The sequence below is a fragment of the Equus asinus genome, chromosome 2 (assembly GCF_041296235.1).
Source record: "Equus asinus isolate D_3611 breed Donkey chromosome 2, EquAss-T2T_v2, whole genome shotgun sequence".
Classification (NCBI taxonomy): Eukaryota; Metazoa; Chordata; class Mammalia; order Perissodactyla; family Equidae; genus Equus; species Equus asinus.
This window is the reverse complement of record NC_091791.1, coordinates 35,386,923-35,957,269: the sequence shown is the minus strand read 5'-3', so window position 1 is coordinate 35,957,269 and position 570,347 is coordinate 35,386,923. Positions and strand designations below refer to the sequence as shown.

At 41.3% G+C, this 570,347-nt stretch overlaps 4 protein-coding genes, 2 long non-coding RNA genes and 1 pseudogene across 16 annotated transcripts; 4 read left to right on the top strand and 3 right to left on the bottom strand.

The window, feature by feature from the left end:
- The first annotated feature begins 18,737 nt into the window (after positions 1 to 18,737).
- Positions 18,738 to 55,759, top strand: LGI1 (leucine rich glioma inactivated 1). Of its 3 annotated transcripts, none has more exons than XM_044753917.2 (8): positions 18,738 to 19,282; positions 19,689 to 19,760; positions 37,590 to 37,661; positions 37,756 to 37,827; positions 48,536 to 48,607; positions 51,389 to 51,558; positions 51,830 to 51,994; positions 55,350 to 55,759. In XM_044753917.2, the coding sequence occupies exons 1-8, from the start codon at positions 18,816 to 18,818 to the stop codon at positions 55,385 to 55,387; spliced, it is 1,128 nt and encodes a 375-aa protein (XP_044609852.1). In that variant the 5' UTR covers positions 18,738 to 18,815; the 3' UTR covers positions 55,388 to 55,759. The 3 variants fall into 3 exon arrangements, with proteins under 3 accessions (XP_044609852.1, XP_070343053.1, XP_014718452.2); XM_014862966.3 differs by having other exon boundaries at positions 18,746 to 19,282; positions 54,569 to 55,759; XM_070486952.1 differs by lacking the exon at positions 19,689 to 19,760 and having other exon boundaries at positions 18,743 to 19,282; positions 54,569 to 55,759.
- Positions 34,153 to 72,020, bottom strand: LOC139040396 (uncharacterized). Its single transcript, XR_011494882.1, has 3 exons — positions 71,963 to 72,020; positions 35,925 to 35,962; positions 34,153 to 34,246 (listed from the first exon to the last, which is right to left on the bottom strand). It is a non-coding gene; the product is annotated as an uncharacterized lncRNA (long non-coding RNA).
- Positions 72,021 to 127,334: 55,314 nt separating this feature from the next.
- On the top strand, positions 127,335 to 137,483 carry SLC35G1 (solute carrier family 35 member G1). 2 transcript variants are annotated; one of them, XM_044753898.2, is made up of 3 exons: positions 127,335 to 127,617; positions 131,942 to 132,119; positions 134,418 to 137,483. In XM_044753898.2, the coding sequence occupies exons 1-3, from the start codon at positions 127,440 to 127,442 to the stop codon at positions 135,154 to 135,156; spliced, it is 1,095 nt and encodes a 364-aa protein (XP_044609833.1). In that variant the 5' UTR covers positions 127,335 to 127,439; the 3' UTR covers positions 135,157 to 137,483. The 2 variants fall into 2 exon arrangements, with proteins under 2 accessions (XP_044609833.1, XP_014718453.1); XM_014862967.3 differs by having other exon boundaries at positions 127,336 to 127,617; positions 131,939 to 132,119.
- A 76,966-nt stretch (positions 137,484 to 214,449) lies between these two features.
- Positions 214,450 to 508,282, top strand: PLCE1 (phospholipase C epsilon 1). Of its 4 annotated transcripts, none has more exons than XM_044753870.2 (33): positions 214,450 to 214,620; positions 249,175 to 250,720; positions 344,277 to 344,565; positions 377,007 to 377,323; positions 423,315 to 423,460; positions 428,911 to 429,169; positions 430,770 to 430,975; positions 440,213 to 440,888; positions 448,203 to 448,385; positions 449,808 to 449,925; positions 450,524 to 450,632; positions 453,496 to 453,618; positions 453,703 to 453,839; positions 455,960 to 456,198; positions 457,767 to 457,828; positions 457,910 to 458,075; positions 460,984 to 461,091; positions 462,458 to 462,574; positions 464,855 to 465,013; positions 472,982 to 473,111; positions 477,017 to 477,138; positions 478,055 to 478,172; positions 482,630 to 482,761; positions 484,016 to 484,306; positions 489,233 to 489,396; positions 490,876 to 491,137; positions 493,163 to 493,281; positions 497,038 to 497,166; positions 498,263 to 498,472; positions 502,613 to 502,771; positions 504,224 to 504,442; positions 504,775 to 504,987; positions 507,023 to 508,282. In XM_044753870.2, exons 2-32 carry the CDS (start codon positions 249,527 to 249,529, stop codon positions 504,961 to 504,963), a joined length of 6,852 nt encoding a protein of 2,283 aa, XP_044609805.1. In that variant the 5' UTR covers positions 214,450 to 214,620; positions 249,175 to 249,526; the 3' UTR covers positions 504,964 to 504,987; positions 507,023 to 508,282. The 4 variants fall into 4 exon arrangements, with proteins under 4 accessions (XP_044609805.1, XP_044609797.1, XP_044609793.1 ...); XM_044753862.2 differs by having other exon boundaries at positions 450,524 to 450,680; positions 504,224 to 504,436; XM_044753858.2 differs by having other exon boundaries at positions 450,524 to 450,680.
- On the top strand, positions 274,953 to 281,879 carry LOC123279241 (uncharacterized). The gene is made up of 3 exons (XR_011494868.1): positions 274,953 to 275,090; positions 277,157 to 277,239; positions 281,745 to 281,879. It is a non-coding gene; the product is annotated as an uncharacterized lncRNA (long non-coding RNA).
- Positions 386,108 to 386,687, bottom strand: LOC106846081 (phospholipase A and acyltransferase 1 pseudogene; annotated as a pseudogene).
- Positions 473,460 to 549,585, bottom strand: NOC3L (NOC3 like DNA replication regulator). 5 transcript variants are annotated; one of them, XR_011494867.1, is made up of 22 exons: positions 549,264 to 549,585; positions 548,023 to 548,230; positions 543,939 to 544,071; positions 543,023 to 543,180; positions 542,394 to 542,447; positions 541,467 to 541,597; positions 539,620 to 539,781; positions 539,340 to 539,433; positions 536,441 to 536,616; positions 535,896 to 536,024; positions 531,112 to 531,243; positions 529,065 to 529,145; positions 528,657 to 528,757; positions 526,043 to 526,115; positions 525,899 to 525,962; positions 525,743 to 525,814; positions 525,204 to 525,385; positions 523,756 to 523,911; positions 522,712 to 522,809; positions 520,416 to 520,500; positions 475,187 to 475,281; positions 473,460 to 473,568 (listed from the first exon to the last, which is right to left on the bottom strand). XR_011494867.1 is itself a non-coding variant. In XM_070486929.1 (21 exons), exons 1-21 carry the CDS (start codon positions 549,270 to 549,272, stop codon positions 481,020 to 481,022), a joined length of 2,331 nt encoding a protein of 776 aa, XP_070343030.1. In that variant the 5' UTR covers positions 549,273 to 549,585; the 3' UTR covers positions 481,001 to 481,019. The 5 variants fall into 5 exon arrangements, 3 of the variants coding, with proteins under 3 accessions (XP_070343030.1, XP_044609792.2, XP_014720169.2); XR_011494865.1 differs by lacking the exons at positions 473,460 to 473,568; positions 475,187 to 475,281 and adding exons at positions 511,479 to 512,318; positions 513,030 to 513,423 and having other exon boundaries at positions 523,783 to 523,911; XM_070486929.1 differs by lacking the exons at positions 473,460 to 473,568; positions 475,187 to 475,281 and adding an exon at positions 481,001 to 481,052.
- Between the last annotated feature and the right edge of the window lie 20,762 nt (positions 549,586 to 570,347).

Genomic DNA, 570,347 nt, shown 5'->3' with positions numbered 1-570,347 from the left:
GAGAAGCCATGGAGACTGAGTCCCAGGCATAGCCAGTGCTGTAAGAATCAGGCTATTAGAGACCCAAGAGAGTGGGGGAAACCAACCACCAAGCTCTCCAAATTCCTGGGAGCTGCAAGATGCAAGAGAAGAGGGTGCAGGCAGCTGGCTTGTGCCTAGGGTTAGTGGGAGAAAAGCCTGGACAGGTCCTGATAAGTTAGGAGAGACAATTTGAGGCGCTTCAGTCATTCCCTCACTGCCTTCTTCACACCCTCCCTCCCTGCGTTACTCAATTCATATTTATCGAGCTCCTCCTGTGGCTGGCACTACCAGAGGCTGGAGGATTTACAACTCCTACCAAGAATCCGTTTCTTGATTCTCTCTAAAGTCCCCTTTTAAGGAAAGATAGTGTTTCTCCCCTCTATTTCTGCAAAAAAATTACCCTTACTAAGAAATCATCAATTAATTTTCTCATTTTCCTGGACTAAAATCCTAGTTCTGCCACTGGCTAGATTTATGACCTATTTATTTCACCTTTCTAGCCTCAGTTTCTTTATCTGAAAAATGGGCATATCAAGAATACCTAGCCCACAGAGTGGTTATGAGAAATAAGTGATATAATGCAGCATGCATGTAAAGGTTCTTAGCACAATGCTCAATATCCAAGCAAGGCCCGGCGAAGGGGATCAGAGTATGTCACCCCCAAGTATGTCACTTTGGTGTAACGACTGTTGTGAGCTGAAAACAATTAGCTCTCTGCCCTTTCTTTTCCTGCCTAAAAGCAAGGCATCAATTTCCCTTTGTAAAGGTAACATAAATTTCCTTTTGTAAATGAGTCTCCCTCTCTGGTACCAGGAAAAGAATTACTCAGGAGACAGCTTTTATTACCTGAAAGGACTCTTGTTACTAGACAACTCGTATTTACCATACATTTCCTAGTCACTTTTCCATAACTTACCCACCCTCCAGAAGCCCAAACCCCCTTTCCTTTGTCTAGCCTCTTCTCCATACTTTAGCACCGTTTGTTAAGATGATATATAAGCCCCCAATTCTACCACCTCCTTGAGTCACTTTTCTTTGTGAACTCTTATGCATAAGTATATAATTAAATCTTGTTTTTTTTCTCTTGTTAATCTGACTTTTGTCAGTTTAATTTGCAGGGCTCAGGTACAGAACCCAAGAGAGTAGAGGAGAAAGTTTTTCCCTCCCTACAGAGGCATAGAAAGTTTTTCTTCTTGTACTTTTTTTCTTGTTTGACATTAGTCTCTTTGTTCCCAAGTTTTCCCTAGAAACCATTCCTCAGAACCCTTGCCATCTTTGTGAGGATTAAAAGGCAAAGGAATAAGGAGGTTTCCCATATCTTTGGGAGCAGAGGGACCACAGTGGGACACTCTCTGCTGCTGCAGCCACCTAACACTCACAGGGAAGCTGGGGCCCTTGGGGAGGCTGCCAGGCTGGATCAAGGCAGATTTGGCGTCCTTGGGGTTTAGTTTCAACTTTCTTGACACCCTAGTCAGGAATCTGTGCCGCTGTTACTGCTTCACTAGCTTGATCATCTCTTAACACAGCCTTTGCCCACCCTTTGTTTCCTCTTGTTTAATTCTCATCTCCTCCCATGGACGGTGTGACGCTCGAGGGCAGGAGCTACATGGGTCTTGTCCTCTAATGAACGTCCATTGCCACACTGTGCCTCACATGGAGAACACACATTTGTGAATGAATGAACTGAGACAGCTATGCTAAGTAAAAAATAAAATTCATTTGTGCATATCAAACTAAAAAGCTTCCGCACAGCAAAAGAAACCATCAACAAAGCGAAAAGACAACTCCTGGAATCTGAAAAAATATTTGCAAACCATATATCTGATAGGGGCTTAATGTCCAAAATATATAAAAAACCCGTACAACTCAATAGCAAAAAGCCAAATAATCCAACTAAAAAATGGGCAAAGGACCTGAATAGACATTTATCCAAAGAAGACATGTGAAAGCCCATCAGGTACATGAAAAGATGCTCAATATCACTAGCCATTAGGGAGGTGCAAATTAAAACCACAGTGAGATATCACCTCCCGCCTGTTAGAATGGCCATCATCAAAAAGCCAAGAGATAACAAACGCTGGTGGGGATGTGGAGAAAAGGGAACACCTGTACACTGTTGGTGGGATTGTAAATTGGTACAGCCACTATGGAAAACAGTATGGAAGACCCAAAAAGTTACAATAGAACTACCATATGATTCAGCAATTCCACTTCTGGGAATATATCCAAAGGAAATGAAAACACTAACTTGGAAAGATATTTGCGCCCCCATGTCCATAGCAGCATTATTTACAGTGGTGAAGACATGGAAACAACCTAAGTGTCCACTGATTGCTGAATGAATAAAGCAGTTGTGATATATACATATATATATATATATATATATATATATATATATATATATATATATATATACAGGCTATTTAGCCATAAAAATTGAGGAAATCCTGCCATTTGCCACCACACGGATGGACTTTGAAGACATTGTGCTAAGTGAAATATGTTAGACAGAGAAAGACAAATAGTGTATGAGCTCATTTATATGTGGAATCTAAAAAACACCAAACTTATAGAAAAAGAGATCAGATTTGTAGTTACCAGAGATAGAGGGTGGGGGAGGGGAAGTGGAGGAATGTGGTCAAAAAGTACAAACTTCCAGTTATAAGAGAAATAAGTATTAGGGATGTGAAGTACAACATGATGACTGGAGTTAACACTGCTGTATGACATATAGGAAAGTTGGGATTTTCTTTTCTTTTTAAAGATTGGCACCTGGGCTAACATCTATTGCCCATCTTCTTTCTTTCTTCTTCTTCTCCTTCTTTTTCTCCCCCAAACCTCCCAGGACATAGTTATATATTCTAGCTGTAGGTCCTTCTGGTTGTACTATGTGGGACGCCACCTCAGGGTGGTCTGACAAGTGGTGCCATGTCCTCACCCAGCATCCGAACTGGTGAAACCCTGGGCCGCCGAAGTGGACTGTGCATACTGAACCACTCGGCCACGGGGCTGGCCCCAGGAAAGTTGTTAAGGGAGTAACTCCTGTGAGTTCTCATCAGAGGGAGAAATATTTTTTCCTTTTTTCCTTTTTTCTTTTCTTCTTTCTTCGTTTTTATTGTATCTATATGAGATGATGGATGTTAGCCAAGCCTATTGCGGTAATCATTTCACAATATATATAAATCAAACCATCATGGTGTATACCTTCAACTTATACAATGATGTATATTAATTATTTCTCAATAAAACTGGAAAGAAAATCCATTGTTTACTTAGTTTAATCTGAGCAACATAATTACAGTCAAATGTTGGGTGGTGGATACTCCTCTTAAACAAGGCCTGTGTCCGTCATGACATGCTTCACTGTTGGTCCAGAAGAGTAACAAAATGGCAAAGTGTTGTTTTCCTGGAAAAACTTTAACAATCAGCTCAGAAGGCTGATGCTGTTATTCGAGAGCCCCTTTGAAATTTGGCTCTACTGTAGGATGGAGACGGAGGAAATGCCATCTCTGGGCTGTGTTCCTTCAGGGTTCTGTGATTTACCCTCAGACTAGAATGAGGGGACCTATCTTACAGGTCCAGGGCTGAGGCGTATAGTCTGGGTCAGGAAGGCAGCCATTCCAGCTGTTCTCCCCCTCCTCAGGCCTGGGTGCTCCTCTCACCCTCCTCCCTCCGTCGTTCTGACAGCTTCAGAGGGGGGCTCTTACAAGAGTACCTGGGATATCCAGAGACAGATTGGAATAATAAGAGCTTACTATGTGCTAAACACTTCCTTACATTATCTCCTTTCCTCTTTATAACAACTGTGTGAGGTGAGTACTAGTATTATCTTCATTCTACAGATGAGGAAAACTAGAATGAGAAAGTGTAAAAATTTGCCCGAAGTCACTCAGCTGGTAAATGGCAAAGTCAGGACTTGAGCTGTAACTGCCACAATAGACTGCGTCCGACTGCATTGGGATGCCCCAGGTATCCCCAGAGTCTCTGGTTAGCCTCAGCTGTCTCCGTGCCTCAAACACCATACAAACAAGTGAAACAGTACAGACATTTTACACAATACTTGCCTCACATAGACAAGGCCTCAAGCACTGTCCATAATTTCATATACATCAAAAGCAAGGAATCATGTGATAAACATTTTAAAAATAGACAGAAGTCAGTTTGAAGCTAAACTGTGTGGTCTTGGGCAAGTCATTGAACCTCTGTGAGCTTCTATTCCCTTGTCTGTTGCGTGAGGATGATAATGCCTCACATGCTGGGCAGGTACGATGATCAGTTGAGCATCTGGCCTGTAGGAGGCCCAACAAGTATCGGTTCCTCCATCTTCCTTGCTCCACCACGTGGAGCAGTTGGGGCAGAGCCAAACGTGGAGCCAGGAGTGGGGCTCGTGGGGAGCCTGATGCTCCTCTGCTGTTGTTGCCCATTCCTGCCTGGACCAGCAGGGCACTAATCCTATGGTCATAACCAGTTCCATCATTCCCTTGCCATTTTCTGCAGTCAAATTCCAAGCTTCTTGGGTCATCATTTCTACTGAAACTCATGGGTGTACTACAGGCCACAAGTCACGGGCAGCAATGGAAAGCTCTTAGTTCTTCCAGAAGGAGAGCACAAGGCCAAACAAAACAAAACAGGCCCTTTCTACAGGGATAAGACAAAAGCAACAAGACTGAGATCCAACACCATGAGTTCAAGTTTCCAAGGCATGAGCAGTCTAGTTGCATATTTTTCCTTGTAATTTCAGAATCTTAGACCAAAACAAACAAAAAAGCAGTTAATGGTCTTGAAAGGATGAAGGAGTGTCTCTTTTAAGAAAAAATCACTGCTAAAAACTATCTCAGGAGTAATTCAGGCATAAAGTAGAAGCAGCAGCAAGGAGACTCATCATATTTTCAACTTTATATTCCAATAAACAAGTCCCACTCTATGGCAACACCTCTCAGAGCCACTGCTTTTCCTTAGGACCGGCTCAAATTATCTTTCTGGCTCAATTATGTTCACCTTGCCCATGACTTAGAATTATGCTTGTTTCGTTCCCTAACAATCTCCTATTTTTGTTATTCAGGTCTAGCCGGTAGGAAAAGTAGCCCACCATGGCCTTGCCTGCATTTTTTTGGTGTTTGACTCTGAAAAATTCAAATATACTTCCAGAGAAAATGCTAAATAGCTAAAACCATATTTTATCAAAAATATTATGGGATCACTTGCTTCTGTATACTTTTTTTTAAATTGAGGTATAATTGACATATAACATTATATTTGTTTCAATATTTGTATATACTGACATAATGATTCAATATTTGTATATACTGCAAAATGACCACACAAGTCGTCTAGTTAACATTTGTCACCATACCTAGTGGCAAAAAATTTTTTTTCTTGTGATGAGAACTTTTAAGATCTACTCTTTTAGCAACTTTTAAATACGCAATAGTTTTATGAACTCTAGTCAATATAGTCAATAAAGTATGCTTCTGTATACTTTTGATTTAAACTTTATTGTATGCCTTTTGGTTAGCTGCAGTACATGTATCTACCAAACACAAAATGAGAAAAGCAAAGTCTTTCCAGGCCTCTCTTTTTACAGGGTATTTTTCCTTTCTGAGGAGAGAAAGTAGGAAGTTACGGAATGCTAGTGCTATAAAGACAGAGAAACTGAGGTCTAAGGAGACGAAATGCCTTGTCCAAGGCCTCAGCCTCGCCACAGCTCTTGCCAGAGGATGTCTGTCAGTTTGTTTTGGATTCTGTATGAAGAGCATTCAGCTTCCCTGAGTTAATGGATTATTGATTAATGTTCAGAAAAATGCACAAAGACGTTTTTTATGTTCCCCGCTGTGAGAACTTCTTTTATTCCTTCTCAGTGGGAATGCTAAGAACATTTGGGGCAGGACAATTCTTCGTTGTGTGTGGAGGTCCCAAGAGTTTCAGGACGTTAGCATCTCTAGTCCAGCAACGGCAGCCAGGGTACAGCGGAAACGCCCTTATGTATTTCCAAACAGCTCCTAGGAAGGAGGTACTGCCCTTAGTTGATACTCATAGCACCTGATGGGATCCTGGGACCAAAACAATAAGAAGTCCTCACCCTCCTCCCTCCTCTCCTGCCCTCCCCAGGGTCTTCTGTAATACTCGTCTCACTAAATAATCATTCCTTTCTTCTTTTCAAGGTTTCTTGAGTATGCAGTTACAACCATGAGTGGTGTTTATCCATTCACCAGCTTTAGGCATATGGTGCAACATAAAGCAGAGGGTAACCAGGCCCAATGTTTTCAGAATTTCTCAGGACACACAAATAGCTATCAGCAACTTACTTTTGGACAGGCAAGACCCTGCTCATCATTCTCCTTGCCTTTCCAATAGTCTACTGTCTGATAGAATTTCTGGGAGGGGCAGTTTATATGTACAGGATGCTTAGAGATCACCCAGCCCAAGAGTTTCCTTTGAAAACCAGAGCCTAGGTGTTAAGAGCTGTGCCCAAGGGGTGGGCCCCGGGGTGCAGGGGTTAAGTGCGCACGTTCCGGTTTGCCGGCCCGGGGTTTGCCGGTCTGGATCCCGGGTGCGGACATGGCACCGCCTAGCACGCCATGCTGTGGTAGGTGTCCGACGTATAAAATAGAGGAAAATGGGCACGGATGTTGTTAGCTCAGGGCCAGCCTTCCTCAGCAAAAAGAGGAGGATTGGCAGCAGATGTTAGCTCTGGGCTAATCTTCCTCAAAAAAAAAAGAAAAAGAGCTGTACACAAGGTCATACAGCTCATCCATGACAGAACCAGATCTTGACCCATTCTGTTTCTTCCATGTTCCAAAGACAAAGTTCTCACATGCCACAGCTTTGCCAGGGACCAACCCTGGTTACACACCCAGACGAGCACAAGATGCCAATACTCATCACCTCATCGGGGTTCTGCACTCACACATTTCTTGCCTGCTCTTGTGTGAATAGGTGAGATCACCTTTGTTCCAGGAAACCACTCTGAAGCAAGGAGACAGTGCTGTGGAGTGATTAAGAGTGTGGAATGCCTCAATTTTTTTTTTTTTAAAGATTTTATTTTTTCCTTTTTCTCCCCAAAGCCCCCCGGTACATAGTTGTATATTCTTCGTTGTGGGTCCTTCTAGTTGTGGCATGTGGGACGCTGCCTCAGCGTGGTTTGATGAGCAGTGCCATGTCCACGCCCAGGACTCGAACCAAAGAAACACTGGGCCGCCTGCAGCGGAGCACGCAAACTTAACCACTCGGCCACAGGGCCAGCCCCTGGAATGCCTCAATTTTAAGCCAGATTAACCTCTCATCTTGGGCAAGCTGCCTAGCCTCTATGCCTCAGTTTCCTCATTTATAGATTGGGAGTCAATAATAGCCAAACTTTGCATGTTATGATTAAATGGTTCTAATGAACCATGAGTAATGGTTCTAAGGTACCTACAAGGTGCCTGGCATATTGTCAACATATGTTAAGTGTTGGTTGCTGTCGTCCAAGTCATCATCATCATCATCATCTTCATCATCAATTACATTGTTTTTCCTCCCCTGGAAATTTAAACAGAGAAAGAAAGCAGAGCTGGTCCAATTTCTCCCACTAGCATAAGGCAGAAGGATCCCTTCCTTTGGGACATAAGCAATGGCCTCCAATCCGTGGCTAATTCAGTTTCTACTCAACATTGAAGACGGTTATTAAAATGAATAAATTCAGCATGCTTAACTTTGGTAACAAAATTTATTATTTTAGGAGTAAAGAAAATTACCAGCCCACATCTCTAAACTATCTTTTCTCTTTTACAAGGCCATTCTAGCTGTTTCTCCTAGTTAATGATCATTCAATCACAGGAATAGAAAGATAAATAAATTGCGGGTCCTGCTTCCAAAGACGGTTTTTTAAGCAGTACATCTTGCTGCCTTTCATTCAGTTCACCCTGGTTTCACTCTGTGCTGGGCTTAGAATCTTGATAAACTAAACAGGGCCAGAGCTGAAATCCTACTGGATTCACTGACTCTCCAACTCCCCTCTTTGCAGACCGCACTCCTAATGGGGTGGTTCCCCAGGCTTCCATGCTGTTCCCAGTCCTCTTAGAGCCCAGTCATTTGCTTCCTATTGAGGAGTGGGTGAAAGGGTGTACTAGGCATGTCCTTTCAGTTTCTGTATTTTGATGGTTTGACACCTGGGGCCTTGCTGACCCTCCAGGGACTGCCCCTCCCAGGGTTAGCCAATTCCTAGAGAGAGTAAATGACTCACCTGTGAGTGTATCTTTCATATGCAAATCAACCAACCCAGTATCCATATCCCCAACCACCTCCTCTAATAGGCTCTCACACTCTGGGCCACTGTGCACCTGTCCTAATCATCCCAGGGCAGGTACCAGATAGCTGGGGACAGCTCTCATGCCCCAGATCCCACTGAGATTATTCAAACTAGCACAATAGCGGCTCTTTTCCACATTTTCCCCTCACTCCTTCTGCCTCCTGGCTGACCCAGGGGCTTCCCTCTGTGGCCATCCTACATGGCACTCCTTGCCTTCTGTTTTATACTCCAGGAAACTGTGAGTATAATAACTTCTTCCTTCCTGACAGTCATTTCCATGTCTGCACGTCTTACCATACCTGATTAAAACAAATCTTGGGTACCCTTACAACAAAGGGAAATAAAATGGGAGGAAGAATCAGAGACAAAAACCAGTTGGGGAGGGAGGGTAGAACTCAATTCAATAAACATAAAAGACTAGAGTTGATGAAACGCTCTCACAGACACAATTTCATCCAGCCCTTGGCAAAGGCCTGAGAGGTCAGCATTATTAATTTCATTTCACGTAAAGAAGTTGAGACCCAGAGAGGTTAAATGATTTGATCAAGATCCCACAGCCAGTAGGTGGTAATGCCAGGATTTGAACTCAGATCTATCAGTTGCTACAATTCTATGGCTGCCTCCCAAGTAAGCAAAGAGAAAATAAGAAAGGAGAATGGTAGGCCAGCCAGGCAGTACAGTGGTTAGTTCAAGTGCTCAGCTTCAGCAGCCCAGGGTTCACAGGTGCAGATCTTGGGTGCAGATTTAGCACCACTCATCAAGCCACACTGTCAAGGCATCCCACATAAAATAGAGGAAGTTTGGCACAGATGTTAGCTCAGGGCCAATCTTCCTCACACACACACACAAAAGAATAGAGAATGAAGCTATGATTTTGTAATCTGCATATTCATTCCGTTTGCTTCCAGTTCATGGGGCTTACAGAGCTCTCTGGAGACAGAGACTCTGTCTTGTGCACTTTGCATCCCCTAATGCCTAGTGTGTGACAGAGTATTCAGAAGTACACATTGAACCAATTAAGGAATGAAGAGCAGGCAGGAGTACATCGAAAGAGGGCAGGTAAGCAGTTCCAAGCCCCTGGGAAACCACTGACTCTCTCTCTCTTGTCCTTGGCTTTGACACACCATGTAGCATTGCTATATTGAATTGATGAAGGAGATTTTGAGATGCTTCCTACAGAAGAAACTGGAGCTTCTGTTAGACTAGTTTTAAAAGAAATGGTCAAAAAAATCTTTCTGTATGGTTTTGGAGAGAGAAAGGCCAAAAAAGCTGCTCTCGTATGGCTTGCATCTGGCCTTGTTTTTCTTAAGCAACTCTGATTGCTTAGGAAACTCTTCTTCCGGGGCTGAGAGGTTTGGTCTAAGTTTCTCAGAATGTCTAACTACTCCTCATCACAGATGGCTGGCCCTAAGATTAACTACTAGTTTCTTGTATTTTACCACATAGATGTAATCTACCAACTTTAGCTGTAACGTGAAATCTATTTTTCCATTGACTCCTATCCTGAAATTGGAGATGCATTCATGTGCTAAAGCGGCGCATTTTATTTACAACCAATGGCAGACAGTAAGTCTTCTTTGCTACCACCCTTCAAAACTGAGCTACCCACAGGACCACTATTCGGTTTTTCTGAATAGTTTGGCCCTACTGTGTGCTTCAAAGCTGGAATTTGGGAATCAGATGAATATGGGTTGAGTTCCAATTAATAGTAACTGTTTGACTTTGGGCAAATAATTTAACCTTTTTGATCTTTTACTTCCTTAGCTGTAAAATGGGGTAACATTAGCACCTATTATACAAATTTGTTGTGAGGAATTAATATGTAATTCAAATATATAGTACAATAATATAATATAATATGTAATATGACTATATGTATAATTTATTATGTATATTATAAGTATATAATAGCCAGCCCTGGTGGTCTAGTGGTTAAGATTTAGCAGCTCTCATCACTGCGGCCAGGTTCATTTCCTTGTCAGGGAACCGCACCACCCATCTGCTGGTTGTCATACTGTGGTGGCTGTGTGTTGCTGTGATGCTGAAAGCTATGCTACTGGTTTTTCAAATACCAGCAGGGTCACCCATGGTGGACAGGTTTCAGCAGAGCTTCCAGACTAGAGAGATTAGGAAGAAGGACCCTGCCATCCACTTCTGAAAAAATTGGCCCTGAAAGCCCTGTGATTAGCAGTGGAGCATTGTCTGATAGAGCACTGGAAGATGAAAGGATGGTGCAAAAACACTGGGCAGGGTTCCACTCTGCCATACACAGGTTCGCTAGAAGTCGGAATTGACTCAACAGCAAGTATATAATATTGGTTGTTGAGCATTAAAATAGGAAAAATGTTTTATCAATATGCCTGGCAAGTAATCAATATTAAATATATGATAGCAAGAGTTAGCACCTTTCATTCTTCTGTTCTTGGCTGGGCATTGTGGGCCTTTGCCGTCTGGGCTGTGGGTACAGAATTATCAGCTCCTAGTGAAAATTCTCTTCTCAGCCACTCTCTTCATCAACTGTCTAGTATGTCCCTGCTTTCTTTCTAACTGCTGTTTTTCCTCCTTTGACAAAAGGGCGAGGCCATGTTCCAACTTCTTGTCCCCATAGCACTTTCACCCATTAATTCAACAAGTATTTATTGTTTCATTTTTCTGTTGCTACATTAACAAACCACCCAAAACTTACTGGATTAAAACAACAATTATTTTATTTGCTCACAGCTCTTCAGTCTGGTCTGGGCTCAGCTAGGAGTTCCTTCCGCTGGTCTTGCCCGTGGTCACTCTTGTGGCTGCATTTACCTGGCAGGTCTGTTTCAGGCTGAATTCGGCCTGAATGCTGGGGTGGCTGGTGTGGCTGGCCACTCCTCACATGGTGGCTCAGGACTCCTAGAAGTCCAAAAGCAGAATCTGCCTGGTCTTCTTAAGACCCTGGCCTGGAACTGACACAGCATCACTTCTGCCACATTTTGTTGGTTAAAGAAGGCTGGTCCAGCTCTCAGGGGAGGGAGCAAAAGGACATGAATACTGAGAGGTGTGGTTCCTTGGGGGCCATTAATGTAACAGACTCTCAAAAGCACATTCTCCATGCCTAACACTTTGCTAGGCTCACGGGTGAACACGTCAGACCAGGGTCCTGCCTCCGTGGAGCCTACGTCCTAGGCAGTGGTTCTCAAAACTTGAGAGTGCACCAGAATCACCAGGAAGCCTGGTGATAACAGATTTCTGGGCACCACTCCAGAGTTTCTGTTTCCGTTTCTGTTTTGTTTCTGTTTGTCTGGGGTGGGGCCCAACCATTCGTATCTCTAACAAGTTCCCAGGTAGGGCGATGCTGCTGGTCTGGGAACACACTTTGAGAACCACTGTTCTGGGGTTGCTTCAGGACTGGAATACATGCCCAGAGGGTTTAAGTCAATTGGCCTGAGGTGAGACCCAGGTATCCACATTTTTTTAAACATTTCCCAGGAGATCCTAACATACAGCCCAGCCTGAGAACCACTGCTTTAAAGTCTATTCTGTCTCCCTCTCTTTTTTCTTAAAAGCTTCCTTGAGCCACTCACAATTTGATTCATCTTCATAAACCTGCCTAAATATAATTAATCTTTCCCTTCTTTAAAACAAGCATCCTCAAATTTTGCTGCACTTCAGAATTTCACGAAAATTATAAAAGTCTGGATGTCCAGGTCACACTACAGTCCAATTACATGTCCAGGTTACACACACTCCAGACCAATTAAATCAGAACCTCTAGGGCTGTGACCCAAGCATTAAATATTTTTAAAAATTCCCCAGATGATTCCAAAGTGCAGCCAAGTTTGAGAATAGGTGCATTAAAACACCCTTATTGAAGCTGTCACAGTACACGTTTCTAAGTTAAAAACAGTCTTTTCCGTGGTAATCTCCAGTGTCTTCCTTTGAACAATGAAAAATACAGAGGATGGTTTAGCCTAGACTCTTACTTTGTCCTCTATCTATTCCCATTTATATCTGCATCCATGCCTCAATTGCATAATTATCTTTTAGGCAGACCAGTTTTTGCCATATTTGCCCTTAAAAAAATTTTTTACCTGAAACAGTGAGGGAACTGTTGGTGAGGAAGGGGTTAAGGTGTTAACCCAGTTGCATGCTGGGAACTGTAGTACAATATCAGTGCCCAGCCAGGGAGGCACTATGGGCCTCCAAGGCAGCACCCAGGATCCCACATCCCACACAGCCCTTTGGAGAGGCAATGTCCGGTAGTGGCTAATACTGTGGGCATCAGAGTCAGAATGCCTTAGCTAATCCCGGTGCCACTCCTTACCAGGGGAGGACCCCAGGCAAGCTACTTATACTCCTGGGCTTCCATTTCCTTTTGTATAAAAATCAAGGAAATAATCGTAATAATAATATCATCTATCCCATGGGATTGTTATGAGGATTAAATGAATTAATATAGATAAATTGCTTAGAACAGCAGCTAGCACATAATACGTATTCTTTGTGTCATCTTTCATTATTATTGCCTTCTCAGCTTCTCTCTGGGCCAAAGTTCTGTTCTTTTGGACCTTAAGAGTTGGAAATCCCCTGATTCTGCAGTCATGACAAAAGTTTAGCTGTCCTATAAGAAATTATCCATATCTGTTTGTCTACATTATCCTCTGGTCATTTCTCTTAAAATCACGAGGCTGGGTTTGGGGGTGATAGGCTGAGGCAGAGGTAAGTGACACTAGCTAACAGATCCTGGCACTCATCCCACAGAGGGTGTCCCTTGGTTTTGCCTTGCCCAGTGTTCAGCCTCTCTGCTTCTGGTTTCCTTTGGGAAGACACCCCTCTCCCATCACGTCCACTCTTGGCAGGATTGCCAGTCAAGGTGCCCTACCTTCCCATGGCAAATGGGCGGGGACCTAACCCCAGCTCAGCCCTTCAGAATCTCTCCTTTGGGGAGGAACATGAAGATAAGAACTGGTTGAAGTGGATTCACCTGAGGACATTGCTCATTAGCTCCTGCCACCTAGACCCCAAGCTCCCACAAGTTTCTCCTTTTCTGAAGCCTCCTTACACAGACCTTCCTTGAATTCTGCGAGTCATTCTATCACCATGGCTATAAGGTCCTTTTATGTGTAGGTTGGCAGAGTCAATATCTGTCACTTTCTATCCAAGAGTCCTAAGTGACACTCTACTTGCAAGTAATTTGGTCCTTTGCCCACTGCCCTCTCTCCTCTTCCCATTCAGTTCTGGTAGAGTTATCAGAGGTTGAATGCCTTCTTAGTGACATGCCTTCCAGGTGCATTATCACTCATCTTAAGATCAACAATTCATGGGCCGGCCTGGTGGTGCAGTGGTTAAGTTCACACGTTCTGCTTCTCAGTGGCCTGGGGTTCGCCAGTTCGAATCCCAGGTGTGGACATGGCACCACTTGGCACGCCACGCTGTGGTAGGCGTCCCACATATAAAGTAGAGGAAGAAGGGCACGGTTGTTAGCTCAGGGCCAGGCTTCCTCAGCAAAAGAGAGGAGGACTGGCAGTAGTTAGCTCAGGGCTAATCTTCCTCAAAAAAAAAAAAAAAAACAGATCAACAGTTCAAAGATGGTATTACTTCTACTTCATCAATGTAGAAAAGGAGGCACAGAGAAGCTAAGAAACTTGTCCAAGGTCACACAGCTAGTAAATAACAGAAAGGATATTCCAACAGGTGTAATTGTTGCCCTCAATCGGTAAGTGAAATTTATTGGAATTGAGATCAACATTTCTCTGCTGTTTCACAGACTCCTCGGATGGGTGAAGATCTTTAGCATCCTCCAATGCAGTGTTTTCTTCCTTCTTTCTTTCTTTGTTTTTTTTATGGTAAACTGATTATAAGAAATACATTTTATATCACAACCCTACACCCACCACCACACACACATACCCAAAGAATGGAAAGAAAGAATGTGAAACAAAGGTTTCACAAGGCAATAGTTGCTTTTATAGGTGCAATATAGTCCAATCTTGGATTCAAGGCTATTTCATTCTTTAAAATTCTGCTTCTACCCACTAGACTGATTTTGCAACCCACTTTTGCACCTGACTTGCAGCTTCAACAACCCTGCTCTATTGAGAAAGCGGCTTAAACTGACACCAGTTTGCATGTCTGAGTGTTTGTAAAAGGAGGCAGGGCCAAGCTGGATCTTTTAAGGCTCATAATAATGATTTGTTTACTTGTACAATGTGTGTTTCCTAGGCCACACCAGCCTGAGGGGAAAACTGGGATCAGAACCCCAGCACAGACTGTTCCTCTCTCTCTCTCTCTGGTTTCAACAGCTCTCCCAGAATCGCCAGCCCCTCCACAAAGACCCTTCCAGTTTCGGAGGATGCCCAGGGAACGTCGCACATGTGCTCTCAAACACCACGCCGTATCCCTCTTTTCCCTTCTCTTCTGCTCCAGCTCCCTGCTGGGGTCACTTGCCAGTTCCTCTGATGTCTGTAAGCTGTCACGGCTGCTGGGTCACTAAGGTCAAGCTGCTTCTGGTGGAAAATCCAGTGACTTTGGTGATGTCTGAGCCATGGGCCTGGATGGGGACGCTGTTGGTCTCACATCTCTACAGCTGCTCCTGGTGCCACAACTCTGTGTGTAGTTCCTCATGGCACCCACTGGAATGCCATGGTGCCCACTGAACTAGGGACAACACCCTTTGTTAGAGGGATCTCAAAGTAGATTGCTCTTACCCCTTCTAACTTACACGCATTCAGTTCAAGGGCGGTGGGCTGCAAAATTGTCTGTCTTGTGTTCATAACCACCTTCTTTCCCCCAGCTCTGGATCTTGTCCTTGAACAGAGCTTGGGTGCTCCTGCTCTCACCGCAACTGGTGAGTTTTTCTTTCCCAGGAGGCTCCTTGGTTCCTTCATGTGAATAGACTCTTGGCAAGGCCACAGTCTGTCATCCTGCCCAGAAGAGCCAGCTTCCTAGAGTGAACACAGACTTAAGCTAAACCCATTTATATTTGAGAGCTTTGCTTCCCAGGTAACAGGAGTCACATGTTCAGAATTCAAGTCCTGTTGCAACAATGACGATGATGACGACGACGACAAATCCGTCCCATATATCAGACCTCACGCTAAGCACTTTAAATACATTATTGTATTTAATTCTCTTAACAGCTCAACATAATATGTACTATCATTATCCTCCTTTTACAGAGGAAAAATTGTGGCCTGGAAAGGTTGAATAACTAGCCCAAGGTCACACGACGGGCAAAGTACAGAGCCAGACCCAGGCTCACTCAGCTACTCTTCCACAGCTGGGTCTGGGCAGTGAGGCTGCCTTCCATCCCCTGGCCTCCTCCCAAGTCTGCTTTCATCCTTCCTAAGCCCCTCTCCCAAGGGCCCCCACCGTAATCCACAGATGGGTTGCCAAACCTTATCTAACAGCCTCCAGGTTGATGGAAACCCCTCAGCTTCCATCCTCCCACTTCCCACATCCTCTCTGTGCCCTACCAGAGCTTCCCAAAGGAGGAGACACGGGGAAGGGAAGCTTTGTCAGCGAAAGAGCCCTCTCCCTCTAGACCCCTCTAGACTTAAATATAACAACCAGCCCTTCTGTCCGTAGCCCCCTCCTCAGAGCCAATTCCAGAGCCCGGAAGCGGTTTCTCCTCCCTAAAAAACCGTCAGCATTCTGTATTACACGGTTAAAATTTTGCCCTATCTTAGTGGGTGTTTTAATTGAATAGGGAATTCAAGTCTCAGCTTTAAATGCCATAGAAAAAGAAAAAGTTACTGTCTTTTCAGAATGGCCATTGTAATTTGTCCTAGAGTGCCCCTCTCCATGGTCCTTTTGCCACTTGAACTGGCAAGTTGAACTGCCAGATAAATACAGCTGCAAAGTGAATAGTTATGGATATGATTTCTCTCCCTTATTCATTTGCCCTCCCAGCTTAACCAAGTCAGAAATGAAAGACGGCTCACCCTTCCTTTGTGTCTACAGAGCACAAAGCCAAGACGTTATCAAGGAATCTTGATAATCTGATACATTTAAAAGTGAATTATCCTGGGGGCTGGCCCCATGGCCAAGTGGTTAAGTCTGTGCGCTCCGCTGCAGGCGGCCCAGTGTTTCATTGGTTCGAGTCCTGGGCACGGACATGGCACTGCTCATCAAACCACGCTGAGGCAGCGTCCCACATGCCACAACTAGAAGGACCCACAACGAAGAATACACAACTATGTACTGGGGGGCTTTGGGGAGAAAAAGGAAAAAGTAAAATCTTTAAAAAGAAAAAAGTGAATTATCCTGTTTGACTCCACCATTCATTTTAGGCAAGTATCTGCCAGTGTCACCCCATGCAGAGTGCTGGCTCTGCTACCAGCCATCGGTATGACCTCTCAGCACCTCAGTTTTCCCTTCTGTAACATCCAGGGATTGGATCCGAGAACTCTGAGGTCCCTGCAAGTTCTCAGGGTCTTTATTTTATAGTTACAGAATGCATCATTTACAAGTCAGATAACAGGGGGTAGGTGATTATTTGAATGAAAACATTCCTCTATAAAATTTTCACCACATAATTATTTTATGGAGCAAGTTTCCACCATGCATTTGAAGCAGGATTCAATTTACAGAAACCTGACTTGCAGCCAACCTTTAAGTGACACTTTTACTGTTTCAAGTGGGGCTCGCCTGTAGGTCACGGTGGCTTCTATAAACGCTAGGATATAGTCCCTCCCCACACAGAGTCCTTGACAGTGAAGCGTTAGTAGAATCCATTCTAAAATCGTTACATCTCTTGGACTGAGTTTTTTTCTTTTCTATAAAAAACAACATATTTACATACCTTCCAAAACTGGCTTAATGATACTAATCTATTGGTCTTTTCGAAACAGAAACCAGATTATATCACTCCTCTGCCTAAAACTCTGCAGAGGTGTCCATTGTTCTCTGGGTCATGGCCAGGCCTTGGCAAATGCTATTCACTCCACCTGGAACATTCTCACCAACCCTCTCTCATTCCCCCTTACCTTGGAACTCAGCGCAATCATTACTTCTCCAGGGAATTGTCCTCTGACTGCCTTGACGAGGTCAAATCCCTTTATTGGAAGTCTGAGGTGTGATTTGAAGTTTCCTTGGATGAGCGTGTCCTGACCATGAATAGCCTCTATGCTCTGTTGCTCATGATGCATGCACCACACAGTGCAGGCACTAGATTCACAGCCGGGTCTTCACCCTCCTGGAGCTTACAGTCTTCTGGGTAAGCAGACAATAACCGAATACAACAAGGAACACGCCTGCCACTGCCCTCGCCGTATAGAGCTCACAGAGAATTAAACGAGTGATTGGAGTAAGCGTGGGGCACGTTGTGAAAGGAAAAGGTAGACTGTCAACGCATCAAGTTCCCATGTCGGATGAGTGTATGTCACAATCACAAATTTGCTCAAACAATCCTTTTACTGCTTTCAGTCTAAGAAGCTGAAAGTGAAAAGATCGTGGACTGGCGCCCCCTGGCCAACTGTGCCGGATTAAGGGATGGGCACCTTCAGCATGGTGAGAGGACCAAGGTCTATTTTCCGCCTCTTTCTCCATCGTAAGAGTCTTCCCACCCTCTTGGACTATACTGCCTTGCCTCATTGCCAGGGTCTCTTGTTTTTTTCTTCTTTAAAGGAATTTTCTTCCCTAATGGTGCATCCTCTTTCCCATCAAATACAACCGTAACATAGCCTACCATTTTGATTTAATGTTCCTAACGTTCACGGAACATGTATATTATCGTCCCCATTTTACAGACAGGGGAATAGATCCAGAGACAATATCAGCTCGTTCATGGCAGAACTGGGACCTCAAAGCTAGGTCTCTGGCTCTTAGTCCAGCATTTTCCCCACCCAATCTCAGCCTCCCAGGCTAAACCAGACTTTTTCCAGGGCACTGGAAGCCAAAGTTGGCTGCCTCCTGCTGGCAGGGAGATCCTTCCAGGCTTCTGGTGCTCCTGCTAAAGAAGGGAGAGTACAAGAAGTGAGGAGGGTAGATTATACACAGAGGCAGTCTATGCTTCTATTTCCCTCCCTCATCATGGGAGGAGGGAATGGCTCACACATGGGGGGTGGATTATGAAAATCAATAATTCATGAGTGTTGATAAGTGTCAGAAAAGTATTTATTCATATTCATTCCCTGAAAGTCACATTCTCCATGTGTTCTTGCTTGTCTTTCAACGATGGCATCGGTCAGGTAGACTCAGCAAGAAATAGCAAGGTTTTAGCCAAATGCTGTGGAGGGAGAGAGTTTCATTTAACTTCATTTTTCCAGCCAGGGCTGGCTCCAAAGCTAGTTTTTCTTGCTAGGTTATTTGCCACATGAAAAGCAAATTCCCAGAGGTTTCTGAGATTGCCGAGATCCATGCAAGATGACTGCTCCCACCCACCCGCCCACCCACCCACTAATAAGACATAATGCCGTCCTATTTTTGGTAACAATTAAAGGGCCTCCCGGTGCAAGCAGAAAGCTGTTTATTTTCTGTTACATCACTTCACTTTGCCTTCGAAGGCTGGTCTGTGCTCAGTGTTTTCGTGGTGATGCAAGACGGCTCTCTCCTCCAGCAGTTGGATCCCTCCCATCTCGCAGCACCTCACAGGTCTCTTCCCCGAGCAGTGCATTGCTGGAGCGAGGAGCAGCTCACGAATCAGCTGCAGGTCCCTGTTTTGAAAAGCAGAGATACAGAGGCAAAGGAAAAGGGTGGACTCCTATGTGACCTGGTCTTAGAGCAAGACAATCACCATCTGAATTCCAGAAGCCCTGTTCATGTTTGGGGATATTTTTTCGACTGCATGGAATCAGAGAGAAGCCAAAGGATGGGAAATGCCTGCATCCCCCTGAAAAGAATTGCTTATTTCCTATGTCTCTTATCTGCGCTTTTGCTGACTGAGGGGAAGAAACCAGCGAAGCCAAAATGCCCTGCCGTGTGTACTTGTACCAAAGATAATGCTTTATGTGAGAATGCCAGATCCATTCCACGCACCGTTCCTCCTGATGTTATCTCATTGTAAGGCCCGTAAGCATTTTGATATCTAATTTACGATTTAAAAATTCCAGCCGATGTATTTGGGGCTTTGTATGTATTGGTAGAAGGGCATGGAGAGAGAGATTCCTCTTGCATGCTTGGCCATTTGACAGTGCTAACATTTTGCTGCATTTAGAAATTTTGATTTTTTTCTTAGCTGCTACAGAACATGCTTAGAAACCCCCCACCCCTGAACATTATTATGAGAAACCTGTAGCAGATTCATCTCTCCTCCTTCTTCTGAGAAGGAACGGGATCGTACTTCATCAAATAGTGTCAAAATAGTGAACTGTTTTGCTAAACCGGATTAACATAAGGTTTGTTCTGTGTGTCTGTGTCTCTTTGTGTGTGTCTGTCCGTTTGTTTTTTTGGTTTTGCTTTCTTTCAGATCCTTTGTGAGATCTGGTTTTACTGAAATCTCAGAAGGCAGTTTTTTATTCACACCATCGCTGCAGCTCTTGTGAGAAATATTTATATCCTGACTATTTTTAATATAGCATGCATTTGGATAAGCCCTCTAGTAAAACCATCTCAATATTAATTTTGTCAAATGTGATTACATTTCTGCAGAGGAAAAGAATACCAGGAAAGTGAGAGGTAGATGGGTTTGTCTGCAACTTCACGACAACGGTGCAGGTTGATTCTTGCAATGGTACATTTGCTAACCTGTAATGCTATCTACTTTAATGGCTATTTATGAAGTTGTTGGAATGTTGCAACAATGAACTCAATTCCATTCCACTATTTTACTTTCATTTTTGACTTGGGAACTTTGGTTATTTTGCCCTGGAGTTTTTGAATGAGTCAATACAGAGGCCAGCATAACATATGCACTCAAGATGTTGTCTCCCGGGGATGTGGGGCAGGCTGCGCCCCTGTATGATTTACCATGTGGGAAAAAAAACCTGGGTTCTTTCTAGGTAATTCCTTAAAATACTTATTCTCAAGAGACTGTTTTCTAATCTCATCTAATTTATAGCTAGTCCCCTTACAAGGAGGGAAAGAAAATATTAATATAGGATAGTGCAAACGATTAATCTTTGCTGTGTGTTTTGAGTTAGCCATGAGGGAACCACATATTCAGTCTATGTCTCAAAATACTCAAAAAATAATATTTGACTAAGAAATCAGATCTCTCCACAGGCATAGTGTCACACACATAATTTGTTCTGATGTGTAATGTTTGGCAGTTGGTGGGCTGGTTCTTAGAGCAGGACCACGTGGGGGTCAAGAGGTCTCCCGGTACTCGGGTGTCAGGCAACAGATTGCTCTTGTAGTTACTCGGGTCCAGGAGGGAATTAGCCAATTGTCATTCAACTGAGTTTTGGTTATCTTAACTGCATGATTCAGGACCCAAGTTTTTTGCTTGTTTGTTTTTTGTTTTGTTTTCTTGCCTTAATTGGCCGTTATGGCTGTTGGAGATTATATACACACAGAGGCAAACAGCATGGATTCGAAATGGGAGAGACCCGTGTGTAAACCTCACCCCACCAGTCACTAGAAACTAGACATGTAACCTTGTGCAAATGACTAAATCTCTCTGAGCCTCAGTCTCCTCATCTGTAAAATGGAGGTGATAACACATTGAAGGGTTGTTATCAGAAATAAATAAGATTTTAGTAGACAAGATGCTTGGCATAAGGTATGACAAACGGTTACACATTTTGCAAATGGTAGAGTTTTAAATTTTTACAGAAAGCTCAAAAAGCATTTAATCGATTGTTCTGTCTATATGTAATCCCAAAACTGGTTTAACTATTTCATTGAATTCACAAACCTGATCAGGTGTTTTGACATTATGTAACAATGTTGGCTAATGTCCTTCTACTAGCTAATGTCTTTGAGTGATTAACAATTGAGTAGAATATTCCTAAGCGATTTATCTGTTTGATTGATGGCTAATGGTGTGATTTGGGGGAAGTGTTAGCACTTCAAACAAATCTGAAAAACATAGTCTTTAGCAGGTAAAGCAGTGAACTCTCCAGTGCTAAGATCCTTCCATAGGATAAGAATTGGTTGTATCTGAGAAAGTGATAAATTGTGCTTATGTTGTTCGTTTGTTAAGTAAATAAATGGCTCATTTAAAAAGCATCCTTTTGATGAGCTAAGCCGCCTCTCTCTCCCCAAGGATAGTTAACTAGATCAGTCCTTGAAATTCAAGAAGTGTCAGTCGACACATACTACTTATATTCCAACACTAGATGATTAGCTGTGACACAGAGAGTCTGGACTGATCAAGCTAACCCGTTAGCACATGTCCACTTTGTTATTGTTGGGTGGACCCAGCCTTGGCAAGCACAGATGCTGGACAACGCTATAGAAATAGTTACCGGCTGCTGCAGAGCAATGTGATTACACGTATTTAGAATCGCAGAGGGAAGCCAAGGAGCTGGTTTTTAAATAGCCACACTGAGTGTGTGCCATGCCCCTATGTCCCATGCTCTGAGTTCCTATGGAACATTCCAGGCCTTATTTCTAAAAGCAGTTCAGATTTCAGAAATAACAAAAGGACGAGTAATTCTTGCCCTGCATGTCCTTACTTAAGTCACATTGGTAACCTCAATATGGCAGACTTGTGCCAGAGCTGACGTTGCTCAAAATTTTCAGGAGTCAAAGTTTGTCTCTAATCTCCAGGGCCCTGTCTCCTAAAGATTTTGCTCCCCATTCTTTCTGCCCAATGTTCTCTGCTTCCTCCTGTCCTCAGGAAAGGATCTAATAAGCTCATTTTCACTGAGGAGGAAATAAATGATAAGGCTGCAAATATAAACTGTGCCATAGTCATAACAGTGGTGGGAATGGATGGTTCACAGACAAAAAGAGTTCTTCCGTGGGACGGCCATCCAGTGCCCTGAAAACCCAACATGGGCTGCCAACCCCTCATTGGAATATGACGACCAAGGGGCCTGAATTTGCCTTTATATGACTTTTGCCTCAGGCCAGGCCTGGATCACACCAGCCATTGCTTGGGGTTTGCAAGGTGTTCTAACGAGATTTGAGACCACGGATTACCAAACTGATCTGTCATATCCTGTGAAGAGAGAAACTTCAGAATCAATCCTGCTTGGTCTATGTACAAAGGCAGTTGGTTTCTTGCTCTGTTGTTGAAAAGAGAAAAGAAACGACCCATTCCGATCATCCACCCTAAAAATCTGATAATTTCATTATGGCCCCAAATGGTTTTTCAGACCTTCTGCAGAGGCATGATGAGAAGTACTTTTTGAAATGTCAGCCTAGGGTACTGAGGAAAACAGTTGCAATGCCTCCTTATGTTACACACAGTGTTTTGGGGGAAAAGATCCTGGTAGGCTGTGTCTGGCAGTGTGTGTTGGAGAGCAAGAAAAACAAAGCCCACACTCTGTAGAGGGAGGAGTAAAAGAATAAAATTGTCCAATAAAAATTCATCAGATTAGTGGTACAAAACATATTTTTAAAAAAATATCTCACTTATGGTTTTAGACAACAACAAAACCTTTTCCAAGAAAATGCAATTTCATTCATGTTTTCCATAGGACCTGTTATGAAACAACCAATGAGAGAGATTGATTCATTCGATTCATTCTGGTTTGCTTTTGGTGATGGGGCGTGGCGCTTGTGAATGTAATTTACAGAAATGTGTTTTCACACATTACAGCCCTATTCTTCCCACTGCAGACAGGAATTAACAATGACACAGGCTCATTGCAGAATTAAATTCAAATTTAAGAGTGTAAAATGTGGCCCCGTTGCCATTTGTTTATAAAATTTTTAATAAACTAAATCCCTCCAACTCTCTTAGGAGAGTTCTATTTGCAGCGAGTAAATTACAGTGTTGGTTTTAGTACCATGCTGAAAAAAGAGAAATCTATATATAAGAACTCAATGTGGCCAGAAAATAAATTCTATTTATTCCAATGAAATTCGGTCTTGTTTGAAGCGATGGAATAGATCCCTCTGGGGGGAATATGTCATTATGTCTTTTATTAATCCACAGTCAACATAAACATACATAGTTCACAAGAAATCAATAACTAAAAACAAGTTGCAAAGCAAATAGCATGAACAAGGTAAATATTAAATCCATCTTTACAGAGCTTTTACTGTTTAGTCTTTCAAAATGTTATCTGTCTAGGAAAAAATACTCCTGGCTTATCTTACCTTTACAATGATCGGCATCTTTTTTCTGTTCTTCCTTATATTACAAGTGTAAGAAAAATTTAGCAACCCTCAATGCCTTTTCCAGCCAGACCCATTAGCTAAGAGGGCTTTTAGAGGAATTATTAGCTGGTTAGAAGTAACCATGTTTTGGTTTGTGGCCAGCTGATGCCCCCACAATGGACTGAGAAGTAAAAACTTCAGTCATCTAGGCTGTTTTGTCTAAAATTGACCCAATGACCCATAGCTCTGATTTTAACTTTTTAATTTATTTTTGTAACTATGCAAACCAATCATGTACAACAACGTTTTCTCCGAAAGCATATTTCATCCTCTCAATTATCCAGGCAAGAAACTTAAGAATTACCTGCCCCTTCTCCCTCACTGTCCACTTCCAACTAGACAAGTACCCTGTCAAACGGCATGAGATTCTGCCACCTCCTCTTCACCCCGGGGCCAAGGCCCTCACTCAGGCTGCAATCACTGTTTCACAGGCTGCTGTGGGAGCTTCTGCACTGGTCTTCCTGCTTCCAGTTCCCATCCTGCCCACCTCCATTAGTGCCACCATCCCGAAACACAGATCTCATCATGGCAGCCTTGTGCTGGAAGCCTTTAATGGCTCCCTAGAAAGAAAGAAAATCTGAAAATCTGAGTTGGTATTAATAGAATTTGACTATTTGTTGGGGGCCATCTCTCACAGTATTGATACCACAAACACACACACACACACCCCTCCCAAGCTCCGTCCACACCAGATTGAAGTACCTCATTCCCTGACCTCTGTCTGCTTAGCCTCCATAGACTTTTCTGATGTCTCTAGTACTTTCTGCCATTTATTAGAGCTATCTGTGCTTGTGTCTGCCCCATGTGTCTCATAGAGGGTCATCAATAGCCAAGGTCCTAGAGAACAGCCTGGATGTTTAGGCCTGGACGTTGCTTACTATCTATTTTGTCAAATTCAACTCATATTTTCGTAGACTTTATACTAAAGACTCCTATTTTACTATCAGTAGATAGTCCTGGTCATATTCACACTCTTTCTTATGGTGGGTAGACCCTATCAGATTTCACATGAACTAATAGTGTGGAGGTCTAGAAAGTGAGCTGAACCCAAAAAAATATGAGGAGATATTTGTTCATGACATTATGACTTCAAACTTCTTCCACAGAGATTTCCAGTGTTCTGGAACTTAAATGGCAAAGCATCCAAACCCTTTCCTTAGACCCATTGCCTGAATCTCTTTTGTCCCACTCTAACTTCCTCTTGGTCTTTGATGTGTAAAAAATCATATTTAGGCTCTTAGGTTCTTCATTTGACTATGGAGGCTGACTAATCTCTCTCTCTCTTTTGTGAAGGATAGAATTTCTCTTTTATCTAGTCATATCCCTTTATCCGAAGGGAAATGTTGGTTAAGTATTATTAAGATGAAAAAAATTAGTTAACACAAAGATAATTTCCTTTTTGACTTATGTATATTTGCTTAGCTAACACGAGTGTTTATTCATTGTGCAGCTGCAAGCAGTAACAAAATGAAAGCAAAAGCCTCCCATTTCAGCAAACACGTTTTGGGGTTCTACTGTGCAGCAGGCACAGCGCTGGGCTTTGTGAGGGACACAGAGATGAGTGACATCTCTCCTTCCCTGCCCTGATATGGCAGTTCCAAGCTGGTGGTGATGCCTTAAAAGGTAAATTATATTTTGCCCACATTTGAATGTATCGTGAGGTAGTCTTGATACGCTTTCTCGTTTTGTTCAAAATGGTATTTGGTTGCTTGGTGATGGTGGTGATGCTTGCCAATTGTTGATCCCGCGGCTGATATAAGCCACAAAGTGATTGCAAGGGCTTTACAGTGACAGCTGTGATATTGAAATGGCTATCCCTGGTGAGCTGGCAATGAGGCAAGTAGCAAAGAGCACAGATTTTGTGGTCAGATAAACGCGGGTTCAAATCCCCACTCTGCGGCTGACTGTAATGTTGTGTGATTGGGGGTAAGTTTAATCAAGCCTCGTTATCTGCATCTGTAAAATGGGAAATAGCCATCGTACCTATTGCACAGGATCACAGTAAGGATTAAGGGAAACAACACATGTAAAGCACTTGGCACAGTTCCTGAACTCAATAAACAGTAGCTTTTATTATAGTATCTGAAAATCACTTTAACTTGAACGACCGCAACGTCAGCTTAGCATCCGATTGTATAAACTGGGTTTTCCTACAATCCCAGCTTTAAAATTCTATTGTTCTACACACAGGCCTCCATCGGAACCTGCCAAGAAATCTTTCCTTCAAACGTTTCTCACATGAAACGTGAACTATTTACCTTTCCAGGAGGTGAGGGGAAGAAAGGAAGCACAACCCTCTTACTTCTTCCTCATGAAAAAAACAACTGGCACCACACTTTGTAAAACGTGTCAGATTTTGTTTAAGACAACTAACGTTGACAAGTCTTCAGATGAGTGATGCTGTGGTAGGATGGAAAGAGGCCTGAAACTAGAAGTCAGAAGACATGGAACTGAAATCCAGTTCAGCCACTAAGAGGCTATGTGATCTTGGGTTGGTCACAAAATGTCCCTGGGTCTCAGATTTTAAAACACTAGAGGTGGATTAAATTGTGGTTCTCAAGCTCAAATGACAATGGGAGTTGGGGTGATAAGGTAAATGAAGGAAACAGTTGCGTATAAGACAATAGGGAGTGGTAGTGACTAGGGTAAACTAGATAAGACATGTCTCACCTAAAAATGACATCCTCAGCTCCAACTGATTATTGCTGATGAGAATGTGGTACATGAATATGGGGCAATATTTTCCTAATTTTCAGAAGAAGGCCGAAACCTGGAAGCAGATTTTTAAACAGGGTAAAGACCAAACAGGGGCCGGCCCCGTGGCTGAGTGGTTAAATTTGCACACTCTGCTTCAGCAGCCCAGGGTTTCACTGGTTCGACTCCTGGGCACCGCTCATCAGGCCATGCTGAGGAGGCATCCCATATGCCACAACTAGAAGGACCCACAACTGAAGGTGCACAACTATGTACCAGGGGGCTTTGGGAGAAAAAGGAAAAATAAAAAAATCTTAAAAAAAGATTGAACAAAACATAAATTGGCATTTTCAGACCTTCACATGCAATTAATTAAGGTCTTTTCCTAGCCTAAAAATTCTATTGTATTGTATTCTATAATTAGAGTTAGTTTACATTAATATAATAAAGAAAATGGTCTTGCTAAAAAAAATGGACAAAATTTATTGCATCGTCTAACAAATCAGTATATTAGATTGTTAATTGAAAAAGCCTCATAATATGGAATTGGTTATTGTAAAGCTATTATTAAAATAATAATGTAATTCCCAATTTCCCAGGCAGGTCCAATGGGACTTTATCGGGACTTTATCATGACCTCCCCATGGTGACTGATCGTAAAACGGTGTTTCAGTATACTTCCCATGGGACAAGGATTGGAAAGAAATTGTTGGGCTCATTTACATGGCAAGGTGGCAAGTATTTGCCTATGTAAAGTGTGATTAAAAAACAATGAACCTTTTTTAAAAAAAATAAACAGACTAGAATTCATATGTACAAGAAACCCTTAACTTGCAGAGAATTCCTCATAGGTGTTCATAGGTTTTTCCCAGCTGTGCTTCCATGGCTAAACATTTCTAGATCCTTCTTTGAGGATTGCCCTCACTGCCAGTTTGGAAGCCATGCAATAAAACCAGGCAAAGTTTTCTTAGGAGGCATTTGTCATTTTTGTATTGCCTGATGCTAAGCACTTTATATAGCTCATTTTTTATTTCATCAGCACAATAACCCTGTGAGGGTTTGATTAGCTCCATTTTGCAGACGACGCCCTGAGTCCTAGAAGGGTTAGGTAACTTCCTCAATGTCCTACCCCTCATAAGTGGCAGAGTCAAGGTTTAAACCCACGTCCTCACTTTAACCACTTCTGTCGACTTCCTCTTGAACAGGAATCACTGGGCTTGACTTTGCATGGTTTTGTTCCCAAAATCAAATGCCCTCTCAAAGGGTCAACCTTTGCCATTAATGAGGGTATTCAGGGGACTGTGTCCTGCTTCCTGGAGACAATGACTGAAAAGGAGTTTCAAAAGCCCTTTGAAAGAGCGGCAGCGTTGCTGGCAAGAACATCTAGTTTCCCTAGGATTTGGCTCTCATTTGTATGTATAAGCTCTGGTCGCCTTGCCTTAAAAGAGAGAGAGAGAGAAAAGAAAAGAGCAAAAGAAAAAGAGCTTATTTACTTTAAAGTTACACCTTACAGCAAAGTTTTCTAAACTTGCGTCCTGTGAAACCGTTGTCCTGAAAGAAAAGGGTTCTTTGCTCAAATAAATTTGGGAAACTGCACATTCTCTCCCCGCTTGGCTGTTCACAATGCACTTGGGCTTAGAAAAGCTTCCGGAATTATTTCATGTTGTTTCACCTTTCTTAACATTCCCATAGAACATTGGTCCTATGGACCATACTTTGAGAAGCTATGCCTTTGGTATCCGTTTGATTTACTAGCTTAATTATTTATGCCTCGCCTGTTCTAGAAAGGCCTGCTAGCAGAGCTTAGGCAGGTAAGAAGAATGCCGTCTTAAAGGACACAGTAAACCATCTATCTCCACATAAGGAGTAACTCAGACAACTTTGTTCGTGTGGACCCATTGAGTGTAAAATCTGGGACCAGGCCTATCCACCTGGTCAAGCAGTTGGCGCACACCATTTCTTTGGGGACCTCCCCGTGGATGCTCCATCTTTCAGGGACAGTAGATTGTTAATGGCAACCCATTCAACAGGAAGAAAGCCCCTGAGCTTAAGCTGACGCTCTCACTGTTTTTATCTGGAGCAGCTTCCCTCAAATCCATGTAGCTAAACCAGCATTTCTCTGGGTGTGCTCCTTGGAACATTCATTCTGTGTAAAGCTTAATGATAACAGGGTCCCGTTATCAATAAGATTAGGAGACCGCGTATTTAATTCCCTTTTGAAGAGACTCAGTTGACTTAAGAATAGAAAGATTTATGAAATTAAGAACCCCAATTAACTTCACGGATCCACTTTTCCCAAAGTTATTTGCCTTTTTGGTGCACGTAAAACCTCTCGACCCTATAAAGGCCTTGAATTCCAGGGAATACACTCTGGGAGCTCCTGGGCGAGGCTGTTCTCGATTTGCAGCAGATACTGGGCAGATCTGAGGGACTAAAAAGAGGAAGCATGGCCTTGCCCATGATCATTACCAGCCCCGAGGGGAAGACCATGTCTGAGCACAGAATCAATCGCAACTCGGCTGGTTACTGGCTTCAAATCACTTTACCTCTCACCTTGGTTTTCTTTATATTTTAAGTGGAGAATGTAAAACCTACATTATAGTGTTCATTTGAGGATTAAAATGAGTTAATAGATGGCAAGCTGCTAAAGATGAGGCTTGGCTCAGAATAGCTTTAGATAAAATTTGTCTCTTTTCCTTCGCGTTTTGCGAAGATGCAGACTGAATTTATAAATAACATCGGGGAGGTGGGCTGCTGACTAGTTACACTGACTCCTAGAAAGGAAAAGTTTTGACTATCCAGAGATAAGAAGTAATGGGCTACAAAACCAAAGGAGTGGGTCCAACTCAAATCTTTGCTAGCGTGCGTGCCAAGCATATTCCCAAGGGAGTCTCTGAAAATCTAAAACCTACATTCTACTCCTGGCCTTGCTGCTAACAAAAGATGTGACCTTGGGTAAGTCACTTAACTTCTGCAGCCCTCAGTTTCCTACATATCTCTCTGGGGTGCCCCCCATCTCAGATTTATGTGGAGCAAAGGTTAAGGTTATTCCCCATCCATCCAGATTAAGGAGGTAGTGGTCTGTTTAAGGATCAGCTGAATGACACTGAAAATGTTTTTCAAGGCTGAGAGTCAAAAAGAACTGTGAAATAACATGCTCATGTGTGAAGCTGCCCATTTTAATGCTTTCCTATCTTAAAAGCATTTAAAATAGTCAAATGTAAATTATTCATGGGGCAGGTGCACTTAGAATGTGTGCATTTAGCCAAAGTGAATCATCAGCCTATTATTAATTATCATTCAACCAGCCCTCTTCTTTTGGATGAAGGAGAATCTTAGTAACAACCAGAAGGTCTGAATCATTTAACCTAAGCTGCCTCTAAACAAGCTGGCCAGCCCCTCCAGCTCTGCCCCCAAACCTTCCAACAGCTATAATGTGTGCATCTTGCTCTCATTTACATACATATGCATATATAAACATACAGACACACATATGTATTTGTGTTTATACACACTGCCTATGGCTGCCTAATTCCCTGGACGATGTCTGTAACAGTTTTCTTGGGCAGGAGACAACCTTACTGGGCCTCAGTTTCCCTAGTAATAAAACTACAGTCCTTCCCTCGGTCTAACAGCTCTTCCAGCTCTGATATTTTATCTCTATGCTCTTTGCAGAAGCATTGGAGACATGCTCTTATACATTATCTCATGTAATTCTTAGAATCTTCCAAGGAGTCTTTTTGTTGTTATAATTCCTATTTTAACAGATGATGAAACAGATTCACCTACTTAATGCATCATGTACATAATAAGTGGCAGCTACAAGCTTAGAAACGAGATTCTCTATTCTATATCTAATCAGTGCCAACCAGGTGCTGGCTGCTCACTCTTCTTTATCCTCTATAGTCTTCACCGAGGGGGGATTGTATGGGAGAGCCCCCTAAATCATCTCCCCTTCCTAGCCAGGAGAATCCGCTCTGGGCTGGAAGACAGAATGCAGGCCACTCATGGGCCAAAGACGATTCTGATGGCAGTCAAGATGTCACAGGTGACTAGAGAGAGTCTGAAGTAGTGTGTCATTAGAGTCAGGGGACCATGGTGTGACCAGATGAGCAGTCTAGTTTGAGACAAGGGGAGATTTTCTCAGCAAGGTTACGCCTCCCATTCAGCTATCTGCAGATCTGCCTCCCCAGCACTTCCGTCTTGCCATGCAGAGCCCATGCCTACTGTCCCATGAATGAAGCTCACAGTGCTACAAGCACAGACTCATGCATCTTTCAAGCTGGAAGGGATCTAAAAAATTATCTAGTCTAGACCCTTCATTTGACAACATAGAGAGGAGAAGTGATGTGTTTGTTCAAGGCCATGCAAAGACCCAGGCTGCTGATTCCCTCTCCAGTGTGCTCTTTTTCTAGTCCCTAGAAAAGGTAAGGAGTCAGGGCAGGAAACCACTTCAGCAGCCCATGAGCCTTGGCGTCAACACATATGCCTACCCAGTCATTTCGCTCCTGTGGGCCCTCATCTCTGGCCTCTCAGCTGGACATTGAGCAGCCTTAGCCCTGACCTCCTTTTAATGTAGTTAGATCCTCATTATGTGATCCTCAGCTCCTTTCTTTACTTCTCTGTTTTGCTGACCCCAGAACTCTGAGCTCCACGCTAACCCTGTCGCCCACTTTTCTGCTCCTTTTGTATTAAATGCTACTGGTCCTAGCGTTTCAGTTCAGCTAGGAGCCCCCTAACAACTTTATGGCCTAGGTGTTAATTTATTGCTATAAAGAAATGTGACCCACCCCTACAGGCAGTTGGATGCAGGCCGTGGAAGGAGGAACTGGAGCTCAGGGCTAGCAGACATTTTACAGATCTCATCCTCTGATCCCAATGCAATATTAATCATAAAACTATGAAAGCTTTTTTAAAAAACCTATCATCAACACGCGTTTTTAAGAATACTATTCTAAATACTTGTTGAAATCAAATTTGCAATTTTAAGAGATTATTACCTATCAAAATTTACTGGATGCTTTACACAGAGGTAAAGTCATATTTCTAAATACTTTCATTTTAAATCAGAAAGAATAAAAACATACGAATTGAACATGAAAGTCAATAAATATCATAAGGAAATCAAGAGAAAACAAATAATAAATGCAAACAGATAAAATAATAAATTAGGTAGCAATGGAATAATAAATCCAAGATTTTTTACAAAAACCCAATAAAATAGCAGACATTTGGAGGGAGCAGCAATTATAAATGGGGAGAGCGTTAATTATTCAACAACAGGTTTCGGGTAAATCTGGGTAAATGTATAGGAAGGAATCAAGGCACTGTCTTGCCTCACGTATACATAAAAGTAAAAGTTGCATATAGATTGAAGAATCAAATATAAAAAAAAAATTTAAAGAGGGAAGGCATAGGTAATATTTCCTTGATCTCAAGAGAGGAAAGAACATTTTAAGAATTAAAGAAGAGCCAGACCTGATGGCCTAGTGGTTAAAGTTCAGCGTGCTTGGCTTTAGTGGCCAAAGTTCATTTCCTGGTTGTGGAACCACACCACTTGTCTGTCAGTAGCCATGCCGTGGTGGCAGCTCAAATAGAAGAACTAGAAGGACTTGCAACTAGGATACACAACCATGTACTGGAGCTTTGGGGAAAGGAAAAAAGAATTTTAAAGCAAAGAAAGAATACATAATGGAAGTTGATATATTTTGCTAAAAATATAAAATTTCTGTGTATTAAAAATCACAAATGGAAAGGCAAGTCACAATCAGCAGGGAAAAACTCTTTGCATCAAATAAGAGAGGAAAAGAATAGATAATGTCCTTAGTAAATAAAAAATACTTTGAAAGCAACAAAAATGGTCAAAGGACATGATTTCATAGAAAAAGAAATAAAAATGATAATACTAAATGTTGGTGTAGATATGGTAAAATACGCATTTCTATACTCAGAATTGAACATGTACTTGGATACAAGATAGCAGTAAAGAACTAGAGACTTAAAAACCATCTATAATCCAATAATGCTACTTTTAGAAATCTAGCCTAAGCCTGTCCTAAGGAAATAATTAGAGATATGAAAAAATACTTGCGTATGAAGATGCTTATGGTAGTGTGTATTATAGTGAAAATTGGAATCAACAGTAAAAGTTAAATCATGATATATCTATAACACAAAACTCACTCATCTGTTAAAATTATATATTAAAAATTTATTATCATGAGAAATTGTTCATGATAAAATAAGTACATGAAAAGGAGGACACCGAACAGTATAAAAATTATCCCAGTTTTGTAAATTTATATGTGTACATATCATACATGTGTTATGTATATGCATATAAATATCTTTGGGTAGTATGGTTATGGTGATCTTTATTTTCTTCTTTAAGCTTTTCTGTGTTTTCCAGGATTTCTACAAAGAGCATATAGTATTCATAAGCAGACTACACCAAACTGTATTCAAATTTTAAAAATTCTTTACTTGAAAAAAATACAGGTTGGCATGATCTTAATGTGACTTTGAGATTACTTATATTGATTAATTATTTCCTTAGAAAAGAGATTATTATTTAATTAGATTTCTTAAATCCATATGAGCTGAGCAGTGTTATTATGGTTGTCTGCCAGATTGTGGATATTGTGTCAATATGTGACCCAGGTCTTATACTGAGAGACTATCCAGTGTTTGAAAAAGAGTGGTAGACCAAGAGCCTTAGGCCTCATGACCTTGGGCAAAGCCTTTAACAGCCCTCTCGGCCTCAGTTTCCTTGCGTCAAAAAGATATTAACACCTGCTCTACCACTTTCACAGAGTTGTTCCAAAGACCAGATAAGCTCATTGAGCAGGAGTCTATGAAATGCAGGCTATTAGGAGGGAAGCAATCATCATTTTTAAAATGAGGTATTGCCTGCCTGGGATTGATAGTTGAGACGAACAGTCTTCATAAGTCTCCTTCTTGCTAGGGAAACATGCACTCTCTCAGTTGCAGAGGGAAAAAAATCCTCCCTAACCCTCCTACAGACCCTTTTTTTACTGAATTCGTGAGGCTGATGGCATAGCCCTTGTGGGGAGAGTACAGATAGGTCAAGGCACATCCCTGGGTCCACCTCCACCAAAATTCTAGGGAAAAATGCTTGGCTTTTTCCCTTCCTAAGAGTTGAGGAAGCGGCAGAGAACTTAAATGTTCCGGCAAGACCAGGGGCAGAGGGCAAATTCTATACTACCTCTGTACAAACCCATTTGCTGCTTGGCAAATCTACTGGGTCTGGATCTCTGATTTGTGGCTTAAGGCAACAAGTTCATTCTGATCGTACATTGATCCCCACCCACCCCTCCATGTGCTGCTATCCTGAAGACAGTTGCCAAATCCAAGTCATATTATTGCAGACTCTTGCTACCTGTAGTTACAGGGACAGGACAGTCCACAGCATCTCTATGTTCCAGAGCAACTGCTCCAGTCAGACCTGCTGCAGTGGAACAGAGGCCCCCCTCAGTCACCAAAGGTAAAGGGGGGCTATTGTAACTGACCGGAAAGCTTACCATATGCAGTCCTGCTGCATATAAGAGACACCTGGGGAGCTTTTAAATATCCTGATGTCCAGGCCACACTCCTGGTGCAAAATTTAACCAGAATCCCTGAGGGCGAGAACCAGGTATTAGTATTTTTACAGCTCCCCAGGTCATTCCAAGCACAACCAAGACTGAGAAGCACTGGCTTAGGATCCAGCACATATCCAAGCATCGTGGCGCTCCAGCCTGCACACCCAGGTCACTTTGTGAGGTCACTTTGTGAGAGAGTGCTGCTCTCTCTTAAGTGTGCCTCGCACACATTTTTGCCTGCCACAAATCTAACTCAACCCTAAGGCATCCTTCCTCCTTCAGCTCCTCTTGCTGACTGGCTCCGTCTCTGTTTGCCGATCCAAATACCCAGGAAGGCACTCATCTTTAGCCCAGCTCAACTCACCTTTTTGAACCAGGCTACTTGGGCCGTGGGATGCTGACTGACCTCAGGATCAGCCACTCTGGATGAGAACTGAGTCCTTTTTGCCTTCATAATCTGCAGAAAGGGGTGGAGGAAAGGGAGGTTGCATGTATAAAACATGGCCAGCCTGGTCTGCCCCCAGGTCAGTTGTATGTGAAGATGAGGCGGGGTGGCACAGTTTCCCTTAACAGGGACTGTGGGATTCTTTAAGACATCTAGCTCAATAACAAATCATAATGTTGAAATCAAACATATTTAGAGGAATCCGTAAAGAATTAGGATCAGAATTTCATCCTCTTTATAGAATATGACCTTTTAAAGTCTTTTTAAATATATACAAGATAATAAAATAGGTAGCCCACTCAACTATATTTAGAACGTGTGTATAATTTTACAAATCCTTGTGCATGGAATCCTTGTCCACAGAAAATTGCAATTGAATTTAGAATGGAAGGACTTAGACAGTCATTACCTTAACTGGAGGAATATGTTTTCCCTTTTATAAGAAACTTTTTTGTTAGAATAGAATACAAGTAAATAAAAGTGCATATATCCTAAGTGTACACCTGTACTTTTTAAGATTTTATTTTTTTTAGAGCAGTTTTCGGTTCACAGTAAAATTGAGGAGAAGGCACAGAGATTTCCATACACCCTCATCCTGACACATGCATAGCTTCCCTGTTACCCACTTCCCCCACTAGAGTGGTACATTTGTTACAATTGATGAAGCTACATTATCATCTAGAGTCCACAGTTTACATTAAGGTTCACTCTTGCTGCTATGCATTCTATGGGTTTGGACAAATGTATAAGGACATGTATCCATCATTATGGTATCATACAGAGTATTTTCATTGCCCTAAAAATCCTCTATGCTCTGTCTATCCATCCCTCCCTCCCCACCACCATGACTTTTTATGAAGTGAACACCCTTGTAACCATCACCCAGGTCAAGAAACCAAACATTACCGTTACCCCAAAGACTCCCCTTGTGCCTCCTTCCAATTACTACTCACCTCCACGGGTAAGCACTACCCTGACTTGCCCCAGCAGAGGTTAGTTTTGCTGGGTTTTGTACTTTATATAAGTGTAATCATATAGAATATACTTTATTATGTTCTGGCTTCTTTACCTTGACTTAGGTTTGTGAGATTCATCATATTTTTTAATGTAATTTTAGTTTTAGTCAGAGGTTTTAATCCTTGAAATCTAGTTCAACAACATTATTTAGCCAGGAACTGTGCCCAGGGCTGGGGACACAAAAGCAAATAGAGGTACGTCCCTGCTGTAAGGAATATTCAATCTAGTAATGCAGTAAGGACCAGAATTTCATGTAAAGTGAATTCTTCTTTGTTTAACAAATATTTGTTCAGTGTCCACTATGGGACAGACACTATTACAGGTGCTAGGGATAAGCAATGAACAAACAGATAAAAATTCTAGTGGAAATCCTCTGTTTTATTTCCCTGACATGTGTGGGCAAGTTCTGCCCACTAATAGCCATTTTCCGCTCTGTTTTGCATCTGATTCAACATAAGGAGAAATAGTGATGAAAGCTATTTCTTCTGGCAACTTGGAGTGTGTGATTATGAAGTGGCTGGTCCAACCATGGGGCAGTTTGTAAACCAGTGAGCATGGGAAATATTTCTCTCTATCTATTTCTGCCTTATTCCGTTCTGTCTATTCTTGACGCTGCCTATACAGAATGAAACGAAAATCCGGAACCTAAGGAAACCTTTGGATGTTAGCTTACCTTGAAGTAAGGCTGAGCAGTCTTGTTGTTTTCCAGAACTGTGAAGTGAGAAGAGACAATTGCCCAAATTTGACTGAAATCGTAAACCTTTGAAAATATTTTAATAACAATGGATATCTAATACATACCACTATTCATTAGTGTTGACTTTTCAGAACCTAGTCAATTACTTGACTATAAATCTGTGACATTGGAGGGAAGAGAGAGAGAAGAGAATTCAACATCACTCCAGGACTGACAGCTTGGGAATAAACGCAAGAGATTATCTAGTTTTGTTTGTTTGGTTCGTTTTTCCCCTCATTTTTATGGAAAATTTCAAGCATATATAAAAGTTAATAGTAAAATTCACTTCCATGTACCCATCTTTTAGCTTCAAAAATTATCAACTCATACTCATCCCTAACCCACTGCTGTCCCACTATTCTGATTATTTTGAAGCAATCCTAGATGTCAGATAAATTATTCATAATTGTCCAGAAAGTGGGATCTCCTAGTTTTAATCCCCTTAGTTAAGAGGCTCAGAGAGGTGAAGTCACTAAGTTAGTTAGCAGCAGCTATTTTTAATTGCTAGATTTCAAAAGTAAGTGTTAAAAAGGTTACTAACAAAGAGTACTGGATTTTATATAGTGCAATTAAACAGTATGTATGCGACATAAGTTGTCAAATTATGTCAAACATCTGGTTGGGTCCATGACCATGGCCACATTTTGGACAATAGTTACAAGTGGAATAGGAGCCTCCTCCACACAAGAACTTTAACGTGTAGACCTAATGTCACTTGACCCTGTATAAAAATTTGTCATCAGAACATTTAAAACCTTATTTTCAGCTTGTATCAACACCTTGTCTAATAGGTTCCATAAATTAATGCTCACTCTAAAAAAAATAACTTTGTGTTATTTGGCCTATAATCACCTCTTTTAAGTCTCCCATTCAGAAAACTGGCAAGTTCTCCGAAGAGTTGAACCGAGTTTGGGGACTGCTGGTTCATGTTCCTTTTCATCAATTTTGAAACCAAATCCCTCTGGATTTTGAATTGCAAATAAATTTGTCCAAGTGAATGAGTTCTTTTCAACTATTTAGTAATAAAATGGGCCTAAGACTCTTCCCAAGCTTCATTGTGTCCCATCTTCAGCCTGTGCTATTTTCAAAGAAGGAGGTGAGTTGCTGTTCATTGAGCCAGTGTCAATGGCTTATCTATTATGAGATATCACAGCACAACCAGGAATGGAGCTATTTTTCTACGTTTCCCAGGTTTAAAATCCTGAAGCACCATTGTCTGGCCTGGTCAGAATGTTCCAGAAGTTTCTAGAGCAAGAGGGAAAGATTCTGTTAGTGTCTTCTTCATGAAAATGTGCAAAAAGTTGATTTGGCGTCTCCGACTGTCATACTTGCCCGATTGCATCTCAAAATGTTACCCAGGGCATGTGACAGCCATCACTGTGAGGAGTGGGGCACGAAGCCCCCGTTTGATGAGCATTTGATGAGGAGATAATCGGGGGTGAAAAAAAGCTACAAAAATTACCTGAATAAATATCACTGTGGAAGCAGATATCCAGACATTTTTCCTTACACAACTCCCACTTGTTTCTTTGAGAGATAAAAGCAGCAAAGCTTGACAATCTGTCAGTTTAACCGTTTTCATTGTGTACTTTTTCTGGGCAGGTTATTCACATCGAACTCCTTTGATGTGATCAGTGATGATGCTTTTATTGGTCTTCCACATCTAGAGTATTTGTAAGTAAAAAACCTTTTTTGTGCATAGTGATTCAGGACAAGTGCTCTCGGGTTCCTACAGCTGTCTGACAAAAAATATTATAACCTGTTACAGATTCATAGAAAACAACAACATCAAGTCCATTTCAAGACACACTTTCCGGGGACTAAAGTCTTTAATTCACCTGTAAGTATGAATGTTGCTATTACTTTTTAAGTTTGCCAACGGACAATGCAGTTTGATAATCTGTGGTTAAAGTGCCCACCTTATGGGAATCCATGAAAATTTAAGGAACCCAGAAAATTCCTGTCCATGCAAAGTTGCCATCTCTCCCTGTCATCAGCCAATGTGTGCCCAGGACATTGATTACTATTAATATGATTAGCTTAAACCAACCATAATTAGGAAAACAATCTAATGCAGGGAAATTGTGGGACTGAAATAACTTTTTCCTTATCTATATCGTTACTCACTTCATGGGTAATTATGGGTTGACAATATAGCTCAATCTGATATTTGCTGTTCTTCTTTTCTCTTTATAAGCCCTGACTTCATATACATTTAAACATGTGCTATAACCACAGGCAATGTCTACACAGTACCTACACACTTTATTTATCAATGAAATATTTAATTATTCCTTGAGGAGTTAGAGCCACGTCAGTTGTTCTTAACGGGGCAATTTTGCCTCCTAAGGAACATTTAGTAATATCTACAGACATGTTTGATTGTCACACCTGGGGGATGTAACTGGCATCTTGTGGATAGAGGACAGCGATGCCCCTAAACATCCTATGATGCACAGGTCAGCCCTCACGACAAAGAATTATCCGGCCTAAAATGGTATAATGCTGAGGATGAGAAACCCTGAACAACATGAACCAAATAATTTGTTCCACCTCCTTCAGACACACACGCGCACACACACACACTCACACACACACACAGTGATATTTTTAAGGAAACTAGAAGAACATGAGAAGAAAAGGCACTACCATTTATTAAGTGCCTAATATTATGCTGGTCATTATGCTTTACGTGAATTTTCATTTAATCCTCTCAACAGTCCTGCCAGATAGGCACAATAATCCCCATTTTAGAAATGTTGAAACAGGCTTGGAGGGGATACACGACTAGTGAACAAGTAGTTATGTAATTATGCTAACATCAGCTCAGTCGTTGAACTGCAATGGCTATTCATCCATTGAAAAACCATTTCTCCAATACCTGATATATCTCATTATTCTTAGCTCAAGAAGCAGGAGATCTAAGCCTTGTAGTCATTCTGTCAGCTTTAACCTGTTCCCTCACAATACCTCATTCCCAGCTCTATTCTAGGCCCCAAGATGCAGCAGGGAACAAAGCAGACAAAAATGCCTGCCCTTTGAGGCTGCAGTCTAGTGTGTCCACGTGGTCATCACGATGCCCCTGCCACGCCCTGCCTCTACTGCTGTTTGGATTTGAAGCAAGGGGAAACTGATGGCCAGATGTAGTTTACAAAATCATTATACCTTTCAAGGCTTCTGTATGTAGTCATTATAATAAAAACAGCATTTGCAATGCTGCTCTGCACATCACTGATATAATGTGATGCAAAAAATGGCTGTGTGTTGTATGAATGTTATGTCATTTTATCACAGAACCAACACTGCCAAACCTAATTTTTCAGACAAAAACAAATAAAAGAAATGAATATATGGAAGGAGAAATGGAAGCTCACGACCTCAACTTGAGATCTACTTTATTGACGTAAATCCCATTTAACATAGCCTGTGTCCAATGCTGAGCATCAAGAGGGGCTGAAGGAGGATTGAAAAGATCCAAGTGCCCTCTCTGGGATCCCATGATACAAGTCTTGCTATGCCCCTTGGTTCATTCAAGTGTCTTCTCTCCAGCCTAAAGCCATCTGGAAGGAAGAAAGGAAAAAAGATGGAAGGATGGAAGGGAAGGAAGAAAGAAGGAAGGAAGGAAGAGAGAGAGAAAGGAAGGAAAGAGGGGAGAGGAGTGGAATGACAAGGAAAGGAGGAAGGTGGAAGGAGGAAAGGAGGAGAGAAAAATCTGTATACAACACCCTACTGAAGAGCACCTATTTTGTTTGAGTAGAGCCTATCATGTCCATCAAATGAAATGGGAATTTAAATTTGGGTCATAATGAGGCCCTTTCTTTAGAGATATAAAGACTATGAGAAGGGGACACCAGTACAGCATGTGCTTAATATCTAGAAATCTTCAAGCTCAAGGGAACACCAAAGGCAGCCTTCAAAGAGAAAAACATGAATCTGAAGGGTCAATCAGTGAAACGGAAGTCCCACCTCTCTGACCGGGTGCTGGAGGTGGCAAGGAGGTGTTATGAGGGAACAGGTTAAAGTTGACTGAGTGACTGTGACCCTTAGCTCTCTTGCATCTTTATCTAACACTTGGGTTGACTCATACAGCATTGCCAGTATTGGGTTGTTTTTGAGCTACAAAAATGCCAGTGCCATCTGGTTCATCTTAAATAGTCTCTAGGATGTGCCACACAAAGATGAGTAAGATGCAGTTCCAACCTGGAGGAGCTCAGTCTAGCAAGAGGAAGTAGACAAACAAATATTTTCTCGCTGAGTGCCTTTGTTCCCAAGTTCTGTTTTCCTTCTCATTATGCTCTTTTCTAATTTCCTTTCTCCTTCTTTTTTTTCTTTTCTTCTTTCCTTTCAAGGAGAGATGGGATGGGAGGATTTGAAACCCAAATGTCTCTCTCACTGCTCGGTACATCAAGTTCATTTGCCATTACTTACCACATAAATAAATCTGACATTTGTTTGATCCATTAATTTCCTTTTTAAGATTTTAGGTTTCAAAGTCACTTTTCTCTGACCAATTCTTCCTAAACAAGGACAAATGTTCAAGCAGTGAGGGGTGATCATCTCGCTCCCTGACGTGTACATACCGCAGGAAGAGTTTCCAAGACTTTTCATATTCTTGACTTTATTATAGGCACCTGATGACCATAAGAAAGAGACAGGGCAGTAGCACTACCCGCATTGACCAATGAGACCGAGGAGGCGCACCCTGAGTTTAAGCTGCTCCTCAGTTGGTAGCGGTAAAGCTGAAGCGTCCGGTAGGCTTTAATAAGATGTCTTGTGCCCTCTCCACCATAACAGTTGTAGTGGGACCAGAAAGCTTTTATTGAGCTGGCTGGATCGATTCATGAGGCAAGATCTGAGGAGCAAATATGGCCAGGGAAGAAAGAGAAGATCCTGAAGGCAGCAGCCCTACCCTCGCTCTTAGTCTCCGATTGCAAATAGCTGGGATTAGACATACACTTATAGATCCGACTGGTTCCCACTCTGGCCTAACATTAAAGCTACTCCAAGGGACCCACCTGAGCATTGATATAAATTCAGTTAGTTCCTAAAGGAGGAATGAATTTATCTCACCTTCTTATCCAACTATCTTAGTAGACTTAACTTCTAAAGAGACATTTACAGACAACTTAAAAGTTACTGTATATACCCCCACTCCCCCTTGAACTAGCCCTCGAAAAAGGGAGAGTTCCTTATATTGAAGTCCTTACAAAGCCAGTCAAATCCTGGGCCCTTCTGTCTGTTACTTCATTTTCAATTACTGTCCTAATGTTAAACATGTTTAATGTTTGAATAGTTCGAATATTTCAACAAGGTTTGAATTTTTCTGATGACCACGTATTACTTTTGAAATCAGAGAAAAATTGAAAAAAAAAAAGTTTTTGGCCAAAGATGGCAAAACCTCTAAACAGTATGTATTGGTTTCTGTTAATACCCAAGAGCATTTTTACTAACGGTTCCCTTGGTCGTCGCATAATGTCACTGTGGCTAAAGCCCAGGGGAGGCAGGATGGTTTGCATGCATGTTTAAAAATATTTGAGGAAAATTATCATCGATCTATATGTGGTTTGGAGCATCTATTGGCTGCTCAGCACTATGGGGATGGAAAAGATGTAGATAGCAGTCCCCAAACTCAGGGTTCCTGTGTGTCCCCAATCAGTCAGGCAAGATGTCAGCCTTCGCAATGACGTGCATGTAAAGAGGCAGTGTGATATAGTGGCTGAGGGTGATGTTTGCCCCTAGACTGTCTGAGTTCAAAGCCTCTTACCAGCTGTGGGACTTAGCTTCTTTATGCCTCAGATTTCTTATGTGTAAAATGAGGGTGATGATAGCAATCTGTAAAAATAGGGATGGGGTATAACAAGGTACTTCAGATTTCCTAGCTCCTAAAGCTGTCACGAGACTAAATGAATTAGTCTACACAAAGTGCTAGAACAGAGCCTGGTATACAGTAAGCTCCACTATATGGAAACAAACTAAAACTCACTGCCTAACCTCTGTTGGTCCTGGATCTGGATTCCAAATGCTGCAGTGTATTTATCCCCTTCAAACATTTTGTATGAAATTAAAATAACTGCACTTGAAGCACCACAAATTCAGTGAGACACCAGCTCAAGCTGAGAATCTGCACTGCAGGAGGCTAGGAGCTCCCCAGATGGCTGTGGGCGATGCTTTCTTAGCAGCAGAGCCCAGTGGCACTGAAACAAACGTGCTGTCTGAGCCAGTCTGGTCTGCCTTAGAGAGAAGACTTTCCAGTAGGTTCCATAGTCAGAATCAGGTTTTCTCAGGTAAACCAGGAAAACACCAAAGTGGGGGGAAAGGTCATCATTTCTGTTGGGAAGGAAAGACTTTCTGCCACTGAGAATGCTTGACCTTACTCAGCTGGTCTCAAGGCAGCTAGATGTTCAGTTGGGCAGTTTCCTGGGTGTTTTAAAGAATGTTTCTTGGGTAGACTCTGAATCAGGACCTAGAGGATGGTGCTTCACTGAAGGCGCACTTTAAAGAGTTTCCATGTTGCTTTGGAGTTATTCCCACAGTGAAGCTGAGAGGAAGGAGAGCACTTTGTGAGCAGTGGGCCCATGTGATGTGGGGGTGGGTAGCAATGGAATTCGCAGGGCTTTGCACCTTCTCCCTGATTCAGTGTCTTGGTACTGACAAGGGCCTGAGAGAAGCATCCTCTGTTCTTTTCTTTGTCTAGATTGATGCCCTTCCTCTCCTCCACTCCAGCCTGCCCCATTCATTCATTCATTTGAAAGTATCTATTGAGGGCTTACTTTGTGCCAGGCCTTGGGGATACAGTGGTAAGAAAAACATCCTTCCAGTACTCACTACAGAATCATCCTAGAAAAAAAATTAACATGAAATGTTTTCTCTAATCTCTCATTGCCTTGTCTTCACTCCTCTCTCAATCAGTTCAATCCACCATCAGATATTCCAAAGCACTCCTACCACCCAGAAAAACCTGTTGTCAAACTCATTGACTCTTAACTACTTGGCTTAAAGTACTGCCTCTCCTAGGATCACTGTATTATTATTAAAGATGAAACCGTAAGTCTCTCATAGTGAAAAGTACAAAGATGTGATTTAAGAGCTCGAACAGAACTTGGAGATCATTCTGACCAAGAGATCGCTCACTTTGTAGAAAAGGAAACAGAGCTCAAACTCATATATGCCATTCCTGGCCCATGTCATGTCCACCACACTCTGCTGCTGAGTCCAGGGAGCCCGGAACAAGCCTGACAGACAAGGGGTTGGCTTGGGCAGGAGCCTGGTTTTCCTTCAGTCATTTCATGTAGAAGGTCTTTTTCCTGACAACTCTGGCGGCTACCTCTGACTCCTTGACTTTCTCTCCCTTGTCCTTCAAATTTTTCTTCCTCATATGCCTAACAGTACACATATTTAGTTTTAAAATTCAGGACTGTTGTGACCCTCGCCCAAGGTCAAAAGAGGAAGGATGTGCGCCACACCAATTCAGGCCTACACTCTTTCATGCCACCACACTCTAGAGGAGAGAGAAGAGGACCAGAGACCTTGGGGACAGGTAGCACGGCTCTCCAGAATCACTTGCTTTCCACATTAGCGTCCCCATGAGAAGGGCTCTGTATTAATGATTGAAAGAAAATATGACAAAATCTGGTTGCCTCGGCTAGGATGATTATTGTTTTTTTCCTTTTTAAAAATAATGTTTGTACTTTCCAAATTTTCTTGAAGTGAAGAAATAATAATTATTACGTATGTGTATATGTATGTATGCGTATATATGCATATATGATATGTGTGTGTGTGTATAGATAAGTAAAATATATATGTATACCTCAGTAAAAGATGGGACATTTAAGAATGCCAAGGCAGAGACATCTCTCTCTGCAGAGAGACAAAGAGAATAGGTGATCTCAACCTTCTGAATTGAGCATTTAAAAGTGCTTAGGTATTCAGTATCACTGTTTTTGCCAACAACAACAAAGAAAAAGATGTATTTTGTGGTCTTGATTATCTAACATAAGGCTTAAAAGTTCACCTGCAGAAACAGAATTTTTCCTGGAATCCATTTCAAATGTGTATATAAAATATCAGCAGCTGCCTGTGTTAATTCTCACAAGAAATGAAATCAGTATTCTCTACTGAGTTTCGCAGATGTCAAGACAGAAAACTAGAAACGTTAAATTAAACTGACCAAAGTCACACCCTGAGAGTGATAAAGCGCAAATCGAATCCCCTCTCTACTGGAGACAAAGCCAGCACCCGAACTCCTACATGCACTAAATGAGGCAGGGAATAAGAGCTATGACCATTTTTACAAAAGATACACAACATATTCCAACCAGAGCTTCCATAGAGGAAAAGGGAATAATAACTTTAAGTTATTACTCTGTGAAACTCAATGCAGAGATGGAATCTGAAGAAACAAATAATCCTAACGTCAACCCTAAAATAACCCTAACCCAAGATATGCTGTTTCAATATCTCTAGCTGTTTGAACAACCTACTAGGCACCAGATCTCATTTCATTCACTCTTTTGCATGAGGACCAAAGGCTGAGCAGGCTTCTGGGAGCATCACGGAACTTGCCCCTTTTCCTCCATGGTAACCCTGGCCCGAAGCCCTCAGCAGCTCTCCCCTGCAGAGAATCTCCTGTAAGCTCCCAGAAGCCCATGGTGGTTTCTGGAGGCTCCAGGCCCTCCTCAAAGCTGAGTTTCAGCTGGTTCTAGGAAACCACATGGATGGCTCCATGGCTTGGCTGACTATAGTCCTAAACTTCCCCAGACAGTGAGGGCCTGAAGCCATATGAGAATCTTGTGGAAAAGAAGATAGCTCCATCCTGAAGCCATCTCATGAAAGAGGTTGACATCATCTGACTACTCAGGCACCCAAGTGTTAACCATGACAGTTATTTGCACTATATCCTGTAACTTTGGAACTTTATGAATGCAGCCAAGTGATCGATTTAGGATGATTGAATGCTCACTGGACAGAACCATTACATACACAGATCCTAAGCAATGGGGTCCTTTTAAAAATTCAACTTTAGGGGCCCGCCCCGTGGCCCAGTGGTTAAGTTCGCGTACTCCGCTGCGGTGGCCCAGGGTTTCGCTTGTTCGGATCCTGGGCGTGGACATGGCACGGCTCGTCAGGCCACGTTGAGGCGGCATCCCATATGCCACACCTAGAAGGACCTGCAGCTAAGATATACAACTATGTACCAGGGGGGATTTGGGGAGATAAAGCAGAAAAAAAAAAAAAAGATTGGCCACAGTTGTTAGCTCAGGTGCCAATCTTTAAAAAAAAAAAATTAAAGTTTATTCTTTGTTTCTTCTAAATTTAAAATAACAATACATGCTTGATGATAAAAATTCTCACAATCTCCAGACGTCTCCATCTCCATTGCAAAACCGAAAGGTTCCAGCTACCTCAAGATGTAACCTTGGTCAACAGTTTTTATATTCTCCTTCCAGACCTGTCTTTATGCATCTATAGACATATATCCTTCCTCCCCGAGTGGGATTACACTCTGCATGCTATTCTCCAACTGTCTCTTTTTCACTTAGGCATTATTTCATATCAAGTCATAAAGATTTACCTCATTTTTTAAAATCTCCTGGAAAATATTCCATGTTAGGTATGAACCATCATTTATTTACACAATCCCTTATTAATGGACATGTAGGTTGTTTCCAATTCTTTGCTAATCTAGGCAATGCTAGATTAAATATCTTTCCCCAATTGTGCAGTGGGCCTCTAGTATTCCCAGTTTCTCTTCACTTGGGAATTGGTAAAAACTCCAAACTGGCCATAGCTAAGACATGTGAAGAGTCATTTCACATTTCTTCTTAACTTTTCAGGCTCTGCTGATCCCCTTCTGTGTCTTCAGTGCATCCTTCATCCTGTACCCATCAGCCTGCACTGGAAGCTTGCTTTATATCAGGGCCCTGTTCCACTTTTTGCAGAATAATTCCCAGGCTCTGTCAGCACTGCTTTCCTAAGACATTCTCTGCCCAAATCCCTGGTGTCTGCTTTCTTTTTATCCACATGTAACCCATTGGCCTGGGCTTTGGGCAGCCAGAAGACTCCTTCTCATTTCTGAGCCTTCTTCCTCTTGTTTCTGCTTCTTTTAAGAGTCCAGGCAGCCTCCTCATGCCTGCCCCTCACCAAACCTAGACATGAAGCTCCATTCCATCTCCTTCAGAAACAGTACCCTGAGTCAGTATTCCCTCGAATTTGGAAGTATAACAGAGAAGGGGTCACACTGGGTGCAGTAAATCCATCCACCATTTCTCCTTCCGACATCCCTCATGTTCCTCTGCCTCCCCCACCCTCTGGTTCCTAGGATGAGAGCTTCCCTATCACAAGAAGTCCTCAGGAAACACAATGCCTCATTCCACAGCCCATCAGGCCAGCCTGCTTTCATCAGCCCCATCCTGCAATTCTGTTGAATTAGAAGTCCTCCATCTCGTTGTGCAAAAATGATGTCTCTCTATCCTAGAAGCCCCATCGCTCCAAGTCTGTATCCCCCCAGCCACTTCTGCAGTTGGCCTTCACCTTGGGTATGTGGGGCCTAGAGCTCTGTCCTTTGGGGAGGAAGTGGAAACCCTAGATTCACCCGTTGGCACCTTGGCAGCAACACAAACATGGTGCCTCTTCCTGTGCAACCCTAGGGGCAGCAGTAATCCAGGACTTGACTGTTTCATCATTTAATGCCCACTGTCCTGTGACCCAGCCTCCTCTAAGCTTGTGCCCTGAAGCCAGCTGCAGTTTGTGCTGGTTTCTGAGGAAGGGATGTCCACTTAGGAGAAGTTAGCATGAGAACTGTAAGACACATTGTGCCAGCAAATAAATTGAGACACATAACTTGGCAGTGACTCTGGACTGGTCCAAGACGCCAAGAAATCTCTTCATTCAACTACCAGGCAGGAAGATGAATTATGGAGGCATTCTCTTCAATAGTCTTCTTTAGCAGCATTTTATTAATACTACGTAGGTGGACAGTCATAACAGTTCATTCACATGGTCAGTTTTCTAAATGTTGTTTCTTGAGCAATGGACACACAGAAGCTCTTCTCCTTCTTTCCCTTGCTCCTCCTCCTCGTTGCGCTTTATTGAGGGTAGACCAGATGCCAGGTACCATACTGAGTTACCTCATTTACTTTGTCTAACAATCTTATGATATGAAGTATTATTACATCCACTTAAAAATGAAAAAACTGAGCCTCAGAGAAGATACATAACCAAGTCATACAGCCAGTAAATAGTGGAGTCAGGATGCAAATCGAGCTCACAATAACTCCAAAGCTGTGCCCTTCTTTATAAAATGGACCTTCATTGAGACTAGGACATTTGGATTCAGTTCCTACTCTCAGTTCCAAGGTTCATTGAAAAAGTTTTCCAGTCTAGTAGTGATTTCTAAAACTCAGAAAAACAACGTAATTAACTTAAAATTGATTTTAAAATTCTTGAACGTTTGCACTTGAGAAATCTCATATTAATTAGAGGAAGTGAAAGACATAGAAGACTTTTGAGAGTATTTTTAAGGGAATTTGAGAGAATTTTCAAGGACTTTAGAGGCTGACAGCATAGGCTCTTTTGTTTTACTTTAAAATTTTTATTCTGAAAATTAAAAACACTCCTAAGAAAAGTACGTAATATGTATATGTACACTGCTGGTTAAAAATAGAAAATTGCCAGTACCTAGTACCTTCCCCATCAGACAGCATCTGTTCTGTGTTATGTCCATGCTTCTGCAGTATGGACATATTTCCCTTATCTTGATACTATCAGGACTGTTTCCTCCTCATTAGCCTTAATTAGAATCATTCTAGTGGTATGTGGAAGAACAAATAGAAAGAGAAGGAGAAAACAATTCCTGTGAAAATACGGTAGGAACTGGAGGAAAGGGAAAGGAGGAAGTGATTAAAGAGGATGAATGGATGGATGAGTCTTTGTGAGAAAGGTATTTTCTGAGGTGGAATGAATGGAGTTAAAAGGAAACAAATATAGAAAAGACGGTGTGTGCTTTGGAAAGAAGAAAGGATATGCTGATGAAGGGATAGATTAGACAGGTCCCCAAACTCTAGAGGTGTTTGTACTACCACTTGGAGGTTTAGCTGCTCCCTGGAGCAAGTGAGGTGGAAGGAGGGAGGAGAAGGGCAGCCTGAGTGTGAAGGGAGAGGGCATCTGGAGATGGACACTGTCACCAGTTGGGAGACATCCCCCAGACTGAATGTGTGAGAGTGTGAATCTCAGATTCTGTTCTAAATAGAAAGATCAATGCCCAGGCATCATTTTCTTGCTGCTATTTGAGGGGTGTTGGGGTTTTTTCACCATGATACACGAAGTGCCATAAATACTGAGTGAGTGATGAAGAAAAGAGGCCAGGAATTGAAAATACAATAGCAGGAATCTGCGTAGTATCTTAGAAGAGAAAAAAAAAAAAAGCACTGCACGTAATTTGGTATATTTTGGACAGAACAAAAGGCTTCATAATTAAGCTTTATCATAAAATGCATTTACTTAGTTTATGACTACAGTTTACATCATTCTTTTTTTTTTTTTTCCAGGAGCCTTGCAAACAACAATCTCCAGACACTCCCAAAAGACATTTTCAAAGGCCTGGATTCTTTAACAAATGTGTAAGAGGACCTAAGAAATCACTGATTAATTCGTTAGTTTGCAATGATTAACAAAGAAACCTGGTATTGGTGATTAGAATTTTTAATTGGCTTTAAAATTAAATTAGAATTTTAAATTTTAAGTTGGCTTAAATTTTCAATTTACTTGGACTGAAGTTTGAATCTTCTATGGTATTTACCCCTGGAAATCCTGAAAATATAGTGCCCAGGCATGCCTTTGACAAAGTGTGTGTCTGTATGGGAGCGAGTGACGATGAGGGACTTTCAGTGGGTGGAAAGAAGAGGCCCAGACAGAAATTTCAAGATGCTTTTTTCTCATGAGGTCCAGGAAATGGGGCTACAAAGGGAAAACATAAAGGAGTCTGGGAAACTGACAGAGTCAAGATGAAAGGTTACACCCATGGGCTGGTCAGTCAACAGAGAAATGGAGCAGGAAGTGGGGGAAGGGAGGAGAGTTTGCCTTTTCTCTCATTAGACTGAACAACAACTCTAGGCTTAATCCCCAGGAATTTGGCTTAAGCCCCAGAAAGGGAATGAACTTAATTATTTTTGACCCTTTTTCAAACAAAAGAGCTTTCAAACTTTGACTTTTAAGCCTCAGAGTGAAAGATCTTTGTAAGGAATTTGTATATTTTGCTGTAAGCAAAGCGAGTAATATATGCCTAACCCTCTCAAAAGCAATTTCGCTTCATTAAGTGCCTTCCAGAACATTAGAAGGGTGTTTAAATGCCATAAGGTAGAATACAGGAACAAATGAAAGGATGTATGAAAAGAAAAGATTTCTTATTAATCAGGTACTTTGCTATAGAATATATATTCAAAACAACTTTTCTCCAATCACAAAAAATCTGTCAAGTATTTTCTCCTAAACTCAGTACTGAACTTCCAATCAGTAAGCTAATGAAAAACTTTCTTTGTTCCTTATAGTATTCCCCCAGCCCCTCCTCCATGCCTATTATCCCAATTCCTGAATGATGGTTTATTTCCAAGAAAGTGCCAGACTCAGGACGCTTCCAAGAGAGTCTCGGGCAGACCACAGTTATCCGCTCTGATTTAGGACAGCCCAGCAGCGTTGACACTCATTATTCTGGGTCAGAGTATTCTTGGGAGATGAGGTCAGTCCTGGGAATGTCTTGGAAGTTTATGATTCTCTATGGCAGACTTGGAGATATAGCTTATTTGGGGACCCTCTGGCCCATCTCTGTGTCAGCCTATGCCCCACACTAGCAAAAAAACCCCACTTGAAATTGGCTTAGTCTCTCCAGGGAATCCCGTAATGGATTTGCCTCTTGGTCCTACTCTGTTATGCCCAAATCAAGAATTATCTAAGAAGTACGGGGACCCATGCCAACTTGCCTTTTAGGAGATTTCTTGAATGTATCCCTTAAAAAACATTTTTAAATGCTTCAGCGTTTAAAAATTCTTCATGTGCTGTGTGAAGAGTAGGCAGTACCTATCTTAGGAGTTCTGTGTGACCAGAAAGGATTTTAGAAAAGAGATGGAACTTCTGAACAGAAGCAGTGCAAATAAACAGAGAACTTGGTGAGGTGGGATCATATGTGGAAATTTAAAATATCTATGCTGAATAGTTTATTATGGACATGAGCTATTGTATGTCTGTGTTAACTCTGCTGTGTCGAAGTCATTTCCTATTAAAATTGAATTTGTAGACCATGGAATAGGATCAGGATTAATTACATCTGTGAGGAAGAAGAAAAGCAAACAGCTTACTCAATTTGATTAAATATGAAACAGTTGAGGCCGGCCCTGTGGCCGAGTGGTTAAGTTCTCGTGTTCCGCTTCGGCGGCCCAGGGTTTCACCAGTTCGAATCCTGGGCACGGACATGGCACCGCTCGTCAGGCCATGCTGAGGTGGCGTCCCACATGCCACAACTAGAAGGACCCACAACTAAAATACACAACTATGTACTGGGGGGCCTTGGGAGAAAAAAGGAAAAAATAAAATCTTTAAAGAATAAATAAATAAATATGAAAGTGTCATCACTGCATTCTGTCCTCTAGACCTGTGCTATCCAATGTGGTAGCCACACGTGTGGTCACTAAGCACTTGAAAAGTGTTCCCAGTGTGACTGAGGAACCTAACTTTAAATTTCACAAAAATCAAGTAAAAAGCTAAATTTAATTTTAAAAACTGACTCTGGGTTCAATTACTGGGAAACTTTTAAGTATGTTTGGAACAACTTGGGGTGTGAATCTATTTTTTTCAACTGTAAATTTTATTAAATCTAAATATAGATCAGGTGTTCCTGATGAAAATTTTTCATTCAAATTGAGACATGCCGTAAGTATAAAATACACACTAGACTTCAAAGACTTAGTATTAAAAAAGAATGTAAATAATTTTTATACTGACTACACATCAAAATGATAACATGTTGTATATATTAGGTTAAGTAAAATGTATCATTAAAATTAATTTTACCTATTTCTTTTAACTTTTTTAACGTGTCTGTAGAAAATTTTAAATGACGTATGTGATTCACCTTCTATTTCTCTGGCGAGCACAGCTCTAGACGGAGCTAACTTTGACTCCAACAGGGAGTAAGTTACAAGTTCCCATTTCTGGGGTGGCCTTCCAGGGTTTGCTGCGGTAACTGTCTGAGCGCGAGGTGAATAGTTGGTCAGGTTCAAGGTAGATTGTGGGGCATCTCGCACACGATGATTATGGCTCATTCTGCACATGCGAATGGCTGAAGTAGAAGCCATATCTGTGTAAGCAGGGCCCACCTACAGCCAAAGCAGTTGGAGTCTGTCTTTCAGGGACCTGAGAGGGAATTTGTTTAACTGCGACTGTAAACTGAAGTGGCTGGTGGAATGGCTAGGCCACACCAACGCAACTGTCGAGGACATCTACTGTGAAGGACCCCCAGAATATAAGAAGCGCAAAATCAATAGTCTCTCCTCCAAGGATTTTGATTGCATCATCACAGGTAATGTATTCCAAATCATTTCATTTCATAAAATGAAAATAGGGGCTGCATTTTTTGCATGTGCACGGACTGACATGTTTTATATCTTAAAGACCAAGCAACTTAATTTTAAAAATACTACGAACGATTAAAACTTCATGTGTTTGAAAGCAAAGTAAAATTGCTATTTTACTATTTCCCTAAAAAAAAATTTATTTCTTATGGACATTTGAGATCTAGCCGAGGAACAAGGCATTAGCACACGGTTACTCATCATTTCCTATTTTTGCAGAATTTGCAAAGTCTCAGGACCTGCCTTATCAATCACTGTCCATAGACACTTTTTCTTATATGAATGATGAGTATGTAGTCATCGCTCAGCCTTTTACTGGAAAATGCATTTTCCTTGAATGGGACCATGTAGAAAAGACCTTCCGGAATTATGACAACATTACAGGTACGAAAAGCCTGATCATATTTGGAGTGGAAAGTTAAGCTGCTTGGGCCAAGGACAACAGGAAAAAATGGGTGGGTGTGGGGAAATGCTTTAGGCAGGCTTAGGGTCGTTGGAATGCCAGCTCTGCCATTTACTAAGTGACCTGGGATTGTTCCCTAAACCTTAATTTCCTCACTTGTAAAATGGGAATAATAATACTTAATTTACAAGGCTGTTATAAGATGATGCCATCATATATTCAAGAAACTTAACATAGAACCTGGCTTAGTAAATATGCAATAAAAGGTGGATTATTTTTCTTTAAAGGAAAAGTATTGGACTAGGAATCATGAGTTCTAATCCAGGTTCTGCCACAAACCAACTGGGAAAGTCACTCACTCTCACTGGGGCTGCTTTTTCTTAGCTATAAAATAAGGATGCTATTTTAGATCACTGAATCTCAAACTTTGTTTCACAAACATTACTTCCGCAAAATATTAATATATGCCTCGTGACAAAAAGGGTTTTGTGTTCCCCTAAATCTGTGAACTGTATCTCCCACTTGGAGATTCATACACTTTAGAGGCTCTGGGAAGTCCTGCAGTTAGGAAACAACCGTTTCTAGTATTTTTTGCATTTAATTTGACCACGAAAGCCAATTTTTTTCCATGAAAACTTTTACTTAGGTGATCTCTGAAGTTTCTTTCTCATCTCAACCATTTTTAAATTTTTAAGTGATAAACTAGAACACGGGGCTCCCTCTGAAATATTTACATCAAGTTTAGCTTCTAACATCTTTATATCTGCTCCTAAGAGCATTCAAATGTCCCCATAAAAGGTCACACATTAGACGAGGCTGGGAGGGTCATAATTAGACTTTGATGGTGGTCGTGAGCTCCGTTGCTCAAAGGATCGAGACAGGTCTGGGGCTTGCTTGAGAGTGAAGTGCCCACATGAAGGGATCTCCTCCAAACTGAGACCCTCCCAGAATCCTCTTTCCTTCTTGTGGAGAAAGGCTATGCTTCCCCATCTTCCTAAGCCCCCGTCAGTTTTCCAGTGGATTTCAGCAGGCCTTTGTGTAGTCTAAACCAGGTTCTTCTTACCTGTGTATAGTCCATCAAGTGCTTTGAATGAATCTTTATGTGAGCACTTGAAAGAGAAATGAGCTATATATTTTCAGACTTTCAGGGGGCATTATCTAGTCTAGGATGACAAATATATGTCACATATGTGGTCGCTATCCCCTTCTCACCCAAGACGAGCATCACTAATCTATCATGGTGCTCTTTCATGCAGAATGCAGACAGGGCCACAGAACCCTTCTCAACACAGTTCTCCAGGCAGTCACAATCAATCAGTCAATCAATACTGATACATGGTTGAAATCTAATGGCCACCTCTGGTCTAGTCCAAACCCTCATTGTACAGAAGAGCAAACTGAATCCCAGAGAAGTTAAGTGATTTTCCCAAAGTCACACATCGATTCAGTCCTGAAAAGGGTCATAAATAGAATAATTTGGCCTGTGGATGGAGCCAATTAGTAGAAGGAATTGATGCAGAACTCATTGCCTCAGCGCCCTAGAGCTGTAGGCAGATAAAGCCTGGGGTCCAGAATTGCCCTGCCTCTCTTTGGATTTCCCAGAGCCGAGCTCCCTCTAAAAAATTGGAATCTATTGATAAATGTTAAATTCTTAGCAAAAGGATACTGAGCTAGGCCACTGACAGATCCCATACTGTTTTCTGAGATTTTCCAAAGTAACTTTCAAGAGCATTGCCTGTAGCTGTACCCCTCTTTCACTTTTCTCAAGGATTCCTCTTCCTTCTTTTCTCTCCTGCCACCAGTGACCTAAAGCTTCAGAAAAATGACAAGTGCATCTCTTTTCCTTTCTCAGGGGAGAGTCAGATTATTTTAGAGCAAGAAGAAGTTCATACTTAGAGCAAATCAATTACAGGTAGAGCCTTGGGCTGCCCAGACAACCGCTCAAGACTTCGTGGGGTTATTCTAGAACCTTTTGAGATCTTAGCCCAAGTTGGAAGCCCTGGAACAGCTGACTGATGTCCCAAGTTGGGTTAAAAGCATAGCGATGCTATAGGCCTGGGTTTGAAGGCCAAGTCTGCCTTCTCCTACCAGCTCTGAACCTTTCTGAGCTTCACTTTGCTCATCTGCAAAAGGGAGAATAATAATATTTCTCTTTTAAGATTGTTGGGAAACTTTAATGAGATGACTTGGCAAAGCACATAGTAGATGCTCAATAAATGGCAGTTTTCACTACAATTACAATGACTAACTCATGATGTGTCAGGAAAAGCAATGCTTTCTTTCTGCAAGAAGGGAGAGGAGAAAACTCAGGCTGTAGCCACGTGTCCTGAACATCCAGTTCGGGTTGAATGTGACATGACAACTCAATTGTTGGTAACAAGACCCCATGAAGCACACAGAACTTCGGGATCCTGCTGCCATTGGCCTTGGAGATTGGCCTTGCCTAATCAACCAAGGAAATCTCTTATTTCAGGCAGATTTTGGTCTCAGCCTGCATGTTTACATGCTCCAAAGAAGGTAGCCATCCAACTAACCTCCCCTTTGTCTTTTCCCAGGCACGTCCACTGTAGTGTGCAAGCCTATAGTCATTGAAACTCAGCTCTATGTTATTGTGGCGCAGCTATTTGGCGGTTCTCACATCTATAAGCGCGACAGTTTTGCAAATAAATTCATAAAAATCCAGGATATTGAAATTCTCAAAATCCGAAAACCCAATGACATTGAAACATTCAAGATTGAAAACAACTGGTACTTTGTTGTTGCTGACAGTTCAAAAGCTGGTTTTACTACCATTTACAAATGGAATGGAAATGGATTCTACTCCCATCAATCCTTACATGCTTGGTACAGGGACACTGATGTGGAATATCTAGAAATAGCCAGAATGCCTCAGACACTCAGAACACCTCATTTAATCCTGTCCAGTAGTTCCCAGCGTCCTGTAATTTATCAGTGGAACAAAGCAACACAGTTATTCATTAACCAGACTGACATCCCTAACATGGAGGATGTATACGCCGTTAAGCACTTCTCAGTGAAAGGTGACGTGTACATATGCTTGACAAGATTCATTGGTGATTCCAAAGTAATGAAATGGGGAGGCTCCTCATTTCAGGATATTCAGAGGATGCCATCACGAGGATCCATGGTGTTCCAGCCTCTTCAGATAAATAACTATCAATATGCAATTCTTGGAAGTGATTACTCCTTCACTCAAGTATATAACTGGGATGCAGAGAAAGCCAAATTTGTGAAATTTCAGGAATTAAATGTTCAGGCACCAAGATCATTCACACATGTGTCCATTAATAAGCGTAATTTTCTTTTTGCTTCCAGTTTTAAGGGGAATACACAGATTTACAAACATGTCATAGTTGACTTAAGCGCATGACACACCAAACGCTGTGGCTGCCATCAGAAATTTTCTACAGTACATGGTCCGGATGAACTCAATGCATGATGACTCTTCTTATCACACTTGCAAATGAATGCCTTTCAAACCTTGAGACTGCTAGTACCAAGCACTACCAGTATCTCCATCCTTAACTGTCCAGTCCAGTGGTGTGGGAAGTACCTTTTATAAGACAAAATTAAGTTGTGTGACTGGTCTTTGAAGTGAAGACGTGTAAATAAGCATTTAATGGTGTCTGTTACTCCAAAAAGAAATATTAATATGTACTTTTCCATTTATTTATTCATGTGTTCAGAAACAACTGCCAAATAAAATGTTTACATTTTCTTTCATATCCCAAAGGTGATTATTTACAGGAGTTCTCTTCTTGGTGATGGTTTGTTGAGGAAGTAGTTTTATACAGTAGGGTTATATTTGGATAAAGAATTTATGGTGCAAATAATGAGTGAAGATGAAACATTGATATTGATTACTCATAATTTAGGAACAGGTTTATCAGCTGGTCTTGGACATTCAAAGGTGTTTCCAAAGGTCATCGCTTTTAGAAACACTTTGAGGTGAAATGGAGACAAATTAACAGAAGGGGAGAGAGATTTGCCTATTATAGAAGACAATTTGAAATAAAGAAGAGTAAGATCCGTCCTTTCCTGTCCAGCTAAAAACATCATTCAAACATCTTATAAAGAAGCTAAAGTCAAGATTTCAGATCTTTAAAACCCTACTCAGGGACTTTCTAAATGTCTGACTCTAGAATCATTTGACAGCCGATAGAGATTATAACCTTATAGCGCTTTCGTCAAATGTACCTGATATAAAGGCCTCTTAATCTGGGCAAGGATGCTTTGCTTCTAGTCACCAGTTTTGATACATTATTGACAAGCTACAAAGTCTAGGGGGCTCATATTTGATTTTCTAAATTCCTGCTCCTGGATCACATGGATCATTAGCACCTAGCACAATGCCTGTGATATAGCAGATTCAAAAAATGCTTTTGAAGGTGCACATGTGTCCTCCTGTTATAATACAATAATAAGCTTTATGAGGCCTTTTGATCTAATCAGACAGTATTTATTGAGTACTTAGTAAGAATGGGGTATCATTCCAGTGATGGAGGAGAGGAGAACTGAGGAAGAGTAGGGCTTTGCCCTCCGGGCCCTTGAACACCAATTAGGGGGTTAGGAAACAATAGAGCAAGCAGTGGGTGCCAAGTATTATCTGAACATTCCCATTATAAGTGTCATCGGAAAGTTAAAGATGACTTCCTGGAAAAAGTGATCCTTATTTGAACTTAAGAGAAGACATGATTTCAAAAGGGGATCACTGCTGAAAAGATATTCCTGGCATGAATTGGTTCTATGTGCTGCCTTCACAGAGGGGATCAGAGCTTCCTCCAGCTCATTGTTCCCCAGACTCTTTTGCCAAACTTTGGTGGGGGAGGCTGTGGGCAGCAGACAGCAACCTCTCTGCCAGCGCATATCTGGTGAACTTGAGGCATCAAGGGTACACACAGTAGTTACGTAGTCTCTGGGAAGCAACTCCTTGGGGAATTATGCACAGGAACCAGATTCCTGTACCACACGGGCAAGATGGTAACTCTGACATCAGGGTTGTGGAGAAGGAGTCTCACCCACTCCCAATCCTGCACAAAGGGAGAACTGGCCTTTGAATGTCTTACTTTTTTCAATTTCCTTTCCCTATAAGCAGCAAATATGCTATTGGAGAACATCTGCTTTACGCAGACTGAGTTTAAATCCACTCCTGTCATGTACTGGCTTTGTCCACAGGTGAGTTACCTAACCTCTCTGAGCCTCAGTTTCTTCATTTTAAGGGGAAAATAATGCCCACTCTAAGGACAGTGGAAGGGTCAAATGAGATAATGTGCACATAGTGGATTGTATTTCCCAAATATGGCCACACAATATCTCCCATCCCATGTGCTCTATGAGAACCATGCCCCCATCCAATCAATGAGTGGCTCTTAATTCCCCTATCCTTAAATCTGGACAGGCTTGTAACCAATAGAATGTGGTAGAAATGGTGCAGTTTGACATTTGAGTCTAGATCATGAAAACAATAAGGCTTCTGCCTTGTGAACTGGGACACTCACTTTTGGAACCCTGAGCTGCCACATAAGAAGTTCTACTAGCCTGAGGCCACCTTCCTGTGAGGAAGCCCAGGTTTTGGTCCCAGCCAGCAGCCACATCAGCCACCAGTCATGTGAGTGATGCCTCCAGGTGATTCCAGCTCTCACCTAAGTCGCCACCAGCCATGGATCTTCCCAGCTGAAACCCTGGACATTATGGAGCAGAGACAAGCCATCCTCATGGTACCCTGTCCAAATTCCTAACCCATAGACTCTATAAGCATAATAAAATGGTTGTTTTAAACCGCTAAGTTTTGGGGTGATCTGTTACACTGCAGCGGTAATGGGAATAGCACTCGAAGTGCTTAACACAGAACTGGCAAAAACTAGCACTCACCAAGTGCCAGCCATTGCTAATGGGTTCCACACCCACCATATTGCTCGCTTCTGAGTCACGCTCTACTTTACTGTCAATGTAACTCACTGTCATTCTGTTTTTAAAGGATATCGCCTGTTCTCATTATGTATCAGGAATTGACCAGCCTTTTCTGAGAGTTGCCCTCTCTCCCGCTCCCCCTCATCTATATTGTATCACTCCGCCCGCTCTCCAGCCATAGATGATTGGACCTGGAGTGAAGTCCCAATCCAGGGATTAAATCCAGAAACTGGGCTGTGCACTGCCTGAGCCAATCCAGTTCGCTCTCCTGGACGTTTGGAATTAGGACAGTAGAGGCTGGGTCATTAACCACAGGCACCAGATTTGTCAGGTGATGACTTTAAGACAGGTTCCCTCAAAGCAGAGGGATGTGCTGAGGGAGTGATCTCAAGCTACATCTGTAAGGCAGTGAACGGAACATAGGGCAGGGGAAGATGCTGTGCAAAGATGTCATTTCAGGAGATGTCTACCTTCAGCCTGACCTCACCGAGAACTCTACAGGGTGAATTGTACCACAGAGTGTGTCCTGCCTTGAGAGAAAGAAGGGTAGACATTCATACCTCTCATCTCACAGTCATTGACCAAAGTGGGTGGAGCACAACCTCTCAGGCATCTCCAGGAGAAAAGGTTCCAGGTGGCTAGGGGCAATCCTCCAGAGAAGGGTACAAATGTGAGCGGTTATTAACTGATACCCACAGCAGCTGCAGGATGGGTGCATCAGCTTCATAAAGGGCTTCTGGGTGGGATGCCAAAAGCATAAGCCACAGTGATGGTGACTGAGGTGCTGAAGACACCACTTTGGAGGAGTCATGAGGGTCCATGTACCAGAAGAGCAGAAGAAGCTGGTCTAAAAAAAGAGAAGAGAATGAAGCAGAAGCTCAGAGAGAAGCAGGGGTGAAAGACTTCATAGTCTGAGGGAGGTGGGGCAAAGGAAGAAGAGAGGAGGGGTAAGAAAAGTGAAAGGGACGGAGGGAGAAGGGACAGTAAAATGAAGGGAGGAGGGAGAGTGGAAGGAAGATTGGGGGGCGTAGTGTCCCAGGCTGGGTCACCTGAGAACCAGACTCAGAGAAGTTAACGTGCAAACGTTTCTTAGGTTGTACCCTTGAGATCAACACCTGGAGGGGAGGAGAAAGAAGTAGCATTTGGCAGAGAGCAGCCGATCTGTGATGCAGCTCCAATAAAAGCAACCTGTAGGGAGCTCTAGAGCAGAGATGTCCCTTCTCAGTTGTCCCAAGTTGCAGTGAGGGAACCAGGCCTTTACACCTCCCCATTGATTAATCATTGGGTATGGGCTCTCCCTGGAAGAAAGTGTGGCTTTAGGTGAGGCTGTTTCTTTAGCCAAGGCAACCCCCGAAGAGAGTAGACAGCAGAGGCCCATCTTCTGGCAGTACTCACAACAGCTGGGGGAATAAGTCCTTTATTCCTGAATGAGGATCTGGGCAGTGCAACACAGCATTCACTGCAGAGGGAAAGAGAGAGAGAGAGAAGGGTGGGAGAGGGAAGAGGGGGAGAAGCAGCTCCGATTCCTAGTGATTATCCATTTCCCACTCCATCCCTCATTAGATCCAACGGCACTCCTGCCCTTGAATTCCTTGAGATACTTCTGTAGCCTCAATAATAACCCCCTACCACACACACACACACACACACACACACACACACACACACACATTTTGTTTTGTTTTAGGTTAGTTTTAGTGGATAATTTTGCCACAAAATTATCTTCAACTAAGTCAGAATGTTTAGGCACAATGTACTATAATGTAGATACGATGATGAGTACTAGATATTTCAATCTCTTGTCTCTCTACTATTCAAACTGTATAATTTTTATTGATCTATCCTCAAGTTCACCGACTCTTTCCTCTGTTATCTCCAACCTCAGATTTCTTTAAGAAAGTCAAATTATTTCAACTAGATTGGAGCTTCTCAACTTTTAAAAAAATTCCCAATGTTTAAAAAAATTTGGACCATGGAAATTAAAAAATCTCCAATGTATTTTAGACCAATGTACTTCCATTTGTATTGTGGACCAATATTTTTGGAAATTAGAATAAAAATGAATTACTAGGAGAACAATCACATGCTTGGTTATTGTGGCAATGTCAAATTGCTATAAAATTTTCTCAGTGTTTTCTCTGAGTTCTGTACTTAATCTCATTCCAAACTGATTCCAAACTCTCCTGGACTGGCACTGGTCCTAGGACCACATCTAGAGGTACAATGAACTAGTCAATGGGAGCTCAACTCACTCCGCTCAGCTGTTATAGTTCTATGTCGATCTTAATGTGGAATGTGGATGCATTTTAATGTGATTGCTATCAAGGGCATTGGGACATCCACGGACACCACAGGCTCAGGAAGACCTACAATGGCCCTATAAAGTCCTGAAGGTGGAGTTCAAAGTCTGCCCTGACTTCTCCTCCCACTCGGCATCCTCCACTTCACCCACGCTCCAGGTACCCTCACAACTTGCCATTCCTTTTCATCTAAGCACTTCCACATCTCTGTGCCCAGTCTGCTCCCCAACCACCTACAATGCCTTTCCCCACTTTTCCACCTTTTGAAATTTTAGTCCTTCTCATCCAACTAGTTAGATGTGATTTCTCTTTTCTCCGGCTTTCTCGGCCCATGGCTTTTCCCATGAGCAAGGCTCACAATTCACTCTGTCTTGCATTATAGTTAGTTGTTGATATACCCATCTCTCCCACTAAGTCACACATCCCTGAGGGTCAGGACTGTGTCTCAGGAATCTGTAATTCTTCTATGCCACCCCACCCTCTGTCTCCTAGAACAGTCCTACTTTGTAGAAAATCCACAATGTTGGTGGAAATGAAATAGCTTCAAGCCCAGCTGCTTCAGCCTTCCTGTTTGCATATCTGAGAAGCAGCCACATCCCCTACAGCAAATTCCCAGCCCCACAAAGAATCCTGGCCGCGGATTACCCCAAAAGAATAAGCCAGCACAGACACTCCCTGCTTCCCAGGGATAACCAGAGTGGGCTGGAAGGTGAAAGAGACACACTTTAGTTCCTGAGTTATTAAAAACACACACTGTATATCTACCTAAAGTCTGATCCACAAAGCTGAAGGATGGGAATCGATTTAATTAATCCATGGAGACCCAAAGGGCAAGAAGCTTGACACTAACACTTTCAGAAAGTTTATGCCCTTTGAAATTTTTATCCCCAGAGAGGGATCCACAACCATGGTCAGCACTACTCAGAGATGCCCCAGGGAGAGCGTATTCCCTAGGTGAAGCTTTTAACAGTAATTCCCAGCAAAACTGCCTCCCAGACATCAGTCCTCTTCACAGTGCCAGATCCCTGGGCAACTGTCCTTTGTCCTTCATTTCCTTGACCCTGTCTACCCACACATATTTAACAATTCTGAAGAAAAAACAAAATATAAAGGAAATATTCTTTAATATTTTAATTTAATTATAATAGATGGCATTTATTGAATGCTTACTATGATCCAGGCACTATACTAAGCGCTTTATCTGTATTATCATTCTATCCTCTTTGGTTCTATAATGATAGTATTGTTCTACAAATAAGAGAGCTGAGTCTTAGAAAAGCTGAGTAACTTGCCCCACAGTCATATAGCCAGTTAAGAAGCAAAGTTAAGATTCATTTGGATAATATCCATTGGTAGCACCATGCTATGAATTGCTTGAAGATAAAATATATTAAAAATTTAGAGAACTCTGTAAACTGCCAGATAGATACCTCACTTGGGAACCTTAAGTGTCCCCAGTAGCCCAGGGATATTAGTTGGTATTTACACCCTTGGGCTCAAGCTCAATTTCATTGAAGATGTTTACTGAACACCTACTGTGTCCAAAATACTATGGTAGATGATATGAAGTAAACAAAAATGAGCAAGAAGTTGTCCCCACCCTTAAAGTCTTTATACTTGACTGGGGCTTATTTCTAAAAGGCAGCATGCAAAAAAATAAGAGCAAAAGTAAGTTCTATAGGCATTGTGGGGACCTGAAATTGGCCACCCCAAGATATGTCTCTTTGGCATCAGGATTATTTGAGGCTGATTGCTTTTGATAAACTGGGACAGGGAAGGAGGAACGGAACTTGCCCTTTGTTAGGACACGTTTACATTTGTAAGGTAAATCTCTATCTGTAAAAGGTGCCTCCCTCTCTGTACCAGGAAGAAGAAAGAAGATGACCTTCTCTCTCTAAAAACTCTTAATCAATACCAAAGGCAAGGACTTAAATCCACATTTTATTGTGCTTCTCTGGTAACCTCCTATAACTGACTTCGCTCCCCCTCCCAACGTTGGTATTTCTTTAAGGATTAAGCATCTTTCCTTAGGCTAGGAACTGATTGCTGCTGGGCTCACCTGTGACCGCCCAGCTCCAGACAATCGACTAGCCTCCAGCTACGCCCTCTGAGACAGCAGACCACTACCTGCTGTGTCCATCAAGGGCTGTGCCGACAGGGCAATCTTGTGACTATTGTGGGAGGGACATTTCAATCACATGTGAAACACCCCATTTGGGGGTATATAACCACTCTGTGCACCCCACTTCTTCAGTGCCCTTTCTTCCTTCGGGAAGAAAGGCCCCGGGCCATGGTTCCTCATAAAGCTTTGTTTAATTTTCTCTTGCTATTCTGTCTTATGTGAATTTAATTCATTCTCCAACCAGACGAACCACCATTTGGGAAGAGGAAATGTCTTCCTCCCCTACAGTTTCTAAAGGAGAAGTGAAACATGACCCATGTTTCCCTGCTTTTTGCCGTTAGGTCTATCCTACTGGTGCCCACAAAGCTTTCTCTCCTTGGGGCAGTGGACATAGTGGTTAACAATGTGTGTCTTAGACTCAGACAGAGCTGGGTTTGTGTCTCAATGTGGCTACTTACTAGCTCTATGAATCTCGTCTATAAAATGTGAATAATGATCATCATAGAGTGGGTTTGTAATATAAGCCTTTCAACTATCCCAGGAGGTAGTCACTATTAACACTTTCATTTTACTGATGAGATTAATAACTTGCCCTTGTACACACAGCCAGCAAGCCTGTCCTGGGAGTCTGCTTCTGACCACTCCATTCCACTAAGTTGTGGCATATTGCAAAAGTTGTGTGTTGTCATGTAGGAGCTGTAATCATCAGCCAGGTTAGACAGAAGATTCCTATGCATCATCACATCCTTCTCTGAGAGAGCCAAGGTTGTCTGTGGACTTCTAGAAGAAGAGGTGGACCAAAAACCCAGGTGATTCTGCCATCATAGGCAGCTAAGCCCACAAAGAGAAGGACAGGCAGATGGCCAGGGTGAAGTCAGCAGACCACCCCAGCAGCATTCCCCAGCTCCAGCATGGAAGGTGGTAGGAAGCATGCTCTGTGATATGCATGCAATCTTACTGAGGAACATGGAGGGACTTTGGCCTCTAGGAAACTACCTATGTTTTGATAAAACTTACTTTTATTAAAATGTGGTCAATGTTTGTATCAGTGGAGGGAACATTGTGTGAAAAATAGCTCTTCAAATTTCTGTCTGGCTTTTAAGTCACTAAAAGCCAGATATCCCTGAATGATAAGATGAAGCAATTCTACAAAATGTCTCTGTCAGCAAAGTTATATTAAGTGGCGTGTGCCTTTACTTTTTTAAAGTATATTATCTTTTTTTCTAAAAGAAGACAGAATCAAGCTCAGAAGGGGTTTATGTTTTGTAGCTATGTGATGTCGGCCAAGTTTCTCAACTGGCGTGAGTGATCCTCAACTAGAAGTGGTCTAGTGAGGAAAAGCATACTCATGTTTCCTGTCTCCAAACTCTGTCCACTCTCCATAGGGGTATCAGAATTATCTATGGGGATTTTTCCAAATACGCATGGCCATTTCTCCACCCCAGGTTCTGATGCCTGAGGAGACATAGTGGTGGGGATTCTTCTAGTTGTAAATTGCTAAAATCCAACTAAACTAGTTGAAACATAAAAATGCATCTAGCTTCAGAAATACCTGGACCAGATACTCAGATGACATTTTCATAAATCTATCTTTCTCTGACTCTTGGCTATATTTTCCTCTGTGTTGACTTGTTTCTAAGTCAACTCCTCCTTTCATGGTAGAGAGATACCCACCTGCAGCTCCAACATTACATCTTGCCAGTTGAGCCATGTGCAGTAGAAAGACTACACCTCTTTCCCAGTAAGTCTAGCAAAAATTCAGGGCTGATACTCATTGACCAGTGCCTGCCCCTAAAGCAATAGTTTTGGCTAAGGATAGAGTGCTCTGATTGGCCAAGCTTGGGTCATGTGCCCACCCCTGGACCCCGTGGATGAGAACCATGTGGAATGAGAGTGAGGTTAGAGTGATTCTCTAAAGTAAAACAGTAGTGCTATTAGAAAGAGAGAAAGGATGCTGGACAGGCAAAACAAAAAAAAATCATCAGCAGGAGGTGTGGTCTCTATTGAGAACAGCTCTACTTAGAAAGTCAGAGGTGCTGGGGAGAGGCCACACCCTCCAATGTGTCGAGAATCCCTTCACTAAAAGGTTTTAAAGATCCTTTCCAGCTCTTATTTTGGCGAAACTTGACAAAACATAATCTCCTATCTTTGTCTATTATTCATGATGATTTACTGTTAGAATTTCTATATACATTTTTAAACGGTGTTCTCTCAAATATTGTTTTGAAATATTTAAACTGAAATCCTTTGTTTCAAAATGATGTTTTGCCCGGTGAAGTCAAGCTGCCAATTCTGATTTAGTGGGCACCCATCCCTGGTGTTCCAAGACCAAGTGTTCCTAGATCACTTTCTGTTCTCCTGGATGTGCTTCCATTTCAGATCCATCTGCATCCAGCAAGGGCGAGCATCAGCTGTCCTCTCTCTTTGCTCTAATTGCCTTGAGGTGGCTTTGCAGATTAAAATCTTGGTGTCTCCTTTGTGGCCCAGGACTTTTCCTGATTTAGCTTTCCAGTCCTTAGCTGGAAATTACGATAGGCCAGTCTCAGCAGAGAAGAGCGAAGTGTGAAACACTAACTTCTGTTAATAGTGGTTCCTTAATCTAGGTGTCTCCCAGAATTACCTGGAAAGCAAACTAGCTATACAGATTCCTGGGACCCCATCTCAGACCCACTAAAACTGAATCTTTAAAGAATGGGGCTCTGGAATTTTTATTTTTAAACATCCCTTAGGTGATTCTGGTATTGATAGTCCACTACCTGGGATTTGGGGGCCCCTGCTCTAAATAACCACATTGGATGGACCAGCAGCATGTCAAGAGCACCGAGCCTATGGTTACAAAATTTGGCCAAAAGCTCTGGAATGTGCATTATTACCCTGGGCTAGACATTTGAGTTTCTTTTGGCCTCAATTTTCTCTGTGAGATATTGGAACTAGATCAGGCCATCCCAAAGGTCCTTCCAGCTCTGAAAATTCTGTAACTCTGTGTTATAATGGATAAAAAAATTAGCTTGGAAGTTTGGAGATTTTGGCCCAATACCATCATCTTTATAGCTTTGTGACCCTGAAAAATCACTTCCACTCCCTGGGCCACAATTTCCTTTCTTTAAAAATGAGTTGGTTGGAGTACTGGGAGTTTTTTTATTTTTATAATTTTAAGATAGCTCCAAGATAACGATTAAATCTTAGATACTCCTTCAGCATAATCTGTTGAGATGAATAGTATGAACAAGCTGAGGATGATCACAATTTCCTGTTGCTTGGGTTTGCTGGGTTGAAGATCTGCAAGCAGCATTTGGTATGTTGGTGTTTAATGGATATGACATTTCACTGCACCAACTGGGAATGGAAAATTTTTAGCACAGAATTCACCAAGGTTTAGTAAAGAGGGCTTGTTCTCTGAATGGAGTGTGAACAAGCAGAGATACTATTTTAAAAAACCAAATATAAAAACCCCTTCCCCTCCAGGATCACAAAATAGTCCTATGCGCACTTATTTTCACCACAAAGCTTGAAGAATTTACCCCTTTCTATATCTCCTAAAAGGCAGTGTTCCACCTACTTTAATAACCCTCACATACATTCCTCCTATCTTTACATGGCCTGCATACTTAAAGTTTAATAGGCTAAAAACATTGTCAATGATTGAAAGCAATAACAAGAGCCACCATTTATGGAGCACTCACTACGTGCAGGACATGTGTCAAAGATTTTACTTGTATTTAGTTACTCAACCCTTGCAACAATACTATTATTATCACTATTTGCTAGGGAAGGAGCTGAAGTTCAGAGAGATTCAGAAGTCTACCCACAGCCTGTAGCTAGTAGATAGCAGAGCCAGGATTCAAACCCAGTCTGTCTGAAATTACAGCCTTAGTGATCGACCACTACACTAACATGGATTGTGTCAGTCAGGATAGTCAGGGTTGTTTAGCAACCCTTCAGTAGCACTCAAATACTACTGGTTTAATAAAGACTCATTTCTTATCCATGCTACTGAGAGCACTGTTCCAAGTCATCACAACCGTCATGCATTGACGGAATAGCCACTATACGGGACACTACTCAGTTAACTATATCAGAGGGAAAACACTGCTGTGACAAAGCATGCACTGGCTGCTACTAATTTTTTTTGGAATTCCTTTATTTGATTTTTTAAAAATATTTTGATATAATACTTGGATAACTTTTTTGAAGAGATCTTTTCCCCAAAGTGGAGATTAAAGGGGACTAAGCTCCCTCCCCATCCCACTCCAGTCATCTCTTAGAGATGTCACTGTTGGTTTGATGAGGATTTCACTGTCTCGTCCTAATCTGAGGCCAATATGCCCTTTAGTCATCCATGATATGAGCCAGATGTTCACGTTTACAATATTTGCACTGGTGTGGGGGCAAAGTGCAGACCACTTTTAAACACACGCATCTTCTAAAAGGTTCTCCATGGCGAAGAAGAAAGGCTGTGGTGGGTGGATCCTCCCAGAAGTGCATCCCAGACACTGCACTGCGAGCCTGCATTGGTGTGCTGGGAAGGGCAGAGGAGCCAGTCCAAGACTCTGAGGAAGTCTGCATTATAAAATAAAATCTGGCATGAATTACTGGTCCCTAATTACCCAGCACATTGGAATATCTAAACCTAGTCTCCTTTATCTCCAGGATACCCAATTTCACCTCCGTCAGCATCTTTCCAAATCTTCTCCTCTTTACTTTCCGTTTAAAGGGTCAGCCTGATGCTGATATTTGAGATTTCTGCAAAGCTCAGCTACCACTTCAAGGATGCTATAGCAGATGAATCATAACAATAACAATTATTATTATGCTATAGCAAGTGGCTTTGTGCTTAGAGGCCACCAAATAGGAACTATCACAATATGTGGGAGCAAGGTCAAGAGATATTACCATATGACAACAAATTGAATGAGAGTCAGGGCATAGTTGATGAGCTCAGACATCTTCTGGCCATGTTTCAGGGTCCTTCCCGGAAATAATCCATTATCCATTATGATGGGTGCCAGAATCATTCACTCGCGCATGTTAGATAAACTCTACCTGGAAGATGCAACATGGCTTCATGCCACGCTTCTTAATAATAAGAGGGTTTGGTACCTGCTGAAGACTGTTGGGGAAGGAAAGTTGGAGGGTAAGAATTGCAGGCTTTTGGGAGAGGAGGACATGACCCAAGGGTTAACAGGTAGAACAAGCCCCTCGTGGCCAGGAGAGGGCAGCAGAACCAGACTGCCCCTGCAGGGGGCCCCAGTGACCATGTGGCAGCTGCTGTGGATATCTGTGTTCCAGGAGCCTGGGACCACAAAGGGTGGTCCCTTGAAAAGGTATGGCTAAAGTCAGAAAGGAGGTTCAGGGAAAGAGATTTCCTTCCAGAGAGAGTGGCCAGCGAGGCTGTTCTGGAAATTCCAAGAACAGAGTCCAGGGACTACCGAGGTTTAAGAACTGGAATAATAATTACAGTTTTGCTGAATAAGCTTTGCCAAAGTCCTGCTTCAGCCAGATGAGGACAGCAGCAGGGGCCAGAGGAAGAGTCTGAAACTAAGAAGAACATTTAACCAGCATCTTGCTTTGGTGTTCTCCACAGACTTTCTCAATGGGAAGGCAATGCTCCAAATCTGTCCCTCCTGAAGGTGAGGTTCTTCCCTGAGATCAGTCCACTGGCCTGCCACCTGAGAGATTGGATGAATTCTCCAAAGCCCGGTCATGCCAAGGGGAAGAGTCAAAATGGAAATTTGGATCATACAAAGCTGAAGACTAGAACATAAGCTCCTAATGACACAGCCAAGATATAAACAATTCATTAAGTTCACCCCGAAACAACCACGCATCTTCCCCTGCATGCCCCAACAGATTCACCATTGCATCTCCTGTGTCACCAGTGTCCATCACCTTCACAACAAAGAGGGATAATAGAAACACTTTGCTCTCATCTTCCCAATATATCTGCCCTCCATCTTCTTCTCCATAAGGTCAATGTTCTCACTCAGGTGATGGAGAGCGTGGCAAGAATTGTACACACAAAGAGAAGGCCTGCTTCATACCAACATAAATTGCCTCGAGTTCTTCTTTGGTTAAACTAGAGATGACTGAGTGTAGTTCAATTTTACTGCCCTTGAACACAGCAAGACTCATTGAGCCTCATGTGTAGGGTCAAGTACCTAGTACCATTCAGAGTTATTGCTAGTTCAGATGACTATCCCAATGGGTCTGGGCAGATGCTCAGATGCCTAAAGGAAGTTATGACTAACTTTATTATCAAAAATGTAAGTCTAACCAGACAAAACTGTTGCTATCAATGTGTTCTAAGCTCTTCTCCTGGCCCTACAAGCTAAAGAAGGTTCTGCCTTTTTCTACTCAGTTTTTTTGCTCTTCAGTCCTCCCAGCAGAGTTCTGTTTTGGGGACTCCCATGAAACAGAATTGGGAGGAGAGTAACACAAAGAAACTCACAGATTAGGCTGAAGAAGGGTGTCTGAATCTGCGTTTTGGAAGGGAGAGGCCTAGAAGCAGTTTTGTAAGAGGAGCGGGTGGGCAAGGACATGGGGATTCTAAGAAGTGTTTCTGTGGGTTGCAGACCTTTCGTGACATTAAAAAAAATGTTGCTTGACTGTGTTCATTTGATACAAGTCTTCTTTGAGAATGGATCTTATGAATCATAGCTTCAGTAGAATTACAGAAGAGACTAACATAATTCTGCCTCTTCCTTTGAATGAGTATCGGCATAATTTGGCTAGGTTATCTGGTAGCTCAAGAGGAGCATGGAAAATTGTCTCACTCACAGAATCTCAAGTTATCAAAAACTAAGCAAACCTGGGGCTGGCCCCGTGGCCGAGTGGTTAAGTTCCAGCACTCTGCTGCAGGTGGCCCAGTGTTTCGTTGGTTCAAATCCTCGGCGCCAACATGGCACTCTTCGTCGGGCCACGCTAAGGCAGTGTCCCACATGCCACAACTAGAAGAACCCACAAGGAAGAATATACAGCTACGTACCAGGGGACTTTGGGGAGAAAAAGGAAAAAAATAAAATCTTTAAAAAAAAAAACTAAGCAAACCAAAGGCCACATACTTCCCAAAACTCTACTGTTTCTGATCTTTGCTTCCATGTTATTACACCTAAAGCTTTCTAGAATAATCTTTGCCACTGAAAACTGTTGGAGGAGTTTCCACTCCATCTCTCTTGGAAAACTGCTTCTTCTAGGGGCTTTTGGCTTTACCATCTCATTACAGGGCTCCAGGCTTCCTCTAAAACCTCTCACTGTGGCCTAGACTGGCCAGGCTGATGTTTTCTACTTTGATGTCTCCACCACGTGACAGAGCCAGTGTTCTTGGTTCGGTTCCATTTCTGTCCTAGAGGGAGCCTTTTAACTTCCCAAACTGGAGTCATTTAAAGAAGAAAACAGTTGTTCATTGTTATTATAGCCACAAGGCCACAAAGTGCTTAGTTAATTAAGTGTTAAATGTGGATTTAGGTTTACACCAGGGTAAGAGGCATAGGGTCAGGAGTGGCCTTTCCTCCTCAAGAGGGAAAAGAAAAAGAAGAGGTCACATTAGCTGGAGAAAGTCTCCTGGTTACAGATAGAAATAATGTTAATATCTGAGCTGCTGGAGTGCTCTTTCTCTCTCTCTCTCTGATTTTTTTTCTTTGTTGAAGAGATAAGAGCAGAGATAACTGAAAAGAGTTGGAATTCACTGGGGAAATTACCTCAGAAGCAGGCTATGGCAAAGGGCACCACAGAAACAGTTCCCCATGTAACCATGGTGATGAGCTGAGGGAGGAAGCGGTGGAGAGAGAGGGAGCAAAGAGCCAGTGCAGACAGAGGGCAGGAGGGCACACAGCGAGGGGTGGGGACATCCAGATCAAGGGGTATGTGACAGGAGCTGAGTCTTCTAAGCTAAATTCAGATTTTTCAAGGAAGAAAATTTATTTATGATTGCAATTAATTAGGAAAGCAGTATGCATGTGATATTGTGAATTCTCTTTACATTTAGAAAGGGTTTTAACTATTTCTTTAGAGTTTAGCTATTTTAACAAAGCAAGATTAGGAGGGAGCAGTGGAAAGTTGTGGTTGGATTGGGGGTGTGTGTGGCAAGGGTTGGAAGAGGAAGGAAGACAGACTCAGAGCTACCTAGCAGCCTGGAGACCGGGTCATCGTGAGTGAACACAGCACCCAGCTGCCTCCTGGTGGCAGCTGTCTTATGGGAGATTCACTTGCTGAGGCTGAAGTGGCCAAATCAAAGCCATAGGTACAGGATAGCCAGATTTAGTAAATAAAAATACAGGACACCCAGTTAATCTTGAATATCAGATAAACAGCAAGTAATATTTTAATATGTTTGTGTTCCATGACAACCCTAATAAGGTGGTGCCTACTGATTAAATATCTTCTCCTTGTTCTCTCATCCCCTGTATATTTAAAAAAGAAAAGAGAAAGAAAGAAGGAAGGAAGGGAAGAAGGGAAGAAGGGAGGGAGGGAGGAAGGTAGGAAGAATGGATCTGAACCCCAAATGGTTAGTTTCTCTCTAAACACCTAACCACACTGCATTCCATCTTGCTCTTCTCTCTCTTCACCATCATAGGATACTCCTTAAGCATTCCCTATGATACGTCTTCAAAATCAAATCAGAACAAAGCAGCAATCAATCAAACCAAACCTCTCCTGTCCCTATCACCTCAGACTGTCTTTTCCTGGGTGCTAACTGTTGTTTATGACACCCCCTCCAGCCTCACCCGTGAGCCTCCACGTAGACCTCACTGCTCACCTTTCTTGCTGCTGCCAGATCTGTACCTGCCGGTTGACCCTACCTCTGAGCTCCCTGTGGGCACTTTTTTCAGGCCCTTGTCCATGATTAATGCACAATTCTTAAAGCATCCACTAATTGCTCTGAAACAGGTGTCAACAAATCCTGCCAGAGTAATATTTCAAAGAAGTATTTTACGAAATAAATCAATGTCTATGGTTCAGCACACGGTGGGTAGTAATGGTGTTCTTTGATGGATTTTTCTCACACATTCCACCTCAGCTCCAGCCGAGACTGGATGCTCCAGGCTCCAACTCCAGTCTCCGGTCCTAACCAAACACCACTATAGAAAAGACTAGTAACAAGACAAGAATTTGGTTCACAGATCATCTTAAAACTTCAATCAGATCATGTCAATCTGTTTAAAGCCCTCCATTGCTCTCTCGTTACATTTAGAATATAATGCAAAATGTTCACAACGGCCTATACGTTGTGTAGGATTTTCCTCTACCCACACATCTTACTCTATTCCTCACTCACTGCTATCCAGCCATGTGGAACCCTTTTCTGACCCTGGAAAATGCCAGGACTTTTCCTGCGTCAGGATCTTCCACTTGCTTCCCCTTCTGCCTGGATGTTTACCCAGCTCTTTGGTTGGACAAATCCCTCTGATCCTTCAGGACTCAGTTCAGGACGCTAAGAACATTCTGCATCTTGAGATTTATGCACTTTACAGTATGGATGTCACTCAGTAAGAGAAAAAGTGTAAAGTGGGCCACCCACAGTAATCCGCTACCACATCATCCTTTTTCTTTCCTTCCTGACAATGATCACAATCTAGCATTTGTGTCGATTTATTTACCTGTTTACTGTCTGCTTTCCTCCTAGATCTGGAGTTGGCAACCGATGGTCCCCTGGCCAAATGCAGCCACCATCTGTTTCTGTCAATTAAGTTTGATTGGAACTCAGCCACAGCCGTTCACTTACCATTGTCCACGCTTGCTTTGGTGCTACAATGGCAGAGCTGAGTAGTTGTGACAGAGATTCATGGCCCCACAAAAACTACAATACTTACTATCTGCCCCTTTCCACAAAAGGTTTGACAACCCCTGCCCTAGACTGTAAGTTTCATGAAGGTGAGAGCTGTGCCAGTGTTGTCTGCCTGTATTTTCAGGGTCCAGTGCCTGGCACAAACTCAGCAGCTCCTCAATGAATGTTAGCTCCCCATTATGCCTCCCGCCAACCGACTCCGGTGCCGTCTCCTGGTTTGCCCTTTCCATCATGGGAGGATGGCTCCTGGCCAGTTGCCTGCAGTCTGCAGGTTCTTGCCATCTGCCATCCTCTCCTAGTCCTGCTCCTTGCTTTCTGTCTCCAACTGGTGCTACTTAGATGGTGTGTTATCCCATAACACGCCAGCTTCTTCTAGCGCTTGTGGCCTATCACAACCATGTTTTGTAACCAGTCACTTTGTGGCATGACAATTGATTCTCTGTAATCATAGAAATCATGCCTATTTAAAATTTCATTCTTCTATCATTCAGCTTTTTGACAATATATTTATTTAAGTCTTTTTATAGTATAAAAATGATTCAGGGCCAGCCTGGTGGCATAGTGGTTAAGTTCATGTGTTCCGCTTTGGCAGCCCAGGGTTCACGGGGTTCAGATCCCTGGCGTGGACCTAAGGACTGCTTGCAAGCCACGCTGTAGCAGGCATCCCACATACAAAATAGAGGAAGGTGGGCACAGATATTAGCTCGGGGCCAATCTTCCTCAGCAAAAAGAAGAGGATTGGCAGCAGATGTTAGCTCAGGTTTAATCTCCCCCCAACCTCGCACCAAAAATATGATTCACACACATAACATGAAATTTGGGAAATACAGAAAATACAAGAAAAAATCACCAAGAGACAACTATTTTTATTTTTAGCATTTTGGTGTAGTTTCTTTTCATTCTCCTTTCTCTGCTTTTGTTTTTAAGAATATTTGTATAAAACACAAAAAAATGGCTAAGGACAATTTTTTCCCTCACATTATAAAGCAAGCATTTTTTTAAATTGCGTATTCTTTGTAAGTTATTATTTTTAACAGCTGTACAATATTACATTGAGTGGATATATTTATTAAATATTTCTCTATTGGTGGGAAATATTCATAACATTTTGATTTTTACAATCAAAAATAATCATAAACATCTTGTACATGAAGCTTTTTTTCCTACCTTTTGGATTATTTCCTCAAGTAAGAGTTCCAGAAGCAGAATTACTAGATCAAAGGGTACTTTTTTTAGTTCAGATACACCTTGTCACTCTCACTTTTAGATAAAGTTCTCAAAGTAAATACACTCAAAATGCTCTTTGCTGTGCTCCAAATTTCTAAGAATGAGAGACAAGATACTAAAATATATATTTATATGCTTCTCTCAAAACACAAGAAGAAAATCTCAGTGGCTCAAAAAAGAGAGTAGAACTTAAACATTAAGCAAACTGTAGAGCCACAGGGACAAAAGGCGGGACTGGAGCCAGGCAAGCAGGGCTGTTGTTAGGCACCTCCTAAGGGAGGCCTGAATGCACCTCCTGTAACAGGAACCCGAGCTGGGCTTCCCACCCAACAACAGTGGTTGATACCACTCATTCAGGCATCTAGAATTGTGGCAGAAATACACTACTTGCTCAGGGCCAGTGTCCACAGCAGAGTCCCCTTCTGGTCTGTACCACATGAAATGTGGAGAATTGTCACTCCAGAAATGGAGCTCTCTGAGCTGAGCTGCAAACATCTGAGCTGGGTTGAGTCTGGTGAACCCATGAAACAAGGCTAAGGCAGCTAAAAAACTGCCTCACAGACAAGGGAAGTGTGGGAGAAAATTGCCACACCATATGAGCTTCCCAGGAAAAGTTAAAAAATACACTTAGCACAATGAAAAGTAGTCACAAAGGAGATATTCATATCCTGAGGTGACAGAGATGAAAGAAGAATCTGAACAGAACTTTGAAATGAATCTGTCTAAAATCAAGGAAATAAAAGAACATAACATCAATAAAATCAGAATTGGAGATTATGAAACTGGAATAGGTAAATAATAAAAAGAACATCGGGGCTGGCCTGGTGGCACAGAGGTTAACTTCTCATGTTCTGCTTCTCAGCAGCCGGGGGTTTGCCACTTCGGATCCCAGGTGTGGACATGGCACTGCTTGGCAAAAGCTATGCTATGGTAGGCGTCACATATATAAAGTAGAGGAAGATGGGCATGGATGTTAGCTCAGGGCCAGTCTTCCTCAGCAAAAAGAGGAGGATTGGCAGTAGTTAGCTCAGGGCTAATCTTCCTCAAAAAAAAAAAAAAAAAGAACATAAAAAAATTATCCATCCTACAACTTAAAACAAAAACAAACCCATCCCTTAAAGGAACTGTACTTCGCTACACTGACAGAAGAGGGTGATCTTGAACTAGGAATGGCAAATTACTCTAAATCCATGAAATGAAACGAAGTATCATAAGTCTGCACAAAGTTACTCTAAGGGGAAAAAATATGAGAATCAAAGCATCTTAGCTGGAGAAAATTCTTACCAAAAAACAACTACAAAGCATCCACAAAACACAGAATTCCACAACAAATTACTATCTTCAAAGAAGCATTTGGAAATTTGAGAAACTGCCTTAAATCAGAAATTCAAAATCCAAGAACAGAAATGGGCAAAGCAATAGATGATAGGTAGATAAATAGATAGATAGATCAATTAATTGATTGAACTCAGGAAAGAAAAGACAAAATCATCTTAAGAATGAAGGCTAAATTACAAGTACCCAATGGAGAATATACTCAAGTAAAATTTTAATAAAGAGTATTGAGGAGAGGAAGAAAAATAAACAAGAAAATAAAAAGAAAGAAAGAAAGAACTAAAAAGTTTCAGAGAAAAAGTCTTTGAAATGGAAGACAAAGAAAATTAAAGATAATTGGAACCCCTGAAGAAGACATATGAAACAATAGAATAAAACTTATATTGAAACCTATAATCTGAAATGGAGAGATATACCATGTTCATATATTAGGAGACTCAATATTGTTAAGATGTCAGTTCTCCGAAATGGAACCATAGACTTGTCTAGGAAAAACCCCTCATTTCTCCTTTACTTTCACACTCACAATACTTCTGACTCTAGATGTGTGGGTTTATTCCCACACCAACCAATTCTCCAACACCAGCTGGGTGTCCTTAGTTCAGTTCAGTTCTGACACTGTCCAACTGAAGTTAGCATCAGATCCCACAAGTTAAGGGCTCAGTCCTGCAAGATGGTTGCCACTTCAGATGCCAATCATGAGTCCTAGGTTGTCCCCAGTGCTTCTTACTAAACAGCTATTAATTAGAGTTCCCATGACTCTCTCCTCAAGTTTGATAATTTGCTAGAACAGGTCACAGAACTCAGAGAAATACTTAAGTTTACCAGTTTATTGTATGATAAAGAACATGATCAAGAGTACAGATGAACAGCCAGATGAAGAGATACATAGGGCAAGGTCTGGAAGTATCTCACGTGCAGGAGCTTCTGTCTCTGTGAGGTTGGGCTGCACCACTCTCCTGACACATAAATGTGATCACCAACCCAGAAGCTCTCTGAACACTGTACTTCGGGGATTTTTATGAAGGTTTATTGCATATACATGATTGATCATTAACTCTATCTCCAGCCCCTCCCCATTTCCCAGAGGATGGGGAGTGGGGCTGAAAGTTCCAAGTTTCTAATCAACTTGATCTTCCTGTTGACCAGCCCACATCCTGAAGCTATTCAGGAACCTACCAAGAGTCAGCTCAACAGAACAAAAGACACACTTATCACCCAGAAAATTCCAAGGGATTTAGGAGCTCTGTGTCAGGAACCAGGATCAAAGACCAAATATTAGAACAAAAGGTGATCCTAGTGGTCTCATCACTTAGGAAATTGCAAGGGTTTTAGGAGCTCTGTGCCAGGAACCAGGGACAGAGACTAATATTTATATATATTTTTTTCTGTTGTTTCACAAGACTCAATATTGTTAAGATGTTAGTTCTCCCCAAATTGAACTATAGACTGATTCCTAATCAAAATCCCAATAAACTTTACTGTAGAAATTGATAAGCTATTTCTAAAACTTATGGGGAAATGCAAAGAAACTAGACGAGCCAAAACAATTTTGAAAGAAAAGAACAAGTTGGAGGACTTCCATTAGTTGATTTTAAAACTTACTATAAAATGAACCACAATCAAGAAAGAGTGGTATTCAATGAGATACCACTCTTAGATATCTCTTGGATACCATTGTTAGAGTGGCCATCATCAAAAAAGACAAGAGATAACAAATGCTGGCATGGATGTGGAAAAAAGGGAACCCTTGTGCACCATTGGTGAGATTGTAAAATGGTGCAGCCACTATGGAAAACAGTATGGAGGTTCCTCGAAAAATTAAAAATAGAACTACCATGTTTAATCCAGCTGGATTACCATAATTCAGCAATCCCACTCCTGGGAATATATCCAAAGGAAATGAAAACACTAACTTGAAAAGATATCTGCACCCCCATATTCATAGTAGCATTATTTACAATAGCCAAGTGGAAGCAACCTAAGTGTTCCTCGATGGATGAGTGGATAAAAACAGTTGCAGTATACATATATACAACAGAATATTATTCAGCCATAAAAAAAATGAGGAAATCTTACCATTGGTGACAACATGGACAGAACTTGAAGGCATTATGCTAAGTGAAATGTCAGGCAAAGAAAGACGAATATTGTATGATCTCACATATATGTGAAATCTAGAAAAAAAACCCCACCAAACTCATCAAAGCGGAGATCAGATTTGTGGTTACCACAGGTAGGGCAGTGGAGAGAGGGGGAGTCGGAGGAAGGTCGTCCAAAGGTACAAACTTCCAGCTATAAGATAAATAAGCTCTAGGGATGTAATGTACAACATGATGACTATAGTTAACACTGCTGTATGATATATAGGAAACCTGTCAAGAGTAAATCCTAAGAGTTGTCATCATAAGAAGAATTTTTTTTCTTTCTTTTGTATCTATATGAGATGATGGATGCTAACTAAACCTATTGTGGTAATCATTTCATAATATAAGTAAACAAAATCACCATGCTGTATACCTTAAACTTATACAGTGATGTATGTCAATTATTTCTAAATAAAACTGGAAAAAATACTGCTAAAAAAAAAGAAAGAAAGAGTGGTATTGGCATAAGGATTGACGTATAGATCAGTGGGAAAGAGTAGAAGGTCCTAAAATAGGCCCACACATATATGGTCAATTAATTTTTTATAAAGGTACCAAGGTAACTCAATGGGGAAAGTATAGTCTTTTCAACAAATGGTTCTGGAACAACTGAAAATCCATATGAAAAAAATGAACCTGCACTATTACTTTACATCATACATAAAAATTTATTTAAAATGAGTCATAAACCTAAACATAATACTTAAAAGTATAAAACTTATAGCAGAAAATATTTGTGGCCCTGGGGTAGGCAAAGATTTCTTACACTGGGCACAAAAAGCACAAAATATAAAAGAAAATTGATAAATTGGACTTCATCAAAATTATAAACTTCTGCTCTTTCAAATACACCATTAAAAAAATAAATAGTCGAGCCATGCAATGGGAGAAATATTCACAATGCATACATAGGACCAAAGACTTGTATCCAGAATATGTAAAGAACTCCTATAACTCAATAACTAGAAGACAGACTACTTAGCTTTTAAAATTGGAAAAGAAGGAAGATTAGGAAGGGAGTCTCAGGCAAGCAGACATGGAGTCCTCAAGCCAAAGTCACATGCCTCTTGATGGAATGGGCTCACCTTAGTTCCTCTAAGGGACTCAGTCATTGGAGGGAGCATCCCTGGGAAGTGGGCTCAACACAATGGTGGCAGTGGGTCTAAGGGCAGGAGTTGGGGCCAGCCAGGCAATTTTGCTCTTCACCGTAGGAAGTCTGAGTGGTACATTTTTATGGCCACCCAACTCTCTTTCTCTACTTTCCGGTTTTCTGGCTCTTTGCTCTCCCAAGTATCATTTTTCTCTGAGCCTGTATTCCTCCTGTATAAAATCAGAGAGGCATTCAAACCTTAAGCATTCCCCCAACATCTGATAGAGATGAGGAACTTCTGTGACTTAAGAAGCCCCTTTGAAACTTTACAGCAGAAAAAATATTATTCTTGTTATTGCTAGGGCCCACTCCTTTCCTCTAGCCCCACATCCCCTAGCACGGTGTGTACCTACCTCCCTCAGGGAACTCTGCCCCATTTCTACCCTGTAATAAAGTGCTAGAAGGCAGAAAAATCCCATGTTATGCCGTTAGCCAACTCAGTGTGGGGGTGTGTGTGTTTATTCTCTCACAGTGTTAAGCTTTTAAATGTTTTAATCATCTTTTTTTCTTGGAAGACCTGGTAATTCTGTCATAAACAGTTTTCTGAAGATTCCTCTGGCCTAGATGAGCTGTTAACCTTTGAAGTTACTATGGGAACCAGTGTTTTTGTAATAAATTATTGATGTAGAGGAAAGAGAGGCTGGATGCCCGTCTCAAGGAAAAACAAATGAGGCATTTGAAGATATGAAAAAAGTAAGAAAATCTAAACATAATAAGTAACAAGGCAGCCTTGCCATCTTCACTCAAATTGAACTAAGGAAAAGCTCTCAGAAATTCTGCTATGTGGGGCATAAGAGCCCTTATTTCTATAGACAAGATCAATAGTACTTGTTGGGCAAATGAATAAATGGAGAACAGGAGACAAGGTAACCCTAGACAGCGTTGGGTAAACTAGTCACATTTTACTATTCACGTGGGTCACAGGAATTAAAGAGATTCATCACCCCATGATTAGCCACTGAACCCAACTTTTCATCAGCTCTGTTCCTTAAACCTTGAGAGATTTTACTATGAATCACTCATTCACTTGTTAGAATTCTACTTTCTGGGCTGTGGGAGTATGAAAGTTGGTATCTACAAAAATATCACACTGTGAACCAGCTCAAAAATCCACTGGTAATATGTGACTGCAGGCCAGAGGCTTCCTGCCGAACAAATCTAACCTCTCTGTATTGCAATCTCTCAAGTATAAAGTAAGATCACATTCATTGTTCATGTCCACATTTTAATGGCTGGAACCACTGTGCACACTGCTAGATCTCAGGCTCTTGTAGTGCACACAGAGAACCTTCAGCTACCAGGCCCTTAGGGTCAGCCTCAGTTGCAGAGAGCCACCTCGTCTAAGGCCACAGTCCTCCTGGGGCAGCTGATACCCAATGAAGGCTGGAAGCAGAGGTATGAAGCCCTAGCCATTTCGGCTCCATGCGGGACAGCTCCGATGCTTTTGGGTCCACAGCTGCCTGTAGGGTTGGTTGAGGCTGTTGGGCTTGCATCTCAGTTCTCCCTCTTTCTCAGCCCCATCCAGCTTCCTTCTTCTCCCTTCCACATGTGTTGATCTCAAGGACACTTCCTAATAAATACCCTATGCACTAAACTCCATCTCAGAGTCTGCTCACGAGAGGACCTGAACTGCAACAACACCTCCCATCCCCTGCCACCTGGCATTGCCAGATAAAACACAGAATACTCAGTTAAGTGTGAATTTCAGATAAAAAATGGATAACCTTTTAGTATAAGTATGTCTCAAATATTGTTACGGCTCTACTTCCTGTGCCTAGTATGGTCCTTGGCCTAAGTAAATGTTTGTTGGATGACTGAGAATGTTAGGATCCCGTCTTAAAATAAAGTGCCCTGTCACACAAGGAAGAAAGCAGAGGTGGGCAATAGTCCCCTACTTCCTATTATGCAAATGTTTCTCAAAATGTCCACAGGTAAGCAACATCCCAATTACCTGAGGGTGCTTGTTACAAATGCAGATTCCCGGGCCTCGCCAGATTTACTGAACAAGGAGCTCTGGGGCTGATCTCTAGAAATCTGCATTGGTAACAAGCTACCTGGGTGATTCTTCTGCACTGAGAATGGTGGCCTTGAACTACAAAGACCAGTTTCATCCAAACTCGGAAGGCCTCTCTCTGTGGTCCGCAAAGAACTGCAGAGAGCAGGGGATCAGCAGTGTCTCTTTCCCATTCATCCATTCTCTTTTCCTTTACTCTTGAGTGTCCCTTGGATGGAAAGTAAGTTCTTGGAGCAGGCTAATCACCATAATCTCTGGGAAAAGAGTGTTATAAGAATCAGAGACTGAGGATAATATGCTGAACACAACAGGCCTCAGAGAAGCCAGAGTCACTGGGAAAAGCATTAGGGAAGAGACGGCTGTGAATGATGTGTGATGTTTGCAAGAGCACTTGGAAAGGTTTGAGCATTCTAGAATAATAGAATCTATAGGCTTCGGAGCAGGAGAAGAACGGCATGGAACAGCACTTACTGTTAGAAGGCTCCTGAAACTCAGTGACAGTGCTGCTTCTGGATCTGGGGGGTAGGTTCAGGAATATTCCTCCCCAGCTCCAACACACAGTTTGGTTTATGCTGCCAGATGTTCCTCTGGATGCAAGCAAAGGAATCTTCCTACAGGATTTAGCCAGATCTCAAATGAATAACACAACGTACTAAATGATCGTCAGTCAGGAGTTCATGGATTGGTGCCCCAGTTGGCTGGACGCTGAAGTCCAAAACTCACATTCATGTTTTACGTCTTTGGCGAAGTCCCCCTCATACAACACTCTAATCTATTCCCCGAGGATGAAGGAGTGTGGAATGGGAGAGTGCTTTATCTCAGATGTCAAAAAATGCCATAAAATTTTCCTCTCTCCCCTTTATTTTATCACTTAAGGAACAATAGGATTCATGGGTAAGAGGCATCTAGACATTTGGGGTTTGTGAAAAGTGACTTGGGGCTTATGAGGAATATGTCACCTCCACGGAGTCCCTCTTGACACACATCTGGCTGCAGTAGCAGGTGCAAGTGGAAAAGAGTGAAAAATAAGGTTGGAGAATTGGTAGTAATTTGCCAACCACAAAATGCTGAGAGCTACAGTTCATCTTCTCAGACTGTCTTTCTAGACTAATATTATTCTTGTCATTCAAGTCTCAGCTCGCGTGTCAGCTCCTCTGAGACACCATCCCTAAGCACCCATTCTAAAACCACTCCCTTCCCACCCTGTCACTCTTCATCACATCACGCTCTGTTATTTGGTTTACAGTACCAATCATATATTTAAAATTATTTTGCTCATTTACTTATTTACCTATTTGTTGTCTTTGCCCTCATTAGAATGTAAATTCCATGCGAATTGGCTCTATATCAGTTTTGTTCACAGCTGTAAGCCCTCGCCTAGCATTTAGTAAGTACTCGATATAGCAGTTGTTGAATGAGTGAATTTAGTTTTTTTTCCATTAGACATCATGAACATTTGTTAATGCATACCAGAAACATAAGCTAAGATGCTATGATGTTAGAAGCATCAATGCTACTGGGGCCCATAGCTTGCACCTTTCCCCAGAATCCGCGTGGACCATTTTGTGAATCCTGAACTACATTTGAAAAGCCACTAACAAGTTCAGTGGAGAAAAAGACAAAAGTTGAGCATTTGCAGAGTCTTTATCAAATTGTAGCACAGGATTTTCTGATTTGACATTTAGGGAAAAATCAGCAACTCAGTCTATGTCCAACATAAATCCACAAGGTAGAAAGTAATAATTACTCAGGAACTTTACATTTTAGGGCCTTTAGCACGAAAAATATCTTTAGATGGATGCATGTATTTCTCTTAAATTTTATTTTATCTCAGAAAAAATGGACAATTCTTTCTAATGAGTAAAAAGTTATTTTTAAAACTAAATGAAACTTGCCACAACCTGCATGTACAATGGAGTATTCTGTTAAACTTTAGATGGAGAATAAAAGAAAATCAATTAATCGCTAAGAACTCAGAGTTTCATCGAGGATACAAGAACTGAAAAATAGAATGTTCAAAGCTCTCACATTGAATGAAGTCTCACCCCACTTCCCAATAAATAAGATTGTAATATTCAAAAGTTTAGTTATCTGCATCTCTGGGTTTAATTCTCCTATGTTTTGAATGTCACAAAAATTCGTTTCTTTGAATCCGCAGAGTAGAATTTTTCTAAAAATAGGAAAATAGGATCTGTAAATCCTTTACCTCTCTGAAATCTATGCAGCTATAATTATGCCCTACTTTTAAAAGGAGGCAGCTAAATTATCTGTATCTTTTAAAGAAGTCTTCAGGAATTTGGTTAAGGCTGTCCAATTTATAAGGTGGTTAACTAGCTTAAAGCAGACTATTTGGGTGTCTATTATTCATTGTGAACATTTTGCCTTCCTTCATTCATTCTTCTTTCATTCATTTTCTTTTAATGTTCTTCGAATTATGGGTCTTATGTCCATCACTAGATAAGGAGCCACGATTTCAGAGCCTCTGGGTTCCCAGCAGAACCTAACACACAGTTCATTTACTTAACCAATATTTTTAAGCTTTGCTATGATCTAGATACTGCAGAAACAGCAGCAAACAAAGTCATCTGCTTTCTTGGAGCTTGCATAGTGGCAAAGACAGATAATAAATAAGATAAATAAGTAAAATATGGACTCTACTAGATCCTGGTGAGTACTAGAGAGAAAGCTAAGCAGAGAAGAGTGCATAGGAATTCTGCGTATGAGTGGAGGGAAATTTCAGATGGTGTGGCCAGAAAAGGCCTCAAGGAGTGAAGATGTCATTTGAGTAAAGATGGGAAGGTAGTGAAGACGTGCCAGCAGACAGAAAGCACTCATTGAGTAACTGAACCACGTTCCATTGGTTTCTCAGCTCTCATTATGTTTGTTAATTTGGGACATGTCCATTTGGGGGCTGGTGTGTTTACGTTGTAGATGCCTTATCTGTTCTCATAACTCTTGAATGGTGTCCTTATTCAGAGCGTATAAGTAGTCATCTGAAATACAGCTAATGTACATATCCACATCCTCAAGAATAAATGACTCAGCACTGTCAGGACTGGCTGAAAGCCAGCTGGCTGAACATGTAGGGGTTAACGCAATAGCTTGCCTTGCTGGAAGGTAAGCAACACCACCCGTGTTAGTTGGAATAGTGCCAGGCAAAAGTAAAGAAGATGAAATGGAAGAAATCAAAGAATTCCAAAGAGAAAGTAAAAGACAGAGGTCTTGCTATTGGGAGTTAAAGTTTTACAGACAAAAGTAGCAAAAAACTCGGCACTGTACACTAGTTTCCTGTCTCTGGCATGCATATCTGTGGACTTTTCTCCAGCCTTATCTATTGGTCGTACCCAGATTGTTATTTTTGGGACAAGCTACTGCCACAGAGAACTTAATTCTCTTTGGCTCTCTGTGCTTCTGCATGTGCTGTGTACTCCTGACCCTTAGCCTCCTGTTCATTCTTCCAAGACTCAACTGAAAATTTTACCTTCTCTGTCAAACCCATTGAACTGTAACACTTAAGACTAGTGCCTATCACTGTAGGTAAATTATACCTCAAAAAATAAAAGTAAAAGAAAAAAACCTCCCCTCCTCCCAGAAGCCTTTCAGCACAACCTCCCATCCTCGCCCCACACCTTAGCGAGGTTGGTCATCAAGCCTGGCAGTTCCAGAGTCTGGGGGTGAGCTTCCTAGTGAGCCAAGGGGCCAAAAGGAGGGATGTTAGTGCATCTGATAATAATCCAGGTGGATTATTACCTTCTTTATCCATTCCACATTCTTCCTCCTTTTTCCTTTCAACACCAGACAGATAATTTCAGCCTCCTGGGCTTTTGTTGACTAACATTATCAAGTTATTAACGAGTAAACATACATTTTAATATTTCCCCAATCTTTGCTAATTTCTGGGAACAGTAATTCAAACTTTCCATCATAATTCTGTCATGTGCCATCCATCAGTCCATTTGTCCATCCATCCACCTATCCACTCACCCAGCTACCATCCACCCATCCCATTCACCTATCCATCGATCCACCCACTCATCCACCCAACTACCATCCACCCATCCACCCATCTTGTAGTGGCTAATAGCACAGGCTCTGAACCCTGACTGACTAGGTTGGAAGTCGTGGCTTTTTCACTTACTAAGGAACCTTGAAAAAGTTATTTAACCTCACTGAACCTCAATTTATTCATCAATAAATTGGGGTAGTAATAGTCTTTATTTCTGAGAGTTACTGGGTGAATTAAATGGGTTAATGCATATAAAATGCATAGATGGTGCCCACCACACAGTGAGCACTCAGTAATTGATAGTGAACATTCCTTGATCAGTAATTCACTGAGTATCTATCATAAACCAGAATTGAGTTTGATACTATGGAAAAAAACAATAAATAAGGCAGGGACCCTAAACTCAAGGAGCTGAGTTTATGAGAAAAGGTTGACAGACAGAAAAATACAACAGAATGAATTGGTGCTCTGATGGGACAGGCCCAACCTGCTACAGGAACCCAAAGAAAGGGTCCCCAGCTCTCCCTGGGAGATGAGTTAGTGAAGGCTTCCCAGAAGTAGAGATAGTTGGACCATGTCTTATAATTCTGACCTCTTCTGTTTTCCCCTTAAATTTCACCATCACGATGATGTTTTTGTTTCTGATCCCAACTTCTCTGACCGCTACACTGGACTGACATCCAGACTTTGGCATTCTCTTTCCTAGTTGGCCTCTTGGATCCTCTGTTGACTCTGAAAGGACCCAAGCCTCTTCCCCTAAGAGTAGGCAAATAAACAGCATTAGTCACAGTAATATGATGATAGACGTTCTTTCTAGTCCTCATTTCATTCAGAGCGAAAGCAAAAATATGACTGTAAGGTCCTACACCATCCGGCCCCATCATCTCTCTGACCTCTCCTATCATGTTATTCCTTCCTTACCTGGCTGCAGCCAGACATTTGTGGTGTTCTTTAAATACACCGGGCACACTAACACCTCAGGGCCTTTGCACGGCTCCTCCCTCTGTCCAAAACATCCTTCCACAGATATCTACGAGACTCACTCTCTCACCTTCAAGTCTTTGCACTGACCTCCCTAATTAAAACACAAACTCCAGCCCTCGCACTTTCAGGCCCCCTTACCTTGCTCTATTTTTTCTAAAGCGCATATCACGTTCTATCATTCTCCATAGTTTCCTTACTTACTGTGGTCATTACCTCCTTACTCTGCTAGACTGTAAGCTTCAGAAGAGGAAGGAGATTTATCTGCTTTACTCACTGAACAGCTTGTATCAGTGGCTACACATTGTGGGTGCTCAATAAATATTTATTAAGTGAGAGGATATTGGCCTTAGCAGCCCTAGAGAAAGCTTATCTGAGGCCCCACAAGTTAAAAAGCACAGACACCGGGCCATCCTGGTGGCGCAGTGGTTAAGTTCATATGTTCTGCTTTGGCGACCCGGGGTTCGCCACTTCAGTTCCCAGGTGTAGACCTAGCACTGCTCGGCAAGCCACACTGTGGCAGGCGTCCCACATATAAAGTAGAGGAAGATGGGCACGGATGTTAGCTCAGGGCCAATCTTCCTCAGCAAAAAGAGGAGGACTGGCAGCAGTTAGCTCAGGGCTAATCTTCCTCAAAAAAAAAAAAAACACACAGATATCTCTCTGCCTTTTAATTATTAAGCTGCACAAGTGTAAAAAACTCATTTTCATTTTACCCTTCAATCAACAAAGCAATAAATGTTCTTGAACTCACTTAATGAGTTCATGAGAATGATGGCTGGTTAACGTGAAGCTGCCTAGCTGCTCTGCCAGTCAGCTGCTATGATCACCTGAGGAGCTCCTCACAAGTGGAACAAGCCTCTCTCTTGCTCTCTGCGTATCTGCCCACCTGTCCATGCGAGCCCAGAGGAGTGTCTAAGGTGGGAGGAGTGCTGAGACAGCTTCTAGCCCAGGGCCTTTGTCCAGTTCCTGGCTGTCCTCCTGGCCTATGGGGCCCTGGAACTTCGTTCCCACACTCCCAGCCTGGGACCATCGTCTGGGACCCTGGTTTGTTGGATTCCTCAAAGACTGATCTCAGAGCTTTTTAATTAGAACCCAACTCCGTGAATCCATCCAGGCTCACAGGATAACTGGGCTCAAATCTTGCTCTCTGGAGTCTTCCCTGGCCTGGCTTTTCCTGGCTGCATGGCACTCAGTCCTTTTTATAGAAACTGATGTTCTGGCCATAAATCCAGACCAGATTACACCAGTCAGACTGGGTCTGAATCCAGCTGGGCTACCTACTGGCTGATGGACGTTGAATATGTTTCTGGACCTTTGACAACACTGAATTTTACCTGAACCCTGAGAAAACAGCGAGGGTTAAGATATCCTCCTAGCCTTTTGTATTCCAGGAAACAGCTAATCTCACAAAGGACAGCCCTGCCCTCGCAGATTCCATAAGACCTGTCTACATCCTCCCTAGGGCCCCACAGACTCGTCCCTTGTTTACCTGCTTGTATAAAACTCCAGGCCCCCTTCCCTTTCTTTGAACGGTCCTCGTTAATGAACTTTCTTCCTACTGCAACAGCCTGAATCAAACCGGCTCCTTAGCTGTCCAGTGCATCTCATCTTTCAAATTTTGAGCCTCAATTTCCCCATCTATAAAAGGAGATCATCCTAACTACCTCCATGTTGTAGTTAAGTGAGGTTGTGAGGATTAAGTGAAATAATTCATGTAAAGCATAATAAGCTCTAAATAAACATTTTGATGAATTTCCTGTTGTTATTTCCTCCCGCCCTGTTCTATAGGCCTTGGTCCTTAGGGTTTCCTGTGCTGACTAACGTCTGATGGATGTTCTTAGTAACTTAAAACTTGCTATCACTACAACTTTTCTGTTATTGACAGCATTTTTCTAGAAATTTTTGCAGGAGTTTGGTCATGTCTAGCCCTGCCCAGCCACTATCAACCACCGAACACATCCTAAGAGCATGTCCCAAATGCTGTCTGACACAGTGCCTCAGTGCTCCCTCTCCGTTCAGAAATGGAGTTCTGAACCGCTTCGCCAGCCTGCCCCCACATTGTTCTCCAAGATGTGGTCCTGCTTCTCCCTTCACATTTTATTCTTGATGGTTTTTCCTGCGATGAGGATAGCTTCTCGCCTATTCAGCTACGTGTCTCTGGGTCCTGATGGTGGCAGGTGGGGGACACTTCAGCTCAGGGGAGGGCTAGAGCTGACCACTCCCTCACTGTGCTTCTGTAGAAACTTGCCAGGGGTTAGAAGTAAAATCTCCTGGGGATACCCAGGCAGCTCCCCAGACCAATTAAGTCAGGACCTTTCGGTGTGGCACCAGGGCACTGATGTTTTTAAAGAGGCCCCTAGATGTTTCGATTTGCAGCCAAGGTTAAGAATCATTGTTGTACAGACTTCTATTGTGTCAAACACCCGCTAGCATAATTTACTTGCCTGCCTTTCCTGATAAAGCAAGGTTTTTAATTTGCAATCTACAGACCTCTACAGGGAAGATCAAGGATCTGTGACCCAGAAAACATTAAGGATCATTCATCTCTAGTTCAGGAGCTCCTTTAGAACAAGGCGTGTGGCTTAGTCATTGTTGTAACCTCTGTGTTAACCTCTGCTCATTCAATAACGTGACATTTATCCAATGGTAAATCAGATACTGGAGGACAGTATCTCAGGAGGCATTGCCCAGAAATTCCTCGAGGAAAATAAATGAGAATTAGGTTAGGGAATAAGCATGTAGCTTTATATGCACAGAAGGGTGGAGATATATATATATATACATATATGATACCGGCTTAACACATGCTTGACATGAGGGAAGCCATGTTGTAGAAAAGAAACCATGTTGTAACTTTAAATAACCTCTGATTAACTAGCCAAGACGTACCCTATAGATTTTGTAGTCCCTCCCAGCTGCTTTAAGATGATAAGTTTATTCTTTTGAGTTCCTTAGGAATGTGATGACCCCCAGGCAGAGAGACTATACTGATAGCCATCATCAATGACAACTGAAAGATCAGGATACAGGGCTAGGGCGCTGCTCCATTCTCTGATGCATATCCAGTAAAACAAAGGACTATCAAGAACCAGAACCAGATGTCTGCCCTACCCAGAGACCAGATGGAGGCCCCATCCAGAGATCAACCACCTCCCCCACCTGGAGACCAGCCCAGTATAAAACTGGCCTATAGTCTTTGTTCTGGGAGCCGGTTCTTTCGGACACGAGTCAGCCATCTTCCCTCTTGCTAGCAAGCTGCGATAAAGAAACTCTTTCTCTCCTACCACCTTGCCTCCTGACTATTGGCATGTCTTGTGGCGAGCAGAGGGCCCTCCTTGGGCTGCAATATATACGTATTTAAAATCTCCCAGTATTTGGTCATATATGTGTAGGGAAGGAAAAGTCTTTTCTCTCTGTTCTCCTAGATTCAATGAATCAAACTAATAAAACAGTATCGTCAGAAAAAAACATTTTAACTACATATCTATGCACGAGAGTTCACAAAGAAAATTGTGGTTCAAGGAAGTAGCCAGATGATTGAGGCTTATTTACCATCATAGACTAAACAAAGGAAAAGGGGTTGGGGCTTCTGGGCAAAGGAGGTAAGTTGTGGGAAGGCGAAGGGAGGAAATGCATGGCAAATTAGGGTTCTCTGATGCAAAAAAGAGTCGTTCAGGTGATAAGAGTTTTCTCTGGGAGCAGCTCTCTTCCTGGTGTGGAGACATCTTTCTATGGAAAATTCCTTCATATATTAGACAGTTAGGGAGAGGTAAAGAGCTCTTCCGGTACCTGCTGGCTCTCAATGGCTTTTAGCTCAAAATAATCCATATGTTGCCAAAGAGACATTTTGGGAGGGCATATACTGTTACCCTTCATTTGTTTATGGGGGTTTTAATCCCCATGAAATTGTAATTCTCTGAAAGTGCAGTGCCTGAGAAATTACCCAAAGTTCCATATGTCTACCCAGGTTAATACATTTTAAATTGATTTAAATATTCATCCATTTCCCTTTTGCTTTCACTTTATTAGAATAATGACAGTTGGGTGAAGTTTTGAAATGGAAGTGCCTTAAAATTTTTCCTGTATGTTTGAGCCTAATTGACTATTTTAACTGGCAGGGAATGCTGCACGTCAGAGATCAAACATGGTCACATCTCGGCCATTTTTCTAATTATTGCTTGAGGCCTCTTTTGCCTTACTAGGGGCAAGCATGGTATCTCCCTCCCTGAATTATTCAAGAATCATGGGAGGAGAGTGGTGAGTAGGGATGGAGGCATCTCACTTCAGTCAAAGAGGAAATCAGTCCAGCTTCTGCACTCCTGCCGTAAGGGGGAACAGCTGTATTAATCATGTCTCTTTATTCTCTTCATTTCCAGTGCTTTGACATCTTGGGGCTTGCTGACCCTGGATTGACTGCCCCTCCACCCAGGGCTAGCCAATTCCTAGAGATAATGTAGGGGAGGAAGACATTTCCTCTATCCTCTCTGGGTTCGTCTAGCAGGAGAACGAATTAAATTCACACGAGACAGAATAACAGGAGAAAATTAAACAAAGCTTTATAACATGTATACATGTGAGAGGTCAGGCAAGCTGAGCAACTTGCCAAAATGGCTGAAGCCCCCACCTTAAATATCATATCCAGCTAACGACAAAGGAGGATGTTGGGGGTGGGGGGAGTCAGTTACAGGAGGTTACCAGAAATAGAAATAAGATTATTATGCAGATTTAAGTCCTTGCCTTTGGTATTGATTAAGAGTTTCTAGAGATAAGGTCATCCCCCCTTCTTCCTGGTAGAGAGGGAGATATCTTTACAGATGGAGATTTCCTTTACAATGTAAATGTCTCCTAACAAGGGGCAAGCAAGTTCCACCCCTCAGAGCCTCCTTCCCTGTCCCAGTTTATTAAAAGCAATTAGCCCCAAATAATCATCATGCCAAGAGACATATCTTGGGGTGGCCAATTCCAGGCCCCCACAATAGCAAAGACTTGCTTGGTATGCATCTTTCATATGCAAACTAACCAATCCAGGGCCCACCCTCTGCTACGTCCTCATCAGCCTCTCACACTCAGGGCCACTATTCCTGTGCCCTAATCACCTCAGGACCAGGTACCAGACAACTAGAGACAGCCCCCACACCCCAGAGCCCACTGAAATTATTCAATCTAGCCAATCCTCATCCTGCTTACTCTGCTTTGCCTGTTTCTTCCTGCAGAAACCACAATAAAGACTCTTGCCCACATTTTCCCCAAGTTCCCTTTGCCTCTAACCAACCCTGGTACTTCCCTATGTGGTCTCCACACTGTGGTATGTCATGCCCCACTCCTCTTGGAAACTGTGAGTAACAAACTATCTTTTTACTGCCAATTGTCTCCTTATCTGTTGGTCTCACCATTCCTAAATGATAATAAAACTTACATTTTTAAAACTGTTCCAGAATCTAGCAAGTCCAGCAAACTATGGCTTTTCCCTGCTAAGGACATCAGTATTGAAAACAAGTCTTATAAAGTCCAGGAGGCCATGCTGGTCCCCTGCTGCCATGTTGCCAGTGTGTTCCAGATTCTATCAAGACTGTGGGAAATCCTGGAGTCAGAGCCCTATTCAACTAATGGTGCCCCACACCTGGGCTGCCAAGAGGGCAGATGCTTAGCATTTTCACTTCATATATCCAGACACCTCCTGGGGGCAAGTCTGCCTAGGGGAAGTCTGAGGTCTGGCATTGGCCACCCTGGGTACCCATAGCTATCTTGTGAGGAAGCTGCCTTCAGATGATACACTAATTCAGTGATTTACCCCTCTACAGGAGTATTTTATGGGAGCTCCTGGCACTTCTTTTAATATAAAAAGAGAAACATCCTCCCAAATCTACTCTAACTTCATATAAGCATGTTACAACTTCCCAGAGCACCTAATTTATGAAGGAATTGCTTGTATAACAACCTTTGTCCCTCTGCCATTACTAGGGCCAGGCATCAGATTTGGCCACTCAAAAATGTGTCTCTTTGGCATGAGGATTATTTTGGGCTGGTTACTTTCAAAAACTGCAGACAGCGGAGAAGCTTTGAAAAGTGGAATTTTACCCTTTGCAAGAGACATTTATATTTGTAAGGAAAATCTCCATATGTAAAGGTGTCTCCCTCTCTGTACCAGGAAGAAGGGGGGATGACCTTATCTCTAGAAACTCGTATCAATGCAGAAGGCAAGGACTTAAATCCCATAACTCTTGTTTACTGTGCTTTTCTGGTAATCTCCCATAAATGACTCCCCCCACCCCCAACATCTTCCTTTGTCTTTAGCTGAAGATGATATTTAAGAAAAGAGCCTCCGGCATTTTGGCAAGTTATTCAGTTTTCCTGAGTCTCTCCCATGTATACATGTTATAAAGCTTTGTTTGATTTTCTCCTTATTCTGTCTCATGTCAATTTAATTCACAGCCTGGCCAGAAGGACCTAGAGTGGGTAAAGGAAATGTTCTTCCTCCCCCACACTGGCCTCCCATGCCTCATTACTGGACTATTCCCATCCTTGAAGATTCTTCTCCCCATCCCCCATCTACAGTGGACAAAGCTCCCAAACTGACTCCTTCTCTGCTAGTCTTCCCCTATGCCTCCAAGAGATGCCCCAATCTTGGCTCCTCCATCAGCCTCATTCTCTTTCCCTACATCCTGGCCCATTTGGGGATCCCCAAGACCTTGAGGATTAGCTCTCAGAAAGAGCAAGACTTAGGGACAAGCGTCAGGACCAGCAGCTGAGTTTTAGGGCTGCTTCAAGGATTGCAACAGTGATATGGGTTAAAGTAAGTTTTTAAATGGGCAGAGAACCCAGTCAACATTTAAACAAACATATTTCCGGGAGAAAATGTGCCCCAAGTTCCAAACAAGGGACACACAAATGAACCTTCAGAACATTATGCTGTTTGCAAGCTAGAGCTAGCCTGTCTCTACACCCTTTAGCTAGTGGCAAAGGGACTGTTACTGCACAAAATTGGGGTTTTCTGCCCAATGCGCATAAAACAGTCAATTAATTACAGCATCATCCTTTGGGAAAAAATATCAGCTTTTATTCTGTGAGATCAATCTGCAGGGAGGCAAGGGGGCATGTGCCCTCAGATCTGTCTCCCTGATTCAGGATTTGGGGCAAAATTTAAGAGGTTAGGGAGAACAGGCTGGCACGTTGAAACGCTGGTGGGACTGGTCTGGATTGGTGGGCTTCAAGCATTTATAGTAAGGTGTTAAACATTTATGACAGGGTTTTAAACATTTTTGCATGAGGTGGGGAATTTTAACATGAAATCTTCCTGAATGAGGGACCCCTCGCTTCTGGTAAGAGTCCATCTTCCAGGTTCCACTTGTGTCCTGTCCTTGGGTTCCATAGGAAGCAGGATCTTTGGTTCTGTAGGGGAAGAAGACGAATCTACCCTCCAGGTCCTTCTGGCTTGTCTACGAATTAAATTGACGTAAGACAGAACAACAGGAGAAAATCAAACAAAGCTTTATAACTTGTATACATGGGAGAAACCCAGGAAAACTGAGCAACTCGCCAGAATGGCCAAAGCCTCCAACTTAAATGCCATCTTCAGCCAAAGAGAAAGGAGGATGTTGGGGTAGTGGCTTGGGGCTTCAGAGGGGAGGAAGGCAATTCACATGGAAATGGCAAAGCAAATGTTTGCTAGACAGAACTTTGATAAGGATGGGCTTAGCAAGGACCCTCACACTCTAGCGATACCCAGAGTTATCTATGATGATTGCCTGTCCTGGGGACAAACCTCTTATTTTAAATTCTTTTAGGCAGTTGGGGGAAGGTCAAAGTTTCTTTCAGAGTCTTTTGTTCTTAAAACTAATCAAGCCAAAGAAACACATTTTGAGGTGGCCAATTCTGATACTCCACAGTTCTGTGTTCCTTTCAGGTCATGATTTCTTTTGTGCTCCGTGAATTTGCAGTTTTTCTGAAAGGTAATCCTTAATCACTTTGTTGATAAGAGATGAGATCTGTTTGAACAGCTGTAAAAGGGCCCGTGGTTATAGGGGTGCAGTGGAGCAAATACTGCCCTAGGAGATTGGGGTTCTAGTCCAAGCTTTGCCACTCATCTCATCTACAAAGACTCAGATAACTCATCAATAAAATGGGTGTACCACCTTTAGTATCTTCCTTGCCAGAGATTAGGAGAACGGACCAGATCGTCTCTTGCAATCCCGACAGTGATGTAAAATTAAAGTTGAGCTCCAAGAGGTTCGTTTCATGCTGTGAAAAATTCCTGAGTTGAATGATTTTTGAAAAGTTTTGGGAGTGGGGGTGGTTTGACACTGATTTAAAGGATCCTCCTTCCCAGAGGAGTTTATCACTTCAAGGATCACAGCAGAGAGGTGAAGGGGGAGTGGGATGGGATGGGGAGATGGCTAAGGGCTGTGAGACTGGCTGGGATCAAGAACCCAAGGTTCACAAAGGGACCACAGGGTGACCAATTTATTCTTGCTGCATTGTTTCCTTTCTTGCAAATCAAGAGCCCTATTGCATCTGAATAGTCTCAAAGTAGCCAGTTGCTTTCATGCCAAAGAGCAGTCATTTGCCACCTGCAGGTTTGCATTAACATAAACCATGCAGAGGATTTTTTGTTCTAGGAAAAAAAAAGCCTCCCTGTAGGGTTGCTTAAGGCAATCAGACATTCTGCTTAAGAAAGGCAGAATTAATTGACTGCAGAAAATAAACTGACATTCTGCTCCAAGTACTGTTGAAGGGAAATGACCTTGAATGGGTTTGTAATTGGTTCATTTACACAATTTTTGTAATTTTAAAGGATTCAGTGAGCTTTAGAAGTTCAGGGGTCTTGGTTTAGTAAAAACTGCCCTGGGTGAGACATTAAACATTGACGCAAATGCACATCGTCCTCTTCTTGTGTTTATTTCAAACAACCAAGCAGCTGCGGATGCTTAATGGGACCTCCTTAAGGGACACTGAACTATTAAACGCTGAGTCTTATTTTCATATTTCTATTTTCATTTTGCTAATTATCTCTTAACAGAAAGCTTTTGTGATTTCCCTTCATCAACCAGTTGGCAATGCGGCAGATTTCAAAGAGAACTTTTGTTTAAACAAATCATTGGACTGGAGTCCGCTCACTGGCACACTCTGGCAAAGGCCTGGAGGTGGGAGAGATGGTGACGAGGCAGCCAGGGACTAATAAAGTCAGTAAACAGAGCAGTGGGCTTGGAACTCAGAAGTCATAAGTTCAAGTCCCTGCTTGGTCAGATAAGGTCATCAGATGATTTATTGTTCAAACCAGGGCACTTTTGAGAGTAAAAGGAGGTGCTTACTGGAGGGGGCGGTCAGGATGTTACCGCACAAAAAGGGTTCTCTGCCTGATGCGCATAAAAATCCGATAACTACACCATCAGCTTTTGAGAAAAGAAAAGGCTTTATTGTGAGGTCAACTAGCAAGGTGACAGGAGGCAACACTCAAATCTACCTCCCCGATTCAGGGCTTGGGGCGAAATTGAAGAGGTTAGGGAGAACAGGCTGGTACACAGAAATGCTGGCAGGGCAGCTTCCATTGGAGGGTTTTAAACATTTATGTCAACGTGTGGGAGGAGCTCTAACACTGGATCTTCCTGGACAACGGACCCTTCTCTTCTGGTAAGAGCCCGACTTTCAAGTTCTGGTTGTATACTGGTCCTTTGGTTCCATGGGGGGAGAACCTTGGTTCCAGGTATTATTTCAGGTCAAGATTTTCTCCCCTGTCCATGCTCTGGTTACATGACTTGCTTTTTTTTTTTTCTCATTGTCCCTGAAAACCAACTCTTCATCACTCTGTTGATAAGATGGGGTCGGTTTGAACTGCTCCTAGAAGGGCCCATGGTTACATGGACAAAAGAGGAACAGTCAGGAAAATCAGGATGCATGGTTACCACACTACTTGGTTCTAAGGAGCAGCTTTGTGACAGTGCAAAGTCATTTTGATGCGGGCTCCGTGAGTCGAGGAGTCGAAAGAAAGATATCTTGGACTCTCAAGATCTGGCAGTAGTGCTCTTTTATTCAGAGGATAGCACGGAATAGCATGGCACAGGACCCATGAGCAGTAAGAGCTGCAACGTGTTGAGGGTTAGAGCTATAAAAGGCGTGGGTATGTGAGTTATTTCTTTATAAGACAAAGGAAAGATGATGAAAAAAATCGTTAAAATGGTATGGGTGCAGGTGGGGTCTGGTTATTGGGTGGTCCTATAACTTCAGATAAGAATCAGATCGGATTAAATCAGCACGTCCTATGCTTCCTGGAGGATGATATAGATCAGTATGTAGGACAGGTCACCTTGGGCTTCTCTCCCTGGGGCAGCCTTGATCCTCATCAATTTAACCTTTCTGAGCCTATTTCTCAGCTTCACAGTGAAGATAACAATGTTCTGCAGGATGTTTACACTTGTTACTCTGGGAGATACACATAAATTCACTTTATAACTTGTAAAACATGGTATAAACGTGAGGTACTCTCACAGCTAATAAAGCGAAGGAAAGTTTACTCCTTGCTACCAAGAGACTGAATATATGAACATGCAAATGGCAAAGCCATATGTAAAAACAGAACTTTGAGGGGCCGGAAGTTTAAGTGGTTAAAGTTCCATGTGCTCCACTTCAGCAGCCCAGGTTTACGGATTCGGATCCCTGGCATGGACCTACTCCGCTCATCAGCCATGCTGTGGAGGGATCCCACATACAAAGTATAGGAAGATTGGCAGTGGATGTTAGCTCAGGGAAAATCTTCCTCACCAAAAAGAAAAAAAAAAAAGATGAGAACTTTGACCCACACCTGCAGCAACCTGCCCAAGAAACCAACCCCTTATCTATAATAAACAGCCTAAGAACCCAGCCTGCTATAAGTCAGACTTGCAAGAAGCCAGTTTGCTATCTGTAGTGACAATCCAGGAAGCTAAGCAATAACCTCTGTAACAATCAGCCCAAAACGGCCAAGAGTTAATTAATAACTGACAGCTTCCCTAATTTTTATCCCCATGTCTAATTTAGGACCAATCAGAAAAAAACAAATATGCACCCCTAACCAAGAAATAAGATGTTCTTCTTCTAGTTAGCCAGCCTGCAGCTTCCTCATGCCAACAGCCTTCAATCAGAGAACACCTGGATACCTCCTTTTTTCCCACTACAAACCTTTCCCACTCCTCTGCCTGCCTTTGAGTCTCTGCCAAAGTACCAAATGATGGTGGCTGACTCCGTTACTAAAGCCGGCTCTGAATAAAGAGCCTTTGCTTTGCTCATTTGGTTGGTCTTCATTTATTTCCACATCTGATAGTTACCTATAGACCTTGGGTCACAGGATATCAAATGGAACTTACGCTGTTTTCTAGGAATTGTCAATAAAGCCATAAAGCTGGAGGAAACAGGTGCTAAGCACATCCTTAGGACTAAGGGGAACCCAATAGGTCCTGCTGCTGTTATGTCATCATTCCCCACAACCTAAATCAAGAGTTGAAATATTCCCAGAGTAGTAAAAATACCCGAGAGGAGAGGTGCTCAGGCTTCTCAAGCAAGGATCTGCATTTCATTTGATGCAACTGACTCCACAAAAATGAGCAGAGCTTGAGCCTTCTCGCTGGTAAGCACTGAGTAAGCAGCTGCCTGCTGGTGAGAGGACCCCGGCCCAGAAGGGGCTGGCCAGAAAAGGTTATGCTGGAAGAGGTCACCCGGCCTTGGGTGCACGGTCATTCAGAATAGACTCCATTTCCCATCCCCCTGCACCTAGATGTGCTAAGTTCTGGCTGACGTGTGCAGCATCTATGCAGTACAGAAAACATGCAGAGCCTCTTTCCCTACAGAGGTTTTGTCTTCTTTCTTCAGTCGCTCCTCTGCCTTCTCCAACCCTAGCGAACGCAGAAGCAGAGTGGGAAAGAGTGAGAGTAGACCGTGCCCCCCCTACCTGGTGTGGGCCCCTGAGTCATACCTAAGCTAGGGAAGTGGGACAGAGGTGAGCATTGAGTTGGATGTGAAACTGAAACTTCTCATTGCATTGGACTGGGCTAGCCTAGACTTTTTAATACCCGAGTGGGACTAGGAAGCTTTGGGATCTGCTCAAGCTGTCATTAAGGAACAGAAGCTAGGTGCTCAGTGGATATATTAGTCCAATGACACTGAGCTGTTTAGTACACCGGATTTTCACGTGCTCCATTTTCTAAAATGGGACACACTTGTGTGTTGTGCAGAATACTTACAGATGGAGGGGGTGGGGGGAGGACACCAGAACTAAGGCAAACATCTACCAAAAAGAGCACCAGCAGTCAGAATACCTCATTTTAAACTTCAGTATCCTATAGCACGCAAGATTCTACCCTACAGGACTCTTGACTTCTTCTTTATCATTGAATACACAGAGTAGGGTTGTTTAAAAGTGACTGATGGGTCAAAGAATGAATGATTTTATATGAAAATTATTTTTGTAATCTTTTCATCAAGCAAGCAGCTCCTATCCTCAAACTTTTCCCTACATTTTTTTAATGTTTAAAACGTAATTTCTATATGTTCAGCAAAACGGAAGTTTTAAATGGAATTACAGCCTCCTAAGCATTAATAAAGTAGGAAACCAATTTGTTTTACATAATTTGAATCTTTGAGTTTAAATACAAAGACGGCCTAAGCTCATTTTGTGGTTGGTGCTGACACCTACTGCCCAAATTTGATATTAAATGCTTGATATGTTTTGATCCAAAAAAGAGGAAGAAAGACATGTTTCCGGTTCTCGGAGAGTCAAGTTTAGAAGGGGAAGGGGAGAAAAATCCTGGCTCCAGGAAGATGGGAGTGTAGACACTGGGAAATGGAGACTCAAGGTGAGAAGAGACCCAAGGAAAAGAGTTATGGGGTAGCTTCTGAAACGTCATCGATGGACCCCAGAACTCCTGATTTGCCCATCTTGAGCCTTTCCTCTCCTTGAGTTTTTCACTTGATGTTCTAAGAGATCTTACTCCAGGTGCATAGTTTCATTTTCAAAGTAGACTTTGGAAAATAATCACTCTCCAAGTCACCAAACAGAAGTGCCCTTGCATCCTTTCTGGGCATTCCTGTGGCACCTGGCCATCACCATGTACTATTGGTGACATGTTGTGGAGGTTTAGTTCGTGCTACCGTGCTAAATGCTTTGTAAGTGGACAGATCCTGGGGTCAGGCGACCTGGGTTCCAATACTGGCTCTGCCATTTACAAGTTATGTGACTTTGGTCAAATGACTGAATTTCTCTCTCCTTATCTCTAAAATGGAGATAACAATAATGCCTACCACATAGAGTTCTTGTGAGGTTTTAAAGAGTTCACATATGTAAAGTGCTCAAAACAAGGCCTGGTACAACCCAAGTGCTATACTAATGTTAGTTATTGTTACCTTTCTTGATCTTTACAATAATGCTCTGAAATAGTTCTTTTTAAAATTAGGAAACTGAGCCTTAGTGTATGAGTTGGAAATGCTTTCAGCTTCAAAAAGCAGAAAGCCCAAGTAACAGTGGCTTAAATAAAGTTCTCTCTCTCTCGCTTTCGCTCTCTTTCTCTCTCTCTCTCTCTCTAATAACAAGCAATTCAGAGATAAGTAGCTGCTGGCTCATGGTTCAATGATGCCAAGACCAGTGTCTTAGAGGTTATTTAGACCTTTCCCTCATGGTCACAAGATGATTACCCCAGTTCCAGACATCATGTCTGTTCAGTAAGAAGAATGGGGATAGGGAAGGAAGCTGGGGCACTGGTTCCATCTGCCCTTTTAAAAGAAAAGCAAAAACATTCCCAGAAATTTGCCCTTCACTTCTACTTATGTCCCATTAGCCAGAACTGTTTCACTCGACCACTTTTGGCCGGAAAGGAGCGTGGGAAAGTGGGTGTTTAACTTTTCCAGGCTATAGTAGAAGGCAGCAAGGAAGAAGGGAGTTGGAAACGACTGTTGGATCAGCCGGTAAGCTGTATCTGTCGCTTCTTAGAGAGGATAAATCACTTGATAAGGTCATATCACTACTAAGTGGTGGTGCCTGCATTCAAATGCAGACAGCCGGGCTTCTGGCATCTTAAATACCTTGTTACGTTAATATTATGTTGGACAGTCTCCATTTGCCCCTCCAGATCCACTCTTCCCGTTCACTCTCCTGATGTAGGTAGGTCCTGGAATTCCGTTCTCTACAAGCTGCAACACATCTGCCTGCATGCCCTCACTTACCATTTGGTTCAGCCAGTGGTGTTGGAGGATGGGAGGAGAGAGAAGTCAGGGTATTTATTCCCCCAGTTCTCTCTTTGCCAGGCTCTGGTTTAGCAGCTGGGATGTTCCTCTACCCACAGCCACAGCCTGCCTGCTGGCCCCTCTCCTACTGGTATCCACTAACACCACTCCTTCTCTGCCCTTCGGTAATAATGGCCTAGCGGTAATAATGGCTTTCCAGTATTGATAGTCCCCTGTTGATTCTCTTAACCCTCACATGGCAGATTAATATACCATCTGTTTCCTGCCAGAACTCTGACAAACACCTTAGATTGACACAGTTCCCTATAGCATCCTTTTATGAAACTCTCTTTAGGGGGCCCTATTATATTGAGATTTAAACCTTAGCCTTGCCCCCATACATCTTTCTGGTGCCCTAGTTTTTCATAATAGCATGCTACATCAGCATATGCACAGCAACTTTGCTACAGAATGAGGAACTCCTGGCTCCGCATGGCATGCAGGAGAGAATTATAGCTGCATGGCTCCCTTCGCTAGTCCAGTCTGATTTGGTTTAGTTTATAAAGTCTGATTTTCATGGTTGCAAATTGCATCTCTCCAAGGCTGTCCTGACTAATCTGACTCCCACTCCTCGGTCTGGTCTTTCTAACAAGTCCAGCTTCTCTGTCCTCTCCCTTTATCTTGCATCCTTTGCTCCTAAGAAACTTGCCCCAGTGAACTCTTATAAGCCTCTTTCTACCTCAGTGTGAGCTAAATTCCCCAGCCTCTCCCATACCTGGCCAATTCACTTCTTCCCCTTTTCTCCTTCCTCTAGTCCATGCTTCTCCTTTTCCTGTTTTCCTATCTTGCATCTGAAACATGGCACCACTACAAACCTACTTTCCCACGTCTGGTATCTCATTACTTGTCGATCATTTACAGATCATCATGGTACATGAAAGAGAGAGTATTTTTTAAATTTTATTTCATTTCATTTCATTTTATTTTATTTTATGAGTATTAGCATTGTAATAGGGCAGGTCTCAGATAAAATAACTTACTGAACTCTGAAAGAGCATCACGTGGATAGGAGCCTATTTTGCTCATTCATAGCAGCCATTTGTTTTTATTGTGGTGATATATACATACCACAAAATTTACCATTTTAACCGTTTTTAAGTGTACAGTTCTGTGGCATTAAGTGCATTCACATTGTTGTGCAACCATCACCACCATCCATCTCTAGAATTTTACCTTCCCAAAATGAAACTGTATACTCCTTAAACACTAACTCCTCATTCCCTGCTCCCGCCAGCCCCTGGCAGGCACCATCCAATTTTTTGTCTTTGTGATTCTCACTGAGAGTAGACTTATTTTGTACTGCTCAGAACAAGCTCAAGATCACTGCCTGTGAGTTGCAAGTGATACACAGAGACCTGTTCAGGGGTGGACCCACTGTGGGCGGGCTGCTACCAACAGAGCTGCCTGCCTGTGGCAACGCTCATGATGAGCCTGAATGACCACCTGCAAGGATGCCAAAGAAAGGTGGGGGGCTGAAAGGGAGGACACCCCCACCCCCTACCCCAATCCCCAGCCCCGCTCCTGCAAGCTCCCTTCTGACTCTTTAATTCCCTGAAAAGGAATTGGACTGAGGAATACGAAATGTGTTAACAGAAAACGCAAGTTGGTTAAGTTATTATAGCTAGTATGTCCATATATGAGTTACTGCAAGTTAATGCCAGATGCGTGCATAATAATACTGACCGAATCTAGCGTTTTGACTGAGGCAAGTGTCCCAGAAAAGCAGGAATGATTGATGTGGAAGTGGTGAGGGGAGGCAATGCTCTCCACGGCAGAAGTTACCAGTGGGGAGCCTGTAGGCCAGACTCCGAAGAGAGTTGTCCTGCTTGGCCTGCACAATATATTTTAAAATGTGATTAGCTGACAGATTTAAACATCTGATTTCTGGTTTCACTTGGAAAATACTAGGCCTAGAATCCTGCCTGGCAACAAAATAAATCTCCCCCCTACTCCTTGTTCCCCGAGAGCGCTCAGATTTGCCACCCCGGCTCTTTGGAACTTTAGGGCCATCTTTAAGGATGCGTTTAATAAAATGTCAAAGAAATGATTCACTATAGCTTTAAAAAATAAGTTTAAAATGAATAGAGAAAACATTTGAAAATGAACCAATTCCACGGTGATATGGAAAGGGAGGTTCAACTTCAAATAAATTTGCGAGGTTGGTAAAGTAATTTAAATAAATCTGAGGGGAAAAGATCAATCAATATACATATTTATTGGGCACTTGTAACACTCCCCACCCTGCCCAATCCAATCCCTGCTTTGTTTTTCCACAGCACTTACCACTGTTTAACATACTACAACTTCAGTTATTTATTATATTTATTTACATATGTTGTATATAATTATTGATTATAGCTCAAATAAACAGTTACTTTTTTCTTTTCTTTCTTTCTTTTTTTTTTTTTTGGTGAGGAAGATTCACTCTGGGCTAACATTTGTGCTAATCTTCCTCTATTTTGTACATGGGACGCTGCCACAGCAGGGTTTGATAAGTGGTATTGTAACCGAAAGTTTGGTCTCTGAACCCGATGCCAATCCAAATAACGAGAACAGAGTCTTGAGTGGAAGAGGAAAGGTTTTTACTATGCCAGGCACAGGGAGCAAAGCAAGGGCTCATGCCTCAAAAATTGCTATCTCCCCGATGAGGAATGGGTAGGGATTTTTATTTGGGGTTTTGGGTAGGGGAGGGGGGAACATGTAGCTGTGCAGCTCGGTGCTTCCCCACCAGCCTGCATTTGGCCTTGAGAGGCTGCTTGCAGCAAGGCGGGGGGAGGGTGAGATAGGAGGATGGCAGGTGGGCGTCCTTCGCCGTCGTCTCGTCCTCCTGTTTGAGGCGGGTTCGAGCGCCCGCCTGAGAGTGAGGAGTTGAGGTCCGGGAAGCCTCCGCTCCTTGATATTCTTGAGACAGCGGCTTTCCTGGCAAACTTCAAGGACACATGATTAGCTAAACTTTAGTGTGCCTCCAACTCCAGGCCACCTGGGCTTTTAACAATTTGTAACTCCCATTTAGTTGTAAAGCTCCAAGAGTCAAAGTTTAAAGAAACAGGTATTTACATGTGAGTGGAGCTAGAGAAGCAGGAAAGGGGGTGGTGGGTTTTATTTTTAACCCCATATACGCTGGGTTCAATGTGGGGGAACTGATATCAGGGCTGATGTTCAGAGCCTGTAACAGTATGAAAGTCTACATCCAGGATCTGAACCCACGAACCTCGGGCCACCGAAGCGGAGCATGTGAACTTAACCACTGTGCCCCCTGGCCAGTCCCCATAGTTACAATTTTTAACGTAATTGTTCATGAGAACTTATCTTCTGTTTCTGTTCTACTAACATGTAAGTTTACCAAGGGGAGAATTTTTCCACCTGTTTTATGTACATTTACGTCTCCAGAGCTGAGAATAGTTCCTGACCCGTAGCAGATACCCAACAAATATTTGCTAAATGAATGAATGAGCTTATTGTGAGCAATGTAGTGCCCTATTAGCAATTGTGGGGGGCGGTGCAGGGATGCATAAGGCACCACCCTCGTGTTTGGAGCTCTTAAGGTAATTACAGAAATAGGACACAAAGACGAAGACAACAGGGGCCAGCCCAGTGGCATAGTGGTTAAGTTGGCGTGCTCTGCTTCAGTGGCCTGGGGTTTGCTGGTTCGGATCCTGGGCATGGACCTACACACCACTCATCAAGCCATGCTGTGGCTGCAGCCCAAATAGAAGAACCAGAAGGACTTACAACTAGGATATACAGCTATGTACTGGGGCTTTGGGGAGAAAAAAAATAGGAAGATTGTCAACACATGTTAGTTCAGGGTCAATCTTAAAAATATATAAAAACAAATTTAAAAAATAAAGTGAATGACTTCTTGCTTCATCTCCTTTCATGAAGGGAGCTATTAGCAGTCTTGGATCACAGAAAAGAGCATTCACGCTTCTGTTTAAAAAAAAAAGAGACAATAATAGAAGATTTGTATATAATTAAATTGGATATAATTGGACTGGAGGAGACAAAATATTTCAAAAGTCCAGAAGGAGAAGAGATTATTTTGACTTGGGGTGGATGCTTATAAAGAAGGGGGGACCTAACCCTGGCTTGGAAGGAAGTGTGAGATTCATGCAGGCAGTGGGCAGAAGGACATTCAAGGACGAGGAAACTGTATATTAGAAAAACTTAGTAAAATAGTTTGATGACATCCTGTGAAAACTTTCACTCTATCATTCCGAAGTTGGAGCAGAATTTGAATAAGGTATATTCTTGGAGGTTTTGGAGCAAGTAACTTGTCTAAAGCAGTGTTTATGGACAGTTAGCTTCATGTCTGGGTGAAGGATGAATTCACAGGACATGGTACTGATGGGGCTTGTAGAGGCAAGGAAAAGAAGTCTTGGCGGTTTCACAGCTTAATAAGTAAGAGTATCATTAACAGGAATAAAGAAGGCTGGAGAGGGGAGGCGGCTGGTCAGGATTTTGATCGGCAGTGACCAAAATGCAGTTTGAACTTTTATGGGCAAAATAGAGACTTTACTGGCTCATGAAAACAAACCACAGAAAGGCAGGAATGATGTGGAGTCTCAAAAACATTTGGCAGCAGGAGCTCAAAGTTCATCTCACTCTCCATCTGCGTCTCTTTTCTTCTCTCTGGGTTCATCTCATTCGTGAAGCTGGACTACATCTGCCAGCATCTCTCAGGCTTGCATCCTTCCCACTCTGACACTAGAGATCACAGAACTTGCTTCCTTAGTTTCAATTAGGAAATTCCCAGGGAACATTCTGATGGATCTGTGGGGTCACATGTCTACTTTAGTTGGAGGGAAGAGGCAAGGTTTTCTGATTAGCAGCGCCCACTAAAATCACAAGGTTGGCAGCAGGAGCAGTCCCTCAAAACAAAAAGAGGCTGCATTTACAAAAGAAATTGGGAACTCATGCTGGATAAATAAAGCTACTGATGCCTACCACAGGGAATCAGCTGAGTTTTTTGTTTGTTTGTTTTGACATTTTAAACTTAGGTCAATAGTATAAATCTGAGTTCACAGAATCTCATAATCTCAGAGTTCCATAGAAGTCATCTGATCCCAACCTCTGTCTAATACATTCATCATTTCCATAATATTCCCAGTAACTGATCTTCCAGCAGGCACTCAAACAATTTACTGCCTCCTTAAGCACTCTATTCCATTGTAAAATGTGCCTACTTGTTACAAAGTTGTTCCTTAAAGTTAAGTAAAATCTGCCGCCTTGGAGCCACCACCAGCTGATGGCAACTCCCACCCGTGGGGTGTCCATAATGAATCGCTTCCATTTCGCAGGTTTGAAAAGAGCTCTCATGTTCCCCAGTGAGTCTTTTATTCTCAGGCTAAGTCTCAATTTACTCCCATTATTTATCACGTGGCATGGAGATTAAATCCCCTTGGACTTTTGTCCGGTGAACTTTCTCAACATTCAACAAATGTTTATTGTGCACTTTTTTTGTGTCAAGCAGTAAACTAGACCTTGGGAAGAAGATGGTGAGAAAAACAGATTACTTTCCTGCCCCAATCGAGTTTGCAATCCAGGAGGAGAGACAGATATCATATAGATAACCACACAAAAAGATCACAACTAGGATGTATAATGAAGAAAAATAACAGGGTTATATATTTCTCTTAAATTTCAGTGCCCAGATCATGTAAAATGCCTCGTGTTGGTCTTGACAGTGATAACGGTGGGTGCTTTAAACATGCCCACAGGTTCTTTGACACTGCCTTGAAAAGTTGGAACCCTCCCCTTGAGCATGAGCTGGACTTGTGACTTGCTTCTAATGAATAGAAAAAAAGTAGAAGTGACAGAATATCACTCTGGAGACTAGTTCATAGGCGCTGCAGTTTCCTGCTTGTTCTCTCCCTCTTGGATCACTTGTTCTGGGGAAAGCCAGCTTCCAGGTCATGATGAAACTCAAAAAGCCCTGTGAAGGAGGCCCATGTGGTGAGGACCTGAGACATCCAGCTATGTGAGCAATCTTGGAAGTGGATTCTCCAGCCTCATTCAAGCCTTCAAGTGACCATAGCCCTGGCCAAAAGTTTTGCTACAACCTCATGAGAGACCCTGAGCCAGAAATATCCAGCAAAACCAGTCCTAAATTCCTGACTCACAGAAACTATGAGATAATAAACACTGTTTTAAGCTGCTAAATTGTGAGTATAATTGGTTATGCAGCTATAGACAATTAATATAGTAACCAAAGGATAATAATTGAATATCCATCCTTCACATGGAGTTTGTGGCTGTCAGGTTGCCCTGTTGATTCATGTTGACTTTACAGTCAGTTAATATCCATAAGTATTTTTCTCTCATATCTGCTAAGATTTAGCCTATTGTTTCATCCTGTCAAAATCCTTTGGAGTTTAATTGTCTTTCAAGTTAATTAGTTATCCCTATTGCTTTGTGCTGCTTCATGGAAGGAGCAATAAAATCAAAATCCAAGAAACTGGGTGGTGGTCCCAGATCTGCCACTAACTAGTTGAGTGACAACGAAAAAGCCTATGAATCTTCTTCCGCTTCTGTTTCTTCATGTGCAAGCTGAGTATAATAATGCTGATTTCATGGGACTCTGAGGGCAGGCCAGTCTGAGACCTGATTCTAGACCCAGGACTTACCAGCCAAAAGGGACATTTTTCACCTGCCCAGGATCTACTTGTCCCCTCTTCTTCTGGCAACAGTACTAGTTTCTTTTGGGAACCACGCCTTCTACATGCTCAGTCCAAATGGTTCAGCAAGCCTGAACCCACCTCCCCAAGCCCCAGGAACGGGGTTTAATTATGATGCAAGGGAAAAGTCAATTATAAGTGACTTTAAACTATAGAGCTGTTTATTAGAGGTGTAGAAGGTTTCTGGATTAGGCTAGAGGTTGAACAATGTCAGACTCTAGGTCTGCATCTCTGAGATTCTCTTGGCCTTCTCCTCATTGTCAATCTCCAGTCTTTTCATTCCCACTAATTAGTGTCAAAGGAGGAAGTTGCTGGATGGGGTGAAGAGTATACGTATAGGAAGACTAGTTTCTCCTTTAATCAGGGAAGAAAACTATGATGACATTGTTAAATTCATGTTTATTACATAGACCCCTGGGATGCTGGATGGTGAGCTGGGGTGCAGCAAAAGGCCACAAGAGGAACTGAAATGAGAGGCTTATTACTCACAGGTACTGGAGGAAGTACAGTGCATTCTCCAGGGGCCACATGGGAAAGTCCAGGCAGGGTGCCAGCAGAGAGACGGGCAGGACCTGGGGAACATGCATTTATCAGGATCTGTGGGTGGAGTGCTTGGGGCTCCTAGGCTAAGGCTAATCTGTTCAGTTCAAACCAAAAAGAGCAGAGTTTTGGCAAGGTCCACAGGGGTCTTGTCTAATGGGGAGGACACAAGGGGAAGGCCCTGGGAGGTGAGGGAGACGTTATCAGAAAGGCTGTTGGGGAAGTCATAACAGGAACTTACATTTACTTGTGACTCTGTGGGCTGTTATCTAGGGTATGAGTTTGCACGAGGGGCTACTGCTAGTTTTAAGGCCCCTGAAGATCGCTCGGCCAAGCAAAACGGATGCCAAAGTAACAATACCATGGAGTAGCTTAGCTAAACTCTCAACAAAAACCCCTGGAAGTCTGAAAGATCACCTCCCCTTTCACTTCATTGGCCAGTCTCAACCACATGACACCCCTAGCTGGAAGGGAAGCTGAGAAATTGAGTATTTGGCTTTTTCAGACTCTCAGTCAATGGAGAAGAGAGCTGGGAAACACTGTGGGGTAGATAGCTAATCATTAACATGTGCACATGATAAGTGAGCACATGACCCAGACTAACAATTAGCATATTCCATCCTCCCAGTCACAGGATAGGTGCATGGATGGATGGATACAGGATCCCACGTGAATCCTTGAAAGTCAAAATACTATGGCCATCTTGCCTCCATTAGCAAGGACTCTGCCTGAGAATAGTGTTGACACAGAGGAAGCAGAGGTGAGAGGCAAAGAGAAGCATATTCCTGTTGACCTCACTTGAGTGGCTTGTTACTGACATGCTTAAGTCAGCTATACTTCTTGGACCTGCCAGTAATGTGATCCAATAAAACCCCTAGCCCAGGTTAGACTAATACTTTAATAACTCTCAATGAACCACGCCTCCCAGTATTTATACCTTGTGTAGTCTCACTCCTTGAATCTGGGCTGGCCCTCTGCCTTACTTTAACCAATGTGAAAATGACAGTGTGAAAATTCTGGGCCTAAGCCTTAGGATTTCAGCTATTGCGCTCTTGGAAACCAGCCACTGTAAAAGAAGTCCAACTATCCTGAGACTATCATGCTGTGAGGAAGCCCAAGCTAACCATGTGGAAGAGCCATAGGGAAGAGAACTGAGGAACCTAGCAGTGTTAGTCAGGGTTCTCCAGGTAAACAGAACCAACAGGATATATAGAGAAATACAGAAAGAAATTTATTACGAGGGATTGGCTCACGTGATTATGGAGGCTGAGAAGTCCCATGATCTGCCATCCATAAGCTGGAGGCTCAGGAAAGCTGGTGGTGTAGTCCCAATCCAAACTCAAAGACTGGAGAAGCAGAGGAGCCAAGGGTATAAGTCCCAGTCTGAGTCTGAAGGCCCAAGAACCAGGAGTGCCAATATCCAAGGGCAGGAGAAGATGGATGTCCCAGCTCAAGCCGAGAGCAAATTTGCCCTTCCTCTACCTTTTTGTTCTACTCAGGCCCTCAGTGGATGGAACGATGCCCTCCCACATTGGTGAGGGCAGATCTTCTTTACTCAGTCTACCAGTTCAAATGCTAATCTCTGCCAGAAACACTCTCATAGACACATCTAGAAATAATATTTTACCAGTTATCTGGACACCCCTTAGCCCAGTCATGTTGACTCATAACATTAACCATCACACCAGCTGACAGTAAGAACTGAAGCTCCTAGCTGAAGGCCAGCACAAATTTGCCAGCCATGTGAGTGAGCCATCTTGGATAGATGCTCCAGCCCCAAGTGATAAGCTTTCTCCACTGAGCCCTGTTACATTGCAGATAAATAGAATGGTTGTTTTAAGCCTCTAAGTTATGGGGTCATATATTACACAGCAATAAATAGTTAAAACATTGTTTGAGTAGGATTCAGGTATCATTTGCAACTGAGAGGGTACTAACTGATAAAAATGGCAAGCAATAGGATATATTGGAGTATATGAGGAAGCCATTTAGTATAAAGCTGATTTGGCCTAACGGTATTTTTTTTTCCCCAAAAGGGCCTGACATGGCTGTTGAACTTGCATTGTATATCTACTTTAAGCATTTGCTATGTCCCAAAGGCAAGAACAAATGGCCATAAGATAAAGGTCCAACTTCCCCCACATTAGCATTTCCCTAAGGATCAGCATCTCTCCCTAGGCTAGGAATTAATTGCTGCATTCACCCTGTGACCACCCAGCTCAAGACAGCAGACCTGCTTCCTGCTGTGCCCACCAAGACAGCAGATCTACTACCTGCTGTGTCCATCAATCACTGTGCCAGACAGGGTAATCTTGTGACTAATGTAAAAGAGACATTTCAATCACATGTGATACATACTTTTTGACAGTGTAGAACCACTCTGTATACCCCCACTTCTTTGGAGTGCTCTGTTCTTCTGTGGAAAGACTCTCCCAGGCTATATGGTCCTCACATTTGGCTCATAATAAACTCACCTCAATTTGAGTTATAGATTGGTTATAGATTATTTGCATAGACATAACTAATACACCAGCCATGTAACCTTAGAGAAATTGTAATATCTGCCTACAATTCAGTTTCTTCAGCTATACAAGGGCTGTAATTGACATTCAGTATATATTTAAATTTCTTCCACTCATTGGGTTATTTTCAGGATTAAATGAAATAACAGATGTAAAAGTACCTAATAATGCTAAGGATTCTTGCTGACCCCCAGTGACCACTGCTTTCCCACCTGCCTTGCTGAAATCCAGTAACACTGCCTTCAGCATGACTTGATCTTTCAGATTTGTAAATCACCGAAAAAGAATAAGATTAACTTAGCTGGTGAATTCTTGCTGACTCCCAGTGATCACTGCTTTCCCAAGTGGGTAAAGATTCATTAAATGGACCCTTCTAGAATTTTGCCATGGATAAAGAAAGGCATGGGAAGCCATTTAAAACTTTATTTTGTTCATTCCTGCATTTGTTTCTTGTTTATTTCTATTCCCTCCCTTCTCCCATCCCACCTCTTCCTCTATCTGCCATCCCCAGTTTCTCTGGTCTTGGCTAGGTTCTACTTGGTTCTAAGAGAGTAATATTTCACCCTGCTTCCCCCCGGACATGAAAGAAAGGAAGAACAGAACTCCCGGATTAGTTTTAGAATTCTAAATGCAGAGGGGACTTGAGCTGCTCTCCAGTAGAACTCGCAAGGGGCAAAACAACAGAAACTCTAAACAGGTTTGGGGTTCTGAGCTCAGAGAGGACTGGAGGCAAGATCTCAGACTAGGAATGACTGTGGTGGCCTAGGCAAATGGGCCTGAGAGATTTTCACTAGAGTTCCCCATACCCAACTAAGTATGGGGCAAGTAGATGATTCCTCTGAATACAACCCAGGTGTAGTGAAGGGCAGCAACCAGCTCATGGGGTTCCTGTGCGCCTAGCATGATGTGAAACATCAGGCTCTTGAGAAGGCACCCAGTGCGCTGAGAGAGCCCCAGATCTAAGAGAGGGACCCAGACCTAAGGAGGGATGACTCAGCTAGGACCTGGGTGGATTAACAACTAAAGACCAGGTGAGAATGAGGACTTCCTAGCAGATGCCCGTAAACAGACCAGGCATTCCACTTGCCCCTCCCCACCACCGCCTCCTGAACTTTAACACTAGATATGAGATTTGTGATGCAACACTGAGGAAGCGGGGAATTCCTGAGAGATTAAGATTAAATGGCTACCACTCAAATCAGAGTAGGGGCTCATAACAGAATCAAGCTCATTTATAGAAAACTAAGTGCTCATATTTGCATACCTGAGTTTGTGCATCAAACATACCTTCCACCTGGACTTTTGTAAAATAGTTTGCAAATGTATGAGGAGTACAGGAACCTGACCACCACAGTTGCCGTCACCCAGTGCTACCATGACATGGCACCCGGCACTGCGCCCAGGCCCACTGGATCCAGATCATGAAGGTGGAGAGATTGGGGCCAGCAAAGTGCTGCTGACAAGCAGTCAAGCAGCTCTATGACTCCAAAATCAAGTTCTTGCTGCCCCACTCGGTCCTGTGTGAACAGCACAAGCCACCCTTCACCATCGAGAGGCTCAACACCTTCTTTTAGATGCAGGGCTCTCCCCATCCCCAGGTCTGCCCAAATAAATTCCTTGGGGGAAAAACCCACATATGCTCAACCTGGGGAATGTGTAAAACAGAGATCTGACAGACGGCTGGGGATTAGGGATCAGTCGAATGCAGAAGGAGAAAAAGAAAGTTCCAGGCAAAGGGAGGAGCATGTGTCCTCTTGTTTTCAGAGAACTATGTGGTTCATTTTGAATAAAGTCCCATCTAAAAGAATTTCTGTTTGTATATTTTTAATGCCATTAAAGGGATAGCTCTCAAAAGCTACCGAAACCCAGTGGATTCTGGTTAGCTAGGACGTATTTTCTACTCCATGACGTTATTTTCCTTACCCAACCTCACATAACATTGAGGACTATTTTGAACTATATTGTTTCAGCAGAAACCTACTGGAGTATCTGCCCATTTCTCAGTGACCTCGTTCACAATGAATCGCTCACCCATGAAAGTGGACTCCTGGCAACTTTGTTTGTAATAGATGATCCTGGGCAATTATGAATTAGATGGAGGGAGACTATCCATGGAGGGGAGATCAGATTCTCCCCTGGAAACTAAGGTTAGCAGCTAAGCAACAGCCGGTAATTCAAAGGACGCAGCTGGAACTGAGGGACACACAACCCCAGGAACTGAGAGACTTTTCTTCCACTGAACAGAGAAGTGAAGAAAGAGAAGAAAGAAGCAGATAGGTAGGGAGATCTAGCATCAAAGAATCATCTGGCTCCAGAGAGAAAGAGACAGGCATCTGAGAGAGGGTGCCTTAGCTCCTGATGGCAGTCCTGCAGGAGATCCAGTTGCAATCCTGCCTTTGGGTTCTGAGACACATCCTGTATATCCTTACATACATTACCTCCCCCTCCACCCATCCTTTCTGAAGCTAGTTCCAGTTAATCCCATTACTTGCAAGAAAGGGTTCAAATAGAAGATAATAAATATTTTGTGCCTTTGTTTTCTGGTGAGGCAGTCAATAGCTGCTACTTGCCCAAGCAGCAATGTGGCAAGACCTCAAATTAAGATGATTCCCTGCTCCAAATGCATCCCTGTGACTCAGCAGTTTTCTTCTCGAGTCTCTGCGAGTCCTGGTAAATCTCAGCCAACTGCTGCCCTCCCCTTGTTCCCCAGTAATAACTTAGGTCGGCTGCTTCTGCATCCTCACATGACCCTGCTCGGGGCACAACAGGTGAGTAACTCATCTAACACACAGAGATGCAGTGGTGAACTAGAGGGACCAGGTCTCTACTCACCCAGCACTTCTAGCTATTGCGGGACACAGGTAATTAAACACACAATCATAATTCCTTCTAAGTGCCGTTTGGCCATGGGGAAGTACAGCATGCCAGAGAGACACGTGACACGGGTGCCTAACCCAGTCAGGGAGGGGTGAAAGAGGAAGAGTGATCTGTCAAGAGGGAACACAGTCCCAAAACAATCAAAGCCATTGATTACATAGAGCTCTTGTGTGCCAGACATCCTTCTAAGCACTTTACATGTATGAGCTCACTTAATCCTCACAAGTCTGTGTGGTGAGTACTGTTATTAGCCCCATTTTACAGAAGATTTAAGCACATCATAGAGGGATTAATAAGCATGCTATGAACACACAGTTAGTAGTGGTGAAGCTGGGATTCAAACCCAGGCAGTTTGAATAATGAATGTTTCTTTATTGATTGAACGGCTACAAATTGGACAAAGTACAACAATGCTTCCCCCCTACCCCACCACCCATGTTGGTCATTTTTATCTCTAAAATGTAAATATCCTCAGGCTTTGAAAAGTGCATCTAGTGTGACCCAACTGTACACGCAGAGTCAATGTCAAGATAAAAAAAAGAGCATTTCGAGGCAATTCTGCCATGTTATCACACTCCAGATAATAATGAATAGCAACCACATTATCATCAGCGGTGACCTCTGCACATTGGGGAGCAGGAAAACAAACAGGATCCTTTCAAGGTTGCACCAGCTGCCGGCTGAAATCACCCCATTAAAGGGACCTCCAGAGGAGCAGTTGCTAGGTGACAGGAGAAGCTTGTTGACATGAAGTGCTCCTTTTTAGGAAAACCCTTCCATGCAGATTTTTATTTCCACATTTTTCAGATTGATTTTGTAGCTTCATCAGAAAAAGGATCACTTGGTTATTCTGTTTAACCAAGTGCTGCCGCAGTTCCTCGTGAAGCCATTGAGAGGTGACTCGACTCCGGTACCAAAGTTTAATTACTGGAGTTTGGGTGGTATTGGGCTACATTATATTTTGTACCAAAAAGAAGAGATCTACTTTTCTTCAGAGTGACAGGCTTTTGTATGTTTTCCAAAAATGTGTTTATAATTAATTAACAAAATATTCTGCTTTAGAAGTTTTCCATTTGTTTTTGTTCTTCTTTCCTTCTGACCTTTATTCCTCCCTCCTCTACTTTAGGCTCACCTTTATACACTCGCAGCGATTCTCTGTTCATTTTCCTTCTGGAAGCTTTATAATATTTGAGTAAGAGATAATGCCCTGATTTGTGCATATGAACTTGCAGAGAGACGATAGATCTATTTGGATCTAATCTCTCATCAGGAGTTCTCACAAATATGCTGGTGCTCCTGTTTCTGGCACATGATAGGACTGCACTTCTCATTCCCCTTGAAGCCAAGCATGATCACATGACCTGGCTTGGCCAATAAAATATGAGCAGAGTGATGTGAATGTATTAAGAGCATGGAAGGCAATAATAATAATAATAATGGAAATAACAAGTGTTGACGAAAATGTGGAAAAATTAGAACCCTCATATATTGCTGGAAGAAATGTAAAATGGTGTAGCTGCTGTGGAAAACCGTTTGGTGGTTTCTCAACAAATTGAACATAGAATTACCATATGACCCAGCAATTCTGCTGCTAGGTATATACCCAGAAGAATTGAAAATGGGTGTTTCAACAAAACTTGTACATGAATGTTCATAGCAGCTCTACTCACAATTGCCAAGGGTGGAAACAACCCAAATGTCCATCAATTGATGAACAAATAAACAAAATATCATATATACACATAATGGGATATTATTCAGCCATAAGTAGAAATGAAGCACTGATACATGCTACAACATGGATGAACCCCGAAAACATTATGCTAAGTGAAAGAAATCATATGCAAAAGGCCACATACTGTATAATTCCATTTATATGCATAACCAGAATAGACAAATAAAAATAGCAGATTCGGGATTGCCAGGGGCTGGGGGGAGGGTAGGGGTAGAGAATGGAGAGTGACTGCTTAATGGGTGCCAGACTTCCATTTGGAGTGGTGAAAAAGTTCTGGAACTACATAGTAGTGATGATTTCACAACATTGTGAATATAGTTAATGTGACTCAATTGCATACTTCAGTTAAAATATCAAATTTTATGTTATGTGTGCTATATGATGTTTTAAAAAAATGAATATATATGTATATGTGTGCGTGTATATATATAGAGAGAGAGAGCATGCATAATTCTCCAGGGTGACCATGAGTTGATATGGAATATCCATCAAGCTGAATGATTACAGCATGACTGAGAAATAAACTTTTATTGTGTTGTCATTTGTTTTAGCAACATAATCTTGCCTGTTCTGACTGATACAAACTATGATATTGCATTTAGTTCACCTGATTTTTTCTTAAGCCTCCTTTGTGCCAAACACTGAGAAACAAAGACGAAAATCCTCAAACAGCTTACAGACTAGCAAGAGAGATAAACATATTAATAACATATTAACCAAAAGATGCTCTTCAGTGTGATGGTGCCATAATAGAGGTAGATTATGAGTTACAGTGGAAGCACAAAGGCTGGAATGGCCAATTCCATCCTGGAAACTTGGAGAAGTCTACCCAAGAAGGCAAAGCTTGAATTACGTTTTAAAAGATGTGTAGAAATTTGCCAGCTAGAGAAACGGAGCGACTCATTTCAGTTTGATGGAAGAGCTTGCCCTCTGTGCAATGATATAGCATGAAATAGTTTGGCATGTGACAGGAAATGGCAATCATTAGATAATAAGGTGTGAGGTGATGAGTGCTGGAGATTGGACTAGAGAAGTTAGCAAGTGTCTGCAGTTTGGACCGTGTAGCCAGTCCTTTCTAACCCTTCCATTCGTGTCATATATGGGAAATGAAAACACATTATGGCACATTGGGGTAAAAAGCTGAGGCTTCTTGTGACTGGCAACACACCTGGCCCAACCTCGGCCACTACTGGCGTATCTTAATACATCACAGCACACAATTGGCCTACATGTTTTGGGAAGCTTTACTATGGTTAATGGATTATCACTGAAGATTTTTAAGCTAGGAAATAATATGATAAGATTTGCATTCTAAATCATGGTTTGGAAGATAAATCAGTATGAAGAATAAGACTGAAGTCAAGAAGATCTGTGAGGAGGCAATGGCAATAATCCAGAAAGAAATAGCAACAGCTTAAGTCAGAATAGTGGCCATAGAAATAAAGAGAATGGACAGACTCAAGATATAGTTATAAGGTAGAATTAATAAGGCATTGAAAAATTGAATGTGGAGAATGGAGGAGGAGAAAGAATCTAAAATGGCTCCCAGGGTGAGTGGATTTTAGTGAATCCACTAGGACAGGAAAGAGAGGAAGAGAAGACCATGAAGACAGGAGGAGTTCTTCAACACCTGTTGAACTGATGTGCCAGTGGAGGTGTCGGTGTCTGAAAAGTAGTTAAACACCAAGGTAGTTACACAGGGTTCAGAGAGAGAACCGGAGTAGAGTTAAAGACACGGGGTTCATGGAGAGATCCAAGCAGTAGTTAAAACCCAGGGAATGGATGAGCTTGTTGAGAGAGAATTTAAGTGAGAAATGAAAAGGGCCAAGGTCATTTAGGGGGAACATGGAGGAAGGAAAGCCTGTGGGAATGACACTGGCATTTCTTCGATGCATATAGGATCTTCTCAATTGACTGAACATTGAGATTCTTTGAAAAAAATGACTCTCTTTAATCTTTCTAAATCTGTCTAAATTATCTGTAAAGGCACTCTGGGAATTCCACAAAATTGGTCCCTTAATACAGGCTGAGGCCTTTTGTGAAAAATGAACATTTAAAAAATTATATCATTTAAGTAATTTTAACAAAGTCATAGTTATGGCTCTTGCTAACATGTTACTGCAGTATATTGTGATTATCTACTTATATACGCACCCCTTCTCACTAGGCTGTGAAATCCTCAAAGGTCCCCAGCCCTAGTGTCTAGCCGGTACCTGGCACATAGTACACAATCGATAAATATTTGTGAATTAATATGAATTTGAGTTTTAAAGTTCAATATATACAGAGTATAACTCTTTTTGGAACTCAGGTCCGGTAGTCTCTCCAAGGCTTTGCAATGGAAATATGTTAAATGGGCAGAGATACTATAGTTCTAAGTGTGGCAGTGCCCCTCCTAATAGTCAACATTGATAATGATGCATGATATATTCATAAAATATAATGTCATACAGTAAAGATAATGAATCAAGTAAAACTACATACTGTAACAAGGATGAATCTCACAAATACGATATTGAGTGAAAGAGGTCACATAAAAATAAGTGCATACTGTCGAATTCCAATCATATGAAGTTTAAAAACAAAACTAATGTATAGTTTTAGAAATCTCGATAGTAGTTATCTTTGGAGGGAGTGTAGTGATGGGGAGGAGGCACAAGGAGGACTTTTGGAGAACTGGTTATATTCTATTTCTCGATCTGAGTGTTATTTTCATGAGTGCATTAAATTTGTGATCATTCATTGAGCTGTACACTTACTATTTGTGCATTTTTCTGTAAGACTTATACTTCAATAAAATATCACTTTACAAAAATAATTATGGTACATGATACTTCATGATAATTAATAACATTAAAGAATAATCTCTACAACTAAAGCAAGCAAGTAGTTGAAATTACACTAATCAGCCAATAAGAAAGGAGAGTGAAAGGAAAAAGACAGTGGGTTTCAGAAGGTGTGGGAGACTTGGTTGGTTATTGGCTGAAGACTCAGGGGGTTGTTAGTAACTGCATATCTGCATGGGATCAAAATCCAAAGTGTCCTTACTATTTGATAAGACCATCTCAATTTCTGAGCTTTCAGTACAACTGTCACCAAAGGGATCTTCATTCCATTAGATCAAAACTCTGGGGATAGAGGACTTCCAGTTCAGGCTGTGATGGAGTAACTGATATTATCCCAGCCCCCTTCCATAAATAAAGAATAGATAAATATGGACAAAATATTAAGACACTGAACAACAGGCTGTACAAGACTGTAATCTCTGAGAGAAGGGAAACAAATGAGGTAAGTCCTGCAATTGCCCCTGCTTCAGGTGTAAAGGCACTTAGCTTCTGGCACAGAGAGGGAGAACCCAAGCAAAGCATAATAGCCTTGCTCAGTTGAGGAGACAGAGATATTAGTTTGATGAGACTAAAACGGCTGGAATTTGCAGAGAAAGTATGAGACAGGAGGACACCATGAAGAGAAAAATTCAGAAATCTTCACGCAGTCTAGGGAAAAAAAAACACTGGGGAAAGAACAACTTCCAGGGAGCTATGAACTGAACTGTGAAGCTCACAAAGTTTTAGGACACTTTTGAGTTCTGATCAACCAGAGTGAAGAGATCTCATTAAACATCCAGGACATTCATTAGAGATCCCAGAAAGTCCGGGTCTCATGAATAAAAATAATCTAGCCACAGAGTTAAAGCTACTCTAAACCCATTCTAGAAGAGCTTAAAGTCAAACTTTGAAAGGACAAGCTGATCCACAACTAAATTAACTATAGGCCAGAACAAAGCTCAACACTCATTAAAGGAAGGCAACAAAATCTAGACTCTGTCCAGCATCCCATAAAAAAACACACTAGACATGAAAAGAAGGAGAAAAATGCGACCTATAACAAAGAGAAAAGTTAGTCAATATAGAGACCAGAAATGACAGAGATAATGGAATTAGCAGGTAAGGATTTTAAAACTGTTATAAATATGTCCAAGGACTTAAAGGAAAATATGAACATAATGAGGGGAAAACGAAAACTATAAAAAAGATCCAAATGGTACTTCTAGAGTTGAAAATATAATACTTGAGAAGAAAAATTCATTAGATAGACTTGACGTCAATTTGGACACTACAGCAGAAAGACAAGTAAACTTGAAGACAGGAAATAGAAACTATCTAAACCAAAGCACAGAGAGAAAAGAGGATTAAAAAGTGAATAATCTCAGTGACCTGTGAAACAAAATCAAACAGTCTAACATTTATATAATCAGAGTCTCAAAAATTAGGGGGGCAAGGGGAGAGAGGAAATGTTGGAGGAAATAATGGCTGCTAATTTTCCATTGATGAAAAATATCAACCTGGAGATCCAAGCAGCTCAGTGATCCTCAAGCAGGATAAACACAGAGAAAACTACTAATTACACCAATGCATATTGATGAAAATCAATAATAAAAAGTTGCCAGAGAAAACAGGAAACAAAGATAAGAATTTAACTGACTACTCATTAGAGACAATTCAAGTCAGAAGAAAATGGAACAAGATCTTTAAATGAATGAAAGAAAAAAATTGTTAACCTATAATTATATATCCAACAAAAATATTCCTCTAACACAAAAGAGAAATAAAGACATGTTTCAGACAAACAAAGACTGAGAGAATTAGTTGCCAGCAGAAAATGTTTTTAAAAGCTCCTCAGGCTGAAGCAAAATGATGCCATAAAGAAACTTTGACGTGCACAAAGGAATAAAGTGTGTTAGAAAGGGTAAATATTGGAGAATATATAAAAGATTTTTCTCATTTTTAATCTCTTTAAAAGATAATTGACTGTCTTGAACAAAATAATGTGTGTCTATACGAAGGACCTTATAACATTCCATTCCCCTCTTCTGCTCTTTAAGATGTCATTGTCACACATTTTATTTTGACACATTATAAATGTGGATGCACACGCACACGCCTATGCATGCACACACACAACGTGCAGGATGAAGGAAATATTCATCTTGGCAGAACTAGACAGGCCTTAAGGCATTTGTTTTTGTAGGGCGGTAATAGTTCAGAATGTGGGCTTGGGTGTTAGAGAGTCCAGGTTAAGTCCAGCTCTACCAGTTATTAACTACAGGACTCTAGAAAATTACGTAACCAGGAAAAACCCCAATTTTCCTATCCATAAAATGGAGGCAGTGCCTATTTACTGTGTGGGTGTGAAGATTAATTAAAATATCATATACAAAGTGTTAGTACATTGCCTGCTTGGCAAGAATAAAGATTCGAGAAAGGGCAACCATTATTATGCTCAAGTCAAACATGTCCCCATCTTGCCAGATTTCAACTTGGCCTACACCTGTTGATCAAAACAATGTGGCAGGAACAGGGAAAGTAGGAGGTGGTAAAGGGCACTAAAATTCTTCATCTTCCAAAGTAGAGTAAAGGAAATCATCTGAAGTTGATAAATCAGTAGCTAGAGACCTAGGAATGCGTAAGAGTATAATGACAACCACCAGAAGAGTTAAAAACAGAAATTGTTTAGAGTGATTGCCTCTGAGAAGTGGGATGGGGGAAGAGAGAAAGATGTTATTATTCATGGTATACCCTTTTGTACTGTTAAAAAATTTATCATGCATTAAATATTGCGTGAAACTTCAAAACCCAGTTCCATAATTTGAAAAGAATATATGGAACAAGCAGAAAGGTTAAACAAACATACCTGGATTTGTATCAAAATGGAACTTCTCGAGTGCTTTCTATCCTTACTGCCACTGAAGGCCAAACTGTTGCTGCTTCAGAAGCCTCGTGCTGGCCAAGAGCTGTGTGTGTGCATCTGCGTGTGTGTGTGTGTGCATGTGTGTGCGTGTGCACCCATCCATACATCTGTTTGTCTGTAAAGTAACTAATGCTTTATGTTTAATATTGGAATTCTTGAGCCAGCCCTGATGGCCTAGTGGCTAAAGTTCGGCATTCACCACTTCAGCAGCCTGGGTTCATTTCCCAGTCACAGAACCACATCACCCGTCTGTCAGTTGCCATGTTGTGGTGGTGGCTCACACAGAAGAACTATAATGACTTACAACTAGGACATACAACCAGGCAGTGGGGCTTTGGGGAAAAAAAGAGAGAGGAAGATTGGCAACAGATATTAGCTCAGGGTGAATCTTTCCCAACAAAAACAACAAAAAAATTGGACTTCTCTGCTCACTGACACTGCATAAACCTTCTTCCTCGTTGAGGTCTCTTATTTCTAAAAATTAATATTTTCTCCTTTTCGTTTGACAGCATGAAAAGTTAGAAGAAGATCCAGTAATGGGAAAAGAGAAATGGAGCAAGAGGGTGGAGGGAAAATAGTGGAAGTGAAAATAGAGACTCAGAATGAGGCTAAGTCACTTGTCTGAAGTTATACAGCTGGTAAGGCAGCCAGGATAGGAGCCGGGCAGTCTGATTGCAGAGTCCTGCTTTTAACCTTATGCATTTAATAGTGCTTGGCATATTTTGAGCATTTAATAAACGGTAATTATTAAAATGTGAACTGAGTGGAAGTCAAATCCCAAATAATAAGTTTGGGGTTAAAGTAGATTAGGTTGTACTTTTATCATCTAGGGCCAAGTCTAAAGTTCAGGCACCCTCACTCTCCGAGAATCAGTAAACAGAAGCAAGTTCCCACAGGAGGATGCCGGGTCTCCATGGTGCCAGAAATCATTTATACAGGAGCTGCCTTTTGCAGCGTGAAACAGATTAGAGTAGGAAAGCAATCACTGGAGAAAGTCCCAGCCATATCAAGGCCTGCAGGGTGTTCCTCCACCCGACAGTGACTGCCTGAATCCAGCCATGTGACCTCCACGCTGAGGAAATGGAGGTTGAGAGAGCTGAGTGGATTTGTCCAGACCACACAGAACCCAGTGTTCTGACTCCCAGGCCAGTGTGTGTCAAGCTGGGAGGGAACAGGAAGCTAAACAAGACACACTCAGCTGGGGCATCGTTTTTGCACAATGCTAAGTAATGCTAGCGCCATATTTTATTCCTTCATCATCCCTCACCACATCCCTTTGGGGACAGCAGCCTTGTCTCCTTTGTCCCCTTCTATACCTCTGCTAAGAATTGTAAACGGTCCAGTCTAAGCCCTCAAACAACATTAGTTGATTGAGTTACACGAAAACTGTTATTAACATAAACATTTTAAGGAATAGAATGGAAAATTGACATAAATTTTTAAGGTGGGACATGGAACTTCACAGAATTTTCCCATTTCTGATAAGGGCTTTAAACTCTGTCTCCAGAAATGGAAGTTTAGAGTTCCAAGTTCACACTTTTTAGCTGTAAGGGATACTTGGATGGAAAAAAGCCCGGAAAACACTATGCCATGCTATCTCTTTTCCTGTTATTTCCTTTTTTATGCATGCTCATTCTCCGTATATAATTATGAACCAGAACTGAAGAGAGGGAGTGGCCAGTGCTGGGGAAAATATCTGTATCAGTTTGTATATAGACTCAGTTTATTTCAACTTTGGATCTACACTGCCGATTTATTAGCTCTCTGTTGCACACTCTCAGAAGGATTTTCCCTGGCATCTTTTTAAACTTTTTTTTATTGTGGTAAAATATATGCAACATAAAATTTACAATTTTAACCATTTTTAAATGTAGAGTTCAGTGGCATTAAGTGAATTCACATTGATGTGCAACCATCACCACTATCCATCCATGGAACTCATTCATTATCCCAAACTGACGCTCTGTACCCATTCAACAACAACTCCCCATCCTCCCATCAGGTCCTGGAAACCACCATTCTATTTTCTGTCTCTATACATTTGACTATTCAAGGTCCCTTATTTAAGTGGAATCATACAGTATTTGTCCTTTTATGTTTGGCTTATTTCACTTACCATAATGTCTTCAAGGTTCATCCATGTTGTAGCATATGTCAGAATTTCATTCCTTTTTAAGGCTGAATAATATTCCATTGAATGTATATATCACATTCTCTTTATCCATTCATCCTGGTAAACACGGGTTGTTCCTACCTTTTGGCTATTGTGAACAATGCTTCTATGAACATGGGTGGGCAAATATCTGTTCAAGATCCTGCTTTCAGAAGAGGAATTGCTGGATCATAATGTAACTCTATGCTTAATTTTTTTAAGGAACTGACCCTGGCATTTTTTTTCCTGTTATATTTCCAGAGTCAGTTCTTATCATCTATTTGAACAGTTTATTTTGTCTCTCTGACGTACTATCTACATTCATGCTAAACCACCTCTCCTTGCTTGTTCCCTCTTTCATTTACCAAGCTATTCAGAATTATGATCTTATGTGCCACTGCAGTGATTTTCCCCAAAGCACAAAAATTGGACCTCACTCCTTGGAACAAACTACCATTTTCCAAATCATAAGGTGTATTAGTTAAAACAGTAAGAAACTAACTTTTTTGGGGGGAAAAAAAAAGCAGTCTTTCAAATCAGTACCAAGATACCAGCCTGGTATGAATCAGGTAGGAAAAGAGGGTTCCTGATCTACAAACGTCTCCCTTAAGAGCATCTCTGCCCTGCAAACTGTAGTGGAAATCAGAGCCCCTGCTGCAGTAGCTGGAGGTCACCATCTGCCACCACTGAGATGATGGAGATCTTGGACTCTCTCTTGTTAACGGGACAGCTAGAAACCACCTCTCTTCTACTTTCATCTTCCTTCTTCTTTCTTGACCCCAGAACTATGGGGAGTGCCCTGTCCCCCGCGTTGTGGTTACCTGGCATCATAGTGAGAGCTCCTGTTCTCACTGGAGGATTGAACCCCTTCAGAAGCAGAAGAATTTCAGTTGGAATACTGCATGATTTTGCAAACAGAAGCAGTGCTCTTTTCTATCTAGCCAATAAGTCTGTGTCCACTCCATCTCCCAGCTACCTCAAAATCAACCCTCGCTCCCTGCCTCCTCTGCCTTGGTTTAGAAACTCACCTGGACCACCGCAACGGGATCTGAGCTGACCTCTTGCACACTCAGGAGTTCTCCCCACCCTTCGCACAATGGGAGAAATCCAGTTCTCACCAGCTCAATGTCACTGTCACCAGAGTCTTGAAATAACGATGCTCAGAAAAGAACTTCACCACTCCACACCTGTGCTGGATGGAGCTGCAACAGAGCCGTGTCTGCTTGCTTCTAGCCTGGTCCACACTTTCTTTTCCTCTTGCTTTTTATATTTGCATGGCTCTTGTTTGTTTAGCAAACCAGAAGATACCATTAATATATGAAAGTCAGCAGCAGAGGGAAAGGAAGTTAAAGGGAATAAACTGCAAGACCAAAATCATCCCATCACCCTTTAGTCATCTGAGTCAAGGCTGGTGTGGTGCGCATTTTCTTCTCCCTCTCTTCTCTCCTTTGAGGATGGTGTTGGAAGTGATGTAGTCCAGGCACTTCTTGCCCAAGGTACTTCTTTCTTCCTTACACTTCCTAGCCACCATGGTCACCATTTGAAGAGGAGGACTCTTCAAACCTTCTGCACATCTAAATTTCAGGACACAATTGTGAAACTGCACTTGATTTCCAGATGTTTGGAGAAGCTTCCTAGTTCTCGCTTTATGATCATGTTCTGCCACCCTCACCAGCCCTCCCTACAATTTCCTCACTAAAACATCACCATCAACAACAATAAAATCAGTTGCATATATTTTTTTTATTGAGTTATTGATAGGTTACAATCTTGTGAAATTTCAATTGTACATTAATGTTTGTCAGTCATGTTGTAGGTGCACCACTTCACCCTTTGTGCCCACCCCCCACCCCACCTTTCCCCTGGTATCCACTAAACCGTTCTTAGTCCATAATTTTAAATTCCTCATATGAGTGGAGTCATACACAGATTATCCTTCTCTCGCTGGCTTATTTCACTTAACATAATTCTCTCAAGGTCCATCCATGTTATTGCAAATGGAATGATTTTGTTCTGTTTTGCAGCTGAGTAGTATTCCATTGTATATATGTACCACATCTTCTTTATCCATTCGTCTGTTGTTGGGCACTTAGGTTGCTTCCATGTCTTGGCTATTGTAAATAATGCTGCAATGAACATTGGGGCGCATAGGACTTTTGGGATTGCTGACTTCAAGCTCTTTGGATAAATACCCAGTAGTGGGATGGCTGGTAATTTTTTGAGGAATCTCTTTACTGTTTTCCATAGTGGCTGCACCAGTTTGCATTCCCACCAGCAGTGTATGAGGGTTCCTTTTTCTCCACAACCTCTCCAACATTTGTTGCTATTAGTTTTAGATATTTTTGTCATTCTAACGGGTATAAGGTGATATCTTAGTGTAGTTTTGATTTGCATTTCCCTGATGATCAGCGATGATGAGCATCTTTTCATGTGCCTATTGGCCATCAGTATATCTTCTTTGGAGAAATGTCTGTTCATGTCTCCAGCCCATTTTTTGATCGGGTTGTTTGATGTTTTGTTGTTGAGTTGTGAGAGTTCTTTAAATATTATGGATATTAAGCCTTTGTCAGATATATGACTTGCAAATATTTTTTCCCAGTTAGTGGGTTGTTTTTTTGTTTCAATCCTGTTTTCCCTTGCCTTGAAGAAGCTCTTTAATCTGATGAAGTCCCATTTGTTTATTCTTTCTATTGTTTCCCTTCTCTGAGAAGGCATGGTGTCCGAAAAGATCCTTTTAATACTGATGTCAAAGAGTGTACTGCCTACGTTTTCTTCCAGAAGCCTTATGGTTTCAGGTCTCACCTTTAGGTCTTTGATCCATTTTGAGTTTATTTTGGTGAATGGTGAAAAAGAATGGTCAATTTTCATTCTTTTACATGTGGCTTTCCAGTTTTCCCAGCATCATTTGTTGAAAAGACTTTCTTTTCTCCATTGTATGCCCTCAGCTCCTTTGTCAAAGATAAGCTGTCCATAGATGTGTGGTTTTATTTCTGGGCTTTCAATTCTGTTCCATTGATCTGTGCACCTGTTTTTGTACCAGTACCATGCTGTTTTGATTACTGTAGCTTTGTTGTATGTTTTGAAGTCAGGGATTGTGCTGCCTCCCGTTTTATTCTTTTTTCTTAGGATTGCTTTAGCAATTCGGGGTCTTTTGTTGCCCCATATGAATTTTAGGATTCTTTGTTCTAATTCTGTAAAGAATGTCATTGGGATTCTGATTGGGATGGCATTGAATCTGTAGATTGCTTTAGGTAGAACGGACATTTTAACTATGTTTATTCTTCCAATCCATGTACATGGAATGTCTTTCCATCTCCTTATGTCGTCATCCAATTCTCTCAGAAAGGCCTTATAATTTTCATTATATAGGTCCTTCACTTCCTTAGTTAAATTTACCCCAAGGTATTTTATTCTTTTTGTTGCGATTGTGAATGGTATTGTATTCTTGAGTTCTTTTTCTGTTGGTTCATTACTGGAGTATAAAAATGCTACTGATTTATGCAAATTGATTTTATACCCTGCAACTTTGCTGTAGTTGTTGATTACTTCTAACAGTTTTCCAATGGATTCTTTGGGGTTTTCTATATATAAGATCATGTCGTCTGCAAACAGCGAGAGTTTCACTTCTTCTCTCCCTATTTGGATTCCTTTTATTCCTTTTTCTTGCCTGATTGCTCTGGCCAGGACCTCCAGTACTATGTTAAATAAGAGTGGTGATAGAGGGCATCCTTGTCTCGTTCCTGTTTTCAGGGGGATGGCATTCAGTTTTTGCCCATTGAGTATGATGTTGGCTATGGGTTTGTCATATATGGCCTTTATTATGTTGAGGTAGTTTCCTTCTATGCCCATTTTGTTCAGAGTTTTTATCATAAATGGCTGTTGGATCTTGTCAAATGCCTTCTCTGCATCTATTGAGATGATCATGTGGTTTTTATTCCTCAGTTTGTTGATGTGGTGTATCACGTTGATTGATTTGCAGATGTTGAACCATCCCTGTGTCCCTGGTATGAATCCCACCTGATCATGATGTATGATTCTTTTGATCAATTGCTGAATTCTGGTTGCCAAAATTTTGTTTAGAATTTTTGTATCTATGTCCATCAGTGATATTGGCCTGTAGTTCTCTTTTTTCGTGGTGTCCTTGTCAGGTTTTGGTATCAGCGTGATGTTGGCCTCATAGAATGTGTTAGGAAGTGTTCCATCTTCCCTAATTTTTTGGAATAGCTTGAAAAGGATAGGTATTAAATCCTCTCTGAAAGTTTGGTAGAATTCCCCAGGAAAGCCATCTGGTCCTGGGGTTTTATTCTTTGGGATGTTTTTGATTGCTGTTTCAATCTCTTTCCTTGTGATTGGTCTGTTCAAATTGTCTGCCTCTTCTTGAGTGATAAATCAGTTGCATATATTTTTGTAAGCAGCACTAAATTCTTTTTAAGACGAGACGAAGGTATGTTAATCAAGTTAGAATTCAGGTAGTCATTTGTCCCAGTTTGCCTAGGACAGTCCCAGGTTATGCCTATTGCCCTGCATAACTTTTAGAAGAGCTCCTGGTTTCACCCTAAAAGAAAAGGAGTGGAGAAGTGCTAGAGTAGAGAGGGCCCTGGTTCCTGTGAGGAGGGTGGAGAAGTGGGAGAGGGCAAAAAAATAAATACTAAAATTAAAAATGAAGAAACAGGGTTCCAATTTAGAGGATAAATTATACGTTCACTCTAGTTAAAAATACACCTTGATTTTCCAGTAAAGTGCTTTCTAAGTGATGCTGTGCTCTTGCCCACATTATTGCACTTTATTTGAATAACTCTGCAAATTTGGGAGAAAAACATTTTACCTCTATTAATTAAATGAAATAACCAAGGTTCCAAGTAGTACAGATGGTGACTGTCCGAGGTCACACACTCAGGGACAGAACCAGAGCCAGAACCCAGGACTTCTGACTTCAAGTTCAATATTGTTCAGCTGTGGACCACTCCGTGCAGATGTCTGAATAAAGGCAAACTTCCTTCTCCTGTTTGGTAATCTGCTTGAGCTTGGCCCTTGACGAATTTAGATAGGTTCTTCCTTGCCCAGAGACTGTCCTTCCACATTAAAACAAGGAAACAGATGAAAGAAGAATTATGTAAACATGAAGAGGCTATTAGCGAATCCTGGGGCCAAATGACATACATCTTTGATTATACCACGTGTAATTACATCCGATTATTGGAATCTTACATCTAACCAAATTAAGATGTCTCAGTTAACACCCGGAAGGAAGGAAGGAAGGAGGAAGGCAGGCAGAGAAGATCAACAATGAACGCCCACCTTTCCAAAGAATATATAAATGGGTTCCGGCCCAGTCTTATAGATATATTCTCCCTATGGTTACATGCTAATCTTTTTTTTTAAACCTAAAACCAATAAGATTGTACCCTCCTTGGATAAGTGGCAACGAGACAACAGGGGGAAACCCAAGATCCTTAAGGACAGGCACAGCGGTTGGCAAGCTCTCCAGAATATCCCAAAAGAGCTGAATGCGGCGCCACACCAATCAATAACGGCACACCCTCCTGACCTCCTGACGGCTTGTCCCAAGAGGAGGCCACGGGACCCGCGGGCGTCCCTCCCACTCTGCAGTGACAGAAAGGGTCCAGTGTGCCTTGGGAAGGATGACTCCAAACCCCCGGCCAGTCTAGCCGGACCGCAGCAGAGGGCTGGACGCCTTCGGGCCAGCTGTGGGCACCGCAGCCTGACCAGAGAGGCGGCCGCCTGCCCCTGCGCAGGAGGCTCGGGGAGCTGCAGGTACGAGGGCAGCAGAGGACGAGCGCGAACCGCGCGGGGGGGACCGCGTGCGCATGCGCCCTGCCGCCGCCGCCGCGGCCGGAAGAGCCGAGCAGCCCAGCAGCTGCTGTCGGCGCCAGACGCCGCGGCAGCCGTGGAGAGAGCGCTGGCCGCAGGATGCGGCCCCTGGACGGCACCGGGGCCGCCGAGCTGCCGGAGGCCGGGCTCGGGCTGACGGACGATGCGCCCCCGGGCGCGAGCGAGGAGCCTGCGGCCGCCGAGGCAGCGGAGACGGCCGCTCCCGGCAGGTGCTGGCTGTGCCGCTCCTCGCCGTGCGGCTCGTGCGCGCAGCCGGGTGAGTGCGGGGTGCGGACCCGGGCGCGGGTCTCACTCGTGGGGGGCCCGGCGGGCGCCAGCGGGCGGGGTCCCCGCAGCTGCGGCCGGGGGCGCAGTGCTGGCCGCGCCCTTATCCCCACCCTGCCCAGGGCTCGGGAAAACCCTCGAGCTGTCACCTGGGGGGGCTGCAAAGCAGAAGCCCCCTGCGCCCCTGCCGGCGCAAAGACCGGAGAAGTTTCTGATTGTGCTTGGAAACCATTTGGGATTCGAAAACTGTTCCTATAATTAAAGTGTTGCCGGCAGGGCCATGGAGTCAGGTTGCAGTTCCGTGCGCCCTGCTGGAGGTCGGAGGTTGGGGGCTAACCATGAAAACGGATCTCGCTGTGAACTGTGTCCCCCAAAGAGGAAGTTGAAAAGCATCCAGTATAGAAAATGTTTGTCCCAGAGTCTCAGAATCTTGGGAAGGCAGAGTTGAGTGGGACCACTGGTTCTGAAACTTTTTCGGTTGGGAGGACTTTTTTTTGCAACTGATGCAAAACCAAACAGAGGCAGGAACTTACTTACATGGTTAAGAGGTTCACTGACCCATCCCCAAAGCCAAGGACCTTGTGTGGAAAACCTTTGATCTTGTTCAACCTCTTCTTTCCACAAATGAGGAAAGTGAGGCCCAGGGAGATGAGGGCTTTGGGGGTTTTTTGTTTGTTTTATTTTCCCCAAGAATTGGCATGTGTGGGCGAGACAGGGCACGGGTCCAGGCAGCACCAGGGTTAGGATCTCAGCTTGCCAGAGACCCAGCTCAAGGCCTTTTCTACTGGCCACAAACACATTCCTCCTTGAACTTCACCACCCACTTGGAGCAGCTTTCTGGAAGAAGAAGGAAATAGGCAGATCTCCTTTCAAGACGAAGTTACACAGTCTGCACCACCTCATCCTCTGGGTCATCTCCTCTGTGTGTCCTGGCATTTCTGTGCCTCCTACCTCACCCCACTTTTCCCTCCTCCCTGTATGCACTTTCCCCAATTCAGAGAGCTAAACCCCAGGAAGATGACTTTTGCCCCATTTTTCTCCTAAATGCTAACAATCATTTATGCATAAGCTAGAGCCTCTTGAGCAGGGGTTACCCCAAGCTGGGTTGCAGCCTTTGAAGAGGTCAGTTTCTCACCTTATCACCCTATGGCTGAATGTCATTCTAGTGGAATGCCGAATCAGTCCTTACAGACTCCTAAATGTTTCCCCTGTTTGTGAACTGAAGAGGAATATATGCTCAGGTAGCATGTGGCAAAATGACAAACCTGTATAAACAGTTTGCGCCTAAGAATCTTGTGGGGTCTTTTCACTTCAAAGACAGTTGCTAACAATAAGACTTAGTAATAGTTATTGTAAGGTGACTAGATAATATCCCCCAAACAGGATTGCCATAGAAACACTTTAAACCACTGTACTGTTGCCATTGAACTTTGTGACAGTATCATTTTAGCCTCTTGATCCAACTGGTTATCTCAGCAAAGCTCACTTTCAAGTTCAGGTTGAAACTGTGACCCTTTTTTCTTACATTCTTGGATAACCTTCACAGACAGCATACAGCTATCCTAAGACATCTATTTCTTTTCTTGAGGGACAGTGTGAATCTTAGACTGAAGCAAGGAGAAGACGTTGTCTTCGGTCTGTGGCTCACATCCCCCTGAGCGAGCGAGTTCTCTAGCGTAGCAGTGGTTCTCAAACTAGTGGAGCTTTTTACAGTTAAAGATCCTGTTTCCATGGGTTTAGGGTAGGGCTTGGGAATTGAAGTTTAACAAGTTACTCAGTTGATTCTAATTCCCAGCCAGGCTGTGAATCACCAGTTTAAAGCACAGGAGAGAGAAACTGAGCAACTTTTCAGTTGTCTGCTAACTCAGGAAATGGCACTGTGGCCACTTAATTTGAATTATTTAGACTTGCCCAATTATTAGATATGCTTGTGGTGGGATATGAACATGGAAGCATATTGCATAAGCAAATCCCTCTTTGGATTATGCTACTGTCTTGCTCATCTCCATTGACAGAAGTGAAGTTATTATTCAGTAAGAGACTGAGCTTTGCCTGAGTGCAATCAGTCCTCACCCTCCTTAACAAATAATCAGAGTCAGCCAGGCCCTGTAACAGCTGTTCTGTCCCAATCAGGAAGCTCGGGCCTTAAGTGTTTATAAGCAAGAAAATATGTGAGTGTATGTGTTTTAAGGAAAAAGATCATCAGAGCCAAGGGTGTAAAATTAGTCTTAAAAGAGTTAAAATATCATGTTAAGTTAAAATGTTCTTGGAGAAAAATTTAAAAGCTAAGGTTGGAGGAGATCCTTAAAATATAGACAAGGGAGATGTTTTCTGTCCTTGATCTTCCCGTTCTGTCTGAGGGTGTAGGTTCTATGTGTGGGTTGGGTTTCTTTTAAGACAAACTATTTTATTTGGACCTGAATTCTGAAATTTCAGAAGCTGAACTCAGGCTGACCACAGCCAAGACATGTATTTTGTGGTGCTTAACTTGGAAGTCTTGTAAAGCTTCTTTCTCATGGGCTGAGTGTACAGTATGTACATTTGTTTCTGCTGTGTCTCAGCACACAGTCCAGAACAGACTGTGGAGGAGTCTGGCACGTATAACATATAGCCTATAACATGAGGACTGCCAGCTTCAAATTATTCTCTTCAGTTGCACATCTAGACCAGGAAGAGGTGGAGGCCTAGGACCAGAATGGCATCTTTTACTACAAAGGTCAGGCTGCAGAAGGTCCCTGGAAAGACTACATCACCACACTTTGGTCCCAATTTGCAAAGGGTCACTTGTGGGCAAAGGTACCTAGCTAACATGAGGATGTTGAAATGTATTACCTGGTGCTTGCACTTATCAGAGAAGGGCATTTTAAAAAAAAATTATTGTGCAATACTTTTCAATAGGTGAATAACACATTGTAAATTCCTAGATTGGAATGATAATGCTAATTTTACTACAAATTGCATGTGTCCACACATCCTTCAGCTCTGCTGTGCTCTTAGCTGATGAGTGCCAGTAGTGTTTCCTTCTTATTCTCTCATTGTTTCTGTGTTAGTTTCAAAAGAGAACTGGGGCCAGCCCCATGGCCGAGTGGTTAAGTTCGCACACTCCGCTTCAGCGGCCTGGGGTTTCACCAGTTCGGATCCTGGGCACGGACATGGCACCGCTCACCAAGCCATGCTGAGGTGGCATCCCACATGCCACAACTAAAAATACACAACTATGTACCCGGGGGGCTTTGGGGAGAAAAAGGAAAAATAAAATCTTAAAAATATATATATGTATGACCTCAATGTGTGGCCTTTTAGGGAGTTCTCTGCTTACCCTGCTCTATTTTGCTCCCCTCTGAATGCCAGGGGGTGAGATGGAAAGCAGGTTCCACTCCTGTCTTAGGCATCTAAGACAGAGGAAGTGGCTGCTCATACAGATTGGCATTAATAGATTGAATACTTGATGCCCTGGAGAAAGCAGAAGTTTCTTAGTTCAGACCAAGCCAAGAAGTTGGTATTAGATGGCAATTCTAATACAAAACTTAAAAAAACACACACACACACACTTTGGGGTCAGAGGAGTAGATAACCCAGCCCCTGCCCTCAAAGAGGTTTATGCTCTAAATGGGAGATAAGTCATAAACCATGAAAAGTTCACTAAAGATTTGCTTAATGGTTCAAAATAACAAAACAGAGAGCCTTCCCAGATTATGTTGTTGCCTGTGTTGTTAGACTCTGCATCTCTCCATGAAGTTCTTTCATATTCTTTCATTCAGCAAATATTTATTCAGGGTGTGCCGGGTATGAACAAGACAGCTGAGGTCCCAGCCCTGGGGGAGCTCACAGGCTTGTGGGAAAAGGCAAATAATCAACAAGTAGCCATATAATACAGTTATAAACTGTTTTCCAGAAAAGAACACTCTTCATAAAGCCCAGTTCACCAGTGAGATGCTGTAAGATAGCATTTGGAAGTACTTTTCTCCAGCCATCTTGACAAGTGTTTCTTAACGCTTTCTCTCACCATCTTGGCAAGCTCTTTCCTTCTTTTTGACTTATAAGTGAGGGATGATTTTTCAGTGAGCCAAAGGAAATCCATTTTATAGGGTGAAACTGCATTTAGAAAAACACAGGCTTACATTGTTGCCTTTGACCGTGGTAGTTCATTCTTGGTGGGGAAAATGTTTCCGGTCCAGAGAATGGATATGCTGAGGAGGTAGTATTTGTAGACTATTAGCCATTGACACTGTTCCGTTTTCCTCTATTTCTAAGTGAAAATGAGAAAACATGCACTTGGAAGTGAGGACTAACTAGAATTTAATCTTTTTCAGAAGCCAAGAAGAAAGCACCCTGTCCTGGACTTGGCTTGTTTTACACATTATTTTCTGCCTTCCTTTTCTCGTTGGCCTCTTCACTGGTTAAAAAAGTGGAAGACGTCCATGCTGTAGAAATTAGTGCATTCCGATGTGTGTTCCAAATGATAGTTGTTATCCCTTGCTTAATATACAGAAAGTAAGTATTTCTTACCTGCAAAGGAGAAGGTATTAATAAATGTTTGTAAATCTTTTGACCTGCTTAAATCATTTACTCTATAGTATCTGCTTTATGCTTCTCATAGATTTACCAGTTCCTACCCTCTCTGGCTCTGAGTAATGAAGTCACAAGGATCCACCACAGAAGATTCTCTCATAAGCACAAACTGCATGCCCAACAAAGAGGGAGAAAGAGATTCAGTTATTCTGCACCCCTCATTGTGAGAACAAAGCTATCCTTGTATAATTCCTGCCATCTTGTACCACCATCCCTTCTTTCCTTTGGCATAACTAGTATTTGGAAGAAAAAAGTAAATGAGCGGAAGTGGTCGTGTCTCTGAGTGTCAGAAGTTTAAGTCGAACAGGCTGCTCTCTTACCAGGGCAGAGAGAAGGTCACAGTAATAATACTTAGCTCTTCCCCCTGGGGCGCAGTGGGAAAGGGGAAAGGTATCTCGAGCAAGCCCTTTTTAACTACTTTCATGTTCAGCGTCCTCATCTGTAATGTGGAAGGAATGGTATTCTTTGTCCTCCAATCTGCATGGTGGTTGCGAGGGTCAAAATTTATTATAGGGGAGAGCACTTTGTATATGAAAGTATATGAAAACTATCTTTATTCCTCATCCTTACTGTTCTCTCCCCACCAAGCCGCTCTTCCCCTTCCATACGGAACCCCCTCACTCACCCTCCCCAGGTTAGAATTATGCTTCCTCCACACTGTTAGAACCTTTACACACCCCTGTGTGCTTAGAACCCCAGGAGGACAGACCGCTTGGGTTCCTGGTGGCTGCCTGGCTCTTTCTCTCCTTGGGCAAAGATGCTTAAACCCCAAATTAAAAGCTTCAGTCACTTGCCACTGAAGTCTCCTTATATCTGCAATGTGGGACAGATTCATTAGAATAGTTTTGCTCCATATTGCAAGGATTTGGTGAAAATCTGCTAAGGTCAGTATTGTCAGAAATTCCTGTGTCAGTGTAGACAAGTCACAGTATTTTAGGAAATGATGGGAAGACTTCAAAAATTTCTAAGGTTGGCAACAGACTACTGATGCTACTAACAGAGGCATCTTCTCCGTTTTGGAATAAAAGTATTGACAGGAAGCCACTAGAAGAATTTTCTTAAATTCTTGGCACTAATCTGCTTTGATCCATTTTATGGTTCACTATCAAGGAAGACCCTTAGCTTCTCAAAGTATGGGCCAAAGGTGACCACACTTTCATTTCTAACTCCAGAGACCCAGGGGTCCCCATGTCAGGCCAGATGCTGCCCTAAAGATGTCCAGCCCTGATACGGATCAGCGAGATACGCCTAGTCAGGAACTTACACAGTACTCTGCTTAGTAAATATTTAATTGAAAAAATTTGAGTAGCAGTTATTATACTTACCTGAATGCTACAGGTTCTTTTTTGGTGTCTTTAAACTCTTTTCCTACTGAGAACAATGAAAAAGTTGCCTCGCATTCGATGGCTAAAATAAATTTTAGCATTGCTTCAGCTGTTACAGAAAAACTTCTAAGACTGGGAAAGCACACTAGCCAGGACTAAGTTTTCTTATATGGGGCAGCTAAATCTTGAAATTGTATTTATTATAAAAATCACACACCTTCATTGTAGAAAATTTGGGGAAAATAAACATAAAGAAGGAAAGTTACCTATGAGTCCATCTAATAAGGTATAACCACAAGAACATTTCAGTAGATTTTCCTTTTTGGTTTTTTTGAAAGCATATATATATATGTATATGGGAAATAATATCTATATTTACTGAATTATAATTATACTATTTATGTAGTTCTCTTCTATTTTTGCTTATATTGTGAACAGTTAAACGTCATTAGCTATGCTTCGAAAACATTTTAAGAGGCGTATAATAGTTGTGGACATTATCATAATTAGTTTACTCTATGCCCTTATTTTTTGGTAGGACTTTTAAAATAATGTTTAATTAAAAATTGTAATTTAGGGGCCTGCCCCGTGGCCGAGTGGTTAAGTTCGTGCTCTCTGCTTCAGTTGCCGAGGCTTCACCGGTTCAGATCCTGGGTGCAGACATGTCACTGATTGTCAGGCCACACTGAAGCGCCATCCCACATGCCACAACTAGAAGGACCCACAACTGAAATATACAACTATGTACTGAGGGGATTTGGGGAGAAAAAGGAAAAAAAAACAAAGGAGATTGGCAACAGTTGCTAGCTCAGGTGCCAATCTTTAAAAAAAAAATTGTAATTTAAAAACAGATACCAAGTTCATTTAATATACATTCCTCCGTTTGAATTTACAGAAGTGGGTTTCTAGGCCCCAAAGGTCAACGCATCTTCCTGGTTCTCAGAGGGTTCCTTGGTTCTGCCTCCATGATGTTTGCATACTACGCTTTCCAGACGACGTCCCTCGCTGACGCCACGGTTATCTCGTTTACCTGTCCAGTGTTTACGTCCATATTCGCTTGTATATTTCTCAAGGAAAAATACAGCCCTTGGGATGCTCTCTTCACCGCCTTCACAATCGTCGGAGTGATCTTGATCGTGAGGCCACCATTTTTGTTTGGTTCCGACACTATGGAGATAAATGAAAGCTATTCGGTTCACCTGAAGGGCACGTTCGCGGCAATCGGACATGCAGTGTTTGCTGCCATGACTCTGGTTATCCTAAGAAAAATGGGGAAATCTGTGGACTACTTTTTGAGCATTTGGTATTATGTAGCACTTGGCCTCATCGAGGGTATCATCGTCCTCTTTATATTAGGAGAATGGAGTCTGCCGTACTGTGGGTTGGACAGGCTATATCTCATACTAATTGGGCTGTTCGGTTTGGGGGGTCAGGTGTTTCTCACGAAAGGAATTCAAATAGAAAAAGCAGGGCCAGTAGCAATAATGAGGACTATGGATGTGGTCTTTGCTTTTATCTTTCAGATTATTTTCTTTAACGATGTGCCAACGTGGTGGACGGTGGGTGGCGCTCTCTGCGTAGTAGCCAGTAGTACCGGAGCGGCCATTCGTAAATGGTGCCAGAGTTCCAAATGAAGCATCATTGCCAAAATGTCTATTTTTTTCAAGGTCACTGTCACCCCGTTCAGACACACCACACACGCACACACCTGGAAAATCTGCATTACTTCATTGATATTAAATAAATTTCATAATTAAAGTACCATTTTTGAATTTAGTATGTCTTTAATTAGCTAAGACTAGCCAGTCAGTTGGTCTAGCAATTATTTTTTCAGCAATTATATTTTGTTTTTTTTGTTGTTGTTGAGGTGGTGTTGGTAAGAGGACAAATCACTAGAGAAAAACTACGAGATTGTTTATGACTCTAGTATAAATATAGGTAGTTTCTTAAAGTGTATTTTTTGGTCCCGATGGGAGTTAGGTGGCGAGGAAATTTTAGATGCGTTTTTAGCAGTATAGAGGTAAGAAACTTAGTGATAATAATGCTGCTATAATTAGTATTATGTTGATAATTCATTTGAAACATAATTCCATGTAGGAGGCCAAAGCTGAAACTTGGAATTGGTGCCTCCTTAATGGTGTTAATAATGCAAATGAATTAGCCTTATTTTCAAGGCTTTTATAAATGGTCATCATTCTTTTAACCCATATTTGTGCCTTTTCATTTTAATGCTGGAATTTTTCTATGTAAACTTTTTAAAAAGTCTTTAAATCACCAAATTTGGCTAATAGTTTTCTCTTTCAGTGTCATTAGCAACTGTAGCTATCATTCTGTAATTTTAATTGTCCTCTGTTTTTTGGAAATTGCACCAAATTTTTGCTAACTTTCTAAGATTTCAGGTCTTTAAATCACAAGAGGGATTCTTGGCATGGCCAATGTGCACATTTCCATCCTGAAGTGTTTTCCCCTTCACTAGAAATGTGCTTTTCTATAAATTCTCTTTGAATTTATAGTGTGATGCCAAATAAAATTTTCTCAGGATTTCATTAGGTTGAGCTATATGAAATTGCCGAGATTTTACCTTTTTAACTTAAAAAAACCAAAGTTTCTTATGGTTTACCCTAATAGATACCTCCTTGACCCTCTAAACCAAATACTTAGAGGACTTTGGAATATATATTTTGAATACAACTTTTTAAAGTACAGTAATCCTATTAAACTTATTTTTATAGTCTTTTTCCCTTTGAAGTTATATGTAATAATGCTTCATATCATATGTTAAATTTAAAGACCCATGAGTCCACGGTTGATTGGCTTTTGTAGTTTCTTGAATAGAAAAAAAAAATCACAGTTAAATTCTAGTATAGTAAGGATATTATACAGTAAGATATTAAACGTCACTGCTGCACCGTGATACTAACATGATGAATGCAGACAACATATTTTATATCTGGAACTTCATCAGGCCAGTACTCTGCAGTTAAAGAGAGAATTTAATATTTAGAAAAGCTTGGGAGGTTGCTCAGGAAGCAGGGTGTAGATGCAAATGATTCTTTGTCACAATGAACCCTTTATTGGTGAGGCTTTGATGGTCTCCAGCTCTTACTGTGTCAGACCTCGCATCTATTATTATCTTAAGCCTGCGAATTTGAAAGATTATAGACTCTCTCCCACCCTTTCATCACAATTCTTCCAAAGTAAGAAAGATCTTGGCTTCTGAGGTTTATGCCTTGGTGAGAAAGGATCTTTTCCAATAGTTCCAAGAGAAAATTTTTGACTTGCTGATCTTCCCAAATGCTTCCCACTTGACAAATCCTAAATGAAGTCTACGTAGGGGAGTCACACTATCATTATAACTTTAGCCTAATCCACAACATGGGAGTTAGAGTTGCAAAAGCATCATTTTGCGAGTATCTTAGATAATTACAGAATCGGAGCATTTAGAGTTCAAAGGTTAGAAATCCTCTTGTAGGAGCCATGCTCCACAGATAGGGCTGTAAAGGAGGGGACCTGCCCAAAATGGGTTTCTATGGCCTTCTCCCCTCCCCTAGTTCCATGATAAAGTATGGAAAGCCAACCACCGCTTGAGCTACGGAAGGTAAATTAACTCTCAGGGAACCCTCTGCTGGTTCTTCACCTTGCACAATAAAAGAACCTATGGGACTTTGAAAGTTAAATCCCTTTGGGCCTGTACACTAGGGACGTGTTTTATTTCAACGGTATGGTTTAAGTACTTGAATGTCACAATATCTGACCAAGGTTGGAGAAAATGTTTCTTCTCCCAACTTTTACAAGGCACGATTCTTAAACACTTTTATAATGTCCAAGTATATACAAGGATATGTATTGTAACAATTATGGGTGTGTTTATTTTACAAAAATTATAGTTTATCTTGAAAAGGAAAATATTTTCATGAATTGTTTTTATAAGTACTAATAAAATTAATATGAAAGAAAGCTATATTTTGGTTTTTATGATTGTAGCAAATGTACTAGCTAATATAACTTATTTCCTTTTTCAATCATGTGTTTCAAAATTCATTTCATAAAGGAGATTGGCTCCAGCCATTTAATTGTGATGTAACCTGAAGTTTCAAACTGTTTATCTGTCCCTCTGATACTCTCACATCTACTCCAATATCTCTGAAATAAAGGACCTAATCTTTTGTTCCAGTGAGGCCTTCATTGTTCTAGACCCTTCCTTGGAGCAGCTTTGAACGCTGTACTTTCTGTTCTCATAGCTAATCTGTTACTAAGTCCTGGTGTGTCTATCTTCTTATTGTCTTGTGGATTCATTCTTTCCTCACTGTTTCCACTGCTGCCATCTTGGTCTGAGACTTACCACCTCAGACCTGAGTTACCACAATGGTATCCTAATTGGGTTACCTGCTTCTAGACTCTTCCACTCAGATCCTTGTGAGACTAATCTTCCTGAAGCCCTGCTTTCATTGTTACTCTGGTTGTCATGAAACCATGATGATGCCTTTGCACGCCACATCACATCCAAATGATTCCTCTGGCTCTATTCCCACTTATCCAGCCTGATTTCCCATGTCCCAACACAAATTTGATACTCGGACCAATCTTCCCACCAACTCCCACATGTGCCAAGAGATTCCTGCCTCTGTGTTTCCCCTGCTTTCTTTGCCTTCTCTTTTCCCTCTAAAGCCTCTTAGCCTCTGATGGCTCAGCTTGGGCTCTTTGTTTCTTCCACTATCTCCAGCTTCTCCCACCCACACTGGCCTACCTTGGAAGAGTGGATAAAGCATGGATTAGGATCTGATTGTGGTTTTATCTCTGTTCAGCTGGGCAAGTCACTTAACATACCTGAGCCTGTTTCCCTCATTTATTAAATAGGATCATATTACTTGCCCAACCCACATTACAAGTGAGTGCCATAGAAGGACTTATAGACATAAAGGAGAACAAAAACACTAAGTATTGAACTATGGGTAATACTGTAGAGTTGAGCATTTACTCTCCCGCTCTTCAAAATGATGCCTACCCCAGGGTCTTCACTCCTAAGCAGTCTCACCAAGAACTGTAGGAAGTCTTCTAGATTACAGACCTCATTTGGCTCCCTTCTGCTAGCACAAAATTCTACTGTTGGACAGCTCTCATTTCCTGGCTGATCTGCCCGTGTAGGGCTGCCAAGGGTCACCAGTCTTTTTATCATATGCTTAGGTGTTGCCACCTTTACAGTTCTGGATTTAGCTCTGGTCTTCTGTGAGTATTATGCTTGGCTCTGGCTGGGGGCATGAGCCTGATTCTCTGTGTGTTTCACATGCACCCTTCTCTATACTCAGCATAGCTCTTCTAGCCTCTTATATGTTCACCCAATAAGCATAGTTAGTCTCTTGAGAGTAATCTAGTGGGAAGAGAGCCAGATGTCCTCGATACCGTGCTGGCCTCTGGTCTAGGTGAATGGAGCCATGGTCAGTACTGAGCGTTAGAATTTGGTTATTAGGATATAAGTTGGGCATGTGAAACCTGGGCACTATCCCAAGCACACTGTTATATGGCCCCTTGGTCCCTTACATCAAATCTAATACAGCTACGATATTCACTTAGAATTCTGCAAGATGCCCTATCAGGGGCTCTCTGTGATCCACAAAGAAAGACTCATCCTGTTTTAGCCTATTTGAACACTAGGTTCGGTGCTGGACGTGCAAAACAAAATCATAGAAAGCCCCTGAAGCTTGGCACTACCCATCATTTCCTGGAAACGGGATGGGGTTTATAGGTGTCCAGGCAGGGCAGGAAATGTACCATAGAAGTCTAGGCCACAGGAAAATGTTCCACTGGATTCCCCAAGGTACCATGCCAGCTGTCACCTAGAAAGTCAGGTTTGCAACAATTTAAAGCAATGCTATTCTTCTCACTAATTTTGAAATAGTTATTTTTTCATAAGAGTGTTATTTATGTTAACATATAAGAGAATCATTTTTAATAAATATTTTAAATTTTTTTTGGTTTTGCTTTCAAATATGGTAAATATCTATATATTTAGCCCATATAAATAGAAGCTCTTTGGAGTCCTCAATAATATTTAAGAGAGTAAAGGGCTACAAAACCAGGATGTTTCAGAACTACAGATTTAATAAATAGAAATTTGCAACCTTAAAAAACAAGGGTAAACCCATCATCAAATCTCCTAATTTTTTCATAAGGTTGTGACAGTCTGAAATGCAGCTAAATAACAGCTTGTAAATTAGAAACATCTTTAATGTGGTGTTCCATTTTAGAATTATGAAGTTAAACAATTCTGAATCCATATAAGAGATCCAAATTATCTACTCAAGAGGGAGCAAAGGAGCACCATGCAATCCAATTGGCCCCTGGTCATAGGTCATACCAAATTGTCTCTGTCACTTCCCATATAAGTGATTTGGTTCCTTTGTGTGTGCGTTTTGGAGAAGTCAGAAGACTTTGATGCTTTGCAGGTAAGTATGTGCGTTGGTACAACTTCTATAAAGGGCAATTTGGCAGCATCTATCAATTTACAAATGCACATATTTTTTCATCCAGAAATTCCAATTCCATTTCAAGAATTTATCTTATAGATATACTTCCTATTGCAAAATGGTATGTGTAAGATTACCCATTATAGCATTACTTGTGATAGCAAAAAAAAAAAAGAAAAAGAACTAGCCTGAATGTTCCTCAATAGGGTACTAGTTAGGTAAGTATAGGTACATACATAAAATAAAATATAATGCAATTAAAAATAAATTAAGGAAGAGCAAGGGAGCGTCCTATGTATGAGTGTGGAATAATCTTCAAGATTATGAAGTGAAAAAAGCAAGACTCAGATAGTAGTACAGTTCAGTATGTGATCATTTGTATAAAAAGTGGGTAAACAGAATATTCCCAGGGGATACATAAGAAACTTAGCATTGGCTGCCTTTAGAGAAGAGAATCTGTCGGCTGAAGGAGAGGGTGAGAAGGAGAATTTTCACTGAATCCCCTTTTATAACTTTTAAATTTTGAACCATGTGGATATATAACCTAAGTCAAAAAATAAAATTAAAAATTGATGGAGCAAAAACAAAGAGATGATAGAAAGAAAAGGAGAAAAGAAAGGAGGGGGTAAAAGAGAGAGATATATATATACGTGCATATATACACGCATGCATATAGAGAAATGTGGACTGCTCTAATCTGAGCTATCACCCTGGCTCACCATTACTGACTTCTTTTTGCTTTCTCCTCTTTTCCTCATCCAGTCTACAAACCAGACTTAAATTCCCACATGCTCCATGATTGAAGAAAATACAAAAGGAAAAACTGAATTTCAGCTTTTAAATAGAAATACATCCTCCAAGATCCCAAAAAGCATTCCCCAGCCCTGAGCCAAATATCCGCCTTTCCGCAGCACCCAAACCATTTTTACTTGGAAACGAAACTAACATTTACTGAATATGTCCCACCCGGGCCCTGAGCTTCTTGATCTTTGTCTCATTCAATCCTTGCCAACTCTGGGAGATAGATAGGCTGATTGGGAAATTGAAGTTCAAGAGGATGAATGGGCTCACCTACCTAGTAAATTCCAGTGCCCTCGTTAGTAAATTATGAAGCTGGACCACTACCCTAAGTCTGCCTGATCCCAAAGACCTTGACCTTTCCAACACCCATGTCACCTACCTCGCTGGGGTAGAATGCAGGTCAGGGAGACACTGTGGTGTTTGTCACTGTGATAAAAGTATTGTTTCTTTGGGATTTAGAGGTATGTATGTCCTCCTCCTATCTCCTTCCCCCTCACATAGCAAGAGCTGGATGTGAGAGAATAGAAGGGGATGACAACATTGTGTATATTTCTGTTTTATTTCTTCCAATCTATTAATCAATATTTATTGAGCAGTAGCCATATGCAATCTCAGTCAATATAAGGGAACATCAAACATTGTCAAGCCCTCAAAAAGGTCAAAACTAAATGCAAACATGACATGACATACATACGCTATGTAATCAGTATGCCTGGGCTACAGCAAGATACTGCCCAAAGACCGGGAAACGAGAGAGCCTCCTGAGGTGTCACACCAGGGAAGAACATAGCTATACAATGCCACCTAAATATACAGAATTGAACCCTGGGCCAGCCACATTCAGCCATAATGTCTCTGGATGTACTAAAAACATTTCTAACGGTGTAACATACCAGTCAGAAGGATCAGCCAGCCCCAGAAGCAGGAAAGGAGGGTGGCTGTGGCAGGCATATTCCCATCACAGAGCTGGGATGCACCAAGATGGTGAGTTCTCAATTTTTCTCCCTCAAGTGTACCTAACAGTTTAGAAGAATCTGGAAGCATAGCTATAAACCCTTCAACAATAACAACTACCCTTCATCATGTCAGCTACTGCCCTAACTGCTTCTTGTGCTCTGGCTTATTGAGTCTTACAGCTCTTTTAAGAAAGTTCTTTATTGTCTTCATTTCATTGTTGAGGATACAGAAGCTTGGAGAAGTTAAGTGACTTGTCCAAGGTCACATAGCTAGTAAGTGGCAGAGCCTGGGTCTTAAAACCCTCATCTGTCAAACTCCAAGAAAGACTATGCTCTCGACTTCAAGGCTTTACTGCTCACCCTAAGCCCGAAGTTGCCCATTTCAAGCTTCAACTTCTTTGAGGCTTCATGCTTTTTAAAAAATTCATGTAATTTTTTGCATCCTAATTAATATAATATCTGTGTGTTTTGGTGTAAAGATATTATTTTAAATTACCAATTCAGTTATTTAACTTTTTATCTTCCAAATCTTTGGTATACTAGGAAGATGTGCCAAGTTTATCCTGGGTCTTGTTGACCCCCTGGCACCCTGCAGTATAGCCCAAGGAACTCTTGAACTCCATTTTAAGAAACATGACTGAGGGGCCAGCCCCATGGCCTAGTGGTTAAGTTCGGCATGCTCCACTTCAGTGGTCCAGGTTTGGTTTCTGGGCGTGGACCTATACCACTCATTGGTGGCCATGCTGTGGTGGTGACCCACATACAAAATAGAGAAAGACTGGCACAGATGTTAGCTCAGGGTGAATCTTCCTCAGCAAAACGAAAACAAGAAACATGACCCAATGATTAAGCAGTCAAGTCCTCTTGCTACTGAATGCTACAATTATAAATCAACACCTCTTACTCTTTGTATATCCATGCTATCAAGTATCCATGTGATTATGATTTGGTTTCTCATATACTTTAAGTCCAGAAGAGAATGGACTAAGCAAAGGATTGAGCACTTGCTTCCCTAAACTGTTATATTTCTCATTGTATATTAATAAAATTATCAGTGTTCCACATATCAGTCTCCACGTACTTGGTTATTGTGAGTCTTCCCAGAAAGACATATTGTACTCCCAGCATCCCTCATCCCCTTTCTTATAAGATAATATTCATATGTTACTCAGGGCAACTAGGCTAGCTGCTATAATAAACAACCCCAAAATCTCAGAGATGTGCCAATAAAGTCTTATTTCTTAATTACATCACAGTCTGATGTGAACTGTAAGCTCTCTGTAGTCTCTCCTTTAAGTGGTGGCTCAGGCCACCAGGCTCCTTCCATCCTATGATCCTGACTTCTTAAACATGTAGTCTCCAAGCTTGCTGCAGATTTTGTGGCCACACAGGCTTGGACATGGAGAACCTCACTTCCACCCACATCCCACTGACCTTAACCTAACTGAAAAGGAAGGTAGGAAATAAGGTTTTCCTTTGTATCCAGGAAGGGGAAAAGATAAGAGAATTTGGTGAACACGTAGCATTATCTCTGCCACAACCCACTCCCTTTGGAAAACCATCTGAACCGAATCCCCACAGTTCAGTGAGCTGAAAATATAGAATCCCACCCACAATGGCCTAAGGAATGGGTAACAAGACCTGAGCTCAACAAAAAGACGTTTCTCTCTCCTGGTCACTTGAATATTGAGCAGAGTCACAAGAGCAGAAGGCACATAGTTGAGTTGTGTGATGACAACGTCCAGAGAGGTGGGCCATGGGTGCTGGCTACAGAACTCTTGCTGTTACACTGGGTCCTGTCCCTCCTAACATCCAGCTCTTTTGTCAAGACTGAGCTCACCACTATCATTCCAATTAATCCCCTATTGGTGATTTAGTTAGACTTACTTTCTATTACTTGCCCCCAAAACACCTTACTCAACACCCAATATTTGCTACCTATATGCTAACCAACCAGATTTTAATTTCCTCATGACTCGACCCTGAACTGTGATAATTTCACTGAGGTGGTGCCTCCCCTTGTGGATCTGATGCAGTGTCTGATCAGTCTTTTCCAGGTGACACCTATCTCCTTACTTGCTGTCTTTGATCTTCCATGCACATAAGAAAAGAAATTAACAATGAAAAGCAGATGTTTAAGACTAAATAAGTGGTAAAGACAATGTGACATCCTCAGCAGGGATGTCAAGTGGGCAATGGAGTCATAGCCAGGAGCGACCTCTAAAGAAAGATCCCAGACGACAATTTGTCAGCCTTTTCTATATCACAGACAAAAATCACACCTCCACAGTAGCACAGTCCAAGAGAAATATAATGCAAGCACTGAATGCTTGTGTCCCCCTAAAATTCATATTTGAAGCCCTAACTCCCAATATGATGGTATTAAGAGGTAGAGCCTTTGGAAGGTAATTAGGTTTAGATGACGTCATGAAGATGGGGCTGCCATTATGGGATTAGTGTCCTTATAAAGAGGAAGAGAACAGAGCCCTCGCTCTCTCTCCACCATGTAAAGATACAGCAAGAAGCTGGCCGTCTACAAGCCAGGAAGAGGGTCCTCACCAGGAACTGGAACTGCCAGCTCCTTGATCTCAGGCTTCCAGCCTCCAGAATGGTGAGAAATAAACGTCTGTTGTTTAAGCCCCCAGTCTGTGGCATTTTGTAATAGCAGCCTGAGCTGACAATAACAATAAGTAATTTTGAATTTTCTGGTGACCTCATTAAACAATGAAAAAAGAAATAGGTGAAATTAATTTTAATAATATAGTTTACTCAACAGAATGTATCCAAAATATTGCCATTTCGACATGTTATCAATATAAAAAATTATTAGTGAGATATCGTACATTCTTTCTGCCATACTAAGCCTTCAAAGCGTGGTGTATATTTTACAGTTACAGCACATCTCAACTGAGACAAGCCACATTTCAGGCACTCAATGGCCACGTGTAGCTAATGGTTACCATGTTTGAAAGTCCAGTCCTAGAAAGTGCTGGCAGGAAGGGAGGGGTTACAATAACAGCCACCGTTTCTTGAGCCCTGCCACGTGCCAGCACATGTCAAAGCTCCTTACATATTTCTCTCATTTGATCCCTGAAATAACCTGTGAGACTGATTCTTTTCTCTATTTCACGAATGAGAAAGATAAGACTTAGAGAGTTTAAGAGACTCATGTAAAATCACATAGTCAGCAAAGGACAGAGGACTGAGCAGGTCATACACAGGTCTTTCTAATTTATCTCATGTTTCCCATGAAGAGATGAATTGCTCTGGACTTCACCCCAAAGGTCATAAAGCAGGGAAACGCCTAAACAAAGGTCAGAAGAACACCACTAATACCATCAGTAAGGTGTGCAACTCAACTGGCCATTCCTCGTGAAGGCAAGAGGCACCTACTATGCTAATTAGAGGAGTAGAAACAAGATGCTATTAAACCTCCCCAGCCGAAAAAAATCCTGTGAGAAGCAATGGTATGGGAATGAACAAGATGTAAATAGAAGGAAAGCTACACTAACCAGAAAGGGATAAGTGAGTTTGAATATTAACAAAGGGCAGAGTTGGTGATATAAAAATAACCATAACCTGGGCAGATAAACATGCAATTTCAATACAGCAAGGGGAAGTGGGTGCCACAGGTCCCATCTGTAAGGTTGCCGTTGTGAGGAGCAAGAATCAGTCTAGAGCCAGGTCAGGGGTTAGCTGGATGGCCTGTGGGAAGCAAGTCAAAGGAAGAGCCAAGGTCACAATGGAGGAGACAAGGATGTGCGATCATCCAAGGTGCGCTGTTAGAGCAAGTCGTTCTGGCCAGTTCTGATCGGGCTACCAGGGCAGATGCAGCTGCTTATATGTGCTGAGCCAGGACTAGCACCAAAAGGTAGAGTCCACATAAACAGTCCTCAATGAAATGAGAACTCATGCTAAATTTATTAAATCTTACCTTCTGCCTTTTCTATATTTAAAGCTTAAGTGCCTTTTATTTATGAAATGATGGTAACAATGGATAACCATTGTTTGGATGGCTTTTTCTGCCTTTTTAAAAATGTCCTCATTTGGCAAATATAGGAGTTGACAACTTTATTGGTCCTCTAGGTTTATTATTTTTTTAAAAATTTCACTGGTATATAAAATCAAAAAAACACTGCTTACGATTCCATCCTTTCTCTTGTGTATTGGATTTTGCTTCACTCTGGTCTAATTTCAACTACTCCCTCCACCCTAGCTCCATCCCCTCAGCACAGAAATATGCCCGAATTTCTTCCAATTAAACCAAATTAAGTGAGAGCTTCCTTAAACTCTCTTCCCTTCTTCTCTAGGTATACCTGAGCTCCTGTTTCTTCTTTATCATTGTTTCTTCAACTCCCCAACTGTTTGTCCCCCCCAAAGTTTTCACACTGGCAATCAAATATTAAATAACTGTGCAACAGTTTCTCCACAAAAATAAATATTAATTAAAATCTATTATTCAGTTGTAATGTTTGCCCTTCTGGTTGAATCACTATTACTATAAAATTGCCTTCTGCCTATTTAATCACCTTTGGAGGACCCAATATTTCAGCTACATTAGGTGTTAAATAGTCCTTTGTCAGCTACCTTGGCAACTTAGCAAGTTCATATGCTTGTGTATAAGAGAAAGGCATGTTCCAAACTGGTTTTCAAAAATGCTCTATTTTTCTATCTTTTTATTTTGACTTAATTTCAGAATTACAAAATGTTGCAAGAATTGTGGATATAATTCCCACTACCTTTCACCCAGATTCCCCAAGAGTGAACATTTGAGAGCAAGTTGTAGACATGATGCCATTTACTCCTTGTATTATTCAGGGTTCTCCAGAAAAACAAACCAATAGGAGATACAGATACACATATCTCAAGAGAGAAAGAGAGAGAGAGATGTATTTTAAGGAATTGGCTCATGCAATTGCAGAGGCTGACTAGTTTGAAATCTGTAGGGCAGCCCAGCAGGCTGGAAATTCAGGTAAAAGTTGATATTTCAGTCTTGAGTCTGAATTCCACAGGGCAACAGGTTAGAAATTCAGGGACCCTTTCTGTGTTGCAGTGTTGAGGAGAATCCCTTCTTCTTTGGGAAACCTGAGTCTTTGCTCTTAAGGCCTTCAACTGGATGGATGAGGCCCATCCACATTATGAAGCATAATCTGATTTACTCAGTTGCTGATTTGAATGTTAATCACATCTTAAAAATACCTTCATACCAAGAGTGACATCGGAGTCATAGTGGAGTGAACTTGCTTGGGACTCTCTCCGCTCCAACATACAACAAAAAGGGGCAAGCATATTCCAACAGATGACATCCTAACAACACAAAAACCTCAGAGAGACAGACAATGACATGGAGGATGGAGAGGCTGGAGCCCCCCTTGGAGGAGCTGGAACGGGGTAAAAGAGAACTTTGCTCCCTCCCCTAAAGACTGAGATTGCTGCTGGTGGAGGATCCATGAAGGAAGGAGCCGGAGTGGGGTCACTCATTCGCGGGATCACCCAGGACTCCCACGGGCCCTTGCAGCCTAGAGGGAAGCCCTCTAAGGGGATGACAGCTTTCGCACAGGGTGGCCTCATCAAACCATGACCCCAGGAGACTAGATAGTGAGAGCTGATCAAGAAATCCCAGACTACATGCAAGAGAAAGCGCCCCTCCCCCCTCGCACACCATCCCATTTTGGCTGAATGCAGAGCACTCAGAATACATGGCTCTTGACCCCCATCCAGTGGCGATAGGCTGTAACTGCAACCAAATAATATCAGAATGAGAAAGCACCAACCTTCCAACATCAGACACTACTTCAAATCTCCAGACCAGAGAGAAAAAACGACAAGCACCCAGAACTCAGTCCTGAGGACACAGAAATATGTAAACTAATCAACAAGGAATTCAAAATAGCTATCATCAAAACTCAACGAGGTAAAAGAGAATATACAGAAACAATTCAACGAACTCAGGAGCTACTTCACAAGAGATTAAAACTATAAAGAAGAATCAACCAGAAATACTAGAGATGAAAGACACAATGGAAGAGAGAAAATAAAATACGGATTCCCTGAATGCTCTAGTGGACATCATAAAGGAGTGAATCAGCATAATCGAAGATAGACATGTTGAAATGCTCCAGGCAGAGGGGGAGAGAGAACTAAGCCTAAAAAGAAAGGAAGAAAGTCTCCAAGAAATATCCGACTCAATGAGGAAATGCAACATAAGAATTATAGGTATTCAAGAAGGTGAAGAGAAGGAGAATGGAGCAGAAAGTGTGTTCAAAGAAATAATAGCAGAGAACTTCCAAAATCTAGGGAAAGAGAGGGAACTATGTGTGGAAGAAGCTTCCAGTTCTCCTAGATTTGTCAATGTAAAAAGACCTACTGCAAGGCATATAGTAGTAAAACTGATAAAAATGAATGGCAAAGAAAGAATACTCAGGGCAGGAAGGCAGAATAAAATAACCTACAAAGGAACCCCATCAGACTTTCAGCAGATTTCTCTACAGAAACCTTACAAGCTAGAAGAGATTGGAATGACATATTCAAAACTTTAAAAGACAACAGTCTTCAGCCAAGAATACTCTGTCTATCAAAAGAATCCTTCAGATATGAGGGAGAAATTAAATCTTTCCCAGACAAACAAAAGTTAAGGACCTTTGTAGCCATGAGACACCCCCACTCACAAGAAATCCTCAAGAAGGCCCTCATACGTGAAAAAACAAAAAAAGGGAGAAAGGGGTCATAAAACACAGAGTAAGGAGATAAATAGGTAGACAGAATCAGAATAGGATAGCAAATATTCAACTATAGCATTAGGCTAAAGGGAAGGAAAACACCAAGAACAAAGACAATCTTCTCACTTTAACCACAAACTCACAACACAAGTTGGAATAAGATATGAGAAAAACAGCTTAGGAGGGGAGGAGGAAAGAGACTGAATCGGTTTAGACTAAGGAAATAAGAGGCCATCAGAAAAGGGACTATCTTATACACAAGATTCTGAATACAACCTTCAGGGTAGCCACTAAACTAAAAAGCAAAACAGAGACACAAAACATAAATAAGGAAAAAACAAAGAAACATATCACTAAAAACTACATAATTCAATGGGTAGACCAAAAAACACAGGACAAGAAACAAAAGAAATGTAGGAAAACCAGAAAATGAGTGATATAATGACACCATTAAGCCCTCATATGTCAATAATCACCCTAAATGTAAATGGATTGAATTCTCCAATAAAAAGACACAGACTAGCAAGATGGATTAAAGAACCAAATCCAACAATTTGCTGCCTCCAGGAAACGCATCTCAGCTCCAATCACAAACATAGGCTCAGAGTGAAGGGGTGGAAGATGGTACTCCAAGCTAATGGCCAACAAAAGAAAGCAGATATCACAATACTTATATCAGACAAAGTGGACTTCAACATAAGGCAGGTAAAGAGAGACAAAGCGGAGCAGTATATAATGTTCAAAGGGACATTCCAGCAAGAAGAAATAATGCTTATAAATATCTATACATCCAACCCAGGACCACCAAAGTTCATAAAGCAACTATTAAAAAATCTAAAAGAAGAAATTAAAAATAACACAATAATAGTAGGGGACCTCAACACCCCCCTCACATCAATGGATAGATCATCCAGACAGAAAATCAACAAGGAAACAGTGGAATTAAATGAAAGCTAAACCAGTTGGACTTAATAGACATATGTAGAACACTCCATCCAAAATATGCAGAATACACATTCTTCTCAAGTACGCATGGAACATTCTCAAGGATAGTCCATATGTTGGGAAACAAAGCAAGCCTCTATAAATTTTAAAAAATTGAAATAATAACAAGCATCTTTCCTGATCATAATGCTATAAAGCTAGAAATTAATTACAAGAAAAAAGCTGAGAAAGGTACAAGGATGTAGAGACTAAACAACATGCTATTGAACAACAAATGGATCATTGAAGAAGTTAAAGGAGAAATCAAAAAATATCTGGAGACAAATGAAAATGATAACATACCATACCAACTCATATAGGATGCAGCAAGAACCGTATTAAGAAGGAAATTCATTGCAATAAAGGCACACCTTAACAAATAAGAAAAATCTTAAATAAGCAATCTCAAATTACACCTAACTGAATTAGAAAAAGAAGAACAAACAAAGCCCAAAGTCAGTAGAAGGAGAGAAATAATAAAAATCAGAGCAGAAATAAATGCTATGGAAACAAAAAAAGCAGTAGAAAAGATCAATGAAACAAAGAGCTGGTTCTTTGAGAAGGTAAATAAAATTGGCAAACCCCTAGCCAGACTTACAAAGAGAAAAAGAGAGAAAGCTCAAATAAACTAAATCAGAAATGAAAGAGGAGAAATAACAACAGACTCCACAGAAATACAATGGATTATAAGAGAATACTATGAAAAATTATATGTCAACAACATGGATAACCTAGAGGAAATGGATAAATTCTTAGACTCTTACAACCTCCCAATGCTGAGTCAAGAAGAAACAGACAATTTGAATAGACCAATCACAAGGAAAGAGATTGAAACAGTAATCAAAAGCATCCCAAAGAATAAAACCAGACTCAGGAAAGGACCAGATGGCTTTCCTGAGGAATTTTACCAGACTTTCAGAGAGGATTTAATACCTATCCTTCTTAAGCTATTCCAAAAAATTAGGGAAGGTGGAACACTTCCTAACACATTCTATGAGGCCAAAATCACTCTGATACAAAAGCCTGACAAGGACAGCACAAAAAAGAACTACAGGTCAATATCACTGATGAATAGAGATGCAAAAATCCTCAACAAAATTTTGGCAACCTGAATTTGGCAATACATCAAAAGGATCATACATCATGATCAAGTGGGATTCATACCAGGGACACAGGGATGGTTCAACATCTGCAAATCAATAATGTGATACGCCACATTAACAAAATAAGGAATAAAAAACACATGATCATCTCAATAGATGGAGAGAAAGCATTTGAAAAGATCCAACAGACATTTATGATAAAAACTCTTAACAAAATGGGGATAGAAGGAAATTATCTCAACATAATAAAGGCCATACATGACAAACCCACAGCCAACATCACACTGAATGGGCAAAAACTGAGTGCCATCTCCCTGAGAACAGGAACAAGACAAGGATGCCCCTTATCACCACTCTTATTCAACATAGTACTGGAGGTTTTGGCCAGAGCAATTAGGCAAGATAAAGGAATAAAAGAAATCCAAATAGAGAGTGAAGAAGTGAAACTCTCGCTGTTTGCAGACGACACGATCTTATTTATAGAAAACCCCCCAAAATCCATTGGAAAACTAATAGAAATAGTTAACAACTACAGTAAAGTTGCAGGGTACCGAATCAACTTACAAAAATCAGTTGCTTTTCTATACTCCAATAATGAATTTACAGAAAGAGAATTCAAGAATACAATTCCATTTGCAATCGCAACTAAAAGACTAAAGTACCTAGGAATAAATTTAACCAAGGAAGTGAAGGACTTATACAATGAAAACTATAAGACATTACTGAAAGAAATTGATAATGACATAAAGAGATGGAAAGAGATTCCTTGCTCATGGATTGCAAGAATAAACATAGTTAAAATGTCCATACTACCCAAAGCAATCTACGGATTCAATGCAATCCCTATCAGAATCCCAATGACATTCTTCCTGGAAATAGAGCAAAGAATCCTAAAATTCATATGGGGCAATCAAAGACCCCAAATTGCTAAGGCAATCCTGAGAAAAAAAGAACAAACCTGGAGGTATCACAATCCCTGACTTCAAAACGTACTACAAAACCTTAGTGATCAAAATGGCATGGTACTGGTACAAAAATAGGCACACAGATCAATGGATCAGAACTGAAAGCCCAGAAATAAAACCACACATCTACAGACAGCCAATCTTTGACAAAGTTGCCAAGAACATACAATGCAGAAAAGATAGTCTCTTGGATAAATGGCATTGTGAAAACTGGACAGCCATATCCAAAGAATGAAGGTAGACCACTATCTTATGCCGTACACAAAAATAAACTCAAAATGGATCAAAGACTTGAAGATACATCCTGAAACTATAAAACTCCTAGAAGATAATATCGGTAGTACACTCTTTGACATGGAACTAAAAAGGATCTTTTCAAATACCGTGTCCTCTCAGACAAGGGAAACAAACAAAAAAAATAAACAAGTGGGAATTCATCAGACTAAAGAGCTTCTGTGAGGTAAGAGAAACTAGAATCAAAACAAAGAGCCAACCCACCAATTGGGGGAAAATTTTTGCAAATAATATATCTGACAAGGGGTTAATCTCCATCATATATAAGGAACTCACACAACTGAACAATAAAAAAACAAATAACCCAATCAAAAAGTGGGCAGAGGAGTTGAACAGACATTTTTCCAAAGAAGATATACAGATGGCCAATAAACACATGAAAAGATGTTCAACATCACTAATCATCAGGGAAATGCAAATCAAAACTACACTAAGATACTACCTTACACCTGTTAAAATGGCTATAATCACTGAGACTAAAAATAACAAATGTTGGAAAGGGTGTGGAGAGAAGGGAACCCTCATACACTGCTGGTAGGAATGCAAACTGGTGTAGCCACTATGGAAAACAGTATGGATATTCCTCAAAAAAAACTAAAAACAGAACTATCATATGACCCAGCTATCCCACTACCGGGTATCTACCCAAACAATTTGAAATCAACAATCCAATATAACATATGTACTCCTATGTTCATTGCAGCACTATTCACAATAGTCAAGACGTGGAAGCAACCCAAGTGCCCACTGACCGATGATTGGATAAAGAAGATGTGGTATATATATACAATGGAATACTACTCAGCCAGAAAAAAAGACAAATTCATCCCATTAGCAATAACATGGAAGGACCTAGAGGGAATCATGCTAAGTGAAATAAGTCAGTCTGAGAAAGACAAACACCAGATGATTTCACTCATATGTGGAATATAAACAAACACATGGACAGCGAAAACAGTTCAGTGGTTACCAGGGGAAGGGGGGTGGGGAGTGGGCACAGGGGGTGAAGGGGAGCACTTATGTGGTGACAGACAAGAAAGAATGTACAACTGAAATCTCACATTGATGTAAACTATTATGAATTCAATAAAAAAAATACCTTCATACCAGCATGTAGATGGGTGTTTCACCAAACAACTGAGTATCATAGTCTAGCCAAGTTGACACATAAAATCACAACCCCTAAAAGCTTGCAATATATATTTCTTTTAAAAGGATAGTCTCTCAACAACCACAGTAAAATCAGGAAATTGACATCAATAGAATGCTAATACCTAATACACTGACCTTATTCAGATTTTACCAATTTTACGAATAGCCAAAAAACATAATCTACATAGTTCCAAAGTCAAGAAAAATGTTTAAAAATCAGAAACTGCTACCAAGAAAGTAATTTTAATGACATGATTGTTGATTTTTTTTAATGCTTCTAACTGAGGAAATAAAAAGTTGGCAATTGTCTAATGTGCTCACTCATTTTTTGGAATTTTATCTTTTATATCCCGAAGTTTGGTACCTGGCTAGAGATTCCATCCTTTCTCACATGTTCCAGAAACTTCTTTTTCTAATTTCCAAACTCTCTACTTCTACTGGCTCTTCTTCTCCAAACAAATATGTTCAGGTCTCTCCCATCTTCAAGCGAAACAAAAGCAAACAAACCCTTCTCTAATTCCAACCTTTCTCTTTTGCTTTTATCCTAGTTCTTCCCGTCAAACCTAGACCTCTAGAATCACCCACACCTGTCTCATTTTCTTCCCCTCCCATTCACTCCTCAATTATAATAGACCCCAAATCTATCCACTTCCCTTTTCCTTGTTTAAATATGCCCAATTTTGTTTAGTTCCTCAGGGAAGGTGACCCCAACCCAACCTCAGGAGAGGGGCTAAGGCAGGAGTGAATTTTAATCCCCATGATGATTCTAATCCATTTGCCAGTGATTGACGGAGAAAGTGGCAAAGAAACCAATTCTGGTTAATGAGATGATAAAGGAAGTCTACAGGCAACAGCTCTGGGAAAGATTTTTTGTTCTCACAATGAGGCTTCTGATAAGAACATTTTCTGCTTCATAAAGAGGTGATGCTTGGAGCCACTGCAGCCTCTTGCAACCATGAGGACATGTAGCCAAAGTTATCCTTACTAGTAAAACTCAGCAGCACTACGAGGGGCAGTTAATGTTTTGCAAGCTAGCAACCATTTATTAGACAATTGTACAGTCATTTCTCCTTGCAGAATTCAAGGTAATAAAAAATCCATTATTTAAAAACTTTATTTTTCAATTTTTAAACATCCTAATTATTTACTAATATGATAAAAGCATTATTTCTTATTCCCCCTTCTTTTTTCCTTTTTTTTTTTTTTGCAAATGCACAGTAGTTCAGTTATGTTTGTAAAATATGCTATTGATGGATGCTTTAAGAATTTAACCAGTGGATATAGCATTAGAAGTAAGACAAAATTCAAACGTGGCATGCTAATTAACTTTTAAATAACAATTCATTTGTGAGCTGGAATGCCCTGGCATCCATCAGTTAACAGCAATGCTATGTTAGTCATGGTTCCCAGCCTTTCAATTCAATGTGAGTTACTTTAATGCAATATTTTTCTAAGGTTCTGTGCACATTCTCAAAAGGCTGCTCAGCAGCTTGGTCTAGGATTTTTCAGCAAAGACAGCGTTAGTATTTTAAACAAAAAAGATTTTAAGATTCAGAAATCATTTACATGAAAGTGATTGTAATGAAGTGGTTTAGGAGTTCCCGTTATCAAAGAACGTTGATTTGGACATCCGCCTGGACTACACTTTAGGGAAAAAAGAATTGTCAAAATGCCTTTGAGGCCATACACTCCCCTTGGTTTAGAGCTCCGTTTACCAGTAGATGTCGCTATAGTCAGACACTATTTTAGAAAAACAAAGCCCTCCTTAGTGTTTAAAGGATAGCGATGGGGAAAAGCAAACACGCTGTTCCATATCTAAACATGTGCTCTTCTTTTTAAGAAAACACAATAGGCATCTAGTAAAGGTTTGCTAAGTTAATGAACAATCAACCTCTGTTAATTATTCTGGCTTAAAATCTTTGTGATTGAGTTATGTTTTCATAGGAATGTCAGAGGAAAAGCTTTAGAATTTGCAGAATAAAAATGATCTCTGAGATATGAGCAAACAAGTTGAGAAGAAAACAACTTGTCTAGAGTCCGTTCATGAGAAGGGGCATGAGAATTCAAGCGATTGGATTCCGCAGACATTAAATGCGACCGTCCTGTGTTGCACTGAGCTGGGTTCTACTGGAAACAGAGGGAGACGTGGTGCCTAGAGCGCCAGGGGAAAGTGAAGCAGAGGCCACTTGTCCTTCATCCACGAAATGGGGAAGGGGCAGATCCTTCTGGCACCAGAGACAGACACAAGTTCTGAAATCTGGAAGCAGGGGCCAAGAAACAATTCCCACTAGCTCTCCTTCAACACCCACTTTCCTTTCTTTAACTGAGGTTCGCCTGCATGTGACATGAAGTGATGAGGAAAACAGCTTACGAAACTGGCAAATTACTCCGAGGTTTGATACTGATTCTACACGACAATGCATATTATACCCATTTTGAGAGCTTGTGCCAAGTCCTTTATCTGATTTAATCCTCCCGAAAGTTCTGGGAGGCAGGAATTTTTATTATCCTCATTTTTACAGATTCAGAATTTGAAAAATACTTCCGATACTGAAGGGGGTTGAGCGTTGAACAAACAACTTGTCCAAGATCACCCAGTAGCAAATGGTAGAACCAGATTCAAACCTAGCCCTGTGTAAAGCACTATCTGATGCTCTTTCTTAGTTCGTTATTCCAAGACAACAGGCTCTAGTCAAAGTCTGACCAAAGATAAAATGTGCAGTAAATGTTAAGTTGACTTTACCTCCCCAGAAATAAACCCACGCATATATGGTCTATTAATTTACCACAAAGGAGCCAAGAATACACAATGGGGAAAGGACAGTCTCTTCAATAAATGGCGTTGGGAAAACTGGATATCCACATGCAAAAGAATGAAACTAGGCCACTATCTTACACCATACACAAAAATTAACTCAAAATGGATTAAAGACTTGCACCTAAGACCTGAAACCATAAAATTCCTAGAGGAAAACATAGGTGGTAAACATCTTGACATTAGTCTTGGCGATGATTTTTTTGACTTGACACCAAACGCAAAGGCAACAAAAGCAAAAATAAACAAGTGGGACTAATCAAAGTAAAAAGCCCTGCGCAGCAAAGGAAATCAACAAAATGAAAAGGCAACCCACTGAATGGAAGAAAATATTTGCAAATCATATATCAGATAAAGAGTTAATATCCAAAATATATAAAGAACTCACACAACTCACCAGCAAAAAAATCTGATTAAAAAATGGGCAGATGATCTGAACAGACATTTTTCCAAAGACATACAGATGGCCGACAGGTACATGAAGAGGTGCTTGACATCATTAATCATCAGGGAAACGCAAATCAAAACCACAATAAGATATCACCTCACTCCTGTTAGAATGGCTGTTATCACAAAGACAAGATAATAACAACTGTTGGTGAGGATGTGGACAAAAGGGGACCCTTTTGCACGGTTGGTGGGAATGTAAATTGGTGCAGCCACTATGAAAATCAGTATGGAGTTTCCTCAAAAAGTTAAAAATAGCACTACTATATGATCTAGCAATTCTAATTCTGGGTATTTATCCAAAGGAAACAAAAACACTAAAAGATATATGCACCCCCATGTTCATAGCAGCATTACTTACAATAGCCAAGAAATGGAAGCAACCTAAGTGTCCATCAATTGATTGATGAATGCATAAAGTTGTGGTATATATATATAATGGAATATTCCATAAAAAAGAAGGAAATCTTGCCATTTGTGACAACATGGATGGACTTCAAGGGCATTATGCTAAGTGAAATAAGTCAGACAGAGAAACACAAATACTGTATGATCTCACTATGTGTGGAATCTAAAAAAAAATTTTTTTTAACTGAACTCATAGGTACAGGGAACAGACTGGTGGTTGCCAAAGGTGGAGAGTTGGGGGTTGGCAAAATGAGTGCAGGGGGTCAAAAGATACAAACTTCCAGTTATAAAATAAATAAGTCCTGGGTTATAATGTACAGCATGGTAACTATAGTGAATAATACTGTATTGCATATTTGAAAGTTACTAAGAGAGTAGATGTTAAGAGTTTTCATCACAAGAAAAAAAATACATGTAACTATATGTGGTGATGGATGTTAACTAGACTCATTGCGGTGATCACTTTGCAATATATACAAATATTGAATTATTATGTTGTAACCTGAAACTAATATAATGTTATATGTCAGTTATATCTCAATTAAAAAACAAAATTGACTATACCCCAGTCAGTCATTTAAAAAATCTTAATTATTGAACCATGCCTAACAACAAGGCACTCTGCTTTGTGCCAGGAGAGGGGAATATAAGGGTACGAAAGCTGAGTGTCCTCGGAGAACTTCTAATTGAGTGGGAGTAGACACGGGGTGTTTGGAGATAGGGAGGAGCTTGAATGAAGAAGGTCACCCAGCCTCTGACCACTCCGCACAGCTTAGGAGGGTTTGGGGAAAGTGGAGAGGATTTGAAACAGCTGCTGCAAGGAATGTGCTAGGTTAAATAACATGTCTGGAGAAGCGAGGGGTATTTCAGCTCCTTCTTTCCACTCCTCAAAATTAATTGAGCTTATTTTCTCAGATTTTCCAAAACAAAGTTCACCTCTGTCTAGAACTCAAGCTTGAAGAATTTCAGTACAGAATTTAGTCTTGTCTCTTGAAAATGTGTCAGCACTTAAGATTTTTTTATCCCAAAAACTGATAATTGATAACACTACGTTAAGAAGGAGGCTGAAACACTTACTTGATTTTCAGTGTTGATTGTCTATTCAACTTGATACTTCTTAATGTCACCTCACTTCTGAAATAAGGAAAGAGCCACGTAAGAAACGTTTTCAAAACCACAAGTTGAAATCATAAGACAGACCTAATATTTAGCGACGTTTATACTTGTATCTTCAAAGGACGCAGGTTTATTGCTCTAATCCTTGCGTTTTGAACAATGTCATCTGCCTGCTTTGTGTATCTTCATAAATGTGTAGCCATTTTCTGCCCCCACCAGGATGTTTTCATTTCTGCCTCCATTCCACTTAAAATATTTTGTTAAATTATCTCATTGCATTTTATGTTTAGAAATTCTCTCGATGAGACATTCCATCTTACTTCTAGAAAGGGAGGTAAATCTTCTTGAGTGTTAATTACTAACGGAATTTCTTCAGACTCAAATCTTCCCCCATGCAATTTGCCTCGGAACGGGTAGAAAAGTTGCTCTGCAGAAATTACACGACAAATATCTCTAAATCAAAGGCTTAATAAGCAAGTCCATAACCAGTATATTTTTCGAGAGTGGCCTTCAAAAACTGTATAAACTCATTGTCAAAGCCCTGGGGCGGGGGGGGGGGGGTCCCAAAACAGGACACACAAATGGATAATAAATACATGAAAAATGTCAGCCTTACTACAAATAAAGAAAAGTACATGAACAGAGCAATAAGTTCTTTTCATTTTAAGTTAAAGTTTTGGTTTGGGGTTGTTTTATTTTTTTAACAGTAATACTCAATATTGGCAAGAGGGTTCAAATTGCTGGATGGCACTATGGTTGGAGTATAAACTGGTAAAATCTTTTTGAAAATAAAGTTTCAATACATATCATATGCTGTGGCCCAAAAATTCCATTTCTAAGACTCTTTCCTAAAGAAAACAATCTGAAGACAGAAGAAAATCTTTATAAGGGGATAGTCCTTTTTATAATTTATAATAATAAAAATGTAACTATTTCCCTATTTGAGTATATTAGGTTTTTTAAAAAAGCTACATTCATAGATTATAATTTTAATTTTATGCATCGTCTCACAATTATGTTTATAAAGATAGAAGGAAAATGATTGTGATATGAGTATGAGACTAAGCAAGAGAATAAACATATATATAAGTAAATATATATATAAACACATATAAAGTATATACATACATATAGATATATACACATACATGTCTTTTCTGTAAAATGACTAGAAGATCTCTGAGGTCCCCATTGTGGTTCTATAAATTGAGTCTTACCAATGTATTGTCATCACGTAAGTCATCCCTTTCTGGAAGCTACAGAATGATGTCAGTGACACTTGCAACTTGTATTAGGTAAGAAGCAGAGCCTGAGAAAGGGAGTGGGGTGTGTGTGATTTACTGGGGGCATGCTCTTCAGGAAAAGCCTGCGGGGACGTGAGAGAAACAGACTAGGGAGGGGGAGAGGGGCAAGTAAGGATGTGGTTTCCGATAAAGTCTAGTCTTGGCCAGATCCCAGGAGTGCTCTGGAGCATAAACCCACCACAGCATTGTAGGTGGTTCCCATCCCAAGGGCAGTCGGGGGCTTGCGGGGGGCAGGGTGGAATCAGTGAGCCATTAACAGACACGTTCACAGCAGCCGGTCGGGCACTGGGTGCAACAGCAAAGGGGATCTGGGCTGGCCCTTTTGTGTCTACTGAATCACCTAGGGCCGTTGTGAGGGATTAAATGAGGTCACTGTTGTGGCCCCACAAGACCCGTCAAGGACCAGTAGCTTTTCTTAATGTTAACTAGCTACCAAGTTTTAAAGACCACATCTAATTTTAAATCCATACATAAATCTGACTCTTCCAGTGGGGATGCAGCTGCAAAGCAGAAACTCAGCTTAGAGCGTGTCCCCTCCCTGGATAAGCACCGTCCACTGTCTCCACCTGCTTTGGTGGGAACAGGTTGCAGATGTGTAGAAAACCAGGAGTGAGGAAACTGGGTTGAACCCTCCCTATGGCCTCAGTGGCCTTGATTTCTCTGGGCCATATTTTCCTCCTGAGTAAAAGCAAGTGAGTGAATTAAATCAATGAAAGGTTCTTAATCTAGGCCTGGAAATCTCCAGGAACTGTGTTGACAACTCAGCCTTCTGTGCAGTTTTCTGGGATTAAGATGCATAACTTTCATCAGAGTCTTTAAGGAGAGGGTGACCCAAGAAAACTGACTTCAAAGCTTCCTTCCACTCCAGCACTCTGATCATGAGTGTGAGAAGAGGCTTAGCTCAAAGGAGGAAATTAAGCTTTAAATTCTTTGTTCTGGTTTTATAGAGTCAATAAGAAGGATTCTGGACGCCAGCGCCACCCCATGGCCAAGTGGTTAAAGTTCTGCATACTCTGCTTCAGCAGCCTGGGTCGCAGGTTCGGATCCCGGGCTCAGACATACTCCACTCATCAGCCACACTGTGGAGGCATCCCACATATGAAAAATTGAGGAAGACTGGCACAGGTGTTAGCTCAGAGCTAATCTTCCTCAAGCAACAAAAGAGAAGATTGGCAATGGATGTTCGCTCAGGGCGAATCTTTCTCACAAAAAAAAAAAAAAAAAGGATTCTTGGTCTCATCTTCCCTCAACGCCTCTTCAGATTTAGGAAAATTAAAAGCAGGCTCCCAGGACACACCCAATAACTCTCAAGGCTACATCCTCACCACCCTCTGTGAGATGGGTATCTTCATTCTACGGAGGAGGAAACTGAGGCGCCTGTGAAGTGCCTCAGCCAAAGTCCAACAGCACCCCCTTGTGGATCTAGATGGTCAAGATTTCTTGCGGCTGTCAAGTGTCCTGGGGAACATGCTTCGAAATATTTTTATTTAAAAAAATGTATACCTCTTTTCTCTTTCAAAAGCGATACATTAAAAATTCAACAGCACAGAAATGTGTAAAATATAAATGAAAAGCTCAACTCCCCAATTTACCTCCCTAGATGCTAAGTAGTATATTGGATTCTTTTTTATATAGATAGATATAGATTTTTTTGTTTGATTGATTAATTTTTACGAAAATGAAATATTATGCACACTGTCCTGCAGCTTCTGTCCAGACAGTATAGCATGAGCATTTCCATGTCAGACCATAACGATGTACCTCACTCATTTGAAAGCTATCATAAAAGCAGCTTATATTAAAGACCACTAATATGTTAATTTGAACTGCCAGGTTAAATCATTTTTGTGAACAATGTGGAATGAAACTTCTGCCATCTTGGAGCAATTATTCAAACTTCTTATAAACTAATTATGGAGGTTGTAGCTCCATACTGTTCAAAAAAATGCAGGAACTGTTCAGGACCACTCACACGAAATTGTCCAAGCAAGCGTGCTCCCACGCCCCGGGGAGCTGCCCTCCATTAAGTGTCCAGCAAGGTGCAGGGCCATCTTCTTCGCACAGGTGCTCACCACATCAGAATTATAAACTGTGCAATAACAAGAGAACGTACCAGCTGCCTTACCATGATTATACTGTGTTATATATAGGTTTAGCTCTTATAATTTTGATGCCCTGTCTGTCTAACTCTCTATACTTCTACTAGAGTTTTTACAAGTTTTGGACACATATGGTTTAGCTTTTAATTTTATAAATGTTATCATATTTTGGTTAGAAGTGAAGTAAGTACTTATTTTTTTTTTAAGATTTTATTTTTTCCTTTTTCTCCCCAAAGCCCCCCGGTACATAGTTGTATATTCTTCGATGCGGGTCCTTCAAGTTGTGGCATGTGGGACGCTGTCTCAGCGTAGTTTGATGAGCAGTGCCATGTCCGTGCCCAGGATTCAAACCAACGAAACACTGGGCGGCCTGCAGCAGAGTGCGCGAACTTAACCACTCGGCCACGGGGCCAGCCCCAAGTAAGGACTTATTTCTAAGAACTAGAAGTCAAATAGATAGATGAGAGAGAAACATGGATACATGCACAACATAAAATTACTTAGTAAGTCCAATTAAAAACAGGACTTTTTAATAGCTTCAAATCGAGCTAACCAACCTCAATTTGGCAATGCCAAAACACAATTGCACCAACTTTAAATGCAAATAAAATTCCAGGGGTGAAATTTTACATATAATATTCTATTATTCGACCTATAAAACAAATGAAATGCGATGGTTTTGAAACTTTAAGTAAATGCTTGACTGACTTAGGTACTGGCTATCTGAATATTTTCATAATGTCTTGGTTGAACATTTCATAATGTTACAATATACATCTGAAAAGTGTATAATGCTAAACAAAGAACAGTATAGCACGGCAGTTAATAGCTCCAACTCTGGAGTCAGGTCAACCCTGGTTTGAATCCTAGCTTCCTCATTAGCTAGATGACCTTGAGCAAGTAACATCACCTTTCTGAACCTTTCTTCATCTGTGAAATGGGCTTATTAGTCCCCAAACAACAGGGATATTGCAAGAATTACATGAGATCACGGAGGCAAAGAGTTTGGCACAATGCCTAATGCTGAATAAGCATTAAGGATTATTATTGCTTTAAACAAAAGAGAAGCAAGAGCCACCTGGGGCCAAGGTGAAGAATGCTCTGCTCTGAGGTCTTGCTGAGCCACACGTAGCTTCTCAGGATCTCCTTGTCTCATCTGCCTAACCCCTACATTCTGTGCTCCCATCACTTCACTGCAGGACGGACACCTCACTCTACAGTGAGTGTCCATTCCCAGCAGGAAGATGCCCCCATCATATCTATTTTTCTTTTTTTCTGAAATGTGCATGGAAAAGGGAAGAACGTCTTAAAGTTAAGTACAAAGACAAGACTTAACAGTCAGAGGAAAGACCCTGCTTCTGGCCTCTGAGGAAAGCCACCCAGAGGGGCTTTGATGCTAACCTGATCTGAAGGAAGAGCTTCATTTCTGGGCTGGAATTCACAGTGAATTTATTTTGTCTTCTTTTTTATGAAAGTCATATTTATACTTGGTAAAGGGAGAAAATCGCACAGTTCAGAGAAATGAAACTAAGTTTTTTGTTCCCAAACACCTCCAATCCCAGTTCTCTGCTCCATTTTAACTACTGGTTTGGGGCCTTTTGGAGTCATCTCCACTGGAGGTGGTTTTGAACGGAACAATCTCATCCAAGTGTTTGTTAAGTCTGGAGTCAGGATATGCTGAACCAAAGGGAAAAAGAGGGTTTTGCGTCCTCCTGGTTAAGGCCAGGGTTAGCACTAGGAATTAGCAGACATCATCCTATCAGAATTTGAAAATGGAATTCTAGAATAAATGAGCAGACCACGGTCAAAAGTGCCAGCAGGGCCAGAGGGATGGGGATAAACTTTTCTGTTTACCCCTTATCTCACCCATCCCCAGAGTCCCTGGGTAGAGATAAGCAGAGGACCATCATAAATTGGACAAAGGCCCAGAGCATCCAAGGAGCAAGGCCCGGAAACAAGACTAGGAACCAGATCTCTTCCATCACAACCAGATACCTAGGATGGTGGCAGAATGAACTCAGCACTGAATGGCCCAGATCTGGACCCAAGGCAGATCCCTTGAAAAGAAAGATAGGAGAGAGTCCTCCTGGTGAGATGCAGGATTCCCCTAGCTAAGCCAGCCTCATGCAAACTGGGAATAAGTCAGGACTCTACTCTTCTTCCCATAGACATATCAACCAACTTGCGACTTACCTAGCAGGTATTTGGAAGCTGCTTAAGGAAATGAAAGCAATCCAAGTTTACTTCATCGTGGCCAGATGCCAGCAAAATAAATCTAGATTATCATTATGTATTTAAACCCACAAAGGGAACAACCTGGCATGGATTGCAAGGTATTTAATTATAATTTAGACATAACATGGCATTCAATGTTTTGTTTCATTATGCCTTTAATTATTGACATGCCAACATGACCACAGAAAATACTAAGTTCCTCTGAGTCCTCCACTGACCTCTTGTATTGTTAGGAAAAATAAAAACTAGCTGTACAGGAAAAAAAAGATTCACTTTCATAAGTAGCTTACATGTAATGTAGTAAGAATAGTGAAACTAGAGGAAGAAAAGTGTATCTCCTTAAGGACATGAGCCCTTTGAAGCTTCTCTGCCTTTTCAAAGGCTCTTCTCCCACCTCCAAGTTATCTTTTCAGATTCACCCCTCTTTTAAGCCTTTCACTTCCCAGTTAGAATGAGTTTCTCCCCCCTTTTCTACTTGTGGAGTGCCTTATTCATACTTAACTAATTGTACCAGTGATGTGTTCTAACTATTAGTTTAATAGTCTGTCTCTCCTACTGGTCAATGAGCTCTCCAGAGGGCAAAAGACTGCAAGACAATGCCTTGCTCATTATGGTGCACCCACACAAAGAAGCACCACGCTGCAGTCAAAGACAACAAGGAACCATCAGGTATCAGGGGTATGAAAATCAAAGCCACAAGGAGATACCACCTACACTCACCAGAATAGCTGTGGTCAAAAAGTCAGATAATAACAAGTGTTGGCAAGAATGTGGAGAAATCTGAACTCTCATACATTACTGGTGAGATGCTAAAATGGTGCAGCTGCTGTGGAAAACAGTCTGGCAACTCCTCAAAAAAATTAAACATAGAGTTACTATATGATCCAGCAATTCCACTCCTAGGTACATAGCCAAGAGAACTGAAAACATTTGTCCATTCAAAAGCTTGTACATGAATGTTCATAGCAGCATTATTCATCACAGCCAAAAAGTGGAAACTACTCAAGTGTCCATTAAATGAAGAGTGGAGCAACAAAACGTGGTGTACTTATACAATGGAATATTATTTGACAATAAAAAGAAATGAAGCATTGATACATGATACAATATAGATGAACCTTGAAAACACTGTGATAGGTGAAAGAGGGCAGTCCCGACGGACTACACATTGTATGATTCCATTTACATGAAAGGTCCAGAATAAGCAAAGTTACAGAGACAGAAAATAGATTGGTGGTTTCTAAGGGTTGGTGGAATTAGGGGGAATGGTGAGTGACTGCTAATGGGTAAAAAATGATAATTTTGTTGTGTAAAGAAGAGTTCAAAGAATGAGGAGGACATGTCAAAAGTTTTCAGAAGCCATCTTGAAGGGGTTCCTGCTGGCCAAATCAGGGACAATTTGAGCATGAACATAAATATCATTAGTAATAGATTTCAATGTGTTAAATAACACAGGAATCCATGAGCCCATACTGACATAAATTATAGATAGACATAGATAGATAGATGGTAGATAGATAGATAGATCGATTAATAGAAAGAAAACCTCCTTACATTGGGAAGTCAATTGGTGAATGAATGTGGTTAGAATGATGGAATTAGAAAATCACTATTTGGCAACCATCACAGTAACAATAAATATCGATGAATGTTTAAATTAGTGGGTGAATGTTTGATCAGGAGCAAAATACTCGCATGTTCTCAAAATAACTCTCCACAAAATACTTATTGAGTACAAAGCAAAAGAGAGTAACTGTAGTAGAGAAACCTTGCAGCAGATACCACTGTAATCAAGTAATGAAGGCTAACATCACCGTGATAAGACAAATTGAAATTGTAAACCACCTCATAGGATGCCCAGAGGACACACAGCATCCCTTCTGAGATATCCCTGCCGAAATGCAAAACCTGAATCTAATCACAAAGAAACATAAGGCAAAGTCAAATTGAGGGGCATTCTACAAAATAACTGAACTTCAAGAGTGTCAAGGTCATAACAGTCAAGGGAAGATAAACAGATGTGGCAATTAAATGCAACATGTATTCCTGGATTGCATCCTTTTGTGACAAAGGACATTCATGGAACAATTGGAGAAACATGAACTGGGTCTATGGATTAGATGATAATAACTATCAATGTTAATTTCCTGATTTTAAAAGTTGTTTGTGGTTACATAGGAGAATGTCCTCGTTTAAAGGAATTCTAAACTATTCAGGGGTAACAGACATTAGGTTAGCAACTTTCCCTCAAATGCTTCAGGGGGAAATCTCTTTGCTCTACTTTTGCACCTTTTCTTTAAGTTTGAATTTATTTCAAAAACGAAAAGTCCACACATATACTAAAAACAAACAAATATAAATAATGGAATAGGGGGAGAGCGGAGGTTCTTATTTAGAGAAGAACGCCAACTGAAAAATATACGAGGAAAAATAAAGTTATAAAAATCATCATTTTCCAACCTCCATGTTTTTAATTGATTCAGGCAAGAATCATCAATAGAAGTTCAAATTATTGGGTGAAAATTTGTTGGGGAACAGAATACTTATATAGACTCAAAACATCTTCTTACATGTCACTTATTAACTGCAAAGGAGGAAATGGTACCTTTAGCAAAATCTGGTAGACGATACTTTAGCCAAGTGATCAAAATTAACATCACTAATGATGGGATACGTATATCATTTATGTTGATTCCTGCCAAGAATGCATTATCAGAATGAAGTCATAAGAAGGCACTCAGATATACCTAAAGTGAGGGACATTTTATAAAACAATAGGCGAGTACTCTTTTAAAATGTTTATGTCATGAAAAACAGTGAAAGGCTGACAAAGCATTGCAGATTAAAGGAAACTAAAGAGACACGGCAACTAAGTGCAACGTGTGATCCTGGATTGGAGAAGAAAAATATTGTCACATTCAATGTTGGAACAGTCAGCAAAATTTTAATATGGACTGTATATTAGATAATAATATTGAATCAATGTTAAATTTCCTGAATTTGATAATAAGACACTGTCCTAATTCTAAGGAGATACATATTAGTGGTAAAGATTCTTGATCTCTTCAATTTACTCTCAAGGGTTTAATTTGAAAAAAAGAAAAAGAATGTGTGTGTGCATGCATGAGAGAAAGCATATATGTATCAAATTACTAATAAAAGGTAAAGTTTTCAAAATTTTAATTTATAGGGAAAAGAAATCATCTTGCTCAACTCTGTATCCCCAGCACTTCTAGCATAACCTCTGGAACACAGTAGGTGCTCAATCTATGTTTATTAAATGCTTAAATTAAATGACATAGTCCAATCAGAACTCTTTGAATTACAAGTGATAAGATATCCAGTTCAAACTGTCTGAATGACAAAGGAAGTCAGTACATTTATCTGTAAAGTCAAAGGGTGTCTTGCTTCAGGCATAGCTGGGTACAGGGGTTCAATCAATGTCATCAGGATCTGATCTCTCTCTCTCCCTCCTTCTATCTCTCAGCTCTATTCTCCTCTGTGTTGGCTTTACTCTCTCTCTTAAGCCAACTCTCCATATGGTGGCCCCACATAGCTCTCTAGTTCAGCAGAAATAAAGATACTTTTGTCCAGCTGTTCCATACACTTCCACTACTAAATCTTATTAACCGACTTGAGTGGTCAGAAAGGATGAAAATGTTGATGGGCAGATCTGAGACTTGTGACCCCCACCCAAACCACATGGATTAAGAGGAGGGTAAGTTTAGTTCTTTAAGAAAAATCAGGGTGCTGTTCCAGAAGAAAGGGTATTGGATGCTGGACCAGCAAAACCCACAGATGCCCACTCTGAATCACTGTGTGATTCAAGACGAGAGAAACCAAACACTCCCATCGCTCTTCTGAGCAATCTTGGGTCAGGCTCAAAGGCTATATCAAAGGTGAACAATCACTAACTCCCAGCCCAGACCTGCTCTTCACTTAATTTCACCCTGTAAGGAAGCCCTGAGGGGACAGTGTCCTCAAGGGTGACCTACATACCTTGTGGAATGAGCAGCCTTAAATCCTTCAAAGCCCAAAGACGAAGTCATGCAGAGTCTTGGAACATCTCCCCGAGAGGAGTGTGGGCAGGTTCTCCCTTCTCCACTTGTCCCCTTTGATCAGCATCTCTCTGAGCCTCATGGCACGAAATTGAGAGACACCCCAACATTTCCAAAGTGAATCCCCAAAGTCCAAGCTATTTATTCCCCGAGGTTGATTAACCTACGCTTCCACACAAAATGCTGTAATTTGAAAGTCAAAGTAAAGAAAGTTCCTTTAATCTCCTTTTTGAGGAACAGTGATGAGAAATGACCACTTCCTTTAACGTGCTTATTCCATTGGTTACCGTAAAATCAGTTTAATCAATCGAACAGTGGACCTTGTTAGACACTTGGTTCAAGATCACATGGGGGCGTGCGTGAGATTCCAAGAAGCAGAAAACACGGTCTCTGCTATCAAGAAACTCTCACTGTAGTCAAGGGAAGAATTTACATGCTGGAGACATTCACTAAGGATCTATACAGTGCCTGAGTGCCAGAGGGGTGGTGAAACTTCGAGTTCCTGGCACGTTCTGTGGATTTTAGGACAAGTAGAGATCAAGGAAGGTTAGAAGGTGGACTCAACAAGGGTAGGGATTTTTCCTACCCTACTCACTGATATGCCCGCATGCCCAGAAGAGTGCCTGGCACATAATAAGCATCAATAAATATGTGTTCAGTGAAAGAATGCTTTCAGGAAGCCCAGAAAAGCCATCAGGGAAAGTGGGAGGGAAAGTGAAGGCTGCGTAAGACTTCACCAGGAGGCATGGCGGCAGGAAAGGGCTTTAGGGAGGGTGGAGACACACTCCAGGCCTGACAAGACACGGGGCAGCTGGCAGGATGGGCAAAGCCAGGCCACACTGGAAGTGACGATTCACACAGGCACAGAGGGGGGCGGAGTAAGCAGCAGGTGGTACAGAGGTAAGAAGCTGTACAGGGCGGTGCTCACAGATCAGCAGCCCACAGGCTAAAAAGCTGGCAGATGTGTTTTGTTTGACCTCCCCAGTGTTTTAAAAATTGGGAAATCTTATATAGCATCCAGATTCCTGGCTTCTCTTGAAAACTCAGAATATCTGGCAACACTGAAGCCATGTTCTCATATGGCAACAAGTGGCTGGTGCCAAGGAGACTTCAGAGAGCACATTCCTCCTCAGTTCACCACAGCCCCACCACTCCCAATACCTTACACCCGGGCCGTGGCTCTCATTTACATGACCTGTGGGGTCTATAGGCATTTGAGGTCGTGACAAGCATAAGTGAACTGTGAATTCCACACAGTTATCTCTGAAAACCCACTTAGCGCCTCCTTCCTCAGCCCCTCTTGGTCTCGCCACCTTTCTCTTTGCATCTTTCTGTGTTGTCTTCTGTTCTCAGCAAAATTTTAAGAAATATTTTTAAAAAAAAATTTTTAAGACATAAAAGGGGGCCGGCCCCATGGCCTAGTGGTTAACTTTGGTGCGCTCTGCTTTGGGGTTAGGTTCCAGGGCATGGACCTACACCACTCGTCTGTCAGTGGCCATGCTGTGATGGCAGCTCACATATAAAAAGGGAGAAGATTGGCAACAGATGTTAGCTCAGGGTGAATCTTCCTCACCAAAAAAATAAGGTAAAGAAGTAAAAGAGACTCGTAAGTTTGGAAAAACTAAGCTTATGTTTGAAAATTATGAAATAAAGAGGTGGAAACAAATATTTTACCACAATTTGCCTCAAAGAATTCCCATGGTCCTGCATTAATTAGAAGACTAGAAGCAAAGGCCATTGATTATTCCCACCCCCTTCCCTTTCATCCCCACCCACAATGTCCTACAACTGCAGTCTCTTGAAGGACATGGCTATGAATATTTTTGCCATCTTCCTTCTCCAGTATTTTCAGAAACTTGACACATGCTGGATGTGGCAGGTGCGATTCTAATTTTAATATGGGTGGGAGTCTGCCTAGCCGATGATTCTGGAAGGGCTTTGGGAATTGTATCAGAGCATTGGGCTGGTCAGAGCATTGTGCTGCCTGAACAACAGCCCATTTGGGCATAAGTCCATCGAGTGTGGGCCCCCTTCTAGCCAGTTAAACCCCTGTGAGCTATGTGTGATTAAAAAAGAAAAAAAAAGTCAGCACCTGTTCCAGCTTTGGCAGGAACCCTAAAATAGAGCAACCATTTCTCATGAAAGCCGAACTTCAGTATTTGCAGCAGCTGCTTACTCCCTTATCAAAAATCAATTTCTATCTATTTTCTAACGTGCATAAATAGGATGGCCTTTCCCTCTTTCTAATTCACCACTTTTCTTCTTGACCAAAGGAATCTTTTTGAGCACTTTTGTGTAGATTTGGAATCAATGGGGGAAGGTTTTTTTCCCCAGTCAAAACCTGTTGACCCAATAAAAGGAAAGAATCCACTTATTAGAAAAGTTGGCCACTTTAAAAAGTAAGTATAGAGCTTACTGTTCTTTGTTTGTTTGTTTGTTTTCCTTTCTCAGGCAATCTGCAAGAGAATGAATGAAAAAATAAACACAGGAACGTCAAATAAAACTTTATTCAGGATATACAATAATCAATAAAAACCAGCTTCAGTTTAGTATAGTAATAATGGAGATGAGACAGAGAAAATAAGATGGCAGGAAAAGGGACAAAAGAGAGAGGGAACAAGGAAAGAGGATTAATGGAGAGGGAAGTGTACTCAAAGATGGGAAGGGAAAAGCTAGAACTGACTCCTTGTTCAGACCACTCCCTAAGCTCCCAGCAACCTTGGTGCCTAAACTCATCTTACATCCTAACTGTGCAAACGCCACATCTCCTCAGCCTGGCCCCATGAGCCTCCAACACATTTAGTCTATTCAGTTTGGTCCCCAATGCTGTGGATCCAACCCCTGGGATGCCCTGATAAAACCAGCCACAGCATCCTCTTTCCTAAGACATGTCTCAATCCCCTCAAAAACAATAAGCATACTCAGAGCAGAAATCTCCCTACAATAGGGATTCATTTTCTAGATCTCTGTCTAGAGTGTGTAGGATGGTATTGGTTTCATTTTGGTTAGCTCATTCTTAGGAGTCAACAAAAAATACATACCTAGCGCTTTATAAATTCATTCGCTCAACTAACATTTCCTGATTTCCTGTTGAATGCCGTCTGAGATGCTGAGAATGACTGACTCAAGGGGGCATTTCCCACCTCCTACAACCTAATTCTCTAGTACCCAGACTGCTAGCTATTCCGTTCAAAATATCCTGTACGCAGCTCCCTTATTTCTTTTATTTAAGTAAATACAAGTTGTAGATAGTGACGTTATCTAAGCAGAGTAAAAATCTTAGAGGAAAAAAAATCTATTCCTTAAACTTCACCCACAGAAATAGGATGCTTTAGAATGTGTGTATTTTTTTAATAGTTTGATATGAAATATAGAGGAAGGAAAAAATATTAAAAATTAGTTCTGAAAAACAATAAGGAATTATGTCATCAATAAAGTCAATAAACTTCAGCACTTCCTTCCTCCCACCACCACTTCTGGCCCCCATTGATTCCGCAGTGTCTCTTGTGAAAAGCACATACAGAGAGCAACAGTAAAGGACAGATAAACAGATTCTGAAGTCTGTGAACTCAGTAACTTATCTTCCCTCCGTCTACCCTTTGATTTAGGCAGCCACTCAGAAGTCAGCCTCTACTGCCCATCTCTGTCACTGGCCTTCCGGTTATATCAGAGGATCCTTTTACAGACTGGCATTCTTATCATCAAATACAATTACTGGTTAATCTGATGGCTGTCTCCTCTCATAAAGAAAGTTTTTATACAACCAGCTGGAATTATGTCAGATCTAGGCTCAGAGCTCCGAGTCACTAATTCCCACGGTGAAGACTGAGCAATGCTCTCAGCAGGGCTGGGTAAGGGAGACCCCTGCCCTGATTCCACTTACGTTCTACACTTTAAGCCCAGAAGTGAAGGCAGAAGTTCCTTTGAATACTGTTATGAAGTCCGTTAATTTTCTGATCTACTATAAGGGTAGGAGAGTGATTTGTTCAAAAACCATGCCATGCCTCTGCACAAAAGCCTCCAGTGCCAAGCCCATCTCACTCAGAATAAAGCCACAGTTCTTCAGGGGTCAACAAGTCCCACCAACACGTCCCCACCCACCCCATCAACTGTTTAACCTCCTCTTTTACCACCTCCCCCTTGCTCGCTCCACCAGCCACGTGATCTTCTTGCTGTTCCTCCAGCATTTCAATCTTTTACTCACCACATGGTCTTTGCACTTACTGTCCCCTCTGCCAGGAATGCTGTTCCCTCAGATAGCCACAGTCTCATTGCCTCACTTCCTTGAGGTCTCTGCTCAAACATCGCATTATCAGCAAGACCATCATTGACCGTCCTTCCTAAAACAGCAGGAGCCCACTCCCACCCTAGTTTTACTCCCCATCACTTTTTTAAACAGTTTTTTTGAGATACAATTCACATACCATGCAATTCACCCATTTGAAGTGTACGATTCAGTGACTTCTAGTGTATTCACAGAGTTGTGCATCCATCACCACTATCAATTCTAGAACTTTCCCATCACTCCGAAAAGAATTCTGCACCCTTTAGCCATCACTCCCAATCACCCCAACTCCCCAGCCTTAGGCAACCACTAATCTACTTTCTGTCTCTATACATTTGCCTATTCTGGACTTTTCACATAAGTGGACTTTTCATATACGTACAATATGTAGTCCTTTGTGACTGGCTTCTGAGCGAAATGCTTTTGAGGTTCATCCACATTGTACCACATTTTTTTCTCCACTCATCAGTTGATGGATATTTGGGTTGTTTCCACTTCTTGGCTATTATGAATACAGTAATGCTGTTAAGAACACTTGTGTACAAGTTTTTGTGTGGACATATGTTGTCATTTCTCTTGAGCACACACATAGGAATGGATCCCCATCATTTTTATTCTGCTTTATTTGAGCACGTATTACCATCTGATATGTTATGTATTTACTTTCTTTCTTTTTTAGGGCTCTGATCTAGACTATAAGCTCCCTGAAGGCAGGATTTTGGTCTGTTTTGTTCACTGCTTAGAAAACTGCCTGGCACATAGTAGCATACAATAAATATATGTTGTATGAATGAAAGAATGCTGAATTATTAAGGCAAACTGAAGGGGGAAAACCTATTAAGTCAGTAAGCTGATTGTGTACACACTAAAAGTTAACTCGTGGGAAGAGGTTTGGCGTGACAACTTGCAGGGAAGTAGGAAAATTTCCAGAGTTGCCACCAGCCTGCACTTAGTCAAATGACCTCTCTTTGGCCTCATTCCCTCCCTTGTAAAATGTCAGCATTGGACCAGTGTTGCCGCTCCTTCCAGCTCCATATTTCATAATCTAACACAAAAATTAACAAGTGACTTGATTTACTCATACAAGTACTTATCTTTCATTCATTCAATATATATCAAATGCTTTCATGAGCCAGACACTATTCAGGTATCTTATTTGGCATATTAAGATTTACAGTCTATTTGGACAATAATTACACACCTTCACTGATTTAAATTTCTTTTCTTTTTTTTTCCTCATTTTTTTCTTTCAACAAATATAGCCAAGTTGGGCTTTAAAAAATGAAAACTATCTCTCAATTATTTTAAGTTTCTAAGACAGAGGCAGAAACTGGAAGACCAAAAAAAAAAATCCATAACGACGTTTATTATTATTTATTGTTTTAGTGTCTTCCAGTTACACAAAGATACAAAATGCATCCTTCAACAGAAACAGAGAGGAGTAAATACAGTGGGTAGAAAAAAAACTCTGTCAGACTCATTGGCTGTGGCTTTTGCTGTGCGGAACTCCAGTTTGTGTTCTGAGTGCTCACCATCAGCCGTTCCCACCTCTTCTTGTGCCTTTCATAGTGTTTGTAGACTGAAGGTTTGCCTGAAATGAGACAAACTTCTCTATCATTCCTTTATGCAGGCAGTTTATTCCTTGACTTAGCATCATTCTCAAATTCTGGGGTGGGGGGGTGCAGAGGAAATAAAAGAGTCAAAAAAACTTTCTCTACTGCTATCAACATTGTGTGAATGGGCAGGCCACACACTTTGTCTCCCTCATACCTCGGTTTCCTCTCCGATAAGACAGTGGATTTAGAGTTTAGACTTCAGTTTCTTCCAGGTTGGATCTGGCCATCTGTAGCAGTAGAGCAATGTAAAGTAGTCAAGAAGCTAAAGGAGTATGAGGTTCTGTTGTATAAAGGCCTTGTCTCTGCTGGAAAGATCTGCTTGCAAAATCGCTGGCTCTGTTCCTTGACCAAATATCCCAAAATGGACTTGGTCAGAGTATTTTCCATGATTAAGTCCCAGGGACAGTTTTACATCATTTGCCTACTGCATAACTTTAAGAAAGCATTTTGGGAGAGCAAAGTGGACCTGGGAATGATACAAATGCCTCACTCAACAGATGTTTCCTTGCCTCTGATGCGCTAGGCTGCAAGCAGGAGATAGATGGTTAACACTTTCTCATCCAGTCTGCACTGGGTCTCCATGAGATAGCTATCACTGGCTCACTCTGTTTTACAAATGAGGAGACTGGGGCTCTGAGATGTGAAACAGTGAGCTTGGCTAGCGTTGTACAGGTAATAGACAAAGGCTGTGGGCCCCCAAAGACTTGACTCTCTTTTTACTCTGTAAAAACCACTCCGATTGCACATTTTACATTCATGGGGGATCTAGAATATAAACTTCACATATGAAGTGTGCAGTATGTGTTGGAGATAACAGATGCTAATAATTACAACAATTCCTTTCAGAACCCAAAAAGAGGATATTTTATCCTCCTGTAACTGGAAAATTTTGTGGAAAATTGAACAATCTGAGCAAATTCCTTTGTTTTTAAGTACCAAATATAAGTCATAGAGCATCTCTTTTAAAGAAAAAAACTGTAGTGAACTTTGGGAGCTCTCAGATGCTGTTTCCAAGAAATTTTAGGTGAATGAATTATTCACATTTTGCATGGGGGGCTCTAAATGTTAAATAAATGCTCCATCCATCCAGAAGTGATTAATGGATAGTTCCCCACAATAAAGTCAGTAAGTAGTTGGCTGGGACACTGCACGTTACTTCAGTTCCTAAGATCTCAGCTTTCTCATCTGCACGATGTGAGGATTGTCTGGGAAGATCTGTAGGCCAGTTCTGCTCTATGGCCCTTTCATGTGACCCTAGGATTCAAATCATTCTCTTAGAATAATTCTGTAAAATCATAGGAAAAGAAAAAAAAAGTTGGCCATAAACTAGCTGTATCTGTTGGTCACAAACAGCAGAACTAGCTCTTGCTACTGTAAAAGATAACAATAATAACAAGGGAACTCTGAGAATTGAAGAAAAAGCTGCAGAAGGAAGCTCAGAAAAGAGCAGAAACCAGGGAGGTCAGAGGCTGTAGGTGATAGAAACAAAAAAAAATTACCTTCGAGATCAGTAGGTTTGACTATTTTGTAAAGCTTTTGCTGCTCTGCTTCATTCAAGTTTCAGACAGAGACCATCTGCATGACTTAGTTTGGACTTCTACCCGTGCCTTGGCCAGGGGAAGGACATTTCATATGCATGATGGATCTACGTTATTTCCAGTTGGTGGTGAGCATAGGCTCCCCCAAGCAAAAGTTGGGTGCTGTTACCAGAAGAAGGGAATGGAGGCTGGGCAGGCAAAAACAACAGATGTCCATGAACCTGATGTCAGGGGTTTGGCCTCTCCATCCTCTCAGAGGGATCTGTGACATGAGTTTGAGGCTAGGGACAGATACGAACCATGAATAGACATGAGGATAAACCCTGGATTAAAGCTATGGCCCAGGCCAGGAAGGGGCAGGCTGGAGCCGGGGAAGGCGAGTGACAGGAGAGGGCACTTGGAGTTCTGAGGGGAGAGCAGCTGTATTTTCTGATATGCACTTCATCCAGCCGCCTGCACTGAGAATGTACCACATGGTCAGTGGAATGGAATGCAGGGCAGACACCAGCCCCTCCGAAGCACACAGAAACCTGATACAACGGCTTTAGCCTAATGTGTGTCCAGGCATTTGCTTTTATTTAATTTCAATTCTTTATGATGTCCTACAGAATAAAGATGGCCAGGCTGGGTCAGAGGGTCAGATCAGCCAAGACAGAGTGGTCAGGCCCAACCCGCACATTTAGATGAGACCAAGGATGTTACCTGAAGCAGGGAGAAACTGCCCTATTCCCTTTTTTAGGCTGAGGCTCACCCAGCAGGCACTAGAGAGGAGTCCTGCTTTGCAGTGGAAGGTGCTAGTACCAGAGAGAGTAGAGGAGATTACTGTGATAGATGCATAGCGTGCAGTCACATTTGGAGTCAAGGACTGGAGCCAAAGGAGCAATGTCAGCTGTCAAATCCAAGAGGTCAGTTTGAGACTGTGGTCAAGAAAGAGGTGAGAGACCAGGAGCTGAGATCAGAAACAGGTCTGGAAACACAGAGGAAGTGGGATGGCTTGAGAAAGTTCAGGATATAGACTGCACAGCCCAAGGGACCAAAGCTTTGTTCCCTTTGGGTGCTGGCCACATGGCAGGGGCCTCAGGAATCAATCAAATCACTTAGTAGTCAGAGTTGGGCTGGAAGAAATGGGAAAATACCATAGGTGGATGTGGGCACCTGGTCCTGAGCAGGCAAGACCTGGGGGTCTAAAGGCTTGGAATCAGAGCCCCAGAGTTAAGAGAGCCAGCTGGGTGGGCACTAACTAGTAAGATAGATCTCTGCTCCCAGTGATACCCTCCAAGTGAGGACACAGGTCCTTGGACTTGGTGGTGATGTTTATCAAATATGAGCCATCTTCTAATTGGGCAAGTACAGATGGTTAAAAGAGAGATGCTGTTTCCGTAGGACCATGGTTCTCAATGATGGCTGCACACTGGAATTACCTGGAATCTTCTGTATAAGCTGATGCCTGGGTTCCACCAATAGAGAGTCCAGTTTAGTTAGTCTGGCACACAGCCTGGACATTAGAATTTTTCAAAGCTGGGGTGATTCCAATGTGTAGTCAGGGCTGAGAACTGTTACCCTAGAGCATTGGGTCCCCGTGAGCTTTCCCCAGAATGCTGGTGCAGCAGGTTTTCATTGAAAGATGCGCTTCACATCCAAAAAAATTTAGGAAGTAATGTATAAAATATATAACATTATTTTGAAGATTTTGAAGATTTAGCAAATTCTGAGAAGTTTTTTCCATAAAATAGCCTTATTCTCCGTTTATACTAAAGGCAAAATTTACAAACAGTTAAATGCACAGCTATTAAGCACGCAGTTCAATGAATCAATAAACATCTAGACCCAAGGAGTGATCTGGATAAAAGGAATATGGAAGCTCCCTGTACTAGCCTTGCAACTTTTCTGTAAGTTAAAAATCATATCAAAATTAAAAGTTACAAAAAACTATACATGTATGTTACCATCACCCAAATTGAGATACTATGACCCCCAGAATTTCCTTGTGCTCCTTTCCAGTCACCCCTAGATCCTCCTCAGAGGCATCGTTATTCTAAATGATTTCTGTCACCATAGGTTAGTTTTGCCCGTTCTGGTATTTTATATAAATGGAATCACGCAGTATGTACTAATTTGCGCTTGCTTCTTTCCCTTGGCATGAGGTTTCTACTGTTTTGTGAATCAGTAGTTCATGTTTGTGAGGTCCATATACGTGTTGTATGAATGAGTAGTTCGTTCCTATTATAACTAAAGCTGCTATGAACATTCTTATACCAGTCTTTCCATAGATATGTACCTTCATTCCTGTTTGGTACAGCAACGTTTTCACTGAAAAAAGGACTTCATTGTAAATAAGTCTGTGAGGTCATGCAGTGTGTGCCTGTATCAGAATACACACACACACACACACACACACACACACACACACACACACACACGCTCAGAAGTCCATCCAGGAGTGGAATTGTTGCTGTCATTAGCTGTCTGTTTGGTGGTAAACTGTTTTCCAAAGTAGTTGTACATTTTATATCCATACCAGCTTTGTATCACAGCTGGTCCATATCTTTGCTGATGCTTGGCATTTAAATCTTTTTTGTATTGTAGTTGATGTGAAGTGGTAGCCTATTACAGTTTTAATTTGCATTTCCTCAGTGACTGATGATGTTAAGTACCTTTTCATGTGTTTATTGACCATTTACATATCTTCTTTTGTGAAGTATTTCTTCAAGTCTTTTGCCTAATCTTTTTCAGGTTTGTCTTTGTTAATTTTCTGTCTTTTTATTATTGATTTGTATGAGTTCTTTATATATTCCGGATATGAGTCCTTTGTCAGATGTATGTATTGTCAATATTTTCTCCCAGTCTGTGAATTACCTTTTCCCTTTCTTAACTATTTCCTTTAAAAAAAAAAAATTGTGTCTTTTGATTAGTTGGTTTTTTCATTTTGTTGAAGTCAAATTTGTCAATTTTTTGATATTCTGCCAAGAAATCTTTGCCTACCTCAAGGTCATGAAAATATTTTCACATATTTTCCTCCAGAAGCTTTATACTTTTAATTTCCATGTTCAGGTTGATCACCCATCAAAAGTTGATTTTGTATTTTGTGTGGCTGTTTAACCCAGGATTTCCCAAATATTTTTGGCCATGAAATCTATTCCCTTACATAACATTTAACTATATCCCAAGGAACTAACATCCAAAACAGTGAGAAATGGATGTTTCTTTAGAGGAATTAGTATAACAACTTAAGTTGATAGACATGTCTGGATACCATCAAATCCATTTATTACAATTAGGGACAAATGAACAAGACACAAAAGTTAGTACGTTAAAATGAAGTTGTAGTAGACTTTGATATCCTTGGGGGAGAACTGTTTTCAATTAGGCTTACAACTGTAAATATGCAAAACATGGAAAAGTATCAAATGTCAACTAACCCTTCCCTCAACAAGCCAGCTCTGATGAATAACTCAAATGCCCTCTTTGTGAGCCCCTGAGGACTCATTCATCTCTTTTTCTCTCAGCACCCAGAACAGTTCTGGGCATATATTAAACACAATATATTTTCAATTGAAATATAATTTTTCTCGAAGAGTATACAATAAAATGTTAAGTTGTTCTTTTGGTGGTGAAACTACAGGTGACTTTTTTTCTTCATTTTTTTATCTCCATTTGTTTGTTTGTTTGTTTGGTGAGGAAGATTCACCCTGAGCTAGCATCTGTTGCCAATCTCCCTATTTTTGCTTAAGAAAGATTGTCCCTGAGCTAACATCTGTGCCACTCTTCCTCTATTTTGTATGTGGGACACTGCCACAGCATGTCCTGATGAGTGGTGTGTAGGTCTGTGCCTGGGATCCAAACCCACAAACCCCAAGCCACTGAAGCAGAACACGGGAACCCAACCATTACACCACTGGGCTGGCCCCCCCGCCCCATTTTTGTATTTTTCAACAGTGAACATTAATTACTTTTAAAGCTAAAATAATATATTTTTAAAACACTCATCGGGAAGGACTATTAGGTCTCCAGTAGAAGAAAGAAAAAGAATGCTTAATCGCATCATTGCTTAAATATTTCCCAATTGAGTAGTTTCACACTGCTACCAAGACCTCGAAAGTTCCGTTTGAGTTTGAGAGACTAATAATTACCAGGAGCAATTGTGTATGTTTTGCAAATGTTTACAGGCAGCAACAGCAAACAAAATATATAAATGAATGCTTTACAAAATGGGGCCAAGGTACTGATTAGCGTTGTATGGAGGCATCTTAACATTTGATCTGCTGCTTCAGTATCTAATTTACCTTCAAACACCAAATACTCAGCTTCTAAGTTGATGGTTACAGAGTACAAAAGGAGGTATCACGTTAAGACTCCTCTACCTCAAGGAATTCCTAAAAAGAAGCTGAGTTTTGTTTTCTTTTTTTTTAGTAATCTTTGTTGACTCTAACCAAGAATAACCAAATCTTGATCAGATTATTCATTGCATTTCATCTGTCACTGGAACAGTTGTATCTTGTAAACTATTTCAAATATTATTGGATTTGTGTATGCCTTTTTTTTTTTTTTTTGAGGCACTTCATACTCTACTTGTGCTAATTACAAGACCCTGAACTGACAGAGTGGATTCTTGAGAGGGTGCCCACGGTAAAACCTTGGCTAATAAGGTTGTTATGATACAGGACAACTGGTCACCATAAATGAAAACTTTACAGCCACTTATGAGAGGTTTTCTTTTCCCCTCAGAATGTTAAGCAGTTTTCCCTACCTATTTTCTTATAAACAAAGCACACTTTTAAAACTAAAACGAAGAAGAAAAAAAAGTGATACAGAATGCAGTCAACTGATATGTGTTCATCCGTTGTTCTATTTTGCAGACTATATGGTGTAGAGCATTGTTGGAATACCTAAGTGACTGCTGTTTATTTTTCTGATTAACATGAAAATGAAAAGAGAGAACACTTTTAGGTTTGAAAGGAGGATTGCAGATGACAGACAGCAGTAATTGCTCCAGCAGACCACAAAGGATTCATTTTTCAGCGAGAAACTTGGGGTAACCTGCTAAATATTCCATTCACGTGACCAAGCAGGTTGGGAGTGGGATGGTTGGGATCTGCTTAGTGGTGCTAGTGGCTGTGGCTTGGCTGGGCTTGGGCTTAATTTCTTACTCATAGCCTCAGACTCTACAGAACAACCTACGCATGCCCTGTGCTCCACTGTGCATTTACGGTCCTGTCCCTCAGGTCAAGTCTGTCTTAAAATGGTGAGAATAGCAGCAACTATTCAGCCATTTCAAAGGAGGAGGACTGGCTGGCCCAGGCTGCTAGAGGCAAAAGGCATGATGATGTTCTCGTCAAAAGCTCAGCCAGGATCCTTTCAAATCTCATTTTCATAAATACCCTGTATTTAGCCAGCATTTCCTACTTTCATCCGGTGGAACCGGTGCTGGGAAGCAGAGGATCAGAAAGAAATGAGAATGCTAAAGATCTGGAGAGTGAGGACAGCTTTAGCACAGGATACAGTTTCTTAGGATCCCAGCCGAGTTCTCATTTGGGTTCCACAAACTGACCTGAGGTATCAGAGCCTCTCCCATATTTGTTTGAATACTTTTCCAGTGATGGAACATTTATTCTTTCAGTGGTTACATTTGAATGTTGGAAATAGCTGAGCCCATTCAATTCTAATCAAGCTGGGCCAATAATAACTTACATTTGGATAGTGGTGTTTCATTCCACAAGGTGCTGTAACAATACTTTGTTTCATTTAATCTTTAGGACAACCCCTGGTGTAGACACTTTTATTCTTAAATTGCTGAGGAGGAAAGTGAGGTTAGGGAAGTTAAGGGATATGTAGAGTTACAAAACAGAGGCTGGACTTGCATCCGGATCCGATTCCAAATCCATCGCTTTTACACTATATTAGAGGTTCTATTTTTAATTTAAAACATGTGTAGCAGTACTATAGGGCAACCCAGCTAATTTTCCTCCATTCTTCATTATCTTGTGCTAAAGACTAAAGATTCAAAGAGAGGATTTCCAAAACACTTTGAGCAATGGCATCCCCATCAGAATAGGCACGTGATTTCTCAAGAAATAAATGCACCATTTTCCTACCTTTCCAAATGCATGGTTGGATTTTAAAAGTCCCATTATTTTATTGTCACAACTGGTAAGACTTTAAAATGCTTACTACATTCATTTCCACAAAAATCATTATGCAGGAAAAATATTGGAGGTATAAGCTATTTAACAGCTGTGAAAGGGAAAATTGCAAAGAACCTCTAATGGCACATAAAACCAGACTTGTGGGGTACTTTATTTTTATCTGGGAAAAGAAAAAATATTAGTATAATAAAATTATACCTATACATCTACAAAAGAACCTCATTATACTTGGAAGCTGTATTCTACAAATTCCAAGTTAATAAAGAAATACGAGAGGGGTGTTTCCCTGATTCATTTTTTTTCCTCCCATTTTCAGTTTTTGGTCATTTGTTCCATTACATCCAACTTTCTTCTAGGTGCAGTAACTATATGTAGGAAATCAGCCTGCAGTAGTGTTATATCAAGATTAAAATATCCTTTGGGTGCCACAATTGATCATTGAGTGGCCTGACACTCAGGTCCTATGAGTGCTAAATAGTCAGGAATTTTGTGAGCCAATTGTTAAACTGTCGATCCTTGAAAGTGTCCATACTGAGAGTATTTACACCTTGGAAATCAACAAACCCTACGAATCAGGGCTCACTCCTCGCTCCCACCCAGAGCCGGTTCACCAGCACACTGCTGACCTAGGTGTGAGGAATTTGGGAGGGATCTTGTTGCTTAGCACCTGCAAATGTTGGAAGCCACAAATTGAGTCTTCTCTGCACCAGCAGAGAAGAACAAAGTATGTGCCATCTTGTCCAGAGACTTTGGATCTGGTGTATAAGTTGAGTTTTACTAAAGCTGAAAGAGTAGGGCTACATTGAAGGATATTTCTGTAACGCCAGAGCTCCAAAAGGGGTTCAGTGTGCTTGTAGTACATTGTTCAATTTGCTTTCTAGTTAAAATAATGTAAGATGGCTACTATACATTGTTAAATGGAGAAAAAGCAAGTTAAAAACTACACATATATGATCCAACTTTAATAAAGGAAAATCGTTTTAGTGATGCATATTGTGGAAAAATATGCACCAAACTGATTATCTCCTCAGCAAGTAGGGAGGGAGATTAATGGTCACTCTTTTTCTTTCTGAATTGTTCTTTGTTGCTTTCTTTTTTTTAATTGGTATTGTTTTCTTATAACTAAATAGTAATGTTAAAAGAAAGAAAAGAAACCAAACAATGTCAGGTAAACTTGGTCATGGTGACCATTTGACAGTGGCCTATTCAAAGCACAGAACTGATCCAACTGACCATTTTCATTCTTTCTTATAGTCCCAATCTGTTTCCCTTTTTTAATGGTCTTGACTTTTTTAAATTATTGTTTTCAAAGATAAGTGCATTTATGTCTTGTTGGACTCTGAATTTTCAGTTATTGTACCTGCTTTAAAATACTTTAAAATTATATATATCACATGTAAATTATATAAATCAGATCCAAAGCCACTGGAAAAGATGACACACTCTTTGTTCTTCTCTGCTGGTGCAGAGAAGACTCATTACATTGAAAGACATACCAAATACCAACCCTACTCTAGGGATTGGTTAGGTCTTGAAAGCTGGCTGCTGTGTCCATTTGTTTGCAAGCCCTGGGGACTCCTAATGCCAGCTGCTGGCTCCAGGCAGTGCTAACACAATTTTATTCTGACAAACTACTTTGTTCTTGTCATGGACAGTTCGTTAGTAGAGGAGTTTCTGGAGAACTCCAGCATCAGCGGGGCTGGGTTATCTTTCTAGCTTGGCCATATAATGAACCATGTTAATTTGGGTTAGTCACTTAATCTTTTAAAACCTCATCTGAAAATAAGGGTAATACCACGTTTCAAAACCCTAAGATCTACACACTTTCGCACATTTTATTATTCCTGAAATGGGATGCGTCTAAATAAATCTGCCAGTTTCTAGGCCTAGTATGGATGCCCTGGTATGGGACATAACTGTCATTTGTCTCATATAGAAGAACTTAGCAGCTTCTATAGAAGGTATCTGTTCATTTCATAGCACTTCAGATGTGTTATTTACATTTGACAGCACTACACATGTTTATTTGTATTTCATCTTGAATAATAATACATTTACATTTATTCTACGTAAAGCAAACCTTTATCTCTGGAGGACTGATGAAATTTCCATATTTTCTTGTCAACTAACAAAAAACACTCTCTAATAACTGTTATTAAATAGTTGTCAACTGATGACATGTTACAATCAAGAGAAAGGGAACATAACCCTGGCAGGCTAATGTTGTTGAAGATTAAATGAGATTATGCTCACAAAATGCTTAGCATAGTGCCTCATACATAGTAAGCACTCAAGAAATATCTTCATCCTTGTCATCATCACACTTTAAAACACATGAGCTGACATAACTTTCCACATCCGTGTCTCATTCACAACTCCTGTGTAAGGAAGGCAGTAAGATCTGAGTCGATGGTTCTCAACCTTGGCCAAACCTGAGAACTACCTGGTCAGATTTTGAAAAATATCAATGCCCTGAGACCCAGACCAATTAAATTAGAATCTCTAGGGTTTGGGCCCAGGCATTTGAAGTCTTACTGAAGCTTCCCCAGTGATTCTAATGTGCCTTTGTGTGTGTGAGGAAGATTGGCCCTGAGCTAACAGCTATGCCAGTTTTCCTCTATTGTTTGTGGGATGCTGCCACAGCGTGGCTTGACAAGCAGTGCTAGGTCCATGCCCAGGAACCGAACATGTGAATCCCAGGCAGCCAAAGCTGAGCATGTGAAATTAACTACTAGACTACCAGGTCAGCCCCCTAATATCCCTTATTTTAAGTTACTGGTTCTCAACCTTAGCTGTGCATAGAGACCCCCACAGCTCCTCAACACATGGGCATCTCAAGGTGAGGCTCTAGGTATCAGTATTTCTTTTCTAAGTGGTGGATCCCAAACATCAGAATCCCTGGGGCACTTATAATTGAATCCAGACTCACATACCCCAGGCACCCAATTCTTATTTAGGTCTCAAGTGAGAGCTGTGCAGTCTGTGTTTTTAACAAGTTCCCCAGTTTGTGCTATGGTACGGATTTGGGAATCACCAACCTGTGTTCACTGGGTTGGCAGTTAAATGACTGGGGAGCTAGCCTTGGTTCTGCTAACTAGTTCTCTGAACATAGGTCCCTCCTCTACGAAGTGGAAGCTTGGACTCATGCCCTCTGAGACGTGTAAAGTCCCTTCTGACTCTAACATGGGGAAGCCCAGATCATTGGTCTACTGTGGGACATCTGTTATTTTGTCTACTGCAGGCAGCATTCTGTCCATGTCTTCTGGGAAGTTGACCTCTACCCATGTGAGAGTGATGGGAGCTGCCAGCCTTCCTGCAGAAGTCATCTCCCAGGCCACTGTGACCTGTCTAAGGTTGTATCTCTTACCCAAACTGCGCCAACTGGAGCCGTTTTGCACTTCAGGCCAGAGAACCAAAGACTCTGACCCTTCTCTGGTAACAAAACGAAAGTTGCCTGTCTGGCGGCGACAGACACTTAGTCCCCTGCCACAAGTGAGGGAATGAAGGTGACGTTCAGAAAAGCCAAGATGAGAGGTGGAGAGAATGCCGCCCAGTAGAGTCTCTAATTCCGGGGCCTGTGACATCTGGGGTTTGGTTATGTGAATCAGTAGTCTTAAGTTTGGTTTCTGTTATTTGCAACCAAAAAACAAACAAACAAAAACTCCCAGCTCATACAACTGATCCTCACTAAAAATGACACTTTATAGTATCACAAAGGTTTTGTGTATACTTTATCTCCGCCTCCTAATGATAGCCCTGTGAAGTAGCACATATATATATTTTTAAATTGAGATATAATTCTCGTACCATAAAATTCACCATTTTAAACCAATTCAGTGGTTTTTAGTGCATTCACAAGGTGTGCAACCATCACCACCATCTAATTCCAGAAAATTTCATCATCCCAAGAGGACAACCCCATCCCCACTGGAAGTCACTCCCCAGTCCCTCCTTCCCCCAGCCCTTAGTAACCATTAATCCACTTTCAGCACTGGTGCTTTCTTTCCCCATTTAGAGGCCAGGAAAAGGAGATCTAGAGATTCTTGCAGCTTCTTAAGGTTTCTTAAGAGACTAGAGCTGAGATTGGAGCCTGTTAAACCATCCTGCCTCCCTTTTCTGGTTATATTTATGCCTAGTTTATTTCTACAAGTTCTTCCATTTGTCTGCTACTGTAGATGGGGGAGAGGTTAAAACAACCATTTGTAAATTGTTGTAGTCATTTAGGAATATGTTGGTTTGTTCTGAGACATCAATTCAAAAGACATGGTTTGCTTTAATTTTGTTAACGTTATGCATTCTTAATGAAAGAGATCACTTTTGTTTACTTCTCTGCAATTGAAACTCACTCGACTTCCCCAGAAAAGAAAAAAATGGTTATTGAAGTTAAGTCAATTGAGCTGGAATTGACTTTATTATAAATTTAAGGAAGAAAACAAGTTTTAGCCCCCTTCAGAGCCATATATCTTAAGTATGGTAATTCCGTTTCAGTCTATTAAGCATCTGATCAGGACAAATAAACCTTATACAAAACTCAGATAGAGTTCAATAGGATTAGAAAAGGGAGGTTAGAGAGAAGATGTGGATATTATATTCTGAATCATTTGGAGTTCAAATCAACTTGGAGCCTTTCTTTTTGGCAGAAATTATTTTAATAAGAGTCATTGCCTACCGACTGCTCTAATCTAATTCTAGAAACCAATAAATTGCGATCTAATTGTGAAATGATGAAAGACGTTGATTTGGAGAAACGAATTTGTTTATATGCAGCTTTGTCCAAGTTCAGCTTTGTAGAAAAGAGTCAGAAATATCCAATCTCTACTTTAGGGGTAAAAATGCATCCAGGGGTACACACCCATATAGCTGGGTATATATCTCTCTTTGTGCGCCTTGCTTTCCAGGCCTGGGAGTCTATTTCTGTCAACGTGGGTAATACCAGGCCTGCACATCCCAGCCTCCAGGGCCCCTTAGGGTAAAGGGCTGGAGAACAGCAAGGCCCCAGAACAATTGGGGAGCCTGTTCACAGTTTTGGCTGCCTGTGTTGCTGCTCCGCCAGTCTGTCTGAAGCATTTGGGGAACACCCAGTCTTTGCAGAAGCTTGAACTTGGCGCTAGAGAACAAAAATGAATCAAGAAGAAATTTTCCCTGAAGCAAAACAAGGGCCTTCACTCTCCTGTCTGATTTTCCCGCTACTCAGCCATGTCTGTACCAGAAGACCCAGTGCACGTGTGTGCTGGGAGCGGGGAGAACATAGACTCCTTCCCACCCTACCCTGGACATGCTGGGTCGAATGGTCTCTAACAATCAACAGAGTATGTTCATCTTCTGTTTGTTTCACGAAGCCATGGTGGTCTTCTCGCTTTTATCCTTGTTCCATACATTGCTCTACTGGAACATCCACCCTCACTTCTCTCAAGACTGACTCCCAACCTGCCCTTCTAGACTCAGCTTGTGCTGTCCTCTTGGGAAGGCTTTCCCAGTCCCCCTCACCTGCAGTCTCCATTAGGTTCTTCCTCAGTGCTCCTCTAGTGTCCACCCAATTCTGTTTGTATCCTCCCATTACGATGACTATTGTACTCTGTTATTATCTTTTCTTCAAAAAATCTGTCTCTCCTACTAGATTGTTTCTACAGGATCTGGGTTTTCATGTTTATCTCTGTATCCTCAAGATCCTATATCATACTTGGCTTATAGCAGGCATTTCATTCATTCAAAAATATGTATTGGGCACCAACTGTGTGCTAGAAACTGTGTAGTGTGCTGCAGCTAATCAGCATGTAGTGTTTGCTGAATGGCCCCATCCCTTGGTTCTTGCCATCTTCTGCAGTGCATTGGGAAAGAGAGTTTGCGAGGTGGATTGGGTACCAAGGCCTGACTAGAAAGGACAAGAGTAGTCTCCTTCATTATTCTCCTTACCAGCACTGACTGCTCACTGTGTGCCAAGCACTGTGATAAGGCTTTGTGTGCATTCACACAGTTAAACCTTTGGTCCTGGTACCATCTTTATCCCCATTTTATAAATAGGGAAACTGAGATGTAGAGGCTATTGTTTGGCCAAGGTCACAGGGCAAGCAAATGCAGCTAGGATTCAAAGCCAGGCTTTTGTCACTGTACTATATTATTCTATACTATACTATACTATACTATACTATACTATACTATACTATTGGTGGGGGATGGAGAAGGGGTTGTCTTTTTCTGATCTCCATGAATGGAACTTTTTTCAACCCCAAGAGAGAGTGTCCCTCAAATGGAGCCACATTCAGGGCCTGGGCTCTGAGAAGCTAACTCCAGCTGGCCACCACTCTGTCACAGAGCAGTGAGCAGCTATGGGCTCTCACCCAGTTAGTAGGAGGTGTAGCGTGATGGATAAGAGCCTAGTCTCTAAACTAAACTTTCTGCATGTGAGTCCTACCTCTACAATGCCCTACCTCTAGGACTTCAGTGAGTCCCTTAGCTTCTATTTCCTTATCTGTAAAATGGGGAGAGACAGACTGGAAGAGGGTGATCAACCATCCCAGCTTGCCAGGGATGGCCCCACTGTAAGCTGAAACTCTTGCGTCTTAGAAAACCTGCTAGTCTCAGGCAAGCCAGAACTGTTGGTCACTCTAAGCTGTTTTTCTTCAGGACTCCTGGGCTATGAGAGGCCCGTCTGAGTTAAGCGCTATCAGGCATGGCCTTTGAAGAGTCTCTTATGGCAGCTTTCACACTTTAGCCTACCTCAGAATCACCTGGAGGGCTTGTTAAAACAGACTGTGGAACCCCTCCCCCAGAGTTTCTGGTTCAGTAGGTCTGAGGTGGAGCCTGAGAATTTGCATTCTAACAAGTTCCCAAGTGATGCTTCTGCTGCTGGTCCCAAGACCACACTTTGAGAATTACTGGTCTATGCATTTAAAAATCAATACATTATTAGCAAAGAAACAAAATTGTACTTGAATAGAATTTAAATTTTGGCTGCCATGATAAGAAAAGGTGAAAATCCACAAGTATTTCAGTTTATCTGTGCTCTACCTTGGAGCTACCCAAATTGGTGTCAAGATGAAAATATTACAGAGGACAATGTGTTAATAGTTGTGCTAAGAAAATGTTGATTTAACCAATAAACAGAGCAAGACAGCTTTGTTTGAGTCAATCTTTAATACACTAATATGAGACATAAATTTCTGAGAAATGTCACATTTCCCAAACTTTTGACCACAGAAATCTTGTTCTCCACTATCTGGAAACTATTGCTCAATTTACAAGGGAGTAATAAATCATTCTATCAGTTTTCAAGCAACATTTAAGCCCGAATTTCTTACTTCCTAATTGGCTAAACAGTTGCAAAATCAAGTTATCTAGCATTGAAGGTGGTAAAAACATTCTTTTTCCTACAGATTTCCACAGATCGCTGTATGTGTCAAATTTAACTTGGGTTAATCATACACAATTTTTTCATTACCAAAGAAGGCCTCTAGAGCAATCTTTACTTTTGCAGTGGACACTTCCTGAGATGGCTATATGGCTCATACAAATCCTTTCTCTGATAGCGGCACCCGATGGCCATGTCTGTGCCATCAGACCCTGTCAGCATCCATAGTCCAGGTTGGTCTTCTGATCCAAGGTGGCTGATCTGTCCCAGGAATTTGGAATTGTGAGCCAAAAGACAGAGGCTGGAAAGCCTATGGAGCTTCCTGATATCAATAGCATAGCTCTGGTGAGAAGGTCTTTGTATCTCAGTTTCCCGATGTGTAAAGTGGGGCAGATAACAGGATCTACCTCGTACAGCTGAAGTGAGGATTGAATGAGTTAATACACGTGGAGTTCTTAGGGCAGTGACTGATGCATAGTAAGAACTTCCTAAGTGTGACCGTTTATTAACACTGTTATTAATTCCTGGTGCTCAAGTCCCTAGAGATGATGAGGCTGCTGCCCTCCCTACAGCTTGGTGATTCAACTTCTCCACGGCTTTCATGAGAGAACGCAGTGTCCTTCCAAAATATTCCTCTGCGGCAAGTGGTAGGCAGAATAATGGCCTCTCAAATATATCCATGTTCTAATTCCTGCAACCTATGAATCTGTTACCTTACAGAGAAAAAGAGGCTTTGCAGATGTGATTAAATTAAGGATTTTAACAAAGGGAGACAATCCTGGATTATCTGGGTGGGCCCAATGAAATCATAAGGGTCGTTATAAGGGAAAGAGGGAGACAGGAGGGTCAGAGAAGAGATGTGATAATGGGAACAGAGTCAGACAGAGATTTGAAGATGCAACACTACTGGCTTTGAAGATAGAGGAAGGAGCCACAAGCAAAGGAATGTAGGCAGCCTCTAAAATCTGGAAAAGATAAGGGAATGGATTTCCTTCTAGAGCCTCTGGAAGGAATACAGCACTGGAACACCTTGTTTTTAGCCCAGTGAGACCCACTTTGGGTTGGACCTTCAGAACTGTAAGACAATAAAATTGTGTTGTTTTAAGCCACTAAGTAAGTGGAACAAACACTTTAACCACAATATCTCTACAGTCAGTGGAAGAAGCTGAAGCATGGGCAGGTCTCTGTTGGGTGATTCTTCAGCTCTTTATGGCATCTATTGGGATTCCTAGGTGGTATTCTACTTAAGCTGGATTGGTCTGGATGGGTTTAAGAAGGCTTTACTCATATTTCCAGCACTTTAGTGGAAACAGCTGAAAGGCCAGGCCTTTCTCTCCATGTAGTCTCAGGGCCTCTCCCTGTGATCTTCCAGCAGGATAGCTGGACTTCATACATGGCATCTCTGAGCTCCAAGAGTGTTCCAAGAGACCCAGGAAAAAGCTGTAAGGTTTCTTATGAGCTAGTCTTGGAAGTCCCAGAAAATCACTTCCACCACACTTCATTAGCTAAGGAGCACTATATAGAGCTAACGCCACCAAATAAAGCTGAAGGCTAAGAGAGAGAGAGGGATGATTTCTCCAAAGCAAGATTTGAGGTACCACTACCAGTGGAGGGAGGAAGGATGCTAGAACCAAATCAACAAGAGCCTCCTAATGAACGTAAAGAAGGCAGCCAGTGGAGAGATGAGGGAGGCAGCCCCTGTAGCCAACCTACTTTAAAGAGTGGGTCTATAGCTTAAAAGACGCAAAATATCTAAAGTAAGTGTTGGATGAATGGTAACTATGGGTTTCATTCTTTGTTTCTTGTTTACATTACTTTTTAATGTGCTGATAAAAACAGCAATATCAAGAGACATAAAAACATTCATAATCGTACCACATTGGCACATAGTTTTGAGTTTTCTCCTTTCCTTCCAGGGCGTACCCTCGGCATACATAGTTTTTGCAAGGTTAATTAATTTGTCATTTGATCTTTAGAATACCCACACAACCAGGATACACTAAGGTATGGTGCCTTTATTTGCCATTACGTGAAAGTTTATATAGAAACAAATTTAACTTTGTTGAGATTATTTTTTTCTTTATTGAAATACGCAAGCTTTAAATGACTTTAAAGAAAAAAATCCATAATTCTGACACTATAATACAGTGAATTTAATGTTTGCATATTGCCTGTTATCTTGGTTCATATACTTTCATGTCTCTTTTCTTTTCAAAATTGAAATCACACAATTTTGCATTCCTTTTTTTTTAAAGAACTAAATGCTAACCATAATTTTTCATTTTAGAAAGTCTTGAAACTGCTGTCTAATACTTGCATAATATTCCACGTAGTGGCAGAGCATAATTTCATAAAGCTAACCCTTATTGTTAGACATTTCCATTTCCAATTTTCAGGCATAGCATGTAACTTTGTCAACCCAATTCCTGGAATCGAAGTCTCAGGGCAATGACTGCCTTGACCAGTATGGATGTGTTCCAATGCTTGATAAACATTGCTATATTCTAGTCCACATAGGTTGAGCCTATGGTCACTCCACTGGCAATTCAACTGTAACAGCTTCCCACAACCTTGGCAGTACTGGATGTTATTTTAAAAAACAAAGCACAGTGAGTGGGAGGAACTGGTTTAATAGGTAAAATGGTATTTGTTTTTCTTGAATAGTTTATTTTTCTATTATTTTTTTCTCCAACTTCTTATATAGAAAAATTTTAAACTTACAGAGAAGCTGAAAGAGCAATATATTGCACTTCATACCTCCTTCACCCAGATTCACCTATTGTCAATATTTTGCTAGGGGCCGGCCCAGTGGCGCAGTGGTTAAGTTCCTACGTTCTGCTTCTCGGAGGCCCGGGGTCCGCTGGTTCGGATCCCGGGTGTGGACATGGCACTGCTCATCAAGCCATGCTGTGGCAGGCATCCCACATATAAAGTAGAGGAAGATGGGCATGGATGTTAGCTCAGGGCCAGTCTTCTTCAGCAAAAAGAGGAGGATGGGCAGCAGATGTTAGCTCAGCGTTGATCTTCCTCAAAAAAAAAAAAAAATTTGCCACATTTGCTTTTTCTCTTTTTTTCTCTCAACACACACACACATGCACACACAATTTCTTTTGCTGAACCATTTGAAAGTTGCAGATATCATAACACCTTATTCCTAAATATTCTATCATGTGTCTCCTATGTAACCAAAATACCATTATCATTCACAAGAAATTTAACATTGAGTCAAGACAGTATCCGATATACAATATATAAGTAAGTTTCTCCAATAATCCCAAAATGTCTTTTAAAGCTTCTCTTGTGGGCCAGCCCAGAGGCAGAGTGGTTAAGTTGGTACGCTCTGCTTTGGCGGCCCTGGGTTTCACTGGTTCAGATCCTGGGCACTGACCTATGCACTGCTCTAGGCCACGCTGAGGTGGCCTCCTACACAGCACAACCAGAATATACAACTATGTACTGGGGGGCTTTAGGGAGAAGAAGAAAAAATAAATAAATAAATAAAGATTGGTAACAGATGTTAGCTCGGGCGCCAATCTTTTAAAAATAAATAAATAAATAAAAGCTGCTTTTTAAAATCTAGGATTCAATTAAGGTTCACATATTGCACTTGTTTGTCACATCTCTCTGCTTTCTTTCAGTCCGGAAAAGTACCCTGCCATATTTTTAACTCTTTTGACATATAATATGTCTATTGGAGGTAAACACTATGGAGAAAAACAACCTGGGGTAAGGAGGATACAGAACGCTGGGGAGTGGAGGTTGCTATTTTATAATCAGTTTGTCAGGGAAGAACACATTGATTAGGCCACATTTGAGCAAAGACCTGAAGGAAGCGAGGGATGAAGTCATGGAAATGTTTGGGGGAAAACAAGTACAAAGTCCCTCAAGTAGAAAAATGCTCCTCATGTTCAAAAATGGCAAGAAGGTAAATAGGATGGAGAGCGAAGGTGGAAGGGAAGAGGTGAGAGAGATGTCAGGGAGACAGATGGTGCAGGGCCTCGCAGGCTGAGGAAGGACTTCTGAGGGAGACGGGAGCCACTGGATGCTTTTGAGTAGAAGAGTGAGGTGATTCACTCATAAAATGTGACTGACTCGCATTTTAAAAGAATTATTCTGGCTGCGGTGTGGAAGGTAGATGGTAGGAGTCAAGAGTAGAAGCAGACAGACCTGATAGGTGACTGGTGGCAGTTGTGCAAGCGAAAGGCGACGGTGGCTCTGGCCAGTGCAGGTGGTGAGAAATGAACGCCATCTTGAGAGCACATAACTGAGCCTCCTTCTTGTTTCCTGGTGGCTCTTGACTCTCAGAAACCCATTGCTGACCAATGAGGGCATCCACAGGCTACTTGAAGTATCCGTGTTCTCAGATTAGGAACTCCTGGGTTAAGGAAAGTATCTACTCAGAGCAACGGCTCTGTGTTGGCTGACTTACCAGAATGCATTTAGCTTAATATAGATGAAAAATGAAAAACTTTAATGAACTACGGCAGAGCCTCCAGCCTCTAATAAATCTGAGCATGGCTGCTCTTCCAACAGTGAAATTATGCTCAGAGTTCAGACCAAATTGCATTAACTGTTACTTCCATGTACTCAATAAAAAAATAGAAGAATGAGTCACATTCCCAATTCTAAAAGTAATACTTTTCAACACTGTAGTAAAGGCTGTAAGAATGAGTCCAGCTAGACCTCAAGGACTGATCCTCTGTGCAGTTACCATGGTCGAGGCCTGGTCTCTGGCTTTGAGGGGTAAGAGATTTAATTTGATTGTTGACCCAGAATTCCTCAGAGGCTTAAGGAGGCTCCTGGCCTGACTGAGGAGGTATGTGGCCCAAAGCAGAAGCCATGTTGGCGTATCCTTGAGGGGGCCAGAGTCTGAAGAGGATGTTGTGAATGTCAAGTGGCTTAACTGAGATGCCATGCTCAACATCAGGGTGCTCAGCAGGAAGCTGGGTCATTGAAGATCATGACAGTGTAGATATTAACTCTAGGGAGCAACTGCCTGGGTTCAAATCCTGATTCTGCTACTTACTAGCTGGGGTAAATTAATTAATCTTTTGGTGTCTACATTAAATGAGTTAAAATGTAAGAAGTACATAAAATAGTGCCTGGCATATTTGTTATTATATGATAATAATATCATAGCTAAAGGGAGAACAAAAATAAGGTAAATCATGACAGCTACCAAGGGATCAGACTGGAAAAGAATCTAGTATTTTACAAGGTGAGGCCCCCAACACTAAATTCTCTCTGGTTAAGATCTGCGTGAATAGTGGACTCCCAACAATATCCACAGCCTAGTCTCCAGAGCCTGTGAATACACTACTCACATGACAGAAGGGATTTTGTGGATTAAGTTAAGGATCTTGAGATGAGAAGATTGTTCTGGATTATCCAGGTGAGCCCAAGATCAACACAAGGGTCCTTATAAGAGGGAGACAAGACAATCAGAGGAGGAGATGTGACAACAGAAACAAGGATCAGATTGAGGCCACAAGTCAAGGAATACAAGCAGCCTCTAGAAGTTGGAAAAGGCAAGAAAAATTCTCCCCTAGAGCCTCCTGAAGGATCCAGCCCTGTTCATACCTTGACTTTAACCCACTGAGACTGAACTTGGACTTCTAACCTCTAGAACTGTAAGATAATAAATTTGTGTTGTTTTCAAGCCATGAAATCTGTGGTGATTTGTTATAGTAGCAATGGGAAATGAATACAGTCCTCACAACTCAGCGAGGTATCAGTACTTCCATTTTACCTCTGGGGGTGACACTTCCTCATAACACAGAGTAAGTCTCCCAAATGTGTCCAGTAAGTTCTGTCCAAAGAACTCTGTCAGATGGCTATTTCCAGGAGTTTTGGGCAAGCAGCTATTGAGATCCATGGTGCATGTTTTTGGCAGCTTCAGTCACAGAGGATGATACTTGCATTACTTTACCCATTGATTAGATCCTGTAGTAAGGGATCCATATTCTGGAGCCATAGTCCAAAAGCGTCACTGATTAAACAAAGGAAATTATGTATTCATAATATCTCCAACGGTATGATCATCTATGCAGTAGCTCTATTCCATGGGAAAAAAGTGTACATCAATGTTTTGTGAAATAACTCATCTTTTTTATACTTGTCATACGTTTTTAGGTATTGGTGGGACTAACTGTTTAAAAATATCCTACAATGGGGGCTGGCCCCGTGGCCGAGTGGTTAAGTTCGCGCGCTCCGCTGCAGGCGGCCCAGTGTTTCGTTGGTTCGAATCCTGGGCGCGGACATGGCACTGCTCATCAAACCACGCTGAGGCAGCATCCCACATGCCACAACTAGAAGGACCCACAACGAAGAATATACAACTATGTACTGGGGGGCTTTGGGGAGAAAAAGGAAAAATAAAATCTTTAAAAAAAAATATCCTACAATGAATCTTTTTGACGTTTTTGTTTAATTCGAAGCATATCTGTATTGAGCTTTATCTTCAAATTATAGATTTCACTTATGATCCTTGCTCATTGACGCACTCATCTTTTCAACCAGATTTGTGGAGATGCCGTTTAGTGCCAGCCTGTGTGATAGGAGCTAGGAAAACAGCATGATAATGAGTGGAACCAGACAATAAACAAGTAAACAGGAAAATATATCAGCCTGTTACAAAAACATCTATCAAGAAACAAAAATAGAGTCATGTGGTAAAATTGAAATAAGCCTTAAAAACTCATTGCTAATCGCCCTATGATGATCCATGTATGGGAAGGTGTCTTGAGAAGTGCCTTTCCATCTGTGAAGACTTGGCATAGCTCAGAGAGGAACTGGGTGGAGCCTGGAGTGTTTTTTCCCCCATAACTCTAAAGACTAACTTGTTTGATTTTTTTCTATGGCAAAAGAGAGGAATGGGTTAAAAGATCATCACATAGCAGACACATAATAAATGTATATTATTATTTTTTATTATTTGTCAATGCCCAGCCTACCATGGTGTTCTGAGTTCACCAAGCAGGTGAAGTTACAAATACACAGCAATTAGTCTCACTTACCAGGGCAATGGTCTGTTCCAAGTATTCGTGGTTAGAGGACAGGTGATTGGGAAGGTCATCTGAGTCCCACACCAGGGCCCGCTGCAATGACAAACGGCAGTGTTCCCTCCTCTGAGGAATGCCACTGCACATATTCACCTGCCTGGCCCCAGGGCATCTGCTTGGCATTTGTGAGCTGCTTGGCAGAAAAGGCCTCCAGTGTGCCCCTAGCAAGGCACAGGGGAGACACTGCCCCATGACTGGTGGCGACCTTCAAGTCCCTTGTCCCCAAGTATAAGCAGGGAGCTCCCTATACATGAGCTCACTGTTTGCTGCCTTAGCTCTGAAACACCTCTGCTGGCTGCTCACTCTTCCATTCTGATTCTTGCTTTTAGCTTCCGATTTGACCTTCAAGATTGCTTTCCCGTCAATGACCCTGGATATTTCAACAATTCTGGTTCTCCAGAGCTGTACTCTGCCTCACATCAGATAAACTCCCCTCCAAGTTACCTTCAAACCTCTAAAGCAGCTTTTTCCCCAGGCACCACCCCCATGAACAGCTCCCAGCCCCTAGGCTTTCCCTACACTAGTTCATGACTTTGAAAATTAAGCATTCAGAGAGTGTTTATCAGAAAAATGAGCCTAAAGGCAGTATAGTAATAGGGGTTAACCAAGCAGTTTCCAGAAAATCACAGCCTGGCTATGAAAAGTGATCTCCCTCTTACTAGTTACACAAAGCTGGGCAAATCAGCTGCTCTAAGTCTCAGCCTTCCCATCTATAAAATGGGGCCAATGATCCAATGAGGTAATGCCTGTAAAGAGCTTAGCTCAGGACCTGGCACATAGGAAATAAATGTTTGCCACTACTGGGGCCACTCTTGGTTGATCATCACAGATTTACTCAATGGTATCGTAGTGACCTTAAAACATCAGAGGTGCCTAACTTTCCACCAAGGTATAATGCAACAGGAAGTCATGCACTTTATAAATCTTATTTATAAGAATGAATCCTTCTCTAAAATCAAAACGCAAAAATGTGTGGATGTGTGTCTTGTGTAAAAGATGACATGGGGACTCGCTGAAGGTTTTTTACTCAGTGGATGCGATAGGTTACAAGTGGTAGAAACAGTCTGATCCAAGGCTTGACCATAGGACATCCTGAGAAAATGGTGTGGAAAGATAGTAGTCCATGGCTGGGGTAAAAGAAGTGCAGAATAAGATTGAAAAGATAGGGGGGCCGGCCTGGTTGCATAGTGGTTGGGTTCGCGTGCTCCACTTCGGTGGCCTGGGGTTCATGGGTTTGGATCCCAGGCGTGGAACTACACACTGCTCATCAAGCCATGCTGTGGCAGCATCCCACATACAAAATAGAAAAAGATTGGCACAGATGTTAGCTCAGGGACAGTCTTCTTTGAGCAAAAAGAGAAAGATTGGCAACAGATATTAGCTCAGTGCCAATATTCCTCAGCAAAAGAAAAAAAAAGATGGAAAAGATAGGAAGGGGAAGGTGGTGGAGAGCCTTGAATGCCAGGTTGAACAGTTAGTGGTGAAATAGCCAGGCCATAGGCTTTAGAGACCCACAGCTTGGGTATGAATCCCAGCTCCATCTCATGCTAAGTTAGGCAGCGGCATTCAAACTTTTCTGAATATGACACACAGTAAGAAAAACGTTTTGCTTGTGTCCCAGAACACACACTCCTGAGTCAAAGATTAATGAAACAGTTCGTACCCTTAGCATGCATGATGTATTCTGATATTGTCTCTTCTATTTTATTTCATTTCTTAGAGCTGCTTGCTAGTCACAGCCACTAAATTGACCTTGTGACCCATTAATGAGTTGCATCCACAGGTGAACTAGAGAAAAATTACTTCATATTTCTGAACTTTAGATTTAATATCCATGAAGAGGAGATAATGCCAATGCTGTAGAGTTGGGGATTGAGTAAGATATAGTATGGAAAGCACCTGATACAGTACTTGATACGTAGTGCATATTCAATAAATGGCAGTTAAACATACTTTTGCCAGTTTACTGATGGGGGTAAAGAGAAAGAGTTTGGGGAGTTAAAGAGTCCTGGGAATTTTAAGCCTGGTAATTAGAAAAAATTGTGCAGTGATATGAATTGGGTGAGGAGAGAGGAGAAGGCTAACCAGGAGCTACCTTAAGGTTTGGTACATGGCTTCAGTTTTACTTTTATTTTTTTATTTTATTTTATTTTATTTTTAAAGATTTTATTTTTTCCTTTTTCTCCCCAAAGCCCCCCGGTACATAGTTGTATATTCTTTGTTGTGGGTCCCTCTAGTTGTGGCATGTGGGATGGTGCCTCACCGTGGCTTGATGAGCAGTGCCATGTCCGCGCCCAGGATTCGAACCAACGAAACACTGGGCCGCCTGCAGCGGAGCGCTCGAACCCAACCACTTGGCCACGGGGCCAGCCCCAGTTTTACTTTTATTTTGACTATAAAAATCATGCCTGCTCACTATGCAGTTTGGTTTTTGCATTTTTAATTGTTTATGATGCTTTAACATGCAGAAGTTTTAAATATTTATGCATTTTAAAGATTAATGCAAATTCCTTATATTGCTTTTAGACTTGGAAAGCCCCTTGGCACAATTAGACAAGTTAAATATTCACCTCCATTTTATTTTACTTTTTTATGTTAATGGTTTCATTTTAACGTTACCTATTTATTCCTCTGAAATTTATTTGATGTGTGTGTGAGTGAAGTGAGGTTCTTACTTGATATTTTTACAAATAGCCAATTTTTCCAGTGTCCTTGTTTAATAATCCATCCCTTTCCCATTGGCTCGACATATTTATTTTATCATTTAGTATATCCATGTATATTATACATACATATGTGTGGGTATTTGGATTATTTTTAAATCCATCTTCTCTATTATTTTGTTTAGTTTATTCTTGTGATCATATCATTTGTTTCTTGTTTTTGCAGTGCTGAGAAATTTTTCAAACACGGAAAAGTGCAGAAAGTAATAAACACTATGTACCCACCCCTCAGAATTAACAAATATTAAATTTGTTTCAGATTTTTTAAATTAATAAACTTTATTTTTTTAGAGCAGTTTTAGGTTCACAGCAAAATCAAACAGAAAGTACAGAGAATTCACATATATTCCCTGTCCCCACACATGCACAGCCTCCTCCCTTATCAACACCCTGCCCCACAGGGGTACATTTGTTACAACTGGTGAATCTACACTGACACATCCTTATCTTCCAAAGTCCATAGTTTACATCAGGGTTCACCCTTGGGGGTGGTCCGTGGGTTTTGACAAATGTATAATGACATGTATCCACCATTGTAGTATCATGCAGAATAATTTAGCTGCCCTAAACATCCTCTGTGCTCCAACTGTTTATCCCTTCCTCCCACCTAAACCCTGACAACACTGATCTTTTTACTGTCTCTGTAGTCTTGCCTTTTGCAGAATGTCATACAGTTGGAATCATATAGTGTTTAGCCTTTTCAGATTGACTTCTTCCACTTACTAATATGCATTTAAGATTCCTCCATGTCTGTTCATGGCTTGATAGGTCGTTTCTTTTTAGCACCGGATAATATTACATTGTCTGGATGTACCACAGTTCATTTATTCATTCACCTGCTGAATGACATCTTGGTTGCTTCCAAGTTTTGGCAATTACGAATTATGAATAAACATCAGTATGCAAGTTTTTATGTGGATATAAGTTTTCAGTTCATTTTGGCATATGCCAAGGAGGGTGATTGCTGGATTGCATGGTAAAAGCATGTTTAGTGTTTCGAAACTGCCAAACTATCTTCCAAATACCATTTTGCATTCCCACCAGCGATGAATGAGAGTTTCTGTTGCTCCACATCCTTGTCAGCATTTGATGTTGTCAGTGGTTTGATTTTGGTTATTCTGATAGGTGTGTAGTGGTATCTCATTGTTTTAATTTGTAATTTCCTAATGACATACGATGGGGATCATCTTTTCATAAGCTTACTTGCCATCTATCCATCTTCTTTGGTGAGGTGTCTGTTAAGGTCTTTGGGCCATTTTTCAATTAGATTGTTTGTGTTCTTATTGTTGAGTTTTAAGAGTTCTTTGGATATTCTGGATAACAGTCCTTTATCAGATGTGTCTTTTGCAAACATTTTCTTTCAGTCTGTGACTTGACTTGTCATTTTCTTGACAGAGCGGAAGTTTTCAATTTTAATGATGTTCAGCTTCAGATATTTTTAAAGACCAAAAACATTACAGACAAATTCAAGTGATTTTGTACCCCTTCCTTTCATTTTCTTATCCGTCTAGAGGCAAATCACTATCATGAAGTTCATGTGCACACATCCTGCCCATATTTTGACACTTGCATTTCATATGTACCCATGAGTCACATTTAACCTTATGTTGTTTTTAAAATTTACAGCAATGGAATCATACTGCACATGTCATTCTGCAATGTTTCTTTTTCATTCAACATCACAGTAGTCCCCCCTTTTCCACAGGTTCCAAGACCCCAGTGGATGCCTGAAACTACAGATAGTACTGAACCCTATATATACTATGTTTTTTCCTATACATACATAGCCATGATCGAATTTAATTTACAAATCAGGCACCGTAAGAGTTAACAGAAATAACTTCTCTTTGGCATATCTGAATTGCCAGCCTCACTACTCTTACACTTTGAGGCCATTATTAAGTAAAATAAGGGTTGCTTGAACACAAGCACTGCTATACTGTAACAGTCAATCTGATCACCCAGATGGCTACACAGTGACTAACAGGAGGGTAGTGTATACAGCGTGGATATGCCGGACAAAGGGATGATTCATGTCCCGGCCGGGAGGGAGCAAGGCGGAAAGAGATTTCATCACGCTACTCAGAACATCAAGCAATTTAAAATTTATGAATGTTTATTTCTGGAATTTTCCACTTAATGTTTTCAGATGAGGCTCAACCGCAGGTAACTGAAACCACAGAAAACAAAACCACAGATAAGGGGGAACTACTGTATATTTTTGAGGTATATCCATGTTGATCCTGACAAATCAAACATATTCACTTAAACTATTGTATAAGCATTCAGTCACATGAGTAAACAAAACAAACCAGTTAATGCATTCTTCAGTAGATAAACATCCAGGCTTGTTTCAGTCTTTTTTGGGGAGTGGGCAATTAACCAACAAAGCTGCAAAGAACTTACAGTATGTCTCTTTATGTATACATGCAGGAATTCCTCTCTGTCCAGATACAGATGTTGAACTGGAGCTTGTAGCGCAAGGCTATCTTCAACTTCACTAGATATGACCTCACTGCTCTTCCAAGAGGCTGTCCTGATTTACATGCCCACCAACAGTAAACGAATTCTCATGTCCTCTAATTCTAACATTTGTTATTGCCAGACTCAAAAAGTTTTTGGCCAAGTAGCTTGTATAAAAAACGATCTCATTTTAAAATTTTAAAATTTTTCCCAGATTATAAATGAAGTTTAGTATGTTTATTGTCCTTTTGGTTTATTTTTTCTATAAATTAGAAATGATATGATACGTTAATATCATTTGCCCATTTTCTATTTTTCCTACTGATTTTTGAGACATTCTTCAAAGCACACTAAGGATTTGTCTGTTATGTAAGTTGCAATTTTCTTCTCCCAGTCTTTGGATTTTCTTTCAACTTTGCTAATGATACCTATGGTTATACAGATTAGATTATTAAAGCCAAATTTACCAATTTTCTCTTATTCTTTAGCTTTTTAAAGAACCTCATCTAAGAACTTCTTTTCTACTCTGAGACCATAGAGATATTATCCTATAGTTTTGTCTAAAAGATATGAAGTGTTTGTACAAGTCAGGGTATGTCCCTTTCCTTTATCTACTGTCCCAGAGTCTTCTTGGCTCTTGTATGTCAGATATCAAAGGAAACAAAACAGTCTTTTAGGTACCCAGGAAAGTGATCACCTCATCTCAAAGGAGAAATAAGTCAAGATTGGCCTCGGATGTCTCTTAAATACACTATGAAAGGATGCCAAACGCAGTGAAGACTAAACAGGTGGGGGAAGGTCCTTAAAGAAGACACCCAAGGCTGCAAACCTCTCACACAGGAGGCAAGATGCCATAGGAAGTGACACACCCTGAAGGGAAATTCAACAATCTCAAGTTGGAAGAGCCTCAAAAAGTCTGAAAAGCACTTTCTTGGAAGGGGCGGAAAACAAGCACTCACCTCCATTGCCAGTGGGAATATAAATTGTTACGGCCTCTATCACGGTCAATCTGGCAGTAGTTTTTAAATTTAAGACTTTTGAAACCCAGCAGTTCAACTTCTAGCAATTTCTCCTATAGAAACATTACTCATATGTGAGTGAAATGATGTATATACACAGCTATTCACTGCAGCCCCTTCCGTAATAGCGAAAGTTGGGAAGCAACTTAGATGTCCATCAAGGGAAGCCTGGGTAAGTAAATAATGGGATGGCTACGTACTGCAGCACAACTGTTCATCAACGAGACAGTACGCTATGTCCTGTTATGGGAAAGTCTCCGAAAGACACTGTTAGGTGAAAAAGTCAAGGTACATACATACATACATACATAGCACGTTATCAATACATTTTTTAAAAGAAGAAGGTCCAAATAAATGCTTGAATATGCATAGAACAGCCCTGGGAGGATACCTAAGTGATTTGTCCGGGTCAGAGAAATGGGTGGCAGAGGATAAAGAGGGAGAAACTTACTTTTCACACCTTTTGCATTTTCACCCGTGTTCCTTGATCTACAGATACAAACTGATTCAAATTGACCTACAGATTCAATGCAATCCCTCTTAAAATCTCAGCTGCCTTTTTTGCAGAAATTGACAAGCGGAACTTAAAAAATTCATATGGAAATGCAAGGGACCCAGAATAGCCAAAATAACCTTGAAAAAGAAGAACAAAGTTAGAGGACTCGCATTGCTTGTGGTAGCTATTAAATAAATAGATTTGCTTTTAAAATGAACAAAAACCTAACAGATTAAAAATCGTACATTTCTTTTTTAAACTAATGGCATACAATTTTGCATAGAACTGTCATGTAGTCATTTACTTTCTATTATATCTCTAGTTACTTTCACCTTCTTCAGTATAATGGTGAACAGAGACTCTGGAGCCAGACTGCCTAGGCTCTTTTACAAATGGTCATGAAATTCCAGCAAATCCCTTAACGCCTCTATGCCTCAGTTTCCTATTGTGTAAACAGGAATTTTAATTGTATTTATTTCAGTGTCTGTTGTGAGGATTAAATGACTCATGTCAAGTACTTAGAAGATTTTATCTGATACTAAGTAACTTTTCAATAAATATAAACTTTACTACTATTCTTACATTATAAGTTTGTGTTTTCTTTTATCTTAGTCTTGCTAGAAGTTTACCTGGTTTATTAGTCTTTTCAAAAAATTCAGCTTTTGTTTTTTCGTTTTTTATTTAAATAATTCCTTTTATATGTCTTATTTCTTCTTTGGGGTTTTCTCTCATGTTCTCCGACTAGTTTCTTGGGTGGAATGCTTAAGCAATTCATTTTACACCTTTCTTGTTTTCCCACAAATGCATTTGAAAGTTATAAATTTCCCTTCAGTATTGCTTTAGTTGTAAATGACAAGCTTTAGTGCGTAGTTTGCTGGGTTTTTAAAAATTGTCATTCAGTTCTAAATATTTCAGAATTTCTGTTATGAATCTTTTCTTTAGCCTACAAGTTATTTAGAAGTACATTTTTTCTTTTCTAGTTCAAGTCAGATTTCTTGGTTGCAAACAACAAAAACCAACTCTAGCTAGTTTAAGAGAAAAAGAATGATTACTATCAGAATCACTGGGAAGGCTGGAGAACCAGGCTCAGAAAATGGCTGGAACCATAGCTAGCAAGACACAGCCAAGCTCACACGGCAGGAACAATCAGCTTAGGACCACTTGCTGGTGTTTCTCCACTGGACACTCACTGCTGCCATATGGCCTCTGCCTATGGACAGTCAGTGCTGGTGCTGAAAAGTCACCTCTACTCCCGCCTTATTGTCCTTCTTTTACGACATTCTTTTAGCTAATCATTTTTTTTAATGATTTTTTGAAACTTTCAGTCAGGTTTTTAAAAACTTCCTAATAGGGAAAATTTTAAACAAAAGCAGAAGTAGAGAGAATATTATAATGAAATCCAATGTGATAATCACTTTAGTTTCAGCAATTATCAGCATTTTCTGGCAAGTTTTTAAAAATTCCACTGGGATTTTGTTAAATGTTAAATATTAGGGGCCAGCCGGGTGGCGCAGCGGTTAAGTTCACTCATTCCACTTCAGTGGTCTGGGGTTCACCGATTCAGATCCTGGGTGCGGACATGGCACCGCTTGGCAAGCCATGCTGTGGCCGGTGTCCCACATATAAAAAGTAGAGGAAGACGGGCATGGATGTTAGCTCACAGCCAGTCTTCCTCAGCAAAAAAGAGGAGGACTGGCAGCAGAGGTTAGCTCAGGGCTAATCTTCTCCCCCCCCAAAAAAAACACCTAAATATTAACTTAGTAGAAATTGGCATTTTTAATCTTTAAGTCTTTGCATGAAGGAATATTGTGTCTCTCTCTATTTATTCAAATCTCTCTAATTTCTCCCAAATAATAATATACAAGCATGTATATACATGTATGTATAACATTAAGAATATTCCTAATTTCCATATTTTTATGTTTTCGTTGCTATTGTGAATGAAATCACCCCACTATATCTCCAAGTAGATATTAATATTATATAGAAAAGCTGTTGAATATTTGTCTTGTACTCAGCCACTCTAATAAGCTCTCATTAATTCTACGTATTTTGTAGTTATTGTCTTGGATTATTTAAGTACATAATCACATTTTCTGCAGGTAATCATATTTTTATCTCCTCCTGTTCAAGAGAGATGTGTCTATTTTCTGTTTTGTATCTTACTATATTGAATAAAACATCCGGACTATATTGAATAACAGCAGTCATAATTAGGCATTTTTGTTTGGTATAAATTTTCATACATATGCCTCTGAGTAGTTCACCATTTGCATGATGATGGATGTTATTTGTGAAAGACACTGTAATTCTTTTAAGAATATGCACTTCTATTATTTGTCTTAAAAAGATGTTTAATCAGTCAGAAAGCGGTGTTTAATTTTATGAAATGCCTTTTGCATTTTATTGAGATGATAATTTGGTACCTTCGAGGTATTGATATGAATTCTTTTATTAATAGATTACCTAATATTCAAGTATCTTTAAATCCTGTGATAAATCCTGGTGAGTCAGAGTAGATGATTTGATAACATGCTACTGAATTTGGTTTGATGGCATTCTATTTAAGATTTTCATGTCTAGATTCATGAAGTGATAATTTATTATATTTTCTTTGCTTTAGAAAATATTTTATAAGCATTTGACTTACCTCTACTGAAAGTCTGAAAGACTTGAATGGCAAAATTATCTGGCCCGTGGGCAGCATTTCACAGCAAGAGTTGTGCACAATGTTTTGTAAACTAGGAAATCTCTGGGTTAAATAGAGTTACCTAATTATTTGTTCTAGGAGTTCTCATAGTCTTTAACATGTCAATTTGCATTGTAAGCCTCCAGCATTTTCAAACTTATTTGGTCACAGAGCCTCTTTACATTGATGAACTAGTATTGGGTGAAAATACTTTGTGAATACCATGCTAAAACTTTTTGGGTGACGATTCTCTGATAAACACTCCATAAGACTATAAACTTCATGAAGGCAGGGATTACGTCAGTCCCTCTGGGTTATTGCTGTTTTCCTAGTACTTTACACAATTTCTACTCTAACAGTCACTCAGTAAATGGTTAATCAATGAATTAACTATTTTCATTTCTTTCACGATTATTGGGTCAGTCAGGATTCTCAGTTAAAGTTACAGAATCTAACTTCGGCATGAAAGCAATTTACCAAAAGGAATTTGAACAGCTCACAGAGCTGTTGAGAGGGCTGGAGAATTAGCCTCAACGCTAGACTTCCAAGAATAATGCCCAAACCATTCCCCAGGCACTGGAGGCTATGATTCAGCACTGCTGCCAGGAATGCAACTTTTCTGGAACTTCACCTGCTACCAGCACTGAAGCCACTTTGGCATCAAGAATCTAGCTTTATGGTCACCTCCAAAAGCTGAGTGTCTGCTGTCGTTCTCACAAGAGCCTCCTTCAAACTGTTCACTTCTGAATCTAAGTCTCACACAGGAATGCCTGGCTGATGGTGCTAGATAACCTGTCACTGCCCCAGCTGCGAAGGAGGCTGGGCAAATGCAGTTTATGGCTAGTAACTTGGGAAGATGAGAATTGTAAGGAAGAAATTCTCCAAACCCAGCAATAGTGTTCCAAAGGAAATACCAACTTTTCTACTTCTTAAATAAATTGTGGTAATAAAATTATTCAGAATATTATCAATTTCATCCAGATTTTTAATCTTAAGCTTAGACTTTATCATAGTATTCTTTTATAATTAAAAGTGTTGGCGGCCAGCCCTGTGGCCGAGTGGTTAAGTTCACGCACTCTGCTTCGGCAGCCCAGGGTTTCACCAGTTTGGTTCCTGGGCACGGACATGGCACCACTTGTCAGGCCATGTTGATGTGGCGTCCCACATGCCACAACTGGAAGGACCCACAACTAAAATATACAGCTATGTACTGGGGGGATTTGGGGAGAAAAAGCAGAGGAAAAAAAAAGATTGGCAACAGTTGTTAGCTCAGATGCCAATCTTAAAAAAAAAAGTGTTATCTACTTATTATAGCATATTCTTTCCCTTTTATAATTTTGTTAGTGTTCTTTTTTTTTAAAGATTGGCATCTGAGCTAACAACTGTTGCCAATCGTCTTTTTTTTTTTTTTCTGTTTTTTCTCCCCAAATCCCTCCAGTACATAGCTGTATATTCTAGTTGTGGGTCCCTCTAGTTGTGGCATGTGGGACGCCGCCTCAGCATGGCCTGACGAGTGGTGCCACGTCCGCGCCCAGGATCCGAAACAGCGAAATCCTGGGCCGCCAAAACAGAGCGCAGGAACTTACCCACTCAGCCACGGGGCGGGACCCAGTGTTTTCATTCTTGATTATATTTTCGAGAAGTGTTACTCTTTTTCATATCCCTACCTCCCCCCGAAAAAGGCATTTTATGTTTTCAAAGAACATAACATTCCAGTTGGTTAGGGCTTTCATCTTTACTATTTTTTTTTTTAGTTTTAGTTTTGTTTTTCTTAGCATTTTTTGGTACTTTTTATTTGAATTCTCAGTTCACATGTTTTTACTCTTCCTTGTTTAATAATAAAAACATTGAAAGATGCACATTTGCCTCTGATTACTGCTTTAGTCACATCTCATAAATTCAGATTATATAACATCTTCATTTTAGTTATGTTCCCCCAAAAATCTATAACTATAATTTGGATGTCTTTTGTGACTCAATCGTCATTTAGGAGAACACGTTTTAATAGTTGAGCAGTTGATGCTTTTTGGCATAAAATATTTCATATTAATTTCTAGTTTTCTTGCATTTTAATCAGACAACATGGTCTATATACTTCCTGGAATTATTTGAGATTTTCTTGACCCATTTTTGTAAATGTCCGTGGAACTCTGAAGAGAAGCTAGGTTCTTTATGTGCAGATTGTAAAGCCTGTAACGGGTAATTTAGACTTTGTTTCTTAGCTTTTTTCATTAGTAAAATCTATGCTAAAATAATGAATAAAATCAGTCCAACAGGATTGTTATAAAAACCAGTCACATGAACAAGCCATGTTGGTGGGACAGACAGTGATCTGGGAAAAGAAAAGAGATCAAAAGACCATCGGAAGGACTGGGAGGGTACGAGGAGAGGTGAGCAGAGGGGAGAGGAGGAGTGAGAAGAGAAATACAGACTTTAGATCAAGATACAGTCACTCAGGAGGGCAGGTTTGGGACACATCTCAGGCATGTTGAGCGCTGATGGATGGAGACATTCTTTCACACTCTGCTTGCAATGTCTTTGTCAGGGTGAGATAGATAGCATAAATTGAGACGCTACTTCTGGAAAATAAGAATGGAGAAAAGGCAGTGTCAGTCTAAAGATGGAAGAGGAAGAAGAGAAGACTGTGATCAGAGAAGCGCATTTCAGAGGTGGGACTTCAGAGCATCAAGGTGTGACCTGGCCTGCAAACAGCTGAATTTGAGCAGCGTTGGAGAACACTGAGGTGAGGAGGTTCCTGGACTGACTGAGAACCTATCATTTTTAGGTACGGTTTTCCATGCTGTAGATACCGTGTGCATGTGCCCTGCCTTCACAGAGGGCATCATTGGTTCCCAATATTGGAAGGGAGCATGGAAGCAGAACTCCTCCAGGATAATGACAGAAATAGCCTGGAGAGGAAGGTAAGAGATAGAGAGAAGGTTTTGGTGAAGATGGGAAGAAATCGGAACATGCCAGCAGCATAAATTCTGAAAGAAGAAAGACTGTTGAGGGAAGACAGTGAGAGAAGTGGCAGTGGGGTGGTAGGAAGTAGGCAGCCCTTCCTCCTTCTGCCATGTTAACTGAGGGAGAAAATGTGGCCTTCACTGTAGAGGGCTTCCGGGGATAACACGGTGCTGGGGGCCAGCAAGGAGAGCTTAGCGTGGATGGAGCTAATTCAGGCGTCCTGGGAAGGCTAGGGTAAGAGTGTGGCTCTAGAACCAAATCTAGACATCTGTGTAATCTTGGGCAAGTTACTTAACCTTTCTGAGTTTTGGATTTCCCTATCTCTAAAATGGAAATGATAAGGGTGCCTACTCATAGGTTTTCTGTGAAGATAAATACAAGATATGCTGCATATAAAACATTTAGCACAGTGCACGGGAAGCTTTCATCCTCACTGATTCTCACCAGCCTCATGTCTCCTTTGCTGGTTTAATTTTAGGGTCAATCATTATACACACTTCTTTGCATGCATGCTAAATCTTTGCTCCTTTCTTGTGTTGTTAATGATACCAGTTAAACCCAAGTCTCCAGTTTTTCTTCTCATGTACCCATGCGGCTAAACCTGTGTGAAGAAAAATGTACGATCATAATGACCAGGCTCACTTTACGTTTATGGCCACAGTTGAACACTTAATGCCTGACATTATATTTCCTTATTCCATTCACTCTCCCACTTTCCTAAATGAGCATTTCATACAATCTCTCTCAAACTTTTTGCACCTCCTACCTTATCTTTACTCTCCTCCGGATGACATTATTTACCATTTCCTTGAGAACATAGAAGCAAGCAGAAGAAAACTCTTACAAGCTTCTACCAACTTTACCCACCTACCAACACCCACACCTATTGTTCCAGTTACTAAAGCTACGTAACAATTAACCCCAATGTTTGTGGCTTAAAAAACTGACAACATTTATTTTGCTCACAAACCTGCAATTTGGGCAGGACGTGGCAGGGATAGCTTTCGTCTGCTCTTCTCGCTCTCATGGAGACGGCTTGAAGGCTAGGGATGGCGATCCCCTGAAGGTGTGCTCACTCATGTGTGCGATCCTAGCTGGGACCATCAGCTGAAACATTACACATGGCCTCTCCATGTGGCCCAGGCTCCCTCACAACATAGGTCCGTGTACCTATCGTGAGAGTTCTGGAGAGAGATAGGCTAGTGGAAGCTGTCTCAACTTTCATGACCTAGCCTCTGTAGCCACGCAGCGCCACTTCACCACATTCTATTGGTTAAGAAGTGGGGAAGTCACTGAGGCTGCCCCCTGCTCAAGAGGAGGGGCATTAGACTTCACCTGTTATCAGTGGCAAAGTCCTGGAAAAGTATGTAGGACTGGAAATACTGCTGTGGCCACTTTTGAAAAATACAATCTGCCTTCTCTCCTGTTTCTTTAAATGAACTGCCCGTACTCCTGTCCACCGCCAGCCCCTCCACTTGAGCACTAGGCCCCATTGCCCTTCACCCACTCAAGGACATTTTTCCTGGAATTCTTGCCTCTTTCTTCCTCATTATCCATTTTTCTCTCTCTACTGGCTCAGTCCTATCAACATAGCAACATAATAGCATTTTTCCCACAGGAAGAAAAAGCCTCCCTCAATTTCACATAACAGTCCCCAAGTGAGTGGTCCAGGGCTGCTGTGGCGACTCAGCTTTCTCCACCCAGGGCTTCCATCTCCAGGCTAAGACAGTGGCTCCAGATCTTTCCAATTCTCACATAATGGGAAGGGAGAAAAGAAATCAAAGGCCAGCAGCCTCGAAGCAACCTAAGTGCCCATCAACAGACGAATGGATAAAGAAGATGTGGTACATATATACAATGGAATACTACTCAGCTGCAAAACAGAACAAAATCATTCCATTTGCAATAACATGGATGGACCTTGAGAGAATTATGTTAAGTGAAATAAGCCAGCGAGAGAAAGATAATCTGTGTATGACTCCACTCATATGAGGAATTTAAAACTATGGACCAAGAACAGTTTAGTGGATACCAGGGGAAAGGTGGGGTGGGGGGTGGGCACAAAGGGTGAAGTGGTGCACCTACAACATGACTGACAAACATTAATGTACAGTTGAAATTTCACAAGATTGTAACCTATCAATAACTCAATAAAAAAAAATAAAAATAAATAAAAATAAAAAAAAAGGCCAGCAGCCTCAACTTTAAGGGTGCTACTGGATGTTGCCCACTTATTTTCTGTTCATATGCCATCGGCTGAAACTTAGCCATGAATTTAGTCTAGATGCAAGACAGGCTGCGAAAGCAGTGGGCAATGGCTGCTGTACCTCTGGCACCTAGAACAATCTTTGACACACAGTAGGTATTCAATACATATTTTTTGAATGAAAGAATAAAAGAATGGCACAACAGTAAGCACTCAGTTACAGTTACTGTTATCATTATTATCATTTGCAGGCAGAAGGAGTGGTTGAGGTAAGGATGTGCTTAGGAGGGTAATTGTTAATAAAAAAATCTGGGAAGGCTAGCAGATAGTGACATGTTGACATTAGTAAAGGAGAAGTGGCAGAGAAACCAAAGAATGAGCTCCTTAGGGGTTTGCAGAACTAATGAGCACCAAGTTTCCAGCTGGAGAATCAGTGAACAAACTGGCCTGTGCAAACGCGCCTCCAGGTTCTCCACCCTCCCCTCGTGGCCAGTCTGATTACCCACAATTCACGGCACTTAGGGTCACCCAGGAGCCATAGCCATTTTCCTATCAGACTTCCAGAAAAGTGTGTAGAAAAGATGAGGCTTTTCAAGCAAATGTTATTTTCCTTTGAGCTCCATCATCATAATCAGAGCTCTCCTCCTCTAAGGAACATTTTGGCCACTAAGAACAACATGAAACCTTAAAAACCACATTTAGAGAAGTCTTCAGCTCCAAAGTCTATGCTTTGGGATTCTAACATAGCTGAAACTTTTTTTTTAATTGTACTTTTATAACTTTTAGTTATGGCTTCTTGAGCCAATTTGAGCTGGACCTACCTTTTGCTGATAGCAACTCTGAACCAGATATGACAGTGAGATTCTGGAATGTTTCAAGGAAAAAAGATAGATGAATTTTCTGTCGGAACATTAAGAGGATATTTGTCATATTCAAAGGAGATCATGGTTTTTAAATACTCTAAGTATAAATGGAAGTAAATTTCTAGGTTTCATTTATTTAATTAACAAAGCTTTATGTGTTCTAAGTGCTTCCCACAGATTAACTCATTTAATCCTGAAAACAACGCTGAGCGGTTGGTATAGTTTACCGAAGAGGAAAATGAGGCACAGAGAGGTAAGTAACTCGCCAAGAGCTCACACCTCAGGGGTGGATCTGGGATTTCAACTCAAGCCATCCCACACCAGAGTCTGCGCCCCTCATACTCGCTGTGTTGAGGGAGAATGTTCAGGATCGTCTCTCCCTCTCCCCTCACTGTTCCCACCAGATCTCTACCGTCACTCCTAACCGCCTCACAGAAGCAGAGCTACCCTCTGCTTTAACAAGCTTGCTGTTTTCCACCAGCCTCAGACTGCCTGAGCGCTTCTACCGTCACATATGAGATAACTCTGGAAAGCTTGTTTTTGGCTCTCTCCCCACTGTCTGAACTCACTAGCCTATTTGCAGACAGCTGGTAACCCCGCTACAATCTGATGCAGTGACTTCAAACGGGAGGAAATGGCAACTCCTAAACTAAGGGTTGGCTCGTTCCTTCAGTTCTTCCTTGGCTTTCAAGACCACCCCTTGTTGTTGTACCCCTGTTGGCAAATTCCTCTGCTTCACAATTAGCTTCCGTTTAAAAGATCAATACATGTATCAAGGGTGCCTGTGCTGACTTCTCAGTTCCCAACCTTAGGGTTTGTTTATAAATGGGTTAACTGATGGCTGGCTTGTTGAATGTGGCAAAGGGCCAATCTTTTTTTCTGTAAGATGTGCAGTAGGGGATGTAGGGCCCCCTGTTGGCGGAAACAACCATGAAGTCAGAGACCAACCCCCCCATCTGAAAAATTACAGGATGGGACAGGAAGAAAATAAGTAGGGACATGATTCCAATTCTTAAAATGATTTTACGAATTAAATTCCCTAGTCCCAATGTTTATCGCTTATTTAAATCAATTTCCATCGAATGGAGACTATTATGTAACAAGTTCAAAGAGACGTGCGCTTTCTTCTGAAACTTCAAACACAGACGTCTTATTTTAAATAAAGTTTCCACAGCATTATTTCTTGGGGCTTTTGTTTTTGTTGTTGTTTTTGACAATGTAGAATGGTTTTGTATACAAAGATGCATAACTTCTTTTACTGAAGCTGAATTCTCCATGGAAATTATCCAGCACTCCCCCAATTCACAGGCACTTTATCTGACAGTCTTTCTTCCCCCAGATAATGGCTGGCAGCAACCCACAGCGTGGAGGTTATATGCTGTACTTTTGCAAAAGTCTTGAATGGAGCCATTGTTCCCCTGAGATGGTCTGTGTGTTTCACTGAACAGAGAGCAGGGTGTAAAAAAGGCACCTTGTGTGCAACTGTTGGCGAGGTTGGGGAGTGAATTAAAATCTCCAGAAAGTCTGGGCAGTGCTGTTCAGAGGAGCAATGAACCCTCTGGAAGCTCTGTTAGCTCAGACATTCCAATGCGGTGAGGCAGCCTCAGGGCCACAGCTCCCTCCAGTCTCATTTAGAGAGGGAGCGAGGGGGCGAGCAAAGGACATTGATCTGGACCTGCTCTCTTTGCAAAGATTTAGGGAAGGTGCCCTTTTCCAAAGATGGGGTGATATTGATTATCACACTCAGATAACTTTCCCGCCCAACAGATCTAGACTTCCCTTGGTTACTAATGGTGCAATGACTCATTTGGAAGATCCAAGGTTAACTGCTTGTTCATCCACCAGTTTGTAACAATCTAATTTCTATGTGCTTAATTAAAAAAAAAATAAAAGACAAGTCTTTGGGGGCTCCAGGTGATTGATGATGTCTGATATTACTAGATTCATTAAATGCATTATAAAACGATAATACAAAACTGTATATTAAATAGCCTACCTGTTTATTGTCAGCAATGCTTCCTTTTTCCTGGCTCCTCCATTCACCTGTCCAGGACAGTGTAGGCTCAGGGACTGCAGTACACGACCACTCCTGATTGCTCTAGCAGTAAGATCTCAAGCTCTTAATGAACAAAGAATTTCCTCAGAGCCCACTGCAGAGACCTTTCCGAAACTAGCTCTCAAGGGAGGAGGTAATGTTGATTTTCATTAAAATCGTACTGGTGAGAAAACAGCAAAACAGTTTAAGGACAGGCTGGCATACTTTACTTATAGGCAGAATTCTTTGGTGCCCTCCTGTGCATTCCTGCTCCAACCTTTTCTGTGCCCTGGAGGCTCAAAGGAGCCTCTTTTAAGAGTGATCTGAAAGAAAGGGTCAAACTTGAGCAGATGGAAAGTATGTGGGAGGAGGTGGTGATGCTCCAGGCAGAGGTTCAGCCTGAGTGCAGGTACAGTGCTGGAGTGGGAGAGACATCGTGGTGGGTGGTCCACATGAAATAGGACATGTTGGGTTCCTACTGTCATGGGGAGTTAATTTGGAAGGCAGTAGGGAGCCAATGAAGATTTCAATGCATTTTGAAGTTGTAGACGAGGAAGAATAATAGGCTGTGGTGTGAAGAATGATTCAGTCCAAGGAGAGGACAGATGGGAGGGGATACGGGCCACAGGAATTCGTCCTGATTGAATGTAGGAGGAGTCAGACCTACGGAAGGGCCATTCGTCCATCAGAACAGCTATAGAGGGAGGAGGAAAAGATTTAGGGGAAAAGGAGAAGGATGATGACTTGATTCTTCTTCAGGTCTCTGGCTCTCCTAAGACTGCCAACTGGGTATAAAAATTGCCCCAGCGTCTAGGGAAGGCTCCGTGCAGAGCCTGTAGCTTCTGGCAGCTGTGAACCTCTTGTTTCAGCAATGAAAGAGCACTGGATTGGAGTCTGCAGACCTGCAGGGCCACTGTTAGTAGCAAAAGGAGCGTCTCCAGAGCCTGGCACAACGCTGGGCACATTATGGCGCTCAGTATACATTTGTTAAATGAATGAATGACCGAATGGATTCCAGATTTGGTGCTGCCATTTACTAGAGTAACCTTGGTCAAGTCATCTATCCGCAGGAGCCTCAGTTTCCATATCTGTCAACCGGAGATGGTCCCCTGGGGATAGGTGTGGGATTAAATTCCCGCGGCCCGAGGTTCCCGCCCTCCCCGGAGCGCGGAGACCCGGCATTGCTCTCGCCAGCTCCCGCCCGCGCCTGGGCGAAGGCTGGCCCCCGGGGCCCGAGGCGGGGCGCCGCGGGGGTCGCGCTGCGGGCGGCGGCGGCCAGGTCCGCCCCTCGCGCCCGCCTTCCCCGCGCCGCCCGAGGCCGGGGGCGGGCCCGCTTCAGGCCGCTCCCCCGGCCGCCCGGCTGCCCGCGGCGGCGCTCGCGGCCTCTCACCCGGGGCGGGCGAGTTCTGGGAAAGCCCGGCCCAGGGCGGGGGCCCGCTGCCGCCCGCGCCGCCGTCCGGGCAGCGCGCAGAGCTCGGGGGGCGCGGAGCGAGGCAGCGGCGCCCGGCGGGCCGCGCACGGTACCCGGGCGGGCGCGGACCCCGGCGGGCTCGCGGGCGGCGCGCCCCGGGCTCTGCCTCCCGGGCACTTGCCTGGTTCCTGCGCGCTCCTGGCATCCGCTCTGCAGCTGACACACGGTAGCGGGGACGCCCGACGCCTCTAGCGACAGGCGCGTCCCAGGGGGACGCTGCACTTGGGGACTCCGGCGCGACCGGCCAGAAGAGGAAAGGTGAGGAGGCGACTCTGTGTGGCTCGGTTCCTGAGGCTTGGAGAAGGGGAGAGAGGGGCTTTTTTTTTTTTAAGTCTCTGAATCCAGTAGATCCACCCAGGGCAGCTGCCTAACCCCGCGTCCCTGGCAGAAGAGTCCCCACACCCCCCAACCCAGGGGAGAACTGAGGCAGGCGAATCCCGAGGGAATGCAGGCCAGCCATCACATGGGCTGGAGAACACCCTGTAAGTTCTTCCTTCACTCATTCAGATTTGCCTCGGGTCCCCACTTCATTTTGTGTGTACAGTGTGGAGGTGGCCAGTACAAAGAAGAAAAATAGAAGCTCTTTTTGTGACGGTACCTAGCAACAGTATTTCAAGGAAGGTGCTCAAGAGATTATTCCTGGAGAGACTTATCTACATCAAGTCCTAGAAAATACAATATTGGACCTGGTCCCACTTTAACTGGTAATTAGAAGGATGGCTGCGTCTTTTTTTTTTTTCCTCTGAAAGTCTTCTAATGCTGTCATAACGAATAACCTAGAGCTACAAGTCCTCCCTCGTGGCTGATGTTAAATGCACAGTGTAGATTTATGTTTTCCCTCCGCCTGCCTGGTATTTAAGCCATGAGACACTTGGTTCAGCTGACTCAACCAATTATTCTGTGTAAGAAAGATTCATTTTTTAAAGATTTATCAGCGTTATTTTAAATAGCTCCCTAAATAGATGTTAATAGGATTCACTTCATGGAAAAGTTTTATTTGCACACGGTTCATGATTTTAGTTGCATTATGTGAAATTTGCTGGGAGGTCATTGAGATCCCTGCAAAGTTAGTGCGTTTCCATGTATTTCTTGCAGGAACCCCTGGTAGGGATAGGGTGCGGCCGCTGCCATTGAAACCGCACAGCGCAGGCCAAGAATGCTGGACCCCATTGGGGAGAATTTTGGAGAGCTTGTCTTGGGAGGTGGATGCAGGTGACCCCACAGATGCCTGTACAGGGGCCCAGTTGTTATTTGGGGAGAAGGGCAGGTAAATTATCTTTGGATGCTATTTGCAGCCATGTCTTCCCAAATACTTTCTGAAGAATGCCTGACGTTGCTGTCATCTAGAACATTCTTTCCTCTTCCCGATGGCCCTTCCTTCCTCATTTTTACCACTCTAAATCCTTATGATCCTTCAAACTGAATTTTGTTGCTGCTGTGACGCCTTCTCTGATACCCCGGCCCCAAATACTCAGCCTTCCCCTGCTCTGATTCCTACAGCATTTTACCTTCCCGGCCTTTTGCCCCTGCCTTCCATGAGAGTTATTTCTGTAGACGTCTCATTTTCCCTACTGAAGGCATTTACTGTGGCTTTCTTGGCGTAGTGCTTGCACCTAGAAGGCCCTCTAGAAATAATTGCAGGCCATTATTAAATGTTACGACTTTGGTTCTTCAACACATCTCTACTTTGGAGGAGGTAATATAACCGAAAGGATTTAGAGAAAAGCGTAATATTTACCATTCACATTGTCCTCCATTTACAGCCCCACAGGGGAAAGTTTCTTTATAAGGAGCCATGCATAATAATCATCTTTGGTCCATGCCTTGGAACCAAGTAAGAGGGGAGATTGAGCTGGAGGGACGTTCTTCCAGTCCTTCTAGTAACATTAGCAACTTGGATGTGCTCCAAGGTTGACCTGTGTCATTAAAAATTCCATGCTCAAGTGGGTTGTGGTGAAGCTAGATTCCAGCGAAGGTAGCTGGTTTTCTTTTTCTATTTGCAACCATTCCTAGTCACGGTTTTCTCTGGGCTTTTGTTGTATACTTTAAAAAATCATTTGATGTGCAATTTGTCACCTACAAATTTCTAAATGAATAAAGGAAGATTGAAAAGAACTGTGTGTGATGGATCAGTCTTCTAAAGCAGAGAGCAGGGAGTGTTTCCCATGCCTGGTCAAGAGGAGGTGTTTGCACAGAGCCAGGCTGCGCTGCACGTGTGTGTGTTGGCAGGCCCTGCCTTCTACACACCTGGCTGGCAAGCCGCCCATAGAAGACAACAACTGCTTCAGTCTGGGCTCCTTCTCTCTGCCCGGGCTACCTCTGCTGGGGAGGAGGGTTGGTGCATGGGAACACAACAATTTAGAGCTTCTGAGTTCAGAAGGAGAGGCAGGGAAGAAGCCAGAAAAAACAGTAACAGCTTAGAGTGTGAATCTGTTTGATCAGGTTGCTTTCCTCCTGATGTTTTATTGAGATCTTTGGCATTGAGCAAGTAGGCGTTTGTTTGGGGAGAGGAAAGGAAGGTGACTGGGGAGGATGGTGCTTCTGGAGGACTGGAAGGTATTGATGGGGGCTTAGGAAAGCATGTGGTCCAGTTACATTGGGGATGAGGGAGTGGGGAGTAGAGAAAGAAGAAGATACCAAAGATACACTTTGCTGTGGGCCAACCACAGGGCCTAGAAAGGAAGAGAAAACTCCAGCATCCTGTGGTCCTCTCTACTCCCAGGGTACCGAACTCAGCCTTGTTTTTATTAATGCTGTAATTTGTCTGTGCTATGGCTTAAACAGGTTTTCATGAGCCAAATTGGAACTCAGCCCTCTAGAGCTGTGCTGTCCATTAGACTTTGGAGAGGCATGTGTGGTAGGCTGAATACAGTCATGTACCACATAGCGACATTTCGGTCAATAACCCTGTGCCTACACAACGGTGGTCCTGTAAGATTGGTACCATGTAGCCTAGGTGTGTAATAGGCTATACCATTTAGGTTTGTGTAAGTACGCGCTATGATGTTTGCACAATGATGAAATTGCCTGACAACGCATTTCTCAGAAAGCATCCCTTATCCCTCCTTAAGTAATGCATGACTATAATGGCAGTGGCCTCCCAGAGGTGTCCAGATCTTGATTCCTGGAACCTGTCAGTGTATTACTCTACATGACGAAAATGTGGATTTGCAGATATAATTAAAGATTTTAAGATAAGGTTGTCCTGGATTATCTGTGTGGGCTCAGTCTAATCAAAAGGGTCCTTATGAGAGGGAGGCAAGAGGATCTGAGTCCCTAGTCGGAGGAAGGGGTAATGTGAGGAGGGGAACACCAGCCAAGGAATGCAGGCTGCCTTTACAGGCTGGAAGAGGCAAGAAAATGGATTCTTCCCTAGGGCCTCCACAAGGAATGCTGCCCTGCCAACCCATTTTAGACTTCGGAACTCCAGAACTGTAAGATAACAAATTTATACTGTTTAAGCCACTAAGTTTGTGATAATTTGTCATAGCAGCAATAGGAAACTAATATGATGTGGAAGTCAGGAGTGGAGTGAAAGCTGTCGAAATAAGAGAATAATAGCCAGCGTTTAGTGTGAACTTTGCTAGGTACTGTTCTAAATACTTTATATGTATTAACCTGTCATCCTCACAGCAACCTTCCTAGGTAGATATTTTTATTTGCATATCACAGAAGAGGAATCTGAGGCACTGAGAGGTTGAGTCACTTACCCAAGGTTACACAGCAAGTATTGGGTATAGCTGGGATGTGAACCCAAGCAGTCTGGCACTCTTAACTATTCCCCACACTGCTCCCCAAAGCAGGCGTTTCTGTCTGCTAAGTCTGACAGTATCAGCCACTGAGTGGTATGTTACTGTATGGAAGGAAAAGGCGGTATTTGAATCAGCAAGAGACAGGCCGATGTAGTGTCCCCCGCCAAAAAAAAAAGAACAACAACTGGTATTGAAGTGCCTGGTAAGTTTTTGCTATTGCTGTCTCACATAATGTGTGTGGACAGCTTGAAGCCGGAGGACGCTGGCTCTGGGAGCAGTTCCTTTGCTGGCCTCCCTCTCACGCTCCCACCTCTGTTCCTACAGCAGCCTCGCTTGCTCACCACAGACCGCTGGCCCTGGCGTCCTGTTGGCTCTGCTTCCCACCTCTGCCTGTTTATTGGGCTTGCCTCATTCCTGCCTCTCTGCTCCAGCCCTGAATTCCACCTCCTTCTGGCCCCTCAAATGCTCAAACTTGAGATGGTTAGAGTCAGGGCCTGGTGTGTGAGGTACCTCAGCTGGTGGGGGGGCATTTTTACCATTTTCTTTTGGTTGAGCTGGCTGTTGTTGGTTTTCTAGCTGTGCCTCTTTGATTTCGCCAGCACATAATTCAGAGTGATATTGGTTTGGACCGGTTGTTTTCAAGCTGTGTTCCAGGAGTGTTTGGGGCCTCTGCCAGGTGAGAGGATGGCAGGAGATGAAGACCTCAGCCATTCCCCCTGCTTCAGCCATGCAGCCCTCCTCTTGTTCATATGGTCTGTTGGGCTTCTGCCTGAGATTTGGCATGAAAGGATGTTCTATTGCTTGAGAGACAAAGAGAGAGGAGTTTGAGAAGAACTAAACCCAAAGTTAAGGCACTATATGTATGATCTTTAGCCCAAAGACTTGGATGCGCAAAAAATATAACTCTAAATTTTCTCTAATTGTGTTTCACAGGTTTGGGATCTGGAGCCAGGTTGCTTCGATTTGTTTACGTCCTGGCTCCACTACTTATGTACAATCTGTATGACCTTGTGCAAAATACTTGGCCTACTGAGGCCTAAACTTCCTTATCTACATAATGGGAGGGGTACTAGCGGGACCTACCTGATAAATGAGAGCATTCATGTAAGGGACTCAGGGCAGTGCCTGATATAAAATAAGAATTCAACAAACACTAGCTCTTATGATCATTTTTATTATTAGTGAGTTTCCCAATGGAATGGCAGAAAAATCTAACCTCGTCTCTGCAGGGGGCTCTGCCCTCCAGTGGTGCTGTGGCTACGGGTCTTACTTGCATTGGCCCTCTCTCTCTGGCTGGTTGCTGCTGAAATGCTTGTGGTCCCTGACCACAGGTGACTTAAGATGTAGTGACATTGGGCCGATTCTCATGGGTGCAGCAGCTGTGCCTCCCTGAGGTCTCACTGTCTCTGCCAGGAAGCAGGGTCCCTTCTGCTTTCAGGACCTGCAGGACATTTCTCCTTTCCTCCTCTGTGCACCAGCTGTGGGGGCTGGGATGGGAGGGGCAGAGGGAAACTCCCGTCTTCTCCCTGCTGACATTTGGTTTGTAATACAGACTTAATACTCTTGAATCCTTTCCCCTCTACCCTTAGGGCTTAAGAAAATATAAAAATGTGGGATATTTATATATATATTTTTAATAATATAAATATATACACAATATAACCTGTGGCTAAGCTTGACAAGGTTATTGGTCAAACACTGCTGGCCAGTGCCATTATCTACTTAGTGGTGGCATTGCTGCTGGCTCTGTGGAGTGATCTGCTATGTGGTGGCCCCAGTGAATTGTGCTCCATGTATAAAAATCCTAGAAGCTCTCCTTCATGGGGCTGATTGCATGTACATACAAGTCCAGAGCGATAACAAAATGCAGCGAGCATGTATGTATTTTTATTGCTATGTATGAACAGCTACGTTATAAGAATAAAACAGTAAGGCCACTATAATTCAGAATTAAGGAAGAAAGAGAAGCAAGGAGAGACTCTGTTTTGATGACTTCATTTTAGGTTTAAACTATATAATATCACTGAATATGGAAAATCCAGGGAATGGAAAAAAATCATTGGGAAAAACACATGTGACTAAGTGCATACTATACACATCTGGGATTAAAATATCATGTAACACAGTTTAATTTGGATATCACTGGAGTTGGTTCAACTGGCTGTCATTTCTAAAGAAAGTTTCAATTCCTTTGTTATTATTAATAACAGGAACTCAGATTTCATTGATGAGCATATTTTCACCTTGAAAAGTTCGCCTGAAAGAACTGAAGAACTCTCTTAGAGTCTGGTTTGTCAATCTCAGAGCCGTGGATAAAATTCACAGAAGTTAAATACTTTTTGGCGTGAAATTGTACTCCTTTTTTCCCCCAAAAGGCAGAATGAATTTGGATGACAAGGGCAGAGCGTGAGGCTCACTCAGGCTGCCGTTTTGTTGACTGCTGGGGTCTGAGCAAATTCAGATCCACTTCTCTGCTACTCAGCGGGCTAATTAGTCTGTAGCTCAGCCTGGTTTCCTGTGCTTGAGGTTTGTCCGTCCTCATGCCTCCAGGAGTGGTTTGAAAATTCACAATGGGAGGGATTGGAAGGCTCAAGGCAGTTGTAAAAGGAATATGCTCAATTATTCTTACAATCTAAGCAAGAACTTCTTGAGCTATGCTTAGAGGCTATATAAATTTACAAAGAGAGCTACAAAAAGTGACGTTCCCGTGCCATCGGTGCAACGTAGCAGTCAGACAGCCTTGTGGGTTCTTCTGTGACATCTCCTGGGTCTAGGTTGTTGACTGCCCTGTGCTGACTGAGAAGGGGCCAGGCCTCCCCAGTGCCAAGTCAGGGGACGGCTGACAACAGGTGAAGTGCGTTCCCGACCCAGGCGGGCAAGCCCAGATCAGATTAGTTACAGAGGATAAGGGAGTGAGCTGGCTTCTAGGCATGCTGCAGATTTCTAATGAATTAGCGCTATCTAAGCGCCCAGGTCTAAAGTATGTCATCTATTTAGGAGATATTAGTTTTTAAAAAAAAGACTCTTTAATCCGAAATAATTAAAATTAATTATTAATGCAGACATTATGCATCTGTTTATGATTGGTTTATTACTTTTTTATTAATGCTATGTCATCCAATAGTGAAAATTGAGGGCTGGAAAGGAGAGGATCCAAGTGTTCACCTTTGGCTTTTAGAGTTGAAGGAATTGGTCTCCCAAGAGACTCAAGGGTTTGACCAAAGCCGCCTCGCTCGGGAGTGGCAGAACTGGGTCTTTCATTTGCTTCAAATAAAATTAAGATCATACTGTAGATATACAACACACAATTTTGGATCCTGGTTTCTTTGCTTAACTTCCATCATTAGGATGTTCCCACGCCATTAGGTGTTTCCAAACCTTGATTTCAGGGGCTGTGTCTTACTCTATCGTGTGGTCCTGTGGAGGGCTGACCCATTCCCCTGTTGTTGGACCTTTAGTTGCCGATCCTTGATGGTTTTCTATTTAAATAATTCTCCGTTGTCCAGATCTCTAATTCTTTCTTCAGCACAGAGTCCCAGAAGCGAAATTACTGGGTCAAAGTGAAGAACTTTTTTTAAAGGCTCCTCATACGTACTGCCAAATGCTCTCCAAAAATATTGAACCAGTTTGCACTCTACGAATAATGTCCTGGAGTGGTCTTTCCAGGGCTGACAGCGAGAGATACTAGTTTTGTGGTATCTCTCATTTTTTATTCTTCATTTTTGCTAGTTTGATAAACAAAACTTGGTATTTCATAGTTTGAATATGCATTTGTTTGTTTACTAGAAAGGAAAACACTTCTTTATATTTATCATCAATGTGCTTGCTCTCGGTTAATTTTTTTTCGATTATTTTATTGAGGTCATATTGGTTTATAACATTGTGTAATTTCAGATGTACATTATTAAATATCAGTTTCTGTGTAGACTGCATTGTGCTCACCATCTCTTGGTTAATTATTTAATGGTGTTCTTTGCCCATGTGTGTGTGTTTTTTACTTGAGATGACTTTTTTTTAACTTATTGAGGTCATATTGGCTTATAAAATTGTGATAATTAAGAATAGAATATCCCTGGGGCTGGCCACGTGGCCGAGTGGTTAAGTTCTCGTGCTCCGCTGCCGGTGGCCCAGTGTTTCGTTGGTTGGAATCCTGGGCACGGACATGGCACTGCTCATCAGACCACACTGAAGCAGCGTCCCACATGCCACAACTAGAAGGACCCACAATGAAGAATATACAACTATGTACCAGGGGGCTTTGGGAAGAAAAAGGAAAAAAAATTAAAAAAATCTTTAAAAGAAAAAGAATAGAATATCCCTTTATCATATTTTTTGCAGGTATTTTCCTGTCTTTGTCATTTGATGCTATTTTTTTCAACTAGCAATTTTTTCTGATTAAAAAATAATACAAGTTAATTTTGAATAATTTAGGAAATAGAGAAAAGCACAATAAAGAAAAAGCACCAAATCACCTGCAGTTCTACCATCTAGAGTAATTACTAACATTTGGTGCATGGCTTTCTAGAGTTTTTTGTTTGTTTGTTTTTTCCCAAATTGAGAACACCCTTTCCTGTTTTTGTTTGTTTGTTTGTTTTTTGCTGAGGAAGATTCGCCCTGAGCTAACATCTGTGCCAATCTTTTTTCTGTATGTGGGTTGCTGCCACAGCACGGTCGCTGATGAGTGGTGTAGGTCTGCACTGGGGAACCAGACCTGGGCCATTGAAACAGAGCGTGCTGAACTTAACCACTAGGCCATGCAGGGGGCCAGCCCCCTCATGTTTTACAATTTGCTTTTTCACCTAAATTTGTTAATAATAATTAAGCATATTGTGTTTATCCCTACGATGGGGTACTATATATAAATATTAATATCATTTTTTGAAATGTTTATCATGTTTTTTCATGTACAGAAAATTTTAATTTCTGTATGGCCATGTAGGTCTATGTCCTCCCTAATTTCCATGACCTTTAAATTTGTAGTATTTGTCTACTTTCTGTGATTAACCATACTTTTTAGCATTTTAGGCTTTTAGTTACATTCACCTTTTTATTTGGAATCAGTTTTTTGTATATATTATGAGTTGAAGACCTAACCTGTTTTCTAGATAATTAATTTTTCTTAATAATATATTTATTTTCATATATATATTTATATTCCTTATATAATTTCCTTAAACAATATATTTATTGGATAATCCTAGAAAATTCCTAATCGTGTTTTGTGTATCCTAAAGTCAGTTTTAGGCCTAAGATATCTATGTGTAAATTCCTTTTTTTTTTTTTTGAGGAAGATTAGCCCTGAGCTAACTACTGCCAATCCTCCTCTTTTTGCTGAGGAAGACTGGCCCTGGGCTAACATCTGTGCCCATCTTCCTCTACTTTATACGTGGGACACCTACCACAGCATGGCTTTTGCCCTGCGGTGCCATGTCCGCACCTGGGATCTGAACTGGCGAACCCTGGGCCGCCGAAGTGGAACATGTGCACTTAACCGCTATGCCACTGGGCCGGCCCCTCTATGTGTAAATTCTTGAATGAATACCACACTGTTTCAGTTATGTTAGCCTTATGATATATATTAATATCACATGGAGCAAGTTTTCTTTCATTATAGTTATTCAAATTTTCCTTATTTTTTTCTTGCTTATTCTTGCAAATTAAATTTTGAGACTTTTTGACAAAACCTCAAAAATTCATTGAGATTCTGAGTGGGATTATAATAAACCTATACATTAATTCAGGAAGAATTAATATGTTTACAGTATTTAGTCATTCCATACTGCTATGTTTCTTAATTTATTCAAATGCTTTTGTAGCTCTCAGTTAAGTTTTGTAGTAGTCTTCACATTAATATTTTTCTTATTTTTAAAAAAAGTTTTGTTTTTTTTAAATCAACTTAATTTTTTACTTGATTCTCCTGGCTTTCTAGGTAGAGATTGTATATCCACAAATAATGATTGTTTCTCTCTTAAATCAGAACTTGCAGAATATAAATAACTAAGAGTGAGGGTAATAAACTTCTTTATTTTATTCCTGATTTTAATGGAAAGGCTTCTCATATTCACAAGTATGCTGTTGGCTTTTGGTTTAAATAGTTTAAATCACATTGAGGAAGTAGTTTTATATTCATTAATTTTTTTAAAAAATGAGGAGTTGAATTTTATCAAATGCCAAAAAGGTAATCTTTGAGGTGATTGTATGCTTTTCCACATTTGACCTACTGATATGTTATATTATACTAACAAATTTCCTATCATTAAACCATGTTTGCAGTCTTATTGTGGCAGTTTATTATCATCGTGTTAATGAATTATGTCTCTAAAATAAAGGTTAATCTAGAACCCATTTAGATTTTACTTTGGCATTTTTTTCATTAGCTTTATTTTAGCCGTGGTCATCAAAGGCTGGTGTTAAAATTAGCTTGCTCCTCCTGAGTGTACATAGACCGAATTCCAGGAGACCCCCTGTACTTTCCTGAGGGTGACAGGGGCAGCTTCAGATGTGGTGAGGAGCTGGAGACAGTTTATGTGGGAGAGAGTAAGGAGCATGAAGTGCACACCACAGATGCGTTAATTGGGGCTCTTCCTATGAGATGGAAATACGTTGTCCCCCTTTTTTTTTAAAGTAGGACACTCTCATTTCTTTGCTCTCCTCATAAGACAGGCCGAATTAGAACTCTGCTATTAGGTTAGACATCCCCCTTGAGGATTCCAGACGCCGAATGTGGACCTCCTTGGCTGGAGTGATGGGATGTTAACTAGCAGAGCAGCAAACCTGAAAGACAAGCTTGGGCCACATCATTGCCTTAGAATCTACTAGTAGTTGAACTCAATGCCAAGTCTGAAGTTTAGGTGAAGAGTTAAAAGAAAAGTGTTCCTAAGGTATATAGAACGGAAGAGAGAAGAGAAAGCAGTCACAAAACTTAAAAATATTAAATGGCGAATATTTTGTGTGCCTTTGACAGCTGGTAGAACTGAGAAACTGACTCAAAGATTTAGCTGCTGTGCGGGTGTCTTTGGGAGAAATTGAGGAGAATCTGAGCCTCAGAAGGAAGCAGGTGGTTGGTTGTGTCTTCACCTTAGCCTGCTTCACACTCTTGCTGCTTCCATGTTGCCCCTTAGTCCCTGTCTCCTCGCGTTTTTCTACAATTTTGTTTTTTCCCAGTCTTGTTTTCTCATCCCTTTAACACTCCTTCAGTCAGCAGTCACTTTGAGTCACTCCTATGTGTCAGGCACTGTGCTGACTGAGGGGGCATGCTGGTGAGCAAGGTCCCCATGGCTACTGCCCACCTGAGCTTACCTGGCCCAGGTAAGAACGCAGGTGAGAACCTGCCAATTTCTGTAATTGTGAAACAAGATGTTACTAACTCTCTCCCTTTCTCAATATTGCAGACTTTTTTTTAATTTATGGAAGGGTAATATAAAACATCATGAATGAGGAATCATTTATAAGTTGTAAAGTTTGACAATATCTTATTAAAGGGGCTCGATTAAAACTCTGTGACCTGACTCATGGGAAAGAGGCTTCTATTGCTACTACTTGGTGTTTTCTCAAGTAAAACATTTTCATCCTTGTTTCTTCCTTTCTGAAGAAATTTCTTTTCAACTTGAAGAATTCTGGAAGCAAGAGCTGCTGGCACTGAAGGAGGCGGCACGTTCCAAGGAATAGACTAGAATGCACAGGGAGGGGCAGCGAATGCTCACCTTGTGACCGGCTTTCTTCGGGGCAGAGGCTCAGGGGAAAACTTGGGAGAGTGCCCAGGACATTGGTTGCTGTTGTGTTGAGGAAGGCACTCAGCTTCATCTGGAGTAACTAGTTCACATAAATGGTCTGCTGTTGATTTCTTGCTTTATTACACTTTTTGAAATTGAGTACTATTGGTTGGTTCTGTAAAAGGATGCTGACTGCGTTCCTATTTTTATATCCAGGATTTGCCATCAAAGATCTTTCAGTCCAGTTAGGGAGACAGGGCACAAATACCTGAAATTTTCAATGTCCTTACCAAGAAATGCCTGAGTCCCGGGCCAGCTGTTAAATGGCTTGAATCCAGGAGAGGGAGCTCTGGCTGGAGTTTTCTGGTGCACAGCCAGGGCTTGAAAGGCAGGTTGTGGCTTAAAGGAAAGGATGGAAAGGTATTCCTCCTTGGGAAGAGGTGAGGCAGTCCTTAGAAAGCTTGTCCACAGGAGAGCATCAATTGGCCAAGTGGGCAGGGTCTCCTTTGAGGTGTTCTGTTTGCTTGTTCACCCCACATGTATGTTGGAGTTCCTTAGAGTAAATTCACTTCCGTGAGTGGAGTTTCACCTTTTCATCAATTGTTCCAGATAGTTCTGTGGCCCACTCCTCACTCCTGAGCTCCAGACCTACATATCCAGCTGTCTGTGTGACATGTCCCTGTAACTCCTATCTCAAATTGAACTCAGTCTTTTCCCAAACCTGTTTCTCTCATGTTCCCCATCGCAGTGAGTACAACCTTTATCCACCCATGTACCGAGACCAGAAGCCTCAACTCTCTGAGGCCATCCCCTCTGAATCCATGCTCTCTTAGCACTGGGAGCTTTTCCTTCCCAGTACTCAATGCACTTTGCTACCTTCCATTTTAGCATCTGTCTTTCCCAATAAAGCACATGCTCCCTGAAGCCAGGGGCAGGGACCCTTGTCAGTGTTCACTTCTCTTATCTCTAGCCCAGCACAACATTGAGGCTGTGACAAAGGTGCTCAATAAATACATGTTGATTGACTGTATGAATTGAACTTCCTGTCCATCCTGCCCCCTAAATATCTCTCTAGTCTGGCAGAACCCAGTTTGAAATCCAGCTTTGCTGTTTACCAGCTGGGTAACCTTGATTGAGCTATTCTGTAAAAATTTATTTTGAGATGATTTTGATGTACAGATTAAGCTACTTTTAATCTCATTATGCATCAGTTTCTGAATCTGTAAAATGAGCATATAGTGGCTACCTCATAGATTTGCAGCGGATTAAATGAAATAAAGCATGTGAAAGATTAATACGGTGTTTGACATGGATATAGTCTCTACTGTTACAAAGGTGGGTTTGCAGCTAGATGGTGGAAGGCCATCAACGTGGATTAAGAAGTGTGTGCTTTATCTTTTAGAAGTTGAGGATTCATGAAAGGGTCCAACTGCGTGATGGAAAAGCCTTGAATTCTGGAATAAACAGACATGGGCTCAAATCAAAATTCTACCACTTAATAGCTATGGGCCTTTTCACAAGTTTCCTAGCCATTCTCAACTTCAGTTTTAAACCTCTAAAGTTAGGATAACAATACCTCGTACCAGGCATTGCTGTAGTATATAAATGAGGTAGTATAGGAAAAGCATCTGACACTGATGATTTTTTTTTTAAGTTACTTTCTTTCCTCCAGCGATAAGCTCTGGGTTCCCTTGGAAAGAGATCTGTAGTCCAGAGGCTTGTCTTTGGCTCAGCCCAGTTTAACGTTTTTGTCAGACACTTGGATGCAGGCATAAAGCCTTGTTTCCCAAATTTGCAGATGACTCAAAGTTGGGAGGATAGCTCATACAGTAGGTGATGGAATGGAGGTTCAGAGTGACCTCAATAGGCTGGAATGTTGGGCCTTCACCAAAAGGAAAGCCAGGAATCTAGCAGGTGGATCAAAGCATTCGGAGGCATGGAGACCATTTAGAAAGCCATTCCACTAGTCCAGGTGATGCACAAAGAGGATGTGAACTGGGGTGGTGTCAGTGGCAACAGGAGGGAGTTAACAGTTGGGAAAAACTTTTTAGAAAAATCACTAGAATATGACAACTAACTGGGTGGATGTGTGGATAAAGAGGGCTAGAGCTGACTGGGAAGTTTCCTTTCTGGGTTCCTAGGAAAAAGGAGGAGCCGGTGAAGAGCAAGGAGGAAGTTAGTTGGAAGAATTGAATTAGGGAGAGGAGAGAGGTCAGGAGTCTGATTTTGTACATGAAGTGTTGGTCCTACCCAACAGGAAGTTGGAAAGCCAGGACTATAGCTCATGGGAGAGGCTATGTCTGGAAAGAGGCATTTGGGAACCATCCACATAGAGGTGATAGTTGAAGCCGTGTGTGGGAGGGGATGGGATGGCCAAGGAGTGGCCAGTGCTATTCAGAATCATTAGCATTGTTGGCTCTAACTTGAGATAAGCAGGATAAACAAACCCTTGCCCAAGTGGGAATTAGTTCTACTGCCTTCCTCGGGCTCTTTAACTCATTAAAGCAAAGTTCTACAGGATGAAAAAATCTCATATAATAATTTCAGATTTTAAAAAATTGTATTTTTGATTTATTTTTAATTACACCAGTAAAATGTGAATGCATTCTTGCTTGTAAAGAATGTGAACACTACAGATAAGGTAAAAGCGCCCATTAATCCCTCTCCAATTCTACTTTCTTTTTCAGAAGTAAAGCACTGTTGCTAGTTTGGTTGATGTTCTTACAAACTTTTTTCTATGCATTTATATAGTTATATACACATACATACCTAAAGATATACTTTTGTTTTCATGTGTGTGGTTTTGTTTTATGTAAGTGAGCTCGTAATATGTTTTGTTCTTTATTTTTATTTTTTAAAAATGAAACACTATGTTCTGAAACTCTTTCCAGGTAAGTTTATCTAGTTCTATGTCATAAAAACAAAAATATCTGCTTCCTGGCTGTGAATGTACCATGTTTTGTTTAATCATTTCCTAATTGATGGAATGTATGTTGTTTCCAACTTTTGCATCTGTGCATCCTACAGACATTTATTGCTTGCAGTGTGTAGGAGACTCCCAGCAGACACTGGGATGTGTTGGTAAAGAGTAAGCCGTAAGCTATCAGGGGCAATGAGAAGCACATAAGGAAGAAGCCAGGCAACATATGCCACTTCTTAATATTGCCACGTGCTGTGGTGGCTCAGGGGAAGAAGACCTTGTTCACTGTGGGGATGCAGAAGTAGATGGGAGAGGCTGAGCTGTTTGTCTAGGTTTTGCAGCATGGAAACACGGATGGGTGATTGAGGTGGACTCTATTGCCCCTTAGTGCCCTAGTCCCATCACTCCACAGAGGTCAACCACTAATATGCTGTTGACCTTGTGACAGGGAATTTCTCTGTCAGTTTCAGCCGCCCGCTGTGTTCAACCTTGCCAGGAGCCTCTCAGTGCCTTAAGCTGGAGGAGCTGGAAGTAGTGGGGACAAAGGTGACTGTATGCTAATGAGATGGAGGCTTTCACCTCTACCCCCAGGTCCAAGCCGAAGTTCGGGTGATTGATTTGGGGAGGGGTAGGTTGGGTTTGAGAACATTTTTCTTTTTACAGATATCATCAAAATGAATATACAAAGTTTTAAATTCTCACTTGGGAGCCCCTGAAAATATAACCCTCTTTGAGAGAATGATACATTGTTCCCTTTTCTGTTGAGCACATGAGATTAAAACAGCTCCAGTGTAAGGACAGCTGGGAAAGGAGAGGAAGGGGAACCCTCTTCTATATTTCCTTTATCCCACCCCGACCATCCCCTCTCTCTCCCTCTCCTTCTTCCTCTCTGTCTCTTTCTCTCTCTGGTTTTCCTGCCTTTGGTGCTCTCAATCATATCATATCTCATGAGCAAATTTGGGGCATAAGTATTTTATGCAAAACACCAATGCTGTAATTTTCCTTTTCTTCATTTCTGCTGCCTTCACTCAGGGCTCAGAGGAGGTTCCACTTTGGGCTAAAACGCAGGGAGTCACCCTGTTCTTTCTCCTCTTCCCTCTGTTCAGCACTGACTCAGCTGCTGCGTGGCTCTGCCAGGCTGTTGGGAAGCTGCACCATCCCGGAGCGAGACTGCCCAGAGCAGGGTTTCACAGGCGGTCCTGAATCAATGACATAGGCAGCTGGTGTCCTCCAGCGTGTGCAACAAGTCTGGCTGGAGAATGTCTTCCCTTGGTATCTCTCTCCACTTGCCCCTAGCCTTTCCCAACTCAAGTCCTGCCTGGTCTTCCCTGCTTGCAGCACAGTGAAGTCTGGATCATCTTTTTCGTTTCACTGGTATCTACTCCCAGCCAAGCCAGACTGGCCCTCTGGGCTACTCGACCAATGAGTGGGCTCTTCACACGGCCTCCATGGGGCGTGTGTCTGAAACATGACTCTGATCTGCTGCCTGCGGGAGAGTGGTCACTCCCTACTTCTCTGGGTGCATCTCCCAGCCCCTTTTCCCTCTTTGTCCCCCACCTGTCCCCGGCACCCTGGACACTTCAGCAATAAATACCTGATGCTTTCACTGCTCGGAGCCCCCTAATACAGCATCTGGTCTTTCCATTCTGGGCCTTTCCTTGGGCTCCTCACCCTTCCCACCCTCTTTCCTCTGTCTTTTAAATTCAGTTTAGGTGTCAATCACTCTAGAAAGCCTTCCCTGACTCCTCCCGGCTGGATTCACCTTGCTGACCGAGTTTTCGATTTAGTGTCTGTGTCCCCCACTCCACTGTGACAGTCTCAGTCACCTCTCTGTCCCTGGGGCAGAGCCCAGGACTTAGAACATACTGGGCACTCAGTTCATGTTTGTTGAACCTGACTGACCTGGGGCAAGGAGCTTGGGTTCTTCTAGGGTTGCCCTCCTGGCAGGTCCCTGACTTCCCCAGTAGCATCTTGTTATTTGAGCCCCGTTGGTGAGAAAACTCACTGAGCAGCCTCACCTTATAATAAATAATTTGGTTGCATTCTGTTTGGATGGTCTGCCGGGTGGAGCATCATCATTTTTAGATTCCAGACAAGTCTCTGCCCAGGATGAGTGGAGAGCAGAGGAGGGGCACCCCACTGTGCCACAGTCACGGAGGAGGCCCCTTGAGGTGCTCAGGGCCTCACGACCTGCCCTTCCTCCCACACATGCTAACTCCACCTGTGTGTGGAGTCTTATCCTTTTACAAAGCACCTTGGCACACCCCATCTCATCTGACCTTTCTTACAAATCACCTTGGGAGGTAGAAGGAACTGATTATACGCAGTGACACAAATGAGGATGATTCATTTATTTGTCCTACAAATATCGATTGAGTTCCTACTGTGTCTCTGGTGAGGCCTTGGGAATATGGCAGTAAGCAGAATCAGCACCTTCCCAGCTCTCAGGAAGTTCTGGTTCTCGTCAGGGGATGCCAACAAGTGCCTAGTGTACAAATAAATAATAAATATAATTTACAGTGGTGGTAAATCCTCAGAAGACAATCAGGCAGGGTAGTATTACAGAAGGCCGTGAGTGGGAGAGAAGAGGGGCTGCTTTAGAGCACGTAAAGCCTTTCTAAGGGGATGACATTTGAGCTGAAGTCTGAAAGGTGAGAAGGAACAGGTCGGTTGGGCCTGAGGGAAGTGGGGTGACTTGCTGAAAGTCCGAGGGTGGAGCTGGCGCTGGAGCCCTTAAGCAGGCGCTTTCCCGGCATCCCTTGAGCTCTGTGCTTCCCTCTTTATCATGTCCATGGACACCCTTGAGTATGGCAGGGAAAGCAGAGGACAGGCAGGGGATAGGTGTGCTTCCGTGTGCTGGGACTCTCACCGAGCGCGGGCCCTGCTGTCTCGACTTTGAGTGTGCACAGCCAGCCCAGAGCTGAAGAGGGGCCACCTGAGGGCCAACTTTCTTCACCTTTTGTCTCTAGTGGTCCCTTTTTCAAGGGATCCCTTGGGACCAAACCTCACCTCTTTCCAGGTCAGCAGGAGGGTGTCAGAGTACCTTCCACAAGGCAACTCAGAGGTTAGCATCCTGCCACATTTTTTTTTTATTGAGGTAAAATATGCATAAGATAAAATTAACCCTGTTTGAGTGTATAGGTTAGGGGCATTAAGTACTTTCACACTGTTGTGCAGCCATCACCACCATCCATCTCCAGAACTTTCTCATCATCCCAACCTGACACTCTGTGCCCATTCAGTAATGACTCCTGGCCACTGTTTTTAAAGCCCTGATGGATCATGGGCAAGGAGGAAATGAATGGTGTTTTACAAAAGCCTCTCCCCATCATGGGTTTAGTTTCCTTGTGTTTAATGTACAAGGTGAGTGTTTATCTCGCAGTGTTGTCTGAAGACAACTGGCACCAGAAGGACCTGGTTGAGGGGAGGTGAGGGAAATGCCTTTTAAAATGCAAAGCTCCCCTCTCCTTCCTGAATCAGAATCTTTAGGCTAGTGCCCAAGCGAGTGTGTTTTTACCAAGTCCCGCATGTGATTCTGATGCTGGTGTAAACGTGAGAGTTGCTGGTTTCAGCCTCCTGGGAAGAACACGTGAGGAGGAATATTAGCCAGCGCAGACAAGGCGTGCTATGGGGAGGTGGCTGCCTGGATTTCAATATCCCCTCCACAGTGGCTAGCTGAATAACTCTAGGCAAGCTGCTTAATCTCCCTAAACCTCAGTTTTCTTATCTCTAAATTGGAAATTGTGATTACAGTGTGTCCCTCATCCGGTTGCTGTGAAGATTGAATATTATACACAAAAGGCGCTCAGATTGGTGCCTTGCCTGGACGATCTCAGGTGTGGATGTGGCACAGAGGTGGTGAGGGGACCCGAGAGACTGCTTTACACTCAGTAGTTATGTTTTCTTGAGGAGTTAGGGGTAAAGTGAATCAAATTTTACTACTTCAGACGTGCTTTATCTCTAGCTGTCTCCCTGCTGCAGGAAAGCAACCAAAGTTATTAGTCAGGATAGAAAAAATGTATATATGCCTGCAGCCATGGAGAGAGTAAAATGTTTTTCTTGAAAAACTTTTCAGCGATGGATTCACGTGGAGAAGCTCCTGAGAGGAATGGTGATTGGTAGTGATGCAGGTGGTGCTTAACTGTGGGAAATAATAAAGAGAATGAGGCTCTGGCTCCTGGCCCGCATACTTACCGCCACCCCACTTGGGAACAAGGGCAGTTAAGGTTGTCTAAAGAATGTTCTGGATGGTTGGTGCGGCAGTAGTTTGAGAGTGGGGTTCACAGCCACGGGTCAGAAAAGCTTCCTGCGTAGAATGTGGCTCTGCAGGGAGGAATGTAGGGGGGGCTCTGGAATCATGAACAGGACACAGGACACAGGCACGTTCTGTTCACTAGACAGCTACTAGGACTAGACCACCCTGGCTGAGGTGGGTGTCAAATTGGTGGATTGGAGAGGCTAATTTTGATCAGATCACCCTCAAACCTGGCTCCATTTGGCCTAGTTTAATATCATAAAGTATCACCTGAACCTAGCATCCCTTTGATATGTTCAATTAGACCCAGTAGTTTTATGGACCATGTACACTCAGTGCCTAGCATAGGATCTGACACATAGTAAGTGTTCAAAAAGTATTTGTTGAGTAAGTGAATGAGTGACTCATACCCTTTGGTTGACCAACCCTCGGAAGAAAGATTGAGTGGTCTGGACGTTGTTGTACTTCAAGGATGGGGTGGTGGTTACAAATATGTCAAACAGGGAAGATCATGCATGATGTCAGGGGGCAGGGCATATAACTTTCTGTGATCTCCTCCCTTTTCAAATAACATTTAGAACGTTGGGAAAGGGATTGCTGATGTTTCTGTAGATTTCATTATGTCCAAACGTTATTCCTTTGGACAGTATAATAATAAACAAAAGAAGTGGGATAAAAATGGGATATACAGTATAATTTCAATTCTGTAAAAGATTTATGTTCATGGGGGAAAAACTGGAAAGAAGTTACAACAAAATTAACACTTACCTAATGATCTTTATCTTTTCTGCTTTATGCTTATGAGGCTTTTTTCAAATTTTCTATAGTAAATGTGTATTGCTTTTATAATCTGAAAAACGTAACGTGTTATTTGTTGAAAAACATAATGTGTTATTTGTTAAACAGTATAGAATGCGGTTCAACATTCTTGCCAAAGCTTGCTGTGTTTTTTTATCCCTGGCACTCATCATGAAAATCACAAGTGATATGTGAAATAATGTGACATCATGATAAAAATGAACTACGCCTTACCAAGTACATACCACCTGTGTCGTGTGACACAGTAGATTTACTGAGGAGCCCACAACATCCAGATCCTGGGATTGGCCGTATGGTGTCTCCTCGCCTCCACCTGCATATCCCTCAGCCTCCTCCCCTTCTACCTCCAGCCCCTGTCAGAGGCTCCGGTATAGCCAGAAGGCAGGTGGTGCAGGTCAGAGCAGTCCTGCTTGCTTCGGATTGTGGACTCAGCAAACAGCTCGGTACTTTCAGTTATGCTGCCCTGAAAAATAGCAAGAATGCCAACATGTTGGCCTACACATTAAACATGTTTTAAAAACAACCACAAAACCCAAAAAACTTGTTTGCTTCATTCTTTTTCAATCAGGTAAATAGTATGAATAATATTGCTTCTCCCCTTTGGATGATGACCTATCAGTGGTAAATCAGAGGCACAGCTAAAGTGGACTTTGAGTTTTAACGAAGTATTCTATTTGCATTTGTAACTCTACTGAAAACAAGCCATAAAAGTGACATCAACTGTTTGAGTCAGCTGTTGGCTTGGGCTTGCACTCAGAATTAGCTGTCATTGTGGAACAGGAACAGGAATAATTTTTTAAGCTTTCTGACCAGAGGACCTCTGAAGACCTTCATTGGTGCTGGTGTTACATATAATGTAAATATAAGAAAAGAAAATGGGCATCTTATGCACTAAGATGTGGTTTTAAAATGCTGTCCATCTTCTGAGGCTTTGTAGCGGGAACCCCTATGAAACTGGAGAGTTACTTTGTTTGTTTGGAAAATGGTTTACTTGATGTGATGACAAAATGTAGGCTAGGTATCAGACATGGGGGACCCAGGTAGGAAGGACAGCGAGAAGCACAGCCATGAATAAGAGTTTGCAGAAGCTGAATCATATCTTATTTTGATTAAATCAGGATCATTTTACTGAGAGCCTGCAATGTGAGAATGTGTTAGGGAGGGTAGTAGAGTGGTTCTATTGTGTTTATCTCATCCAGAGTGAGTTAGTTTTCATCACATGTATTTTTAATTCTTTGGAAAGACAATTACATTAATTGAGGAATGACTTGTAGAATACCAGTTTGAAAAAAGCATTTACTGAATGGGCGTGTTGATGTTGCCTAACTATCAATTAATTAAAAATTGCTTGTAACATGAGCTATAGGTACCCTAGCTAAATGGTGGCACTTGCTGCTTGGGGAAGCCCATTATAATTTTGATGCATGGGATGGGTAATGCAAGGCCTTCAGGGAAGCAGCTCTGAGTCCTTCCTGCTTTTCTCTTCCCCTTCTTTGCAAGGTTTCCAAAATGTGCTGCCTTGACCTGGTATGAGAACTTTCCAGCGCCTGTCCAGGATGGTTCTATTGCTTCTGCTAAGAGTATGCTTAGCAAGGGGAGGGTAGCCTCCACATGCCAGCCAACCCTCGCCCTTCCATCCTAGCTCCAAGAAACACTAAGATTCCCCCTTTCCTCCAGTTTCTCCCTGGCCTCACTTCCCAGGGCAGAGTCCTCTTATACACTATGACATTCTCTGGGAAGTCTTTGCTCATGACTTGAGTTCATGCTGATTTCTGCCGTCTTCATTTGTTATCTGTTGCACAATTAGTACACACTCTATTGGATGAATCCCCCACTTTATAACTGCCTGCACGGTACTATTCAGTGTTTTATGATTTTAGTTCTTATCTTGAGTTTTTACTTTATGGCTCGTAATAACGATTGATGTCCTTCTAGGCAGGGATTGTGCTGCTTGTGAAGTCATGTGGTACCTTGCACATGGGCAAGGCATCCAGTAAACTTGTAGAATTTAATCACTTAGCTGCATGCAATGGATGAGATAAGGAAAATTATTGCATGGTAACATACAAATAATATTCTACACAAAGCAATAAGCAAGCAAATATTTATTGAGCTTACATCATTATTGTACTGAGAAGTGATTTAAAAGAAATGGACATGGTCCTATGTCAGGAATTAATTTGTGATGACTCTGGAGAGGTTTTTATAATGACAAAAATAAAAGGTGCTATTTTTTGAGGGATTGCTACTTCATAGGATTATTGTGAGGATTGCATGAGGAACTATTATTTTCCCCCATTTTACAGCTGTAGAAACTAAGCCTTAGTAAGGTTAAATGAGTTGTCTAAGGCTAACCTATTAAGTAGTGGAGGCAGGGTCCAAATTCAGAATGATTGATTCTACTGTCCTGGTGCTATGCGGTCATCTGAAATTTTCAGCATTGTACAGTTGAGCAGCTTGTTCACTGCTCAGAGTTTACTGGCTAAGAGTGCCGGTGGGATTGAAATGCAGCCTGTAGTACGCTTGAAAAACTGGTATGGGGTAAAATATACAGTTGGATGAGTACACTCCCATGTAGCTTCTACCCAAATCAAGATGTGGAACATTTCCATCGTTCTCAGAAAGTGCCTTTGTGCCATTTTATAGTCTTTCACTCGTCCATACCCCACTGCCACTGGCCCCCAGCAACCATTGATCTGATTCTGTGTCCACAGTTTAATTTTGCATGTTTTAGAACAGCACTGTCCTATAGAACTTTATGTGGTGATGGAAATGTTCTGTACATCTGTACTGTCCAGCATAGTTGCCACCAGCCACATGGGACTACCGAGCACTGGAAATGTGGCTAGTGCAGCTTTAGGAACTGAATTTTTAATTCTACTTAATTTCAATTAATATTTTACTTAAACTTAAATAGCCGCACGTGGCTAGTAGCTACTATATTGGACAGAACAGGTCTGGAACTTCAAATAAATGGAATCATTCAATGTCTGGCTTCTTGCACGCAAACTAGTGTTTTTGAGATTCATCCATGTTGATTACATAATCAGGAGATCATTCCTTTTATTGCTAAGCAGTATTCTATTGTATGAATATACCACAGGTTATTTATTCATCTGTTGATAGATTTTTGGGTTGTTTCCAGTTTGGAGCTTTTATGAATAAAACTGCTATAAACATGTGCATACAAGTCTATTTGTGGATGTATGCTTTCATTCTTCTGCTTCATGTGCAGTTTTCAAGTCATATGGTAAATATATGTTTAGCTTTGTAAGAAACTGCCAAATGTTTTCCAAAGTGGCTGTACCATTTTTACATTCCCCCACAATATTCCAGTTATTCTACATTCTTACCAACTTTGGTATGACCAGTTATTTTAATTTTAGCTGTTCTAGTGGGTTTGAAGTGCTATCTCATTGTGATTTTAATTGGTATTTCCCCCTTGACTAATAATGTTAAACATCTTTTCATGTGCTTGTAGGTCATTTGTATTTCTTCTTTCATAAAGTGCTTATTCAAACTTTTGCTTTTTTTTTTGTTTTGCTGAGGAAGATTAGCCTTGAAGTAACATCTGTTGCCAATCTCCCTCTTTTTTTTATTCTTGAGGGCATCTTGATTTGGGTAGAAGCTACATGGGAGTGTACTCATCCAACTGTATATTTTACCCCATACCAGTTTTTCAAGTGTACTACAGGCTGCATTTCAATCCCACTGGCACTCCCCGAGCTAACATCTGTACCAGTCTTTCTCCACTTTATATGTGGGTCTCTGCCACAGCATGGCTGACAAGTGGTGTAGGTCCACACCTGAAATCCAAACCCATGAACCTGGGCTGCCAAAGAGGAGCGTGCCAAACTTAACCACTACACCATGGGGCTGGCCCCAAACCATTTTTTCAAATAGGTTATTTGTCTGTTTATTATTGAGATGTTGGAGCCCTTTATGTATTCTGGATGCAAATCCTTTGTTAGATATTTATATTGCAATTATTTTCTGCCGTGCTATGGGTTGCCTTTTGAAGAGCAGATATTTTTCATTGTGATGCAGTTCACTTTATCAACTTTTTTTTTTGTGGTTTGTGCTTTTGTGTTCAGTATAAGAAATTTCTGCTTACTCCAGTGGTTATAAAGTTTTTCTCCTATGCTTTCTTTCAGAAGTCTTATAATTTTAGTTTTTACATTTAGGACTCTGATCTGTGTTGAGTTAACTTTTGTGTGTGGCATGAGGAAGGGATTGAGGTCATTTTTTTTTCATACAGAAATTTTGTTGATCCATTACAATTTGCTTATAGGTTATTCACATATTTTATGAAGTGTCTGTTCAAGTTTTTTGCTATTTAAAAAAATTAGATTGTTATCTGCTTATTATTGAGTTATAAGAGTTTTTTTTAATATATATCCTGGATGCTAGAATTTTTTCAGGGATAAGTATTGTGAATATTTTCTCCCAAACTGTGGCTTGCCTTTTTATTTCTTAATAGTGTTTTTTTTTGAAGAGCAGAACTTTAAAATTTTGGTTAAGTCCATTTTACCTTTTTTTTTCTTTTATGGGTAGTGCTTTTTGTGTCCTGTCTAAGAAGTTTTTCATATCCCAAGGTCATGAAGATTTTTTCTGTTTTCTTCCAGAAGTTTTATAGTTTTAGATTTTATGTTTAGCTCTATAATCCATTTCAAATTAATTATTGTATATAGTTTGGTGTAGGCGTTGATGTTCATTATTTTTCTATCTGGATCCAGCACCATTTATTGACTGTCCTTTCCCCATTGAATTACCTTTGCACCTTCATTAAAAAGAAAATTGACTGTATGTGTAGGTCTGTTTCTTGATTCTATTCTATTCCACTAACCTAAATTTCCATCCTTATGCCAATAACACACTGTCAAGATAACTGTAGCTTTGTAGTAGTCTTGAAATCAGGTTATGTAAGTTCTCCAATTGGTTTTCCCTTTAACAATTATTTGGCTACCCTAGGTCATTTACATTTTCTACAAATTTGCAAAATTGTTTCAATACTTGAAAATCAATTAGTATAGTTTACCATGTGAACCCGTTAATGGAGAAATATCATACAGTTATGTCAATAAATGCATTAAAAACATTGGGCAAAACTCATTTGTGATAACAAACTTCCAGCAAACTAGGAATACAAGGGAACATCCTCAGTTTAGTAAAGTGTATTTATAAGACACCTACAGCTAACATTATATTAAATAGTGATGTATTGAATATTCTCCCTCTAAGACTGAGAATAAGGCAAGGATTTGTGCTCTTTATACTTGTATTAGCATCATAATTGGAGATCCTAGCCAGTGCAGTCAGGTGAGAAAATAAATAAAAGGTATCCATTTTGGAAAGAAAGAAGTAAAACTCTCTTTTCTTTGAAGATGACATGGATGTCTATGTAGAAAATTCTAAGTCACCTGAAAAATATCTGCTGGAAGTAATGATTGAATTTAGCAAGGGTATAAGTTATAATGTCTACACACAATAATAAATTCTATTTCTGCATTTCAGAAAACAACTAAAAACTGAAATGTTAAATAATTCCATTTACAACAGCAGCACTAACATAGGAACATATTTAACAAAAGCTATGCAAGACCTCTATGCAGATAAATACAAAATATTACTGAGATGAATCAAGGAAAATATACGTGGAGCTTCCAGGTTGGTGAACATGTGGAGATCTGGAGAGAGTGGTGCAGTCGAAGAGAGCATGGAAGTTCCTCATCTTTCCCCATACCTTGCCCTGTGCATCTATTCCATCTGGCAGTTCCTGAGTTATAGCTGTTTATATTATAAGTGGATAATCTGTGTCTCAGCCTCTCAGCCATCGCTTTCAAAGCAACAAATTGTTTGTGGAACAAAGTGGCAGCAACATCAGAGTCTCTTCTCTGGGCATCCCTGCGCTCCAGGATCACGGCTTGTCAGGTTGCAGCTGCCTTGGTTGCTCTCCAGCGCCTTCAGGAAAGGTTCCCGATGAACCAAATATTGTTGAGGAACCATGAGAAAATCCCTTATTTTATAATCTATTAAGAGTTCATATTCAGACAACAATACCATGTGCGAACTTGATCTTCCTGTGTAGATGCCAGGGGGCCGTGTGGTTGCCTCTGCCACCACCTCTACACGCCATGGCCAATTTACACACCCGCCATCCTCTGCCTCCTGTGAGCACACGCACTCTGGCTGTGTGACATTCAATAAACGACACACACGTTCTGAAAACAGCCTGACCATGCAGCAGCTCTTTCATCCATGGCATGCAGAAAATAGTCAAGAGAGTTCCCTATCTCCTTGGGATCTGCAGAGTTTTGGTTTTTTTAAGTTTGCTCTTGTATAAATATAACCCACAATTGAGAGAGCTGCTAGGCCCAGCTATCACACAATATGTCATATAAATCAAAATAATAAACACAGTCATTATTTTACCTAAACACAGTTTAAAACCAGTTTAATTCTAAGACGCATCTTGCTCCCAGTATTTTATTTGAAAAATGCTATTTGATGTCCATAGCGGTTTTAATGTAAAGGTATTTCAACTTAAATATTAGCTCTGAAGGTATCAGGTATTATTTTATGCAAAGCTTCTTCCTTCTTTTTTTGGTGAGGAAGATTAGCCCTGAGCTAACATCTGTTGCTAATCTACCTCTTCTTTTGCTTGAGGAAGATTGTCACTGAGCTAGCATCTGTGCCAGTCTTCCTCTGTTTTGTATGTGGGATGCTGCCACAGCATGGCTTGATGAGTGGTGTGTAGGTCTGTGCCAGGGATCTGAACCTGTGAACCCTGGGCCACTGAAGTGGAGCGTATGAACTTAACCACTGCACCACCGGCTGGCCCCTATGCAAAGCTTTTAAATCGCAATCAAATAGTTATGAAATTGCAAATAAAAAGATATATGTATCTACCCATAGATACATATATTAACACATACATACATATATTCATATATATATGTATATGGAGAGAGACAGAGAGCACTAGTGCTGTCTAGCTATATCATGTTTATGGAATAGAAGCCTCGATATTGTTAACATGTTATTTCTCTCCAAATTGATATATTGATTCAAGCCAATCCCAATCAAAGTCCCTGCAGGAATTATTTACAAGGAAATAGATGATATTCTTGAGGATTAGAGTAAGATTTGAGTTTTCTAATAAAGAGAGTGGAAGTCATGAAGCGTTAAATCTTTGGGGTCTTTGAAGAGGCCCCAGGTTGGTACACCAGTGCCTTCAGGGAACGTTAAAAAGCTTTGCTTCCTTGTGAGTTTGGACTTTCCGTCGTACTAGTTCAGGGAGAGGAGGTCAAGAGGGAGCGGAGTCGCCGACCTTCAGTGGAGAAGAAAGTGGAGGCTGACTAACGTCATGTAGGATTTGGGGGTGGGGCTGTGCGTACACTACGACCGTGCACACCATGTACGTGTGCTAGGGAGAAAGGGAGGGAAGGCGCGTGTAGACAAAATATTTTCTTTAGTCTCTATGCAGAGTGGGTTTTGGGGAAGAGAACACATAAAAAGTGAGTGTAGGGGCTGGCCTCGTGGCCGAGCGGTTAAGTTCGCGCGCTCCGCTGCAGGCGGCCCAGTGTTTCGTTGGTTCGAATCCTGGGCGTGGACATGGCACTGCTCATCAAACCACGCTGAGGCAGCGTCCCACATGCCACACCTAGAAGAACCCACAACGAAGAATGTACAACTATGTACCGGGGGGCTTTGGGGAGAAAAAGGAAAAAATAAAATCTTTAAAAAAAAAAAAAGTGAGTGTAGCATCGTTGTTTCACATACACGCAATACTCAAAGGGACTCTGTAAAACCCTAAAACCCTTTAAGTTTAAAGGCGCAAATAGGGCTATTAACTTCTGTTACTAGTTTTGACAGTTACCTAGTATTTCTTTACCATGAGGGTGAAATTCCTGAGCAACTTGCACTTTCTTTGACTGGATGAAATATTCTCCTGTGAACTTCAGATGAGTTCGTGGTTATGCACTGTTCTTTCTACCTGAAGTCTCTTTTTGCCTCGGTGGATACAAGTAATTGCTACCTTTCTGTAAAGTTCTAGCTCAAATGCCGCTCCATCAGAGCTTTACTGATCTCCTGATCCATGGCCATCTTGCCTTCAGAACTCTCGATTATAACAGGTGCAGAATAAATAATTGACACTTATCTGATAAATTAGTTTTTGTTGTTGTTAAGCCCCTCCCCTTCCAACACCTACAATCGGAAGAGACAATGTGGGGGCTGGCCCGGTGGCACAGCAGTTAAGTGTGCACGTTCCACTTCCGCAGCGCAGGGTTTGCCGGTTCGGTTCGGATCGCGGGTGTGGACATGGCACTTCTTGGCAAGCCATGCTGTGGCAGGCGTCCCACATAGAAAGTAGAGGAAGATGGGCATGGCTGTTAGCTCACGGCTGGTCTTCCTCGGTGAAAGGAGGAGGATTGGCGGCAGTTAACTCAGGGCTAATCTTCCTCAAAAAAAAAAAAAAAAGAAGAGACAATATGCTTGTATTTAATATTTTTCTAATTTAATTATTGTTTATGACAGAGGATTTCATCTGGTTTAGGAGCATAAAATTGGAAACATATTAGGAATTAATGAATATGACTTTCCCTTCAATGCAGTTTCTATACAGCTTCCTTGTTATATCACATAGCTGTACTTTTAGATAAGTCATTCAAATATTCTGAGCCTCATCTATAAAATGGGGATGATATTAGTACTCACCTGTATTAGTTAGGAAAATGTTTAAATGCAAGTGGCAGAAAAACAAAAATAGTTATGGTTTAAACAAGATAGAATTTTATTTTTCTCTCCCCAAAATCCAGGAAACAGGCCCCCAGGCTTCTCTCTTGTTTCTTTGCTATGCAAGGCACGCATTCTCATGTTTACCTCATGGTCTAATATGGCTGCTCCAGATCCAGCCATCATGCTTTCCTTCTTGCCAGCAGAAAGGAGAAAGAGTGGGAAGGGAAGGGCACATGCTCTCTCTTCAAGGACGCTTACCAGAAGTTGCAAACTACTTCAGCTTATATCTTATTATCAGTAACTTAGTCACATGGCCACATCTAGCTGTAAGGGAAGCTGATAAAGGGATGGCCATATGCTTGGCTAAAATTCAGAGGTTCTATTATTATGGAAAGTGCGTACAGATTTTGGGGGGGAAATTAGCAGTCTCTGCCACCCTACTGATACAGTTATCTTAAAGATTAAATGAGATAATGCATACATTGTGCTTAGAAGATGCCTGACATGATACATGCTGAATGAGTATTAGCCTTGTTTGTATAATTAATCATGATAGCAGTCATCCATTCACTCTATTATTTGTTCAAACATATTGAACACCTTCTGTGCTGATACTGTGCCTCCCTCTGTTTAAATCCTCTATTAACCATTAGGAGAAGACTACCATCCAAGATAGCTTGTCCTTTGTTAACAGCTCTAAAAGTTAGGGAATTCTTTATTGGATTAAGCCAAAGCATTCCTCCCCAAGAATTCATTCCTCTTGGCCTTGATCCTACCTTTGGAAACATTATGAAACAACCGTATTTCCTCATCTCAGTTCTTCAAATATATGAAGATTGCTGTTAAACCTCGCTTGGTTTTCTTGCTCTAAACAGCCATTTCATTAACTCATTTATCTAAGGCTGGTTTGGCAAACTTTCTGTAAAGAGGCAGATGGTAAATCTTTCTGGCTTTGTGGGCCGTGTGGCTCTATCACAGCTTTTGAACTCTACCATTGTAATGCAAGTGCAGCCATAGACATTACGTAAATGAATGGAGGTGGCTGTATTCCAATAAAATTTTATTTACAAAAGCAGACAGCAGGCCAGATCTGGGCCTCAGGCTGTAGTTTGCCAGCCCCTGATTTAGCCCATGGAAATTCATCAACAAGGTTATTTGTGACTAATATTCCCTTGTCCTGAAGCTGAAAGCTTACTTTATGTCACTCCTAATTGTTCTTACACCTTGCACTTCTTTTTCTTATCTTGCTACTTTGGCTACAATTTTCAGCACCCCCAGCATCTCCATAGCTCTGCTTCCCAGCCAATCGTTTCCCTAGACATGTTATCCATCCCAGTTCATCTCGAGCTCGGAAACGCTGCCTTGACGAGTCCCCTCTTGTTCTGCCATATTCTTAGCCCGCATATCCTTTGACCTCCCCCAGGCTGCCCCTTCTTCAGTCTTCCCCACAGACCTGTCCACACTATGAAAAGAAGAATCTCTTTTTCTATCCTTTTCTTCTTCAAACTTGTTAGACTGTGATTTTCGTTCAGTGCTTCAGATTTTCTTCAACCAACAGTCTAAAGCTAACTATAACCCTAATCTAACCCAACTTCCCTCAAAGACAACCTAAGGCTGCCCAAGAGGAGGTAGGTAGAAAATTAACATTTATTGATGGGCCAGGCACTGCTGGCATATAAAGTATGTGTGATTCATCCCGATGTTATAGATGTGGAAACTGTAACTCAAGATTGATAATTTAACCAGCTCACAGTCATGCAGTGGAAATTCAAGGTGTTGATTGCAGTTATAGAACTGAAATTCCAATTTGAGTGGACCTGGTGAGTGGAGGATATGTGTGCATCTGGCGAAAGTAAGTTCAACACCAAGTCACTGATAGAACAGAGCTGCTGCACTTTGGTTATCCTCTCTCATCAAGACATTTACAAAGCATAGAAGAACAAATATTTGCCCTGAGATTTTGGTTTTCAAAGCGTTTCTTTTACAATCTTATGGAGTAGGTGATTTTATTTCTATTTTACAGGAGAGGAAGTCAAACTCCAAAGTGATTAAATATTTGCCTGAAGTGCTGGGTCCCAATGTTTGACTGATTCTCTCTGTGAGAGTCCACATTTGCTCTTCTGAAAAGTTTATCCCACCTCTTTCTCTGGCTAACTCCTCCGTGTCTTTCAAAACCCCATTGGATCATCATCTTCTCCAGGAAACTCTCCCTGGTAGTCACCTCCACCTTGTCCCCACCATCTGACGTAGATGCTGCTCCTCTGTGTTAACCCAGATTATAGCTCTATTTGCACTGTATCTTAACCGATGATTTATGCACTTCTAAGGAAATCAAGGGCAAAATCCCTGCCTTATTTAATCTTGCACTCAAAAACTTGTTGAATAAAGCAATGACCTGTGATGACGCCAAATCAGTGCTGCAGGGAGTCAGCGCTCTGTGATGTTGCTCGTTCCTGATTACAGCTGGAGGCAAAACAGAGACCTCAGCCTTCCAGAGACGGACTCAAACAAAAGAGACTCCTCCCAGAAGCCATGAATCTCTGCAGCCCGGGGACATCAGAAATTCAAACCCATGGAGTTCCAGACTAGATAGCAAAGAAAGCAGCATAATCTATGGTGAAGAGCACAGGTTCTAGAGTCAGGCTTCCTGGGTTTGAATCCTGACTCCATCATTTTCCAGCAGTTTGATCTTTGGCAAGTGACAGCTTTTCTATGCTTTGGTTGCTAATCAGTCAAATGTGGATGATGATAGAATTTATCTGTTATTAGTCATCTATTGCTGTGCAACAGATTACCCCAAATTTTAGTGCCTCAAAACAATATACATTTGTTATGTCACACTTTTTGCGTGTCAGGAATTTGGAAGAGGCTAAGCTGAGTGTTTCTGGCTCAGGGTCACTCATGAGGTTGCAGTCAAGATGTAGACCGTGGCTGCAGTCATCTGAAGCCTTGACTGCGGTTGGAGGATCCCCTTCCAAGATGGCTCACTCACGTGGCTGTTGACAGGAGACCTCAGTTCTTGGCACAGGGAACTCTCCTTACAACATGGCAGCTGACTTCTTCCAGAGGACGAGCAGGGAGGAATCCCCAGTGACTTTATGACCTATTCTCAGAAGTCATACAGTTACTTTCACCACATTCTATAAGTTAGAAGGAAGTTGCTAAGTACAGACCACTTTCAAGGGAGGAGAATTAAGCTCCACCTTTGGAAGGGAGGAATATCAAAGAATTTGTGGACGTATTTTAAAACCATCACGCTATCCTGTAGAGATTAATGAGCATTACATGAGATAACAATTGCAAAGTGCCTAGAAAAGGACATAGACACCAAAAATGTTTTCCTCCTCCCCTCCCTTGAATTACCTTCCTCATAAGTGATAATGGTCGAATTAGCTGTCAGTCTGAAGGCTTTGGTTTAAAGAAATTCTCTAAAAAATAGAGTAAAGATATTGAAACCAATTTAGTGCCATAAGCCATTAAAGTTATCTATAGTTCTGTTTTTTATTATTTTGTTATTTTTTTTATTGCAGTAACATTGGTTTATAACATTATGTAAATTTCAGGTGTGCATCATTATATTTCGACTTCTCTATAGACTATATGGTGTTCACCACCAAAGGTCTAGTTGCCACACATCATCATACAAGTGTGTCCCTTTGTCACTTTCACCCTCCCCCTACCCCCTTCCCTCCTGGTAACCACCAGTCTATTCTCTGTATGCATGTCTCTAGTTGTTGTTGTTTTATCTTCCACATATGAGTGAAATCATATAGTATTTGGCTTTCTCCATCTGAATTATTTCACTTCACGTAATAACCTCTAGGTCCATCCATGTTGTCACAAAAGGCAAGATTTCATCTTTTTTTTATGACAGGGTAGCTTTCCATTGTATATATATATACTGCATCTTCCTTATCCATTCATCCATTGATGGACACTTAGGTTGTTTCCAAGTCTTAGCTATCGTGAATAATGCTGCAATGAACATAGGGGTGCATGTATCTTTTTGAGTTACTGTTTTCATGTTCTTTGGATAAATACCCAAAAGTGGAATAGCTGGGTCATATGGTCGTTCTATTTTTAATATTTTGAGGAATCGCTATACTGTTTTCCATAGTGGCTGCATCAGTTAACATTCCCACCAGCAGTGTACGAGGGTTCCCTTCTCTCCACATCCTCTCCAACACTTATTTCTTCTCTCTTTAATAATAGTCATGCTGAGGTGTGTGAGGTGGTATCTCATCGTGGTTTTGATTTGCATTTCCCTCATAATTAGTGATGTTGAACATCTTTTCATGTGCCTGTTGGCTATCTGTATATCTTCTTTGGAAAAACATCTGTTCGGATCCTATGCCTGTTTTTTAATTGGTCTGTATAGTTCTTGACATAAAAACCTGTTCATGTTTTGAATTTTAAAAAGCAAGTATAGAACAGCATGTACAATATGATCTGGTATTTGTGTAATTATGTACATATAACTCTCTCTGTATATTGAGGCATAGGGAGCATTCCAGAAAGAGATTCCTTAAAGTATTAGTAGTGATTATCTCTGGGTGGTAGCATTTATGTTAAGTTTAAAAAAAATTTTTTGTCATTTGTATTTTTCTGCATTGTTTGAATTGTTTTAGAGTGAGCATGTGTCTACAAAAATAATAGAGGCATTTTCCAAAGAAAATAAAATGAAACCAAGTTGGAAGGTGTACATGAAAGGTAGAAAGGGTCACGATGTTGAACCAGGACATTGCTGCTCTGTGTGGGCTGGTTTATTCCCTGCAAAGTCCCTGCTTGATAGGGTGTCCTCTGATCCTTCAAGGTAGTTATGAAAACCTGCATGTGCTGGAAGCAGGTAAGAATTTGTGGTTGTGCTTGAGGGGACGTATACGTAAGGGAAGAAAGGGTAATTGATGACTCTTTGGGGAAAGTGGAAAAGGGAGAAGCAAAGGGGAGAGAAATATCTGTGTGGCAGAGGGCAAGGACAGGGCAAATCTGGTGTTGACAGCAGAGCGTAAATGCTCATCAGTTGCCTTTGGAAGAACATCTTTGCCTACAAAGGAATCGTATGCTTATGATGGGCACCCTATGAGCCCACAGTACCTTGTATATGCTTTATAATTGCACTTGCCACATCAGTTTGAAGTTGGTTCAGTTCCTTCTCTCTCTCAGTAGTCTTGCAAGCAGGAACTGGCTATCTATCTAGCCCATTACACAGTTCCCAACATAGAGCAGGGTTCAATAATTTAGAGAATAAGGACAGGCTAAATTATTTTTTTAAATAGTGCCACTCATAAATTGAAAATTTTTATACCTACTGATATTCAGCTGAATAATTTCTTATTTGAATTAAACAGAGGGAGTTAAAAATTTTTATATTTTATGAGAAAAAACTAGAAATGCTGCCTAAAGATGCACTTTAAATCTACCATTTCTTTCCCATTTTTCACATCTATTCTTTGTTCACCTTTTCCTCTATTTCTGCCTTCTTTTTTATTAATGGAAATTTCTTTATGATTCTAATTTCTTGACTTATTACCTATATCTCTTTTTAAAGTGTTTGCATTGGGGTTTATAGTATATACACCTTTAACTTATGACTGCCTGCCTTTAATAAATGCTATACCAATTCATTTAGAAAATAATCCTATAACAATATTCTTCCATTTCCCCTCTCTGACCTTTGTCTCTTGGTGTCATACATTTTACTTCTGCATTTGTTAGAAACCCCGCAATACACTGTTATTATTTTTGCTTTAAATGGTCAATTATCTTAAATGATTTAAAAAGTAAGAAAAAAATATATTCATCCACGTGTTTAACATTTTCTATACCCTTTTATTCCTTTGCGTGGACCCGGATTTCTACCTGATGTCATTTTCCTTCTGCCTAAAGGACTGCCTTTACCATATCTTATATGCAAGTTTACTAGTGATACGTTCTTTCAGCTTTCATGTGTCTGAAAAGTCTTTATTTCATTTTTGTTTTCAGAAGATATTTTTGCTGGGCATAGAATTCTAAGTTGGAAGTATTTTTGCCTTTAGTACTTTGAAGATTTACCCCACTCTCTTCTGACTTGTGTTGTTTCTCATGAGAAGCCTGCTATCATCCTTATCTTTGCTCCTCTCTGCTTAATGTGTCTTCTTTCTCCAGCTTCCTTGGCCTCATTAAACTCTCAAACTTCTCTCTTTAAATCAGGCACAGCCTTGGGTTCTACCTGAATTCCTCTTCCCTCTTCTGTAGCCTAGAAACTCTCAAGCTGGAAGCTAGGGCGTTTGTTGAGTTCGCTTCATTTGGTTTTTTTTCTTCCTTCAGGGGTCACTGTTTTGTGTTGCCTGTTGTTCAGTATCTGGAAAGCATTATTTCATTTTTTTTCTGCTTTTTTTTCCAGTTGTTTAAGGCAGGAGGATAAGTCTGTTCCCTGTTAGTCCGTTTTGGCTAGAAGCACAACTTCTGAAATATGAAATCGGGGAAATAAGTAACTTAAGACATTAAAGCTAACTTCTGATTGCAAAACTCCTTCCTCAAAATTGGTTCATATTTTGCATTAGCTTAGAATTATGATTTCATTTAAAAAAATTTGTTTAATGCCACAGTGTTTGACATTATCCCTTTTTCTTTCAGGAAACATTCAAACTGGATTTTTAAATCATTGTAAGTCAGCGATGGATCAGAAGGTGCAGAATGCCATCCCGAATAAAAGTCTTTGAAAGAATTGCTTCAAATAACAGGGGAAAGAAAATTGATCTACCACCTTAAAACCCTAATCTAGAAAAACATATTGCTCATGATAGGAAGTTGTAACTGGGGAAATTTATTTGGCTGTTAAGGTACCTGAATGAAAGAAATTGTCACTCTTTCTCAGAAGACTTGTATATCTGAGATTATTTTAATAATCAGTCGTTTTATGAAAATCTTGACATGATCACCAGGAAAGAGAAACAGAGCAGTAGCTAAAACCTGTGTGTTGGTCAAGATGACTTCTGAAGAAATGGCAGCTTCTGTTCTCATACCTGTGACTCAGAGAAAAGTGATATCTGTTCAAGGGGCTGTTGATGAAAGTAGTGAAAAGGTCTCAGACATCAGTGTTCCAAAAGTGCATACTATCAGACAGAGTGGGCCAACTTCTCATGCCATCTCACAACTGAACACACTTAAAGAAGAATCTTCTGGAAGCAACTTGCCCAAGATTTTCTCCATAGCAAGGGAGAAAATAATGAGTGACGAGAACAGTAATGAAAAGTGCTGGGAGAAAACCATGCCAGATTCTGTGAAAAACCTTAACATTAACTGTAACAACATATTGAAAAACCTTCCTCAGAGCCAGTTTTATGAAACATGTGATTCTGTCACAGAGGAAGGCCTGTGTATGGAAACTGGAATCCCTTCTTCACTGGAAAGAAAGGTGTTCCCTGGAATTCAACTGGAAATAGACGGACCTCCCAAGGACGTTAGTCCCTTAGGAAATCAATCAGCGATCATGGATACCAGCAGGGCGCGCTCTGACAGCAACATGGCGGTATTTCACTTTCACTATGAAGTTGACAGAGGAATGTCAGACACTTTCTGTACCCTGTCAGATAACTTGATTTTGGATGATTGTGGAAACTGTGTACCGCTGTCTGGTGTTGGTGGAGAGCAAAAGAAAAATTACATGGCATATACTTGTAAACTGATGGAATTGGCAAAAAACTGTGATAATAAGAATGGACAGCTGCAGTGTGATCATTGTGACACCTTGAATGACAAATACTTGTGCTTTGAAGGTTCTTGCCAGAAGGCCAATGTGGTATGTTCAAGCGACAGCTTTTGCAAGGAGAATTTTACTGACAGTCCTCCTGCGAAGACCTTTCTGAGCCATTTGGAAGACTTCCCTGATAATTGTGAAGATGTAGAAGAAGATTTTTTCAAAAGCAAAAAGGAGCGATCCACTTTGCTGGTGAGGAGATTTTGTAAAAATGACAGGGAAGTTAAGAAATCTGTGTACACTGGGACAAGGGCAATTGTGAGAACTCTGCCTTCTGGTCACATTGGGCTGGGAGCTTGGAGTTACATTGATCAGAAGAGAAATGGTCTCTTGTTGCCCTGTGGGAGAGTAATGGAACGGCTGTCAACAGTGGTGACTGGGCAAGATGGGAGCTGGTGTCTGTCAGAAGCCCAGTGGTATCCGGTAAGAGTTAAAGTCTCTTTTGATAATTTCTTTCAACTTGATCTTTTAAAATCCAAATTTCCATTGTCTTAATTCATGGAAAATTTTACGTTCTGTGAAATTATGATTCTTAGGGGAAGTATTTGTAGTTATTGGAATCTGGTAGACCTAACAGATTCTCCAATTGATAGCCGTCAAGATTGAGATAAGTCTGCAATATAATAACAAAAGACACATACTATGTCATCAGGAGTGGGGAAACTAGGGAGATTGCGTGGTTACTCCATGTGGGATTACAAGAAAGAGACTCTTGGCAGTGGGAAAATGGCTCCGTCAGCTGATTATCTAGTGTCCTTTGGGGATACACGCCTCTGTCCTCTTCTACCGTGTAGCTTATCCTTGTTTTTAGGTTGTAAGGCCTAAAGGAACTTAAATCTGGTTTCCTCCGTTTTTCACTCAGTGCTCCCAGTTTCTTTCCTCTTAACGTTTTTTGTGTCATGGACACAATTTGATGAAGCCTGTGGACTCAGAAGAGTGCTTTAAAGTGCATCAAATGAAATACAAAGCATTATAAAGGACACGGATTATGTGGATGTATGTTTATCAAGATATTTTTTTGAAATTGTCATTAAGAAGGCAGGTGCTTCTTTATTAACACACTAGCTAATAGCATCCAACAACGTGATAACTACAGTAATTTCTAAGTAGTGATCAATGTAAGGAGGGAATGGTTTGCCTGGGACTTTCCCAGTTTTAGCACTACAAGTCCCGTGTCCTTGGACACCCCTCAGTCCTGGGCAAACCTATGGGCACTATGTCATCCTAAATATAAATACTATTTTAGGGTCTCTGCCATGACTGTAATATATAGAAATGTCTGTTGCCCCTATTAATAATTGAAGGAAATGCTAAATTTCTGTTTGAGATTAATAAAAATATTTTTTTTAATCTAAGTTTCTGGGCTCTCTGAATTCTATCCATGGTGCCCCCTCTTTAAGTTAAGAGTCCTCCTCTAGAGATGCTCACTATCGGGCTGCCCCATCTTCGACCTGATCCTTGCATCTGAAGCCAGCACCATGTATACTCTTGGCTTTTTCTTCTCCTGTCTAAATAGCCCTGCTTCCTTCAACTGTGCTTGATGGGGAACTGTTTCTGAAACTCTCATATTCTGGTTTTTCACAATTTCTTGAAACCTGGCCCTATAAATAAACTCCCAAGCTAGAAAAACATCCTTTTTATTGAAATGTAGCTAGTATATTTTTACTTTCCTCATCATCAATCATGGTAGCTATAATTTACTGAGCATTTTACATGTGCCAAGCATTGGGCGAAATAATTTACGTTCTTGATTTCGTGCAGGCACCTCAACTACCCTCTGATATTGGTTTGATTATTAACCCCGTTGTATTGCTTAGAAAACGGAATGTCAGGGAAGTCATGTAATTTGTCCAGGGTTGCTTAGAAGTGGTATAACTAGGATTGTAATCCAGGCAGCCCACACTCTTAGTTTCTTAAGATCCACAAAGAAATAAATTTTAGGGTAAGCTTTTAAAGGAACCGAAGAATTCTGTTCATCTCAGCATCTGTTGATTGAGTAGCCTCACTCCTTGATGCATGTGGCATCTCACACATGGCCGTGGTCAGTAAGATGGTTCTAACCCTGGTTACATGTTAGGATTACAGTGTCCACCTCCCACCCCAGACCCTCTGAATCAGAATGGCTAGGGTAGGGCACAGCATGGATATTTTTTTCAAGGTTGCCCTGGTGATTCTATGATTCTGTAGAGTTGACCACACTGACTGGGAGCTTAAACTGAGCTCTTTGCTTTGTGGTCAGGACATCTTGGGACTGTTCGCTCTGTCCCAAAGACTTTGATGCTGTTTGGGCTCTCAGGAGTGTCAAGGCTGACCTGGGAGCCTGCCTGAAAAGTGAGCCTGCCCGCCCTTCCCTCTGTACATTTGACCGACCATTCACCCCAGCAGTGTCACGGATTTGTTTTTGAATCTTTACCTGATCGCTCATGAAACCTGAGTCAGGAGGCAGTGTCAGCCACCCAGCTGCTCCCCAGCTCTTCAGACTGAATTTTATCCAGCAGGGAGAAAGGTGTTCATCACAGGCACTCGTGTCCTGCCTGCACTATGATGACTCATCTATGACTTTCCCCCACCACAGCAACACATCATCCCACTTAAAAGTGCAGTGATTTTTAAACTCATGTACACTTGAAATGGAAGATTAAGAACACAACAGAGATTTAAATATAGCAAAGTGAATGGAAGTAGATTGCTTGAGAACAATTATTATAGTTCCCCACACACTTATACAGGCATGAGGGTCATGAATCTGGAGTAAATTTCAGAAGAATTTATGGCATACCTGTGCTCATTCTTCCTGTTTCTGGAACCTTGCTCTTCTTCTGAGAATGTTCACAGGTCCCTGGCTCAAACCTGCCCCTTTTAGTCAGAGGCCCAGGATGGGGAATTTCCAATGAAAAGAACTGAAAAGATCAGGCAAATCATTTCCTCCCTGCTTCCTATTCTCTGTAGCCTGGAAGGAGTTGTCACACCACTGTCACAGTGAGCTCAGGAACTTCTCTCTCCTCTGTTGTAACTGGGTTTCCAGGAGCATTTTTATTAACCCGTAAATGAAGCTGGGGGGTGGGCTGACCATCCTCCTGTCCTTTCTTAACAGAGCTTTCTGAAAGGGAGAGTCCTTTTTGAACATTTAAACCATACTATGGCAGGAATGAATCAGTATTTTCTAAAGTATGGTCTTCTGTCTATATCTTGTTTTTTTTTTTTTGAGGAAGATTGCCCAGAGCTAACATCTACCACCAATCCTTCTCTTTTTGCTGAGGAAGACTGGCCCTGAGCTAACATTCATGCCCATCTTCCTCTACTTTATATGTGGGACGCCTACTACAGCATGGCTTGACAAGGAGTGCATAGGTGCGCACCCGGGATCCGAACCGGCGAACCCTGGGCCACCAAAGTGGAACATGCACAGTTAACTGCTGAGCCACCGGGCCGGCCCCTGTATCTTGTTTTTTAGTTTAGACTCTGCTGGAAATCATTCTCAAAAGTTGCACAGATGAATTATAGCCACTTCGCCCCAGCTCCTATAAATTGCTCCCTTCACCTAAAAAAGGCAGACCCTAATGCTATGCTCCTGGTCCTATTTTCTGATTATTCCACGTGTCCATCCTGGTTCCCCAGTCAGGTTGTAAATTTGTTAAGGGCAAGAAATGGCCCTAGCTTTTTTCTGCTCTCCATAATGCAAGCATAAGGCTAAGTATATAGAAAACAGGACAATGTCATGCTTAGAAACATGGTGTGTGGAGTCAGTAGGCCTGAACTGAAAATGACTCAGGCAATTTGTTTAATGTCTTTGTCCCCAATTACCTTATGTGTAAACTGAGAAATGCCGCTATAAAGTCATCAGCATCGTGCCTGGCGGGAGTGAGTGCCGCTCTTTTCCCTCTGGCGGTTTATTGCATGCTTTGTTGTGAACATGGCCCCATCTCCTCCTTCTCTTTGGTAGCTGCTCACACAGGGACGTTTCCGGTGGTGTGAGTTCGAGTGTATGTCCTTCAATCTATGATGTGGTAGCTTGAACAATCCTTCCCACACGTTTAAAGTATGTCTTATTTGTCCATTTAGTTCCTTTGCCTCACATGAAAAATTTTTTTCTTGTATCCCTTCATCAAAACGCCCCAGTTAATTTATATTTGCATAGCTGGGCAGAGGAGAATGGATTTGCATGGGAGACATTAATGAGGATTAATGTTTGTTGACTGACTAACCATCTTGGTATCCTCCTCCCTCTGCTTGTGAAGAATTAAAACCCTACTCCTTACCCAGTTACAGCCACCCTCCCTCTCTCCTGCTTTCGACAGCATATTTTGGCTAAAGTCTCCAGGTTAGAAGTTGGTTACGGGTGTTTTTCCTTTCAAAAAATTCTCTTCCTGCCTAAATTTTGGGGAGTTTAGGTCCCTAGAGTTATCCTGAATATGAAGTACAAGAAGTTCCTGCCTCTGCTGGCATCATTCACGTAACCTGAGTTCCGCGTGTCCCGAGTGATGGAACGTGGAGAAAGTGAGGGTGACTGGGGCAGACAGTCCGCCAGCTCCTGTATTATCGTTTCATTTATTTCCCTGCCTTGAATCCACGAGAGGATTTACCGTACAAGAATATGTACAGCAAAATAGAAAAAATGAAGTTTTATTTTTTTTAAAAATCAGACTAGAAAAACTGTAAATTTAAAAGGAAAGTCAAAACCAGCTTCTATGGTGCTAGCTCCTTTCTTCCTCTAAAATGTGTCTTTCTTCACATTTATTCTACTTTCTAGCAGAGAAAGTTAAACTTGAGAGGCAATGAAAATTTTTTGTGTTTAGCATAAATATCTTTGTCAGTATGTATGTCCTTGATTCTAAATTTTCTGTGTTAAATGCTAAGGGACCGACCGATAATAAATTCATCTTCTAAGTTGTAACTTTTATGGATGATCAGATATCCACTGAGCCCTGCTGTCCAGTGTTGTGACTGATGGCTGTTGAAATAGCAACGTGTCTTGTTTTCTTGTCTGGAAATTTGGTCTCCCTGCACCTTGGGTACAATTTGGACCTTGTAATAATTAAAATTTCACAGGGTGTGCAGGCTAAGCTGAAAGCTTGTGCTTGGTGACATGCCAGGACTCCTCTTCCATTACTAAGGGTATGTCAGGTTCATGACATGGGTATAGGACGATGCTGGCCCCTTCCTGCTGAGCACAGTGAAAGGGAATCCAGCTCCCACAGTAAACTCCTGTGCAGCTTAGTCACGTCCAGCGCATCAGTGGAAAATGTGACGGGCTGTCAGAGGCCAGCTCTGTGATGATTGGATGACTTTCCCTTCTAAGCTGCATTGAGGCAGTTTACCATAAATTTACTTCCACATCTCTGTAGTTACACCAGCTCTTTGGCTAGGATTTGGCAAAAAATGGAATGAAGAACACTGACCCTGGACTCTAGTTTAAAGTGAATGTATTCATGGCCACTGTTTTGCTCATGGTAGCCTTGGGACAGTGTCAGCATTAGAGTTTTTTTGTTTAATCCTTTTCCCAAGATGTCCTGCATAGCAGCTGGAGAGGCCCCATCCCGGAAATGGGCCCTGGTTAGACTGTGACCTGAAAAGAATCAAAACCTGTGGGCAAGGATGAGTCCATCGGGTGGAGCTCTGATCTGATCCACATGCTGCAGTTTTACACAGTAGGCACTCAGGCTGCCCATAGAATGACTTCCCCACGATCATAAGCGATAGGAGTGTCCCTCTCCCCTTGATCCCCTCCCTGGGTGCTGATTCAAATACAGCAGTACCCCTGCGGTTGGTAGGCCTCCTAGAGTGGTGCAGAGGTTTCTCTCCTGGTGACCAAATGATTCCGCATTCAAGGACTGAAGCATCATCGGGGATGAGGGGTGACCATCCCCCAACCCCTCCATGACTAGAATAACTTGTGGCTCAGACAGAGCCCTCCCTGAAAAGCTGTTCTCGGACAATAGTGCTGGGGTCATTTTCTGGCCCTGAAGAGCCCCATGACGCCAAAATGGTGCCAGTGGTTCTTTGTTCTAGCGGCTGGCCTGGACACATTCAGAGCCTCAGATTAAATGTGGGTCCTGCGGAGTTCAGCATCCCAACCCCTAACCCCAACACTTGGCCCTTGAGCCCCAGCCCCTTCCGTCTGGTTTAGGCCATCACCCCTCAACCCCTTCGGAGAGAGCTTAGCAGAAAACCACCTCAGCCTTCAGCAACACGAAGACACGATCCTCTTTCAAGTGTGAGGAGAGCCCATACTTTGAAACCCAATAGCAGGTCTCCTTAGAGGGCAAGAGAAATGCTTTGATTTCTTCTTTTTTTTAACAGCTTTATTGAGATATCATTCATGTACCATACAGTTCACCTATTTGAAGTATGTAATTTATTGGTTTGGGTATGTTCACAGATATGTGCAACCGTCACCATAATTTTAGAACATTTTCATCACCTCAAAAAGAAACCCCATACCCTTTAGGTATCACCCTCCGTTCCCCCAGCCCTTCCTCCTCCCCCAGCCCTAAGCATCCACTGATCTACTTTCTGTGTCTATAGATTTCCCTGTTCTGGACTTTATATGAATGAACTCACATAGTATGTGGTCTTTTTGACTGGCTTCTTTCACTTAGCATAATATTTTCAAGGTTTGAGGTTCATCTCTGTTGTAGCATGTATTGGTACTTTGTTACTTTTTACTGCTGAATAATATTCCATTGTATGAATATACCACATTTTGTTTATCCATTCATCATTTGTTGGACATTGGGTTGTTTCTACTTTTTGGCTATTATGCATAATGCTACTATGAATATCCATCTGCAAGTTTTTGTGTGGACATGTGTTTTCATTTCTTTGGGGTATATATCTAGGAATGGAATTGCTGGGTCATATGATTGTGTTTAACCTTTTGAGGAACTGCCAGACTGTTTTCCAAAGCAGCTGGACCATTTTACATTCCCACCAGTGGTGTGTGACGGGCTGCAATTTCTCCACATTCTGACCAACATTTCCTAGTGTCCATCTTTTCGCTTATAATCATCCTAGTGGGTATGAAGTGATATCATATTGTATTGTATTTTCCTGATGGCTAATGATATTGAACGTCTTTTCAACTTATTGGCCATTTGTATATCTTTGGAGAAATGCCTATTCAAATCCTTTGCTCATATTTTAATTAAGTTTTTTTTATTATTGGGTTCTTTATATACTCTGCATGTAAGTCCATTATCAGATGTATGATTTGCAATATCTAGATATAGATATAGGTGTAGGTATAATGGATGACAGTCAAGAGAATGGCAAATAAGGTTTACAATTTTAATGCACAGGGAAACTTGTTAAACATTTTCTTTGGACATTGATCTCATTCTCAGTCTTTCTCACACTAACCCACCGGCAACAACTTTCAAGTAAAATTTTTTGTCTTCGTTCTCCCCTACATTTACTCCAAAATCCAATCGGCATAGTTTCTCCCTCCTCTTCTGCCTAAACTTTTTATTATGTAGGTTGTTTTTCTTATTATCCAAATTCTGCATTCCAGAATCTGGTTGGGAACCAGATTGTCATCTGAAAATTTGTGCATCACAAAAAGGCATCCGAGGCAGTGATGATTGAGGTCAGCACTTCACATTAAGGTACTCCATTATCCACAAGTGTGGGCAGGGCCAGGCCTAGGGTGAGACATTGAGGTACCTAAGGTAGAGAATTTAAGGAGGCACTCACTCTCAGAATCTCGCAGGGGCCAATCCTCTACTTGTTAGTGAGTGCCTCCTTAAATTTTGAGCCCTAGGCACCTCACTTGTCTCACCCTAGTCCCAGCCCTGGGTATGACAGTCTAAGAGATAATCTATGGTTTAGAAATGCATATCATCTTCCCAGTTCAGGAATGACATTGACTAAACCCCATATACCTTAATACCTCAGATATTCTTAAGATGTAAGCTAAGAATGTTTCCTCATTTTTAAAGGGTTAAAAAAGTCAAAAGAAGTAGAATGTTTCATGACATGTGAAAATTATATGAAATTCAAATTTCACTGTTCACAAGTGACGATTACTGGAACACAACCACAGTCATTCCTTTGTGTATTTTCTGTAGCTCCTTTCTCCCTGTTTAACAGCAGAGTCGAGTGGCTGCAATCAAGACTGTGTGACCTGTAGAAACTGAAATATTTCTTGTCTGGTCCTTTACTGCAAAAGTTTGTCTACTCCTGGCTTAGAACACCCCTCTCTACCTGGCTAATTCCTACTTATCTTTCAGTCCTGAACTTGGATTTCATGTCCTCTCCATGGTCTTCCCTGCCAGCCCCTTCTCCCACCATGGACCCCAGCCCAGATTTTCTGACAGTCAGTGTTCAATACATACTTCTTGAATGACTGTCTGTATTATAAATAAAGAAAAGCATTTTCCACCTGCTCCTGATGTCTCCTTCTCTCCTTCCCCAGACCCAGCGCAGACTTGTTAGCTGTCCTCCCCATGACCCTCAGAGCTTGGAACCAATTTCTTTGTGCAATACCTAGGACAGAATCAGAATTTTCCATTGACATTCAAAAGGGTCTTTTTCTGTCCTGTGAATCCAGAAATCCATGCTTTTCACCTCCAAAGACTTGGCCTTGAGGACAAAGAAGGGACATATTTGGACCTCCTTGTCCCTGGCCCCACGTTTCAACTGGCTGTAAAAACCCTTGGGAAAGTTTCCAAACGTTTTGTGTTTATAAGGGGGCACCTGAGACGGGTGTGATCTGCAGTGGGCCAGCAAGGAAAGAAAGCCACCTCCTCTCAAGACCCTGGAGCTCTATCCCTGCCCTTTAGAACCCAATCCTTACAGGTAGGGATTTCCGCCATGGACCATAGGGAATCCAGCTTCTCTTTCTCACTGGTGGTCAGGGATGGGGTTGGTGGTAAAATGGATGGGATGGCATGCTGTGTTTGTTGGTTGGAGAGATCATTCTTGGAGTTTGGAATGTGTTGGGCCAGTTCCTTCAAACCATCTGACCCACAATACCCTCCATAATAGACTTGAGGCAGCACTCCACTCCCCCCGCCAAAAAAAAACATCCATTACCAGTTCCTGCTTTGCCATTAACTGGTTGTGTGACCTTAAGCAAGTCACTTTAAGGTCTGGGATTTTAGTGCCTTTGGGTGTAAAAGAAAATGAGCGCAGATGTATTCATTGCCTGCTGTGTGTCAGACACTGTGTATATAATTTGCATATATTAACTTGACGAGTTGTAAGTTGCACGTTTCCTCTTAACTCTTAAAGCCCAGCAGTCTATGACTTCCTGATTTAAGTCCTGACCCTGGATTTTGGGTTGAGTGAATATTCTACCTCCCTCAGCAGTGCCTGCTGGAGGTTTGATTGGGGGAGAACCTTGTCACTCCTCCAGCACGTGGAGAGATGCTCCTTCATCATTGGCTAAGCCCTGAAATGCCTGCAGCAGTAAAACGGCAAGCACTTACTGAACTCCTATTGTGTGCCACGCGTTGAGCTTCCCAGACGTCTTTTCCCTCCTTTCATTCTCACAGCAGCTGTCTATGAGGTCGATGCTGTGAACACCCCCATTTCATGCTCATTAATCAGTAACATGACCAAGGTCACACAGTGTCAGGACTCGAACCCAGGTCTGGCTCCCCCCAAAGCCCAGGCTTATAGCCACTCCTCAGAAGTTCCTCTGGAAGATTCTGATGTAACTCACCCCTATAACTTGGCAGAGGTTCTGTTCTCTTATTAAATGTGCAAATGTTGAGCTGGATGAGTCCTGGAGCTGTTTCTGCCTTCAAATGGGAGCTGGGTGTGACCTTTGGATGAAATGGGAGACATGGGGAACAATACCAATTTTTAATGTGAGGGGTGTGTTGGCTATTGAAATAGCTAAGATTTATTTTTATGACTCAGCCTGCTAGGGGGAGGAAACCAAGCCCGAAGGTTTGAATTTTTTACTGAATTGCTGTAATTTAGAAGTACGTTTTAAAAGTTTTATAAGTAAGTAAGCAAGAACAAAGTCCAAAGCAAACTGCACATCTGACTCAGAATCTATAGCTTATTCATGATCATGCTGAAATGACCAAAACGAGCGGGAACATAATTTAGTATTTTTCCGTTTTAATTTAAAGTTTTCTGTGATCTTCAAGGGTTCTGACCAACTGAGCTGAGTATGAAAAACATTACTCAGTAACATTTCTTTCCATAGTCACACCATTACTATGAAGTGTTCACCTACTTCACAAGGTTGTGAGGCTGCAGGAAAAATTAAGCTGGTTGTGTATTCAAATGCTTGCTAAATGGTTCTTAAATGTCCCTGCAGTTGTAACTTTTCTCCTCTTACTCTCTGCTGAGGATTCGGAATAAGAGACCTGGGAAGAAAGGAGGCTCAAAACCCACTGTGGACGCAGCACAACAAAACCCGAGTCTGCTGTTTCCTTTCATAAATGCTGCAAGCAGAGGGTAACCTGCTCGCCGAAACCCGACCCTTTGGTTTCTGTTTCGTGATGCTGGCCTAGTTTTAATCACTTCGTTTTCAACTTGAGATTAGGTAACTTTTACCTCTGACACCTACTTCGTCTTATCCCTGTGTTTTAACAGAATAAGGAATCAATTTGTCCGTAGGTCATGTTGAGTAGCCCAGTTTCAGAAAGATTTAGCACCAAATTATAAACGGTGACACTTGAACAGTGAGTGTAGATGTGCCTTGAGAGCCAGCGTGTGGGAGTTTGGCAGTTGGAAAGCCCCATGGCTTCAGTTTTTCCAGATAGTGTACCCTTCCATCAAATAGTCATTTCTTAGCCTTGAAAAACTCTTTTCTAGAAAATGGGAAAAGTTCATTTGAGTTCTAAATTGGTGAATGTAAAACTTGTTTAGTAGCAAATGCATTATTTTTCTCCTTAATGAGGCCAAGAAAATAGTCTCAGGCCCTGGATGGACCAGCCACTTCTCCTTTTGATGGCTACAAACCAAATAAAGGCACTGTAATGATGGTCTGACTTTGGCATGACTGATATTTTGGGAGGGTAATGTCATTATTGTGGCGACCATATTTTCCAAATAAAAAAGTTGGGAACTTTTTATTGAGAGAAGAGAGGGGCAGAATATTTGAAATGGAGACTGGCCCAGGACATCCAGAATGAACGGGCTTGGTAGCTCTTGATCACAATATGAAGGAAAAAGAATGTGAGTGAACTAGGACAAATCTAATTTGTTGCTAGGAAAATCAGAAGCTCAAAATGAATGACTTGATAATGGTGGTAAAGAAATGTCCACATGTAAAGCCAACACGTTAGAAGCCCAAAATGGAATCCAGCAAGTGTTTTTCTCAAAGTTTTTGTGTTTTTTGTCTTTTTGCCAACTATTTGGTAGCTGCTGTGCTTTGGAAATACGAGGGTAATGAAATAGATTTATTTTAAATACCTGGACACGTTCAGCTAAATAAGTGTTGTTTCTTTCCAAGGAATCACCTTGAAAGGCTGTCTCCATTTTCCATCTATGCTGCCATTATGCATAACATCTTAATCCCTTGAGCTTGGATTGAGATTTTAGAAACAGTGCATCAAGCATCCTCGCTAATGCTGGTTTAGGTCAATATTGATGTGTGTCTATGAAGCGTAGGATTGGTTTTATCACGGGTCTTACAAACTGACTGAAGATGAAAGGTGTCTGGAAATGTTTTGAGCAAAGGTAAAATTCTAAGTTCTGCATACAGCATAAACTGGAACATAAACTTGGCCATTGCTTCCCAGTCTTGCTCACTACTTTCCTTCAGTGTCAATGGATAGTTCCGAGGAACGCACAAACCCATATGTACCTTTGGTTTGGACTCAGCCTTGTGGGCACAAAGCTCATGCCAGATTGAAATTTCATCTCTCCCGCCCATCTTGGCCAGGTGCCCTTATACAGGGCGCAGCATGCTCAGCCATACATGGTGTTCCTGGGTAGGACCATGTGGAACAGAATCAGAAGAGCTACTCAAACCCAAAGCTGCAATTGTTTTTCTCTTGGATTCGTATAGTGCACAGTGGAGTCCATTGAGTTCCAATGGTCTGAAATACAAACAAATTAAACTGGTCCAGCATGAATGCTTTTCTAGGTGAATATAAAATAAGTATCTGATAATTTTATGAACTGTGGAATTCTTGATCTCGAAGGCCCATCTTCTGTAACCTTATTCAGCCCCTCGTTTTGTGTATAAAGTAGCCAAGGCCTCCACAGGTGAAGTTGCTCAACCAGGTTCGTGTAGCTAATGACAGAAGACAGAACTGAAATCTGGATCTCTATAGACTCTGTCTCCTCATCTCTAAAATAGTATAAAAATACACGATACAGGCTGTCACATAGTAGATGCTCTGTTAATGTCAGCTCATTCTGAACCCCACTGCCTTCAGGGTTCCTGGGATTCAGAGATTCCTGATGCAGCACTTGCCCTGGAGGAGTTCATGGTGAGATGCTGGAGGCAGACATGCCCATGCTATCTTTGATTTATTCCTGTGTTTTCCAAGATTGTACATAACTGATTTGTGCATAGTTTTTCAGGTTTTTCCTGTGTTCTCTGGTCCATTCAAGTTTTCATGGCTTATCCTGTCTTCACTTCTTTAAGAAGCTGGCTCATCTTGTTGCAATAACATTGTCAGTTCTTTAAGTACTCAGAGATGTCCTTTTAATTTGCATGTAGCCAAGTTTTGTGAGTTCATCTCTCCCCTTAGGCTAGTTTCTTTCCATCCTTCACTTGGCAGGTAGCTCTCTCTAGTTAATGACTGTAAGTTCTTCAAAGCATACGTCGGAGCAGCCGTGGGATCCCTCCCAGTCTCTCAGGAGGATATTTTTTCCCTTGTTCTTTTTCTCTTATTTATGGGAAGTGGAGCCAAATGTGAGACACTGAGCCCAGCAGGAGGGGCTGGACCTGGCCTGCGAAGAGCCAGTATGGCCAATGCTGCAAGGAATCAAGCCAGGAATCCCAGGCTCATGAAACATCAGCGCTGGAAGGGCCCTGGAGACCATCAGATCTAACCCTTCATTTTACAGAGAGGAAAACTGAGGCTCAAAGAGAAGCAGTGGCCTTGCCTAGGTCTGCTCAGGCATCGGTTTCAGAACGAGGCCTGGAACCCAGGTGGCTCTTGAGCCTACTCTCCTGCCCTCTGCCAGAGGCCAAACAGTATTTCTGACCTAGAGGTGTGTCGTTGAACCGATTCTATCACAACAGTTAAGTTATTGAAGGCTTAAGGCTTCATAGTGGCTAAGTGAGCGTGGGAGCCAGACTGCCTGGATTCAAGTCTGACCCTGTCCTTACCAGCGCTGTGACCTCATGAAAGTTACTTAAGCTCTCTGTGCTGCTGTCTCCTCACCTCTAAAGTGAGGATAATAATTTAACCTTCTTTGAGTTGTTGTAAAGATTAAGAGATTGTTATATGTTAAATGTTAAGAAAAAGAGGTTGTTATATGTTAAATGTTAAGAAAAATGTTCCTAATGTTAAAGCGTTTAGAACGGTACCTGGCACTACTGCTGTTGTTTCTCTTTGATTCTTAAGCTTTGATTTTTAACCAAAATTCTGTATTATTTCCCTGAAAATACAGATTTTTCTCTAGGGACCCTGACAGAATAACTCTGAATTGTGAGATGTAGTCTCTAAGTGCTGCAAGAGCAGCAGGAGGATTTGTATAGTCCGAGAAGGCTTCCCGGAGGAGGTGGGATATCAGCTGTGTCCTGCCAGGAGTGAGAAGGCAAAATGTTCCATCATAAGAAAACTGACCACCTTTCTCCCTTGCAGGAGTCCATGTGACTTATTCCAAATATATTCCAAATATAATACTAATTTCAGAGGCTTTTTGCCATTTCGCCGTAACCATTTTTTTCCCCAAAGAAATTACTACCTCTAAAATTTTAAAGTGATGTAATTTTTCTCAATAGAATAGGAATTTTCTTGTTTTGTTTTCAAAACAACTATTGTGAATATTGCCTCCTATATTTTGCAGAAAGTTGTTGATGGCATCTGTTGATATGAGGGGGCAAAGAGGACCAGTTTGTTTATTTATTTGTTTGTTTATGTATTTGGTCATTTTCAATAATAAAACACTCATAAACCTTTCAGCCAAAACTAGAGCTGAGACCTTGAAAACCCCTATATCTAGCTGTATGAGTCCCTTCTTTTGGCCATTCCACACCTCTTCCTGTCCCCTCCACCACCGTACCATCATCGTGTATCCCCCATGGCCGTCATTCCTTGACTCCCCTTTGTATACAGTGTTGTTGCGTCTACATGTATTTTTAAGAACTATACATTTTTAATAAGTGCCACTGAATTGTACCCTTTAAAATAGTTCCTTAATTGTATGTTATGTGAATTTCACCTCAATAAGAAAACTATATGTATTACATTTTAGTTGTTTTGAACTTTACATAAAGGTATACTATGTGTAATCTTTTGAGAATTTTTTTACATAACATTGTTTCTGTTTCATATATACTGTTGTATGTTGCTGTAGTTCCTTTGTTTTTATTGCTGTATAATATTCCTCGGTGTAACTATATCATAGTTTGTTCATGTGTTCTCCAGTTGATGGACATTTAGAGTGTTTTCACATTTTTAGTATTTTAAACAGTGCTTCTATGACCATTTTTGTATATGTTGCTTGTTATACATTTCCCAAATTTTCTTTTGGATATATACCTAGAAGTGGAATGGCTGAAACCTAGGATACGTGCATATTCATTTTGGGAGATAAGGGTAAACTGTTTTCTAAAGTGCCTGCACCTTTTAGACTCCATGCCCCCTGCCCCCAGTGATGTATAAAAGATTCTCTGGATCAACCTTCCTCTCTAATACTTGACATTTTTCAATTTGTTATTTTTGCCAATCAAGCAGGTTTAAAAATATATTTCCATGGTTAATTTTGCATTTTCCTGATCACTAATGATGTTAACCAGATCTTCGTATTGTCATTGGCCATATGGCTTCTTTTTTTGTGAAATGCCTCAAATCTTTTGCCCATTTTCTGTTGGGTTGCTAGTGCTTCTGATTGATTTGTAGGAGTTCTTTATATATTCCTGATATTATTCTTTTTTGTTTATGTGTATTGCTCATATTTTCACAATTTTAAATTTTTTTTCTTTTTTGTAATATTTCTTTTGGTAAACAAAACTCTTAATTTTTATAGTCAAATTTGTTGAAGTTTTATTTTATGGTCAGTGCTTTTTGTTTTAAAGAAATGTGTCTCTACCTGAAGCCTAAAAGATATTCACTTGTATATTCTACTAAGAGTTTTAAAGTTTTGTTTTTGACATTTAATCCCTAATCCATTTAAATCCTTGATATTGTATAAGATGTGAGGCAAGATCTCATTTTAATCTATTTCCATTGCAATATCCATTTTCTATTTCTAAGCTGACATGCCACCCTTCTCATATCCCAAAGTTCCATGTATGCATAGGTCCTCTCTGAGCCTCTGATCTAGTGTGTTGGTTAATTTATTCATCACTGTGCCAATAACATTAGGAAGGCTTAACAACTTCTTTTTAGAAGTATCCTTACTATTCTTGGCCCTTTTCTCTTTACAACGATGATGTTGATGATGATTGAAGTATAACATACCTACAGAGAAATACGCAGACCGTACAAAGTATACTGCTCCATATATTTCACAAGGTGGACACAGTGATGTAACCAGCACCAAAATCAACAAATGGAGCATTAGCATTTTAGACAACTTCCTTGTATCCTCTTCCAGTCTTTCTCTCTCTCTCTCTCCCTTCCCCAAAAGGAACCAATTCTGTCTTCTAACACCATACATTCATTTGCTCTATTTTTGAACTTTATGTAAAGGAATTCATAGTAGGTACTATTTTGTATGTCTTCTTTTACCCAACATTTTATCTGTGAGATTCATTCATGTTGTTGTGTGTAGTTGTAGTTTGTGCATTCTCATTGCTATTTACTATTCCATTCCATTTCATGACTATCCTACTCTTTATCCATTCCACTGTTAACAGTTATTTGGATTGTTCCCAATTTGAAGCTGTTATGAATAGTGCTATTCTGTCCCCTGCCAGCCTCCAAGCCCTTGCCTGAGCTGGTTCCCTCTTCCTGTCATGCCCCCATTCACTCCACTACTTAAGATGCTGGCCATTTTACAAAGACTTGGTAAGTATATCTCATCCCTTTTGTGAACCTTTTGTAGGCTACCCCAATATACCAAGTTATTCTCTGTCAGGGCATCTAACCTTATAGCCCATGTGTTGAATCCTAAGTGCTATCTTGGAAAGTTTTTTTGCAAAACAACAAAAAAGAAGGTTTTACAAAATAATTAGTATCTAGCAAATATGACTAAAAGGATCTAACTACTTGCCGAGGATTTTGAGAAGTTTTTTATAAACATGTAGACACTGAGTTCACTTTTAGTGATATGCAAAGAAAGGAGGGAGTACAAGGCTTCCAAGAGTTTGTATAAGTTGAAGAGATGATTGGGATAACCAAGCTGCATTTCATCCTTCTTCAGGAGAAAGTGTAGGGCAGGTTCCTAGCATGATGTGATGGAGAAAATGATTGAGGTTGTTAATGACTTAAGTGTTTCTGCCCTTAACTATGGCCGGTTTATGGAATGGGATACTTGGAAGAAGTTGAGGCAGAGTATTAATATTTAGTTTATTTTAATGCTGTCAGATGGCTAGGCAGTGGAAACTTATTGAAAAACTCTCTTCAACAACGTTTTTCAGATTAAGGACTTTGGGAAACCAAAAGGTCCTGTGAATTAGTGGTTTGAAATGCATCATTTGCCTACTAATGGGACAAGACATTTGAAGACATTGAATTAGAAGATGTTAAGGTAAAAACAAAATCCAAACCAAACAAAAATAAGTGTAATGCTGATTTGTTCAAACAAGTAAAGATACTCAGACTCAGATTGGACATAGCATTTGAACATTCATTGATTCATTCAACAATTATTTATCCAGCACCTGTTACTATGTGCCAAGTACTATTAATGAACTAGAGAAACAATAGTGAACAAGACAGAAACATTCCTGGAATCTTGAAATGTAGTAGCTGGGATATAGCTTCTGTCATCTTTAGCAGGGACCGAAAATAAGAGTGGTTTAAATTAAGATAGAAGTATAATTCTTTGTCACTTAAGAGTAGCCCATGGTTGTTTAGAAGTTCTGTCCTACAACATCATCCAGGGACCCAGGCTCCATCTGGTATATTTCTTATCCACTTGGTCCAAGATGGCTCAACATTGCATCCATGTTCCCAACTACAGGCAGAAGGAAAGGGGTAAGAAATGGCGTGCCCACTCCTTTTAAAGGACACACCCCAAAAGTTGTCCACATCGCTTTCCAAAATATTCCATTAGCCAGAGTTTTGTTACATGGTCACTGCCTAGCCCTAACAGAAGCTGGGAAATAGAGTTTTGATTCTGAAAGATCATATACACAGATAAATTCAAGGGCTCTGTATCCCTGGGAGAATGGATCCTGGAGGATGACTAGTCTTTGCCACATTCTAGTAGAGGGAAAAACACGATAGACAATAAACAAATACCTAGATATTATACAGTCAGATGGTGATGTGACAAATAAAGCAGGGTACAGAAATAGAGGATAAAGGGAAAAGAGATGCTATATTAATAAGAGATAAGAGAAGAATTATCTGATGAGATAATATTTTATTGAGAGGCATGGGAGGAATGCATAATTCTCTCATTTATAAACATTCCTAAGCTCATGCACTTGCAGAGTTACTTAGAAGAAACTGAAATCATAATTGCAGAAGAGATTCACAGTGTTTCATGTATAAGAATAATGTTTTAAGATTTTGCCAGCCACCTTGGTGTATCTGGATAATCAAACATCTGCTTCATCATTGTAGCTCTTTTTTTTTTTTTTTTTTTTGGAGGAAGATTAGCCCTCAGCTAACTACTGCCAGTCCTCCTCTTTTTGCTGAGGAATCCTGGCTCTGAGCTAACATCCGTGCCCATCTTCCTCTAGTTTATACGTGGGACGCCTACCACAGCATGGCTGCCAAGCAGTGCCATGTCCGCACCCGGGATCCAAACCAGCGAACCCCGGGCCGCCGAGAAGCAGAACGTGCGAACTTAACCGCTGCGCCACCGGGCCGGCGCCCATTGTAGCTCATTTTTAAGGAAACTGATCCATCTGAAAGGAAGCTGTGCTCATCAAAAGAATACATCATTCCATAAATTTTGGAGATAAGTATATGCGTCCCAAAATTAGCCAGAAATTTCTGATTATGTGGTCAAACACTGGGCATTGTTGGAGACCAGTGGGCGTTATGAAAGTACATTCTTTGTCACGACAGCACTAAAATTGAAACTTAAAGTCACCATTAGTAAAATAAACCTGGATTCAGAATTGAGATTTGCTGGGACTGAATACAGTCCATGATGCTTGAGGATACCTAAGCATGCCGGACATTGATATCTTTATCAAACATGATTAAAATCGAACAGCACCAAGCAAACCTTCTACAGACCCATGGGCAGGCTTTTAGTCCTCTGACTCACCTCTTAGATGCCTTTGTTTGTATTTTTATATCTTATCTCTCTAACTAGGCTTTAAATTTAAAAAAAAATACTAAAGTAGTACATGTTCCTTGTAAAGAAAACTACGTGTGTAAAATTTTTAAAGCAATCTATTCTTCCTTCTCCAATCTCCCCCCATCGTAATGCCACCTCCAGGTTAACAAATTGTTGGTTCTAGTTCCAAACCTTTTCCTATGGATTCTCTATAGGTTTTAAGCTTCTGGAGGGCTTGGCTTTCTTATTTAACTTTGTAATCCTTTCTGCCTAGAAGGGTGCTTTGCTTAAAACAGATTCTCGGGACACATTTATTTGACTGATGGCTGATTAAAAAGAGATGGGGAAGGAGAATGCCCAAATGGAAACCTAGAGGCTTATGAGAAACCAAATCATTGTTTCCAAAGTTCGATTCATTTGCATTTGACAGAAATATCACTAATAACCTTTGAAGGAACACTCTGATTGCCATTTTTCTACCTCCTTCTTCCCCTTTAATACAAAATCATGAAGAGATAATAAACAAGACCTTGGGAAAAGAAATGTGGTTCCCTCTTCCACCTCCTCCTCGGAGAGTGAAGAACACATAGAAAGGGAGGTTGGGGACACAGGAGAGGGACCCTGCAGTAGATAAATCTGTTACTTTGTATCACCTGACTCTAAAATCTGCTGCGGAGTCTTTTTCCTCGTAATTTCTTTTACAGATGTTTTTGGAGAAAGCTGAAATTATGCTGGTAAAAACAGATCTAGACTCCACATTGCAATTTTAAACATATTGTATTTTATTTCCTTAAGCATAAGAGCAGGGAACTCTTTTTTTTTCTCTCTCTCTCTCTTTCTTTTTCTTTTCTTTTTAACTAAAAGAGAAGGCATAAGGAAAGTCCAAAGTACTTTTTCCTACCTGGACTGAAAAATTAATTCTGCTTTGGAAATAAAGGTAGTAAGCATCCTGTCTCCTTCCTAGTTAACCAGTAGTTGCCCTTAAATATAAAGAACAATGACTTTGGAAGACTAAAAAAAATATAGTCTTAAGGTGTGATTCATATTATTTCCCCAAGGTTTCATTTTTATTTTATTATCTTCCAACTCCATGACTAAACGTGTATTTGGTGCTTGCAAATTGAAAAAGTCTGGGTTGCAATAAGCCATTTGCCATTCCTGATTAATTGCCACGGATATGCTTTTAAATCCTCCTGGTGAACCTGAAGTGTCCTGTCTCCAGGAGTGCTTTCTGAAGGGAAAACTTCTGGAAGGACCTCCATTTCTTTGAGTTTTCATAATAGTGGAATGTGTTATACAGGCAGCCGAGCGAGCAGTTAAGAGTTGGCCTCTGGAAACAGTCCCGGCTCCACTGTTAACTCGCCATGGAGCCTTCAGCAATTTACTTGATCTCCCTAAGCCTCCGTTTTCTTACCTGTAAAATGAGAATAATGAAAATAACACCTAATGCAGAGAGTTGTGAGGATTGGATAGCTGAAAAAGCACTAAACATAGCACATTGCAATTGTTCCAACAAATTTTAGCAGCTGCCATTATGATTATGATCTCTATAACTATTACTACTAGTAACAACGAATTGTGAAGTTCTGTAGTAGAGGAATGCGCCATCTATATCTGAGCAAATATTGTGCACGTCACCAGTATCTTATTTAGCATGCATGACGTTTTTCTCTGCCAAATGGTAATTGTTTATAGTCCGTTGGCCCTCCTAGATTGTCCACCTCCTGACCCACTCATATATTAACCTTCGCATCTGCCGCTGACTCTCGGGGTGGCTTGCATCGAGCAGGTCCTCAAGAAAGGTTTATTGAATTGCATTGGCAAGTTATACGTGGAGGGCTGGGTTCCAGCCTGCTCCAGAGTGAGGTCTCTGTCTTAGAAATATCCTCTCAGTTGTTGAATGAAGGCTGGGATAGAGATTTGGGATTTTGCATTCCAACCAGGAAATGGAGCTGCCAAGGTGCTAGTCACCATAGTAGGAGCCAGCCTTCCAGTCTCTGAATGAAGTCGAAAAGTAGAGCAAATTTGGAAAATAGAAGCTAGTCCCTTTTACAGGGTGGCCAGATGAGTTTCTATTATGTTTTTTTCTAGTAAATATTTTAATTTATAAAAAGTAAATGGTCAGAACTTGAGATTCAGATTTGTAAGTTGCCAGAATCCAAGTTGAAGAAACAGGCAGTAGGAGCGTCAGTACCAATGATCAGATCGTCTAGGGATAAATGCAAGTCTGAGAGTCTCAGGATGTCATTAAGAAAGTCTTACAACGTGAGGGGTGGGGACACACCATTGGGTGAAACAAGAGGTCACATGGAAGGGTGGATAGCCCCTCATTTCTGCACAGCCTCTTATAATAGCGCAAGAGGGGAAGGTACATGTGTGATGGTCTGTTCTGTGAAGGAGACAGGTTAGCTGTTTGGCAAACCCGTTTTCCCTTCTTCTTTAGCTCCCAGCTAGACCACATTCCCAGACTCCCTTGCAGTTAGGTGTATCCATGTGCTTGTGTTTTGGCCAATGGAATGTGGACAGAAGTGAAGTATACCATGTCTAGGCTGGGCCCATTAACAAAACCTCCTAGTTGATCCTCTTTACTGTCCATCTTTTCCCACCCACCTGCTCAAGGTGAAGGGTTAGAGGCCCGGGAGAGGTGGAGGGTGAGATGCAAGGAGGCTGCTTCCTGAATCACGGTGTAGAAATATTCCTGCCCAGCACCCGTTAAGGTGACTGTGTGAGTGTGAAGTGAACTCCTCTTGAAGCCTCTGAGAGTTCAGGGTTTCTCTTTTACAGTAGTCAGAATTACCTTAGTCATTAATAATATTCTCTTCTAGTGTTTTTAGTCTATTGGGTGAACAGACAAAAATTAAATGACCACACAAATTATTGAGGTGAAATTAAAGTTCCGCCCAATCAGAGAATACAGGGAGAGCCTAATAGATTACAGAGTCACTTCTGAAGAGCTGAAATTTGAGAGCTGTGATCCAAAAGAGGAATATGAATCATTTTATTATGAAAGCAGACAGTATAATAATGGGAATAATAATTGGTCCTATTTCATAGGGTTGTTCTGAGGATTGAGTAATGTTATATTGTCAGTGGGCTAATAATTATATACATAAATTAATAAAACATAGAACATTGCTTGAATTGTAGTAAATGTTTATTGTTTTTATTGTCTTACTTTTGAGTTCTGCTTCCTGGGTTCAGATCCCAGCTCTGCCTCTTTCTTATTGTAACCTGGGCGGGTTACTTAACCTCTCTGAGCTTCAATTTCCCCACCTATAAAGTAAGGATGCAAATAATACATACCTCATAGAGTTATTGTGAGGAGTAATGAGATAATTTATGGATCCCTCTTCAGTGCCTATGCAGTTTGTAACAAATATATGGCCTTTCTCTTCAAGCTGTTTTAGAGCATCTCTTACCATGAGCTATCACTATGTTGGGCTCCATGGGGATACTCTGTGATCCCTGTTCATAGAGACCTTGCTATCATTTAGGAGGGTAAGAGATACACACAGAGTTAAACAATGGTGCAAGACATTATGTGATTTCATGTGAATATGAATGGTTGTATCACTGTTGTGGCCACATACCAGTTTGAATTATCAAAGGACCTTTGAATACATTCTGAGGCGCTGCCCGCCTCAATAGTCTACATCCATTGGATGTCTGTAGCTTGGCTATTCTATGGATATCTGTGCAGCAGGATTATATTTTTTAGCAAACTCTTTCCTACCTCAGTAGGTATGAATTTCTGAAAACTAAAGATTCATTCTTTTGGCTTCATTTTGGAAAAGCAGCACCATGTGCTTAAATTTATACTAATTACTCTTGGATTCTATCAACATTAAAAAGAGGGTATTGAAAAAAGAGAGATAGAGGGTTGGACTAAATAATTGGTTTTTAAATAGGGTTGGAAGATCACCCAGAATTTATTATTCTCTTTGTCAAACACCATGAAATTCTGTTTTATGAAACATTAAGTAACTAGGAATAGTGTTATTTTAGATTGTGGGATAGACTGTGCTAGGTAGTATAAAAAATGTTTAACATAATCAATTTTCAGATCTGAATATTTATGTATTTATTCTACAAAACTGAGAATACAAAAAAGAGAAAAAGAAAAAAATTTTCTGGCATTGAACTGCCAAAGAATGGCCAGTGTTATTATTTGGTAAATTTCCTTCCAATCTTTATTCTATGCACATAGTTTCTTTTCACAAATTTTGAGTCATATAATAAATAATATTTTTTCTTAGCCTTTTTTAAAGAATAGATTCATTAAGATATAATTTACATAGCATAAAATATACCCTTTTAATATGTGCAATTTAGTATATTCACAGAGGAGTTGTCCAACCATCACCATAATCAATTTTAGAACATTTTTATCACTCCAAAGAGAAACTCTGTACCTGTTAGCACTCACTCTCCATTTTCCCCTCCCCCAGACCCTGAAAACCAGTATTCTACTTCCTATCTCTATGCTTTTTCTGGACATTTCATATAAATGAAGTCGTACAATATGTGGCCTTCTGTGCCTGGCCTTTTTCACTTAGCGTGATGTTTTCAAGGTTCATCCATGTGTAGCATGTTTCAGTACTTCATTCCTTCTCAGCTGAACAACCTTCCATTGTATGGATATACCACTTTTTACCTGTCCGTTCAGGAACTGTTAGACATTTGGATTGTTTCTACCTTTTGGCTATTATAAATAATGCTGCTGTGAATATTCCTGTGCAAGTTGTCATGTGGACATTTTTTCATTTCCCTTGTTTATATAGCTAGTAGTAGAAATGCTGGGTCATATGGTAATTCTATGTTTAAAATTTTGAGAAATCACCAAACTATTTTCCAAAATGACTGCACCATTTTCATCACGTTTTAAAGGGTGCTTTTTTTATCTAGCGTTACATCACAATCATTTGCATGTGTCACTAAATTTTATTTGAAAAGATTATTTTTAATAGCTGACCTATATTCTATCATATGGTTACACAATAATTATGTCAACCATTTTCCTAATGTTAGACATTTATTATTATTATTATTATTATTATTGTTATAAATAATGATACAGTGACGTTGTTTGTATGTATCTCTATTTTTTTTAGAGTAAATTCCCAGAGGTGGAGTGACTGGTTAAAAGGGTATAGACATATTTAAAACCCTTAATACTTAGTGTGAGATTTTCCTCTAAGAAGGATTAGCAACCTACACTTCCACCAAACTGTCGCATGGCCTTTGTCATGTCCTTTGCCCATTTTTCTGATGAGAACCTAGCAAGAATCTGTATTTCTATTGCTGCATAGCAAATTACCACAAGTGTAGTGCCTTTAAACAACATGGCTTTATCTTCTCAGTTTCTGTAGAGCAGAAGTCTGGTGTGGTGTGGCTATATTCTCTGTTCAAGGTTTTACTTGGCTAAAATCGAGGTGTCAACCAGGGCTGCCACTCTCATTTGGGGCTCAGGGGTTTCTTCCAAGCTCATTGATTGTTGGTAGAATTCATTTCCTTCTCAGGCTTCCTATTCGTTACGTTACTTTTTCTTTGAATTGAGAAAAGGCACACTGCTATTCACTATTAGTAGTTGAACACCTATTTTCTCCAGGTACGAAGTCTGAGAATCAGTAGATTAGTTTAATTTTAAGACTCTTCTAATTATAGTATTTTACCATTTGGCTATCTTTCTGCAACAAGAACCTAGCTGTACTGAATTGGTGTAACACAGCCTTTCAGAGGATCCCTCCAATTAACAGTGACAAAGAGACATTTTTTAATGGAGAATTAACGCTCCTTTTGTGTGTTACTATGTGTTAAAATGTTTTTCAAAGTTGTCAAGTGCTACATAAACGTTCGTTGTTGTTATTGTTATAATAATAAGCTCAGCACAGTCTCTCAGCTCTCTTCTCTTTTTAGGATTTTACCTGTCTCTGGAATCAGAAACTTCCATGGCAGCGATGTCAATAATTATAACAGCCTTTTTTGCAAGCGTGTTCTGTGGAACTCCAGCCCTGCAAAGTATTTTTTTGAGCCAAGATGTGTTAACCATGATGACCAAGTTTGGGAAACATTGCATTTTATATTTCTACTTTCCCCTTTCTTTCTCTGGAAGGTCATACTACGCATAAACATTCAAGAAGTTCTACAGTAGAGTACTTGTTTGAATTACTAAACCAAGTTTTCCTTGGCCATGGAATGAGCATGCCTCAGGCAATGCTGCTTTATGCATCTCGCTCTCTTCATTAATGAGGGTAACCAGAGTTGAGTGGTCCTCTAAAACTTGGATGATGGCCAGGAGCCCAAAAGAGTAAGTTCTGGGAATCTAGAACAAATCACCTAACCTGTCTAGCATGCTAGTTCCTCCTTGGTAAAATGAGAGAAGGGGATTAATTACACTTGAAAGTCTCCATTTTAATGTTATGGGATTCTATCATTTACTTTGTTATAAAAGTATAAAGGAAAAACTTCTCATAAACACAGCTTTACCAAAAATAAAATAATAAAAACCATACCAAAACAAAAAAATTAAAGTCATCTGCTGGACCTCTGAGAAACAATTGGATCATGGGAATCTTTCCTCATGAATTTTTGCAAGTCCCATAGTATGAACATGTGCTCATATTGGCATATTGCTTGTGTTGATCTGTCTAAATAACAGGTTCAGGTATAGGCTGCCATATTTCAGATCCGCAGGGTGATGACAATATGAAAGGGAAAGGCAGAAAAGAGGTTTGGCTGAACAGACACAGTCATGGTGGAAAGTGAGAGAACTGGATATATAAAAAGGAATGCACTGAGAGCCCTGAATGGCATGGGGCTAGTAAAAAGCCCCCGGTAGTTCCTGAGTATAGAAATAACATTATGAAAGGTGTGATTTAGACCAATTGCTTAGGCTGTGATGCACAGGATAGAGCAGAAGAGAGAATTGCTGCAAAGACCAGGACTGAGGCCTTGACGGTAACTTTGTGGGCAGAGATGGGGCTGTGCCAGGTAAGGACTAGAGCAATGTAGACAAAGGGTTGTTGGAACATGATGACTCATAAGGTCTGACTGTTGGGGGAGAAGGAGGAACCAGTGGTCACTAGGGTGGAGATCTCAGAAGAGGAAGTAGTGCCATTGGCAGTGACAGGGAAGGTGTGCAGAAATAGTGATTTAGAGGTAAAATGATACATTGGGATCTGGAGAGGTAGTGAGGCAGCTCCACAGAGCTGGGCAGCTAGCAGGGTAGGGGAGCCCACTGGGAAGTGGGACTGAGAAAAAGTAACTCTGTTTCTCCGCTTACCAGAAATATTTATGTTACATGCTAATCTTATTTACTCATGTACTATTGCACTGGGAAGGTACCTTTGTATTCCATTTAACACATCTTTTTACCTTGTTTGAGGGTAAATTTATTACAGTGCTTCAAAACATTTGACATTTATACTACTTTTCAAGCTCCATTTTTTATTTCTTTATGTTTTGAGTGGTCCTGATTCAACACAAGTACTTGGCATTCTCTTCCTGCTCCTGATGGCTTTTTTCTTTTTTCTGGTTCATTTCCATCGTGGCTTTTGAAGAAGTGCCTGGGTTTGATTAAACTTGGCACCTTGTTAAATTACATCAAGTTATAGTGGAAGCATTATTTGTGTTTTTTTGTTTGCCTTATTAGAATAAAAAGACAGCTAAAAACAATATCCATATGGACACTTCTTTAAGTTTCATGATTTTAATGGTGTGTGGTATGTAGGTCAGGGCTCGGGTGGTATGAGAGGAAGTGTGGCTTTGAAATGAAGGCTTGCTATGTGCCGGGGCTTGGTGAAGTTACTTTCCCCCTATAAGCTTCAGCTTTCTCCACTGTAAAATGGAAATAATCCTACTACTTACTTCCTAATGTAGTTGTAACACTCAAATGAGTTGCTACGTATAAAGGCTTAGCATGGTGCCTGGCACCTAGTAAGTACTCGATAAACAGGGACTACTACAATTATTATTTTTATTATTAGCAATGGAACTATGTGAGATCTACAGCTAATAGAACTGGTTAGAAAGTATAATTATATAGAAAAGAATAAAGACATAAAAATAAAGGAGAAAATGAGAAATAAGTTTAGCTTGCTCTAAATGTCTGTTTCTTAGTTTTGTAAGCTTGGCAAGACTTTCCTTCTCTGTGCCTTGAAGAAATGAGTACTCTTGTGGCTTGCCTTACAAGAAAATTACAAGGATTAGTGCATTTATATTGAACTCCTGGACTCTGATTGCAAAGTAGGAATATTTTTTGCAGCTGTGATGCGTTAACGTTTGCATGAACACAGGCACAATGACTGGACTTAGATTTTTTTCCCTGCCCTTTTTCAATTTTTATGAAACCTGTCTGTGTTTCTTGATTGTGAGACTAAGGAAATGGCAGAGAACGTGCCTCCACAATGTTCAGCGAGGAAGAAGCTCTGGGACAAGGGCACTGGATGCTCAGCGTGGTAAGTGTCAGGCAAAACCTGTTTTGCTTTTTTTCTGGTCTGAGAAAACTTTCCACAAAACATTTTTCTCACTGAGACAAGCTGGAGAAACCAGTTGTGTAGGAAGATTATAACAGGTTATGCTGAAAATGAAGTTCCTTTACTGGAGATCAAAAGATTAGCTTCAGCGGGTGATCTCTAAACGGTAGTTCTCCAGGAGTCCATGGAAATGGAAAAGACCACAGCAAGCCAACACCATGTCTCTGTGGATGGGAACTAAAGTGTATTAAAGACCACACCCTTAAATAAGGTACCCAGGACAAATGGAAAGCAGTGATTAACTTCGCACAAAACAGTAGCTGGGTTTCTTACGAGGTGCATGCCTTTAGCCGAAGAGAAATTGCCTTTTATACTTTTGCGATCAAGACATTATCCCCCAGGATTTTCTACTCTTTGTTCATTCAAGTAAGGAAGTGAGAGCTTAACCAATGGTATCTAAATTGTAGTACAATGAAGCTCAAGTACAAAAGTTAGTTTTTGTTTTTTCCTGCCTCCAATGATGCCATTTGGAGGGACAGCTCATGGGAGCAGGCAGTGTGGTGATGGAGAACAAGGCCTCTTGAGCCAGATTGCCCGATTTTGAGTCCAAGTTTACCTCTTCATAGCTATGTACCTTTGGGCAAGTTTCTTGACCTCTTTGTGCCTCAGTTTCCTCATCTCTAAAATGGCAGAATAGCAGTGTCTACCTCAAGAGTGGTAAGAATGAAAAGAGTTAATAAATGCATGATGTTACCAACAGTACCTGACTTACAGAGTGAGCACTAGGCATGAGTTAGCTATCGTTATTTTGATAACTTGGTGGTTAAAGAGAGGGGGCTCTGGACCCAGATGGACTCTCCTACTTGTGAGCTGACCTTAGACAAAGTGCTAACTTTTCATAGTCTTTATAGTTGTTAAATGATTATGCTAATGGTTCCTACTTTATGGGACTGATGTGACAATTAAATTTACAAAGTACTTCATGATTCACACACTGCCTGGTAAATAGTAAATACTCAGTAAGCGTTAGCTATTGGTTTCTTGATTTTTCTTGTCTTCAGATTTCAAAGACAACGTTTTTAGCCCTTAAGCAGAAAATTAGAAAAATCTCAGAGTGAGAGCTATGGGGGCTTATCTCCACCTTCCATTGCTGGAAGCTCCTTCCCAGATTCTATGTTGGCCCCTGAACAACAGAGTCAATTGTTGTCTTTCTGAATTCACTCTCCAGACCACAGTGTTCTATAGCCAATCTTGGCAACACATCAGGTTCCAGGAAAGAACATGAATCATCGCAGGGCTCTCGACTCTGTACTTCTGAATTTCGTGAAAAAACATGTGATTCTCTTTGCAGTTCTCCTAAGTACCCTTCTTCACTGATTTTCTTACGTCTTTTCATTTACTCATGTCAGCCACTGGGACCTACTTCCACTGCTTTCTCCTTCCTGGGTTTGTGCCCACCACTCCAGGCCCCCTCCCCTCCTGCTGCCTTTGGCCCAATCCCCAAAACATATCCAGCCCTTTCTCACCTGGGCTCTCTTCCACCTGCTTCCTTCCTGCTCCCTCTTCCTCCTGCTCTCTTCAGAACTCTGCTGTAGCAGACTCTGTATCTCTGCCTTGTTTGCCACTCTCCCTCCTGTCCTTTCCTTTACAGCAGTTTCATTCGTTTTTTTTTTTTTTTATTGAGTTATTGATAGGTTACAATCTTGTGAAATTTCAGTTGTACATTAATGTTTGTCAGTCGTGTTGTAGGTGCACCACTTCACCCTTTGTGCCCACCCCCCACCCCACCTTTCCCCTGGTATCCACTAAACTGTTCTTGGTCCATAATTTTAAATTCCTCATATGAGTGGAGTCATACACAGATTATCTTTCTCTCGCTGGCTTATTTCACTTAACATAATTCTCTCAAGGTCCATCCATGTTATTGCAAATGGAATGATTTTGTTCTGTTTTGCAGCTGAGTAGTATTCCATTGTATATACGTACCACATCTTCTTTATCCATTCGTCTGTTTACAGCAGTTTCATTCTTAACTGAAGACATCACATACTCTGCTGTCTTTACACATGGAAGCCTCACCTTCTATGTGGGGAAGAGAGGATTCAGCTTTCTCATTGCCCCGTGCTGGGAGTAGACATTGAACTTCCACCTTCTTCTTGACCCATAGGATGTTCATATCATCTTTCTGAGGTCCTTGCTGTAGTACGGCCACATCTCATTTCCGTAATCCCAGGCTGGACCTCCAGAACAGAGCCTGGCACAGAGTAGGTGTTCTAATATGTGTTGAGTGAACTGAATGAATTTGTGAATGAATGATTGATTCTTGCTAAGAAGTTTTATCAACTGGCACATTTTTTGCCTACCCTGATCCCATTTCTTATCATTATATATTCATTGACTCAATAGATATTTATGGAGATGCTAGGGCTGGTTCACTACTGCAGATACAGTGATGAATAAGAAGATGTGGTCTTTTCTCTCAAGACATGCCATTTAGTGAGAGGAAGATATATTGCTTAAATAAATAAATTAGAGTTGTGATAATTGTTTGAAGAAAAAGTGCAGGGTTCTCTGAGATCTAACCTAGTGAGGAATAGGGTGGTCAGTAAAGGTTTTTGTAAGAAAGTGAGGTTCAGTTGTGTACTAGGAGTGGGAATAGTAATTGGTTAGGTCAAGGTAGGTGGGAGGAGGAGGAAAGAGTGTTCCAGGCAGAGGGAGTAGCATGTGCAAAGGCCCTGAGATGGGAAGAAGCACAGCATACGTGGAAGGGGCTGAAGGAAGACCAGAGGCACAGGAACAGGAGTGGGGGTGGCAGCTAAAGATAGTGAGAGGTGGGCAAGAGCCAGGCCTGGGGCTTCAGCATTCATTTTGATGACCCTTGATAGTCCTTAACTTCATGGCTGTCAAATCCGGACAAGTGCTTCCTTGCCCTGCGTGTTTCTACACATGGTACATTTTTATCCCTATAAAAACCCTTTTTGCCTTATCTCCCACTCAGAGTGATCACAGTGACGAGATCTGGTACAGGTTAATCATGGTAATCTGGGCCTGTTTGATGATTAAGGGCATGAGCCTTGCAATCAGGCAGAGCTGTGGTTCAGATTTTAGCTTTGTCACCTAGCAGCTGGGTGATCTTGGGCAATTTACTTAACCTCTCTGAGCTTCCATTCTCTCATCTGAAAATGAGGATGATAATCTTTAGCACATGGAGTTGGTAAAGATTAAATCAATGAATGCAGTAAAAGCACTGAGCATAGAAGTTGGGTCATACTAATTGCTCATTACATGGCTGTGCTTGTTGAAGGTTGAGGGGCATTTAGAGCCCTTGTGCCATAGGAAACAGTCACCCAGCCCTTTTTCTGCAGCTTCTGGACCTTTCTCGGCAGAGCCCTGCGTAATAACTGGGTGAGAGTTCCGTTTTTTTTTTGGTGTTTTGTTCTGCAACTGCTTTCTTAGGGTATGAGCCAAAGACTTCTTTTTCATTCTTTGTTCTCTCAAGAACATTTGACATCCATGTTTAGTCCTGGTCTCTGCTTCTCACTCCGCATTCCTTAGGGAAACTCTCTGTTCTTAGATCTTCTTCTATCTTGTCTCTGTTACTCCCCACACTAGCTGCTCACTCATCCCCTGCCTCTACCTGTCCTGGGTTCTGGACCTTTGTCTGCCCTGGTCACTGAGATCTGATTGTCTTGTTTCAACTATCCATTAATCTGGTCCCAGACTCTTGGATTGCACTGGATAGGTGACAGCATGTATTATTTTTCCTCCCTTTGATATCCTGGCTCTTGGGCTAAGGCTCACTTCTGACACCTGCCATCTGGGAAAACTTAAACCCTGTATTCCTAGACCCAGACGCTTGTCCAGCCTTCTCTTGGCCTTACTCCCTATGTGTGAAACCTCATGCTATCTCTGCCTTTATTTATTCCTAGATGAGAGACCTGACCTTTGGATTCCCACCGTCAGTTCTGGCTCAACATACTGAAAACAGAATTCACCTCTGTATGCCTCATTCTTTCTGTACTTTGCTCAGGTCGCAGACATAGAACTTATTGCATCATGTTTGCTTGCCCCATTAAGTTATGAAATCTCTGAAGACAGCAATTGTCCTTAATTATCTCTGTGTTCTCAGCATTTAATTCAGGTCCTGGAAAATAAAAGAAGACCTTTACTTAATGATTTTTCAAAATTAATTGGAAATTGTCACCCTGCCAGAAAAACTAGGGTCAACGGGCGGCATCAGGGAGGAATAGGAGCATTGGCTGATGGAGGGCAGCAGGGACCTTGGGACAATTCCAGAGATGGTATGGTCAGCTTCAAACTATGTGGGGGAGGATTTCATGGTCAGCTGGTATTCAGTGAGGTGGCCTTCCTCTCTGCTTGGGGAGGACTTACTAGATACCAATATAGCACAAAAATTAGTGCATGGATGTTCACAGCCTTTCCTCCTTTTCTAGCCTCTAAAGATAAGTCTGTGTTTGCTTTTTCAGGGTTCCATTTGTTCCCTCTTCCAAAAGTGGTAGACTTCTGACTGGCTGAGAGAGAAGCTAAGTTCATCTATAAAATAATGGACACCCAAGGGGTCGGAGGAGAAGAACAGAAATCACAAAGAACTGTGTGGAGAGAGAGAAAGCTTGGGGGAGGCCATTTTGTAGAGAGCATTCAGCAGCTGCTGAAAGGTGAAAAGGAAAGGGAAGGTGTGAATGGGCCCCCCTGATGTTCTTTAAGAAAAGCAAATAGAGGATTTGACTTGTTAATAAACTTCAACTGCATTTTCTGTTGCTCTATCCCTTGTGCGCAACATAATGTCTGGCACATGGGATGCTCTCAATAAATATTTGTTGAAGTAATTCCTTAAATATTGGAACTGTATCTTCAACAAATGATCATACCCAGACTGTAGGCTCTGTATTCACAGCATCCACAGTATTATGGGGCTAGAAGCACAAGGTTTTGACATCATGAGTCTTGTATGGTGGGGTGTTATGGAGGAGCAGGGGGACATGCAGCAACCCACCTCCAACTTCAAACTGGAATGACTCTGCCCTAGTGTGCAATGCTAGTTCAGGACCAAGGACAGCATCCTTTGGACGCTCCCCCTCGCATTTTAGTGCTGCTACTCCCTTGCTTGTTTGCGATTTCAACATCATCGGACCCTTGTCTTTCCATTACACGTGGTTTGCAACCCTCCCAACTGGGATCAATCCAACTACTGCCTTCTGCATTTCTAGACATGGACTGCCGAGTGCTGCTGGACAGAAATAACAAATCCAAGCCCTTGGATGACATACAAATGTATGGTCTCTTGTCTGAGCTCCACCAAGCAGTCCTAAATGTTCCTTGTCATCACTCTCTACACCATGCCCCACAATGGCTATTCCAAACCTACATCACTCTAGCCCCTCACACCTTTGCCTGTTCTTTCAGTCGTAGTGGGTGACTCTGCCTCCTACTTCTGTGAGAAATTGAAGTTACAAGGTGAAAATTCCTTTACCTTCCTTTTTAGACTCACTTTGCTTTGCCTGCCCTCAAAAGAAAAGGTGTCCTTTGATCTTCTCAGAACAAATCCCCCTACTTTTGTTGCTCATTTCCCTCCCCATCACTCCAGGTCCTCTAGGACCAGACCTTGTTCCATCAGCTGTCTTCTTCCCTCCTCTGGATCTTTACTGGATCCTGCCCAACCTGCTAGTCAGTATTCCTGGACAACTATGAGGTTCCATCAGAGTCACATGGAGTTCTTATTCAAAGATATAGATTCAGAGACCCTATTCCAGGACTACTGAATCAGAGTCTTCTGTGGTGGCACCCTGAGATCTATATTTTTAACAAGTATTCCTGAGTTGGGAAGCACTATTAAAAGCTCTGCCTTTATTCTTGCTGCCCCTCTTCCACCCAAGAGCCAGACAGACCTCTCTGAAATACAGATCTGATCACGTCATTCCCTGTGAAAAGCCCCTCAGGAGTTTTTTTAAATAAGTCAGGGTCAGGGCAGGATGCACGTGGCTGTAACTGCAGCCACAGGCATCAGCATCAACCCACCGAATGGCCAGATGTCATCAGCAGGTACCATCAACCACTTCTGAAACTGAATAATGCTTGGCGTGATACTGACTTACTATCTAAATTTTAAACAGTTAAGATACCGGGCTTAGAAAAAAAGAACACATGCCATCAATCGTTGTAATAAATCCCTTTTTTTAACATAAAGAATGAGGTATATATTTTCTTATTAATAGAAGAATAATTTTTGTCCTTGCTCTAACAAGTAAATATGGAGCAAATATGTGAAGAACATCAGTGTAAGGGATGCCCAAATGTCTGGTATTCCTCCTCTGAACTCACACCCTCTGTTAATGGCTTCATCCTACAGAGGAAGAGCTGGACTTCCTCCCTTCACCAGAAATGTTGATCCCCCAGCACAGGCCAGTTAGTTCTCCTTCTAGTCCTGTTAGTCTGCCCCGCTCTCTCTTCCCTTATCTCAGTCCAGGCTCTAATTGCTCAATTGCTAGGGCAGTTGCCTCCAAGGTATTTTAACAGATTACTCCTTGGCATGGAGATACGCTTTTCTTGAGCAAAACTTCCAAGCCTTTCCACAATCCAACGCACATTAAACATTTTTCCTTACTATTTCTGCCATTCACTTTAATTGGGAAAGTTTTCACCCTGGTCATCACAGACAGAAGCTCTGGGCTCATTGTAGCTTCTCTGCCTTCAAGCACTGTCTCCTCAATTCCCACCACCATCCCCCAAATCTCCAATTCCCACCATTCCCTCTTCCACCCCAGCCTCAATTCTCTTTTCTCTTTTTTCATCAAATCCTATTTTTTAGGTTCCTCCTTATGTATAAAGACTTCTTTGACTGTATTGGCCGGTGTTAATTCTTCCCTCCTGATGTGACCTTGTACATGCCGTGTGCCAGGCACTGTGCTAAATACTTTACACCCGTTGGCACTCTTAATCTTGGCAACAAATCTGGGAGGAGACATTACTAGCCCCATTTCAGAGGTGAACAAAGTGAAGCTCAGTGAGGCTGAGCAGTTTGCTCAAGCTCAGATAACTGCTAAGTGCTGGAGCTGGGATTCAAGCCCCGTCTTGGATTTACTGTCAGTTCTGTGAAGCTAACACCTTTCATTCAGGGTAAGTCCCTTCAGCTTGGGCATGTCCCGTGCAGACTCAAAGGGCTGCAAGAGTGTCCTGCTTGCATCCTGCTTCCTGGCTCCTCTCACACCTCGAGGCCCTCCTCTGGGCCACTGGCAGTCCCTTGAGCTTGGCTCCTGGTTCTTCCTCTTTCTCCCTCCTCTGGGAAAGGCGTCCATTACACAGCTCCTTCCTCTCCCACTGCCTTCCATTCCACCTCAGCAGTGTTTCCTGAGGTACAAACACACATGTCTTCTTAAACCTCCTTCTCTCTCTTTCTACTTCTCTTTCACTCTTTGTCTAGTTACATTGGAAAGTCTTCCTCTTTCTTTGCCACCCCATCACCCCGCTTCCTCTGTTTGTCGGCACTCCTATTGTTGCCCTCTCCTTTCACCTTTATGTTAACTCATCTTCTTGTTTCTGTCCCTCTTTTACTTCTCTTTCTCTTTCATCCATTTCCTTTCTTTGGAGCTAAAAAAATACCTGGATGGTGGCTGATTAAGAAAGCTGTGGTCCTGGGCGCTGTTGAGGGTGGTGGGAGTCATTCTGCCTGGATTTGGCTCCCAGCTCTACTGCTTTCTTACCTTGGACAAACTGTCGAATCTCCCTTCCTCAATTTCTTCATCTATCAAATGGGCATGAGAGAAGTTATTGAGGCTGAAATGTGCTACTCCTTTAGTGTTTGGCTATTCGTATCATTATTATTTGAATTTGAATTTGAATGTTTTTAGACAGGGGCCCATTGTCCCTACATGTTACCTTCCCTATTTCCACCACTTCGCCCATGTTACCCATTTCATTTGTCTGCTTGACTCCTGTAGATATTTGAGTTTGCGATAGATACAGACCAAAGCTTAGAAACTACTCAGAATGTCTCCATTTGTTTCTGTTTATTCCGAATTTTTCATTTTTTCTTTATTCTCCCACAAATAAACCATTTTTCTCTCAAGCATCGACAGTGACATGTGTTATTTTTTTTATTATTATTACATTTGATTCCGAGACTTGCAATAAGACTTTTCTATTCTCATTTTTTTATGTATTGACGAGGGTTAAATGAATGTCACCTGATGTCATCAGGTGGCCCTACTCTTTGAGCTCTCCCCAGAAGCATCTGCTCCCCACACAGAAGCATTTTGGGAGAGACGTGGAGGCAGGCTTACTGAGGAGAGGGTTGACATCACTTTCCCCCAGCAACAGCTTGGACTCCTCCTCTGGCATCTCCAGCTGCAAAGTCTTCTCTACCAGGCAGCGCCGGGAGTTCTTTTTTCCTTCTCTCTGCCCACCACCTCCTCCCCCAGGGAACATCCAGCTCTCCGGGCTCCTGTCTTCATCCTTCCATATCAGCTTCCCATCCCAATCTTTGGACACTTTCTTAGAGTGTAATGCCACCCACCCTCCCACCCCAAGCAGCTCAACAGTTTATCTTTAAACATTCTGGCAAATACATTTTTTCTATGTCATAACTTACATTTTTATAGACTAGCTTAGGATACCAATCAATATTTATATCACCTTTTCTATGGGGCAACGTGTCCTGAATTCCAAATGACTGACTTATAGACTTGTAACTGATATATTTAAAGTCGTATGAAGCTCAGTGAGGACTGGAAATGGTCAGGCATGGCTTCATGGAAAGTGGGTCTTGAGTTAGACCTTAAGGGATGTTTAGAAGGAGTTCAGGAAGGGAGACATTCCAGGTGGAGGAGTGAAGACTCGGAAGCAGAATGGACAGGGGACAGTCAAGAGTTGCAGAGAGGAGGAAACACGTTGGCAGAGTTTTTACTACTCAATAAATAGAAGCCAATGGAATGATTCAATTTGTTTCCCCATCCCTTCAGCTTCTTTAATGTTTTGAGTCAGGGATGCAATGCTGGGCACGTAGGCTGCTATCTACCCACTGGGCAATATCAGATGTTACTAATCATCATTACACTTTTCTTTGAGGAATCCAGGCATAGCCTAAATATCCTTCATGGTGAAACATCCTAAGCACTTCTACAGTTGCATGTAATATGAAATCTGTTTGCTCTTTGTGTCCCAGTTTTAGTCAAACTGATGATTTTTGTCTCTAAATGGGACTGTATTTAGAATAACTTCATTAGGTGAGAAATATAAATATCCATTTGTAACAGCATTAATATAATTGTCCAAATACACTATGATACTGTCTTGCTAGGATATAAATTTCATAGAGATGTACAAAGCCCTTTTAACTGATGCTTAAATCCGTTTGCTTTTAGAAGGTGACGTTGGTCCAGTTACTGATGTTAAGAGCTTTATTTCCTCAGGTTTCGCTTTGGCATTGATCCATTTCCCAGAGCTTGGTAACTGATTTTTTTAAGAATAATTTTTATAATACCAAGTGGAGCAGCTATATTAGTAAGTTGTACTCCTTTCTTATCAAATAGACAATTTATGCCTAGACAACATGGATCTATGCAAAGTTTTCCACAAAGACAGTAGGATTTCAAGTGCCTGGGCCTCCGTGGGTTCCCTTCACTGCCTCCCTTCTTCCTCTTCTCCTCTTGGCGTTTACTTCTTATTATCTAAGAACTGGCTCAAGAATCATCTTTCCTGGGGCTGGCCCCGTGGCCGAGCGGTTAAGTTCGCGCGCTCCGCTGCAGGCGGCCCAGTGTTTCGTTGGTTCGAATCCTGGGCGCGGACATGACACTGCTCATCAAACCACGCTGAAGCAGCGTCCCACATGCCACAACTAGAAGGACCCACATCGAAGAATATACAACTATGTACCGGGGGGCTTTGGGGAGAAAAAGGAAAAAATAAAAATCTTTAAAAAGAATCATCTTTCCTGTTAGATCTTTCCTGAACTATCACATCCACCATCAGAACTAGTCTCTCTCTTGGGGCCGGCCTGGTGGCGCAGCGGTTAAGTGCACACATTCCGCTTCTCGGCGGCCCGGGGTTCGCTGGCCCGGATCCTGAGTGCGACATGGCACCGCTTAGCAAAAGCCCTGCTGTGGTAGGCATCCCATGTATAAAGTAGAGGAAGATGGGCATGGATGTTAGCTCAAGGCCAGTCTTCCTCAGCAAAAAGAGGAGGATTGGCAGCAGTTAGCTCAGGGCTAATCTTCCTTTAAAAAAAAAAAGTCTCTCTTTTCTCCATTCCATAGCACTTCGTTTTTGCACTGTTAGCAGAATGGCTGGTTAGCTGGGGGCATGCCCACCTCTCCAGCTGAACTTGGAGCTTTTTGAAGACAGCCATGTGCCTCACCTTCCCCTCCCCGTCACCAAACACAACGTAGGCACCAGATGCATCTTTATTTTTTGGTTTCAGCAATAAAATCATTTTAAAGTACTAGGCTAGTAGAATTTTCATTTTGTTCAGATGTATTACTGTTGGTGCTGGTTTACTGGAGAAAGCAAGATCGATGTAAAATTAAGTGACAAATCCAGAAATGTGGGTTTGGGGAGTCATTCACCTTGGAAGACTGAATACTTTTTCTACTGATAAACTGCTGGCTTTCTGGTTTTTGCAATGAAAGTGCCATGGGGTACAGGCATTGGTATTGATGTCTAACTGTCTCAAGCTGAGCCTACCTTTGTGTGAGTGAAGGGAATGTATTTGGATCATATGACTGGAAGCATGCATGTCATGAGACAAATATGCCAGCATTTCTGTTATGACAACAGATGGTATTCTCTTCCTGAGTCAAATGGGAAAACCAGCGATTTGGGGAAGGCCTGCACCGTGACCTGGGTGAGGCAGTAACATTCAGAATGTCTCGATGTTCAGAGTTCCCTTCCTCTTGAGCATCACCCTTTGCCTCAGTTTTTCATATGGGAAATGGGTGGAAGTCAGTGGAATTATTGTGTAATAAAAATAGCTAGCACTTTTTTCCTCTGAGTCAAGTACTGTGCTGAATACGAGAGCTCATCTAATCCTAACAACAGCCCTATGAGGTGATAACATTAGGATCCTCAGTTTACAGGACAGAAAAATGTTGACCTTGCTCAAGATCAGCCACTAGTAAATGGAAAAGTCTGCAACTCGAATCCAGGTCTTTCTGACCATTGAGACTGTGGGTTTTTTTTTTTTACCTCCATGCTGGGCTGCCTCTGTGGGAGCTTTGGAGAGTCTCGTAAAAGAGCTAAATGAATAGCAGAGGTCAGGGATATCCCTATTAGAGAGAGTGTTCAGTAGGAAGTTAATGAAGGTAATATTATGTATGTTCTTGAGAGAGCTCTCAGCCTGGAGTAAAGACAGATACCGTATGAACTGTACAGTGGTTGATTTGCTTGATAACTCAATCTTTTGTCTCTAATTAAGCTTATAATACTGTTAGGCAATTTCTGAGACTTTGGTCCATTGCAGTAGGACTTCAGGGGACAAAGGTCTTTATTAGGGCTGGAGGGGGTCAATGTGAATTGATGTTTGAAGGTTGTGTTGCCTTTTCTGAACTCTGCATTGTTGTCTTTTTTCCTACCAGTAGGTGGAAATAGAACAGAATCTTTCAGCACTTGCCCTTTCAGCTGAATCCTGGCAGGATTACTTTAATTTCTGCCTCAAAAGAACAACAACAAAAAAGCCCTCAGGAGAAGTTCGGCGTGTGCAGTTAGAGGATTGTTATTCTGCAGTCAGACTGGAATATTTCCAGTCTGATGGTCAGATAATGGTTTTAGCCTCTTACAAGGCCAGGGTGCTAGAAGCAGCCGCTGGCAACTGTGGGTCTCCTGTGAGCCCAGCTGGACACCTACCACGAGTGGGGGTTTTTTCCTGTCCTGGCCACACGTCCTTTTCCAAGACTTTTATTCCCAGTTTTAAACCTTTGTACTTACTGTCAAATTGTGCATCACGATTTTTTTTCAGAAACTACATTTCTGAAGTAAAAATTTGTCAAATTGAAACAGTGCGTAAATGGATAAAATAGAAGAGGAAAGTCTCCTGCCCGTGGTCCCCCCACATTCCCAAGGTGTTCACCAACAATTTGTTGCATAGATATCCAGACATTTTTCTATATGTATACAATTGTATGTCTCCATTTAAATAAAATTAGAATCATGAAATGTGTTATTCTGCATCTTGGCTTTTTTCACTTATCGGTGTATTGATAAGCCTCCCTATGTATGTGATTATCTCTAGAACAGTGGTTGGTTTTCAACTGGGGGCAATTTGGCCTCCCAGGTGACTGTTGGCAGTGACTGGAGGCATTTTTGGTTATCACAGCTAGGGTAGAGAGTGGGGTGCTGCTGGCGTCTAGTCTGTAGAGGACAGGAATGCTGCTAAACATCCTACAATGCACAGGACAGCCCCCCCACAAGGAATTACCTGGCCTCTAGTGTCAATCGTGCCAAGGTTGAGAAAACCTCATCCTCTGTAATGTGTATATAGTAGTCTACACTGTGGATTTCCCATCTGTATTAATCGATCTTCCTACTGGCAGTCATTTAAGGCTATTCCAACTCTTTATGTTAGAAGTGGTGTTGCACTGAACATTGTTTTACATCTTTGTGCACTGTGAGATTTCATTTCTGCAAGATAAAGATACAAAAGTAAAATGTCTGAGTATAGGGACTTTGTTTTACAAGTAAAAGACCCTAAAAACTGAAAGTTTTTTCTTGAATTCACAGCAAGCTGATTTGGTGGCAAAATCTGACTTGAACTGGCGTGAGGCTAGTTATAGTCTATTTATTCCATTTAATGTGAATATTTAGACGTTTTGTGATTATGAAATGCTGCCTCAGTGTGTGATAAGGATGTTACATAATATATGGTAAAGCACCTCACTGATTTTTTTAATCTGAAAAAAAAAGAATTCCAAAGCCCTTTTAACTTTTTCGCAAGTATTGTAGCAATGTGCAGCATTTACTGCCTATAATCTGCATGTGTTGGAATGAGCAGAGAGTGAAAACTGATGATTTTGTTTTCAGCCTCTAAATGCGCCCCCTCCCTTGTTTTTTTTTGCTGAGGAAGATTCGCCCTGAGCTAACATCTGTTGCCAATCTTCCTCTTTTTGCTTGAGGAAGATTTGCCCTGAGCTAACATCTGTGCCAATCTTCCTCCACTTTGTATATGGGTTGCTGCCACAGCATGGCTGACAAGTGGCATAGGTCTGTGCCTGGGAACCAAACCTGCGAACCCAGGCCACTGAAGCAGGGCACACTGAACCCAACCACTAGGCCACAGAACCAGCCCCTAAACGGCCCCCCCCCTCCAAAGGTGATTTTGAGCCTATAAAGAAAAGTTGAATTTTTCCAGGTCATCATTCTTGCCAGTGCCTTGTGGTTTTCCATGTAAATCAGCCCATCAGAAAACATCAAGCATGACCTTGAGAAGTGCTTTTTGCCTTGCTATTTGTGAACACCATTGAAAATATTAACAATAGCTACCATAATTGAGTGCTTACTGTACTTCATGCTTAGCAAACATGACCAAGTCTGACTTTCACAATAACCCCTCTAGGAGGTGGACTTTTAGCTTCATCTATACTTAGGGGAATGGGCTTCAGCAAGTTGATGATTTGGGCAAGGCAACACTTTTGGGAAGAGGCAGAACCCAAGCCTGCAGTGGTATGTGCTTTATCCCTCCCCAGTGTTATTCTGTTATTCCAATTCACTTTCCGCCATGTGAACGGAGTTTTCATATTTCCACGTTGGTGGCCATTAAAAAACTTTTGAGAAAAAAAATTAGTCCCAAGTTGCTTTTTCTCTCGAGGGGCTGCGGCTACCTGGACTTGACGGCAAATAGGTGAATATCACTGAAGTCAGGTAGATATTTTCACCACAACATTGAGAGAAAGTCGTTGGAGAAAAGCTGAGGTCACGCGCCCTCCCACTGAAGAACTCTAGCACCGAGCGTTGTTTGAAATGAGCAAATGTTAATGTCCTCCCTGGAGCCTGGATTTGATATGATATTAGGGCTAAGCTTTCAGTTGTATTTATTTCTCTTGGTTTAATCCCAAGAAGATGTCGGTTTTCGTTATGAAAATTGCAGGTGTAAAAAATATCTTCTGTTCTCTCTAGCAAAGCCAATCCAAGCGCCCTCAGGAGAAATACCTGCCCCAAGCTAGCTGGAATTTCTGATTCCTGAATTTTTTGTGTGTGACAAGCTTAGGCTGAGGGAGCGTCCGAGAAGGGTGGTCCTAGGTTGGTTGTTTTAGCTGCCACTGACATGATTCACTTTGCTGCCTCCGGGCTCTAGGAGTTTCTCAACAAAATTAATATGCAAGGAGCCTTCCCATTTCTCAGTGCGCCTTTCCGCTAGATCCTCTGCAGCTCAGCCTGCTGCCTTGTTTTAAAGTGTCAAGTTTATAATTGATTTTACTTCAGTGAAAGGGAATATCAGGGTGTGAACTGTATACAGAACAGTTAAGTACTCCTGTTATTCCTCTTCCTGCCCAGCTTTTATTGTTGCTTTTAGATGTCTTTCAACTTTTTATACACAGTCCTTCACCCTGGGCGAGTTCTTTCTGGTTCTTTGGTCTCTGAGGAAGACATAGGTACACTCCCCTTGATCCTTCATCGCAATGCCCTTCCTCACAGCACCCAGATTCTTTCATGGAGGTTTCTTTAGATTCTGCACTAACACCTCACAGGCCCAGATTCCTTTCTGCCTCAGGGCCTTTGTACATGCTGGATTCTCTACCTGGGACACACTCTTCTACCTACTACCTCTTTGTACCTGGCGGTTAACTTCAGTTCTTGTGCTCCAAGAAGCCTTCCTAGACCACCACACCCCTTCCCCTAGCCAAGATTAGCCATTAGTTCTGATTATTTCATGAGTCTCTCTCTAACATGAGACGTTACCTAGTATTAGGTCAGGGACCAGGTAAAATAGTCCAGTGCAATCAATATTTCTGCAATGGGTGGAGAAGCGAGGCCTAGACTTCTCTGGATTCCCAGAGAAGCAGCTTCTCTGCTTTTAGACTTTACTTTCTGAACTAACGTTTTCTCTAAAATGTGCATATTTCTTCACATCTCTCGCCAGTTCCCTTCTGGGCCCAGCCAGCCAGCTCAGAAACGGGCTTATATGGGCACTTTCCTGTTCTGTTGTCGTCCTCCATGTCAACAGGCTGTTTCAGATATAGGTTGCTTGCTTGTGTTTATTATGGCTATTTCAAGCATACAGGAGAGCACAGAGGAACTGATGGCAAATAGCCGTGTACCCACTGCCCAGAGTTGCAAGTGTCAACATTTGTCATGTTTGCCTCAGAGTTTTTTTAAGAAATAAAATGTTACAGAGACAATGGTGGGCCCCATTCTCCACCCCATCTTCTTCCCTCAGTGGTAACCACTATGTGGACAATTGTCAAACCAGTCATCGGAAGGCATGCAAGTGGAGGAAAACAGAAAATTTGACATTTTGGCTAGTCTTACGGATGGGAAATATTATCTCACTCTTGTTTTCATTTATATTTCCCTGATTATTAGAAAGCTTGGACATTTTCAATGTTTATTGGCTCCTGAGGCTGCTGTGAGTTACCTGTTTATATCTCTTGCCGTGTGTCTCTTTGGTTGTTTGCGTTTTTCTTATTGGTTTGTAAAGTTCCCTGTATGTTGGATTATTCCTTTGCCTGTTATATATGTTGCAAATACCTTCTACTAGTCCATGACTTATGTCTTTGTTTATATTATCATGTGTCCTATAGAAATTTTAGAATTTAACGTGATCCAATTAACAATTTCCTTTGTGATTTCTGCTTTTTATATTTTAACTAAGAAATCCTTCCCTACCCTGTGATCATAAAGATATTCTCCTCAAAATGTTTTAAATATTTTGCTTTTCACATTATGATTTTTCATTCATCTGGAATTTTTTTTGTAATTGGGTCGAAATATAATTTATTTTAACCAAGCTGCCACATACAGTTGGGTACATTTCTTCCTTTGCCATCTTTATACCTTTTGTTTGTTTTTCTTGTCTTATTACACTGCCTAGTACTTCCAGTGCAGTATTAAATAGATGTGTCCTCAGCCATATGCTAAATCCCATTTAATTGGATTACACCAATAGTCAATAGTGTAGGTGTTATCTCAACTTTATAGGTGAAGTAACAGAAACTTGGAGAAAATAAATAACCTTTCCAGAATCACACAGCTAGTAAATATATCAGAATCAGTATTCAAACCCAGGTCTGAGTGGCTTCAAAATTAAACTGCTTATGCTGCCTCTTGGTCACAGATGACTTGGGGTAAAGATATCCCCTTCCACCTTGCATGCTCTTGCCCAGCTCCTCTGTGTCTAATGCGGAAAGAAAATTTTTTTGAAGTGATGCCAGAAAAGCACTCCCAGTGTGTCTGAACAAAACTAATAGACTTTGTTTAGTTTAGACCTGCCAAAAGCAGATTAAAAGACCTTATAAGTATGAAACAGTTCTTATTCCAGATGGTATGAGCATTCACTCAGGTAATAAAATCACATCTTGGAGGAACTTCAGAAGTGGGGAGTAGATCTTCATAGTAAGTTAACATTCTCAGGAATATTAACAGGTAACTAAAATATCCTTCCTTCTTCCTTCCTTCCTTCCTTCTTCCCTTCCATCCTTCTGTCCTTCCTTCCTTCCCAGCCTCTATCCTTAAAAGATCTGAGGTAGCTTACAAAGATCTACCCAAAACCAGATAAAATAAGAAGATGAGAAAATCAGGGCAAAGATAAAATAGAATAAAAAACAGTTCTTGCTCTAGTGTCATTTGTTAGAATTTGGCCACAACATAGCCCTAAGCCTCCTAGCAACTGAAGCAGAGAAAACCTGTCCAGCTACACAATTCACAGTGGGCATGGGATCAAAATAGACTGTTGCTAAGGGGAGACACAGTGTTTTCTAATTCTGACATGGAGAGGAACTTCTGCCGTGGCCCTCACATGGGGACCTTCTGTGATGATGTGGGCAGAGTTCATCAGCTTCTTCTCGGTAATGAGGAAGTGTACCTTACCTGGACCTGGTTCCCCTACTCGACCCCAAGCTCCTTGAGGGGGCAGGCACCGTATCTACTTCAATCTTCATTATATACCAGTGCCCAGCACAATGCCTGACACAAATTAGGTGCTCGTAATGTATTTTTTGAATGAATGAATGAATTTATTTGTAATATCCATCAATAAAAGCCAATGGCTAGATACAAGGTCAATATGCAAAAATCAGTTGTATTTCTTTACACTAGCAATGAACAATTCCAAAATCAAATTAAGAAAACAATTTCATTCTTATTATCATCAAAAATAATTAAATACTTAGGAATAAATTTAACAAAAGTGGTGCAAGACTTGTGCACTGAAAACTATAGAACATTATTGAAAAGCCAATGGCAAAACACTGGAGCAAATTTATTAAAAGCAATTTTATGTGAAGTAAAAATATTGATATTTTAGATATGTGGCTTTCTGATGAATTGATTTGAAGGAAGACTATAATTTAAAATTTTAAGAGGAACAGATGGGCCAATCATACTTTTGGTGCAATTCTCTATGATTATTACTTTTTACAATCAAGCTCCTGGTAAGAAGGTACAGCACAGAATTGGAGTTTACATTCTCAGTCAAGTATTAGAAGTACAGATATTACGTGTTGCCAATTTGCTGCTAGGAAGTTAGATGAACCCATAAAATATGGTGCCATAATTGCTTTGTGAATTAGAAAGGTGTCTGTTGGGTAAAATAAAATCAAGATGTATATGGAAAATGGGAAACTGCCTCAAATGTTTAGCAGCATCTAATTCGTATTAAGGGCCCTTATATTACAGATTTCAACCATTAATCTGTACTCTGATACCTGCCTTGAATCATGTGTCTGCTGTCACTGGCTAATTTTTATTGAGCCCAGAGTATGTGCTGCCACTTTTCTAAACAACGTTACTGATGTTATCTCCTCTAATGCCCACACACATTAACCTTTCCTGATATTATCTCATGTAATGGCCACATCTCTATAAAGGAGGTACTGCTCTTATTATTTCCTTTAACAGAAGAGGAAACTGCGGCCTAGAGAGGTTAAGCCACTTGCCTAGGGTCACACACTAGAATGTGACAGAGCCAGAAACTACACCCGGGTTTGGGAACTGTGCAGCCTGTGCACCCAGCCACCCGACTCTGTTGCCCCCAGTTACTTCTAGCTCAATGATAGTAAACACCCGTTTCCTGTGATTGGCTAGAAGTAAATTTCCCTGTTAGGGATGGCGTGTGGATGTATTTGGGGGCCTTGTTTTGATGTTGCTCCCAAGATGCCACAATTAAAGAATTGTCCCAATTATGCGGCCATCTTTCCAGAAGAGTCTCCTACAACTTCAGGATAACCAGCTACAGTTTGTATGACGTTCTCCAAGTGTTGGCCTCAGAAAATTTGTTGCTTAAACAGCGGGCTGGACAGAAGCGTGGTTGCCAGACTTTGTTCCTGCCTAGCAAAGACTCCCATTCTGTAAATGTAAGTGAGAGTTTGTAGTTAAGACCTTGGGCTCTGGAGGCAACCAATACAGCTCAAGTCCTGGTTTAATAATAGAACTTTCCTCTTGGTGTTGCTGGAAGGATCAAATGAGGCTATCAGTTAGGGCACTTAGCACACCGTGGGGCGCTTAGAAAGCTTTTAAGACTAGTAGCTGCTAAAACACACAACCTTTTAAAACTGGATCCCACGGCATGGAGTGCATCTCCACAACCAGCAGAGGCAGCCAACAGTTTAACGCTGAGAGCGGCTTTGGTCTGCAGACTCCTGAGGCCACCTGGCAGCTCTCCAGCCCAGACTCTGAAAATTTAAACATTTTCATATTTATTTTTAACCAAACATAAAGAAAAGGGATTCCCACAGTGTGAAAGAGGCTACACAGCTTTGTCATTTCCCACAGGGAAAAGGACTGAGGGAAGCTTCTTTTTGCTGGTGGAAGAAATGAGGGAGAGGGCGAGAGTTCAGGGAGGAAAAGAGGCACTTGACTGGGAGCTCTGAGTCTGGGTCCTCGGCCAGCTGTCCCTTCAACTTCCCAGCCGCTATTTCTACGTCCATAAAACCAGGACAGTGGACGACAGGCCATTCCAGTACTGACACTCTGCGAAACCGTAGACGCCTCCTTCGATCTACAGTTTAATGTGAGCCCTCGGCTTTTCTGGAGGGGCCTTGTAAGTCTGGGCCCTTGGAATAATGTCTCCGTATCTTTCGTGTGAGTCCTGGGGAAGGCATTGTCCTCTGTTAGCCAGTGCCCTACATCCCAGCTTATAAATTCCTCTTGAAATTTGGAGCCAGGAAAGCATTTGTCTCTCTGCTCGAACCCTTCCATTTTTTCTGATTGGATGACATCTGTGATACCCTCTCAGTGTGTTTCTCTTATGACTCCATTTGCCGAGAAGCTCAGAGCTAAATGCAGTGGTTAGCAGTAGCAGCTTCCCTCAGACAACTTCGGTCTCTAAATCCTTCTTAGAACTGGATGTTGTTGTTGTTTGATTTTATGTACTTTAATATAGAAACCACACCACATCCTTTTGTGGCTTTAAATCATTCGTGCAGAAAGACATAATAAATAGGTGGAGAAATACGTGACTTCTCCATCATCTGGCTCCTTCCCCACTCTCAGCGAGTCTGAAACAACAACAATAACAACTGACATGTAGTTAGGACCCACTTCGGACCGGGCACTATTCTAAGTCCTTTGTATGTGTTTTCTCGTTCAAAAACCTTGTGTTTGGAAGTACTATTGTTTTTATTTAAAGATGAGGAAAGTGAGGCACCAAAAGGTTAAGTAGCTGAGCAGAGTCTCACAGCTAGTGAGAGACCACCCCTTCCTTCACGAGTGGTGGATGTTAGACCCAAAGAATTCCTTTGGCCTTGGGAGTCCTAGTGGCAGAGAGGCCTTGGCCCAGCTGGTATTGGCTTGTTTATGTGCATGATTAGTAAGCCAACCACAAACAAACTGAAAACAGGGATAAAGACAAGGAGGGGAAGGGGAGAACTGATGACCACAGAAGACTGGAGAAACCTCTCTGGCTTCTGACTATCCTGAGGTCTATTCTGAACCCTAGTTGGTCCTATTGATTTGAGAACCCACAGTCCCAGAGATGTCAACCCATTTTCTGGAATGTGTATGGGGTAGGGCTGTGGTTGGGGGATGGTTCCTGGGGCAGCCCGGGTTCCCCCAGACTTAGGTCCTTTGGGAGGCCAGCTTGGCTGTGGGATGCTCTACAAGTCCATTGAAGTGCCCTGCCCACCCCTGATGGGATTCTAGAGGTATTTTCCAGTGGTTGCCTGACTTTCAGAGCTGTCGCTAAATGAGGAATCAGTCACCTCATTTGGCCACAAGCCCTAAGCAGATCCTGTGTGGTGGCATCTTTAGTGCCTTGCGCTCACTCCTCCTCACACTGAATACAAGAATGGCCACAAGTAGGGATGGGATGGGAAATTATTGTGGCCGGTCATGGTCAGGCTGACCACCTAGGTCAGACAGACTGGGTAAACCCAATCTTAATTTGGATTAATATGTAAATTTGGAGTCAATATGCAAATGTCCAAGTTTTATCAAATAATGACAGTTTTTAAAAGCAAATAATCCAGAATTTTTACTTTCAAAATTCTCTCTCATTCAATAGATCGACAAATGTTTATTGAGCCTCCCCTGTACCAAGCACTGTGCCAGATGCTGGGGGCACAGCAGCAAGCAAGCTGATCTGGGCCTGCTGATAGGGAGCGCACGCAGCAACGATTCTGCAGGCTGTTGCCTCTGGTGTGGTCGAGTGCTGTGCTCAGGAAGCCTTGTCGTTTGAAATCGCTTGGGCGGCTCTCCCTTTAATCTGGAGATGGTATCATTGCTCCAAACGTTTTTGGAACTGCCCTTTAGGAACTGCCTTCAGAGCTAGTCTGGGCCACACAGGAAAATGCATCTCACTATTTTATAGCCACACCTAGCTTGTGACCAAAAATGGTATTGCCCAGCTTGATGACCCACTTTATTCCCCAGACTTGGCTCTAATTGACTTGCCTGTGAGCCAAAATTACATCCACCCTCTAAGGATAGATATTTACCACCACTGAGCATATTAGCAGTAATTTGGATAATTTTGAAATAACGTCTCACTTGCCCAAACTCCCATTATCTTCGGTGCCTCTGTTGTAACACTTTGCCTGGTCTCCCTGGTGGTGGAATAAGCTCCGTCTGCCTCCATTTCCCCTACTAAGGTTGGAAGCCTTTGAAAGGCCAGTATACTATTTGTGTATACCCTCTGCAGTGCTCCACATGGAGCAGAAGTTCAAAAATGTATATTTACTAAAATGGAATGTACAGGTTCTGAAAGAAGTTTCCAAAGTGGTGTTCCAGAATTGCTCTGAATGATAAGAGTGTCGTTGGAACAATGGACAATGTGGTGTAGACAGTATATCTGGGCTCTGGAATCTATCAGGCCTGGCTCCAATCCTTGATTGTCCCCTTTACCAGCCGTGCAGCTGGCCCTACACAAATCATTCCTTCCCTCTGAGCCTCCATTTCTACGTGGAATGGGAATAATAATACTCCCTCGGGGGCTTTTATAAGGACAAGTGAGAATATTCATGTAGTACCCTAAGCATTGTGCCTATTGCATAGTATACTAAGTAAGTGGGAATGATTATTATAATTATTGCCATTTTCAAGTGAATTCTTATTTGGATGCATAAATTCTGGATTTTGAAAAATAATAACTCAGGGCCAGCCTGGTGGTGTAGTGGTTAAGTTCACGCACTCTGCTTCGGTGGCCCGGAGTTCACAGGTTCAGGTCCCGGATGCGCACCTACTCGCTGCTCATCAAGACATGCTGTGGCAGCTCCCCACATACAAAATAGAGGAAGATTGGCACAGATGTTAGCTCAGGGACCATCTTCCTCACCAATAATAATAACAATAATAATAATAATTCACTCAGTGTTCACATCATTTAATATCTTATGTCATAGAAATTTCATACTGGAAGGAACCTGAGAGCCCATCAAAGTCCATCTTCCTGATTTTACTGAGCTCCAGAAAGGGAAGTGGATTGACTAAGGTCACACAACTTGTTCATGAATGACCTGGGCCAAGCCAGTGTTCCTTTTATGTGGCATTTGATTTTTACCCCCTGCATTTGGAGGTTACCCCTTCTTTCCAAGGTCCTTGCAAGCCCTTGGAGCTCTGGGGCCTGGCACTCCTGGGCAGTAACAGCCAAGAGTTTGCTATTTGCATTTGGGGAGCTGCAAGCACGTGCTTCCCACACCTTTGTGTAGGAACACTTTCACTTTGCAGAGTGCAGAGCATGCTTATGATCATGTGCCTGTGCAGCTGCTGAAACTGATGGGAGCAATAGATCGGTGATTAGGGAGGGTTTCAGACAAACCTGGTACCACTACTTATCAGCTTACCACTACTTAACCTCTCTGAGCTTCAGTTCTCATTTGCAGAACAGGAACAATATTAGTATCTACTTCATAGAGTTCTTGTGAGGGTTAACTGAGATATGTATATAAAGTGCTTAGCACAGTGCCTGGCACAGGTAAATACTTTTTTAAATTTCATATTATGATCAGTAACACATCGAAAAACAAAGAGTCTACCTCTGGCATGCCCACCAGTCCCAAGCTCACCTCTGATCAGTTGTGAAAACTTCTCTGGTCTCTCTCCTAAGCAGGTGCTGTTGATAAACCCCTTCTCCTCCCCTAACACCCTTCTCATCCAGTAGCGACATCGCAGGGACACCAAATCAGGGACCATGAGATCCTAAAGTAATAAACGGCAGTTGCCCATCAGGAATGGTTTTGAGAACCTCTGGGCTTTCTTATTCCTCAAAAGTTATGGGAAGAAAAATGGACTTCTGGCTTAAAGAAACACCGCTTTTCTTGGGAGTTGCCTTTACTTTGGAGGCATTCACACCTCTGGCATCCTGCAATACGGCAGGTTCCCACATCCCTGGATTGGTGCCGTTACCCACTAGACACCAGGTTCTTTGCACACAAATGCACTTTGGGTTCTGTTTGCTAACTTTTTTCCCTCTTGGTTAAAACTATGGGTATTTGAGAAGGTCTGAAGTTCTACTTGGAAAACATGATCCTGTGATACTCTTAATGAGATCAGAACAATCCCAATAACCTTAAAATTACAGAAGCCAGATTAATAAAACCCAAGGGTGCATGTTGGTTGTTTTTTTTTTTTTTTCATCTAGAAAAGTTGTATTTCACAGCAGTTCTTACCATGCCCTGACTCTGGATGGGGCCCTCCCTTGATTCTGGCCATTACATCATTTCATTTCGGCTAATGTAAACACTCATCACCCTGCGTGTTGCAGGATTTTTCAGTACTGTTTGAGATTGGGCTTCACTCCGTGGGTCGGTTGCGGTGATTGATGGTTTCAGAAGGAAATGCAGCAGGAAGAGGTTTTGCGGGAATGGAAGAGGTGAGGCAGCTCCATGTGAGATTCTGCAAAGGGATTAAGATTTGGCACCGGGCTTGGTTTCTGTGCAGCCTCTGAGGCAGAGCGCCTCAGGAGAGGGAGGCAGGCTGTCAGCTGGGGCTTTGCACGCTTTCAGCCTGCCTTGAGGGTTGGTTGGCTCTTCCCTCTCTCTGCAGTACCCAATTTTACCTTATTAAAGGATGGATGTGGATGCTGGAGGCTTAGAGAAGACCAGGTAAGGGTTCTCGTTTTCCAAGAAGTCCCCCAATGCTCTTAATGCATGGAATCCTGGGGGCTGCTCCTTCACTCACACTGCTGGGCAGCGTTAGCCAAACACAATTCCTCTGAGACATTTCACAAAGAGGATCAGGGAAGTTTCTTTCCTAGTTAAGAAAGTTTCTAAAATGTTTTAACCCCAAATACTTAACTATAGGGATGCAAATTTTTCTTTCTTGGTAATCACAGCTTTGAGATGACTTCTTTGCATTTTAATCTAGGAGATTTTGAAAAGAATCCTGAGGGTTTATTAGATGTTTGTTTTCCTTCCTTTCACAATGGCCTGTGTGTTACGTATCCACATCTAGTTTCAGGAAAACTTCTAGTTCATGATATTCTTTAGAATGCTAGCTTTTGAATAAGTTGATCTTCTTTATGCAGATTTGATGGTTTTTTTCCTTTTTATCTTTTGGCTTTTGTGAATGCGATACTGGTAAGGACTATCCTTAAGTATAACTAATTATAAGAAGAAAAAAGTATACTTGGGATTTCACTGCAAACATATTTGATAGCATCCCTGGTTGAAATGAGCTACATGTCTTTTGATGCTTCAAATAGACTTTATTAAATGAAATTTTCAGTGTAAATGCTCATGGTTCTGGGAAAGGTGACGCAGCTTATCTGTGTGGTTAAGCTATTTATTCACAAGCATTAAAAGCAATTTAGACGTTGGATAAGATTAGCTCAAGAAGAGATGTTGGAAGAGTGGTTTTCTGCTCACCACCAACTCAATTCCAAATTCTGTTCCTTTTCGTAAAAAAAAAAAAAAAAATCTGAAGTTAAAAATAACCCAGAATAAAACTTGAAAACTGTTTTGTTTCTCTGTATTTGGCTAACTTTATTGCAAAGTACTGTGTTTAAGGAATTCAAACTATGAAGATTACTCTTGAAATGGCTCACACAATTCTATCTGCGAATTTCTATGACCCTTTTCTAGAGCATATGATGTTTGAGGAGTATTAGGATTAAAATTTTCAATTAAGCGTTCATTCCTTCTACAGCCCTAGGAGATGGATAACAACTCAAAGAAAATGACATGAGAAATGCTGTCAATTTCTTGACACAAGTTCATTTTTCCTGTGTCCACAGTAGTGGTTGAGTTATCAAAGGGAGGCAAGGGGCATTTGTACCCCTCATTACAGTGAGGGTGTGGGGTGTCTTGGTAAGAGAGAATGCCTATGGTTGTTGTGGCAGATGGATAGATGCGGGGACTCCTGATCCCTGTTACTTACTGAAAACAAAATGTTTCCGTTAAGTGTAGGGGACTCCAACCCTACAACTTTGGGGGGGTTGGGTGAGAGGAAGTTTGTGCATCCAGTTGTTCTTACTGTTTTTGTTTGACGTGCCCTTTTAGTTCATGCTGTCTTCTGTTTCGGCTTTGGAAAACAGACTGGCAATACAGTCTCTTACATTTTGTATTACTTTAATGGAGCATTTTAGCCGTTGTGTTTCCTTTTAGTAGATGGCTAATAAGGCGGCAGACCTGACGCTCAGTTTGAGAAGGTGTGAGAGCAGCTGTAATCTTTAGGAAGAGAAAATCATACCAAGGGTTAAAGCATGCAAACTCTTAATTGTGCTGTGTCCATTCTCTTTGGATTATTGAGGGATCTAGACAAGCTGTTGTTACAAATGCTCTCCATAATTGAGCTTTAAAAAGAAAAATCATGCCGTATAGTGTGGAAGTGATAAACCCTGATGTTGCCCTGACTTTACTTGTCATATTGATAATCTTCTTAAGGGATATCCTTAGTCCTCTGATATTTTTAGAAGGCCAAAACAAAATATAATTTTGTCAACGTATTACCTTGTCCTCATTTTGTCTTCTTCCTCCTTACCTGTCATCTGGAGAGAGGGAAATTGTCCAAGAAATCAGTTAAGGAATAGTTGCCAGGAACATCCAGTAGCTGTTGCCAGGAATCATCCTTTCCTTCTTAATGTGCTCTTGATAAAGGTTTTATTTATTTGTTGTTTTTATATCTATTGAAATTGCAAGACTTGGGAGTGGCTGAAAAAAATTCAAATAGTACAAAAAGATGAATTGTGAGAAGGCTCCTCCGTGGGTCCCAGACACTCAGTTCTCCCCTAGGCAGTGTCTGAGGGAAGTTTGAAAAGAAGTAAACACGGCTTTAGAACGGTGCTTCTCAAACTTTAGTATGCATAAGCAACCCCCGCACAGTGGGTTAAAACACAACTTCGTGGGTTCCATGCGGGAAATTCTGATTCTAGAAGACTGCTATTGGACCCCAGAATTTGCATTTCCAGCAGTTTTCCAGGCACTGATGCTGCTTGTCGGGACCACACTTTGAACGGCGTTGGTTTAAAGGGAAGGCCTCCTTCTGCATCCATTTTTCACTTTCTCTTCTCCAAGTTTTCAGAATGACTTCTGCTGATATTAATAGCCATAGGAACCCACTGGAAGAAGACTAGTGGCCAATGAATCACATATCTGTAATCAGAAGTTGGATGGAGAAAGGGGTAGTGATGGGGAAGGTATTCTGTTTGAAAACCTACGGCATGCAATGTTCACACACTGAGTGAAGGGCATTGCCTTACAATTGGTCACTGTAAGTTCTAGCCTCGATTACAGTCTGAAATGATGCCATTAACTAAAGTGAGCAGAGCCTCCGTTAAAAATATCTTTTAATAGGTTGTAATGTTGAAAATGTTTACTGTAATTATACATATATGTACATGCACATGTGTGCTGGAAAAATAACCCTGTCTCTGCCCCCTTTTACTTCCACTTCCCCATGAGTGTAACCGCATGTGCTCAGTCCTATAGCAAGTGACCCACGTGGATCTGCTTGACACAGATGAACATTGGTCACACTTTAGTACTAGGCAGAATGTTTCCCATGAAACCAGCCCGAGTTGGAAACAGGTTTATTCTCATTGATTTATTGGCTCAGTAAATGCTGACTGGGGACCTTAGGTGCCACACATTGCCATGCCCTGAGATACAGATATGGTCACTGCTCTTATGAAGCTTCAGGTATAGTAGAGATTCTTGGGAAGAGAGGCGAGTAGCCCAGCATGGGGATGGAGAAGGGAGAGAAAGGGAGGACCATAATGTATGATGCATGTGGTGGGTGCTTAGTAAATGACTGGTTGAATGGATGGATCCCTTCTAGTTCATGTTCAGTTGAATTAAACAGTTACTCAGTGCAAGTCATAATATTAGGACTATAGGGCATACCTGGAGAGTAAAACATAGCTCTTGTCCTCAAGGAGTTTGCCATTCAGGGGCAGGTGGTACAAGTCCTACACTCCAGCACTGTACCATCACAGACAGCTTCCCCATACATTGTGATCCCCAGTCCACTCAGTGACAATGTGACATGGGTTGGATAATAAAATATAAGCACTTGTCTCTGGCACCCATTTCTGACACTTCCCAAATGAGCTGTTGCTACAAGAAGAACAGAAAGGTCAAACACCTACCGAGTTTTATTTACTGTTCATTTCACACCCTTCCATGCTCTGCCATAGCTTCCAGTTGAATTTGAACTACTTAGACATCTAATACTAATTTCCGTGTTCTCACCTGCCACATAGGGACATACAGAGAAGCAGCAGGTGTGCATGTGTGTTGCGGAGTGGAGAGGGGTTTTGCCAGAGACTCTGTATGTTCAGTGATTTCTCCATTGGGGTCAGTCCAACTTAGGAATCCAGTGGGGGCTGCAAATCGTACCCATGAGGAAAGAACTGTGGCAACCACTGCAGGCTTAGGCAGGTGCAGGACACAGGGGAGCTTTAGGGCATTCCAGAACAGTGACTCCATGTTTGCAAGAGTTGGCAAAGGGAGTTGCATGCTGGCACTAATTGGGTAAAGACCATCTGGTGAAAATGATGAGAACCCAGGAAGGAAATCAATAGGATAGAAGTGGTTCCATGCATGTCCCAGGGATAACATGCCCAACTCTCCCCTTTGGACCCAGTACCACGATTTGGGAGCATACAATAGGAAGGTTCTCAAGGGTAATTTGGGAAGCTGAGAAAGAGGCTGAAGATGACAACCTTTTGTGGTCGTTGCTGAGTTATAGTCTATTTTATATACATATATATATGTATGTATATAGTTTAATTAGCTGTGGTACGTAGCACCCATGAAACAGGTGGAATTTGAGAGTCCTAGTGAAAGCAGGAAACAGGGCTGTTGAGTTTCTCAGGAACCAAAGGCTCTCCTGAGACAGCTGGCAAAGAAGGGTCAGAAACCAGGGTCATGAAACAGATTCTGGCAAAGAAGGGTCAGAAACCAGGGTCATGAAACAGATTCTCAGAGTAGTGGAGAAATCCAAGGAGCCCCAGCATAAAAATGCTGTCAGGAAATGCCCAGTGAGTGGAAATAGCCAACAGTTGATGAAAATATGGCAGTGGAAAGGGGTTATGGGCCACCTGACAAGGATAATGAGATTGAGCTGGAAACTGGAATAGGACTGGCCAAGCTAAAAAATCAGGCCAATTAGTAATAATGAGGGTGTTTACTCGTTTGTAGATTGGCAAAATACCTCCCTGGGATGAATTAGGACAAATGATCATTTCCTGTGCTAATGATTTTACAGAAGAAAAGGAAGAGAAGCTCTGTAGAAGGTGCAGGGAGTATCCGTCTGTGACCACTGTAATTTAATGAGGCTAATAAGTTTACGATGAACGGTCTGGTGCAAGAACAGAAAACCAAGGTAATGTGTACATAACAGGTGAACTAAAAAAACATGAATGGTAATTATGAAAAAATTGTCAATAACTCAAGAATTTTGCCAACTAATTTTTAAAAAGCATTACCAAACAACTTTTGGGAAGCACAAAGTGTGACAAGATTCAAAAAAGCATTTTAGGGGGTGAGGTTGGAACAACTAGCTTCCTTTTCCTACCCCAGCTTCTCTGGCCAAAACAATAAGAATAAATAACCATTTGCTAAGCACTTGCTTTGTGCCAGGCATCGGGCAAAACCCTCTATGTGCCTTACTTCTTTTGACCCTCAGAGCCATGGAGGTTGGGATAATAATCACGGTTTCCAGATGCAGCTCAGAGAGGATTGATCAAGGCAAAAACATATTCCCAAGAAACAGACACCTTGGGGGAAAAAATGGAAATTTCATTGGAAAAACAGAGAAACTCACCTAGGAAACCCACGAAAAAGATCCACATATAATTTAAGGAGCATCCTATAAGGAACAGATATTAAGCAAAAATAAGAGAGCTTTTGAAAGTGATTAGAATGAAGGAGCCAGCCAAAGACCCAGTGGAACCTTTGTAGATTATCAGAACACTCCTTTGGATCTATGAAAAGGAGCCAGCAGGCATGATAAATTATTTGCCTTGATCTTTTCAGACAAATATATCAAAATGAATATCATTCTTAAATCATCTTTAGAAGTAGAGATATTAGATCAAGTAGGAGTAGATGCACAGAATGTTCTAGACCTGGTTGACAAACTGGATGTGAATAAATCATGGAGACATTTTGGCATTCATCCAAGGATTCTAAAGGAATTCAAGGGTGAAATCTTGGGGCTGTTGGTTAAAGCAACTAATTTTTACCTTCAAAACTCCGGCAACCCCCTAAACTTTCATTGTCTGGTAAAATTGCCTGGCTCCATCTCTCTGCACTACATCATTTGAACATAAATTATAATATATATGTAAAACATGAAATATAATAAATCAAATAAGAAAATAGGTTTTAGACAGCAGTGATTTTGAATTCCCAACCCTGTGGTGTCACAATCTTGAAAGTCTTTGTGAACGTTTCATTCTTGAAATTGCTAAGAATTACCCAGCCCCTTATGATCACGTAGTTGTAATTAGTCACGTGAACTTAGTAGCAAAAGCACAAAGAAGCAAATGGGCAGTGACTGAGTATTTCGAGAAAGTATTCATCATACAGTGCTGCTTCACTAAAGGAAGAGAAGACTCTTGCAGCCTCGGAAATGGACATTCACTGTCCATTAATTAAATAAAAGGCATGTGGAGGATTTGAAAACTAATCAGCTTGTGATCCCTAACTGCACAGTCCAGCTGCCCGATTTGCCTGGTGGCCTGGCCCTGCTCCCAGCTGGCTCAGGCCTTCTTCCCTTTCTCATAGTCTTGACTTCGTCTGGCCCTGCTCAATCGACTGGTCCAGACACCTTGTTCTCTGCTTTACTGCAGGTGGCCCTAGCTCTCTGTCACCCATGGCCTGCAGTGCATAGAGCAGGAGTAGAATGGGAGGCCTGGCCAGAGTCAGAACACCGAATTTGTGCTGGGTGAGACAGAGAGGCCAGTACAGGGAGTTGGTCAGCATCAAAGCAAGCAGGAGTAAACAGGAGATGAGGTGAAGGTCATGCAGTGCTTTAACAGATCTTTTCTGAGCACCTAGAATGTGCTAGGCATTGTCCTGGGGGTACAAATATGAATGAGACAGCCACTGTGAGAAAGATAAACCAGTAAACAACTACACTTGAGTAGGGTTTCTCAACCTCACCACTAGTGACATTTTGGGCTGGATACTCCTTCGTTATGGGGGCTGTCTGTGCATTTCAGGATGTTTAGCAGCATCCCTGAACTCCACGCATTAGATGCTAGTAGCATTCTCTCTCACATGCAGTTGTGACAACCAAAAATGTTTGCAGATATTGCCAAATGTCCCCTGGAAGCAAAATCTTCCCGGTTGAGAATCCCAGCAGGAGGATGTGATAAGTGCCTGAATGGAGAAAGAACAGGTGACTCTGGGAACTCCTTGCACGTCTCCTTAACCCAGACCTGGCCAGGAGGGGAGGCTTCCTGGAGGAAGTCCTAGCTAAGAGGAGACCTGCTGGATGAGTAGCCCCCAGATAAAAGTATGGTGGATGAGAGTAGAGGAAGGGAAGTGCTCCAGGCTGAGGCAACAGCCAGGCCTGGAGACCAGGGGGAGGAAGCCCTAGGCCAGGTGGGTGGTTACTCATGGGTGATGGACACTCCTTTTAGTGCACAACTTTATCAATCCCCAAGAGGCAGCGTTTCACACCCAGAGTCCAATGCCTTTTGGGTGCTGTACCTACATGCACCCAGCTGCCACCAGATGAGGAGTGACATGGGTCTAGAGATGCTTAGCCTAGTGGTCACGAGTACAAGGGAAGAAGTAGATGTTCAGTCCCCTTCTTGGTGAATTTTCCATAGAAGTGGAATTTTGCCTGACTGCCTCTTTCAGCGCTAAAGTCTATTTTTGATTAACTAAATCTAATCAAATTAGAGCAAGATTCAAACTTCTTAGAAAAAACTTCTTTTCTCGCATGGCTGCCCCAGGAATTGTTTCCAATTGCTGGTAACTACAGGCTGTTTTGGCATCTGTTTAACAAAGTATGTGTTTCAATTACCTTTAAAATGCCTCTCTTTCCCCTCTACTCCTTTTACTGACTCTTTTCTAGAGAGACTGGTTTTATTTCTGCCAGGAAAGAGCTGTGAGCTACATGCTGGGCCAACCTCAGGGCTCACCAACGATGAACCATTTGGGGAAGATGCCCTCTGTGTCTTTGCTATGGCAGGTTCCCATGTGCAGCACGCCTCTCTTGTGGGCTCCTTACTCTCTATTGTACCTCGTGGACCCTTCTGTTCCTTAATAACAATAGCTGACACAGAACCTGCTGTGTGCCACCACAGGGCTGCGTAGGAGATGAGACAGAGGCACTGGAAGGTGGGGAAAAGTGAAATAATCAGGTCTAGCACCATCCAAACTGCTTTCATGTGAGATAGTTCATCTAATCCTCTCAGAAAACCCTCCCCAGTGGGTGGTATCACCCTCATTTTACAGATGAATAATGGGCCTGATTTCACACAGCTGCTAAGGGGCACAGGTGGGATTTGAGCCCACCTGTTAAGACTGAGCTCATGGTCCTTCTACTTCTGTATTCTGGAGGAACTACCCAGACCCATGGGCCTTGCTATGGCCCAGCTCCCATGCCACTAGGACAGATTGACAGGGGTCTTCTTAGGCTGCAAGGCAGATCTGGAGTTGAGTGACCTCCAGGACTGAAAGTGAGGCTGTCGTCTCCAGCTGTTCCTGGGGCTTCTTGTGATCCAGATTCATCCTCATTTGGGCCATTGCTTCATTGATCGTCCACAGATTGCTGAGCTGGCTTCACAAGCTGGACCCCAGTTCTCTTTACCCTTCCAGCTGACCTGCTTACTGCTCCCATGGGCAGTATGGAATGATGCTGAAGAGTCCTGGACCAGGCCTTAGGAGACCTAGATTCTAGGTACCTCTGCCTTTCCCTTGCTGTTTGCCCTTGAATGTGTTGCTTATCCAGTCTTATTTGCAAAATGATGAGCCAACCGTAAACCTACCCATTGTCTCCACTGGTGGCCCTGGGTATGGAATAACATAATGGTTATAAAGGCAGACTGAAAAGATGCATAACTTACCATTTTCAAGAGGTACTGTGTCAGCGACAGGAAGGACAAACTGAATTGGCTCATAGTAGGAACTTAATAGATGTGTATTGAACAAAGGAATGAAAGAAACTCCATCAGGAGGTGAGTTCCAGAGAGGAACTTCGTATCAGCGAGTCTAATTTTCCTGTCAGTCAAGCAGCTGGAACCTATAATAAAAGGGAAGTTTTCTGAACACTTAGTTAATATAACATATTAGGCACAAGGCATTATGGCTTCTATAAAAGAAGGTACCAAGAAGATTATAACTGGCAGGATCCCACCAATTACCCAACCACCCCCTCCTTTGCTGGATGATGAAACTGAGGATCGGAAACATTGGTGGCTAGATCAAGTTCACATGTACTCAGAGGTAAAGCTAAGATTATTTGACCTATCAGTTAAGGTCTGTTTAGATTGTGGGTATGTGGAAAAACAGAAACCCTAGAATATCTTTTATTTGGGATTTTCAAATAACTTTTGATAAGGTGTCCCAGGAAAGGTTCTTAAAGATTTAATCATCATGGGATTGGAGTAAATGAGATTATGACCTGTGCTGAAGAGAGGACTTCATAGTTAGGCATACATGGAGGGAAAAGTGGAGTCAATGATTTTTTTCATAGTGTTTGTTCATTAATGAACCTATTCATTCACTCAACCAATATTTACTGAGCACCCACCATTGTATGCTGAGTGCTGAGCTAAGTGCTGGGATATAGTAGTGGGCAGACAAGCCCTGCCCCGAAGGAGCTTCTGGTCTGTCTGTAACCAGACTCATTCTAAAATGGCTGGAGAAGGTATACAGTGAGCTGCTAAAGGTAATAAGATGGAGCTCAACCATAAAAGCTCCTGAGAGGACTGTGTTAGAGGACAGGGACATAACCGGTGGCTTCAAAATGGGCAATTCCAAGTAAAAGCATCAAGCATGGCAGTCTGGAGTTTTAGGAAATCCAGTGGTTTGCACAGAAAGGAGAAAGGTCAAAGGAGGCAGACCTGCTAGGAGGCTACTGCGAGAATCTGAGTGTGGGTGCTGAGCCTTTAGACGGAGCTGTGCAGCCAGAATGGAGAGGAAGGGTGTCCACTGAGTCATGTTCCAAAGTATCATTGGCTGCCTCACCTGGAGGGTGAAGGGGAGGAAAGAGGCAAAGGTGATGCTGAGGTTTCTTGCTAGAAGAGTGGAAGGACATAGTAGCAATGGAGAGCTGGGGTGGCAAAGACAGTGAGTTTGCTTGATGGAAGGTGACAAGGGCAGTTGGGGCAGGGTGATTGGGAAGGGGTGGCAGAGTGGTCCAGGTGAGCTGTCATCGCAACAGATGTTTGACCTCACTTGGATGAGTACCTTCGGGGACCTTAGGAAGAGGATGATTTCTTGTATCATCAAGGAAGCTGAACTCTCTAGGAAGGAAAGTAGTTGAAGAGCAAAACAGAAGGTTGCTGGGGATTCACCATTCATTCTTTGTTTTTTTTTAAAAAAAAAATTCTTATTGTGCAAGTTTTCAAACAAACACAAAAATACTGAGAATAGTACAATAAACCTCCATGTGCCCAATACGTTACTTCAACATTTGACAACATTTGCCAATATTGCTTTGTCAACCTCCTCCCAGGAGTACTTTTCCCTCTCGTGGGAGTAAAGTAAACCTCAGATTTATATCATTTTATCCATTAATACTTAATTATACGTTTTTACAGATAAAGACTTTTTAAAAACATAACTTCAGTATTATATCTAAACAAATAAATAATTCCAAGTTATTATTTAATAATGAGCCTATATTCAAATTTCCCTGATTGTCCTCAAAATGGCTTTTAATATTTGATTTTTGAAGTCAGGGATCAGATGAGGTCCAAATGTTACATTTGACTGACACGTCTCTTGAGTCTTTTCATCTCTAACAGATCCCTCTCCTTTTATACACCATTTACTTATTGAGAAGCTGTGGCACTTGTCCTGTAGAACATTCAGTTTTTTTTAGAGCACCTTGAATTACTATTTTAGATTCACTTCTTTTCAAAATAATGGGCATAAATTGTTAGGTGATTCTGGAATTATCTTTCTGTGTTCCTTCTGTCTCCGGAGTCTTCATCATCATGAGTGATGCTGCTCATGGTTTGGAAGAGCAAGCTGGGTGCCAGGCTGAGCAAGGGCAACAAGTATTTTCTGGACCAGTGGTGCATTGAGAGCACAGCATGTGTGATGCTGTGCCAGGACATTTGGGAAATGCAGGGAAAGTGGAAGTGCCTTTGCTTGGCTCTGAGGAGTTTAGCGCTCAGTTGGAGGGAAGAGGATTACATGAAACTGACAGATTAACACAGACAGCATGGTGTCAGGAAGTCAAGGAAAGCTGCACTTGGCTCAGACTTCAGCCTTGACACTTAACAGCTCTGTGATCGTGAACAAGTCACTTCGCCTATCTGAACCTAATTCCTTTTCTTTAAAATAGGGACAATAAATTCTACCTATTTCAGAATTATGGGAAAAGCAGGCAGCATGGGCCCTGGAGTAACACAGTCGAGAGTTGTCTCTAAGCTCTGCTTCTTCCTAATAATGTTAAGTGTTCACAGTCGCTGGGCAGTGTACTCTGTGCCAGTCCTGTGCTCAGCGCTTCATGTGCATGACCTCATGTTAGGCCTCTCAGCAACTCCATTTTATAGGTCACAAAACTGAGGCTTAGAGAAGCAGTTTGTGCACATTTCCCTACTTAGGGACCTGGGATTCAACCCAGGCAGGCTAATACAGAGCTCACCCTCTAACTGCTGGGATGTATTACTTTTGCCAAACAGGTTCATCAGGGCTCAGTATCCTTGTTTGTAAGGAGGGAGATGTTGTATCCATTTTATGGAATTATCATGAGAATTAAATAGGGAAAATATATTCAGCAGATGGCAAATGCTCAAAAATATTTCTTTTCATGGGAGTTATAAAATAATAAATTGTTATACCAGTGGTTGGACAATTTTATGAAATACTACATTGTGCAGAGCCATCTATAAATGTAATAGGAGTATGGAGAATGGAGACATGAACTCGGGTTGAAGCCTCTATGGCGAGGGAGGAGTCAGGTAGGACCCAGTGGATATTTGACCATCACAGGAGGTAAAAGTACATTTCAGGGCCTTTCAGGATGGGGGAACAGGCCAAGCAGAGAAACTTGACAGAAAAGAGTATTAAAAATACTTTTGAACTTCCTAGTTGTCCTCTTCATACAAGTGAATGTTTAAATGGTCAGAGAGAACACACCTATGCATCCCTGGCCCCTTTGAGAAAAGTTTGTAGGAAATTACAAAAAGAAGCAACGGTTGAGAGCCTCATGCTCTGGGTGAGTCTCAGCACAATGTCTGACCCATCTGTCTGTGATCTCAGCTGGTTACTGAACTTTGCATCTCATTGTTTCTCCCTCAGTGAAATGGAGACCCTAAAGGACTACATCTTAGGCTTGTTTGTGGAATTTTATGAGATAATGTGGGACAACAATCCAGAGAAGTCGAGACCCAGATTTATTCCATTCCCACCTCCCCATCCCTTTCTGCCTCTCTTAGGGTCTAGTCTTCCTTTCCCTTCACCCCTTGAAGGGCAGCCAGGACTCTGGGTTACCCTGGGTCAAAGGCCAGGCTGCTAAAGCAATAGGGTGAGGATGTTCTCAAAGGCTCATTTCTTTCTGCAGAAACACAGTCCTGGATAAGAAAGGGTGTGAATCAAGAGGTGGGCGCTTGCGGGTGCTCATCTGGGCCTGGTTAATTGTTCTGCTCCCCTTATTTGCTTGGATAAGAAGTTTATTCCCAATTTCCTGAAAAATTTAGAGGAGAGTCCTTCAGTCTAAAATTGTGAAGTCATTTGTCCTTGGACTTTTGACCGCCCTTGGGACTCTTCCCTTCTTCAAGTGCTCAGCACCGGGGTCTCTGTAGGTAGCAGAGATTTTAAAGGTCACTAACATTTTGGTATGAGGTGACTGTGTCTGCTGCTCTGCCCTCATGCTCCGTGCAGACCTCAAGGCGATGGATGCAAACAGGTAATGATCTGTTGCAAGACTGATGAGCAATACCCACCTTGGAGAGAGGGCGTGGAAGGCACTGCTGGGGAAACATGGGAGATTTCCCTGCCCGGAATTGGAGACTCAGCTGGGCTTCCTGGAGAAAGCACCTAGAGAATGAATGTGACTTAGCCAGATTTACCAGGAAGAGGAAACAGCATTTACAAAAGCCTGGAAGAGAGAGGAATGAGTCCGTGATGGATTTGGGACACCTGGAGAGCTGTTTCTGCAGGGCTGCCAGGCCCCTCAGATCTCTCCACAGAGGGCAGTGCAGTCATTGCCGGAAGCCCTGCCATGTAGAACCTGAGCCTGGTGTAACAAGGACGTGGGGCATGTGACAGGCTGGGAGGTAGAAGGAGCGCTTCCTAGGAATCCATGGTCTGCCTTCCCGCTTCTGAGTACCTCACCACTGTGTGATCACCACAAAGCTCACCCCTAGGGCCCTCATTTTTGTCATGAATGAAGTCAAGACTCCATGAGTTCCTTTCAGTTCCTCAGTTCCATGGCTCTCTGAAATTATTTTTAAAGCTGAGAAAAAAAAAATCAAGTAACTACTGAAAACAGATTTCAGTCCTTATTAGGTTGCAAAGTGGGAACAGAAACAGAACCTGGTATTGAGAAAGAATTCAAGGAAACATTTGAGAAGAGACATCTTTGATATTGAGTAGATAAAGAATCCATGGCAATTCAAGTCAATGCTGAGCTCGAATTACCAAAAAACAAGAGGTGAATCGCAGGAGAAATCTGAGAAAGAAGAGAAAAACTCTCCTCAGAAGCAAATGGGCATTTGAAAACAAGTGACTGAGGGTTTCCCCCGGGTGTGGTGAGTTACTTGGTAAATATGGAGGCCAGTGGCTGGCACAGGAGATGTGCAGGGCGGTGGCAGCAGCAGACATGCATCAGAGAGCTTGAGCTCTTGGGAGGGGCTGGCTTGTGTTTGCTTAGAGAGAGATGCAGGCAGAGGTTGTGGGGCACAGGGAGGACATTCGCTCCCTGCTCTGTGTGCAGGCACTGGAGGGGTCTGGCCCGAGAGACCAGAAGTCTGTTTGCAGAGCTGAGTTAGTGCCAGCTGGGCAGGGTAGGACTGGCATCTGACGTGTGGTGGTGTGCGTGTGGTGACGTATGGTGGTGTGAGTGTCGTAGGACGTGTTTGTGTGGGGCACGTACTTGATGTTGCCTGGGGACCTCTGAGGCCATGGATCAGAATCCCTTAGGAAACTGGATGAGTGGGGCTGCAGCTGAGCGGTTGTCTGCTCTGCTTGCTGAGCAGAAGCCAGATTCCCACATGGAATCCGAGAAAGGAGGGGAGAATGGGTTTTCTCTCCAGTGGCATTATAATATTATAGAACCAGGCAGAATCAAGCATCATCGTCATCTTCACAACAGCAACAATAAGTATCTGTTATGTGCCAAACATTAGGCTAGGTCCATTATTTACACAACAACCCACCAAGTGGGCATGATTTTTATTATCCCCATTTTACCCATTTTTCCTCCAATGAGGAAATGAATGGAGTCTCAAAAAGGTTCAGCCTCAAATCTACTGAGTTGCAGAGATGAAGATTCATACAAAGTTTACCTCCTTCTCTTTCATGGGACACAATGTGAATTGTGTTTTCCAGTCCCAAGCAGTTATAGAAATTTGCCAGTGCTCCCAGTAATGCAAAAGAAAAGCAACATTGTTTTCAAATTTTTATTTTAATGAACATAGAAGTGATGTCTTTTATTGCTATAACTTCCAATTCTTTGATAACTAGTGAAGGGAACCATGTATTTACTATTTGTCCTTCTGGTTTTTTGCCCATTGCTAGCCCACTCTTGTCACAAATGAAGACAGTGCAGGTGAGTTTAAGTGACCTGTCTAAAGTCACACAGCCAGTCATTGGAAGGGCCGAGGCCAAAACTCTCCACGGACTCTCCTGACTGACTCCTCCTTGCTGCTGCCCTGGGCTGAGCTCCCAGCCCCCCTCATCCTGACACCTCAGGGGGAGGTACTGAAGCCCCGCTAATGTGGAGGGCTGTCCATGGGGAAGAAAGAACAGGACAGGCAGCTCCTGGACCAAAGCATCCTGACATGAAATCCTTCTACAAAAAGCCCTGGAATCTCTTCTGATGAATAATAGGCAACCATTCAGACATACTTTAAAATAGCTGGTTTGTTTTGAAATTAAAAAAAAAAATACAAAGAAGAAAAACATTGGAAGAGGCAGATGGCCTGTTTTAAAAGAGTTCTAACTGGGGATTTTAAAAGCTAATATAAAAACCAGCTAATAACCTGCCCATCACAATCCAAAGATGAGTACACCTAAGAGCTCACTAAGGCACTTAGGGGCAAGAATAGCCGTTACTGTGAAATCCACTGTGTAACGAGCACTGACTGTTGGGTATCATGCTAGGTGCTTCTTGAGTATTCTCATTTATTCCTTGCAACCACCTGATAAGATAGATGCTGTTATTATCATTATCACCATTTTATAGATAGACAAACTGAGGCTTAGAGAGGTTCTGATATTTTTTTAGGTCACAAGATATTTTAAGTGACAAAGCTGGGGCTTGAACATAGGCCCTGATCCCTGTGTTTGTGCTCTCAATTATTTATGTTACCAGACACCCTGAGTCTTAGCCACTGGATTGTCAGCAGCCCTCTGGCTGGCCTGCAGAGGGGCAATCATTATGAAAACAAAACAAACCTACTGAATAATAGGTATTGGTCTAGAAAAGAGCCCCAAGAGACCACTTGTCGAGACCAGTTTTCAGTTATTGTACTTGAGGTTCAAGAAATTAGGTGATTTGTCCTAGGTAACCACTCTCAGTGTTGGAGCTGAAATGACCCAGGCTCAAGGGTTCAAGCATCATGCCTCCACCTGGGCTATCACCCTTTGCACCCACCATGTGTGTGCGTACACACACACAAACACACACACACACACACACAACACAACTCAATCACTCACACGCCAGAACAGCTAAGAATAAAATGGGTTCAAATAACTCAAGCAAACAGTTGGTTGAAATTACAGACTCTGAGGCCAGTGGGCACCGTGCCAGGGCATTCTAATTTCATCTCTACTGAGAAACTCGTATCTCCTTTTTAAAGAGAAGAGTCATTTTGATTTCAGCAATCCTGGCAGGAGGTTTTTCAGTATAAATTCCTCCCAGGCCTTCCTAAGTTAAAATGAGGAACAGCTGATCCTTATCTAATATATGGTTTTCCGTGGTACTTTTATGAGTGAGTAGGATGAGCAGAGAGGAAAGATCCTTTAAGGGAATCAATGTGTGGCCGCTCTCTCCCCTGTGCTGCCTCTAACACCTAAGATTTATTTTATAAACACATATATAGTGCTGACTGTACAGCAGGCGCTGTTCAGAACAATGTGGAAATAGTAACATCTTCATCACAAACCTATGAGGGGGAAACTGAGGCAGAACGAAGCTAAGTAACTTGCCCAAAGTCACTTAGCTGGTGAGTGGCAGAGCTGGTAGCCTGGCTTCAGTGCCCGATACTCGTGGGCAGTGGAAAGTTACAGTTTCTTCTAACATAGCGTTCATTATCTTCATGCAGGACTTTTCTCACACACAAGAGTAAGCCTGAAGTTCACGCATTCCATGACCTTGCGGGGAAGAAAGAACCAAACTCCAACAAGCAATGGGAAATGAGTCAGTGTGTGTTTATTTTGGGGATTTATTTTGTGAGAGCGATTTGTTGAATGAATGAGCGAATGAAACATGGGCTTTTGGCAGCTTCTCTTTGCCACTCCGATATTCCATGATTTATTTCTCATGATCTTCTAAGCCATCTAATTTAAATGCCCACAAATTCAGATATTACCATTTATAATTGGCCCTCCTCTGCCTGTCTGCCTCTGGCACAGTGAAGTCGACTACATTTCACCCTTTGTGCGTTTGACCTCTTACTCTAAAAATAAGGGCCAGATGAATGCTCGTATTCTTCGTAGGACAGATGATGGTTTTACTGGATGAGTGTGGTTTATGCTTTCGAACAGCTGCATGTATGGAAGGAAATTATCTGAGTAACCCATTTTCAGACCTTGACACATACATTTGGTTTAAAACTCAATATGCACTTTCTCAAAAAGGAAATGAATGTAAACAATCTTCTTGTACATTATCCTGCACATCTGATTCCTGTGTTTTAATGGTTTCTCTTTTGACTCTAGTATATATGTTGATAATGGGAAAGGAAGTCCTGTTCATTCACCTCTTCATGATGATGTGAAAACTGTAGAATGTTAGAGCTGACAGGGGCCCTGGAGATCGTCACAGGTGACCCTCTCATTTTATAAGAGGATTCCGATGCCAGAGAAGTTCGGTTCTCTGGGGCCCCTCGAATCCATTGGTGGTGAACATGGACCTAGAACCAGATTGCCTGACTGCAGGCCAACTGAGTTGGCTGACGCTGGGATGAATGCTGAAAAGCTGGTGTTCCGAGGTTCTCTGGCCCACTGTAGCTCCCTGCCTGACACCTCCTCAACCACCTTGCCCACACTAGGGATCGCCTGTCTGTTATCTCAGACATCTCTTCAGGACTTCTGGCCTGGAGTCCTTTCAAGTATCAGGCCCTCTTCTTCAGAACAATACAAGGGCCTCCTGACTGACAGCCCACAGTCTTGCTGCTCATCTCCCCACAAACACACACAAAACACTTTGACACACACCCATCATACCCAAAAGGCCAGTCTTGATTGCATTGGTCCTTTTTCAAAATGCTGTTGTCCATTTCATTCACTGATGTGTCCCAATCATCTAGAACAGCGTCAGGCCCATAGAAGACACTCAATAAATGTTTGTTGAATGAATAAATAGCTCCTTATTTCCCACTGCATAAATGAATTGTCACTCCTTACCCTGGTGTTCAAGGCCCTTTACCATCTGGCACTAATCTTTTCCCACTTTCCCCCTTCTATCCTTTGCTAATTAAGAAAAAATCCTAATTATTCTTTTTTTAGACTAACAATTTATTGGGTGTTTACTATAGGCCAGGGCCTATCTAACCTCTTTATGTGTATTAACTCACTTAAGTGGCAAAACAACCCTATAAAGTTGGTACTATCATTATTAGTATTTTACCAATGGGGAAACTGAGTCACAGAAAGGATAAACTACCTGTCACTTCTAGGACAAGGCAGAGCTTGGATTCAAACTCAGGTAGGGTGACTTCACAGCCCATGCACATAACCACTGTGCTACAGGTAGCTCTCCTATAATTAATTTGTATTTATTTATTTTTCTTCCCACTCTGAGAAACTTTTCTTTTGATGCAGGCCCAGTGTTCCCATCCCCAACACTTCACACGGCAGAGCAATGGCTGTCTGCAGTACAGGCGCCCACGTGGAGCAACAGGCAGGCAGGGGCACAGCAGTCACGGCCCCAGTCCACTCGGCAGGGTGGTCTCGTCTGGGTTCCATCTACCAAGTCCTTGTCCTCGTAGGTGCCCGGCCTCCCAGGGCTTTGGTCAGCAGTAACGCTGCCTGCTGCAGCGCATCCTCCAATGTTTCCTGGGGCCACTGGGCGTGCGTTGCCACCTCACTGTAGAGTGGCCCTCCTCTGCACCCCTGGCCTGGTGCCCTTGGGGACCCTGAGCTTCTGCACCACTGCATGTGTGTTGGCCTTGGCAAGTGCCAGGGCCCTAGGCACCGAGATGCTCCCCTAATTTATTTTTTTTTATTTTTTTTTTTTTTAAAGATTTTATTTTTTCCTTTTTCTCCCCAAAGCCCCCCGGTACATAGTTGTGTACTCTTCGTTGTGGATTCTTCTAGCTGTGGCATGTGGGACGCTGCCTCAGCGTGGTCTGATGAGCAGTGCCATGTCCGCGCCCAGGATTCGAACCAACGAAACACTGGGCCGCCCGCTGCAGAGCGCGCGAACTTAACCACTCGGCCACGGGGCCAGCCCCCCTAATTTATTTTTAATTACAGAATTCAACAGTCTAGAAGTCTATAAAGTAAAAAGTGACAGTTCTCCACCCCTACAAAAAAAAAATTTGAAATAATCAATGTAAATCCTTCTATATGGTTTTCTTATGTTTTCATGAATATTTATATAATTTTAAAACAAAAATTGGCTCATATTATACATATTACAGCTTGCCTTTTCCACTTACTGTATTTTTGAGATCTTTTCATGTTAGTATATGTATCGCCAGCTCATTCTTTTTCACTGTTGCCTAGTGTTCCACTGTATAGATACACCATAATATATTTGATCAGTCCCTGCTCTTGAACACTTAGGCGGTTCCCTCAGAAACAGCACTGGAGGGAACATCACTGTACATCTCTCTCTGTACAATGTTAATATTTCTATAAGTTTAGATTCCTAAAAATGGGATTGCTGAATCTTAGGGTATATACACTTAAAACTGTGATGAATGTTGATAAATAGTCCTCTCAAAATGTCGTACCCACTTATCCTCCTGCCAGTAGTGTCTTGAAATTCCCTGGGATTTTCTTTTCCTTTGTGTACAAGTTCAGGAAGTGAACACTAGCTCCCTTCCTGACCGTCCCAGAGAAGCGCGTGTTGTCTGCTTCTCATGCTTCTCTTTCTACAGAGGAAACTTATTTCTTCTTCCCACGTTGCTTGGCTATATCACATCCCCCTGTTCACTCACTTGTGCCTTTCTCTCTCTTTCTCTCACTCTCTCTCCCCTCCCTCAGTTATGCAAAAACATAATGGAGAGCCTCATTCAGGCCAAGGTTTCTTGTCAAGGGCACATGGAGGCTACTTTGAGAAGAGTGAACTCTGTGTTCCTGGCTGTGATGATGCTTTTCTTGGTGCTGGTTGGGGTTGATGCTCATCTTCTTGCAGTATTGGTGTTTGCCTATATTGGTAAAAAGACCCCATCATCTTGTCCCTCTTATTTGGGGGCAGCAAATGAGTGTGATTAAGAAAGGAACAAGGGGTTACAATGGAAGGCAAAGGAGAGAAGAGCCTGTTCGATGCTGAAGGAGACGGAAAGGGAAGGACAGAGGCGTCGTGCTGGCTGAACCTCTCCTTTGTGCCACCTCTTTTGCTTGGTACTTTACATACATTATTCCATTTAATCCTCCAGTGAGAACAGACTAAACAGATTAGGAATGTTCTGTCTGGAAAGAGGAGGAGGATGCGAACAAAGTAGCTAATGTCATAAATAGTTCTAATGTAACTACTACGGAGAAGAGACCCCTTGAAGTTAGAGCAGAGCAAATCTAGGACAAAAGTAAAGTACTTCTGAAAGTGGCTCGTAAATAGTGGACTTTGTAGCCAAAAGTGTGGTGCAGATGGAAAACTTAGATTTTTAAGGTTTTAGAAAACTGCATGATAATGGATTGCCCCTGGATTTCTAAGGAGAGGTAGGATACTTAGGGTCCTTAGCCATTCCTGGTGATGTCAGGTGACTTAACCATGCCTACCCAGCCCTAGGGTCCATGAAGGTACTGGGGGGGTGTGCATTCTGGTCTTCCTTCACCTTTCTTTAAGCCAGAATCTCTCTACTTCTTATCTCTTGTAAGTTCTGGGCTTTCACATGAGATTTCTCTTGAAAACAATTTTTTGTTATTAAAAGAAAAAAAATGTCTACAAACCATTGCATTAGTTGTTTGATTTCACTGTTGGAGACGAGTCCTGGGCTGAACGGACTGCGTGTCTAACCCACTGTGGCAGTTTACCTGTGGAGCAAGGCTGCCCCGTGGCTCCTCTGACTTCCGTAGTACAGGCTAGAGCCTGCCAGCCTCCTTGTCCATTCCTGACCCTCATCATGGGGGAGGGAGGGGAAGAGAGGGCAAGTGCAGCAGCAAGAACTGTTCCCTGTTAGTGGAAGGACAATCCCAGTCCACTTGTAAGACCTCCTGACCCCCACCCCACCCTGCCTCGGGCGAAGTCTGAGCTTCTCAGAGCTGGGAGCCTCAGCCTGGCCCATAGGTTCTCTCTTCCCAGGGCTGTCACTGAGCTTTTTATTTAACTCCTACTCGTGCCTGGGCTTTCCCTTGGGCTCTGAGTCAGAAAACAGGGATTGAAATCTCTTCCTGGCTGTTTTGCATCTGTAAGATTTTATATTACTCTGAACCTCTCTCTAAGCCTCGGTCTCGTCTGTTTCTGTAGCAACTCCTGTTGGACGGTTATGAAGATTGACTGAGATCATGCAAGTAAAACACTTAGCAGAGTGGCTACAACGTGGTAAATCCTCAATAAATGGTGGCTGTAGTTTCTGCTGACGTTCTGTTGTTTTTGTGTCTCGCACCATCATTGCTAACTTCCGATTCCCAGACCTGTGACTTGGGAGGGACTTTTGATTCCTGCCGGGGTACGGTCTTCTGAATCACCAATGCCCCACCCAGACGTCTGCCTGCTTCTTTCCAGTCCCATGGCTCACGTGATCAGTACTGACCTTTCTGTCCTTGACCATACTTGGGTTGATATCATAAAGGACAGTACACGATACACAGGAATACACAATAACAACTCTCTTTGTACTCTTACTGAATTTAGAGAAGTGCACTGTATCTACAAAAGCACTTCACATATGCTGTTTCGTATTTGACAGTCTTTTTTGAAATTGAGTGCTTCAAATATCAGTGGCAAAGCCAGGGGCTTGCTAGTGGCATAGAGAAGTAGAAACCCAGGTCCTCTGATTCCCATCTTCTTACTGTTCCCTGCCATTGTAGAGTTTATGCATCAAAACATGCTGTTTTGCTTTGATTTATATATACTTGTAGATTTCCCCTTGAATCTGGCAGCAGGAAGAAAGTGAGAGTCTAGCTTTTACTTCTCTCTAGCCATACTGTAATCAGCTGCTAAAACTTAGGAAAACGGTTTGAGTGTTAATGAAAAAAAAATTTTACCTTTGACCTATTCTTGTTTCAAAATGTTCTGAATTTATACCAACAAACAGCTGTCGAGATGTTTGTCAAAATTATTGCTCTCCCAAAGGCCTAAATAAATACCTGAGATAAAAAGAAAATATGACTAAAAAATAACAAAAGTAGCCAAACTGCTTTAATGAACAGAAAATGGCATTATTCTTCTAAGAAAGACATTCTAATCAAAATCATTTTGCCTCTGTAACCTGCAAATCCTGCCGTCTTAAGGGCATATTAGTTATGTCTCCCTGTGCCAAAAATCACAAGACCTTTTATTCTTGTTCTCATGATCCACTGCCGCACTCTATTCAGAAAGTTCTGGGATGGATTTTTTTATTTTTCTGGCTCCTTTGATGTTCCCTAAATGGAGACACTTTAAGTTGTGGGTTTGGAGTATGTCACATGAGTTTTCATGTTAGAATCCCTTGGCAAATCCTATTTGCCTTTCAAGAATTATGTCAGGAGTATAGACCCTTTCTAAGGTTTGTCTAGGAAATAACTGGCCATGTGGAAAAGTTTTTATGCACAAATATGTACATGACAACAGCTTTTATGATAGCGAAAATCTGGAAACAACTTAAATTTACACTAAGAAGAGAATGGTTAATTACACTGTGGTTTGATCATGGGGTAGCTCTCACATAACAAGTAATGCCTTTTAATATGGGAGAAAGCTTGATTGTCATGTTATGTAGGAAAAGCAGACTATAAATTGTATATAATATGATCACAACTATGTAAAAATATATAATGATGTTGGTATCATGTGTGATCTTTCTCTTCTCTTTATTTTCTCATTTTTCCATAATGAGCATGAATTTTGATATTTGGAGGGAAATTTTTTTTTACTGAAAACAGAAGCATTATGCTTCTGTGTTGGTAATTTTCAGTTTGATTTGTCCTGTAGTGCTGCAGAAGGTTTCTTTGATTTCTCTAGAACAGTGTTTCTCATCCTCAGCCAGTTTGGGGTTGAATAATTATTGTGGGAGCTGCCCATTGGCCTCTACCCATTAGATGCCAGCAGCATGTCCTCAAATGTGTCACCCAGAATGTCTCCACCAATTGCCAGATGTCCCCTCGGGGGCAAAATGGCCTCTGGTTGACAACCTCTGTTCTAGAATCATATGCTGATACTTTCCCAAAAGCCCACTCTCCCGTGCAGTGCATGAGAGACCAGAGAGATGGGGAGCAGGAAAGAGAATGTCAGGAGATTAATCTGGAGGGTTTTGGTGACCGAGTTGTGCCTGGAGCTTGTAAGGCCTTAGGTCAGTGTGATAAGGAAGAAGGGAGAGAGTGGGGAGGGGTCCTGGAGACCCTTCCAAGGGGAGGCAGGTGCCAGCACAGCCAGGAAGGCAGAGCTGGTGTTCCCAGTGAGCACATGGCTTTCACAAAGAAGCCATGGTAACCAGCAGTCCAAGGGCCACCGGGCTCAGGGAGACCTACCAAGAGGTAGCATTGTCTGTTCAGTTGTGCACAGTAATGGAGAAATCTAGGAATTCATTCATTCATGAAACACTTGTTTGTCAGAGAGGTGTTTGCCATCAGAAAAAGTGTGTCAGTAGGTAGCAGGATTCCTTCCAGTGACAGGGTGGTATTCAACAAGAGGACTTCAGCCCCTTGCAGGCAGAGGTGGAGTGAGGAACAAGTCTGGCAGGTAACAAAGCTCAGAAGGACTGAGATATGAGCAGTTACAGGAAGGCAGTGGAAACCCAACTTCCAAGCCTGAGAGCGGAACGACAGCAGAAATGCACTTGACTAGACATTGTGGAGGCTGCACCAGGGAACTAAAGCTCCTTAAATTTCTCTTGACTTCGAACAGGATTGTCCTCAGATCATGGGGCAGCATACAGCTTGCAAGTAGAAGGAGCAGAGCCTCAGATGAGGAGGTGGAGGGATGGGAGAGAGCCCTGAGGACACTGCCCAGTTGGAAGTGAGAGTGTGCAGGGTATGAGGTCTAGACTGAGACATTTGTACGTGGTCTTGTAAGGCGAGAAAGAGACAGAGCCAGTTTTCCTATAGAAAACTGATCACCAGAAGTGAACCAAAGAATGTCCCCTTTTGAATTTTGATGAGTAGTGTTAAATTACCTTTCAAAATGACAGTATAATGGTCAATGGGTAAAATATAATTTTGGCATTTTATGGTGCTTGAATAATAAATTTATTATTTTAAATGTTTATAGAGGTTTATAGCTGTTGCAGCTTGGCTTTCATGACCTGTTGATGATCATATCTCTGATTTATATGATGTCTAGTCAGGAACACAATCCCTAATCATAAATTTTTTTTCTATGGGAAAATATAACTTGCTTTATAACAGTCTACTTTATGACATGCTTTCCAGAAATGATGTGTGGCAAAAAGTGAAAGTTGTCTATAAAGTTGGTGTTTGTTTTATCTGTTTATGAATTTTCATGCTTTTGTCTTCCTTAATGGCTAATTTATTTTTCCTCCTCTACTGGAAATATATATTTAATAAGGCTTGAAATCTTTTTAAAAAGTGTGTGAAGCACAAGGAAGATGAATAGGTGGATTAAGTAAGATGGTGATTCAGACTGAGTATTATATGTATTTTCTATTTCATGAGATAAATGCATTCAATTGGTTTGAATGATGTGAAATTTCCATTTATAGTTCAAAACAGTCAAATATCAGCAATTTCATATGGTTCAATCTAATAGTAATATTGGCTTTAAAGAAAATTTCTGTGAAATGAATTTTCTGGTTTTTATTGCTTTCTTAAAAATTCAGAGATTCATTTCCCTGAAGACAGAGTTGAAAACTTTGGCTGTGTATCACGCTGAGGATGGCTGGAATTCAAAAATTATTCTTGCTTAGAATGATTGTTTCCATTGGAACAAAAGTTCTCAACCCTGGCCGTTCACGGAATCATATTTAAAATTGGGGAACATTTAAAAGATACTGACAGGGCCCATCCTGGACTGATAAATCAGAACCTTGGAGGTGGGGTGGGGAGGGGCAGTCTCATGCTCCGTACTTCTGTTCCCCAGGTGACACTAAGCTACAGCCAGGTTTGAGAACCTCTGCACTAGAATTTCACTTTGAGGAGTCTCAACAGAGCTTTTCTGTGCCTTAGAAAGACAAAAACACAACCCTGCTCCTGGTCGATTTCCCAGACTTGTTTTGGAAAATCAAAATCCAAAGATGAAATGTGACAAAAATAAATGTTTAACTTGATGGAACCCATGTTTTGGTTTTCATTCAACAGGACATATGTGCCTTGTCCTATGGCTGGGTATTCTGGGGAAATAGGTTAATGATGAAGAGTTTGGCCGCTTTAAAAAGCCAGGGGATTCTATGAAATGTCCCCACTAGGCAAATCTATAGACATAGAAAGTAGGTTAATGGTTGCCTAGGCCTGGGGAAGTTGGGGGTAAACGGGGAGTGGCTGCTAATGGGAATAGGGCTTCTTTTTGGGGTAATGAAAATGATCCAAAATTGACTATAGTGATGATTATGCAACTGTGAATATACCAAAAAACATTGACTTGTTTACAGTCATGTGCTGCATAGTGACATTTCAGTCAACAACAGACTGCATGCACGACGGTGGTCCCATAAGATTGGTACCATATAGCTTAGTGCAGCAGGCTGTACCGTCTAGGTTTGTGTAAGTACACTCTATAATGTTTGCACAACGACAAAATCACCTGATGATGCATTTCTCAGAACATATCCCTGTCATTAAGCAAGGCATGACTGTACGTCAAATGGGTGAATTGTATGGTATGTGAGTTACATCTCAATAAAGTTGCTGTTAAAAAAAAAAGCCAAGGTTGTCCTTTTCTGGGAGGACTTAACACTGAATCAGTGAGTTAGAAACAGCAGAGAAGAAACTAGTGCTGTACACCTAGTCCTTTCAAAATCGACAGAGTTTAAAATGGGGACAATAGCTGAGAGCACAATAGAGTAAATCCTGCTTGGAGGCATGTAATTATCACCTCTATTTCAGATAGCACCTAAGTGTTCAGAGGAGAAAATGGGCTGAAGCCATGCAGATGTCCTGGTACATCCAGTGGGTGAGAAAAAGACAAGATGTTTCATGGACCTCACTGTGTCCCAGGCACTGCTCTAAGTGCTTACCTTTACTAGGTCACTTAATCACCACACAGTTATCTCCATTTTATCACAGTGAACTGAGGTACAGAGAAGGTAACTGACCCAAGGTCATATACTGGTCAAGTAGTGACATTAAGACTGCCTTAAGGAGCAGGTAGGATTCTGATAGGAATATGATGATAAAGGCATCTGGGGTGATGCTATGGCAGGAAAGCTTGGGTGTGCTAAGGGGATGGATAGTAAGCAGCTTGGTTTGGCAGGAGCCGTGGGTCCCTATAGGGTAATAATTGAGGCCGAGGCCAGAAAGATGGACAGGGAGAGGTTACTGAGATGCCCTCATGACTGCATCTCAAGATGCAGTGGGTGGGCACCATTGAAGATGATTGACTCAAAGCAAGGTGTAAGAAGGCCATGTTCAGTCTTCTCAAGGCACAGGTATGTGTGTCTGCATGGGGGGATCTCTGGGTCTATTTAAAAGCAGCTGTGAGTATATTGTCTGGAGCACCATCCTGTCCCCTGCATCTCACCTGGTGTATGGATGGGCACACGACAGGACTTGCCCACCCATCTGGCCCTGTGACCAGGCCACTGGGGAGCAGCCACCAAAAGAGAAGCTACAATGACCTGTGGGAACTGCAGGGCCTCCGTAGAACCTGCTCTAGAACCTTAAATTCCTTGCCTTGATGGCAAAGTCCCAGCCCAGGGGACTCCCCGAGCCCAGAATGCTCAGGACATTTGGTGTCAAGCCTCCTGGACTGAAAGGCAAACCCTCCAAAGGGGAAGGACAAGATTGTTCTCCTTTGACCCCTACTCTCCCCAAAGGTGGAGCAAGTTGAGTTTCCCAGCCTTTCCCTTCCAGCCTGTCTCACCGCTGAGACAGACAGGGACGGACAGTAACGTGGCTAACGGGCAGAGAAGGAAGAACATCTGGCATCTCAGGCTGACAGTCTGATCTCCAGTCGGAACCTGCACTTCAGAGCCAGTAACTTTTCATCCCCGGGAACACATTCCCCTCGACCTTCTAGCCCAGCTTTGTCCAGCTCAGGGCTTAGTTCGTTCAGGGAGGCCTTTCCATGATCTCTCCCTGGTCTGACTTCCTGTCATTTTTGGATTTTTACACCAAGCCTCACAGCACCTCACTTATAGGTAGCTTTGCTTGCTGTTATGATCTCCACAATACCCCAGATGAGAGTTCACAGCACCGCTATTCTTTCCTTATTTATTCATCTCCAGACCTCGCAATAGGTTAGTTCTGCTACACCCTGATTTTTTGCCGTTGCATGATTCCAGGCACACGGTAGCTGCTCACATCCAGTGAAGTCAGCTGTTCCCAGTTGCCTGAACCTCTCTTCTCACTTATTATCTCCTGTCTTGTCCTATTAGTTAACTTTCCCTTCCTTTCAACCATCCCTGGTCATGTAAGAGACACTCAATGAAGCAGGGGTGAGTCATTGATTGCTCAGTAAGCACTTCACAGGGTAGGGAGGAAGGGCGATAATTGTTCTGATATCCAAAACCAGGGCAAACAGCAGGTCTCCGGAGGACACTCATCTCAGACACTGTCCTCACTTCTCTTCCTCCTGCCCCTGCCTCCCTCTTTCCATGTCTAGCTTCAAAATTTTATCTTTCTGTGATTTTCTCCTCCCCAAATTCCTCCCCACCCACACACACCTTAGTTCCTTAGCTGCTCACCATGTCGATCTCATTTATCCTCACTTTTGCTATACATACAGCTCTTGACTTTTCTGATTTTCTGTTTTGTGTCTGAAAATAATGCTATGATTTTCTTTTTAACTTTTTGTGTGTGGCCTCTGATTTTGGAAATGGTGAAAGGATCCATGACTTCGATAGGAAAAGGTTGCCAAGTCTGTCTTAAGAATTCTTAGGAATATGCAGAGGGCAAAACATGGAAGGGCTGATGATGAAACCTGTTGGAGGGGACTGACGGAAGCCAGAATTAGCCCACGCAGGGACAGCCATGCCCTCCTTCCTAACAGAATATGCTCTACCTCCTAAAAGAGATTGTGTTTGCTTCTCCGTGGCTGCAAGGTAAAGAGTTGAAAAGGAGCAATTTGGAGGGAGGACATCAAAAGAAAAGAAAGAACTATCATGCCTCTTTTTCATATAGAGCCTGTTTTTCAGAGCCTGTTCCCTCTCCATTCCCACTGCCTCTGCCTCCTATTTTGTAACACATGATGGTCATTACCAGATCACAAATAAGCAAGAGTTGAGAGAATCGTCTGTGACCTGTTCATCAGTGTGGCCCCATGCAAGGTCCCCATGTGTGCTGCTTCTCCTCCCACCAAGAGCACAACAAGTAGAGCTCCCTTCCTCTTTCCTTCACGCACATTAAGTGAACGGCCACATGGTCGGGGTTGTAGTGAAGGCACAAGACTTTGAGAGAAGAAACAGCACAGGCAGTAAGCTTCTCCATGAACAAAAGGTGGCCTGACTTTTGGGCCATGGATGATAGAACTCTCCAGTTGAACCCTCACTTCCTCCTGCAAAAGCTCCCATTGATGCCCAAGAAGAAGCTGCAGAAATGACTGGGATTTACAAAGAGGAGTGGCCCATTGAAAGGCCCCTTCTTCCAGCTCAGCACCACATTCACTCTCTCTCCTTTAGCTCCTAACTGCTCTGCCAGAAGTGAACCTCAGTGACCCCACTCCTCCTTCTAGCCCACCTGATGGTGGACTCATATGCCAAATGCTGGCTGCATCATCTTCGTTCACCCCCACCTTTGACATTACTGGTAATGTCTAGTAAGTACAGATGCCAAGAGCCAGGTGAAATCAATTCAGGGAATATTTCATGAGTTCCAGCTGCATGCAATACAACATACCATGGATCACTGGATCATGGAGCGTACAAAGGAGAGAAATCTTTGGCACACCTACAAGTGGTTGATCCCAATGCAGTTGGTCACAGCTGTAGTTAGTATATACACTGTTGTTGACATAGCCTTTAATTACGTATAGTCATATCAGCATAGTGTCCTTTATAAGCTCTTAGAAAATAATGACCGCGTCCACTTGTTTAGGGTTCCCATCAAGTGAAGGACATGTATATTTTACTTTGTTGCAAGAAACCCAGAGAATCTGGAGACAGGGAATGCTCTTAAGTCTACTTTTTACACAATAGAGCTTCATACCATTATTCTGTATATAATCTTTTTACCAAAACACTGTCGCCTGTTTCTGTCAACAAAAGACTTCTTTGTTTTGATAGCCAAGAAAAACCGTAAGCTCAGTAGAGACAACAGAACAGGCTTTTTCAATGACAAAATGTTAAGAGCCTAAAATGTCTTATTTTTGGAATGTAAATTAGAAACTTTTTTTTTTAATATGACTGTATCCTGCAGTTTTGATGAACTTTAGGAGGTTTTTTTTAATGATATTCATTGAGTTCTTTGGAATACAGCTCACAGTGACCATATCTTTCTTATGTGACTACAGAGTGGGTATCTGAGATGGAAGGTGATAACTTTCCCACACTCCTGAGCCCTCTGCACATGTTGTCTTTGACCTTCAATCTCTTCACATGATTCTAGCCCTGAACGTATGTTCTCATACACACATGTAGCTGAGAGCCTCTGTAACGGGACAGAAGTTCTCTTTCTTGGGTTAGACAGTCCCTGAATCTTCTCCTTGAACTTGAGTGCAATTCTAATACCATAACCTGTTTATTTTTTGTAATCCCCAATATTTTGGAAGTTTCTTGAAGGCTTACCTTTCCACTGCCATCTTCCAAAGGTAGAGAGGAAGGTAATGTTTCCTTCAGAACCTTCCCGTCTCTTTCTGGCTCTATACCTTCAAGTAGACAGGAAAAGTCCTAAATTGCTGCCCACCCTGTGGGATGCCTTTTTCATTGTTACACTGTGGGTGTGAATGAAGTCGATGGTCTTTTTGCTATTCCAAGCTGGTAGGTAATGTTGGGCAGTTTGTCTCTTCCTGTTGGTTTTTGTTAATAACAAGAAACCATCAAGTTATAAGAAATCTTAGAAGTGATCATCTCTATCCCACTGATGCCTAAGAGCCAAGACTGGGTCTTGTTTGATGTTGCATCCTCAGTATTTGGCATGATACCCCTAGTAGGGCAATGGGTGTCCCCAGATGTAGGAGATATAACCTTCCAGCTGTAAACTTTTTTTTTTTGCTACTGAAGGTACTTCCATGGTAGTTAGCTTAGAAAATATTTGAGAAAGGAAATAGTTCTGGGCTGAATTGCATCCATTGGTAAGGACCCAGAAGGATGCTGCTTTTCTCCCCAGACTCATTGCTCACTCTCTTAGCTTCAACCATAGGGAGCCACTTTGCACATGCTGTTCCCTCTGTTTACAACATTTTCCTCTGTCTTATCTTACTTTGCCCTCACCTTTGCCCGGCTAACTCTTGTTGTCTTTAGGTTGTGTCTGGATGTTACCTCTTCTGTGTTCCTGAAGCAGTTTGTGCTCACACCATTGCAGAATTGCATGCTCTAATAGAACTGCCCATTTTCTGGCCTACCTCCCCTGATACTTGATAACTTTCTTGAGACAAAAACTGTTTTATTCATCATTTTGTCTCCAGATTCTGGCACACTGTTTGGCACAAAGTAGACATTCAGTAAATATTTATTGAGTGAATGAATGATTGGAGTCCAAAGAAGGAAGGCATTTGTATTCTTAGATTCCTTCTCCTTCAGAAATTAAAGTGTGGCCAGAGACTTTGTCCATGTCTGCCCTGGACAGCAGTCCAAGCTTCTCAGAGGATTCCCCTGGGTTTGCACCCTTGTCTGGGGCCTGGCTGTTGCTTAGGCCCTCTCAGAGGCTACTCTTCTCTGGATGTAGGCTCCAGGATTTCCCCATCAGGCTGGGCTATACTGCTGTTCTATACTCTTCCTCAACAATCCATCCTGTCCAGGCCCCTGATGCCTTTTCCCTTCTAGAGGTGGAAATTCCTTTCCCAGGCTCTGTGTCCTCCTGGCCTGTCTGAGCTCATTGACCACTCTGGCTCCTGGAAACCTGGTGGTCTCTGTTCACCCATCACTACCTGTTCCATTTGCTTTGCCTGAAGCGTGTTCACTAACTGCTTGTTAAGCTTTATTCTACCCTTGGATGAAACCTGAGAGTCTGTGCTGCTTGTTCTAAACAGCTCTCAAGTCTTACTGGTAGCATGAGGCTCTGAAGCGGGTACTCCTGCCTGCAGCCAGCTCAATTAGCCAGGCCAGAAGCTAACTTACATTGGGCCCTATTTCTGAGGGTGGGTCCAGTGTTGGCTCAACTACTAAGTTCCTGTTCCTTGGGGTTTGGGGGAGGACTGTCCCTAGCTCCTCTCTAGTGACCATTTACTTGGCTCCCACCAGAGGAGAGACTTTCAAGAATTTAAAGCACTGAAGTATTCCAGTAGAAGAAACACAGTGCATTCAGTAAGGACAAACAACTATCCGCTAAGGATTAGAGGAGGGTCTCTGCTTACAGACCCTCCTAGTCAACACTCTTCACCTATTCCTAGCCTCTTCCTTTGCCCCTGGAACTGAAGCTCAAAGGATCCAGATCAAAAGGAGGTGAAAAGAAATGAGTGGAGGAGAGAGATGGGCAGTGGGAATAAAAGGAAGACAAAGAGAGAGTGAGGAAGATAGAAAGATCAGGACAGAGCAAGAAGAAATGAGACGAGAGTAAAAAGAAAGCAAAATGGGGGATATCAAAGTGGGAGGAAAAAAAATTGAGTGAAGAAACCATGGAGACCCAAGGAAAGTTGGAGAAAACATCTCCAGGAGCAACCTAGAAAGCAAGAAGAGAGCAGAGAAGTGAGAGAGGAAGAGACCTTGGGCGAGAGAGGAAGAGACCTTGGGTGAGAGAGAGGATTCGTGCTATAACTTCCGTATTAATCAAGAGGATTAGTAAGCTCCCATTTATTAAATGCCACATATGTCCCAACCACTGTACTAAGTGCTTGCCTTTGTGGGTGCACTAGCCCAAAATTGAATTCAGAGTGTGGCTGTTTGCAGAGCTGTGGACCAGAAAACACGCAGATGTCTCTGCATGAGTTCTTATGCAGGAGGCTGGACAAACTTACTCCTGAGCGTAGGAGACGCTCCACAGCCTTGGGAACAACAGCGAATAACTAGGTGGGATGGGGGGTGATGGCTTTTGAGGGTGGGAAGTTGTCTCAGCTTCTGCAGGAAAGTGGGCATGGCCTTGGAGCCCTACAGATTCAGGCACTGATACTGTTATGACCACTTGGATGCTCAAGGGCTGCGTAGCTGGAGACAAAGAACTCACAGCTATCTTATCTCATTTAACCCTGGTTTATAACAACCCTGTGATAATCTCTATTAAAAAAACACAAGTTTTTTTGTGGGCAGAGCAATATCTTCCAGGAGGTCAGCCTCAGGCAGTCTTCAGGCAAGGAGTAGAGGAAGGAAATGTAGTGTTAGTTGTTGCAGAAGTGATGACCCAGGCGGGAAGGGGCCTCTGGGTGCCATGAAGACAGACAGCAACACTGATCCCTTCTAGCTGGGCAGAGGGCTGGAGGTTAAAAGCTGGGATGAGGTGAGGAGGAATTCAGTTGGAGCACAGGAAGCAAACAACATGGCCCTCTAGGTTGGCCTTGGTCCCCTCCACCTGTTGTGGACACACAGCAGCCTGGAGCCACAGGACTTCATGAACTTTCTGTCCCTCACAGCTTCACATGCGCACAGCTTAGCAAGAATGCTGCCCTTGAGCCTCTGAGCCAGGGCATCGGGGTCTATGCGATTTGTGAAAGTTTGTTTTTGTCTTGCAGGGGCTTTGTCCCCATGTGATTCATTAACTGACCCGTTACTCCTTAGAGCTGCGGGGAGCCTGGTAGTTCAGGCCATTAAATCCCTTCTGTCCGCCTAATTCACAGCCCAGCATCACAAGCCTCACAACATAATCCATTTGTCCTGATTTGATTTTTTCTTTTCAAGAGGGCTCCTTGGCAGCCAGGTTTTCTCATTACAATATGATTCATCTGTATGGTAATTCCCAGTAGAATGAGTATCTCAGACATGATTCATCTTTGGAAATATTAAGCTGGAAGCATCATTTCAGAAAGCCTGTTACATTCACAGCCACAGAGAATTTCTGCAAGAGATGCCCCTTCATTCAGCCAGCATTTGTCGAGTTTGCCCTGTGCTGAACTCTGAGCTAGGGGTTTTGGGAAATAGAGAGATCATAGGACTTCCCCTCTCCCCTTAGGAGCCCCCATTCTAGAACGAAGATGACATGGTTGTGAGTGTTTGTGGAGTAGATGATGTGAGGAGTGCAGTCAGAGGTGAAAGGTAATGTGTTCTCCTTCAAGTCTCAGGTAGCGGTTCTCGAACTTTAGCAGGAGTCAAGATCACCTAGGGGGCTTGTTACAACATAGATTTCTGGGCCCCAGCCCCAGAGTCCCTGATTCAGTAAATCTGGGGTGGGGCCCAAGAATTTGCATTTCTAACAAGTTCCCAGGTGGTGCTGCTGCTGCTGGTCTGGAGACCACGCTTTAAGGACCTGGCTCTAAGCCTTCAGTTATTGCTCCATTGCCTGCTCTCTCCATTGCCTGCAGCATGCTAAGCAGTGTGCTCTGTGCTGGAGACAAAATGTCAAATAAGACATGGCCCCTGCCCCTCTGGGAACTCACAGCCTGGAAGAAGGGGTGTAAACAGTAGCTTCCATATTTTATACAAAGTGCCGCTGTAGAGTTTTGCATGGGGGCAGTTGGAACACAGAAAAGAAGATGTTCATTTCTTGTTGGAGTCCAGGGAAGGCTGCGTGTAGGAGGCAAAATTTGAATGCAAGGGTGAAATGTGGAATGAAAGAAGTTATGTGGAAGGGCATTTCCAGATGTTAAGTTCCCGGATTATGAAAGGTCCTCAGACATCCTCTCACACTCCTTAGATGTTTCCTGTAGTAATAAAGGTTCGACTTCCTGTAGAAGCTGGTGGCATCGCTCTGGTTAATTGGCCTGGCCTCAGCAAAGCCTTTATTTTTGGCTCTCTGGGGCTCTGTTTGGTCAGCGTCTCGTGCATGGTCTGAATATTCTCAGTAGAATGGAATTCTCTGCACAAGCACTTGAATGGAATGTGGAATCGAGAGCAGAGGAAGCAACAGCCTGCTACCAAAATCCTACTCCCCATCCCTGGCACTCAGGTCTCCAAGCTGCCTCAGCTACCACCCCCTACAACAGCCTCACTGTTTTTGTTGACTCTTTAGGAAATTTGGCAGTTCTTATATCATTGCATTTTGTTTAGCCACACACACCCATCAGAAATCAAACTTCCGTCATCTTCAGCCTTCTAGAACACTGCTTCTAGATTCCAGAAGTTAGGGAAAGGGCCCATGAGACCAGTAAAAGGGGTTTCCAAACCACAGCTCTTACACTTGATTCCATGAGGGAGATTCTGCATTGTTACCCAGGCTGTTAACTCTCAGTTAACACATAGTTCAAATAAATGTGATTATTTGTTTTTCTAGCTCAGGCTACTTTAAGGATCCCATTCTAGGGAGGATAAGGGTGCTCTTAAAAGTAGATATATAAGGGCCAGCCATGTGGCCAAGTGGTTAAGTTCGCACTCTCTGCTTTGGCAGCCCAGGGTTTCCCCGGTTAGGATCCTGGGCGTGGGCATGGCACCACTCATCAGACCATGTTGAGGCGGCGTCCCACATGCCACAACTGGAAGGACCCACAACTAAAATATACAACTATGTACTGGGGGGATTCGGGAAGAAAAAGCACACACACACACAAAAGATTTAAAAAAATAATATTAAAAAAAGAGTAGATATATGTCACTAGTGAGAAAAGTGAAGGAGAATACTGGAAAGAGAGAGTGAAATATGAGATTCTAACTATACATTATCTTAGAGAATAATGATGATTGAAATTAAGGTGAATTAATGTCCTCTATCTGCTATTTAAGAAGGCTAGGAAGTATAGGTCATCAAACAGTAACATTGTTGGAGATAATGTTGGCTGACCGCTTCATGTTAAAGATGAGAAAACTAGGGGGCCAGCCCAGTGGTACAGTGGTTAAGTTTGCATGTTCCTCTTCGGTGGCCCTGGGTTAGCTGGTTAGGATCCCAGGTGCGAACCTATGCACCGATTAACAAGCCACGCTGTGGCAGGTGTCCCACATATAAAGTAGAGGAAGATGGGCACAGATGTTAGTGCAGGGCCAATCTTCCTCAGCTAAAAAAGAGGAGGATTGGTGGCAGATGTTAGCTCAGGGCTAATCTTCCTCAAAAAAAAAAAGATAAGAAAACTGGGAGGGAGAGGTAGGTTTCAGACACAGGGCAGATTTTGTCCTTTTAAAAATAAATCATCATTCTCAAGCATCTGTCATTGTCTCTGTAACTGCAACTCCACAGTTGTTGAAGTAAATTAAATTGAGAGCTAATATATGAATCCATATCCTGTTTTTTTAAGCCCTATGATCCTTACAAATCATCGTTTTCCTGAAAAGTCAGGATGGAGAATAGATCTGATTAAGCATTCTCAACTCTAAGCCAATTGGCAAATGAAAATGAAATAATGCTCAACTATTGGTAAATTTCAGGACAGGCCATGTTTGGCTAGTAGCAGTTAGAGCCTCATTTGGCTACGGCTATTCTGAATACTTTGTAAAGACTTGATGCCATTTCATGTGATTTCTCTATCTGATTCTCAGCAAATACAGGTGAGAATACAATGTCACCTGTAGTTCAGATGAATCCTATAAATTCTTGACCAAAAAATTGGAGGATTCTAGCCAAGTTCTTGGCAAAGATATAGAATAGAGACGTTAATTCAATCAAGAACTATTTGTTGAGAAGCTGTAATGCCAGACACTTCTAGACACTAGAGATATGCAATGAAAAAAGAAATTAGGTCCTCATGAAGCTGACGTTCTAGTGGGAGGAGACAGACCATAAACCAAGAGAGATGAAAGGATCATTACTACAATTACCCGCCTCCTAAAAGTGGTTTCTTTGGTGACTGTAGTATAGAATTCCCTACTTCCATTTGGTGGTTAGCAGCACTGGCCTAGAGATGGTGAGTCCTGATGCTAAGTCCTAGCTGTGTGCACGTTAGCTCCTTATTTTTAAGTCGTGGTAATAGTAGGACCTCTTCCTAGAGCTGTTCTGAAGTTTCGGTGAAATCATGTCTCAGTGCTCAGTGCCTACTTCGTTTTAAGCACTCAATAAATGTTGCGGTGATTGCAAGTATTAAGAGCCAGTGGACACCTAAGTAACAAGCCTCCTTCTTGTTGAAAGATTTCAGACGATATGCCATCAAATCTTGGAACATCATAATTTCCCGTAACCCTGATCCCAGAAAGATGGCTTTTGAAACAGAGCAAGGAAAAAATTGATGCCTCTTGACAAGTACCCTCTTTGATCCCAGTACAAGCCAAGTTAAGACAAAGCCTGTTCTGGCTGTATAGAGGTGGAAGCTTTCCTCCTGGGTGAGAGCTGTGCACATGCTGTGTCTGGCTGCTTCATGTTTTTCGGTGCACTGAAGTCTTTGGCTTTGCCTCCATATGAATTACTCCAGGTCTCTTCAGCCTTGGATGTTTGTTTTATTTTGTTTTGGGTCTGAACTCCATGTCTCAGGGCTGGTTTCTACAAGGCATCCCTCTTTCTTGAGTCACAAGAAACTGCAAATGTTTTCTTAAGTGTTGTCTAAGCACTGTTTGCTTTTCTGCAAGTAACTTCATAATATCAAGGTTATTCTGCTCAAATGCAGCATTTGCCATAATGGGAGTAGCGTAATTCCATGGGGAGGATTCTCTCACAGTTCCCAGTGGTTGTTAAACATAGGAGCCATAAGGGGCACTGTGGCAACACTGATCTATAGCTCTCTATATCAATCTTAAATCTCTAAGAATTATGACCAAATGTAGAAAGCTTGACTCCTTTCCTTTCCTCATTCCCAAGAACTTCAACAAGTCCTGTGGAATCTGTATCCAAAATATATCTTGACTATATAGAACAGTCTGCAATTTTTTTTTTAAAGATGGGCCCTCAGGCTGGCCCGGTGGCACAGTGGTTAAGTTCGCACATTCTGCTTTGGCTACCCAGGGTTCGCTGGTTTGGATACCCAGTGCGGACATGGCACCACTTGGCAAGCCATGCTGTGGTAGGCATCCCACATATAAAGTAGAGGAAGATGGACGTGGATGTTAGCTCAGGGCCAGTCTTCCTCAGCAAAAAGAGGAGGATTGGCAGCAGTTAGCTCAGGGCTAATCTTCCTTAAAAAAAAAAAAAAAAAACAAAGATTGGCCCTGAGCTAACATCTGTTGCCAATCTTTATGTTTTTTTTTTCTTCTTCTCTCCACAGCCCCCCAGTACATAGTTGTATATTCTAGTTGTAGGTCCTTCTAGTTCTGCTATGTGGAACACCGCCTCAGCGTGGCTTGATGAGCAGTGCTAGGTCCATGCCCAGGATCCGAACCTGTGAAACCCTGGGCTGCTGAAGCAGAGTGCACGAACTTACCATTTGGCCATGGTCCAGCCCCTGCAAAATTTTTTTTTTTTGAAGGAGATTAGCCTTGAGCTAACATCTGCCGCCAATCCTCCTCTTTTTGCTGAGGAAGACTGGCCCTGAGCTAACATCCATGCCCATCTCCCTCTATTTTATATGTGGGATGCCTGCCACAGCGTGACTTGCCAAGGGGTATGTAGGTCTGCACCTGGGATCCGAACTGGCGAACCCTGGGCCACTGAAGCGGAACATGTGAACTTAACCACTGTGCTACCAGGCCGGCCTGCCTGTAATTTTTAATTAACTTATTTGGTCCACTTATTTATTGTCTGCCTTCCCCACTAAAGTGAAGCTCTTCTTGCACACTATTGGATCCCCAGCAATTGGCCTTAACACAACATGTATGCTTAATGAATATAAATCAATTGTTGAATGAATGAATGGATACATACCTGTTTAGCAAGCTTAGATGCCATGTTGTAACATGTTTATTTTATCTCAAAAAAGATATTGACCCTTACAGGGAAGTAGTCTGTCTAGTTTTCAGCATGTTCTATTACCACATTAATCAAGTGAGATAGAGGTTATATAATTTTTTCACCTAGTGAAACTATAAATCCCCATATAAAGGAAACATATTTGTCCATTCATTAGTCATAAGTTGGCTATTTTCAAAAGTAATTTAGGGGGCCAGCGCCATGGCCAAGTGGTTAAGTTCACGCTCTCGGCTTCGGTAGCCCAGGCTTTCGCCCGTTTGGATCCAGGGCGCGGACATGGCATCTCTCATTAGGCCATGCTGAGGTGGCGTCCCACATGCCACAACTAGAAGGACCCACAATTAAAATATACAACTATGTACTGGGGGGATTTGGGGAGAAAAAGCAGAAAAAAAAAAGAAGATTGACAACAGTTGTTAGCTCAGGTACCAATCTTTAAAAAAAAAAAAGTAATTTAGGATGACCATGAAAGGAATTATCATGAATAAAAACAATAACAATAGCCATGTAAACATCATTGAACCCTCTTGCCAAATAATGATGTTTTCTTGAATCCCACTGTTTGGGCTTTGGGTGTGACCGTGTTTAGAGCAATGGATCAAGCTGAACCACAGGGTTGGACAAACCCAGATTTTAATCCGGGCTCAGCCTCTTACTAGCTGTGTAAAATTGACTCTATTTCTCCACCTCTCTAGCTTACTGTCCCCATCTGCAAATTGCATCAACCTCACAGGGTTAGTATGTGGATTCAAATCTCATGCAAGTAAATACTTATCATTGTGCCCAACACTTCATCATTGTGTCAGTTAACTTTTGCTTTGTAACAAAGCACTCCCAAAACTTAGTGACATTTCACAACAATTATTTATTTAGCTCCTGTTTCTGTGAATTGGCTGGGCGGTGCTCCTAGTCTGGATCAACTCATCTTTGCTGGGCTTTCTCATCTATCTGTGATGGCAGTTGGACGGGCCATTGGATGACCTAGGATCTAGGATGGGCTCACCACGTGTCTGATTGTTGGCAGGCTATCAGCCAAGGTGACAGGAGTGACTGGGCCATGGTCTCTCTCCTCCAGCAAACTAGCTCTGGGTTCGCCACATGGTAGTTGTTGCAGATTTCCCAAAAGCAGCAAGAGAGAGCAAGCTCCAACATACAAGTATTTTTCAAGATTTTGTTTGCCTCACATTTGCTAAATTCCCATTGGTTAAGCAAATCACAAGGCTGGCCCAGAATCTGGGAAGGAAATAACATGTGGCCATTTTTGTAGTCTACCACAGTCATCGTTGTCACCATCATTGTAAAAAACAATATTTGTTGAGTGTTTACTAAGTGGTAGGTGCTGTTCTATTCATATAACATTTATCAAAGCTTGTCTTTCTTACCACAACCTTATGAGGCAGATACTGTTATATCTCAGTATTTGGAGAAAAGAAAACCGAGGCACAGAATGGCAAAGCAACTTATCCAAGGTCACATAGCTGGGAAGCCAGGCAGCTAGGGTTCAAACCAACACTCCAAAACCACACTCATAATAACCATTCTATACTCTCTCCTCTTCCCATTCTGTATATGTGGGATTTTACATGATTGCTTTCTTTTTAAGTGGATGATCTAACAAGATGTTATGGCCTGATGTTAACATGTTCCCTGAGCACTGCCATATCTTCCACTGCTTCATTCACCTTTTAGCATTTTTCCAAGAAGTATGTTGAATTCAGCTCATCTGGTATTGGTATGACTAGCATGTGTTAGTCCAGAACTTAAAAGAAGCTGTTGATCTCTTTCTGGTTCTTTGTGGATGGGGTGTTAGCAATGGTAATGGCAGCTCAGAACTTTATTCTTAGAGCTATTCATCTCTTATTTCTTCAAACAAATTTGAGGACTTGGAAATGAGTAGCTGATAGCAATGCTAAATGATTACCTAATATATACATAACATTTTTATACATTGAGAGCAGAGACCATGGCTTTCTCTCTGTATCCTCGGCAACTAGCACAAGGAAGAGCACACAAAGGGCACATTGGAGGAGCTCAGTACATGTTTATTGTGTGTATCTGCAGCCATGTCCATATCCCACTAAGGCAAGGCTCACAAACACACATACTGATGGTGACCAGATTGGCCAGGTGTGATCACTAGAGAGTGGTGGGAACTGGTACCAGCTGGAGAACTTGTGCCCCATCCAACAGGGGGAAGGTCTAGCCGTTTGACACCACATGGGAATGTTCAGTGGTGCCAGATTGTTCCATTTCTCAGGAGATGCTATAATATCAGATGTGTATGTAAATTTTCCTGATTTCAAGAAAAACACTGTGTGTCAGATGAAGCAGGTCTTTTGAGTAAATCTGGCCCGTAGCTAGCGCATTTGTGACCCCCTACCTTAGGTACTCCTTGGCACCTCTATATTGCATTACAACTGTCCTGAAGGCCTGAGGAGGAATGGGAGGCACAGAATAAGGCAGAGATGGAGCAGTGAGATGATAAGAGAGGAAGGACCCCCCAGAAAGATGGGTGATTGTCTGTTTCAGAGATTTCACAAAGGTCAAGGAAATGAGAATAAGAAAAGGCCATTTGATTAGAGCAAATTATTTCATACAACATTGCGTTCACAGGCTGCGTTCTTAAAAAAATAAAATAAAATCCATGATCAAATAACATGAGAAATACTCAAACACTCAGTTAATCAAAATAAAATGGATTTCTTTACTCTGACCTGTTTGTCTTTAATATTCTAACACGCAATGTAAATCTTCAGAAGAAGAAATATGCACTGAGTTTTTCAAACTTCCATGATCAAGATGTCCCTGTTTCATGTAATCCCTCTAGATCTAATGATTTGAGGAAAACACTTTGGGAAAGCTGGATAAGGGACTGGATGTGACATTAGGAAGCTCTGAAGGCATGATGTGGAAACTGGAATGCATAAGATAATGAGTGAGGGCATAATGAGCCAATGGAGCAGCTTGGCAAGTAAAGAAAGTAGGTCAACCCATTAGTACCTAAGAACTGTCAGCATCTTGATTTTTGTAAAATAAAACGTTTTTAGCATCATTCCTCAGCTAAAAACAAACAAACAAACAAAAAAACAGAAAAAGTGAAGGGTTCCCCACCTCTGATGGATTAAACCTCTTTGCTTGACATTCAAGCCTCTCCTTTATCAGGCCAACTGACCTTTCTAATTTCCCATTTATGCCCTACACTCACTCTCTGCTCTAAATACCCTGCTCTGCTCACTGTCCTTAGGATGAGTTCACTGTTTTCCAACTCCTTCACCCATGCTTACCATGTGCCTCCCCAAGCTGCTCCAAGTAGAGCTGTGCCTCTTTTCCAAGTCTCAGATCTGCCTTCCCTCTGAAGCCTTCCTTGGCCATCAAACCTCACAATGGGTTCTTTTCTCTGAACATCTAGAGCATTTACTTCTGAAGGATTCATTTGAGATTCAGTGTGTTGGAGATTGCTTGTATGACTTGGAGCTGAGAGAAGAAATGCATGTCCTGAGCTCTACAGCTCTCTATCCTGTTTGCCTTCACAATAGACCCAAATAAGGTTAGGATGATATTGTCCAGCAGCATGTAAGAGCAGGTGAATTTCATAGACTATGCTCTGTTGTTCTACAGCCACTTGCTTTTTCTTGAGGATAGAAGAGTCCGTTCTCTTCTTTCTCAATAGTAATAGGTGCCATTTCTAGACACTAGGCTGATCACCTTACATGTATTATCTTGGTGAATCCCACAACATCCCTAAGAATAGGTGTTATTATCTGCATTTTACAGAAGAGGAAGCTGTCTCGAAACATTCAAGTCAGCTTGCTCATGCTCTTGCTCATGAGCAGCTCTCTAGCTGGTCAACGTAGAGCCAGGTATACAGCTCTACACACCTGACCTCAAAATCTGGGCTCTTTCTGTCCCAGCACACCATCTCCATGGCCACATTGGCCACCAGAAATTTAATGACAGAGAATTAAAGCTAAGAATTCACACTCTGCCTTCAAGTGGCAAGTATATAACATTAGGCAAAGGAAGGGAGAATAGAAATCTAGTTATGGTCAGTGCACTTTGAATATCGGGGGGTTTGGGGTACATTCTAGGATCTCCTAAGGACCTAGCACCATTCACTAGGGGTCCTTTTGCGTGCTCGTGGGCCCTGGTTAAGGTGGGATTTGGAGTGTGCAGCGTCATGGAGCAGCCTGCATGGCCTGGAGGGCATGCAGGGGTCTTCTTTTCCCTAGACACTTAGTGATGTCACCAGAGGGGGTGACCTCTATTTGCACCCTATTGTGAGCTCTTTGCTTATCTGTCTTTCTCCCTTACTAGATTGTGAACTCTTTGAGGGGAGAAGCTGTCTTATTTACCCAGGCCTGACCCATGACTGGTACAGATCTTCCTTGACTTACAAGGGGATTATGCCCTGATAAAGCCATGATAAATTGAAAATATTGAAGTCAAAAATGCATTTAATACACCTAAACTACCGAAACAATATCATAGTTTACCCTAGCCTACCTTTAACATGCTCAGAACACTTAAAATTAGCCTACAATTGGGCAAAATCATCTAACACAAAACCTATTTTATAATAAAATATTGAATATCTCATGTAATTTATTGGAGACTGTACTGAGAGTGACAAACAGAATGGTTATATGGGTACAGAATAGTGGCAGGTATATCAGCTGTTTACTTTCGTGATCACATGGCTGACTGGGAGCCGCGGCTCACTGCTGAGAATCAGGAGAGAGTGTTGTACTGCATATTGCTAGCCTGGGAAAAGATCAGAATTCAAAGTACAGTTTCTACTGAATGCATATTGCTTTTGCACCATCATAGTCAAAAAATCGTAAGTCAAACCATCATAAGTCGGGGACTATCTAAACACATAATAACTATTTGTTGATTTGATAAATGAATCACAAGTCAACCGAGGCAAGGTGCTCAAGGTGGCATGATGGAGACAACACAATGTAGTAAACCTTTATTCCACCATTAAAAAGCTAGATTAACTCACCCCAAGTCACCCATTAACTTCCCTGTTGTTTATACACTACCCAGAAGTCTCTGACTTCCCAGAGACCTTGACAGAATCCCAACCTCTCTGCAATAATGTCAAACCTCATAATTTTCAAGCCTCATCTTCTAAATTAGATTGTGAAATCCTGCAGCACAAGAGGTGTGTGTGTTACTCTTTATGCATGCCCCACATCTTTCAACACCGTGCCTCACACAGAGCCAGATCTATATAAATGCATGTTGAGTGATTGCATTGCAATGGACTGGAATTATGATTGGGAACCTGTCCTAATAGTCCAGTCTTCTTGAGATAATTCTTGGTGAATTCAGGTGATAAGGGAAGAGGAAATCAGGATAGTGACAGAGACAGAGCAGGAAGAGTGGGCAGGATCTGTCTACTCATTGGATGAGAGAGGTGAGAAAGGAGGAAGAGGAAAAAGGATTCAGAGACTTTGATCGAAGCTGATGGGTTGAAGGATTACGCCCAAGAGAAAAATATAGAATTTCTCCTTCCCCATGACGCTCCCATCCTCCCTTCAGTTTGAGCGTGGAGAAAAGATTCCTCATGAATGTCAGGCTAAAGTGTTCCTTGGAGGCAGACAGACCTGGGACGATCACTCAGGAGAGCCTGAGAAGACAGAAAGGAAAAGTTTGCCTTTGTCTCTCTGCACAAGAGCTTTGCTGTGCTGAGGAAGACGAGGAAAAGTTTGAGCTGAATAGATTTTTGGTTGGTACAACTTGTAAGTGCTCTGTTTGTTAGCAGGGTTGTTTGAATGGCCCAGTTCATAACTACACATAGCTTTTCCAAATAAATGGTGTCTGTAGAATGTTCAGGTTAATGCATGAGTCCAGTGCGGAAGAGTGTTTGTGCTTAGAGCGACTGAGCCTTCTTTCTTAATAAGTCATCTTGGCATTTTGTCAACAAGTTAATTTGCTTTTCTAAGAAACTAGATTAATACTTCCTGTACTTTGTGTTATTCACAGATCTACACTGCAGTGAGAAGGGGAGAAGGAACAGAAGATACAATTGGATCTCTTCTCCATTTCTTCACAGAGCTCCCAGCCTCCGAGAGAGCCCATGAAAGGATTAGCATTGGTCCGTGCTTAAAGCAATGTGTCCGAGACACCGTGTGTGAGTATCGTGCCACCCTCCAAAGGACTTCCATATCGCAGTACATCACCGGTTCTCTCCTAGAAGCAACCACATCTTTAGGAGCACGAAGTGGCCTTCTCAATACTTTTGGAGGATCCACTGGACGAATGATGATGAAAGGTAATGTCTGAAATTTCACTTTTAACTTTTCCTCTTTGAGTGCAGAAAAGAATCTAAGTTAACATTTATGCATCTCTTGATGGAAAATTGAATTCACTTATCAGCAACTTTAAATAATGGTAGCTGCTTTAAGAGAAGATAAAAGGTAGTTCTTTATAAAAATTCCTTAAGGTGTAAACATTCCACGTAATAAGCGTTAAGATTTTGAATTTCAAAAGAAGTAAATGATTAAAAGGCTATGTTTAATTTTTTAAAAAATTATTCAGACAGGTGGTTTATCCTAGTGGTAGTCCATGACAGATGTCAATTCCTGTGATAAGATGCCTGTAAACAAGTGTAGTCATATGGTGGCAGTGAAAACCAACGGTGGACAGGAACAGAGTAGAATTTAGTTCTCCTTCCTACACAGAATCAATAGGTTCATGTTGAGCAGAAAAGCTAAAGGCCATCTTCCAATGGCTCCCATCTTGAAAGACAAGATAGTCAGGCATCCTGCTGAAAAATGAAAGTCAGTGGAAAATGGAGTCCCTCAGCATTGGAACTTCCCAGCTACTTGCCACGAGTAGCAGACAAGCAGGTCAGAAATGGCAGGGCACCAGAGAACCTCGGAGATCTGTGCACTGCACAGCTGTCACAATCCATTTGGCAACCTTCCCTGGCAGGAAGTTGCCAGCTAGACCAGGACCATGCCGAGCAGCGTTCCGCTGCCTGGGAACTGCCAAGAGCTTGCTCTGACATCCAGCCATTTCTCTCAAGGAGGGCAGCTGTTGTCCCTGCACAGCAAGCCCCAGACCTGCAGCTGGTGGGCCAGTGACCTTCCTCCTTGATCTTCAGCCTCCCCCACTACCACCCCGCCACACACACACCCTACACAGGCCAAAGAGCAGGTGCACACATCCCTGTGTACCACGTGGGTACCATGTTGGGTTTTTTTCTGGAGTCACCCAAACTTTTGTGGATTGGTTATAAATGGTTAATGAAGGAAAACAAGATTTGGGAACACTAATCCAAGAGAATAAAAGACAGAAACTTGGTTTCAAATGTTTTTCATCCATTTAACATATGTTTTTTGAGCCCCTACTAGTGCTAGGTGCTGGGTAGGAAACAGAACGTAGTTCCTCACCTCATGGGGCTTCTAGTCTCTAGGTGGTAAACAATTTCCCCTATGCACAGGATTCAAGATTTCTCTACTCTGATGTGGCTCCTGGTGACTGCCAAGCTTACATTCTCCATCAGTACTGTTCCTGGGAAGTTGGGCTGAGATCGGCATGTGGAGTTGGCATTGGTTCAGTGCTTGTGACTCTATGTGAAGACCTCATCCTGTGAGTTATCAGATACACGCTCTGTGCCCAAAAGTGTGTAGGTGTTATGAGAGATCCTAAGAAATACAAGTCAATTTTCTTGCCTTTAAGTTATTTAGGAGTTATTAATGAGGAGGCCAGGTATGCCTGCACCAAGTATTCAAAGAATCATATGAGACTGCAGAGATTTAAGTGCCGAATAATGTGGAAGTGGCTGTAAGTGTTCAAAGAGTTTGGAGAGGGAGTGACAAATGGCTTGGCCTGAAACATGAGGCCTCAAACGAACAAAAAAAGTCAATAAAAGCCACTTTCTTTCTTCTCCATTAATTGCAAAGGGACAGATCTCCAGCCTGACCAAGGCAGGCTGCCTCCAGTCTTACACAGATCTTTGAGAAGAAAAAAGGAGGCTTCTGGTTAGTGCATTTGTTGCCCTGATAGGAACTTGTTCTCAATTGCTATTTGCACCTCCCTGTTCATATCAGAACTTTGTAGATCACTGTTCCCAGCTCTGAGACTCATTGGACCATCAGTTCATCTGTTATCTTTGAATTGGTGTTTTATGCAAGAATTGGGTGTTTCTTTAACTTTCTGTTTTGCAGCTCTTCATTGGTTTCTGATATCCCTCTGTAAGTAGCTTCTGCTGAATAATACAATTAGCTGGTTGGCTTCTGCTCCAGGCTTACTTCTGTAGCTTGCTCTCTGTCTCTCTTTCTCAATTTCAGTGTCCTCTCTAAAGTCTATATGGTTTTCAAAGTCTATATGTGCTGTAATGAAACATATGTTCTTCAACATGTCGTGGAAGAAAATGCATCAAAAGACCATATGGGCGTTTTAAGTCATGGAATATTTATAGAATCTATAGGGTCAGCATGTTGACTGGTTGGATCTTGAGCTTTGTTGGCCATATACTCCGGCAGGGGGTCTGGAGGACATGCTGCCTGCTGTGACTTGTTTGTCTTCTTTTATTGCTCTCTTGTCCTATGGCATTGAGTTGGCCAACAGCTTTCAGCTCTGTATCACTAATGAAAATCTATGGGAAGTGAATAATACACACTCAGTCCCCAGTTTATAAGTGGCTTGCACTCCAGAAGTTCATCTTCCGGGAGCTGTGTGGAACTTAGAACACTTTCCTGGAAAAAGAGTATTAAACATTGTGATTTGGTTCCCAGACTCTAGTCCTCAAAAAGCTCTTTAACCCATAACACAGTTGAAATCTGCACACTTCCCATGTAATACAGAGAAAAACACGATTATTAGAATGCTGATAATCAGCCTCCAAGAAAAAAGCAATTTTTAACTAAAAATTTTAACTAAAAAGTTAGTTAAAAGACGTTTCTTTTTCAGGGGAAATAATTTTAATTAAGATGTGTAGAGACTTAAACTAAAAATTTATGGAGATTTTGAAAAGAACTTTGGGCCATTTTAAAGATTTTAGATGCTGGCATCTGTAGTTTTTTTGTTAAGGTTAGTTACATTTTGAAACTCATACCAATATGAAAAAATCAGAAAATTATTATCTCAGGAACTATTTTTTATGAGAGGCTTATAAAGGGAATGAAGAAGGGAAGAGAGAGGAGGGAAAGTTTAAAATTCTTTTTCTCAGAGAGAAAGAGTAGGGAAGAGGGTCAAAAAGAGTGACCTCTTCCATGAGAGAGATCATGTCTGAAGCAGATTAAATGGAGTCGGAGGAGGGAAAAAGACAAATACTGTATGATTCCATTTATATGAGGCACTTAGAATAGTCAGAATCATAGAGACAGAAAGTAGAAAGGTGGTTGCTGGGGCTGGTAAGGGAGGGGGAATGGGGAGTTATTGTTTAATAGATATAGCATTTCAATTTTGCAAGATGAAAAGAGTTCTGGAGATGGATGGTGGTGATGGTTGCACAACAATATGAATGTACTTAATACCACTGAACTGTAAAAATGGTTAAGATGCTAAATTTTATCTTTTATGTATTTTACCACACACACAAGAAAAATCAATCAAAAAATTTAAAAAGGAGGGGCCGGCCCAGTAGTGGTTAAGTTCACGCTCTCCACTTTGGCGGCCCAGGGTTCGTGGGTTTGGATCCTGGGCACAGACCTACACACCGCTCATCGAGCCAGGCTTTGGCAGCATCCCACATACAAAATAGAGGAAGATTGTCACAGATGTTAGCTCAGGGACAATCTTCTTCAAGTAAAAAGAGGAAGATTGGCAATAGATGTTAGCTCAGGGCCAATCTTCCTCACATACACACACAAAAAAATTTTAAAGAGGAGGAACAAGTTATGTGAGTCTTTGGTCTCAAGTCTATTAAGATGTTAGAAAGAACTGAGGTTGTGAAAAAGAAATACGAAGACAGTTTTTCATGTGACCTCTGGGTGGACCAGGTCAACTCGTCTTTTGAAGTGGTTACGATTACAAGATGAGGGTTGGAGCAGCCTGCAGTAGGTGAGATAGGAGCAGAAATGTCCAACAAGTTGTTCGTTATTCCCAGGGCAATCACAGGTCAGGAATTGGTAACTCAGGGATTGATTGATCAAGGTTCTGCAGCCTTGCAGCGTTCCCACTGTCGGCAGGGTTCTGCTAGCTCTTCAGCATCTCCATGAGCTTGCACACCCCCAATGGTACAGACGGCTTTAGAAAGACAGCGAACAGTAAACAAACATTCCTGGTTTTCCTGCCTTCAGGACCACCAAGCATGGTCTATCTACTAAGTTGAAATTCTGTCAAATAAGGAGAAACATTTTCTGATATGAGGCGTTGATCAGCAAGGGTGTGCCCTTCTTTACAAAGGTGTGCGATCTCAAAATGGAAAATGGAGAGCTCACACCATGCTTTCAGCAACTTCCACGGGTTTAACAAGTAAGATCTTTCTACTTTCTGTCAGGGTTCCCTTCTCCCCCTCTCCGTTAACCTTGCTTGAATCTCCGGACCAACTGCATAGAGCAGTGGCAGTCAAAAGAATTATTGACTTCAATATTTGGGAAGACATTGTCTAAAACCATCACCTGCTTTTGTTTCTTTTTTTCCAATGTACTACCAACTGAAAATTATAAAAGCAAGATCAAGTAAAAAGGGAGAGAAGAGAGTGAGATAATTGATAGTAATGTAAAGCACTGGAATAGCAAAATTGGAAAAATAAGTAGTGATAAGGAAGAAGATTTTTCAATCTAAGGTGGCTAAGTGTACATATTCTATCAGCTAATATATAAATTTAGTACATTCAACTCAATCTTTCCTTCTCAAATAGTTGCTAAATAAGTTTGTCAACTCAAAGATTAAATATTTACGTATAACCAGGGCAAAGCTGTTACCCGTATTTAGATTATGTCGTAGAAAAGAAAAGTCCACCATTCATTTTTAACCAGCTTAAGTGTGTGTATGTGTATGTATAGACCAGCTATATTAAAGTTATTGGTCATATATAAACCACAAATAGAATAATAATATGAAAACAAAAAATGCCCTACGTATTTAATGTACTTAGAAAATAGGGAATATTTTGTTTCTGATAGAGAGGTCTAATAAATTTTCAACTTATTTTCTTTTACTGCAATAAGAATATTCTATTTGTGTCTTCTCTAAAGTTATACCTTTGAGTATAAAAAAAAGAAGTCGTAATAGGAATGCACACACACATTTGAACTATGTGACTGTACCTCATAAATAATTTTATTTATAAAGGCTGTCTTTGTTGACTTCCTCATAATCAAAACAGTTACCCTACACATTCCTACCAAGCAGAGAAAGGCATATGCATAATTCTAATTCCAAGATTTAAGTTTATTTAAAGAAATCCTCTGACTTAACTAGTTTTGTGACCTTGAAATTATTTTCTCGATGGTTAAAAGTATGCTTTAATGTAATCTGGGGTATGTTTCTCTACCAGTTAATCAACTAAAAAGTATTCGTTTGCTGCCCACTGTGGCCTAGTTGTGTGTCGCCTCTGGGAAGAATGCAAAAGATCACATCTGGAGGTCTTCAGACTTCAACTTGTAAAGTAATGTTTCTCACTCCACAGAAAATGTAATATTAGGTTTCAGGTCTACTGAGCAGCCCTTACTACCCCCAAGGGAGTCATAAATGCTGGGCTACTCAGTTGATAGTGGGGTCTGTAGCACATGGGGCCAGGAAGTTTGATGGGCACAGGACAGAAGCCTTCTGCCTTGGGGCCACAGGTGGTCAGGTGTCATCTAGGAGAGTGACTTCATGCCCAGGTATGGCCAAGGAATGTGGCTCCATGTCTAGGTGTGACCTAAAGATGCTCAGGTGTGACTGAGGAGTGTGTCTCCACACCCCTGCTTATAACCAGGGGGAGTTTCTCGAAAGGGCCAGAGGAGAGCAAAGTCGCTATCTCAAATATTACTGGAGATGCAATGCTTCTTGAGTCAAAGCAATTATGTGTTTTTGGAGCGGGGAAGGAGGGCCAAGTAGAAGAATTACGTATTTTTTTTAATTTTTTCAAGATGACATCCCCATTACTGTTACCCCTGAAAATTTAAACTCATGCATCTAGAAAGAGAAAATTGGGTGTAGGAGAGGTTTAGAGTTGGGTAGAATTATAGTAATACTTGTTAACATTTTTTTATTTCTTGCTGGGTGCCATGTAGTGCTCTAAGTACTTTGCATGCATGATTTCATTGAAAATCATTCAATATTCCAATGAGCGAGGTACTGTTTACTAATGAGAAAATTGAGGCCCAGAGACATTAAGAAACTTGCCCAAGGGTGCACAGGTAGTCAATGATAGAGTCAGTATTTGAACCCAGGCAGCCTGTTGAGCACTTACTGTGTTCCAGGCAATGCACCAAACCCTTATGTGCATTATTTCATTTCATCCTTGTTGTGCATTGACTTGTGTTCCCTGAAAGAGATATTTGAAGTTCCAACCCCCAGTACGTATGAATGTGACCTTACTTGGAAAAAAGATCTTTGCAGATGTAATCAAGTTAGGTTAGAGTGAGCCATAAACCTACCAACTAGTTGTCTTTATTAGAAGAAGAGAAGAGACATAGAGACAGATCCATGTTGGAGTGAACATCATGTGATAATGGAGGCACAGATTGGAGTGATGCACCTGCAAGCCGAGAGATGTTGGGGACTTGGGGCCACCACCAGAAGCTAGGAAGAGGCAAGGAAAGATTCTAACCAGAGTCTCAGAGGGAGCATAGCCCTGCCAACACCTTGATTTTGGACTTCTAGCCTCTAGAACTGTGCAAGAATAAATTTCTTTTGTTTTAAACCATCCCAGTAGTGGTAATTTGTTACAGTGACACTAGGAAACTAAGTCCTTTTCACAATCCTATGAGGAAGAAATTATTAACACCAGGAAACTGAAGCTCAGAGAGGTTAAATGACTTGCCCAAGGTCACACAACCAGTAAGTTTGTGCAGACAGTCCAGACCAAGCTTCTCCAAGGCTCATCCGTCATCACAGCTATGATGGAGATGTGTTTGCAGCTCTCCAATGGCACTGTCCATTTCTGCCTTGTTTTAGTTGTTTTTGGGTTTTTCTAGTCCAAAGCTCTAATGCTCATCCTCCTCTCACACACACCTTGCCTGGCACAGGACGAGGCACAGAACAGACAGTCCATAAACCTTCATGGAATTGAATGGCAGGTATGTTCACAGAATCAGGGAACATATAATCCTTGCTCTTTGATAACACTTAATTGAATAAGATAATTTTACACCCAAAGAAAGAGAACACTAATTTATACTGTAGGTTTATACTTATAAATACTATATATATAAATAATACTAAATATATAAATAAAACACTAATTTATACTGTAGGTACTAGCATATCAAACTCATACAAAATGAAAATGCAAATACATTCAGGACGTTTCCAATTGGGCACAAAAGCCAATTTTCAATGTCTCAAAAGCTGTTATCAGCACCAGGGTCCTGGAATGGTTGCAGGGTTATCTCTGGGGCCTTCCTTACTCCTTGTGTGAACTCCCCTCCCCTCCTTCCAGGTGCCTGCCACCTCAAGAGATCCAGAGCCCTCCTAACTGTACCAGCCCATCCACTCCTCCCTCGCTGCCATGTGAAAACATAATCTCATGTTCTCACTGCAGTGGGTCCCAGCTGGGCTTTGTGAAGAGAGTGACCTGATGGGTTAGAATAGAGACCTGGAGTGTCGAGTGATGAGGGAAGCTCCCTCTGGAGGGCTAGGGACCCATGGAGGAGCTGACAGTAACTGGCAGAGGGAATGGGGCACACAGGTGCAAAGGTATGAGACGGGAAAAGGCAAGATGTGTTCAGGGAACTGCTGGTTTTTACGAGGCTGTTCTGGCCAAAGCTTGGGGAGTACAGAGGGAAAGCAGGGAGGCATGGGGCTGGGGCTGCGGGAGAAAATCGGTCTCCAGGGGGCTATCTTTCATGAGAGCTTGGATTTTACTTTGTAAGTAATGAGAGGCACTAACAGGTTCTAAGGAAGGGTGTGACGTGATCAGGTTGAGTCTTTAGAAAGATCCATCTGGCTGCAGTGTGGGATGGCGCTTCTCAGAGTATCATCCTTAGCCCACCTGCATCAGAATCGCCCAGCGTGGGTGTTCAAAATATAACTTTCTGGGCTTCACCCCCCAGACCTACTCAGAGTCTCTGATACTTCAGGTGAGTAAGCTTAGTGTGGAAGGTGGATGGGGGGACAGGGCTGTGAGAACTGGAGGCATTTGGGAGGCTGCTGCTAAGGCATGTTCCTGGTAGGGTGCTGGAGGCCGCCCCTATATACAGTCTTCAGTTAGGTTTTCCTTAGGGCCCATGCATCAGGCCATTCATTCATTCGTTCATTCATTTAACGAAGATTTGTTGAGCATCTGCGTGTGCCAAGCACTGTGCTAGGCCCTGAGGATAAAACGGTGAATAAGATATGGTCTTAACCTTGAAGGAATTCGCCTGCTAGTGGAGGAGATGGACAGATAAGCATGCAATTTTAGGATGGTATAAATTTTATAGTTGAGATAAGCACAGGCTGTCGGGGCTCAGAGGGAAGTCCCTATACCACACTGAGTGAAGTCTGAGGTTTCTAAGACCACTTAAGAGCCTGGAGAAATGGGAACACCTGTTAAACCAAGGAAAACACTCCCCTACCTGTATTATGAAGCTTCTGTTTCTACTTCAGTCTCTGCTGAGATCATCTCTCTTCCCCCCATAGCGGAAAAGATGCTAAGTGTTTATTCCTGGGGTTGGGAGCAGTGTCTAAAAGTCTATGGTTGGTACGAAATTTACTGCTCAAGTTAAAATTTGTACATTTTTATGACGATGCATTACTCATTACAATAAAATTAAATGAGATTTTTCAGCACATGTAACTAATCCTTTTGAGTGTTTTTAAATTGTTTATTCTTTTAAAGAATAAAAACTCATTTAAATGAACTATGAAAATTCTTGTCCATGGGAACATTTATATAACATAATGGAATATGCTTATAATAACATGGGGTCTGTAGCAAATATTTAAGAGGAAAAAGAAGATCTCAAGATAGTCTGAGTCATTCTTTAAACTTCTGTTGGAATTGAATTTTAAAACTAAGAAATCATAAAGAAATTAGTAGTATGATTAAAGCAGTAAGAGGGCATTTTAAGAGTGTTTAGTTTTCGATGGGCTGAATTCTACCAGAAGATATTTTGTTATCTTCAAGAAAGTCTAAAATGTTTTGCCAACTGGAAACGCATATTAGCTTTTTTAAATCTTTTAACTCTGTATTTCATTATGACAACAAACTTTTCAAAAAATGATGTTTATAATATGAATCCCACAGGTGATTCCATGAGGGCCTGAACTTCAACCCCCCTGAGGCTCTCCCTGTGAGTTTTATGGTCCCCGGAAACACCCTTGGTAGCAGCAGGAGGTATTTTACCCTTGTTTATACCCGGAATCACATTTTTGCACTAATAAGCAGACTCGTCTAAAATCTATTTCAAACAGATCGTGTTGTGGATGGTCTGGGAACATCAAGGGGAACAGAGAGTGCAAAAAGTTTCAGACACCCTGGCACCTCACAGGGTCTGGGCTTATAGACCAGAAAGTCTAGAACCAAATCCTTTAACTGGGATTGATCAGCCAGCAGGGGCAAAGCCAGCATTTGATCCCAAGCCTGTCTGATTCCCATATCCAAGTTCTTAACCACTAGGAAACCCTCCAGTTTTATCTCCCACTCAGGTCTCAGCCTGTGTCCTGAGCCGTGTGTGTGTATGTACATATATAAGTACAACATGGAACCCCCAATTTGAACACAGGTCCATCTGACCACAAAATTGATCATTTTGCTGTATACCTGCTGCCTCCTTGACCTAGAGAACTCAAAGAACTTCAAGGATATCTCAAGCATTCTTTGATATGGGCAGCTATGAAGGTAGATGGGGAGTCTTCCCATCTACAGTTAAGTAGTCATAGCACAGAATCAACCGAATGGGAAAAGGGATTTCTATTAGCTAATGGACCAAGCAAATGTGTTCCTCTCTACAAAAAAAGCCACGTAGTGCCTGGCACATGGGCGGGGCTCAGAAAATATTTGTTGAGTGAATGAATGAGTAAATGAACACGTGCACATGAGTCTAGGCTAACACACAGTTATCTGTACTAAAACCAGAAACGTATATTTGAAGCTATCTGGTTCGATCCTGTGAGCATCACCAACATCCAAAGTTAATTTACCGGCAGTACTGTTTTTCAAGCATCATTTACAACAATCATCTGGGCTGGTTCCAGCCCTGCCCAGTTCCTGACTGAAGGTAGGTGGCAGAAGACAGAACGTCTGAGAGCCATACGAGGCATATTTAAACCTTTGGTCCTCATCGGCCTCTGAGCAGGAGGGTCCTGCCCAGTTGGGAGGTAATAACTGGCCCACAGAGAGGACAGCCATGGCATGATTTCTCTCTGGTCTGTTTCTGTCATTGCCCATGTGCCTTCACACCCCTAGGCCAGTTGGCAAGTTCTCCTGAGGGTCTTATCTCTATAAAGTGGGCCCACACTGTTGTGGAGAAAAGAAAAGGAAAAGAAGGAAGGAAGTGGCCCTAAGTTTCTGCATTAGGTCTGCTTTGGAGTGCCTGAGGTCTCTTCCATGAGCAGAGAGGTGAGGGCACCTGCACTCTCCGGCCCTCAAGCCAGGAAAGAAGTCCCCATTTCCTCTGTATCTTTGCGGAAGGCCCTCCTGCCTGTGGTTATCATACCCCAGCACACCGAGAACAGGCTACTGGCGGTGGAAATTCATTCACCTTACAACTGTTATTAAATACTTGCACTCTCGGATACCAAGAATAAAACAGACATTTTCCTTACCCACATGGAGCTTAAAGTCCTGTAAGGAATCAAGTAATTCCAAAAACAAATGACAAATTGTAGCCATAGTACACAGGCTGAGACCTGGATGTTTGATGTTTTAGCTGAGGCCTAAGGGTCCAATAGGTAGAGTTGGAAGTGTGGTCTAGACAGAAGTAGGTGCAGAGGCCCAGTGGCAAAAGAGAGTATGGCAAGCTTGAGGTTTGGATGGAGAGTAGAGAACTGGAAGGTTCATCAATAAAGTCTAGAGAAGTTAGAATGATGAAGTCTAACAGGTATCAGGTGCTCACTGTGTGCCAGGCATTGTGACAGTGTTTTTAAAAGTGTTTCCTAATTTAAAACTCACATTTTTTACATATGAAGAAACTAAGCCACAGAGAGGCAAAACAAATTGCTAGATAATACAAGCTCTTATCAAGGGCCCTTGTCTTTATCCCTAGGATTAGTGGGAAGCCATCAGAGGGTTTAAGCAGAAGTGACACAGTAAGATTTATGTTTCGAAAGGACGACTCTGATAAAAATAAACTAGCGATGACCCACCTGCACGGCCCCTTCCAGCCCTCTTTGTACCCAAAATTAAAATGTTTACATTTAACACTGTCACAGATAGTAAATTTGAAGATAAATGATTATTCTGACATAGAGACCCAGATAGCATTAGCTGAAGTGCTGCAGCTGTTGTGAGGAGGTGGGAAAAGGAGGCATGGCCTAGTCACCCAGCTCTGCCTACTCTCTGGGGACTGTATTTCAAAAAGCGGAGAAAGGGTCTTGTGATGTGAACCAGAGAGAGGGAATGAAGGCACTCCCCCTCCAGGCCTGGGGGGACTATTAACGCTCCCCTTACCCACAGCAAATTCGCTGAGTGCTATGAGTCCTAGAAGTGTCTTACTTAGACCAGGCCAGCAAAAACTCCCTCATGGGCCAAATCCAGGATATGTGGGGTTTTCTTTGACAGCTGCAGTATTTTAACAATTGGCAAATTTTGCATTAAGACTTAGAGTTCCGGCTTCTCTGGCCCCCCTGGGCTGGCCCTGACCCACACTAACCCTCTAGATTAGACACACCGGCTCCATCCTCCGCCCAGGCTACACCTGGCCGCACCTCCAGGTCGTCTTCCTCCCAGCTCCCGTCTCATTTTCTCACCTGCATGGTCCTGCAGGCATCCGCATTTGGGACCCCTGGATGGTTTTCTGGGATTCACAGATGCTATCGAGGATTTCAGTTCATGGGTTTAGGAGGCTGGGCTGGAAGTTGGGACGAAGGGCTGTAAACACAGGAAAGTCATCCTTGTACCGGCTCCTGGTTGGGGGCTCTCCCTGGGAGCTACAGTAGTTTTTCCTGACAGGAAAAGCATGTGAGATAAAGTGCCAGGGTGGGAGTGAATGCAGTGCCTGGGAAGCAAAGAGGAAATGATTTTCATCAACAGTCTAGAGGGTAGATCAGACAAAGAAGGTTAACTTGGTAGGTATGGTTACAATTCGGAAAGCAGAAGTGAAAATTTGGACCTAAAGTGTTAGAGAGCCATGGCAGGCTCTTAAACAGGTTGAATTTTAGGAAGGTCAGACCCACAGTGACATGTTAGGGTCTGGAGGCAGGGTCACCCTCTGTTGGAAGGCGAGTGGCAATTACAAACCTGGATGGTGCTTCGCAGATTAGGAATGGTGCCCTCAAAATAAAGAGACAGAAGCCGGTGTGAGCCCATGTAGTTTTCGTTGGCACAGGGCCGTGGTTATAGGAAAAAGACTAGTCTTGAAAATTTAGCCTCACCAGGAGAAAAATGAAATGTAATAAAAATTACAGTTGGTTAAGAATGGAGGCATTTTTACTACACACAGCACCATTGTGGAGATCTCCAAGCTCGTGCCAAGGAGCAGATGCCGCTCAACTTCCCCGGGAGTCGGGGCATTCGAGCGCTCTTGGCGCAGCCTGCGCAGCCGGAGGGCTGGGAGCAGGGCCTCCTCGGGCTTCCATAAAGAAGCGTAGATCTTGCCCAAATGTGGAAAACCTTTGGGGACGTGAAAACCATTAGGGATCCAAAGCCCTGATTTGAACCAAGCAGAATAAACAAACCCCTGCCCAAATTGGAACTTGCTGGACGCCTTTCAGAGTTATCCAAGGGGAAAGGCTGAAGGCCTCAGGGTCTTTGAGTTGGTTAATGTCTTGTTTCAGCTGCTTCGCTCCAGTCTGATGAGACTGTGTGCGCTTCAGTCTTCGTCCTTTTTTGACGTGTCTCAGCACCTCGGCTGCAAACCCACAAATGGATTGCGTTCTGCACCTATAATATATACAGTACTTTTTTTTTCTGCTAATGGGATGTTAAAGCCCAAGTTAGATCTTCTGTAAGTGTGTTACACATTCAGGAATTGGGTTGGAAAAGCTCCAGAGAGCATTCACATTTTCCATAGACAGGGTTTTGGTAACTTCCCAACCTCCATTTCTATTTTCAATATCCTTTGTCACTCTTTCCAGCCCAATAATTTAGTTAGTTTTCTATACGCATAGCATAGTGTAACTTTGTGTCTCTCTCCCCATGACAGTTAAGTGGCATATTTTCCTTCTTGATCCCAGTTTTTTTAAAAATGGGGGAGGCAGATTCATAGAGAATTATGAATGTTCATTCACTCACTAAGTAGTCAGCGTAGTGCCTACTGTGGGCTGGACACTTTGTTAGGCACTGTTTGGGGACAGTGGAGGGGGATGGACTGAAGAAGAAGAAAAAGTTCCCCTAACTCCTGATCTCCACAATCTATTAAAAGGTAGAGATAGGAAACTGAGACACAGAGCATCTAAGAACCAAGCTCTAGAAGGTCACAAATCCAAAGGTCACAGAAGCATGATGTGAGCTGGTCTCGACCTCCACTCAGGCTCTTACCCTGTCTCTCATCTACCTCTAGGAAATATAATGTCATGTAGCACAAAGTGGAAAACATTTACATGGCTTTGTTCTAGCCAGGAATGAAAAAAAGCAGTGTTGTTAATCTTTAGGAGTTGGTGATTTAGTTGACAGAGAGACTGACATGAACATGTGATTATACTGTACTGTGACACATACGAGGCAAAGATTAGTGATTAAGAGTGTACGCTTTGGTTACAGACAGACCTAAATTCCAGATCTATGACATACATGCTGTGTGACCTGGGGCAGATTACTTAACTTTGCTGTTCCTAAATTTCATCATCGTGCCTGTAAATTGGGAACAATGCAGATTCTTGCCTCAGAATTATAATGGGATAAAATAAATGAATCTAATGAATATAACGTGATTAGCACACTGTCTAAAAAAGGCAAAATAAGCTAGAGATGGAGCAAAGAAGACATTCAAGAAACAGCATGAACAAAGGTGTAGCTAGTAGAGGGTCCTAGCAAGGGGCCAGGTTCGGCAGGAGAGAGGGAACATGCAGGGGATTGTGGGAAGTGGAGCTGGGAAGGGTGCCCTGGTCTGGAGGTCGCCTGGAGCTGCGGCTGGGCCTTGGGTCAAGGCAGACCTCAGGAGGGCAGGGACCCGGACAGCAGCTCTTCCTGGCTCTAGCCTTCAGAGCTCCTTCCTCCCATCCAGCCCCGCTCCTTTCCGCGATTCCTAGTCGCGTCAGCTGCAGACAGCACTCACTGCCTCAAGGCCTCTCTTGTCTTCCTAGCTCGCTCAGTTGGGTGGTGCACAGGCACATCCCTTTTCTCCTCCTCTACCTCAGCTGTAAGAAAGTTGGAATTTTTTAGTGCAAACTTTTCCTTTCAAAAGAAAAAGAGAGAAAAGATGGAAGGAAGGGAGCGAGGAGAAAAGAGATGGGAGAATGGAGGAGAAAAGAGATGGGAGAACGGAAAGGGAGAGAAACGACAGAGGAAGGGAAGGGAAGGATATGCAAATGCACTGAAACAGACGTGCAGCAAAGCCGACTTAGATACCTCATTTATCAAAGGTGGGTCACAGAGCAGCCTCGCTAATGGTCCCTTTTAGGACTTCCTGTTCTTCTCTTCCTTGCTTCTGCCTTGAGTCTGGACTTGGAGAGATTAAACCAGCTATCTGGGGAAGAGTCTGTTGACCTGGTTGCCACATCCCTTCTAGAACCTTCTGACCTCTCCACAGAGGTCCCCAGGTCTTGGATCTCTTTGGCCCTGGGCTATGTCACATTCCTTTGTGTTTATCAATCTCTCCATCTATTCATTAGGTGACACTTACTGGCTCTCCTCTCTGCCGGGTGTTGGAGATAGCAATGTAAAGAATAGGAGGTTGAAACAGCATTGCTACAGACTCTGAAACAGCACCGATAAAGGACCCAGGGCCACCCGGAACACCTTTGTATTACGTATATGGTACCCAAAGGGACCATTTAGTGCTTACTTGGACCTAAATTCTGGTGGTTTTGATTTAAAAATATATATATATCATTCTTAGACCTTTATCACTTTGGAATTAAAAGCAAAAAGCCTGCATGGTTAACAAAATCATTAATACTGTTATTAAGACTGCAAATTAATGAAAAACCATGTATTTATGACATGACCGATGATATAATAAAATATCTTTGATTTAGGCTTCTATGTTGAAAATAAGCTTGTTAGGAGCAGTTTCAAAGGTCCTGAGGGACCCCAGATTTGATTGTTCAACCTCTTCAGGCCTTAGTTTTCTGTATCCACAAAGTGGAAATAACAGGCTTGTCCTATAAACCAAAGGAATGTAGAGACATTCAATTTGTTGACTGTAAGCCATCCTACAAATGTAAGCTGCTAGTGCTACTGTTGTTAATAATTGTGATGATAGATAATGGCTGTGGCTGTTGTGTGGGTGTGGTTTGTGAAGACAGTGGGTTCATTCTCTGCTGTATCTTGATGCTCCTTTCCCTGTGGTGGTCCCACTTGTAATGAAACTCCTTCAGAGCCGTGCTTCTCAATCTGTAATGTGCATATGAGTCTCCTGGGGATCTTGTTGAAATGCACGTTTGGATTTACTAGGTCTAGAATGGGGACTGAGAGTCTGAATTTTTAGGGCATTCCCACATGGTGCAGCTGCTATTGCTCAAGGCCCTGATGTTGAGTAGCAAAACTCTAGATTATCTCAGGGGACCTCTCTGTGTCTCACGGCTTCTGTGTCACCCACCTTTGCCTGAGGAGAACTAACTCATCCTCTGAGGGCCCAGAGCTTCCATGCCAGGCCCATTCCTGGTCTTGAAACCAGAGCCCGGTCCTGCTGCCACACACAGGAGGCAGCTATCATGTTCTCCAGTATGTTTGTTCCTCTCTGCCTTGAGGTCTAATCCTCAGCTCTGAAGGTATCTTCAAAGTTTGGTGTAGTCAGTTCACCCAGCCTACTTGAATCAGTCTTTGAACCCTAGGTGCTGATCTGAGCCAATCAAGTTCACAGAAAACTGACTTCTAAACCCAAATGTACTTTCCCAATTTCTAAGAGCTACGTGCAGCTCAATCAGTGCAAGTAATAGAAACAACAGCAGTAATAATAACTACGATTTATTGAATCAGGAACTACATGCCATAAACTGCTCTAAGTGCCTTACCAACACCGACCCTATTGAAACTGAAAGTGTGGTCCCAGCACCAAAAAAAAAATCTCAGACCCCACCTGAGACTTCATGGGTCAGGATCCACATTTTTTTAAACACATTTTTTAAAAACCTGGGTTTAAATCCCAGCCATGCCACTTATTGATCATGCAACCTTAATCTTTTCTCCCCTGCCTTCCATCTTTGTTCCCTTGGTCTCCTTCAGTTTCAAGGTCAACTTAAAAATACCCCAAGTCCCTTCCATTGATAAAGAAGTTTGAGAGTTCTCTTTGCTGCCCAGGATTGGTGGTCAACAACTGTGAGACCCACTCAGAGTGGCCAGAGGGAAGCTCTGGTTTATGATTATTCCTTCAGAGAGAGCAGGAGCTGGCCAGCGGGGTCCCTTCAGGTGACAAGATTATGGAACAATTAGATGTGATCCACCACCTGTCCTAAAATGTAATCTCCCTGTATTATTTATATTATTGTCTATAACTGTAGACAAAAAGGAAGTCACCCTGAAAGAAATAACAGACCAATAAGCAACTGGGCCTTCAACAGAGTGAAGGAGCCATATGTCTTTTGTGTGTTAATGACCTATTTCCCTCTTCACTAACTCTCATGTGCTTACAAACAAGTAAATATTAACGCTCCCAGTGCATATGACAACCTGGCTGGAGTCCATGTGGAAACAAGCAGGCCTTCCATTAGTGGCCCAGCCACTATGCTGAGTGAAGTTTTGTGTATGTCCCATGTAGTTCCCAAAACAACCTAGTGAGGTAGCATTATGACCCCCATTTCGAAGATGGGAAAACTGAGGCTTACAGCCTATAAGTTGATTTCCCTACAAATTCAATTATTTAAGAAGGAGATCGAGACGGGGCAGATAGCTGGTGGCTTTACCCCCTGTTGTCCTGAGCTATTTCCTCCTGGCCCCGAACTTTCCTGCCACAGTCCACAAACCCAAGGCCCTGTGGTTAGGCTAAGCGGGTGCCCCTGCTTTAGAAGGCGTTTAGGGGCCCTCACGGTGATCCCAACTTCTTGTAACCTCAGAAGTTTGCAAAAGTATTTGTTCCACGTATGATATTTACTTGTGAGGAGTTTAGGAAAATTGATTTTCCCCATCTCCTCATATCTTCAGTGATGTTTTGTACTCCTTCCAGCTGGGAGTTCACAGGAAGCTGAGTGGATGGCCTGCTCTGCTCTGAGAGATTAATTACAGGGTTAAGCAACCAGAGTGGCTGTGCAGAAATTTGAACCTGGTTTCACCCCACTTCAGGGTCCAGATACCTGAGCACTCTCCCATATTGTGTCTGGGGTTCAGGCCTCCTCCTTCACCACATCCTTACCCATTGCCTCTGGTAGGAGGCGCTTGAATGAAGATGCCCAAGGCTCTCAGGCATGCAGCCCTGGTTTACACAGTGAGAGCTAGCAGCAGTCCAGCAGGAGGGTCACAGATGCCAGATGCTGGGCAGTCTGGCTGTCCATGTCTAGCGGTGGGCACCAGCACCTCCTAATGACCTCAGGCTCATCAGAGAGAGACCGACAGCTATTCTTCCAGGTCCTATGAATGTTTTATACCAAATCAGAGAGGAACTGACCTCAAGAAGGAAGTGTAGGTCTCTCCCAGACCTGTATATAAACCATATGTGTTTTCTTTATCCATTCTATTGGGCTTCCTGCACCCTTCTCCCACCTCCCACTGTCATTATGGACATCACCTCACAGGGCCAAATGGCCTTTCCAACCCCCTAGATGTTGGCCTTAGAAGGGTTTTGTAAGGATCCCTCTTGATCTCTCCTAGCAGAGGACAGTTAGGATGCTGTTGCAGATATTGATGCAAGTAGAAGTTGAGAGGAAGTAATGAGAATGGGCTGAAAGGGAGCATTTCTCGAGGCAACTGGTGAATGAATGAATGCAAACAGCCCAGGACATGGAGGAATAACAAATGCCTCCAAGATTTTGGACCTGTGGGAATGAAGGTGGTACCATTAAAAATAAAGTGAAAAGTTAGATCCAGTTGGGATTACCTTGACTTTGAGATACTGGGATGTTCAAGTAGACACTCCCAATAGAAGCATCAGGATTGGATCTGACTGAGAGGTCAGAACTGGAATTACACATTTGCAAGTCATCTGCATAGTTGTGATGGTTACAGCTGAGATGAGCTTTCCTAGGAGGAGAGAGAGAGACAAGCAGAGAACTGAGACCTGTAGATTTCAGGCTGAGGGTCTGCAAGGAGGCCCAGAAACTACTGCCATGGCTAGAGAGTTAAGAAAGCCAAGAAAGTGTAGTGTCCTGAGCCAGGACTCATGGTAGGTCCATGGTGCTTGGACATTATGTTGTACATTACCAGGCTCCCTCTAAATAACAGCTCTATGGTGATTTTAATGCACCAAGTCATAATGTCCTCAAATCTCTCATTAGCCACTTTGGCATAGCTATTTTTTTGCTGTTAAAGGTGGGTTTGACTTTGTCAGTAAAGATCTTCTACTTAAATCATCAAACATAGTTAAAAAGCCATTAACTGCACAATTAAATACAAAACAGTTCCTGTACAGCTTTGTCCACTACTAGATTAGATACATCACATAGGCTGAATTCACATGCTAAATACTCAATGAGTACTTGACTTGAGACAGAACTGGTCAACAAGTGGGACACTGGGAATCCTATGACTTTCCAGGTTTTGGTCCCATTTGAATCAAAAAGGGGGAAACAAACATTTTTGAGTTTGTGCACAAATTAAACTCTGGTACCTAAAGTACAAGAAATGGTAAAGAGCATGAACTTTGGAGTCAAATGGTTCTGAGTCAAAATCCTGGCCTCACTACTTACCTCCTGTGAATATTTAGGCAAGGTACTAACCTCTCTGAGTTTCCTCAGCTGTAAAATGGAATACTAATTGTGCTTAGGCCACAGAGTTGCTAGTAGGACTAAAGGAGGTGCTTAATAAAAAGTTTGCAAGCAATGCTATCAGTACCATTATTATTGCCTTTTATGGGAAAAAAAAAAAAAATTCCAGGTCCATATGTGTTTTTCTTATTAAGTGACTTTGACCTACTCAAAGTCTGGTACAGGTCATTTCTGCAATAGTATATTCTAAATCAGAAATAACATGCACCAGTTTTCTTTTAAGTCAAGAGCTATTTTAATTGATACTCATGTCGTCAGGGGTTGAAAATGTGATTATAATAACAAACAACAATAAAGAGTGCATGTTCAACATGAATTTTAAAAACATATATTTCTTTTATTAAAAAAACAATTTTTAAAAATATCAGAGTGTTTGTGATTTGAAGTCATGGTTACAGTCACGTCCTAGTTTGCCATCTGTTCTTGTCCAAGGTACAGGTCCAAGTTAGGGCCAGAATTGCAAATAGACGATAAATATGTGTTGATCTTCTACAAAACTCTTCTCAGTTAGACTTACTTTAACATGTAATATATTAATATAAAAATGAATGTACACTTAAACATACAAAAATCAATCATAGTAATACACTATATTAATAGAATAATGAATAACACCACATGATCCTCTCAATAAATGCATAAAAAGCATTTGACAAAATCCAACACCCTTTCAGGATAGAAACACTCAACTAGATAGAAATGGAAACAAATATCTCCAACCGGATAAAGCGCATCTATGAAAAACCCACAGCTAGAAGAATGCGTAATGGTGGAAGACTGGAAGCTTTCCACCTCAAATCAGGAACCAGACACAGGTAGCCATTCTTACCACTTCCATTTAACATTGTACTGGTGATTCCAGCCAGGGAAATTAGGCAAGGAAAAGAAATAAAAGGCGTTCAGATTGGAAAGGAAGAAGGAAAACTGTCTCTATTAGAGACAACATGATCTTATACGTAGGCAATCCTGCGGAATCCACTAAAACACTAGTAGAACTGGCAAATGAGTTCAGCAAGTTTGCAAAATACAAAGTCACTTGTATTTCCGTACACTAGCCAACAACAATCCAAAAGTGAAGTTAAGAAAACAATTCCATATACAACAGCATCAAAGAGAATAATAAATACTTAGGAATAAATTCAACAAAAGAAATACAAGACTTGTATACTAAAAACTGAAAAACATTGTTGAAAGAAATTTTAAGAGACCTAAATAAATGGGAAGACGTCCTGTATTCATGGGTTAAAAGACTTAAGATTGTTAAGATGGCACTACTTCCAAAAGCAATCTACTGATTCAGTGCAATCTCTATTAAAATTCCAATGTCCACTTTGGCAGAAATTAACAAGCCGATTCTAAAATTCATATGGACTTTCAAGGGACTCAGAATTGCCAAAATAATTTTTTAAAAGAAGAATAAAGTGGAAGACTTACAATTCCAATTTCTAAACTTACTGCCAAGTTACAGTAGTCAAAACAGTGTGATATTGGCATAAAGACAGACGTAGACCAATGGAATAGACTAGAGAGCCCAGACATAAGCCCTCGCATATATGGTCAAATAATTTTTGACAAGGATGCCAAGACCATTCAGTGGAGGAAAGAACAGTCTTTTCGACCAATAGTGCTAGGAAAATTGTATATCCACATGAAAAAATGAATTTGGATTCTTACTTTACACCTTATACAAAAATTAACTCAAAATGGATCAAAGACCTAAGTGTAAGACCTAAAAACTATGAAACATAGGGGGAAAGCTTCATGACATTGGATTTGGCAGTGATGTCTTGGATATGACACCAAAGGCACGGGCAACAAAAGAAAAAAAAGACAAATTGGACTTCATCAAAATTTAAAACTTTTAAAGGATTAAGAGGTACAAACTTCCTCCTTATTAGAGGGACAAACTTATTCCCTTAATAAATAAGTCATGGTGTTGTAATGTACAGCATAGGGAATAATAGTCAATAATATTGTAATGACTTTGTAACTAGACTTATTGTGGTGATCATTTTGTAATGTATATAAATATTGAATCACTATGATGTACACGTAAAACTAATAGAATTTTGTATGTCAATCATACATCAATGAAAAAAAACTTATTTGTTAAAGGTGTGTGGCCCTGGTGTTCTTAGGTGATAATACAGACTTCAACCTAATGTTGCTTAAGATATTTTATCAGAATGAGAAGATTTGTTTTCCTTCTGCCTAGATGAATAATAAATATTATTTGTGAGGATGAAAAAAATTGTAACTTTTGTGCATCAAAGAACACTATCAATGGAGTAAAAAGTCAACCCACAGAATGGGATAAAATATTGCAAATCACATATATGATAAGAGATTAATATCCAATGTATATATAAAATTCAACAACAACAATAAAAAACAAACAACCCAATTCAAAAATGGGCAAAGGACTTGAATAGATATTTCTCAAAAGAAGATATACAAATGGCCAATAGGAATGTGAGAAGATGCTCAGCCTTATTAGTTTGCATTAGGGATATGCAAATCAAAACCATAAGACACCACTTCACACCCACTAGGATGGAAATAATTTTTTTTAAAAATGAAGGAAAACAAGCGTTGACCTAGATTTGGAGAAATTGGAGCCCTGTACATTGCTGATGGGAGTGGAAATGGGTGCAGCTACTGTGGAAAACAACTTGGGCATTCTTAAAAAAATGCTAAACATAGAATTACTGTATGATCCAGCAGTTCCATTCCTAGGTATTTACCCAAGAGAAATGAAAACATATGTTCACACAAAAGTTTTTGCAGAAATGTTCATAATAGTATTATTCATGATAGCCAAAAGGTGGAAACAACCCAATGTCCATCAACTGATGAATACACAAACAAAATTTGTTATATATATAAAATGGAACATTATTCAGCCATAAAAAGAAATGAAGTACTGATTCATACTATAACATTGATGAACCTGGAAAACATTATAAGTGAAAGAAGCCAGACACAAAAGGCCACGTATTGTATAATTCAGTTATATGAAATGTACGAAATAGGCAACCCTATCGAGGTAGAAGGTAGATTAGTGGTTGACAGGGGCTGATGTGAGGGGGGCTATGGGGAATGAGTGCTAATGCGTAAGAGGGCTGATAAAAAGGTTCTAAAATTGATTATGGCAATGATTGTACAACTCTATGAATATACTAAAACCCATTGAATTATGCACTTTCAAAAATGAATTTTCTGGTATGTGAATTATATCTCAATATAAAAAAAAGGAAGGGACATAAATAGCTCAGCAATATTTTAGCCTGGAAAGATTTAACTCTGAGACTGCTCTGACATCTTGATGGAGTTTGCTGATAATGCCAAGCTGGAAGGGATGTGACTGTTCTCTTCATAGGGGGAAGAGCTGCACAGTTAAGAACAGCAGACTGGGAAGAGGAGGAGGGTTTTTTTTCTAAATTGGGGAATCCATTATTATGGATGTAGTATATATGGCAAGATGTTATGAATATTTCTTTTCCTATGAATAAATGAGGTATCACTGGGCATCTTTAAAATATTTTTGATTATGGTGGACACTACGCCAGAGGGTCCAAGTTGCAGGTTATAAAAACAAAGCAAAAGTTTCCATAGCCTGAAATGGTTTGATATATGACTAAATCTCCCCATCTGGCTTCTAAGATGAAAGGCCCCAGAATTCCTTCTTCCTCTTTCAAATGATAAATTGATGATGATAAAAATGGCTCACTCCTGAGAGCTGAATATGTAGTAAACATTTTATGTGCATTTTCTCATTTTAATTTCCCTGTCATCACTATGACATAGTTGTAGAGAACTTACCCAAGACCATGCAGCAAGTCAGATTGAGCTGGGCTGCGATCCCACATCCCTCTGACTCCCAAGACCTCACTCATAACCACGGGATTGTACTCTCGGTTTCCCTGCTTTCTCCCTCGGGGGGAGATTCCCCCCAAGAGCTTATAGCACCTAAGATTCTAACCACACCTAAGTAGGGGAGGCATTAGAGTAGAGAGGAAATGCTCTGCACTCGAAGTCGGGGGACTGAGTTCTAGTCTGGCTTTGCCACTAATCAGCTCTGTAACTTTGATTTCTCAGATGCATAGTTTCCTGATTTGTAAAGCGTGGAAAATTCATCCCAACTCTCCCTGTAGTTCCTTCCAGCTCTCAAGTATTCAGTCCAAGTCCTGCCTCATTTACCTGTCACTAAGAAAACATCTGATTGTCAGTTGTATATAGAGACACTAAGAGGAATGAAACCTTCGAGTCAGTGGAGGGTGGTGATTTTGGGAACCTGGGCTTTGGTGTCAGACGGATGTGCCGCTGGTTCCGTTGCTAATCTCATGTGGTATTGAGCAAGTTACTTAACCTCTGTCCCCATCTGCTAAAATGGGGATGATCGCAGCATCCAGTGCTATGCCATCTGCATAGAGTGGTTGCAAGGACTGAGTGAGATCGTTGTAGAGAGCTCAGTGCTATTCCCTAGCTCATAGTAAGTGGTGGTTTATTTAATAATATTATAATTTCTGATTATTATAATTGAGGGTTAAAATTATAAAATAGAGACACAGAATCCCTTAAGGGTAATTAGTGTATGTTTAAGTAGCTCAGCCTGGTTGGACTCTGGAGTTCAGGTGGCCTTCCTGGGCTCAGTTCTAGAACTGTCCACGTCTGCTGGGTCAGCCGTCCCTCAGGAGTGTACTGCTGGGTAAAGGGCATTAGATTGTCACCAACACTCCAGAGTTTCCTTCCTGTTAACTTTGAGTCACTAATGCAATTTTCCTCTACACAGCACAGTACATTATTATAGCTTACTGTATGAAGTTTGACTCACTTTATTTTGTTTACCCAAAGTAATCAGAAATAGATGATCAATGAGAGATACTGAGAAAACAGTTATTTAATGTGCCACAAAAAGAAAAGAAACTACCGCTTTCTGGAAATTTCCCAATGTGGGTGGAGAATTTTTCTCTTTCAATGTCGTTAGATAATATAGTAATCACATATAATGATATATTTACAATGCCCTCTATCACAGTGTTATTTATAATGGTAAAAAAATGGTAAATGTAACATTGACTACTAAAGAGCCATTAAAATAAAATATTAGAAAACTAGTTTTATTATTTTTTTTAAAGATTTTATTTTTCCTTGTTCTCCCCAAAGCCCCCAGTACATAGTTGTGTATTTTCAGTTGTGGATCCTTCTAGTTGTGGCATGTGGGATGCCACCTCAGCATGGCCTGATGAGTGGTGCTGGGTCCACACCCAGGATCTGGGCTGGTGAAACCCTGGCCCGCGTTAGCAGAGTGCGTGAATTTAACCACTTGGCCACAGGGCCGGCCCCAGAAAACTAGTTTTAGATTTGGGGAATTATGCACCATAGAGTATGTTTTCTAAAAAAAGGTAGAAAAAAGTATATGTTCTGATTCTAATTTTGTAAATCTTGTATGCATTTATAGAAGAAACATGAGTGCTGCAACAAAAATCTTAGCAGGAATCATGTCTGGTTATGAGATTACTGATTAATTTTCTTCTTTATACTTCTTTAAATTTTCTATACTTTCATATTTTTTTTTTTGGAAATCAGAGTGCGGAAGTTATTTTATATTAATAGGAATTCTGTCAAATGTTTTCCTATGAGGCTCTTCAGTCCAGTAAGCTGTTTTATCTGAATATGGCTTAATTCTCAATCGAGGCATATTGCTTCTTTTTTTTTAAAGTACTGACTTAGAAATAATGGACTTCATTGATTTTGTGAACTCATCCTTTTCATGTAATATTGAGGACAGGCCAGACACATTTGTGGCAAGATCGATTGGTTACTCTGAAAACCAATAACAGATAATGAGAAAGAATCACCAATTAACTAACTTTTCTGTAAATCCATGACTCCCCTTTGGAAAGCAATTTTCAACTCTTCCTGAGATTTAGTGCCCTGAAGCCAACTCTGAATCTTTTATAAAAAGAAATCAACATCCTTTCTCTCTTGTCTTATTTTATATAATTGGAATTGCAGCGCTCGAAGACTGTTAAATGTGCAGTTGATGAATCTGATGCTTAACTTTAAAAAATAAAGGGACTGTCTAAAAAATTAATTCGAATCAAAGAAAAAATGGATAGAGTGGATACAACAAATTTTTTCCTGCTTTCTTCCCTAGTTGTAATTTGAACTAACTTTTCAAAAGCAATATTGTAGTATTTGTTGGAAACAATCTGGACAGCTTAAATGCCCAACCAGTTTGTGCTCATGAGAAGTTTGGGATTTTGTTCTCTGGATAAATTTTTCAGATATCATTTTGATATGTTTTTTTGAAATACTGTCACACTTACATTAGAAAAGAGTTAAAACAGAACTGTGCAATATGTAAACAGTATTATTAGTTCAGTGTGTACTAGACAGATATGCAAACATATACCCACATTTATAAAATTCATTTTCTTCCAATAGGACCATATTCCATTGTTTCCAGCTTGCTTTCTTTTTACCTAAATTTATCATGAAAAATTTTCAATTTCAGTACATGCAAATTTCCCTCACTTTGTGTTTTTGAAGAATTTCTGTTGGATAAATTGCTAAAAGTGGAATTGCTAGGACAAAGGGTATGCATGTTTAAAATTTTGTTTTACCTTCCAAGAAAGCTTGTGCCCATTTCACCACCCCTCACAGAGAATGAGAATGGAAGATAGAGTTTCAGAAGGAAGTGTGTGTGTGTGTGTGTGTGTGTGTGTGTGTGTGTGTGTGTATAAGAGAGAGAGAGAACGAGACAGACAGACTCAGCAGGAAGTCAGGGAAACCTGTCTCCTCTGAAGAAGATCCTTCAAAATGCTGAATATAATAGAGGGTGGGCCTTTGGAGGCAGAACTGGATTTTGGTTCCAGCTCATCTCTTAGTGGCTGGTGTCTTTAAGCAAATTGCTTAACATTTCTGACCTCTATTTTGTCATCTGTAGGATGGGGATAATCCCACTTGCCTTACAGAGTTCTTTGTGAGAATTAAATGAGTCACTTGATGCAAAGTACTAATAAATGGTGAGGAGCAAGAGCTAGGTGAGATTGTTGAGTTGCTAGAAAAGGATTCGGATGACCAAGCCAAGAACATCCTGGATGGTAAAACTTTGAAAACTTTTTCAGAAAAACTTGAAGAAATTGCTAACATTCTAGTTAATATATGCTTTGTAATACTGCACTTTCACCCCTTCCACCATCTCCCCCACACCAACTTACATTATATTATTGTTTATCTGTGTCGACTCCTAGAATGTTCTATATGAACAAGGATCTCTTCTTGTTCTGCTAAATCCCAACATCAGTGTAGCCTGAAACAAAGCCTGGCAAGTAGAAGGCACTCAGATGAACGAATGCGTTTCTACTTAGCCCTTCTTAAACCCATTCAGACGTATCGGCAGCTAATAAGGCTGGCCTCTGGACACCATACACACCCAAGATAACTCAGCCTTGGCTTGGGTGATGCAGAGTACTGGGCCAGGAGCCAGAATCTTCCATTTCTCTCTCAGCTTTTGCCAGTTCCAGGGCTGAGTGCTCACAAGCTGGATTCTTGGGCAAGTCATGTAACTTGACTCAAGCTTTATAAAAAATAAGATTAGCAATGCCTACCTGTCACGACTCCCTCAGGTTATGCAGGAGATTATTTCATAAATTCTAGATTATCATCTGAGGCATGGCAAGAAAGACTAAATGCTTTTAATTTTGATAGGGACCAAAAAGCAAAAAAGAGGAATAAATGGGAAGTGGCACGTTTTGCTGGGCCCTAGCCCAAGCCCGAGGCTCTACGTTGGGCTTGGACCTAAACTAGCATAAGTGCTAACTCTGAGCGGGGGACGGGATTCTGGGGGAGGGAGGTCCCAAGGCGCTGTACCCCAGAGCATTGGGTAAACGACTGTCAAGAGAAAATGCTCACCAGGCTTAGAGGCTTTTCTGGCTGTTTCTGGCTGCACGGTTTGTGCACAGCCCCTGGGAATGGCAGCTTAGAGACAAGATCAGGGACTTTCTGATCACCAGAAAGGAATGAAAGGACTCTGTGGGGATGGCAGGAGAGGATGCCTTTCAGGGCAGCATTCCTCATGGGAGGATTCCCGGACTCCTCTCCCTCTAGGCAGGGTGATTGCCTAGATCCACCCGGAGACCCAAAAGTCTAGGGTGATATTTCTGCACATGTAGGTTTTTTGTTTCCCATACCCTCATCGTTCCTTCATGAGCCACATCTGTTCTCTAGTGCCTTCTGGAAAATGAAGCTTCCTCCCTCGTTTGCTACAGTGATGCTCTCTCTCTCTCTTAATATATGCTTCAGCCATAGGAATAACTTGCAGTTTTCTAAATAAGCCACAGTCTCTGTCACCCTTAAACCTTTCCATAGAGTCCCACCAACATGACAGATTAAGCTTCCTTGCAAACTAACTAACCTCACCAAAACCTTAGGCTCCATTCCTCCACTGAGAACCACTGAGCGTGATGAGAAAAGTTTTGAAGGGACTGTAATTCCCAGGTAAGTGATATAGAGACAGACAACGAGGTTGAGGAAAGCTGCTGTGTGTTGTGATAATATAGTCCCCTAGTGGGAATTACTAAAGGCTCTGAGAAGTCCTGCAGTTAAAATTTTTTTTAAAAAAGTTTGTTAACTTTGTTTAACCCAATATGTCTGTAAATTATTAACCAAGGAACCGTGTTTTGCATAAATTTAGTGTAATACCCTTTGGAAAATACTTGTTTAAAGCTTGAGAACATTCTTATGAACTGGTAAGAAAGAAAAGAGAGGGAACTTTTAAGTTTCGGTGCACCACATTCTAATGTAGTTGTAATGTAGTGGTTGATGTGATGGTTCCCGGCTGCCCAAGGAGGGGAACTGTCCACCCTCTGCGGTCGAATCCTTAACTGTGGAGTTTGAAGAGTTCATTTTATCAGCCCACTCCATGTAAACAAGCAGAAGAAGTTGATTTATACTAACTAAAATCACTTGAGATGCATCTAAAATCCAGAATGCCCATGTGCCATTCTGTTGCTATATGAGGCAATACACTGAGTTATCAGAAGCGTGAGCTCTGGAGTCAAATAGACTCTGATTCAAATCCCAGCTCCCTGGCTTACTATTTATGTGACCTTATGTGAGCCTCACATAATACTATCTGCCTCCTGAATTAATCCATATACAGCACTCAGTACAGGAAGCTACTGCTTGAGCAGGACATCAGACCTTGAAAATAGTGTGTCTCATGGTCACTATTTCTATGCTGTGATCATGTCTGGAGATACAGCCCTGTTCTACTGTAGAATAATTATTAACTGAAGAACGTGGGGCTGAGAGCAGACATTGACTGTAAGTGAGGTGAGTAATTTTATTCACCAGAAACTTTCTAAAAATTTTTTCACAAGAGAAGAATTACAGTTTCCAGTGGGTTTTGTGGGAACTTTGCTCCACAAATAATGAGGAAGGATCAGAGGTCACAGAGTTCCTGGCTCTTTAATCTGTCGTCGAGTTGCCCATGTTGCAGACAGGAAGATGTGTTGGTGACTTACAGCTGAGTTTGGGGCACTGTGGCCTGGGAAGGGAAGGAGAAGATGATAAAGAGAGTTCAACCAGAATGAGAGAAAGGGGGAATTATTTTTAATAACTGCTAAAAGTGTGGAATTTGGGGGACAGAAAATTATGTCCCAAGAAAATTTCTGGAATATTTCTTCGTGGTGCATGATATAAAATCCCTAAATAATCCTGCTTTAAGGAAACCTACACTGAAAGTCTGCATTATGTTTCAAGGTTTCTAACATCGGATTTGTGTTTCCTTGGAGTGTGATGTCACTCTTGTACTGAGACACATGGGGCCACTACATTTGTTAGGGTTACACTGACCAGGCTTCTTTTTTCTTCTTTTATTCAATTTTTTTGTCTCCTTTATTGCTATTTCCCACCAGTCACTAGACTCTTCATTCATTGTAATAGCATGTGATTCATACCTCAAGTTTACAATATATCATCTTACCTTAAGCTATTTGCATATTGTATTATGTTATCTCAACATTTTAGATAAGTGGTTTCAGAAGATTTGGGAATTGCCTTTATTTCCTTCACAGAGAGCTGTACTTTGAAATCATGTGTTAGAGTTGGTTACTTCTGGGAAGACTTTCTATATATGGCTAATTCCACTGTACATAAGTTATCAGTATCCAAAAACTGCCTCTGTCATCAGGCCACGTTCTGACTCAATTTTCAGGAAATCCAGTCTCTTTCTAAACTATTCAGCAATTTGGAGAGTGAGGTCGTGCAGGCTACAGTTGAGCACCTGCCTTATTTTAATTATTTTCAAATATGAGCTTAGAGAGAACCAAATATAATTTGGTAGTCTTCACTTTTTGCTGCTGTCAATTTTTGGTAGTTTGTTTGGTCTAAAAGATGGGTAAAAATGGTTAGTATAAATCATTGTACTCCTTACTCACCTGTTCGCCTTTTAGAATCAAAGAGAAATGAATATTTGGATACTGTGGTTTTTATATGGAAGACAAAACAAAGTTCCTACTAGAATCTATTTAAAACAAATTCAGGCTGCATCAGTGGAGAGCAGTGTAGCTCAAACTTGAAAGCTTTCTCCTCACTGTGTTTTTTTAGATTGTCACTGAAAGCATTTCTCCAAAAGGGGAGCAACTCACTTAATTAAATAGGAAATACCACCGAGAACCTTTCCTGAGCTAGGCTTCCAAGGTGGGCCGCTTAGAAGAGGATGAGTTGAGAGGAGAACATCAGAGCCCAGATCATCAATAGAGACGCCGCGTCAACTTGCTGACCTAAGCACTAGGAGCCCCCAGGACCTGGTTTCTGTTTTTCTCTTCCACATCTTTAGTGGTTTATTAATTTGGACAGGCTGTGTGGCCTGATTTTTGGGTCAGAAGATCTGGTCACCATGCTTACAGAGGAAGGAATCAGGGAATGTAGACTACCCTTTAGAGAAGGTACACAATGAAGGGACGGCAGAGAGGATCTGGAGTTTAAGGGAGCAGGGAAGTTTTATTGATTTGTTTTAAGGATAAAGGAAACTGAACATTTATGTATGCAAAGAAAAGTCAGTGGAAAGAAAGGGACTGAAGGCAGAGATAACCATGAGGCAGATTGAATAGACTTCATCGCAAACCTAGGGGGGCCTTGGAGAGGAGAAAGCACACACCATTCTCAGAGAAGGAGGAGAAGATGGAAGAAATAGAAGCATTTGAACTAATTGAAGGAGTTCCTGACACTTGGCAATTATCACAGTGTAGTAAGTTAAGAAATGACCAAACAAATGTAAGGAAAATAGAAGTGGGTTTGGGAGTGTGAGAAGAATAGAAAAGCTACACTGCTGAGGTAAAGAAGACGGTGAGTTATTTAGGGAAAAATAAATAAATTCATGTTAAGTTTGACGTCACCCTGAGGGCCTAGCTGAAGTTAGATAACAAATTAGCAAGGGTCCCATCACTAAGTGGCATAGTTGTCAGTGTCATCATATATATAGCGTCCCGTAAGCCAAGGATGGATGGCTGAGTTGCCTGGGTTTGACGATTGGGAAGGGCAGCTGGTGCATGCCAAGGTGACTTGTGAGGGAATCCTGAGTGTTGGTGGGTGCCATGTTAAAATGCTGACCTTGGGGCTGGCCCAGTGACGCAGCGGTTAAGTTTGCATGTTCCACTTCGGCAGCCTGGGGTTCACTGTTTCGGATCCCAGGTACGGACATGGCACCGCTCGGCAAGCCATGCTGTGGTAGTCGTCCCACATATAAAGTGGAGGAAGATGGGCACAGATGTTAGCTCAGGGCCAGTCTTCCTCAGCAAAAAGAGGATTGACAGCAGATGTTAGCTCAGAGCTAATCTTCCTCAAAAAAAAAAAAAAATGCTGACCATGCACCCAGAGCGAGGAACTGGAAGTCTGCAAGGACAGAGAACGTTTAGTACAAAGAGTAGAAGGGAAAAGGAGGTCAAATTCAGAGATGATGACTTCAGAGTTCAATAATACAGAGACAGCACTTGGAGTGATGATTCCAAACTTTTCTCCAATAGAGACAAAAAAGAGTCAAGAATACTAAGGTCTGAAGGTTGAGGAAGTCTTCCTTATGAACTTTGCTATTATCCAGTGTCCAGGCCAGATGACACTGAGTGGTGAGGAATACGGTGTTGTCAGAAGACACATGGGTTTTATTCTGCCAAAGGGTCGGTAAGGGTGTTTTAAGAAATCAGAAATGTAAGAAAAATTCTGGAAAAATAGAATGTGGTGCCCTCAGGAAGCACTATGAGAAGTGTGAAGGAGGGCTGGCCACGGAGGGATGGGTGGGAAGGAAAAGATGTGAATTGGATGGAGAGCAAAAGCAGTTTGACCCTCAAAACAGCATTTCCTGAAGTGGTTCCACTGGTCACACAGAATGGTGTAGTAGGTGTTGTATAAAGTATGACTCTGGAGAAACACTGGGTTAAGTAATGTAAATGGATTTCTTTATTGTAAGACCCCTTAGAGCCTTTACGGTGCACCCGTGTGCATAATGTCTTCTCAGGAAGAGAATTTGTAACATGAGTATGTAACATTTCCCCAACTGAGCTGGCCACAAAAGTGATCACACTTTGGGAAATTCTTTTCTAGGGTTCATCATATATTTTCAAAGTTTTTTGAGTGAATGGATGGATGAATGGTTAAGTAGATACATGAATGAACGAATGAGTTAAAGTCAGGAAGTTAAGAGACAGATTGGGGAGGAGTAGTCAAAATAAAGAGAATCTGAGCTAAGGGAATAATTTTGAGCCTACGAATGCGCTTGGTACTTCTAGCTAACGCACTCACCACTTTCTCTCCCACTGCCACCTTCGTACTGCCAGTTGTAGAGCAGGGAATAAGATTTATTTATTTATTTATTTGGATTCATCTCCTTATGACCTATTCCTTCCTTACTTTTATAGGTGGGTCTGTCCCTGCAGACCTGCACATGGATCTCAGGGGAATCAGAGTCTTGGAGGGTAGAATGTTGGCGAGTAGACCATGCAGTTTTGAACCCTTGTATGCAGAGGCTCCCTGCGTCTCCTGCATGTGTACAAACAATGTGCCTATACAAGTGCATGCCCGCCCCCAGCCTTCTTTCCTCTTCCATTCCAATTGCTGTGCCCACCCCTTCCTGCATTTCTTTTCACTCTGATGCTTAGCACTGTAGGATGAGGAAGCAAATGGTACATTTTACTTTTCTACTACTCTGCAGTGTCAATTCTGCTTCTGAAAATGGGAAACTAAGACTTCTCCCACCCCCTGGGGGGCAGGAACGGGGAGACAGGATAGACAGCAGAAAGGTTTCCATAACGAGGAAGATGATATAGAACTATTCAGCAAGCAAAAACTTTGGTTAAGAAACCTGTCAGATTCTGAATGGCTCCCAAGTAAACATCTGTTGTAGAGGATCCCAACCTTGGTGTAACCATGGCTTTTGTTTCTTTATTTCAGAACGCCAACCAGGCACCTCTATGGCCAATTCCAGTGCCCTCCCTTCAAGTTCTGCTGGGATCAGCAAGGAACTGATTGATCTGCAGCCCCTCATCCAGTTCCCAGAAGAGGTCGCCAGCATCCTGATGGAGCAGGAGCAGAATATTTACCGAAGGGTCTTGCCGGTTGACTATCTTTGCTTCTTGACCCGGGACTTGGGCACTCCGGAATGCCAGAGGTCTCTGCCCTGCCTCAAAGCGTCCATCTCAGCATCAATTCTTACCTCCCAGAACGGAGAACACAATGCCCTTGAAGATCTCCTGATGAGATTTAATGAGGTAAGAAGCCACTTTGGGATGTTTTTGTAATTGAAAAGCTAGTAAATGTTTTCTAAGTGTATTTCTCCTTTTAGGTTTGTCTGTTACTGACACCTGATATCTCAGCTACCTGTCTGTCTTGCCACTTCCATGATGGCTGCTTTCTTTCCAAGTAAGCAGATAGACAACACGCTATCATCTTCCCTCTTACTTCACACCAACCTATCCTGAAGCCTAATTGATCCTTTCTCTGCCCCATATCTCTACCAAGTCCACAAGCCTTTTCCCTTTGGTCAACCAGGCCCTGCATTTTCTCCCCTCCCTTGCCAAAATGTTCTCCCTGGGCCCGTTTTCAAATATTCTCCCCCTTGTTCCTACAGGTGCTTTTAAGACTTCATTTTTTATTAAGATGTCTCATTTTTGAGTTTTGACAACATGATCCCTGACTATGGGATCTGTCTAGCCCACTCCCTCCTCCCATATCAGGCCTCCTCAGCAAAAACTAAACACCAACACACCTGGGTCAGGAGAGCGAGGAGGACCATGAGCTTGAGGGATGATGAATCACCACGCTCCTGCTTTCTGCATCCCGTCAAAATCCTCAGCCCAGAAATTTCCTCCAAGGCCTCCGAGACCTTACCAGAAGCCAGTTCTAAAGAGGACAGTTGTGACTGGAGTCTGGGAACACTTTTAAGAGGAAGGCACTGTGAGAGGTCTCGGGCCTTGCTGGGAGGAAAAGAGCCAATGGCTGACAGCCTGTGACCTGGAGCAGGATGAGGGACAGGAACAAGAGGCAGGTTTCCATACAGTGCTGGGGTCAGGGGATACTGTGTTCTTGGGCTGAAAGAACATTTCTCACCATAGTACAACCCCACACCCAGAGTTTTCTGTTCTACGTTTTATTTCATTTAGACTTAATTTCTTTTGCCTTGAATATTAAACACATCATCTCAATCTGTGTGCTTGTTGGTTGTTGGTTGGTTGAACTTCACGAATATAGTAATTTTCTATTTTAGTCATCTCTTAAACTACTGGAATGCTAAGAAGATGCTCCCCTTCTGGGTCCTGTATGTCTCTGATTGACAGAGGATCCATCAGCCTTTGTTGCTTAAACACTTTCTAACCATAGCAGCTCCTTACAGCCTCCATAGCCTGTCAATCATGAACCTGATGATAGTTCTGAGTGTCAGTGACCATGAGGCTTAGTGGATGCAGAAAGCGTTAGACGCTGAGCTCAAGCAATTCTGTGTCCAGACATGTCCTGAACCCCACTCCTCAAAGGGAGATCCATTACCCAGGGGATCGCTGATCTCCATCTGGCCCTGTCGTGCTAATCATTTTACATGTACCACTTATTTGTTCCTCACAACAACTCTGAGAGACAGAGACTGTCAATGGTTCCATCTTACCAGTGGGGAAACTGAGGCACGAGGAGACGAAGTCATTTGTGCAAGTTTATGTAGGTGGTAGATGACAACAGTGAGATTCCAACCCACACAATCAGGCCCTAGAGTCTGGGCTTTGAACCGCTACAGGACCCTGCCTCTTGTCTGTTTCAGGCTTGGGTTGGCTGTAGCACCTGATAAATGCAGATTCCTAGCCCCACCCCTAATTGAATAAGACAGACTCTCTGGGAGTCCACATGAGAGCTTGTGAATTACACTGCCCCAAAGTTGCTTTTTAAAATAAATCTCCTGATGTTCTTGATTTTCCTTGCTGATAAAAACAGGGTGGAAAATGAAAGTTCCAGTCAACTGAGTGACTTTGTTAGTGGATTTTACTGTATTTGGTGAATTATTCTAAACTTCCAGATCTACTCACTCTCACATCCTTAGTCCTGTATCCTCATCCTTTGTTGTTGTTGTTTTTGTTTTAAATTCTACCTCAACTTACAAGTGACTTGCCTAAACTTTTAAAATCTAATTGTAAATTAATGTTGGAGGAAGAAAACTTGAATTTTTTCCATTCAGTACCATAACCTTGGGAATCAAAGATGAACCAGTGATTTCACTAATTCAGAGTTAGTGATGAGCTGCACCACAGCTGGACTGAGGCATGCTTTGGACTGTCTCTGAAAATAGTTTAGCTAAGCAACTTCAGAACATAAACAAGATTTCTGGGAAAACACTTAAACTACTTAAGAGAACAGACTGTTTTCAAGTATTCTCAAGCATCTATTTTCATACAAATTATGGGTATGCTGATTAAAAATCAGTCTTATATAGTCGTTACAGGCAGATTCCAAATGACCTCCACTACGTAACGCTGGGAGAACTAAGTTCTAGCTGCTCCACATAGCTTATGGTAGAAAAGCTGCGTTACGTTACAAGAAAATTCTTAAATTCAGATTTTCACCTATTTAGATTGTCTTGCCTCCAAATTAGCATGGCTTTACTTTCTGAAACAAAAAGGAAGGAAAGGAGCTAGCATTTATTGACTAGGTGCTCTGGACTGGCCATTTTCACATTTTTTAATCCCATTTAATCCTTCTGACAGTTGTGTAAGGCACTTACCATTATGAAGAAAGTGAAGCTTAAACAGCAAAATAAATAATGATAGTATTGGATTGTGGTCCATAGAATAAAATAAATATTCATGAATCCATACTCATATAAATAAATAATTGAATAAATAAATCAGTGGGAGGGGAGGGGAAGGTACAGCTCTTACTTATAAAAGAATTCCAATTAATAAATGTAGAAAGAATGAGGGAAGTAGGAAATCCCCACTAGGACACCCCAGTAATAAATTGTTACAGGCCAGAACCACGGATGAATGCTAAAAGTATTGGGCAAAAGTATGATGAGAAACGAGATATTTGCCTAATCTCAGAGTATCTCTCCACAAAATATTTATTAATTACAAAAGAAAAAATAAAACAGTAGAGAAACCTATTAGATATCTCCTTAAGCAAGTGCTCAAGCTCAGCATGACCAGTAATAAGACATGTTGACAAGTATCTTCTGATATGATGCACTAAGAAGGACATGACATCATCTCTGTGGCATTCTTGCCAAAAAAATAAATGCATAACCTAAATCTAATCATGAGAAAAAAAATTAGACAACCCCACATTGGGGACATTCTGCTCTTCAAAAGTGTCATGAAAGGTAAGGAAAGACTGAGCAACTGTCAAAGAGTAGAGGAGACAAGACAGCTAAATGCAGTGTAGGATCCTATTAGATCCTGGACTAGAAAAAGAATATCAATGGGAAAACTGGTAAAATTCTAATAAGGCATGTAGTTTAATTAGTATTAATGTATCAATGTTAGTTTTCTGGTTGGGATAATGGCACTGTGATTGTGAAAGATGCTAACATTAGGAGAATCTGGGTGAACTATATACAGGAAATCACTGTACTATTTTTGCGACTTTTCTGTAAATCTAAAATTACCTCAGAATAAAGTTTCAAAAAAATAGTGAAGCTCAGAGAGGTTGAGTCACTTGTCCAAGATCACACAGTGGCTGAGTGAATGTCAGAATCCAGATGTCTGTCTTCAAAGTCTGTTCTCTTCTCACCCAACTGCCTGACCTCTCTACTTGATAAATTATCAAGTTCAAGTTTGTATTAAAACCAGAATTGCTGATTTAGAATTTAATTAGCCTGTGTCTCCTTTTCCTCTTACCCCCCCTTCTACTTCTTTTCTAAATCTGCTGCACATCTATCTTTTTTCTACTCCTCTTTCTGTTTCCGTTTTTATCCAGTGTCCTATTATCACTCACTCATTCATTCATTCACTCAAGACTTATTTGTTGAGCACCTCTATGCTATAGCTTTCTTCCCTTTTTTTACTGGTGCGTCAAACATTCTTTTAAAGAAGAAATTAGCAATATATGATGAAAATTTACAACATTATAAGCCCATACTTTGGTTCTGTCAAAATTGGATGTACAAAATAAATGCATTTTCCTCAGTGCTAGGAAGGTATATATTCATTGGAAGACTGGAGAATCTCAAAGACAAGAGAGAGAATATTAGCTCCATCACAGGAGTGCCACTCACTTAGGGGAGAGGCGCATGCATTTATTCAGTCACTCAGTTAACGTTTATTCAGCACTTCTCAGAAGCAGGACACTATGGTGGATACACACTAAGGAAAGTGAGTAACGGTCTGCAGCTGCCAGAAGCTACCAGTCTTAAATTGTAGTCAGGCGCAGGCACGAATCACTACCAAAAAAGGCAGAAAGTGAGTGCAGTGTGAGTGGCACAGTCGGTGGGAGCTGAGGTGTCTAGATGGGTGATCAGAGCTCTCTCTGCTGAGCTCTGGGGCTTGGAGCCGGGCCTCAAGGGATGGCTGTGATGGAGGGGAACATCACGGGGAAGGGAGGACATTCCAGACAAGAGACAATCAGTTCTTGTCGTGAGCAAGACTCATGGTCTACGAGGCGGCTTGTGCCTGATTGTCAGTAGAACGTGATCATAAGCTGGAAGTCTCTCGAATTCTAACAGCTCTTTACACAATGGCTTAACTGTAATGTGGGGAAAGGGAAGAAAATCCCTGATGCCTTTCGGGGCAATGTTGCATAACGTTCGTTCTTAGGAAAATATGGTTAAAATGCAATTCAAAGTACAATCATGAAACAACTGAAAGGATTTGGCTTACATTAAGGAAGGCCAAGAGATAAAGTCATTTTAAATCAATTTAGATTGTAGCTTGGAAGCAATGTTTCTGCCCATTCTCTCTTCTCCTGCCCGATGTCAAGACTGATGCACACTAGAGTAACTTCTTAAAGGCGGTCATCTCTTTGTCCTTGCAAGTAAACAGAAGCACGTGCAATGGGTCAGCGTTCAAGCCAGGGGTAGTTGAGATCTGTGCTGGGGGTAGGCTCGGTCCTGCTTTGCTTGCTTGGGAAACAGATCTTCCAGAACTCTTTTGATCTGGACACCTTCTCTGTTGTCATATTCTTGATCTAAAGCTCCAAGAAGCCAGCGTTCTTTCTCCTTTAGGCTGAGCAACCTCCCTTCCTGACCACCCACAGAGTCTCTTGCTTTGACAGTCTCAAATCATATTGTTCTGGTTTTTTCCCTTTTTCTTTTTCTATCCAGCCTCTACCTCTAGCCCACATTCCTTTTGATCTTACTGTTTTTTAATTCCTCTTAGAATAAATGCCAGGGCCATTTTTCTTTTCCAGAGGAGACAGAGAGGCATTTTTTTGTAGATAACTTCACCAAAGAGATCACATCCTCTAGAACGTGCAGTTGAGAAACGATGAGAGGCAAATAGAGATTGGAGTTCATCCTTGTTCCCTTCACTTTCACGCCTTTTCTAAGGAAGGACTGTGGTAGAACGTGGTGGGTGGTATTCTGGGATGACAGTTCTGAGTCACTAGTTCTCAAACCTTATGCCTCCTCAATATGGCCTCTGTTCCTGTCCTGTTCACCCACTGAGGACTTTGGGGTTTGAACTCATCATGGTCTGCATCTACAACTGGTCCTCAGGATCTGTCAACAGGGTGAATTTTTGGCCCCATAATCTACCACTGCCCACACCCACTGCCAGAAGCTCTTTTGTGTAAAAGATAATTGATTTCTCTGACTGAGGACTGGTTTTCAGCTTCAAGAAACCATTAACAGGTTAACTTTTTCCTGTGCCCTGAGAGGGCAGTTTTTGCTTGTTGAGTAGTTCTTAGAAAGACCATTCTCTGGGCTCCTCTTTTGGACCAGCTGGTCCAAGGGCAGATCATGAGTCCAAGGTTGAGCCCACAGTTTTACTGAGACCTCAGAAGACTCTTGAGGGATTCCACCTGGCTCTTTGCCCCCGTGACCTTTCCCCACCCCCTTCTGGTTGGTCAGCCTAAGCAATCATCAACCTGCTCCTCTAGCTACACAAATGTGGGCGGCCCAAACTGACATTCAGTGTTGCTTGTTCCTTCCATCTGGTAGGTTTCATCAGATGTCAGTTCAACAGTTTAAAGACCACCCCCCTATAAAGAATACCAAGGTGCAGCTTAACTCCCGGAGAAAGAATTGTAGGAATAAGTAAGCCATCTGGCCAGAGAACGGCTGATTGAACCTGAGTCCTTTTAGCCAGAATCCCTTATATCCTTCATAAGTGGTGATGATCTCTTTGGCAAAGTCCAGCATCTAAAAGTCTGTCTGGTCATACCGAGGAAAGACCATTTCAGCACAGTAAGGAAAAAGCATGACATGTAATAACGACAGAAGGCTGGGGAGGGGGCGGGGGGAGTGTCCTCATGTCCAAATGTATTCCTTCATTTGAAATATTTTGGAAAAAATATTGGTTTTGGAGTGGTACATTCAACCATGTTAGAAAAGTTTCCTGTGAAAGCTTTTTTCCTCTTTTATGCAGACAGGCAAGCAAATTGTCTGTTCAGGGCTGCTGTACCAACTTTCTTCCTCATTTCTGAACACTCGTGGGGTAAATTGTCAATAACCCCTCAGGGTACGGGAAGTTTCAGCTCACTTTGGAAAACCAGCTTTCTCCTTGGGAAAGCACGTCTCCCCAGAGGCACACCTCTCAGAGCAGACATTGTATTCATTCCCCAGAACATTTCACTGCACATTCCCAAACAGAATTAACAGAAATTTTAGTCCAGGAATTTCTGGACTAAAAAATACAGTAGGCAATTAAACCACATCGACTCAGCTGTGTGGAGCAGTGTTCTGAGAGCAAGGTTATTTGTAGGGGTCTCCTCTGCCCTGGAGCCGACTGACAGTGGATCATGTTCGGAGGTTCTTGGCCATCAGCACCCATAGGCTTCTACTTGCTCACAGTAACACTCTGTAAACGGCGGGGCTGAGAATGAGGAGGGGCATCATGGCACATCATCATTCAGGCCTGCCTGGGTTCTAATCCACCATTCTCACGTGGGTAACCTCAAGCCAGCTACCTAATCTCTCGTCTTTAGATAGGGAAAATAATAGCACCCACCCACTCATATAAACAAATGGTTTATATGAGTATTCAGGGGGATGACATGTGTAAAGCATTTAGAGAGGATGCAAGACACAGTCATGGTTCAATGTTTGTTACAAAAAGCGAAACAACACTAAAATAACTGCATTTTTACTATAGCTAATAAGAGATCCTATTTTTTATTATTATTCCCCTACTTAACAGATGAAAAAACTGAGGCTCAGAGAGGCTAAGTAAATGACCTATGATTTCAGAGCTAGCATTTGAGCCCAGGTGGTCTGGCTTCCAGAGCCAATATTCTTGGCTCATCTACCTTGTGCTATTTTATCAAAAGCTGAAGGAGCCTTTTTTCCTTGACTTTGTTCTCTTACTCTGAATAAAACCATTTGCTTCATGACAGGATTCAAAATATTGTTTAGGATTTCAACATGTGTAATACTGTTGACCTTCTAGTTGACTTTAACCCGTGTGCTCAGTTCTTGGTATTGAACATGTGGCATCTCCTTTGAACTGGGAGACGATGGTCCTTGAAATGGGGAGGACAATGGCATCTCAAGGTGTCTGTGAATATTGTCCCAGAAGAGCATTAGGATAAGTTGTCATTTGCACACAGCAGGCAGAGGGGGATTTCAGGTCTTTGGCTTTTAAAGTTCCCTTCTTGGTTTTGAGTTTTCCTTAAGTACTGGATGCCTGAGAATGTAGGATGCCAAAAAAATCCAAATTTTACTTTATTTTGTGTCTTTATCTTCTTCTCCTGACTGCACTGTCTCTGTTGTATTTTTCCTCCTCCCTCTCTGTTTACAGTCATGCTCTGAATAACGAAATTTTGGTCAACTTTGCACTATGTGTACTTTGTGGTCCCATAAGATTAGTACCATATAGCCCAGGTGTATAGTAGGCTATACCATATAGATTTGTGTAAGTACACGCTATGATGTTCACAAAATGATGAAATCACCCAACGATGCGTTTCTCAGAACATATCCCTGTCATTAAGCGATACATGACTGTATTTCTATTTTGTGTGAAACCTACACCCCCAACAGGGATGGCTTTTGAAATTCAAAATCTTCAGTCCTATCTGTACTCCTTGAAGTACTGGAAGGAGTGGAGGCTCTGCTCAGTGTTGGGGCAGCAGGAGAAGGTGATGGAGAAGGGCTGCCAAGCACCTTGTGAATCGGGGCCTCCGTGCCTGTGCTCATTCCTTAAATGTCTAACGTGATTTCCTTGAAGAGTGGTCTTCACTGATCAGCAGAATGAAGGCGATGGGCATCAGAATATTTTTTAAATATACACATGCCGGGATCCTGCCCCCAGGAGATTCTAGCTCAGTGGATACATAGTGGCCTCAGGATCTGTATCTTTAAAAAGCTCCGCAAGAAAATTCTGATGCTACCAATGGTTGGTAATCACTGCCGTAGACCATCAGACACACCAGTATTCAAATAGAAGAACAAAGCTGTATCCCAAAGCAAATACGAAGAAATTATTGCTATCATTGGGGTCCTCCATTAGTGCAGATAGGTAGGAATTGTCCAAAGTTAAGTAAATGTGGTGGCTTGCTTGCTTTTTTTCCTTCCTTCCTCCCTCCCTCCCTTCCTTCCTTTTCTTTTCTTTTCTTTTTCTTTCTCTTTCCTTCCTTATTTCTGTATTTTTCTTTTATTCTGTGGTCCTTATGCTGCAGTGGAGGACTTGGTTTTAAAATCTTAACTATTCAAACTATTTTGTTACTATGAGTGGATATTTTTATTCTCTGAGTTACTTTTTTTTTTTGAGATGATATCAGTAAGTGCTCTATTAAAGAGCCTGCCATCCATCATTGGAATCTGGAACAGTAATGATGCATTCAAAATAAGTATTCATCCCAGGTGGTTTTTTTCCCCTCCTCACAAATTCCTTCAGTTCCATTATCTCTTTAGTAAATTGTTAATAGTATTTTGCTCTTTGCCTTTTTGGAAATAAGCCCAGGAATAAGGCACCAGCAGCAGCTGTCACAAACCCAATGGAACTTATTGCTTGGTTGGCCTGCTCTGAAACTCCTTCTCCATAGCAAAACAAAGTCACAAAACGCTCACAGTTGTTGACAAATATGTCATACTCCACCTCCTGTCCAATAACAAACTCTGACCGTTGTATGACTTATTCCACGGGGAAAGGGGCATATGTTTCATTGTATTGTTTATTCTATATGTGTCATTTCCCACAACATGCTTCCAGAGCTGCATCTTCACCAGGGCCTTTCTGCTGAATACAGGCTTGGCGCTTGTAAATGCTGCAGGAATGCCCTCCTTTAGAGGTGCTATGTTGATAACATAACCATCACCCAGGTACAGCGCCCAGTGCTGACAGCCAGGACAAAACACTCAATCAAGTCCCCTGGCAGGGGGTTGCCAGGGTAGTTCAAACTAAAGCAATCATTAAACACCCACTCACTCTTAAACCCAGGTGGTCTTCCTTCACTGGTGGCAGCTGGGGGGGGGTTCCTGGGGTCACCCTGGCCTCCCATCTGTTGCCCTTCGTGCTAGCCACCATGGGCCAACTCCATCTGCTCCCGGGGGAGATCAAGGCAGCCCCAGCTGACTACCCTCTTAGTTACCCTTCTTGAAGCGCACATCAGGTCTCTCGGATTTAACCAACCTGGAGAGAGAACTGCCAAAGCCATTGACCCATTGGAGGCCTGTTTTATTCTGTTTAAAGCAGGCATCAAGTCAACACTTCAATCCTGGGACTGATAGAAATAAAAATTAATCCAATGGAAATTAACAAATAGCAATTTTTACATACCTGAGAAATATTATTGTAGTTGTTGATAGAAATAGTAAACATGACTCGGAGAAGCAGGGCAGCAGCTCCTCAAGGCCCAGTGTTCTTTGCCATCAGACATGTCACTTAAATGACACTGTGGGAAAGACCTGGGATGCTTTATTCGGAGACTGGGATTTTGAGCCTCCCTCCAGGACTACACTAACTGACCCTATTAGGATGTTTAATCCAGCTCTTCGAAAAACTACTCTCTTAGAGATCTTTACTGCACATGTAGGAGCCAAGGAGGAGTGTATTTATGCTTTGCCAAGAACCTACATTCGCCCAAGAGATTTAAACATTCATAAATCCAATTGCCTTCTCAATGCCTCCCCTTGGCTTTCTTCATTCAACAAGATTTTATGGAGTTCCAGCTTACATACTAAGTGCTGTTTTGTGCACTGGGGATACAGCACAGAATAAGATGGACAGAGCCCCTGCCCTCACAGAGCTTCAGTTCTAATGATGTCTAAGAGACATCTCACATATAGCCAAAATGGAACTATTGACTTCTCCCTCCCCCATTCCCATACCATCCGGTATCTACCCCACTAACCCCACGCCATCCTCCCCATCGCAGCATCTACCCAGGTGCTCAGGCTAACAACCTAGGAGTTATCCTTGATTTGCTCTTTGTTGCCGAACCCCCAACATCCAAACCATTAAGTCCAGTAAGTCCGTTTGCTCTACTCACAAAATGCATCCTGAATTGGACCACTCCTTAGCATTTCACCTGCCACGACCTTGGAGCCATCCACCATTGCTCTCATCTCCAGTACTGCTTTCCTGCTTGCGTAACCTGTAATCCATTCTCCACCCAGGAGCCAGAGTGATCTTTTATAAACAAATTAGCAGACCAGGTCACACCTCTGCTGAAAATCCCCCAATGGCTTCCCTTTGCATTTGGAATGAAATCCAAAATGCCAAGACCCTGCATGATTTTGCGCCTGTCTACTTCTCTAGCCTAACTTTATACCACTTACCCCTCTCTCTGGCTCTGTTCCAGCCACACTGAACTTCCTTCTGTTCCTGAACATGCCGAGCCTATTTTCTCCACACAGACTTTGCACTTCCTGTTCCCTCTGCCTAAAACCTTCTTCCCCCAGGTCATACCACAGCTGCTGTCTTCTTTTGGTCATGTCTCAGCTCAAAAGTCAAGGAAGCCATTGACTTGTTTGCTTTTTTCCTTAGAAACTTCTTTAACTTGTTCATTGCTATATATGTGGTTCTTCACAAAGTGCCAACTATATAGTAGATGCTCAGTAAATAAGTATTTAATGAATGAATAATGCTAATTGATGTTAATAATTGTTTGTTGAAATAGTTGCTATTAGAGATACAAAGAAAAGCAAGATGTCCTTTGTTCAAGGAATTTACAATCTAGTTCAAGGCATATAAGACATAAAATATTGAATAAATATACACATTAAAAAAAGCAATGCGTTAACTATCATGTGAGAGACCATGGTTAGAGAAGTGCCATGGGTTAGTGGAAAGAGCATGGTTCTATTGCTAAGTCTGGATTTGAGTCCAGGTTCTACCACTTACTCACTATGTGACTCTAGGCAAGTAAGGACATAAGCTGATTTCAGCTTCATATTTCTCACCTGCAAAATGGGATAATTTTATCAAGTTCACATGGTTATTGGGACGTTTGAGCAAGATAATGTATAGAAAGGCACCTAGCACAGGATAGGTGTTCAATAAATGGTAGTTAGTGTGATCCATGTCAGATGAGAGTCGACGACTGTACACGCCATGAGAGTAGAAGAGAGACACCACATGGGCACATTGCCCTTGAGGATGAGCAAAGACTTCGGAGCCTTGGAGGTTGGAAAGGCTTTTGCCAGACACAATTATGAACTATCATTGATGAGGTTTCAGAGGTTATGTTATGTACTCCTATCATCCACCAAATGTAGATTCCTTGCAGATTTTTGCCCAAATTTTTAAAGGCAGTTCACTCCATTTCAATAAGCCTATTATGTTGATGAAGCTCAACATAATATATATCTGGTTCTTTGCAAAGTGCCAGGTGTTAAAGTTATCTTTCATGTTGAAGTTGTCTTTAACAGAAATTTTGTCTTCTTTGGTTTTGTTTTCTTGAGACTAGACATTTCCCATATTGTTGAAACTTAGATCATTTTTCAATATCCCTCTTAAAGATGAGGCCTCCTTGTCTGTTCTGAGACTCTCCCTTCTTGCACTTGGGTCATTGTCTTGCTCTTAATGCCTACTAATTTGATTATTTTCTTCTGTCAGCTGTTTCTATTTATTTAGCTAAAGGTCAACTGAAACCCCTAGGCAAATGGCTATGGAGCTCATCTTTTCTCGGTGCATAGATTGTTCTGTTTGTTGTTTTCTTACATGGATGTAATATTTTATATTTAAATCTACTAAATTTTATCTTTTTGGACATTCAAGCCCATCAAAATAATCTTGAATCTTAAGTCAGTTATGTATTGAATTAGCTGCCATTCCTGATTTTTTTAATATTCAGGTTTTGTAAATGTGTCTCGTGTATATTTATTCAAATTGTTGGTAAAAATGTCAAACCAAATAGGAATTAATAGAAAGCCCTATGGCACATCACTAGTGACTGCTTATCAGGTTGGCCTTGAACCATTAATTCCCTCTTTGCTAGGTCTTTTAAGCTAGATGTGAATTTCCTTAATGTCACGATCATCCAACAGATGTTTCTCATTTTGTCTCTAGGTGTAATTTGAGATAGACTGTGAAATAATTTCCTAAAACCAAGACACATCCTTGATATCTAAGTCAAATTATCCTCTCAAAAGGAAAGAAAAAGTTTGGTTAAGTTGACAATCAGCTGCTTGAGAATGTCTAATTTTTCTTCTATTGACTTAGATGACGATGATAGAGAAATTAATAATGTAGCCACTGTTAATTTTGTGCCTTATGCTGGGCGCTGTGCCAAAGACTTTGCATATCTAATCACATTTAGCTTTCACACAGCCCTGAAAGATGGGAATCATTGCTTTATTTTACAAATAAGAAAACTGAGATTCAGAAAGGCTACATAATTTGCCTGATATCACATAGTTAGAAAGTGGCTAAGCCAAGATGAAACTCAAGCTTTTGTGACCCCAAAGCCCAAACTCTTTGTCATATTGCTATACATTTAGAACTATGCATCTAGTTGCACAATAAATATTTGCCATGGGAAATACCATGAGTAAAGAAATGGGAGCACAAAATGCTGGTTTGTTTGAGGGATTTGGGTGATAACCAAATAAGACCAGAGCAGCATCTCCCAAAGTGAGTTGTGTGGGATGTCAGCATGCATTCTGTGGAAAAATAGCGCCCCATGGTCTAACACGTATGCTACATGCTAGAAAAACAATGATAACTAAGTGGGTTTTTTTCATTGCAGGATTTCTCAGGTCATTTATTATGCTAATGTACATTCAGACTCTCTCAAAATGCAGCAGTTCACAAACATACTTGAGTACTGAGTGCCTGTAGGCCCAGTAACTGTTACGAAACATGCTTTGGGAAACTGTGTCATGTAGGCGGGGTAGGGGGCTGTCATATAGGGAGAAGGTGGATCTGAATCTGGGCCTTAATGCCTTCGCCTCCCGAAGCAGCTTGGCCGTGAATCCCTCAAGAGCTGGAGAAGGAGCAGGGAAGAAAGTGAGGATTCAAATCTAGTTCAAAGCAGGGCAGTTTCTGTGGAAGATGAGGCCTGGGTCCCTCCTGTCCTGGCTCACGGGTCTGGGCCACGTAGACTTGCAAGATGAGAACTTAATCTCATGATTTGGATATCATAAGCCTCACTCAAACACAAGTTCCATTCTTTCATCATTACACTTCATACTTTAAAAATTATACAGACACTAAAATTATGTATAAATTGTTAGGGTAGAAAACACACAAGACTGGCCTTGAAAAATTCAGCCAAGAAGTTTGCGGGCATTTCCAGCCACCACACCCGTCTCTTCTGTTTTCTATCCCCTCACCCTCTTCTCTGGGTCCTCACAGCTGCCATGAGACTCCCAGGTCCCTCTTAACTACCCCAATTCATGTTCAAGTGAAAGCTCAAGCAGTCCAGCAATAGAGACGCTTTAAATTTGTTGTTATGAGTCACTTTGTGATTTGTAAAATATTGTCTTCAATGAAAAGCAAAATCATCATATATTTGTGGGAGTTCTTTATTTGGATCAATCAAATACATTAATACAACAGATACTCCCTAGAAGTAGAGGGAAAAAAATCTATATATTTATAGTCCTTCAATCTGATACTTTCTAAGAAGCTTTCTTTGCTTACTTAAAATATGATTTCTTAATCTTAAGCTGGAGAATCCAACAGCCAATCCTGGGGAAAATTTTTAAGGTATACTTAAATTAAAACCCTTAAGCAAATAATGGACACATTTATACTGTGCCTTACACTTATGCAGAGCTCTTTATATGCGTTATCTCATTTAATCCTTATAGGCCGCTCTAATTTGGATCTGGGGCTCCAATATGTTCCTCTGACTCCAAGTTCAGTGTTCTCCCCCTCCATCACTGCTGCCTTTCACTCCTGCTGTGTACTCAGCACTTTGATAGATACTCCTGGAGTAGCTTTTCCTGAAAATTGTTCTGTAGAACCCTGGTTTCTCAACCTGCTCTGGAACAGAAAGGGAAAAAAAAAAGAGTCATGGCTTAACACCTTTCAGAAACACCTTTGCAGCCCTTTTCCCCTTGTGTATTGATAGTCCAAATGCACATTAGCATATGGAAGGCTCGAGAAGTCTAGCAATAAAGACACATAATTCACCAGCATTTTTCAAATATATTTCGCCTGGACCTCTATGTTCCTTCTCTTTCTCTAGTTTTGCTGAACACTGTTCTTGAAAGTACCAAAAACAAAAACATATTAAGAAACAAAAGATACACATGTGAAATCTGACACAATTTCAGCCTTCCTCCTCTCCTCCCCCTTAGGATGAGGGCTCCAGGTCAGTCAGGGCTGGACAGTTCCAAGGTGGGTGAAATGAATGAATGACAAAGAGCTGGATGGCAAGGAGGACATTTCAAGTGAGAGAACCAGCTCGATCAAACATATTCTCGGCAGGATCATGCATGATGGATTGAAGAGGGAGCCTGGGTACAGGAAGACCCATCAGGAGAGAGTTGGAATGAACAGGAAGTGACAAGGGGCCTCGTATAGGATACTGGTGAGAATAAAAGGGGAAAATTGCTCCTGATTGTTTAGAAAAAAGAAACCCAGTAGTGCAATGACTGATTGGGTAGGAAGGCTGAATGGTAGAGAAGGGTCAAGACTGACTTCAGGCATTCCAGGCAGAGTGTTTGGAACACATGGGGCACCTGCAATAGCATCTGAGCGGTTAATTACAAAAACCATCCGAGGTGGTCAAGAGCACATGCTTTGATTCAGATAGACGAGGCTTCCAATTCTGACCCTGTTAGCACAGTAGATTTGGCCAAATTGCTTTATTTCTGTGAGCTTATTTCCCCAGCTGTAAAAGGGAGCAAGGGGTTTCCTTATAGGTCATTGTAAAGTTTAAGTAAGATAATGAATCCTTAGCTCAGGATAGTGCCTAGCACGGTGTTTAGGTACTCAACAAATGGTAATTGTTATTTCTATTATTACTATCATCATCATCATCATCATCATCATCATCATCTTGTGAGAAGATATTCAAGTTGGGGCGTGCAGGTTTTAGAGTGAGAGTAAACTAAGATCTTTAAGTGGATGCCCTCTAGGCAGTGAGAGGTAGGAATCTGGAGCTCATGTACTAGGAGATTGAGATCTCAGGTACAATTTAGGATAATGCCTATAGAAGGGATGGCTGAACCATGAGAATTAGTCTGTTTTCTAAGACATCAAGTATGAGAGAGATCACAGGCTCCAAAGATCAAGCTTTGGTAACACTCACTGTCATGGCAGATAGAAGGGTCCGTTGATAAGGAGAATGTAGGCATCACAAGAGAATCTGGTAGTGTGGGTGATGAAGGGGGAAGAACTTCCAAGATGAATATCACATTATCCTGAGTCAGGGAAGTTGAGAAGTGCACTGATCAAAGAGTTCAGAGTGGCGAACAGATCACAGAATGATGTAGCCTTACTCTCCTATCCCCTAAATTGAGCCCACATCTGGAGTGTTGTATTCTGAGGCCAAATTTGCAGGATTTCTACAGACTGGAGCACAGAGGATGCTAAAAAACATGGTGAACAGTCAACAATTGAAGAAACTTCAACTATTTTACCAAGAAGGCAGACTTCTAATGTGGTCAGGATAGGTACATTTTAGTATTTGAAGGGTTGCCATGAAGACGAAGTTGAGCTATTTTTTGTGACTTTAGCAGGCAGAACTAAGTCCAGCCATTTCATCTTGGCCTTAGAACAGGCTGCCCCCTGAGGTAGTGAGCTTCTTATAAGTGGAGATATTTCACCCAGAGCCTGGCTGCCTGGCTGCAAAGCTAGGAAGAATCTCCTGGTTTGGGTCAGGCCTAGCTCAAACTATGGCCTATGGGCCAAATCTGTCCCACCACCTGTTTTTGTACAGCTTGGAAGCCAAGAATGGGTCTTACATTTTTAAATCGTTTCTGAAGATCAAAAAAAGAAGATTTTGCAATAGGTGAGGATAGTATGAAATTCAAATTTCAGTGTCCATAAATAAAATTGTATTGGAACACAGCCATGCTCAATCGTTTACGTACCGTCTATGGCTGGCTTTGCACTACAGTGGTAGGGCTGAATAGTTGCAACAAAGAATGAATGGCTCATAAAGCCTAAAATATTTATCATCTGGCTCTTTCCAGAAGAACTTTGCCAAAAAGTTTGAGATCATCCGGTGGCCTTTTTTCAACTGGGAGATTCTATGAGGGAGAAAAGTTTTTGCTTTAGATTTGGGTAGAAGGTCATGGATCACTTGGAAACCACCATCGCAATAGTCTGCAGGGATAGACAACCAGGGTGCAGTGGTGAGAAAATGTAGATAATGGATTGGGAATACTTGTGTGAGAAGTCTGACAGAAAACAAAGGTAAAAACGGGCGGCGGCTTGTCAGACCAGCACTGGACAGGAAAGGTAGTTTAGGAGGGAGAGGAAGACGTGTACTGTGAGTTTGTGTCAAAAGAGAGACATAAAAACTCTTCCTGTGCTTGATGAACCCAACGGTATTCTTAGTATCTGCTTTATTTTATGGCTCAGTTAAATATATCTGTTGTCATATCCCTCAGCAAGAGGGGATTTTCTAAATGTTCTTGTTTATAAATGTGCAGAAAATTTTTGCACAGAGAGTCATGCTTTTGTTGGCCAAAAGAAGTGAACACTTGCTGATTTTCTGGCAATCCTAACAAAAATACTGAAGTGTATTTATACTCTGGGGGCCAAAATGAGTTTCAAAATGACAGTGCTCAGATACATAATCAGCCCAGCTTTCCTCTTCTGCCTCCATTGGGTTGAACAACTTTGTCAGATCCTTTCCTCTGAAATCCACTTCTGCAAGTGAGATGAAACTGATTCTCTCTACTGCTGCGTAAACACGAGGCGGGCTTCCCTGCTGGGCTCTCCAAAGCTTGGTCCCCAACCAATGGATGAGATAAGCAGGATAAATCCAGGGGAAGTGTGGTATGAAACTGGCTTTTTTAAAAAGCAAATTTTTTATTGCTTCTTACAGTGTGACTTCCTTCTTAACATCTCATAACTGTCACAAAAATGTTTACTTCATACTCTTGAAGCATAATGGTATTCAAGTAGAATTTCACACCAGACACGGGAACTTAGTTACTGTTCTTTGTCCAAACAAAGCAAGATACCTATTATGTAGTCCAATATAAGTAATGTTTGTGATTTGTGCCAATGAGGCAACCAGATATTCTGCTTATAAAAATCCACACAGAACCAAATATCCTACTTTGGCTAATAGTTTTGCCATCCTTTCCCAGGGGAATTAGGTGACAGCTGTTAACAAGCAGCTACATTCATCTTTTGGTTTTTGCATTCATTCCTTGCCCCTGGGACCATACCAAGAGATAATGCCACTGACTAATTACCCCAAGAAATTCAAGGGAGGTTTCGGAAGCATTTAACTGTTTCTCCAAATTGTTTTTTGTTGTTTTTGTCAAGTGATGCGATCACCAACCACCCTGAACCAGACTGAGCCCTATTGGGAGAGCATCAGCTGTGCAGGTGATCCGGGAGGTGCCAAATAAGCCTGCACCAGCGAATGCCCACCCCTCCCTTTTGAATATTTATTCCCCATCCGACATAAAAAGCCCCTGCTTTCCCGTGCTCGGGGACAGCCACGACTTTGGAAGTGATTCCGCATGCCCTCCTATTTGCTGCAAATAGGCTCTACTTTGTGTAACAACTACTGCTGTTGGAGAGTCTGGTTTTAATTTGCCAGGAGGCGAACCCACTTTGGTTCAGTAACAAAATCTCTCTGCTCTTCATTTTTTAGTAGCTCCTTGTTGCCAACCAAATAGTGTTTCAGCATTTTAGCCACATTCAAGAAGCTCTACAAAGTACCTGTCCAGTTTTCTCCCCCATTAATCTCTCGTGCCCCTTTCACATCTATCAGCTTGGATGACTCATTGTCACACTCTGTGGAAAGTGACAGAGACCCAGCACAATTCCAGAGGGCACTATTCACGTAGGGCACAAAACAGCAGCTCTGGATGAGAGCACTAGCTGTGAAATCTGAATTCAAATCCCAATTCCACCACTTAACTGTGTGACCCCAGGCAAGTTTCTTAACCATTCTATACTTTAGTCTCCTCATCTATAAAATAGTGCTAATAATACCCACCTAACAAATAGGGTTGTTGCAAGAATCAAAAGAGATAATTTAGGGGAATGTGTTTGCCACAGTAATTGACCTAGACTCAAGAACTCAATAAATAACTAGTGATGAAGATAATGATTCTAGAAAACTAATAACTCTGGATCACTTAATTTTAGAATAGATAAGAAAGTTTTCTTTGCTTCCAATATTATAACATTTTAAGATCACCATTTACAAGCTATCAAGACGTCTGGGAAAGTGGAGGTCACCATTTTGAATAGTACAGCACACCTATGTGGGCTGTTTGAATGATAACAAAGGTGGTAGGTAGATAGAGCTACTGATGTTAGGGTTGGTTCCACTGTCTGTATCTGGATTCACAGAATAGAGAGACTGCATCTAACATAAAATTTTCTAACATTTTTAACCCATGCCTTCTTTCAGAATGTTAAAAAAAAATGGGAGCCGGCCTGGTGGCGCAGCGGTTAAGTGTGCACGTTCCGCCTTGGTGGCCCAGAGTTCACCGGTTTGGATCCCGGGTGCGGACATGGCACCACTTGACAAGCCATGCTGAGGCAGGCATCCCACATATAAAGCAGAGGAAGATGGGCACAGATGTTAGCTCAGGGCCAGCCTTCCTCAGCAAAAAGAGGAAGATTGGTGGCAGTTAGTTCAGGGCTAATCTTCCTCAAAAAAATAAAAATAAAATAAAGAACACCTCATATCCACATTTAATGTGGTTTGAAATTTCAAAATATAGTTGATAGTATGAATAAAAGCATTTGTAATGCTGAATATACATTTTAAAAATATTACAGGTTCCCATCTCCCCTGTCTGCCCTGCTCCAACCTTGGCCAAGACAGTCATCACCCTCCTCCCCAAGGTGAGAGTTGTGGTCAAAGAGAAAGACTGGTGGGCTGCTCCAGATTCCACTTGACCTCTAACATGGCTCTTCTAGTTTTAGAAGTTTATGATTTAGGGACTAAGTGTCCGAACTCTGGAGATCTAAGTATTCCTCCTGACAAGAAAGAAGTCTGTGTGTAAAGGGACACAATGAGATGACATGGGAACAGAAGTTTGGGTCCGGGAATGTCACTCTAAGAATTGGGCGTTTTTTTAAAGAAGAGTGACATATCATGACATGACACATTTGAGGAGGATACCACGACACCCAGTGGTTCCCTTTCTCTTGGGAATTTGAGACTACTCAGGAGGTGGGGAAAGAAAGACATTCTATCAGCAATATAACTCCTTGAAGATTTCAAAAACTTCTTTCTTAGAAATTCTTAAGAAAACAATACATACCCATCTGTGTAGGATAGTTTTAGGACTCAAGTTAGATAGCAGGACTATGAGTGTGAGATCTTGATTTCAGGGGATTTCTTCCTTCTCTACCATGAATCTAAAAAAGGCCAAAGAAACTTTTAACAAGATCATGAGTCTGGAATCTTCATTTTGCTGCTAGCTGGCCATGTGAACAAATCCTTTAGCATCTGGGCATCAGTTCCTGCCCTGTAAGACAAAGGATTAGACCAGATGACCCTCAACGCCCCATAGAACTTGAACTCTAGAGTCTGACCTCCCCAAGTTTGAATCGCAGCTGCATTGTTTATGTGATCTAAGTTACTAAGTCTTTCTAAGCCTCCCTTTGCCCATTTGTCAAATGAGGATAATACTTCCTTATAGGTAGAGTTGTTATGATCAATAGATGCTGTCTGTTGTTATTACAATCCTCTGATGCTTAATATGTAAGGTGAGTTGTATGTAATACTGAATCTAGAATATCCTATAAGCACTACCCACTTGCTATACCCCTATTTGCAGGAGAGGAAGAGAGAGGAACCAAGTCTACCAGTCAACAGCCAAAGCCCTAGCCTGGGCTCAGGGGCTTGGGTTCTACGGGACGGGGGTAACAGTGAGGGTTCTGCTATTGCTATAATATGTATATTTTAGGATGGAGTGTTCTCCTAGTCATTCTTTTCAGGTAGGGATTTCTCGTCTGATCCGCTCTCAGCCTGGTTGTTAGAGCTGGGGAGAGCCCCCAGAGGAGAAGCAGCTCACCCCCAGCTTAGAGTTATGGGAAACTTGTTAGGATAAGAGGGGAGGATAAATGGCCTACCTCTCACGGGAGAGACTTAAGGAGAAAGGGCCCCACTCAGGCATAATAAGGGGGGACTGCTCTGCCCAGAATACCCAATGCCTCTTCTCATCTGCTTTCTCTACTCCTGGCAACACTTTTTGTTTGTTGTTTTCAGTATGATTTTTGTGACAGCTTTATTGATATGTAATTCATATGCCATACAATACACACATTTCAGGTACATGGTTCAGTGATTTTTTTAGAATATTCATAGAGTTGTACTTCACCACAATCAATTTTGGAAAACATGTTTGTCACCCCAGAAAGAAACCCCAAATGCAGTGGCAGTCACTCCCTATTCCTCCCTAGACCCCAGAAACCACTATAATATACTTTCTGTCCCTATGGATTTGCCTATTTGGGGCATTTCACACAAACGAATCATACAGTATGTGGTCTTTTGTGTGTAGCTTCTTTCACTTAGCGTAATGTTTTCAAGGTTCATCTACGTTGTAGCATGTATCAGTGCTTCATTCTTTTTTGTTGTTGATTAATATTCCATTGTATGGATATACCTCATGTTGTTTATTCATTCATCAGTTAATGGACATTTGGGTTGTTTCCACCTTTTGGTTATTGTAAATAATGTTACTGTCAACATTCATGTAGAAATTTTTGTGTGGATATATGTTTTCATTTCTCTTGAGTATATACCTAGGATTGAGACTGCTGGGTTATATAGTAACTCAATTTTTAGCATTTTAAGGAATTGCCAAACTGTGTTCCAAAGTGGCTGCACCGTTTTGCATTCCCACCGGTAACACGTGAGGGTTCTGATTTCTTCACATTCTTGTCAAGACTTACTATTCTCTGTCTTTGTTTATTATAGCCATCCTAGCGGGTGTCAAATGGTAGCTCATTGTGCTTTTGATTTTATTTCCCTAAATGGTTAATGATGTTGAGTATCTTTTCATGCACTTATATTTATCTTTTTTGGAGAAATCCCCATTCAAATCCTTTCTTGCAACATTTGTGACAATGAAGCATGAAATTAAGATAGAGTCTCATCCTTCATGTGTAGACTGTTGTCATTCTCAGTCCTTGAGTATGAATGGGTGTCCTGGGTAGGGAAAGTGAGGGCTCTACTTCCGGAGTGTGGACAAGAAGAGAGTCAGTGCTTAGGATTCCTACTCTGACAGGGATTATGTCTATAAGCAGGGAAGACAGAAAATCACTTGTTTTCTAGACAAGTGTGCATTCTCAGCAGAAAAACTCTGCACTGGAAGGTAGGAGGCCTGGGTTGAATTCCTGGTTCTGCTTGGTGACAATGAACAAGTTGCTTAGTAGGTGAGTTAGCTTCTTTAAACCTGCCTTTCCAATCCCCCGTTTCCATGATCATTTTTCCCTTTTTAAATTGAAGTATAATGTACATACAGTAGAATTCACCCTTTTTGGTGTACAGTTTGAGTTTTGACAAATGCATACAGTTGTGTGATGACCACCACAATTAAGAGAGAGAAGACTTCTCTCATTCCAAAAGTTCCCTTTACCCCATGTAGTCCATCTCTTCACCCTATTGCAAACCTCTAGGAATTACTGATCTCATTCCTCTCTTTATCCTTTTGCCTTTTTCAGAATGTCACACAAATGGAATCTTATAGCCTTTTGAGCTTGGCTTTTTTCACTAAGGGTAATGCATTGGAAATTCATCATTGTTATTGCGCATATCAATAATTTGTTCTGAGTAGTATTCCATTGTATGTATACCTATCATAGTTTATTTATCCATTCATCAGTTGAAGGACATTTGGGTTCTTTTCTTTTCTTTTTTTTTTTTTTTGGCGATTGTGAATTAAGCCATTGAAAATATTCTCAAACAGGTGAATATAGATTTTCATTTCTCTTGGATAAATACTAAAATGTTTTGCAAAGTGTCTGTATCATTTGGCATTCCCAACAATAATATGTGAGAGTTCCACTTGCTCCACATCCTCACTGTCACCTGTTGTCATGAACCTCAGTTTTTTCATCTGTAAATGGAGCAGCAATCCCTGCCTGACTACTCTATCAGGATCGTTAGAAATAAAAGTGAGCAGCATAAGCAGAAGTGCTTTGTAAACTGTAAAGTGCTATACCCAGGTAAGAAATGCTGCTGCTTACGATGATAATGATCACGCCCACTTATATGTCAAATTTGTTTCCCACATGAGCTGAATGTTTCATTTTTTTCCCCTACGTCTTGGCAGAGCGAGTTATAGCAGGTCTAAAGCAGTGAGAGGCTTTGCCTTAGATGCATTCTGGAGTTTGTTTTGGCTCCAGTTTTTAAATTTTTCACAGAAGCAGATAAATGACCAAGATGTAAATCATCAAGTGTGAGTCAATTTGATAAAGAAAAATGACCCTATGTGATGGAAGTCAGCAGGAGCAGAGTCAGCAGGACAGACGGTGTGACGTGCTGTGGGAGAAATAAGTGCAGGCCTAGCTAGGCAGTGTCCCCAGGGTGAGGTATAGGACGACGGCAGCTGTTAAGAGGACTGACTGTCTAAAATGTCCTATTACAGTGGGGTGGGAGGGGAAGGTGGGAAGCTGACAATAAAAGTAATCATTTCAACTTACTTTTTGCAAATTTTGAAATTTACTTTCTTCTGTGGTAGAAAGGTGTAAGAAACAACTAGTGAAAGATTTCCTCCTTGACATCAGTTTGCACTAATGTTTAGTATAATATACAGATGGTTACATGTAGAAATATGTATAGATATGTACGAATTCACGGGTCATTATACACACATCTATTTCCTTGCTGTAGTATCTGAGAGGGTCTAGAAAGAAGAAACTGACACCCCAGTAGCAACAAGCGTACTAGTCCCCAGATCTTGGTTTCTAATATCATTCTCTGATATAAGGAACCAGGGCTCCTTGGGGAAAGAGCTGATTCTAAAATTGGGGCAAGAAATACACAAGGTGAACCTGGAGCATCTGGTAGTGCTAGAATATAAGGAAGTGGTCAAAAACACCGCAGTGATGGGGTATGTCAAAACAAATGTACCATACTAAGCTAAGATGTTAATGAAAAGGGAAATTGGGTGCTGGGTCTATGCAAATTCTCTGTACTATCCTGTTGTTTTTCTGTGAATCTAAAAATATTCTAACATAAAAAGTTTACTTTTTAAAAATATCTCCTCACAAAGTAAGAAGGACTAGAAAGACCTAAAATTTCATTTGTTTTAATAGAACACTTTGCCCCACTGAAAGATATTCTCTGAAGAATTTCAGTTTAATCTTGATGAAATTTTAAACAAGATGTGTTCTTTCAAAGTTTTTATGACATGAATTATGTGAGCTTCAAATGAAACATTTATTATGATTTTTTTGATGTTGCTCATTGAGACATCCGAAGAGAAAGATGACTGTAGATATTTGGGGGGCATTTCCTTTCAAAAACTTAAAGAAATATGGAGAAGGAATTGGAAAAAAAGAAAAAAGAAAAATCCAGCAGATAATTATTCAGAACATCAGGCACAAAATCAAAGGCCACTCATTCTGGCAAGTTAAAAACAAAATCCAGCTTGGTTTTCGTTTATTCTCTAAAGTGTTATTTAGATTGCTTTTCAAAGTAACAAGAGCAAGTGTACAAATAAGATCAATGTACATATGCTGTGGAACCCAGTATTTTATATTATGACCACGACTCGTAGAATATGTCCACATACAAACATCTAGACCATCTAGGTCAGTCAATCAAGATGTTTTATAGCAATGGGAAATTCCCATATTCTTTTTATCCCTTTCCCCCTTCTCTAAGATAGTTGTAATGCCTTTAAAGGATATGTTGTAGTTTAATCTTTCATTGCTTTCTGGTGAGCTTCTTGTAACAGAAGGTTTCCGGCAAGATGTTTTTACATTCAGATCCAAATCACTGTCTGTGACAAAACTGAGTCAAAATTTTCACACACGCACACCCCCCCCCCCCCCCCCGCATAGGAGCTGATGCCCCCCAACCCCAACCCCCAAGACTCCGGGCTGCCAACCACTCAATTTGTGAGAGTTTCTTCTCCTTGGGCTCTGACCTTGGGCCTGTAGTGTTTCCCCATTATTACTCTCCAGGGGCACTCTGCCCATTGTCTGCTTAGCTGGCCATTTATGACTTGATGACAATGTGAAGGAAGCTTGGCCTCTTGGCTGCAAGCTATAAAAGTCCAGCAGAGTTAGACAGTTACCAGGTACGGAGTTTATTCATTGATTTCATTTATCCTAACATAAGTCTGGCTCGCCACAATTTCAGTCTGAAAACTGTCATCTCTGCAGCTCCCTCCCTCCCCGGGAGTGAAGTCTATCCTCAGCTAGATGTCCCCAGCGTCTCTTCAATACGTCTGTGACCGCTGTGTCCTCTCAGGGTTTTCTTTATGATTCTTGCCTAGTTGGTTAAGTGAAAGAGTTACTGACTGGCTACGATAGTTGCTCTAACCTGATTTAGTAATTGCACTAGCTACAGTTAGCTGAGCACTTAAACAAGTTGACACGACACTATGTGCTTCACACGTGTGACCTTCTAAATTCTCTGCACAGTCGTAGGGAATAGCTACTGTTGTTCCCATTTTATAGATGGGAACACTGAAGCTCAAAGAACTTAGAAAACACGTCAGAGTTCACACATCTAGCCCGTGGGAGAGCTGGGATTCCGGGCCATCTCTGTGCCTCCAGAGCCCCACATGGAGTGCCACTCCAGTCACATCAGGGCTCCGTCACCCTCTCTGCTCCCTCGACTTGTGCCCCCTCCTCAAAGCACTTATGGACACGTGTCAGTCTACTCTGAATGTTTGTCCAACTTAGCACTCCTAGATGCATCTTTAGACTGGCCATATTTTTCCATATGAGGAAACATAAAAGTACAAATAAGAATTTTTACTTCATATTAATGGTTTAGGTGGCAGTTATTTTAAATCCAATCAATCACTCTTGCTTTGGGAGTATAAACAACCATATTTTAAACTTCAAAATACAGAGTTCTGCAGCTTGCATTAAACTCATTGTGTCCTTCTTTTTGGTGACCCCACACTTCACAACAAAAATGTCATACTCAGAAATACCTCGTTTCCTAAAGATATTTTGACCATATGGCCATTGCTGGAGGTGGGCCTCCATAAGCAGAGAAGATGTGAGAAGACATCTCCCTCCCTCCTGGACCCTGTCAACTTTGTGCATTGATGGTGATGAGTGGGGGAGAGATCATATAGACCATAGCCTTGGCTTCTCTCCCCAGATGGAGAACACAAAGGAAGTCAAGCTGAGTGAATATCTACAACATATGAAGGCAGATGAAATATTACTCTTTAACATGAAACAATAGAGGATGGTGGAAAGGGTGGGGACCTTGGGTTTTGGTGTGAAAGCTTCCTCTAACCAGCTGTTTGTGGCTCTTAGCAAAGGCAGCCTCTGTGGGCCTTCTGCTCCTTACCTGTAAATTGTAAAATGTCAGCATTGGACTGTTTGTTAATGTATTGTTCAAGTTCCCTCCTCCTTGCAAAAAATGGGAAAAAAAGATCTCAAAAAGCTTTTAAAAACAGTGGAGTGAAAAAGCTAGAATCATGCAAGAAAGGCTAGCATGAAGTGAGGAAGAATGCCTAGGCAAAAGGAAACTGATGCCATTGATTCAACAATTGGTCAGAGCTTCCTGGTAGCATAGGCAAGAAGAGAGATATGATGGGTTATATTGTTTTCATTAACTGAGAAAGGTGGAGTGCAGAGAGGAGGGAAAAAAAGAGAAAGGAGAGGAAGAAGGCAAAGAAGCAACAACACACCAGATCATCAGAAAATTCAAGTTAAACTCAGGGAGGAATTTTTGTATGTGTCCTACAGAAAAGGGACAATTTTCAGGAGCATTTTTGAGGACAAAAACATTTGCAGAAACAGTCTCTCTCTGGCCATATTTTCTATTGACCCTCAATAAAAGGACGTAATTAAAAAGCATAGCTCTCCAAAGATAAGCATGTAGAGAGCTAAGAAAATCTAGTTCAGGTGTGTTGCTCACTGACAGTCTTAGATATCCCTTAGGCACAGGGATAAAGCTTAGAAAATCTAAGGAATGAATGCCTGGTATGACCCTTAGGATGTCTTTCTCAAATACCAGTTGCCTCAACTGAGCTTTTGACAAGAGTGACTTGCTACAGACCTTTGAAAATTCAGATTCTTGGCAAGTCCCTTTATAGATAAAAGTAATTCAGATTTGTGAAAGTTCCCCCTTTCACCACCTGTCTAGGCCCCAGAGTTCTCTCACCTATAAAGTTTATTATTATGGTGACCCAAAGTGAGGGAGGAAGGAAGGGGGGTTCCTTTTCTGCTGTATAGAATGCTATATTGTTGGGCTTTCTTTTTATAACACACAGGTACAATATTGCTTAAAATAACAAAGGTTAAACCAGGGACCCGGTCAGAGGGGAGAAAGAGAAGGAAAAGTGGGAGGGAGAGAGAACAAAGGTGAAATACAGTTGCGTGCAAATAAATTTGAAAAGATCTGTTCCACAAAAAGAATAAAGTATGCACATGAAGCCCTAGTGCAGTGCTGTCACTCAGACATTGCTCCATAAATATTTGTTGAATGACTAAATAAATAGAACATAGAAGAGAGGTCCAGCCAGCAAGAGTCTGGAGACGAAGTGGCCAGTTGGCCTTCTCGATTAGGAAACAAATTACTTTGGCTTCTTTAAAGCATTTTGTTGTAAGTAGGGCAGCATCCTAACACCCTTTCCAGGATGAGCAGCCCCAAAATGGATCCCGCAGATTCCTAAATGGGTTCATCTTTCAACTAGAATTATGTGTCAGAGGCAGGCTGCCAAAAATGACTCTTCTGATCCAGCATAATTGGAAGTGAGCTCTTCTTCCTGTCATCAGTCAGCCAGCACTTTTGTTTGCTTCTTGAGGTCACCCTTGGAATATCATTCATTTGTTCATTCAGTTCATTTATCCAGAAATATTGCCTGAGTGCCTACTATGTGCCAGGAACTGTTCTAGGCTCCGGAGACGCTACAATGAAAAAGCAGACAAAATCTGTAGCCACAGAGATTGCATTCTAGTTAGGTGGAGACAGTAAAACATGGCAGGATAAGTGTTAGGCAGAAAAATAAAGCAGGGAAGAGGGATGGGGAGTGTTGGGAAGGGGTGGCCATTGTAACCTTAAGTAGGATGGAGAGGGAAGGGCTCACTGAGACACTCATGTTTAAGTCAAGACAGGAAGGATTGAGGGAGTGAGCTAGCTGGACATCTGGTGGAAGAGCCATCCAGGCAGAGGGAACAGTAAGTGCAAATGCCATGTGGCCTTTGACTCCTGTGGGAGTTGAGGGGGACACACATGCCTGGCACATTCAAGGGGCAGTAAGGAGGTCAGCATGGCTGGGGTGGAGTAAGCCATGGGGGATTGAGGGGAGAAATTGGAGGTGAGGTCAGATGGCCTGATGGTATACAGCTTTGTAAGGGCTGTCCGTTTTACCCAGAAGATATGGAAGTCTCTGGAAGGTTTTGACCAAATTGTCTGTATTCTTTTCTGACTTGTTCTTTCACTAAAGCTTGTTTTTGAAATTTATTCATGATGATATATGTAGCTATGATTGATTCATTTTCATTGCTCTATATTCTATGGGGTACTCTTTATCCTTCTACCATTGAAAAACAGTTGTTTCTCCCTCCTTTTTTTTTTTTTTTTTTATCATCACGTAGATATGTCTGTTTCTATTGCAATTATGGGGAGTCGGGGAGGGGAATATATCCTGTTCATCTCAATGCCATACTTAAATGATTTGGGGATAAGTTAAGAAATATGGATCTAAGCCATCCTGCTTTTCCTGTGAACAGCTGAATTTGTGTTATTGACAGGCCAGTCCCATGCAATGCAATCTTCTGATCTAGCTTCCTAATGATTCAGAAGGAACGTGAGAATCCTGGAATCTGTTGAGATAAACGGCTTAGCCCCGTGGGTAGTTCCTGGCCATGTATCAATGGCGGACAGTAGTCAAATCTATGTGGCCAAAAATTTGAAGTGCTGTTAGCAGATAGCAAAGTGGTCAGTAAAGCCTGCCATCTCCTAGTTAGAGGTTGAGGGGCTGCAGTAGGCTGGTGGTGTTGAAGTGTTGTGCTGAGGAACCCCTGGGAATATTCTTGAAGAGACGCTGCCCGGTTCTTCTCCCAGCCTTTCTTCGTCCAGACCGGCTCTGCTTACTCAGTGTCGTGTCCCAGGCATCCCCCCGAAGTCTTGGGGCCCCCAAATTTGAAACCATTTGATTAAGTGACCTCTAAAGTTCTTTACAACTTTAAAGTTCAGCTGTCACACACACACACACACTGTGTTTAAACTATTTTAATGTTTACTTTTTCATTAGTAAATGTTTTCGTAAAAAACATTGCTTTCACGATTATGAATTTACTAACTATTGTAGCTTGAATGTAAGACACTGTTGAATCCTTTATAAAGGATGAATGGTCTTCCCTTTCTTTCCCAGCGTGGAGGAGTTGGGAGGAGACCTGCCTCATTGGAGGTGAGGTGACAGCCGTGAGAGTCACGCAGAGGCGCATCGAATGCGTGTCAAAGGATGCAGGGTGGTGAAGGGCCCCGTAGGCTGTCTACCAAAGAAAGGCCTGGATGGTTGGGAGATTGGTTACTCTGAGCAAATAACTAAACTGATCGAGTAAATAAGTAAATATGTTTAGGATAAATATAGGAAAGCCAAGTTTACCACTGTTGGAAAAGATACTTAAAAACCTAGAAAGAAGGAAGGCTAGAAAAAACCTCAAGGTATTTAGATTGGAAATGTAGATTTCCTTACAAACTTATGCTTTTAAATATATATACACAAATAAATATGGAAATAGTTGTGTGTGTTTATCTAGCTCTGTGTGCTTAGGGAACTTAGAAGCATGACAGTCCAGGAGCAATGAACACATTAAGCACACAGATATTAGATTCTAAATACCATCTCCACGAAAAGGAAACCAGGGCTTCTTGGAGAAATGGCTGATTCCACGTTTGGGGCAGGGGAAATTAAAGATAAGTCTGAAACATCTTATGCTAGAAAATAAGGAAATGCTCAAATGATGTAGGAAACATGTCAAAAGGACCCAGGAGCCACTTTGGGACAATATGAGCTTTATTATGCTAGTCATGGATTCTAATATAGTGAAAAAAATTACAATCCTTGAGTCTATGCTGATTTTTTAAGTAAATGAATACATAAATGGGGGAGAAGGGAAAGCTAATTCTTACTGAAGCATGAAATGAATCCATCTAGAAGGAATGTGGAAATAGGAATCAGCATTGGGCACTGTTGTAGAGCTAGGTGGTTGATCCAGGCCGCAGTCATCAATGGAAGGCAGGTGGACGGACAGTTGATGAGGAGCAGGCTTTTGGTGCAGGCTTCAAGTTATCTCCCCACAAAATACTAATCAATTATAAGGGGCAAATGGTGACTTTCTGGTAGAGGCACCTGGTAGACTCCAAACTGCCCACATGATCAAGAGTCATATTACCAGTGGTGTGAAGTGTTGACATCCTGTGCCCTCTGACGTGCTGCGCCCAGCCAAGCCCAGCTTCACTCTGGGGCACTCCTGCCAAAACAGCATCTCCTAAGTCTGGTTGTGAGGAAATATCTGACGTACCCAGGTTGAGTGCCATCCTACGTAATGTAAGGCCTGCAATCTTTCAAACTTCAAGGACATGAAAGACAGGGAACCATGGAAGAACTATTCCAGATTGGAAGAGACTGAAGAGACCTGAGGATGAGATCTAATTTGTGGTTCCCCAGACCAGCACCTCAGCATCATCTGAGAACTTGTTAGAAATGCAGAACCTTCCACCCAGACTGCCATCCCAGACCTGCTGAATCAGAACCTGCATTTTGCCAAATTCCCCAATAATTCCTATGCACAGTTAAGTTTGAGAATGGCCAGGGCCTCAGATCAGCAGTTCCCAAATAGAAGGCTTTATCAGAATCACTTAGGAATGCTTTTTAAAAGGACAGATTCGTATACCCCCCTCAACCCAATTTGCTGAATTAGACACTAAACAGTGAAATCTGCAATTAGGTGGGGTTTTTTGCTTTTTGTTTTTGTTTTTGTTTTGCTGAGGAAGACTGGTCCTGAGCTAACGTCTTTTGCCAATCTCCCTCTTTTTTCACTTGAGGAAGATTAGCCCTGAGCAAACATCTGTGCCAGTCTTCCTCTGCTTTGTGTGTGGGTCACCACCACAGTGAGACTGACAAGTGCTGTAGGTCTGCACCTGGGATCTGAACCCACAAACATGGGCCACGAAAGTGGAGCACGCCAAACTTTAATCACTGCGCCATGGGGCCAGCCCCCTGCATTTAGGTATTTTTTAAGAAACTCTTGCTAGTGGTTCTGATACCAAGCCACATTTAGGAATCACAGGCTCTAAATGGTATTGTCATAAGTGTAAATGACCAAAGTAGGGTTCATTCCACGTGGGCCGTGAAACACAGATGGAGACTCAAGCTAATCATCCCCAGGACTCTGAGCACCAGGACATGACCCCAAACTAATACTCCAGTGCAGCAGTGGAATGTAAATAAATATTGCTGGTTCACATTTCAGGAGTTTTCCAGAACATTTAAGTGGATTTGAAAAATACTTTTTAAAAGATTGTTTGTACAAACATCATACTCTTTCCAGTCCTTGTTTGGCATAGAGTTTAATCAGATTTAAAATGGTGAGTGTTCTTTGTAAGGTTGTATGTTTCTTTTCTTCCAGGGCATGTAAAACAAGACATCTGGGTTTTATCATTAAAATACTAAAACATGTCCAGCATTTTTAGGAAATTGGGCCTGAGTTTATACGCTACAGGTGTTGGATATATTTGATCAAAGGCTGCAGTCTATTCATTTAGAGTTAAAAGAAAAAAAATTATGCATACCAACTTTGTTTCAGAAAAATATCTAGGGGCTGGCCCGGTGGCGCAGCGGTTAAGTTTGCATGTTCTGCTTCCCTGTGGCCCCGGGGTTCGCTGGTTCAGATCCCGGGTGCGGACATGGCACCGTTTGGCAAGCCATGCTGTGGTAGGCGTCCCACGTATAAAGTAGAGGAAGATGGGCACGGATGTTAGCTCAGGGCCAGTCTTCCTCAGCAAAAAAGAGGAGGACTGGCAGTAGTTAGCTCAGGGCTAATCTTCCTCAAAAAAAAAAAAGAAAAGATAAGAAAAAAAAAGAAAGAAAAATATCTGACTAAAACATTTAAGTTTTTGACTGTATTCCAGTACTTAGAAAATTAGGAAAAAAATAGGAAGAAATCTTTTAGTCAACTTTATATGAAAATATCTCGTTTTCAGATATTCTTTAACTCAGCTTTCTTCAACTCATACCAAAGTTTGCTTTTGCTTTCTTGTCAGCATCTGTCAGTTTATCTGTAGTACCTCATGGACATAAAAAGCACCTTCCTTTACTAATTTCTTCCCTGCCCTAGGAAAGATATAAAAATATAGAATTTAAAGACTGAAGCTGTATGTAATGGAGGCACATTCTATGCATGAGTCTCAGACGTGATGCTCTCCTGTCCCACCGTGGAGCAGAGAGTCAGGGAGCGGCTGTACAGTGGAACAGCAAGGGAAACATTTTAGATGTTAATAAAAAACTATAATTTCTAAGTTCAAAGAAATACCACTTTAAATGTAGGTGCTTCGCTAAACCAAATGCCATATCTCGATCTCATTGAATATGTGCCCATTAGTCAAACTGGCTAACCTTTCTACTGTGCTTAGAAGTATATAAGGCACTTCCACCTTATTTCCTTATTCCTACCCTTCTGGAGGGAAGATGTTGCTCATAGGCCTGCGATAAAGTAAAGGAGTAGGAGAGAGATTAAGTTCTTGGCCCAGTGTCACACAGTCAGTGAATGTTAAAGCTGAGGCTTGAATCCAGCACCTCTGACTTCAAACGTGGGCTTCCCCCTCGCTGCATCTAGTAAGGAGTATTTGTCAATCAACAGCCCAAAAACACGGTCTTGTTTTGGTTTGGTTCGGGGGGTTTTTTGGTATAAGGTGTGTCACTTTCTAATGCTTGAATGGTGTTTTTCACTTTTCAGTCTCTGTCATCTATACCCTAAGCATGTTCCAAGTAAATACTCCTCGAAAGAGATTTCTTGAGCCAGATATCAAACATGTCTTTACCCCTCTGGGGTTAGAACTCACCCTCTTGCTACAGGAGAAGCAAGGCTGGTGTTTGGCCCCTGTCTCCTCTTGCCGTGGCTCGGTGTAACCTTTAAATAACCAGCTTCCAGACCCCAGACAGGTCTGTCACTTTTACAGGAACTGTCAATGCACCCTCAAAAACTGTCAACACCCCCAAACTTCTTTAACTGATTCTCTTGAAGAAGAGCAGCAGCCTTGACTTCAGCCCACTCAGCAAAATCCCTGCCAAGCCCGGCCGGCCGCATGGCGCAGTCTGCAGGGTCAATCCCACTCCTCTGCTGGTCTGAAGCTCACTTCAGCTCCCCACGTCCAAAGCTGTGAATTTCTGCAGCTCCTAGCCTTGGGTTTGTGACCATGGAGCTGATCATCAGGGTCCCCAGCCTCTAATCCGCTGCTGCCACCAGTGAGCAGCTGCTCTCTCCTTTCCAGAAACACAGATCCTGGCAGAAATTTTCCTGGAAGGGCTCTTTCTGCCTGCCTCCTGTCCTCACGGAAGCAGAAGAGGTTTCTTTCTTCTTCCTTTGACTTCTCTCGCCATCCCTAATAAAGACAAATAGTAACTGCACTGACCTCTTTTATTTATTTCTCCCCTATTTTCCTTCCAGCCTCCCTTCTAGAATTCTGCCCCAAATCTCCATGCTCCTGGGCCCTTTCCCTTCCGTAACCTGGTCTGCAGGGCACAGCTGGAGTCCCCTCTCTGGCTGAAGCTGGAGGAAAAGCTCAAGCCCCAGCCTGTCTGAAATGCTGCAGGCAGGTCAGCTGCCTTTTGGGGCTGTGACGTGGCAGACCCCATGCTGGACACTCTCATTTTCATTGCCTGGCTCTTCTCCCTTTTGTTCCTCGGGTTTTGCCCAACTAGGACCCACTGCCACCCTCTCTTAGGCTACCTGAGTTAGTGTCTTTGGCAATTCGTACAGCTCCCAGCCCTCCTCCTCCTTCTCACCATCAGACCAGGTTAGCTCCTTCCTGGCTTGCACCACCTGTTCACCCAGGTGAGCCTGCCTCTGAGGACCCACAGAGAAGGAGGGCAGGAGGGGCCGCAGTGCATCAAATCCTCTTCACAGAGATAACAGAAGCCCAGCAGGTTGTGACTTTAGGATGTCCTGAGGTCAAGGGACCTGGTGTCTAGCCCTGGCACTGCCACTGACCACCTGGATGACCTTGAACAAGTCACCTAACCTCTCTGATTCTTGTTTTCTTCATCTATAGAATAATGGAAATGGGCTAAATAACCTCTAAGGTCCTTTGATTTGTCACTTGTCACATTATATAGTAAAACCACATGGCTAAAAGCTGCTGCTCTCTGAGGTTTTTTCCTCATGACAGCCTTGGCTATGAAATAGCAATTGCCTATCTGCCTTACTCTCTTCATTTTGGATTATAAGGAAAATCTTCCTTGTGTCTTGGTTTTAGAATTCCCCCAATGATATATAAACTCTGAATTTATGCCACCAGTTATAAAACCATATGCTGCCGTTCTGACTATTTCCACCTCTCAAAGTCCACTCCCGCTGTGCAGTTCCTAGAGATGAAGAGATGTGTTCTCAGGTCTGGCAGATGCAGGAAAAGGTCTCCAGAATTGCCAGTGGAGATGAGCCTCTGGCTATATCCACTCCAGGCTAAAGGAGCTTGGAGAGACCCAGACCCAATATTCCAGGGTCTTTCTAGATGTTAGTGTTCCTTTGAAAAATGTATCACATGGTCACAAGAATTTGGGGAACTCTGAATGTTAGCTCTTTCTTGGAGATTTACCATGCACATTAGCATGTTTAAAGCTTCAAGAAATCCTGCCAGTGAAGAAATCTTAATTTATCTCAGCATTCCCCAAACTCTTATGGCCCCAGACACTTGCTTCACAAAATAGTTAACATCTGGTAGAAGATGTGCCTGGAACACAGTTTGGGAAACATTACCACAAAACATTGCTGATCTATCTCTATCTGGGTCTTCAGAGCCGAAAGGGATAATGACAGCTGCTGGAATATTTATCGAGCACCTATGGTATGCAGAACACATGGGAATAATTCAAAATTGGCACATCAACACTTGCAAGTCAAGATTTCAAAATCTAAAGCTGCTGAGGGGCTGGCACACACGAATAAGCATGCCAGACGGCAAGCAAGACAAATGAAGTATCAAGTACAGCTTGGCAGTGCTGGAGCCAGGCCACTGGGCAGTTGTTTGACTTCCCGAATTGAATTTCTGTGCTCTCAACTGTCAGTCTCAAGCTCTTTGCTTTGCTCCACCAGGGCAGTTACCATTCAACCAGTTATGTGATATCATCACAGGACACTCGTTTATTTTTATAGATTAGGTAGTTAGTGAGGCATCCTAGAATTTTTCCCTTACATGTACAGCCCTGTTGGGTTTTATTCAGAATTGGGATCTATTCTTTCCCCAAAAAAGATGACCTCCTTTTCACAAAGTGAGAAAGATGTCAAAATGGCTGATGTCACATGCTGCCATTTAATCCTACTCTTGGTCAAATGTAATTGCAGGCTAGTGCACCTGACATTTCGTGGACAGAGGGCCCCAGGTTCTCAGGGCAACTGCCCTTTTAGAACCTATTTATGACTCACTACTATTTTTCCAAGCGCGTCCCTTCTAGCAAACCATCCCCACATGTCCCCGCTTCCTCAGGCCTCACCAGGCCCTCCTTCCTCATGTCCTATTCCCACCCCTCCCCGCCAATTTTGCTTAGGCTTTCTATTGAAATGTTTTTTCTGAATTTTTTCTTTTCCTTTTACCACCTTCCCTCTGCCTCTCCTTTCTGGCCTCTTTAAAAGAAATGAAGGATCATTCTTTCTGAGGGTTTAGTCTACGGTAAGTCTCTCCCTGCTAAACAGAGAAGGGCAGCTGGCACTGTGATAGAAAGACCCACCTCTTCTACGAAGACTGCCTCTTGGAGAAGGAGCTGCTTATTATTATTTTTTTTAGTTATCCATATCAGTTGACATTTATTGAGTTTGTACTCTGCTCTGAGCACTGGGGCCCTTCCCATGTATTGTCTCTCTTGTTAGTCACCACACCCCTTAGGATACAGGACATTTAGGACATTTATTATTCCCATTTTTATGGGTAAGAAATTGAGTCTCAGAGAAGGTAAGAAACGTGCTCAAGGTCACAGAAATAGTGAAAAGCGATGCCAAGAAAAGAACCTGCATTTATTTGGCTCCAAATCCTATGTTCTCACCATGACACGCCCTCCTCCCACCACTTCCTGTTGGAACAGAGAAGTTGAAGAGACAGAATTCTGGTTTTCATCAGATTTCTCCCCTAGAAGATTCATTTCCAGAAGCTCACCCCTCCGCATGTGTACTGCACAGACAGCAGATTTCATTATCTTCTTCTTAATGATCTATGACATCTACCAGTGTCCAGCAGGGCCAGGATGTAATTGATCTTGATGGGGTGCCAGTATGCTTTGTTTCTGCACAGAGATTTGTCTTCAGGGGACCGTATGCCAACACACCCAAAGCATTTTATTTCCATGCATTCTCTCCTTCCTGCTTGATCATTAGTGTTGGTTTACTTGTTAGTCCCCTGTTACCCGCTCACCATCTGCATTGCAGTCAGCATACATTTGCCATTGGGCTCTCTGAGTAAATTAGTGACTTGCTGGGCTCACTTATACTTTCCTGTGACCGGCATCCACCTGCACTGGGGCCCAGAGTGATTCACGGCATGTCTCAGAACCTGGAAGATAACCTTTACTCTTCCCCTTTTCCCAAGCAATGTGGCTTGTGGCCAGTGGCTTCCCCATCCAGGAGACTTGAGTCACCAGGGAGGCCATTTCCTGTCCATCACTCAGGGTACCTCACCTGTCCATCACTCAGGGTACCTCACCTGTCCATCATTCAGGGTACCTCAGAATGGGCCCAACCCATTCCAGAGCAGATGAGAAGGCCACCACTACCCTCATCCTCTGACGCCCAATTATCTCAGGGAAAGTGGAATCTTCCAGACATTGGCTAAATTACCCACAGGCCTTCTATGTCATGGCTCCCTGGATGTCCTTCCCCAGCACTAGTCTCTTGAGCCTCTTGGGTGAAGAGCAAGCTGGCAGATGATTATCGAATGGGGGTGTCAGCCTCACTTCTTCTATGACAGCCCCCGTATGCCCCAGGCACTCAGATGCGTGGACACTCTTCTGAGAAGGGCAGCAGCAACAGGGGGTTGGCTGCTGTGCTCTGTATGTGACTCAAAAAAAAAGTTATTGAGCACCTAGCCCTCATGCTGGAAGCTGTGCTGGGAAATGAATGAGTAAAACAATGCCTGCCTTGAAGAAGCTCAAACTCCAGTGCCCGGGCCGTGGGGGAAAGTGGTCACAGTGCAATGATAAAGTTATGTTAGAGAAGAGGACTGGTTAGCCAAATGAGGGTTCAAGAAAGGCTTCCTGGAGGACGTGACATCTGGGCTACTTGACAACCAATCAGATGTGGGAACGGAAGGTAAAGCAGTAGTCAAGGATTGGGGTCGGGGTGAGCTTTCAGAGCCTTTGGGCCCTCTAGGTGGAAATGTCCAGTTAATCCTTGGATATACAGGACAATAGGTGGATATTCAGAGACAGCAGCAGAGAGGTGGGTAAAACTTCAGTACATGAAGGAAATTATCTAGGGAGAGGATGTAGCACAAGAAGAAATCTAAGAAGAACCAAGAGCCCCAAGAAACACCAGCATTCAAGAACCAGCTTGTGACAGCAGAGGACAATATTGTGAGCATGGGTTCTGGGGCTGGGCTGCCTGGGTTGGGGGATCTCACCTCCACAACTTAGTAGCTGTTGACATTGGGTGGGTGACTAAACCTCTCTGTGCTTCCCTTTCATCTGTAAAATGGGGTTGTAATGACATATACCTCATTGAGTTGTTGTAGGATTAAATGAGTTAACACATTAAGTACTTAAAACAGTCTGTTTAAGTAGACTGTATAAGAGCATTTGATATTATTATTCTTTCTGATGTCAGAAAAGGGCAAACACAGCCTATGACAGAGTCAGACTCTCATTGCCCACTGGCACTGTCCAGTTGAGATCCCCAGGGAGGAGAGGTGAAGGAGAGCCCCCATGGAAGCCGGACACAGCTGGGACAAGAAGGGACCGGTCGTGCTGGGCGGCGAAGATGCCAACGTCTCCTGGGAGTCAGGAACAGTGTCTGCCTTGCTAACTGCGTGCCCCAGTGTCCAGAGCAGCGCCCACTGGAGTGTGAGCTCCTTGAGGGTGGGCACTCAATAAAGATCTGCTCACGAGTATATATTTGCTGAAGGTCCCACAGCTTAGCTGGAGCATAGAGACTGCAGGGCCCAAGGGAAGCGGGTAGGCCACTCCAGCGGTGGCAGCAGCTCGAGAAGCAGGTTTCTTGGGGGCATCTCCTGACTCTCTCAAACCTCTGCCTGGGACACCTGGCTATCTCCATGACAGAGCCACAGGGATGGAATCTCTCATAGTCTTCTCCCATACATGCCTTCTATTTCCAGACTCTAATTCAGGAGGACTCGGTCCTATTTGCATGTCATAGAAAACTTAGAATTTTAGCTGAGTGACAGAACCGGCAAGCACCTACTCCACATTCTCTGTGACCTCTCAGGATGCTGACATTCTGCTTCTAAAGGGGATGTGACTCTGCTCATCTCTCAGACCTTTGAGCTGGGCTCCCCATAGTCTTTACCGAGGCACTTCTTTGCTCAGTAGATCAGGGTAGCTATCAGGGCTAAAAGCTGTAATTAATTCATTCTTTGGTCTAATGCCCACAAGAGAAAATGGAAGGTGGTAAAGCATGGTAGTTTAAAAGCACAAGCTTTTGATTTGGTCCATTCCTAGTGGTGTAACCTTGGACAAGTTGGATTAGCCGCTTCCTCATCTGTAGAATGGGAACAGGATTAGTACCAGCCGTGTAGGGCTGGGAGGATCAAATGGGATAAGCAGTGTCCCTCTCACAACTCCATGCCTGATACGTGGAAGCTGTTGTTGTGATAAGGACTATTAAAATCAGGCAGAGAGAAAAAGAAATTCATTCATAAATGACCCCACAATCACATCACGATAGTTTGGAGCTAACAGCTCACTTCTATCAAGATTTTTTATATAAACTCCTAGCCATGGGTTTTAATGCCATTCTTAAAATGGGATGAAATAACAAAGACTCTATTCTAGGGCTATCAATAAGTACTTTGACAAAAGGGGAGGATATGCATGAAACGAGGCTTACTCTTTCTTTTTCTTTTTTTGAGAAAGATTAGCCCTGAGCTAACTGCTGCCAATCCTCCTCTCTTTTCTGAGGAAGACTGGCCCTGAGCTCACGTCCGTGCCCATCTTCCTCTGCTTTATATGTGGGACGCCTACCACAGCATGGCTTGCCAAGCGGTGCCATGGATCCGAACCTGCGAACCCCGGGCCCACCGTGCACTTAACCTAACCGCTGTGCCACCAGGCTGGCCCCGAGGCTTACTCTTGAATGCCAGAATGAATGATCCATTCAGTTGAGTACGATAAGAGAGTGGAAGATATGGCTGTTGGCAATTCTCTGCAGTCCATTTAACTAGAAATGGTGTTTGCATACCTAAGTCAAAATATTTCCCCCAGTTGATTTGAAAACAGTAAATAATTCCAGTGAATTTAGAACCTGATTTCCTAGTATTTAGGGAATTTATAGTTGAAGAATTTGAGAATAAACAAGTATTTTTTGCAAACTATGGGCAAGACATTTTGCAAAAAGTAGAAAGGTGGCCAAATACCATGGTCTCTATCCTCAGGAGCTGACAGTTTAGAGAAGGTGGACATATATGCAACTGACTTCACTGCAAGGCAGAGCATGCTCTTCCTTTTCTTATACTTACTCCCAGCCTTCCTGCCCCCATGCCTAGCATAGTTCCTGGCAAATTCCTAGTCATGCAGTAACTGTTTGTGGAAAGAATAAACACTGTTATAGAGTTATAAATAAGTGCTTTGGGAAGGCAACTGGGACCAAGGAGTGGTAGAAAGACCGGACTTCCAAAGATGGTAGCATATAAATGGGTAAAGTTGACCTGGTACTTACCCAATCATAATATCAACCATACTACTATTTAATTACTTATGTTATTTTCCTCCATGAGGCGCCAAGCTCCCCAGGGGCAGAGACCGTGTCTGTCTTGTTTATTAGTATCCAGCATGGTGTACAGTATGTAGTAGTTACTCAGTAAGTGTTTGTTAGAAGAGAGAGGGTCATCTCAAGCCAAGATATATTTGTCAAGGCTCTTTTTTTCAGTTGCGAGGTAACAGCAACTCAATTCAAACCTGCTCAAACAGAAAAAAAGGAAATTTTTTGGTTTATATACATGGCATCTTCAGAGGGCTTCAAGTATGGCTGGATCTAGGAATCTGACTAATGTCCTCAGGAATCCATCTTCATCTTTCTTTTGTGTTGGCTTCATTCTCATGTTAGCTCTCTTGATATTGTGGCAAAGACAGCTGTTGATAGCTCCAGGCTCATATCTTTGCAGTTTATGATTCCAATGAAAAGAAAAGGAAATGTGTGTTACCCTTCTGTTAGGAAAGGCTGTGCTCAGGGCACAAACCCTTCTCAAGGCAATCACAGATTCTTCCTGGTCCAGCCTTGTCGAGGTTAGAATTGGTGCTTAGACATTCCTTTCTTCTGGATTTCTGTATTCTGTTTCCTGGAATTCAGCTCCTTTACAGTTCAGGTAACAATGTTAATAGTAGTAGCAGCAGCAGCAGTCACAATAGTAAACATTTATTGAGCCCCTAACCACACACCAAGCATCATGTTGAGATCTTTAGATAACAGTCTGCAGTTTCTCCCCCACGATAATTTGTTGAGGAAAATATTATTATTCCCATTTTACTGAAGAGGGAGTTAAGACTGATGGGTTGGGTGGCTTGCCTCAGGGACATGCACAAGGCAACAGTGGAACCCAAGCTGAACACAGGTTCTCTCAACTCCGGTGCCTGTGTTCTCCACCGCTGTGCGGTGCTGCCTTCCTTCTGGCTTCTCTTCCTAGTTCCACATGGGTCACAACCCCAGTCTCCAGTGCAGTTACAGAGCCGGTGACTTACAGTGTTGGCCTGGTACGACAGACATGATGCCTGAGCTCGGACTTGAGGCTCAGGGTACAGAAAGGGACGCTGAACCCCTGGGATAGTTCTCATTTAAGTGTGAGTCAGAAATACCAGGGAGTCATCTAAAAATGCAGATTCTTGGGCCCCGATCTTAGTCTGGTTTCCGGGTCTGGGTGAGACCTCGGAATCTGCATTTGCACAAACACTCTACCACCACCAGAGATTCTGGTGCCCGTGCTCCACGTTGTGGAGTGCTGCCTGGGCGGGGGGCGGGGGTGGGTGTGTGTGGCTGCCAATGTGTTGTGTGCGTGTGAACTCTAGTTCACGGGTTGTTTTAGTAAAGCCCCATGGAGGGCAGGTGTAGATGTGTACTCACATAAACTACTTCAGAGTCGCTTTGTCTAGACTGCCACTGTCTTCTTTAGATTTCACCATTTGAGCCCAGCCTTTGCAGTTAGGGTGACCAGATACCCATTAAAAGGATCATCTTTCTAGGACAACTTCTGCTTAGCATAGTCAAAAAAAAACTTTTTGGCAGAAAGTCATTTCTCCCGTTTTTCTGGACTTGGGAACAGTAGTAGGAAGCATTCAGGCCTTTTCCCAAATATAATCCCTGACCATCTGGGGGCTGAGAATCCTCTCTGCCCATGGCCTCCTGGGACTCTGGGTGGCCTGCCTGTCGGTCAGAGCCACTGAGCATCCCCACACTGGAGATGTGGGAAAGATGGTCTCTGTCCTTGAGGACGTAAGGATGGTGGGGTAGACAGAACAGATCCATGTGAAAGAGTCAGGCACACAAATGTAACAAAAATAAACCAGACACAAATCCATGCAGCAGTGAGAATCCAAGTGCAGACGGAATGTTGGACTCAAGGTCTAACATTAAGTCAAAGAGAAACAGAAGAAGTCGAATGGGAGGTGCTAGGTGAGCGATCGGAAAAGCCTTCCTAGGGGAGGTCACATCCACTCATTCACCAAATCTCATTAAGCACTGGCAGTGGATACTGCTGCTGGTGAGCACAGCAGAACAGATATCTGCCTTTTAGGGAACACAAGGCTAACTGTTCAGGAGGTCTGCGGTCAAGGAGACATAGGGGCATCACATAATGCACAGCATAAGGACCTAGTCTAGGTGGGATGTCAGAGCAGGCCTACTCAAGAAAGTGATGCTTTCATCAGATCCCTAAAGACAGCCCTGCCCTTGACTTTAGAGGAGCTGGGACGAAGTACAAAGGAGGCCCCAGCCCATGGCCTGCCCACCTTCTCTTTCCGTCCTGGCTCATATGCCTGTGTGTGGACTCCTCAGGTCTCAAGTTCAAACTCCATCTACACACAACTGCCCCTTGGCCAGCCTTCAGGCCTAGAATTATGATCTACGAGGAATGATCCAGATGAAAGTCCCCTTGCAGGCCCAGATGTGGGCTTGGGGCTGTTTGGACAGGGAATTTGGGAGTCCTGAGTCTAAAGGGCTGAATGATCTGGAAGGGGGCGCACAGCCGGTGGGCAGACATGTTCCCCACACCACACAGGCTTCTCACTCTGGAGAAGGGCATAGCTGAATGAGCCAGCGTGGGCCTTCTAGAGCACTGGGTCCCGGGCAGGGATCCTGATTTCTGCGTCTAAGGGCAGTTCTGCCTAAAGGATAAGTAGGCATTGGCTAAATCAAAGGTGGGGGAGTAGAGGAAGCCTTCATAGAAGGAACAACCAGTACAAGATCCCTGAGTTGGGAAAAAGCCTTGGACACCCGCTAAAAGCAGGGATGGTGGGGAGAGCCAAGGTGAAGTTGGAGGACAGACAGGGCCCTGGTGGGCCAAGTAAGAATTCAGCTTTACACAGGACACGGGCAAGACACGGTGGAGCAAGGAAAGGTCATTTTACACGGAGCAAGAACGTTCCTTCCAAACTGAGCTTGTGTGTTGCCAATAAGGTATTTGATGTGAGAGAGAGAGCAAGCTGTTCCATTTGGCGAGGCCTAAGAGTCCTGAGAAAGACAAGTGAAGGAAGGCAAAAACATTTGGGGGCAGCAGTTGTGGAGGAGTTATAGGCATGTACCAAGGGGTCAGGGTCGTCAGAGTGAGCACAGAGCCTCTGGGAGGAACTCTGGAAGACTTAGGTTGGGGGCCAGGTTCTCTCTTTATTGTGTGCTGACCGTTGAAATAAATCAAGATAATCTGTTACATCTAACACCTTTCTACTCTGGTGGTGCTCCCTATGACTGAGTCGTAGGACTTTATATGTATGTGATTTTTGTTTTCCTGTGTGATTTCAGTGTCCTGAAATTCTTTCTGGATTGGCAACACACCCCATTTTCTACTTAGTAAATGTGACCACCCTTTATGCTTCAGGCAACATTTTACATCATCGCTGAATCCTTGTTTCGTTTTTGTGTCTTTTATTTTCCGTAATTAGTGATGACACTCTGATCGTTTAACACCTGTGAAATTATGACTATATTAGGCTGTGATGAGAATTGTCCCTGAAGTCGGTAAGCAGATGTTGGGCGCTGTGTGTGTGTGTGTTTATGTTTATGATAAGAGTGCTTACATGATCTCAACAACCAGGCCCTGGGGACTCACGCTTGGAGATGGAACAGTTGGTTTAAATTAGGTTTCCATGTGAAATACGGTATCGCTATTTTTTTCCTAGCATTGTGGGAAAGTATATGGAAAATGGTTTGACTGATAGGAAATAAATCTGGATGCATGGTCAGGATGGAGGCACAAAACATGTGGTGGTCTGCACCTGCTCTGTGACGCAGGCCTGTCCAGGCCACGATGACTTAACCCTTTCAGGCCCCTGGACTAATAAGTTACTGTGTGGTGCCAGGATAGCCTGAACGAACAATGACTCCAGAGACACTGATTTGCCGTCAATTTCAACAGAAAAAGAGCTAAAGACATAGAAAGAATCTAGCCATAGGCCTTAAGAACTCATGAATTGGGTATCTTTGAGTAACCACTTGAACTTTCCAAGATTTCTTTTGTTATTGTTGTTGTTAAGAGATGGGTTTGAATTTCTAGCTCAAAGAGTCGATGATTTTATGATTCTAAGTGTTCACTGGTGATTTCCTGCAGCATGATAGGGCTCACCAAAAGCGGATCACACTAAAGGAAGACTCGGACAGAAGCACTAATGGCACTCAGTCGCTATTGGCCAAATAATGTCTTGCTCTAGTGAGCCAGAGTTTCACGGAGGTGACTGTTTACTGGGTAAACTGGGTAAGAGGACAAGGCATGGAGACACTGAGCAAGGGACTGCCCATAGCTTCGAGAGCGGCTGGCTCTGGGAATCCCAAGGGTTCCTGTGTACTCAAAGCAGTCACAGGAGATCGGAACTGATGGTTATCTTCCCCAAAGGCTCTGAATTCCTTGCAGGGTATCTGGACCAGGGCTCATCCTAGGGAGCTGAGTCCAGACCTCTTCTCCTGGTTTTGCCTGAGGGCCCAGCAAAGTTCAGAGCCGGCAGAGATCAGAGGTGTGTGCTTGGAGCCCACTGGGCTGGGGCTGGCCTCAGGGGTGGCAGGCAGCCCATCACATTTTGCTTTAGCCGATTTCAGAAGGGAAGAGGCAGATTATTACTGCAGTGCTGCTGGCTGGTACCAGAGTAGGAAGCTGTTTTATCGCTGAAACTCCCTGTGGCTACTATTTCCCTATTTGTTTCTGGGTGGGGAGAGGAAAGAGGTGTTCAGCTTCAGTCTCTTCTGTTCTGCTTTTTTCACTACTTTAATCATTTTTTGGTACTCTTCTCGGTATCTTCTCCTTTTATTCCAGCTCTGTCTTCAAATGTGAAGCCCTTATTGAGTGCTTAGAAGGACCTAAGCAGTGCCAAATTTAAAGAAACTGTCATCCTTCATCAGATGAAAGAGCACCAGAGTGGGAGTCCTAGTTTTGACATCAATTAGAATTGTGACCTTGGAAAGTCACTCTCCCATGAGCCATAGATTCCTGATCTGGAAAAAGTGGGGTTGGACTGCCCTCTGCCAACACTAAATACCATTCATTCCTATCATTTTATTGACTGGGGGAGGAGGGGCAGCCTGCCATAGACCTTGAACTCTTTTCTTCCTGCATTTGTCGTGGGTCACCATGACCTCTGCGTTCAGGCCTCACCCACACTCAGGCCGGGGAAATGAGTTGCTCCCCGGGTTTCAGCACTGTTGCTGAACTAAACGCAGCTAATGGCCATGTGGGGTTGAAACCAAAGCTTTGGTTTGTTAACAAATGTGCCCAGACATTAGCCAAAGAAAGTAACTTAAGTGAACACGAGTGTCCAAGCACCAAAGTCTAGGTAGCAGCAAAATAACCTTAGAGGTTCAGCAGAGGATTTTGAGGCTGCAGATCATAAAGGGGGGACTGTAGTAGTAGATTACTATTAATATCATACTCCAGTCTGTGTGGTAGAAAAAACAAGTCACATTAGAATAAGTTAAGCCTAGAGCTGGAGGACAGTAGAGGTGGCATATACACTTTAGGCATTGCGTGAGTGGTGAATAGTGCCACCTCGGGGACACACACCTCAGTTCTAATGCACGTTTTGCCACCTTTTGGTTGGGGACCTTGAGCAAGTCTCTTAGGCCTTCTGTGCCTCAGTTGCCTCCTCTACAAAATGAGGAGAATAATAGTCCCTGACTCTTACGATTGTTGTGAGACATAAGTGAGTTAACTTATGTAAAGTGCTTAGAACAGTTCCTGGCACATAGTGCTATATAAGTGTTTGTTCCTCTCATTATTATTTAGTCATTTGAGGAACATAATAGAGAATGCATTTGTAAAAGATGGTTCAAAAATACATGTATTTCTGCCTTTTTACATATATGATATTATAATATTATGTATCATAATACATAATATATGATCTCATGTATTTTACTACTTGATAAATGGTCTTTCGTTTGTGCTAAGTGCATTGATTGCATTTAATCTTGCTGTCCATCAATCAAATATATTTAAATCAAGATTATCCTTAGGACTTAATCTCGTGGAATTTTATAGATCAAGAGGGATTTTATGAATTACCTTTCAGCCTTCTTATTTGAAAGATGAAGATGAGGAGTACAGAGAGGTGAAGTGGTTTCCCAGAATCCCATTGCAAAGCAGTGACGGAGCTGAGCTTCACGTCAATCTCTTGGCTGAGTCCTTCATTTCCTAACCCTACACTGATTTTTAAAAAGAGAAAAACCGTTTTCTTGTAAAAAAAAATATTTACCAAGCTTCCGGGACAAAGTTTCAGTGGATGCCCCTCTTTGCATTTTCCAGGTGAGCTCCTGGGTAACGTGGCTGATCCTCACCGCGGGCTCCATGGAGGAGAAGCGGGAAGTCTTCTCATATTTGGTGCATGTGGCCAAATGCTGCTGGAACATGGGCAACTACAATGCTGTCATGGAGTTCTTGGCTGGCCTCAGGTACAGGTGGTGGGGAATATGATTATCTGGGTACAGTTTCCTCTTAACCAGCTGAATGACGCTGAATTAATTGCCCTGGTAACCACACTTACCCAAACCAGGTAATTGGTAGTGATTATTTCGGGAAATATATTATCCTCTGCTAGCTCCATCTCTCAAAGATGCTGCAGAATTCAGCATCTGAATTAGCTGTGTCTTGGCCAAGCTGAGTAAAATTACCTGATTACCTGATTGCATCACTCCATCAGCCCCTTTACTGGTCCCACTCTTCCCCTTCCTGCCCTGTAAATCACACTGTCTTCTATCTCTTCCCAGCTCTGCCTTATGAATTGCCCCAGCACTGTAAGCTCCCAACATGACAGTGGCTAACATTGATAATAAGCATTCAGTAATGTTAGCTCTCATTTTTATTGAACACCTACTGGGTGTCAAGCATTGGGCTAAGCATGTTCCATGCGTTAAATCTTTTAATTCTCTGAACAATATTTTGAGGTAGATACTATTATTATTACTGCATTATACAAAAGAAGAAACTAAAGGTAGGAGAGGTTAAGTCATTCACCCAAGGTCACGTGGTATGGGTGGGACATGAATGCAGGCAGCCTTGATTTCAGAGCCCTGCCCTTCACCTCTGTGATATGCTGCTCTCATGTCTTCTCCATCAACCTAATAATAAGATCACCATGCTGTCAATAAAGTCTCCTGCCTTATTCCCTTGCAGCCTCAGTTACCTGGCATAAAGTAGCTGCCCTTCACTCTTGTGGGAGGCATTGTGGGGTGAGGAAGAAGGGCATGAGCTGTTGAGTCAGAATAACAGGGAATCAAATCCTGGCTCCCCCACGGAATGCCTGTGTAATCTGGACAAATGGCTTGACCTCACCGAGTCTCAGTTTCTTCATCTGCAAAATGGAGATTATAATAAAAAAGCACCTATCTCTTCATGTAGGATTTAGTGAGATAATGTAAAGTGGCTGGCAGATAGTAAGACTTCATAAAGAGAACCTATTACTGTTATTCTTACTGTTGTCTGTTGACCTTCCCAGTGAGGGTTCTCACTATAAATAGATCCTGCTTTATAACGTTATCAAGATTTTTCTTTGATTCTCCATGTCCCTACATAGGGATGCAGGATTGAGGGAGGAGAGGAAAATTCTCAGAGGTGGAAATTTTTTTGTCCTTTTTGAGTTTTCTTAACTAAGAATAAACTCAAATAATCATGTCATTGGCATTTAAAATGATCACACAAATGTACCAGGCATGGCTCAAAAGAAGATAAAAATAGAGAAAATACTGGGAGAACAAAAGGCTATATTCAGATGATTTGATTCTCTTTGTGATAAATTTTCTACAAAGAACCTGCTACTTTTCTATTTTTTTTAAAAAAAAGAAGAATGATCATATTATGATAAAAATAGTTCTGTTTTAGTAATGATTATCCTTCTGTGTTTGATGGCAAGTTGGTGCTGGCTGTTGGCTGGGGACCTCACTTCCTCTCTTCTGTCCTCACAGCATGGTGGCTGGCTCCCTCCAAAGTGAACCATCCAAGCGAGCAAGGCAGAAGCTGCAGTGCCTTTTATGTCCTAGCCTCAGAAGTCACACACTGTCACTTCTGCCATATTGTACTGGTCACTTAGCACCAGCACTGGTTCATTGTAGACAGGACTATACTACACCAGGAGGTGTGGATCATTGGGCGCCATCTTGGAGGCTGGCTGCCACGTACCATGTATTAGATTCTCTTGATACAAGAATGGCCTCAATGACCCATGAAGACCTTGAGTGAATGTGACTTTCAAACCCAACTTTGTTTGGATCCAAGTTTGGATTCAAAATCCAAGAAGACCACAGAGCCAGGTGATTCTCCCTTAAATGAGGAATAACCTCAGACCAGGCTAAACCTTACCAGTAATTCCTGTGCGTTTTGTCTTATACCCCAGACCTATTGCCACCTAGTCATGCTCCTATATTTGGCTTAAAACTGATCTTTACAAATATGTGGGTAAAAGTACCGTGTTTAATAGCTCTTTTGCTGGAACAATATACACAAGATAAGTTTCTAGATGTTCTTATGATAGAATGATTGTAGAGGCAGAGCTTGTGTGTACAATTTCAGGCTTGAAAATATTTAGATTATAAGTAATTTAACTACATCAAGATAACTAAAGTTTTTCATTTTTTGAAGCAAGTACATGTGAAGGGGGAGCAAACACTGTTAAATGACTTTAGTTTTCTATGGACATTTTACATTTTGCTTCCTTAAACTAAATTCTCAACTGTCTAAAGGAAATGATTAGAAATATGAAGATTTACATATAACAATGTTTACTTGTCAACTTAAACAGTACATTATCCAATTGTTTTACCCGTACAACAAGTTTATTCAGGAAGAGCCAAAAGAATTGCAATTTGGGATGTATGTGTTATGGGTGGACCACAGGCAAATCCAGAGAAACAAGGAAGGGGCTTACTTTTATAGAGCAAAAGGGGGAGAGGAAAAGGGAGGGACTGTTCTAAAAGAAAGTTCATTGGAGTAAAGTGAGAGTTCAGGGTGGTGACAGCTTCTCACTGGCTTAGCTGTGGTGCTTCTCATTGGCTGAGCTGTTGCTGGGCAGGGAGAGAAATCTTCCTCCTGCTGTAGAGTGAAGTAACAAACGCCTTCCTGTCTAAGATGCAAGCTACATCTCTTCCTGTTTGAAGTAATTGACTACGTACAATAGGAGGTGAGAGCTCCCCCTATAGGCGTTCCTGACTCCAATTTAGCTGAAGCTTCCATTATTCATTTCACATAATCATGGTGTCAATTTAAAATAACCCAAATGAACAAGAATGGAAAAATAAAGAAAATAATGTAATGCATTCATACAATGGAATATTATTTAGCCACCCAAAATGATGTTTATGAAAAATTTTTAATACCATTGGAAAACAAGTAGTATATAAGGCATAAAAACATCTGGGAATAAAGCTGTCAATACCCTCAGCAATATTTATACAACAAAATTTATAAAATATTTATACCAGACAGACACAAATAGAATACTGGAAGGAACTATGCCTAATGTTGCCTGTGAATGGTAGAACTGTGGGTGGATTTTCTAAATTTTTGGTATTTTCCAGATTTTCTACAATGAGCATCTAGTACCTTTATAATCACAAAAGAAATAAAAGTTTTAAAATAGTGTCAATTCTCAATCTAACAAAAAATCTTTGATCTTTGCTGATGTTTATCTTTTGCTCCCAATCGTACCAGGACTACTCCATTACTCATGAAAAGAAGGATGATCAAATAATGAGAACCATAGCTCATGTATTTATTCACTTCATTTATTTATACCTCCATTTCATGCCCAAAAAGTGATTCTCACCACCTTATAAGAAAACAGTTGTAGGACAAGCTGGACTTAGTGGGGTGAAATCAGGAAACAATTTTATTTTTCTGACCTCACTGTCTTTTACACATGCCCAATTGGCTCTCCCTCCCCTGATTCTGGATTATACCTTGGGAGATCCTGTAGCTTTCCCAGTCACTTGTGTGGTTAATAAGCTGTCTCAGCACATGAGCATGAATGAATCTCAGAAACACAAGGCTGAGCAAAAAAGCAGGTTGCCTTAAGAGTACCTATAGTGTGACACCATTTACATACAGTTGAAAGGCACACCAACAATTCTACAAACTGCTAGGCGATATATACACATGTTGGAAGAGTATAAAGAATTGTAAGGGAACGAGAACCCTGAAATCAGAGTTGTGGTCCCCTTTGGTGAAGGAGGGAGGAGTATGTGCCCATGGAGGAGTCCACTGGGGCCTCAACAGTATTATTAGTGTTTTATTTTTCAAACTGAGCGGTTGGGGCATGGGTGTTTGTCATGTTGTACTTCTTCATGTCTTTTGGATATCTTATATATTACATAATGATTTTTTTAAGCCAGTCTGATCTAAATCAAAATTTCAATCTCTCATTTAATTTAAAGCTTCCCCTTTTCCCCACACTTTGCAGCCCAGCTAGTCTCAGAAACCTGCAGTAGGACGGGAAGATATGGTTTATCTTTTCTCTCCCTCTCCCTCCAGCTCAAGGTCCCTGCAGAAAAAGTGAGCAGGAGAGGCGAAGGGAGGAGGGTAAACGGTATGAAGGTCTTACTTGACTGGGACAGTTGTAATCTGGCCTAGATGCTCCCACAGAGAGCAGTGTGGGGTGCTTTTAGGGTTTCTTCCTAATTACTCCCTCCATCTTCCCCCAGCCCCTGTCCAATAGGTACCTCCCAGTGCACCATTACCTGGCAAGAGGCAATGCACCCTCCATCCCCAGGACCCAACTCTGGAAGTGCTGCCCTCACAGACTCTTTCCACTAGGGCCACCTCATGTGGCAGGCAGGCCTTTCAAGATAGCTCAGGTCCAGCTGCCTCTCACAGTGTCCACTCCTGACTCACAGGAAGCACTCAGCGCTTTGCCCTCCCAGACTCTGCACATGCAAGACGTGCCCACAGGAACCTTCTCTCTCATGCTGCCTTCGGGCAGCTCCTGGCAGCCTCTCATCTTGCCTAGGCTTTCGTAGGCAAGAGTCACACACCAGTCTATGTGATCAACACACTGCCCAGGACACAGGTCACCCTCTCCGTGGAGTTGACTTCAAGCCCCCTGCACTTGGAGTGGCTTTTCTCGTTCTACATTTAGTGCTCTGACAACTCTCTCCAAAGAAACACTCCCTAGCTGCCCCTCAGCTCCAGTTCCTCTGCATGAGCAGATGGAGGGTTAGAGCTCACTGAGGGCAGGGCAGTTAGGACACCCCTTGTGACGGCCTGGTGCCTCTCTTTAGAAGATGGGGTACACTGTCACCTGTTGCTCTCAGCAGCCATTTCAAAATAGGAAAAGTCCATTCAACATCCTGTTATGCAAATAATACTTGAAAATAATACCCCTCAGGATGGACCAGTGGTTTAATGTCAAAGCTGGATTCAGCAATAGCAGTTCCACAAAAGCCGTAACAGACTTCATGTGTATCACTGAGGGACTGGCTTGATCCAAGGACAGCGCTTGCAAGATCAAGAGGAATGAACGGACAGTGTTTCTGCAGGCAATCCTACATAAATATTTGTATAAACCATGCTATCCATTAGTTTTCCCTTTTGGCTATAGCTGTCAGACAAGCTTAAACCTAAGTTCATTGCCTACCTTCCGAAATTAACTCCTTCCACATGTGTTTTTGTTTGTATCTGTCCTATTTAATTTTGTTTTTCAATTTATAAAAGTAATAATCACATCATTTAGGGAAGTAGGTAGAGATATGTACCTGGCAAAGTAGGTAGAGATATGTCTCCTAAATAAGTATTAAAACATAAAGGAAACTTAGACAAAAAAGAATGAATTTGTATGGGATTTAGGCTACTTACTGTAAACTATAAACTACGTTATTCTCCTTCTGTCTAAAGAAATGTTGTTTACTTGCCATAGGTCAAGAAAAGTTTTAAAAATGTGGCAGTTCATGGACCAGTCTGACCTGGAGACCATGAGGAGCCTGAAGGATGCCATGGCTCAGCACGAATCTTCCTGTGAGTACAGGAAGGTGGTGACGCGGGCACTGCACATCCCCGGCTGTAAGGTGGTTCCGTTCTGTGGGGTGTTTCTGAAGGAGCTGTGTGAAGCGCTCGACGGAGCCTCCGGCCTCATGAAGCTTTGCCCGAGGTACAATTCCCAGGAAGAAACTCTAGAGGTGAGGCCTTTCCAAATCCTCATGATCTGAAGAGTTGTTGTTGCCGCCTGGCTCATCACTCACTAAAGTGAGAAGAGATAACTTCTTGAACCCAGGATTATCAGTAGTTACTGTTGTGTTGGATAACAGTGAGGTCTTTGAAAGTTCCAAAGAAAAGTGCCAACTAGCCCTCTTTGGGGCTTAACATTGTGAAGTTAGCCTTTAATGGGACAATATGTAAATACAAGTGGAAATGGGTGTTGTGTTCTGATTTTTTTTAAGGGTTGATGGGGTTTTCTTCTCTCTTATTGGGTGGGAATGTCTGGATGCAAGGGATAAGGGAAGTCAAGCGAGAGTATTAACTTTTTTGAATCAATGGAGGAAAGAATGGGGGGGGGAGTCAGTGCTGCCCTCCTTTGATCCTTACTGAGAGGCCGCTGGAGATGCTGGTGCCACATCTAAAGACAGGCTCTAGGGTCCTGATCAAGGCTGCCTCAGTCTTCCCAGGTCTATCGATTCTCATTCCTGACTCCCAGAGTGGAGAGGACCGTGTAAGCTCTGACTCAGGGCTTGGGCATTGGAGAGAAGGGGCATTGAGAAACTGAAAGAAGATAAGGAAACTCCCTATGTGGTGTTGATAAATGTAAGAAGAGACTAAAATGGGGGGAACTTTATGGAGAATTTTGAGGAGTCCCGTACCTGGAAGTCCCAAACCCAAATCTAGACTCATTCTCAACCATGGTAACAGCACCCACTACTGATCTTACACACACACATGCACACACACTCTCTCTCACACTCACATACACCCCTTCTGGGTGGCAGTGGGAAGATTTTCCCTAGAACTTCAGCCTCTTCTGTGTCACCTGGGAACAAAGGCATCACATGGTGTCAGGGAGACTTAAGAGCTCCTGACGGGTACAGGCAACATTGCCGGCTTGCATCTCTCTGGCTTATGAGGGGGATAAAAGGGCAAGACATGGAGGAGAAAGCTTAAAGCAAGCCCCCCAAGTTGCACCCACACCGGCCCCTCATGTCTTGGAAGGAGGGAACACCACATCTTGCTGCCTGGCTACAGCTCTTACCTCTGGTGGGAGAAACTTCCTGATCATGAATGTAGACAATAAGCACTTAAAAACCACCAGGAAGCCTCTGTGTCACCATAGGATATATGGGAAATCAAGAAAAACGTCACCCTCTCTCAATGTTTTCCTTGGGCTCCAGTAATTTTAGCCAGTTCCATAGAATAATAGACTTCGTCATGGTTTTTCTCAGTTCTCACTACAAGGATAAAATAACCCTGCCCTTCCTCTGTAAAGTGGCTAATCTTCTCCCTAGGGAACCTTGCAATAATATTGCTTTTTGTGTTGTAAATTCGAAGTGGAGTGCTGATTCCTAGAGGGACTAAAGTTGCCTTAGTGGAAATAAGAGTGAGTTTTGGTATTTCTTGTGGTGAAACGAAAAAATGTTTTTCCTGGAGGTTCTTTTTTTTGCTTTGCAATAAAATAGGCACAAATGCCATTATTTACGACTATTATGATTTCGTTTCCCCAGCCAAGTATGTTATTTAGATGTAGTATGGGAAGTTGTGATAACAGATCCTCGATATATTTTTCTGTAGTTTGTAGCTGATTACAGTGGACAAGATAATTTCTTACAACGTGTGGGACAAAATGGCTTAAAGAATTCAGAGAAGGAGTCCACAGTCAACAGCATCTTTCAGATCATCAGGAGCTGTAGTCGAAGTCTCGAGACCGAGGAGGAGGACAGCCCCAGTGAAGGGAACAGCTCTAGGAAAAATTCCTTGAAGGATAAAGCCAGATGGCAGTAAGTTTCACATTTAAAAAGAAGGATGCTCATTTCTTCTTTCTATCTCTTAAAAAAAGAAAAGAAAATTAAAGCTATCCTGCGATTTCTAAAAACTCAACAAATTAAATTTCAGGATCAGACCATGATATTTTATTTATTTCATAGCTTCTTTAAAAATAGTTTTTATTAATCACTGAGTGGGGCACGGGGACAAGTACTAAAATATTTTTAAATCACATATACTGATTTAGTAGGGCTGGAGTGATACCCAGAAATCAGTGGGTTTTTGTGTGTGTGTGTGTGTTTTTAAAGATTAGCACCTGAGCTAACATCTTTTGCCATACTTCTCTTTTTGTTCTTCCTCTTCTTCTTCTCCCCAAAGGCCCCCAGTACATAGTTGTATATTCTAGTTGTGCGTCCTTATAGTTCTGCTATGTGGGACGCCACCTCAGCATGGCTTGATGAGCAGTGCCATGTCCGCACCCAGGGTCTGAACCAGCAAAAGGCTGGGCAACTGAAACAGAGCATGCGAACTTAACCACTTGGCCACAGGGCCGGCCCCCAGAAATCAGTGTTTTTAGCAGCTCCCCCCAAAACTCTGGGTGATTCTAAGTCAGGTGGTTCAAGGATCTCGCTTTCAGAATCTTAGCTCTGTGAGGTGGCATCCACAGCTTTGTAGTTCTTCAGTTGTTCCAGTTGCTGCTTTATCAGCAGACATTGCAGTCTAGCCAGACAGGCTTACCCACAACCAAATGAGAAGTTCAGAAATCAGTGGTCTTGGGGTGTGCGTCGCATCTCTTCAAGGCCACTTACTCATGGTCAAGCCTAACTCAAATGGCAGAGCCTGGCCCAGCTGGAGGAATCCCTTGGCGCCATCCTAAACTGTAGGTCTGCTGGCCTTGACATCTTTGCCACGAATGGTTTTATTTGTGATCACTGTTCCTGAGTCATACCTTGCAGTTGTCTTGTAGTCCTTATGCACACATGTGTACGTTTGTAAGACTGCTATTTGTTTTGCAAAAGCCTTTCCTGGTTGTCTCTGCGTGTGTGTGAGCCTACACTGGGAAGGGTGACAGTGTTCTCAGCAAATAGTTTCTTTGAAATTGTAGTGCTAGATCCTTAGAATTGGTGCGAAAACAGAAATGAACACCTTGTGTCTGAATCCCTAATGCTATTACGTTTTAAGGAGGTAAACCTCTATTGCAGGTTTCTCCCAAATCTTTGGGCTTTCTTCCAAACCTCACTTCCTCATTCATCCCCATGGAGGACCCAGGTGCTCAAAGATTAACTGGTACTACCCTCCCCACAATGTCTCAGCCCTAAAGCTCAAATGTCTCACAAGTAACTTCTACAATTGGTGTCTTTTTTTTTTTTAATTTACCTCGAATTAAAGATTATTTGAAAGTTTTCTGACTAGCAGCTTGCTGATGTTAGTGGCAATCCGTCTAGAGAGAGAGGATCATGTACAAATAAGTACATGTCTACACAAGAAGCATCTCATAGCCATTTAAATCGTTAATCTATAGCTACCTGTATCTACCCATCTGTGTATATCTACCTCCTTCCACAAAAGATTTTGTTGATGTTTATAAGAATAGACATAAATAATTGAGGATCTTAAGGAAAAAGGCAAAAAGGATAGGAAAAAATGAAACATACTGAAGTGTATACCATACAGTCTTTACAGTGAGTAAATTTCGTTCTGAGAATTCTTAGTGGCCAAAGGAAAAAGGGAATCATGATTCATGACAAGTTTCACAGTATTTGTAAGAAAAGTGGGACAGGTGTTTGGGAAAAGCATGCCTTTTCCTTATACTGAGATCTGGCCAAATTCCTTTCCTAAATCCTACTATAAGGGATACACCATCCCTGAATAGATGAAATCATGAATTTCACATGGCTGTCTCTCATAACAACCTTCACTGGGGGCCGAGTGTGTGTTTGTGGGTATGGGAGCGTACCCTGAAGATGTCAACTTCATTATCATTTTAGAAAAGCTAAAATGCTTTTAGGAATGCTACCTTTCATTGAGCCTCAGAGACCAGACTCTGAGCTTTCCCTTTACCATCCTTCCCTCTTGCCTGGGATTCCTTCAAGTGATATGTTTCTTACCTCATCACTTCACCTCTCATGAAATTTTTATTTCCAATTTTCTGCTTATTCTCTTGTCCTCTTTCTAAACATGTTACCATTGACAACCTAAGAACATTGCCCTTCCACTTCCATTTTCCAGTTCCTGCTTGTGAGCACTCTTAGAAGGGAAAAAAGCACAAGAATGCAAATATTTCTTTTACAAACCTGTGAATTCCTGTTGAAACCCTCACACTGAAACCTATGTACCTCAGTTCCAGGAATAGTTTCCTTACCCCAAGTGTCTGCTACTTTGGAAAGAACCACTGCACACAAAAGATGGGGGTGGAGTGTTTAATAGAATCCACTGAAACCAGAGCAGCCAGCACTGTTTCCGAGACCATCTGCCAGGACTTGGGAACCTGTTCCTGATTCAGAGCCTCATGTGAAAATATCCAGCACAGGGTTGTGGGCGGCAAGGGGATTTCCAGATCCCAAAACCCCTAAGAACCGTGCTTTGTTGTTGATATGGCTAAAACCAAGACTCCATAAACAATAACCTCTAGCCCCTGTCCCTGTGGCAGCCACCAGCCCTGTGAAAATCACATCAAAGAAAGAAGGGACAATCTCATGTCCTTTGGTTCACCCAGCCTGCAGGGCACTCTTACAATTTTTCTCAAACCTCTCAGCTACTCCTGCCAAAAAAACTCATTCAAAGCACTCACAGAAACCCCAGAGAAGTGATCATAAAAAGTTCAAGACCTCAACAGGAAAGGAATAGGGTTGAGAGAATCTCAATATGTCAGTGGGATCTTAAGGTCATTTCGTCTGGCTTCCCCAGCACGGATGAAGAAGTGATGCCCAGAGAGGTGAAGTCACGTGCCTAAGTGTCGCCCAGCAGAGCTGGAGTGTAAGCCCAAGCGCGTGTTCAGCCTCAGGGCAGGATCTTTTCTCCTGCGACGTTTAAGGCATTTCTTGTCCTGGTACAGGGACTAACTCAGCTTCTTTTTATTTCTAGTACCTGTAGATTAGGAATATCTGAGTTCTAAAAACATTCTAGTTACATTTCCTATGACCAATAAAGCTCCTTAACAATGACTTTTTAAATTTAACAGCGTGAAGAATAAATGAGCTTTGCCTGTGTGAGTGTGTTTAAGTCATGGCGGCATAAGAATAGCATATGACACTATTATTGGAAAATGGAAATTAAGAATATTAAGGTATGTAGAGAAGAGTGTTGGATCATAGAAGAGCTGCAAGTTTTATTTTCAACTCTGTTGCCCCTCTTTAAGATGCTGCGGCTTAAGAAGGATTTGTACATTTGGAGAAATTGAATATACGTAGATAATGAATACAGACAGCACCTTAGAATGGAGGCTGCTTGAACCAGTTACGAGCTCAGACCTTGCTGTCACATTGCCTGGGACTGAATCTTACCACTCCCACTTGCTATTTGTGTCACCGGGATAGGTGACTTAATTTTACTAAGCCTTGGCTTTGTCATCTATAAAATGGGGACAATCGTGATGCTTTATAGGGTTGTTATGAGGATTATGTGAGATGATATATATAAAATAAGCAATTTTACATCGCAAATGCCATATAAATGGTGACTCTTGTAATTAATGTCTGACGTCACACCTGTGAATGCCAGGCTGAGGCATCTGGAGGCTCGAGCACTTAGGTGTGGGCACCCCTGGCAGCAGTCATCATTTTAGGAGCTCCCCTCCATCACACTCCCCTTTCTTACTGGAGAGAGCTGTTTTCTGCGCCCTCCTACCCCAACAGCCTCCTTAGAGACTTGTCTGGACAATAATCCAACCCCACAAGGGTAGAAAGTAAGAAAGCTATGCATAAGGAGGGAGCGTATCTAAGAAAAGATAATAGTTACCAGGATTCGTCTCACACACACACACACACATGCACATGCACGCACAAGATAATAAAATGATAGGAAACCAATCAGTTATTCTCCACAGACGATGGTGCAGACAAGTCCCAACCTTACAGACACCCGCCTCAGGCACAGCTAGCTGCCTGCTTCAGCCCAAACCTTAACGTGGTCTCCACCCTCGCCAGCTTTGCTGACGGGAACTGGGACTGGGGATACCTGGGACTCTATTTCTCTCTCTTCCTGTCTCCTTGGCCAACACCCACGACCCAGTCCTCCTTCTGTGACCTGTAACAAAGAAAGCCATTTTCCCACTGTCTGTGCTACATTCAGTTTAAGCTTGTTTATTGCTCGAATCCAGACTTGAAACTGGAACACCATTTTCACAGAAAAGCAATGTGTGAGTGGCTATGTTCTAGAAATATTGACTTTGCAAATACAAGTCAGACAATAATGATGTTAGTAATATTTAACATGCTATTATTTAAGAAGAGCCTACTTTTAAACAAACACTGTCCTAAATACTTTGCATACATTAAATGATTTAATCCTCACAGCAGGTCCATTTTACTCAGGATCTCACACCTTGCAGAGCCAAGATTTAACCTCAGGCAGGCCGGCTCCAACGTCCACATACTCCCAGATGTAATTTAGAAGCTGCCTGTAGTTGAGGAAAGTGCTAGGTTAATTAAAAGCAAGAATTTGCCAGAAGCAAGCTTAAAACTCTAAATTTTATTACAAGGAACAGCTGTAGGTAGTCCTTTGGAAAAGGTGTACATTTTCTTCTATCTTACAAAATTAAATTAGAGCTTTTTTATCACTTGATGAATCATGTTCATGTAGTCATATTAAATTTGTAGGAAGTAATGAACCATTTATTAAAAAAATATATAACCAGGTTGACAAATAGCCCACTTGTCCCCTAATATAAGATATTCCTCACGGAACATTAGAAAAATGTTTATCTGTCAATTTATGTTTTCTAACTAAAGGATGCTGGAGAACTTTTTCAGGAGTCGGATACAAACCCTCCTTCTCTTTTCTCTTTGGTCCTCTCGGCATATGACCTATGTTTGACAAGGTAGTTGCTTTGCTGGTAAACCACATCTTTGATCCTTGGTTAATGTTATTTGGTTCCTAAATAACCCTTTAAGTTTCACCATATTCCTTCTTGTAAACTCCCAGAAATGTGTCTCCGGAGAGAATCCAGCACAAAAGTGCATAAAATTCATTATATGATCTGAGAGACAAAGCTATTAGTTTCCTTTTTGAAATGAACTCATTTCACTACAAAAACAGTCAGTTTTATCTCGGGCATTGGTCCCTGGAAGAATGCTTTTTACTGGAATTGTTAACACCAGCATTAGTTGTTCTGGTGTTCCAGAATAGAAACTGATACTAAGAAAGACAGGGTCCCTTCCGTCCCAGCTTTCTTCATGTCTCAGCAGCAGAAATGGGCTCCAGAAAAGCCTCATAATGTTTCTTTTCAGGCACTATTATTTATAATACCTGTCGTTTTTCACTGGCAAATACTTAATTGAGCTCAGAAGTCAAATTAAATGGAATATGGGAAACACCATTTCTCTTGCTATAAATTAAAATCAGAAGTTCTTTGTCCAAATTAACATGTGCTGTATTTCATGGATACTGACACTTCCCAATTGAATCTTTTTTGCTCTTAAAACAACAAGTGTGACATGGAGAATGTGGACATGGTCCCAGAGAAAGGAAATAAAAAGATTAAAGGGCTTGGATGTGGCCCTGAAGAAAGCCCCTCCGGAGGAACAGCTGGGCGGATTTAGCCTGGTGCAAAGGAGGCGGGGAAGGAGAAGTGGCAGGGACGAAGCCTCCACCTTCCTATCTTTAATTATAGTCATTTACTTTCCTGAGCCCAAGGCTGTGCTGAGTGCTTTACAAGTATTATCTTATTTGAGCTTCACCATTACTCTCTGAAATGGGTGTTCTCTTTTTTCCATTAACAGCTAAGTAAAGTGAGGCTCTGAGAGGTTGAGTGATTTGACTAGGTCACACAGCAAAGAGGTGATGGAACTGAACATTAAACCCAGAGTGACTCCAGAAGGCATGTTCCTAACTACCGTATTTTATATATAAAACGTGGACAGAAGTATCATATAAGTGGACATAAGTGTTGAGTTTCCACTGTTACTGAGAGTAATTTCAACGGGATGGAGCTAAATTAGACATAAGGATTTTCTTTCTTTTTCTTTCTTTCTACACATCTTGAGGTGAAATGTAGTTTTAAGAAAAGTGTGTAAAATAGAATGTAATTGCACATAGCACCCAGATCTTGATTTCTAATAACATTCTTCAATAAAAGAAAGCAAAGCTCCTTGGAGAAATGGCTGATTCCAGGACTTGGGCAGGGAATACACAAGACTAGCCCGGAGCATCTTGTGCCAGAAATTAAAGAAGCGTTTTAAACACACACACACACACACACACACACACACACACACACACACAATAATGAGGTTATGTCAGAGGAACACAACAGCCAACTGAAAGAGCTCGCAAAGCTGAAACAATTTAAACAGCCTCAGTGCTATGAAATTATCACCTGAAGTATTGAATAAATGTCTGTGAGTCCACATACTTAAATGATAAATAAACAAATTCTTCCCGTGCAGAAGAATTCCAACTAATTTAATAATTTAGAAGTAATTTAGATACTCTGCCCTCCAGCAGGTAGAACGTAACTCCTTACTCCTTGGGTGGGTTGCATGTAGTGACTTCCTTCCAAAGAGGACACTATAGAAAGGGGTTAAAAAAGAAAAAAAGAAAAAGAGTAACTTTACAGTGGACATGACCAACACTGCCTCAGCCAGTCACTGTCAACAGGGATGCGTCACGTTGGTAGGGTACTCCCTTGACAGGGTGTGATGAGAATGGCACTCTGCCTCTGTGGTCTTCCTCCCGAAAACCCAGAACTGCAGTGGAATTATGAGAAAAATGTCAGGCAAATTCTAATTGAGAGACATTCTAAAAAATACCTGACCTGCGCTCCTCAAAACCGTCAAGATAACAAAAACAAGGAAAGTTTGAGAAACCATCATGTTTAAGAGGAGGCTAAAGAAGCCTGATGGCTAAATGTCATATGGTATCCGGACGGGATCCTGGAGCGGAAAAAGCACATGGGGAAAAACTAAGACAATCTAAATAGTGGATGGACTTTCATAATAACGTATCAGTATTGGTTCATGAATTGTGTCAAATACACCATCCCAATGTAAGAGGTTAATAATAGGGAAAACTGGATGTGGGGTATACTGTCTTTGCAATTTCTCTACAAATCTAAACCTACTGTATTCTAAAATTAGAAGTTTTTTTAAAAACTAATGTATTTGAATATTCATCAAGTGAATGCATGTGTAACTGCCACCCACAGTGAAAACATTGTCCGCACCTGTAAACCCCTTGTTTACCTTCTCGATTCTGTGACTCCCTTTCCCGCAGAGAAAAATTTGCTACTGTGAATTTCATGATAATACATCCTGCTTTTCTTTATCAGTTTACCACTATTATACATTTCTAAACACTGTAGTGTAGTTTTGTCTGGTTTTGGAATTTACATTTACGTAGATGCGATCATACAGCGTGTGTTCTTGTGTCTGTTGCTTAAGATTTGTCCATATTGTTGCACGTAGTTAGCTATTGCATGTTCATTTTCATTGCTCTGCAGAATTACATTGTATGAATACATCAAATTTTATTTATACATTTTATTGTATATTGCTGGACATTTGGGTTGTTTCTAGTGTGGGTTATCTGAAAAGGATATCCTGACCATCAGATTTGTGAGATCTCTTGTAGATTTCTCTTTTAAGAATGTTACTTATGGAGGCAAGGAGGAAGAACCTGCTGTTTGAAAGCAGGAGTGGGCTCTTGCTCCGGGACGGGGATCTGGACTCAGAGTCCAAGCAGCCCAGTGCTGCTGCTCATGCCTCGCCAAGAGGCAGTAGGCCGCCACGTGCCTCCAGATGATGGGAGCATTCCTTCCCAGAGATGCACGGACCAGCTCCTTCTCAATTTTATCCACCACTTTGCTAGTGATGTCTATGGATCAAACAGCAGAAACCTTGATCCCACTAACAATTCTACGTGCTTCCAAGAGCGTGAGTCTCTCTTGGGCACATTTCTATCAAGGTGGCCAGATAGAAAGGAAGCAATAAAGTCTCCTAGCCTTCTCCTCAGACCCTCCTGGCCTAATAATCCAGCTTCCTGACTCAGGGAAGACAACTTGCTAAATTTCTAAGCAAACAAGTCCTTTATGTGCACATGTGCTTGCACATGCACACACACACACAATGAAAATCTAAGGTTGAGTCAAGGAGAGCTGGTCTCGCTTGCCTGGCTACCGTGACAGTATTTCCCAATGAGTGTCTTTGCCCTAATCATTTTTTATTTTTAACAGACGCACTTCTCAGGCCAACTTATAAGGAAAAATAAGGAAAGGAACCATTAGATCAGTTATTGTATTTTTAATACCAACAACAATAATCTTCATTACGTATTTAGTTTTCCCTCTTGTGTCAGGAACTGTGTTAAATACTTTACATACATTTCCGCACTTAATTTGAGCTACTTGTGAAGTAAGTTTTCTTACTCTTTTTTGTCTATGAGGAAAGTGAAGTTCAGAAGGGGTGAATCGCTTGCTCCAGGTTACCCAGCTCAGAAGAGGCCTACCCAACGCAGTCTTAAGTCTTGTTTTGCCTGTTTTAGCCCTGTTGTATTCAGTTCCTGACTTTTGTTTATGATCAAGTAGAACGCAGATGAACCTAGTGATAAAGATCTCAGGCTAAAGAGTCAGACAGACGAGAGTCCTGCGTTGGGTAGGCCTCTTCTGAGCTGGGTAACCTGGAGCAAGTGATTCACCCCTTCTGAACTTCACTTTCCTCATAGACAAAAAAGAGTAAGAAAACTTACTTCACAAGTAGCTCAAATTAAGTGCGGAAATGTGTGTAAAGTATTTAACACAGTTCCTGACACAAGAGGGAAAACTAAATACGTAATGAAGATTATTGTTGTTGGTATTAAAAATACAATAACTGATCTAATGGTTCCTTTCCTTATGCCTGTGGTCAGACACACTGCTGTATATAAGGTTTTAGAATACAGCTATAAAAAATTACTCTCTGACTTTTAGCATTTTATGTTTCCTATGCTAATTTGAATTCACTGTGGAATGAAAAATGATGTCCAGAGCTAGTGAAAGGATTTGTGTTGTTCTCACTTCTGATTATTAAACAGATCAAATTTGTATCTTTTTCCATCAGGTTTATAATTGGAGATTTGCTAGATTCTGAAAATGACATCTTTGAGCAGCCCAAAGAATGGGACCCTCATGGATCAGAAGAGCCACAGAAGGCGTTTGACCATGGGACAGAGCTCATCCCGTGGTACGTGCTGTCTATCCAAGCTGATGTGCACCAGTTCCTGTTGCAGGGGGCCACGGTCATCCACTACGACCAGGACATGCACCTCTCTGCCCGCTGCTTCCTCCGGCTTCAGCCTGACAATAGCACCTTGACCTGGACGAAGCCCACCACTGCCTCCCCAGCCAGTGCTAAAGCGAAACTTGGTGTACTTAGTAACACGTCTGAGCCTGGTAAATTCCCGTTACTGGGCAGTGCTGGATTAAGCAGCCTGGTGGAGGGGGTCTTGGATCTGTTTTCAGCAAAGGCTGTGTACATGGGACACCCTAGCATTGATATACACACTGTGTGTGTTCAGAACAAACTGGGTAGCATGCTTCTCTCAGAGACTGGTGTAACGCTGCTCTATGGGCTTCAGACCACGGACAATAGGTTATTGCACTTTGTGGCACCAAAGCACACAGCTAAAATGCTCTTCAGCGGATTGTTGGAACTCACGAAAGCTGTAAGAAAGATGAGGAAGTTCCCTGACCAAAGACAGCAGTGGCTGCGGAAACAATACGTCAGCCTCTATCAGGTAAGGGGTACAGCCTTCCCTCTCTTCTCAGTGACATAATTCTCAAGATACAGATCTTGTAAACACACGCTTGGCAACTAGACCATCAGAGTTCATTCTCCTAGCTCTGTCACTCACTACCTGAGTGATATTAGGCAGCTTTTACCTAACCTCTGTGCCTCAGCTTCTTATCTATAAAATGGGAGTAATAGGGCCTGGCCCCATGGATGAGTGGTTAAAGTTCCACACACTCCACTTTAGCGGGCTGCGTTCGCAGGTTTGGACCCCAGATGCAGACCTGCTCTACTCACCAACCACACTGTGGAGGTGTCCCACATACAAAAAAATACGGGAAGGTTGGCACAGATGTTAGCTCAGGGCTAATCTTCCTCAAGCGAAAAAAAAAAAAGAGGATTGGCAATGGATCTTAGCTCAGGGCAAATCTTCCTCAGCAAAAATAAAATAATAATAACAATACCTATTCCTAGGGTAGCTGTGATGTTTAACTGAGTTAATATGTGTAAAGCCATAATGCAAATTCATATGTATAAAGAATAGTATCTGGCTCATAGTGTGTCTTATTATTATTTTGTATGAAAATAGTGACTGTGGTCATTGTACTTCTCACTTCTGGAAAGAAACCAGTTCATATAAGCATTTTCACTTACTCCAGGTTTCAGGTGAAAGTGTTGTAATCCGAATGCTTTTATTGTTAATTAGGGACTAGCTGATACATTGGGAACCTTCACTTTGGAAATTGAAATTCCGATTCATTGCCTAATATGCTACATGACTCTCAGAGCATGTGTGTTAAATATGGATAGTACTTCACTTAATGGTATTGCTGCCTAACTGTAGAACTACTAAGATTAAAAGAAGCTTACCCAAGGGGGCTGGCCCCGTGGCCGAGTGGTTAAGTTCGAGCACTCTGCTTCGGTGGCCCAGGGTTTCGCTGGTTCAGATCCTGGGCGCGGACATGGCACCACTCATCAGTCCACGCTGAGGCGGTGTCCCACATGTCACAACCAGAAGGACCTGCAACTAAGATATACAATTATATACTGGGGGGTTCGGGCAGAAAAAAGCAGGAAAGAAAAAAAAAAGATTGGCAACAGTTGTTAGCTCAGGTGCCAATCTTTAAAAAAAAAAAAAGAAGACGCTTACCCGAATGTGGGAGAACTCATACATGGAGCTCTTCCTAACCAGGTTTGTAGTGGCGGCAGCCTTTAGGGGGCAGTTCTCACAGTGGGCTGCTTTAACTGAGTGAGTTTCTTATTAACCCTAAATGTTCAGGTACTTTAATAGCCTAGCTAGGGGTGGTGCGGAACTGGGCTGAATGAGACAGTGAGAGAGACAGAGTGGCATGCTGTGGGGGAAGGAGGGCAGGGATTGCTTGGAAACTGAGTCGCAGACCCTGCCACACTGTTGAAATGGTGCTGTCAAATGAGTTGTATGAAAATATTCAGCTTTTGTTTGTTATACTTTTTGATCTTTTTGGGAAAAAATTATCTTTTTTACTAGTGTCACAGAAGAAATAGAACGATGACTTAATACTCAAATGACTGATTTCCTGTGCTTTTTACAGTTCTAACATGTTTCTGACAATTAAAAACATTTTTCCCTCTGGGATGTTAGTAGAAGCACATATAATGCCTCCTTTTTCTCCTGTCCCCACATCCATGCAATAACTATGGGTAGAGATCATATCCTGAGTAACTTGAGTAATTAATTAATAAGCACGTAGGCCTATAGACACAACTTTGCTAATGCTGCACAACACCAAGCCAGTTTTAGTTAACTCATCGAAAACAGAAACCAAAATACCTGCTTCCTGTCTGCTCCACAGGGAGCTTTCAGTGCAGTCAACTGCTTGGAAGAAAGATTTTCAGAGCTATTATGAATATTGATTTTTTTTCCTCCCTAAAGCCCCAGTACATAATTGTATATTCTAGTTGTAAGTTCTGAGAATATTGTTTTTTAATTACAGCCATTCCTCAGTCTTCTAGAATGATGAAAATTCATTCAACCTGGATGTAAAGCAAAGTCTTTGAGCTCAATTACAATCCCTGTCATAAAGCCTGCGTGGTGTATTTGTTCCATGTGTTTCCTTCCCAATCTTATAGCATAAAGTAACTGAATTAACACATAAGGTGTCCTTGATTTCTCGTTTCCCCTGGCAACCCTCAGTGTTTGCTGAAGGAGGCACCAGGTGAGACCATAACCAGCAGATGGGAAGAGGTAAGAGGTGCTGCTGAAGCAGAGCCAGAGGAAGTGACCTTCAGCAGACTCAGTCCTGCCCAGTTACAAGCACAGCTATGTGCCTCCCTGCCCCCAGCCCCCAGCCCTCCTCCTCTGAGTGGAACCAAGCCTCACACTGTAAAGGCACAGCCGCTCCGTGTACCCCAGTCACTTCTGAAAACATGGGTGATGTTCTTCCTCAAGACGTTGTTCTACATGAGCCGCCCGGGAAGACAGGAAACGTGTCTTAGAAACACACTCCATTTCTTTCTTTAAAAAAAAGTGAAGGGCTGGCCTGATGGCGTAGGGGTTAACTTTGTGCAGTCTGCTTCAGCAGCCCAGGGTTCACGGGTTCGGATCCTGGGTGTGGACCTACACACCGCTCATCAAGCCATGCTATGGCAGCATCCCATATACAAGGTAGAGGAAGATTGGCACAGATGTTAGCTCAGGGCCACTCTTCCTCAAGCAAAAAGAGAAAGATTGGCAACAGGTGTTAGCTCCCCCCCAAAAAATTGAAAAATGTCAGTGGACTTATCGTTTCCCATCATATGGACCAGTTCCCAAACTGTCTCAGGGAACGTCCAAAGGATGCTAATTTGGTACTTGGAGAACAAAAGGTCAAACAGGCATCATGCTAAATGCCCCTCTTGGTGACTTAGAATGCAGCTTAGCATGTTCAAGACTCTGAGAAGTCCTAAAGTACAAAAGAAAACAATTGAAATATATCTATAAGTTAAAGACATTTATGAGAAGTCTTGGGTTCTTCCAAATTTCTATTAGGAGCTCTATAACAATATTTTTTTATCTCCAGTTTAAGTGCTTATATAGAAAGTAATCTTTGTGATGTCAGAGCCCCCTTGTGTGATGAATGTATGTGAAGTTACTTTCAAGTGCAAGTATTTTATACTGGTAAAGATAAATCAATCCAATGGAAATAGTATCAGGAGATAAAGCAAAGACAAGAAGAAACAGTGACGTTTGTAACAAAGCCTAGGAATACAGGAAAATAAAAGAAAGTAAACTGTGCTGAGATTTGATGTGGGCTGTGGAGGAAAGACTGGTGTCCTGAGCTTTGACTCGAGCTTCTCGGGGGCAGAGCTGAGAACCCCTAATCCTGGGTATTTGGAAAGATCCCTGGGAAGCTGAGAAGGCTAAATACAGGATTAGCAGATAAACTTCTATGGTTGTAAGCAACAGAAACAGATTCTATCTATCTTCAAAGGAGAAAAAGGATTTATTCAAAGGATTAGATTAGTTTAACAGTCTTCAAGATATCATTTGCAGAGATATGCCAAGAGGCAAAAGTGCAGGAATATTTTCTAAGGAATCAATTTTCTAATCCTCATCTTCCACATGAGCTGTTCTCTAAAACTGAGAATGTGCCTTCACTCACAATAGTCCTTCTCCCAAATTAAAAATAGAAGGTATATCCTTCACCCATACCAAACAAATTTATTGTTTTATATAAAATGAACGATTCAAAGTACATTTTAGTTCCCAGAAAGTCTCCTTTAAAGATTAAGCAAAGGCATCCTGCCTTTTCCAGACCTAAAATATTTCCGTTAAGAGTAAAGCTTGCCCCATGTTGGGATGTTCTGAATTTAGAAAAATCAGAGCAGTGGAGGTGAATGGTGCTGGTTCTTTTATGTGTACATGGCAACAGGTCTATTAAAAATGTTTGTTAAAGATTTTATTTTGGGCCTAGCCCGGTGGTGCAGCAGTTAAGTTTGCAATTTCCGCTACAGTGGCCCGGGGTTCACTGGTTCGGATCCCAGGTACGAACAGGGCACCACGTGGCAAGCCATGTTGTGGTAGGTGTCCCACATATAAAGTAGAGGAAGATGGGCACGGATGTTAGCTCAAGGCCAGGCTTCCTCAGCAAAAAAGAGGACTGGCAGTAGTTAGCTCAGGGCTAACCTTCCTCAAAAAAAAAAAAAATTTTTAATTTAAAAAAAAAAGATTTTATTTTGTGGGGCTGGCCTGTGACATAGTGGTTAAGCTCACATGCTTCACTTTGGTGGTCCTGGGATTCGAGGGTTCGGATCCCAGGCACGGACCTGCACACTGCTCATCAAGCGGCACAGTTATTAGCTCAGTGACAATCTTCCTCACCAAAAAAAAAAAAAAGATTTTATTTTTTTAGAGCAGTTTTAGGTTTACAGTAAAGTTGAAAGGAAAGTACAGAGATTTCCCATAAACCCCCTGCTTCTGCACCCACACTGACGTATTGTAATCACCCAAAGAGCGTAGTTTACCTTAGAGTTCACTCTTGGTTTTGTTCATTCTTTGGGTTTGTACAAAGTTATAACAACATATATCCATTATTGTAATATCATATGGAGTATTTTCACTGCCCTAAAAATCATCTTTGCTCTGCCTGTTCATCTCTTCCCCCACCCTACCCCACCCTTTTCCCTCGCCCCCTGCAGCCGCTGGTTTTTTTATTGTCTCCGTAGTTTTGCATTTTCCAGAATGTCATATAGTTGGGATCATACAGTATGTAACCTTTTCAGATTGGCTTCTTTCACTTAGTAGTATGCATTTAACTTTCCTCTATGTACTCTCATGGTTCAACAGCGCATTTCTTTTTTCCTTTTTTGTTTTTTTTAAAGATTGGCACCTGTGCTAACATCTGTTGCCAATCTTTTTTTTTCTTCTTCTTCTTCTTCTCCCCAAAGCCCCCCAGTACATAGTTGTATATTCTTGCTGCAGGTCCTTCTAGTTGTGTTATGTGGGACACCACCTGAGCATGGCCTGACGAGCAGTGCTAGGTCCCCGCCCAGGATCTGAACCAGTGAAATCCTGGGCCACCAAAGTGGAGCGCACAAATTTAACCACTCAGCCACAGGGCCGGCCCCTCATTTCTTTTTATTGCTGAATAATATTGCATTGTCTGGATGGACCACAGTTTATCCACTCACCCCCTGAGGGCCATCTTGGTTGCTTCCAAGTTTTGGCAATTATAAACAAAGCTGCTATAAACATCCATGTGCAGATTTTTGTGTGGACCTAAGTTTTCAACTCTTGGTTAAATACCAAGAAGCGCAAGTGCTGGATCGTATGGTAAAGGTATATTTAGTTTTGTGGGAAACTGCCAAATTGTCTTCTGAAGTGGCTGTCCATTTTGCCTGCCCACCAGCAATGGATGAGAGCTCCTGTTTCTCCACATCCTCACCAGCATTTGGTGTTGTCAGTGTTTTGGATTTTGGCCATTCTAATATGTGTGTAGTGTTATCTCGTTGTTTTAATTTGCATTCCCTGGTAACATATGATGTAAGAGCATCTTTTCATATGCTTGTTTGCCATCTGTATGTCTTCTTTGGTGAGGTGTCTGTTAAGGTCTTTGGCCCATTTTTTAATCAGGTTGTTTTCTTGTTGTTGAGTTTTAAGCATCCTTTGTATATTTTGGACAACGGTTCGTTGTCAGATGTTTCTTTTGCAAACATTTTCTCCCAGTCTTTGGCTTGTCTTCTTATCCTCTTGATAGCATCTTTCACAGAGCAGAAGTTTTAAATTTTAATGAAGGAGTCTATTAAATTTTTAAAGATATGTTGGTTAAAATTCATAGATAAAATTTTGCAAAGTTTCTTTCAGATTCAGAGTATGTTATTCAGTAAGGTAGTTAAAACCCATTTATGAAACAGTGTCGTGAAATGTTTATTCCATGTTGGAGTCAATCATAGTGACTTGTTAGGGGACTTTCTTCAGTTCGCCTGCGTCAAGTGGAATGATCTCCAACCGTTTTCATTCTCTGTATCTCTGCAGTCAAGATTCATTTTCCAGAGAGGGAGATTCTGATTGGCTTATTTGGATCCTGTGCCAATCATTGGTCAAGGGAGGATGTTCCTCCTTGATTGACAGACCCAAGACTGTATCCAGTGGAAAAAAGATAAAGTAAAATTGGGGTATGGTTAGAGAAGAGAGAAATAATTAATGGACAGGAATAAGTGGTAAATATCCACTACCAGAGATCACCAAAAAGTTTCCCACATCCAGTATCCAAGTTACTCAGCATCTTGGGATCCGTAACAGGATGCAGGAAGTGGGAGGTCACAACTCATCATAAAATCAGACACTCATTGAACATTAGGATAAAGGAGCAAGCACAGATACACAGAGCCTCTTTATTATTTGCATATTATCTACAACAAAGCAAAATCTATCTACAAGCACTTCTTTGGAACTGCAAAGAAAGACCAGCCTTAAAGTTTTGCAGAAAGTAAAGACAGTAAATGGAAATTAATTTTAAAGGGCCCTTTTATACAACCTATGAAATATCAATATTGTCTTTAACTTATATTCGACTTTTTGTAGTTTTATTAACTGGCTTTCCTGACGTATTGGGAGAATCACTGGCCTTTGTTTAATTAATAAATGCCTACTGCTGCTCAACGCATGTAACATGGAGTTGCTTTATGAGAAACAGCTATTGTAAACCATAACCTGCCCCTTGCATGTGTTTTTGCTCACAGCATCATAATATGTATGGTGTTCTGAGTCCCCTGGGCTCTCTATCCTTGGATACCAGTCACTCAAGAGAATGGCAGCCCAACTATTTCAGTTGCTCCCTAGAGCCCTCCCAAGTGAATTTCATGTATGCCGCATACCCTATATTTCAAGTCAGACTATCCTAAGCATAACATAGATGAAAATCTACCTGGAATGATGCAATAACAAATAGAACTTGATTTTACTTAAATAGACTCACACACACATACACACATACACCCCCCAAGTCCTCCAAAGCCCTAATTTGCAAAGTACATTTTAATGAATTTTCCTACAGTGGTAATTCTGGAAGATAATCTTTGAAACTGGGATGGGAAATTTTTTTTGTTTAAGTTGAATTTGGCCCTATGAAAGCACATCACTGGAACTCAGCAGGGATGTGGCCAGGACTGCAGAGGACATGATGAAATCCCCAACAGAGAGTCCTGATAGTTAGAAAACAGAGCCACTTGGGTGGCCAGATCATTATTCCTTGGTGGCTGCCTTTGCTCTTCCACCTCTGGGAATTTACTGGAAGTCATTAATCTATTAACTTCCCCATTGCTTGCTGTTCCCTTATGTGTTCAGCATGTGGTTCTTTTGCAGGAAGATGGACGGTATGAAGGCCCAACTTTGGCTCATGCTGTGGAGTTGTTTGGTGGCAGACGATGGAGTACTCGAAACCCCAGCCCTGGGACATCAGCAAAGAGTGCCGAGAAGCCCAACGTGCAGAGAAACAACACCTTGGGCATAAGTACCACCAAGAAAAAGAAGAAAATCCTGATGAGGGTAGAGTGTTGCTTGTTTACTAAGCATCAGACCCAATCTATCCAGGACCATGGTATGGTCTACTTAGGTCATTTGGGTTAGGGACAAGATGAGATATAAAACAAATGAAATTCAAGGGCTTACCAAGTGCTTCCTATGTGGCAGGCCCAATGCTAGGAACCAGGCCCGATGCTGAATCAACACCAGGAAAAAGTCAGGGTCCGTAGAGGGACACAGACATGTTAACAAACACAGTGAGATCTAAATAAGAGTCATCGCCAAGCTGCCTACAGAGTGCTGTGGCAGCAGAAAGAAGGCAAATATAGGGCTGAGGGGCAAGCAGGGAAGGCTTCACAGAGAAGTTGACAGATGGGTCTTGAAGGATATGTAGGAGTTTACCAGACAGAAAACCCAAGGGAAAACGCCCCTGGCAAAGGAGGCAGCAGAGAGGCATGAAAGATTTGGTTTGTTCTAGGAAGCACATGTAGTTCTGGGGTCATGCCCCAAGCTGGAGCATGGGCTCTGTGGTGGCCGAGAAAGGACTAGAAAGGAAGAGGATCAGGTTATGAAGGTTTTAGAGGGCGAAAATACTAGATGTAGGACACAGTCTAAAATATATCATCACTGGAAGCAACCTAAATGCCCATCCACAAATGAAGGGTAAAGAGTGTGGTATATACATACGATGGAATATTATTCAGCCTTAAAAAAATAAGGAAATCCTATCGTATGTTACACTGTGGATGAACCTTGAGGACATCCTATGTGAAATAAGCCAGTCACAGAAGGACAAATGCTGCATGGTTCCACTTATGTGAGGCACCTAGAATAGTCAAACTCCTAGAAACAGAAAGTGGAATGGTGGTTGCTGGGGGCTCGGGGGAGAGGAAGAAGGGGAGTTGATGTTCAAGGGGCATAGAGTTTCAGTTTTGCAAGATGAAAAAGTTCTAGAGAAGCGTTGTACACCAAGGTACATATAGTTACCACAGTTCTACTATACACTTAAAAATGATTAAGATGGTAAATTTTATGTTATGTTTTTCACTATAATAAATATGTCATGACCGTATATTATAAATTGCACTCTATATGTTATCATTATTACATGTTAGTATATGTTCTACCTGGTTATCTAGAAAAATTCCCACTCTTTATATATGGAAGGCTATTGATACCTAGGTTGACCTTCGTCTGCTTCATGATTCTGTCTCTACCCGGAGATCCCAGGGATCGTATGCCTCCCCTTGGCGGCCCCCTCCCCTGAGGAGTGCTGCTTTATAGGGAAGAACAAATGGATAATGTCATGTAAGCAGAGTTGATCAGCCTTCACCAGGGGGAGGCAGTGTGAAGGTGGCTCAGTCTGCAAGAAGAGACCTGCCTGAACTAGAGCCATGCTGGGAGAGAAATACAGAGTGAGAAACATTGTGAGTCTCGTGTTCCCAGGGTGAGAGTGGAGAGGCAACCGACGATGAGATGGCCACCCGCAAGGTCAAAGTGCACAAAGAGTGTCGGAGCCGGAGCGGTTCTGACCCTCAAGATGCTAATGAACCAGAGGAATCAGGTAAGCAGAATATTCACATCTGAGAGGTTTTTCTTTTTAATTTTACGGAAGAAATATGCGTTTTCTTTTAAATTGTGACTTAAGTATTGTAGGCATCCTTAACAAAACTCTGTATCGTGTTAAATATACTTACCTTTGTTTTTAATTAGATGGTGTAACCCAAGAGATATTTCTGCAAGCACAGTACTTGGGAGAAAATTTCATTAATTACCTTGCCATTATTGACAGGGGGTATTAGGTATACAAGATACAATTTGATGGATTAGACCAGTGATTCTCAACCCCAGCTGGATATTAGAGCTTTTAAAAAAATATCTGGACGCCCTGGCCACACCCCAGGCCAGCCAATTCGGACACCCTCTGGCTGGGACCTGGAGATCTATATACTTTTTAAGCTCCCCAGATGATTCTAATGTGTAGCAAGGGTTGAGAGTCCACCGGATTAGTCCATTCATCAGAATATTTTGATTCTTGTTGTATGGAAATTGCCTACATAGATTGATTTGCTCAGACATTCAGAGGCATCTTTGGTTTTTATTTGATTTCTGAGGGAAAGTATAACCAGACTTATTATCTCTTCTGCCTTTCACTCTCACAGAGGCGAATGCCATCACGAGCCCTCCGAACCCTCTCCCTTCCAGAAGAGCCCACTCTTTGACCACGGCTGGGTCCCCTAACTTGGCTTCCGGGACGTCATCTCCCATCAGGCCAGTGTCCTCCCCTGTGCTGTCTTCTTCAAACAAGAGCCCGTCCAGGTGGGGCCTTAACATGATAAAACAGAAGGACCCTTCACAGCATTCACATTGTGTAGAAGGGCGTCCTCTTCCAGTGCTCTATGGAAAACAATTCCATTAAAAACTGAAGAACCCCAAATTCTTAAATGCTCCTAATTTTCCTGATTTTGTTCTTCTACCTTCTCACATTACTATAATTGCTCCTAATTATTTGACAGACCAACTCTTCAAAGGTCAGTAGCAATAATAAAATGCAAGCAGTGACTCTCTAAATCTGCACTGCCCAATATAGTAGCCACTAGCCACAGGGAAGAAAAAAAAAAAAGAAGTAACTATTTAAATTCAAATTTTAATAAATTAAAATTAAATAAAATTTAAGATTCAGTTCCTCAGTCACACTAGCCACATTAAAAGTGTTCCATAGCTCCATGTGGCTGGAGGCTACTGTACTGAACATTGCAGATATAGAACTTTTCTTTTCTTTTTTTGTTAAGATTTTATTTTTCCTTTTTCTCCGCAAAGCCCCCCGGTACATGGTTGTGTATTTTAGTTGTGGGTCCCTCTAGTTGTGGCATGTGGGACGCCGCCTCAGCATGGCCTGATGAGTGGTGCCATGTCTGCGCCCAGGATCTGAACCAGTGAAACCCTGGGCCACTGAAGCAGAGTGCGCAAACTTAACCACTTGGCCACAGGGCCGGCCCCCTATAGAACATTTCTATCATTGCGTAGCTCAAAATTGAAGAATAAATTGTTTTAATGTAATTTGCTTGACCCTTTGCTAATGAGTGAAATATATTTAATACTCTTCTCACATATAACATATACATGCCTAGAGAAATGAATGTATTGCAGCAAGTTGGGTATGTTTAGATATAATTCTAAAGCTGCCACTATAGTAAATTATTCTATAAGGTCCATGCAAATTGCAGATTTGAAACATCTGCCCTCTCAGAAGAAATATTAAAATGAAACTCTTCTAAAGGAATCAGAACACTACACCATCTCCCTCGACCCAACACTAAGGTTTAAGAAATGCAGAGGTTCCAGACAGAACCAAGATAAAGCAGCATTCTTTACTTTATCAAACAGAGGAGTGGGAGGAGGAAATGGGTCTGTGCGGACAGTGGCTTTGGAAACATTAATTACACACACACACACATATAATCTCTCTCTCTCTCTCAAGAAAGCTTGCTATTGATAAGAGCCCTACAGTGACTCATCTTTTATAAGGAAGCATTCTTTCACAATGGGAATAATGAACATAATTTATGCTTTATACATTCAGATGTCTACACTTGGCGAAAGTGAATCAAGGGTACATGGGAACTGTTTGTACACTCTTGAAACTTTTCTGTAGGTTTAGGTTTGTAATGTAATTAAAAGTTACAAAGAATCAGAATTCTTTACATTATATTTCAGCCTGTATAGCATCCCAGGTAAATAAAATCGCCAGAAAACTTGGGTTAAGTGGCCTTTCCCTTTGTTTCAGTCACTCATGAGCAGGAAAAGGAAGGACAGAGTAAGAGGAAAATCTTCTCAAAGAGGTAGAAGTGGAGAAACTAACATTCCAAATCTAAGATCACAGGGCCCCATCACAGGAGGACGGGGGTCCATGCCCACCAAGTATTCTAAAACAGAAGAAAAAGACAAGGCAGGGGGAGAAGAACCAGCCCGAATGCTGTTCAGGGAGAAAGCAAGACTGAGCCCTAGAAGGGGAAAGAGTGGACAAATAGTTTCCTAAAGTCAGAGGGAGATGGGTGCCTGCAGCCAGCAGCTGAGGCCGGAACAAAAGGCAGACAGGGAATGTACATGTTTAAATGCAAGTGATAAAGCCTCTTTAAATGACCTTTTTCCTCTTCCCGAACCTCTGCCCACTTTCCCACACCACACTGGGCATCAACATCCTATGCCTACAAGTAAAATAAACCTATCCTTCTGTAATACTCTTCCCTTAACCAAGGTGACCTTCAGATGTCCACACAAAACAATTTTCCATGAGTAAACATTGTTAGCAGCATTAGGGTAAACTGTTTATTCATTACAATATTCTCTATACTTTCTTTTATATTTGAAATATTTCTAAAGGGAAAAATAAATTAAAAAAACAAAGATGAAAAGAAAGATCCTGTTCACTGATAAAAACCCCATAGTCGAAACATTTCTCATACTATCCCGTCAGGGAACCAGGGTAGAAAATAAAAAATGGTGTCACACATTTTTGACAGCGTTGACTGATATTTTTATGTTGACTGGATACGGCCTTGGCAGGTGCAAATAGAATCCTAGGCAGAGTTGGCTTCTTTCCATTCTTAATATTTTTCTGACTCACATTTTCCATTAATATTAAAAGCTCTTCCCTGTTTTCATCTAACTGGAAAAGAAGACACTGATACGTTCAAGACTTTCTTCTTAAATGTGTTTCTATAATTTAGAATATAAGAAAGAACCTGCATAATTTTCCACAGATTATGATTAATTTTGAACTTTTTTTAGATGACTTTTCTTCAAAAACACTGAATTTATGTTTTTCTTCCCCCATTGACCTGTGACTTCAAAGAACTGTTTTGATTAGTAGAGGAATATTAACCTCAGCCTTGTGGCCTTATTAAATAGGCTGCAAACATGAAGTGGTTTCAATATCTAATATATTTTATTACCTCTAACACAGTATAGACTAATTTTGAGAGAAATGAAAAGGGAATCTAGAAAATACCCTAAACCTTAAATGACTTGCGATCCATCTTTTTGCTCGTATTGCTAATCAGAGAACGTCTGTTGGGGCAGAATGACCAGGCTGGCCCCAGTTTTGCCCATTAAGGCCGTGTCTTTGTTGCAGTGCTTGGAGCAGCAGCAGCTGGCACGGGCGGATCAAAGGAGGAATGAAGGGCTTTCAGAGCTTCATGGTTTCAGACAGTAACATGAGTTTCATTGAATTTGTTGAGCTGTTCAAATCATTCAGGTATGGCGTGCTTTCTTCTCACCCTTTCTCAGCTCCACATTTTTATAACAATACTCAATGTGAGGTCTTTTCCATTCCTCGCAGTGTACGGAGCCGCAAGGACCTGAAGGATCTCTTTGACATCTATGCTGTGCCATGCAACCGAGCCGGCTCCGAGTCGGCCCCACTCTACACCAACCTCACAATCGATGAAAACACCAGCGGTCTTCAGCCTGACCTAGGTTTGTATAACAATTTATTTCGCTTTGAGATCTTTCTATCTAAACATGTGATCCAATCGCACAAACCCTCAGCCTGTCCCACGTGGCATGCTGTTACCTGGAGGCTGGTGAAACACTTAGAGAATGATTTCAAGGTGTCATGGGGACAGGTACTATTGGCATTTGAGGCAAGGAAATTCATCATTGTGTGGGTCTGTCCGTGTATTTCAGAATATTTAATCAATAGAGCCCTCCAGTCATTCTGACAACCAAAACCCTTTCTCACCCATTTCCAGATGTCCACTGGGTGTGTGGTGTGTCCCAGATGAGAACAATCAGTCTCTTCTCTGCCTTCTTCAGGCAGATGGGTGCTCAACCCCAGGGTGGGAGCTGTCTGTCCTTTGACAAGGAAAATCTTTAGTGACCTCAACAGAGCATTCCTGTCCTATCCAGGATATTTTTCCTAATATGTAAACCAGAATGTCTAATTCTTCGGTCCCACTCACACCACCACCATTACCATCACCACCCATGCATTTTAAGCCTATTATTTTTCTCCTCTGCTCTTGTTGGAAACTATAAAGACAAAAAAGCAAAAACCAAAAAAAACTGTCCTCTTGTATGCAGTGGCTTTCTAATTATTTAAAAACTTATATTGTTCTTAAGCTAAGAATATTAACCTTTTTCAACTTTAGTCATAAAATGTGCATAATTATGGATTAATCAAGTAGTTGCACTTTTTAAAAATTACTAGACTTTAATTTTTTAGAGCAGTTTTAAGTTTACAGAAAAACATGAATGCAAAGTACAGAGAGTTTCCCAAATACCCTTCTCCCACATACATACAGTTTCCCCTATTATTAATATCTTGCATTAGTGTGGTATAGTGTTATAATTGAGCCAGTATTGATATGTTATTATTAACTGAAGTCAACAGTTTACATTAGTGTTCACTGTGTTGTACATGCTATGGGTTTTGAGAAAAGTGTAATAACATGTATCCACCGTTACAGTATTATACAGAATAGTTTCACTGCCCTAAAAATCCCTTGTCTTCGAGCTTTTCATTCCTCCCACCCTCTGTCTGAACCCCAGGCAACCACTGATCTCTTTACCATCTCCATAGTTTTGCCTTTTCTAAAATGTCATATAGTTGGAATCATACAGTATGTAGCCTTTTCAGACTGGCTTCTTGCACTTGGCCATATGCATTTAAGGTTCCTCCATGTCTATTCATGGCTTGACAGCATATTTCTTTTTATTGCTGAGTAATATTCCATTGTATGGCTGTATCACAGTTTGTTTTTCCACTCACCTTTTGAAGGACATCTTGGTAGCTTCCAAGTTTTGGCAATTATGAATAAAGCTGCTTTAAATATTTGTGTGCAGGTTTTGTGTGGACATAAGTTTTAAACTCATGTAGATAAACACCTAGGAATACAATTACTGGATCATATGGTAAGCCTACGTTTAGTTCTGAAAGAAAATGCCAGACTGTCTTCCAAAGTGCTTGGAATTAAAATGACTGGCCGTATCAAAGTTGGTGTAATGCAGAGCAACTGGGACTCTGTTGGTAAGAAAATGGAAGAGCCGTTTCGGAAGAGAGTCTGGCAGTTTCTTACAAAACTAAACGATAGTTTAGTTTACGATCCAGAAATTGTACTCCTTGGTGTTTACCCAGATGAGTTGAAAACTTGTATTCACTCAGAAACCTGCACACTATGTTTATAATTACACTTTTAAAGTGCAGAAAAACTCTAATTTTAAGGGTACATCTTCAGTCTTTGCAAACATAAGAATGTAGAAGTAGTTATTCTCGAAAACCAGACTCTGAATTCAGCCTCAAGTCCCCAATTAAATGTACATTTAGTTCCCATCTAATACCACAGCTTGTGGGCTTTCAAGATCATCGACCTGGCTCTTCCTTACTTTCTTTTATTTAGTCATTGATTCGCTATTTTATTCCTTTAATTGTGCGAAGCCAGGATAAGCACTGAGTTTGATCGCTTGTTTAGACAAATTAGTGAAGAGTTAATAATTAATAATTCCACAAAATAATATAATAAAATAATATCTCCAAAATAAACTTTGTGAAAGATGCTGGCTAGCTTGTCCATGTTCTGTGGGTGATTCTGTTTCAGATTTGTTGACCAGAAATGTCTCGGATTTGGGGTTGTTCATTAAGAGTAAACAGCAGCTGTCAGACAACCAGAGGCAGATATCCGATGCCATTGCTGCTGCAAGTATCGTGACAAACGGCACTGGGATCGAGAGCACGTCCCTGGGCATATTTGGGGTAGGCATACTCCAGCTCAATGACTTCCTAGTGAATTGCCAAGGAGAACATTGCACTTACGATGAAATCCTCAGCATCATCCAGGTTTGTACCCCTTTCCTGTGCACATGTATGTATAAAGCCTCTGACTATTCTAATTATTCTCTGCTAAACGTTTACTCTTTCTACACTTCTTTCCAAAGCCTTTAAGTCTGGGGCAGAAATAAAGGATTTTGGGGGCTTTCTTGTGAAATATCAAATTTATGTGTTCTTATTTAACATATAATTAACGTGGGTCCCAATCCTTCTCTTACTCAGTGACTATTAGAGGGAATCAGTACATGATTCCTTCTTGTTGTTCTAGCACATGCAATAGGATTGGTCATCTAGGTTTTCAACCTCTTTGATATTTTAACAAATATTTATTAGCTCATACTATGAGCCTGGCTCTGTTCCAGGACCTGGAAGTACAACAGTAAATAAAATCAAGTTCTGGCCCTCAAAGCAGCTTATATTCTAGTGGGTGAGGCAGACAATAAATAAATAAAGATGTAATTTCAGGTAATAATGAGTTCTCAAAAAAATCTAGCAAAGTGAGGGGATGGAGTGATGCAGGAGGGCTGTGAGGAGTAAGCAAAAGCCACTCTGAGGAGGTGACACTTGGGCTGAGCCCTGAATGAAGAAGCCCTGTGAAGGGCTAAGGAAAGAGCATTGCAGACAGGGTATAGCAAGCTCAAAGACCGAGGCAGGAGCCAGCTCCGGGTTTATGAGGAACAACGAAAAGGCTGGTGTAAGGGAAGCCCCATGAACCAGAGGGACAATGGTAGACCTGATTCCACACAGGGAGGCAGGGGCCGAATCCTCTAGGCATTTTAGGCCATGGTAAGGAGTTTGACTTTAGTCTGTGTGAAATGGAAGCTATTGGAAACTTTTGAGCAGGGGAGTAATATGATTTGATTTATGTTTTTTAAGAGGTCACTCTGGCCCCATGGGAGAATAAGCAGGAATAAACAGTGCTGGGGAAGGAATAGAAGCAGAGAGATGGGCAGGAAGCTTTCACAGTAATCCAGGCTAGAGAAGGTGATGGCTTCAACTAGAGGGTGGCAAGAGATAGGGGGGTGAGACCGTCCATTGTGGCTGCGTCACATGGAACAGAAATAGTCTAGGTTTTCAACCTCCCCTGTTACCTGATTGGAAATCAGTGGCTTAGCTGTCCAGCAATTGGATTGGATCACTGGAAATGCTAAAGATGTAAGATTATGATCACATGATTGTGTGCGCACTATAGCGTTATCGAGTACGAGCACCGTACTAAGTGTTCTGTGCAAATCCTCCCATTTCACCTCCCACCAACTCTCTGGTAGCTGCTATTACTATCCCCATTTTCACCTGTATAAACTGATACAGTTTGTTTTCGTATAAATCAATCTTATTCTTTTCTCTCGCTCTCCTTTTTTCTCTTAAATAAATATGCTTCGTATAATAAACTCACACATAATAAATGTTTTCTTTTGGACTAAAAAACTACATCTTACCACTACATAACTGAATTAGTTCAAATATTTGGTTTAGATGTTTCCTGATGAAAACAGAACAGCTTTAAAAAATGATGTGGTGGTTTTTTCCCCTTAGTTTCCTTTACCTAAATAACACTCTTTTTGGATCCCTTGCAGAAGTTCGAGCCCAGCGTTAGTATGTGTCATCAGGGCCTAATGTCGTTTGAAGGATTTGCAAGGTAACTCTTAAAATTTCTTTTGCCTATCATTTAACTGTGTCTCTTTTCCCCAGGCAGTCTAAGAAAATTTGTTTCCTCTAGGTTTCTGATGGATAAAGATAATTTTGCCTCAAAAAATGACGAGTCACAGGAGAACAGTAGAGAATTGCAGCTGCCCCTCTCCTACTACTACATTGAATCTTCACACAATACCTACCTCACAGGCCATCAGCTCAAAGGAGAATCCTCAGTAGAACTCTACAGCCAGGTACTAAGATTCCACTTGGAATGTGGTTTCCATTAAGCCTTATTTATGTAACCCCCAAAGTCACAAAAACCTGACCCCACACTCTGAAGAACTTATAAACTATTACATGTGAAATGTGAGGACACATGACGTGTGGGAAAACTGCCTATACCTCCAGTTGTTTTCTTTACTTCTTTTTGTTTTCTTGTTTCCCCCTCTGTCTATACTTAACCTTTATTCTAGGCAACAACAACAAAAAAAGCATTTGTTTGAAACTCATAGCTTTTAGACCCAAGTTAGTCTGACCTACTCCTACTAAAATTAGATTTTCCCATGGGAAGATTTTCTGATTGTTTCCCTAAATGCTAAATAAATCAATATATTGTAGTGGGAAGGCATAGTAGGAAATCCAACTTTCTACAAAGTTATTCCCAAAATATTGTTTGTTTTGCTTTGCAATTTCTTAGAAAATCAATCCCTCCCTATGGTAACGAACTCAAGAAAAAATTCTGCACAGAATGTAGGCGTGTTTCTTCACGCTTAAATTCATGGGAATGTCCTTGGGAACTCAGTAGGTTCTCTGGACTGGAAAAAGCACATCCTTTTGACCTAAACATCCAACTCTCAATGATCTGCATGTCAGTTGACTCTCTATTATATTTTCTGCAACTTCCTGGTCTACGCTGCCTGTTTTCTGAACTCCCACAAGAAGAGTTAATTGGGAAGGAACTAGGCTAGGTCTAGGGAATATAAATGTGTGAATGTGTGTGTGAGTCCAAGTGTGAAAATGATAATTGTATTGTTTTCGTAAACCCATCAGACTTGAAGTTCGTTTGTTCTCCAGGTTAGTCCAGATGTCCCTCAAAGCATGGGTCAAATTTCTTTCCCAAATCTAGTATGGAATATGTATCTATAATGGAATGTATATTTTAAATTTAAAATATAAGGTACTTTTATTATGAAATGATGATGTGTCCTTAGAGTAGTTATGATTTTCAAAAGAGGACTTCTGTCAAGGGGACTTAGTTGCTGATGCTGAGATGATCAAGCAGTAGAGTAGGAAGGGTCCCTTACCCTACCCCCACCGCAGCTGCAGGCCTGCTTTTTTAGGTGCTGTACACATTGGCCTTGCACAGAGAATTCCAAGGTTAAAAGTAATTTGAAATCCATTGTTCTAGGGGAAAGAAATGAAGTGGGTGTGTGTGTGTGCATGCATGCATGTGTTGCTCCCAAGAAAATAAGCAAGGACCAATGTCCTCGCTTTCATTCCTACTTCACTTTCCTATATGACTTCAAAGAGTTTTTTTTTTAACTCATTAACATTACACCCCAAGTAGAGATTGTCATAGCCTTTGAATAAGGCACAAGAACCCCTCAAAGAGACTCAGACATGATTAAACCTAGTATGAAGATCCTTTTCTTTTATTTCTTATCACCCTCCCTCTGCCCTCCTAATTACCTCCTAACAGTACTCTGTAGGGCAGAATGGGAAGTGAGAAAAAACCCTGTTTTCACTCAGAAGTTTCAGCCCTGGTTTCCCTTTTCTATCCATATATGGAGGTCTTAAAGTCATGCAGACTTTGATAAAGACTTTTGGTCTTTTCATGCTGGAGAACCATCCAATCTGCCTCCAGTCAGTGAATGTTCTTCCCAGTATGGCAGGCTCACTATAGAGATGAAGCAGCCTCATGTTCCAGCTGTCATATTACACAACAATCTCCAGGCCAAAGCGATATACCTGTAGATACTCCAGCTGATGAAAGAAGCTGATAGATAGCCTTGGGATTCTAGACGAGAGAATCAGTCCACCTGGGAAGATTGGTCACCCAGGAACATTGGATGCTGCATACTGTGCAATGGGAAGAATCTAGCAAGTATCTCATCAAAAATATTAAAATAAGAGAGATGCCACTGTCTGAGTTTTGTGGCAGCAAGTCCGGTGGCCACCAGCCCTTAGTATTAGATTGCTGTCTCATGGAAATAGTTACGTGGATTCTTAAATCAGTGAGTCAGCCCATTCACAGATATATCCGCCTCTTGGCTTGAGTTACCCTTTCACTATGCAGAATCTTTTACAGATAGATTCTGTGGAGGAAGACATTGCTCCAAGCAAACATTACAAAGCTGCAACCCAAGCACGTTGTGTCAGGAGCTCTGCTTCCAACTCTAGATCTAGGATAGCAAATAGGTATCATCCCATCTGATTCATTGGTGGTGTTTCCTAGAGCACTATGCTGAAGAGTTCATGAGAGAATATATCAAAGCTTAGGGGCAGGTGTGCTGTGATTGATTACTGACGTCTGCTATGTGAATGGGAGAGGGGTGTTTATGGATTATTTGCCATCTCTGCTCTGGATGCTGTTCTGGGATTAGACAGCAAAGCAAATCCTTGATAACTCCTTGTTTCTACTCTTCTTAAATGCTACATGGTCATAGCAAGGGGATTAGCTGGTGGCAGAGTTTGGATCTAAATGGAGGGGATTTTATCCTGACTGGCTTCATGTAAATGTTTGGCCAGTTCATTTAGGAATCAGTGGCCTCATTTCCTCTGGGCTGCAGCATCAGCAACTTGACCTCCACTGACATCTGCCCAGATAGAGTACTAGCCTGGCTCTCTCATTTCAGGATATGCCATGTATAGGTCCCTTGAGGGACAAAAGTTGCTGGGGAAATGGTCAGATATTTTTGCTGTCAAATTTTACCTTCCAATAGTATTCAGCTCCCGTAAGCACTCTTTCCACCTGAATCTGTTCTCTCTACCCTGATTAATTGTGGCCTGTGGCCAAAATGCAGCATTTATTTTAGATCTTATGCCCTTCTGTGTTAGCCCTGAATGTGAACACTGATATGTTAAAGCATGTGCTGGGTTTAATTTGAGGCTTTATCTCCATTTGGTCATGTGAGGTGGATTCATTCATTGATCACACAGGTCCTTCTGCAAGGCTGTAGGAGCATAGAGTTGGACTGCTGGGATGGAGATGATGGGATGCCCATCATTTATCATGGACATACCCTGACAACCAAGATCCCCTTCAAGGTAATACTTCATAACTTTCTTTAAATCAAATCATGAAGTCATTGTTTTCATTCATCGTTTAAATCAGTGATTCTATCAAATTATACCTTAGGTCAAGTGTTCTTATCCTGGGTCTGAAGACTTCCTGAGATTGTTTGCAGTATTGATTGTGTAGGATATGCACATATTCATTTTTCTGGAAGTTGATCTATAGAACTCTCATTAGATTCTCCTCCAACCAAAGTTTAGTAACTCTTACCTTAAATTAGTTATCATGTAATGGGGTTGTTGCCATATGTCATAAGATGACATATAAAAGGCAAGGGCTGGGGCTGGCCGGGTGGTGCAGCAGTTAAGTTCACACGTTCCACTTTGGCGGCCCAAGGTTCGCTGGTTCGGGTCCCGGGTGCAGACACGGCACCACTTGGCAAGCCATGCTGTGTTAGGCGTCCCACATATAAAGTAGAGGAAGATGGGCATGGATGTTAGCTCAGGGCCAGTCTTCCTCAGCAAAAAGAGGAAGATTGGCAGCAGATGTTAGCTCAGGCCTAATCTTCCTCAAAAAAAACAAAAACAGCAGAGGCTGTTCTCTTGTTATAGGAATTAAGGGTCATTTGTCCTGGTTTCCTGCTGACAAAGGCCAACATCACCTGTTAGAAGATGATTAAATAATTAAAATTATAAAATAATGAGAATTAGTTCCACGTCGGGGAAATTGGTCACCCAGGAAGACTGGTCTTATTGGATTATTGTTTCAGATGCTAGGTAGTTTATTAATTCGTTGTACTACCCTCTTTCAGAGGGTCTTTGGCTGTGTAACATCATTCTTCTCTGAACTGTGGTGGGGCTGGGAAGGCATACTATTATTTCTGTCTTATTTGTGAAGATGGTGGCTAAAATACATTTTCTCTTGAACTCAGTTTTTTATGCAGCCCTGTTAAATCTCTTGCACTCTAGATAGAGGGAGGGAGTTGATAACTGGTTTACATATACACATAAATATATGCCTTATTGCCCCAAGAAGATTATACACTGCTTGAAAGTAGGAAAATATCTTACGCCTCATTATTTTTCATGCTGTAACTAAACCAGTGTCTTTTACCTATAGTATACTGAATATATATATGTTGATTTGTTAAATTCAGCATACTGATAGCTGTTCCTTATAGTATGTGAGCAAAACTCAATATGAACAGTTTAATGTCTTTATAGAAAATAGCCTTGTTCTCTTGCTTAATTTGAAAATATGTTTGAAAAGGGTAAAAACCGCTTTGGCCAGAGTCTTCTGAAAACAACAAATTAGATGCTTTCTGTGGCTATAAGTACCTTGCCTTCTGACACCCTGGACAGATACTTGAATTCTGATGAGCTGTTTTGGCTCTCATAGGAAGTGGTTGAAGCCATTGATCGAAGTGCCTTCATCAATTCTGACCTGCCAATCATCATATCAATTGAGAACCACTGTTCATTGCCTCAGCAACGAAAAATGGCAGAAATTTTCAAGGTAAGCTTTTAACTAAGATGTATCTTGGCATCGTGGCCTTTGTCTTGCAGCTGTTGTTGAGTTTTATATGGAGCCACCGTGGACCACACCACAGCTGGACCTCAGCCATGAAGCACATACAATTAGAGTCTCTCAGACCTGAGAAATGGAGATGCTCTGGGAGCTTGGGCTCTCTCAAATGGTCCACCTTTTTAGCTGGAGTGATAGGAGCATTGTTCTGTGGTCTCCTGACCATTTCCAGAAAGCCTTAGGAGATAAGGACAGACCAACTCTCCAACATTTCTGGTACCAAAAATCAGGGGTGCCAGGATGTCACCTGTCAGTTTTATGTAGGAAAGCTAAAAATATCTCAGGGCAAATAAGTCAAATCTTCTTGTGCCCACACTACAGATGAGGGATCCACATTGGCAAAGACCTTAGACTGGCCAGCACAGTTGCTGTGTTAACCTCGGCCCTTCCTGACACAAGGGAACTATATGCAGACAGATGCAGGAGCAGGTATTCCTTTGAACTTCCCCCTCCCTCTGGTAGAGGCATTTATAGACCTATGGCTCTCAGTGGGAGGGAGGGCACTGCCGGGGGAAGGTGTCCTCAAATACTAATGCCAACAAAACTAATTAGCCTTTCATATTGTCTTTCCTTTGCCATCATTTACTAAACCTTTTTTATTGTATACCCCTGCCAGTAAAATACTATAGCATGTATTCTTATTATACATTTATTGACTTATTTATAAATTATATACATATCCTACTTAACATATTTTATACATTTATTAAAACATGAAAAAATAGAATATAAAAGTGAATAGCATAGAAAAGATGAAGTAAAGAATTATTTTTAATACTATTATTTATTAATGGTACAAAACCCTTTTTGCTCTCACAAAAAAAATTGAAGTAAATTTATTGTTGATTTATTACTTAAATTTTTAGTGGGAGTAATATGATTGAATATGCTTTTTTATTTTTGAAATTTTTGTTTAAACTTTGTGATCAATGACTTGGGTGTCTGGTGGTAAGTTTAGTTTGTCATTTTGGTATTTGGTTTTACTAGCTACAGTAGCTGATTAAGATACCTTACAAAGATACGTGTATCCAGATGGAAAAGGGGCGTCATTAGCTGTGCTTGCCAAATCATGGTACTCATTTCTCAAATCCATTAATGATGCGAAGGTTTTTGTTGAAATTTGGCTAGACAGTTTGTATGTTTCCTGGTATCAATCAGTTTTTCTTAGAAACTTATTGAAAAGGTGTTGCCTTTTATATTTTTAACAAATGAATTCAAACTACACAAAAACCCTTCATTTGTAAGATTTTTTAACCATTAGAAAGTCTGCTTCCATGTTTCTTAAGTGTGCATATATGAGAGTTTTTATGTTAACATACATGGTTTCCTACAACAAAATCATATCACAATGGGAACATTTTTAGACATCTGCTTTTAAAATACTCCTTCCAGAACACAAATTTTGTCTAAAAAGCAATTACTTTCTCACTGAATGTTAGAACATTACCCTATCATACAAGACCAGATTAAATGTAATTTTATTATTTGCATTATTATTATTATCTGGTAACCACGAAGTATTGCCACCACTGCAAACACAGAATAATTCAGAAATTTTAGGACACTTTTTTTTTTTTAAAGAAAAATGTGTAACTTAGAAATACTCCTTTAACTACTTTTTCATGATATAAAGTGTGAACTTCTGTGCGGTGTAAGAGATTTTCATAGTCACTTTTCATCTCTTTATGAAATAGAATAGTTTCGAGAAAAGTCTTTTTATGAAATTAACCACAGTGGTGACGTCCTGTGGCACCTAGACTGCAATCATCCCAATCAGCTGGTAGCAAACTAAGCTGGGAGGGACGCACTGTCAGTCCCTGGGCGTCAGGACGTTCCCCCTGGTGGCTCAGGGACGGCTTCTTTCCTCCTTCTTCTTCCTAGGATTTTTTTTTTTTTTTAAAGATTTTATTTTTTTCCTTTTTCTCCCCAAAGCCCCCGGGTACATAGTTGTATTTTCTTCGTTGTGGGTCCTTCTAGTTGTGGTATGTGGGACGCTGCCTCAGCGTGGTTTGACGAGCAGTGCCATGTCCGCGCCCAGGATTCGAACAAACGAAACACTGGGCCGCCTGCAGTGGAGCGTGCCAACTTAACCACTCGTCCACGGGGCCGGCCCGCTTCCTAGGATTTTTTAAACAATTCAACTGTGCTGAAGTATCTAGTTGAATTATAGATAAAAGGGATTGCTTATGTGTTTTTCTGTATTCTTTTTAGACTGTTTTTGGAGAAAAACTGGTGGCTAAATTCTTATTTGAGAGTGATTTCTCAGATGATCCAATGCTTCCCTCACCTGACCAACTTAGAAGAAAAGTGCTTCTTAAAAATAAGAAGCTGAAAGCCCATCAGACGCCAGTGGATATCTTAAAGCAAAAGGTACTCTCCTGTTATTAAAGCGGCTAGGGGTAGGCTGTGTGCACAGAACAAAGAAATTAATGTCATTCTAAGCTTTTGGATCACCTGGTGGGAAACTAGTGTTTGAAGATTGAGTTTCCTTGAAGGATACATTTGATTTTTGGCTTTTCATTTAATAGACCAATAAATATTCTCATCCCACGCACCTTAAATTTTATTTTGTGAAATTGACTTCCCATGTAGAATGTACTTCTGTTATTTAATTTACTCTGAGCAGAATAATGTGTGACTCTTGTCTCTGGACCTGGGTTCCTGGCTGTCAATCCCACAGTGGTTGCTATAGTGCCCTGTAGGGAGAGCCCCCTGTGGGGAGAGACTTGGACATGGGGCTGTGACTCCTGTGGTCGATGGTGGAACCCCAATAGCAGCAGCCCTGTGGTCCCAGCATGGAAGGTGGCAGAGTGTATCACTGTGGCATGTGGACTCCAAGGCACTCCCATACCTGCCTCACCTATGGAGATCTGCACCCCAAGCACCACAAACCCACTTATGTAGGATGGCCCTCAGCCCAAGGATCCCTGAAAAAGTTTAGGTCCAGGACCACAAGTCCACATGCCAGGTTGCACTTACTTATCCCCCAGAATGGCAACTGCTAAAACTCTTTGTCCTATTTAAGAGGGCACTGTTGGCCATAAAACACCACTTTTGAAGCTTACAGCAACCAGGAGTTGCTGCATGAACCTCAGCACCCTGCAGGGGTAGAATGGTGCAGCTCCAGCCACAGAACAGTCCAGAGGTAAAACTAGGTGGCATCCTATAACTTTTAATTTCTCTCTTTGCCATCACCTCTAAGCCTCCAGGCCCTGCTCCAGTCCTGCTTTAGTGGTCCCCAGAGAAAAGAGAAGGCAGCAGAAGGATTCTATGAGCCCAAGATATTTGGAACCTTTGCCCTAAGTCATTAATAAAAATGTCACATTGAATTGAGTCAAGTGTTTGGCCTAGTTGAGTAGTCAATTTGGAACAATCATCAAATCGTCTAAAAGCTCTAATTTATAGAAATCTCGGGTAGGGCCTGAGTTTAAAGCCAAAGGATATATAGCTTGATATTGGAGAAAGAGCATTAGGTGGGGAGCTAAGATGCCAGGTTCTAGCCACTTACTCTGTCACAAACCTGCCATGTGACCATGGGCCAGTCAGTCTTTCTGGGCTTCCATTTCTCCATCTATGAAATGGGAATGTTAAGGTAACTAGCCTCAAAGAACCCTTCTGACACTAAAATCTCACAATATCTCTCCCGAGATGAATTGTGAGACCCCTGTCAGAATTGCAGACCACTCTGTAAACATTATATTATCCCACTTCTCTGGCTCTAGTTCCAGTGTTTCTTGCCATTCTAGAACATTACTGCTTCTCTGAGAGGCCCTTTGGAGCATCTTGTCATCTGCTGTTCTAGTAAGAACCAGGGAATTCCCAGATTGTCCGGCTCACCCACGGCGGGATTCCAGGTGGCCCAAAGTCCAGGCGAGTGTTAGGGGCTTATGTTATATCGCTTAGTAACCCTGGTGATTCACCAAAAGCCCGGATTACTTCAGATGCCCTAGAGTGGAGAATGAAGGGGAGGCCAGAGGCTCCATCATCTTGAGACCTACGCTTCTGAGCAGAAAAGCAGATATTTACAGAAGGGACCCTGAACCCATTCAGCCCAGCAGATTCCTATGATCAGGTTTGCCCTAACTAGAGTAGCTCAGGCTTATCAAACTTTTTTTGCTCAAGGATCCTTTCAGAGAATTTTGAAAAACTATGTACCTTTCTCATACATTTTTCCCCCTTATACATTTTTAAGGTGACATGAAAAATCTTATCACAAGTTTAAATAGTTGCAAAGGACATTTTTTCAAACATATTATTTATTATACATAAATATATCATAGATAACAGAAATTACATACAAACATAATATACAAAAAACAGTCCTTATAAATAAATCAGTCCAGTCAGCTAGACTTACCTTTGGTCAGAAAAAGTCTGACTTTATTTTTTCAATTTATAAACATTGTATTATAATCCCTATGATGACCATCTCAATTTTTAATTTTAATTCTAAGATAGATGGATGGATGGACAGACAGAGGAAAGAAGGAAGGGAAAGGAAGAAAGATATATAGATAGATAGGTGATAGATAGACAGACAGACAGATAAGGCATGGAGCCTTGCACATGTTTGGTGCCTGGATGAAATTAAATGCTCCCATTCTTTAGTTTCTCAAGACTGTCTGTCAGGAGCTCTACATTCTTTTTTTTTTTTTTAAGATTTTTTTTTTTAATTTTTCCTTTTTCTGCCCACAGCCCCCCAGTACATAGTTGTGCATTTTTAGTTGTGGCTCCTTCTAGTTGTGGCATGTGGGATGCCGCCTCAGCGTGGCCTGATGAGCGGCGCCATGTCCGCGCCCAGGATCCGAACCGGCGAAATCCTGGGCCGCTGAAGCAGAGCGCAAGAACCCAACCACTCGGCCACGGGGCTGGCCCCCAGGAGCTCTACATTCTTAACTGTCCTTTTGCTGCCTTGGGTGCTTTTTCACCTCATCTCATGCATCACAATAAGATTGTTGATTGATAGTGAGAGTTATGATTTCCTTTGTAAAATAGGAGAAGAGCAATTATGAAAAGAAGATGCGAAGGGAGAACTAGCTGACCATAAGTTTGTTCTCAGGCAGGATTATTTCTAGAAAAGTACACAGAGATGTGGAAAATCTTGAGTCTAGAAATTGACTCCTTTAAAAATATATGAACCTGCACATCCCCAGAAGTCTTTGCATACCCTGTAGGTACACATGACCCATTTGAAGATCACACACAGCTCTATGCCACGAGTTACAAAATCAGTCACCTTCAGGGGCCAAGCGGGAAACATAAATATGAGGAGCCAGCTGGATATATGACAGTTGGAAGTGGTGAGGACATGAGTGGAGCGTGCATGCCCTCATAAATGAACAGCTCTAATTAAATTCTTTTTAAAACACGACACCAGCCAAACTAGTCTGGCCTGGAAGTGGTCAGCCCCGAGGACCTCCAGTTTGAGGCCTCGGCTAGGTCTACCTTTGTCCAAATCTGTACTCTCAAAGCTGCTGCAGAAGGCCTGGCATTTACTTAGGTTCCAGAGGCCATGAGACCTATGGTTATGGGCTGTGTTATGAAGTCATTTGACTAAAATATTAGCATGTGTTCCCTAATGCCTGGCCCTCCTGAAGTGCTGCATCAGTAACTGCCTGCCCATTGGGCACTCTTTCTTCTACCACACTGTTCCTCCGTGCTGTTTTCTTTATCCAGCAACTACTGCCCACTCCTCACTGCCAAGAAGATAGAGCTTCCCTTTGCATACCTCTGTGGTCTTCCAGATGTGTTTGAAGTTCTCGTGGCTGTTGCCTTTCCCATTCCTTTCATAGTTATTCACAGTTACTTCTGCAGCCTCCCTTCCACTAATGAATAGATCGTGTTGTGACAGAAGTCTCCTTTATGGTGAGCCCAAATCTTCCTTCCTCTTCCTCCTACTCTTTGGCACTGCTTCTTCCCTCTGCAGCTGCACAGACTAATTCTGTATCTAGAGAGCTAGCATGTGTCTCCCCACCAGCTTTTCTCTTCTCCAAGCTAAACATTCTTGTTGTGTCAACTGTTCCTCAAAGGATGTGGCTGCTAAGACTTTTCACTTTCCATTAAAAATATTTTGATATTCTTAAATTTGTGGATATTCTTGGATTTGTCAATCTTAAAACATGATTTCCAGAACTAAGTTAATGCTCCAGACAGGGTCTGTGACAGCATGAGGACAGTGAAACCATCACCTCTTTTAGTTTGAACTTTATACCTCAGTTAATGCAGCCTAGGACTATTACCACTTTTAAAATTCTGTAACACACACCAGGTTCATGTCGAGTTTGTGGAGAACAAAAAGTCTTCAGTTATTTTCACACGGACTGTTCTTATGTCTCGTCTCCTCATTGTCCAGGTCTACACTGAGTTTTAACCTTCTGTGTGCAGGAGCCTCATATTTATCTCTGTTATATTTGCTCTTCTTGGTTTTGGTACGTTATTGCAGCATACAGTGTTCTTTGTGAATTTTGATATCTGTCATCCAATGTGTGTATTTGCATTTTTTCAAATTGTGCCTTCATCCCAAGGTGCCCTTGAGCCAGGCAGCTAAGTGGAGAGCCCTGTGGCCCTTCTTATAGAGCGTCCCTGGAGTTTAAGTGATGAGCCCTCCTGTCTACTGCTCTGCTCTCTCACAGCCCCCATTTCTCCAGAGTCCACTTCAAATTCTTTAGGTATAAAATAGAAAACTGAGATCTGGCCAGTTATGTGACTTTCTCAAAGCCACCCAGCTCATAGTGGCAGAACTAGAATTCAGATTCAGACCTTCAGGAAAAGACATTTTCAAAGGCAATACAGGTTTCAGAATACATTAATAGGAATTACGGGGACACTTCTGAAAACATAGATTCTTGGGTCCCAAATCTGCCCAACTCAATGAGAATTTCCACAAGGAAGGCCTGGCAATCTGTTTATTTAGAAATACTTCTAATCATCCTGGAAGTTTGGAAACACCACTTATCTGTTGTTTCCCACAAAGTGAGTTACCTTATCCAAAAAGTCTAAATAGGTTACTGGATAGATTTGTTCTTAGTAAACTCATGCTAACTCCCGCTAACCACCTCTTTTTCTGTGTTCTCACAACCAACTAATTAATTCATTCTGAAATTTTGCCCAATATCACCTTGATACTTCCTCCTTTATGATTTCCACAACTTACCTCTTCCTCTTTCTGGAAAAATGGGACAATGTAATGCCATTTCCAGATGCTTATTTAAGATCACTTCCAATCCCCATGATTTCCTCTCTGGACTGACAGTCGTATCTATAAGACCTTTTAGTTGCCTGGCAGGTTGTGGGTCTGGACCTAGTGATGTTAGTTCACACGAGGCTGGGTGTGCACAGACGGAACCCCTAACTTAGAAGGCCTGGGTCATTTCCACACAGGGAACTCCCCCTCAGCAAGGCTGGACTGACTCAGATCGGGATTTATGAAGCCCTTCATCTGCCCCAGGCTAGTGCTGAGGCTCTTACAGATGCTCCCTAACTATACTCCACCAGGTCTCCAGTATTCTCACCTTGGTATCCCTACTTCCACTCTGCTAGATTCAAACAGTTCACACCAGATCACAGGCACTGTGCTACGTGCTGGGGGAACAGAGCAGAGTAAGACATGGCTCCTGTCTAGACCCATGTGAGCCAGTCTCCTCATCTGACCCCTCACTCTAACCCCCTGACTTATATCTGAATTGCTTTTATTCAGAGCTGGGGTCCTGTTTTTCTGCCTCAGAATAAATAGGATATTGCAAAGAATAAGGATGTCAGCTCCTGGCTGTTCATTTGGCCACTTCTCCCATACTTCCATACTTCCTGCACTGGTGGAAGGATTTGAGCATCTAACAGACCTTGCACTCCACTTTCTGACATTGCTAGTCTGTGAGTCTTTGAATGGCACCACGCCTAGCATACAGTTCTCACACTTTTCTGCCAGTGGGCCCACCAAGCTCTTTGCATCATCATTCCCAGCACTCGGCCTACCTTGAATGCTCGCTACGTCAAGGACTTTCTCTTATCCATGACAAATAGCCTTGCTTTTGTGGCTCACTTGTGCCTAGAGCAGATTTCCCAGACTTTTGAAGAATGCTAATCCTATGAGACACTCTGAAAAAAGAAAAGAAAATTCCCTGGTTCAATAAGCGTGGGAAATGCTGCGCTGAGATCTTTGAAGAATCATGATGTGCTTTAGCATATTAAATGAAGGCTATGTGAAACGCTGTAGTAGGAATGCGCTTCAGTTTGTTTAAGCTGCTGTTTCTAAACTTCCATTGTGTTTTGTGGTTACTTTGTCATTTTTTACATAACAGCTATTAACACCCATGGACATAGTGTTCCATAAAACCCACTTTGAGAAATCCCAGGCTAGACAATGCTCAGTTATCTGGAGTGGACTGCATGGTCAAATATTTATCTGGCTGTAGACATAGCCTAAATTGTATCTTCCTTATGTGTACATTTTTATTGTAAAGGTAATATAACCACATTTCAGGAAATTTAGGGAACAGAGAATTATTTTAAAACATACATAATTCCAAGACCAAACACAACCTATATTTCAGGGATTCTTAGCCTTGGTAATATCCACAGAGAGAATTCAGGGGGTCCATGAACTTAGATACAAAAAAAATTACATCTTCATTTTCGCCAGCCTCTCGCTGAAATTTAGCATTTCTTCTGATTATAGATGTAGGGAGCAAACCACAGTAATGTTGGCAGCACCCATCTATGTCTTTGTCACCAATAGAAATCACAGCTTTTTCATATTATATCACAGTAGTTGCTAATATCTCTGAGAATTATTTATGTTAATCACTATTTCAAAAACATTACTTGACCTACCATTATATATTTTTTACTGTGTTAATAAAGAAACATATATTCCCATAGCACAAATTCATTTTTTCCACCATTTGATAACTGTATTCAACATTCTTTTTTCCTTTGTAATCTTATGTATTTTATGTATTTAAAACGTCATTCTGAGAAGGGATCCTGCCTCACCAGATTGCCAGAGGGGTCTCTGCCACAAAAACAGGTCAAGAATCCCAGCTGTGGGCCCGGCCCGTGGCCAAGTGGTTAAGTTCGCACACTCCGCTTCGGCAGCCCAGGGTTTCAAGGGTTCGGATCCTGGGCACGGACATGGCACCACTCATCAGGCCATGCTGAGGCAGCGTCCCACATGCCACAACTAGAAGGACCCGCACCTAAAATATACAACTATGTACTGGGGGGATTTGGGGAGAAAAGCAGGGGGGAGACAAAACAAAAGAAGATTGGCAACAGTTGTTAGCTCAGGTGCCAATCTGTAAAAAAAAAACAAGAATCCCTGCTATATTAACATTTAATATCCAGCCTTTTGAAGCATGTCATTTTATATTAGTGCAATCATTATACATAGACAGAGAGATATATATAGATACTGAACAAAGAATATAGAATGGTATATATATTTACATAGATACATGTATATATGTATATATCTACATGTATAAATATTATATTTACACACACAATTCTGGAGCCTTTGTTCAGTAAATATATATCACAATTCTTTTTTCATGGCTCATTCTCTGAAGCAGATATACCATAGTTTACTAAGTCCACTCCTCTACTGTTGAACTTTTGAATTGTTTCCTGTTTTTAATTCAGGCAAGGAACGTTTGTATATTTCAGATTATTTCCTTAAGCTAGGTTCCCAGACCTATATTTATTCTTGTGTCCTGTGATATCCCATCACAGTAATTCTAGTCGGATGCAGAGGCACATGATCTCCCTGGCAGCACACATCAAGTTTTTGGAAGTTTCTAAGCCTATTTTGTTCATCTGATTTATGGTTTAGATGAAGTCTGTTGAAAAACTTTATTTAAACCAAGTATTCTTTTGGTCTCTTTGTCCATAGGGATTCTAACATTTTTCTCAAGGTCAGGGGCCTTTAGATATTATTTTAAGAAGGAAAGAAAAAACTGTTTCCTAGCAGAGATTTACTTTTCAAAATTGATGGGCCAATTCACTTCTTTATCATTTGGGATTGGTGGTGGTTCTCTGAAGCACCAAGGGTTCTCCTGGAGGGTCTGCCCCAGGGAACCCAGCTGGCTGGGCACCACACGCGATTCCTTGTGATTGTTTCTAAAAGCTCCAGGATTCCTCCTGTAAGAATGTTAACTTTCACCCAAGTATTAACCTTGTACTTTAGGTGAATTTAGATTTTTATGTCCTTTCCCAAATGAATCAAAATAGGATAAGCCACTTTTAATGACTGTGGTAAGCATTCGATGGTCATTTGAAAGCTATAAATGAAAGGTCAGTAGCTTAGCATCTGCAGTCTTTAATTATTGACATATCTTACAGGCTCATCAGTTAGCATCCATGCAAGCTCAGGCGTATAATGGCGGGAATGCCAACCCTCCACCTGCTAATAACGAGGAAGAGGAAGATGAAGAGGATGAATATGATTATGACTATGAATCCCTCTCTGATGGTAAGAGAAACAGAACCCTATGCTATGCACAGGGAAATGCCTGGATGATTTTCTGGTGGTTTCATTGGTGTCATGTTTTTTTTAAAAAATGTCTGGCATTCCATAGACTAACAATACAAATTGTTGTAATATTGTCCAAGAGTTTCTGAATCCTGCCAGTTAGCGAGAAGGACCAAGCAAGGAAAGGGATTCTGTTAGCCACTACAGCCACCACTCAAGGAAAGAGGAGGGTGCGGGATGCAACACAGGGGTCACCCTAAGTGAATTTCTAGAGGAAGAGGTGGAATTACAGCCGAGAGACCCCATTCTCACCTTTTCAGTTTCTGGCATGCCTGATGCTCTTGGCAGGAATTGTAGACTGTGGTGAATCTTTTCTTTCTCCTGCACCACCTGCAGGGGGCAGCGTCACGTTTCTGAGCTGTCTGCCCCTCCCTTTCACCGAATTCACGTCTGCTTTCTAGGAGTATGGAAAAGAAAGAGCATCATTTCCCTCTCCTACCCCCCACCTTCCTGGTTCTCATATTACTAAGCCAACCAGGCATCTCCCTTTGGCCCCACCAAAGGGACAAAACATGGGTGTTGGCTAATGGTGCAATACAAAAAAGTCACATGAATGATGTTATCTGCAGAATATAGATGAAGGAGAATTAGGTTTCAGGTGTGTTTCGTTTGCACTAAATTAGCGTCGTTTCTTATAGATTGCAAAATGTTTTCTCAGGTACTATTACTAATGATAGCCTGTTTCATTTTGGCAACTTCTAAAAGAAAACAATGTAGTAATGAAAAATGCCAAAGTTTGTATTTGCATAAACATTGTATTTGTAGGAAATATTACTTCTGTGTAGGATAATTGTTTTGCTAATATGCTAATATGCTCAGACCAGCAATCATTTGCCATTGGCATTAAGACAGCCAAGCCACACTCCTCCAACTCTCTGCTTCTCACGTTCCAGGACGGTCTCCTAGTCATGTTCAGTTCCACGAGCCGCCATCATGGCAGCAGTTACTGTCCGGTCTCTCTCCGCCCCCAAATACAATACTAGTCTATGTCCATTTAATATGTGTCCTCAGTAATAGTTGATTGCATCATACCATCAACTAAAAGCTAATTTACTTGACTTGAAATCCTGTCACATAATACAAGGGGCATATTCTCTAATGGGGAGTTAGAGAGAGGAAGAAAATGAAGAAGCGTCACGATAATTTCTTGTATCCTATTCCTGAAAAGTTATGGGAATATGAATATTTTTATACTGACTTATTCTTCCCCGTGAATCTCAACTACAGTCGTGGTGATGTTGTCCCATAGAGGAACAAATTCATTCAGATCAGAAATGAAAACCACACTTCAGAAATGAATCAATCCAGATGTCATTGCCCCTGTAAGAAGTTCGTACAGTGGGAGATAAACTCACTCTATCATAAAGTACCCCTGTGTTTTTTTCTGTACTTTTGAGAACAGAAAGGTGAAGGCTTTTCTTAATTATTAGTAGCATTATTATAGGAGTTTTTGATATGCAAATAAAATGAACAGGTAGAGGAAGGATCTTTCTGACTTATTTTCAGTTAACAGAGTAAGATTTAAACCCTCCTCCACTGAATTTCTCTAATAGTTGCATGCTTTTTTAAAACCCGTATGTGCTGGGGTGAGGTACATGGTAAGGGTCCCCACCAGGTTCTGCTCCAGTGGACCGTGAGACCTTAGGCAATGTCCTGTCACCACTCTATGCCTTAGGTCCCTCAGATGTGTAATGAACAGGTTCTGTTACACATTGACTGATAGTCTCCCTTCTTCTAGCACTAACATTTATGATCTGTGATAACTTAAATCCACTACCACCACATGATTATCTCCCATTTCATTGAAGGATTCCTCTGACTGGCTAATTCCCAAACAGGCCTTGAAGTTATGCCATGACTTGTTTAAGCTCGTTGTATTAAGGCTTCCTTATGCTACTGTTAAATGCCCTTTCAATCTTGACTTTTGGTTGTGGTTTGTGGTGCCTCACTCATCTCTGCTTCCCTCTACCATCTTCACTTTCTGCAACTGAGATGAGAAGAAAATAGCAACCTACCTGCTGTGGGTAGGACCATTGCCAGCTTCTTAGGGAGACCTCAAATGTTTCTAAGCTTCTTGTAATGATGGGTCCCTTTGAGGATGAGACGGAAGCTGTGATCAGAGAAATACACATGGTCTCAAATTTCTGCATAAAATTGCAGGAGTTTTCACAGACCTTCTGAGGCCCTCGCAGGCATCTCAGATTAAAAACCCGTCTCTAGAATCTGGGTGTCCCAGTTTATCTCTGTGAAATCTCTAGTCCTCAGTTTTCACATCTATGAAATGAGAGAATTCGTCTAAAGCCTCTTTTGGCTATAAAATGTGATGATTTCTAACCACAAAGTTAGTTCCAGAAAATCGAAATTAAGTTGCAAATGAGGCTCATGTATTTCAGAAACTGCTGCTCTTGCTTTTTTGGCCAAGAAGTTCTTAATGAATATTTAATTAAATTTCATTAAAGAAATATAGATTAATTTTTCCCCATCTTGCTGTTTATCCTAACTAGCTTTGAACATGCACTGGAATATAGATTTGAATTTTCAACTTAATATAGACATATTCTATGATGAGATTGCATGATTCTAACAAATTAATCAATTTCTATGCATTTGACATAATGTATTACTGGGAGTATTACGACAGTCAGTAACTACAAGTATGTAACGTGAATGTGGCTGCCTGATTAACATTAGTAATGTGTGCACTTCTTTTATAGCTAGCCCTTGCATCCCTTAATAGTCAAAATGTTAAATTGATGGAAGATTTCTTGTTTCATTTACTTTATAATCTAAGCTGTTGTTATTTGTGCTTTGCTTTGTACCTTAGTTTAATTTATCTGGCGTTTTGTCTTATTTTCCTTACTTTCATCCCTTTCTGATTCTGTTTTTCTGTAGCAGATGTCCTTACTGCTTCTCCTGCTCCTAACAGTCAGGAAGGTAAAGCCATTTGAACTGGCATTTTAACTGCATGAATGTCGGTGTTCTGTTTCCATTTTCTTAGGCCTGATTAGCATGAAGTTGTGACACTTATGTGAATAAACATGTAAAAAAATGATTGATCTCATTTACTTCTTGGCAGTCTGCATGCCCTGATTTGACAGAAGGACACTGTGGTCTAAGCGTTTGTGGTCTTATGAGATAGTAAATCTTGGGTGAGAAATGAGCTTTCTTGTTTTCCATTTTAAAAGAACATAATCCTAATATAGCTCTAACACCTTTAAAGTACTTTTGAATAGAAATATCAAAATAAGAGCAAAGTATAAGATTATCTGTCATCCTTGAGGGTTTTTTTAGATATATTTTAATTCCTATCCTTAAGATTTTCACTTAATAAATCGATAAACAATTATGAAAACTTTACTTGCCAGTTAAGTATAATTGCATTGCAGATAACAATGTCTCTTTTCCCCTGGTTTTGACATTTCTAGAGATAAAGGAAGCTGATAGTTTCATTTTAAAGTGAGTGATTAAATCATGTATGCACCATCCAGAAGTGCTTCAACCACTAAATCCTTCCCAGACTCGCGTGCTGAGAGCTTCCGGACACAGGGTGTCTTCCAGAATGTTGGCACCGTTCCAATCATCTGTATGCAAATGAGCCTTCACCTTTAGATTATGTCTGTATGGTACCAAAACTACCAGTAAATGAGTCCGTTCAATAAAAAATAAATATATCATTTGACAAATTTAAAAAATTATACTTTAAGCCATCCTTTTGGTAACATGTAGCCAGAGCTTCCATCTGACAGATAAGCACGAGTGTCTGGGTATCCTTGCAATGATGTAGGCGTAGCCCTTAAGTGAAGCATTTGGTTCTTGTTCACTGAAGCCTGCCAACTCATTTTCAGACAACATTCTAGAAGACAGACCTGAAAATAAATCATGTAATGACAAGCTTCAGTTTGAGTATAATGAAGAAATCCCCAAGAGGATAAAGAAAGCAGATAACTCTGCTTGCAACAAAGGAAAGGTAGGTGAATGGTTTCTGATAAATTACACTTGGACCACGGTACTCTTGTAGGTTTCTCTCCCTCCCTGTCCCTTCCCTTCACCTTTCCCCTCACTTTCCCTTAGATGCCAAAGCCCACATGGTGATGATATGGGACACCCACCTGCCATTTGTAGAAGGTTAGTCATTGATTCATCCAACCAATACCTACTGAAGGTACATTGTGTGGCAGGCACTGAGGTGGCGCAGGAGGTGGTTTGGTGATGGAGACAAACATGTAAACAGCGCTTGTAGATAAGTACAAAGAGCATGATTACACAGTGTCATTCGAGCATCAGGGAAGATGATGTTGGAGAAGGAAGATATGGCCAAGCAGACAAAAACAAGGCATTCAGGCCAAGAGGACAGCGTGGTACGTTCACGGAATTGCTAGAAGTTTTAAAGTTGTTTGGGATGACCAAGAAGATAAACAGGGCCCAGCTTGTGAAGTGTTAACAGAGGAATGACACTGAGAATAGAAAGAGAAATGAAATACCCAGACCCTGTTCTCAAGTGCCTCACATTATATAGACTCTGAGCAAATCTACAGACATAATTACAGTGACACTGTTGAAGAACAAAATAATAAAATATCTCAAAAATTTGAGCCACAGAAGATACATAATCAATCATCTATTCATTCAACAAACATGCTTTGACTGTTCCACATTTAAGACACTGGCCTATGCCCTGAGGGAAGATGAAGGGTGAGTTAGACTCATCTCTTGCTCAGAAAGCTTTTGTTCTAGGGTAGGTGTTCTGACATGTGTAAGGACAAATATAGAGCAAGGTGAAACACCCAGATGACATCAGAGGGGAACAGATAAAGAGCTTTGGGGATTCAGAGGTGGGTGGCATACACCTTCCGTGCAAACTGGTATCGTTTTTCCCTTAATAGGTTTATGACATGGAACTGGGAGAAGAATTTTATCTTCCTCAGAATAAAAAGGAAAGCAGACAGATTGCACCAGAGCTTTCTGACCTGGTCATCTATTGCCAAGCAGTAAAATTTCCAGGTAAGAGTAGGCAATATCATCTATGACATTTAAAGATAGCAAAAGATAAAAAATATGCTATTTATTTAATCGGGCAATGTGAATGCTCTCAAAATACCTAAATTCTGTTGCTGAAATCACTGTTACAATACCTTCTAAATATTTATTTATTTATTATTATTTGCATTGATGCCTATGAGGAAAATACTATAAAATGTTCATTTTTCCAGGTCATATCATGTATTTTCATAACAGTTAATAATAATGATAATATTCAAATATCTAATAGCTGAAATTTATTAAGCAGTTAAATACCAGGATTTGTGCTAAGTATTTTACATACATTATCTTATTGACTTTATAATAATTCTATGAGGTATGTGGATTTATCCCCATTTTTAAATAAAACAAAGTCTGAGAGAGATGAAGTAATTGCCCCAAGGTTTCAGAGTATATCAGTTAAGACTCTTTTGTTTGAAAGTGGCAGAAATGGACTTAAAGAGAAAATTTATTGGCTCATGTGTTGAAACATGAAGAGATACACAGGTTTCAGGTACAGCTTGATCCAGGGCTTTCCTCTCTCCCCACTTCTTACTTTGCCTCCACTGTGTTAGCTTTATTCCCTTTGTGGTTGCAAGGTGGCCACAGCAGGCTGGCACTATGTGTTTCCAGATTCAGCTTCAGTGTAAGAGTCTCTTCCAGAACTTTCAGCAGCAGTTTCATTGTTTTTTGTGGGTCCTTTGCCCATCTCTGAACCAGCCCTGTGGCCAGGGGCATGCAGTGCTCTGACAGTCTGGGGCCTATGTCACATGTCCCATCCCTGAGCTGGGTAGCGAAGCTCCACTCAAACCACAAGGACCAAGAATGGGGTTTCAGTGGGAGAGAAGATTTCCCCAATTTCTAGAAGTACAAGGTGGCCTAGTGGTTAAGATTCAGAGCTCTCGCCACCGTGGTCCAGGTTTGTTTCCCAGTCAGGGAACCGCACCACCCATCTGGGAGCTGTCGTACTGTGGCGGCTGTGTGTTGCTGTGATGCTGAAAGCTATGCCACTGATATTTCAAATACCAGCAGGGTCACCCAGGGTGGACAGGTTTCAGTGGACCTTCCAGACTAAAACAGACTAGGAAGAAGGACCTGGCCACTCATTTCCAATAAAATTGGCCATAAAAAGGCTACGAATAGCAGCAGAGCACTGTCTGACAGAGCACTGGAAGATGAGGGATGACGCAAAAGAGCAGGCAGGGTTCTGCTCTGCTGTCCACAGGGTCGCTAGGACTTGGAATTGACTCCATGGCACTAATAACAAAGTACAGTGAACTTATGCTGATAAACCACTTCCTCCCCAAAATGTGCATTTCAGTTACTAAGTGGTAGAACTATGATTCCGGAGCCTCTCTATCTCCAAAGTCCTGCCTGCCCTTAACCATTGCACTACCCTGCCTCTCTTGTTAGGGGTGCTTCAGTGAGCTAACCTGATTGCGTGTCCCACAGATGGGACAGTGAGAGGTGGAGGGCAGACAGGAAAGCCATAAATATATGGAAGTCAGAAAAATTCATCTCATACTAAGAACAAGGATTCCCCTGCATAAGATTTCTGAGGACAGGAAAACAGCTGGAATTGGGAGATCTGTCTAAATGTTAGTAAACAGGGTATATAAACTTGGCCTCAAGAGGGGAGTTACAATACCAACCCTCATTTTTTTCAAGATGGTCTGAACAGCTCCTGGCTTCCAGAGGCTTATCTTAAGCACCATTTCTCACACTCTGCCCTGCAAACAGGACAGAGGTGTCGGGCTATTAAAAACTAGGTAATAGTCATCTTTCCACACACCAAGTGAAAACATCATAGATAGAACTGTCTCAATTTGAAATTTTCTCCTGTGAATTCTTTTGAAACTTTTGGCAGCTGCTGCTGTTTATCTGCTAGCAGATTCTGTTGCGGAGGACGCGAATGAGTAAGTAGCAAGCAGCGATTTCAAAGCAGCGCAAAAACCTAGCCGTTTAGGTTTAGTTTCACAGATTGTGACTTTCTGTCACACGAGTACAATATGACCCTATTTGCAGCCAGTGAAACTGTCCTTAGGATGGAGTAGAATCCTCTTCCTGTCAGTCTCATGGCCTGCATGTCCTCCATCATGGGAACAAACGTGAGGACCGCTCGTCAAGACTCACACGCTGCCTCTCTCGTTCTTTATCAATTCAGCCGAAGTTGTACCCAAACCATTTTGCTGGCTTTGTCTTTTCTTCTCAAGCACCGAGTAAATAAAGAGCACGAATTCCCAAAGATAGTTGAAGTCACCATGAAAGATAAAGTTTCTGTACCGATAGAGAATGGTGGAAGCGTCAAAAGGTCATTTGGCCCAGCTTCTGATCTGAGGCGCAGGCTAAGCAGGGGCTTGTCTGGCTTGTTTTTAAAATTCCAAGCATGCTGTTTTTCAGAAGTGTTTATATAGCACACATTCTTTATAGGTATATTTTAATTTTTTTTTTTAGTAATTGAAATTTCTTACATTTTTCTTTCCCCAAATTTATTTCCTTTCTCAGAATAACTAAATTGTGTTGCCAGAATCATTGTTATAATACCTTCTAAATATTTATTATTATGCTTTGTTTTGACACTCATGAAGAAAATACTATAAAATGTGCATTTTGCTACGCTATTGATTTTACGTCTGCTGCGTCATCACCGTTAGCTGACCTTTCACCAACCCAGTTCCCTTCCAAGGAGCCACATGCAAAAAAGTCTTCACAGCGGTGAGGCACCGCGAAGATCACATGGCAGGACCTCCCCCAGAAGTAAAGTAAATTCCCCAAGATCACGAACCTGCGGCAGTGGCCTTGACTCCTCAGTGACCTTGACTAGGGCAGTTATATAACTTCTCTGCTCTTCACATTCCTTATCTGTAAAACAGACATAACAGTCCCAACTTGCAAAGTTGTTGTAAAAATTAGCCGTAAAGTAGAGACTGTAATTAGCACACTATCTGGAACCAGTTGGCTCTCCGGAAATGGTGATGGTTGTCATCGTCCTTGGTAAACAGGCCTGCAGGGCGGATGAAGGTTCTTGGTTGCTCCTTCGGTTACTTCTCTGGGCCTCTGCCGATTCCTTCCGCTTTCCTGATCACCCAGCCCTTGTTTTGTTGCGTCCTTGCCTCACCCCAAGAAAGCAACCAGGCTCTTCACAGGAGGGCCCACATACCCCTGGGGGATGTGGACATGTGCCATGATGTGTGCAGAAACCCCAGAAGGATCGCAGCCCCACACTCTGGCCCCTCATTCGTTTTACCTGGGAGAAAATCCATTGTTACCTCATTGTGTAGTGGGCAGAATTCACACAAAATCTTAAGATAAAGCATGAGAACTGACCAGTCCAAGTTTGTATGTCTTCATGGTTTCAGATGCTTCAGAGAAAAAAAATTTAGAAGCCCCACAGCTGCTATGAACTCAGCACTTTCTCTGAACAAGATACTCTCTGAAGTATGTATATATATGCATTCTCTCATTTAATCCGAACCATAACCCTTTTGCAGATGAAGAAGGAGTGGTTCATAGAGGTTAAGTAACTTGTGTGAGGGCGCACCTCTAGGAGCAGGGTTTAAACCCCAAATTCTCCATTCTTATTAAACACTCTGTTATCCTGTCTTCCCTGATGATGTTCTCGGAAGGTGTATTTTCATCTCAAAGAGGACCCCCTGAATGCTGCTTCAGATGAAGAAAATACTCTAATGGTACAATTGTAGACAGTGGGAGTGGCTGGAGACAACTCTGGCTTCCCTGGTGCCTTTAAATCGCTCCCCCTGCACCGGAGCCAGGCCTGCGTGGTATGCATTCATTTCCTCATTCGGCAAATATCTATGAAGTTCCTGCTGTGCACCAGGCACTGTGCCAGACAGGAAGGATCCAGGGAGTGGCTGGACTAGGAGTGAGAAAGAGAAGCCGTCAAACATCATTAGCATCATAATATATTTCCCATTTTATCCTCAGACCAACCCTGTGAGTGAGTTCCCATCACTAGACCCATTTTGTTGGTAAGGAAACTGAGGACAGACAGGGTAGATGTTGAGTCAAAGCTCCTGCTGGCAGGAATGGAACCCAGACAATATGACCCTAAAGCTCAGGCGCTTAACCTTTCTTTCATCTCTCCAAATTGAGTAATGAGGCTGATAATTACATATAGACAGCAGCACTTTCTCTTCATGTAATTTTTCTAAATCTTTCTGGTGCACAATTAAGTGGGTGATTCTGTGGTCATTCCATCCTAATTATGCAGTTCTTGTCATATTTGCCTACAGAGATTAAAAACTTTGCTATAATTGCCTACAATGCTATTATTATCGGTGCTAAACATGCTAGTAGGTCTTCTGTACGAGGTTACGACGGAGTAGTAGGACTTCAAAATAAACATTAACAGGGATGGAAAATGTTGAGTTCCCTTGCCTGTAGTTTTTGGCTTATTTATTTTCATTTTATGGGAACAGGCCTGTCAACTCTAAATGCATCTGGCTCTAGCAGAGGAAAAGAAAGGAAAAGCAGGAAGTCCATTTTTGGCAACAATCCGGGCAGAATGAGCCCTGGAGAGACAGCATCGTTTAACAAAACATCTGGAAAAAGTAAAGTCACCTTCTGACAGTATCTTTGCTTGATTCTGCATGCTGGATGATTCCCATATTTTACTGTCTAAGCACTTCCTTTGAACTTTTTAATTCGTTTTTTGTTCTCGTGAATGTTCATATTATCTGTATGATATAAATATTATGAGTTTACACTTTTCACATCCTAAAAAATGGCATTTCACTGAAGACGTTCTAACAGTGTTTGCCTCTAAGGTAAAAATTGGAGCCACCTTGGAAAATTCTAGTGGTTCTTGGAACTGCCCTGTTCACCATTATAACTCCAGAAGATATAACCATTTTATTTCTAATTACTTTTTATTATAAAAGTAATAAATACTCATAGTTAAAAACTCAAACAATACAGAGTATTATTAAAATTCCTTTCCATTCTCAATGTCCCGGTTCTACTCCCCGGAGGTAACACTGCTAAGTTTATTGTGTTTTGTTCAAGAAAAATGAGATCCTTTTTAAGATAATCCAAATGGGATATAACTCAACATACTTGGATAACTTTTATACTTGCTATAACTTTTCACATAGCTTTCTGCACATATATCGACCTCGTTCTCCTTAATGCCTCTGTGTATTCCATTGTGTGGATATATCGTCATTTATTTAACTACTTCCTCACTGGTAGAAAGTTTGGGTTGCTTCCTGGGTTTTTTGTTGCTGTTCTCTTTTTCTTCTTCTTTTTTTTTTTTTTTGGAGGACGATTAGCCCTGAGCTAACATCCACCGCCAATCCTCCTCTTTTTGCTGAGGAAGACCAGCCCTGAGCTAACATCCGTGCCCATCTTCCTCTACATTATATGTGGGACGCCTGCCACATATAAAGCAGTGCCTGAGACTGCACCCGGGATCCGAACCGGTGAACCCCGGGCTGCCAAAGCAGAACGTGCGAACTTAACTGCTATACCACAGGGTCAGCCCTGCTTTTCTTTTTTTTGCTGTAAAAAACAATGCTAGAGTGAAGACCCTTGTACGTACATTGTTGTGTATTTGTGCAAATATACCCACAGGACAGATGAGGTACTGAGGCGAAGGACTTCAGTCATTTAAGTTAGTGTTGCTATTCTCATTTGAAAATTCTCTAGCTATCATTTTGTTTCAAGGCAGCGGACTCGCTCACAAGTAACACTCCAGATGTTTTCTGATGTTTATGATTGTTTACTGGGATGTCGTTCAGGTTTATCTTTCTAAAATATTTAACGTTTTCTGTACTAATCTGAGGCTAATCTTTTGGGGGGTTTAGGTTCCTATGAAGGAATGCGACAGGCCTGGGAGGAATCATCTTCCCCCCTCAACCCAACCACGTCCCTCAGCGCTATCATTAGAACTCCCAAATGTTACCATATCTCGTCGCTGAATGAAAATGCCGCCAAGCGTCTGTGTCGCAGGTATTCCCAGAAACTGATCCAGCACACCGCCTGTCAGCTGCTGAGGACTTACCCGGCCGCCACCCGCATCGACTCGTCCAACCCCAATCCTCTCATGTTCTGGCTCCATGGGATACAGCTTGTGGCCCTCAACTACCAGACAGATGGTAATGGGCCTGCTCCACCCACATGGGTCCCTCCTCCCCTCTCTCCTTTGTGTCTTATGTTTCAGTAAACGTAGTTCAACAAACCACGTTTTTTTAAAAGGGTCAGGATGCCAGACTGGGGTACACCATATGTGAGGGTAAAAATACAGATGACAGAAAACAGAAGTGAATTTGATACTGAATTGTGCCCTTGATGTTTCAGAATTGAGGCGATAGAAAAAACCTTGACGGATTCCCTAAGAGGCTCTTGTTCCCGCTCCCTTTTTAATGCACTTTTTAAACATAAGACATCTCTGGATAGGGCTGTGTCCAGTTTGTTTTTAAAGACCTTTTGGGGCAGAGATTGCCTACTACCACTTAGTCTTGCTAAGCTACTGTTCTCGCAGTCAAAAAGTAGTGTCACTCCAAACATTTTGCAAGTTAAAACCTTTTTAGCTTCTTCTCATCCCTTTGAGACTAAAATGGAGAGTAACGGTCAGCACTCAGTTCTCTGTGAGTAGCCAACACAAAGAAAACGAGGATGTGAATTCCCCGAACAGGGAAAGTAGTGGTGTTTCTCTGCGGTCGATGAGACGCTCATAACAGGGGTAACTGAGGAGGCCTAAAAGTCCAGGGGAAGAGCTCCCGTTTATTGCATGCTCTGTGTGCCAGGCACCATGCAGAATTCTTGACCCATGGTATCTCACTTAATCTTGGCAACAACCCTGAGGTGGTGCCTTTATGATCCCCTTTTCTCAGATGAGCAAACCAAGCCACAGAGCGATTAATTTGCTCAAGGCCACAGAATAATAATAAATTATAATACTAATAATAAATTTAATAATAATATTAAAAATAATAAATTTTAATAATGAATTCAAGGACTCGGAGTTTAGAGGATAAAGCTTTCTGTTTCCACTTGGTTATGAGAGGAGGGGAGCTGCAGAAGATGATGAGGAACGTTTCCTAGAATCTCATTCAAAAACAACAGTCTTTCCTTTGAACAATCAAGCAGCCTCCCATTCCACTCACGTGAACTCAACCAGATCCTAACTAACTGTGCTGACCCACCGACCACAGCAGAGCCCCGCCTCCAGCCAAGGTCAAACCACAGCTTTAGCTCTGGGACCAGCTGGCCACCTGGTACTGGCGCCAGCAGCACCCATTTGTGGCTGACTCTGCAGACGTGTGGTTAGAGATAGCAGTCATATTTTTTTGCCCTTGTTATATTTGCTTCTTTCAATTGAAATTAAATAAGATAATGCAGGTGAAGTAGCATACTTAACCTAGTGCCTGGCACATAGAAAGCGTTCCACAAACGTTAACTGTCATTAAGTGTTTTTGATAAGTTATGAAAACAGTATGATTTGGACTCACAAGTGGAAATAATAATGAAATATTTTCAAAGTTGTAAAAATTCCTTTTCAATCTGTCCCAAGTGGCTTGTGGGTTCACATCTCTGGCCCTGTCTGTAGCCCTGTGTCCACTGGCGCCCTTGGTTATTATGATACCAAAATATTTTAAGTAAAGTGAAATAACTAGCAAAATGGTTTTCTCAAGGAAATGGAAATGCATTTGGTTTTGGATGTGCCCTTTCTCCTGAAGTGCCGAGGCTGGTGCAGACACACTGGCTCCACTGATGGCAATGGGAGGCACAGCTGAAGGGGACAAGGGAATTGCCCCTCCTTGGGCCACCCCACCATCCAGAAGTGCACACTGAGGCTGCAGCTTGACCTCCACTCGCCCCTAAAGCCTTTGCCTCTCTCCCAATCAAGCCGGGCATGCCTGTTCAAGTGCCCCACTCAAGGGAGGCAGATGGCTGTGTTGTGTGCTTCATCCTCAAGTTTCTCTACAACCTTTCAACCCAGGAGGGAGGGCTGCCATATAACCTCTCTTGATTCAATGCAGCAAGCAGTGATTAAACATCTCCCCTGGACAAAGCACAAGCGACATGCAGTTTCAGTGTGTTCGTCTGTAAAAATGGTCTTCATTCCCACAAACTGAGCGTAGAACCTGGTCAGTACCTTGCACACAGTAGATGCTCAATAAATGCATGCTGCACTGAGCTGAAACAGATTGTCCCCACTGCAAGTGGAACCTGTGGTTCTTGATTTTTTATCTAGATCTCTTCTAGGTACTTCTCTGTGAATTGCAAGTCCAGATAGACAGATAAGGGTCAAGGTTGGAGTCAATTTTAAATTTTTGAAAAGAATTCCCAGGTTAGGGAGAGATTGATTTTCCATAAAACATCCCAACCAAATAACAGAGAACCCTTTTCCAATGTCCCTGTAGCCTCCAAATATGTTCCATGGGTCATCTGCCTTACCACTTCCTGAATTTCAGGGGACCCTGATGCCCCAAAGGGGTGTTCCTGGATTTAGGGTCATCTCATCCCAGGATTTCCAATGGTTCCATCACTCCCAGAAGGTCTGCAGTGATCTGGAACCAGGAGTAGCCCAGGTCTACACTCAATAAAACCAGCTCTTGAGTTTGGAATCTCACTTGAGCATGGCATGCAGACTCTGGTTACTGCCGGCGACAGTCCCTCAAAGTTCTTTCCTCCTGGGGTAGAATGATTCCTGCCTCATGTCCCAGGCCAACAAGTAAGTAGACACACAGCCCCAGTCAAAAGAAAAGCTCCTATTAATATTTATCATGCTTTCTTGAATAATTGTCACACTCTTTGTGATGACTTTCTCAGCCCCCAAATATAGGGATAATTATTGTGAGAATGGTGTCTACTGAATGCAGCATTTTGAAATGAATAGAAGATCATAAAGGTAACAATATGCTTGATCTGCCATCACATGCATTGACTAGAGGGATGATGGGGTACACAGATTCATGCACACTTTTTTTTACTTTTATGTTTTTGCTTGAGGAAGATTAGCCCTAAGCTAACATCTGTGCCAATCTTCCTCTAGTATGTATGTGTGATGCCGCCACAGTATGGTTTGACAAGTGGTGTAGGTCCCACACCTGGGATCCAAACCCGTGAACCTGGGCCGCCGAAGCAGAGTGTGCTGAACTTAACCATTACACCATGGAGCCGGCCCCCATGCACACTCTTTCACTTGGTTAGAACAGGGGTTTCAAAACTATAGCCCTAGATGAAGTTCTGGGAGCACCCCTGGGGGACAGGAGGGCTAAATTTGAGGTCCCACCTTTATTCCAAACTGAGCAGCTCCGTATGGATCTGTTTTACATATGGCATCACGAAATGAGATTTTAATTAAGAAAAAGTGCTTTAAAGTTTTACAAAGCTACAAGGATAGACACAATGCTAATGAAATCAGACTTCAAACCCAAATGAGCATTATCATAATCATAATTTAATAGCTTCTGCTTATTGAGCACCTTCTATGTGCCAAATGCTGAGGTAGGGACTTTCCCACATTATCTCATTGATCTTTATGACATCCCTGTGCGATCTACATTATGTGGCTCAGTAGTTAAGATTGGGAACTATGGGTCAGGCTGTCTGGGTTTGAACGCTAGCATCCACCACTTACTAGCTATGTGCCTTGGGTTTTGTCACTTCACGTGCCTTAATTTCCTCATCTATAAAAATGAGGATCCTAACAGAATTTACCTCATGGGTTATTGGGAGACACCGATGCACGTAAAGTGCTTAGACTGGGGCCTGGTACATAGTAAAAGGGCAGTAAGCGTGAGCTGCTATAATTTTGTCAGTAATACATATCCGTTTCACCCTTACCCACACTGTCTGAGCTAGCCTGCTTCACTCTCTTAGCCATCCTAGCCCATGTCTGTGCTCCTCTGTCACAGAGTAGCCTGGGAAGAGAATTTTCTCCCATTGCAGGCAAGACAGCTGACCTCTTTGAATCAGTCATGTGGGAGCTGCAAGGGACCTGAGAGATGGGGTCCAGCACACTAATTTTATAGATAAGCAGACTGAGGCCCAAGGAGCTTTGATATGTCTAAGACATCTTACCCCAGGAATTCCTGCACATGGTCCCTGCCAACCCCACATACACGGAATAATTTTACACAGGAGACAAGCGGAGGCCAGCTTCTCATGGCTCCGTGGTGCTTACCACACTTTTCCTTGATGCTAGTCCATGTAGCGAAGTTCACTCTGCACATGGAAGGAATCGATCGGAGGGAACATTTGTCAGGTGTATCTCATAAACTTTTTGCTCATCTGGACAACTTTTATACAGACTTGCGCCATCAGAGGAGCATTTGAGTGTGGAACAGCCTAAAAACAGTGCAGGAATCCAATCATTCATCAAAACTCTGTGCCAGATAAAATTTGGCCTCAAAAGACTGGAAGCCGTTGTGAGGGTTCCAGAAGTTAGGATGAGGGGATTGTGCACATGATGTGAATCACATGGGATAACGATTTTTTTTCGTATTTAACTACAATAAAAAAAGAGGTAGAAGTATTGTAATATATAGGTTGAAACTGAGATTTCAAGGAAAAGATATGTTCTTCTGGCTATTCTCCTTGTCTTTCTTAGATTATTAAGATTTACATTCGAAAAAGCAAGAATTGGTTATACCATTGTCTGAATGGTTTGGCTTATGGGGCTAAGAAAATGCCATTATTCTTTTCTAAAATTCAGTACAAAATGAGGTATTTCAAAGATTTTTTTAGATGGATGTTGTAAATTTTTATTTGCAAGAGGAGTCCTTAAGTGGCAGAACCTGGGCTGGAGTAGGAACTGGGTGTATCCTGTAGACTATGAGCCCCGTAGAGACAGGGATTTTGTGCCTTGTTACCTGCTGTATCTCTGGTGCCTAATATAACCTGGCACATAGTAGGCACTCAATCAATCTATGGAATAAATGAATTGTTATCTCTTCGTCATGCTGAAGCCTAGGGAAAATCAATCCAAACTTCTTTTGAACTTTACAGTAAACTTATAAGATGACATTTCAGTGACAAAGTAACAAGCAATATTGACTTTGTTTATTTTGCAGATCTCCCTTTGCAATTAAATGCTGCCATGTTTGAGGCCAACGGTGGCTGTGGTTATGTTTTGAAACCCCCAGTTCTGTGGGACAAGAACTGTCCCATGTATCAGAAGTTTTCTCCCTTGGAAAGAGACCTGGACAACATGGAGCCTGCTGTCTATTCTTTATCTGTGAGTGTGGCCCCCAGTGTCAGAGTACAGTAAGCCTTCCTGAATATGAACTGGTTTTGAATTCAAGGTATTACAAAGTTCTCATGTCACAGTTTTTTTCATGCAGATTTAGTTCCCAAAAGAATTTCTCTACCTCTCAGAAGTGGCTACGGTTTAGGTACGCTGTCACCTGGCACCGTGTTTGCCAGAGCCCACAGCTGGGGTTAGGAGCTCCCTGCATCACCTACATACTGATGCTGGTAATTCTGTCTTCCAGGCCTCTCAGAATCATGACTATGAGTGTATCCCATAGAAGGGGAGCTCCGTCTTGGAGCAGGTCAACTTAACCTCTGACCAGCTTTCATAAGATCAGGCAAACAGGCATCAAAATAGAAATCAATTAAATATCTTTCCTCCTTACAGTTAACTTTCATCATTCCTGGGCCTTGCCTTACTCCTTTTATTGCCTAATTAACTGATTGTCAAAACTCCACAGGCTGCCCTTAACAACTGAGCCCCAGTAGCTCATCATACAACTTTATTTCCCTGTTCTTTCACTCCCCCTTAAGCTGACACACAAAAAAACGCCCGATGGGTGATAGGAAAGACGCGAGGGACAAAGTTATCTCTTCTGTCCATCTTTAGATCTTGCTCGTTTACCTCCAAAGGAAGAATGTCGAGCTGCCTCTGCCCATGACACCTCAAACCCCTGGAAGAACCTCACTCACAGATTTCCCTACCACCCAAACTGCTTTTTCTCTTTCCCTAAGACTAAGGCAGTAGTGCCTTTTCTCTCTGACCCTTTTAGCTAGACTCGAGTATAGCTTCATGTTTACAGAGGCTATGAATTAATTTTTAACAATATTCCCTGTGACTTGCTCCAAAACTACACAATTCAAGAAAAAGACTTTGAAGTTGTAAAATACACACCTAAAACATTTTGGGGCTGGCCCGGTGGTGTAGTTGTTAAAATTCGCACCCTCCACTTCGGCGGCCCAGGGTTCTCAGGTTCAGATCCTGGGCGCGGACCTAGCACTGCTCATCAAGTCGCTCTGTGGCAGCGTCCCACGTAAAATAGAGGAAGAGTGGCACAGATTGGCTCAGGGACAATCTTCCTCACGAAAACAAAACAAAAAAAATATACACCTAAAACATTTTGAACAGAAGGTAACAAATCTGTGATGACATCTCTAAGGTCTTCTTTTCTCGAGCCTTCTTGAGAAACTTAATTTCCTCTTAACTGCTTGTTTGAAGATACTTGAACATTTTGACAGTTGAAAGGTTATAGTTAGGCGAATGCTGTTGATAAAACAGACTCACCTGATTCCAGTCACGCGATTTCCTGATCACAATCGTTTACTTCTTAATAAAGCTAAAGCAGCTTTGTTAATCATTCACCTCATCCATCCCAGCGTTGTGTTTCTTCGTGGAGGTGCAGTGCAGAGCTGCCTTTGTTACTTTTGCATCTTCAGTGACTTTGATCTTTTCTTCGCCCCTCAGATTGTCTCTGGTCAAAACGTGTGCCCGAGTAACAGCACGGGAAGCCCGTGTATTGAAGTTGACGTCCTGGGCATGCCCCTGGACAGCTGCCACTTCCGCACGAAGCCCATCCATCGAAATACCCTGAACCCCATGTGGAACGAACAGTTTCTCTTCCGGGTTCACTTTGAAGATCTCGTATTTCTCCGTTTTGCAGTTGTGGAAAACAATAGCTCGGCGGTAACTGCTCAGAGGGTCATTCCACTCAAGGCTTTAAAACGAGGTAGAATAAAGTTGTCAAAATCTTAATAATTCTTGTAGCTAAGTGATGGATGCCCCAGAATTCATTATACTCTTCTCTCTACTTTTGTGTATGTTTGAAATTTTCATATCGAAAAATTTAAATGAGGTAGGGAGAAATAATACAAATTTGAATACTGCTTAAGCACGTCTTGAAAGAGGTTTTTCTTTTACGTTATTCTAAAATCTGAGGTATAGAGGACATCCCTTAGGAGAGATGGCCTCTCCCACCACTGCTGATGTCCGAGGCAGGGGTTCTTGTGCTCTCATTCCCACACGTCCCTTCCCAAGCAGCACCCACCACACCCCTAGCATTTTTAAAGCAGCAACTGAAGGAAGGAGAGGAAACGGAGAGGAGGGAGGGTTGGGGATGGTAGTGGCATAAGTGGGCCAAGGTTGGAGTCGGGACCCAGCAGAAGTCCAGTGTCGAAAGCTGAGGATGGGTGTTGGGTGCAGAGAACCCTGAGCAGAGGCCCGAGCTGTTGGCCTGGCAGATCCGTCCTTCATAAGGGACATTGTCAGTACCTCGGATTGGCTTTGCTGTGGCCCTCCAGGAACTTCAGCCTGTCACACCTGTCCAGAATGTCTGTGCATTGCTCCTCAAATGTTGATGTGCAGTGGAGTCACCTGGGCTCTTGGTAGTAAGATGCAGATGCTGATGCAGTAGGTCTGGAGTAGGGCTTCAGGTTCTGCTCTCTAACAAGCTCCCAGGGATGCTGACCCTGCCCATCTGCTTTGAGTACTAGGGTCCTAGTGCGTACTTCCTCCCACAACCACACCTAGACTGCCATCCTCTGAGCGCCACAAGCACCTTCTAGTCCCCTATGTTTTCTTCTTTTCCTGTTTCTCTTCTCCACTGTGCAAGTAGCACATGGTCACTGTCTAAGTATGCTCGGGCTGCTATAACAAAATAGCACAGACCAGGTGGCTTAGACAACAGAAATTTATTTTCTCACAGTTCTGGAGGGTGGAAGTCCAGGATCAGGGTGTCAGCAGGTTTGGTTTCTCCTGAGGCCTCTCCCCTTGGCTTGCAGATGGCCACCGACTCACTGTGTCCTCACATGGTCACCCCTCAGTCTGTGTGCACGGCAACCGGTGTCTCTCTCTGTGTGCTAGTCTCTTCTAAGGATATCAGTCGTATTGGAGTGAGGCCCACCCTAATGGCCCGTTTTAACTTCATTACTTCTTTAAAGGCCCTGTCTCCAGATACAGTCACATTCTGGTGTACTGGGAGTTAGGACTTCAACACATGAATCTTAGGAGGCCACAGTTCAGGTTACAACAGTTATTACAGAAATATGAGGAAGTAGAGAGAAGCAAAACCAATTTTTTTTAATTATCCATTTTTCCATCTCTCCAAAATAATCCCTTTTGGTGTAGATCTTTTGCAGCTTTATTTCTCTGCCCATGTATATACATATTAGCACATAGTAAAAATTTTTAACAAATAGGCTTCCTACTAATCTTAATGTTTTGCAACTTACTGGTTTTCACTTCACTATGTATGTATGTAGTGAACAACTTTTCATGTTAATAGCTGTATATCTTCATTATCACTTTTACTGGGTGCATATTATTCCATTTTATACATGTACAAACACGGACACTGGAACTTATTTTGCCAACTCTCTGCAGTTGGAATACTTTATTATCACTAAAGCTATTCTAAGATGGAATTTTGTAAAACAGTGACTGTAGAGATGCCTTGATACAAAAATGATCAGGTTTTCTAACTATATTTTGTTTGAATTTAAGATTTTGTGTTTGAGCCTAAGTTAGAAACAGTACCTGAAGATGTTAATTACCACTAGGTGGCCAATACTGTCCCCAGGGGCAGCACTCTCCTGGTGAAAAGGCATGTATGTGTTGGCTGCATGCCTGTTGCCACCCCCGCCCCCCCTTAAGGTCTTATTTCTGCCTGTCATTTATCGACCTCCCTGGGGTATCTTCTTTGCAGAGTTCTGCAGTGCATGGCTAACAAACTTTTCCCAATTCTGCATTATTCCAGGATATCGACATCTTCAGCTACGAAACCTCCACAATGAAATCTTGGAGATCTCCAGTTTATTCATAAACAGCAGAAGGATGGAAGAAAATTCCTCCAGCAATACTGTGCCGTCCTCTTTGGTAATTAAGTTCTATTTCACTCAATATGTTGGCGAGGATTGCTACGCTGGAGGTAGGCTTTCTGGTGGTACAGGAACATGGTCAGTTAGAGTCACTAATTAGGTAGCTATGGATATAATAATAATAATAATGGCTGACACTTGACACTTTCTAAGTTCTTTACATATATACTGACTCACTTAATCCTCTCAATAACTTCATGAAATAGCTATTAGTATCATCTCCACTTCACAGATGAGGAAGGTAAGAGCTGAGTACATCTGACGTCACATAGCTGTAAACCCAAGTTCATCTAGTGCCAAAGCCCATACTCTTAACAGGAACAGTACAGTGTCTGCCAGGGAAGTGAGCCAAAATAACAACACGGGGAAAAGGCTAATTAAGCAAAGCCTTCTGGGAAGCATCTTGATACTTCTGGAAACTTCAGCTTGGACCAGGAAAATCCTTTGCTTCTTCAGTGGTCCAGGGGCAGATGTCACAGGTGAGCAGTGTTGGGGTGAGCAGCCAGGTGCTGCTGGGGATACGTACCTTGCACCCTGGCACGTGGGGAGAGGCAGAGTCTGTGCTCTTGGGTTACCTCTTTACATGTTTGATCGTCTGATCACTGTTGTGTCAACCTTATGCTTCAACGTAGTCCTAACAACCCTTGAAAAGGCGCCTTATATGCTCAAAGTGGTGCTGGCTTGACCACTGCCACTGCTGCCTCTAAATAGCCCTGCTGTCTTTTCTGCTTCTCTTTCACTTACCTTGTCAGTTTCTTCTCTCTCTGTCCCTGACCTTGTTTTCTTAGGTTCTCCTCTTTTTTCCTTCAATGCTTGGCCAAGGTTGAGAAGGGCACTTTGGCCAAGGTGGAGGGAGGTATTGCCTCCACCTTGTGCAGAGGACAGGGAAGTAGGCACGGGGTGCCTGGTACCTAAGAGCAGGAATCAGATGTCTTCAGAAGGGCAACAAAGGGTTTAATGCCCAATTCTGGGATGGTTGCCCTCAGTACCTAATAGGGCTGAAGATTCTACACATGCTGTGAATGAATCATTCTTCCTCACAACACTTCTGACACCAAACGTGTGGTGTCTGTTCATACACTACTTCTCTGACTCTCTGCCACCAGCTCAGTGTCCTACCTTAGATCCCACAAGTTAAGGGCTCAGTCTCACAAGACTGACCCTGCTTCAGGTGACAGTTGCAAGTCCCAGGTTATCCCTGGTACTTCTGACAGATCAGCTATATATTCAAGAGGTTCCCACAACCCCCTTCTCAGGTTCAGTAATTTGTAGAATGACTCACAGAACTTAGGAAAGTGCTTTACTTACCATTACTGATTTATTATAAAGGATACAACTCAGAAACAGCCAAATGGAAGAGCTACATAGGGCGAGGTATGGGGGAGGGGGGCTCAGAGCCTCCATGCCTTCCCTGGGCCTACCACCCTCGCACCATCTCGATGTGTTCACCAACCCAGAAGCTCTCAGAACCCCATCTTTTGGGGGTTTATATGAAGAGTTCATTGCCTAGGCATGATTGAGTACATCATTGGCCATTGGTGCTTAACTCAATCCCCAGCTCCTTTCCCCTCCCTGGAAATCGGGAGGTGGGGCTGAACATTCCAACCATGGTCTCTCTGGTGACCAGGTCTCATCCTAGAGCTACCTAGGGGCCTCCAGCCATCAGTCATCTCATTAGCATACAGAAAACACTCATCACTCCAGAGATTCCAATGGTTTTAGGAGATGTGTGCCAGGAACCACAAAGACCAAATATTTATTTTTTATTATATCACACCATGCCATCCTTGGTATATCCCAGGCAGGATTATATATGCTTAGTAAATATGTGGTCTTTGACATTGAAAGTCATCACCCTTCATTGTTCAAGCCAAAAACTGAAGATCATCCTAGACTTCTCTCTCTCCCTCTCATCACCCCACTTAAGACTTGGTAATTCTGTCTCCTTAGTATCTTTCAAATCCATTCATGTCTATCCAACCCTACTGCCTTGGCCCTCATTCATTCTCACCTGGTTTGTGGCAGTGGGTTCTTAACTGGTCTCTCTCCCTTCTGAGCTAATCTCCCTCTGTCCTCCTTTAGGGCCCCCTAGACAGATTTACCCCAAACTTAATCTGCTGATGTCACTTGTCTATTAAAAAACCTTTTTTGGTTCTCCATTGCTCTCAGGATAAAGTTTATAAGTAAGTGGGCTTGGAAGAGACTGGGAAAGCAGAGAGCTCATGGGTCGTTTAAAGGGGCAGCTGCTACCCTGCTCTCACTTCCAGCAGCTTGTTGCCATGCAGCATCACCAGATCTTTTGGTTTTCCAGAGAGTCAGGACATCTGGATTTATGTAAATGTTCGCAACTATTTCAACTTTTTAAAAATATAATACAGGCTAAACCATACAAGTAAAATGTGTGCATTTTATGGTATTCAAGTCATATCTCAATAAAATTGATTAAATAATAAAAATAGATTGTGCAAGCATAACAAAACAGCAAACCTCTTCTCCCACCCTCCAAGTAAAAATAAAATGTATGATAAACAAAACACTTAGACCATTTTGCCCATTTCTATCTAAATTTTCTAGCCAGTTAGAAAAAAAAGACATACATGATTGTGCTCTTGCTTGCATCTCCAGCCTTTTCCTCTCCCACACTTCAGTCACAGAACTCACTGAGGTTCCCAGAATGCTCTGCTGTAGGCTCCCTCTAAGTCTTTGCACACAGGCTACACCAGTATTTGGGATGTTCTTGTCCCACTCTTCATCTGCCAAGTCACCCTGGACCTTGAAGATTTAGTTCAGATGATACCATTTTCAGGAAGCACTCTGACTTCCTCCAAACCTGGGATAGACCCCCTTCTCTGGGTTCCCAAGGACCTTCCATGCTTCTTACAATTGTCCACTTTCTCTTCTAGCTGTTTCTTTCAACTGAGAGTCCTTAAGTCCCATTTCTCTCTGAATCCCCAGGGCCAGGCATAATGCCGGATTCACTATCAGCCCTCCATAAATTATTTTTTATGGTCACATGCCACATAATGATGTTTCGGTCAACAACCGACTATATATATGACATTGGTTCCATAAGATTAGTACCATATAGCCTCGCTGTGTAGTAGTCTATACCATCTAGGTTTGTGTAAGTGCACTCTATGATGTTCTCACAATGATGAAATTGCCTGATGACACATTTCTCAGAGTGTACCCCTGTTGTTAAGCTACACATGACTGTGTTTTGAATGAATGACTGTATCTTAAGATACAAAATGCTCAAATAGTTGTGAGTTACACACCTCCCCAGTTCTTCCTAGTGGAAATGCTTTGTGTATTATAATTATTTGTGTGCTTTGACAGTGAGCTCCCTAAGGCCAGAATATTTTATTTATCATCTTACCATCCAAAATTCTAGCCCCATGCCCTGAAGAAAGATGGAACTCAATAGACACTGCTGAATATCAGTTAACAAATAAGGACCAACATACATTTCAGATAATATGTCCCCTAATTATGATGGAAAGAGACATTGTTATTTAAAATAAATTAATATTTTGGTGGTATGCTACTAAATATCCTCAGTAGGCCATGAAGGAAGACGCACCATTGCCTCTTCAATCACAAAAAGATGCATCAGGTTATAAAAGGATGCCATTCTTTTGCATTTACATGTCCCTGTACATACTTCTAAGAACTAACACCTCTGTATTGAATATAGCCTAGAGATAATCTGAGAATGAGGATGAATGAGAAACCATGTGATCTTCCTTGACAGATGTTTAATACAGAAGAAAGAAAATGTTTGCAGACTCACAGAGTCACGGTGCACGGGGTCCCTGGTCCAGAGCCCTTTACTGTTTTCTCTATAAACGGAGGCACAAAGGCAAAGCAGCTTCTCCAGCAAGTAAGTCCACTAAGCCTTTTGTCAGTAACCTGTACAATCTGAGTGTGAAAGAATACATCAGTAAGAGTAACTATAATGACAGCTAGTGTTTATTGAGTCTTGTAATGTGACCGTGTTATACTTTATAACCAGAGCCTCAATCATAAAACAAAACAAAATTAAGAAGTTGTTAGTCTTACTGTTCCCATCTTATAGCTGGGGGAACTGAGTCTCCAAGTGGTTAAATATCTTACCCAACACTTCACAGCCAATAAGTGTTAAAGGCAGACCTCAGCCCCAAATCTGTCTGGCTCCTGAGCCTTGTCTCAGCTACTCTGTTTGACGGCCCAGAGTCAGTAGCCAACAAAGAAAACAGGCCTCTAGGCATACTTCAAGAGTTTATTGAAAGGAGAATTCTCAGGAACTTAGATCAGATGAGATTCGAAGATGATTATTTCCAACATAAGAAAAAGAGATTATTTTCGTAAAAGTTGGACTAGCTTCTTTGCCCTCAGTCCTATGTTGCAAGATTACAAAGAGCTAAATTCATAGATTGAAAGATCTAAAGTTTTTAATTCAGTAGGAGCTCTCATTCCAGCACTGGGAAAAATAGTTATGCTGTCTGGGGATTGTGAATAAATTGTGTCGTTGCCCAGAATGGACATAAACAATCCTTTTTGGACATAAGAGAATTCTTCAATCTTCCAAAAGAATTATGCAACACTGCAGAGTAGGTTTCATTTATAAATTGCACATCAAACCTATCTGAACACTGTGGAAGTGGACTTTTTTTTTTTAAGATTGGCACCTGAGCTAACATCTGTTGCCAATCTTCTTTTTTTTCCTTCTTCTTCTCCCCAAAGCCCCCCAGTACATAGCTGTATATTCTAGCTGTGAGTGCCTCTGGTTGTGCTATGTGGGACGCCACCTCAGCATGGCCTGATGAGCGGCACCATGTCCACACCCAGGATCCAAACCAGCAAAACCCTGGGCTGCTGACTGGAGCATGCCAACTTAACCACTCAGCCACGGGGCCGGCCCCAGTAGACTTGTTTTGAATTAAAGTTTTGCCCACTCCTCAGAGGTGCGCCTAAATTTGCCTTTGCTTTTTCTTTAGATTCTGGCCACTGAACAAGACACCAAACCTATTGCCACAGACTATTTTTTGATGGAAGAAAAATATTTCATATCTAAAGAAAAGAATGAATGCAGGAAACAACCCTTCCAGAGAGCCATTGGTCCAGAAGAAGAGATCATGCAGATTTTAAGCAGCTGGTTTCCAGAAGAAGGATATGTTGGCAGGATTGTCTTGAAAACCCAGCAGGAAGTAAGTGTGTCCTGGCGCAGCCTATACAGTAACGCTCGGTTTGTAATTAACCGCCTCACCACTGGCCACCTCCCTCAAATTCAGAATTCCTTGTAATTGCAACTTGGTTTATATTATGCATCTTAAATGAATGTGGAGGAATGATTTTATTTTTCTGCACATATTCAGAATGTTGTCTCTAAGTTAAAGAAATTCCGTCTAAAAATCATCCCCTATAAAACAAAGGGAGCAAGAACTCAAAGGATTCCTCGTGCATGTCGTCAGCGCTGGGTCAGCATTTTGTCTGTGCGCGTGAGAAGACCTCGTGGTGCGGGCCACAGTACCGTGGGATGGAAAGCCTATAGGCATTTTGCATTTTGGGATCGGATGTCTTCCTGTTAGTGCCTGTTTAAGTTTTAGTTAATGAAACGTTCTGTGCTTATAAGTAAAATAAGAGTAGTTCTTTGAAAACATTCCATAACTTCACACAAAGTAAGACTCATTCTCAGCTTTTGTCAGAAGTTGTAAAAAATTATAATGTTCACTAATATTCCTGTGATCCTTCCCATAAAGGAAACAATACGACAACTGCCCTGTCAGCTCCAGATGGGTTGGCTCCTGTTGGGGTTTGTTGATGGGGCACTTTTTTTTTCTTAATAAACTGATAAGAACACCCTTAGTGCCATTTTTGAAAATGACATATAAGGTCATCGTTCCAGCATAGACAGTCATGCCTCATGATATGTCAATAGTGACGCAATTGAGTCAGCTCAACAATCTGATTAAACGAATATTTATTGAGCACCTCATCTGTGCCGGGCCCTGTTCTGGGCACATGATCTGCTCCTTTTGGGCATGTAAGAGAGCCTGAGTGGTAAAATTTCCATCAGTGGCCTGTGCTTGCTGGGACACAATACAGACGATAAAGAGCCTATTTTCAGCATCATGTTACTTTTTCACTCTCTACTTAACTGTGAACATGGCCTGCAGCCTCTACAGAACTCCGACATCTCCTCTGGGAACCAGAGCCACTGCCTTCCCTTCTAACCTTGTCTTAGGCCATAAAAGGACACTTCATTTAAGCAAAGAAATGTAAGTGTCTCCCCAGCCATCTCTCCCTATCAGACATACAAATTGCTAAGACAGAGAAAAAGCAGTTCCAGTAATAATAGCTTTATGAGAAGATATCAGAGGGCTTAGCTGGACTTTTGAAGCCATCTTTAATTTCTCTCTAAATTTTTTTCCTATTTATAATTGTCTTTGGCACCTGTATAAAAAGTATGGGAAAATCTCAGTGAATAAGTGAATTTTTTAAACCATATGTTTGCGTAATGATTTACAGTGTTTAAAGCTCTCCCTCACTCACTATTTTGAATGATCTCATGAAGTAATGGAAACCATTTGCACGTAAGGAAACTGAGGTTCAGAGAGGTTAAATTGTGACACGGTCAGTAGTAGAAAGAACTCGTCTTATAGCTTCCAGGTGAGTGTTCTTTCCACCATCCTGTGCTGCCCAGGCTGGAGTGGTGTCAGTCTTTGTGGATCATCCGCACCCAGGCAGTGGGCAGGAGGAAAGACGAGCCAGCTATTGAGTGTCACAAAGGGACTTCATCGTATGATTGGAAGGCCTGGGGAGGTGAGGGATGCCCATATGCAGTTCTAAATGTACATGACAATGGGCAGTAGAGACATCAGGAATAAATGTCTAATAAAACTGGTGGAAGAGAAGACTTTTGAGAAAAAGGAAAACAAATTAGAAGGGAAGGCCAACAAGAATTTTCTGATGTGTAGAATATAGCAAGTTCTCTTTGATATGCCTTTGTTGGGAGGAGATTTTTTAAATGACTGAACTATAGCTCAAAAGATACCCAACCACATTTAATGCATCTAGGTTTCCCTGGTGCATAGTAACACACAATAACTGTTTACTGCTTGAATAAATGAATTCAGTAATTATTGTATGTTAGCAGACACTAGCATAGCTGATAGATTTGGGCTATATGTATTTCCATTCATTTTACTCTGTGGAACTAGTAAGATAATGTAAGCAGCTTGCTCATGTGTTACAAGTCCCCAAACTGCTATCTGTGACCTCTGATCTCTCCTGCCCTCTTTTTGTAGTTTTCTTGTCTCCTGGGCTCTCAGGCTGTCAGGTATCACTTCTTCCCACAGTCACTATGCCCCCTCTGATACCTGCTGGCCTTGAAATCAGACAAACCTGGCTCTGCCACAAATTAGATGATCCTGGACAGCTCATCTGACTTCTGTAAATGTCCCTAATTCATAAATCTATAATGGAAACTACCCTGCTTGATTCAAAAAGATGATCGTGAGACTCATGCCAAACATGTAGACAAAACGTAGAAAAATGCTTAGTAAATTATAAAGGACAATGCAAGTAAGAGTTGTTATGGTCATGATAATATGTGGCTTCTATTGCAGCTGAAAACTCCTTAAAAATAAATAAGCTCTGAGTGAGGCTCTAAAGAGCTCTGAGAAGTAATGCTTAGTGCATGGGGGTTGGGATATTTTATGTGGCAACTTAGAACCTTTCTTGCTTTTTTCTTGCTTGCTTGCTTCCTGGTTTTCAGGACTCTGAGATTATACATTACGTCATGTGAGTTACCACCCAACCCCACTCTCTGATTGGTTAAATATATGATGATCAGTGCAGTGACATATTATACTGCAGAATCTCCAGGAATTGACATGAAATGAACACCACAGTCTTTTAACTGGGGAGAACAAACAAGTTGGAGAACAGTATATGCAGTAGAGTATGATCTCATTTTATGTAATAGACAATAACTCTCCCTCCAACCCATAATATAATGAATGAGGTCCAAAAACTTCAGTCATGTAAATTGCAGGGACCATGATTACAAGATTGATGAAATGATTGGGGCGAGCCTGTGCAGCTGGTTGGCAAGCTCCAGGAGCCAGTTCTTTCCGGTGCTGGCTGCAGTTTGGCGCCACCTAGTGGCAGTTATCCATTCTGCCTTTAATATCAATGGGGACAATTCTGAGTCCTGTGGCTGGTTGGAACCTCCAGGATAGGACAGCAATTCTTGGATTTTTCTGGGTAGTTAGCACCTTTCAGTGGCCTGATCTGAGATTAGGCTAGGAGAATGCTAGGGATCGGAGGATGTTCCTGCCAAAATGCTCACTTCCTGAGCTGAGGCTGCCTACTGTTTACTTGCCTTGCCTCTCCTTCCCCTTCATGCCTCCCCCTTGGAGAAGATAATTGTAATACCCTCATTTGAGAATGGACCTAACAAAGAACAGGAGCCATTTAGCAATCAATTATATCTAAAATCACATAATTCCAGGGTTTCATTGTATATATTTCTTAGCATACACAAAAATACATTTATATATCCATAGCAGATGTTTACGATATATAACCTAGTAACAGTGGGTTTTTTGTGGAGAGTAAGATGGGAGAGAGAAGGAAAAATGGTGAGAATGGGGAAAAGTTTGCCTTTTTATTGATATATTTCTGTACTGTTTGAAAATTTTTAATAAGAACGTATCTATAGATATATCTAACTAAATATATAATATGTATAATTATACATGTAAAATTCACTGAAAGCCAACAGCCACTTAACCTGATGACCAATTCTCATAACTATTGACAATTTTTTCAATATTTATTTCAGTGTTACTTACCTCCAGTCATTGTTTTAGCCTTTTCACTTTTGAAATGTCAATTTTGCATGTTTCACATTTCAGATGTCTAGCATTTCTTAAGTACTCAAGGTTTGTGTGGGACTGGGTGGGATTTCTCTTAAATGTAATTTACTGTGTTCTTATTTGACTTTTGGTAATTGGCAAAATGGTATGTTATCTTTTTACAAATTTATCTACAGCTGACTTGGACACAAAATTCACAGCTAATAGGAGATCTACTGGCTTGTTCTGGGCCAGACTTTATCAGCCTGTCAACATCAGCAGAAATACTTACAGTCCTTTCTTGCTCTCAGAAGACATGTAAAGCCTTTTAAAATAGTTTATGAAATATTAACTAGTGTATGAAATTTAAAGCTGAGAAGTTGTTCCCACATTGCCAAGATCCATCTCAAGTTTTTGCTAGAGTTTTCTTTCCTTATTCTATACGATCTTGCCATTTACTCAGACTTTTAATCTTTTCTAACATAGAACCTAGAAGAGAAAAACATTGTTCCAGAGGACAAGGAGGTGATCCTGAGCTCGGAGGAGGAGAGCTTCTTTGTCCAAGTGCATGACGTTTCTCCGGAGCAACCTCGAACAGTCATCAAAGCACCTCGAGTCAGCACGGCGCAGGACGTCATTCAGCAGGTGAAGGCCTCGCCCTCCTCATCTCAGTCCTTTCCTCAGTGGAAACAATTGGGACAAATCCTATGTCTATGCGCTGACAGCTCATTAGTTCATTCCTTCACTTACCTAGGAACTACTATGAGTCTGACTACCTATGAAGCACTGATAATAATGGACTTAATGAGACGGCTCTGCGGAGTAGTAATTTCATTGTCCCAGAAACGCCTAAGCCAATACCTAATGATTATTGACCAATGATCTCTCAAGGGTCCTTCAGAGGACATGCAGGAAGCCTACTCTGATACTCGCCCCTCCTCCAGCTCATGCTTCTTTGTGTACATGGTTTCAGAGAACTGTACTGCCCTCCTTCGAAGCCTTGTCCTGGCTGGCATCCATTAAACACCCATTTGAGAAGTGGTATATCATAATGCTTAACAGCACAGACTCTAGAGCAGCTTGCTCCAGGTTCAAGTCCCAGGTCTACTTACTAGCTCCGAGATCTGGGGCAAGTCATTTAACCATCTGTGCCTTAGTAACAGTGGTTAGCTGGTAAACTGGCTCTCTTTAAAAAAAAAAAAAAAAAAAAGCCCTAATTTGTAGCATTTGCCAATTTCTGTTGTGCAAATACTCCCACCACGTCTGATTTCACTAGCCCATTCCAGTTGGCTCCAGCATACTAGAATGTGGTACGTTACCACATAGATAACATGGAAATACTGTAATAGTACTTTCTTCAGAGTTGTTGTGAAGATTAAGTAAGTAAATATATGTAAGGTGCACAATGCCGAGCATATGGTGACTACTTAAGTGCTATTTGCTATTCTTATTACATGATAATTTGGTTAATATTAGCCTAGTTAATAGACTTTGAACTCCAAGAAGGCCCAGAAATATGTTTCCTTTGTTCATCTTTGTCTCCCCAAAGTCTAGTACAATATCTGGGACATACTAGGTTCTTACTAAACATTTGATGAGTGAATAAATGCACAAATGAAAGATGATCTTGTACTCAATGAGCAGTGAGACCAGGTAAGTTCTAAAATGCTTTCAACATCCAACACTGATGAAGTGGCACAGAGACTCCTGAGGGTCAGGATTCTGTCCCTCACTGTCTGCATGACCTTCATGTCTGAGCTTTGGGGCATGCAGAAAATCCACTTCAAGTCTTTATTCTATTACTTATTAATTGCGCATCCTCTGGAATCTGCCTAACTTCTATAAGCTTAAGTTTCCTTGTCTGAAAATGGGGATAATACCTAAATCATGGACTGGTGTGAAGCTAAATGGAGTAACGTGGGAAAGTACATTATAAGATACAACTATGCAAATCTAAGAGGAGGAGATGAAGTGACCTGAAAGATCCCCTCCTTCTCTAAAAGTCGGTGACATTTTTCCCCCTTAAAGTTTCATTGAGAATGAATCCAAATATTGGAGATACTGTCTTTATTCAGTTGATCATAACTTATCTTTCAGACCTTATGCAAAGCCAAATATTCCTATAGCATCCTGAGCAACCCCAACCCGAGTGACTATGTGCTTTTGGAAGAGGTAGTGAAAGACACGACCAACAAGAAGTCTTCTACCCCGAAGTCCTCCCAGCGGGTCCTTTTGGATCAGGAGTGTGTGTTTCAAGCACAAAGCAAGTGGAAAGGTGCAGGAAAATTCATCCTTAAGCTAAAGGAGCAGGTACAGGTAAAGTTCAAGGTTATTTCGCTCTCTTCACAAATAATTTGATATTCATGACTACACTGTGTAATCAAATGTGGGAGTTAGTGAAATCTAGAAGGTTTCTGAGTCAAGGAATTTAGCTGGGAGAAAACTGTCTGGCTTTGTTTTCACTATGTGAAAAGAAATGCATTCCCCTCCATGGTTAAGGAGTCCTGAGATGAGTGTCCATCAACCCTTCTTTCCAAAGCTCTACGTACTAGAGAGGGAAGAAGAAAGGGCTCTTTCTGATATAGGGTCACGTGATTGAGGATTCTGGCTTTAACCTGATACCAATGGAAGGTTCTTTTTTCCCACAGGCATCCCGAGAAGACAAAAGAAAAGGCATATCTTTTGCCAGTGAATTCAAGAAGCTCACCAAGTCAACTAAACAGCCCCGAGGACTCACATCACCTTCTCAGGTCTTGGCCTCAGAAAGTGTCCAAAACAAGGAGGAGAAGCCTGTGGGCAGCTTGTCCTCCAGTGACACGATAGACTATCGACAGTGACCAAGGGTGGCGTGTTTTACCCAGGTATATACTGAGTCATTGCACCATTCCGAAACAGGTCTACTTAACTACTTCGCAAGGCATAGTTTGTACACTATCTTTTGTCTTTCCAAGAGGAGGATGTCCCCTGAAGGCAAGTAGGAATGGTACCTTAAACCAGGAAAAGGGCTCTGAAGACATATGTACCTTCAGCATTTATCATTTTAGACCTCCTTATTTTATAGATAACTAAACAAAGGCCCCAAGAGGACAACCAACTTGACCAAACTACTACAAGAGCCTTATTTCACAGACATAGACCTAGCTTAATTACAACTCACATGAACATTCTTGAAGGGCTGCTTTGTGTCATTCAGCTTTCGTTCCTTTGGATTTCTAGTTTTATGTTATTTTAATTTAGGTTTGATTTAGCCTCAACAACCTCAACTTCTTCTGCCATAATTAAAAAATAAAAATCTGGTATTCAGGCGGTGTTGGTTAAAAACAAAATAAAAAAGCAAAATAACATAGCCTCCATCTTGAAACTGCAGTAAATCAGGCCTTTGGTTGCCAACCCACTGCTTGGTACCGAGTAAATTTCATTCTATCTTAAAACAAATTATTTATATGGAAGCTGAATTAAAAAAGAAAAAAAAATGTGAGGAAACCGAACCTAGATTTCTTCTGTTCACTTAGTTTCTTAACGAACCCAAGGGATTATTAAAGCTGACTTTTCACCTGTTTCTCTGTAGTTCTAAGATGTAAAATTCACAAGAGACCAACGGCATAGGGAGACCTTGCTGCTTATTCTGCAGAGCTTCATCATCTGTCTTCATGACAAATCAGGAATTCCTTACATAGACTTGTAGAAGCTCACAATTAAAAAATTAATTGATACCGCCTGACAAGGCCAAATTTGGTTTGTAACAGACCCAAGGAAGACCTAATACATCGAGCCCGTGTTTCTACATTTAAGGAGGGACTCCTAAAATAATTGGTGTTCCATACTATACTTACAAAGCTCTTTCAAAACAACAGACAAGGCCAAACACAGGAAACCGCCCCTTTCGTCTGCATATCCTGCTATTCTGAGAGATTCAAGCTTGTTTAGGTTCTACATGTGAAGACTCATCAGAAAGAAATTTAAAGTATTGTCTTCTATATCAAGAGCTTAGCATCAAATAAATCATAAGTGTGATAATGTTATACACACCTCTATATTATAACCTCCATAATGATAAAGTGAAATTACACTGCACATTAAGGAGCCCTCATTGTGCTACCAGATTACATTAAGTACATAAGAATACAACTCCACTAGAAATTTGACTTAAAAATAATATGCTTGCTATAATGAGCATTACTAATTGCTTAAATTTTAGGTGAGTAGGGAGGGAGGTGGTGATCTAGATGAGTGCCTTTGCACTCAGTTTTCCCACAGCAAGCAGACACTGGGAAGCATTCAGCTGACCTCAGCTTGGCTTAAACTTGGGGAAGCTTCTGTTTAAAAATATCCATTGGTGCAACTATAGGAATATATATCCCATGTTATGAACTCCTTTATAAATGGTGTTTCCAAGAAAGAGCACTTGTGAAAAAGGAAGGGCCTTTCTGTGTATGCTCATAAGAAAGCAAGTTTAGTATTTTTATTGCTTTCTGAGTGACATATTTCATGTTATTTGTTCTGAAATTTTGACCTCTAAAGTTTCAAGGGTTACCCCTTAATAACCTAAGAATTTCTAAACAAGTAATTATCTACCTTGCTGTTATCTGAAGTAATAAATACAGTTGTTGAAGGAATTCCATCTTTTTTAAAAAGCTAAACAATTTATTTGATTGCGCTTTAAAAAAAATCTTTCTAAAAATGTGGTGTTCCAGGGCAGAAATAGCCTAACTTTCCACCTCCTGGAACATCATGTTATAACCTTGTGAGTTTATAGGAAATAGTCTCTCCCCTAAACGCAGTCACCAGAGCTGTGGGTTTCTGCTGGGTGAACAACACTAAACTCTTGCTACACTGTAAATGTTTCTGCTCCTTCATTTTAAATGTACTAATAAGTCTATGTATACAACTTTACAGGTGATATCTTTGGCAAGAAGTTAAAGTCAAGAGCGAACATGATGGAAACAAATGTAATTTCTTTATTTTCATTAGACTTAAACTGGAAATTGATGATTTCTGAACTGAAGGCTTCTTCACACATGATGTGAGGTCTACACTGAGGAAAAGCAAAATGGCACAGGGCTAGCTGCCAACCAATTTCCTGATGAATGAAGCAAAGAAACCCAGGAGATTGCCATTTTACAAATGTCAACAGTTGGAAAAACAATTGCTAAGCTAGCAATAATTGACTTAGACCAAGGGTCAGCAAACTTTGTCTGTAAAGGGCCAGACAGTAAATATTTTAGGCTTATTGGCCATATGGTCTCTGTTGCAACTATTCAACTCAGCCGTTGTAGCGCAAAAGCAGCCACAGACAATATATACACGAATGAGCATGGCTCTGTTCCAATAAAACTTTACAGGCACTGAAATTGGAATTTCATATAATCTTGACGTCACAAATCCTCTTCTGGTTTTTTTTTCAATCATTTAAACATTTGAAAACTATTTTTAGTTCAAGAGCCATAGTAAAACAGGTGGCAGGCTGGATTTGGCCAAAGGGCCATAGTTTGCTGACCTTAGAAAATTGGGAACAAGAGGCACAGGGGTCTGAAAACAAGCAAGCTAGTTTAGCTGCACATTTTATGGCTGAGAATTGGAAGCTTTTGGGCATTGCAAATGTAAATATGTCCTGTAAGATTCATTAAAAGTAATTCAATGTAGTATCTGTATTGTGTACCATAGTGAACTCTTCTTTAGGAATTCTTTTTACATACAGAATAATACTAGGTTTTTTTTTTTAAGTAAGTTTATTGCTTATATATTCACAGAGTATTCCACTTTTGTTTTTCACAAAATGGGTTTAGAATGATGTATAATGTAATATCTACTGAGTTGTGACATCTTAACAAGAAACTTAACCTGTTTTTTAAAGCAAAAGTAGACTGAGTTGGTGTTTATTTATTTTTCAAAGTTTGTACTGACACTGTACTTATATATTTATTATACATAGCTTTCTTGGTATTGCTTATGGATTAGAAATATTAGTGGTTCTGTCTCACTATTTGAAGACAAATCTCCTAAAAAAGAAAATGTATGCTCTGAATACGTGAAATGGGCCAGAATTTCATGTGAAAAAAGCCTCATTTGCATTTCTGATTAACTGAAGAGCTATTGATCCAAGTCGTACTTGCCATTTAATGTAAATTATTTTTAAAATCTTGCTGTATAAAACTATCATGTAAGTGTAAAGGATTCTTATTCTTTGTATGAAGCAAATTAAGACTTAAAATGAAATGTGTTCCTCTGAAGTAAAATCTAAATTTTATCTTTCTATTGATATTAAAATTCAAGACATTTTTCTTCAAATTATAAAACACAGTAAAAATCTTAACCTTTGCTTTGAGAAGTTTTTTGCCAATTATAAAAATAAGTAAACAATTCCCTAGTTCTTTGCAATTCTAAAAAGAGAAGTGTTAAAAATACAGCACACACAGCTTTCATGTTATGGAAGTTCTTACTGACTCAAAGTCTTAATGCTGGACGAAGCACCATTTGCTTGTTGATAGAATGCAGGCTATTCCAGTTTGATGTATTTTGTACAGTGCTACAGGTTTCCTTAAAGCAATCAGTGTATAACAAATGCACAATGCTGCCCCATTGTTAAAAATATTCCAGAGACACTGTATCAAGCTTCTATAAACTCAGAGGCATTTTTTCCTCTGGTTTGGCGTACCATCTATTGAAAAGCAAGTTACTGGTCTAACTGGCTAGAGTCAAAATGAAAACTATGCAGAGTAACGAGATGCACAGCAAGAAGGGTCTCTCCAGGTTTATCATCTGGCCTTGACTCTTTCCAAGCTCCTCCCCACCCGACCCCACAGCCTTTAACATAGCTGATTCGGCCACAGAACAAAATCTGAAGCTTGCCGGGAGACTGAACGTGAGACTAGGTTTTAGTAAGTGAGTGTTTTAACAACAGCCTATTTGCCTCTGTTGCAACCCAACTTGGTTGGCCATTCCATTTTGAGGCTGTTCATTCCATTCTATTGTATTGAGTTCTTGGGGTTTTAGGAAGGATACGTTGCTCAAAAATGTAAAAGGTCCCGCTCTTCTATTACAACTAACCAGCACAACCCCATGTTTGCCAAAAACATGAAATTTTTATTTATAGCTTATCTGAATTATACAGCTATATTAGTATACCAAATGAAAGAAATTATCCTATTATTTAGAATGTATGTAAAACAGCCACCCAAACTATACCCATCACCACTTCATACTTTTCAGACTACTAAAAACCCAGGTAGCAAACGTTTATCAGTAAAGCTGATATGGAAAAGAATCTCAATATGCAAGCTGGGTTTATCACAAGATTTTGAGGAAAAATATTTTAAGCTGCTTCACTAAAAACAAGGAACATGAATTCTGTCACCTTGTTAGGGAGTGGCCAACTTTTAAGAATACCTACAGCTGGCAAGAAAGGCTTGGAGTCAGAATCCTGTGTGATGTGTGACGCGGGAAGAAATAGATTAACTTCCTCTCAGTCACCCGTTCATCTGGACCCGGCGGTTTTACAAATAATCTAAGATGACAAGAGGGCGTCAAGGAATTAAGGATAAGTGTGAGGATTACTCTGTAGGACGTAATAATACCATGTGGGCAGAAAGCACCCTCTTGAGGGAAGGCCTCTTTTCATGTCATCCTTAGCAAGTAAAAATTATTTATAAATTCTGCAGTTGGGGTAAATATGGAGTCTAGACTCAACAAAAGTACATGTCAGGTGCCTTGTTTTTAACACAATTTGGGGATGGCTCTGGAGACACTTGAGGCTCACTAATGAAAGTGGGCCTCCCCTATTGTTACATATGAACTGTTGTTTTTTTAAAAACTACATCTTCCCCTTCTCTGTCCTCTCCGCTTCCAATATCTCTGTAGACCTCTCCTCCCCAATCTGGATGGACACCCACAGGCCTTGCTTAATTCTGAAAAGTAACAAGAGCTTGCATACTGGTCTGGTAAAACTGAATTAACTCTAAAACACAAAGCTCCACAACTCTGCTCCCATGCCAATAGAAAAGTAGGATTTTCCTGGCTGGTGTGTGATCTTATACTTGGCAGAGTGAGAGGCAGCCTACAGGGAAAGTGCTCTCTAGGTGGCTGCCTCTGATCCCTTTCAAATGCTTCTCTCACATCAGCAGCAAGGCAAGAAGAGGTGAATACCTGGGCCCTCCAAAAAGTTAGCAGAAAAGGGAGATTGCCTCTTACACAAAGTCCATACTCGGGTCAACCTTTCCACAATACAGTGCATTGTTAACAATCTATGTGTCCTCTGCCATCTCTATGTATCAACTTCCTAAAAGCAATCCTTGGCTGATGGCTAAGGATTTTGAAATGGGAATACCTGAAATGAATGTTGTTGAAATACTCACTGAATCGCCAGGATTACCCAGCTATTCATGTACATCTCTTGGATCCAAAACACAACTATGCTCAAACCTGCCAACAAGCAGGCCTCTGAAACCTTCCCTATTTCAGATGACACAGGTCTCTGAATTTTGAAACAACTCACTCTGACACTGAATTGGGTAATGTCCCATCTTTAAAAAATGTGTGACTGAACGGACTCAGCATGCAAGATAATGGAAGACAGAGGCTATGTTATTACCCCACTTCACTTTTAAGTGTCAATTACAGGGCTAAGCACATAGTAGGTGCTGAATATTTGTCTAGTTAAAGAAATATTAAGGCTGTAGCTTAGTATAGCCTCAGGGTGTGTGTGTATTATTATTAATGACTACAATATTTAGTTCGGAAAATGAAACTCATCAATACAAGGCACAAAGGCATTTCATTCTCAAATTCATATAGGATATTCAAATACTAGATATATAATTTTTGGTCCCACTGCAATTCCCTATATGTGTAACAAGAAGGTTAAAAGCAGAATACAGGTGTGAAATAGTTGATGAATTTCTATTTTAAAACTGATTTTTCACCTAAACTACAGTTTCTTCTGCCAAAGTGAAACATAAACGTATCTGTATATGTTTGGAAAATAAATGATTTGTGACATGTATTGGTCACTCGTGCTCTGATGGGGAACCCTCCAGTCATCCAAATAACTATTCATAACATTCCTGGACTTTGTTTTATATCTAAAAGGTGGGTTAAAAGCCAATATTATATTTTGAATCATACATTTCTCATCATTAAATAATCAAGCCTAAAAAAATTGATCTTAGAAACACTTTTTCAAATCAGATATCAGAATATGCTGAAAGACTTACATGCACGGTTGAGCTGATAGCCACCACTCTGCTGGACTGATAGAGGAACTTTCTATTTTCACTTACTTCACAAGAAAAAAAGAGGTTTAGGCTCTTAGATCAAAATAATTGACTTATATAGCTTTGAAGAAATCACAGATCTATTTAGTTGGACTGCTGTGCATTTTTTTTAATACTCACTTGACAAGAATAGGAGGGAGAAAAAAGCAGCTGTTTTATTCAACTGTTCACAGTAGAAATATTTATAACCTAGGCAGTCAAACACATAATTCATAGGCCATTCCTAGAATATGGCAATGGCTGTTACATAAAATACCGCTTTTTAATTACATTCATAAGAATTGGCATTTTATCTGTGTTTTTAAAAAAAGCCCTTCACTGGGTAGCCTTTATCCTTAAAACAAGATGGTAAAATATCAGACTTGGTTTTTCCACTTGGGAGCACTGCTTCCCCCATCACTCTCCAGAATATGTCAGAAAATGCAAAGAACTTTGGAGACTAGAATCACATTCAAACTTTCTCTGAAAGTAGTCACTCTCATTCTTTTTTTGTGTGTGTGAGAAAGACTGGCCCTGACCTAACATCTGTTGCCAATCTTCCCCCATTTTGCTTGAGGAATATTGTCCTTGAGCTAAAATCAGTGTCAATCTTCCTCTATTTTATGTGAGATGCTGCCACAGCGTGGCTTGACAAGCAGTGCTAGGTCCATGCCCAGGATCCGAACCTGCAAACCCCGAGCCGCCAAAGTGGAGTGTGTGAACTTAACTACTACACCACCAGGCTGGCCCCTCACTCTTTTTAAAAAGGCCAAATTACCTTACTTCTTGAAGTACATCATCCAGCAAGAGCCAATGAACCTGGTATCTCATTTCAAACTATTTTTTTTTAATCAAAAATCTTCATAAAGGGGCTGGCCCCGTGGCCGAGTGGTTAAGTTCGCGCGCTCCGCTGCAGGCGGCCCAGTGTTTCGTCGGTTCGAATCCTGGGCGCGGACATGGCACTGCTCATCAAACCACGCTGAGGCAGCGTCCCACATGGCACAACTAGAGGAACCCACAACGAAGAATACACAACTATGTACCGGGGGGCTACACAACTATGTACCGGGGGGCTTTGGGGAGAAAAAGGAAAAAAATAAAATCTTTAAAAAAAAAAAAAAAAAAATTCTTTAAAAAAAAAAAATCTTCATAAAAATATACTCACTCAAATTTAAAATTTTTCTCACTTCTACCTATGGTGCTGCAATAAAAACAGATTTATTTGGTTATAAAGTGTATTTGGTTATAAAGAATAGCCACATGGTTAAAAGCAACCTTACGGTCTTGATTTTTCTGTGCTCTATGCTCTCATTTTAATCCAGCAACTGCATTTCAATAAGTTCAGTGAACAGATTTTCTAAAAACTATAATTTAATATGCATAGGGAGTTTTAAAAAGGCAACATCATTAAGAAAGAAATTTCCAAATAGTGGGTACAGGGGTTAAAGGCTTTAGATTCCCCCTTTTTTTTTTTTTTTAACATTTTATTTAATTTGTTTATTTATTTTATTTTTCCTTTTTCTCCCCAAAGCCCCCTGGTACATAGTTGTGTATTTTTAGTTGCGGGTCCTTCTAGTTGTGGCATGTGGGATGCCGCCTCAGCATGGTTTGATGAATGGTGCCATGTCCGCACCCAGGATCTGAACTGGCAAAACCCTGGGCTGCCGAAGCAGAGCGTGCAAACTTAACCAGTCGACCATGGAGCCAGCCCCTAGATTCCCTTTCTTAATGAAATGACATTTTCAAAATTAGGGCAGAACCTGCACCACCCAAAGGGAAATTCTTCTTCCTCTGCTAATTTTCTTAGGAAATTTCCCTTGTATAAAAAAAGAAGGTCCTAAATTAACAATATATCTTTATGTGCATCTGCACCCACACGTGCAAATATACAAGAAAGTCCACTGACACTTCTTTCTTCTACTACCGTAGTAATGACTGCAAATATTTGGTGAAATCCAGCGGCAAGTGAGTATCAACTTCATTGCAATGTCTTTTGATTAGCTCATTTAAATCTTCATTCAAAAATGAATCCCCTTGTATAACTTTATCCTGAAAAAAAGTTAAAAGTATGAGTTGAAAGTTCTTGTGCCATAAGCAAAAGCTAAGCTATGAACAAAGCTGAAGATGGCAACAGCTGACACCAAACCAACATGTGAAACATAATACACATTATTATGTTTGTGCTGGGTCAGGTCTCACACATATCCTATGCTGAACAAAAGAGTATCATGACTGTCTACAGAATTCCAACCCCAGAGTTGCATCCTACCATCAACCTTGAACATGAAACAAGTCCACCTATAAAACAATTAAGCAAGTTAAAATCAGTTATTAAGAGACATTTTAGTTTTTATTTCATCTTAAAAAAAATAATGAGGTAACATCAGCATGAAGGCAGAGTAAGTTGTTCCCTTCGTCTCTCCCCTCTAAGTAACAACTAAACAAACATCCATTAACTAACAGAGGATTCCCTACACAACAAGATGCCTGAGAGATCCACGTAGCTATACATCTGAAGGTGGGTGGACTGGACCCCGGAAAGCAGTGGAACTACAGGAGCAGACTCTTCCCACTCACCAGGAGCAGCAATCCACGTCACAGACCCTCACACAGAGGCTAGCGTGACTGTGAGTGGATGTGGAGACAGCCCGGCCTGCATGTGAATGCTTTTGTAGTAGTAACCCAACGCACGGGAGCACCCACCTACCATGGTGTCCCTACCTGCACAAATGCTCCTCACGAAGTCACAGTGGCTCAGCACAGGCACCCCACCTACTGAGCACCACAGCCCAGCTGGATGCACCTGCTGAACACAGCAGCCAGGCCCACTTGAAGGTGCCCAGCCCACACTAGCGCAACCCACCCACCCGCCAAGCACAGCAGCTAAGCTGTGACCCACCCACTGAGCACAGCAGCCTTGCTCACATGAGCACAAACTGCCAAGTACCTGTGGCCATCCTGCATGAACACAGAGTGACTCAACCAGCACAACTGCAAGTAGACTGGGCAGGAGCAGAAAAAAAAGCCCCTGCATCCCCCTAGTGGCGCCAGGTGGAATCTGCGACCAGAAGCAACAGGAATCACAGCAGAAGGCGTAACCCAGCCCCCAGTGCTGCCAACCCCGACACCAGCTCTACCAGCAGCAGGGACTGTATACAAGTCCACGGGTCCCCATGTCCCTGCCAGCTACAGTGACACCTGTGAACCCAGCACCCCTGACAGTGGCACAACCAGCACCCCAAGACAACCCAGGAACAGCAGCATAAGTGGTGCACAGGACAGCAGCATCCAAGCCCACAGAGACCCAGTGGAGGAGCACAAGACCCAGGTGATCAGAACTAAAGTAAGCAAAGCTGTACCCAAATAAGAAAAGGTGATCACTACCACAAATGTGCCAGCAGAGGATCAATTCATCAAACACTATGAAGAACTACAGTAACACCACAGAAGGAAAATGACAAATCTCCAGAAAACAAACCTGAAGTGACAGAAGATTACAATCTAATTAACGGAAAATTCAAAATAGCTGTTATAAAGATACTCAACATGTTACAAGAAAACACAGAAAGTTCAATGAGCTCAGGAATAAAATTAATGAACAGAAGAAATACTTCACAAAAGAGATTGAAGCTATAAAAAAGAAAAGCCATACAGAAATTCTGGATATGAAGAACACAATTAATGAGACAAAAAATAATGTGGAAAGCATAAAAGTAGAGCAGACCTTATGGAGGAGAAAATTAGCGATCTGGAAGATAGAAATCTAGAAATGCTTCAGGTGGAGGATAGAGAACTAAGATGTAAAAAAAAAAAGAAAGAAATTATTCAAGAAACATCCAGTTCAATTAGGAAAAGTAACATAAGAATTATAGGTATCCCAGAGGGTGAAGAGAGGGAGAAAGGAGCAATTTGTTTAAAGAAATAGTAGTGGAGAACTTCCCAAACCTGGGAAAGAAACTGGACTTACAAATACATGAAGCGAACTCCTAATTACATCAATGCGAAAAGACCTTCTCCAAGGCATACAATTAAAACTGTCAAACATCAACGACAAAGAAAAAATATTAAGGGCAGTAAGCAGAAGAAAATAATCTACAAAGAAACCCCAAACAGGCTTTCAGTGGATTTCTCAGCAGAAACCTTATGAGGTTAGGAGAGAATGAAATGATATATTCAAAATACTGAAAGACATGGGGCCAGCCCAGTGGCATAATGGTTAAGTTCGTGTGCTCCGCTTTGGCGGGCTGCAGTTCCCAGGTTCAGATCCTGGGCACAGACCTACACACCGCTCATCAAGCCACACCAAGGCAGCATCCCACAAACAAAAAGAAAAAGACTGGCACAGATGTTAGCTCAGAGACAATCTTCCTCAAGCAAAAAAAAAAAAAAAATTCTGAAAGAAAAAAACTATCAGCCATCAGCAAACAATACTCTATCCAGTGAAATTATCTTTCAGATATGATGGAGAAATAAAAGCCCAGGTAAACAAAAGCTGAGGGGACACAGCATGACTAGACCTGCCTTACAAGAAATGATGAAGAGAGCCCACCTACCTGAAACAAAACTGCAAAGACTGACAAAGCTTTGAGCAAGGAGATAAACGAAGTCAGAAAATTGCAGTTCTTTACCATAATAGGTTAGCAAACAATTATAACATAAAAGATAATGGGAAAGAAAGCATCAAAAGTAACTAAAAACACTTCAATTTAGACACAGACTCACAACACAGAAAAGAATAATTTGTGACAACAATTACACAGAAGGAGAAGAGGAAAGGGATGGAACCTGCTTAGGCTAATGGAGATAAGAGGCTATCAGAAAATGGATTATCTCATCTATAAGATCTTTTACACAAACCTCATGGTAACCACTAAACAAAAAATTGGCACAGAGTAGTTACAAATGATAAATAAAGAGAAAACTGAGAAAACCATCACAGAAAACCACCAAACTGAAATGGCAGAAAGAAATACAAGGAAAAAGAAACAACAGAAACGAACAACTGGAAGACAGGAGAAAAATGGCAGTATTAAATCCTCCCATATCAATAATCACTCTAAATGTAAATGGACTGAATTCACCAATCAAAAGACACAGAGTGGAGGGATGGGTTAAAAAACAAGAACCAACAATATGCCGCCTCCAGGAAACACATCTCAGCTCTAAAGACAAACACAGGCTCAGAGTAAAGGGATAAAAGAGGATACACCAAGCAAATGGCAAGCAAAAGAAAGCAGGTGAAGCCATGGTTATATTAGACAAAGCAGACTTCAATATAAAAAAGATAATGAGAGACAAAGAGAGGCAGTATATAATGACAAAAGGGACATTTCACCAAGAGGACATGATATTTATTAATATATATGCACCTAACCCAGGAGCACCAACAGATATGAAGCAACTAGTAACAGACCTAAAGGGAGAAAGTGACAGCAACACAATAATAGTAGGGGACCTCAACACCCCACTTACAACAATGGATAGATCATCCAGACGGAACGTCAACAAGGAAATAGTGGCCTTAAATGAAACAAGAGACCAGATGGACTTAATAGATATATATAGAACATTCCATCCCAAAACGGCAGATTACACATTCTTCTCAAGTGCACATGGAACATTCTCAAAGACAGACCATATGTTGGGAAACAAGGCAAGTCTCAATAAATTTAATAAGACTGAAATCATATCAAGCATCTTTTCTGACCACTATACTATGAAACTAGAAATCAACTACAACAAAAAAGCTGGGAAAGACACAAATATGTGCAGAGTAAACAACATGCTACTGAATGACGATTGGATCAATGAAGAAATCAAAAGAGAAATCAAAAACTACCTGGAGAAAAATGAACATGAAAACACAACATACCAACTCTTATGGGATGCAGCAAAAGTGGTACTAAGAGGGAAATTTATAGCAATATAGGCCTACCTCAACAAACAAGAAAAATTTCAAATAAGTAATCTTAAACTACAACTAAAAGAACTAGAGAAAGAGAAACAAATAAAGCTCAAAGTCAGCAGAAGGAGGGAAATAATAAAAATTAGAACAGAAATAAATGAAATAGAGACTAAAAAAACAGAAGAAGGATAAATGAAACAGAGCTAGTTCTTTGAGAAGATAAACAAAATTGACAAACCTTTAGCTAGACTCACGAAGAAAAAAGAGAGAAGCCACAAATAAAATTAGAAATGAAAGAGAAGACATTACAACAGATACCACAGAAATACAAAGGATTATAAGAGAATACTATGAAAAACTATATGCCAACAAATTGGATAACCTTGAAGAAATGAATAAATTCTTAAGACTCATACAACCTCCCAAAAATGATTCAAGAAGAAATAGAGAATCTGAATAGACCAAGCACAAGTAAAGAGATTGAAACGGTAATCAAAAACCTCCCCCCAAAAAAGGTCCACACCAGATGGCTTCTCTGGTGAACTCTACCAAACATTCAAAGATTTAATACACATCTTTCTCAAACTGCTCTGAAAAAAAGGAAGATAAGAGACTTCCTAATTCTATGAGGCCAACATTACCCTAATACCAAATCCAGACAAGTACAACACAAAAAAGCAAAATTACAGGTGAATATCACTGATTAACATAGATGCAAAAATCCTTAACAAATATTAGCAAATCAAATACAGCAAGACATTAAAAGGATCACACACCACGAACAAGTGGGATTTATTCCAGAGATACAGAGATAGTTCAACATCTGCAAATCAATCAATGTGATACACCACATTAACAAAATGAGAAATAAAAATCACATGATCATCTTGATAAATGCAGAGAAAGAATTTGACAAGATCCAACATCCGTTTATGATAAAAAAAAACTCTCAATAAAATGGGTATAGAAGGAAAGTACCTCATAATAAAGGCCAAATAAGACAAACCCACAGCCAACCTGAAAGCCATCTCTCTGAGAATAGGAAAGACACAAGGCTGCCCAATCTCACCACTCTTACTCAACATAGTACTGGAAGTTTTGGCCAGAGCAATTCAAGAAAAAGAAATAAAACAGATCTGAACTGGACAGAAAGAAGTAAAACTCTCACTGTTTGTGGATGACATGATGCTATACACAGAAAATCCCGAAGAATTCACCAGAAAACTATTAGAAATAATCAACAACTACAGCAAAGATGCAGGGTACAAAATCAACATACAAAAATCAGTTGCAATTCTATACCCCGATAACAAACTAGCAGAAAGAGAAGTCAAGAATACAATCCTATTTACAATCACAACAAAAAGAATAAAATATCTAGGAATAAATTTAACCAAGGAGGTGAAAAACCTGTACACTGAAAACTATAGGACATTAATGAAAGAAATCGAAGAAGACATAAAGAAATGGAAAGATATTCCATTCTCATGGATTGGAAGAATAAACGTAGTTAAAATGTCCATATTACATAAAGCAATCTGAAGATTCAATGCAATCCCAATCAGCATCTCAGTGACATTCTTCACAGAAATAAAACAAAGAATTCTAAAATTTATAAGGAACAACACAAGACCCCCAATAGCCAAAGCAATCCTGGGAAAAAAGAACAAAGCTGGAAGTTATCACAATCCCTAACTTCAAAATATACTACAAAGCTACAGTAATCAAAACTTCATGGTACTGGCAGAAAAACAGACACACAGACCAATGGAACAGAATTGAGCCCAGAAATGAAACCACACATCTATGGACAGCTAAGCTTTGAAAAAGCAGCTAGGAACATACAATGGAGAAAGGAAAGTCTCTTCAATAAATGGTGTTGGGGAAAGGGGACAGCCATGTGCAAAAGAATGAAAGTAGACCATTATCTCACACCATACACAAAACTTAACTCAAAATGGATTAAAGTCTTCAATGTAAGACCTGAAACCATAAAACTCCTGGGAGAAAATACAGGCAGTATACTCTGACACTGGTCTTAGCAGTATCTTTTCAAATACCATGTCTACTCAGGCAAGAGAAACAAAAGAAAAACTTAAACAAATGGGACTACATCAGACTAAAAAGGTTCTGCAAGGCAAAGGAACCATGAACCAAATGAAAAGACAACCCACCAACTGGGAGAAAGTATTTGCAAATCATACATCCAACAAGGGGTTAACTTCCAAAATATATACAAAACTCATACAACTCAACAACAAAAAAAACAAACAACTCGATCAAAAAATGGGCAAAGAATATGAACAGACATTTTTCCAAAGAAGATATACAGATGCCCAACAAGCACATGAAAAGGTGTTCAACATCACTAATTAGTAGGGAAATGCAAATCAAAACGACAATGAGATATCACCTTGCTCCTGTCAGAATGGCTGTAATTAACAAGACAAGAAATAACAAATGTTGGAGAAGATGTGGAGAAAAGGGAACCCTCATGCACTGTTGGTGGCAATGCAAACTGGTGCAGCCACTGTGGAAAACTGTATGGAGATTTCTCAAAAAATTAAAAATAGAAATACCATACAACCCAGCTATCCCACTACTGGGTATATATCCGAAGAACATGAAATCAACAATTCAAAGAGATTTATGCATCCCTATGTTCATCTCAGCATTATTCACAATAGCCAAGGCATGGAAGCAACCCAAGTGCCCATCAACAGATGCATGGTTAAAGAAGATGTGGTATATACATACAACGGAGTACTACTTAGCCATAGAAAAAGACAAAATCATGCCATTTGCAACAATATTGACAGACCTTGAGGGTATTATGCTAAGTGAAATAAGCCAGACAGAGAAAGACAAACTCTGTATGATTTCGCTCATATACAGAAGATAAATAAACACTGATAAGGAGAACAGATTAGTGGTTACCAGAAGGGAAGGGGGTGAGGGGAAGGCAAAAGCGGTAAAGGGGCACATACGTATGGTGACTGATAAAAACTGGACTATTGGTGATGAACATGATGCAGTTTATACAGAAACTGATAAATAATAATGTACACATGAAATTACACAATGTTATAAGCTAATATGACCTTAATAAAATAATTAAATTAAAAAAATGACATACCTTCCTTTTAGAGTTGGAAGATTCAACAGGAGGATTGAATGTCATTGCTGCCATGCTGTAAGTCTCAAAAAGTTCTGTAGCAGACCTATAATCACAAATATAAGAATGCAAAGACATCACCATATCTGTATAACTTGAAAATAATTAGATCATATCCAAAGAATGACTCAGTATTCTAAACCTCTATATTAAGGTACAACCTAATCCCTCTTTTGAAACCAACAAATTAACACACACATGTAAAATAAAACCTAAATTCCTATGTAATGGTAACATTATCCAACTAAATCCACCTCAGAGAGATCTGGTATACATTTAGAAATACAGGCCTCGATAGAGAAAAGGCTGAGCAAAAGACCTCAAGCTCAATGGAATCATATCCCAACTCAACCAGTAGCACGAATGATCCACAACTAAGCTTAACTTATTCATGGGAGCCAGAGGAGTGAAGCATGGAGTTATCCCCCATGAATTTCAAACAGCTCAACCCTTCAGTTGTTGGCCTGATTAAAAGCAAGAAGACGCCATTCAGGAGAGAACAAAGGTTTATACACATGGTGTGTAAATGAATCCCTAATGAATTGGGGTTGGTTCACATTTGCCAAAGGAGATGGGCAAGGGCCTGCAAGGGCTGGATTAGGCTCACATTCCAAGCTCCATTCTCCAGGGAAGATCATCATGAGTCTCCTTTCTCAAGCCTTTAGGATTAAACCCATTCTTCATCTTCCTCCAGAAAAGGAAACCTCTGGCAAAAATGAGGCAAATGTTCAAGATCGCTGATGAAAACATGCCAGAAAAGGATCGTAAAAAAGAAAAGTGACAAAGAATTGTTTTCTCCTTTTTTTCCCTTTTAAAAAACAAGGCTAGGGGACAGGTGGGGAGTATGAGGGAAGGAAAGAAGTAAATGGTCATTTTATTATTTAATAAGACTAAAAGTTATCTCCAGCCTACCCAGAAGGAAAAGGGTTTACAGAAAACAACAGAGTTGATGCCTCATTTAGAGGGGGAGGCAGCTGACTATCTAAAATATATCTAAAAATATAGACCCACTTTGCCAAATCTCCCAGTATTTAAAGAAAAGCTGGAAATGTGATTTTTAGGTGAATTTTTCCAATATTTAAAAGATAGCAACCAATTCAATTTTTGTTCAAACTCTTAAGAGGCCACAAAATCAATCTGGTAGCCTACAGATCACGTATCTGTGGTCTCTGAATTAAAGAAACCAGTGGGCTTGCAAAGAAGGAGAAAAAGCTACAGTGAATTTAATTCTGAGTGGTGGGTATGTGGTGGGTACAAGGTTGTCTTTTATACTACATTTTCTCTACCACTCAAGTATTTCCTAATTGATTTTGGGGGGGGGGAAGTAATTATTGTTTTTTCAACTTTTCTGTACTTTTGAAATTTTTCAGAATAAAAAGTTGGGGGAAAAGAACGTTCTTTTAGGAGGATCCTTTTCCCCATCTGGAAGAGTGTAAGGTGAGTGCTGGAAGTAGCACTCCAAGCTTCTTGTTAGTCAAGAGGTGCTGTACAGAGATGGCTGTGAGGACCAAGTAGAGAAACTGCTGCCCTTCTGGGTGGCAGTACTCCAGAGCACTTTCTCTCTCTCCTCATTTCTCCCTTTCTGCCCCTGGCAGGACCATTCCAGAAAAAATTAAAATTAAAATTAAAAAAAGGAGGGGCTGGCCCAGTGGCACAGTGGTTAAGTGCGCACGTTCTGCTTTGGTGGCCTGGGGTTCACCAGTTCAGATCCCAGGTGCAGACATGGCACTGCTTGGCAAGCCATGCTGTGGTAGGCATCCCACATATAAAGTAGAGGAAGATGGGCACAGATGTTAGAGCTCAGGGCCAGCCTTCCTCAGCAAAAACAGGAGGATTGCTGATGTTAGCAGCAGATGTTAGCTCAGGGCTAATCTTCCTCAAAATAAAAAATAAAGGAATATCACTGTGGTTGGATTCATAGATCCTCACATAAAGCAAATATGGCATTATATTATTAATTGTCGAACCTGAGTCATAGGCATATGGGAATGCACTATTCTTTCTACTTATACATATAATAAAACCTTTTATGACCAAAAAAAAAAAAAAATGTTACATTACCCAAAGCAAACTAACAAAAGCACAGTCAGCATATTTTCTCTTTAGAACAATTCAGGAATATGAAATGAGACCAAATCCAGATAACCAACTAGCACTTTACATTTTAAAATCTATTACTTTATAAAACAGACTTCTCACAGTAAACAGCTATCAGCTGAAATTTGCAGTTTTATAACAAGGCAATGCTAAATACTACCTTCGGCTCAACTCTGGTTTGAGTGCTTCAGAACCCTCAGAAGGTGCTCCAGCCATCAAGTGGGCTGCAAATCTCTGCACTATGGGATGGTAATGTCTCTGAAGAGAAAACACGACACCCACATTTTGCACAAGGTCATTACTTTATAAAACACTAGTTACAGCACAGATTTCCTTTAATAAACTCTATTTTAAAATATATATATGTAGATGAGGGGGCCGGCCCGGTGGTGCAGTGGTTAAGTTCGCATGTTCCGCTTCTCAGCGGCCCGGGGTTCGCCGGTTCGGATCCCGGGTGCGGACATGGCATCACTTGGCACGCTATGCTGTGGTAGGCATCCCACATAGAAAGTAGAGGAAGATGGGCACGATGTTAGCTCAGGGCCAGTCTTCCTCAGCAAAAAGAGGAGGACTGGCAGTAGTTAGCTGAGGGATAATCTTCCTCAAAAAAAAATAAAAATAAAAAAATAAAATAAAATATATATGTATATGAAATTCATAAGAACCACATACCTACAGAAAAAAATACTACCTTTGCTCACAGGATTACAACACAAATCTGTTTGGTGACCAAGTTTCCAGTGATGTAGCTTAGTCTTGATTTTATAATATGAAAAGGAAAAATCAAAAAAGCAATTCCTCTTTCAGAGTCAAAAAAGTTAGCTTACAAGAGGTTTCCTGAAACACATTTTCTCCGAGTCTCACTCTAACTCCGTCCACACTGTAGGATAATGACATAGGTGAAACCCTCCTGAAATTGAGCAGGCCTATCGAAGTCTCCTTGGACAGGACCTAACACAAATGAGCCTGATAACAAATCTTCCATTGTGAACAGTGTTAGGGAAAGAGTTCGATAAATTTTATCCATGAAACTATCATCATTTTCTGCCTCCTTAGAAAATGTATCTCAACATCTTAAAGAACAGTAAGAGCAAAGTGCAACGTAGACTACTGAAAGAGGAATTATACAAAAGGCGGTCCCAGATCAAAATATACTAGGTACTCTGGCAAACTACTTTGGGGAAAACTAGAAAAAATTGCTCACCAAAAGAAAGTGGGAGGCCACTCTTACCCGTAGAGCATGCAATTCCCAAAGAGCAGTGTTCTGAGCATTACAGTACTCGGGTTCATCCAGCTCAGGAAGGAAAACCCCACTTCCCTGAGATTCATTGTCAAGCAACAGATCTGTTTTGGGGAATGTCTGCAAAAATGTCAGGTAAAAAGAAGAATTAATTAAACTACTACTGTTAATTTAAAAAACGTTAGTGGGTTCTGTACTTTTATTCGTATTTAAATTTGAGTCTATGGTTATATAAGGATTATGAGCACATGAACTTTATACCTAGTTTTAATTTTTAAAATTTAAGGTTATACCATAAGAGAACAATTGCAAAATATTTTATCTTGGCTCACTTTGAAAAGGATTTATTTTGCAAAAGAAAACAGAATATTCTCTTCACCCAGCAATCCCACTTTTAGGAATCTTTTCTATAGAAATAATTACATTAGATACACATATAAGGATATTCACTATAGCATCATTTATAACAGCAAAAAACGAAACAACCTATATGTCCACCAAAAGAAAAATGCAAAGAAGTGTAAAGGCCAGACTGCCTAAATTTGAATCCCACCTCTGCCACTGACTAACAGTGTCACTTTAGGCAAGTTACTTATTTTCTCTGGACTTCAATTTTCCCCATCAGTAAAATGGGAATAATAATAGTAGCCACTTCACAGAGTTGTTATGAAAATTAGATGAGTTAACTTTTCAAAGCAGTGGCAGGCACTCAGTAAGAACTATATGTGTTTGTTAGACACATAACCTCATATAGTCATTAAAGAGATAAAGTAGTTATATTTATACTAACACAAAAATGTGTTCACCATCAAGTGTTAAAAAAAACTGTAGAACAATAATGTATATCATAATCCCCTCAATTTCCTTTCCATTGAAAAAGAAAATTGTGTTGCTTGTGGGTGTTTGGTGTATGCATTTATATATGAATTTTAAAAAGTCTGCTGGGGGACAGCCCAGTGGCATAGTGGTTAAGCCACGTGCTCTGCTTCGGTGGCCGGGGGTTTGCGGGTTTGGATCCTAGGCATGGACCTACACCACTCATCAAGCCATGTTGCGGTGGAGTCCCACAGACAAAACAGAGGAAGAGTGGCATGGATGCTAGCTCGGGGCCACTCTTCCTCAAGCAAAAAGAGGAGGATTGGCAGCAGATGTTAGCTCAGCACCATCTTCCTCACTGGGAAAAAAAAAAGTCTGCTGGAAGGACATCCACCAAATGATTAAAACGGTTACTTCTGGAAAAGGTCAACTGGGGTGGAATGTTTTGTTATTTTATGTACTTTCTGTCACCACCTGATTTTGTTACAAGTATGAACTACTTTTATAATTAAAATAATAACATAAATGGGGAGAAAAGACACAAATCAATCAAACCACTGTTGTACAGCAAGAACTTAGCTCTGTTCACTACTTACATGCATTAATATTCTGTTAATCGCTAAAATGCCAATGCTTGAATTTGGAAGAACATGAAGAGCGAGGGTACAAAGACGCTTGATGAAGGCAAGGGCTCGCTGCTGAGACACTTGCTTTCTTCGCTTAGTCAGCATGATATCAAGGCACTGAAGGACAATCTCAACACCTTCATTGGTAGCACCTAAAACAGGAGACATACCCTTCAGGGCTGTTCTTACTACTTTTTCATTATGTAACTTCACTGAACTCCAGAAAAACCAAAGATGAACTGCCGCACCTGTCCCAAATCACTTCCCTAACCAACAAAGCAGCACTATACTGCTCAAGGTATGGACTGGGTTGTACCACATCTCCAGTCAATTCCAGAAGTTCTCTCTCTCCAAGTCTTATATAAGGTTAAATACAGATGGGTGGCACAGGCAGGCCAGCATTTCATAGACCAGTTCCTAGTCCTCATTTTTCATTCACTATAATTCTGGCCACAACATATTCTTAAAAGATAAATTTTAATCAAAGACATATTATCTAACATACATACCTGCATGTAACTTGAACAACGTTTTGTAAAGATGTGTATAGAATTTCATTGGATCAATATTCAGAACATCACCTGTGAAATGACAACAAACACCAATTAGGTATGTTCAGCCTCCAAAGGTAAAGCAAACAAAACTTGATGAAGAAAATATCTTACCTTGCCCAGAAAGAATATGAAAAGCAGTCTGGACACAGTGAAGACTTTCTTGATAGCTTAAGTCCTTTAAAAAAAGGGAAAAAATTGATATTAAGAATAATTATCATTTACATCTTAAAAAGTAATTCATTAATAGTTACTTACACCAGATTCAATCAGAGTATGTAGGACTACTAATAAATCATCAAAAAATTCCACGTTTATAAGGTGAGCAAACCTAGAATCAAACAAAACTTAGTTAAAAGGTAACCTAAAAACAGAAATAAAGCAGCTAAAAATTAAGCTTGACTTTAAAACCATATTTTTAATATTCCTTATTTCAAAATGTTAGCTATGATGGGGATGATGTTGATTATTGATACTTTTCATTAATTCAGATTGGCCTTTTTGACAATTCATCCACAGTTGGACACTAAATTCAGCAGGAATATATGAGGCACTAAACGAACTAAAAATATTTCAAAAATACTTCTGCCCTAAGGAAGAAGTTGCTAAGAGCAAGCAACTTCCCCCAAGGAAAGTTTATCAGGTGTCCAGATCTGCTCTAAGTCATAAAGGAGCCAGCATCATAAGCTTCTAGGAAGAAGGGTGGCAGGCAGAGGAAAAAGGGGTATAAATCTGCTATTTATAAGAATATGGACACTATGAAAGCTTTAAAAACAAAATGGAAAGAATACTGGACCTGGAGTCTAGTTCAAGCTCTGCAATGAATTACCTATATCATCCTAGGTGAGTCACTTGACTGTCCTGGGGCTCTATTTCTGCAAATAACTGAGGTCACTCAATAGAATTAAAGAGAAAGACTCACTTGAGCTACTAAATGTCAGAGCACTCTTTTTTTTTTTAATTGCGGTAACATTGGTTTATAACATCATATAAATTTCAGGTGTACATCATCGTATTTTGATTTCTGTCTAAAGAGCACTCAACACTACAAAATATTAGGCACTGAGGTAGTTAAAGTCAGTATATCTCTTCAATATTAGTCCAAGAGCCTTTGACATTTTGTAAATCTCATAACAAGAAGGGACCTTAGAAGTGATACATTTCCCATGTGTTAGTACAATCATTTTGGGAAGCAATTTAGCAATATTTATCAAAATTTAAAATGAGCATAACCTTTGACCTGGCAATACACACACACAAATGCATGGCAATATTCCAGTGCAACACAGGGGATTGACCAAATAAAGTATTATATATCTATAAAATGGAGTATTATGAACTTAAAAACAAAAAAAGTGGACTTATACGTGCTAACATGACAAGGTACTCAGAGTAAATATTAAAAAAAAGTAAGTTACCAAACAGCATACATAGCACAATTCCATTTGTGTGAAAGAAGGCAGGAAGATACTTACATACATATATAGGAGAGGAACTCGCAATTTTTAAATTTTTAATAGCATTATCTGAATTTTTTTAATGAGTGTATATTATTAAAAACTTGTTTAAATAAAGGAATTGGTCATTAAAAAAACAAACACCATGAGCCAGCCCTGACAATCTAGTGCTTAAAGTTCAACATTCTTACTGCTTCAGCAGCCCGGGTTTGTTTCCTAGTCACGGAATTACACCACCCATCTGTCAGTTGCCATGCTGTGGCCATGGCTCACACAGAAGAACTGGAAGGACTTACAGCTAGGACATATAACCATGCACTGGGACTTTGGGGAGGAAAAAAAAAAGAGGAAGACTGGCAACAGATGTTAGCTCATGGTGGATCTTTCCCCACAAAAACAAACAAAAACACACCAGGTCCTGCCCAATGTAGGAACAACCCTTTCTCTTTGAACCTCTGAGCAACCTCTCTTTGAATACTTTCACTGACAAGGACCACATTAGTTTATAAAGAAAAGCATCCTATCGCCAAATAGCTCCAGTCATTAGAAAGTAATTTCTTATATGGAACAGAACTTGCCTTCTCTCTGTCAGCCACTAGTCCTATTTCTAAAGCTGTGCTGTCAAACAATGGTAGCCAATAGCCACATGTTGCTAGTGGTGCTTGAAATGTGGCTAGTCCAAACTGAGATGTGCTCCAGGTGTAAAATATACATCAGTTTTGGAAGACACGTTATGAAAAAAAGAATGCCAATTATCTCTTTAATGTTTAATATTGATTGTATGTCAAAATATTTTAGATAAACAGAATTTAATAAAACGTAATAATTTCACCTATTTGTTTTCACTTTTTCCATTTGCCTATGTAGTTCATATTACATTTCTATTGGATAGCACTGTTCTATAGGATACTACCTCAAATAATTGTGCAAAACTATCATGACAACCATTATTCTAGCTCAGATCTCCGAAAAGCTTCATTAGTGTTGATAAAATATACAAAAAAATCTATCTTAACAGGAGCAGATTACTAGGACTAAAGAAACAATGTGTGAGCTGGGTTAGAACAGACTTTAGAGTCACCTGCATGAACCACTCAAACTGTGATAGTGGGTAACCAACTACAGTGCAAAAAAGAACCAAGAACTGAGAAATAAACCCTAGGGACACCTAAAATTTACCAAGCAGAAGCAGAGTTAGTGAAGGAGATTTAAAAAATAAAAGGTTTGAGATGAGAAAAACAAAAAAGCACAGTGTTATGAACAGTTTCAAGAAAAGGCTTGTGACAAATAAAAAAGGAATGAGAACTGAGAAGGACACTAGGTCATCATTCATGAACTCTGTTTAAAATTCATCGTTACTTCGGTCTTATCTATATAGAAAGAATCTAAAAGGTGTCAACCTACACAGCCCTTACTTGGCAAGACCTTCTAGAACTGCTGGCAGGAGAGGTGACCTCTGGGCCTTCTTCAATATTCTGAAGTAGGTTACAAACACAATATTCAAAGTCTCCGTGTGCTGGCAGAAGAAATAGACAAAACGACTTTAGTATAACCTCATATACTTTCTCCTGAGTTACCATAACCATGACTTTCAAAGTCAACCTTTTAAAGCTCAACCTCAGTGTTAGGAGCTTCAACAAAACAGAATGAAGATGTACATCCTGTGATTTCATAAAAGTAGCACTGATCACATCAGTTTCTGGCACAAATAAGCCTTATGAAATAAAGCAGAATTATACAACCACAAGTTGAAACAATAAATCTCTAGTTAAAATCATTTAACAAAACATTTTGCAAGCATAAGAGAATGTGAACCTGCCTACCAGTTTAAGTTTTTTCTCAGTACTCTCTGAAGCTTCTGCCTCCCGAAGCTCTCGCTCGAGTTTCTCTTCTGCTTTCTTCCACTGAAAAGAGAGTGGAAAAAAAAGTAAGAGGACATATCACCGAATAAAAAAAGCAAGCTTCAGAGAGGCCTAATATACAAATATTATGAAACACATAGACTAATACCATAGATTGTCTATGAATACAAATATAAGCAAAAGCAAAAAAAAACACAGATAAGCAGTGTACACAAAACTTGTAACAGTGGTTGCCTCCTAGGAGGAAGGCAGAAGAATAAGAGCAGGGAGAGGCACAAAGGGGATTCCAACTCTATCACCAATGGTTTCTTTCTTCTCAAGGAAAAAAGTGAAATAAGTCTACTAATATTTGCTCAGTCTGAATGGTGGGTACACGGGATATGCTATATCATTCTCTGCAGTTTTCCATAAATTAAATTTAAAATTTTCAAAAAAGAGAAAACAGAAGAACATGCTGAATGCAGAAATAATTCTTATTGTTAAATCATCTATAACATGGAAACCACTCATTAACAATACTTCCTAAACCCATTTACATACAATGCATGAAACCAGATTCCATGTAGAAATTCAACAAAATGTTAATTTTTTTACACTTCCTTATGCTGTAAGGAATAATAAGTACACAATGGTTGCTAATCTGCCTGAGACACAGAGGAGTGAGGAACAGTTTCCTTCCCTCATCTGAAGCTGTTAAAGAGCTGCTGTTTACTGAGTCTCTGTTTCCCCACCATAGCTACATACATGCTGCTCCTAACAGACTTGTCCAACTTCTACTAGGACAGTATGGTACAAATAATTAAAATGTTTACCTTCATTTGTTTACAACTATTAAGTCTATTTTGATACTTCTGTCATGTTTTCAACATTTATTAGACATTCAAAGACAGATATTCCTGGAAATTATTTTTCGTTTTTTTTATATGCAATTTGATAACCCTAATAAACTGTCTAGAAAAGTTTTGAGAAGTGATAATAATAATGATGGTGGTGATGACAACTAATGTTTACAAAGCACACACAGTGTTATGTGCTCTGCTAAGTGCTTTGCATATATCATCTTATGTAAAACGCACAATGACCCTACGAAGTAGGTGCTATTATTAGCTCCATTTCTCAAAATAAAAAGTTTCCAAAGTCTCATAGTAAATAAACAAAGGCCGGGAATTTCAACCTAGGTTTCAAAGACAAACCAATAAAGAAATATGATTCAATTAACAACCACCCACTTTGTTGCCAACTTCACATGAATACATCCTTTCTGTTAAGGACAGAATCTGTGTATCACAATGAATCTAAGATGATCGTAAGTCATTTTATCTATTGCTCTCTTTGCCAATGAATTATCAGTTTAAACTGATTCATTAAAATATTTTTCTTAGATAATCTGTGTATGACTCCACTCACATGAGGAATTTAAAACTATGGATCAAGAACAGTTTAGTGGATACCAGGGGAAAGGTGGGGTGGGGGGTGGGTACAAAGGGTGAAGTGGTGCACCTACAACATGACTGACAAACATTAATGTACAATTGAAATTTGACAAGATTGTAACCTATCAATAACTCAATAAAAAAAAATATTTTTCTTTTCTTTTCTTTTTTTTGGTGAGGAAGATTGGTCCTGAGCTAACATCCGTTGCCAATCTTCCTCGTTTTGCTTGAGGAAGATTGTCACTGAGCTAACATCTCTGCCAATCTTCCTCTATTTTTCGTATGTGGGATGTTGCCTCAGCATGGCTTGATGAGCTGTGTGTAGGTCTGGCCCCAGGAAAGGAACCCACGAACCAAAGGCTGGCAAAGTGGAGCACACAGAGTTAACCACTATGCCACTAGGCTGGCCCCTAATTCATTAAAATATTTCTTTGCAGTAACTGAGAAAAATAAAATTCTCTAAATGTTAGATGTTACAATATTTATATTTATGATTTAACTATGATTTTTCACCTGTGCACATAATATGATTTTATTCTAAAACCAAATAAAACAAAAAAGGAAATAAATCAAACCTTTCTCTGCATTCTTGATAGAGTTTTTCTCTTTTCCTTGAAAGTCATGAACTTTTTTGGTTTATTAATGTCCTCTGTATCTTTTTTCACTTCTATTTCCTTGATTCTTAGGCACAAGAATGTTTTTAACATCTAATATTGAAGAAAACACAAATACAAAGCTTCACATTTATATTGCCCTCAAAAACTTTATATGGAAAAATAAGCATTTAACAATGTTATTCCTTTCCTTCAGGGAAAAAAAAGCTGTAAAACATCTTTTATCACATTTTACACAAAGTTCCACATCTTTTTGCTGAACATATTTCATAATTTGTATCTATGAAAGAACACCATTATTTGGTTAAACACACATAATGTTATTTTGCAGTTTAATGAGTATAGAAAGAGAGAACATATCACTTGGCATTGGTAGGTAGGATGAGAAAGAGTAGACAGACCAGAAAAAGGTTTGGACCAGAATGGGAGGAAAGGATATAAATTAGGTAATTGTAAACCAGCTTCAATTTACCAAACCAGCTTCAGTTTTTCAGTTAACAGCTCTAATTTTTTTTTTTACAGACTTTATTTTTCCTTTTTCTCCCCAAAGCCCTCCAGTACATAGTTGTATATTTTTAGTTGTGGGTCCTTCTAGTTGTGGCACGTGGGATGCTGCCTCAGTACCCAAACACCCAGGATCCGAACCAGCGAAATCCTGGACTGCTGAAGCGGAACGTGCAAACTTAACTACTCAGCCACAGGGCTGGCCCCAACAGTTCCAATCTTTATCTCTTCTTACCAGTAAAAAAATAACATGAACACTAGTGTTATTAATTTTAAGACAACTTATTTTCCTTTAAGCCATAGTTCTCCAACTTTAGTAAACATCAGAATCACCTGGAAGACTTGTTAAAACACAAATAGCTGAGCCCCATCCCCAGGTTCTGATTCAGTAGGTCTGGAGTGGGGCCCCAGAATTTATAGTTCTAACTCCCATGTGGTCCAGGGACCACAATGAAAACTATTGCTTAAGCCACTCACAAATTCAGATACTAATTTGGAAATTGGTGTTTTGTGTGTTACAGCAACCATCCACACATACAGACAAAAGAGGTTTAAAATTCAGTATTTTCTCTGGAAGAAATCACTCTACTGACTTCCTGCAGTCACAGCAGCATTCCTGGAAAAAAAATCAGGACTACAGCTTCATCTTCCAATATGTACGTATGGAAGAAAGCTGAGTATTTCAGATTAGAGGGCTTAAAGCACAGAACGAAAACAAGGAGGAAGGAAGAACTAAAAGCATACACAGCGAACGTGAAGTCATCCTAGGTATCAGAAAGAGCAATTACGAATATTTCGTAGGCATTCTGTATGCTCATAAAATATTACCCATAAATGAAAAATAATTCCAAATTAAAGAATGTGGCATTTGGTCCACTAATCCTTGGCAAGCAAACCAAGAATACACGAGGAAAAGTAGTCTCTTCGATAAATGGACTGGGAAAACTGGCTATCTACATGTAGAAGAACAAAAATTGGACCCTTATCTTATACCACTCACAAAAATTATCTCGAAATAGATTAAAAACTTAAAAATAACACCTGAAACTGTAAAACTCCTAGAAGAAACCATATGGAAAAGCTGTTGGACATTGGTCTCAGCAATGATTTTTGTGGATATGACATCAAAAACAGGCAACAGAGGCAAAAATAAACAAGTGAGACTACATTAAACTAAAAAGCTTCTGCAGAGCAAAAGAAACCGCCAACAAAATGAAAAGGCAACAGAATGGGAGGAGATATTTGCAAACCATACATCCAATAAGGGGTTAATATCCAAAATAAATAAGGAACTCACACAACTCAATAGCAAAAAACAAAGAATCTGATTAAAAAATGGGCAGGGGCTGGCCCAGTGGCGCAGCAGTTAAGTGTGCACATTCCACTTTGGTAGCCCACAGTTCACCAGTTCGGATCCTGGGTGCAGACATGGCACCACTCGACAAGCCATGCTGTGGCAGGCGTCCCACATAAAAAGTAGAGGAAGATGGGCACGGATGTTAGCTCAGGGCCAGCCTTCCTCAGCAAAAAGAGGGAGACTGGCAGCAGATGCTAGCTCAGGGCTAATCTTCCTCAAAAAAAAAAAAGAAAAAATGGGCAAAGGACCTGAACAGACCTTTCCCAAAGACATCCGAACGGCCAACAGGTATATGAAAAGGTGCTCAACAGCACTAATCATCAGAGAAATACAAATCAAAATCACGAGATAGTATCTCACACCTGTTAAGATGGTTATTATAAAAAAGATAAGAGATAAGTTGTTTATGAGGGTGTGAAAAGAAAGGAATCCTGTACAGTGTTGGTGGGACTCTAAATTGGTGCAGCCATTATGAAAAACAGTATGGAAGTTCCTCAAAAAATTAAAAATAGAACTACCATATGATCCAGAATTCCCACTTCTGGCTATTTATCCAAAGGAAAATCAATCACTGCCTCAAAGAGATATCTGCACCCGTGTCCACTGCAGCATTATTCACAGTACCCAAGATATTGTGTACTTGAAATTTTAAATATTCTCACCACACACAAAAACAGGTAACTATGTAAGGTGATGGATGTGTTAATTAACTTTACTGTGGTAATCATTTCATAATGTATATACAAAATCATCACATTATATTCTTTTTAAAAAAATTACATTGTACAACCTAAATATGTATTCAAAAAAATCCCCAACATATTAAAGAACACAGTTTATATTCCAGCTTCACTAAAATGAAAGTTTCTCTATGGCTCAGTTTCATGTTTAAGCCTTATTATCTGACCACTCTACAATTCTGAGTAAAGACACTAAATATATTCTCTTACTTAAACCCAATATTTATCATTTTAGTGGTTCAACTGAAATTATCAGCTTTGAGGAATGAAAGGGATTTGATGGCAAAGAAAGACTTTGAAGTTAGGAAACAAAACAGAGTAGAAAATATCACCTTAACAATCAAAACTATATGACCAAAACTAAAGTTAATAAAAATATCTAAGACCCAAATGAAGAAAATTATAAAACTTCACTTAAGAAGGTAAAAGAAGCCTTAAACAAAAAGCAAGATGTATGATATTCTTAAGTAGAAAAAAATCAATTCTGTAAATATTTTAATTCTCCCACATTAACCTATACATTGAATCAATGCCAGTTAGATTCTCTGTGTGTACTATTTGGGGATGGGGAAGTAAATTTTGATTCTAAATTCCTTCTGGAATAATATATACAAAAATAATTTAAAATATATTGGAGGAAAAAAAAAGAATGGTCCATGGCTTTTATCAGTTATCTCCATTTTGATCAGCATCATCCTACCAGATATCCAAATATACTACAGATATACTGTATTCTACAGATATAAGGCTACAATAATTAAAATAGTATATTTTAGGGAACTAACTAAATCAACAGAAGAGCTCAAAAATAAAATTTTGTGTTGGAATTTAGCATATAATAAAGGCAGCATTTCAAATCAGCAGCAAAAAGAAGATGGTATTGAAATAACAAATTACCCACTTTAAAAAGTATCTATTATTAGCTCTGCACTCATACCATACACAAACAAAAAGATGTCAAATGGATTAAATATTTAAATATAATATTAAACATAAATATTTAAATATAACTAAAACTCTTCTGCAAGGAAAGAATCTATAATTCTTAGGATTGAGGCAGTTCTATGAACGACAAAAATACAGCCTCACATACAAGTGGAAAAAACGTGACAGCAGACTAAAATGTAAAACTTCTATAAAGCAAAAAGACCACAATACAAAATTAAAAGATAGAACAACAAACAAATATTTGCAAGTTACATATCAGACTTAATCTCCTCAGGACGCAATGTGACATGAAGACCCACACACAGCTGCTGTTTCTTTTGTTCACTATGTTGTCCCCAGGACCTAGAACATACCTAGTACACAGCTAAATTTATCGAAATGAATAAATATAAAAAAATTATTACAAGTCATTAAAGAAAGACAAATACCTGAGGAGAAAATCTGGCAAACAATACAAGGTAAAAAGTTCAAATGACTACTAAATGCATGAAAGTAAAACCTCACTAATAAAGATGTGAAAACAAAAAATACACATATAATACATAATTTTTTACCTACCAGACTAACAAAAATTAAATAGTAAAAAATATTCAGTTTGGGGTAGGTTGTAGGGAAATGACAGTCCTATCACTAGTGGGAACATAAGTGATAAAATGTTTTTGAAGGACAATTTGGCATTATCTCTCAAGTTTTTAAATGTGTATACTGCTGGACCTAGTATCCACACTTTAGAAATTTAACTCACAGAATATTCACACAAGTATGAAAAAATAATAGAGCCAAAATGTTCTCTTCCTTGCTGACTATAACAGCAGAAATATAAAAACAACTAAGCTATCCATCAATTGGGGGCCATATATTCACATAATGGAATAGGATGGCAGACATTAAAAAGAATAGGATAGTCCTCCACATAAGCCCACAATATATAAAATGAAAACAGCTCCAGAATAGTTTCCATAGTATAAACTCATTTTTTATTTTAATATATAAACAAGCATATATTTCTACATCTGCACAGAAAATATCTAGAAGGATACACACCAAAGTGTTAAGAGTGGTTACATTTGGGTAGGTGAGTACTTTCACTTTCTACTTTATATACATCAATAAAGAATAAATTCCTCATAACAACTGAAAATTCACTTTGTAATTTAAAAACAAATAAAATGTAAAGTAAGAAAGGAAAGGCTTACCTCTGGCCTAACTTCATAATTTCTGCCCTTCACAAAACCAGAAATCACTTTAATTACACCAAGGGAAGCTTGGCCTAATTTATCTTGTTTGAAGAGTTTCTTTACTGCCTCACAACACATTTCAGATATCTGAAAAATAAAATGTTACACTAAACCAGTGTTTCTCAACCTCAGCACACTGACATTTTGGGTCAGATCCTACTTTGTTGTGGGGGGCTGTCCTGTGCATTGTAGGATGTTTAGGAGCCCCCCTGGCCTTTACCCACTAGATGCCAGTAGTAACACTCCCCCATTACCACAGTCGTAACAATCAAAAACGTGTGCAGACACAGCCTAACAGTCCCTGGAGGGCAAAAGTGCCTCCTGCTCAGAACCACCACACTAAACTCATGTTCAAATAATTTTTCTTAGAGAGAGTATTCAATGAAGTGACCCTATTTCAGCAATAAATAATAGCTCTAAAAGAATTTTGAGAGAAAAAAAATAATCACATGGTCTATAATTTCTGTTAAGGACAACAGCAACAATCATTTAGAGCAACCCACCAATTTTGACACATCATTCATGAGAGGGACAATCAATACAATGATGTTGTTGTGAAAGTTGAAATGAGGTAGTGCCACCAACAGCTCACAGAGGCTCTTCACAGCCACTTCTGCCAGTCCTTTGTATGCCTTTAAGGAAATTACATTACTTTTCTTCAGCTTCCTTTGCTTCCAGTCTAATAAAAGATAACAGTAGTTATTCTTTTATTCATTGGTGAAAACTTCAACTAATTAGCTTTCTTTTACAGTAATATGCAATGATATGAAAATTCAATACGCAACACAATTCTTAAATATGAGTTGTGTCTACTGTTGACACAAGTACAAATGTTGTCTTTGAAATTTGTCTACCATCTCCACCCTCTTGACTCTAACCACAATTACAAGAATCTTGGCTTTCCATATATTTGAAAACATATATCATTATGGGCCAGCCCCAGTAGCCAAGTGGTTAAGTTCAGCACACTCTGCCTTGGTGGCCCATGTTTGGTTCCTGGGTGCAGACCTGCACTATTCTGTCAGTGGCCACATTGTGGCAGTGGCTCACATACAAAAAGAGGGAGATTGCTAACAGATGTTGGCTCAGGGCAAATCTTCCTCAGCAAACGTAAATAAATAAATAAATAGAAGTTACATCAATCAATGAAAAGGGTCTGTGGGGTAAGAAAGGGCGGGGGGGGGGGTGTCAGGGAGTGGATACCTTAAAGGAATCCTTGGGCTGGGCTCTACCAAGGCTTTCCCCAAAACACTAGATTATAAGAAGCCTGGGTTCAAATCCTAGTCATCCATTAATTGGCTGGTGAACATAAATAAGTTCTAAACTCTCTGAGCTCCAGTTTCTCCTTTTTTTTCAAAAATCCCAAGAACCTAAAATATCATTTCTCCTGACTTCTAGCTGATGTTCACTGTGGTATCTTTACCCAGGAGGTCCAGAAGAGATTTAAATTCTCCTTCAAAATAACCAAAGATTCACAGTAACTCTTTTCTAGAAATTTCTACATACATAGTGTTACCATAACACAGCATCTTGATTATGAAAATATGCTGGTTTTTCTAAAGTTCAACACCTCCCTCTGCATCACCCCGCCAGAGATGAGAGAGTATGGATGATAGTATCTTTATTTTAAAGTTGATTCTCATATATATGATTTTTCCCCAAACAGACTGTATTCACTATAAGAAAGAACCATATCTTCTATTTACTTAAAGTTAACAAGACTTCAAATTGGACAGATGAATGGATAAACAAAAGGTGGTGTATACATACAATGGAATATTATTCAGTTTTAAAAAGGAAAGAAATTTTGACACATGCTACAACAAAGATGAATACTGACAACATTATGCTAAGTAAAATAAACTAGTTACAAAAGGACAAATATTGTATGATTCCACTTATAATATGAGGTTCCCAGAGCAGTCGAATTCCTATTTAATTCAAATTAGTAGAATAGTGGATGCCACAGGCTGGGGAAAGGACGGGATAAGGCGTTACTATTAAATACTATTAAATATAATAGTATTTATATCTGTTAATGTTTAATAGTTATAGAATTTCAGTTGAGGAAGAAAAGGTTCTGGAGATGGATGGTGATGATGGTTGTATTAACACCGGATTTACATAATGCCACAGAACTGTACACTTATAATAGTTAAAATGATAAATTTTGTGTTATATATATATTTTACTATGATTTTTTTTAAAACTTAAAGACTTTGTAATGGCTCAATCTGCTTAGAAAAGGCCTACACCTGCATGATCCAATACAGAGGCCACTAGCCACATGTGGCAATTGAGCACTTGAAATGTGGCTAACCCAAATTTAGATGTGCTGCGTGAAATACATACCAGATCTAGAACCTAGTACAAAAAAAGAACATAAGCTATCTCACTAATTTTTAGAATTGATTATATGCTGAAATAATAATTTGGATATATATATAATTTACTATTAAAATTAATTTCATTGCTTTTTACCTTTTTTTGGTGTGGTTACATTTTTTTAAATGACATACGTTATGTGTCTCACGTTACAGTACTATTGGATAGTGCCAGTCTACATAAAGCTCCCAGGCCTTAGAATAAATGCTAGTAAGTGTGTTACAGTTGAGATGCCAGAGCATAGAATCAATATCCAAGCCATCCACCTGCACGTCCACTACACTCCACCACCTTTATGCTCTTATTGGGCCAAAAGATTCAGCAGTCCTGTTCCAGCTGAGATGGCAGCTGGGTAATCCCTAAGCCCAGCACTAAGTAAAGGAGCCCAACTGAGTCAAGTGAAAGCACCTGGCCTAGGCAATTGACTCTCTTCCCCTTTCATGCCCAAATTTTCTGTATGCCCTTCTTTTTCTGAACAAAGAGAAAGAGAACAAGAGTTTGATAGAAGAGGTTATCATCCTGAATGACTGACTCATAAGTCCATTTTCAAGGCACTCATTACATCCATTTCAAGTTATCCTTCTCTCCTGACTAGCCCTTCCGAATAAAAATAAAGTAGAATAAATTTCAACTACTGATGAATTCAAGAAACATACAACTACTTACTAGATAAAGGACTGCAACAATACTACTAAGAGCTGATAAAATATAGTACCTAGTACAAGCTAGGCACAGTTCTAAGTGCTTTATATTATAAATTCTAACAATAATCTTATGAGATAAGTACTATTACTATTCTCATTTTATAGACAGAAAAAAGGAGGCACAGAGAGATTAAGTGATTTGCCCATCACATAGGTATTAAGTGGTGAGCCAGGATTTGAACCAGGAAGTCTGACTCTAGATTTGCTCTTGACATACACCATACTGACTCTCAATACACAGCACAGAATATAGAATTCACCTTCCTGACCAAAACTAAGTATGTTACATACTTTTAAGATATGTTTAATATACCTTTAACCATTTGCTCCAGATTTTCCAAATAAAATTTATATTGGCTAACCAGGCCTTCCTCAAATTCTCTTAACTTTTGGGTTTCTTTGCGTATCTGAAAAAGACAAAAAAGATCAGTCATATTTTAAAATCAAAACATTGAAATCCTTAAATTAGCACAGAATGGGAGTGCCCAGTATATGCTCAGTCTTATAAAAACAAACAAAAAAACTCTATTTCTCCCATCTCTAGCTCTCCAAATTTTCAGTTTATTTTGTATAGTATTTATATCTAGCATTACCTTGGTAGATTTTTCTGCTTCTGTGAGGGGTCGTATTTTATATGAAGGAGTGATGTCTTTAAATAACTCCATCAGAGAAACTATCACCAGCTTTCGAACAGTAACAGCCACATCAGGATCCTGTTCCACCAACATGGAACGTAATTCTTTCAATTTTTTAATCTGTTAAAGAAATAACTTGTAAGGCTAGAGAAACTATGGCAAAACAATTATGAACAAAAGACAACAGCCTCATATCTCGTATAATAAACAGAATTCATGAAATGACTCAGAGTCTAGTCAAGCTACACACAATTTAGATACTGCTCACATTACCAACATATATATCACTAAAGTTATAAGTTAATCATATTTTGTTAAATAAGTAGTTATAAAAAATAAAGATTTAGAAAAACAGTTTAAATTTGTTAATTTATCTATTTTTAGAAATTCTTTTGTCACTGGGTTTTCTTAAAGCTTGTGTGTCCTATTTCCCTAAAATACTTTCTGAAATATATTATATACACCAATCAAATGTATTAATCACATATACATGAATTAATCAGGAATTAAATATAATGTATCCACATAACTTTTAGCTTCAACAAGACTCATACAAAATCATTTGTATGATGTAATGTAGAAGTGAAAAATTGGTTTCAACAAATGTGCTTGCTTTGATGAACTACTATTGCCTGCTGAAGCAATATCTTAACAAGCAATGCTCTGGTTGGTTAGCAATGTTGGCCACAGTAGGGAATAGGACAAATAGGCCACCACCTATTTGCCATCTCTAACTTGAATGAAATAAGCAAGAGGCTCCAGAGTTAGAAGACCTGGGTTCCAACCTAGTGGCTATTAAAATCTAGAACAAATGCCTTGACTTTTTTAAGGCTCAATTTTTCAGGTGTAAAAAGAGATCAATAGCATTTGTCTCTATGATTGTACAATGATTAAATGAGATAATACAGGTGAGAAACATTCCAAATTCCCCTCCCCAATCCTGCTCCAGATCTTCCTCTCATTTTATTAGAAAAGGACAAATACTACTCCAAAACATACTCCATGAAATTTTTTCTACAAATGTAAATAATCTATTTCATCATTCAATAAATAAATATTTGTCACACTAGGATGCTGGGGACACCAATATAACAAGAATATTAGTACCACTTTATATGACTTCATGTATATTTTACCATTTAATCCTCATAACAAAGTTTTAAAATAGGTACCTACCCCTTGTAGAGATGAAGAAAATGAGCCCTAGGTAAAACTTACCCAAGTCTAACAGATAGTACTTAGCGGAGCCAAGACTGAACCTCAGGTTCCTTGAGTCCATGTTATAACTATCACCACCTTCACCACTGTACCTATGGCCCATTGGCAATTCATTATAACTCTCTGGTCTATTTCACTTAAAATGTTTTCCACTTACAAGCATTCCTGAACTAATCTCATTGACTTTTGTGTAGCATGTTCTTTATTAAAAATTCTATAGATCAGTCAAGCAAATTTGTAAGTAGGTTCCTCTTCCCAAGTACAATTAATTTTCACACTTACCACTTTTAGAGTTACAACAGTAAACCCAATTTCTTCATTTAGAGATGAAGAAAATAAGACTCAGAGTTTAAGTGACTTCTAAGATCACAGAAGAAATTAAGTTCAGACATAGGATTAGGCTAAGATTCTGTCTACTCTCTTATTCTAACTCAGTTACTATGTTTTGTTAATGCTTTTCCTTTTTGTGTGTGCTTGTAAGTAGTAAGTAAGTAACAAGAGAATTGTAAGTAACAAGAGAATCTTAAAATATTAGACATGTACACCATATCTAATATAAAGAGCCTAAAGAAATTAATACTACTTACATTACTTTCAGGATCTGATAATATGGCAGATGCCAAGGCTGCAATATGCATTTTCTTCTCTTGTAGTTTTTTCTTTCTCTCAGTTAAATGTTCTTCTAATGTCAGCTCTCGAACAGGATCTTCAATTATCTCTGAAACAGATTAGGTTTCCTCTCTTAAATGTTCCTTTATTTACAAGTATCCAAGAACTTTAATTAATAAAATAATTTTCTTGTAGTAATAGATCATAACAATGATAGGTAACTTTTACTGAGCACTTGCCATGGGCCAAGATTACTACTTATTGTCCTCTCAAAAATCATCTGAGACAGGTACCACCATTAGCCCCACTCTGTAGATAAAGAAACTGAGACAAAGGAAAAGTAACTTCCTTAAGTTCAAAACCTGGCAGATATGAGATTCAAACTGAGGCAACCACTATGCTGGTAAAACCAGAATAATTCCTATTAATTAAGAGAAAAGGCAATCTAATTTAATTTTTTAAAAAGTACAGAATATTCTCATTTGTTTTCAACTCTATACAGGCCTTTGAACTACACAAAATATTTCCACTTTAAGAAATTTATAAGGAACTAGATTAATAAACACACAAGCATAATCCATAATGAGCCTACGAAGGATGACCAAAAACAGTTAAACAGCTGAACTATAATCTCATCTACACTATTAATGAGGTTTGCTAAGCCAAACTAAAATTTAACCATCTTATTCTATCACAGACTCTAAACCAATATAATTTCAAACAAAAGAACAAGTTTAACTTAGATTAGAACTGTTCTAGCTATTAGAAACCAGCATCCAATTATCTAAAATATATATAAAGTATAAAAGCTCTAAGAAAGAATCAAAATTATTTCATACCACAAAATGCAAAAAAATGTAATTCTCAATTAACAATTTACTAACTATAAAGATGTATCGCATTACCTTCTTCAAGTTCCACCTCTTCTTGATCCTCTTCATCTTGGTTACTGTCAATCACTATATAAAAAATATATCTATTAAAAATGTGACAGTACATTTTAGTGGCAAAACTACAAAGAAAAGCAGGGACATCATTACCATAAAACTTGGGAAAGTAGTTACTTCTATGAGGAGGGAGCAAATCAGTGATTGAGGGGAGCACAAAGCAAGTTTCTGGGTGCTGGCAGTATTTATTTCTGGGTGTGTTTTTTGTGATAAACCACATAACTTGAAATCTTTGACTTCTGGACTTTTCTGTGTGTTTTATTTCATAAGAAAAAAGATATATGTTAAGAAAAAAACGCTAAAAAAGGATGACTAAGATGCCCTAATTTTAGAAACAAGAGAATTTGGTAAAAGAAAATCACATTAACATCATAGGCTTCAGTTTGTACTCGCAGTACAATGGACACTTGAGATAATCATCTGTTTTTCTGGCCAAAATCATCAAGTTTGCTATATGACTAACTGCAGCTACCCCTATTTTGTAGATATGGGTAAAAGTCAAAATAAAATTAAATTTTGAATGGAAAAAAATGTGACATTAGTAAGGAGCTAAAATTTTAACCAATACACAGGCTGATTAGATTCACCTGGCTTCTCCCTGGTCTGTGGGATTATACCACTTTTATCTTTGATAGGAAGCAAGTGAATCAATTCCTTCTCTGGTGCAGTTTGCAGAGCTCTTGGTATTTTTTCATATTTTTCTATAATGTGCTCACGCTTTCGTTTCTTGACATGAACAGGCTCACTGCAAAAAAAGAAATTTAATTTTCAGTTTTAATATATTTAAAAAGGAACCTAGAGACCTATCATTTAAAAGTACATAAAAATTAACTCCTAGCCAAACCTCCAATAGGTATATAGATTCTAGCACCTAGACCAGGCACATAGCAGGCACTCAAACAGTAAGTAAACAAATGAATTGTATCATCTACCACAAAGAACCAAACTATGGCTTCATCTAGTTTTCCCTTTAGATGCAAAATAAAGGTGAAAGTTAAAGCAGATTCTTTTTAAAGAATATTCCACAGACCCAAGGGTGACATCATGCTACTTTACCTCAAAAACCTTCAGAGCATAGTATGGATTCAGGAGTTAAAAAGATCTAAGTTTAAATTTCAGATTCACTACTTGTGATTGTGGGGAAGTATCAGTTTCCTCTCTGTAAATGGGAATAATACCTACTTAATAGGGGAACAAGGATTGAGATCACAGCCATAAAGAACTCAGGACTGTTCTGCCAATTCTCCAGAGAACAGCATTCTTCCCCCATGCACTCCACTCACTGTTCAGACTCAAAAGAAATAAAGATGGACGCTAAATAAAATCAGCTTGTTTTATTCATGAACTTCCTTTATTTAGACGATAAACTGAATAACAGGGTTTACTCTTTGTTAACGCTGCTTTCACAGCTGAACGTCTTGCACTAACCACCCAAGTAACATTCACAACAAAGTTTTTAACACTGAAAGGATGTGAATCACTATAATCTAAACGAAGTAGTACCTTGAAGAAAGATCTCTTGTTAGAAAAGATGCTCTTTGTCCTAAATCCTTCATTAACTGTAAGTCATCTTCATCCATCATATCTAAAGGAAGGGCTTCCTCTTCTTCCTCCTCTTCCCTCTCAATCCTTTTACCTGTTCCATCAGAAAGATATCAGCAACAAGTATTAGCGATATAGAGCTCTGCACTTTTATGTCTATAATAGGAAAGGCTTATGTTTTTCTAATACCTTAGCCCAGTGTTTCTAAATGGGAGCACTACTGACATGTTGAGCTAAACAACTGTTTGTGGGACTGGGGTGTCCTGAGATAAGCAAAATGCTAGCATCTCCGACCTCTGAAATTAAATGCCAGGAGCCTTCCCAGGTCACTGAAACAACCAAAAAATAAGTATCTCCACACATTCCGCAATGTCTTTCCGAGCATTTGAGAACCAATAGCTTAGCCCCTTAGCTCCTTCTGATCTCCAATGACTTTCACTTCCACTCCACTTCAGCCACTCCCTCCAAGGGCCACATCCCAAACCTTGGTGCTCACCCCATTCTCCTAGCACAACGTTCTGTCCTTCCACCTCTCATTCAGTTACTTCCACTGCACTGCTTTGACCAAATATATAGGCCTTCAATCCTTTGACCACTCTACTTTCTATTTACCAACATGTTCTCCCTTCACTTAAATTGCATGGCTATCACGTCAACCACCCTCTTGCCAATATCCTCAACTCCTTTCCCTTCTACAGGTCTGGCACTCACATTCAACAAAACCCCAACTACTAATCATTATAATTTCTCTCTCTGTCCCTTGCTCTTTCTCTTCTCTGTCTCTTTCTCTTCTTTAATAAAAAAATGAACACCAACCAAGTGCCAAGCACATCCTAAGTGCTAAGGATTCAACAATGAACAAGAGAACCTCAGCATCTTCCCTATCAGAAGTTAGAATTCTCCTTGACTCTAAAAACACTCGTAAGCATTGCTATATAAATGTACACACTGCATAGAATGGAATTCCTATCTACTTTAAATCAGCCTGCTATTTCTCAAAACTGACCAGCATTTGGTTTATTTCGCTGGACAACTTCCTCTCTTCCCTAGAGTACCTTTTCAAATCTTTTTTTTTTTCTTTTTTTGAGGAAGATTAGCCCTGAGCTAACTACTGCCAATCCTCCTCTTTTTGCTGAGGAAGACTGGCCCTGAGCTAACATCCATGCGCATCTTCCTCTAGTTTATATGTGGGACGCCTACCACGGCATGGCTTGCCAAGTGGTGTCATGTCCACACCCGGGATCCAAACCGGCGAATCCCGGGCTGCCGACGCGGAACGTGTGCACTTAACTGCTGCACCACCGGGCCGGACCCTTTTCAAATCTTTTATCCACCATCACACTTCCAACCTCATCACCTACCTCACTTCATAATCATCAGAGGACCTAGTTTCGTGTATCACTGAGAAAAGAAAAGCTATAAACTAGAAACTCCTTCAATTCCCCCACTGAATTCAACAGTATTTGCATCTATTTTTTCCTTTTTCCCTCTCATAACATTGGAAGGGGTGCCTCTCCTCCTGTGCTCTGGTACCAAAACTCTTGGCTTCTCTTGCCTTGTTCTATCATTTCAGCCCACTCTCCCCTGTATCTTTAAACTCTCCAATCTACTGACTTCTTCATATTAGCATTTTAAGATGGTCAAGTCATTTTCCAGTGGGTAATTTGTCAATATCTTACCAAAACTTAAAATGCATTCTATTACTGGTTAAATAAACTTCCATTCAAGGGGAAAATATGCAGCTGCCAAAAAAAAAACCCTGAAGAAAGTAGGAAATGATGATAATCGTATCATTTGCTGCACAGACCTTGTAATCATAGAGACAGAAGATAGCTCTACCTCAGTCTTAACAGCTGTATAGTATTTCACCATATGTATACAACATTTATATTATTTAATAATTCCTAGGCTGGCCTCATGGCCTAGTGGTTAACTTTGGTGCACTCTCCAGCCCAGGTTTGGTTTCTGGGCACAGACCTACACCACTCATTGGAGGCCATGCTGTGATGGTGATCCACATACAAAACAGAGGAAGACTGGCATAGATATTAGCTCAGGGCAAATCTTCCTCAAGCAAAAGAAGGCAGATTGCCAACAGATGTTAGCTTAGGGCAAATCTACCTCAGGGGGAAAAAATAAATCCTTGGTGATGGGTATTTCGATTATTTTCAGGTTTTGATGGTGGTGGTGGTGTTTTTTGAGGTTTTTTTAAGCTATCATAGTGTTGCAATAAACATGCTTGGGCATATATATATATTCCTGGAAATTTTTCCAAATATAATTATAGGATGAATTCTTAGCAGTAGGATTGTTGGATCAAAGGAAAGTCTATTTCTTTTTTTTTAATCCCTCCTGTGATAACTTATATGAGTTTATAAATATATATTTTTTCCTTTTTTACTCAAATAGTGTAAAGTACATCATACATGTGGTGATAGCCTATAATTTCAAGTGAGTGAAAGCTTCAATACACACTACTTTCCACCTTGTTTTTTAAGATTAACAATTTATTTTGTAGACTAGTTCATGTTAGAACATAAAGAGTTTCCTTCTTTCTTAAAACACTTTTCTTTTGACTTCTAAGACACTGTACAATTCTGGTTTCTTCCCAATTCTCAGGCTCTTCCTCAAATGCCATTATAGGTTTTTCTTCCTCTACCCATTCCCTAAATGCTGGGGTTTCTTAAAATTCTGTTCTAAGTTCTCTTATTCTCATGCTACAGTCTCAATAGTGATTTCACCTAAGTCTAAGGCTTCAATTACTATACGCTGATAACTCCCAAAACTAATCTCTCTAACCTAGATCTTTCACTTGAACCTTATACTCTTACACCCAACTGCCTGATAGACTTCATTTAGATGCTCAAGATGTAAGAATGAAGAAATCTTTTGCCTTTAATATGTAGTTATTAACACAGCACGCTTTTTAAATTCTACTTAAATTTAGATGGAAGAGATCTTTAAAAAAGCATCTAACTCAACTATATCTTTTTTTTTTTTTGGTGAGGAAGATTGGCCCTGAGTTAACACCTGTTGCCAATCTTCCTCGTTTTGCTTGAGGAAGATTCTTGCTGAGTTAACATCTGTACTAATCTGCCTCTCTTTTATGTGGATGTCACCACAGTGTGGCTTGAGGAGTGGTGCTAGGTCCGTGCCTGGGATCTAAACCTGTGAACCCTGGGCTGCTAAAGCAGAGTGCATGAACTTAACCGCTACACCACTGGGCAGCTGCCATCACATTTTTTTACAGAGGAAGTACCTGGAGATTAAGTGACCAACTAAGGCCACATGCTAGTAAGTAACAAAAGCAACAAACGAGAGAGAAAAGTCCAAGTTTCCTGACTTCCAGTCCAGTGACCTTTTATATGTCACGATAATATGCTGCCAAGGGATCAAAGTAAACAGGTCAGGATTAAGAGAATGAGATGGACATGGGAAGACTGACTAGTCACATATAGTCAAATACGAATACCCTGAAAGGACTAGTAACATTGTAAAAGAACTGGTTTGACTCAAAATGGTCACATCCCTTACTTGTTTTGAGTACTTGGAGTTTTTGGATGGTTTACAAACGAATAACCCTGACAATTACAGCCCAATTTCACTTCAAGTTTCCAACTGAAAAGAAAGCCAGAAGTTTAGAAAACTAAGTGAACCTTGGCAACACTGTGAAGAATGCACCAGAAAAAAGCCATGTTCTTACCTTTGCTAAGTGCCAGTGAGTGGGAAAGTGGCAGCACTAGCATGCTGCCCAACACGTATTTATATGGCTACTTTGGGTTTATTTTCCCAAGTATTAAATCTTCAGATTTGCTTTCTAGATAAACTAAAAGCAGAGGCTAGCTCTTTTTCGCAATGAATGCTATATTGAAATGTTTCCTCACACTGACTGTGATAAAGCATATAGGACTACTATCCTTACCTACCCTTAGGAAGATCTGAGAACAAGAAGAGTGGTTACTAGAAAGCAATGTTATTTCATGAAGAACATTTCGGAACAAATCAACGAAAACTAGAGCATTTCCATGAATGCTTTCAAAAGTACCTGGTCGTTTTCCCTTTGGGTCCTCCAATGGAATCGGTCTCTTAGACACAGCATCTTTTACAGCTTGTCTTAGTTTCCTTTGTTCTTTTCGGTACTTCTTGAGAGTGCTTTGTTGTTTAAATTGCTTATTTTTTAGCTTGTTTTCAAGTTTGACTTTACTAGTTTTTAGCAACTTCCGAAAGCTTGGGATCTGTTTTTTATTTCTTCTCTAGAAAACAACAACAGAAGGAGCACTGCATACCCAGAAACATAAATGATGTTATTTTTAAACTCAGGTTAAAGAGCATTGATTATAAATTTTGTTAAACCAATTCTACAATTTTAATATCTCATAGCCGTGGATCTTGCATATAAGAGCTAAAGCCAAACTATAGCATTAATCCTACAGAATGGCACTAGAGTATCAGTTATTCAACTAAGAGTCTTCCTGCGACCAGAATCCACAGCTGCTCAAAAAGGGTCTAAGAACCCAAAAAAAGGTTACGAACCACTGATCTAGCGGTAAATGGTTATTCAAGCCTAGCTTAACACCTGTAGTTTGGCATATTCAGAGCAAAATGCTGCCTGTCGTTAAAATAACAAGTGACATTTATATAGTTCTTTAGTGTTTACAAAATGCTCCAATATCCTTGTTACCTCCAACAGCCTAGTGAAGCAGTAATTGCTGTTACTCTCACATTACTGATAAAGAAGCTAAGGCTCAGAGAGATTGTGACTTGTCAAAGATCCCTAAATTAAGGAGGGCAAAAGTGAATTCCACTCTTTGGATTCCAATTCTTGCTGGTGACCCCTCATTCAGAAATCCAAATTCCAGCTCTAATTTTCAGTGAGAACCGGAGCAAATCACTTACTTTCTTATCTTCTTATTCTTTCGGGGGGGGGAAAAATGGACTTCTCTCGAGTCCTATGACTCATAAACTCACCGAGGGTAGGACCCTGCTTATCATATTTAAAATAAAGGGCTCAAAAGATGATCTTGAAGAACTCGTCAACGTCCGGCATCCGATGGATACAAGGCTTGGTGATTGTATTATCGAGGCCCCCTGAAGCCAAGCGCGCGTACAGTGGGCGATGAAGGAACAGTCAGGAGGCTGACAGCTCATAGAGACAGGAAGAAGCCCGGAATCTAGGCCACCGCCCCCTACACAACAGCGAAAACCCTCCGAAAAGCTGCACCAGGCAGCGACTCTGTCAGGCAAAGGGGTCCTAAGCCGCGGGGACCGGTTTCTGAGAACACTTACCGCCTTCATCCTTAAGCCTGAAGGGAGTCCTAGCCCCAAAAGTTCACCAGGTACAGGAGTAATCCAGGAACCCCGACAGAATGACACACGTGCCGAACCCACGACACGGCGCAAGCCGGAAGCTGCAGCTAGCCCCTCCCCATCCTCCGCCGCCGGAAATGGGGGCGGGACTTCCGCACACAGGCCCCGGCGCGCGCCCTCTCGCGGTGACGGGCTCGCGGTCCTGGACCGACCGGTGACCCGGCGTGCGCGCGCCTTGCCAGGCACGCATTCCAGAACGGCCAAGGCCAAATCGGGTGGTGCTGGGGAGGCTTGCCCTTGTTTCTGAGTCTTTTGACTTTCGGCAGATTTGCTTTAAAGTCTAGAGGAAATCGGGCTCCTCCTCTCAGGACGAAAGGACTTAATCTTTTTCAATCACGTTACTGCATTTGATGCCTCTCCACTGTTAGCTTTTCTCATCTTTCTGTGATAATTACTGATTTTTGTACTGTTTTCCTTGGTAGTCTTGGGGGCAGAGAAAAGCTTATTTCTTTTGTGTAATGCTCGCCTCTCACCTGGACCTCCATGGGATCTTTGGGCATGTTTGTGGAATGATCTTCCTGCACTCAAAAGCCTATAATTTTTTTTTAAATTTATTTATTTTTTTAGATTGGCAGCTGAGCTAACATCTGTTCCCAATCCTTTTTTTTCTTTTCCTTCTCCCCGAAGCTCTCAAGGACATAGTTGTATATTCTAGTTGTGAGTGGCCTGTGGGACACCGGCTCAGCATGGCCAGAGGAGCGGTGCTATGTCTGTGCCCAGGATCCGAACTGGCGAAACCCTGGGCTGCCGAATCAGAGCATGTGAACTTGACCACTTGGCCGGGGCCTGCCTGCAAGCCTATAGTTCTTGATGTTTTATTTTGAAACACTTTTTGCCTTAATTTCAAACGTTGTTTGATAAAGAGGTACCTTACTCTCCAGCCGTGTTGCAGCAGAAGCAGCAGCAGCAGCTCCTCCTGCCCGTGGGTCCTGTCCCCACGCAGCAGCTCTGCCTGCCCATGGGTCCTGTCCCCACGGCAGCAGTAGGGGGGGCAGCAGGCAGCAGGGGCAGCAGCAGCGGCTCCTCCTGCCCGTGGGCCCTGTCCCCACGCAGCAGCCTGACTGCCCATGGGTCCTGTCCCCATGCTGGCAGCAGAAGCTCTGACTGCCCATGGGTCCTGTCCCCATGCTATTCCACACTACTCTCTAAATAAAAGAGCACTACTGCCAGATCTTGAGAGTCCAAGAAATCTTTCTTTCGACTCCTCGGCTCACCGACCCCGCATCAGTATATCAGTGTGTCTCATCTGCATTTCACTATTTTACAAATATTACCTTTGTGTAAATTCTACTGTCTGCTTAGTAATTCTGCCAAAGTCATTAATTTTAACAGGAAGATTTAGGGCATTGTAAGAGTAAGAATATATTTTTCAAAATGTTGTCTCTCAAAGACTTTTTTCTTGAGTAAATTTAAGAATTCTATTTCAGTTTATTAAAAAAAAAAGTCACGATTCTTGAGCACATCCTTGAGTCCTGACCTCGCAGTCCTAAGCCAGGAGAGATTCGAAAGATTCTGAGCTCCCTAGTGAGTGTTCATGTTAAAGAGACTGAGAAGAAACCTGCCATTTTCTGTATCCCACTTCAAATCCAAGATTCAGTTCTATCTGGAATTCTTCTTTCCCTCCTTTCCAATTCCCTAATTTCCCCATTGCTCTTTCTCCTTAAATACACACACTCTCAGAAACGGCAAAGCCTGTCCCACTGGAGTATTACTTCATCAAACAAATTGAAAACATTAGCCTGTGCTCTTCCCAAGTGCCTGAATTCCTTCCGAAATAGCAAGTTATTTGTGGTCACTCCCATCCTCAAGCCTTCCCTCTTGTCTCTCCAAGGGTGAGGCATCGCCATTTCAGTTCAAAACCAACTTCTCCCAACTTCATCATACTCCTGTATGGCTGGCTAATTATGCCTTCTCCCCTGTGTTCTTTCCCTCCCTAAAGGATCCTTCCCCTCAGCCTGTAAACATATTCAAATCTCTTCCATCCTTAAATTTCTTTTCTAACGACCTTGTCTCTTTTTAACTGCTGTTTTATTTTCCTCCCTCCCTGCTTGTCCTTCCAAAAAAACTAATATCCTCCTGGTGTCTCCACTTCCTCTTCTCTATTATCACAGCACAAGCCTGTACTAGGTTTTTTAGGAATTAAGTCATAGGCTTGGCCCATTTTAAGTTCACAATCAACTAAAATCTCTGGATCATTTTTAAGCAATTGTTGCCAAGCTAAATCTCTTCCATCTTGAATTTGAGCAGTCTCTTATTTGAACGCAAACTTAGAAATGGGAGTTTACGTGATTCCTACTAATTTAATCTTACTGATTTGTCAATTCCGAGGTCTCCAGCTTTGTGTCACTTCCTCTTCACTCAATCCACTGCTCAGCTCAGTTTGGGCTCTAGATCCTCTTGGATCCTCCAAGGCTTTCCTGGACACTTGGGCTCGAAAGGGGTCACTGGGCTCCCCAAAACCAGCTTCACAGGGATTGTACCCAGAGATTCCTATGAACCCTTTTGAGAGGTCTGTTAAGAACCCATCTGGCTCTGCCCATAACATTCCACTGAAACTGCTCTCATTAAAGTCACCAAGAACCTCCAAATCATTCTGAGTTTTTCTTTTTTAAGTGTACACTGAGTTACATCATTTCTTTTCCCCTTTTTTTCACCTCTCTAGATCTCTCCACTGTATATGATGCTACACATTTTTCTTCTCTCACGTTAGAATGTTGTCTTCCTTGGCTTTCCTAACAGCCTCTTCCCCAGGTTCTTGTCCTACCTCCACTCCTTCTTCCTCGTGCCTCAATACAGGTGATTCTCAGGGTTCTACTCTTGGCCCACTTTTCTACTTCTCTTCTCATTCTACTTGCTCTTCCAGTATGATGTCGTCCATCTACCTATTTTGCAAAGCAATCCTCAAATCTCTTGTGCAGTCCATGCCTCTCCCTCAAGCTTCAGTTTTGTAGCCACCTCCTTCTGGACAGTTCCATATGGTAACTATGTAATTTCAAATAACTGTGTTCAAAACTAAACTATTTTTTTCATTGTCCCTCTTCCAATATTCCCTATTTCACTCATTTACCCACAGCCAGAATCCCGATATTCTGGAGATCTTTGGAAACAAGGCAGGACTTCCTTGACCATTCACCATATTACAATTCTTTTGTTTTCTATAAACAAGCTGGTTTGAAAACTGTCACTAAGTAGACATGGTATAATAAGGCTTCTGGTATTCTCTTCCCACAAGATAATTTATATAAATTACAACAAGAGACCTTGAAGAAACTGAAAGCAAATAATAGGTTCAAAGTAGACGCCTCATATTGCCTTATGAAAAATTGATAAATAGTGCCAGATTATAAATGTAAATCTCCAAAATCCCAACATCGTGAATTTGAAAATACTTGTGTCATGGCCTCTACCTTTAACAATGTTAAAATATAGTTGAGAAAAATATATATATAGTTGAGAAAGATAATTATGCATGACCAAGTAGGGGTTAATAAAAGAGATTGCATAGGTGCTAAAAAAGATAAAAGAAAACTGCTTTGGAGGAAATGACAGAATAATGTATACTTAAATGGACCCTTATAGAAAGGACAAAGTTCAAATAGGTGGGGTAATGTTTTCTAAGCAAGATCACACGGGTAGTGCAAATAATTTATATTGTGGTTCATCTGGAAATTAGGTTAAAATAGCTAATAACAATAATTGTAACTAATGATTAATTATTCAATTAAAATTAACAGGAAACCAAAATTTATGACAAAAAATAAAATAATCATGTAGCAGATGATGTTGCTGTCCCATCGACATCCTCTCCGCACTTTTCATTCCATACTTGCCAGAAAAAGTCCTCTGCAAATGCTTGCAACTTTTCACCTGAGGGCTTTTTCTACACCCCTGAAGAGCATACCAGAAGTGCCAAGGAATTTTCACCCCTGAGAGCAGCCTTCAACCAATGACAAACAGTAGTCAAAGAATAAATATACCAATTATGATAGGCTGAAAAATGTCCTCTGAAAATATCAAGCCCTAATCCTTGAAACCTGTGAATATTATGTTAAAGGACCAAAGGTGTGATTAAGTTAAGGATCTTGAGATGGGGAGATTATCCTAGACTGTCAGGTGGGCCATAAATGCAATCACATGTATTCTTATAAGAGCTGGACAGGGGGAGATTTCACACATATAGGAGAGAAGCAGGCAGTGTGACCACAGAGGCAGAGATTGTAGTGACGTAGCCACAAGAAAAGGAATGCAAGCAGCCACCAGAAGAGGGAAGAGGCAAGAAACAGATTCTCCCCTTCAGCCTCTGGAGGGAATGGGGCCCTAAGAACCATATGATTCCAGTGATAATGATTTCAGACTCCTGGGCTCTAGACCTGTGAGGGAATAAGTTTCTGTTATTTTCAGCCACCAAATTTTTGGTCGTTTGTTACAGCAGCCATAGAACACTAATACACCAATATTTCTACAGGGTCCTCACTCCTCAGAGGTAGGACAACTCTGAAGCGTCTTCCACATTGTCTCACAGAAGTCTACAAAATGATTGAGCCCCACCTGCAGGGGTAGCCTACTCACCAGCTCTCTCTGCTACTATCCTTCTCCCAGTTTCACTTCCCCACTCTTATCAGTGGTTCCTGGACTCTCCTTCAAAACAAACCACTTGTGTTCAAATCCTTGTGTATTAGCTCCCTGGGGCTGCCATACCAAAGTACCACAAATTGCATAGCTTAAAACAACAGAAATGTATTATTCTCTCACACTTCTGGAGGATAGAAGTTGGAAATAAAGCTGTTGGCACGTTCATTCCTTTTTAGGGCTCTGAGAGAGAACGTGTTCCGTGCTTCTCTCCAAGCTCCTGGTGACGGCTGGCCATCCATGGCATTCTTGAGTTTGTGGATGCATCACTCCAATCTCTGCCTCCATCTTTACATAGCATTCTCTCTGTGTTTCTGTGTCTTCACATGGCCATCTTCCCCCGTCAATGAAAATAATCCATAACCAATCTATAAGTGAAAATTTGGGTGAATTTATTCTGAGCTGAAATCTGAGGACCATGGCCCAGGGCCTTTCTTCCCAAAGCAAGAAAGGGCACCGAAGAAGTGAGGTATACAGAGTGGTTATATACCCCCAAACAGGACGTTTCACATATGATTGAAATGTCCCTCCCACAATAGTCACAAGATTACCCTGTCAGCTCAGCGCTTGATGGACACAGCAGGTAGTGAGTCTGCTATCTCATAGGGCGTAGCAGGAGGCAAGTCTATTGTCTCGAGCTGGGCAGTCACAGGTGAGCGCAGCAATCAGTTTCTAGCCTAAGGAAAGATGCTTAATCCTTAAGGAGATGCCAACGTTGGGAGGGGGAGGGAAGTTGCACCTTTATCTCAAGGGACTTTTGCTCTTGCCGTAGAGAATCTGTAAAGCAGACATACAATGCATGCTCAACGGCCACGGTCAGGCCCTTTTTGAAAGACAAGGTCAGGCCGAATTAGGTTTATACCAAATGGCTTCCTCATATTCTCCAGTATATCCTATTGCTTGCCATTTTTATTTGTCACCCTTATATAAGGACACCAGTTATACTGGATTAAAGGCCCACCTTAATGACCTCATCTCAACTTGATTGTGTTTGCAAAGACCCTGTTTCCAAATAAGGTCACATTCATAGGTACCGGAGGTTAGGATTTTAACATCTTTTGGCAGGGCACACAGTTCATCCCGTAACACCTTCACTCAGGGTCAAATCCAGGGGACCCCAACCTAGGACAGTTATCACTTAGTTAGCGCTTTTTATCTTGCCCTAAGTATAATTATTTTTTATCTTTAATAATCTTATGAGATAAATATTAGCTCCATTTTAAAGTTAATGAATCTAAGAATTAGATATTATAGTGCAGCAAAGCTTATGTTTACACCAGGTGGGAAATGTATTAAGATGCCAGTCCCACCAGTGAGAGTGGTTTTCAGCAAATGGGATCAAATGCCTTAAACTCTTTTCCTAATATGCAATAGTATAGCTCAGGAAAAAATTAAAGAGGAATTTTCCTAGGATTGTGATATTCGTTCTTTTCTATTTAAGGTTTTTGTTGATAACTTAAACTTGTAAGACATGACATTTCGTCTTTATTTGTATCCGCTGTTCAGAGCCGTTCTTTATTTATTCATTGCTTTCTAAAAATCCCTAGGGAAGGGGAAGTAGATTCCAGGCACAATGTCATGTACATTTTCTGATAGTCCCTTTGGCAGCAATAGCTCCTCACTCTCCTCTCTGTACCAGACTCCGCCAGGAGCTCTCTGTGGAAAAATGTTCTGTAAAACAAGGACGCATTGTCTCTAGGCCTCTCTTCTAAAGCTGTTTGAAAATGTGCTGAGCAGGGAAGAGACTATAGAATGAAACTAACATCTAAGGTGTCATGTATATCATTCTCACATCTCCCACAGTGCCGCCCCTGCTTATTCTAATATTCTCTACACCACCTCTCACCAAAGCTCAAGTCCTTCCTCTAGTTACAAGTTTGGAAATACTTCTGCGCCCGGGCATATCCACATACACTCTGAAGACCTGCTTAGCATTTATGCTTCTGATTGCTGTCCTTCATTTTCCAGGCTGCTGCTGATGATTATAATTAAAATCCACTTGGGTGAAGAAATGGATACGTAAGTGAAAAAAGTGGTTATCTATGAATAGATTGATGAGAAGCCTGGATGATCCAAAATATCTCCTCTTTTATCTGTCACACCAGAAAGAAGATAAAGCTCTGTCTCTAAGGAATCTCTTTCTTGGGCCCACTAGGGGAAAAAGGACTTTTTAATATTCTATTTAGGACTTTTTTTTCTTTCAAGATTTTATTTTTCCTTTTTCTCCCAAAGCCCCCCCAGTACATAGTTGTGTATTTTTAGTTGTGGATCCTTATAGTTGTGGCATGTGGGATGCCGCCTCAGCATGGCCTGACGAGTGGTACCATTTCCACCCCCATGATTCGAACCAGCGAAACCCCAGGCCGCTGAAGCAGAGCGAGCAAACTTAACCATTTGGCCACGGGGCTGGCCCCTATTTAGGACTTTTTAACATCCAGAAAAAAGGGGAATTGGTGGTTTCTGGAGGTGGCAAAAATGGGAAGGGGAGGACAGGAAGGATGTAAATGAAAGAGACAGGCTCCAAAACAGCTAACAGTATTTTAAACATAATACACATAATGATGCATGTGTATATCATAATATAATGATAGTTTCAGTGTGTATATGAGTTATCTATTTCTGTTTGCAAGTTACCTTAAAACCTAGAATCTTAAAACAATAATAAACATTTATTATTTCATACAGTTTCTGTGGGTCTGGAATTTAGGAGTGGCTTAGCAGGGTGGTTCTGGTTCTGGAAGTTGCAGTCTGGATGTCAGTCAAGGCTGCAGTCATCTGAAGACTTTACTGAGGCTAAAAGATTCAATTCTAAGATGGGTCACTCATATGGCTCTTGGCGAGAGTCTTCAATTCCATACTGGCTGTTGGCAGGAAGCTTCAGTTTCTCACTATATGAACCTCTCCGTAGGGCTGCTTGCTTGAGTGTCTTCATGACACAACAGCTGGCTTCTCCCAGAGCAAGTTATCCAAGAGAGAGCAAGGGGAAAGCTCTGATGCCATTTAAGAGCTAGTCTTGGAAGTCAGCACTTCTGCTATTCAGTTTGTTAGATGTGAGTCACTTAATTCAGACCACACTTAAAGATAGGGAAATTAGAGCTCACTTTTTGAAGGGAGGAGTATCAAAGAATTTGCAGACATATTTAAAAACCATCAGTGTTGGGTTCAACGAACCTTTACTCAGCATCTTTATTTGGACCTGGGTAGGCACTGGAATTCAAATACAAATTATTTTCTAATCACATGGGACTGGATGGAAAATCCATCCAATGGAGATTGGAAAATAATCTCCATCCCAAGGGTGAGCTGTTTCCTTTAGATCACTTTTGGCTTTAAGTCAAAAGCACTGTTTTGACCTAAACGTCTCCCTCTTCAGTTTAGTGTCCACTGCATTCTGCTAAACCCTTTTTTTCTGTCTCTTCTTACCTTTCCTTCCTAGTCAGTAATCTTGATGAAGAATCTCCCTTTCCTACTTCTCTCCATCCCTGCGTCCTGAATGGTATATGGAAAAAAGCATGAACATTGAGGGCAGAAAGACTTAGTTTTACTAATTTTTATTTTATATATTTATTTTTTTTTAAGATTTTATTTTTTTTTCCTTTTTCTCCACAAAGCCCCCTGGTACATAGTTGTATATTCTTAGCTGTGGGTCCTTCTAGTTGTGGCATGTTGGGATGCCGCCTCAGCATGGCTCAATGAGCAGTGCCATGTCTGTGCCCAGGACTCGAACCAATGAAACACTGGGCTGCCTGCAGCAGAGTGTGAAAACTTAACCACTCAGCCACGGGGCCAGCCACCTACTTATTTTTAAAATGGGGATAACAATGCCTACCCATGAGTGAGATAATCTATATGTAGCACCTGGCATGCAAAGGGGTAGTAAACTTGAGCAACATTCCCCCCCTCTTTCTGGCAAGTACTTTCAAGACCTTCTGTGAGGCTATTTGCACAGCCCTCCCACTTTGATTCTCTTTTCCTTTCTTTATTGTCCTCAGTTTATTCATTTATCCTTTTATGAACACACTTATTCAACAAATATTAATTGGTCACTTATTCTATATGAGCCACCATGTCAGTGGCTCAGAAAAAGAAAACGATACTATTCCTGCCTTTGTTAAGCGTATAGTCTAGTAGTGGGAAGCAGATATTTATCAAAGAAGCATTCAAATAGATGTAAAATTTTTCAAATTTTAAAAATTTTAGTTGTAATTAGTGCCATAAAGGAGAGAGTATATGGTGTTAAGATCTATCATAATAAGAGGATATGGCCTCATCAGAGAGGTCATAGAAGGCTTTTCCTGAAGGATTGATGACTGAGCTGAGCTCCAAAGGAAACAGGAGTTAACTCTGTGTGTGTGTGTGGCGGTGATTAGAACTTCTAGCAGAAGGAACAGTGTGCAAAGCCCTGTGATTAAAGGGAGCTCAGGCTTATTACTAGTCAGAGTTTGCTTCTTGCTCACTTTCTCCCTCTTCCTTCCCCCCTCCTCTCCTTCCTCCTCTCTGTCCCTCCTTCTTTCATTTCTTTCTTTCTCCTTGAATGCAGAGACTTGTTAACACGTTCCTCAGTTCTTGACACATTAATGCCATTCATCCATGCAAAGACTCTGTTACATTTTTTATTTGTCACTATGTTCAGTTTTATCCCCTTTCAGCCATTCCTTTCTCCTCTCTTCCATGGGCAACTATTTTAATGGACTTAATGTAGATTTGAAAAATTTATTTGTGAGGCTGGCCCCATGGTCGAGTGGTTAAGTTCTCGCGCTCCACTGTGGTGGCCCAGGGTTTCGCTGGTTCGGATCTTCGGCACAGACATGGCACCACTCATTAGGCCATGCTGATGAGCATGCCCCTTGGCACTATATTTTAAATATCCATTCAAGTTGCTCTGTGTATATCTAATCTGTTGTTTCTAATTGTTGCATAGTTCTCCATCATGGTTCATCTACCATTTCTTATATATTTAACTTCAATTCTGGATTTCCTCCAATCCCATTCCACTTCAAACAACAACACCACCTGCACACTTTAATGAGCATCCTCTAACATATCCTCTTAGGGACTGTGAGAAAATTCTTTGAAGGGTATAACCAGGAGTGGAATTGCTGGTTCACAGGTTATGCGTGCACTTGATTTGACTAAGTCATGCCAGCTGGGTCTCCAGACTAGCTGCAGTTATCAGAGATTTTCTGTGATATGGTTAACTCATCCCCACTGCTCTCCAACAGAGCATCCTGGATTCTTGTTTTCAATTGTTTTTTCACTTAACCTCTTTATACTTCACAAATCCAGTGTAAGCAAGCCTCCAGAGTTTTGTTCTCCCCTAGAAGCCTGGATCCAGAGCCAGTTTTCCATATCCCCTTCAGGAATTCACAACACACAGTTATATAATAAAGATAATCACTATCTTCTGAAGGAGGTTTCTGTTGTCTTATCCTAAATGTTTAAAGTACTGTGAGATTATCTTTTGGCTCATAATTTATACATTTCTCCATAGGCCCCTTTCAATTCACAAATATTTCTTAGGATTATCTAGTCACTACGGTGGATTGGAAGCAGGTTGGATCAAAGAAATTTTTTACTTAGTCTCAAAAGAAGAAATATAGATAGATAGATAGATGATAGATTGATAGATGATTGATCGTAGAGAGGTGGATGATAAGTAGCTTACATAGACAGTACATCTGAAGGTCTAAAGGAAAGGAGGGGGGGGGGGAGAAACGGGAAGGAGAAGAAAGAAGAGAATTTGGAATGACGCAGCCAGATGAGAAATGACCCATAACTCAATCCCTAATTGAACCTAGAAGAGAAGGAAACAAAAGTGAAAGTGGAAAAATAAAAAGTGAATGTGTCTAGGGGCTGGCCCCGTGGCCGAGTGCTCATCAAAACCACGCTGAGGCAGCGTCCCACATGCCACAACTAGAAGAATATACAACTATGTATCGGGGGGCTTTGGGGAGAGAAAGGAAAAAATTTAAAAAAAATCTTTAAAAAAAAAGAAATATAAATGGCTAAGTAATATGGGAGTGGAGTGGGGTGTGGGGGAGGTTCAGTTGCATTAGTAATCAAAGGAAAGTAATTTGAAATAGTTAAGAGAAGACTTCTGCTCATATAAAATTGTTTTTAAAGGAGATATAGCTTATCTTTGGTGAGAGTTCAGAAAGATGGGCACTTTCATACAGTACTGGTGGGGAATGTACACTTGCACAACCTTTCTGGAGAGAAATTTGAAAATGCGTATTAAAGGACAAAATAGGAACTTTACAGTGCAGAAACCTGGCAGGCATCGTCTTGATGAAGTATTAAAGTTAGTATCACCAGTATTGGGATAAACCAACATTATGTGCCTTGCATATGTACGATGCATTGAGAAGGATACAACATCACTTCTGTGATACTCTTTTTTTTTTTAGTAGTTTCTGCTTTGTGTTTATTTGCCAATTGAATTCTTGTTCTGATTTTTAAAAAATTTTTTATTGAGTTAATGATAGGTTACAATCTTGTGACATTTCAGTTGTATATTATTGTCTGTCAGTCGTGTTGTAGGTGCAACCCTTCACCCTTTGTGCCCAACCCAACCCCCCTTTCCCCTGGTAGCCACTAATCTGTTCTCTTTGTCCACAGGTTTAAAGTCCTCATATGAGTGGAGTCATACAGAGATTGTCCTTTTCTATCTGGCTTATTTCATTTAACATAATTCCCTCAAGATCCATCCATGTTGTTGCAAATGGGACGATTTTGTTCTTTTTTATGGGTGAGTAGTATTCCATTGTATATATATATACACCATATCTTCTTTATCCAATCATCAGTTGATGGGCACTTATGTTGCTTCCACATCTTGGCAATTGTAAATAATGCTGCAATAAACATTGGGGTGCATAGGACTTTTGGAATTGCTGACTTCAAGCTCTCTGGATAGATACCCAGTAGTGGAATAGCTGGATCATATGGTAGTTCTATTTTTAATTTTTTAAGGAATCTCCATACTGTTTTCTATAGTGGCTGCACCAGTTTGCAGTTTGCATTCCCACCAGCAGTGTATGAGGGTTCCTTTTTCTCCACAACCTCTCCAACATTTGTTACTATTTTTTTTCGTTATTTTTGTCATTCTAATGGGTGTAAGGTGATATCTTAGTGTAGTTTTGATTTGCATTTCCCTGATGATCAGCAATGATGAGCATCTTTTCGTGTGCCTATTGGCCATCCGTACATCTTCTTTGGAGAAATGTCTGTTCATGTCTCCTGCCCATTTTTGATCAGGTTGTTTAATTTTTTGTTGTTGACTTGTGTGAATTCTTTATATATTATGGATATTAAGCCTTTGTCGGATGTATTACTTGCAAATATTTTTTCCCAGTTAGTGGGTTGTTTTTTTGTTTCAATCCTGTTTTCCCTTGCCTTGAAGAAGCTCTTTAATCTGATGAAGTCCCATTTGTTTATTTTTTCTATTGTTTCCCTTCTCTGAGAAGGCATGGTGTCTGAAAAGATCCTTTTAAAACTGATGTCAAAGAGTGTACTGCCTACATTTTCTTCGAGAAGCCTTATGGTTTCAGGTCTCAGCTTTAGGTCTTTGATCCATTTTGAGTTTATTTTGGTGAATGGTGAAAAAGAATGGCCAATTTTCATTCTTTTACATGTGGCTTTCCAGTTTTCCCAGCACCATTCATTGAAAAAACTTTCTTTTCTCCTTTGTATGCCCTCAGCTCCTTTGTCAGATTAGCTGTCCATAGATGTGTGGTTTTATTTCTGGGCTTTCAATTCTGTTCCATTGATCTGTGCACCTGTTTTTGTACCAGTACCATGCTGTTTTGATTACTGTAGCTTTGTAGTATGTTTTGAAGTCAGGGATTGTGATGCCTCCCGTTTTGTTCTTCTTTCTCAGGATCGCTTTAGCAATTCGGGGTCTTTTGTTGCCCCATATGAATTTTAGGATTCTTTGTTCTAATTCTGTAAAGAATGTCATTGGGATTCTGATTGGGATGGCATTGAATCTGTAGATTGCTTTACGTAGAATGGACATTTTAACTATGTTTATTCTTCCAATCCATGTGCATGGAATGTCTTTCCATCTATTTATGTCATCGTCCATTTCTTTCAGAAAAGCCTTGTAATTTTCATTGTATAGGTCTTTCACTTCCTTAGTTAAATTCATCCCGAGGTATTTTATTCTTTTTGTTGCGATTGTGAATGGTATTGTGTTCTTGAGTTCTTTTTCTGTTAGTTCGTTACTAGAGTATAGAAATGCTACTGATTTATGTAAATTGATTTTATACCCTGCAACTTTGCTGTAGTTGTTGATTACTTCTAAAAGTTTTCCAATGGATTCTTTGGGGTTTTCTATATATAAGATCATGTCGTCTGCAAACAGCGAGAGTTTCACTTCGTCCACCCCATTTGGATTCCTTTTATTCCTTTTTCTTGCCTGATTGCTCTGGCCAGGACCTCCAGTACTATATTAAATAAGAGTGGTGATAGAGGGCATCCTTGTCTCATTCCTGTTCTCAGGGGGATGGCGCTCAGTTTTTGCCCATTGAGAATGATGTTGGCTGTGGGTTTGTCATATATGGCCTTTATTATGTTGAGGTAGTTCCCTTCTATCCCCATTTTGTTCAGAGTTTTCATCATAAATGGCTGTTGGGTCTTGTCAAATGCTTTCTCTGCATCTATTGAGATGATCATGTGTTTTTTATTCCTCAGTTTATTGATGTGGTGTATCATGTTGATTGATTTGTGGATGTTGAACCATCCCTGCATCCCTGGTATGAATCCCACTTGATCATGATGTATGATCCTTTTGATGAATTGCTGTATTCGGGTTGCCAAAATTTTGTTGAGAATTTTTGCATCTATGTTCATCAGCGATATTGGCCTGTAGTTCTCCTTTTTCGTGGTGTCCTTGTCAGGCTTTGGTATCAGCGTGATGTTGGCCTCGTAGAATGTATTAGGAAGTGTTCCATCCTCCCTAATTTTTTGGCATAGCTTGAAAAGGATAGGTATTAAATCCTCTATGAAAGTTTGGTAGAATTCCCCAGGAAAGCCATCTGGTCCTGGGGTTTTATTCTTTGGGATGCTTTTGATGGCTGTTTCAATCTCTTTCCTTGTGATTGGTGTGTTCAAATTGTCTGCTTCTTCTTGAGTGAGCTTTGGGAGATTGTAGGAGTCCAAGAATTTATCCATTTCCCTAGGTTATACATTTTGCTGGCATATGGTTTTTCGTAGTATTCTCTTATAATCCGTTGTATTTCTGCAGAGTCTGTTGTTATTTCTCCTCTTTCATTTCTGATTTTGTTTATTTGAGCTTTCTCTCTTTTTTTCTTTGTAAGTCTGGCTAGGTGTTTGTCAATTTTATTTATCTTCTCAAAGAACCAGCTCTTTGTTTCATTGATCCTTTCTACTGCCTTTTTTGTTTCAATAGCATTTATTTCTGCTCTGATTTTTATTATTTCTCTCCTGCTGACTTTGGGCTTTGTTTGTTCTTCTTTCTCTAATTCAGTTAGGTGTAGTTTAAGATTGCTGATTTGGGATTTTTCTTGTTTGTTAAGATGTGCCTGAATTGCGATGAATTTTCCTCTTAATACAGCTTTTGCTGCATCCCATATGAGTTGTTATGGCATGTTATCATTTTCATTTACCTCCAGGTATTTTTTTATTTCTTCCTTAATTTCTTCAACAATCCACTGCTTGTTCAACAGCATATTGTTTAGTCTCCACATCCTTGTGCCTTTCTCAGCTTTTTTCTTGTAATTAATTTATAGCTTTATAGCATTATGATCAGAGAAGATGCTTGTTATTATTTCAATTTTTTTAAATTTGTAGAGGCTTGCCTTGTTTCCCAACATATGGTCTATCCTTGAGAATGTTCCATGCATGCTTGAGAAGAATGTGTATTCTGCTATTTTTGGATGAAGTGTTCTATATATGTCTATTAAGTCCAACTCTTTTAGCTTTTCGTTTAGCTCCACTGTTTCCTTGTTGATTTTCTGTCTAGATGATCTGTCCACTGACGTGAGTGGGGTGTTGAGGTCCCCTACTATTATTGTGTTATTTTTGATATCTTTTGTTAAGTTTGTTAATAGTTGATTTATGAACTTTGGTGCTCCTGTGTTGGGTGCATAGATATTTGTAAGCATTATTTCTTCTTGAGGAAGTGTCCCTTTGATCATTATATATTGTCCCTCTGTGTCTCTCTCTACCTGCTTTGTCTTGAAGTCTGTTTTGTCTGATATAAGTATTGTGACACCTGCTTTTTTTGTTTGCAATTAGCTTGGAGTATTGTCTTCCACCCCTTCACTCTGAGCCTGTGTTTGTCCTTGGAGGTGAGGTGTGTTTCCTGGAGGCAACAAATTGTTGGATCTTGTTCTTTAATCCCTTTTGCCACTCTGTGTCTTTTTATTGGAGAGTTCAATCCATTTACATTGAGGGTGAGTATTGATGCATGAGGGCTTAATGCTGTCATTCTGTTGCTTATTTTCCAGTTTTCCTGTGTTTCCTTTGTTTCTCATCCTGTGTGTTTTAGCCTACCCATTGACTTCTGCAACTTCTTATGCTGGGATTCTTAGACTTTTCCTTATTTATGTTTTGTGTCTCTGTTCTGTTTTTTAGTTTAGTGGCTACCCTGAAGTTTGTATTCAGAATCTCGTGTATAACATAGTCCATTTTCTGGTGGTCTCTTACTTCCTTAGCCTAGACTGTTTCAGTCTCTTTCCTCCTCCCCTCCTAAATTATTATCTTCATCTCTTATTCCAACTTGTGTTGTGAGTTTGTGATTAGAGTGATAAGATTGTCTCTGCTTTTGTGATTTCCTTCCATTTATTCTAATGCTATAGTTGAATACTTGCTATCCTATTCAGATTCTATCTATTTGTCTCCCTACTCTGTGTTTTGTGACCCCTTACTCCCTTTTTTTCTTTTTTCAGGTATGAGAGCCTTCTTGAGGATATCTTGTAGTGGAGGTCGTGTGACTACGAAGTCCCTCAGCTTTTGTTTGTCTGGAAAAGATTTAATTTCTCCCTCATATCTGAAGGATATTTTTGCTGGATAGAGTATTCTTGGCTGAAGATTTTTATCCTTTAAAGTTTTCAATATGTCACTCCAATCTCTCCTAGCTTGTTTGGTTTCTGTAGAGAAATCCACTGAAAGTCTGATGGGGGTTCCTTTGTAGGTTATTTTCTTCTGCCTTGCTGCCCTGAGTATTCTTTCTTTGTCCTTCATTTTTGCCATTTTTACTACTATGTGCCTTGCAGTAGGTCTTTTTACATTGACAAATCTAGGAGATCTGAAAGCTTCCTCCATACATATTTCTCTCTCAATCCCTAGATTTGGGAAGTTCTCTTCTCTTATTTCATTGAGCACACTTTCTGCTCCATTTTCCTTTTCCACGCCCTCAGGAATTCCGATGATTCTTAAGTTGTATTTTCTCAATGAGTCAGCTATTTCTCTGAGATTTTCTTCAGTTTTTTGAATTCTTAGTTCTCTTTCGTCCTCTGTGTGGAGCCATTCAGCCTATCTTCGATTATGCTAATTTGCGCCTCTATGGTGTCTACAGGGGCATTCAGGGAATCCGTATTCTGTTTTATCTGATCCATTGTATTTTTCATCTCTAGTGTTTCTAATTGATTCTTCTTTATAATTTCAATCTCTTCTGTGAAGTAACTCCAGAACTGGTTGACTTGTTTCTCTATATTTCCCTTTACCTCATTGAATATTTTGAGGATAGCTATTTTGAAGTCCTCTTCACTTAGTTTACCCATTTCCAAGCCCTCAAGACCTACTTCTGTATTTTTATTGTTTTTCTTTTGGACTGGAGCTTTTATAAACTGCTGGATCGTAGAGGAGCGGTTTTTGCACATGATGCTATTATTCGGCTGCAATTACAGCCTGTCGCCACTAGATGGGGGTCGAGAGGCTTGTTTTCTGAGCCCTGCACCTTCAGCCAAGATGGCGGCGCCCAGCCCGGGTTGGGGGAGGAGGGGCACTTTCATTCACACCAACGCGTATTGGATCAGCTCTCACTCTCTGGTCTCCCCAGGCCCTGGCTTGCTGGGGCTCCCCCATGCGAAAGCTTTCCCCTGTTAGAGGGTTTTGCTGCACCTGTGGTGGGAGTTTTGGATGATCCCCCGATGCGGGGCCCCTCCCCTGCTCCTTCCTGCACTGCTACAGCGATCCCAGTCTCTAGGCGCGGGAGCAAAGTTCTCCCCTACCGGGTTCCAGCTCCTCTGAGGGCAGCTCCAGCCTCTCCAGCCTCTCCACCCTCCTCGTTTGGCTGCTGTGGGTCTCTGACGATTTCTGTTATTAGAGTTGATTTTTTGGTTGGAAAGCAGTTTCTCTTTTTGGTTGTACTTTGGAGGGGAGAGAGTCCTGGGTGAGCTCACCGTGGCCATGTTGCTGACGTCACTCACTTCTGTGATATTCTTACAAAAATGCATAACCTGAATTTAATGATGAGAAAACATTAAACTAACCTAAACTGAGAGACATCTCACAAAATAACTGGCCAATGTTCTTCAGAAGCATCAAGGTCATTCAGGATCAGCTACATAATTTACAGAGCCCAGTTCAAATTAAACTGTGACGTTCATTCTTCAAAAATGATTAAGAATATTAAGACAGCAACAGCAGAGCATTTTAAATCAAATGTGCAGACTCTTGTGTGACCAGAAGCCCATGAAGCTGGCTCTGAGGTTATGAAAGACAAAAAATGACTGAGAAACTGTCCTGCATTGGAGGGGTAGGAGACATGAACACTAAAAAGAATGCTTGATCCTGCACCAGATCAAGGACATTAGGGGGACAAAATGAGAAATTTGAATAAAATCTGTACATTAGATGATAGTATTATATCAATGTAAATTTCATTATTCTGATAATTCTATTGTGGTTATGTTAGATAATATTTGTCGATAATATAAAGATTATGGATAAATAAATATAAATAAAGAGCATATGGAAATAGTTTGTACTGTTTCTGCAAATTTTTCTAAGTCTCAAATTATTTTAAAATTACAAATAAAAATGTAATAAAAGATGTGGGAGATCAATGATCATTGCAGGATTCACCGAAATTATATGGAAAATAAAGCTTAAAACTGGCTTTTGGAGGATGAATGAGAATTAAATTTGCAGAAGGGAGAGTTAATTAGACATAGGAAGAAAACATGTAAAGCAATGCAAAATATTTGGCTTTCAAGTCCAATAAAAAAATAAAATATATGTTTATATCATTTCCCCTATCAGTTCCATTTCTAGTAAATTTTCCTGAGAAAATAACCAAAGATATGTACAAATATTTATATACAAGGAATTAAATTGCAACAGTGTTTATAACAGTAACAGGTGAAACCATCAAAATGTCCAGTAATGGGAGTGGTTAAATATACTTTATTTCATCCGCAGAATGGGAAACAACACAGCAAATTAAATCATCTGTAAAAGAGTATCAATTAATATACAATTAAAATTAAAGTTGATTATTTTGGGGTGATGGGATTTTAGTTTTTTTAAAAAATGCCTATATTCTGTTCTCTTGCAAAATGGCTTCCTGTTATGTTTTTGCAATCAAAATAAAGACATCACTGAAAAAAATATTAACTTGCTTCAGGTCTGCCCCAAAAGCTTTTGAAAATACTTACACTTGACAAACTTTAGTCCTCCTTATGCTGAATTTATGTAAAAACTCTCATTTGATTTTAGCAGTAGTAACTATTTGCAGAATTGTCATTGTTTTTGAAAGTCTGTCTATACTTGCTAAATGTAGGCTTATAGATGCTTTTTCCTCCAAATGTAGCTAAATACCCTTTTGCAGCATAGACCAATTTTGCAACTTTTATTTCTTCACAATTCATAGCTATGACACATATTTGAAAATACTTTTCAGAGCATTCTTTTAAAGAGTTATTTACTTAATTTTTAAGATATAAAAAGGGCAACTATAAAAATCAAAAAACTCCATTATTCTTCTTTCATGTCTAAACTTTGTGACCTTTATCAAGCTAGATATGCAGTTTTATACATCATTGTAATGATGATATGCAATCGTGTTTTTCTACATTTTATTTAACATTTTGTATAATTTCCCCATTTTTCTGCATTTATATCATCTGAATATCTTCATATTATTTCACCGATATACCTAGTTTTCCCTACACTTCCCATATTATTGACAATTTAGGTATTTCTAATTTTTAACAATTAAACACTTTGCTATAAACAGCTGTGTACAGCTTTTATTTTATTCTTTTGAATGATTTCCCTTTGACAGATCCCAGGGAGTAGGAATACAGTGCCTCTTGATGTGTGGCATCAGTTTGCTTCCCCAAAGGATCAGTGTGCATTTCTAAAGCATTTCATCTGTCTCTTGGTTTGTGGCTGTCCTGCTGTGGTCTACCAAACGGCAGCTGCTTTGTGATCTTACTATCATTCATTTCCCACACATATCTCACCCTGCTGAGTTAATCTGCAATACACATCCTTTCAATACTGGTTTTCTAACAATAATCCACAACCTTAGTCCTAGTCACCCTCTCTGACCAGCTGAAGCTTTATCAGGCATGCATGGAATTTAACCATTTGTGGAAGTTGAAGATGATTTCAGTAGCAATCCAAGTCGCATAGTCCTACAGAAGATTGTCCATTCCCACTGCTTTACAGAACTTTCTTTTGGATTTTGATGCCAAATTTCTTCCATGTCTTGTCAAACAATTTTAGAATGGATATAGTGACCACGTTTTTGTTTAATTAGTTCATCAAAGATCCAGAGCTTTCAGATGTGTATATAGTGAGGACAATCTGCAGATATTTTAGGTTTCCCTAGTGCATACTCATACAAAACAAACCATCTTTAGGTTAAACATACATCCATTAATGATGAAATTACATGAGTTCAAGAGTATAAATAGGAATAAGCATACAGCAGTTTCTGAATCATGGTCTTGAGGATTATAGATATGCTTACTCTTTTGAGTTGGGAATTTCCTGGGGACTAGACAGGTATTTTGATAGTAGTTTTATTCACCCATTTATTCATGTAGTCCTTGAATAAACATTTACTGAACAACTACTATGTGCTTGGCACTGTGCTATATACTATTGCTAAGAAGGTGAACAAAACAGACATACTCCCTCTCCTTATAGAGCCTCCGGTGTAGTGTGTGTGTGTGTGTGTGTGTGTGTACAAATGCCTGCCCAAAAAGCTATAAAATTACAGCTAAGAGACTGACTACAAAGAAAAAGAGTATTATGAAACTATATAACTGCAGTCTAAGCAATTGGAGGGGAGGTCAGAGAAGGCTTCTCTGAGGAGGTGATGTTAAAACTGAGTTCTGAAGAAAGAGTAGGAGTTTGCTAGGTTAACGAAGTGGGGAAGAGCCCTCTAGGCAGGGGAACCAACACGCATGAAGACCCTTACGGAGAAGAGGCGTAGCACATAATTTCAGAAACAGAGAAAAGAGTGATGTATCTGAAACACGGTGAGTGAGGAGAAGAGAAATGTGAAATGAGGCTGGAGAGGTAGATAAAAGTCAGTATAACAAAGACCCAGGTCAACATGGAGAATATCCTAGATACAGATGCTTGCAGAAGGAGCTTTGTAGCAGCTAGGATGAAAAGAAGACCAATCTGACTGAAGTTCAGGGAGTCTGGAAGAGAAGTGGGAGAGGAGGCTAGACAGGTAGACAGACCATGAAGAGCTTTTTAGGTCACAAAAAAGATTTTGTTTCTGTCTTTAAGAGAATAGGAAGCCACTACACTTGGATTACGGAAGAAGAACCTTCCCAAAGAGTACATAGAAAAAACAGCCAAAAATGTAGGAGAGAAAAACAGAGACAACAGAGCAATGAAAACTAAGGAAAAAGTTTCTTTTAAAAGGTTGAAACCTAGGGGAAAGAATGTTTCAAAGTGGAGGAAGTGATCAACAGTATAAATTCTGTTGAAAAATCAAGCAAGATGGAGACTGAAAACTCTCTCTTGGATTAGGGACAAGGAAGTCATTAATGAGAGTAAAGAATTGCAGACAGAAGCTAGAGTGGAGTAAATGGGAGGAGAGAAAATGGAGACATTAAAAAAAATTTCTTTTTGGAAATAATCTTACACTACCAAAAAGTTGCAAACATAAAAATAGTACAGGAACACCCCATACATCCTTCCCAGATTTCCCTACTGTCAGCATTTTATTCCATTTACTGTATCACTTGCTCTATGTGTATGTGTGTGCATGCATAATTTTTATCTCTGAATCGTTTGAGGGCATATTACATATATTATGGCCCTGTATCCTAAATATGCATTTATGTATGCATTTCCTAAGAATGGAAGTATTTTCTTATAGAACTGATACAGCAATTATCAATTGTAAATATCAATATTTACATCAACACCTTTTTT

What these genes read in the sequence shown, in the direction of transcription:
- LGI1 (XM_014862966.3), top strand. Translation starts at nt 18,816, where the DNA reads ATGCAAGACGGCTCTCTCCTCCAGCAGTTGGATCCCTCCCATCTCGCA. An exon ending in CCTCCTGATGTTATCTCATT is followed by an intron (nt 19,283 to 19,688) that starts GTAAGGCCCGTA and finishes GCTTTCTTTCAG; the next exon opens with ATCCTTTGTGAGATCTGGTT. An exon ending in CTAAAGTCTTTAATTCACCT is followed by an intron (nt 37,828 to 48,535) that starts GTAAGTATGAAT and finishes TTTTTTTTCCAG; the next exon opens with GAGCCTTGCAAACAACAATC.
- SLC35G1 (XM_014862967.3), top strand. Translation starts at nt 127,440, where the DNA reads ATGCGGCCCCTGGACGGCACCGGGGCCGCCGAGCTGCCGGAGGCCGGG. An exon ending in CGGCTCGTGCGCGCAGCCGG is followed by an intron (nt 127,618 to 131,938) that starts GTGAGTGCGGGG and finishes AATCTTTTTCAG; the next exon opens with AAGCCAAGAAGAAAGCACCC. An exon ending in CCTTGCTTAATATACAGAAA is followed by an intron (nt 132,120 to 134,417) that starts GTAAGTATTTCT and finishes TTGAATTTACAG; the next exon opens with AAGTGGGTTTCTAGGCCCCA.
- PLCE1 (XM_044753858.2), top strand. Translation starts at nt 249,527, where the DNA reads ATGACTTCTGAAGAAATGGCAGCTTCTGTTCTCATACCTGTGACTCAG. An exon ending in TGGACGAATGATGATGAAAG is followed by an intron (nt 344,566 to 377,006) that starts GTAATGTCTGAA and finishes TCTTTATTTCAG; the next exon opens with AACGCCAACCAGGCACCTCT. An exon ending in AAATGGCAGAAATTTTCAAG is followed by an intron (nt 462,575 to 464,854) that starts GTAAGCTTTTAA and finishes TATTCTTTTTAG; the next exon opens with ACTGTTTTTGGAGAAAAACT.
- NOC3L (XM_044753857.2), bottom strand. An exon ending in ATACTCTGATTGAATCTGGT is followed by an intron (nt 525,963 to 526,042) that starts GTAAGTAACTAT and finishes CTTTTTTTAAAG; the next exon opens with GACTTAAGCTATCAAGAAAG. An exon ending in GTTGTTCAAGTTACATGCAG is followed by an intron (nt 525,386 to 525,742) that starts GTATGTATGTTA and finishes CTCCTGTTTTAG; the next exon opens with GTGCTACCAATGAAGGTGTT.